Raw genomic sequence first — 576,716 nt, 5'->3', positions numbered from 1 at the left:
GCTACAGGGGGGTCCATGACTTTCCTTTGAGGTTTCTGTTTTGCTTAGGGATTGTGTCACTTATGTAGATCAATAACAACAGAGTTTCTTTGCAGAGAAGGGTGAAAGTGCCTGAGAAAAGGTGAATGCAGGGTCTGCAGCAGTTGAAATGCTGCTTTATGGCAATTAATAGCGAAGCTTAGCTTTTCTGGCACCTTTCAATGGTAAAATTTGGTTTCAAATGCGCCTGCCACGATTGCGCAGACAGGGCCTGGTTTCTTAGCAGAATGCCACTGGGAAAAGGCTCGGCTGGTGTTTTCCGAAGTGATAATTGGAACTTCAATGCTTTACTGAGGAATTCAGTAGTAAATTTCTGATTTTCGGCTTCCTTTAAGCTTCTTAAAGCGTTAAATAGATAATTGCAGGCGCACAGAGGATGAATGATGAGGAATACCTGGTAAAACAGCTAGCAGAGGTCGTGACCGCAGGTTGAACTGGTGCGCTGGAGGTCTTCTGGTCAGTTTAGCAGGTTGGTAAACAATTTGGACGTTGATTGCATGCAGAGCAGAATAACGACGAATACACAAAATGACCAAAAAACGCGAACTTTTGGCTAAAATAGACCTTTTTATGTTTTTGGCGCGAATTCGTGCTGACGTCAGCATGACGTCATTGGCGGGGTCAAGGTCGGATGACGTCATGCTGACGTCATCGGGTGACGTGGCGCTGTCTGGTTGGTACACGGTGGCGGTGACATGGCAGGACAGGTGGACCAATGGCAGGGACAGGGAGGTCGACGGGGCAGCGTACCTGGGTGACGGGGCGCTGACGCGTTGCTGATGCGGTGATGACGTGGGTAGGCGGGATGAGGGAATCCGGAAACCGCTAATGGTTTCATATCGTACCGCCTCTTGTACGGGGGCGGTATCCATCGGCTGTACCTCCGACGCGTGGTGGTGAGGACACGTAGCAGTGGGATGACGTCCTTCAAATACGGACGTCGGGAGATAAGTCTCGTACAGCGGATGAGCTCCGACATCAGGATAACCGTTGGATCTGCAGCGGATAATCGGACGGTGATCGGACGAATGAGATGACAGGGGGATAGTACGTTTAACTGTCCGGCGTCGGACAGACTCTGACACGACCAGGGCCGTCAGATCTGGAGGGTCTGATCTAACGGTCATCGGATGAGCTGACATGTGCGCTGTATACGGAAGCTGGCGGGGGTATATAATCGGGTTTTATATGATTTTCCAATGTAATTTTAAAAAACATTATATGCGCTAACCTTGGCTATAGGGCGGAAAAGTGGGTTTTCATGCTTATTTGCCCTTTGAAGCGGGTAAGGTGGGGATTTAGGATCTTTATGGGGTTTTTATGTGCAAAGGGGTAAAAATAGGGGAATTTAGCTCATGAAGGAGAGGGGGTAGCTGGCCTAGGCTCATCAACATGACCTGGTGTCATTTGATCCCTGACTCGAGACTTTATTGGCTATAATGCCAAAGGGGTGGGTATTTATAAGATTTTGGGATTTATACACCTTGGTGTTAGTAATATTAGGGGAAGAGGCGATATGAGGATTTATACAATAGAATTAGTGTTAATATGAATGAAGGGAGCAAATGAAGGGGATCTCACTGAGTTTATATGAAATTGATTTAGTTTTGAGAGTAGATCAAAATGAAAAGATTTTAGACAAGAAATGTGGCTTCTGAATGAACCAGAACCACCTAAAAACCATGATCTTTCTCCATAAATCTCAGCTAAAAGAAAGGGAATGTTAGTAATGAAATGAAGGGGGAGAGGGAGGTTAGTCATGCTCCCAGCTGTTAATCTCTTGCCTTGCTGCCCACCATCACCACCTTGCAATGATAGGGATACCTTTCTGCAACCCCAACTACCTACCCAGCTGCTTACCTAGCATTTTTTGTTTCTCCTTGGAGGGTGCACTTGGACTTGCAAACCCTTACTTGCCTTTTCTTTTCTTTGGCTTTTTGTTTATTCTTTTCTATCTACTTCTAACCTTATCTCTTCCAAGGTCCCAGATTGAGCTGTTGGAAACCTTTTCTTCTCTACCTAAACTACTTGTCTGCCAAGATTAGGCTGTTTGGACAGACTTCTTTCTCTATTCTATAACACAAAATTGAAACATGGCACGATCCAGGTTAAACTGTTGGATCATCCATCAAAATTGTAATAGGGTCATCAACGTTTGAAACACTTTACACACCTTCTTGCTCTTTAGGAAATATGGGATCTTTGTGAACTCAAAGCAGAGCATATTTGGACTTTCTCTTGCCAATCATGAAATATGAAACCTATTGGTATAGGTATCCAACAGGACATATGATTTCAGGATGAGATATTGATTGATGGACATATATTAATAGGTGGAATTCTCCCTACTTGAGAGGTAGTGTTAAAATATGCAACTGCGGTCAAATTCCATTTTGGAAAACTCACTTCATGGGGATGATGATTGCATTGAATTCCTCTTTTCGACGAGACCAAAATCGACCTAAAGATCACTCAAATGAGATAAGGGAAAGTGTATTTATGAAGAAAAGCCCACATGTGCATATTTGATAAGGTCAACCATAAAGGAAGGTGGACCACCTTGAAAGGCTATAAATACAAGTGGCCTCTACCTCATTTAGATACAATGATGAGACACTCTTTATATTGGTTTTTGGCTCACACATGTTTGGGGCTTGTCCATGAATGAATAGGTCCGCTTTGAAGTGAAATTGCAGGATCCTCAGTTGTAGGGACATCACAGGAAGGATTTGACTGTAGTCGCTCGCACAAAAGATCATCCGTGTGACTGGAGCCTTCCAGTCGCACAAACATCTCTCCATCCATGCGACTTGGAGTTAGGGTTTCTACAGTATAGATCTGACCCCGATCACTCACATGCCAGGATTAAGGGAGAGAATGGAAATCCATAATCGCTCACATGACTCCTCCTCCGTGCGACCGTGACCTAAAATATGAAATCTCAGTCTTCCGAAGATTTCACTCAGTGACCGCATGGTTTGACAGTTGATTGCAGACAGTGACAATTCATTATAGACTTCAAAATCAAATTTTTTAGTATAAGATTTGTTGGGTTCATTTGTGGATGTTGTAGTTGTTTTTGCTAGTTAGTTGCATAAATGAAGATATGGATCATTTTACTCTCTTTTGTTGAATCATTTGATGAAAATATAATAATAAGAATAGTTTGAAAGGGTTTTCCCCATAGTGGGTTTTTCCCTAGTCTCCGACCAATCCCATTGTCTCTATGTGTGAATGTTTTTCTTCTATTGTTCCTTTATGTTCTGCTGCATTGATGATGATGATATTGTTCTTTATACATAGTTGCATAAACTACTGAATAATGATGTAAATCTAAATAATTTTATAATGTTATGGGGTGAACTTAATGTGTTAATGAAAAAATGCAATTATCAAAGCAAAGAACAATATAACCCTATGAAAAATTAACAAGCACCTGTTGTGGCTTGCTAAGGTCTTCCAAATATTAAGGGGTAACCTCCAAGATTAGCTTTAGGTTGGAGAATCATAAATCCAATTGGATATTCTCATGTGTCTATGGAAACAACAATGCCTTCCACCACCCCTTCTGATCTTATGGTGGACCTATCAACCATTTGAAGAATAGTTGGGGTCAGTCGAAGACCATACAACTTAAGTTTCTCCATAGTTTCATTTGTCATGACATTTTTGGCTTCCCCTAAATATATCAAGGTATTGGCTATGGGGGTATTTTTAATGTTAAGAGTAACGATGGAGCTTCCAGGGTCCCCATATTTGCTATAAACACTTTACCCAATATTAAATCTACTAATTTTCCAATCACATGAACTATCTTGGGATCTCTCTTTTTCCCTCCTGGTTTCTTTAGAGAAAGTTCTCAGAATGCTTTTTCATGGATATGGAAATTTTTAATAGCTTGAAATAGTGGAATATTTATAGATACATTCCTCAACTCTCCCAAGAAATCAATTCCAAGTTATACAATATGTTTTTCGAGACAATCTATTTGGATAAGGGGCAGGATCCAACTCATTTTCATGAGATTGTTCTATTAGAATATATTGAGATTTTGAAGAAGGTGATTATGATTATGGAGAGTTATCTTCTTCATAATGTTCTTGAATAATAGGAGAAGTTTGATTTTTAATTACCTTTCTAGAATGTAGATGAATATTTTCACAGTCCATAGATGAAAGTGGGTAGGTAGGAAAGGGGAGTATTTCAACATTGTAGGTGAGCTGGACTACTTCATTGTTTAGGTTAGGAATAACCTGCGAAGGAAGTTGAGGTATCTATTGAGTCTGAGAAGGTTGATTAGAGGGTAGTTGGAGTTATCGTAGATTTGCTTGAGGTGTAGCTTGTGGTGCCATATTTCCAAAGGGGGAAGGTCCTCTTTAGCCTGGGGCCCACCCATGACTTTGCATGTAAGGACACCAATGTGGTCAAGGCATAAGAGGGTACCATCCAAAGGTTGGAGTAAAATGTTGGGAAGGATCGGAAGATGTTGGTCTAGATGATAAACAGGGTCATGGTTTCTTTTGGGCCACAAAACAAATCTGCTCAGTTTCCTTGTTGGATTCTTGAAACATCAACTTAAGCCTTGGTAGAGAGGAAAATTCCTGAGTGGAATGTTTTTTCTCGCAAATGTTACGTGTCTCGACATTATTAAAAGGACATTCCCTAATAGGGTGCTTCTTATGGCATTTGGAACAAACTATAGCCAATGCTAACTTGGAATCTTCTTCGTTTTAACTTGCAGGGTATCTAATTAGGAGCTGAGTGTGTTGAAAATATCAATTTTAAAATTATCTAGTAATTTCCCCAACTCAAATTTAATTACCCCTACCCTGCTTGACTCATTAATCCTCGATATCACATCCCCATAAAGTTTTCCATATTTCAAGCTACCTCTAGAATATCGCTTTCACAAGTCATAGGTCTCTTCCTAGGATCATAGAGAAACATCTCCTATTCCCATAAGATTTAAAGTTTTGAGACAACCCTCTCATATACCTTTCAGAAAAAGGACACACAAGACTTTAGGGTCTAAGGTATTTTGTTTTGTCCTGTGTAAATTATATTGGAATATTTCCATATAATCTTATAGGATTTCATCATTTGATTGGGACATCTTGAAGATTTTCTCTAATATCTCAAACTTTTCAATAGGGCTTGATATTTCTTCAAAAATGTTTTCTTCATGTCATCCCAAGTTCGAAAGGAATTTCCTGTAAGTCCTATAAACCAACATAGGGCTACATGCTTCAAGGTTGAAGGAAATAGTTTCAATTTTAGGCATCCGAAGAATAATCATAGCTACAATAGAGAACATCAAACTCAAACATAAGGTATCTAGATCCTCTTTTGAAATGCCATGAAGATTTGAAAGGGTAGAAAGAGGAATATTTTTAATTCAGACTATTTCATCAATATAATTATGTGAGGAGTCTTGAATATATTGAGTGCCTCTCTGGTAATAGTGTAAAAAATGATGATATATTTATATGGTTAATAATTTTAGTAATGATTTAGGCTACACAATCTATTTTAATTGTCAAATTGTGGTTGGTAAACTTGTGAGGCCCTTTGCGCTGTATGTGTAAGAGATAAACCCTCACACTTATTTGTTGAATGGCCTAAATGAAGGAATGCATAAGAATTTGGGATCAAATGAGGGAATCAATGTATGGATACTACACAACACAACTATGTGGTGCTTCAAACACCCAAAATTCTCTAGGGGTGAGCTTAATATCACTGGGTGTATTTTGGGGAATTCTACAACATTTAATTCTGCAACTTCTGCTTATAGAGTAGGCTGCAAAATTACCTAAGCTACTAAACTAAAAAAAACCCTGAATCATGCAATCACACGTGCTTAAAATAAAATACCACACGCTGAAAAAATCACACAAATTGAGAAAATAAAGTAACACAAATAACTAAAATGAAAATTAACTACAATTCAAATGGTTGCAAAAAAAACATAAATCTACTTACAAAATTAACAAGAAATTTAATGGCACAGAGCCCTAGAAATTTAATGGTACAGAACCCTACCTTGAGTGGCCCCTACTCAAGGTCGAGCTGTGCCTCTACACACTTGGTTGACACAGGAAAGAGACTAAGCTTCCAAACTTATACGAAACAACACAACAAAACCGGATAACGAAAATTAACGCATAGATCAAATATTTATTAATTGGGAAAAATAATAACAAAGTATAATCTCCATTGTCGTGCACTTCAAAGTGCTAAAACATTTATACAAAAATATGAGTCTAAGTTTAAAACAAGTAATAGCAATGATTCTTCTGGAAAATTAAACAATGGTGAAAATAAGATTCAACTAACAACCAACAATCGGTCTCGGCATCGTGTAAATAATACTTTTCTATCCATGGCCTCTAATGTTTGCATCGAGCCAACGATCGTATGGAATCTCATTAGTGGGTGTAGATGTAAGTCCTGTGTGTGAATATGGCCACAAATGACTAAGATGCTAGCATCTGGTCGGAATATCAGAGATACCATATGTACTATAAACATGCTAGCATCTGGTCGGAATATCAGAGATACCATATGTACTATAAACAACGAGCGAATAAAATCATAACAATCTCCTCATATGGAGAATTCACGTGCATGGGTAGTTTGGCCAACTGACCCGAAATTCCTTATGTTAATGCATAGTTCGACCCCATCCAAGTGTCCTCATGAACTCGCTTCCCATAACCGCATAATGTGTACACCCGAATTTCATGTTTGGCTACAAAAATATTTTGAACTCAATCAAGGTTGTCGTCCGCTCACAGTATAGGGAAGCTCCTTGTTTGAAGGCTACCCTATTGATACTTGGCGAAGGTGGATATGGCTAAAAACCACCCTTTATTCATACGAGAAACTTGGTTATTGATTAAGCACTAAAAGATTTATTTATTGCAAACCATAGTATATAATGCAAACCATAATACAAACACACATATATATTGTATATGCATTTTTACCAAGCCATACACACCAAAATACATTTTAACAAACTTTTAATCTTAATCCAAGCAAAAGAAATAAAGTACTTAAACATATATGTATACTTGTAGTCATGAACAATGAGAGCTATAAGTGGTCAGGGATGCATAGTGAAGGATCCACTTATCCCTTGCATAAAGCCAATTCTAGCCCAGTGAATGACATAGTCATTGTTATTCATCATGAATACACGAACTTCTTAACCTTTCCATGCTGCACAAAGTATGCCTTGAACTTGCATGTGAATTCGATCTTATAAACCACAATTACTTTCTAAATATTTTTTGAGTGATTTCAGGTACTAAAAAAGCAATCAACTATTGCCTAGTTTTGACTAGAGCTTGTGTAAGCATCAAACTTTGCTTGAATACATTAACAAAATAATTCTTTAAGTGATGACATGAATAAAACATATTCTTGACAATATAAACCACGCCTTCTAATCAGGCATTGTGATTGAGCCTTATTCATAGCTATCATGCCCGGTAAATTCAACTACAACTACACCTAACCTGTCCAAACAGGTTTTGAACCAAATACCTCATGCGTCTTGGCATATCCATGCATAAGTGCATCATTCCAAACATTGTTCCAAACAAGGGAAAAATAGTTAGATACACCAGAAGGATCTACATTAACTTATAATAAGCAACACTATAGTCCTTAAAATAGCTAGACCCTGTAATGTCCATGCACATAGTCCCTCTAGCAACATGTAATAATTAATTAAGGCCAACCATATTTCATGCCTTGCATTCAGCTTGGGCTGATCAAACAAATACCTCATCCCTATGTGATCCAAAATTAATACAAATATCCTCCCAAGGAGGTAACGTCTCCACATCTTTAGTGCGTGGACTATTCTGCCAACTCTAAATCATGAGTAATGTGGTTTTGCTCATGCACATTTCCTTTCTAGACTCATAACACTCAACTTATCCGTATTTCATGAGGAATATATTGAGCCCTTCCTTATAGGCATCTGGGAACACCACAAAATACTTATATGGATCTATTATCCTCAGTTGGTTCATATGTGAGTGAATATTTCAATTGCTGAAAACTAGATTGACATTCCAGTGTCCATTGGAATTTAATATCTTTTCTTTGCAATGTAGTTATTAGGTGTCCAATCTTGGATCAATTTCATATGAATATATGGTAATAACCAACTAAACCCATAAAATATTTTACGCCTATCACATTGTGCCGAGTAGACCACTCCATAGTGGATTACGTCTTCTCTGGGTCTACAACTATGACCTTCCTTGGAAACAAAATGACCCAAATATTGAACGTGTGACTGGAAGGAGTCACACTTGTTGAAGTTAATATAGAGCTTATGTTCTCTCAGTAGTTGTAGCACTGCTATCAAATGCTTCTCGTGCTCTTCTTTGTTCTTTGAATAAACCAAGATATCCTCAATGAAAACTAGTACAAACTTATCTAGTTATGGACTGAGAATATTGTTCATTAAACACATGAATGTTGTTGGGGCATTTGTAAGCCCAAATGGAAAAAATAAAATTTATAGTGCCCATACTTGGTTCTCAAGGTGATATTATGTATATATTCTTCTTTAATGTGTAACCGATGGTATGTAGACCTAAGATCAATTTTTGAAAATATCATTTCTCCTCTTCATTGGTCGAATAAATCATCAATTCTTGTCAAAGGATATCTATTCTTGATTGTGGCTTTATTTATTTGTCTATAATCTATACAAACCTCAAAGTTCCATCCTTCTTCTTTACAAACAATATTGGTGTTCCCCATGGTGATACGTTGGGTATAACTAGTGTTGTTAAAATCACGATATTATCGTATAATCGCGATATTTTCAACAAAAAGATAAAATCGCGCGCTTAGTACTTGGATACAATTTTTTTTGCCCCATTTTTTGGGAAAACATCGTGGGAATTTTTATTTATTTAGTTTTTTTTTTCGAGGAGGAGGAGGTGACCCAAGCTACCCCTGTCACAAGTAGAGGACGTGGTCTACCTCCTGTAGCTCCTAGTTCTTCAGCTTCTAGAGCACAACAGACTCCATAGTCTACTGCGGCCTGCCAACTCCACCGACATCTACATCTAGAGGGGCAAAGGAAATCAATAGTATTAGACTTTAGTTATTTGGTTCATTTCATTGTATATGACATTATGACTCATGATATGAGATACATTATTATATTTTTTGTTGATATTTTGAGGTTGAGTTGGGACTCAGGAGTCAGGACTTACTATTCAGGACATGATTCACTGTTATGTGTGATTTTAGCACTAGAAATGATATTAAACATCTTATATATTAGTTCTTTTATCATATTTATGTGTCAATGTATTTATTTTATGTTGTAGATGGTTTAGATATTAAAAAATTGAAAAAAAAAATGAATATTTTTGTACCACATGATTTTTTCCCCATTATTACCAATTTTTTCTCGATTATTACGATTTTTTCCGATTTTTTCCTCGCGCCGATATTATCCCAATAACGATTAGTGCAACATTGGGTATAACATAACCTTTGTTGAAAATTTCCTTCATTGTAGTTTCAACTCTACTAACTCTAGTGTTCTCATCTGTTATGCAACCATATCACAAAACAAAACAAAAGATAGATCAATGACTTAAGAATTAGTATCTTTGAGGGGGCAACCTCCTTTACATCACATAAATGAACAATTCTTGGATGATACAAATGACAAGACCTCCTTGCTCTATATAGGGGTCTAAGGGATCTTAATAAAATTAGAACCTACATAACAATAATAATGTAAGGGCACAACAATAATAATAACGGGCTTCTATGGGGCACAACAATAAAAATATGGGGGCTACATGGGAACAACAATAACAATAAGGGGGCTACACTCGAAGTATAGGGACCTAACATGCACCTCTCCTTCAAAAAAGTGTTTTCCTCAATGCTTGAGTAGTTCTAGATGATTCTGTATAGAATCATCATCCTCCCATGTGGAATCTTTAGTGGGTAGTTTATTTCACTTAATGAGATACTTTGAAATTGATTGATTATGTAGTTGTCAGGTTCTTACTTATGTGGTTGCTTCAGGTTCCAATGTGATTTTTCCTTCGTCGTCAAGTTCTGACAATATTGTTTGAACTAGGAGCTTGTCACCGATAACCTTCTTTAGGTATGAAACATGGAAAACTGAGTGTACTTAGGAAGATGCAGGCAACTCCAATTTGTATGCCATAGTACCAATATTTTGCAACACTTTGTAAGGACGATAATACTTGGTTGATAATTTACTATCCTTCTTAGCTTGATTTAGGGACATTTGTTTGTATGGTTGTAGCCTTAAAAATACCTAGTCTCCTACATAAAAAAATCTTTCACTACGATGCTTATATGCGTGTTGTTTCATTCAATTCTACGCTAGAGTGAGGTTATCTTTTAAGAGTTGGAGAACTTGTTTTTGATACTCGATGTGATCTTCCATTGCTAGAACCTTAGAATTTTCTCTTAAAGATGATGTGATGGATGGTGGGTGATATCCATAAAGTGCCATAAATGGGGTCATTTTCGCTGCAGTATGGAAGGAAGTGTTATACCACTATTTAGCTAGAGGTAGCCACTTGACCCATTTTGTTTGTTTATCAGATACAAAGCAACGAAGATATCCTTCCAAAAATTTGTTCGCTATCTCACTTCGCATCTCATATTGTGGATGATAAGGTAATTTATGAGCTAATTGAGTACCAGGACAAGAAAATAATTCCGACCAAAAATTTCCAGTGAAAATGAGATCTCTGTCACTTACAATAATATTTCAATTTCCATGTAGCTTTTGAATTGTTTCCATAAATGTAGTGGAAACTGTACTGGCTTTAAAGGGATGATATAATGCACAAAAGTGTGCATATTTTGTAAGTCTATCAACTACCACCATGATGACACCCTTTCCTTTAGACTTGGTTAAACTTGTGATAAAATCCAAGTAGAGCTCCTCCTAACCCAGGGTCTTAATTGTCTCAACTTTATTTTGTTGGAAAACCAAACATTCTTCCACAAACTTCTAAATATCCGATTTAAGGCCATCCCAAAAAAATTCCCTCTTGACCGTATCGTAATTTAAAAAAAAATCCCGAGTGCCCTCCTAAGGGGGAGGTGTGCAATTCCAAAAGAATATTTTGTTTGATTTTGGAATTCTTACAGAGATATAAGCGATATTTGTACCATAATGAATCATTTTTCCAGACAAATGTATGAGATGTACAAGGATATTGCTACAACTTTTGAACGAGTTTCCACACCTCTTCTTCATTCTTCCATTCATCTGTTGCTTTAGCTATCCAATCAGGTTCGATAATAGAATTGGCACAGAGAAATTCTTCCACATCCTCATCCTTTCTTGAGAGTGCATCTGCAACAACATTTTTCTTCCTTTTATTTTAGATGATTTCAAAGTCATAACCCAACATCTTTGTGACCCATTTTTGCTTCTCTTTTGAAGATAATCTTTGTTCCAAAAAGTATTTAAGACCATCATGATATGTTTTTACCTTGAAGTGTCTTCCCATTAGGTAATATCGCCATTGCTTTAGTGCATGTAGTATTTCCATAATTTCCTTCTCATAAATAGGTTTGTTTACATACTTTCCCTTGATTGGACGACTTTCAAAAGAAATGGGTCTTCCTTATTACATTAAAACAACACCGATTCCATTTCCTGAGGCATCACATTCCACAATAAAGGTTTTTGTGAATTCTGGTGTATCTAAGACCAGTGCATGACACATTGCCTCTTTACAATGTTCAAAGGCCTTCGTTGCTTCTGGAGTCCAAGAAAATGCATCTTTCTTCAATAATGTTGTTAGAGGCATTGCTATTCTCCCATAATCCTTAATAAACTTGCAATAATACCTTGTCAACCCGAGAAATCCTGGAAGATGATTTAGGTTTGTGGGTATTTTCCATTCCTTAATGCATTTAATTTTGTTAGGGCCGACCTTAGCACCCTCATGAGATACAATATGACCCAAATATTCCACCTCATGTACTCCAAAGAAACATTTGGAGGTTTTTGCATATAATTGTTTCTCCTCAAATAGTTTGAGCACCCTATCAACATGTTGAACATGATCCTTCCAAGGCTTATTGTAGATTAGTATATCATCAAAAAATACTAACATTAATTTTATAAGGAAGTGTTTGAAAATGGAATTCATTAAACATTGAAATGTGGAAGGTGTATTAGTAAGGCCAAAAGGCGTGACCAAACATTCATAATGACCTTCATGAGTTCTAAATGCTTTTTCAGAATGTCTTCAGTTTTCATTCTAATTTGATGATATCCTGAATGAAGATCCAACTTGGTGAAGTAAATTTCTCCATGTAATTCATCAAACAATTCATCAATGATAGGAATGAGGAATTTATCTTTAATAGTGAGCTTGTTGAGCTCCCCATAATCCAAACACATATGCCATGATCCATCCTTCTTACACACCAATATTACTGGACCAAATAAAGACCTTTGACTAGGTTGAATTATAATGGCCTCTAGTAATTATGCAACCATACGTTCAATTTAACCTCTTTGAGCATAGGGATATCTGTAAGGCCTGATGTTTGGATGAAAACTTCCTGGAATCTAGTGAATAGCATGATCATAATCATGAATAGGTGGGAGGCCTTTTGGAGTCTCAAATACCCTATAATAATTGTACAAGACTTTTGGGAGATCTAGAGAAATAGACGATTTCATTGTTTGAACCTCTAGTGAGCATAATTGTGCAATTACGCCCTGTTGTTATTTATTAAAAATATGTTTCATTCCATTAGAGTTCATTATCTTCCTTGGTTTCCCTATGATAACCCTTAATTAAATTTCCTTTATTTCCCAAAAAAATTTCAAGAAAAGTTCTTGAAAACTAAAAGCCATCGCCCCCAAAAATTGTAACCATTGGACTCCTGGTACAACATCAACACCACCCATTGAAATGGAAAGCATTGAACTATTCAACACATATTACCCCATGGTTAGCTTGATATTATGGAAATTTCCAGATGAATTTATAGTTCCTCCATTTGCAACCATCACTTGACACTTTGGTATTGGATATAGAAAGAAAGTCAATTATTTGGCTATCCTACAATGAATAAAATTATGGGTACTACCTGAATCAATCAATATTTTACCTTTTTCTTCTTGATATATCCTTCTATCTTGATAGTTTTAGGAGTGTTAATTCCCGCCAATGCATTACAAGATATGGTGGGATTCATTTCTTTTTTCTCTCGGGTTGGTTCCTAGTGTATATCCTCTTATTTTGATGTCTCTTGTTCCTTTTCTTCCTCCTCTAAACAATATATGTAAAATAATTTATTCTCATCACACTTATGACCTTTAGTGTATTTTCTATTACAATTGTAACAAATACCTTTTGCTCTTTTTTCCTCCAATTTTTGTGTTTTCAACCTTGTAGGTTGTGGAAGACTAGGAGAAAAAACACTTCCATCTTTGTAGTTGTTAGTGATAGACTTCCTTGTTGCCATAATTTTGCTTTCAACTTTTTTTGCCACCTTGAATGCCTTCTCCAATGAATCTGGTTCCCAAAGGGGAAACTCATGTTGGATCCTATCCTTTAAAGTCCCTATTAAGGCATCAATCCTATGCTCCTCTGGAATATCAGTTACCTTGATATTCAATATTTGGAAATCCTCAATGTACTCCACCATTAAACCCTTTTTTTTGAGATTTATCAATTATCTAAAGAAGTTATTACTCTTTGTATCCTTATACTGTGCTATCATTTCCTCTGTAAAAATTGACCAAGTAACAAGTGGTTTATGAGAACAAGGCCATTGATACCATACAAATTGATTGGGTTCTAAATATAAAGATGTAATGCGTACCTTTTGTGTGTGTTGCACATCATGTAGATCAAAATATTGCTCCTTATGTAGTGTCCATGTTACCTGATCATTGCCATCAAACTTACTCATATTGAACTTTAGAATGTGGTTCATCTTCAATCCAAAGTTAGAGTCTTTAAAATCATGATTAGCATTCCCTTTTTTCTCATCATGAGTGTCATGGAATACCTTTTCGCGATTAGGAAGCATTTCTTGTAGTAACTTTGTCAAAAATTCCTTCAAACCTTCTATGTCTGCTTTTAATCCATCATTCAAACTTTCCATGTTTTCTTTAAAACCTTACATGTCTATTTTTAAACCATTCTTCAAACTATCCATCTTAGTTTCCATTTCATTTTTGGTTACTCTTTGCGAGAAAGAAATTTGTTTCACTTGGTCGTGCAATTTTGATATATCATGTTGCATTTCTTCCTCTTCTTCATGTGTCATAGTAGAGGTTTCTGGTTGCTTATTAGGAGTATCCATTTTTTTTGTTTCAAGGAATATTGGAACCAAATAATGATATATATGATTTAATATATCCATTGAATTACTTCAGACTGATTTTTCAAACAAAACTTATACACTTTAAAAAAACACACACCTTTTTCTTCGTGCTTTTGGAGCTTGATATTTAAACTATTGTATCTCTGAAAATTCGGCCTCCCATATCTTTTGAGAAAAAACATGAATCATTAACTGCATAAGAAGAAGATTAAGTCGAGCAAAAATAAATAATTTAATTACTGATTCACCCCCCTCTCAGTAATTTACCATCTTAAATATCAATTGGTATCAGAGCCAGTTCCTTCAGTAGTATTTTAACAACTGGAAGGAGGTCCTAAGTAAGTAAAATTTATAGTCAAGAAGGATGCTCAACAAATAAGGCCCCTCTATTTACTGGTACAAACTATGCCTTCTATAAAGTAAGAAGGAAGACATATTTAATGTCTCTAGGAATAGAAGTATGGTTGCTGTGTTGATGGGGTATGGAGAACCAAAGGAAACAACTAGTGACAAAGATGCCAAACTGAACTTTATAGCTAATGCAAAAGCTATGAATGCACTTTTGAGTGGTCTATGTGAGTCTGAATTTATCAAAGTAATGCATTGTGAGACAACTAAAGATATTTGGGATAAATTAGAAAATATTCATGAAGGAGATAAAAAGGTGAAGATGACCAAATTACAAGTGTATAGAACTCAGTTTGAGACGTTAAAAATGAATGAATATGAAGATATAGCTAAATTATTTTTAAGAGTTGATGAAGTTGTAAATATCATGCTGGGTCTAGGTGAAACAATCAACGAAAGTGTAATAGTTCAGAAAATTTTGAGGTCATTACCTTCTAAATTCAATCCTAAGGTTTTAGCTATAGAAGAAACAACAAACTTTGATACCTTGAACAGAGATCAACTACATGGCTCTTTGACAACATATGAGATGAGGATTCCAAAATGAAAGGCAATCAGTAGAGAGGAAAATTTCAAAGGCAGACAAGCCCATAGAAGAAAAGGAGCGCTCATGCTCAGGTTCTGATGAAGAAGAAGCAAAATTCGTCAGAAGGTTGAAGAAATACACAGGTAAGTATAAAGGAAAAATTCCATTTAAGTGTTTTAATTGTGGAAGAGTGGGACACTATGCATCAAAATTCCCTTTTAAGAAAGAGGAAAATTAGTTTAAAGGAAAGAGAAGAACTAGTCTAACAAAACACAGAAAGAGAGACAATTCAAAAAGAAAAATTTCTATGCTCAAGAAGATAGCAGTGGATCTGAAAGTTCTAATGAATCCTCTAGTGAAGATGGAACAAGTGAATTTATACTAATGGCCTTGGAAGAACTTGAAAAGGATTGCCAGGAATATGAAGAAGAAGAGGAAGGTGAGGTAGACCTTGAGGGGGAGTTAATCAGTGCCCTAGATGAAATAGAAAGGCTTAAACTAAAGAATAGAAAGAAGAAAGAGATCCTATTAAAATATGTAAAGGAAGAATCAAATTAAGAAGACATTATCAAGTTGAAAGTTGTGTTAGAAAATTATATATTACAGAGCAATGGAACACATAGAATATTGCATAAATATAAACACAGAAAACACATAAACCAGAGAGACACAGATATACGTGGTTCACCCAGTTTGGGCTACGTCCACCCTGAACAACCAATCCTTTGTTTCTATTATCCAGCAAAATGAAGAGACACAACCTACAACAGATCTGCTGTAATATCCTCTATTTTCTCTCATAGTCTCACCTCTCTATTTCTCTCTCAGAGAATACACATCTCTTACACAGCCTCAATACAATGCCCTCATATGAAGAGAGGGGTTGCCTTCTAGGGAAAAAAACCCTAAACTAAACATAAGTTCTATCGTCAGATCATCCGCCTAATGAACGACCCAGATTGAATAGAAATTACTATAATTTTACAAGGAAATTTTACATTTGTTTTTAGCTTCGGGGGAAACAACCTAAGTACAATGCCCTCATACGAAGAGAGGGGTTGCCTTCTAGGGCAAAAAATCCTAAACTAAATATAAGTTCTACTGTCAGATCATCCGCCTAATGAACGACCCAGATTGATTAGAAATTACTATACTTCTACAAGGCAATTTTACATTTGTTTTTAGCGGATCGCTGGCCCCCGGACCCCCCAGCCGGGGGGGGGGGGGTCGACCCCCCCAAACCCCCGTGGGGGGGACAAGTCCCCCCCACACCCCCCCGCGTGGAGGGGTGTACAAACTTCCTGGGGTATACATCCGGCAATAAAGACCTCTAAATAATCATGCTCCACACCCAAAAAGTTGAAGTTGAAGAAGCAAAGAAGGTGGAAGACATTTTACTGCAACAGATAAAAGAGAAAAACCAAGAGTGTGAAAGATTGGAGGAAGAGGTGGTATGTCTAAAGAATAAAACAGAGAAATCTCAGAATGAACTAAACATAAATATTCAACATATAAAAGGATCTGAAAAACTAGATGTGATATTGAATTCTCAGAGGTCTCCACTCATAAAGACATGGTTAGGTTATGAGGGAGAATCCAGTAAATCTAAGATAGAGGATAAAAGGACAATCACCTTTGTAAAAGCTACTAGGAGAGATGATGACAACTCACATCAATCTAAGAATAAAAATTTGAGCAACACTTCAACATCAAGTGAACAACTGCAAAGGAACACTGTTGGTGTAGTACAGAAGGCAAAGAAATGGAAAATAATACACAACCTATCAGAAACCTCACTTATTCAAAAGACAGGGTTATCAAATGTCAAATTGGTCAAATTCAAAAACAACATCCACTACCAGATACAAATATTTATTTTATGGATATTGTTATTGCTGTAAAAATTTTGGACATAAAGTCAAAAATTGTAGAGATTATGTCAGAAGAATTGATTTTGGAAATTTTAAGATGAGAAAGAATGGATTCACAAATGTAAAAAAAAATTATGAATCTAGACAAAAATGCATTTGCTCCACTCCTTGATATCACTGAATGTTTCTATTATCACAACTTTGGGCACAATTCATATGAATGTAAGCTTAAAGACAATAGATTAACATCTCAGAATATGTGTAAAACAATTGGATGCATGCAATGGAGAAATAAGGTATAAGAAAATAAACCTGACAAATGTGACTTAGTTTTGTACGCTCAAGATCAAAATAATAAACGGTATGTGGATAGTGGCTGCTCTAGACATATGACAGGAGATAAAAGCAAGTGTGTTTCCCTGAATGAAAATAAAATTGGAAATGTCACATTCGGTAATGATGAAGCAAGTAGAATTAGAGGAAAGGGTACAATCAATTTGAACAACGAAAGAGGAAAGGCTCAAGATGTACTGTTTGTAGATGGTCTAAAACATAACTTATTGAGTGTAAGTCAGATGTGTGACAAAGGCTGTGATGTTCTTTTTAGAGCTCGAGACTGTGAAATCATGTCAACATCTATAGGAAAGGTTCTGGCTAAAGGAGTTTGAAATGAGAATGATGTATATATCTTGAAAGAAGAGAATGAGGAATGCTACATCAAAAAACACGATGAATCCTGGCTATGGCATAGGAGATTGGGGCATCTCAACTTTGATCACATCATCAAAATCAACAAGAAGAAAGTAGTCAGAGATCTACCAACAATAAAAAGGCCTCAAAACACTATCTGCAAGTCTTGTCAAATGGGAAAACAAACACGAACATAATTCAAAGTCAAAGATAAACTATCAAGTAGTAATCCCTTGCAGCTAGTTCATATGGATCTATGCAGGCCTTCCAGAACAGAAGCACCAAGAGGAGAACAATATTTCATGTTAGTAATAGATGATTATTCAAGATTAACATGGGTAGCATTACTCATAAATAAGTTAGAAGCATTTGAGAAATTTAAAACATTTAAGGCATTGGAAGAAAATAAAATAGGGTGTAGGATAAAGTGCATAAGGTCAGACATAGGAGGTGAATTTACGTTAGATGAGTTTTCAGAACTATGTAAGGAATTTGGGATAAAACAACTATATACTATTGTAGACACACCACAACAGAATGGAGTTGCAGAGAGAAAAAATAGGGATGTTAAACAAATAGCCAGAGCCATGATGCAAGAAATAAACATTGCTCAAACCTATTGGGAAGAAGTGGTGCATACAACAGTACATATTCTCAATAAGGCACATCTTAGACCAAATTGTGATAAAACACCTTACAAAGTGTGGCACGGAAAACTAGCAACAATCAAACATTTTAAAGTATTCAGAAGTAAATGTTTATAAAAAATAATGGTGAAAAGATGGTAAAGTTTGATGCTAAATATGATGAAGGAATATTTTTGGGATATTCGTCAAAAAGTAAGGGATACAGGTGTTATAATAAAATACTGCATAAGATTGTGGAATGCATAGATGTAAAGGTTGATGACGAGCTACCCAATAAGAACAAGAACATAGGTTTTATAAATCCTCCAAACCATAATCATCATATCAGTAAGGAGAATGAAGTACACGATGAAGAATTAGATGATACTAAGACTCACCCAAAAGGACCTTCAAGATTCACTCAAAAGAATGAAATCAAATTATTGGAGATAAAAGTGAAGGAGTACAAACAAGGAGGAAACTAGTAGAAAAATCTAAGAAAGTTCATATAGCCATGCTATCGCAGATAGAGCCAAACAAATTTGAGGAAGCAAGTAAAGACAAATTTTAGATAGATTATATGAACGAGGAATTAGACCAAATTGAGAAGAACAAGACTTGGGAACTAACACCAAGACCTGTCGAAAAGAATATCATTGGCACAAAATGGGTGTTCAAAAATAAGATGAATGAACACGATCAAGTTGTTAGAAACAAATCCAGACTCATGTGTAAGGGTTACTCACAAATATAAGGACTTGATTATGAATATACCCTTGCACCAATCACAATATTGAAGGAAAACATGATGTTTTTGGCCTTTGCATGCTACAATGATTTCAAGGTTTATCAAATGGACGTGAAATTTGCTTTCCTAAATGGTGATCTTGAGGAAGAACCCTATATGGAACAACCTGAAGGTTTCTCATTGATAGATAATCCTAATTATGTCTGCAGCTTAAAGAAAGCACTCTATGGTCTTAAACAAGCACCTCACACATGGTACTCTAGACTGGACAATTACCTTCAAAGACAGGGGTTCAAGAGAGGAGGAGCTGATAATAATCTATACATTAAGGCTGATGAATATGAGTTATTGATTATAGTTGTGTATGTGGATGATATTATGTTTCGCAACAACACATATCATCTAGTAGAATGGTTTGCTGAAGAGATGAAGATTGAGTTCGAAATGTATATGATTGGAGAACTTACATTCTACCTAGGGCTCCAAATCCTACAAAACCCTAGAGGCATATTCATTTCTCAAGAGAAGTATCTAAAAGATATATTGAAAATATTCGAAATGGAAGATTGTAAACTTGTCTCAAGCCCCATGACCACAAGATGTAAACTATGTGCAAACGATGAATCACCTGATGTGGATCAAAAGTTATATATATCTATAATAGGAAGTCTATTATATCTAACAACTTCTCGATGAGATATAATGTTGGCAGTCAGATTAGTGGCAAGGTATCAATCCACACCCAAACAAAGCCATTTGTTAGCAACAAAAAGAATATTTAGGTACTTGAAAGGGACTACAAGCTATGGTGTATGGAATCCAAAAGGTAAGGGTTTTACTTTGACAACATACACAAATGAAAATTGGGCGAGCTGTGTGGATGATAGAAAATGTACAAGTGGTTGTGCATTCTACCTAAGAAAATCATTGGTGGCATGGCTAAGCAAAAAAGAAGCATCAGTTTCTCTATCTACCATGGAAGCTCAATACATAGCAGTTGTAGCCTGTTGCACATAAGTATTGTGGACGAAACAAACACTACAGGACATGAAGGTAAATTTTAATGAACCTATATATATCAAGTGAGACAATAAAAGTGCAATAAGCATTTCAAAAAATCATGTGCTCCATTCAAAGACTAAACATATCCCTATAAAGTACCACTTTCTTAGAGAACAAGTGGTTGAGCAAATGATGAAGATGGAGTACATACCCACAGACTCTCTGCACTAATGTGACTTCAAAAGGAGAACCTAAAAGACTGAAAAGTATATGAAATTGAGCACGATTTAAGGGGGATATTATAGCAACAAGAAGGAGTAATGAAGAGGAACACAAAGCTTATGATCATGTCAATAATTTGAATCAGTTAAAAAAGAATCAAGAACAAAAGCATCATCAAAGTGGGAAATCAAGTCACGTTCTCTAAGAGCTAATAACATCAATCAAGTTCACCATACAAAAAACCATTATTCAATGATTTTTTTCATGTATATATCCGATGCATACACATGCAAATAATTTTCTGCAAGTAGACACAATACTAATGTTGCTAAGACAATTGCATATATATTCAAATCATGTTGAAAGTTAAGCATAACTTATTGTACAATTGCTTCATTGCTTTTTTCTCAAAATTTTTCATTTTTTGAATGCATCAATATACATTATGATAATCCCCATTAAATATCTGATTTATAAAACATGAGAGCCATCCAAATATAAACATTGAAGCAAAAGCAAAGACATTGACATCAAGAGAATGAGAAAACTCTATATATGTTTATGTTTGGTTTATAGATGCATTCATCATGAAGCATCATGAGTTCTACATCAAAACCTTATTATTGGTGATCTCCTTATGGAGACTTCTATCTCAGCAAGTATTCAAATATTGTACCAATTTCACTGCATCACTAGGATTTCTTTAAATCCTTCAACACTGTTATTGTGATCACTACTATGAATGCTTGAAAAATAAAAATAAGTTTATCAAAAAAATATGAAAGTTCAAAGAAATTGCAACAAGATCAAAATCCATTCCAAAAAGAAAAATTGGAAATTATCCTTGCTCATCAATCTAATTTCTAGCAACTACAAACTCTTGAAGAACATGAGATTCTGCAATATGAAATACCTGAGGTGAAAATTCTTCCAAATAAACATATTGAAGAACCCAAATGCATAAATCAACATTCAAAACTATTGTATTGCAGAATAAAAAGAAAAAATTATGAAAATGTCTCTACAACTGAAGGCCATGGGTGATTGAAACACCATGCCTCACTCAATTGCAACACTTCAGCTTCATTATTATTGCCGTAAGGAGTTAAATAATATTTATGCTACTTGGTCAAATTGAATCTATGGAGGAATTTTTGCAAAGCATCATCTGAGTTGAGGCATTGAGATGCAATTTCTAGTCATTCAACTCCAAGAGAATCCAAAAAACAATAAATTGTTGAATAGGAGACTGCTAGTACATGCCATTGAAAAGGGAATCACTAAGCATTGATCATTTTCTTGCACTAAAATATTAAAAAAGGGGGGGGGGGGGATACAACAAGGAAAATCAGAGAAAGTAAGCATAAAAGAGGAAAATTGGCATCCATCAAAGAAAACCAAGCACTCAGAATGATTTCTATATATCATGATAAGCTACGAAAAGTGAGAAGAAAAGTAACGTCTGTTTAATTGCAATTATGAAGGTCAAGATTTTGACGGGAGTAGAGGAGTTAGGGACAGAAATACAACACCATACATAGTATTGACAGCCAGTGGATTGGACCAACGTTAAATAATGTATGCAACAGTGGAATAATTGTGTGCAGAGGAATAATTATTGCAAACGTTCCTAATATGTGCAGAGGAATAACTATTGCATGCGTTCATAATATATTGATTTTTTTTTTTTTTTTTTTTTTGTAACTTGGTATACTACAACGGCTATTATGGTGTGTTACTGTGTTCTACAACATTATTGATGTTGAAGAAAGTGTAACTAGGTTCGGTATTTACAAATGTAATTTTGGTTACTTGTCAAGAAAGAAAGAAATATTATTTTTGTAAATTATGAGAATGAGTTTCTTGCTCATTTTATAGGTCTAGGAAAGTCAGAGTCAAAGATCTCTTCTTCAGCATATATGTTGTTGGACACAGATTGTCATTGATGTCAATATGGCAATATTCAAGAGGAGGAGACAGAGCAAAAGGAGCCAAGAGGAGCGGACCAAGCCAGAGGAGCCACATATATCGGAGGAGTGCCAGAGCAAGAGGAGCCATATCGAAGGAGTGTCAGAGCAAGAGGAGCCATCGGAGGAGCTACAGGAGCAAACAGAGTGGACCGAGAGGAGCAGATGGAGCAAGAGAGGAGCAATATATATGGAGCAAATGGAGAAAATGGACCGAGAGGAGCAGATGGAGCAAGAGGAGCCAAGAGGAGCCATATATATATTACAAACAAATAGGGCCATCAGAGTCATATGATTGAAGCCTTGGGAGTCATTTCTTTTTTTATACAGACTCCTTAAATCATTTTACAAGTGCTATATCGAATATCTCTGTTTACACAGAGAATTCAAAATATTTCCCCTTAGGTGGGACAGTGGCGGAGTTGAAAGAATATTAATTTTGGTCCAGACCCATATCGGGTCCGGAAACCAAATATCGCATCGGAGGAGAGGCCTCGGAACCGCCGAAGTGTATGCTCCGAAATCCCAGAGCCGAAGTATTATGAAGTACAACGGATAAGGATTTCGGGTCCGAAATCAATATCGCATCGGAGGAGTGGAGCCTTTCGCAATCACTGAAGTGTATGCTCCGACAGACCGGAGCTGAACCATTATAAAGGGGAGCATAAAGTAATATCGGGTCCACAAAGGCCTTTGGGACTGTTAAGTGTAAGCTCCGACTGTCCGGAGCCGAAATATTATAAAACAGAGCCTAAAGGAGCATCGGGTCCGCAGACCCATTACATTGCAAATCTGCCGATAGGCCGGACCCGAAATCTCTTTAGAAGGGAGCTTAAAGGAGTGTCGGGTCCGCAGACCCTTTGTGTTACAAAGTCGCCGAGGTGAACTCGCCGAATTGACGGAGCCGAAATTTGAATAGGCTGGATCATAAAAGGGTGTCGGGTCCGTCGCATCGGAGGAGGCTGTTCTATTGTTTACAGCGAACGCCGATGTTCATCGGACCCGAAACAATATTAAAGGGAGTCTAAAGAGCATCGGGTCCGCTCCTCATCGGAGGTCGGAGTAAAGGGATTTATTGTGATCACCGAAATCTGGACTCGCCGATAACTATAAAGGCGGGCGGATAAGATTTGAAATCTGCGAATGATCATTTGAGCGGATTTACATGGGTTCCTGTGTAGTAATGTATATGTGACCGAAATCTTTATAAAGGGGTTTTATAATGTTTCCCATATATTATATGTGGCTGCGGGTTTAAGCCTTAAGACATATATTGAAACGCTTGTGTTGATTGTATGTGTGGACACGGTTGGGCGGTGGCTTCCGATAGACATAAAAGCGGCAATAAAAGGGTGGCTCTGATTCTATAAGTGTGGCGGGTTGATTAAAGCGCTTGGTGATGGTTGATTAAAAGGCTCGGTTGGTGGCTTCCGATGGTTGATTAAAATGCTCGGGTGGTGGCTTCCGATGGGTGATTAAACGCCTCTGATAAATCCTGTAAGAAAAAATAAAGAAAGCAAAGAAATGGAAGCCGAAGTGTCAAGCGATCAAGTGAGGAGGAAGCCAAAGAGCCAGCACGTAAGAGGAAAGGAATGGACAAGGGCATGAAGCATATAAAAGCAGCAAAAACAGAGAAATGTGTTGTCGTTGGTGGATGGCATAACTTGAGCATGAGATAGTGGAAGCAGCAGAAGAAAAGGGGGCAGCAGAAGCAGTGGACGCTGAAAAGAGCGCAGCAGCACACCAGTGTATGCCAAAGAGGTTGGAGCCTCAGAATTGAAAATGATTGAAGTCCTTGGGAGTTGGTGCTCCTAAGTCCAAGATTGGTGTCTTGGCAAAATAGAGTTGGTGCTCAGGAGGTTGGAGCCTCACCAAAGTCCAAGTTGGAGCTTGGCAACCAATTGTGACATTCTATTTATTGTATTTATTTTATTGCACAGTTATATTAATAAAAGCATTTATTCCTGCTGTTCATTTTGTGTTCTGAACATACATGTTTTAACTAGTAAAACAATAGTGAGAAAAAGAAATACTGATTCACCCCCCTCTCAGTATTTCCAACAATTGGTATCAGAGCCAAGTTTCTTCATTCTAGCCTAACAGCTTGAAGAAGGATCAGCAACCATGATGAGAAATCATGAAGCATCAGGAAAACCTCCTCTGTTCGATGGCACTAACTTTGGTTTTTGGAAGAAAAGAATGACTTACTATTTAATGTCCCTTGGACCTGAAGTCTGGCATTTTTGTCAAACTGAATACCAAGCGACTTCCACTCTTCCAACAGACCAAGATGAGAGGAAAGCCTACATTGCAAATGCAAAGGCCATGAACTCCATCACTAGTGGAATCACTGATTCCGAGTTTACAAAAATCATGCACTGTAACTCTGCCAAAGAAATGTGGGAGAAGCTAGTTAGCTTGTACGATGGAGACTCAAAAGTCAAAAAGGCAAAGCTTCAAACTCACAGAAGACAATTTGAAAGTTTGAAGATGGAAGAGGAAGAAGATATTGCAGCATACCTCCTCCAAGTAGCTGAAGTGGTAAATTCCCTGAAAGGATTGGACGAAAAGGTTGAAGAAAGTACTATTGTACAAAAGGTATTAAGGTCCCTTCCAGACAGATTTGACTCCAAAATAAGTGCTATAGAAGAATCAAAGGATCTTGACACCCTCAAAATGGATGAACTCCATGGAATTCTCACTGCCTATGAAATGAGGAAAGGTGGACCTAGCTCCAAAGATGCAACATTCAAGGCCTCAAAGTCAAAGAAAGGGAAAGAAAGGAATGACTGTAGTGATGAGTCAGATGTGGAATCCGAATTGGCTCAATATGTATGAAAGCTGAAGAGAGGATCTAAGCTTAAAGACAAGTATCCTCTTATCTGTTTTAAATGTGGTAAAATAGGTCATTATGCAACAAAATGTCCTCATAAACATGACAGTGATGATGAAAGAAATTCTAAAAGAATGACATACAAAAAGAAAGGGTTCAATAAGAAAAACCTTCTCTCCAAGCAAGATGAGTATGATGAGGATGAGTTTATGGTCATCAAAAAGAAATCAGATGAGGAAAGCGATCATGATGAAAGCCAAGAAGCATTATTCATGGCACTCACAGATGATGATGACTCGGAGCAAGAAGGAAATGGGGATGAACTGTTAATAAGTGCCATTGAAGAGAACGAGAAAATACGGAACAAAATTATCTCTCTCAAAGTGGAAAACGAGGAAATAAGAAGGAGAGAAGATCTCTTGGAAACAAAGCTTAAGGAAAAAGAAGAGACTTGTGAAGAACGTGAAGCCGAAGTAGTATCTCTGAGAAAGGAGTTGGAGCAAATTAAAAAGGGTTGTAAAAGCTCTCAAATACTTGATACTATTCTGAAAAATCAAAAACCTCAACATGATAAGTCTGGAATACGTTTCAAGGGAGAATCCTCAAGCACTAAGAATAGTGCGAAAAGCTATGCCGATGCACTTTCCTGCAACCCAAAAGATGAAAAAGTATCTTATCAAAAGTGCATCCCAGATTCCAAGAATCAAGAAAGAGTTATTCCAAAGAAGAATGTGGAGTCGAATCATGGACACTATAGCAAATACAAACCTGTACTTCACCAAGGGCCCATCAAAAATCCAAAGGACGAGGGAGGAGTAATTCTCAGAAAGGAAAGCGAATTAAACCGTGGTTGCTTCAAAACCATATTTCTTGGACACTGTTTTCACTATAAAAACTTCGGTCACCAAGCTAGACACTGCATGGCTCGCAGAAGTGAAAAGACAATGCAAAAGGACTGAGTAATCAACTCATATGCTCCCAAAAGATAGGGACAAATCAAAACCTTCAATTCATTCGATCCCTTGACTAAATTTGATCTGACTTTCTCTTTTTGCTACAATAATGGACACTATGAACAAAACTGCCCACTCAAAGGAAGAAAGACGAGTAGCAAGATCTCTGCAATGGACAAATGCGGCCTGGCTCTATTTGCGCAAAATAATGGAAACCAGTGGTTTGTGGATAGTGGGTGCTCCAGACACATGACAGGAGACAGAAGGAAATTTATCTCACTGAGCAAAAAGGAAGGGAATGTGTCCTTTGGAAGCGGAACTGGAAAAATTGCAGGAAGAGGAAAAGTTACTCTGATCAATGGAAAAGGAAAAGCTCAAGATGCTCTGCTGGTTGACGGACTCAAACACAACCTTCTGAGTGTTAGCCAAATTTGTGATCAAGGACATAAGGTTATCTTCAGCACCAAAGACTGTGAAATAAGGAACTCTGTCTCTGGAAAACTTGTGGCAAAAGGAGTAAGAACACCAGACAATATTTACGTTCTGAACAAGATTCAGGAGAACAAATGCTACTTGAGTCAGGCAGATGAGAGTTGGTTGTGGCACAAGAGACTTGGACATACCAGCTTCGAAAATCTGGTCAATATCAGCAAAATCAAAGCTGTACAAGACATCCCAAGGCTGTCCAAACCAAATCAAGCAGTGTGTGGTCCATGTCAACATGGAAAACAGACCAGAACCAGCCACAAGACAAAGGAACACTATACATCAAAGCCCTTGGAAATCATACATGCTGATGTGTGTGGGCCAACTAGAAATCAAGCACTCCAAGGAGAAAGGTACTTTGTATTATTTGTTGATGATTATACTAGAATGATGTGGATATATTTCATAAAGTATAAATCTGAAACTTTTGAGTGTTTTAAGAATCTAAAAGCCCTTGTAGAAAATGAAAAAGATTCAAAAATTAAGTGTCTCAGAACAGACAGAGGAGGAGAATTCACATCAAACGAGTTCAGCGAGTTCTGCAATATTCATGGAATTAAAAGGGAATACTCGGTTGCCAGAACACCTCAGCAAAATGGGGTAGTTGAAAGACGAAACCGAACTGTCCAGGAAATGGCAAGAACCATGCTGTTAGCAGCAGATCTACAACCTAAATTCTGGAGGGAAGCAGTAGGGACAACTGTCTATACATTGAATCGGACTCAATTGAGACCAAATTGTGACAAAACTCCTTATGAGCTATGGAAAGGGAGACCTGCTTCGGTGAAGTATTTCAAAATATTTGGAAGCAAGTTCTTCATAAAAATAAATGATGGTTCACCTGGAAAATTTGATTCTCGGGTTGATGAGAGGATATTTCTTGGATATTCACCACGGAGCAAGGCTTACAAGTGCTACAATTTTCGACTGAAGAAAATAGTGGAAAGCATCGATGTAAAGGTTGATGAAGATCTTCCAGAAAAGGAAATTGAAGAACAAGAAGATGACTTTCTCATTGAAGAAGAAGAACCTAAAGAAGAAGAGATAGATGATGAAGAAGAAGAAGAGGAAAGAGAACCACCTCATACCCCTTCAAAGATGAAGTATGTAGAAAGATATCATCCAGAAGAACAAATCATTGGCGATAAAGATGAAGGTGTGCAGACCAGAAGAAGGATAACCACCTCACCCAAGAGAAAAGCCATTGCCCTCCTATCTATGATAGAACCAGAAACATTCACAGAAGCAAGTAAGGATCCTCATTGGGTAAAAGCAATGGAAGAAGAAATGTCCCAAATTGAGAAGAACAAGACATGGGAGCTGGTACCTCATCCAAAGGACAAAAATATAATAGGAACCAAATGGGTTTTCAAAAATAAAATGAATGAGGAAGGACAGGTTATCAGAAACAAGGCAAGACTTGTCTGCAAAGGCTATTCACAAATTGAAGGAGTTGACTTTGAAGAGACATTTGCACCAGTGGCCCGTATGGAAGCTATCAGGATGTTCTTAGCATTTGCTTGCTCGAAAGGATTCAAAATCTATCAAATGGACGTGAAATCAACATTTCTAAATGGCGAACTCAAGGAGGAAGTCTACATGGAGCAGCCAGAAGGTTTTGATCTGACAGCAGGAAAGGACCTAGTCTGTAAGTTGAAAAAGGCTTTGTATGGGCTGAAACAAGCCCCTAGAGCTTGGTATGCAAGACTGGATAACTATCTCCAACAACAAGGCTTCAAAAAGGGAGTGGCTGGAAGCAATCTATACATAAAGACAGATCAAGGTAAGTTACTAGTTTCTCTTGTTTATGTCGATGATCTGATTTTTGCTAGTAATAATGATGAAATGAGCCATGAATTTTCTCAAAGCATGGCAAAAGAATTTGAGATGTCGATGATAGGAGAACTGTCCCACTTCCTTGGACTTCAAGTATCTCAAACCAGAGCAGGATTGTATATATCTCAAGCCAAATATCTAAAAGACATGCTCAAAAAATATGGAATGGAAGACTGTGCACCCATGAGCACCCCCATGACCACAAACTGCAAACTGAGCAAAGATGATGACTCCCCTCTAGTAGATGCAACTCATTACAGGTCAATGATTGGAGCCCTCCTATACTTAACAGCTACACGACCTGACATAATGCAAGCAGTAGGAATGGTGGGAAGATTTCAATCGGCTCCCAAACAATCCCATTTATTAGCCGTAAAAAGAATCCTCAGATATCTGAAGGGAACTTTATATTTCGGTCTTTGGTACCCAAGGAGCTCAACACTGACTGTAACTGCATACACTGATGCTGATTGGGCTGGAAATATAGATGATCGGAAAAGTACTAGTGGAAATGCATTCTTCCTAGGAGACTGTTTGGTATCCTGGCTCAGCAAAAAACAGTCATCCATATCATTATCCACAACCGAAGCCGAGTATATTGCTGCAGCAGACTGTTGTACTTAGATACTATGGATGAAGGAAGCACTAAAGGATGTCAACATATGTACAAATCAACCAATTACTGTTTATTGTGACAACACTAGTGCTATCAGTCTCAACAAAAATCTAGTGATGCACTCAAGAACCAAACACATACCAATCAAGTATCATTTCCTCCGTGAGCAAGTAGCTGAACAAAACATCGCTTTGGAATATATCAGTACTAAGGAGCAGATAGCTGATATTTTCACAAAACCTCTTCCTCGGGAAGCATTTGAACATCTGCGACAAAAGATGGGGGTTATTTCTTTATCATCGCTCAAGTTTATTCATAAAGATGCAGCATGACAGGGGGAGTTTGTATGCATTCCTTTGCCATTGATGTCAAAGGGGGAGAAGGCAGAAGAATATTGCCATCAATAACAAAGGGGGAGATTGTTGGACACAGATTGTCATTGATGTCAATATGGCAATATTCAAGAGGAGGAGACAGAGCAAAAGGAGCCAAGAGGAGCGTGTTAGTGTCGGTCTTGAGCCCTCCATCAGTGATCAATAACTCTTTGCATATGCATTTATAGGTGTCTCATCAGTGTCAGTTTTGCATCCCACTAGGCATGCCATAACACTGAATGGAGGAGCTGGTCTTTGTTCCCTTCTTGGCTTTGCTGGATCAGGTCATACAACAATGTAATTGAGTCATACTTGTTTTTGTTTTTGTCTTGAGGTCCCATGGTCTTAGGTCTAGGGTTTTGAGTCAAAATATTTTCAAGGTCAGGAGTCATGGTCAGCAAGTGCCCAGCAAGCCGGAAGGAGTTTTGTACATATGTTTCATTATCATTTTCTTCAGCTACAGTTCATTTTATGCCTTGGATTTAAAAACCCTGTTTTTAAGTCCAAGGCCATGTGGAATTTGAAAAAATAAAGAAATTCTCAAAAATTTGTAAAAGTGCCGGCAATAACCCTGGTTCCTTCACTACAGTCCCTCAGGCGGTCAACCTGCAAAAAGAACGGAGTCAAACGCATCAAAAGAGCTCATTTCAGGACAAAAAGACTCTAAACAGTGTTTAAAAGCAAAGCAAGTTGAAAACATTAGAAAGTGGGTTCTAAAGTTAAATTTTTTTAAAAGTGACCCTATAAAAGCTAATTTCCCTCTCAATTCACTCTTATTGTGCATTTGAAAGTCCAAAAATATGTGTTAGAGGCGAAAGGAGCAAATTCGGGCAAGTTTCTGCAAAGCACAAGTGTTAAAGGTGCGCGCGACCAGTCTGAGACCGTGCGCGACCATCTGGGTGCGCGTGACCAGTTACAGGCCAACGCGCAGTGTTAAATAACACAGGCGCGACCAGTTACAGGGGCGCGACCAGTCTGAGCCCGTGCGCGACCAGAACTTCTGTTTGCCCTAAAAACTCACTCAAACGCTGAAATCACCCTCAAATTCTCTCAAGTTATTAAGGTATGCCTCATTCACATGTTTGATGATGGTGTTGGGATTGGAAAGGAAGGTAATGATCATAAATTTTGTGCAAGAAATCCATAAAGAAATAGGTTAAATGAATAGTTGTTTTTGCAAGCAATATGTGTGACAGTTTGTTATTTTTCAAGGAAATTTTTCCCTTTGTCCCTCCTTTTATTTTCCCCATACAAATTGCATATGTTAACATGTCAAACTTATTGATCTCATTTGCAAGTCAATTATACAAATCCTACCCCTAAATCATTTGCAAACCCTAGTCCTTTCAAACCCTATAAACCCTACCTTTTCCCCATGTATAATGATCAAACCCTAAGCACTAGTAACACAGCAAAATGCCTATGTAAATGTACAACAAAAGAATGAAAAGAAACATTATAAAAAACAAATAAAAAAGTGATGACAAGGCATGCAATCAAAAAATTGTAAAAACAGTGAAATTTGCCATTTTGCATAGCCTCAGAAAAAACAAAGGAAAAGGGTCATCTCGTGTATATGTCAAAGACTTCAAAGCTCAATAAGGTCATGACAAAATTTCATTTGCATAGACATCAAAGAAATCAGACTTGCTGTGGTTAGGGTTTGCAGTAACATGGTATCTTTTTCCCCTCCTCAAAACTCTGTTTTTTCCCCTACCTAATTCCCTATGTAAACCCTAATTCAATTGCTTGTCCCTTCAGTTAAACTCCCTAGGCAATTGAATATCCCTCCCTATGATCAAATCACACAGTGAAACCCTAATTACTCATGGCAAATGAAAAAATAAGGCTGCCTCTGTTTTAAATGAATTGCTGTTACAAAAATTGATTGGCAGCAGACTTTGTTGATGGGTTCCATTATCCCCCCTAAACCTAATCCCTAATATCCTCTATTTTCCCTCATTCCTATGATACAATCCCCTCTCCCTTCCACTGTAAAATGATCACAACAACCCCTTCCCTTCCTCTTACAATCAGAAACCCTAAATCCCTGTTTCCCAAAGCATCAAATGGTCATTTTGAAATTATGAAAAACAGAGTATGCTCCTCAATGACATTCAAAACAAATTGAAATGAGCTGCCTGTTACTTGTATATAGATGATGCTGCCTTATCCCCCTATGCTTATGACATCCTCCCCTCCATCATGATGATTTTCATTGTCCTTTCCCTTGGTGATTAAAAATCACAGTTTCCCTAAATAAAGTATTGATTTGCAAATGGTGAGAGATGGAATGACATGTTTAGCATTATGTGATGTTTTTCTTCAGAATTCCCTGTTTATGTATATATTTTTCCCTTTCCTATATGTAAATTCCCTCCCCTAACATTTCCCTCATGATGTTTCCCCTTGAAAACAGCATACTTCACAGCATTTTGCAGGCAGGGCAGCGGTCAATTTGACTTGTTTATTCCACCTTGCTCAATAACACCATGTCAACCACTGAGACTAATGAGCAAGGTGATGACCGGTCTTCTTCTACAGAGGTTGAGACACAGCAGAGGCCTCGTAAGGGTGGCAAAGGTGTTCATCATAGAGGTTACATGTTCGCAAGGCAAAAATGAAAATTCTCCAAAGGAAGCTGTCAGAGGCCCCGAAGAAGAAGAAAAGGACAAATCCACTCCGCATCTTGGCTGAGGCATCTCTCACTCATCATGGTACTGATCAGCCTTGATCTAGCATCAAAATGTGAAAATTTTGAGAATTTTGGAAATTTTTGGTAAAATTACAGGTTTTGCCCACGGTTTGGTCTCACCCCGGGTGAGACCATTTTGGAGGACTGCTCGGAATTTTGAAAACTTGGCATTTTTGGAAAGGGCATGCAAAAAGAAAAATTACCAATGCTTGGGAGAAGCCTGATTTTGAGTTTTGAGCCTCCAAAAGCTCAAAATACATCAAAAAAATGACTTTCTGCCCACTTTTTGAGTTGCAGAAAGTGACCTTGGGAGAAATGGTTTTTGAGGGGTCAAATCAACACCAAATTCAGAAATTCCACTTGGGATGGAAAGTAGACAGGCCAAGCTTTCCAATGAGCCATCTTGCACCTGATTTGGACCAGTGGAACCCACTCAAAAACAGCTGTGAAGGGGCGCGACCAGAACTTCCAGGGGCGCGACCAGAACTTCCAGATTTGCCAGAATTCACATTTTTGGTCAAAAAACACTGTTTTGACTATGGTTGACTATTTTTACTTGTAGATGATGGATAAATGTAATATTTTCATGGCACTTTGGTAGATTTTATCTCTCTTTACCCTTCTAGAAGCTTCTTTGATGTAAAAAGTGAAAAATTAATGCATGGATAAGTTAGCTAAGTAATAGAGGCAAGTTGTTTGGCTGCCTATTTTCTAGTTCTTAGTTTAGAATTAGTTCAAACTGCTCCTAGGAAGCTGAGCTCGACCCCTAGAGGTGGGGAAAGGAGTTAGATGGTCTATATTATGCCTTCTCTTACTCATTTTTCAAGGTTGGAGGTTGGACTCTTGTGTAAGGAAGCTTTATTGTATATTGTGCATCTATTTCTGCAATTGAAGGCAAGGAAAGCCAGGGTTTTACAGACATCTTTGAGGATTCTTGTGGATCTGATTGTTGATGGTGTGTTCTCTACATGTTCTTGTAAGTTTGTTTATGTGTTTCACATCTCTCTTATGCTTCTAAATTGGACAGATGAAGTGGTAAAGTTTGAACTCATGTTTTGACATGCTCAGCTTTTTAGTTTGTTCAATTTTAATGTTTTCTACTGTCTAGAGAGGATTCGAATTGTGTGTTTGCCCTCTTTAGCTTCTCCTCTATCATCTCTGATCATCCATCTCAGATTAAGGCATCAGCACTCATTCCTACCTTGCCCCTTAGATCCCCCTATGAAAACTGTGCTCAATCCCCGCACCTTGAATTGCACTTCCACCAATTGCCACCAAAAACCCCAAAAATCATTAAATCAACCCCCTTATCAATTTACTAGCCTAAAATCTTTATTATTAATTGGTCAACCTAATCATATTGAAAAATCTATCGAATCTGACCCGAGAGAGCCTTCTCATACCTCGTAGGGCTAGCTACGAGGTGAAATGGTTTGATGTAGCCTTGAGAGTTTGTCTATCTCAGCCTAGGTGAATTCCAAGCGCTAACATATTGGCGACCATACTGGGGAGAACATATTAATCGTTTGCTCATTGTCGTGTTATTTCATAAGTCTTAGACGGAGCCTGAAGTTACGCCAGAAGCCTTCAAAAACGCTCTTGTTTTACATCAGCGCAAGTAGATAAACGCTGCTTCAGTCTATCTCCGTGGGATTTGTGAACATAGCGCTTCATTTGCATTTTACCCCAGTACATATATCAAGTTCAGATCTGATTGTTGATGGTGAACAACGATCAGACACTGGCAAGGCTGAAATCATTCACTTGGCGACTCTAAAATATTTTCGAGATCAGATCCAAAGACTCCACTGGAGGATGATCCCGACCAGCAAAAACATGAAAGGAGAATATGGACAGATCAGGTACTCAAGTTGGAATTTCATCCAAGATATTTTGTTCTTTGTTCTAAATTATTTCTTCTCTTTTCCCAAGAATGTAAAGAAGGCTTTGCAAAGTATACTATGCTTGAGAAGAGATCCTCGGCCTGCAATTGATTCTTTCCCTTTGAAAAGTGTGAAAACCAAAGATTTGCATGCCTTCGAGCTTGATCAAGATCCTTTTTCCGAATTTTGTGATGAGCCTCAAGAGACCAAGACCAATTCTATACCTGCTGTACATACCCCTATACCTTGTAAAATTCCAGATCGGTATAAACCTCTTGTTTTGCCTTCTATTCTTCATGTTTTCCCCAAAAACTATGATCTATACTTGCCGATGTTTGATGGTGAATGTAAGAATGTCAACGCTGAGCAACATGTCCAGAATTTTGAGAATTTTCTAGATCTTTTTGAAGTTGATGATGAAGATGTCAGTATAAGGCTTTTTGCTCTTTCTTTGCAAGTCAAAGTGAAGAGTTGGTTCAAAACCCTGCCTGATGCAAGCATCTCAGATTTCCAGCAGTTCGTCAAAGTTTTTCTCGACAGGTGGATGATTGGGCAGAACCTTTTCTTGATTGTAGAAGAGTATAATCAGTTGAAAAGATTGCCAGGGGAGACAGTACAACAGTTTTCAGCGAGATTTAACCAAGTTTATTATGCGATGCCAGTTGATATTAGACCTTCTCCTAGATCTGCTCTCTTGCACTATCCGGGTGCCTTTGATCCGGAGATGGAGTTTCAGCTGAGAGAAAAGAATATTGCAACACTTCACGAGATGCAAAACAGTGGAGTAAGTGTAGAGGCTCATTTGCTGATCCGAAGGGCAAGAATGAAGGAAGAAGAGATGAAAAACATGGATCCGGTCGAATCAACATCTTTAGAGGTGAAACTTGACATTTTGGTAAGTGCAGTGGAAAAGATGATGGACAAGATCAACACAAGAAATGCTTATGATGTTCAAGATCATGGCTCGCTAATTGAAGAAGAACAAGTTGCTGATCCAAAACATTTTGTTTCCCAGCCTAGTTGTCATAGCACTCATAGTGATTGTTTTGTAGATCATCTTGGAGAAGAAAGAACTATTGATATGACATGTATGTTTGATGACGTGCTTTATATGGATGATTTGCCTCAGTTTGATGAGTATGATGATGATTATGTTCTCCAAACAGAAGCTAATCTTGCAGACAAATCAGCAGCTCGTTTGTGGGAGGAAGAAGTTCATTTTCAGCAGCTCGAATACAACGATCAGCCATCATATATAAGCTATGACAGTGATGAGGAAAGTGCAGCAAATTTTGAAGTAAGTGAAGGATCTTTGCCTTTTTGTTTTGATTCATGTCAGTTCATCAGAGACAACTTTCATGCAATCACAAATCCGTTGTTGACTAGTCTTGATTTGGATCCTCTTGAGCGCAATGAAAATTTTGTTCAAGACTCTTCATATTCAGATTTGCAACCCCCGAAAGCCATTGATTGTCAAATTGCAGCTGATTTAATGATTCAAGGTGACTCCGTGCCATTCTGTTTTGAATCATTTCAGTTTTTGAAGGGTCGATTGCATAGTACATCTTCAAATGAAAAGCTTATAACAAATCAACAATCACTCAGTTTTAATGTTGAGGATGAAGGTCAGATTATAGATGAAGTTGTGGAAGATGAAATACATGATGTGATGATGCAGGAAGATTCTTTACCCTTTTGTTTCGAAGCATTTCAGTTTATAAGGCAGAATTTTTGTAAAATCTCTAAAGAACAGGATGAGCAGCATGTAGGCAATCATGTAATCACAATGGAACCAATAGAAAATGGGTTGCAGCAGTCTTTTCAAGTTTTTCATGATCCAATAGCTGATGTTTTGGATGAGTTTTGCAGTCAAAGTCTTTCTCCATTTACTATGTGTGAGCTTGAAAAATGTGCTGATATGAATTTGATCCGGTAGCCAGTTTCTTCATCATTTTCAGCAGGGGTCTCGTCACAAGGCTCAGATCAAAGTTTGCATGCATGGTATGAGGAAAAGAGAAGTAATCCATTGGATGAGCTAAGTTCCAGTGAGCTTGAATTTCAAGATCCTTATGCAGTGTTTTTGGAGGCGGATAGAGAGTTCATATCATTCAACAGATCTGTTTCTCAGTTGCCATCAGAGTTGCCTTTCAGTAGTTCTCTCTTGTTGCTCATAAACAAACATGTGTGGAGGTTTCAAACAGCAGACGGAATACTTACTTGGTTGCATTGGTTGTTTCATTTCACTTGATCAGGTGATGAATGAAACTGTTAGAGTAGGTTGTGATGAATAAGCTCCACTTTGAGCATCATTTTCAGTTGGTCGAGTGTGTTCAAGTATCAAGTCAGTTTTTAGTTGAGTCATGAGTCCTTTATGAGTCAATTTTTAGTCTTGTGGTTAAGTTAGTTTGTGTCAGTTTTCAGTCATGCATTTCAGCTTGAGTTTTTGACTCCATTGCCCAATAATTGTAAGGCACTGGTCTGCTCTTCCAGAGATCTAAGGTTCTTGGCACCTCCAAGGAGCTACCATCCCCATTGGAGCCAATGTTAGTGTCGGTCTTGAGCCCTCCATCAGTGATCAATAACTCTTTGCATATGCATTTATAGGTGTCTCATCAGTGTCAGTTTTGCATCCCACTAGGCATGCCATAACACTGAATGGAGGAGCTGGTCTTTGTTCCCTTCTTGGCTTTGCTGGATCAGGTCATACAACAATGTAATTGAGTCATACTTGTTTTTGTTTTTGTCTTGAGGTCCCATGGTCTTAGGTCTAGGGTTTTGAGTCAAAATATTTTCAAGGTCAGGAGTCATGGTCAGCAAGTGCCCAGCAAGCCGGAAGGAGTTTTGTACATATGTTTCATTATCATTTTCTTCAGCTACAGTTCATTTTATGCCTTGGATTTAAAAACCCTGTTTTTAAGTCCAAGGCCATGTGGAATTTGAAAAAATAAAGAAATTCTCAAAAATTTGTAAAAGTGCCGGCAATAACCCTGGTTCCTTCACTACAGTCCCTCAGGCGGTCAACCTGCAAAAAGAACGGAGTCAAATGCATCAAAAGAGCTCATTTCAGGACAAAAAGACTCTAAACAGTGTTTAAAAGCAAAGCAAGTTGAAAACATTAGAAAGTGGGTTCTAAAGTTAAATTTTTTTTAAAAGTGACCCTATAAAAGCTAATTTCCCTCTCAATTCACTCTTATTGTGCATTTGAAAGTCCAAAAATATGTGTTAGAGGCGAAAGGAGCAAATTCGGGCAAGTTTCTGCAAAGCACAAGTGTTAAAGGTGCGGGCGACCAGTCTGAGACCGTGCGCGACCATCTGGGTGCGCGCGACCAGTTACAGGCCAACGCGCAGTGTTAAATAACACAGGCGCGACCAGTTACAGGGGCGCGACCAGTCTGAGCCCGTGCGCGACCAGAACTTCTGTTTGCCCTAAAAACTCACTCAAACGCTGAAATCACCCTCAAATTCTCTCAAGTTATTAAGGTATGCCTCATTCACATGTTTGATGATGGTGTTGGGATTGGAAAGGAAGGTAATGATCATAAATTTTGTGCAAGAAATCCATAAAGAAATAGGTTAAATGAATAGTTGTTTTTGCAAGCAATATGTGTGACAGTTTGTTATTTTTCAAGGAAATTTTTCCCTTTGTCCCTCCTTTTATTTTCCCCATACAAATTGCATATGTTAACATGTAAAACTTATTGATCTCATTTGCAAGTCAATTATACAAATCCTACCCCTAAATCATTTGCAAACCCTAGTCCTTTCAAACCCTATAAACCCTACCTTTTCCCCATGTATAATGATCAAACCCTAAGCACTAGTAACACAGCAAAATGCCTATGTAAATGTACAACAAAAGAATGAAAAGAAACATTATAAAAAACAAATAAAAAAGTGATGACAAGGCATGCACTCAAAAAATTGTAAAAACAGTGAAATTTGCCATTTTGCATAGCCTCAGAAAAAACAAAGGAAAAGGGTCATCTCGTGTATATGTCAAAGACTTCAAAGCTCAATAAGGTCATGACAAAATTTCATTTGCATAGACATCAAAGAAATCAGACTTGCTGTGGTTAGGGTTTGCAGTAACATGGTATCTTTTTCCCCTCCTCAAAACTCTGTTTTTTCCCCTACCTAATTCCCTATGTAAACCCTAATTCAATTGCTTGTCCCTTCAGTTAAACTCCCTAGGCAATTGAATATCCCTCCCTATGATCAAATCACACAGTGAAACCCTAATTACTCATGGCAAATGAAAAAATAAGGCTGCCTCTGTTTTAAATGAATTGCTGTTACAAAAATTGATTGGCAGCAGACTTTGTTGATGGGTTCCATTATACCCCCTAAACCTAATCCCTAATATCCTCTATTTTCCCTCATTCCTATGATACAATCCCCTCTCCCTTCCACTGTAAAATGATAACAACAACCCCTTCCCTTCCTCTTACAATCAGAAACCCTAAATCCCTGTTTCCCAAAGCATCAAATGGTCATTTTGAAATTATGAAAAACAGAGTATGCTCCTCAATGACATTCAAAACAAATTGAAATGAGCTGCCTGTTACTTGTATATAGATGATGCTGCCTTATCCCCCTATGCTTATGACATCCTCCCCTCCATCATGATGATTTTCATTGTCCTTTCCCTTGGTGATTAAAAATCACAGTTTCCCTAAATAAAGTATTGATTTGCAAATGGTGAGAGATGGAATGACATGTTTAGCATTATGTGATGTTTTTCTTCAGAATTCCCTGTTTATGTATATATTTTTCCCTTTCCTATATGTAAATTCTCTCCCCTAACATTTCCCTCATGATGTTTCCCCTTGAAAATAGCATACTTCACAGCATTTTGCAGGCAGGGCAGCGGTCAATTTGACTTGTTTATTCCACCTTGCTCAATAACACCATGTCAACCACTGAGACTAATGAGCAAGGTGATGACCGGTCTTCTTCTACAGAGGTTGAGACACAGTAGAGGCCTCGTAAGGGTGGCAAAGGTGTTCATCATAGAGGTTACATGTTCGCAAGGCAAAAATGAAAATTCTCCAAAGGAAGCTGTCAGAGGCCCCGAAGAAGAAGAAAAGGACAAATCCACTCCGCATCTTGGCTGAGGCATCTCTCACTCATCATGGTACTGATCAGCCTTGATCTAGCATCAAAATGTGAAAATTTTGAGAATTTTGGAAATTTTTGGTAAAATTACAGGTTTTGCCCACGGTTTGGTCTCACCCCGGGTGAGACCATTTTGGAGGACTGCTCGGAATTTTGAAAACTTGGCATTTTTGGAAAGGGCATGCAAAAAGAAAAATTACCAATGCTTGGGAGAAGCCTGATTTTGAGTTTTGAGCCTCCAAAAGCTCAAAATACATCAAAAAAATGACTTTCTGCCCACTTTTTGAGTTGCAGAAAGTGACCTTGGGAGAAATGGTTTTTGAGGGGTCAAATCAACACAAAATTCAGAAATTCCACTTGGGATGGAAAGTAGACAGGCCAAGCTTTCCAATGAGCCATCTTCCACCTGATTTGGACCAGTGGAACCCACTCAAAAACAGCTGTGAGGGGGCGCGACCAGAACTTCCAGGGGCGCGACCAGAACTTCCAGATTTGCCAGAATTCACATTTTTGGTCAAAAAACACTGTTTTGACTATGGTTGACTATTTTTACTTGTAGATGATGGATAAATGTAATATTTTCATGGCACTTTGGTAGATTTTATCTCTCTTTACCCTTCTAGAAGCTTCTTTGATGTAAAAAGTGAAAAATTAATGCATGGATAAGTTAGCTAAGTAATAGAGGCAAGTTGTTTGGCTGCCTATTTTCTAGTTCTTAGTTTAGAATTAGTTCAAACTGCTCCTAGGAAGCTGAGCTCGACCCCTAGAGGTGGGGAAAGGAGTTAGATGGTCTATATTATGCCTTCTCTTACTCATTTTTCAAGGTTGGAGGTTGGACTTTTGTGTAAGGAAGCTTTATTGTATATTGTGCATCTATTTCTGCAATTGAAGGCAAGGAAAGCCAGGGTTTTACAGACATCTTTGAGGATTCTTGTGGATCTGATTGTTGATGGTGTGTTCTCTACATGTTCTTGTAAGTTTGTTTATGTGTTTCACATCTCTCTTATGCTTCTAAATTGGACAGATGAAGTGGTAAAGTTTGAACTCATGTTTTGACATGCTCAGCTTTTTAGTTTGTTCAATTTTAATGTTTTCTACTGTCTAGAGAGGATTCGAATTGTGTGTTTGCCCTCTTTAGCTTCTCCTCTATCATCTCTGATCATCCATCTCAGATTAAGGCATCAGCACTCATTCCTACCTTGCCCCTTAGATCCCCCTGTGAAAACTGTGCTCAATCCCCGCACCTTGAATTGCACTTCCACCAATTGCCACCAAAAACCCCAAAAATCATTAAATCAACCCCCTTATCAATTTACTAGCCTAAAATCTTTATTATTAATTGGTCAGCCTAATCATATTGAAAAATCTATCGAATCTGACCCGAGAGAGCCTTCTCATACCTCGTAGGGCTAGCTACGAGGTGAAATGGTTTGATGTAGCCTTGAGAGTTTGTCTATCTCAGCCTAGGTGAATTCCAAGCGCTAACAGAGCGGACCAAGCCAGAGGAGCCACATATATCGGAGGAGTGCCAGAGCAAGAGGAGCCATATCGAAGGAGTGTCAGAGCAAGAGAAGCCATCGGAGGAGCTACAGGAGCATACAGAGTGGACCGAGAGGAGCAGATGGAGCAAGAGAGGAGCAATATATATGGAGCAAATGGAGAAAATGGACCGAGAGGAGCAGATGGAGCAAGAGAAGCCAAGAGGAGCCATATATCTATTACAAAAAAATAGGGCCATCGGAGTCATATGATTGAAGCCTTGGGAGTCATTTATTTTTTTATACAGATTCCTTAAAACATTTTACAAGTGCTATATCGAATATCTCTGTTTACACAGAGAATTCAAAATATTTCCCCTTAGGTGGGACAGTGGCGGAGTTGAAAGAATATTAATTTTGGTCTAGACCCATATCGGGTTCGGAAACCAAATATCGCATCGGAGGAGAGGCCTCGGAACCACCGAAGTGTATGCTCCAAAATCCCGGAGCTGAAGTATTATGAAGTACAGTGGATAAGGATTTCGGGTCCGAAATCAATATCGCATCGGAGGAGTGGAGCCTTTCGCAATCACCGAAGTGTATGCTCCGACAGACCGGAGCCGAACCATTATAAAGGGGAGCATAAAGTAATATCGGGTCCGCAAAGGCCTTTGGGACTGTTAAGTGTAAGCTCCGACTGTCCGGAGCCGAAATATTATAAAACAGAGCCTAAAGGAGCATCGGGTCCGCAGACCCATTACATTGCAAATCTGCCGATAGGGAACTGCCGATAGGCTGGACCCGAAATCTCTTTAGAAGGGAGCTTAAAGGAGTGTCGGGTCCGCAGACCCTTTGTGTTACAAAGTCGCCGAGGTGAACTCGCCGAATTGACGGAGCCGAAATTTGAATAGGCTGGATCATAAAAGGGTGTCGGGTTCGTCGCATCGGAGGAGGCTGTTCTATTGTTTACAGCGAATGCCGATGTTCATCGGACCCGAAACAATATTAAAGGGAGTCTAAAGAGCATCGGGTCCGCTCCTCATCGGAGGTCGGAGTAAAGGGATTTATTGTGATCGCCGAAATCCAGACTCGTCGATAACTATAAAGGTGGGCGGATAAGATTTGAAATCCGCGAATGATCATTTGAGCGGATTTACATGGGTTCCTGTGTAGTAATGTATATGTGACCGAAATCTTTATAAAGGGGTTTTATAATGTTTCCCATATATTATATGTGGCTGCGGGTTTAAGCCTTAAGACATATATTGAAACGCTTGTGTTGATTGTATGTGTGGACACGGTTGGGCGGTGGCTTCCGATAGACATAAAAGCGGCAATAAAAGGGTGGCTCTGATTCTATAAGTGTGGCGGGTTGATTAAAGCGCTCGGTGATGGTTGATTAAAAGGCTCGGTTGGTGGCTTCTGATGGTTGATTAAAACGCTTGGGTGGTGGCTTCCGATGGGTGATTAAATGCCTCCGATAAAGCCTGTAAGAAAAAATAAAGAAAGCAAAGAAATGGAAGCCGAAGTGTCAAGCGATCAAGTGAGGAGGAAGCCAAAGAGCCAGCACGTAAGAGGAAACGAATGGACAGGGGCATGGAGCATATAAAAGCAGCAAAAACAGAGAACTGTGTTGTCGTTGGTGGATGGCATAACTTGAGCATGAGATAGTGGAAGTAGCAGAAGAAAAGGGGGCAGCAGAAGCAGTGGAAGCTGAAAAGAGCGCAGCAGCACACCAGTGTATACCAAAGAGGTTGGAGCCTCAGAATTGAAAAGGATTGAAGTCCTTGGGAGTTGGTGCTCCTAAGTCCAAGATTGGTGTCTTGGCAAAATAGAGTTGGTGCTCAGGAGGTTGGAGCCTCACCAAAGTCCAAGTTGGAGCTTGGCAACCAATTGTGACATTCTATTTATTGTATTTATTTTACTGCACAGTTATATTAATAAAAGCATTTATTCCTGCTGTTCATTTTGTGTTCTGAACATACATGTTTTAACTAGTAAAACAATAGTGAGAAAAAGAAATACTGATTCACCCCCCTCTCAGTATTTCCAACATATGTAATGTATGTAAGTCTACCTAGTGACTAGATTAGCCCTCGAAGACCAGCACAATCCTCATGAAGAAGACAACAAGCAAAATGATAAAGAGATTAGTCATGTTGGACTAAAGAAAGTGATGTCGGCTCAATTAAAGGACACAACACTTCACACTGTCATGTTGGCTCAAATACAGAGACCTAACTACTATATATATTATGTAGTTAGGGTCACCACAAAAAAGTAAGATTTCAAATTTTTCTCTGAAATTCGGATGGGTGCAGTGGGTACAGGAATCTCGGATCAAGGAAAAAACATTGCGGATGTCTCTAAAGTTTCGGTGGTGATTACAGTAAGTAATCAAAGTCTCCAAGATCTCACATACCTCTCAAAAATATCGATCAAGTTCATTATTACAAGAATCTCGAATGAAGGAACATTACAGTGTCTTGGTTGGAGTAAGGTACCATGAATTTCGAATGGGTATGACAGGGGATACACTCTCCCACAATCTTGACATAACTATGATCTCGGTTCAAGAAGAATATAGTAACAATCTCGGTGAAGACATTAGTAAGAGAGACCCAGTCATGTTCTTGACATAACTATTATGATAAGAACTTCGGTGATCCTATAATAATGTTCTCCGTCTTGGCATACATTCTAAGTAACAACTATACTCTCATGGAAGTAATAATGTAAACATTGTCATGATCTTGATGAAGACAGGGCCAGTATAAAGATCTAGTTGACATGGTGATGATCTCAGTAAAAGTGCATCAATCATCTAGATGAAGGCTAAGTAATGGTACTACTGTAATAATGACCTCAGTGAAGCAACAGTGATGAAGATCATTTCAACAGTGTCAAATATGAGGATTGGTGTCTTCGTCTTGGAGTGGCCTAGTAGGACAAGGGTCAAGGTCTTGGTATTCGTCAAATGGAATCTCTATAAGAAGAATTGTGTGCAGGTTTTCCTCTCCAAGAGGGAGAGGTTTTGGCCCTGGCAGAAAGCCAAACATCTTGTGTTCTTGTCTCTTTGGTTTTGGTATCTATTTGATGAAATAAGAAACTCACACTCTAATAATGTGAAAGAGAAGATTGTGCTAAGAAGAAAATTAAAATGCCTCACAAATAATTATCACTCTAATAATGTGAAAGAGAAGATTGTGCTAAGAAGAAAATTAAAATGCCTCACAAATAATTATCAAGTTAAGAAGAATCACATCAATCCTACTTGCCCTAGATTCTTCAACATGGTATCAAAGCTAAGGTGCTAAAGTCAAAGGAAGGGCAGCAAAAGAGACATACAAGGACCAATCTTCAATAAGGGCATCAAAGAAAGAGCTTTGTCAATATTAAAGGATTATCCCACCACAAAAGTCTACAACAACAAAGGCTTTTGTCAAAGAATTAAGTTTCGATCACAAGTACTCAGAATTTGGGTTCATGGCGGCAGTTTCGATGCCTCTCATAGTCTTAGTCTATGTTATACCACAGGGATATCAATATAGAATGAAGTTGTTCATTTATGGATCTCAATACCATAAAATGATCATCATGGCAAGCAACATCAAGACTCTATGGTTCTACACAATGTTGCATACTACAAGGTTCCATAATCTACTTATGTGATAGCAAGACAATGCTACCGCAAGTTCATTAACAAGTTGCGAATCATAAGAATCAGATGTATAATTTGAAGAAACTTGAAGACAATAAGGAAAGCTTCATACCATTACATCAAGGATCTCATCCGGAGGAAACATCAATACATCTGCTTCAACCATCATCAAAGAAATCAAGGTGAAGATTTCATCCTCACATGACAAGTAAGTATCTTTTCAATTTATATATTTGGTTAAATGACTTCATGATTGCAAGAAAATATATAGGTTGGATGGGCCATCAAGATTCCTTGCATGAAGGAGGAGGATAGACATAGTCCTCTAAGTAGTTGAAGTCATTAAACATATCAATAGGTATCCTCTGAATTTATGGAAAGGGATGCTTATGAAAGATCCCCTCACATAGCAATATTGGAGACATCAAAGTGATGTAGGTGATAAACTCATTCTCTAAATATGCAATGAAGAAGGTCACATATTCTTCATGAAAGTAAAAGGGTATCAAGGATGTAGGATATCTTCATAAGATCCCATCTACAAGATCTAGGAAGGAAGATAATCATCATCATTCTAACTGATAGGCAAGGTAACAAATGTCCATGAAAAAGAAGGTTACTTCATTCAACAACTTGTGGTCTCTATGCTAGATAGAGAAAGACAAGTTGATGGAAAAAATATTGAAGGTTAAAATAACTCAACCATATGCAGAAAGGAAAGGCAAGGTTGGTCCTCAAGCAAGACAAAATAAGTATAGTTAAGATTCAATGCTATAGAAAGATTTTGGAAGCTTATATCACTGAAAGATGGAGGAAGAAAAGGGCTAAGGAAAGAGGGAGTAACAAATATTTCCTATGATTAAGATAGTATCCCTCACAAAAGGGTCCTACCATAAGCTCCAAAATCTTATGTTATAAGATATGACAATGATAATAAGATGCATCATGGCATCAAGCATTAGAAACAAGATCTTGTAACATCTTCATAAGGATCATGAAGGACAAAAATCCATGGCAGACAACATGTAGGATATATAGCTCTTGGGAACATCAGTGGACATTGAAGGAAAGAAAGGAGTTATCTAAGGCTCATCATACGTCAAGCAAAAAAGGAAACATATGCCAGTTGGGGATATACAAGATTCTCAAAATTATCTGATGGAATCCTCATCATAGGGTTCACTAATCTAGATAAGAAGCAAGTGTTTCTACAAGAACTCCAATGTATGGAATCCATGAGTTGATGATATGATATGAAGCAGATCAAGGGATTGAATGTCTTTTCAATCAAGGAAGCTGCTGGAAGAAGCCTCGATGACCTGAAGGTAAAATAAGGTATATATGCTTGCTTTTAATATTATAATGTCATGTCGCATGGTTGCAGGTAATATGGATCTTTGCTTCTATCTTAAGAAGCATGATCAAGAGAAAAATGATCTCTTCCATTAAAAAGATGCATGAAGGCATAAGTCATACTAGATGAAATCAACATAATATGCCCTCATATGAAGTATGAGTTGATTGACTACAATAAAGAAACCCTGGTTGAAATCTATGAAATGTGTGAGGAAGGAAGAGATCGTGAGATATGCAACCATGATGAAGGAAATCAACATCCAAAAGACCAAGAAGTTTTGACTAGGAAATCTCCCAAAAAGATATGAAGACTCTGATGAAAATGAAGACCCTTGATAATGGATATATTTGGGAGATGTGTCAACATGTATGATGGATGTTGATACCTAAATAATATGTCATGATGAAGAGCCATCTTGTAAGGTATGATTTAATGTAATATGATGTTTTGATTTCTTGAATAATATCTGGATAATGCAAGGCTACTCGAACAAGACTTGTAAGTACAAGTGCAACCAACATTCATGCGATGGATGGAAATTCCTGAAAGAAGCATGGAGAGAAAAGAAGTAGCCATATGAAGAAGGTTCCAGATATGTACCAAGAAGGCCACCTTCCATGAAGAAAGGAATGACATGACGGTATAAGAAGGAAAGTGATTGATGGTTGTTTCCCTACAAGGAAGAAGCTCAACTAAGTTTCATGACATCAAGGAGAGACGCTGATCAAGCGGCTAAAGGACCCACAAAGAAAAAATTGTTGATATATAAGAATAGTCCCTAGTCAAGAGGGAGTTCTGACAGGTCCCTAATCAAGAGGGAGTTTGAATTAAGATCACCCCTGATTACAAAGGAGTGACAATTGTGTTTTCCATATCATGTGTCATGCACTAGACCAGGACTAACAACCATAAGTATAGATGAAGGCCATTGATGGAAATGTAGACACATGGTAGACACAACATTATTGTCTTCACTTGGGAAGAAAGAATGGGAGGCTTGGGTAATCATCTGGCATCCGATACTCTTTGAGGATGTGTAGGGCATCCAAGACAAGAGTAGGCAAGAGGACCGATATTCTTTGAGGGCTGAGAACCCAAGATAATAATACTCCTAGAAGGTAATACTCAGTGAACACCCGAGTGGGTATCTACCTTAAGAGATGATGATGAAGGTGTCTATAAATCATTGGCCTTGCCAGAATTGTAGCTCATGGTCTTGTGGAGAGATGGAGTTGTTAGTCAAGGCCTTGCACTATGACAATGCTGATTGATATGATGCTATACAAATGGGATTACCAATATGATTCTTCCTATGATAAATTATTCTGATTGAGAATGATCAAGTACCATTATAAATACCTCCCTAGTTAAGAGGGAGTGTTGAAGAAAGTGTAACTAGGTTCGGTATTTACAAATGTAATTTTGATCTTTGTACTTGTCAAGAAAAAAAGAAATATTATTTTTGTAAATTATGAGAATGAGTTTCTTTCTCATTTCATAGGTCTAGGAAAGTTAGAGTCAAAGAGATATTATTGAGCATATATGTAATGTATATAAGTCAACTTAGTGATTAGATTAGCCCTTCAAGACCAACACAATCCTCATGAAGAAGACATTAAGAAAAATGATAAAGAGAGTAGTCATGTTGGCCTCAAATTGAATTAATTAGACTAAATAAAGTCACGTCGGCTCAATAAAAGGACACAAAACTTCACAAAGTGTAAGTCGGTTCAAATACAGAGACCTAACTACTATTTATATGTAGTTAGGGTCACCATAGAAAAGTAAGATTTCAGATTTTTCTCTGAAATTTGGATGGGTGCAGTAGGTACAGGAATCTCGGATCAAGGCCAAAAACATTGTGGATGTCTCTGAAGTTTTGGTGGTGATTATAGTAAGTAATCAAAGTTTCAAAGATCTCGCATACCTATCAGAAATCTCGGTCAAGTTCATTATTACAAGAATCTCGAATAAAGGAATATTATGGTGTCTCGGTTGGAGTAAGATACCATGAATTTCGAATGGGTATGACAGGGGATACACTCTTCCACAATCTCCGCATAACTATGATCTCAGTTCAAGATGAATATAGTTACAATCTTGGTGAAGACATTAGTAAGAGAGACTCAGTCACGTTCTTGACATAACCATTATGATAAGAACTTCGGTGATCCTACAATAATGTTCTTTGTCTCGGCATACATTCTAAGTAACAACTACACTCTCATAGAAGTAATCATGTAAACATTGTCATGATATTGATGAAGACAAGGCCCGTATAAAGATCTAGTTGACATGGTGATGATCTTAGTAAAAGTGCAACAATCATCTAGATGAAGGTGCAACAATGGTACTACTGTAATGATGAGGTCAGTGAAGCAACAATGATGAAGATGATTTCAGCAGTGTCAAAGATAAGGATTGGTGTCTTGGACTTGGAGTGGCCTAGTAAGACAAGGGTCAAGGTCTTGATATTCGTCAAATGGAATCTCTATAAGAAGAATTGTGTGCAGGTTTTCCTCCCCAAGAGGGAGAGGTTTCGGCCCTGGCAGAAAGCCAAACATCTTGTGTTCTTGTCTCTTTGGTTTTGGTAGCTATTTGATGAAATAAGAAACAAACACTCTAATAATATCAAAGAGAAGATTGCGCTAAGAAGAAAATTAAAATGCCTCACAAATAGTTATCAAGTTAAGAAGAATCACATCAATCCTACTTGCCGTATATTCTTCAACAATTGAAGCCAGGTGGAGGAACAATATGGAGCGTGCCTTCGCAAAACTACAATGGACCAGAGGAAGAACATTTTTTTTTTTTTTACGTTACATATTCTAAAGAATTTGTATTTTTAATATCTACTCGAGCTGGTGGTGTTGGTTTGAATCTTGAAGGAGCTGATACTGTTATTTTCTATGACCAGAACTGAAATTCACAAGTTAACAAGCAAGCATTACAGCGTGCTCATCGCATTTGTCAGCTGCATCATGTCTTGGCAATAAGCATTGTAACATAAAACACAGTTGAGGAGGTGATTATGCAAAGGGCCAACAGAAAATTGCAACTTAGTCACAATGATATTGTCCATGATGATGCTGGTCCGGAAGCACATGGATCAGCGGGTATAGTAGGTGGTGATTTGAGGTCCATAATAGTTTATGGCCTGCACAAATTTTAACATTGGATGATGGCAGCATTGGCAGATGGCGTTGGCATTGGCATATAGCGCTGGCATCGTTAACACATTAAGTGTTTTAGGGAAATATCACATTCACGAAATGTAATGAAGGCAATATTGGCATTAACACATTAAGTCTTTTTAAGGGTTTTATGCCCTAATATTTCACAAGCACGTAACGTAATAATCCCAAGGAGTTGAGTGTGATCTCCATTGTTTGAATCCAAATTATCTACCACATTACTTTCCAGCAGTGAGAATCGATGCTCTAGAGTTCCAATGCGGCTGTGGTTTGCGTCGATGACTTCATGAACAACAAAGATTGCTTTCTCGATAAGACACTATTTAAAATACTGGAATGTCTCTCGATCTAGACAGTTGAAGACTATTCACTGTGTATACTACATGGTGTGGCTCTTGATACGTCGAGTGGTTCTTTATCTGGACCTATAGAGATCGATACATTATATATGTATTACGTAGATTGGATTTGAATATGTGGAGATTGGTATATCATTTACATATTACGTGGAGCAGCTCTTGACCAAGGTTAAGTGGACTATACTATGTTTCGTGGAGATCAACAACGTAATCGAAATGACATGGAATGAAAGACAAGATCAACAAGTGCACATATGGGTAGCTAGTGTATGCTGCCATGATGGTCACATAATATTTTGGTTGGTAATGTTGGGAATAGATTGATGTGTGATATGAGTTGGCATTATATTTGACAAGTTTCAAGGTCAAATCCATTAGTATAAGTCCCATTAGATAGCACAATTGGTGGAAAATTCATTGTGTGTGTGCTGAGATCTAGGTTCAAGTCCCAATGGATATTAGGTCAAATTTTTTATTTTATTTTATATATGTTTATAATTCACATTGTGCAGAATTTTTAAGAGGCCCTTTTATATATGTTTATAATTCACATTGTGTAGAATTTCTAAGAGGCCGAAAAGGGCCTTTATGCAGAACCAATCATCATATTTTATCATTTTGTAGAAGCGTGCTTAGAAAGGGGAAATTCGTAGAACTTTTAATTTAATATAGGGTTTTGAGGGGTTTTTGGGAGTTTCTTGACTCATTTTAAGTTCACATTGGGATCTAAAAGAAATTGTTGGGTACTATTTATTAGTCAATTATGATTGTGGATCAGATCCTCCTCCTAATCAAAGGTTTTGGATACAAATATTTGGTGGAATGTTGTAGCATTCGAATTCAACAAACTTTTCCCTTTTATTATCCACTTGAAGATGCAACAGAAGCTACGAGTATTCGATGATCGATTTATTGTTTTTGCAGGTAATGACCAATATAACCTGGGAACTATTGTATAAATCTAAACAACTATTGTTGAAGAAAATTGTAAGGATAAAGAATTCTTGCAATGTGCTCTGCATTGCTTTCATCTTATGAATTCTTGCAATATTTTACAAAGTGTTCTCACAACAATGTTTTGCAACATTCTTGCTATGATAATTCATTTTAAAGCATATTTGGAGCAACATTTATACATCATACACAACAACATTCACTTTGGAACATTATTCATTTAATATGGAGGAGCTCTAATAAGCCATGTGGAGTAGCATTCAGTCCATAATGAAAAACAATACATTGTGGGTTTAAAGCATTAAAGAAATAATGACAACTGCACTAAGGACGTTTTTACATGCTACAAGACATATATACCCCCTTGCCTTTGATGTCAAAGTGAGAGGTAAGCAGAGGTTATGGGCCACAATGAGAAATATCTTTCAGAACAAAAGGAGGAGGATAAATGAGTTGAATTTCCATCAATGCCAAAGGGGGAGATTGTTGGAAATATTGGCATTGATGTCAAGTTAAGTTAATTGATTAATGTTGATAAATATTATTGATGTCACTAAACACATTTGTGATAATTTATGTTGAATGAAAAGTTTACATAAATGTTGAATGATGAATATAAAAGACTTAAAGTGATGTGAAGTGCAAAGGCTATGTTAATCAATGTGAAGGTTAAACATTGAGACAAAAGATGAAATACATATATTTGTTTGAATAAAAAATGTAGATAATCCAAATTTGATTTGTCTCTTGTAATTATTATTGAATGGGTTGTTAGTTCAACTCTATTTTATATTACAAATAATTTTCAAAACTGAAAATTAAAAGACAAGCTTGTGAGCAATTTTGGAAGTCCAAGAGACTATGCTTCACCTCATATTCCTCCAAAGAATAAAAATTGCCAAGAGGGTTTTCTTATAAAACATAAAATGTGGAATGAAGCTAATGATCTTCTTTTTGAATGGAAGTGGTCTGCATCAGAGAAAGAATGAGCAGTAGCAAAAGAGAAGAAGAGTGAAAAGAAGAAGTAGTTTAGGAGAAAGTTTGACAACAAAATTGGATGAGGTAACCCACATTTGTGACTTGAGGAATTATGTTCTTTCCTATGTTGCAGCTTGAAAAATAACATGTTGTAGCATGTTGACGTAGGAGCATCCTGTGGGTTGTAGCCTATAGAAAAATTGTGGGAGTTGGGGCTTTCTTTGAGGTAGGAGCCTCTTGTAGGTTGGAGCCTACAAAAATCTGATGTAAACAGGAGTAGCAGCTTGCCTTCACATCACTTTCAGCCTAAAGTTCATGGTTTTCTCCCTTCGGGGTTTTCACTTATATCCGGTGTATTCATGTGTTTAATCTTTGCATGTTGTGTGAATGATTTGAATTCTTGGTAAACAAATATGCAAATCTCTCTACTTGAAATCTGCAAAAGGAATTCAATAGCTATTGAGGAGAAACATAAATCATTAATTGCATAAGAAGAAGATTACGTTGAGAAAAAAATAAAGAATTAAATTACCGATTCACCCCCCCTTGGTAATTTCCCATCTTAAATATCACTTTCAAGCAAGAAAAGGAAGTTGTTGAAGGAAGTCCGGATGACTTAAAGGAGAAAAGAGGCATTAGAGAAAATTTCAGCCTAAAAGTGCCCATGAAATTTTCACGTAATTTCTATGTCATAATATGTAAGCCAATCAAAATCCTTTAAATTTAAAAAGAGGTATATGTTCTAAATAATTTTAAATTATTTAATCTGGGTATCCATGAAATATTTTATTTTTAATTTGGGTATCGATGAAATATTTATTATTAATTTGTGTATTTGTGAAATATTTTATTAATGTTATTTACCTACCTTATCCATATGAATTAGAATATCGAAAAAGCTATTAATGCAATGAAAATTTTGATATTAGTGAAAATTATAAATTAAAAATGCGGGCCCATTTGTCATTAATAACCATGCCCCAAAAAAGCATAAAAAAATAGTTGAATATAAAATATATATGACAGTTAAATATAAAATATAAATATAGACAATTATAGTTAAATATAAAATAGTTAAAACACTAAAAATAAAATATAATTATAGCTAAATATAAAATAGTTAAAAATTAGTTAAATACAAAATATAAAATACAAAATAGTTAGAAAATGTATTCTAGAAAAGGCAATTTACCATATTTTGGCCAAAAATATAAATATATATATATGTTAAATATAAAATAGTTAAACAGTTAAAACTTCTAAGAAGATTTTTCGGTGTAAATCACATTAGAATTCTTTTGTCAACTATGTGCTCTATCTATTTATCATGTAGCCAATATCTGATTCTTGAACTTGTCTTGACGATGAACCACACTGGTTGGTTCAAAACGTGTCGACAAAAGCATTCTAATGTGATTTACGCGGAAAAATCTTCTTAGAACTTAATATGGATCACAAAAGCCTCAATTCCACAATTAAAACTTGTTAGATATAAAATACTTAAAAATGCATCTCAAAAAGGACAAATTATCGAATTCCGACAAAAAATATAAAATATATAGTTAAATATAATTAAATATAAAATAGTTAAATAGTAAAAAATAACTAAATATAAAATAATTAAATAGTTAAAAAACATATTCTGGAAAACACAAAGTATCAGATTTCGACTAAAAATATATTCCGGGTATAATTGTGGCTTCAACAGAGAATGCCGTTAAAAAGACACAAAAAAAGTTAATTATAAAATATATAGATAGAGTTAAATATAAAATATAAATATAGACAGTTAAATTTAAATATAAATATATATAGACAATTATTTTAATAAAAGTGCTATGTATTGAGGTATTTCGATAAAAGTAAAAAATTAGAAAAATATATTAATTTTTTTTATTAAAATTCGTGCTAATAAATATCGTGGAGCATAGATAAAAGTAAAGAAATATTAAAAAATTATCCACATGACATTTTTTTATTAATTTCTTGATTTTTATTTAGGAGGCCACTTTTAAGCTTAAATTTCCTCTAATGTATGTATGTATCTGATAGATTAAGTCATGTCATCATATAGTTGTGATAGCATGGTTGAATGCTCTATCTCATGAGCATGATCAAATAAGAAATATCTCTTCCTTTAGAAAGATGCATGAAGCCATATACCTTGAACTAGTTTACATATTGATAAGATGAAGTCAACATAGTGTGTCCTCATATGACATATAAGGTGGTTGACAAGATGAAGGAACTATGTATAGAAGTTCTTGAGGAGAAATATGTGAAGAAAGAAAGGGAGAGTTCGTGAAAGAATAAACTATTGTCATGTAAGATAAGATAAGCAATCGACATCCGATGACTAGAAGAACTAGCTATGCCATCTCCATAGAGAGAGATAGGAATACCTTGATAAAGTCTATAAAGGAAGAAGACCCTTGACATTGGAAGTCTTGGAGATATGTTTATGAATGTGCATGATGTTGATATTGCAAGAAGCAAATGTCATGATGAAAGGCCGTTATAAGAGGCAACTTTGATTTTATGTTCATTTTTTGAACAACATCTGGTTGGGTTATTACAGGGATACCGAAAGAGAGTTGTAGATGTCACCTACAACTAGTACTTATGTGATTGGATGGAAGATCATGAAGGAAACATGACTTGGAAAAAGTAGTTGTATGAAGAAAAGCTAGATGTGGATTGAAATATCACTTTCTAATGAAAAGAAGGATGACATAACTATTGGTTCAATCTTATGGTTTGTTGAAGGAAAGTGATGGTTGATTGATGCCCTATGAAGAAGAACTAGAAGATGAAGCCTCCATAATGAAGATGAAATTCATGACATTGAAAGGATGAGCTCTACAAGCAGCTGATAGTAATATGATATCCACCAAAGAGTTGTTGTTGGAAATGGGTCCTTAGTTGAGAGGGAGCTTGGGAAACTAGGGAGGATCAACTCATTCTTATAAAAGGAATATATGTCACTTCCTCTAAACCAGGGAGGATCAACTCATTCTTATAAAAGGAATATACCTTGTCATGTTGCCTCAAACAAGTTAGCGTACATGAAAGATGAAGTTTGCCTCCAGGAAGCAATTCATACCCTTGGAAAGCCTATATATAAGAATGAACTCAATCTCATTTGGATATACACAAGCAAGTTCGATCTCCTCAAGAAAGAAGCCAAAAAGACAAAATTCAAGGATAAGAAGAAGAAAAGCAAGATCAAAGTTTTTGGATCTCTCTCTCTCTCTCTCTCTCTCTCTCTCTCTCTCGTGTTAGAGTTTCTAAGGTTGTTGGCCAAGTCGAGTTGCTTGAAAGTTGTTCGGCAAGTTGAAGTTTTGGAAAGTTGTTGGGGTCAAAGTTGCATAAAAGAAGACACTAAACCATTTCATTAAAAACTAAGAAAGATGCATCATAGATTGGAAGGTCAAATTAAAGATGAATTAAATAAACTTCTCAAAGCTAGAATCATTTTTCTAGTTAGATATTTTAAATGGGTTTCAAACTTAGTTCTAGTTCAAAAGAAGAATGGCGACATAAGAATTTGTATTTATTTTCAAAATCTTAACAAATCATCAGAAAAACATAACTACCATATTCCCCCTATGGAAAAAATCATACAAGTTGTTGTTGGTTTTGAAATGTTCTCCTTGCTAGATGGATTTTTTGGTTATAACTAGATTTTGGTTGCACCAGAGGATCAAATCAAAACAACTTTATGTACCAAATTGGATACCTATGCTTATTAGAAAATTATTTTTGGGTAAATAAACATAAGTGAAACATTTCAAAGAGCAATGGGCATTGCTTGAATGGAATCATTAATAACTTTATGGTTGTGTACTTAAATGATATAACTATTTATTGAAAAAATAGAGAACAAGATGTTGATAATTTGAGAAAGATATTTGATAGATGTCACAAATATGGTATATCTTTAAATCCAAAGAAAAATGTTTTTGTTGTCACTGAAAGTAAATTGCTGGGATCTTTAGTTTCTAAAATTGAGATTGTAATAGATCCAGATAGGATTAAAGCTATTTTGCATATTTCTCTTCTTCACAATAAGAAAACTATGCAATATTTTCTTGGGAAGATTAATTTTGTTAGGAGATTCATCCCTAGATTTGCAGAGACTATCAGAACTATGCAAGATATGATTAGAAAGGATCACATTTTTAAATGGGGTACAATGGAAAATAATTATTTTGAAAACATTAAAAAGGCTATTGCTGCTACTCCAACATTAATTAGTCCTAATTTTGATAAAGAGATTTTATTATATACTTTTGCATATGATATCTCTTATGTAGCAGTACTGACTCAGAAAAGTGTTGAAGATGTTGAAATTCCTATTTCATTCACGAGTTTTGGATTTCAAAGGGCTAAATCAAATTATGCTGATATAGATAAGCAAGCATATACAATTTACAAAATTGTCAAACATTCTAGGCCTTTTCTTTTGAAATCACACGCCAACGTCATAGTTCCTTACGTTGCTGTGTGGAATTTATTAATACAGAAAGATTTGGGAGAAAAAAGAGAAAACTAGTTGACTACACTTCAAGAATATGATCTTGAAACTAAACCATTAAAGGTCATACGAGGACAAGGTTTATGCTTATTGTCAGCCGAATCATAAGGATATTATTCAGATGGATAAGAAAGTTCTCATTTGGAAGAAGGTTGGTACAATGAGTTTGAGGTAATTCAAGAGAAAATACTTTATGTCCCTATACCCATAGACACTTGGTATGACGATATTAGATATTTCTTAATACATGGAAATACACTTAATCATTTATAAGCTAAACAAAAATGAGCTTTATGATTAAAGCGTGCTAAATATGAACTAATTGATGCTGTTCTTTTGAGGAAGAATTGTGATGATGTTTTAGTAAGATTCTTAGATAAATTTGATGCAAAAAAGGTATTGAATGAATTACACAATGTACTCGCTGGAGGATAATTTGTTGGAGAGACCAAGACACACAAGATTCTTCGAGCATAATATTATTGGCCAACTCTTTTCATAGATTCTTATGCAGATGCAAGGAAATGTAAAACATGTCAAACATCTTCTGGAAAAGAAAAAAGACCATCTCTTCCTCCTCAACATGTGGAGGTTGAAGGGCCTTTTAAACAATGGGTCTAGACATTATCGGTGAGATTAATCCAAATTATTCAAAATTATAGAAATATATTCTCATTGCCACTAAGTATTTGACCAGGTGCACTGAAGCAATGTCATTGAAGAAGGTTAATGATGAATAAGTGATATATTTCTTGAAAGCCATACATTAGAGGACATTTCAGCTTAAAACTGGCCTTCTAAGGAAAAATTAAGAAATTAATTAAAAATGCCATGTAGACAATTTTTTAATATAATTTAACTTTTATCTATGTTTCACAATATTTATTAGCACGAGATTTAATTAAAAAAATGAATATAATTTTCTAATTTTTTACTTTTATCAAAATCTCTCAATATATGGAAATTTTATTAAAATAATTGTATATATATATTTGATATTTAAATTTAACTATCTATATTTATATTTTATATTTAATTGTGTATATATATTTTATATTTAACTTATTTTTTGGTGTTTTTTTAATGACATTGTCTACTGAAGCCACAATTTCACCCAATTTTTTTTTTTGCTGGAATGCGGTAATTTATCATTTCTGGAATACGTTTTTTTAACTATTTAATTATTTATATTCATTTTTTAAAACTATTTAACTATTTTATGTTTAATTTTATTTAACTATTTTATATTTAACAATATATTCTATTTTTTTGGCTGGAATCCGGTAATTTTTCCTTTTTGAAATACATTTTTAACTATTTTCTATTTACCCATATTTAACTATATATTTTATATTTTTGGTCGGAATCTGGTAATTCGTCTTTTCTGGAATATATTTTTTAACTATTTAACTACAACTATATTTTATTTTTAAGTATTTAACTATTTTTTTAATTTTATTTTATGTTTAACTATTTTATATTTAACTCTATATATTTTTTTGTTTAACTAATTTTTTTGGTGTTTTTTGGGCATGGTTATTAATGTCAAATGGCCCCGCATTTTTAATTTATATATATATTTTTAACTAATATCAATATTTACATTGCATTAATAACTTTATCGATATTCTAATTCATATGGGTAAGGTAGGTAAATAATATTAATAAAATATTTAACGAATTCCGAATTAATAATAAAATATTTCACGGATACCCAAATTAAACAAATTAAAATTATTTAGGACATCTACCTCTTTATAAATATAAAGGATTTTGATTGGTTTACATATTATGACATGAAAATTTCATGGACACTTTTAGGCTGAAAATTCCTCTAATGTAATTTCCAGGTTTGGTGTCCCAACGTCTTTTGTATTCGATAACGCCTCTTATTTTTCCTCTCTTAAAATGACTAAATTTTGTTTGGATAAAGACATTAAAATCACATTAAAATTAAATTTTCTGCAAATTACTACCCTTAGGGTAATGGATTAGCAGAATCAACTAATAAAAATTAGTCCAAATATTAAAGAAAACAGTCCAAAACCATCAAATAACCATAAAAATCAATTATGTCAATTATTTGTGGGCTGATCAAGTTACTCCAAAGCGAGCATTGGGTAATTCCTCTTACTTCCTTGTATATGGCAAAGAAGCTATCTTACCTCCAAATATATTTCTTCAATGTATGTAATTAGCTCAATCAATAAATCAAAGTTCAATAAGAGATATGGATGTGAGAATATATACATTGTTAAAATTGGAGGAAGAAAGACAAAAAACCAAAGCTAAGTTTCATGAACATAAAAAAAATTTCAAGGGGTGGTTTGGCAAACATTCAACATTTAATAGACAATTTTCTATTGGTGATTTGGTGCTTAAGTGGGATAAAATCCACGAAGAGAAAGGAAGACACACAATTTCAACATCTCTGGCTTGATCCTTTCCAAATCTCTTTAAAAATTGGCTCTTCCACATACATTTTGTTATCACTCCTCCGGATCTCCAAGGCTGAGGAAGAGTCTAGTTGTGGTAGCCATAGACAATTCTTTTGACTTGGTAGCTAGCCCTACTAGGCCGGAGAGGGCTCTCTCCAAAGAATCACACCCAAGGGGGCTGAATGGATTAGGATTTTAGGCTAGATACAGTAGCTCAGGGTTTGTTTTGATTTGATTTGGTTGGGGTAGTCACTGGATGAGTGAATTAGGTCAGAGAGTGAACTAGGTCAGGGCAAAAGAAAATCATAATTGCAGACATCTAATTGGGCAAAGTAGGAAAGTACTTTAATACTTTGTAGTATACTAATGAAATGGTTTAGACTAATGAGGTGCTAAAAAGAGCATGGAAGTCATGAATTCTTTTTAAACTGAAGAAATGAAACACATTATGATGATTTTCCCAAAACAGAGGATAGAAGATGAATTCTGCTTATCACACCTTGAAAATCAAACATATTTAGAAGTGAAATGGATAATGGAAGATACAAAACATTCACACACATGTAACTGAAGAAGAAACAATATCAAAATACCATGCCATAGGAATCCCACCAAAATAGATGCAACTCATCTAATATATTCCATGCCAAAGTTTGAAACACTAATACGATATCCAATGGAGTCCAACCCGTAGAATGACTGAAAAAGTACATGATATAGGCCTCAAAAAAAATCCTCCCAACCATCAGGGGTCGAATCCATGAGAGGAGCAGTTCCACCAAAATTTGAACTGATAATTAGAGTGTAGGGTGGCCAAAGTGAATCATCCCTAATTACAATGAACTGATTCATTACACCTCATAGAGTCTATTTACCTAATGTATTTACCCTAGGTAATAGTAAAAATACTATAATTACATTTACATGATCAATTACATTAGTAAAAGAGTTGATTTCCCAAGAGGAAAATCAAATCTGGAGAAGAACAATGAAAAATTAGGAAACCAGTCAAACGCACAGTGTCAGTGTCAAACGCAACGTCATCTTCAGACTCATTTTTTCCTTCCTTCCCGATGTCAAAATTGAGCCCAGGATAGCTCGTTGGAAATCTTATCCTGTCTAGTTTCCAGATTTGTTTGTAGTTTACCAAAAGAGGTTGATTTGACCCTCCACAAATAGATTCTCCCAAGATTGGTCAAACGCATAGCGTGAAGGTGAAAAAGGAGGCAGAACATTGATTTTTAGGTGTTTTTTCACCTTTTGACCTACCAGTTGTGGGAAAAAAGGCTTGTAAAGTTGTATGTATTCCCTGCTCTAAATCCAAGGGTGGTCTTCCTTTGTCCAAAAAGTTATCCAAACAAAAGTGCATCGCGAAGGGCGCTGCGCCTTTGGCATTCTAGCTATCAAAAACCTGTGTATAATTACTTGGAAAACACAAAAAACTTCAAAATTACCCCATAAGTACTCAAAATTGGTTAAATGCTTGCTGATAATGTGTTTTGTACATAGAGTGAGGCTTCAGCAAGGATTTCTACCTTCTCCTTCTCTTTTTGATGAGTAAGGGCTTCAATTTTTTCCTTTGCAGCCTTGAGTTTTTCCCTTATATTCCTTTCCCTGTTGGCATAGTGTTTTTCCATCTTTATCTAAATTTCATTTTGCTGATTGGCTTTGTCTAGGGGCTTCTCTAAATGTTGATTAACTTTATAAAGCCAATGTTCCTGGTTCTCATCGACCAGGATGCCAAATTTCTTGTTCCATGTGAACTTATTAGCAAGCTCGACCTCCTTTTGTTTCTCTAGTTCTAGAACTCTTTTCAACCCTCTAGTCCTAGGTATTCTTCTAGGCTCTTTCTCTTCTCTAGGTTCACCATACCTGTCATAGGCCTCATAAAGCAATGCCTTGGCTTTGATTTCATCCCTCTTTGCCTTAATGAGCTGAATCTCCATGACCTCATTTTTGGCCTCAGGCTGCTTGTTTTCCTGCTCATAATATGAGATAATGTATTTTGCCCTATGTAGGTTTATCTAGATCCTCCTAATGAGTGCATCCTTTTCTTTGATGACAATGCTTGTGCTCTCACTGTCATCATGCTCACTTAGGCCAACCAAGTCAAAATCCTGCTCTGTCTCATGGAGGTCCTCCTCCTCATGTTTGATATCTGCCTCTGTCATCTTTTCCTTGCCCTTTTGTACCTACTTTGCCGATGAAGAAGGCAAGGTCCCTCCCACAATATGTGGGGCAAACACCTCCCTATGGCCTCTTTGATAAGTGTGTCAAATTTCCTAAATCAACCCCTTTAAACTTGATGATTGTAACATATTCAATCTGCTCCTGCTCTTTGATTTAATCTCTTTTAGGTGAATGAAAATGCCCTTGAAATGGTGATGATGGAGGTGATGGTGAGGGTCACTGATTAGATGAGGATGAATGATTTATGGGTTGAGATGGAGGAATGGAGGTGGAAGGATGAGATGATGAAGGCACATATTGAACACGTTGAATGGATGGATCAGTAAATATGTCATTGGTAATGAAGGTACTCCATGCAATGTTGAGCTCTTTGAGATGATGAAGGACTATGATTTTAATAAGGGAATGATGAAAGATACTATTCATTTGATCTTTATACTCTCTTTTCTAGGCAATGTGTGCCATCTTTTCAATGCTCCGGAAGAGAAAATAAGGTATGTTAAGCTTCTTAACCCTTGTGAAATGCATGAGTAGCCGAATATGATAGGTATACAGTCTGGAAAACATTCCTTCACAAGTAAAGTATTTCATGATGATTTTCATCATGGGAACAAACCTATCCCGGAGGTAAGAGAAAGGAAACAACCTATTTCTATCATTTCTATATCTAGGTTTAATATAGGGCTCATAGTAATGCTCCTCCAAATCACCTTGTTTAAACCATTTCTCCCCAACATTTGGCATTCTAGTTGCAGCTGATATGATGGCAGTGGATACAATGAAAGTGACACTAGCAAGGGTTACCTGGTTGTCATGGAGATTGGTGATGAATAATCTACTCAACATAGGATGATATTGGACCCTTTGTACTTTCTCACAGAACTCAAAACATCCTAGATGTTTGAAAGATGTCACAGTCATGGGAGATGCCATGAGTTCATTAGTATTTCTTGTCTCAAATGTAATGATTTTCCCTCCTTTGTTTGACTTCCTCCCATTTCTTTCCTCTTCACTAGAACTTCTGTTTTCTTCTTGTGACATGGTGTCTTGATTTAAAACCCTAGAGAGATGAACTGATAATGGAATGATACAAGGGTTGGGAAAGGGTTTAATAGGGGTATGGGAAAGGGATAGAAGTATTAGGGTGTGTAATTAGGGGCCTGGGAATGAAACTAGGGTTTGCAGGTTTGAAGACTCAAAGTTTCATTCAAGAGAATTAACCATGAAGTTCTGAAATGTGAAATGAAACAAGGGTATACTTTCAGGCCTACTTGTTGGAGGAAGAGAACAACCGAACTGAAGCTTCAGAGGCAATGGCACTTGCTTTTAGAGGCTGGAGAGCAACCTTGGTCAAACGCGCAATGTTCAACTAAAATGCACCCTTCATTGGTCAAACGCACATCGTTGAATTGAAATGCTCAACGTATAACAGGAACGCAACGTAACACTAGAACGCGCAACGTAACATTGGAACGTGCAACGTTGAACTCAAACATGCAACGAAAACTTTGTTTTGTTGTTTTCACTTGTCCAACTCAGAAATTTCTCCTTTGTTGAGGTTGTTAAACCAAGACAAGAGAAAATGAGGGGCAAATGGATGCCTTGAAGGCTTTAAATACTTAATAGCATTTGACTTTATTGATTTATAACCCATTTGCTAATGTTTTGAAAGTGCTTTTGAATCATTGCACTAATACCCTTTACCTTGTACTTTTTCTTTACATATTGATCAATTGATATACATTGGGAATGCTTTGACCTTTGACTTTTGGTCTTTTGGCATTATGGAATTGAGTTGAAAGCTTGAGAAAAGTTAGTTATTACATATAATAACATAAATTACATAAATATAGAAAATAGAAATACATCTCTTTTTTTGGAATAAAATTACAAACTGGAATGAAATTCATACTTGAAATAAAAATTAGAACCTTTGGCAACCATGGTTACATGCTTGCAAATCCTCTTTAACTAAAAAAGGGATATTATTTAGTTCACTCTCATACTTTGTTGGCCTTATGCAGTGAAATGGTGTTTTATTGGACCTTGAAAAAATGAAACCTAGAGACCTAATGAAAACCTTGAGTGAGCAGACTTCAGGTGGACTTGACTGACACAAAACATGATGAAATGAGCCTTGATGGTCAATGTATGCTCAGTAAGACACATGAAGGTGGGCCAGAAAATATTGATTTTTTTTTAGAGAGAAGGGATTTTGACATAAGGTTACCATCAATGAGTAAATTTTTTAATGAGGACCTAGGTGGAATGACAAAAATTTTAGAATGGGACCCTAATATTATATGAAAAGAGGAGTTTTGATCAATGATGGTAGTATGCAAATACTGAATCTAACATCGGCCTTATTTGGGGATGGCAGCTCCTTGGAGGCATCAAGAACACTGTAGACCAAGTGCCTAACCATGTGGGCCAATACAGTCAAAAAGTGAAACTAAAATGCATGACTAAATTCTAACAACTCAAATAACACAAATTGAATCAAAACTAACTTACTTAACTGATGACTGAATGTTGAAAATGGCAGAAAATCAATGAAACTCCATGGCCTTCACTTCAGGCTCCGAACTCCAGTGATTCTCTACTTCACACTTACAGAAAATTAAACTGTTATGTACAATGAAACCAAGACAATTCAGAAAAGATAATGCTTAAGAAGCCTACTATTGAATGGTCTTGCTAAGCATGGTTCTCCATTCATCTCATCCAACAAGAAAGCATTTTTTCCTTGGAAATCTGAAATCTGATAAGGGCCTTTCCATAGGTTTTCAAATTTACCATGCTTACCCTTGTCTTTGAGTTTGGCATCCCAATGAAGCACCGCATCTCCAATTATGAAATCACATTCCTTTGTTTTCTGGTCATAGATTCTCTTTATCCTCTCATGAAGCTTAGATGTGTTCTGAAATACCTCATCACATGTCTATTGTAGGTGAATCATTTGATTGGTCCGGCACTGAATATCATTCTTTTCACTTCTCGCTTCTTGTAACAATTTCATGACCGGGATTGCTAATGATGAAGGAAAAACAGTATCTACTTCGTACACAATCTGAAAAGGAGAAAGCCCAAGAGATTTCTTACTACTCACCCGATTTTCCCACAATGCATTGATTAGCTTTTTGTGCCAATTCTTTTTGTTGGTCACCAACATTTTCTTGATGATGTTGATTAAGGATTTATTGGAGGACTCGGCCAAACCATTTCCTTGTGGATAGTATACTGTAGAATGTCCCAACTTAATGTTGTATTTGTCACAAAACTCAGTCATCTTTTTAGACTTGAATCCTGCCGTGTTATCTGTGATGATCTTATTAGGACAACCAAAACAGGAAGAGATATTAGTTTCTAAACACTGAATGATAATTGAATATGTTGCTTGTCTGGTTGGAATCACTTCGATCCACTTAGTAAAGTAATCTGTAGCTATCAATATCCACTTGTTTTGTGCGGATGATGATGGATTAATCTCGCCTATGAAATCTAGGCTCCACTGCTGAAAAGGTGCATGAACTGAAATAGGTTGTAGAGGCAAAGGAAGAAGTTTTCTTTTACCTTAGAAAACTTGGCACTCGTGACAACTCATCACTGCCTTGTAGATATCTACAAAAAGTGTGTGCCAATAGTAACCCTCTGTCAGTACTTTGTTGGCCATGGTCTTCCAATACAAGTGACCCCCACAATCCCCTTTGTGAAAGTCATTTATTACTTCTATCGACTCATCTTCGGTCAAATAGTTCAGCAACACATCTCTAGGATCTTTCCAATAAAGTGCGTTGTCTGTAATGCAATATTTCGAAGCCTTCAACTTCAATGACTTGCTCTTAGCCTTAGACATGCCTGGAGGGGGATTTAGATGTTGCAAAACATAAATAATATCAGAATATCAAGGAGAGGATAGAAAGATATCAGATACTTGAATGAGATCTACTTCTTCTTCTTGATTTTCGGATAATGCTGCTACAAGGTTGATATCTAGAGCATGGAGATTTGACTCAGCCATGAGTTTGGCTAAGCCTTGACGCTTGATCAACTTGGTAGGCTTGATCTCAAGATCATATTCTAATAAAACTCTGAAGTCTTTCACCGCCTTTACCAAAGCCAAGGCCTGTTTCTCAATGATGTTGTATTTAAGGGCTGCATCCCTGATGTTGCGACTGAAAAATGCTATTGGCAGCTCGGTTTTATCTCTTTTTTGCATCAATACTGCTGCCATGGTATACTCATAAGCAAAATAAAATATAATAAAATCATTGGAGTAATTAGGGCTGATTAAAATAGGGGCAGTAGTTAAGGCAAGCTTCACTGCATGAAAGGACTTGCAGGGCTTCTTCAGACCACTTCACATCAATATCCTTTTTTAACATATTGGTCATTTCTCTAAGGTGTTCAACCAAATTAGGAATAAATTTGCGTAAGAAATTCATCTTACCATTGAATGCTTGGATTTCTTTCTTGCTGCGAGGGAAATAAATTTGTTGAATGGCTTCTAATCGTGAAGGGTCAATCCGGATGTTGTCCTTCGAAATGATGTGGCCAAGAAGTTTTCCTTCCTCCATAGAAAACAAACTTTTCTTCGGATTGAGAGAGATCCCGAACTTTCTACATTTCCAAAAGATGACTCTTAAATGATGCAAATGTTCATCATCTGAATCTGAAAACATTGTTACATCGTCTAAGTATACAACCAAGAAAACATCTTTTTCATTGGAAAATGATATGTTCATGGCACGCTGAAAAGTGGTCCCTACATTTTTGAGACAGAATGGGATTTTTGCATATTTGAATGTGCCCCAAGGTGTGGTGAATGTTGTCTTGTCCTGATCATCCTCATGCACTAAAACTTGATTGTAACTAGAGTAGCCATCCAGTAGTGACATTTGAGAAGCCCCAACAACTCTCTGAAGGATATGGTCCATTTTGGGAAGCGGATAATTATCTTTCAGAGATACTTTGTGTAAATTTTGGAAGTCTACGCAGAGCCTAATTTCTCTAGTCTTATTTCTCGTCGGGACTAGATTTTATATCCAATCAGAAAAACCGATGGGAACAATGATAATCGCCTTGAAAAGTTTGTTAATTTCTTTCTCTATGGATGGCAGCAACCTTAGGTTAATCCTTCTTAATTTTTGTCTAAAGAGATTTTGATCAGGCTTAATCGGGATGGTATGCTAAATTATTTTCTTGTCATACTCCATTAAGTCTGCATAATCCCACGCAAAAACATTAGAAAATTCACACAATAAATGAATATATTTTTCTTTTACCTCAGGAGATAATGCTTTGGACAACTTGATCATTTTTGGTTTGTCTGATGTTCCAATGTTCACATCTTCCACACCTTTCTCGTTAGGTACTACTGTAGGCTTCCTTGCTACATCATCTTGATCAAACAAGTCTTCCAAAGGTACAATACCTTTCGGAATATTGTTGTACTTCAGCTGTTCTTGTCGTAAAATTCATCCATGGAACAATTCTCAAACTCTCCTTCACTCTAAAGAAAATTATTCACTTGTTTGTCATCCCAGAATACTTGCCAATATCGCAAGTTGTCAGGAACAGAGGGCCGATGCTTCACATGAATCTCAAATTTCTTGTTTGAAAAAGTGGGGATTTTGAAATTGCTTGCAACTGTAGCTAATGAATTCGCCATAAGATTTTGACTGCTTGGTATAACTGAAAGTGTATATTTAGGAAACATCCTCAAAATATCTAAAACAACATTTTTATATTGTTTCATTCACGGATGGTGAGCTTGATATTCACCTTTAACTTGCTTGATCACAAGTTCTGAATCACCATACACCAAAATTCTTCGTGCACCAAATCTTTTCGAGATCTTTAAACCCGTGATCAGCGCTTTGTACTCTGCCTCATTGTTAGTGAAATCACAAGCTAACTTGTATGAGCATAATCTAACATTCTGAGGGAGCTCACCTTGTTGATGATGTGGACTTTGAGTCCAAATTCCAATGCCTACCCCATCTTTCCCAAGAGAACCATCAAAGTCCATGGTCCAAAGGCCATGTTCCTCCTCCAAGGGCTGTAAATCTTGTTTCTGTTTTGGGTCAATTTTCTGAATTTTTTCTTCAGGCTTGTCTGAATTTTCCATTACCTTCCATGATGGTTGTTTTGAGCCTTTTTCTGCCTTGTCCGATGGCTGTTCAAATGAACTTGGAAACTTTTCTTTTTCCTAATCTGAAACTATCCTTATACAATTGAAAATCTCTGGTACATCTTTAATTTCCACATGCTGACTATCTACATCGTTCAGTCCACTATCATTATATAAAATAAATGACTCTAATTATGTATGTACGACATTATAGGATGATTATTGGGCCCCTCCTTGCTGGTTATCATTTATTTCATTTTGGTTTCTTGGTACAACTTCCTCAATTGCCTGAAAACCGGGATGGTGGCATAGGAGAAGTCTAACTATAGTGTGCCTCTTAGTTTCGATCCCCAGGATCTTGATAATAACATACCAAACCGCGGTGATATATAACCTACCACCACATCCATTAAAACATTCTTTGCCAGGTTTCGGTCTAGGGATACTACCAAATCTTTGATTAGACCAAGACAACGAACCTTACTGGAATCAAAAGAGTACAAGTCATGGTATTCACGAGTTATATCTAGATCCAGCCTTTCCATGATGGCCTTGGGCATTAAGTTATGGGAGGCTCTGGTGTGAAGCATGGAGTTATGAAGAATAGACTGATGGATTCTTAAACTCAAGTAAAATGGAGGAACCTCACTATCTTCTGACTGACCATCTATGGCTGGACCAAAAATCAATTAAGGTTGGTCATCTTCAACATTAACCATGTCGGACATAGGGTCAACTTTCAAGACTTTAACTATATCAGACTTGTAATGGCTATTTTTGACAATTTCAGTAAGAGGGACTGACACTTTCAACTTTGAAATTTCAGTTTCTAAATTGAATGAGCTGGATTTGCCTACCTATTTTTGGATGATGTCTCTTTTCTCAGGCAGATCTCTTGTTGTTTGATCTTTCTTCTGATTGTCATGGTATTTGTTTGGATTTCTTTTAGATGGCTGATTAACTTTTCTTTGGTTAGCTGCATCCAACTCTTTACCTTTGTTTTGATTACCTTGAGGATTTGTTTTTGGTTGAGTATCCTTCTGCTGTGATGTCCTTTTCTGAATAAGAGTTATTGGGACATCTATATTTCTCAAGGAATATTGCTTCTGTTGAGATCTAAGTGCATTTAAGTATCCTCTTTGATAATCATCGGATTGAGTTTCCAATGCATTGTCATTCGCCAGTATGTAGTCTTCATCCTTAGGATCCTCCATCTCCTCGACATACTTCTCATTTTCAGTCAAGAAAATGGGATGGTAATCTTCCCTAAAGAAGTGATTTTCCTCGACAATCGAGTTTGTTTCATCATCAAACTCTCCTTGAGCATAGTTCTGCTGCAAGGGTTTCCGAATTGGCTGCTGAGATGTCGATGCTTCAGAAGCTTTCTACTCTCTCTGTTTTACCTTGTATTGAGGTTGCTGCTGGTTTCTGAAGTTCATATTTCTAACTTGTGGCTCCTAAGGTCTATTTGAATTTATCATCTCGTCGGCCATCCTCTCCATGGTTATGATTAGTGCATCTAGTTTAATATTGGTGGAAGAAGAAGGTTCTTCTTTGATGGTCACTTTCTTTTCCGGTTTCTCATGTTTTAACTGAGACATTTTAATCAAGTTCGCTTCCACACTTACTGCATTATTCTACATTTCTTCCAGAGTTGCAGGATCTCTTTCCCTTAGTTAATAAGCCATCTCCGGATCAAAGGCATCTGGGTAATTTTGAAGTGCCAAATCAGGTGGAGGTTTCATGCTATCCATAATGGAATTATAGATTTGATTAAACCTTACAGTGAACTCCTAAACTGTCTCGTTAGGATTCCTTTTCAATGTATTGTATTCCGCCAAGATCTGCAATGTATTTTTATTTTCCCGCCACCTGGCTAAGAACAAATCATTTAACCTCTGAGGAGTATCAATGGAGTCCGTTGCCAAACCACAGAACCATTTTTTCACATTTCTAAAGAAACTTTAGGCCATTAGCCTCATTTTGAAATCGTCATCATCAATCTCCTCTAAGTCAATGAAATCAACAATTTTATCAATATGTTTCTGTGTTGTGACTCCCAGGCTGCCATCAAAAAGAGGAAGTCTTTGGCTATTGGTTTGAGGTAAAGCTTCCAACTGAACAAGTAATACTAAGGGTGCAAATCTTTCCACTTCTGGGGAATGGTGAAGGAGAACTACAATGGGTTGATTTGGCTAGGATGAAAATGGAGGTGCGAATATGGTTGTTTTTGGAGGTGCAGTAGGGGGTATGGTAGAAGATAAGATTTGAAGCTGGTACTGAATATAGGTTTTTTCCACAGTAATTTGCAATTGATCGGCTAGGATTTGAAGTTTCTCAAAGTTAGACCAAACCTCGTGCTGAATTTTTGTAGACTGTGATGTAGCAGAAGGTTGATTAAACAAAGATTTTGAGGCGGGTAGGTATGAATCAAACTTTATGGGATCAAATACTTCCTCTGTAAGACAAGACTCAGACTTTGAACGAAATAGGGATAGCTCAAATTTAATGTCGAAAGGAATATCCTCAATGCTAATTATCTGATCTAGCAAGGAAGTAATCCTTTCCAATTTTGTGCTTTCAATCTCGGGGAAAGGGGCTTTAGGCTTTCTTAACAATCTTTCAGGATCATCAACCAGAGAAGGAGGATTTGGGTCAAGGTTTGACTTGGTATATCTTTTTAGAGCCAGTATCTTAAAAGGGTCAAAGATTGTGTGAGGTAAAAGACTTTAGACTTTAGTGGAAAAAAATATCGTCGAACTTCACAACAAAGGAAAGTATTCAAGAGAGAAATTTAAATTGGTAACGATCAATAGCTTACCAATGTAATGCGTTTTGATTGGACTTGTGATCTGTAACCTTCTTTAATTTTTGAACACACTCTCAATATCTTCGACTAAATCAGCTGGATCAGGATGCCCAATTTTGTATTGTTTGTCTCCTCGAGGCTAGCTCTACAATATCAACACTGCAATTATAGGATCAACCTTTATGAAACTTAGTCCCATCATCCAAAGGACCAAATTCCAATGAAAACTAGTTGTACACCCAGGGAAAATTAACCTTTCGTTCCCTGACAACGGTGCCAATATGTTATCACTCATCTGGATCTCCAAGGTTGAGGAAGAGTCCAGCTAAGGTAACCACAGACCAATATTTTGACCTGGTAGCTAGCCCTACTAGGCCAGAGTGGGCTCTCTCCAAAGAATTACAGCTAAGGGGGCTGGATGGATTAGGGTTTTAGGCTATATATATTAGCTTAGGGTTTGTTTTGATTTGATTTGGTTCGGGTAGTCACTGGATGAGTGAATTAGGTCAGAGAGTGAATTAGGTTAGGGCAAAAGAAAATCAGAATTGCAGACATCTGATGGGGCAAGGTAGGAAAGTACTTTAATACTTTGTAGTATATTGATGAAATGGTTTAGAATGATGAAGTGCTAAAAAGAGCATGGAATTCATGAATTCTTTTTAAACTGAAGAAATGAAACACATTATGATGATTTTCCCAAAACAAAGCATAGAAGATGAATTTTGCTTATCACACCTTGAAAATCAAACATATTTAGAAGTGAAATGGATAATGGAAGATACAAAACATTCACACACATGTAACTGAAAAAGAAACAATATCAAAATACCATGCCACAGGAATCCCACCAAAATAGCTACAACTCATCCAATATATTCCATGCCAAAGTATGAAACACTAATACAATATCCAATGGAGTCCAACCTGTAGAATGACTGAAAAAGTACATGATATAGGCCTCAAACAAACTACTCCCAACCATCAGGGGTCGAATCCATGAGAGGAGGAGTAGATCCACCAACATCTGAACTGATAGCTAGAGTGTAGGGTGGCCAAAGTGACTCATCCCTAATTACAATGAACTGATTCATTACACCTCATAGAGTCTATATACCTAATGTATTTCCCCTAAGTAATAGTAAAAAGACTATAATTACATTTACATGATCAATTACATCAGTAAAAAGTTGATTTCTCAAGAGGAAAAGCAAATATGGAGAAGAACAGTGAGAAATTAGGAAATTGGTCAAGCACACAATGTCATCTTCAGACCCACTTTTTCCTGTCTTCCCTGTGTCCAAATTGATCCCAGGATAGCTCGTTGGAAAGATTATCCTATCTAGTTTCTAGATATGTCTTTAGTTTCCAAAATGAGCTTGATTTGACCCTCCAAAAATGGATTCTCCCAAGACTGGTCAAACACGCAACATGAAGGTGAAAAAGGAGGTAGAACATTGATTTTTTTAGGTGTTTTTTTCACCTTTTGACCTGCCAGTTGTGGGAAACAAGGCTTGTAAATTTGTTTTCCTGCATGTCTTCCCTGCTCTGAATCCAATGGTGGTCTTCCTTTGTCCAAAAAGTGATCCAAACAAAAGCGCAACGTGAAGGGCGCTGCGCCTTTGGCATTCTAGCTGTCAAAAAACTATGTATAATTACTTGAAAAACACAAAAAACTTCAAAATTACCCCATAAATCCTCAAAATTGGTGAAATTCTTTCTGATCATGTTTTTTTTGCATGGAGTGAGGCTTCAGCAAGGATGTCTAGCTTCTCCTTCTCTTTTTGATGAGTTAGGGCTTCAATTTTTTCCTTTGCAGCCTTGAGTTTTTCCCTTATATTACTTTCCCTATTGGCATAGTGTTTTGCCATCTTCCTTTGAATTTCATTTTGCTGATTGGCTTTGTCTAGGAGCTTCTCTAAATGCTGATTAACCTTATCAAGCCAATGTTCCCGGTTCTCATCGATCAGGATGGAAAATTGCTCGTTCCATGTGAGCTTATTAGCAAGCTCGACCTCCTTTTGTTTCTCTAGTTCTAGATCTCTTTTTAGCCTTCTAGTCCTAGGTCTTATTTTAGGTTCTTACTCTTCTCCAGGTTCACCATACTTGTCATAGGCGTCATCAAGAAATGCCTTGGCTTTGATTGCTTCCTTCTTTGCCTTGATGAGCTGAATCTCCATGACCTCATTTTTGGCCTCAAGTTGCTTGTTTTCCTGCTCATAATATGAGATAATGTATTTTACCCTTTGTAGGTTGATCTGGAGCCCCCTGATGAGTGCATCCTTTTCTTTGACGATAATTCTTGTGCTCTTACTGTCATCATGCCCACTTAGTTCAACCAAGTCAAAATACTGCTCTATCTCATGGAGGTCCTCCTCATGTTTGATCTCTGCCTCTGTCATCTTTTCCTTGCCCTTTTGTACCTGCTTTGCTGATGAAGAAGGCAAGGTCCCTCCCACAATATGTGGGGAAAACACCTGCCTATGGCCTCTCTGATAATTGTGAGTCAAATTGCCTAAATCAACCCCTTTAGACTTGATGACTATAACTTGTTCAATCTGTTCCTGCTCTCTGATTTCATCTCTTTTAGGTGAATGAAAATGCTCCTGAAATGGTGATGATGGAGGTGATGGTGAGGGTGACTGATTAGATGAGGATGAATGATCTATGGGCTGAGATGGAGGAATGGAGGTGGAAGGATGAGATGATGAAGGCACGTCTTGAACATGTTGAATTGATGGATCAATAAATATGTCATTGGTAATGAAGGTACTCCATGCAATGTTGAGCTCTTTAAGATGATGAAGGACTATGATTTTAATGAGGGAATGATGAAAGAGACTATTCATTTGATCTTTATACTCTCTTTTCTGGGCAATGTAGGCCATATTTTTAATGTTCCGGAAGAGATAATAAGGTATGTTGAGCATCTTAACCCTTGTGAAATTCATGAGTAGCCGAATATGATAGGTATACAGTTTGGAAAACCTTCCTTCACAAATAAAGTATTTCATGATGATTTTCATCACGGGAACAAATCTATCCAGGAGGCAAGAGAAAGGAAACAACCTCTTTCTATCATTTCTGTATCTAGGTTTAATATAGGGCTCATAGTAATGCTCCTCCAAATCACCTTGTTTAAACCATTTCTCCCCAACATTTGGGATTCCAGTTGCAGCTGATATGATGGCAGTGGATACAGTGAAAGTGACACCAACAAGGGTTACCTGGTTGTCATAGAGATTGGTGATGAACAATCTACTCAACATAGGATGATATTGGACCCTTTATACTTTCTCACAGAACTCAAAACATTCTAGATGTTTGAAATATGTCACAATCATGGGAGATGCCATGAGTTCATTATTATTTCTTGGCTCAAATCTAATGATTTTCCCTCCTTTGTTTGACTTCCTCCCCTTTCTTTCCTCTTCACTAGAACTTCTGTTTTCTTCTTGTGATATGGTGTCTTGATTTAAAACCCTAGGGAGATGAAATGATAGTGGAATGATACAAGGGTTGCAAAAGGATTTAATAGGGGTATGGGAAAGGGATAGAAGTATTAAGGTGTGAAATTAGGGGTGTGGGAATGAAACTAGGGTTTGCAGGTTTGAAGACTCAAAGTTTCATTCAAGATACTTAACCATGAAGTTATGAAATGTGAAATGAAACGAGGGTATACTTTCAGGGCTACTTACTTGTTAGAGGAAGAGAACAACCAGACTAAAGCTTTAGAGGCAATGGCACTTGCTTTTAGAGGCTAGAGAGCAACCCTGGTCAAGCGCACAACGTTCAATTGAAACGTTCCCTTCACTGGTCAAACTTGCAACGTTGAACTGAAATGCGCAGCGTATAATAGGAACGCGCAACGTAACACATGAACGTGCAATGAAAAATCTTTTTTGCTGGTTTCACTTGTCCAACTCGGAAATTCCTCCTTTGTTGAGGTTGTTCAACCAAGACAAGAGAGAATGAGGGGAAAATGGATGTCTTGAAGGCTTTAAATGCTTAATAGCATTTGACTTTATTGTTTTATAACCCATTTGCTAATGTTTTGAAAGTGATTTTGAATCATTTCACTAATACCCTTTACCTTGTACTTTTTCTTTACAATTTGATCAATTGATATCATTGGGAATGCTTTAACCTTTGACTTTTGGTCTTTTGGCATTATGGAACTGAGTTGACAGCTTGAGAAAAGTCACTTATTACATATAATAACATAAAATTACATAAATATAGAAAATACAAATACATATTTGTTTTTTGGATTAAAATTACAAACTGAAATGAAATTCATACTTGAAATCAAAATTAGAACATTTGGCAACCATGGTTACATGCTTCCAAATCCTCTTTAACTGAAAAAGGGATATTATTTAGTTCACTCTCACACTTTTTTGTCCTTATGCAGTGAAATGGTGTTTTATTGGACCTTGAAAAAATGAAACCTAGCGACCTAATGAAAACCTTGAGTGAGCAGACTTCAGGTGGACTTGACTGACACAAAACATGATGATATGAGCCTTGATGGTCAATTTATGCTTAGTAATACACATGAAGGTGGGCCAACAAATATTGATTTTTTTTTAGAGAGAAGGGATTTTGACATAAGGCTACCATCAGTGTGTAGATTTTTTAAATCAGGACCTAGGTGGAATGAAAAAATTTCAGAATGGGACCCTAATATGATATGAAAAGAGGAGTTTTGATCATTGATGGTGGTACGCAAATACTGACTCTAACATCGATCTTATTTGGGGATGGCAGATCCTTGGATGTGTAAAGAACACCGTAGACCAAGTGCCTAACCATGTGGGCCAATATGGTCAAAAAGTGAAACTGAAATACATGACTAGATTTTAACAACTCGAATAATACAAACTGACTCAAAACTGACATACTTAACTGATCACTGAACATTGAAAATGGCAGAAAATTAGTGAAGCTCCATGGCCTTCACTTCAGGCTCCGAACTCCAGTGATTATCTACTTCACATTTGCAGAAAATTAAAGAGTTATGTACAATGAAACCAGGAAAATTAAGAAAAGATAGTGCTTAAGGAGCCTACCATTGACAGGTCCTCCTAAGCATGCTTCTGAATTCATCTCATCCAACAAGAAAGAATTTTGTCTTCAGAAAGCTGAAATCTGATAAGGGCCTTTCTATAGATTTTCAAATTTACCATGCTTACCCTTTTCTTCGTTTCTGGCATCCCAACGAAGCACCACATCTCCAATTATGAAATCATCTTCCTTTGTTTTCCGATCATAGATTCTCTTTATCCTCTCATGAAGCTTAGAGGTGTTCTGAAATACCTCATCCCGTGTCTGCTGTAGGTGAATCATTTGATTGATCCGACGCTGAATATCATTCTCTTCACTTCCCGCTTCTTGTAACACTTTCATGACCGGGACTGCTAATGATGAAGGAAAAACAATATCTACTCCATACACAATCTGAAAAGGAGAAAGCCCAAGAGATTTCTTACTACTCATCCTATTTGCGCACAATGCATTGATTAGCTTTTTGTGCCAATTCTTTTTGTTGGTCTCCAACATTTTCTTGATGATGTTGATTAAGGATTTATTGGAGGAGTCGGCCAAACCATTTCCTTGTGGATAGTATATTGTGGAATATCCCAACTTAATGTTGTATTTGTCACAAAACTCAGTCATCTTTTTAGACTTGAATCCTCCCGCGTTATCTGTGATGATCTTATTAGGACAACCAAAATGGGACAAGATATTAGTTTCTAAAAACTGAATGATAACTGAATCTGTTGCTTGTCTGGTTTGAATCGCTTCGATCCACTTAGTAAAGTAATCTGTAGCTGTCAATATCCACTTATGTTGTGCGGATGATGATGGATTAATATAACCAATGAAATCTAGGCTCCACTGCTGAAAAGGTGCATGAACTGAAATAGGTTGTAGAGGCAAAGGAAGGAGTTTTCTTTTACCTTAGAAAACTTGGCACTTGTGACAACTCATCACTGCCTTGTAGATATTTGCAAAAAATGTGGGCCAATAGTAACCCGCTTTCAGAACTTTGTTGGCTGTGGTCTTATAATACAAGCGGCCCCCACAATCCCCTTTGTGAAAGTCATTTATTACTTCTTTCAACTCATCTTCGGTCAAACAGTTCAACAACACACCTCCAAGATCTTTCTAATAAAGTGCGCCGACCATAATGCAATATTTCGAAGCATTCAAATTCAATGACCTCCTCTTAGCCTTAGACATGCCTGGAGGGGGATTTAGATGTTGGAAAACACAAATAATATCAGAATATCAAGGATATGATAGAAAGATATTAGATACCTGAATGAGATCTACTTCTTCTTCTTGATTGTCGGACAATGCTGCTACAAGGTTGATATTTAGAGGATGGAGATTTGACTCAACCATGAGTTTGGCTAAGCCTTGAACCTTGATCAAATTGGTAGGATTGATCTCAAGATCATATTCTAATAATGTTGCTATTCATCTACCTCTTCTACCTGTAGGATCATTCTTCACAAGAACTTCCTTTACCGCTGCATTAGGCACATAAGCAAGAGTATGTGAATGTAAAATGTAAACTCTGAAGTCTTTCACTGCCTTTTCCAAAGCCAAGGCATGTTTCTCAATGATGTTGTACTTAAGGGCTACATCCCTGATGTCGCGACTGAAAAATGCTATTGGAAACTCGGTTTTATTCCTTTTTTGCATCAATACTGCTGCCATGGTATGCTCAGAAGTAAAAGAAAATATAATAAAATCATTGGAGTAATCAGGGCTGATTAAAATAGGGTAAGTGGTTAAGGCAAGCTTCACTGCATGAAAGGAAATTCCGGCTTCTTCGGACCACTTCACATCGCTATCCTCTTTTAACATATTGGTCATTTCTCTATGGTGTACAACCAAATTAGGAACAAATCTGCGTAAGAAATTCATCTTATCATTGAATGCTTGGATTTCTTTCTTTTTGCGAGGGAAATCAATTTTCTGAATGGCTTCTACTCGTGAAGGGTCAATCCATATGCCGTCGTTCGAAATGATGTGGCCAAGAAGTTTTCTTTCCTCCATAACAAACAAACTTTTCTTCAGATTGAGAGAGATCCTGAACTTTCTACATTTATGAAATATGACTCTTAAATGATGCAAATGTTCATCATTTGAATGTGAAAACATTGTTACAACATCTAAGTATACAACCAAGAAAACATCCTTTTCATTGGAAAAGGATATGTCCATGGTACGCCGAAAAATGGCCCCTGCATTTTTGAGACCAAATGGCATTTTTGCATATTTTAATGTGCCCCAAGGTGTGGTGAATGTTGTCTTGTCCTAATCATCCTCATGCACTAAAACTTGATTGTAACCGGAGTAGCCATCCAGTAGTGACATCCGGGAAGCACCAACAACTCTCTGAAGGATATGGTCCATTTTGGGAAGCGGATAATTATCTTTCAGAGATACTTTGTTTAAATTTCTGAAGTCTACGCAGAGCCTAATTTCTCCGGTCTTCTTTCTCGTCGGGACTAGATTTGATATCCAATCAGAAAATCTGATGGGAACAATGATGCCCGCCTTGAAAAGTCTATTAATTTCTTTCTCTATGGATGGAAGCAACCTTGGGTTAATCCTTCTTAACTTTTGTCTAAAGTGCTTTTGATCAGGCTTAATCGGGATGGTATGCTGAATTATTTTCTTGTCATACTCCTTTAAGTCTGCATAATCCCACACAAAAACATCAGAAAATTCAAACAATAAATGAATATATATTTCTTTTACCTCGGGAGATAATGTTTTGGTCAACTTGATCATTTTTGGTTTGTCTGTTGTTCCAATGTTTACGCCTTCCACACCTTTCTCAGTAGGTACTAATTTAGGCTTCCTTGCTACATCATCTTGATCAAACAAGTCTTCCAAAGGTACAAGACCTTTCGGAATATTGTTGTCCTTCAGCTGTAATATATCAACTTGGATCGCCTCGATGACTTGATCATCCTTGTCATAAACTTCATCCATGGAAAAAGTTTCAAACTCCCCTTCCCTTTGAAGAAAATTATTCACCTATTTTCCATCCCAGAATACTTGCCAATATCGCAAGTTGTCAGGAACAGAGGGCCGATGCTTCACATGAATCTCAAATTTCTTGTTTGAAAAATTGGGGATTTTGAAATTGCTTGCAGCTGTAGCTAATGAATCCACCATAAGATTTTGACTCCTTGGTACAACTGAAAGTGTATATTCAATAAACATCCTCAAAATTTCTAAAACAACATTTCTATATTATTTCATTCGCGGATGGTGAGCTTGATATTCACCTTTAAATTTCTTGATCACAAGTTTTGAATCACCATACACCAAAATTCTTCGTGCACCCAATCTTTTCAAGATCTTTAAACCTGTGATCAGTGCTTCGTACTCCGCCTCATTGTTAGTGCAATCAAAAGCTAACTTATATGAGCATAATCTAACATTCTGAGGGAGCTCACCTTGCTGATGATGTGGACTTCAAATCCAAATGCCAATGCCTGCTCCATCTTTCCCAAGAGCACCATCAAAGTCCATGGTCCAAAGGCCATGTTCCTGTTTTGCGTCAATTTTCTAAATTTTTTCTTTAGGCTTGTCTGAAATTTCCATTACCTTCTGTGATGGTTGTTCTGAGCCTTTCTTTGCCTTGTTCGATGGCTATTCGGATGAAATTGGCAACTTTTCTTTTTCCTGATCTGAAACTGTCCTTATACAATTGAAAATCTCTGGTACATCTTTAATTTCCACAAGCTGACTATCTACATCGTTCAGTCCACTATCATTATATAAAATAAATGACTCTAAATATGTATGTACAACATTTATAGGATGATTATTGGGCTTCTCCTTGTTGGTTATCATGAATTTCATTTTGGTTTCTTGGTACAACTTCCTCAATTGCTCGAAAACCGGGATGGTGGCATAGGAGAAGTCTAACTGCAGTGTGCCTCTTAGTTTCGCTCCCCAAGATCTTGACAATAACATACCAAACTGTGGTGGTATATCAACTACCACCACATCCATTAAAACATTCTTTGCCGGGATTTGGTCCAGGGATACTACCAAATCTTTGATTAGACCAAGACAACGGACCTTACTGAAATAAAAAAAGTAAAAGTCATGATATTCACGAGTTATATCTAGACCCAACCTTTCCATTATGGCCTTGGGCATTAAATTATGGGATGTTCTGGTGTCAAGCATGGAGTTATGAAGAATAGACTGATGGATTCTTAAAGCCAAGTAAAATGGAGGAGCCTCACTATCTTCTGACTGACCATCTATGGCTGGACCAAAAATCAATTCAGGTTGGTCATCTTCAATATTAACCATGTCGGACATCGGGTCAACTTTCAACATTTTACTATATCAGACTTGTAATGGCTATTTTTGACAAGTTCAGTAAGAGGTATTGACACTTTCAACTTTGAAATTTTAGTTTCTAAATTGAATGAGCTGGATTTGTCTACCTCTTTTTGGATGATGTCTCTTTTCTTGGGCAGATCTCTTGGTGTCTGATCCTTCTTCTGATTGTCATGGTCTTTGTTTGGATTTATTGTAGATGGTTGATTAACTTTGCTTTGGTTAGCTGCTGCCATCTCTTTACCTTTGTTTTGATTACCTTGAGGATTTTTTTTTGTTTGACTATCCTTCTATTCTGACGTCCTTTTCTGAATAGGAGTGATTGGGACATCTCTATTTCTAAAGGAATATTGCTTCTGCTAAGAGCTGAGTGGATTTAAGTATCCTCTTTGATAATCATCGGGTTGAGTTTCCAACACATTGTCATTCACCAGTATGTAGTCTTCATCCTTAGGATCCTCCATCTCCTCGACATGCTTCTCATTTTCAGTCAAGAAAATGGGATGGAAATCTTCCCTAAAGAAGTGATTTTCCTCAACAATCAGGTCTGTTTCATCATCAAACTCTCCTTGAGCATAGTTCTGTTGCAAGGGTGTCTGAATTGGCTGCTGAGATGTCGATGCTTCAAAAGCTTTATGCTCTCTCTGTTTTATCATGTATTGAGGTTGCTACTGGTTTTTGAAGTTCGGATTTCTAACTTGTGGCTCCTGAGGTCTATCTAAATCTATCATCCCGTCGGCCATCCTCTCCATGGATCTCGTCAGGGCATCTAGTTTAAGATTGGTGGAAGAAGAAGGTTCTTCTTTGATGGTTACTTTATTTTCCGGTTTCTCATGTTTTAACTGAGACTTTTTAATCATCAAGTTCGCTTCCACACTTACTGCATTATTCTGCATTTCTTTCGGAGTTGCAGGATCTCTTTCCCTTAGTTGATAAGACATATCTGGATCAAAGGCATTCGGGTAATGTTGAAGTGAAAAATCAGGTGGAGGTTTCATGTTATTCGAAATGGAATTATAGATTGATTAAACCTTATAGTGAACTCCTGAACTGTCTCATTAGGATTCCTTTTCAATGTATTGTATTCCGCCAATATTTGCAATGGATTTTTATTTTCCGGCCACCTGGCTAAGAACAACTCATTTAACCTCTGAGGAGTATCAATGGAGCCCACTGCGAAACCACAGAACCCTTTTTTCACATCTCTAGAAAAACTTTGGGCCATTAGTCTCATTTTGGCATCGTCATCATCAACCTCCTCTAAGTCAATGAAATCAACCATTTTGTCAATATGTTGTTGTGTTGTGACTCCCTGGTTGCCATAAAAAAGAGGAAGTCTTTGGCCATAGGTCTCAAGTAAAGATGCCAACTGACCAGGTAATACTAAGGGTGACAATCTTGCCATGACTACTGGGGAATGGTGAATGGGAACTACAATGGGTTGAGTTGGCTGGGATGAAAATGGAGGTGCGGATATGGTTGTTTTCAAAGGTGCAGTAGGGGGTATGGCAGAAGATAAGATTTCAAGATGATACCGAATATAGGATTTTTCCACAGTTATTTGCAATTGATTGGCTAGGCTTTGAAGTTTCTCAAAATTAGAGCAAACCTCATGCTCAAGTTTTGAAGACTGTGATGTAGAAAAAGGTTGATTAAAAAAAGATTTTGAGGCGGGTAGGTATGAATCAAACTTTATGGGATCAAATACTTCCTCTATAAGAAAAGACTCAGACTTCGAACAAAATAGGGATAGCTCAAATTTAATGTCGAAAGGAATATCCTCAATACTAAGTATCTGATCTGGAAAGGAAGTGGTCCTTTCCAATTTTGTGCTTTCAGTCTCGAGGAAAGGGACTTTAGGCTTTCTTAACAATATTTCAGGATCATCAACCGGAGAAGGAGGATTTGGGTCAAGGTTTGACCTGGTATATCTTTTTGGAGCCAGTATCTTAACAGGGTCAAAGATTATGTGAGGTAAATGACTTCAGACTTTAGTGGAAAAAAGATATCTTCAAACTTCACAGCAAAGGAAAGTCTTCAACAGAGAAATTTAAATTGGTAACGATCAAGAGCTTACCAATGTAATGAGGTTTGATTGGACTTGTGATCTGTAACCTTCTTCACTTTTTGAACAAGCTCTGAATATCTTCGACTGAATCAGCTGGATCAGGATGCAGAATTTTGTCTTGTTTTTCTCCTCGAAGCCAGCTCTACAATCTTGACACTGGAATTATGGGATCAACCTTTATGAAACTTAGTCCCATCATCCAAAGGAACAAATTCCAATGAAAACTAGTTGTACACCCAGGGAAAATGATCCTTTCGTTCCCCAACAACGCTGCCAGTATGTTATCACTCCTCCAGATCTCCAAGGCTGAGGAAGAGTCCAACTGAGGTAACCACAGACCAATCTTTTGACTTGGAAGCTAGCCCTACTAGGCTGAAGAAAGCTTTCTCCAAAGAATCACAGCCAAGGGGGCTGGATGGATTAGGGTTTTACGATAGATATAGTAGCTCAGGGTTTGTTTTGATTTGATTTGGTTGGGGTAGTCACTGGATGAGTGAATTAGGTCAGAGAGTGAACTAGGTCAGGGAAAAAGAAAATCAGAACTGCAGACATCTGATGGGGCAAGGTAGGCAAGTACTTTAATACTTTGTAGTATATTGATGAAATGATTTAGATTGATGAGGTGCTAAAAAGAGCATGGAAGTCATGAATTCTTTTTAAACTGAAGAAATGAAACACATTATGATGATTTTCCCAAAACAAAGCATAGAAGATGAATTCTGCTTATCACACCTTGAAAATCAAACATATTTAGAAGTGAAATGGATAATGGAAGATACAAAACATTCACACACATGTAACTGAAAAAGAAACAATATCAAAATACCATGCCATAGGAATCCCACCAAAATCACTGCAACTCATCCAATATATTCCATGCCAAAGTCTGAAACACTAATACAATATCCAATGGAGTCCAACCTGTAGAATGACTAAAAAAGTACATGATATAGGCCTCAAACAAACTCCTCCCAACCATTAGGGGTCGAATCCAAGAGAGGAGGAGCAGTTCCACGAAAAGCTGAACTGATAGCTAGAGTGTAGGGTGGCCAAAGAGACTCATCCCTAATTATAATGAACTCATTCATTACACCTCATAGAGTCTATTTACCTAATGTATTTACCCTAGGTAATAGTAAAAAGACTATAATTACATTAACATGATCAATTACATCAGTAAAAAGTTGATATCCTAAGAGGAAAAACAAATATGGAGAAGAACAATGAAAAATTAGGAAACTGGTCAAATGCACAACATCAATGTCAAACACGCAGTGTTAGTGTCAAACGTGCAACATCATCTTCAGACTCACTTTTGCCTGCCTTACCGATTTCCAAATTGAGCCCAGGATAAATTGTTGGAAAACTTATCCTGTCTAGTTTCTAGATATGCGTTTAGTTTCTAAAATGAGCTTGATTTGACACTCCAAAAATGATTCTCCCAAGAGTTGTCAAACACAATGTGAAGATGAAAAAGGAGGCAGAGCATTGATTTTTTAGGTGTTTTTTCACCTTTTGACCTGCCAGTTGTGGGAAACAAGGCTTGTAAAGTTGTTTTCTTGAATGTTTTCCTTGATTTGAATCCAATGGTGGTCTTGCTTTGTCCAAAAAGAGATCCAAACAAAAGAGCAGTGTGAAGGGAGCTGCGCCTTTGGCATTCTAGATGTCAAAAAACTGTGTATAATTACTTGAAAAACACAAAAAACTTCAAAATTACCCGATAACTCCTCAAAATTGGTGAAATGCTTGCTGATCATTTGTTTTGTGCATGGAGTGAGGCTTCAACAAGGATGTTTTGCTTCTCCTTCTCTTTTTGATGAGTTAGGGTTTCAATTTTTTCCTTTGCATCTTGACTTTTTCCCTTATATTCCTTTCCCTGTTGGCATAGCGTTTTTCCATCTTCCTCTGAATTTCATTTTGCTGATTGGCTTTGTCTAGGAGCTTCTCTAAATGTTGATTAACCTTATCAATCCAATGTTCCTGGTTCTCATCGATCAGGATGGAAAATTGCTCGTTCCATGTGAGCTTATTAGCAATCCTGGCCTCCTTTTGTTTCTCTAGTTCTAAAGCTCTTTTCAGCCCTCTAGTCCTATGTCTTCTTCTAGGCTCTTGCTCTTCTCCAGGTTCAGCATACCTGTCATAGGCCTCATCAAGCAATGCCTTGGCTTTGATTTCTTCCCTCTTTTCCTTGATGAGTTGAATCTTCATGACCTCATTTTTGTCCTCAAGCTGCTTGTTTTCCTGCTCATAATATGGGATAATGTATTTTGCCCTCTGTAGGTTGATCTGGAGCCCCCTTATGAGTGCATCCTTTTCTTTGATGACAATGCTTGTGCTCTCACTGTCATCATGCTCACTTAGGTCAACCAAGTCAAAATCCCGCTCTGTCTCATGGAGGTCCTCCTCCTCATGTTTGATCTCTGCTTATGTCATCTTTTCCTTTCCCTTCTGTAGCTACTTTGCTGACGAAGAAGGCAAGGCCCCTCCCACAATTTGTGGGGAAAACAGCTGCCTATGGCCTCTCTGATAAGTGTGTGTCAAATTTCCCAAATCAGCCCCTTTAGACTTGATGATTGTAACCTGTTCAATCTGCTCCTGCTCTTTGATTTCATCTCTTTTAGGTGAATGAAAATGCTCCTGAAATGGTGATGATGGAGGTGAAGGTGAGGGTGACTGATCAGATGAGGATGAATGATGTATGGGCTCAGATGGAAGAATGGAGATGGAAGGATGAGATGATGAAGACACACCTTGAACATGCTGAATGGATGGATCATAAATATGTCATTGGTAATGAAGGTACTCCATGCAATGTTGAGCTCTTTGAGATGATGAAGGACTATGATTTTAATGAGGGAATGATGAAAGAGACTATTCATTTTATCTTTATATTCTTTTTTTTCTAGGAAATGTAGGCCATATTTTCAATGCTCCGGAAGAGATAATAAGGTATGTTAAGCATCTTAACCCTTTTGAAATGCATAAGTAGCCGAATATGATAGGTATATAGTCTGGAAAACCTTCCTTCACAAGTAAAGTATTTCATGATGATTTTCATCATGGGAACAAATCTATCTAGGATGTAAGAGAAAGGAAACAACCTCTTTTTATCATTTCTATATTTAGGTTTAATATGGGGCTCATAGTAATGCTCTTCCAAATCACCTTGTTTAAACCATTTCTCCCCAACATTTGGGATTCCAGTTGCAGCTGATATGATGGCAGTGCATACAGTGAAAGTGACACCTATAAGGGTTACCTGGTTGTCATGGAGATTGGTGATGAACAGTCCACTCAACATAGGATGATATTGGACCCTTTGTACTTTCTCACATAACTCAAAACATCCTAGATGTTTGAAAGATGTCACAGTCATGGGAGATTCCATGAGTTCATTAGTATTTCTTGGCTCAAATCTCATGATTTTCCCTCCTTTATTTGACTTCCTCCCCTTTCTTTCCTCTTCACTAGAACTTCTGTTTTCTTCTTGTGACATGGTGTCTTGATTTAAAACCCTAGGGAGATGAAATGATAGTGGAATGATACAAGGGTTGGGAAAGGGTTCAATAGGGGTATGGGAAAGGGATAGAAGTGTTAAGGTGTGAAATTAAGGGTGTGGGAATGAAACTAGGGTTTGCAAGTTTGAAGATTCAAAGTTTCATTCAAGAGACTTAACCATGAAGTTGTGAAATGTGAAATGAAATGAGGGTATACTTTCAGGGCTACTTACTTGTTGGAGGAAGAGAACAACCAAACTGAAGCTTCAAAGGCAACAAAACTTGCTTTTAGAGGCTAGAGAGCAACCCTGGTCAAACGTGCAACGTTCAACTGAAATGGGCCCTTCATTGGTCAAACATGCAGCGTTGAATTGAAATGCGCAACGTATAATAGGAACACACAACGTAACACTAGAACACGCATCGTAACACTGGAACATGCAACGTTCAACTGAAACGCGCAACTAAAACTCTGTTTTGCTGGTTTCACTTGTCCAACTCGGAAATTCCTCCTTTGTTGAGGTTGTCCGACCAAGACAAGAGAAAATGAAGGGCAAATGGATGTCTTGAAGGCTTGAAATACTTAATAGCATTTGACTTTATTGATTTATAACCCATTTGCTAATGTTTTGAAAGTGCCTTTGAATCATTTCACTAATACTCTTTACCTTGTACTTTTTCTTTACAGATTGATCAATTGATATACATTAGGAATGCTTTGACCTTTGACTTTTGGTCTTTTGGCATTATGGAACTGAGTTGATAGCTTGAGAAAAGTCACTTATTACATATAATAACATAAAATTACATAAATATAGAAAATAGAAATACACCTCTGTTTTTTGGAATAAAATTACAATCTGGAATGAAATTCATACTTGAAATCAAAATTAGAACCTTTGGCAACCATGGTTACATGCTTGCAAATCCTCTTTAACTGGAAAAGGGATATTATTTAGTTCACTCTCATACTTTTTTGGCCTTACGCAGTGAAATGGTGTTTTATTGGACCTTGAAAAAATGTAACCTAAAGACCTAATGAAAACCTTGAGTGAGTAGACTTTAGGTGGACTTGATTGACACAAAACATGATGATATGAGCCTTGATGGTCAATATATGCTTAGTAAGACACATTAAGGTGGGCCAACAAATATTGATTTTTTTTGAGAGAGAAGGGATTTTGACATAAGACTACTATCAATGAGTAAATTTTTTAAATGAGGACCTAGGTGGAATGATTTTTTTTTTAGAATGGGACCCTAATATGATATGAAAAGAGGAGTTTTGATCACTGATGGCAATATGCAAACACTGACTCTAACACATTCTACAAACTTTGGAAGACGAGGTTGAATGGATAAATTTTGAAGAGATACTTTTCATAAAAAAAATCATTTGACCATATGTAAACTAGTTTTACTAAAAAAAGTGGGTGTCCTTAGATATTTTCTTAAATTCTATTTTTTCCTTTTTTAATTTTTTTTTACAGAATTTTTAGTTTTACTCTATTTTTTGTTCTATAATTTCAACAATGTTTACATTTGTCAAGAAATATAGATTTTTCAATTAAATATTTATTATTTAAATGAATTCAAAGATTAAGGATAAAGTAATCCAAAATTATGAGAATTTTATTATGCTTGTTATTACTTTATTTTAAATAAAAAATTTCACTAGTAGGAAAGTGTATGATTGTTTACTTTCTTGAAACAAGAGCTCCATCACTTTCACATTTAAGAAATAAAATAAAATTTATTAGTAATGAATAATGAGTACAACGTTAGGATTATTAATACATCAAATTTTTTGTTAAATCAAAATAACTCTCATATCACTCTTCTTTTCATATCAAAATTTGCTAAAAGAAATATGCTTATAAATTATCAAAAGAATATTAAATGATCAAAGAGTTGAAAACATTTCAAAAAATGAAATGTGGGAAATAGTGGAAAATCCACCGGGGTACTAAACAAACTTGCTGACAGCGGGTAAATTCTTCTATGATACAAAAATAATCTTCACTGGGGTACTGAACAAGCCCACTGATAGTGAAGTAATGCTAGGAATAAGAGAGATGGTAACAAAGAAAAAAATTATTTTAGTAGTATTAAAATACAAAACTTAGTATTAAAAGTTTAGAGTTCATTCAATTTAAGTTTAAATTAATAAAAGAATTCCATCATTTTACTTTTATTTCAAAATATTTTCATTACTGTTACAAGTACTTCTATTTAATTGTGTACCTTAGTTTCAAAATATCAAATATTTATAGATTGATTATAATTTAGATAAAATTTCCCAAATCTTTATTTTTATTTAATTTTTAAAATTATCACTAGCCGAAATAATTATCTCTCCCAATGTATCACCATTTATTGTTAGGTTTACAATAGACCCTCTTTTACTTTGAAATTTTGAAAATAAAGACCTTTCAATTTTCTTAATTTATTGTTTTATTTTAGAAATACCTTAAAAGAACGCATTTATTATGGTTAAAACCTTTAAAATTTTAAAAAATTCAATAATAAAGGTTCAAGTCGGAAGTTGGAGGTTGTCAACATTTAAAAACTTTAGAAAATTGTCCAAACCTCCAACTATTCTGCTTATCTTGATTTTTAGATCACGTGGGTTTATATTCCATTGTGAGAGTTTCATTTGGAGTCATCTAACGAGGCGAAGGAATTGCTTGGATGGTCAAAAGTGGCCGGAATCCAGGAAAAATAATTTCAAAAAATATTGTAGAGGCAGTGTTTGAATCGTGTTTTTGATGGTGTAAATAGATTCAACATCATCAAAAACGTCTAGGACACCTAAAATTTTAAAGTTTAACAACTATAACTTAGATTTACAAAAATCCTTGCCGGATTTTTTCTACATATCACTAGAATTTCCATAACTTTCCAGGCAACTCCTCTACCTTTTTAGACTACGCGGTTTCATTTCCCTTAACCCCCAACTTTCGACTATTCCAATAATCCTGATTACGTCAACCTTTGACTAGCTTATATATTTCTTTAGATTTTTTGTGATTTTTTCCATCATTTCTTTGTTTTGTATTGTTTTAATAAAACAACATCAAAGGTCGGGTGGTGGATGAAATGCAATTTAATTGACCTCCGATTTAGTATTGTCTCTGTTTTCGGGCAATTTAACGATTAGCCTTAATTTCAAGCTTAATGGACATTAATGAACCAATATGCTTTTCCCAGAACTTATTTACCTCACACAATTTTGATTTACTTACCACCAATTCTTTCAATAAACTATTAAAAGCCCAAAATTTAAGTTTTCCGTGTTAATCTTCCTAAGCCATGTATGAACAAAACTCATTACTTTCTGAAAAAATAACAGTGAAACTCTTATCAAATTTTGCTTTCTACTAGTTGGTATTAAGTTTTTGTTTTTGTTTTTGTTTTTTTTAAATTTTAGCTTAAAATTGCTCATATCTTTTGATAAATTTTGTTTCTTATGTCTTTTTGCTACTCTTTTTACAAGTTATTTGAAAATGGGTAAAAAGGGAAATACATAGACTTCCAAACAAACAATTTAGGAAATTAAAATGAGAATGAAAGCAACGGAAGTCTCAAGAGTTGAAAATATCAATTTGAATACCTACAAAACTCAAGATGCAGGTAAGCGCTCATGTGAATAAATCTTTACTTTCTTTGAAGAAAATAAATGGGTAGAATCAGAAAGTTCATATTATAATTATTCTTCCGACTTTGAGGCTATTAGAAAAACTGATTGAATAGTATTGTAGCTAGACCAAACATATTTCTCTACTATGACATGATAAGTTGGATATTGATGCATGCTCACATTCGAACCTGATCTATCCTTGACCACAATCAAAATGTGATTGCCTCTTAGAAGCCTAAAGTCCTCAAATATTTATAAATTAAATCCTCCTTAAATTTTTCTGAAAAAGGATTTTAGATGAATTCAATGATAATGTCCTCAAGAAGAAGAATACATATAATAACTTAGTTGTTAAAGGATGGGTACACAATCTTGAAAATTGTAAATTAAAACAAGAAAAGATCACCCAGTAGCAACTCTCAAACCACCTTTTAGATATATAGTCAAAATTCTTTCTACAATATATGGAGAAGCTAACCGGAGCATTGGGAGCTTGAATGGGTTCCTCTTATTTTCAACATTCATAAGCACTTAAAGAAGTTCAACTGGGAAGATATCCTGTCCCATAATATATCATAGGCCATTAAAATATCCATAGCTTCTCCCCTTGGATTTGAATAGGGGTTTTATGTGTCTGCTTATCTCATGGACGTTGTCACGACTTCAATTCTTTTTCTTTTAATGGAATTAAGTTATTCCTTTAATCATTACCAAACCATGGGGGCTTCATCGGGGGAGAAATACCATACCATGTGGGTTCATATTGGGGGATATATATTGAGGAAAAAATCACATAATATATTGAACATATAAAGGGGGTAAAGGGTTTTTATATTGACAAGTATACAAAATGGAGCACAAATTTAATGGAAAAATATAAAGGGGTATAAAAAATGTTAATGAAAAATGAATACCTACCATATCTAGTGAAAGTAAGGGTTTTCTAAAATAGGAAAGCTTTATAGGGTTCATATTGGTTGGGGGTTAAATAATGTAATTTTTAGAAGTATTTTCTAATATGTAGTCAAATTAAGGGTATTGTTTAGTATGCCATGAACACACGTGATATGTCAGAGGCTCATTGAGTGAAGCCCCTGTGCACCAAACTATACATGATTATACTTCCTTTTTATGGGAAAGCAATTTCAAACAACACTTCTATGATGTTTGCAACAATATCATGATTCCTTTACTTGAATTTTTATTTGGAGAAACTCCTCCTAGAATTAACAAAGATTTTCAGGAAGCCTTGTTTGAAATTGGCGATTGGTTTATTTAAGAAAAGTTTTCTTTTAGGAGGATTTTTGAAAAACAAAGTTACTAATCAAACGAGAACTATTACCTCAAAGCGAGAACTCTAGCAAAAAAACCCCCAAAAAAATGAAAAACAGCGTGAAAATAAATAAATAAATTGTTTTTTGATTTGTTATTTTGTTTTTTTTTTTTTTTTTTCTGTTATTGTTTTTGGTAAATTTTCAACAATTTTTTAATAACGACATTAAAGATAAAATTTCATCACTTCGAAACGATTTTCAAGCATGATATTAAAGATAAAATATCACGTCTTTAAAAAGCCTTAAAATTCGAATAATATATCTCTTGGGCTCGAGGGAATCGCGTGCTGGAGATGGAGCTCTCCCGCCTCTGAAAGCCCTGACCGCCCCCGTTCGAGCTTGGCAGCCCTGCTGCCGGGCTTGCAGGCCCTTGCGGGCTCTCCTTGCTGCGCCCTCCTTGCTTGTTTGCATCCCGGGCCTCCTGCCCGCCCCTGGTTGTTCGCGCGGCCCTGAGGGCAGCCTTCTGCTGCTTCTCTTCGTTTTCCTGGGCCTCCTGCCCCCCCCTCTTGCCTTTCGCTGAGCATCCCTCCCGATGGACCCTCATGCCTCTAACCAGCCCGATTTTGAGAAAGCTTTTGCTTCTCTCGTCCCTGAAAATAACTCTGAGAGGATCCGACCTTCTGCCTCCAAATTTATCAAAAAACTTGATGAAATTCCGGAAATCCCTCTTCCCCTTTCTCTTCCAAGGAGATCGGCTGTAGCCTTAGCTGAACGCGGATTGGTTGGCCAGTTCACGGGGCTATGGCCCTCCCCTCGATCTGTTCAACGTTGGGTGGAAAGAAATTGGAATGCCATGGTCCAAGGAAAAATTGCCATAAGGTTCTGTGGAAGAGGGTTCTTTACCTTCCTTTTCGAATCAGTGGAGGATCGCAATCTAATATTCAGGAATGGGCCATACTTTATGGACACAAGAGGCCTTTATCTCAACCGTTGGACCCCGGATTTCGATCCAGAAATGGATGTTCCCAACGCAGTCCCTGTATGGGTTCGCCTTCCGCATCTGCCGCTCCACTGCTGGGCTGATGAAACTGTTCGAGCGATTGGAAATGCAATAGGTAAATATGTGGACAGATCTGAACCAAAGGAAAATATGTATGCATGTGCGAGGATCTGTGTGGAGGTAGACTTGGGCAAAGGTCTTCCAGAGGCAGTTAAGCTCAGAGTGGATCAGTGGACGCATATTCAACAGGTGGACTATGAACAACTTCCCTTCAAGTGTAAGGTATGCCATGAGTACGGTCATTTTGCAAATAGGTGTCCTAAATCTAAACCAGATGTCAATAACAATAATTCTGAAACACATGAGGAAGCATGGGAAATAGTAAGGAAAAAGAAGAAAGCAAACCCTCCCCCTGAGTCTGAGGTGCCTCACTCCGGAACCCCTCCCTCTCCCCCTGTCTTCCCCTCGTCCTCCAACCCCTTTGGATCCCTCGCTTCAGAGGACCTTCCATCTCCCCCTCCCTCCCCCAAAGGCCCCAGAATCTCTCCCTCTTCCCCCCTCCAAGCTTCCCCTCCTCACTCAGTGGAAAGGAACTTATCTAAAAACAAATCGAAAGTGTCCAATGATGGCCCTCAATCTGATCAACCAGTACTGACCCGTATTGAGCCTCCTTTGAGCTCCTCGAACCCATCTCAGCCAGCACTCGGACCCCAGCCCATCAGAACTACCAGAAGTTCCTCCAAGGACCTTGGCGCATCCGGTGATATCCACAAGAAACCCGGACCAGGCAGAAAATCAGCCAAGCAGCATCGGGAAGAAAGCACGCAAAAGGACATAGCTCTCGGGATACAAACCCCTATGGATTCCTTTATTACAGGTTCTCAAGAGAAAGACACAGCAGCTAAAGAACTTGAGAGGCGAGCACCTCCTCGCTCGAACGTCTTATGATGAAGCTTTTATCTTGGAACAGCAGGGGTATGGGGCACCCCTCTAAAACAGCTGCCCTAAGAGACCTCCTTCATTCAGAAAGGCCTGAAATTGTTCTAATTCAGGAAACCAAGCAAAACCAGAATGATATGCAGTTAATCATAGAAGCACAAAAATCCTTCATAGGGATCAGTAGCAATTCCAAAGGAGCCTCTGGAGGAATCACCACTATGTGGAATAAGCAGCAGTGGAATTGCATATCCTCTGTCCTCAATCCAAACTGGATCAGGACCAACCTCGTCAACAAGGAAGAAAGCTGTGACTTAATTATTTACAATGTCTATATCCCCAACCATTTCCGGGAAAAGGAACAATGCTGGAAGGAATTGAAGCAGGAAATAGACAAGGAGTAGAATTCAAATGTTATCCTTGCTGGAGACCTCAATTTAATTCTCCACGCGAATGAGAAAAGGGGGGGCGCCTTCACCCCTGATCCTTTCAGAAGGCAGCTGGAAATCATCATGGCTGAACACGAATTGATGGACATCATCCCAAAAAATAGAAAATACACTTGGAGCAATAGACGACTGGGGCCAGGTAACATTATGGAAAGGTTGGACAGAATTTTGGTTAATGTTTCCCTTCTCTCCTCCTTTGCTGCAGGTCACACCAAAATTCTAAGCGCCACAGCCTCAGATCATTTCCCCATCCTATTAACGATGGACTCCCATGCCAATTTGGGACCAATCCCATTCAGATACAATCCACTGTGGAGAGACAGCCTTGAGGCCGAGTCAATTATAGAAGACACATGGAAGAATCACGTGGAGGGCTCCCCAAACTACATTTGGGAAACTAAACTTCGAAACACAAGGAAAGCACTCAAGGATTGGGCAAAAGTTAGCTACCAAGAACCAGAAAAAATAAAGGAAAAAATACAGCAGAGTTTGGAAGATATTCATAAACAAATAGAAGATCACGGATTCACTAATCAGCTTAAAAGTAAGGAATGGGAAGTGCAGGGACAGCTAACTCAAATTAAGAGGGCGGAAGAAATCAAATGGAGGCTCAAGTCGCGAGAAATATGGTTAAAGGAAGGTGATAAAAATACGGCATATTTCCATAAGCAGGCCACAGTAAAAAAATCAAGGAACATTGTTACCACTATTACAGATAGTCAAGGCAGCCAGCATGAAGATCAGGAATCTATTAAAAGTGCAGCCTTCCATCATTACAAGTGCCTTCTCACCGAAAATCAAGGCGCCATGGACTATACGGCCTTCCTTCGACACCTTCCAGGAAAAATCTCTGCTGAGGAGAATGAGAGGCTGAACAGTGAAATAACAGAGGAAGAGATAAGAAAAGCTATCTGGACTCTTCAACCAGATAAATCTCCAGGTCCAGATGGTTTCTCTATTAATTTTTACAGGGACCATTGGCATTTGATAAAAAAAGATCTTGTAAAAATGATGAAAGGCATACAAAGAAAAAAGAAAATGGGGGGTTTCACAAATTCAACCTTTCTTGCCCTCATTCCTAAGGAAACTAGGCCCACTTCCTTCTCCAGATTTAGACCAATCTCCTTGTGCAATACTTCTTATAAGATTTTTGCAAAAATCATAGCAGCTAGACTCCAGCCTTTGCTTCCTTCCGTCATATTTGAAAATCAGGGGGGCTTCATGACCAACAGGCAAATTCACGATTCCATCTCCTTGGTTCAAGAAGCTATCCATTCTAGCACCTCTAGACAAGAGAAAGGTTTCGTCCTCAAGCTTGACTTAGCCAACGACTTCGACCGAGTAAGACACTCATTCTTGTACCCTGTCATGAGAAAAATGGGCTTTAATTCTGACTTCATAAGCACCATTGCCGCATGCATCTCTGGTCCCTGGATCTCGCCTCTCATTAATGGCCGCCCTTGTGAAGCTTTTCAATCTTCAAGAGGACTAAGGCAAGGATGTCCTCTCTCTCCCTATCTCTTCATCTTGATGGCTGAATCCTTCAGCAGCAACCTCGATCACAGCCGAAGAGTCGGCCTCATCTCTGGTATCAAGTTTGGGAATGGAGTTAAAAACATCAATCACTCACAATTCGCTGATGATACCCTGCTTATTGGTGGGGCTTCCACCACAATAGCAAGGCGCTTCAAAGCTCTCCTCGATCAATTTATGGAGTGTTCTGGAGGAGAAGTTAACTTTCAGAAAAGCTGCATCTATGGATGGAACATTCCCAACCAAACAGCTCACAGTATTGCCAATATCTTTGGAGTAGCCTACAAAGAAACCTGGGATCACTTCACCTATCTTGGGATGCCGGTCACCTTGGGCGCTCTTAAAGCGTCCACCTGGAATGAAATAATAGACAAAGTCAAAAGAAAGGTACAGCAATGGGGGACTCAATGGCTTAACCCAGCGGGCAGATTAATCTTGCTTAAATCAGGTATTTCCTCCTTACCTTTATATCGTTTCACTCTTTACCAAGCTCCTGCTTCGTTCCACAACAAGCTAGAAATTGCTCTCCGTAATTTCTTATGGCAAGGAGGGAAAAAAGAAAAAAATAGATACAATTTGGTCAACTGGAAAAGTGTAATTCAATCTCCAGACAGAGGTGGATTGGGAATCAGAATGCCCAAAATACTAAATCTCGCCTTTGGGATTAAAATGGCTTGGAGACTTATTAGTGAACCAAAAGCCTGGTGGAAACAGGTCTTTGAATGCAAATATCTTTCGGACCACAGACAAAGACTTCTTGAATCTGATATTCCTATAAGAGACTCCACCAAAATCTGGCAACTCTGCAAGAAAGCAATCCCCACTCTTATTCAAAACACCTCAAAGATTCCGGGGGATGGGAGCAGTATTAATTATGCCACTGACAAAATCATGGGGCTTCAACCCTTAAATACTGTTGAAGAAGCCATTCCCATCATTCTTTACCTTCACAGCAAAGGCATTCAAAGGCTGGACCAAATTTCAAAATGGGACGCTGAGAGTGGTGCTTGGCTTAGCTGGGAATTCCCAGCTATTCCCCCACACTTGGAATCTAGCTATCAAGCCCTCCTTAAAAACCTCCAAAACAGAGCCCCTATTAAAAAAGGAGCTCTAGATGGGCTTAGATGGGACCCCACGAGCTCAGGTTACACCATTAAATCTGGCTACCAATTCATCTGCAACAATATTTATCAGGCACCGGTCTGGAATCAATGGAGAACAATTTGGAAGTCTGAGGCCATCCCAAAGGTCAAATTCTTCATCTGGCTGCTGCTTAAGGGCAGAATTCTCACTACGGAAAATTTGAGAAAGAGAGGGATACATGGTCCTTCAATCTGTCCTAACTGCTGCTCCGAGGAGGAAACCATCCACCATCTTTTTCTTGATTGCGCCTTTGCGAAGAAATGCTGGACTATCATGGCCAACCTGGGCAACATAACATGGCATCCTCAGCAAAACATTGCTGAGACAATTCAAGACTGGAGAAGGAATTGCCCTTGGAAAGAAAAGCGGAGCAAGATTGTCAAAAGAACCTGGGACATCATCCCCCACAACCTCCTTTGGAAAATCTGGCTCACTAGAAACAAGAAAATATTTCAAAATAAAGAAGGCAATGTCAGGAAAACATGTAGCAGTGCTCATCTACTGGCGCAGGAGACGATGGCTGTCAAATGTTCAGGAACCATTAAAGCAACTGATTATACAATTGAAGAGAGGCTCATGATCAGGCATATACTAGGTAGCCCAGGCCAACATCAGAGTATTCAGAGAAATGGCATGAAACTCCAACATAAGACCAAAGAATGGGAAATAAGGCTACCATCTCAGGAATTCAAAAGATGGATAATGAGCAATAACTGTCCAATCCTTTTCTTTGATGGAGCCTCCAAGTCCAACCCAGGACCAGCAGGTGCAGGAGGAATTATATTAGATGAATCAGGAGGAGAAATATGCAGCTATGAATGGAGTTTAGGGGAAAAAACAAATAATAATGCCGAGGCCCTTGCTCTGTATCAAGGATTGCTGCAATTAAAAAATAGGGAAATCAAAAATGCAATTGTTCTAGGAGACTCCTCTATAATCATCGGCTACATGAACCATTACAGGATATCCTCAAACAGTAGTCTTCAACAGCATCTCCATCGCATCACTCTCCTCATCGATTATTTTGAAAATATCCGATTCTACCATATCCTACGCACATACAATGGGGAAGCGGATCAACATGCTAATAAAGCAGTCGGACATCAGGAAGGAGTACTGAGGCACAGTCAACGAGCCTTCTTCCAGCCCCTGCCATGAATCAGGCCGACACTGACAATACCCAAGCGCGCAAATCCAGCAAGCGTGTGATGGGTAAGGTAAAAACAGTCTCAGGACACAGCTCGAAATGCTCAAGCAATCACACTCAGGATACGATTCACAGATCAGCTGATATCCCAAGTAAAATTCATAACCACAGTGAAGGACTGAGGAAGGATTCTGCTGCCACAGTCAATCGTCCTAGAGATATAGATACATATCTAATTATTACAGAGGATCGGATGCTTCCAGGCCGCTGCAGTCGACCCCGATCCATAAATTTGAGCACAGGAATGCATTCTATTGTCTCTCAACTCTGCGACCAAGAGCAGCTCCGCGAAAGTGAAGAAAGCGCTCAGGATCAGCCACGACGGAGAACCCTTGCTCTGGTATCGGTTTTCTATTTCCTGCCTAATTTTTCTCTAATCAATCCTTCGGTCTCTTTCAGGAAAAGCTTTGAAGGGAAGCTTAGAGCTCCAGTGCCCCTCCTTCAGCAATTCCTGCTTCTCTCTCAACGTCTTCGCTGGCCGTCCACCCGCCTTCCATCCTGCTCCCTCTGCTCGCACCTACCCGGCTCATCTCCCCTTTTTTCAATTTCTTATCTCTTAGTCCTGGGAGCTATCTTACAGATTCTCTTTTTTTACCTATCCTTGAAAGTGAGATCGGGGATCTCGAAGCTCATCTGCTCTTTTTTAATCTTACCCAGACCTGCCAATAATCCGCGCATTATTACCTGGGCCTTTTTCTCTTGTAGCCAGAAGGAGTCTATAGATCATCCTTGTGAAACCGTCCCTCTTAGAATCCAACCCCATTTTGTGATGGCTCGTTCTGAGCAATGCTTCCATTGCCGCGACCTCCAGGCCGAATTCGACGAGGTCAGAGCTCAACAACGAATTCTGGAAGATCAAGTGCGAAATATGGAAGCTAGGCATGCAGAGCAGATTCGAAGTCTAGAAGCAAAATTCGAGGAGCAGTTCAGAAATCTCCACGCTAAATACCGTACAGAAATGAATTTGTTTCTCCACAGGGTTCACTCGCTTCAGGAGCAGTTCAACGGGCTCAACAACAGATGCATCCATGCCGAGGAGTCGTTGGCAATTCTAAGGGAAATTTTGGAAGCAAAGCAGAAAGAGAAATCAACTTCTTCAAGCGCAAAGCCAATGGAAGCAGATCAGCATCCCGAGGACTCCACTGCGAGAAATATCAGTCATATTTCCATTGACTAACTATGTATTGCAAATGCAAATTTTTGTGTCATCAGTTCGTCCGGATATATAGTAGTACTAGCTCTTTAGTAGTCAGAATTTTCAGAAACCAATTCAGGGATAGAAACCTCATGCTCTATCCTCGGATATGTAATGCTCTCGAAGCAAACTATGTACGGCTCCATGCCTTATCACTTTTTTCAATCAATATATAGCAACCGACTTTGTTAAAAAAAAAAAAAAAAGCCTTAAAATTCCAATGATTTTCAGGCATGACATTAAAGATAAAATATCACATCTCTGAAAAACTTTAAAATTTCAACAATTGGTGCTAAAGAAAAAACATTTATCACTATTTTCAACCATAACATTTAAGACAAAATATGATGATTTAGAAAAACCTTAAAATTTTGACAATTTTTCAACCATGGAATTAAAGCCAAAGATTATGACTACAAAAAACCTTAATTTTCCGACATTTTCAGGCATGACATTATGAAAAAAATTTGACTATTTTTTTTTTTTTTTTTGTAAATGAATCCCTGAATGAAATAGTCAATATGAATATACCAAGTGTCATTTCTTTTTTAACTGCTAAAAGTATAGCGATTTTAAAATTTTAGCCTAAGACAACTTGACACATTGCAACAAAATTTAAAAATCAACCATCAAATTGACAAGCAGTGTAGGCGAACTGGACCCATTGTTATGAAAACTTAAAGACTAACCATGAAATTGACACGTTGTGGGTGCGGTCTCGATTCATTATAACGAAAACTTAAAATCAACTATCAAATTGACACATAGTGGAATTGAGTTGCTAGTTGAGCATCGACACAGACCTTGCACACAATAAATAAATAAATAAATAAAAATGAAAAATACAAAAGAAAACAAAAGTTCAAACATTAAAAAAAATATTAAAACATTAAAATAAAAATAAAAAACATGAGCCCAAAAAATCAAATATTAAAAAAAAAACATAAAATGTGTAAAAAAACAAAATTATTTTATAAAAAATAAAAATTTAAACAAAAAAATATAAAAAAAAATAAATAAAAAGGAAAAAAATATTAAAAAAATAATTTAAGAATATATATATTTAAGTATGGGGGTTTATGCAATGCATTACATTAGATATCATTTTGGGATTCAACTGCGTGCTAAGTGAACTATTCAAAAATCATGAGAAATTAATCAGTTACGACTACCTCTCATGGAAATGGTCATACGTGAATGACTTACTTAACGCAGTTGAATCCAAAAATGATATCTAATATAATGCAATGCGTAAACCCCCATACTTAAATTCAAAAAGAGTGAAGGGATCTCTACTTGAGTGGTTCATGAGGCACAATACTTGTTAAGGTTTTGCAAATGGGGTAGCAAGCTAAGTGGGCTTGATTGTGGTGAAAACTCCATAGTTAAGCGCGTTTGAGCTAGAGGCGATCTGGGATGGGTGACCTCCTGGGAAGTCTTGGTTACTGGGTGCAAGCCCCGAAAGTGATGATTGACGCTATGTGATTCATTTCACTAGTTTTAATCCCACTTCTTCACCCCTGTGAGCATCACCTGATGCAATGAGTGCTAAATGAACTATTAAAAAATCATGAGAAATTAGTCAGTTACTATTACCTCTCATGGAAATGGTCATATGTGAATGACTTATTTAACGCAATAGAATCCCAAAATGATATCTAATATAATGTACTGTGTAAACTCCCATACTTAAATTCAAAAAGAGTGAAGCGATCTCTACTTGAATGGTTCATAAGGAACAATACTTGTGAAGGGTTTGCAAATGGGGTAGCAAGCTAAGTGGGCTTGATTGTGGGGAAAACTCCACAGTTAAGCGCGCTTGAGCCAGAGGCGGTTTGGGATGGGTGACCTCCCGGGAAGTCCTGGTTACCGGGTGCAAGCCCCGAAAGTGATGATTGACGCTATGTGATTCATTTCACTAGTTTTAATCCCACTTCTTCACCCCTGTGAGCATTACCCGATGCAATGAGTGCTAAGTGAACTATTCAAAAATCATGAGAAATTAGTCAGTTACGACTACCTCTCATGGAAATGGTCATACATGAATGACTTACTTAACGCAGTTGAATCCCAAAATGATATCTAATATAATGCACTGCGTAAACCCCCATACTTAAATTCAAAACGAGTGAAGGGATCTCTAATTGAATGGTTCGTGAGGCAGAATAGTTGCTAAGGTTTTGCAAATGGGGTAGCAAGCTAAGTGGGCTTGATTGTGGGGAAAACTCCACAGTTAAGCACGCTTGAGCCAAAGGTGATCTGGGATGGGTGATCTCCCGGGAAGTCCTGGTTACCGGGTGCAAGCCCCGGAAGTGATGATTGACGCTATGTGATTCATTCACTAGTTTCAATCCCACTTCTTCACCCCTATGAGCATCACTCGATACAATGAGCGCTAAGTGAACTATTAAAAAATCATCAAAAATCAGTTGAATCCCAAAATGATATCTAATATTTATATTTTTAAATTAACAAAAAAAAATATAAAAACATAAACAAATTGATTAGATAATTAAAAAAAAAAACAAAAAAAAAATTAAATAAATAATACATTAAAAAAATAAATAAACATTAAAAATTATGAACATAGAAAAAATAATTAAAAAATACAAAACTATTAAAACAATTTTCTTAAAACAAAATATTAATTGAAATTAAAAAAGCACACAATTAATAATTTTTTTAAATAATTAAAAAATATTAAAAAAAATAAATTCAATAAAAATTCAATAAAAAATTGGGCCCTAGGCGGCCAAGGTCGATTCACGGAATCAACGTTCACCGCCCAAAGCTCGTGGGACTTCGAGCTTGGGCCAAGCGAGTTGCCCCCCATGTTTAGGCTCGAGGCCTCACGGGCCCTCGATAACCAAAGTCAATTCCAGGAATTGACCTTGTGGGGCCTCAGACCTGGGCGGGGCGGAGCTGCACAGCTCTGCCCTACTCAGGCCCGAGGTCCCACGACACTAGGCGGCCATGGTCATTCCCGACCTTGGTTGCCCAGGGTCATGGGGCCTTGGACTTGAGTGGGGCGAAGCTGCACAAGTTTGTCCCACCCAGGCTCAGGCAGAGTTGCACAAATCTATCCCACCCAAGCCTAAGTCTGCAGGGCCTCGGTGGCCAGGGTCGATTCCGGGAATCGACCTTGGCCACCGAGGGCTACAGGGCCTAGGGCCTAGGCGGGTCAGAGCTGCACAACTCCACCCCACCCAGACCCGAGTTCTCGCGGGTCCTCGGGCCTGGGCAGGGTGGAGTTGCACAACTCCACCCTACCCAGACCCGAGTTCCCGCGGGTCCTCGGGCCTGGGCGGGGTGGAGTTGCACAACTCCGCCCTGCCAAGGCTCGAGCTCGAGAGGCCAAGGGTCAAGATGGGGGGAGCAGCGCCCCCCGCCCAATCCCGAGGGCAAGGTCGACCTTGGTCGCCCAGGGTTGTGGGGCCTCAGGGATAACCATTCTCTGCCATGGCCACGGGGCCTCATGCATGGGCGGGGTGAAACTGCACAACTCTGCCCCACCCAGGCCTCGAGTCCTTAGGCGACCATGGTTATAAATGGCTATGGCTGCCTAGGGTCGCGGGGCCTTAGGCCTGGGCGAGGCAGAGTTGTGCAGCTTTGCCCCGCCCAAGCATGAGGCCCCGTGGCTTGGGCGACCAAGGTCGATTCCGAGAATCGACCTTAGCCGCTCAAGTCGCAGGGTCTCGAGCCTGGGTGGGGCAGAGCTTTGCAGCTCCACCCTGCCTAGGCCCGAGGCCCCGTGGCCTGGGCGACCAAGGTCGATTCTGGAAATCGACCTTGGCTGCCTAAGACTTGATTTTTTGACATTTTTTTTGAATTATTTTTTTTTTTTCATTTTTTGTTTTTATAGTGTTTTTTAATTTTAAATTTCAATTTATTTGTTTTTTTTTTAGAAAATTATTTTAATAATTTTTTATTTCTTCAGTTATTTTTTAATGTTTTTTATTTTATTTTATTTTATTTTTTCACTGTTGTTTATTTTTCTTTAATTATCTAGTCATTTTTTTTGGTTTAATTAAAAAAAACAAATCTTTAGATTATGGTTTTTATTTGAATATATATATTTTTTCTTTTAATATTTTTATTTTGTCTTTTTTTTTTCAATTTTTTTGTTTAAACTAATTTTCTATAAGTAAATTTTGTTTTTTTTCACATTTTTATGTTTGTTTGTTTCTTGTCTTTCTTCGTTTTTTTTTGTTTTTTTGGGGTCATGTTTTTAATATATTTTTTAGTTTTTATTATGTTTTATTATTTTCTTAATATTTTTTTACTTGTTATCCTAACCTCAAGATGTTAATGTTATTAATTTTTTTAACTTTGCAAAAAAAAAAATTCATTATAAGACAACATTGCAAAGAAAAACAAAAAACACATGTTTGGAAAACTCTTAAAAAACAAACATCTTAGGACAAAAAATAAGAAGAGAAATAAGACAACTTGAAAAATGGTTAAATTATCAACATTTTAAAAAGAATGTGTATAGTTAGGACATAAGAAAATTTGAAGTGTCTAAAATATGCCTTAAAAAAAATGTTGATGTTTTCTAAATCGGCATGAAAATCACCAACATTTAAAAAAATTTATTCACACTTAATACATTAGAAAACTTAAATTTTCAAAAGTAAGCTCTCTGAAAAAAAAGGTTGATGTTGTATTAACACTTTTCAAAATCATCATGAAAATCATTAACATTTAAAAAAAATGTTTATACTTGATACATAAGAAAATTTAAAGTGTCAAAAATAAACCCCTAAAAAAAAAGGGTTTATCTGCATCAACACTTTTCAAAATCAGCATGAAAATCACTAACATTTAAAAAAAAATGCTCATAATTAATACATAAAAAATTTAAAGTGTCAAAAATATGCTCAAAAAATAAAAACATATATTAAGAATCAACACTTTTCAAAATCGGCTGATTTTTTTGCTACCTCGAAAAAACGGGTAATCGATGAAGTTCTCATTTACTCAGTAACTATGTTGAAAGTGAGGTTGGACCTCACATTTTACTAAGAGATATTCTTGATAGGCTTATTGTCAGAGAAATAACTAATCAAACAACACTCCATGGTCAAGCTAGGATGTTGCATAGAATACGAAAGAAGGTATGGCACAACTTTTCTATTAAAGTCGATCAAATGGTATTGAAGGATAGGGGACATGTTGTGGTTGAGGAAAAGCAATTGGAGAAAATTTGGTTGCATTCTTTGCCCTTTTTTTAGATATGACCCTAGAAACATTATTATAAATCATTACAAATGAGTAACATTGTTAATGGATTTTCAACATCAATAACCTTTATATGATTATGCTTTTATTCATGCTGAAAATTTTGACCAAGTAGCTGAAAGAGAAAAATTCATGGATTCCGAGGAGAAGGAGAAGGTTTAGAAGTTTAGAGAAGATATGTTTTTTGTCTTAAACATAGGAGTCTCAATACTTTTGTTCCTCTTGAAAAATTAAAATTATTTGAATATTTAACTTTCCAATTTACTGATATTGTTGCAGAAACTTCTTCTACATTTATATCAATGCAGAGAGTTCAAGTACCAAAGTCTCTAGTATCATTTGATCTTTCCTCATTATTATTATCTCATATTTCATTTGGTTTGATTCAAAAAGAAAAAGAAAGCATTGTTCAACAAGAAGTAGAAAATCCTTCAATCACAAAGAAAAAATTATCTCGGGAGCAAAGCATCTCTATCGTAGAAAAAATGGTGATTGATGTTGAGTCACCTGACCAACTAGATCAACCATAAATTTCTATAGGCATGGGGGTTTTTGAAGAAGAAATTGTTAAAAAAACAGTTGAAGCCCAACAAACCATTCAAACAGTTGTTCAAGATATCAACAAAGAGGCTCAACAAAGTGCAAAGGAAATCACTCCAAAAGTTCAAAAACTTCACAAGGAGACAGTTCAAAGTGTGTCACAAACCCCTAGATCTCCAAAGCAACTTTCAAAATATTGGTCTCCAGGCATCACACTAACTCCTATTTCTACAAATATTCCAATTGCTTCTTCTATTTTCAGACCAATGTCTAAAGTTGAACCAGTCACAAAAATAGTTCCTTCCCTCAGCGAGTATTATTTTAACTCAAACCAAATATGTGGTGAAAAGGACCAAGAAAAGGAAGCATGATGATTCTACTAAAATTACAAAATTGAATTGGCAAGCTTCAAGAGACCATGATGAAAAAGCTAGAGAGTCAACTCAAGTCCTAGGAGCCTTCATGGATTACACTCAACATTTATTTGGTATTCTTGCTGATGAGTATGTTAAAAGTTTGAAGAAAATTAAGGAACATGAAACAAAGTTGGAAAAAAACAAATATTTTAATGAGGAAGAATGGAAGACATTCCATAGTACTCAGAGAAGGTTTTGTTATTATTCTTCAAAGGAAGCATAATTCTGATAAATTAGATTTGGAACATTTGTGGCTGACAATGTTGAATGATTTAACCCATTAACATACTAAAGAGATGGAAAATTTGAAAATAACCTAAGAAAACCAAATTTCATCTTTCAAGATTAAGTATGAATCCTTAGAGCAGCAATTAAAACAAAGCCAAGAATTTGCTGCAAGTGTTATTTTCTTGAAAGAACTAGCTTTGCAAGTAAATAAAAAATTAAAGAAAGTCCAATTCAAATTTTCTAAACAGATGTATAAAATTTACAGATTTGTCATGGAGTTATTATTTCTCACTGACAAAATTGAGTCAACAATAGAGGAAGATAAAATAATAAGTAACAAGTTTGGGTATACTGTTGATTGGAAAAAACAATTCAGCCATGTTGTGAAACTTTCAAAGAAAGACAAAAATCTTATGATTGCTTCATTAAACCAAAGACATTCAAATTGTAAAAAAAAATAATGAATGGATTGAAGATGTAAATAAGCTTTGTGAATTTGTTTGGGATTTAGGATTGGATATAGCAGGTGAATTCGATATGCCTCACCCAAAATCTCTTAGGGAAGTAATTCCATTAACACTCAATCAATAAGAAGTTCAGGATCAAGGAGCATCAGATGAAAATAAGATAGAGGAAATTCGTATATGGAATGAACAAACTTTCCAGAATTTCCCGCAGCTTCCTCTTGAGCAAATGAAATTAGTTTCTAAGTTCTCAATAATATATAACCGTAAAAAGAGATATATTGAAAATATGTTATCCACTTTTCAGTTCAGTATTGATAATTTCATGCCCATCTATCTTCAACAAATTCCTAAAAAATATTTGGAATGGGCTATGTACATCCAAAAGAATGTTCCTAAAAAGACACCAGTTGAATAAGCTTCAACTGCTCAAATTCATGATGAAGATTGAAACGACCTACCCAGTTTTGAGGAAGAAGATATTTTAATTAGATAAGATTTTTTTTAGTATTATATTTAATCGAGAAAATATTTAAAGATTTTATATCTTTATCTGAGATCAAATCTTATCTCATTTACTTTTCTTATTTAAACAACCCATTACGTTGGAGTATGGGTTCGAATTGTTGAAACCTGAGACTTTGATTTTGTAATCAAGACTTACTCTGTTATTCAGGTTTTGAAGACCATTCAAGATTTTGATCAGTTTTGCGAGTTATAAGCATATATTGTGATCTATTAAGTAAATAGACACTTATAGTATTTTTTTTTTTTCATTTGCATGTCAAATTCTGTGGAATATTAGGATGTGTTACTGATTATGTTTTTAAAATAACTTAGCATATATTATTGTCGAAATTATTCATTTTAGATTTATTATATATTCTTTATTCATCAATGTTTATTTCTGGTATTCAAAATATAGTTGTATGAGTTTCTCTTGTTTTCGAGATAGTTTTATCTATGTTATTTAATTTCAGTTAAATTACATGCAATAGAAATATAAAATCTTAAATTGTTCATAAGCTTTTGCAAAAGAGCCCAAAAACTATTCTCTGTGGCTAACTAGACCCATATTCCAGTTAAAGACAATCATTCCTATGTTGGAAATAATACTGAGAGGGGGGGTGAATCAGTATTATCAGAAAAACTTTTTTATTTTATGCTCAGAAACATATACGCTACTTCAGTTAAGTGAAACGGCGTGTACACGCTACTGTGTCAAAAGAAACCAGCGTATAACAAGAAAAACTTATGATTCAGTAGCTTATCTTCAGTAAATGCATCAGGACATTATTAACCATGATAGTAAAACAGGTGCAGTATAACAGAACAGATCATCACACAGAAAACACACACATGAACACCATGATATAAGGTGGAAACCCAATGTGGGTGAAAACCACCTGCTGCAAGTCGTCTCTATATTTCTTTAATATGAAATTTCAGTTTACAATCTTTTGTACTGGTGCAGTCTTATACCAGTACGCAGGCTACAACCTGCTGAAGGCTACAACCTGCTGAAGGCTTCAACCTTCTCTCGTTCTCCAAACTTCCTTGGAAGGGAGCTCCAACCCCCTTTGCTCTTGTACTAGCTAAGATACTAGTACGTAGGTGCTGGCCTACAATCTTCTTTCCTTCAGGTACCACCTTTCATACATTTTCAGACTGGATATTCCTGAAGCACAACATTACAATCTAAAGACCACAATTCATTCAACTTTCATAACAGATCATTGAAGCACAAAACAACCAATACTAGCATCATCAATCTTTGAATCTCTGAACCACTGAAACCCTGTCAACACCAGTCACCAGAACACAGAGCAGACTACAGAACTCTGCAATAGCAGTCAGACCCAACTGCAACCCCAAAAATCAAACTTCAAAAATATACGCTACTTCAATGAGAGAAACCCGCGTATACACGCGCTTTTACCAAAGACAACCTGCGTACAGATCTAAAAATAAATTCTCTTAACTTGCAGCTGTACCAGACATCAGTTAGACCCAGAACATAACATTGCGTCAGTATGCAGATCTAGAAATACGCATAATCAACCATATCATAATAGTGCATTTCAAACCATTAGATCCCGATCTGTCCTTAGATCTAGTCTTCCATCAACCGGTGTGATCTCTCCTTAGCTTAGATCAAGCAACCCAGAACCTGCATACCAGATCTCTTTCTTTTTCAGATATTCAAGACTTTTCCATTGTCTTTGCCTAATGATCTTCTTCTCCTTATATAGCCTTAGGCCTTGCTCAATACCACGGGCCAAAACCATAGAAATCCAATACCATCAACTTCAAAACTAGGGATCAACACGTCCGTCGAGACACCATGGTCCAAAACCATAGGGACAACTTCCAAGGAATAACCGCCACGGACCAAAGATAAGTTTTCCACATACACGCTCTTTTACTGAAGCCAACCTGCGTGTACATGCGACTTGGTATATAGAGAACCTGCGTATACGCGACTTGGTATATAGTGAACCTGCTTGTATACGCGACTTGGTATATAGTGAACCAGCGTGTATATATTTTCTCTTCATACTTGTAGTCTGATCATCAATTCCTTGCTGCTATCCTTCTGCACTATGATTTGTCATCAGTGTGATTTGCCATCAAGGACAACACTTGTCTCATAATGCCAACATCCTAGTATTTTTTATTAATATTGTGTTTGAATGATTCCCCATCCCCCCACCCCTCTAGTTGTTAAAATCATTCAGGAAACTTTCACACACACAACAACAACTTGTATATTTTTTGTAGTTAATTTTAAATATTAACTCACGTCATATATTTTCCCTAATTTAGTTTTAATTTTAGCATTCATTTAGTTTAGTTTTAAAGTAGAATAGGAAACCTTCCTTTGTTCTAGAGAGTATATAACCCAACCAAAGGAATATGGGTCTAATTGGGATCCTAATTAGGTCAATACTCAATCGTTGCAGCTAGGACCTTTTTCCTTCTATCAACACCTAGCCAAGTCCATCTAATTTCTCAGGAGAAGATTTTCCCTTAGACCATTCACCCCTGGCCAAATCAGCATGGCCCATCCAAAGTCCTTTACTACTTCTCAGGTGAATTTCATTTATCTCCTCTGGTCAAATCAGTACAACCCAACCAAGTATGTCTTGTTTCTCAGTAGAAAATATGTCCAATCCTACAATTTCCTTGGGCCATTTACCCATGGTCAAACGACCCAACCAAGTCCTTATGGCTTCTCAGGAGATGGTTTGCCCAATCTTGCAAAGACGTCAACACTCCCTCTCAAAGAGGGAGACATTCTGCATCACATCAAACTTATTTGTAAAGTAAAGAAAATTTTCTCTAGATAGATGCTTGGTGAGAATGTCCACAATTTTCTCATCTTTGGATATGTATTGGAGCTAACCTACTCCCTTATGCACCATGTCTCAGATGAAGAGATATTTGATCTCAATGTGCTTCAACCTGATCAAATAGCCCTACAAGTAGCTTTCAAAGCCACACTGCTTCATGTCTTATGGCAATAGTTGTGATATACTCTACCTCTATTGTACAGAGTGCGACAAAAGTCTACTTCCTACTAAACAAGGATATCATATTCAATCCCATCTAAAGAAGCACACCAAGGTGCTATTTTTTTCCTATGCACTCTTGGCCCAATCCCTGTAGCCTTACTTCACCACCTGATACATATATCAAACCATATCCAATTGTACCATGTAGGTACCTCAACACATGCTTCACTGCATGCCTTGACTCAACCATGAACTAGCTAGCTTCCTTCACTAGATCTATCACCACAACTACTTTCTAGTCACCCTGACTAGGTGCTTCCTCTAACACAGAATCAGATCCTCCTGTGACAATCCAAATTTCCCCCTCTGCCATTGCTTCTCCCTCTGTCACTAAAGAATATTTGAATTTCTGGCATGGTCCCCTCATAGAAGGCATACTGCTCCTAGAGACATCATATCTATGAGTATCTAGTCTGACAATCTCAACCCATGACATCCTCTTGGAAGATTGCTCATTCTACTCTGCTTGAATGTCTACTTCCTTGGAACTGGAAGCTCTTCCAGTCACCTAGCATGGTCCAAATGTCCTAACCATTTGTACAATCCTCCCTCTCGAACATCAATCACTCATGCTGAGTCTATGCTCGAGCCCTTAGGCCATACAAGAACCTGACCATTTGGCGATTGGAGCAAAGAATTTCTCATAGTTCACTCCCTCTTTTTGAGAGAACCCTCTTGCCACAAAATTTGCTTTATATTTCTCGATGTTGACATCTACTACATGAATAATTGCATTGGCAGTTTCCAAAAAGATTCCTTTCTACAAAACTCCACTCAAGAGGCCATGGAAGAAAAAAATATAACCAAGCAAAAAATACAAGGACAAGAGGTTGACCTAAAAATAATAATCAATGGAGAAAAATATAAAGTACTTATCTGTTGATCTAAGGATTGTAAAGGATTGTCAACTCCCTCTTGATCCTTGCCTCCTTTGTAGCTAAGCACTATCTTCTAATATTAATTCTTCCTTGCAAGGAGGATGATTGAAAGGTTTTTAAAGGAGTGTTCCATTCCAAATGCCTTCTTTCTTTATGTTAAATGTGATAAGAATGTCAAACATCAATCTCCAAAAAGGGTGTTCTATGTAAAAGGCCCCCAAATGGAAACAAATCTCAATCTCACAGATCTGGTAATACTCTTTTCCCACTGCAGTTTGATAATGATCAGTGTGTAGAATATATCGGTGATTGTGTCCTCTCCATGATGAACTTAATCCTGATACTGTGTGTCGATTTGGGGTAGCATTGGATGTGCTCTAGCCACGGAATTTGGTGGAGAGGTTGGGGCACATGAGATATCCAATACCCAGAAATGGTTTGGGCAGATTCTAAATAGATTAGGAGATATTAAAATAATTAATATTTTTAATGGAGTCCCTAAGTATAAACTTAGCAAAAATAAAATATTAATGTGTATTAATATGAATCTGTGTTAAAATGGTCCAAAAGATATGGATCAGGCCAAATCTAATCTTAGGCGTTGATTAGGGACTTAATCTTGGCCGTTGAGATGTCAACAGGAAAAGTATATGAGGAGGTTTGAGGGTCACTTGGAGAATAAACCAGATGATCAATCATTTTATTCTCTAGAGAAGGGTTTGCTAAGAGAGATAGAATCAATGATCAGGAGAGAAACTGAGGGGCATTGAGTACAAAGAAATAGAGAAGGTAGAGATTGTGCCGGGAGAGCAGCGCAACAGCTAGGGAGAGCGACGCAGAGCCAACAAGGGCTCACACAGGGCCACACAGAGGCAGCCAAGTGCTGCGTAGAGCACCAAAAAGGCCAGCGTGTCTGACGCAGAGGCCCAAAAGATGACGCAGGGCCTCCTGGGGCTGGCGCAGGGCCAGTGTGAGACAGAGAGGGGCTGACGCAGTCCAGATTGGGTAGACGCTGGGGTTGGAGGAGCAGTTTTGTGCTGAAGAGCTGTCGAAAGGATTTTCCGGGGTTTCAACTAGGAGATTTCTCTCAAATTGTGAGGTATAGCTGCTAAGGAAATTCTCTATTAGGTAGGCCAGGTTCGGCACCCAGATTGTACTCTGATATTTCTTAATAAGAAAACCCTCAGATAGCTGCACCATTTTTCTCGCATTGGGTTTTTGCGGGGACATTGGTCCAAAAATAATGGTGTCATGTGGTGTGTTTGTTCTTGTTTCTTTTAGTTGCTGATCTGTAATATGTTGAGCATGAACTGGTGTTTATTTTCAATATTTACTTTGTAAATAACTTGTTAAAGAAAAATAACAAGTAAGTAGGAATAAATCAGAAAAAGTGCATGAAGGGTTTCTAAACTAAGTAAACTTAGGAACTTCAACATGGTATCAGAGCATGATCGCAAATCACAAGAGGACTGAAAGACATCAGCCGAGCGGAGCAATAGCAGTAGAAAACAGCTGTCCCGAGGTGACAGACGCTGTTTCTAGCAGCGCAGAAGCCAAGGAAGTGTGATGCAAAGCCAGCCAGAGCCACGCAGAAGAAGTCGGGAATTGCGCAGAGCCTCAAAGAGGCCAGCGTTGCTGACGCAGAGGGCCAGAGGGTTGACGCAGGGCATCCCAGGGCTGACGTAGACCCATCCAGGGTAACGCAGAGCTAGTGTGACACAGAGCCAACGTGAAGCAGAGAGGGGCTAACGTAGTTCACACAGAGACAATTGTTGGAGTCTAGAAGGCTCCAGAAATATTGCAGAGTGGAGCTAGTGAGGTACTGTAGTAAAAAAAGTACCTGACAGAGCAGGGCTAAAGGAGTTGTTACCGAGGTTTTCTAGTCAAGGAACCTGGATCAGCAGTGCAGTTGCATAAGATGATCAGAGTAGGGGGCATCTCGACAAGCGGCAGAAGGATTTCTAGGAGGGAAATCAGGACTTAGAGGGAGTCCAGAAGAGAACTTCCAGACGGGAAGTAGAGACTTAGAGGAGTCGAACAGAGAACTTCCAGGAGGGAAGTAGAGTAGCGTCATGGCACTACACATGGTAAGAGACCAGGATAGGTTGGACGAAGCATCGAACTTCGCAGTTTGGAAGGCCAGAATATTATAAGTGCTTGACAAGAATCGTGTCAAGAACTTCGCCTTAAAGGTAGTATCTGTCCCAGTCGACCCCAATGATAATGACAGGTACAAAGAGGCGATGGCGAGGGCCAAGTGCACTATCCTTGACGAGGTCAAGGATAATGTGGTACCACATATAGCCGAGAAGGAAATGACAGTTGAGATGTGGGAGGCTCTCAAGAACCTATACCAACATACTTTTGTGCAGAGAAGAATGCTGCTCGAGAACCAGATGAGGTCGTATCAGATGAAGAAGGGTCAATTGATTGACACCTTCCTTGGAGGATTGAATGAAATCCGAGACCAGTTGACTGCTATAGGAGTGACTTCGGATGAGGAGCTTATGATGAGGACAACCCTGAATGTTGTCTCAGAAGATTGGGAAGTGTTTGTCCAGAGTATCCTGGGCAGAGGGACTCTCCCACCTTGGGACGAGATGTGCGCAACTCTTCGCCAAGAAGAGATCAGACGACAGTTGAAGAGAGGTAGCAGCAGTAAAGGGATCAAGGTCAAGTAGGAGGAGGAGGATGTGGCCCTAACATCTGAGGGAAAGCAGGAGAAGCGAAAGAAGAAAGATCTCTCCAAGATCAAGTGCTTCCACTGTGGGGAGATGGGTCATTATGTGACCCAGTGCCCAAGGAAGAAGAGTAAGGGAGAATCTTTTGAGACTAAGGTAACGCCAACACGGGCAGAGAGGGAAGTTTTGATAGATGATGATTGTGCCATGAGTGCACACACACCACTTGAACAGAAGTGGGGAGACATCGAGCTATAGTTAGGTGGACTACATGCGATGAGGGGCAGGATCCTCGAGGTACCTAGCCTCTTGGATTAGACCTTGCTACAGTAGCCCTGTCGAGGAGTAGCAGGACTGGCTAAGTGGGTAAAGACGGATGTGGATGGAGCGACAAAGAGAGCTACAGTGCAGGAGTCCCGAGACATCGCAGAGCTAGCAGGCTGTAGCAGTGCGAGAGGCACAGGAGTGTTGCACTAGTGCAGGACAACACAGAGAGGTGTGCAATAGTGCGAGATGCAGGGGAATTGTTGCAGCAGCGCAGAGGTCAGAGAGGGAGCACTTGTTAGCAATAGGGGGAGCTTCAACATTAGTGGGTGTCTCTAGCCCAACATGAAGGTCATTTGGGAGATTGGTTACTTACTTCTCAGTAACTGAGTTGCAATGTAGCAGTGGGCAACACGATGCAACATGATGAAAGGAGGTGCAGTGCAGATGCAGTGTTGGGAGGAAGGACCAGCAACAACACAGATGCAGAGGGAGCTGTCGTACAGATGCAGCAGTGGCAGTGGCAAAACCATGGGCAGCAGTACAGGAGGTAGCAGTGCAGAGGAAGTTGGGCAGGAAGGCCTAGCATTAGCACAGGTACCGATGCCAGATGATCAGAGTAATACTCAGTGAGGAGTACTGCTAGAGCACAGTCCTCGCTAAGAGGGAGTGTTGATTTGGGGTAGCACCGGATGTGCTCTAGCCACGAAATTTGGTGGAGAGGTTAGGGCACATGAGATCTCCAATACCCAAAAACGGTTTGGGAAGATTCTAAACAGATCAGGAGATATTAAAATAATTAATATTTTTAATGGAGTCCCTAAGTCTAAACTTAGCGAAAATAAAATATTAATGTGTATTAATATGAATCTGTGTTAGAATGGTCCAAAAGACATGGATCAAGCTAGATCTCATCTTAGTCATTGATTAGGGACTTAATCTCGGCTGTTGAGATGTCAACAGGAAAAGTATAAGAGGAGGCTTAAGGGTCACTTGGAGAATAAACCAGATGATCAGTCATTCTATTCTCTAGAGCGGGGTTTGCTAAGAGAGATAGAATCAGTGATCGGGAAAGCAACTAAGGGGCATTGACTACAGAGAAACAGAGAAGGCAGAGATTGTGCCAGGAGAGCAGTGCAACAGCCAGGAAGAGTGACACAGAGCCAGCAATGGCTCACACAGAGCCACGCAGAGGCAACCAAGGGTTGTGCAGAGCACCATAGAGGCCAACATGTCTGATGCAGAGGCCCAGAAAGCTGACGTAGGGCCTCCTAGGGCTGATGCAGGCCAAGAAAGGCTGACGCAGGGCCAACGTGAGACAGAGAGGGGCTGACGCAATCCAGATTGGACAGACACTGGGGTTGCAGGAGTAATTTTGTGCTAAAGAGCTGCCAGAAGTATTTTCTGGGGTTTTAGCAAGGAGATTCCTCTCAAACTGTGAGGTATAGCTGCCAGAAAGATTTTCCGGGGTTTCAGTGAGGAGATTTCTCTCAAATTGTGAGGTATAGCCGCTAAGGAAATTCTTTGTTGGGTAGGCCAGGTTTGACACCCAGATTGTACTCTAATATTGCTTAATAAGAAAACCCTTAGATAGCTGCACCAGTTTTCCCACATTGGGTTTTTCCGGGGACATTGGTCCAAAAATAATGGTGTCATGTGGTGTGTTTATTCTTGTTTCTTTTAGTTGCTGATTTGTAATATGTTGAGCATGCACTGGGGTTTATTTTCAGTATTTACTTTGTAAATAACTTGTTAAATAAAAATAACAAGTAGGTAGGAATAAATCAGAAAAAGTGCATGAAGAGTTTATAAACTAAGTAAACTTAGAAACTTCAACACTGTGATGTCGTGAGAGTTCTCAGATCAGTCTATTGATGCTTCCAGAATTGTTGCTACTAGTCTAACATTTTTGATAGGAACATAGAAATTCACCCATTGTTTCTATTTAGATTTTTCCATAAGTAAAGAGAATCAACTCAAAACATGTGAATTAGTTGTGCACTCCAAGCTGCTTTAAATCAAATAATGAGCTGCGTTTGAACCTATTGGAAAAATGAGACCCTATACTGGCAACTTTATCAACTACATGTATGCCCATCATGTGCAAACATATGCAGAGAATGAGACATCTCTTCTCAATAGAATCTCTTGAAATATCCATTATGACCCAGAAAAAAATATATTTATGGCATATGCTATATGTCACCATTTGGTTAGAACCCTATCTCCATAATATAATGGTCTGGTGGATGATGTTCATGTTCGTTGACTCAATACATATGAGGATAGGATTTTCATTGACAGGAAACTCTTTCACTCTTCTAGGTATTTGTCGGATGCCAACTTGGAAAAATTCCCAATCTACTGTTTTTCAAGATGCATCTTTCAATATAAATGTTCTATAGACCACAATTTTGGCTTTCCAAGTTTTTCATACAACCCATGCTTGGTTGGTACAAAGTGTCCAAAAAATAGATTTTCATGCATCAATATCTAAATGAGTAACAAAGGATACCATTACAAGAATGAAATTTACTATTGTAAACTTAGTGAGCATTCCAAGTGTTGCTTTAGGAAAAAAATCAACATATGCCTCGATACTACATCTTCCTTAGCCTTGGCTTCATTCTTCTTATACATGGCTTTCTCCTCAGCTCCCTCTAGCTTTGGAATGACTTGCATGGCTGCTCTTTCAATAAAGGCTTTGGTACCATGTTGAATTTTCTACAAGATTCACATAATCACCACCCAATGATTATTCACACAATATTCTTATGTCACTGATATTATTGAGCAATTACACTTCAAAAAATATCACCACCTAATGATTCTTCACACAATATTCTTATGTCACTAATATTATTGAGCAATTACAATTGAGAAAATATCAACAATAAATGGAAGGAAAACAATAAATATCATATAAATATAGTCATGCACAATATAGACAATATTATTACCCTGAGAAACCCAACCATGGGAGAAAACCCAACAACTTTTCTTTTATGAGAAATTATTCTTCATCAAGGTTTATAAATCCAATTTGTCTAAAAATCTTTTCTAATATCAAGTCAAAAAAATACCGGTCAAACCATGAACCAACATGCCTTGACATGTCCTCTTTGAAGTCCACATCAGGGCTTGCAACCACCTCCCTTGTTGTGGTTCTCTCTCTTGCTACCCTCTAACTTGGCCTCCTTATGCTTGGTCGCGACTCCTTGGTGCCCTTCACTTGGATGGGCTGACTTGATTTCTTGTGTCGACTTGCACTCCAAAAATAAAAATTTTATTTTTATTTTCTTAGGACGAGTTGGAGACCTCTTTGGCATGGGGGAATACCTCCCAATGCTACAAAAAATCAACAATTATGTACATAGCCAACTCATCTTCTTGCTCCAACCATGGTTGAGAGTTTTGAATTGCAATCACTGACTTGTTCCTGAAACTGCATATACAAAATCTTGACGACTATTCAATATTTCTTTGAACAAAGTTTTTAAGAACTTGCTTCATCTTCAACTATTAGAACATTAGCAAGACACCTTATAGTTTCTCAATAATATCTGCTCCTTAAAAGAAAGTACCAAATTTCTTTAAAATGAATATTTTCCCAATATGGTTTCCAAAAATTTTCATCACTTTTCCTATCAAAGAAAAATTTCCAACTAATTGAGAAAAAATCTTGCGGGGAACAAGAAATACTCTTTCTTTTTATATAGGTGGTACTCCTCTTTCAATATGTATAATATTATTCTACATGTCTTTGGAAGAATGCAATGGGTGAATGCTAAATAATAAACCTCAACAAATCTTCCAACAAGGCTCTCATATAGAAATTTATTTTGTTAAATACATGAATAATAGATATAAATAATATGAATACCAAGAGTTTTTATCTATTGGGTTTTCTTTCAATAAATATTTTGTCATTCTTTTAAAACAATGTGAATCCAAAATCAACCATGACTTTGCAAAGATGAAATACAAATAAAAATGGATAGGTTATCAAAGAACTTTAAAACATTGTTGTGTTAATATCAAACAAGGTTAATAAATATTTTGCCTTTCTTTTAAAATAATGTGAATCCAAAATCAACCATGACTTTGCAAAGATGAAATAAAAATAAGTGAACTATTCAAAAATCATGAGAAATTAGTCAGTTACGACTACCTCTCATGGAAATGGTCATACGTTTGAATGACTTACTTAACGCAGTTGAATCCCAAAAATGATATCTAATATAATGCACTGCGTAAATCCCCCATACTTAAATTCAAAAAGAGTCAAGGGATCTCTACTTGAATGGTTCATGAGGCACAATACTTGCTAAGGTTTTGCAAATGGGGTAGCAAGCTAAGTGGGCTTGATTGTGGGAAAAACTCCACAGTTAAGCGCGCTTGAGCCAGAGGAGTTCTGGGATGGGTGACCTCCTGGGAAGTCCTGGTTACCGGTGCAAGCCCCGGAAGTGATGATTGATGCTATGTGATTCGTTCTCCACATTTCACTAGTTTCAATCCCACTTCTTCACCCCTGTGAGCATCACCCGATGCAATGAGTGCTAAGTGAACTATTCAAAAATCATGAGAAATTAGTCAGTTACGACTACCTCTCATGGAAATGGTCATACGTTTGAATGACTTACTTAACGCAGTTGAATCCCAAAAATGATATCTAATATAATGCACTGCGTAAATCCCCCATACTTAAATTCAAAAAGAGTCAAGGGATCTCTACTTGAATGGTTCATGAGGCACAATACTTGCTAAGGTTTTGCAAATGGGGTAGCAAGCTAAGTGGGCTTGATTGTGGGAAAAACTCCACAGTTAAGCGCGCTTGAGCCAGAGGAGTTCTGGGATGGGTGACCTCCTGGGAAGTCCTGGTTACCGGGTGCAAGCCCCGGAAGTGATGATTGATGCTATGTGATTCGTTCTCCACATTTCACTAGTTTCAATCCCACTTCTTCACCCCTGTGAGCATCACCCGATGCAATGAGTGCTAAGTGAACTATTCAAAAATCATGAGAAATTAGTCAGTTACGACTACCTCTCATGGAAATGGTCATACGTTTGAATGACTTACTTAACGCAGTTGAATCCCAAAAATGATATCTAATGGATAGGTTATCAAAGAACTTTAAAACATTGTTGTGTTAATATCAAACAAGGTTGTAAAACATCATGTGCACAAGAATCCATTGATACATCAATACAAATTCACAAATGCAAGATGACATTTGATTAGTTCTCTCTGGGAAAATTTAATAATAGAATAGTGATTTGACAAATTTAACAATGTATGAGACTATTAGACAAACCATAATTAAACTACATTCACTTTTTACAAGCTAGGGATTTTATTTCTTGGGATTTGAAATGTCATGAAAATTTTTCAAAATAGAAAAAACATAATTTGACCTAAATTAATTCAGTTGTTGAACATATATAGAAAAACCTAATGGAAAGAAATATGAGAAGCAAATATGAAAGAGAAAGTCAAGCAGAGTAACAAATTTCTTTGAAAGGAAAAAAACACCTTTAACAAAAACAACAACAAAGAACATCTCGAGCATTAAAAGCCCATGAGCCAAAAATAAGAGCTGCGTTCATTGTGATCCGGATCTCCTTTATGGTCTTCTCTTTATCTTATGGGGATTGCTTTACGGTTAGGTCATTTTGTCCAATTTTTATAAAAAGTAAAATTCCTTTGGTAAATGTAAAATTAGATATTCACCCTCCAAACTAGGCATCACTTTAGTAGTTCAAAAATTCCATATATATATATATATATGCCAAATTTGAAATAAATTGTTTTTATTTTTAATAAATCATGTTATTATTTATTTTTAATAAATCATTGCCAAACTTGAAATAATCACAATTGTGTTTTAATTATTTGAATATGGTAGCTATAATTTTAGCTATGGAAACCACTTCCAATGTGTTTTTCATTTTTTTAAACTTTCGAACAAGTTCTCGTTTGCTCGATTTCGATATCAAGAACTCTAATTATGGCCTCCAAAAGATGGTGACTCAATAACCATTGATCTGCATGAAGTGACTCAACAACCATTGATCTACTCCACATAAATCTTTGTCATTTGATTTATAAATCCATCGTCCTCATCCCACATGCATTATGGGAGGGCATTCACAATGATTTATAAAGAAATGTTCTTCTCACATTACTTGTGTGTGAAGTACAAAGAAGCATGGAACCTTGTGTAGCTTACTCATAGTGTAGTTTTTGGTTGTCATGGCATTGCCCTTCGATTTAAAAATCCACTAATCCACTAGAAGGGGCGTGTGGAGGAATATGAAGTGGGAAAATGACTAAGAGTGAGAAATAAGTTCAATGACAAGAAGTAAAAGTAACTAAGTAATAAAGTATTGAGCTAAGTGTGGACTAAATAATAAAACATGGAGTGTGGAGGAATATGAAGTGGGAAAATGACTAAGAGTGAGAAATAAGTTCAATGACAAGAAGTAAAAGTAACTAAGTAATAAAGTATTGAGCTAAGTGTGGACTAAATAATAAAACATGGAGTGTGGAGGAATATGAAGTGGGAAAATGACTAAGAGTGAGAAATAAGTTCAATGACAAGAAGTAAAAGTAACTAAGTAATAAAGTATTGAGCTAAGTGTGGACTAAATAATAAAACATGGAGTGTGGAGGAATATGAAGTGGGAAAATGACTCAGAGTGAGAAATAAGTTAAATGAAAAGAAGTAAAAGTAACTAAGTAATACAGTATTAAGCTAAGTGTGGACTAAATAATAAATCATGGAGTGTGGAGGAATATGAAGTGGGAAAATGACTAAGAGTGAGAAATAAGTTAAATGAAAAGAAGTAAAAGTAACTAAGTAATAAAGTATTAAGCTAAGTGTGGACTAAATAATAAATCATGGAGTGTGGAGGAATATGAAGTGGGAAAATGACTAAGAGTGAGAAATAAGTTAAATGAAAAGAAGTAAAAATAACTAAGTATTAAGCGAAGTGTGGACTAAATAATAAATCATGGAGTGGGAAAATGACTAAGAGTGAGAAATAAGTTAAATGAAAAGAAGTAAAAGTAACTAAGTAATAAAGTATTAAGCTAAGTGTGGACTAAATAATAAATCATGGAGTGTGAAGTGTGCAGAGGAAGGGGTGTGTGGAGGAATATGAAGTGAGAAAATGACTAAGAGTGAGAAATAAGTTAAATGAAAAGAAGTAAAAGTAACTAAGTAATAAAGTATTAAGCTAAGTGTGGACTAAATAATAAATCATGGAGTGTGAAGTGTGTAGAGGAAGGGGTGGGGTGTGTGGAGGAATATGAAGTGGGAAAATGACTAAGAGTGAGAAATTGTCATGTAAATGATTAAATAAAAAGAGAAGAGGAGGTAAGATAATTCCGCATGAGAATAATACTTAGTTTTAAAAATGGAAAATAGATAAATGGCATGAAAAATGGAAATAATGATAAAAATAGAAATAATGAAGATATGTGGGGAAAATACTGATATCTTTGGCATATGACCTTTGTTTTTGATTTTGTAAAATGTTAGAAGAAGTTGAGACATAGAGTTATCCAATGAGAAGATGAACATGAGGAATTTCTTCTTTTTTGATATCTTTTCTTTTCTTTTCAAAGGAGAAACCACCCTTGAAGGCTTTGCTTACAAAAGATTTGCAACAGTAAAACTGACTAGAAGCTTCTTGTTTCATAATCACTTGATTTGATGTGTGACAAAAAGATACATCAAAAAGAGGAAGAGGGACATTGTATTAATTAGAAAACTTTGTTGGTGTTTCAATGGACCGAGACACAACTCCATAGGATATCCTTGTGGATCTATAAACCCACATAATTGGTGGGTGCTAGGACTTAACACAAGACTAATGTTCAAACTAGAGATATGGCGTCAACCAGTCTCAAACTCGAGGATCGGTTGGATGGAACTCCAAATTTCTTGTTGTGGAGGGCAATGTCTACCTTGCTGCTAAAAGAGAACAACTTTTGGGAGATTTTGAATAAGGAGATCCAATCGCCAACAAATCCAACACAATTGGCATCCCAGAAAAAGGACACTAGAGATTAGTGTGTCATCATCGATGTCGTTAAGGATCACCAGATTCACCACTTGGAAAAAAAGAAGATAACCAGGGAGATGTTCGAAGCTTTAATGAACTTGTTTTAGAGCAGCAACATAAATAGGAAGACAACTTTGAGAAACAAGCTCAGATTGATCCATATGTCAAAGTTTGATAACAATACCAATTATGTCATGAGGATCACCTAACACAAGATCGACTTGTAGCCATAGGGGAGAAAGTGGATGATGTAGAGCTCGTGAATGGTTTCACAAGTCATGGGAACTATTTTCTAAAGGAGTCTATGCTTGGGAGCACCTTCCCAATTGGGAGAGGATTTGGGATGACTGCATCCAAGAAGAGACTCAGGAGGCATATTAAGGCTAGCAAGTAGGAAGATAAAGAGGTGAACTCGACCTTAGTTGATATGGGTCAGAACGGCGCAGGAGAGGGTCCAAATAATAATGAGGGGGCAACCTATCATTTAGGGAAGAAGTAGGACTTACGCAAAGATCAAGTGTTTCAATTGCCACAAGAGTGAGCATTATGCATCACAATATTGGGAGAAGAAGGGGAAAGGCAAGTCACAATAGGAAACAACATCAACATATGTCCAATTTGATGAGTTTGCATTGAAGTTTGAGAATGAATTCTTGTTTGTCTCTTGTATATCTACCAACACCATCACCATGAGTGCTTGGTACTTGGATAGTGGTGCATCACGCCAAAGGACATAGGCACAAGAGTTATTTAGCAATCTAATGGAAAGAAACTCATATCTACATGTGGATCTTGGTAATGGTGCCAAATATGTAGTGAATTGGGGTTGGAACTATTAAGTTCCAACTAGAGTCAAGAGGGATGTTCAAAGCCAAGGATGTGCTATTCACACTAAGATTGAAGAACTTGCTCTTCGTATTGATCATGGAGGATAGACGATATGTAGTCATGTTCAGGGATGTGCAGATGCTCATTTGTCTAAAGGAGTCTAGCCCAAACGTTACAGTAGACATTGAGGTTAGAAAGAGCAACTTATACAAGTTGACATGAAAACATGTTCAAAGATTTAGGGATGTTCAAGATCATATGGAGGCTCCTTCGACCACATTCAAGGAGAGCAGGTCTTCAAAGGACATTATGTTAGGACCAAAGGGACAACCAAATCCAGGTGGCTCTTCAGGAAGTACCTTTCTCGCGAAGAGGGAATGTTGATGTTTATATATGGGGCATGTATTTCTACGCAAGCCTAAGTGTCAAAGTGTGCAAAAGTTTCCTAATACAACTTAACCTTAGCATTTTTTTTTTAGGTGGTTCTCGGACACCTGCGGTCATTGGGTGGCTGCTACGTCCACGAAAACATCTGAGCTTGATCAAGGGTATCAAGCCCCGCGACCAATAGCTAGGCCTAACCCCAAGGACTTTGGGGAGAATTGACCTTGTGACCTCTTGAATGGCGAGGCACTTATTTGACCAGTTGAGCTAACCCTTGGGGCTATTAACCTTAGCAATTACTTTAGTGATTAAAGTAATTTCTTTTATAAGACAAAGTAAGTTAATCTAATGAAATGCAAAGGTTTGTGAGTTAGTGAATTAGATGAATCTCAATGGTCGATCTCAAGTGATGTTGAGATGTAATCTCAACCATCAATCACTTTGGAGATTGGGGTTGTGGATTTGGTCAACAACTCAATCTTATAAAAGAAAGGCTAGGCTAAGGGAGAAGACACGCTCTGAGTGAGCACAAGTCATTAAGAGAATGGCATCTCAGTGATTGGGTGGAGAAGTACTTCCATTCAAGTGTGTCAGGTTCAAGGAGGGTGCATGGGGCAGCAAGGGAGAACTAGATCAACCAAGAAGATCAAAGGATTGATCTAGGGCTTGATCAATAGATCAATCCTAGTTATCATATGTATTTCCCTCAATGAACCATTATATCACCAAGGGAGCCCTTGTAAGTTTTGAGTTATTAATGAAGAATGGATTTGAAGGGTAGAAATTTGTGTGCATGTGATTGTAGATTGATACTATTTAATTTTGCTTCCATTGTTATAATTGTTAAAATCCCAGTCGTGTCTTTTATTTAGTAGATATGTATAATAATTAATTATTACATCAGGGAAATCTATTAGGTACTAATTGGCCAAGTTGTCGGGGTTAGAAATTAACACCAACTAATTCCTATTGTTGGTTGAGCTAGAGCCTAGTGCTCAACATGAAGTTAGATAAGCTCTAGAGGATGTCATTTAAGCACTCTCCTTAGTTATTTCAACTTTGAGCATGGTGACAAGATTATATTGAGCCAAAGAAAGTAATGACTACATGGTCCATGATCTTGGGTAGCCTTCCTTTCAACCAACCCTTGAATATCCTTGAGTTTTCCAAACCTAGATGTCTTTTTTATCATAAGGAATAAACCATCGAACACTCATTTTGTTTTTTCACTTTTTTATTCAATTTGGGGGTGGAATTTAAATCCATTATGTCATCTCCTTCATGCGCCCATAGCCTATAAGGTCACTCTCAATACTGATGCATAGCCATCAACCATTGAATTCTTTGAACCATTACAACTTGTTAGAATAACATTGTTATATCTTATATGGAAAAAGAGAGATGAATGTACTTTGAAAAATGCTAATTTTTGTAAGTTTACCTACTATGACAAGGTGCTAATCGGTGCTATCGTTTACTTAAATTCAAGTGTAAGTTAAGAAGGTGGACTTTGACTTGGTGCATCTTCCAAGGCTTCCAGAATATTGGGGGTTGGCTCCATGCACAATGAACTGAGCACCCCCCAAAGCTTCATTCCATTTCTTGTTCACTTAGCTCCCACTGGTAATGCGTCACTCCATAGAGTGAAGATCTAAAGAGAGAACAAGGAATCTTGAAGCCATGAGCACCAAAGTGGGTTGCCTCTTTCTCGACCCAAGCAACATAAGTTCCCTTCGCTCAATTTTGGCATTTTGATAAAAAAGCATCTAAAGCGACAAAAAGATGATATATCTACCACTTTTGACTTATTACTATACCACCAATTAGACTATGATGATTGTGACCCTCCTCTAGACATGGGCTATATTGTTGCTACTTAATCTTTATCATTGCAAACATCATTGCTCTAAGCTTTGATATTTGCTTTATGGTTTCTAGCCTTGGGCTATATGACTATGTTCTTATTTGAACGTGTAAACCATCTGGGTTTAAACTCATTATTTTTTGATGATGCATTGTTTAGGTCATATGCTAGTAGACATGTTTTGCTTGTGGTGGTTGCTCTATGCAGCCTACATTTTTTGTATAAAGTATGTGTAAATATCATATATTAAATAGAGTATAAAAGAATCATTTTATTCATAAAGAAATAACATGATATAAATAATGTTATGTACAAATAAATAATCCAAACTAAGATAGGGAGTCAATCCAAGATAAGGTAAGGTGTTAATAGGGCATTGGTTCATTTGCAACATTACCAAGGAATAAAAATTATCAACCAAAGTTTCATTCTTTTGTGAAAATTTCCACTGAAATTTTATTGTAGCAACTAGATTTAATTATTCTCACTATGAATAAATTATGCAGTTTATTGCTGCGACAATAACTAATTAACCACACTGCAATCTTCACAAATAAAAAATATTGCAGAAGATAAAATGGAAACTGAGAAAATACTGGCACACACACACACAAAAATATAGCATCGTTACTTTTGGACAAAAGTCTCCAGACAAACCCAATGTGAGAAAATTGGTGCAACAACTGAGGGTTTTTATTATTAAGCAATAGTGAGAAAATTTTGAGTACAATAAATGTCGCCCAACTAGCGAATCTACCCAAGAGAAATTCTGGCAAAAATTTACTGAGGGATTTTACCCTCTCTCTGAGCAATCCTGGAACTGTCTGACTTTTGAAAAACTAGCCATCCAAGTGGTCTGCACAGGCTCTGCGTCATTCCAACACTGCTTGCCAAACACATTGCCTAAAATAGTTGCCAAACTAGGCATCCTGCCTATTGCTGGCTAGGAAAATGCTTCTCCGACCCTCTAGAAATTTTTCCTGGCCTCTGGAATTGAAGACATTCTCCCCTTCAACTGAATCGAACTGTTCACTTCAGGCTCTACGCTGCCTCTGTGCAACCTTCTAGAGAGAATTTTTGGCCTCCTCTTTCTGACTCTCTAGAACTAGAAAACTTCTTCCGGACTCACTGTCTCTACCCCTCTCTGTCTCTGCATCCCCCCTCTGACTCAAACTCTTCCAACATAATGTTGTTGCTCTCTAGAAAATTGAACTGCTCAAGGAAATCAATCTCAAGTGTATTCCTCCATCTACCCATCGACTTCTTCTTATAATCTCGCCGTGGGACTCCAACAACCAAGATTAAAACTTAATCAATGGCAAAGATTATTTCCTAGTCGATCCGTTTGAGTTTCTAGAGAAATCTCACCTTCCTCAATTAATTGTTGTTAATTAATCATTTTTCCTAAGTTAAACTTAGGAAAAATTTAATTACTGATTAATTAACTTCATTAAGACATCTCTAGGTGGGTTTTCTTGAAACTTTTTTTGGGTTATGGAGTCCTAGTGTTTCTTAACCTCTTAACCTCTCTGACAACTATCGAGAGTAGAACACCATTCGATGCTACAAAAACTAACATCTTCTTGTATTATATGCCACCCATATGGCATGAGTTTCAAAGAAATGAGGCTAGTTATAATTTTGAAGTAATTTTTGGTGAAATATATATCCATTCACACTAATGCCTAGACCAAAGGAAGTTTTCTCTTTGTGGTGCAACCCTCTTTGGGTATATAAAAATGATACTTGAAACAAATAGTGCCTCCAAAAAAGAAACAATGACAAAAGTAATAAAATCAACATAGATACATCTTAATTTCCAATCTATTAAGTGTCGAGATGCAAACCTCTTTTTAAGTTCAAAACATGAAGAAAGGTTTGTACCTCGAGAGATTTGATTCTTCTATATGTTTGGTAGATCCAGAGTTAAGATGGATCTATGTTGATTTGTGTAAATTTCACATCTTTATACATAAAAATATTCTTATTTTCTATTTTATTAAAACCCTAAAATACATATATTTGACACAAAGAACAATACAATCTAACTCAATATATTTCTCACAAAGAAACCACTTTGATCATTTATGCAAATACTTGATTTTTCAAGGCTGGTTTTCTTGTCACAACTGCCAAAGAACTCCTCATCCACCACACGAACAAAACAATCAAAAGCTGTATAATCACAGAATGTCCTGAATTTGATAGCTTGCAAATATGAGCTGTAACAGGAGTGATGGGCATAATATTAGAGATAGCAAAAATCATCAGAAGTGGCTCGAACTTGATACTTGGTAACTTGCTCCAAATTTTACCTCGTTTGCAATCAAAATATCAGGGCAAATTAATTCATATGCCATACTAAATCAGTGAAAGATTTCAGTTTCCATAATGTCTGGAAAAGGGTACTGGAATTGACTGAAACATTCAGCCAACAGATAATGAGTCATCAATATTATCTATCATCTCTAGTGCGCTTCTTTCTGTACAGGTTGATGCTCCCTTTATTGGCAAATGCTTGAATCTCAGGATCACATATTTTGCCAATGGCTAGCACAGAAAACAAGGAAAATATTCTTAAAGTTTGCTGCTAAAAACTCTCCACACGCTGAAGCCTCATATGCATGCTTTGAGTCCCAGATTCTGCTGAAGCAACATTCTAGATCATTTTGTATTCATCATATCCAAACTTCTTATCTTTTAAGAAGGCTAAGATCAATGGATTCTAAGCTTTATGTTTTGTAAGAAACACCCAGGTAAACAACCATGTATAGGCCAACTTCCATCCCTTAAAATAAGATAGATAATTTTGTTTGAATCTACCAGTGAGCAAAAGAATAGGCCAATGGTACTAGAAAATACATCTAGTTACACACATAATGTGGGGGTGCCGCAGTTACTCCTGAGAGTAAAAGATAAGAGACAAAAGTAAAAATAACAGAAAAGAGATTAAGAAAGGGTGAGCCAAGAGGTTAAACCCCAGAAAAGAGAGAACCACTGCTTATCATTATTATGCATAGAGGCAGAAGTAGAGAAGGGAGCAAAAACATCTTCATCGCATCCACCACTGTTAAGCACCAATGCAACGCCTGATAATATCATCAAGGGAGTACTTGGGGCTAAACTGTAAGGGGGGCCCCAAAGTCAGTACCCCATCTTATATTTTGTGACAACCTCATTCCCATGTATATATTAGGTTATGAATTGGTTACTTTCTCACTGAAAGTCTTTTTTGAGCATGCACTGGGTGAAAGTCAGTATTCCTCTTATGATTGGCGTGCATCATGTTAGAAATATTCGATTGGTTTTTCCATCCTGATAGCTCAGAAGTGCATTGCTAAGTTCTCTCGTATATATCCTTCGAAAGATATTGCTGTAGACCTTGTTTTTTTGCATGTATCCGGAGTTTCTTCAGGCCATTCTTCTGGAAACAAATAAACAAATTAGTAAAATAGATGGTGTGTACCATAAGAATAAGTATTTCAATTGTGTGATCCCTATAAATAAGTATTTAAATGCTGACCCAGTTCTTTAAATAATACAGACATGGAATGCATATGACTGAATTGGTAATTCAACTAGGTTTAAAGGCCACACATAGAAATTATAGAAATTACATAGTGCATTATTAGATTAATTGCTGACTAGAAAGGAAGAGTCATTCCTTTCACACTGGCTTAGTTCACCTCGTAATAATGTTAACTGGACAATGTCGAGTTGCCTTGATGGACTTGTTCACTAGGCTTCTCTTTTATATACTCATAATACAATGGCATATGCATGAGTTCTTGTCAGTTAGCAAAAGCAGGGACTTACCTCTGTATCCATAACTGACTGATAATGCAACCCTAAATAATCAGCAACCTGCAAAATGTCACAAGTTTCAGACATACTGTTTCAGCAATAAAAGTAAAGGTAATCCTCGATTCCAGTGTAAACTTTCTCAGTAAAAAAACAATAATAGTACATTACAGCATTCAATGGATATTATACTATTGCACAAAGCTTAAATTGCTTCTGCTTCTGGACAGCCCTAGCAATATTTTATCAATAAACTACTGTCCGTAGGAGATTCTATTGCGATAGATGCTACAACAAGAGATTTCCCGTCAATATTCTGTGGAACTCTTAGGTAGAAAACATTTAACTTTAACAACTTATTTTGGACTACCTGAGATCTTGTCCAAGGAACACCAGCGTCAAATCCATAACGCAATCTTATAACCTGGAAATGCAATACATTCTGATATTAGAACAGCCCTGCATTTAAATTCATTCAAGACGTGTGAATCTTAACCTAAAATAATATTGTAAAGTTCTATTGAACAACTTACATTGGTGCATGTAAGAGAACATAATTATAATAATATAATGTGCATGGTATATCAGCTGATGATTTTGTAAGGGATATGTATTAACGTATGAGAATATTAAATGCATTTTGCTCAACAAGGGTACAACAATGTACTTATGTCACTCCCAATGCAACATGAAGCAGAATAATAGACTCTAAATGCACTGTGCTGTAGTTAAAGCCTTGGCTAATGGCTATTTTTGTACAAATATTTTCCGATAATAAACTTTTATCATCAGAGCAAGCAGTGGCATCAAGGCTGTTGGGAGAGGGGAGCAGGAAGTGGAAGCAGGAGAGGGTCCGGGAAGCACAATTTTCAAAAGGCTTCTGGGAGCAAAGTGGTTCGAGAGCATTTTTTTTATAATACATATTTTAATATATTTTGATGCATATATATTAAAAAAAACATGTAGAACGTCAAATCAGAGGTATAAAACAAGAAAACATAGATTTAACTATTGAATAGCTATGATCATTAAAGCATCAACCATTTAGTGCACATATAACATCAATCATCTAGTTGTTATAAGATTGTTATCAAATGATCAATATCAACCTTCAAGTTTCAACATATAAATTTGTCTATCAACAAATTGTAACAAATAACATCGACCACTAAATGAAATAAAGCATCACATTCATTACCAAAGAGTTGTAAGATTCAGTCAACAGCTCAAAGGTAGGTTCAACCTAAAACTGTCATATAATATTTACATATAAGCCACAATAAAGACAGTACTAAGTTCTAGAGACTGCTTCTAAACAGGAAAAAGAAATAGAAATCTAGTATCTATTAACCTTTCCTCTTGCCACAAGATACTTCTAGTTTCTTTTCCCATGTCCATGAAGAAGAGGAACAGAAGTAGGTGGAAATGTTTGTGGAACACAACCAGCAGCTGCATGGCCCCTACGTAAAGCTGGATGTTGTGAAGATAAAAGTAAATTCCTGCATTTGGAACCCTACTAGTGGATGGGGGTGCTCTGTTAACTTTATAAATATGATCACCATCATGATTATCCAAAAGTTCAGCTTCCAAGCACTCAAACTATAACTATGGCTCCATCCTCAAAATTATCCTCCTTTGGATTTGTATGTCACGTGTTTTATCATTCTCTATCAAATCACAATAATGGGGCAACGACCTCAAGTTGTAGTGCACATAAACCAAGCTTTCTACCCATTCTACATTGAAGCTATTGCTATTTCTCTTAATGTTGTGGATGAAGCTATAGGTAGTCCAACACCTCTATATAAAAGAAGTGTTAACAACGTATGAATGCACCCTCATCACCAATTTATGCAGATGTGTGGTAGGAGTCATATAGGTTCCACCTTTTGATAGGACTCACCCTATCTTGATCTGCAATTTAATGCAAATTACCAAAGACTCCATGCTCATTGATGCACTTGCTCAATTGCATTCGTACTTGAGAACATTCCTCCTAATCAAGGACCAATTTGTCTAATACAAGCGTATACAAATTTTATATCTTTGGATATGTGTGTGGTTTTAACATAGTTATCAACTTAATGAGAACCCTCAAGGGTCTTTGTTTTCTTAGAAGTTAGAAGTCACATTTAGTAGTCAATTTTACCACTATTTTGAAAGTGATGTTTTTTGGGAGGTTAAAATTACCACCTTGTGCAACCATGGCCTTAAAAACATTGTAATGTTGTTGACAAAAACCTCAAAATCAAGCCGTGAACTGAAAAATAGTGCTAACAACAACATTTATTATTTTTGAGATTTAAACTACGTCTTTGTAACCTAATTGGTACCATTGCAAGCAAAACTTTAAAATCAACACTTGAATTGAAAAGTGGTGCTCCCAATAACAGCCCTATTTTTTAAGGATAAAAATTGCAAGTTTGAAATTGTGGCATTGACAATGAGTACACTTAGAATCAGAATTTAAAACTGTTAATTTTAGGTTACAATGGTATCAGGTATGTTCTATGCTTAATAGCAATTTACTTCAATTTCTTTATTAGCCCAATATCAATATCCAGTTTAGCAATCACATCAACATGATAGTAAAATGCAGATAGAACATAAACATAAACAGTAGAAGACAATCCAAGACAAGAGGGCACAAGATGTGGCACTAGTTAGGGACAAACCCCAATGTGGGGAAACCCTTGATCAATTCTTCTTATATTCTTCAATAGTTCAGCGGAGAGAGATAGTACAAATTTACAAATCTGATAATTTATGACAACAGCAGAAAAACCCTAACCAGAAAAGTCAACGCTGGTCAAACAGGGCAGAATTCTTCCTCTAAGTAGCTCGGTCAAACCCAGTCAACTTCGGCCTCCAACAACAAGCCCAAACAGCCCAAAACAGTCTGAAAAAGTCCAGTCAAAAGCTGGTCAACGAAAGTCAAATTGCAGCCAGCCCTAGGGAAGTCAATGCTGGTCAAATGGGAGGTCAAATCACCTCGATTTCAGTGCCCAGATCTGCGGCCTGCCAAGGAGAAGGTCCTCACCCAAATTCGCAGTCAAGAGGAGGTCAACGCTGGTCAATGCAACCCAAGAAGCAGCCTCTGCAATTCGGTCAAACTAGTCAACGTAGTCAAACAGTCAAAACAGATCCTCCTTCCTTTGCACGTGTGAGAGACAACTACCAGATTTGCATACCCAATCAAGTGAGGAGAGAGAGATGAGTGAAGATTAGATGATGAAAGAATGTCTTGAGGTCTCCTCCTTTTATATGCAACGTTGAGGATGAGCTGGGGGTTTGAATCCCTGTTTTGCTTGTTGGCCGACCTTGACAATTTGTCAATAATACAAATAAATTCATATATTCATTTTTACATGTCGGAATCGGATGATATTTAGATCAATCCTACAACTCTCGGAGAGAGGAATCCAAGAAAAATATCAGCTGTCATAAATAAGATGACCCGTGTGGATTTTGGCCCTAGTTGCCAATTTTAACACTCCCTCTCAACTAGGGAGAACTCCATATGCTAATCCATCTGCCAGTCGGTACTATCTTTGCCATCAATGCACTGCTCTGCTCTGCTCTGCTGAACTATGAAGAAGAAGAAGTGATCGAGAATGTATCATACCATTCTCTATTGACCCGAAGTCAGTCCCAGAGAAAAGAGAGTGTTTCATACCACTCTTATTGACTCGAAGTCAGTTCCAATCAAAAGAGAGTGTGTCATACCACTCTTACTGACCTGAAGTCAGTTCCAATTGATCCCAGATCAACATCGGTCATCCTAGCATAGGGAGTACAGTAGTACACGATGCGTTCATCGGTAGTACTATGGTCCCTATCCTCATTTCCCTACTCATTGACCAAATGAGAGGTACTTCCCATGAGTGCCAGACTGCATGTCTAGGATGTCTTAGAAGGAGAACGATGAACCACTCATCTTGCCTACATGTCGCCAAGGGGTATCACAGGGGAAGGCTAAATCACTCACCATGTACACAACAAACCACTAGGGGAAGGCTGAACCACTCACCCTATGGTTGCTCATCGCTCCAAGAAGTACCCCAAACCCTACGTAGCTCCCCGAGCTCAATGTCCATATCATACAAGACCCTCATAAGAGGGTCTATCCACAACTCCAAGTCGTTCTCGGAAGGCCAAGAACTTGAACTTCCCTAGGGGCTTTGTCAGAATATCAGTGACCTGCTCATCAATCCCATTGTGATGGAGCCTTATTGCTCCTCGTTATACCATATCCCGGATAAAGTGGTACTTGATATCTATGTGCTTGGAGCGTTCATGAAATACGAGATTCTCTGATAATCAGATCCCACTCTGGTTGTCGCAAAGGATCACGGTGGTATCCAGCACATGTCCAAACAACTCACTGAAGAGCTTCCTCAACTAGTCAGCTTCACAGGAGGCCATACTAGCAACTATGTATTCGATCTTAGCAGTGCTGAAGGCAACCGATTTTTGTTTACTACTCATTCAGGATATCGAAGAAGAACCCAAAGAAAAACAACACCCAAAAGTGCTCTTGCGATCCACCACACTGCCAGCCCAATCAACATCAGAATAACCATGCAGCCTCACATCTCCGGCAGTGTATCTTAGACCATGAGTGATTGTGCCCCGAAGATATCTCAGAAGATTCTTGGCACCAATCCAATGCATATGATGAGGCTCAACCATATATTGGCTCAACGTATTAACTGCAAAACATATGTCCGGACGAGAGTTCACCAAGAACATCAACGCTCCTATGAGTAGACGATACTCAGAAGCATTTCCTTATTCAGGTCCGACAACACTACCACATAACTTCTTGAAGTTAAGCTCCATCGGAGTAGTCACAGGCTTGTGGTCCACCATCCCAAATCTTTCCAATATCTTCACAACATATTTTCCTTGAGATAGGAAAATTTCTCCTAGCTTTTGCGAGACCTCCAATCCTAGGAAGTAGTGCATCAGTCCTAGGTCCTTCATCTCAAATTCAGAAGTCAACTCCCTCTTACATTTGTGAATGAGAGGGTATGCACCTGTCAGAAAGAGGTCGTCCACATAAAGTACCAGTATGAGAGATTTATCATCTTCAACCTTAAAGTAAAGGTTTGGATCGGCTTCACTTCTAGTGAATCTCAGCTTCATCAGATAGCTATCAATCCTCTCATACCAAGCCCAGGGTGCTTGCTTCAAGCCATAGAGAGATTTCTTCAACCTGCATACATGAGATTCCCGGTCATGAACCTCAAACCCCTCGGGTTGTTCCACATAGACTTCCTCTTTGATCGAACCATGCAAGAAAGTGGTCTTGACATCCATCTAATGTAGGTTCCATCCTTGCGAGGCAGCAAGGGCTATGATCGAGCGGATGGTGGTGTATCGGGCAACAGGTGCAAATATCTCATTGTAATCTACACCTTCCTTTTGAGAGAAGCCTCGAGCAACAAAGCGAGCCTTGAACTTTTCTGCACTTCCATCAGCTCCATGCTTGATTTTGTAGAGCCACTTAGAGGTGACAACCGATTTGTCCTGGGGTCTAGGGACCACATCCCAGACATCATTCTTCATAATTGACTCGTATTCTTCATTCATAGCATCCTTCCATACTTGTTGCTTCACAGCTTCTTTAAATGATGAAGAATCATTTTGAATGATTGTGTTCATGATGGTCAAGTATCCTTGATATCAGTTCGGCTTCTTGCTCTCACGGAAAGTCCCCCTTGGTGCAATATGTCTCTCGGCATCTTCGAGAGTCTCCCTAAGCCATGAGGGTCTCCTCTTGGAGGAGGAGGGCTCTTGGGGAGGAGGATCAATAGGATCCATAGGTTCATCAACATTAGGTATCGTTTTGTCCTCTTTTTCACCCTGTTTTCTGGTGTCAGCTTCTTTGTCCTTCCTTGGGACAGGAAGGTTGTTGATCTTGTTGAGGGACATATCTTCGTCAAAGGTGACATCATGTCTTATCTCAACTTCCCTTTGACCAGCCACATAAATTCCATAGCCCTTTGAATTTTCACTATAGCCCACAAAGATTCCTTTCTTCCTTGATGCACCCAATTTGCTTCTTTTCTCTTTCGACACATGAAAATATATGGGACTTCCAAAAATTCTAAAATGAGAGACATCGGGTTTCTTACCAGTGAACATTTCTTCGGGAGTTTTGGAGTCCAATACTTGATGAGGGCATTGGTTTTGAACATACAAGGCGGTATTTGCAGCTTCGGCCCATAGAAGCTTCGGAATACCTTGATCATGAAGCATCGCACAAACAACTTCTACAATAGTACGATTCTTCCTTTCAGCCACACCATTCTGCTCGGGAGTATGGTGTTGTGGTCTCCCTCTTAATGCCAACTTCTCTACAATAATCATGGAATTCATTTGATTTGTACTCAGTCCCATTATCAGTCCTCAATACCTTGATTCTCTTCTCAGATTGAGTTTTGATCATGGCTTTGAAGTGACGGAACCAGGTGAACACTTCATCCTTCTTTTTCAAGAAGTAGATCCAAGTCTTGCGAGAATAATCATCCATAAAGGTGAGATAATATAAGTATCCTCCCAAAGAGTTTACGGACATCATACCAGATATGTCGGAGTGGATCAACTACAATATATCTGTGGTCTTGCTATGACTAGAAGGGTATGGTTCCCTTGTAAGTTTTCCTTCAGCACATCCCGGACATACACCTTCATGCTCTACTTTGAACTCCGCCATACCTGTCACCACCTGCCTCACATCAGTTAGTGCCTTATAATGAAGATGGGCAAACCTCCGGTGCCATAGTTTAGATTGTAGAGATGTGTCGCAAGACATGGCTCCCAATGGACTTCAACTTGATACAACGTGTCAACCCTGAACCCAAGAGTAAAAGCATCTTTAAAATTCCTTTTCCAAACACGTACCTTTCCATCTATGAATGCCACCTTGTATCCTTTGTCTTCCATTACCGAAATGGACACCAGGTTCTTCTTGAGATCAGGTACATATAGAACTTCTTGTAAATGAATTGTGTTACCTTGATTCAATTGAAGGGTAACATTCCCTACTCCCTTCACGGGATAGGTGGTATCATCTCCAAAGATAATCTTCAAGTTTGTCTCTTCTCTATTAGATTAGAGAGAGCTCCCTTGTATCCGGTGAAGTGCCTTGAGGCACCACTATCAATTAGTCAATTCCCCAAAGAGTTCGGTGGCGAGGGCTGATATAAGATAGTATTCCTTTTGCTTATTGTTAAAAACATTTGATTCTTCATACTTGGAGTTCCTTGCTTTCTTGGAGGGTTGACCATTTCCTTGATGTCCCGCATTTCTTTTTCCTTTGCCATTGAACCTGCCATTCCTTTGATTGTTGTTGTTGAAGTTACCCCTGGAATGATTGTGATCATCATCATGTGATGTGTCCCTTCTATTTGGACACTCCCTTGCATAGTGGTCAAACTTATTGCAAACAAAGCACCTGCCCTTCCTTCCACCCTTAGATCTAGGCTTTCCATTGAAATGACCTTTAGACCCTGCATTATTTCTCCTTTTGGCATGAGTGGAGAAAGCAGTGGGGTTGCCTCTATTAGAAGGCATTTCTTGCTCCACCATTCTTGTTTCTTCTTGAATGCATCTCGACATAAATTCTTGAAACCATGGAATTCGATCATTATTGAGAATAGTGGTTCTAAATATATACCACTCGGGTGGGAGTTCTCCAAGGGTAGTGATAGTAAGTTCCCAGTCATGAATGACCTCCAATCGAAAGTAGATCATTCTTGATCTCAGTGATCCTTAAGAAGTAGGATTTGAATATTCTCATCCTTTCCCTTCTTAATATCCTTCAATTTATTTTTGAGAAATAAAATATGATTTGCATCACTAACCTTGAACATGCTGACCAACCTGCCGTAGATCTCCTTGGAGGTGTTCAAATCGGAGATGTAGGCCACCAGATGCTTGTCAATGGAATCTTTGATAATCTTTTTCGCTTTCACTTCAGCTTTATTGTACTTGGTCTTCGTAGCAGCCGGTGCATTTGAAGGAGGCTCAGGGATTTTACCCTTCACATAATCCAACACTTCTTGTTCTTCCAAGGTCAAATAAAGAGACATCTTCCATCCATGATAGTTAGACTTTTCACGGAGCTTGTCTTCAGCTGGGAAGTGGGATGAGGAACCCATTGGGCCTTTTGTCCTTGTCCAACTGTCTTTGGTGATTGCTCTTTTACTCTTGCTTGGGCTTTGTCTTCACCTCACCTTTGATACCATGTTAATTTTAGGTAACAATGGTATGTTCTATGCTTAAGAGCAATTTACTTCAATTTCTTTATTAGCCCAATGATAATATCCAGTTTAGCAATCACATCAACATGATAGTAAAATGAAGATAGAACATTAACATAAATAGTAGAAGGCAAGACAAGACAAGAGGACACAAGATGTGGCACCAGCCAGGGAAAAACCCCAATGTGGGAAAACCCTTGATCAATTCTTCTTATATTCTTCAATAGTTCAACAGAGAGGGATAGTACAAATTTAGAAATCTGATAATTTTCAAACAGGGCAGAATTCTTCCTCTAAGCAGCTTGGTCAAACCCAGTCAACTTCAGCCTCCAACATCAAGCCCAAACAACCCAAAACAGTCCGAAAAAGTCCAGTCAAAAGTTGGTCAACAAAAGTCAAACTGCAGCCAGCCCTAGGGAAGTCAACACTAGTCAAATGGGAGGTCAAATCACCTCGATTTCAGTGCCCAGATCTGCGGCTTGCCAAGGAGACTGTCCTCACCCAAATCTGCAGTCAAGAGGAGGTCAACGCTGGTCAATGTAGCCCAACAAGCAACCTCTGCAATTCGATCAAACTGGTCAACGCAATCAAATAGTCCAAACAAATCCTCCTTCCTTCGCACGTGAGAGAGACAACTACCAGGTTTGCATGCCCAATCAAGTGAGGAGAGAGAGATGAGTGGAGATCAGATGATGAAAGAATGTCTTGAGGTCTCCTCCTTTTATATGCAACGTTGAGGATGAGCTGGGGGTTTGAATGCCTGTTTTTCTTGCTGGCCGACCTTGACAATTTGTCAATAATACAAATAAATTCATATCTTCATTTTTACACGTCAGAATTAGATGATCTTTAGATCAATCCCACACCTCTCGGAGAGAGGAATCCAAGAAAAATAACAACTGTCATAAATAAGATGACCCATGTGGAGTTTGGCCCTAGTTGCCAATTTAAAAAAAAACCAACACTCAAATGGAAAAGAGATGCTATCAGTGGCACCCTTGGTGTTTTTCAAGCTTAAAATTGTGATGATTTAGAAACTAAGTTGCACGAAAGACCAAAATGTTTGGAAGTTTCTGAAATGGGTACGGCTGGAAATGTGACCCCCAAAAAACGGAAATGTCGGGTGAAATGTCATATATATACGTATGTATGTATATTTTTTTACAAATAAGTTAATAATGCATTATCTTGCAAGGAAAAAAGAATGAGACACATAATGCATTATCTTAAGAGATTAATATATCTTGCTACCTTTTTAGAGTCTTCTTCTACATGACCAACTCTTATAAAATTCTTCTGTATACTCTTTCACAGACATCAAATTTTGTTTGAGATTTTGCATTTGTCCAAAAAGATTTAGTTGATAATATAGAGGCATAAATTTACCTTTTAATTTCACTACCATCCAATCCTAGCTGATAATCTTCTCCTTTCCTTTATTCTTCCACTCTGCTTGCACGTTGTCCCATCATAATGAGGCATGTCCTTTAATCATGGTTACTGTATATTTCACTTTTTCTCATCAGCTACATTCTCAGTCAAAAAATTTATCCATGGCATTTCTCCAATTGATCAACTCTTCAATAATTAAGTTGTCTTTGTACATGGGCACTTCCAATCTTGGTTTGGTGCTCAATCTTCCAATTATCTTGTTCATTTTTTCTTCTGGAGTTTCTTCTTCAATGTCGACTTCTTCTTCTACTGAGGACTCTTCTTGGTCAATTATGTTGTTGGGGTTGACACCTCTTATTTGTGCAATACGTGGCCTTCTACTACAACAAATTCGGCCCTCAAAATCTGAGCAAATGTAGTTTTCTTGGAGGATGACTTGGACCTCTGAAGAGCAGCAAAATCAACCTCCTTTTGACAATGAACTCACACCTTAGAAATCTGAGATAACTCAGCCCTTTTGAAGCAATACATTAGGCCTTCCTGTAGCAATTTCTTGGACTTGTTTTGCATCGAGATTCGTCCCCTTCAAGTTTAGGTTACAACATGAATTTGGCCTCCAAACAAAAATGCTTATCTCAATGAATATCGGCTTGCCATACGAAGTAACTCGGCCTCAATAATTTAATGAGCTTGGTCCTAAGGAAGAATGCAATTTCCTCAGTGAATTTGGCCCACAAGAGAACTCGACCCTCCAATTAAATTCAGCCTGCACCAATGATGAACTCAGCCTCAAAAGATGAAACTCGACTTCAGCACTATTCGACCTCCCTAAAGAATAATAAATTTGGCCACAAGAAAGATTCGGCCCTCCAAATTAGTGTGACTTCCATGAAAGACAAACTCGGTCTCCAAAGATCAATTCGGCCTCAACAAATGGAACTCGACATCTTGGAAAATTTGAAAAGTAGTTCAAACTCAGAATAGCAATATTTTGACCTCCTGGAATTGAAGATGAATTCGGCCTTCATAAAATAATTGATCCTCCAAATTCAACTAGCCTCCACAATTGGAAATTTGGCCTCCTTAAATTGTCCCTGCAATATAATAACCCTACTAAAAAATTTATCCTTCATATTGAGGATTTCTCCTTCAAACAATTCACTTCAACACCTGCAATAATCACAAATGGAAGACTTGAAGTGATCTCCCCTAAGAGCCAACTAGGGTGGCACTCGAAGTCCACCAAAATCCGCTGTGAGTTTCGCTTGAAACCCTTGCTAGACTCCTTTGAGGCAAGTCAATTTTTAGAAAATGATTGATAGAATAGGATGATGTCAAGTGACCTCCTCTCCCCTTTTTAAAGATTCATTGGGACCTTTCTCCAATCTTCTAGAAGCACTTTTATTATTATTTTATTTGATAAAGTCACAAAGAGGGTTTTTCTTATTTTTTCCAAGTGACTTTTGCCCCTTTTATTTGATTCTATTATAGAGTTAGGCAAAATTTCTTTGTTCCCTTAGTAATTTCCCCTTTTTTAGCCTAAAGGAGACAAGTTAGGCTAGAAGGAATGATCCAGATTTATGAAGGAACGAAATCAAATACAAATATTAACAAAAACAAAGAGATACAGCGAAAACAAAACTTCAATTCATTAATAACAAAGTACTAAAAATTGTTTACATGCAGAGTGGAAATCAACTAGCTCAGGTGATGGTAGAAAAGTGGAAATCAACTAGCTACATGCCTTCTGAACTGTGTTACAATGAGGCTCGAAGGCCTATTTATTATTGCAAAACAATGGAAAACCCTAAACATCCAAAAACCTAATCCTAGGAATTTACAAGGTAAGTTCCTCAAATAGAACACCAAAGGACGCTGCTCACAAACAGATCACAGATCAATACACTAGTATTATTGACGTGGTTAAAACCGTCAAAGAGGGAAACAGTCCACGGCTTGAGCCAATGCAGCCACTTCAGGGAATTTATTAATAAAAGAAAGAAAATTTACATAAGCTTCTCTCATGAACAATCACCCTACAAATGACCCTCCATGCTCTTTAAATAGAGGTCATGGACCAATCGGGTGTTAAGCCACGAATTAAGTGTCGGTAATACCGAGGAGAGAATGAACTGTCAGATCACTTCATGTCTAGAACATATTGTGACCATCGGATTATAAGCTACAAAAGTACATAGTAAAGAAACACACTTTACCTAACTCTACACTAGACCAAGTTATACTTAATTATTTCTTATGTATCGGAATATCCTAACATCCCCCCTTAAGAACAACTTGGGATAGAATTCAAGGATGTACAAATACGACACAATAGGAGAAGGAAGGAGGCATTAGAGCCTATCCCCCCTTAGTGACAACTTCTTGAACTCCAACCATAAATTGAAGTTTAGTAAACTTCGCCTCTGTGAGAGCCTATGTAAAGATCTTTACAACTTGATCATCGGTTGAGCAATATTGCACTTCAAGAACATGGTCATGAATGAGCTTTCTGATGAAGTGCATGTGAAGTTCAATGTGTTTGTTGCGCTAATGTTGGACTGGATCTTTCCATAGTTGAATGGCACTTTGATTATCACACCAAAGTGTAGTCAGATGCTGCCGCTGAAAGCCAAATTCTGACAGGATCCGACGAAGCCATAGGGCTTCCTTACTAGCTTCTACAGCGCCACGATACTCTGCTTCTCCTGCAGAAAAGGAAATGGCACTTTGTTTCTTGCAAGCCCATGTAATAGGTCCAGAACCAAGAGTGAAGACATAACCTGCAGTGGACTTTCGATCATCAGGGTCACCAACCCAATCCGAATCAGTGAAACCAACCAATAGAGGAGATGCTTCTGTACTGTAATGAATCCCAAACTGAATTGTACCTCAAACATAACGAGGCATTCTTTTAGCTACTTTCCAATGACTTTCATGTGGGTTTTGCATAAACCAAGCAATAAGGCCAATAACAAAGGAAAGGTTAGGAAGGATATGGGTCAAATACAAAAGTTTTCCTACAAGTTGACGATATAAGGTAGCAGCAACTTTAGGGGAAGTACAAGTGACTGAATGTTTGGCTCCAGACTGAAAGGGAGAAGGGGTTGGCTTACAGTCTTCCATGTGAAAGTGGTGTAGAAGATCACATGCATACTTGGACTAGGAAAGGGAAATACCTTCCTTGGATAAGATCATCAACATAAAGAACAAGAATGATAAGAGACTTACCCACTTTCTTGGTGAGACAATATTGTCAGAATGAAACCTAGAAAAGCCAGTATCTAAAAGAAAGTTATCCATTTTGGCATACCAAGCCCGAGGGGCTTGCTTGATACCATAAAGGGATTTTTTAAGCCGACACACAAGGCTGGAGTCTGTTTGTAACTTGTATAAAGCCAGGAGGTTGTTCCATATAGATTTCTTCATGCAAGTCCCCATGCAAGAAGGAAAATTTAACATCCATCTGATGGACTTCCCATTTGAAAGAGGCAACAAGGGAAAGAACAAGGCGGATAGAGTTCATTTTGGCAACAGGGGAGAAGGTTTCAGTATAGTCAATGCCTTCAACTTGTGAAAAACCCTTAGCAACAAGACGAGCTTTATGTTTATCAATTTTTCCATCTGGTCCAAACTTGGTTCTGTAAACCCATTTGCATCTAACAAGTTTTCGTCCCTTTGGAAGAGGAACAAGATCCCCATGTACCATTTTCCAATAATGAACGATATTTTTCATTCATAGCTATGTCCCAATCTGGATGGCTTGAAGCTTCTGCAAAGGTGTCAGGATTTGTTAAATTATGGTATTTTCTATGCTTAGAGCAGTTTACTTATTTTTCTTCTTATTAGCCACAGATTAGCAATCACATATACATTAAGTAAAGTACAGCTAGAACATTAAATGATCAACACAAACAAGCCAAGACAAGGGACACAAGATGTGGCGGCTAGCCAGGGACAAACTCCAATGCGGGGAAACCCTTTGATCAAATATTCTTTTATCTTCAATAGTTCAGCAGAGAGAAATAGTACAAAATCTGAATTCTGTAATTTTATATCAGCAGCAGCAAACCCTAGATTAGCAAAGTCAAACTTGGTCAAACTAGCTGAAATTGACCTCTAAAATACTTGGTCAATTTCCGGTCAACTTGTCCTCGAACAGCCTGAAGAAACAACCCTTGAACAGCCCCAAAAGTTCAGTCAATTTGCAGATTTCTGAAGTCAACTTGCAGCCCTAAACTAGGGCAGTCAACATCGGTCAAACCAGAGGTCAGATCACCTCGATTTTCATGCCAAAAATTGCGGCCTGCCTAGGAGAGGCAACCACACCCAATCCGCACTTCTGGAAGGTCAACGCTGGTCAAAGAGATGACTTGCTGCCCTAGCATCCTTCTTTCTGTGTCTTCCTTGCCCTAGGACGTCTTCCTTTTAACCACACGTGTGAGAGAGAGAGGCTCCTTTTATGCGTAGAAGAGAGAGAGAGGCTCCTTTTATGCGTAGGAGAGAGAGAGAGAAGATGAGTGAATTGAATTGTCCAAATGAGGAGAATTCTCCTTGTATTTATATGCAAACGTTGAGGTTGAATAGACATGATTGTTGGGCTTCTAAGCCTACATAAGTTTGCTAGCCGACCTTGACAATTTGTCCATAATCAAAATAAATTCATATCTCCATAAATACTTATCGGAATCAGATGATCTTTAGATCAATCCTACACCTCTCGATGAGAGGAATCTAGGAAAAATATTAGAAGCCATAAATAAGGTGATCCACATGGAGTTTGGCCCTAGTTGCCAATTTTAACACTCCCTCTCAACTAGGGAGAACTTCATCTGCAATCCGTCAGACCGTCGCTGCTATCCATCCATCAAATGCACTGTCTTATACAGCTTGACCCCACTCTGCTCTGCTCTGCTTTGCTCTGCTCGAACTATGAAAAAGAAGAAATGATTGAGGATGTATCATACCATCCTCCACTGACCCGAAGTTAGTCTCAGAGTGTGAACCACTCTCACCGATCTCAGATCAATGGAGGTCATCCTAGCATAGGGAGTACAATAGATACAATGATGCGTCCAACGATAGTACTACTATGGTCCCTAACCTCATTTCCCTGCTCATTGATCAAATGAGAGGTACTTCCCATGAGTCCCAGACTGCATGGGTAGGATGCCTCGACAGGAGAACTAATCATCCTATCAACAGAAGAACAAATCATCCTGTCCAGTGGATGCCACGGAGAACTAATCATCCTGCTCCACAGTCGCCATAGAGAAAGAATCATCCTGGTCCACAGGAGAACTAATCATCCTGTTCCACAGTCGCCACGGGGTGTCATAGGGGAAGGTTGAACCTTTACCCTGTACATAGTGCACCACCAAGGGATGGTGAGTCGCCCTGTGGTCACATGTCGCTCCAAGAAGTACCCCGCGCCCCCTTGGAGCTCTCAGAGCTCATTACATCATACTCGACCCTCATAAGAGGGTCTCTGAACGACACCAAGTCGTTCTCGGAAAGTCAGGAATTTAACCTTTCCTAGGGGCTTTGTCAAAATGTCGGCGACCTGCTCATCTATACCAATATGTTGGAGCCTTATTGCTCCTCGCTGCACCATATCTCGAATATAGTGGTACCTGATATCGATATGCTTGGAGCGATCATGAAATACGAGATTCTCTGATAAACGGATCTCGCTTTGGTTGTCACACAGAATCATGATGGTATCCAATGTAAATCCAAACAGCTCACTGAAGAGCTTTCGCAACCAGATTGTCTCACAGGAGGCCATGCTAGCAACAATGTACTCTGCCTCCGTGGTGCTCAAGGCCACTGACTTCTGCTTCCTCCTCATCCAGGATATCGAGGCAGATCCCAAAGAGAAACAGCGCCCGGAAGTGCTCTTTTGGTCCACCACACTGCCTGCGCAATCAGCATCAGTACACCCAAGTAGTCTCACATCTTCGGTAGTGTATCTCAACCCATGAGTGATTGTGCCACAAAGATATCTCAACAGATTCTTGGCACTAATCCAAGGTGAGTGGTGACGCTCAACCATATCTTGACTCAATGTGTTGTTGCAAAGCATATATCCGAATGGGAGTTCACCAAGAACATTAATGCTCCGATGAGTTGACGATACTCGATAGCATTTCGTAAAACAGGTCCGGCAGCACTACCGCCTAACTTCTTGAAGTCAAGCTCCATCGGGGTAGTTACGGGCTTGCAGTCCACCATGCCGAATCTTTCCAATATCTTCACCACATATTTTCCTTGAGATAGGAAAATCTCCCCTGGTTTCTGCCAGATTTCCAGTCCTAGGAAATAGTGCATAAGTCCTAGGTCTTTCATCTCGAACTCAGAAGCCAACTCCCTCTTACATTCGTGAATGAGAGGGTCTGCATCTGTTAGAAAGAGGTCGTCAACATATAGCACCGGTATGACAGGCTTGTCATCTATAACCTTAAAGTAAAGGTTAGGGTCAGCTTCACTCCTAGTGAATCCCAGCTTCATTAAGTAGCTATCGATCCTCTCATACCATGCTCGGGGTGCTTGCTTTAGCCCATAGAGGGCCTTCTTCAACTTGCACACATGAGATTCTCGATCATAAATCTCAAATCCTTCGGGTTGCTCCACATAGACCTCCTCTTTGATCGAACCATTTAAGAACACAATCTTGACATCCATCTGATGTAGGTTCCATCCTTGCGAAGCAGCAAGGGCTATGATTGAGCGGATGGTGGTATATCGGGCAACAGGTGCATATATCTCGTCATAGTTTATACCTTCCTTCTGGGAGAAGCCATGAGCGACAAAACGAGCCTTATACTTTTCCGCACTTCCATCAACTGCATGCTTTATCTTGTAAAGCCATTTTGAAGTGACAACTACTTTGTCCAAGGGTCTGGGGACCACATTCCAAACATCGTTTTTCATAATGGACTCATATTCCTCGGTCATAGCATCCTTCCATACTTGATGCTTGACGGCATCAGTGAATGACGAAGGCTCATTTTGGATGATCGTGATCATGATGGTCAAGTATCCCTAATACGTGTTCGGCTTCTTACTTTCACGGAAGGTTCCTCGGGGTGCAATGTTTCCTTCAACATCATCAAGTGTGCCCCTAAGCCATGAAGGCCTCTTCCTAGAAGAGGAAGGCTCTTGCGAAGGAGGATCAAAAGGATCCATAGGTTCTTCCACATCAAGCATCATCTCATCTTCCTTTTCCTTTGGTTCCCCGGTGTCAACTTCTTTAGATCCCCTTAAAGTAGGAAGATTGTCTACCTTGCTAAGAGCCATATCTTCGTCAAAGGTGACATCATGACTAATCTCGACTTCCCTTTGACTAGCTACATGGATTCTATAGCCCTTAGTATTTTCGCTATAGCCCACGAAGATTCCTTTCTTTCCAGATGCACCCAATTTGTTCCTTTTTTCTTTAGGTACATGAAAATATACAGGGTTTCCAAAAATTCTAAAATGAGATACGTCAGGTTTCTTACCGGTGAACAATTCTTTGGGAGTCTTGGAACCCAATGCTTGATGAGGGCATCAATTTTGTACATATACGGCGGTATTTGCAGCTTCTGCCCATAGAAACTTCGGAAGTCTTTGATCATGGAGCATAGCACGGACAACTTCCACAATTGTACGATTCTTCCTTTCCGCCACACCATTCTGTTCAGGAGTATATGGCGTAGTAGTCTCCCTCTTAATGCCAGCCTTTTTGCAAAAGTCATGAAACTCATTGGATTCATATTCAGTCCCATTATCAGTCCTTAAGATCTTGATCTTCTTTTCGGTTTGATTCTCGATCAAGGCTTTGAAGTGCCGAAACAAGGAGAACACTTCATCCTTCTTTTTCAAGAAGTATATCCAAGTCTTGCGAGAATAATCATCTGTAAAAGTGAGGTAATATAATATCCTCCCAAGGAGTTCACAGGCATCATACCGGATATGTCTAAGTGAACCAACTGCAATATATCAGAGGTCTTTCTTTGGCTTGAGGGGAATGGTCCCCTTTTGAGCTTCCCTTCGGCACATCTTGGACATACACTTTCTTATTTTAATATGAAATCGGGCATCCCGGTCACCATTTTTCTTACATCGGGTAGAGCTTTATAATGAAGGTGAGCAAACCTCCGATGCCATAGTTCGGACTGAAGAGATGTGTCACAAGACATGACACCCAACGGACTTCCACTGACTTGATATAATGAATCAACTCGAAACCCAAGAGTAAAAGCATCTTTAAAGTTCTTTTTCCATACATGTACCTTGCCATCGTTGAAGGCCACCTTGTAGCCTTTGTCTTCCATTGCCGAAATGGACACTAGGTTCTTTTTGAGATCAGGTACATATAATACATCTTGTAAGTGGATGGTATTACCCTAATTCAATTGAAGAGTGACATTTCCTACGCCTTTCACGGGATATTTTGAATTATCTCCAAGAACAATTTCCAGGTTGGTTTCCTTCTCTATCAGATTATAGAGAGCTTCTTTGTAACCAGTGAAGTGCCTTGAGGCACCACTATCAATAAGCCAATTTCCCAGCGAGTCCAGGGGAGCAGTAGTAGATAGAGTTGCTGGTAGATAATATTCATCTTGCTTATTGTTAACAGTGTTAGATTCATACTTGGAATTTCTTGCCTTCTTGAATGGTTGTCCTCTTCCTTGATTTCCGACACTTCTTTTACCTCTACCATTTGACCTGCCATTCCTTTGATTGCCTTGAGAGGGATTTTGATCATCATCCTGGTGTGAGTCCCTTTTATCAGGGCACTCCCTAGCATAGTGACCCGTTTTATTCCAATTGTAACATCGTCCTTTTCTTCCACCCTTTGGTCCAGCCTTTCCTTTGAATTTAGCCCCATAATTGTTTCTTCTTTTAGTACGAGAAGAAAAAGCAGAGGGATGACCTTTAAGTACAGGCATTTTTTGCTCTTCCATCCTCGTTTCTTCTTGAATGCATCTGGCCATTAATTCTTCAAATCCAAGAATTACGTTATTGTTGAGAAGAGTAGTCTTGAATATATACCATTCAAATGGCAGTCCTCCAAGAGTTGTGAGCGTCATTTCCCTGTCAGGAATTACTTCCCCAATAGATAGGAGATCGTTCTTGATCTCGGTGATTCTTAACAAATATGCTTGCATACTCTCATCTTTGCCCTTCTTAATTTCCTTCAGCTTATTTCTAAGAAACAACACTTGTGTTGGACACCTAATCCTCAATGGGTTAGTGTGGAAGCCGAATAGACAAAAGGAGTCCAAGAGACCTTGGGATGTAGAACCCAACGGTCACAATATGTACTATAAATGTAAATCATTTGTTAATAAAAATGTACTCTCATGTTTTATCCTTCAGATTCCTTTGTTGCCCATGTGTGTTTAACATGGTATTAGAGCGGGCGAATTCTGGCCCTGCTCATATTTGAGTCACTGTTTTCTTGTGGCCTTTTGTTGTGTTTCTTTCACCATTAATGTTATGTGGGTCGTGAACTCGCGGTGCAGTTATATTGCTGGTTGATTGATCCATGCGTTGGCGTTGAGCTTGAAGTCTAAGCGAAATTCACGGGAATACAAAACGTTTGAAGGCATCCACGTGTTGGAATGGAAAATCGATTTTCCTTGCGTTGTGTCTCTATACGCCGATTAAAGGAATTCTAAACGTTTTGAATGTCCCTGTGCCTGGTGATCTCCATGTGTGTTAGTCATATGAAAAAAAACGTAGTCGGTCGTTACAGTTGTATTCTGCGTTGAAGAAAGACCAATTTTAGCCATTATCTTGCCATCCTTGACATTCCTGACCTCTGAAATCCGCAGGTCTCTATTTTTGGTCTCTGACTTACTGTCCATACGTTGAACTAGAGTCCACTGGTCGCTTCAGTCTTCTGTTGAATGCTGCGTTTAACGCTCCTCTACACCAATTTTCGTGTTATTTGTTAATTAATGTGGTTGTTTCTCTGTGCATATACTATATGAGATCGATTGGGGGTCCATCTACATGTCGTTCTAACCTATGCATTACATTGAATCATAGTCTGATCACTGGGTTCCTCTTAAAATTCTGCGCACCATTCATATTTCTCTATACCTTTTTGGCACACCCACAATCTTGAAACCATCAGACGTTACATTCCTCCAATGTTGAATCACTGTTTGAAGTGTGGTCAGCTTTGGTGGTTGGTTTTGTGACTGCTGCATTGGAGATGGTATGTGCACAACGGAAACGTCGTGAAACTGAGGCGAAAGACAGTCGTGGTGCTAGACTGCACTCCATAACCAGCGACGGGCCTACATTGAAGCCCTCAAACTGAGTGTCACTCTGTCCATCAAATTCTTCAACTTACTCGGGTAAGGCAGCTATCAATCGGACAAAAAATCGAAATTTGTACGTTACCTGTGAATGAGTGATGATATCCATCAATGTTGAGAACCAGACACCCTCATAATCTGTCACTGTTATACATTCCCGAAGTTCAGGACACCATTGAGGCAAACGTGTTGATTCTGATTCAAGGCGTTCTGTAGACTCCCTTTCATACCTTTCTTTTGTCAGACAGGAAATAATAGAAATTTTACTTGTATGAGTCATAACTCCTTCCCAGATCCTTGATTGAGTGCAACAAGTCATGTTACGGAGTTTCACCCAACGTTCAATTCTAGGTAACTGCCATAGGAGTTCATCAATCCATCCGGGAAAGAAATTCTGCCATCTTCTCTATAAACCCTAAGCTTATTGTAGGGGCAATCCTCTTCACAGCCAACTTCCTCGATCACGATACCACGGACTAGTTCATTTTCGTCCCCGTGGTTTCCAAGAACGACTGTGCGAGATTGAGAGCAATCCACACAAGTGCATCCTGCCAATCTGAAAAAGTCTACGTGCACCGCTAAAGGCCTGGTTTCCAGAGGGCTTTGTGTGGGGCAGTGGCCCCATTGCTATTTTCGAGAAGAAACTGCGGGAATCAAAGTGGGAGTATAGAGGAAATAAGGGTAGAGGGTATCGTCCACCGAATTCAAATTTGGAACGAGGTATTTCTCTAATCCCCACGCTGCATCTGCGATTCAAGGACCGTGATTTTTTCTGAAATTGATCTGAGAGCCCTGCAAGCTGAGGCAATAGATGCAAGAGAACGAGGCGGCAGCCATGGGAATACCAAATCGGCCCATTCCTTCCTCGGATGCCTCTCTATGAAGTTGTACAGAGCTCGCAGATGCCGGCATTTGGTTAGCGATTCAGGAATGGTTCCATTGAATCGATTCGATCTCAGACTCATCTTCCTCAGCTCGCTCAATCGCCCAGTCTCCTCTGTGAGAGGACCCTGAAGGCCTAGTCCTGGCAGGCGAAGCTCCCAAACCCGTCCATCGACACAAGAAACTCTGCGCCAATTGCATGGAGCATTTAAAGCTTTAGCATTCCAGCCGTTCAAAGCTCCCAGTGGATCACCGAGAAGCTAAACCCAGGAATAGAAGGAAGGGAAGGGCATATTAGTCCCTGTTGTTTGGATTCTATTCACTGCAAGTGCACGACAAGGCCTTTGATGATTGAAAATTCATTAGTGGACCTCCCAAGCCACCGTGAGTCTATGGCTGCCTAATTAAGTTTTGGCTCAAAATCAAAATATAGGGTTGCAGACTTTTTCATGCTGCAAAAGTGCCGGTGCTGGTGGTGGAGAAAAGAGCGCCTGTAACCTAATTCTTCTCCACCTCCTTATAAAGAGTGACATCTGCCTTTTCTTCGTTTTAACTACTTTGCATATTTCAATCCATTTCATAATCAAGGTTCTACAGGGCTATTTTCCTTTTCAGACAGAACGGGAGAACACATGTAACAATGGTTCTAATTCTTCTCATCCTCAAAAAGAGAGAGATCTACATTATGGTGATTTGAATTGCATTACTTATTTCAAGTTATCATTCAAAAAAAAAGAGGGAGGTTATAGTGATTGCAGTTATAGTCCATTTGGTCTGCAAACTTGCAAATTCTCATTTAATCAACCAGTTTTGTGTAAATTATAGCTAAAGGTACTAATAGTATAGTTGGAGAAAATGGCTAGATTTGATCATGCATTAGAGTTACTGAATACACTAATACATTCTGTTAGTGTCGGTCTTGAAACCCTCCATCAGCGATCAAAACTCTTTGCATTTGCATATGTAGGTGTCTCATCAGTGTCAATTTTGCATCCCGTTAGGCATGCCATAATCCTGATGGAGGAGCTAGTGTGTTGTACCCCTCTTGGCATTGCTGGTTCAGGTCATTTCAGTCATTAAGCTTTTTCAAGCTTGTCTCGTCTTGTCTTGAGGTCAATTTCCTAGGTCTAGGGTTTTGGTCAAAAATGTTTACAAGGTCATGTGTCTGAAAGGTCAATGAGTGTTCAGCAAGCCAGAGGGATGATTGTAAAAGTGTTTCTTCAAGATTTCTTATCTGGTACAGCTAATTTTCACCTTGGATTTAAAAACTCTGTTTTTAAAGCCAAGGTCATTTTTCAAATTTTTGTAAATAAGTGATGAAATTTCAAAAGTCTTCAGCGGACAAAATGCAACCCTGGTCCCCTTCCCAAGATCCCTCAGATGATCTACCTGCAAAAAGAATCAAGTCAAAGCACTCAATGAGTCAAATTCAGGATAAAAGAAACCAAAAAGTCAGTGTTATAAAGTGTCAAAGAGAAAACATTAGAAAGTGGGTTTGTGAATGAAATTTTTTCAAATTGAAACTTATAAAAACCCAAATTCCCTCCTATCACTCTCATTGTGCATCCTAACGCTTGCAAGAGAGGTTTGAGAGAGTGATTGAGAGAAAGGAGCAAAAGCAAAGCGATTTCGGGCATTAGACTGGTGCGCGACCCGTCAGGTGCGCGCGACCCGTCAGAGGGTTGTTTCCAGTGCAGAAAAACAACGGGCGCGACCCGTCAGAGGGGCGCGACCCGTTGGGCGTGGTGCGCGACCCGTTGAACTGTATTGCTGCAAACTCCAAACAAATTCGCTCAAACGCCCTCCAAGCTATCAAATCGTTTGAGGTAGGTGTTCTAAACATGGAATGGTTGCTGGTTATGAATGGTGGATGTCATGAACATGTTTAATGATCAAAATTTTGCAAGTGAAACTCCTTCATATGACTGCAATGTTGATGTTGAAAATATGCTAGGGTTTGTGTTGTTTCAAGGTGTTTTTCCCTTTGTGTTTGTTTCCCTCCTTCCCCTTTCACTCACACTTATATGTATATCTTTTTTCCCATACCATTTTGTAAATGAAATGCAAACCCTACCCCTTTCCCAAAGCATCAAAAATTCAAACCCTAATTTCCCTCCACCATATGCATGTGTAAATAAAAGAAAATGTCGGTGAATATGTCAGCATGTTTTGTGCATATGTTTCCCTATTTCCCCTATTAATACATGTATGCATATTCCCATGTTCACTATCATACATGTTTTTCCCATATGCAGTGATTTTTGCAAATGATTTTCCAATATCCCTGATTATAAATATGTACTCCTATATGCATAATGGTTTGCAACATTTTCCTTAAAAATTCCCTGTTATATTTATATATTCCCAATTCCTTGTTAAAAGATCCCTCCCCTAACATTTCCCTCATGTCTTTTTCCCCTTGAAACAACATAGAATTCAACATTTTTTACAGGCAGAGACAGCAGTACAGTTTGTCCACTTTGCTTCTAAACTATGTCAGAAACCGAAACTTATGAGCAAAGTGATGACCATTCATCATCTACAGAGGTTGAGGTACAGAGGAGACTAGAGGGTGCACAATGGACCATCACCTACCTTGAGCAGCGCAACACACAGTTGGAAGATGAGCAGGCACTTGATGAGTTATGGAGGATTTGTAGTGACCGAGTCTTGAACCGAAGAAGACCCGGTGATCCATTGCCCGCTGACCGAGAGTCCATGCTCATCCAGGAGAACGCACACTTGGAGAGGCTGTTGGCTAAGGCCAACCAAGATAAAAAGTTGCTGAGGAACATGAAAAACCATTACTGGGCAAGAATGCATGTGTGCAAGGCCAAAATGAAGATGTTTCAAAGGCGGTTGTCCGAGGCCCTAAAGGGGAAAAAGAAGACCAATCCACTCCGTATCTTGGCTGAGGCTTCACTCAAAGATCATGGCACTCAATAGCCTAGCCACAGCTCAAATCCCAAAAAATTTTGATAATTTTGGGTAATTTTGGCATTTTTTGGTAATTTACAGGTTTTGGCTCTTTAACGGGTCTCACCCCCGGTGAGACCCTTTGTCATGGCAACTCCTTTTCACAAAAACTCAGCATTTCCTGATTTGTTATGCAAAGTTACATATGCCTATGGATGGACTTGAGTTTTTATGGAGTTTTGGGCCTCCAGAAGGTCAAAATACATGCAAAATTTGACTTTCTGCCCCTTTTTTGAGTTGCAGAAACCAGTCTTGCGAGAATTAAGTTTTGACAGGGCAAATGACCTCCAAATTCAAAAATTCCAGTTGGATTGGAAAGTAGACTCACAGAGCTTTCCAACAAGCCCACTTTTGCTCAATTTTGCCACCTGCAAGTGCCTCAAACAGGGCTCCAAAGGGGCGCGACCTGTCAGGCAGGGGGCGCGACCCGTCAGACAGTTTTGTCCAGAAATGCATTGTTCAGCCCAGAAAACGCAGATTTGACTCTTTTTGACTTTTTGAGGTTAATGATGGTCCTCTTTGATGTAATTGTGACACTTTTTAGACACTTTTACCCTTTTGTAACTCTTCTAGAAAATTCATTTATGAAAAGGGTAAAAATTTAATGTATGAATTGGTTTCCAAGTTTATAGAGGCAAGTTGTTTTGACTGCCTAGATTGTAGTGCTTAGTTTAGAAGTGGTTGAAACAGCTCCTAGGATAGTCTGCTCGACCCATGGAGGCAGGGAAAGAGGTTAGATCATCTATATTATGTACTTTCTTGCTCATTTTCATGGTTGGACTCTTGAGGGAGAAGCTATCATTGTATTATTTCACTGTATCTCTGCAATTTTTGGCTAAGGAAGACCAGGGTTTTGCAGTGCTCTTTGGGATTCTTGTGGACTCATGTGTTGATGGTGTGTTTCTCAATGTACTTGTAAGCTTGTTATGTGACTCATTTCCTTTCTTTTACTTCTGCACATTAAACAAATGAAGTGTTAAAGTAAGAATTCATGCCTGCCATGCTCTACTTTTAAGTTTGTTTAATTTCAATGTTTTCTACTGTCTAAAGAGAATTCAAAGTTATTGTTTGCTCTCTTTAGCTCCTCACCTTTCATTCCTGACCATCCACCTCAGTTAAAGGCATCAACACTGTCTCCTACCTCGCCCCAAGGAACCCCCTGCAGAAACTGTGTCCAATCCCCGCACCCAAAATTGCCCTCTCCTCAATTTGCCACCAAAAACCCAAAAAACCCCAAATCAACCCTTTTTATCAGTTTACTAGCCTAATATCAGTGTTACCTTATTGGTCATCTCATCTATTGAAGATTTTATCGAGATAGACCGGAGAGAGCCTTCTCCTGCCCCGTAGGGCTAGCTACGAGGCTAAATGGTTTGATGTAGCCTTGAGGTTTACCTTTCTCAGCCTGAGGTGAAATTTCAAGCGCTAACACATTCCACTATTGGTGGGATGGTAAATGTCAGCAAAGACACTCTCTGTGACATTCAGACCTCCCTGCGTAATGCACAGGAAGAAATTGATTTTTTGCAGCTCGAATGTCAGCTACAACAAGAAGAATTAAAATAGAGGAGTCATTCTGAACATGTTTCTGTTCAGAACATTGAGACTGCAACCCATCAGAAGCAAGTCAATAATGTTATAGTTGGTTCAGATTTTGTACATGCAGATGCAGAAACTCAGTCTGCACTTCCCAAGCCCATCATCAGACCTTGGGAACAGCTTGTCCAAAACAAGCACATAACTGGTCTTGGATATGACAAGGACTTGTCCTTTCATATTCCAGACTACGCCAAGCCCATTCAGTTTCAGAGTGCTGGATTCATTCATGACAGTTCACCTGCTCTTCATGACAGTTCACCTCTAGCTTTTCCAGACTCTGCCCCTCTTCCACAACAACAACAACAACAACATCAGATTGTGAAATGCCAACACTGTGACCGAGTTGGCCATTTGAAAGATCACTGCTTTGATCTTCATCCATGTAAGCACTGTCATAAAACCAATCATTCTTCACATAGATGCTTCAGAAATAAACGTCCTGCAAGAACAAACATTCATCTTGGATGGATCGCTTCTTGGCAATGGGCATCAACAGCTAAGAAGATATTCCAAACACATGTCAAAACTTGTTCAAGAGTATTGAACAATCTTGCAGTTGAGTTTTCTCCATCATTTCACCCTGTATCTGACAGGGGGGGAAATGATGGTCATCTACAAGCTTCAAAGTCACATCAAGCGAGCCTGAGCCACAACTTGCCACACCAGTTTCAGAGTTGTAGCCAGAAACAAAGATGCCCCTGAGCATGCCTTCAGTTGGTAATCTGGGACACTTCCTCTAGCAGAAGACTTCAACTTCTTGCTAGTTTTGCAAGAATTCCAGGAACAAAATTGAGAACACTTCCTCTAGCAGAAGACTTCATCTTCTCGCCAGTTTTGGAAGAGTTCCAAGAATTGCATTAAGCATTCCAGCGTTGTTGGTCATCCTTAAACCGTCACAGGTTGAGACTTCCCTTTTCAGGTTGAAGTTCTCCCTTTTATACGGGGTGAGACCTCCCTTTCATGGTTGAAGGTTTCCCTCTTCAAAACAATAGGAGCACTTCCTCTAACAGAAGACTTTAGCTTCTTGCCAGTTTTGGAAGAGTTCTAGGAACTGCACTAAGCGTTCCAGTGTTGGTGGTCATCCTTAAACCACCGCCCTTTATACCAACATTTCAAAGAGCACATTCAGCCTAGTGCTGCCATGCATTTTTGCACATTTTGTATTTCAGCTCTCTTCTTGGACTCATACATAACCCTTCGGATTAAGGGGGGGAATGTTGGACACCTAATCCTCAATGGGTTAGTGTGGAAGCCGAATAGACAAAAGGAGTCCAAGAGACCTTGGGATGTGGAACCCAACGGTCACAATATGTACTATAAATGTAAATCATTTGTTAATAAAAATGTACTCTCATGTTTTATCCTTCAGATTCCTCTGTTGCCCATGTGCGTTTAACAACTTGATTTGCATCATTAACTTTAAATAAACTCACCAGTTTATCATTGATTTCCTTGGAGGTGTTCAGCTTGGAAACATAGGCCACAAAGCATTTGTCAATAAAGTCCCGAATGATCTTCCTTGCTTTGACTTCTCCCTTGGTCCATTTGTTCCTAACAGCAGCGGATGCATTTGATGGAGGCTCAACAATCCCGCCTCTCACATGGTCCAACACTTCCTGCTCTTCTAATGTTAGATCGAGAGACATCTTCCGTCCGTGATAGTCAGACTTCTCATGGAGTTTGTCTTCAGTAGGGAAGTGTGTTGAGGACCCCATGATTTCTTTAAGATAGCCTTGCCAACCTTCTCTTCGGTGATTGCTCTTGCTCTTGCTCTTGCTTGGGCTTTGTCTTCACCTCAGCTCTAATACCATGTTAAATTATGGTATGTTCTATGCTTAGATTAGTTTACTTATTTTTCTTCTTATTAGCCACAGATTAGCAATCACATATACATTAAGTAAAGTGCAGATAGAACATTAAATGATCAACAGAAAACAAGCCAAGACAAGAGATACACGATGTGGTGGCTAGCCAGGGACAAACCCCAAAGAAGGGAAACCCTTTGATCAAATCTTCTTTTATCTTCAATAGTTCAGTATGGAGAAATAGTACAAAATCTGAATTCTGTAATTTTATATCAGCAGCAGCAAACCCTAGATCAGTAAAGTCAAACTTGGTCAAACTAGCTGAAATTGACCTCTAAAATACTTGGTCAATTTCCGGTCAACTTGTCCTCGAACAGCTTGAAGAAACAGCCCTTGAACAACCCCAAAAGTTCAGTCAATTTGCAGATTTTTGAAGTCAACTTGCAGCCCTAAACTAGGGCAGTCAACACCAGTCAAACTAGAGGTCAGATCACCTCGATTTTCATGCCAAAAATTGCAGCATGCCTAGGAGAGGCAACCACACCCAATCCGCACTTCTGGAAGGTCAACGCTGGTCAAAGAGATGACTTGTTGCCCTAGTGTCCTTTCTGCATCTTCCTTGCCCTAAGGCCTCTTCCTTTCAGCCACACGTGTGTGAGAGAGAGAGGCTCCTTTTATGTGTAGGAGAGAGAGAGAGAGAGAAGATGAGTGAATTGAATTGTCCAAATGAGGAGAATGCTCCTTGTATTTATATGCAAACGTTGAGGTTGAATAGATATGACTGTTAGGCTTCTGAGCCTACATAAGTTTGCTGGCCGACCTTGACAATTTGTCCATAATCAAAATAAATTCATATCTCCATAAATACTTATCGGAATCAGATTATCTTTAGATCAATCCTACACCTCTCGATGAGAGGAATCAAGGAAAAATATCAGAAGCCATAAATAAAGTGATCCACATGGAGTTTGGCCCTAGTTGCCAATTTTAACAAGATCATAATTCGCTGAAGCTTGAGCCAATAAAGAAGAGGCCCTATCGAACTGAGAACGTGTATGTCGTTGATTTGTAGGATCACCTGCAAGAGCACCTGTTGCATTCCGAGCAGCACAGACCCATTTTGGAAGCTGAGGAGCTGAAGGAGGATCCCGAGAAGGTGGGGGAAGATTGTCATCCTCGTTGTCATCATCTGAAGAAGAAATATTTTTAGAATCAGAAGGGATAGAGAGAGGTGGCACATCCGCCGAACTAGGCTCGTAGGCCGATATATTTTCAACAAACTTTACATTTCTTCTAATGATAACATTTTTGGACTTAGGTGAAAAAAGTCTATATCCTTTGACATCTTCAGAATATCCAACAAAAATACAATTTTCACTCTTAAGTTCTAAAGCTTTATGTTTCTCATCTGGAATATGGGTCCATGCTTCACTTCCAAAAATATGAAAGTGACTTACATCTGGTTTAATTGAGCTCCACGTTTCTTTTGGAGTGATATTCTTTAAAATCATAATAGCAGTGCGACTTACTATGTAATTTGTACAGTTAATTGCTTCTGCCCCAAAATTAAGACTAAGTCCTTTAGATTGAAGCATACAATTAGCCATTTTCTTTAAGGTGCGATTCTTCCTTTCAGCTACAACATTTTGTTGTGGAGTATATGGAACAATATGTTGCCTTTGAATTCCATGCTCAGTGCAAAAGTTGATGAATTTGTTAACATATTCTTCGCCATTATTCGATCTTAGCTTAAGAATTTAATGTCCAGATTGTTTCTCAACAAAGGCCTCAAAGGCCAAAAACATGTTAAATACTTCACTCTTGAGTTTTAAGAAGTATACCCAAGTGTGTCTAGAGAAATCATCAATGAAAGTTAAGAAATACTTGTAGCCAGAGAATGAAACAACTAGAAGTGGACCACATAAATCACTATGCACAAGCTGTAAAGGGGTTGAGGCGTGCCAAGAGGCACGTTTTTCAAAACTATCCCGATGATGTTTTCCGAGTACACATTCGGAACAAGCACCACCTCTGCAAGATACCATAGGAAGACCTGTCACCATATTTTCTTTACATAGATTTTGAAGGGAGCGATAGTTTAAGCAATGTTGCATGAAGCGCCCCCTCCCCCCCCACGGTTCCAAGCCCCGAAGCGTGTCCCGTAGGGAAGCGCCTAGGAAGATGGGCAGGAAGTGCGCTTCCAAAATTCGAAACCGCCGCTTCTGAATTTTTTGCCGCTTCTTGGAAATTCGGAAGCGTGGTACGGAAGCGCCGCTTCCGAAGCGCGCTTCGTACGGCGCTTCGGAGGAGGAAGTGTGCGCTTCCGGAAAAGCGTTTAGAAAATCGTTTTTTTTTCAATTTTTTTTTTAATTTTAGGTGAGTTTTCTTGTTGGGGGTGGGTCCACCTTGGGTTAGGGTGACGAATGAAGGCAAAAAATATAAATATAGTAGATGTTCCTTCATGGTAATGTTAAATTCTTAAAGTAAAAGTGACATTCTCCTTTATTTTTCATTTTCATCATTTTACTTAAATTTTTAACATTACCATGAAATGACTCAGGATGTTTGAGAGTGGTGCCAACCTCATTGGACTTCATATGGAGAAAATAGAATTTCATATCCTATTCAAAATTCAGAAACAGTTTTCAGGAATTCAGGATCAATGGGATTGTGGCATTTCATTAGATTATATCAAGTATGAAGGTATGCGATTAGCATTTAATCAAGAGCACCAAGCCCTATATGTACCCTAGTGTTGGTGGTGTTAATTGTTGAACTCCTTTGTCACGCGGCACGCCCTTAGCAAAAAATTACCTTTCAATCAAGTCAAAATCATCGATCAAGCATGTTAAGCTTTTTCTACCATATTTTAAGTCTTGAATTAGGTAGTTTGATCAAAGTTGGGCAATGTTGACTAATATTCCTAGACAATCGAGGTAGAGGCAAAGGCTAGACAAGAGGAGAAGAATCTAGATTCTAGATGGTTGATGCATCTAAATGGTTGATGCTCGAATAATTACTCATTAATGTACAATGGATGTTATATCTATCTTGATTTATGCAAAAAGTATGCATGTTTTCATGTCTTCTACAATTAATTTGCTATTTGGGATGTTTGTTTTGAGTATAAATGCAAAAAAATATTAAAAAATATATATATATAGCAGACGCTTCGCTTCCTAGATTTTTGGAAAATGACGCTTCCGCGTCCCCGCTTCCAAAAAACTCTTCCGCTTCGCCCCCGCTTCGTGCAACATTGAGTTTAAGTGACCAAATTGCTCATGCCAAAGTTTGCTCACTTCATCATTATGAGCAACAAATACCGAGGGAAGTTTTGATGATCCAAATTTGTTAAACTTATACAATCTTGTAGAATCATCAACAATGCCAGTAGCAAAAATCTATATAGGATCTCTTAAGTCCTTAATTACAACATCGTGAGGTGAAAATTCAACGGTTTTACCTTCACCTGAATGAGTTATCTGATATACAGATAGAAGGTTGCAGGATAAGGTTGGAACACATAGTACATCATTAAATTGACCATTGTCTAGATGACTAGTTCCAATCCCTACATATATATTTTTGGTGTTACAATCATTTAAAGAAGAAAACATGGCTTTGTTTTTGGCCATGTGATAAGAATCTCCAGAATCAATGAGCCACTCATGAGAATGAGAATAAGAAGATACATTTAGCACAAAACTAGACAGAGATGCTTGACAACCACATGCAGAAAGTGTTATTCCTAAAGATGAAGTTGAAGTTGAAGAGTGCTCCAAATGAATGTTATGCTTCTTCATTGCTACTTCCAAAGCTTCCATTTTCTTAAGGCATTTGGAATCAAAGTGGCCATCTCGATTACAAAAGTTGCAATGTCTATCAGTGTTCTTCCCTTTGATTTTATTTGCCTTATCATTTTGTTGAATTGATTTTTCATTTTGAGAATGAAATTGCTTAGGACCCTTGTTTGGTTTAGGACCATTATTTTTAGAATATTGCTTCTTAGATTATTTGAATTTGGTTGTTGCTGGGCAGTTAAGGCTTTCTTAGAAGAGTTTCCAAGATTAAAAAGACCAAGATGTAAGAGTTTTTCTTGTTCTCTTATTAAAGAATCACAAAAGGAATCAAAAGAGGAGGACTTGTAGTCTTGTCCTTGAGAAATAAAGGCTTCTCTAGTAGAATGGAAGGTGGAAACAAACACATAGTAGGCTGGTCCCAACTTAGTAAGAATGGAATAGATAAGGCTACCATCTTCTTTCTTAACCTTAACACCTTCCAAGAGAAGTCTAAGGGTCTTGAAATTGGACAAAAAATCTTCAATGGAAGAAAAATTATTGGAGTCCAACGTAAGCAACTCATTTTCGAGTTGATGGGCTCTAATTTCATTTTTAATTCCAAAAACTTTAGTGAGCTGTTTCATTGCTTCATTAGGGGTATCAAGTTCTGCGATATGGAATCTAAGGTCTGGAGAAATAGACATCCCTATCAACCCACGTGCTTGATCTTGCCTATTTTCCCATTTAGCTGCCTTATCTTCATCTTAAGGTTTAGTTTTTTGGCCTTAGGCTATTCTGTAAAGACCTTTACTTCTAAGTAAATCCACAATGTAGGACCACCATTGGAAGTAATTGGTGCTGCCAAGAATAACATGGCATGGAATTTCCATTTTAACAGAAACTGACGCTGTAGATGTTGAAACTAAGTGTTCCAATGAAAAGATCTCGAAAAATTAGGCAGATTAAAAAGAACGACTCTGAAAACGGCTTCCAAATGAAGAAGTTATGGCTTTTGAAGAAAGGTTGTTGAAGATGCCGACGAAGTGTGTGAATGTGCGGAAGTGAATGATAATGTTATATTTAAAAAAAAAAATTCCCCAACTTTCCAAACTTAATCTAATTAGCTCACTTTAAAAAAAAAGATTTATGTGACCCACTTTTATAAATAAGTGAGAATCACTTTTACAATGGTACTTTATGAGCTACCCACTAAATTGTAACTTAAATAAAACATAAAGAGACTTTAGAAATATAAGTGACTCACTTTTTATAGTGGGTGAGAACATTTTTACATAAAGTAACTTTAAAACATAAGTTACATATGCTTTTTGAAAACGTAACTCAACAAAAAGAAAGACTTGAACTTAAGACCTCTATTCTCATAAAGTGACTTTTGATCAAGTGAGCTAGTTTAAAAGGTTAGTAATTTTTGGAAAAGAAGAAGGGTTTTTTCTTTAAAGTCACTGAAGCTTTGGAATGCGTGCTTACTTAAGAAAGATTTTTTTGCCTACAAAAAAAAACCACACAACCCAAAACGGACATACGAAAAAAACCAAACCTTATGGCTTGAAGTTAGCTTTCGCTGGAAACTAAATATTTTCCTCAATGTTTTTTTTTTTTTCCGAAATCACACTAAGGCGCTGCGGAAAAGAGCATACGCATGAGAAAAATCCTTCCTTTTTGTTTCTGATTTGCCCAGATCGCACAAAGTCGTGGGGCAAAAAGCATACAAAAAAATGAAAGGTATAGATCTAGTAATAAAAAATAGAGAGATAAATAAACCGAAATAAACACAAAGATAAATAACTAAAACTGCAAATAAAGACTGTATACCTCCAGATCTTAAAAATGACTTAGCTATGGCTACCGGAAACCTTTTTGCGTGAAACGAAAGGGATTCCTCACTAGAACAGATGCACCTAACACAATAGAGCAGTCATCTCGGCCCAAAAGCAGTTAGAAGTAGTGGATCTAGGAAACGACAGTCGCATGCAGTTGTAGCGGCTTCCGATTAGGATCACCAATGGATGCGGCCCTCAAATAGCTCCGATACCATGTAGGAATTTACAGGGTAAGTTCCTTAGATAGAACACCAAAAGGCACTGCTCACAAATGGATCACAGATCAATTAAAACCCTCAAAGAGGGAAACAGTCCACGACTTAAGCCAACGCGACCACTTTAGGCAATTTATTAATAAAAGAAAAAAAATTTACATAAGCTTCTCTCACGAACGGTCACCCTACAAATGACCCTCCATGCTCTTTAAATAGAGATCACAGACTAATCGAGTGTTAAGCCACGAATCAAGTGTCGGTAATATCGAAGAGAGAATGAACCGTCGGATCACTTCATGTCTATAACATATCGTGATCGTCGGATTGTAAGTTACAAAAGTACATAGTAAAGAAACACACTTTACCTAACTCTACACTAGACCAAGTTATACCTAACTATTTCTTATGTGTCGGAATATCCTAACAAAGCACCAAAAGTCTATGGGGGCCCTGTTGGGTAAATTGGTACATCAACTTCCCGAGGTCATAACTTTGGCATAAGATCTCTGTTTCACGCGTACGATACCTCGTTAGAAATACCTATCCAAAGACTACAACTTTCGACTGCAAACCATTGTCATAGGTTACGGATTTGCCTATTTTCCAAAAAAACGTCAGTGAGGACCTCAAAACAGCTTGGGAAGTTCAAAATCTGAAAAACTACCAAAAATAGTAAATTGTGCTACAATTAAGGAAACTGAAAGAAATAATGGCGGGGGTCCAAGCGGAATAGGCAGGTGGCCACCAGTATCCACTTGGATCAAGGAAGATAACTCCATACTCAAGTGATTGGGAACATTACACTTAGCTTGCCTCCTTCACAACCTTTTCTTCTTTATTGATCCTATCACTCATATGGTTGAAATTTGGTAGCTCGGAAGGTATTTCCGAGAGGAAAATCCTTTGGAGGATTTGTGGGCAAAGGCACCCAAACTTTGGGGTTTTCGCCCAAAGGAATGGGATTGCAACCCAAGGAGGTGAATTTAATATTCTAATTAATTGTTGAATGGTGAAGTGGGGTCTCTCGAAGGACAACGAGGGCTCCTAAGTCACCTAAAGGAAAAGCATAAATACTATCCAAAGGATAGGCTAAGATATCATCAAGTGAGTGTTGAAAAATGTAACTAGTGTCAATCTTCATAATGTAATAGAATGTAAATTTTATTACTATTCATTATTATTATTTTATTTTTGGTCAAAGCATGTTCTTCATGCTTATAGTGTCAAAAATTATTATTACGAGTCAAAGAAAATGTACTTGAGTCATGTCCCATTTGGGCATTTGTAAGAAAAAGAATTTTGAAATTTTATTGAGTCAAAGTCCAACAAAAATTGTCAAGTTGGCCCTCCTTGGGAACAAGTCATCCTGGGCCTCCAAGAGCCACCTATTCAACCTCCTGGATATATATATATAGAAGGCGGTTCAACCTATTTTGGAGCATCAATCAAGAGCATGCAAGAAGCAATTTTCTGAACAAGCAAAGAAGTAAAGAATCTGAATTAAAGAAGAGAGGAAGCAAGTCTACAAAAGGCTGCATTTTTTGTGACTATTGCAAGCCCGGAATTTCAGGTTGATGATAGATTTGGACCAGGTTTGACCTATGTTCACTTTGATTCTTGGAGGTGACTTGGAGGAGGGTTGGACCAGGGTTGCGGGAGAGCGCCCCCCTGCTCGAATCTGCTCTTGAATCACGCTTCGCTTGAGAGCGAATTTCGGGAGCACGCTCCCTTAAAAAAAATTCACTCCCTGTTTTTAAGGGAGCGATTTAGGGAGTGAACGCTCTTCGACTGCTCCCTTTCGCTCTAGGAGCGAAAAATTAGAGGGAGTGGTCGGGGAGCATTCGCTCCCAAAATCTCCCTCTAATTTTTTTCTCCCGTCGGTGAAAAAGTCGCGCGACGAACGAGTGGCGAACGGGGAGGGAAGGGGGCAATAAAAAAGTTAATAGGCCCTCCTCCCCTCTCATTATTCATCATTTGCCTTTGTGAGAGAGCTTGGAGAGAGCAAAAGAGAGTTTGGAGCTTAAGTTGAGGAGGGAGATTGAGGAGCTTGCAAGGGAGATTGGAGCTTGGGATTGAAGACCAAAAAGGTAGGATCTACACTCTAATCTAGCATTTGTGTTTTTTATATGTTCATTAATAAATGAAAATGTTCTCTTTTCTATTTCCCATTTCCATTCCTCCATTTTATTGCAGGCAAAAAACTTGAAACATCATGGCTATATGGCTTGGCATTCTCTTGTTATTGGTTCTTTTTTTGTTATTATGGCGTTGGAGAGTAGAAGAAGGAGGGTTGATCATGATGATGAGGATGAAGAAGTGTGTTTTAGTGGTTTTGATGAAAACCCTGGAGAGGAGGAGTACCTTGGTGAGGAGGAAGAGGAGAGTGGAGATGAGGGCACAAAAACCAAACCAGACCAAACCCCATTGTGGAAATATGTTTCTAGGCCTGAAGGAGGGAAAGGGGGTGGAACCACTAAATTTACATGCCTCCATTGCAAAAACACTTACACAGATTCATACACTCGTACCAAAAGGCACCTCTATGGGAAATGGCCATGGGATGGAGATAAACAAATAGGAATCAGAGCTTGTGTAAGTGTGTCAATAACACAAAGAGCCAAATACATAAGGGAAGAGGAGGAAGCCCAATATAGATCTAAAAGATCAAAGGGTGTCTTTGAACATAGCCCACAATCACATGCATAAAGAACTCCATCAACATCCTCCCATGGCAGTGGATATGGAGGCACAGGAACAAACATCTCTTTAAGGCGTAGAACCATATCAAATTTCCTTGACGAAGGGTGTGTTACCCACCATTTTGTGGGTAATATCCCTAAGAGAATTTTTTTCTCCAAGATGGTCGTCACCCGACAGCCAACAACCCCTTGCAGCCACTAGCTAGCTCATTGTGCAATCTTCTTCGCCACTTGAGCCAGCCATGTTGTCCCTCGTCCATCTGCCATGATCGTATGTTTGAAGGTGGGCCTCCCGAATCTAAAGGTATGCCTTGTCATTTGGAAATTGAATATTGTAGTTTGCTTATCATGGACACTTTTGGGCATGCATTAATGGGGGAATTTAGCGGAAAGAATGGGTTGGGTCTGTGCTTTTGTCCCCTAGACCCCTCTTAGGAATTAACCTTGGATTCTAGTCTCATGGGATCTCTTTTACTGACCCTTTGGTTCCAAGGATGATATTTCACGCGAACCCCAATTTTGGTTGCAAGGGGAAATCACATTATATCATATGCATGGTAGAGTAGGATGCATTGCATGCTGATTTCTGCATTAAAAATAACATCATATGATTTTTCTCATGATAGATAGATGCATATTTTATTTTCTCCTGATTTTATGGCCTATATTAGCAAGTGAGATAATGAGATGTCGCGAAAGCATGCTGCCCAATGTTTTTCCATCTATTATATGTGTTGTGACAGGTCTACAGTAACCAACAGATTGTTGGAGTTCTCGTGACCTCCATTTCGAGTAGTTTCACCCACTTCTTTGAGAGATCACGTCCCAATTGGACCCAAATGTTACCCACCATTTTGTGGGTAATATCCCTACGAGATTTGTTTTCTCCAAGATGGTCCTTAGCCGATAGCCACCAGCTAGCTCATTGTGCCATCTTCTCTGCCACCTGAGCCAGCCATGTGGTCCCTTGCCCATCTGCCATGATCGTATGTTTGAAGGTGGGCCTCCAGAATCTAAAGGTATGCCTTTTCATTTGGAAATTGAGTATTGTAGTTTTCTTATTATGGACACTTTTGGGCATGGATTAATGGGGAGATTCAGTAGAAAGAATGGGCTGGGTATGTGCTTTTGTCCCCTAGACCCCTCTTAAGAATTAATCTTGGATTCTAGTCCCATGGGATCTCTTTTATTGACCATTTGGTTCTAGGGATGATATTTCATGGGAAACCCTGATTTTGGTTGCATGGTCCTGCTCCCTTATCCTCTTATATTACCCTCTTTCCCTCCATTACTACCCCATTCAACATTTTTCTTGCTTGGGTCCACATTCCTCCATTGAGTCCACATAAGGTTAGCTTGCCCCTTCCCCTTGCCCACACCTTGGGTCATGGCCCGGAATGAAGCCCAGAGATTGATGTAGCTGAAAAGAAAGATAAAAGCATATATGACCACATTCAACAAGAAAATGTACTACAAACGCAAAAGATGGTCGGGACATACATTTAGCACGTGGGAAAAAGCCAATACATGAGCTCTACCCCATCATCATGGACATCACCCTGGTTCCCATAGGTTCTATGAGCCTTCTTTATCATATAGGAACCCATGATTGTCCCAACCCATGGTAGGCAATGAACCACCCCGCCCTAAAAGGGGGAGTTCACTGCTACATCTTATACATCATGCTCTAACCCCTTAAGTCTCGAGCAGTTAATCAAAAAAAATCATAAAAAGGCAAAAGGCATATAAAGAAGGGTGGAAAAATCAAGGTTAGGGCACCTCATGTACCACGATTTCTCCCTCTTACACATTATAAACCCAAGTGAGAGATTCCCTCTTATTAGCTACCCTTGTATCCCAACATGTGGCCCAAGGATGCCCCTTCTCATCCCCTACTTCATTCACCTCTCTATCACATGCCACCAACTTTCGAAGGATGTACCTTGACTATATTATCCCCGTTAGAAGTAGAAACCACCTATTAGGATTATTGGTTAACCCCATTTGGAGTTTAGGAGACATTGGCAAATCTCGAAGCCCATTATGGAAGGGCAGGCCATTATGAAGTCCCCACCTGTGGTCCATGGTTAGGTAAGCTCATTTACTCGATTTCTCTAATGACTTTTTGTACTGGAAGGCTAGCGGACACATTGGATCTTATGCAAAATTGCAGATGGTTTCCATCTTGGGTTTGGTCTCCCTATGCGGGGTCCTCATCCTCCAGAGGGCTACATTGGCACATGTAGGGTGAGCGTTGAGAGCCATGCGCCTCCACAGTAGTAGATTTCATTCCATGGATCCCAAAAGCCATTCAGAGATTGCTCATGGTTCACTTATTGGATGAGGAGGATGCACCTGATCCATCATGCCCAGTTGGCCCTAGATCTACACCATACACTTGGCAGATGATCAAGGACTTGCACGATGATGTGGCATCACCCACACCATCATCCTAGCCCTTGCGGGCGATCTACAGGCATCTTTGATTTGATTGGAGACCCATGAGGACACTTGTGTGCCCCCACATGTCATTTGAGGCACCACAGGTTATTACAAGGGCCCAACCCCTTGTCCACTACTTTTGAGGGTCCTACTCTTCATTGTGGCATCCATGGACCTCATTAGGCCTCTTAGAGGGCCCTACAACATGCATAGAATATTATTTGACCTCTTGAGAGGCTTACTTTTTGATTTATGAGCTAGTTTGGTGGGATTGTCACCAAAAGTTGAATTATTAGAACATTATTTTGTTTTGGGGGCTTATGTAGGCCAAGGAGGCTAATTCGAACTCCTAAGTTGTGTATAAATACAAGTGAGATGAGCTCATTTTCTCATCATCACTTTGGTTTGGATCTCTTATCTCTCTTGAGATTTTCGCACTTTTTCTAGAGGATGAATTGGAGCTTTATGGATGAGTTTTGATGTGTGGATATTGGTCTATCTTCTCTTGGAGCTTCTTTCTTGTCAATTGTGAATGGTTGGATATACTCTGTTACATGTAAGTACATGCTTTTTGATGTTATTCTTGTTTACTTTTGTCATATACGTTGGACTAGGATTTTCGTTGTTCTAAGGCTAATTGTTGTATGCATTTACTGCTTAACGTTGTAGAATTTGTATCTATTATAGCATCTCTCAATGTATGGACCATGTAATATGAGCGAAATATCCTAGGGGTAATGCTATCAAAGAATTTGACCTTGATAAGCCATTCCTTTTGCACATCAAAGTATAAAAGTTGCAAAGTTGCTTCTTCTTGACCTAGAAAGGCTAGCAAAGTGATCTTGATGCCTCCTTGACTAGGAACCAAGAAATCCTACTCATATTCATCATAGAATCAATTCTCCCAAAGATTAAGGGACTGATCTACTAAGGGTGGTCACTAAAAATCATATTCTTTCACCTCCCAAGTCTAGCCAAGTTGGGTTACCTAGGGCATCAATTTCCCGACAAGCTAGCCATCAAAATCTCCTACGGTCTCATGTGCTGGCCATTCCTCTAGCTCTCCTCCAATTTTGAAGCCATTCTGACTGTGGAGTTGGGAGAAAAGTCAAGCCTTAGCTCTGGGATCAAAAATTTCCCTGCCATCCCCAAGGCTAGTACCTCATAGGGTCAAAACAACATCATCAAGTGAAAATAATTTCTTTGATCCTTTCCCCACCTTATCTAGGGTAAAAATATCAGTGTTGTTAAAAGCACGATTAAATCGCGCTTTTTTGAAAAAAACGCGCTTTTTTCCCTAAGCCGATTTAATCGCGCTTTTTATGGGAAAAAACGCCTACAAATTTTTTTGCCGCTTTTTTCGAAAAAAGCGCTTTTTTCGTAAAAAAGCTCGGGGGTCCGTGGCAGCACGATTTATAATGAAAATTTGGAATTATTATTTCATGATCTTTGTACAGGTTGGAGTCCCAGCGACTTAATGACATGGTCTACGTCTACTACAATCTTCGATTGTGGGTGAGGCAGCTTGAGAGGACACCTGATGTGGATGCCATCTCATTGGATGGGATTGACACCACTGCTGCATGGAGGGTTGAGGCCGAGAGGCCTCTCATGGATTCTACTGATGATTGGTTAGTGCAGGATGAGGGGGAGGAGGAGGAGGAGGAGCAGGAGGAGGAGCAGGTGGAGGAGGAGGAGGAGGAGGAGGAGGTGACACCGCCTACCCGGGCTACCACTAGGACCAGTAGAGGACGTGGTCTACCTCCTGTAGCTCATACTTCTAGTTCTTCAGCTTCTAGAGCACATCAGACTCCATTGCCATTTCCACCAGCACAGGCACCAGTATCTACATCTAGAGGGAAAGAGAAAGCTGTGACATTTTCTCGCAAGAGGGGCAGAGGAAATCAATAGGATTAAACTTTCATTTTATTGTATATGAGTCTACGACATTATGACATGATGAGATACATTATCATATTTTTTGTTGATATTTTGAGGTTGAGCTGGGACTCAGGAGTCAGGACTTACTATTCAGGACATGATTCAATGTTATGTGTGATTTTAGCGCTAGAAATGATATTAAACATCTTATATATTAGTTTTCTTATCATATTTATGTGTCAATGTATTTATTTTATGTTGTAGATGGTTTAGATATTAAAAAAATTGAAAAAAAATGAATATTTTTGTACCAAACGTTTTTTTCCCGCTTTTTTCCACTTTTTCCCGCTTTTTCCGATTTTTTCCGCTTCATTCCCGGCGCCGATTTAATCCCGCTCGCGCTTTTAACAACATTGAAAAATATCATTGGTTGCTACATTCTCTCCTCATACCCTAGACAGGGTCCACTTGGCCCTGTTTGGTCCCGCTCCTTTGAAAGACCATTCTTTAAGAACCATCCGGGATACCAATTCTAACAAGGATTTTAGAGATTGGGGAACTCCTTCACAAGTCTTATCCCGTAAAGCTAACCTTCAAATCCTCTCTTCCTTTCCCTAGAATACATAGTACCTTGCTTAGAAAGCAAGCAAATTCCATTCTTCAAACTCTTATGGGAAAGTGTTAATTTGAGTCTCTCACATCCATTGACTTATCCTTCATTGGTGACTCCATACATACCGGGTCTCCTCCCATCGGTGAAAGTCTGCAAATAGAAGGGAGCCTTAGCTGAGGTGAAGTGGGCTAAGTCTCCATTTGTTGCCCTTGGCCTAGCATTTGCCCTTTAGGGATCTCCCTTAGGTCCCCTGCCAGTTTGAGCGGTAACAAGGTGTAAGAATTATGTGGATTCAAAAATTTACTGGTTTCTCTATGCATGTGGGATACTATTCAATGTTCTTCACTCACCTTATTGGCATGAAATGGTTTCTTCCATTAATGATGCCCCCGAGGATACAAAAGCCCTGGGCATGACAAGGCTAGAACCATGGGACTTGATTATGAAAGAGCAAAAATAGCACATTCTTTGAGTAAAATGACAAATTCTTGGAATGAGCATGGGGTGTCCATTGTATTTGATGGATGGACAAATGGAAAAGGCAAGCCATTGATAAGTGTTCTTTTTGTGTCCGTTAATGGTGCAATCTTTCTTTTAGCATATGATTACTCAGAAAAGTTCAAGATCGCTATCAACATTGCAAAACCATTACTTGAAACAATTGAACGTATTGGGCCATACAATGTCATCCAAGTCATCGCTGATAATGCTGTTAATTGTAAGGCAGCGGGAGCAATTATTGAGGATAGATACCCCAACATATTTTGGTCAAGGTGTTTGGTTCACACAATGAACCTTTTGATGCATGATATTATTAAGAACAAAAACCATCAATACAAATGGATTGGTGATTTGTACAAGAGAGGCAAAAAATGATAAAATTTATTACAAATCATAGCAATACCCATTGGCTTTTCCACAATCACTCAATATTGGAGTTATTGAAGATGTTGATTTGTGTAGCTTAGGAGGTACTCCAAGCCCTAGGGTTCAGGGCTTGGAGGGAAAAGCACCACAAGGGTCACTTGTGGGCTTGGAACCCAAGGATGGGGTTTTGAACCCAATCGTGTTTGGGGCAATTCTGGAAGCACATTTCTACATGTGATGGCATGAGACGATAGAGGGCGAAAAGGAGAATCCAACGCTTCGAGAATCGTCAAATTCCGAGTTGTAAAAGTGGAGAAATGAATTTTTGAAGTTGAAAAATAATTATTGGTATTCAAGTCATGTAGGCTTGAAGTAAAATTGTCCAATAGATGTGTCTCTTCATGAATTCGTGGAGCCCCTTTATTGGTGTATAAATAAAGGGTGAATTGGAGTCATTAAGGCATCCATCTTGTGCAATGTTGCCTCTAGACAAGGATTCATTGGAGAGGAAGAACTCTAGCCCTAGCCGCAGCAAAGGAGGAGATAAGACAATGAGTATAGGAGGTCTATTTTAGGGTCGAAATAGGGTCTAAGGTTGTTGTCTCAAGTGCTGAGGTGGTTGGCTGCTAGGCTGGGCTCTTGAAGGCAAAACGTTGTTGTTTGGAGGATTGTTTGGGCACTGTTTTGAGGCCAGTTGCTACAGGAGGGCTGTTGTGCTAGGCCACAGGCCATAGCACTACAATTGGGCTTGCGTAAGGGTAGTCAAGGGTTGACATATGCCCTAAGGCAGCAACGTAGCAAGGGAGGAGCACTACTAAGGTGTGTCGTAGTCCTTAGAGGGTCTATTTGTTGATTGTTGGGTGGATTTAGGGTTGCAACAAGTGCCCTAACCAGGATTGTCACAAACAACGATGTGAAAACATATTTACAACAGTGTTTTGGATCAGTTTGATTGTGCAGCCTGTTGCTGCCGTGTGGAGGAATTTTTGAGGAGGCGAAGAGTCCATCCTAGGAGCAGAATCAATAGTGAAGTATTGGGTGCCATTGATCTGGTGGAGGGCAGTGTGTTGGCTACCCAAAGTAGCCCTAGACGAGCTATCTTGAAGTGACGAAGAGGAGTTGAAGATTGGGTGAAGATTGGTGTTGAAGTGCAGCACTTTGATGGACAAAGGTGATTGCTAACCTAGCAGTTGGAGCACATGGATTAGGCCTACCCAAAGAGCATATTGGATGAGGTCGTGTACATGCTACAAAATTGTCATGCAACAGTGTTAGGTGGCAGCCCTCCTAGAGTCTCGATGTGTAGTGGCCTTGATGGATTAAGGCACTACTAGTGAGCAGTATGGAAGCGAAGGACTGACAGGACAAGTACAACATAGAAGTTGCAACGACATTTTTCATTGTATCTTGTATACCATATACTATTGTATTATTCAGATTTGGTTTAATATAACGAAGATTGGGTTTAACATTATTGTACAATTTTGTTAAAAATTGTGTATACTTGTGCATATGTGATTTACTGCTTTACATTTTCCCTGTGCAAAGTAGTTTATGGTTGAGATTCTTGGTTTGGTAGCGTCAGTTATTTTAAGACTCTAACCTAGACCCAAGGTCGTGGAAATTCAACAAAAGATTGTGAAGACTAGATTTGCTAGTTATTATCTCACCTTCAGGCACCTTTTGAAAGTAAGAGAGTCATTGGCTAGCATGGTATCAAGTCAACACTGGCAGGTGTTAAAGGACAGGGCTCCAACTGCAGTGGACAAGAAAGGTTTTGAACAAGTGGAGGAGACCGCTCTTGATGGTTTGTTTTGGGCAAGTGTGAGGGAAGTTTTGCAATTCACCTAGCCCATTTATAGCATGCTTCGTTCTACAGATACAGATAAACCAGTGATTGAGGATGTGTATCAGCATATGGATAGCATGTTGGGGCAAATAAAAGATATTGTTCCGAAAAATGATCCCAACTTGTATACAATGATTCACAATTGTGTGTGCACGGTGGAATAAACTTAATGTTCCACTACATGCCTTGGCGTATATCCTTATGCCAAAATACTACTCTCCATCTTGGTTGGGCCAACTTGCACCTTGGGGTGGGGTTAGGATCAAAGCACATACAGATCCAAAGGTATCTAAAGGATATATGGAAGCATTAGACAAGTTGGTCCTTGACAAGGAGGAGTGTGCTAATCTGTGTCTTGAATTAGGCATATACTTTAGTTGCATTGGTTCCTTTGGTTCTTTGCATGCAATGGAAGATAGAGACAAATTTGATGCTCTCACATGGCAGCATGGGACTTTTGCCAAAATTGGCAAAAACAATTCTCTCATATGTTGTAAATACTTCTTCTATAGAGAGGTGTTGGAGAACCTACAACTTCATCCATAAAGTGAGAAGAAACAAACTCAATGAAAACCGGGTCGAAAGCTTGGTTTAAGCGCACTACAACTTGAGGTTGTTGAGTCATTATTGTGATCGGGCTTATAAGGATACATCATATAAAATTTGGGACAACAACCCAGAGAACGATAATTTGAAGGATGACACTATACATCTAGAAGAATTGGAAGAAGAACTTTTGAGAGATGATGATGAAGCAATGACAACCATGTCGCCCCCACCATCCAATAGTAGTGCTTGAGTTCCAACAATTGTTCCTTTGCTGCCGCTGCCTCCATCTACATCCTCACGTGGAGGGCATGTGCATTTTGGTTCTAGTCATGCGACTGTGCAGGAGGAGACTCCTAAAAGACCACCACGACCTGCTTAGAAATTAGACATTTCTCGTGGCAAGAGGAAGCAGTAGATGATAGATTTACTTGTATTTTCTAGTTTCTAGTAGTTTTTATATCTATTGACTCTTTCATATTTATTATGATATTTTTTGTAAACAATATATGACAATTTAAGTTTGAAGTTGGCAATTATAACTCATTGGTAATGAATTATGAATATGATGCTTCGTGAAAGTTGTTTCATTTCATTTCATGTTAGAATTTTTACATAATTTTGCTGATTAATGATGATAAATGTTATGTATTGAATTTTGAAAGCTTGAAACTTTAAGATTGATGAATCATGAGACTCGATATGTTGTATGTTACTAGTGGAAGTGGTTGATGAAGATTATAACTTTTTGATGATTGATGTTATATGGTTCAATCTATGTTTTTATGCCTTTTATATCTAATTCATCATTCGACATGCTTTTTTTGACATATGTGCATCAAAATATATAAAAATAGATATTATATAAAAATTCGCTCCCGATTCACTCCCGAACCGGGAGCTTTTGAAAATTTCGCTCCCCACTCCCGCTCCCAAGTAACCTTGGTTAGGACTTCCTCTTGATATCGTCCTTGATTCTTCTTGAGTGAGCTTTCCAACAATTTCATCAAATGACGAGAGCAAGGTTACTTGGGAGCGGGAGCGGGAGCGGGAGCGGAAGCGAGAGTGGGGAACGACATTTTCAAAAGCTCCCGGTTTGGGAATGAATCGAGAACGAATTTTTATATGATATATATTTTTATATATTTTGATGCATATATGTCAACAAAAGCATGTAGAATGATGAATTAGATATAAAAAGCATAAAAACATGGATTGAACCATATAACATCAATCATCTAGAAGTTATAATCCTCATCAACCACGTCCACAAGTTAGTAACATACAACATATCAAGTCTCATGATTCATCAATCTTAAAGTTTCAAGCTTTCAAAATTCGATATATAACATTTATCATCATTGATCACTAAAGTTGTAACTTGTACTTGTAACCATTAACATTACCAAATAACCAAATGATAACAAAGAATATCTAACATAAAATGAAATGTTTGAACTTTCAACTTTCACGAAGCATCATGTTCATAATTCATTACCAATGAGTTATAATTTCCAACTTCAAACTTCAAACTTAAATTGTCATATATTGTTTACAAAAAATATCACAATAAATATGAAAGAGTCAACATTTATTAAAAGTTAAAACCACTAGAAACTAGAAAAGACAAGTAAATGTTAGGATATTCTGACACATAGGAAATAGTTAAGTATAGCTTGGTCTAGTGTAGAGTTAGGTAAAGTGTGTTTCTTTACTATGTTCTTTTGTAACTTACAATCCGATGGTCACAATATGTTCTAGACATGAAGTGATCCGACGGTTCATTCTCTTCTCGGTATTACCGACACTTGATCTGTGGCTTAACACTCGATTGGTCCATGATCTCTATTTAAAGAGCATTGAGGGTCATTGGTAAGGTGATCGTTCATGAGAGAAGCTTATGTAAATTGGCGTTGGCCCAGGCCGTGGACTGTTTCCCTTTTTGAGGGTTTTAACCACGTCAAGAATATTGGTGTACTGATCTGTGATCTGTTTGTGAGTGGTGTCCCTTGGTTTTCTATCCAAGGAACTTACCCTGGAAATTCCTACATGGTATCAGAGTTACTTAAGGGCCGCATCCGTTGCTGATCCAAATCTAAAGCCGGTACAACTACATTCGACTATCGTTTCCTAGATCTACTGTTTCTGACTGCTTTTGGGCCGAGAGGACTGCTCTATTGTGTTAGGAGCATTTGTTCCAGTGAGGAACCCCTTTCGTTTCACTCGAAAAGGTGTTCGGTGGCCCTAGCTACGCCATTTTTAAGATCTAAAAGTATACAGTCTTTATTTGCAGTTTTAGTTATTTATCTCTCTGTTTATTTTGGTTTATTTATCTCTTTGTTTTCTATTACCAGATCTATACCTTTCATTTCTGCAAATGCTCTTTGCCCCACGACTTTATGTGATCTGGGAAAATCAGAAACATAAAGGAAGGAATTTTCTCATGCGTATGCTCTTTTCCACCGCGCCTTAGTGTGATCTCGGAAAATCAAAAACATTCAAGAAAATATTTAGTTTTCGGCAAAATCTAATTTCAAGCTGTAAGGTTTGGTTTTTTTTCATGTCTGTTTTGGGTTGTGTGGTTTTTTGTTTTGTAGGAAAAAAGAGCTTTCTCAAGTAAGCACGCACTCTAAAGCTTCAGTGACTTAAAAAAAAAAACCTTTCATTTTTTCCAAAAATTACTAACCTTTTAAACTAGCTCACTTGGTCCAAAGTTACTTTATGAGAATAGAGGTCTTAGGTTCAAGTCTTTCTTTTTGTTGAGTTACTTTTGCAAAAAGCACATGCAACTTATGTTTTAAAGCTACTTTATGTAAACGTGTTCTCAGCCATTATAAAAAGTGAGTCACTTATAATTCTAAAGTCTCTTTATCTTTTATTTAAGTTACAATTTAGTGGGTAGCTCATAAAGTACCATTGTGAAAGTGACTTTCACTTATTTATAAAAGTGGGTCACACAATTTTTTTTTAAAAGTGAGCTAATTAGATTAAGTTTGAAAAGAGGGGGGATTTTATTTAATATAGCATTATCATTCACTTCTGCACATTTACGTACTTCGTCGGCATCTTCAACAACTTTTCTTCAAAAATCCATAACTTCTTCATTCGTAAGCCGTTTTCAAAGCCGTTTTTTTTAATTGACCTAATTTTTCGAGATCTTTCCATTGGAACAATTAGTTTCAGCATCTACAACTTTAGTTTCTGTTAAAATGGAAAGTCCATGCCAAGTTATTATTGACAGCACCAACTACTTCCAATGGGTGTCCTACATGGAGGATTTACTTAGAAGTAAATGTCTTAATAGAATAACCTCAGACCAAGAATCCAAACCTAAAGATGAAGATAAGGCAATCAAATGGGAAAATAAGCAAGATCAAGCACGTGGGCCAATAAGGATGTCTATTTCTACAGACCTTAGATTCCATATCGCAAAACTTGATACCCTTGATGAAACAAAGAAACAACTCAATAAAGTTTTTGGAATTAAAAATGAAATTAGAGCCCATCAACTTGAAAATGAGTTGCTTACATTGGACCCTAATAATTTTTCTTCCATTGAAGATTTTTTGTCCAAGTTCAAGACCCTTAGACTTCTCTTGGAAGGTGTTAAGGTTAAGAAAGAAGATGGTAGCCTTATGTATTCCATTCTTACTAAGTTAGGACTAGCCTACTCTGTGTTTGTTTCCACCTTCCATTCTACTAGATAAGCCTTTATTTTTCAAGGACAAGCCTACAAGTCCCCCTTTATTGATGTCTTTTTTGATTCTTTAATAAGAGAACAAGAAAAACTCTTACATCTTGGTCTTCTTAATACTGGAAACTCTTTTAAGAAAGCCTTAGGAGCCCAGCAACAACCAAATTCAAAGAATCCTAAGAAGCAGTATCCTAAAAAGAATGGTCCTAAACCAAACAAGGGTCCTAAGCACTTTCAGTCTCAACAAAATGAAAAATCAATTCAACAAAATGATAAGGCAAATAAAAACAAAGGGAAGAAGACTGATAGACATTGCAACTTTTGTAATCAAGATGGCCACTTAGAATCCAAATGCTTTAAGAAGATGGAAGACTAGGAAGCAGCAATGAAGAAGCATAACATCCATTTGGAGCACTCTTCGACTTCAAATTCATCTTCAAGAATAACACTTTCTGCATGTGGTTGTCAAGCATCTCGGTCTGGTTATGCACTAAATGTATCTTCTTCTTTTCATTCTCATGAGTGGCTCATTGATTCTGGAGCTTCTTATCACATGGCCAAAATCAAAGCCATGTTTTCTTCTTTAAATGATTGTAACACCAAAAAGATATATGTTGGTGATGATAGATCTCTTAGTGTTGTAGGGATTGGAACTATTCATCTAGACAATGGTCAATTTAATGTTGTATTATGTGTTCCAACCTTATCCTGCAACCTTCTATCTGTATATCAGATAACTCATTTAGGTGAAGGTAAAACTGTTGAATTTTCACCTCACGATGTTGTAATTAAGGACCTAAGAGATCCTAGACAGATTTTAGCTACTGGAATCGCTGATGATTCTACAAGGTTGTATAAGTTTAACAACTTTGGGTCATCAACTATTCCCTCAGTTATCCTGCAACCTTCTATCTGTATATCAGATAACTCATTTAGGTGAAGGTAAAACTATTGAATTTTCACCTCACGATGTTGTAATTAAGGACCAAAGAGATCCTAGACAGATTTTAGCTACTGGAATTACTGATGATTCTACAAGGTTGTATAAGTTTAACAACTTTGGGTCATCAACTATTCCCTTAGTATTTGTTGCTCATAATGATGAAGTGAGCAAACTTTGGCATGAGCTATTTGGTCACTTAAACTATCGCTCCCTTCAAAATCTATGTAAAGAAAATATGGTGATAGGTCTTCCTATGGTATCTTGCAGAGAGGGTGTTTGTTCCAGCTGTGTACTTGGAAAACATCATCGGGATAGTTTTGAAAAACATGCCTCTTGACATGCCTCAACCCCTTTACAACTTGTGCATAGTGATTTAAGTGGTCCACTTCCAGTTGTTTCATTTTCTGGCTATAAGTATTTCATAGCTTTCATTGATGATTTCTCCAAACGCACTTGGGTATACTTCTTAAAACTCAAGAGTGAAGTATTTAACTTGTTCTTGGCCTTTAAGGCCTTTGTTGAGAAACAATCTGGATGTCAAATTCTTAAGCTAAGATTTGATTATGGTGGAGAATATGTTAACAACAAATTCATCAACTTTTGCACTGAGTATGGAATTCAAATGCAACATACTGTCCCATATACTCCACAAAAAAATGGTGTAGCTGAAAGGAAGAATCACACCTTAAAGGAAATGGCTAATTGTATGCTTCAATCTAAAGAACTTAGTCTTAATTTTTTGGCAGAAGCAATTAACTGCGCAAATTACATAGTAAATCGCACTCCTACTAAGGTTTTAAAGAATATCACTCCAGAAGAAGCATGGAGCTCAATTAAAGCAGATGTAAGTCACTTTCATGTTTTTGGAAGTGAAGCATGGGCCCATATTCCAGATGAGAAACATAAAGCCTTAGAACCTAAGAGTGAAAAATGTATTTTTGTTGGATATTCTGAAGATGTCAAAGGATATAGAATTCTTCCACCTAAATCCAAAAATGTTATCATTAGAAGAGATGTAAAGTTTGTTGAAAATATATCGGCCTATGAGCCTAGTTTGGCAGATGTGCCACCTCTCTCTATCCCTTCTACTTCTGAAAATATTTCTTCTTCAGATGATGACGACGAGGATGAAAATCCTCCCCCACCTTCTCGGGATCCTCCTTCAGCTCCTCAACTTCGAAAATGGGTCTGTGCTACTCGAGATGCAATAGGCGATCCTACAGATCAGCGATGTACACGTTCTTAGTTCGATAGAGCCTCTTCTTTACTGGTTCAAGCTTTAGCGAATTATGATCCTGACACCTTTGCAGAAGCTTTAGGCCATCCAAATTGGGACGCAGCTATGAATTAAGAATATCGTTCATTATTATCAAATGATACATGGAATCTTGTTCCTCTTCCAAAGGAACAAAAACTTGTTAGATGCAAATGGGTTTACAGAACCAAGTTTGGACCAGATGGAAAAATTGATAAACATAAAGCTCGTCTTGTTGCTAAGGGTTTTTCACAAGTTGAAGGCATTAACTATACTAAAACCTTCTCCCCTGTTGCCAAAATAAATCTATATGGAACAACCTCCTGGATTTATACAAATAGACTCCAGCCTTGTATGTCGGCTTAAGAAATCCCTTAATGGTCTCAAGCAAGCCCCTCAGGCTTGGTATAACAAAATGGATAAATGTCTTTTAGATACTGGCTTTTCTAGGTTTCATTCTAACAATACTGTCTCACCAAGAAAGTGGATAAGTCTCTTATCATTGTTGTTCTTTATGTTGATGATCTTATCCTTACTGGTAGTGATCCCAACCTTATAAACCATGTGATGTCTAGCCTTAAAAAGCAGTTTGAAATGACAGAGTTAGGACACTTGCATTATTTTCTTGGTCTTCAAGTCTTGCAATCCAAGGAAGGTATTTCCCTTTCCGAGTCAAAGTATGATTGTGATCTTCTACGCCACTTTCACATGGAAGACTGTAAGCCAACCCCTTCTCCCTTTCAGTCTGGAGCCAAACAGTCAGTCACTTGTACTTAATCTGAAATGATCATAATTTAAAACTGACGTAGAATTGATTAGCCATTATTGAATTGATTGTTCACTGAAAGTGTGGAAATCCAGGAAACAACTTGAAAAGAAAGACTTTACGACAACTGATTAAACATAATTAAGATGCATAACAGAAGTGAAAACAGTAAAAAAACAGTGATACCAGACATCAAAGTTGATTACGGAGTTCGTCCCTGATGGACTACGTCTCCGGGTCCGCTTTCAAGATGGGTGACCGCTTTATTAGGATTGAAACAGAAGAGGTCGATTACACAGAGATTTGACCAAACTGAATGTGCTCGCAGGCACTTTTGGTCACTGTCAAAGGATAGCTCTCTGAACCAGCTTTCCAACACCTGTCACGGTTCCCAATTCCGACTCTGGATGCTCCTTTTACACTGAAAACAAAACTGCCTATAACCTCCAAAATTTGCATACAAAACCAAAATCACTCTCCTCATGTCTTCAAAGAGTAAACTGCCTTTAAAAAGACCTGCAAATACACTCCAACCTCCTTTGGCTGAATTCGAGATGAATTAGCAACATTCTGGATGGGTTTTGAGCCTCAGTCTAGTTGTGAACTGACACATAGGATAGGCTTCTAGGTCTTCAAATTAATTTGTTTAACAAAACTCTAATAAAAACCCATAAATAACATTATATTAAACCATAACTGCTTGCGGCTTATTAACCGGGCGGATGATGTTGACAACGCATGTGCACAGTCGTTATAACTGCGGTTAGCTCGCCGACAGTTTCGCTGCCAGCTGACGGTGCTCCGACAGTTTCAGTTGACATAACTGAAACTTGTTCACATGTCCACTGACTCCCACGCGGTTCCGGTTTGTGGTTACAGTGAACTCTGACCCCGTTCACATGTTACAACCCGCGCAATTTTCCCAAACTGGCGGTTAACTAAAACTCTACCAGCTTACCTACTCACATGCACCTTAACCCCTCGCGGTTCCGACATCGTTACATCTAACGGTTTAGAACTTGATGCGACGGTTTAACGTTGCCTCTGCTCACATGTAAACTCTATGGTTTAGAACCCCGCATGGTCAGTCTGATGGTTAGGGACTGTTATGTATTGTTTTATAATGTTTTATATGTTTACAACATGGCCAAGAGTGTAATGAGCATAAGTTTTAGGGTTTTTTTGATGTTGGTAACATGTCTGATAGTTTAGAACATAGGGTTTAGGTCTATAGCTTAGATTTTAATGGTTTTAATACATGGAATGGATAGGTTTATGATTAGGGCTTAATGTCTTTTGATGGATAGGATTAGGGTTATGGTTTAGATGTAGTTTTAGGGTTTAATACATAATGTTCATCAAAACCTGATTACAATCATTTGTCACAAAGTGACATTCACCCAAACACACATCCCCGTCACAAAGCTACTTTTGCGACGACATCACATGACGATGAACCATATCGAACCCCTGCAACGGACGACACACCCATGTCGATGATCAACCCTGGCGAAACTGTCGATGAACACTTGTCGACAACCAGATACAAACCCTTTACCATGAAAACCATTAACATTACCTGAACAACCTGAACCTTAACAACACTGTCGAAACTGACGACACTGAATGCTGATGACGACATTGAACACTGTCGATGAACCTATGCAACTGATATGACGAGATCCTCCTGGATCAATCCTCTCCACTTGAAAGCTTTTGGACCACAAAAGTTGGACTAAACAAATAATTGACTAGGGTAGAGCTCCCTCACTTTCCACCTTACCCTGATGATGAACCAATACATTCGATCAATCACCTGTAGCCTGCAGGTGATGACCCTGATGATGCTGACCATGGCACATTTTGAGTCGATGACCTATTCCATCCATCTGCAGTATGAACAACTTGCGACGATGGTAAAATAACCTGTTATGAACATGGCAATTGATTTCTTTCTATGAATTACCATGAGTTAGTGATTCATAATCATCTTTGAAAACAGTCTCTACAGGATATTGTTCAATACCATTGACATGTATTAACAATCTATTTTGCGGAATAACAGAGACAATCAAAGATGTTTTTGACATCAAACCAGCTACTTGACTTGACATACTTTCCTGCTTCCTAATTACTAAGTGAACTTGCTGCATTAAACCCATCAATATGTAAGGTGAAAATTGCTGCAACTTAGTTTGTCTTTGAAAGTATTGAATTAGATGTTGATTTGTTTGAATCACCTTTTCCTTATTCATTAAATGATGTTTCCATTGATTAGCACTTTCCCCTGATGCATAAGTGTCCCTTAAACACTTTGACACTGCTTTAGAAAAGGCTTTAATATGAAAACAAATAGGCTTCCTCTCCACTTGAAAAGAGGTTTCCAAACTGTTCGAAACATGAAATGGTGACACAATATAAGAGAAATTTAACATTGACTTTCCCCAATACTGACCTGTATCCCTGTAACTGTTAATTTCCAAACTTGGACTGAATTGATTCATTCTGACATTAGGAAGAGGAGCTTTAGGCACAAACTGTAATTCATGTTGTAATCCCTGCTTATGAATAAGATGTTTGGTTTTACATAGAACTGGAATAGTTTCTATTTCTTTAATCAAACTATCTTTAAGCTGAGTCTCATAACCTAAACAAACATCATGTTGATTTTTATGTTGTTCCTTTACACACATGATTACAAATATTTTATTTGAACTTATTAATCGCTTCATCTGATTAGCAACAACTAAATTCAAGTGATTTTTACTTTGATGTGCCCTGACAATAAATTCAACCCCATCTTTCTTAAGGTGATATTTATGTTCTCTCTTGTAAAATACTACATCACGATCATAAAGATAAGGACTTCCTAAGACAACTCCACATATGTCTACTGGAACCACATCTAATTCCACTTCATCAATGTAATTAGCTGTAATGGCAAATCTTAATCGACACTGTTTTGTGACTTTTATCTGAGTTGATTTATTTAGCCATCCTAATGGGTAAGGTCTTGGATGATTCCGTGTTTCCAAACCCAAACTCTTAACTAAATATTCAGATATTAAATTGGCCTGTGATCCACTGTCAAACATTGTATCTATCTTTGTATGCTTAGAAGTTATCCTTATGTTAAACAATTCAACTCTTTTATCCTCATTTGAAGGATTTATGTTTGATGAAGATGCAATAGTTTTCGAACTTGAACCAGTGTCAGAAGTTTTACCTGTCGTAACCATAGCAGTTATCCTCCTTTCATCACTTGAATCTGAACCTAGATCTTGCTGGACTGCTGCAATTGCCTTCTTTTCATCTTTCTCCTTAAGGAACTTTTTGGGCTTAAAATCTGGATGAAGTTTCCAACACTTAGGTTCATCATGACCGATTCTCTTGCAATGAGAACAAGTAGGTCTTTCCTTCTGAACTATCACTGATTTCTTTCTCTTCAAATTGTTCTTCCCCATACTGTCATTGGAATCTTTGATTTCCAACTCTTTGGATGACTGTGATGAAAGCTTGAATGGTCTGCCACCTGATTCAATATGTATGTCCTGAATACACACTTCATCAAAATCATCAGGATTAAACATCAATAAAGTATGCTACAAATATGAATGTAAACTGCCGATGTATTTTAACAAAGTTTCACGTGTGTCCAATGAAATACCAAGTGCCAATGCATTCTTTCTGAACTCCTGAGTAAACTCCTAAACACTCTGCCCTTTACCTTGCCTCAAATGCTGCCAATTAATAACAGCTTGTTGCATGTATCCTAAAGGATAGAATTGTTTCCTAAGAGCTTTTAAAAACTTAGACCATGAAGAGATGACTTTTCCTTTTTTCTTTACATCTATCTGAGTTTTACTTTCCCACCAGATTAAAGTTGTTCCCCCCATTCTAAGTGTAGCTAACTGAATTTTCGTTTTATCGTTAGAAATGTTCTGAATGCGACAATACACTTCTAACTTCTTAATCCAGTTATCTAGCTTTTTAGGATTCATTTCGCCATCATAAATAGGTAACTCAAATTTTACATCAAGTTTCAAAAGAAATGTTTTCTTAGGTTTCTTTTCTGTTTCAGATTCTGTGTTGGAAGAAGAAGAAGAAGAAGATGATAATGGAGATGATGGAGGTGAAGGTGGTTTATCAGCCTTTCCTTTACCTTTGTCCTTCTTCGATGTCTTTGAAGAAGAAGCTGCATCTCTCACCTTCTTGTCTTCGTACAATTCTCCCAACATCTGCTGCATAGTCAAGAATGCTTGCTGAAATTGTTCATCACTCATCTTAGTTTCAGTGTTTTCACCTGCATCAGATCCTGTCATGGTCGACTTATGAACGACTCGTCGCTTTCCAATCTCTGTATCAATTTGCTCAAAGATTCCTTCTCCTCATTGCGACTTTGACCTAGTTAACATTCAATGGCAAATTCTACAAATGCAAACTCCTCTGATACCAAAGTATATGATCTGAAATGATCATAAGTTAAAACTGATGTAGAATTGATTAGCCATTATTGAATTGATTGTTAACTGAAAGTGCAGAAATCGAGGAAACGGCTTGAGAAGAAAGACTTTACGACAGTTGATTAAACATAAGTATGATGCATAACATAAGTGAAAACAGTAAAAAACACAGCGATACCAGACAACAAAGTTGATTACGGAGTTCGTCCCTAATGGACTACGTCTCCGAGTCCGCTTTCAAGATGGGCGACCGCTTTATTAGGATTGAAATAGAAGAAGTATATTACACAGAGATTTGACCAAATTGAATGTGCTCGTAGGCACTTCTGGTCACTTTCAAAGGATAGCCCTCTGAACCATCTTTCCAACGCCTGTCACGGTTCCCAATTCCAACTTCGTATGCTCCTGTTACACTGAAAACAAAACTACCTATAACCTCCAGAATCTGCATACAAAACCAAAATCACTCTCCTCATGTCTTCAATGAGTAAACTGCCTTTAAAAAGACCTGCAAATACACTCCAACCTCCTTTGGCTGAATTCGAGATGAATTAGCAACATTCTGGATGGGTTTTGAGCCTCAGTCTAGTTGTGAACTGACACATAGGATAGGCTTCTAGGTCTTCAAATTAATTTGTTTAACAAAACTCTAACAAAAACCCATAAATAACATTATATTAAACCATAACTGCTTGCGGCTTATTAACCGGGCGGATGATGTTGACAACGCATGTGCACAATCGTTATAACTGCGGTTAGCTCGCCGACAGTTTCGCTGCCAGCTGACGGTGCTCCGACAGTTTCAGTTGACATAATTGAAACTTGTTCACATGTCCACTGACTCCCACGCAGTTCCGGTTTGTGGTTACAGTGAACTCTGACCCCGTTCACATGTTACAACCCGCGCGGTTTTCCCAAACCGGCAGTTAACTGAAACTCTACCCACTTACCTGCTCACATGCACCTTAACCCCTCGCGATTCTGTCGCCCTTACATCTAACAGTTTAGAACTTGATGCGACGGTTTAACGCTGTCTCCGCTCACATGCACACTCTATGGTTTAGAACCCCACGCGGTCAGTCTGACGGTTAGGGACTGATATGTATTGTTTTATAATGTTTTATATGTTTACAACACGACCGAGAGTGTAATGAGCATAGGTTTTAGGGTTTTTTTGATGTTGGCAACATGTCCGATAGTTTAGAACATAGGGTTTAGGTCTATAGCTTAGATTTTAATGGTTTTAATACATGGATTGGATAGGTTTATGATTAGGACTTAATGTATTTTGATGCATAGGATTAGGGTTATGGTTTAGATGTAGTTGTAGGGTTTAATACATAGTGTTCATCAAAACTTGATTACAATCATTTGTCACAAAGTGACATTCACCCAAACTCACATCTTCGTCACAAAGCTACTTTTGCGATGACATCACATGACGACGAACCATATCGAACCCCTGCAACGGACGACACACCCATGTCGATGATCAACCCTGGCGGAACTGTCGATGAATACTTGTCGACAACCAGATACAAACCCTTTACCATGAAAACCATTAACATCACCTGAACCTTAACAACACTGTCGAAACTGATGACATTGAATGCTGATGACGACACTGAATTAAATGCTGACGACGACACTGAACACTGTCGATGAACCTGTGCAACTGATCTAACGAGATCCTCCTGGATCCGTACTTCCCCTGAAGTTGATGCTACCTTATACTGTCAGCTTGTAGGAAAGCTTTTGTATCTGACCCATACTCGTCCTGACCTTTCCTTTGTTGTTGGCCTTATTGCTCGGTTATGCAAAACCCAAATGAAAGTCATTAGAAAGCAGCGAAAAGAATACGTCGTTATGTTCGAGGTATAGTTCAGTTTGGGATTCATTACAGTGCAGAAGCATCTCCTTTATTGGTTGGTTTCATTGATTCCGATTGGGCTGGAGACCCTAATGATCGGAAGTCTACTGCAGGTTATGTGTTTGCTCTTGGTTCTGGACCTATTACATGGGCTTGCAAGAAACAAAGTGCCATTTCTCTTTCTTCAGCAGAAGCAGAGTATCATGGCGTCGTAGAAGCTAGTAAGGAAGCCTTGTGGCTTCGTCAGATCCTGTTAAAGTTTGGCTTTCAGCAACAACATCCGACTACACTTTGGTGTGATAATGAAAGTGCCATTCAACTATGCAAAGATCCAGTCCAACATTAGCGCAGCAAACACATTGAACTACACATGCACTTCATCAGAAAGCTCATTCATGACCATGTTCTTGAAGTGCAATATTGTTCAATCGATGATCGAGTTGCAGACATCTTTACAAAGGCTCTCACAGAGGTGAAGTTTACTAAACTTCGATTTATGGTTGGAGTTCAGGAAGTTTTCACGAAGGGGGGAGAGGCTCTAATGCCTCCTTCCTTCTCCTATTGTGTCATATTTGTACATCCTTCAATCCTATCCCAAGTTGTTCTTAAGGGGGGATGTTAGGATATTCCGACACATAGGAAATAGTTAAGTATAACTTGGTCTAGTGTAGAGTTAGGTAAAGTGTGTTTCTTTACTATGTACTTTTGTAACTTACGATCCGACGGTCACGATATGTTCTAAACATGATGTGATCCGACGGTTCATTCTCTCCTTGGTATTACCAACACTTGATCCGTGGCTTAACACCCAATTGGTCCATGATCTCTATTTAAAGAGCATGGGGGATCATTTGTAAGGTGACCATTCATGAGAGAAGCTTATGTAAATTTTCTTTCTTTTACATTAATAAATTGCCTGAAGTGGCTGCGTTGGCTCAGGCCATGGAATGTTTCCCTCTTTGAGGGTTTTAACCACGTCAAGAATACTAGTGCACTGATCTGTGATCTGTTTGTGAGCAGTGTCCCTTGGTGTTCTATCTAAGGAACTTACCCTGGAAATTCCTACAGTAAATCTATTATCTATTTCTAATGCTTGGGCCTCTTGCCGCCACGAGAAATATCTAATTTCTGAGAAAACATGTAGAATGATGAATTAGTTATGAAAAGCATAAAAACATGGATTAAACCATATAACATCAATCATCTAGTAGCTACAATCTTCGTCAACCATAGGTCCACAAGTTACAAGTTTTGATTTAGATAGCATGTAAGGTTGCACATAACCAAAATAGCATCGAGTGCAATCCATCTATGAACTGAAAATACAACAACAAACAGGCTCTAGACAGCCTTTATCGTCCAAAAAGATCATGCTACAACAAATGCCTACATATCATCAAAATCATTGCCTATCGTGGGATCTTTGTCATTGATATCACCCTCTAAGCATTAACATAAGATAGAAAAAACATAGCATGTTAAGTCAAGATTTTGTTTGAGTGATGGGTACATTTTTGGTACAGTCATGATAGAGGAGTTCGACAACCAATGTCACCAACATCAAGGTACATAAAGGGATTGGTTCTCTTGACAAGTTCCATATCCTAGTACATGACAAAATCCAATGGAAACATTGCAATCCCCCCAATGTTGAAATCCTGAAAAAGTGATAACTCTGTTGGATTTTGAGTGAGATCTAAAATTTTACTTTCTCCATATGAAATCCAATGAGGTCGGAACCACTCCCAAACATCATGAGTCATTTCATGGTAATGTTATGATGAGAAATCAAAGCTAGTAGAGTTAGGGTTAAATTTCTCTTTCTTGATAATTACTTGTGAATTATGTTGGCTTCTTTTACTTCTTTGTTATATTACCTTTCATCAAGCAATTACCAAATTATGTGTGTATGAAGATCAAAAAAACACAAGACACAAGATGTAGGCACTTTGCCAAGGAAAAACCCCCATATAGGGGAAAACCCAGTCAAAAATATCTTCCTTCAATAGTTTTTTGAGACTCTTCAACCTAGACACAGACCTCCCCCAACCACCAAGTCTCCTTCCAGCAACTTCGACCTAGATCTCGACCCAGCAAATCCATAATTTTGGCCTTCCAGCAGCAGAATCTTCGACCCAACACTTTCAGAATTTCGACCCTTCCAGTAGTAATACTTTGATCCAACAACTGGCCCAGTAACTTTGCACAAGAGAGAGAAAGAGATACCCAAAACCTTTGACTTTGATCCTTCCAGCACTTCTTCTTCTCTTCTTGGCATTTCGAACTTTTTCTGCCTTCTTTTTCTTGGATATCTAACTTGTGAGTGAGATACTCCAAATGAATTCGAACTGCTTGTATATATAGGCTTTAGGTGAGGTCAAATTTCCCAATATGAGGTTGACTTGATCTCTTTGAGGCCAACTTCATGTGAAGGTGTCAAATACCTAGTTTGACTCAATAATAATCCTTTTTACATGATTCAAAAGCCCAAGAAGGGTCTCATAAAATGTACAATGAATCTAATGACTCAATATAAATCCTAGGAGTCCACAATGGGGACTTTGACTAATAAAAGATGACCCAAGCATGAAACCCATGCTTTAATAAGTCATTGTAATAATAATAAAAAAATTATTTTTCATTCTTTTGACAAGTGCATTACATAATGACTCAAATACATTTATGAAGACTGAACCTAGTTACATTCTTCAACATTCCCTCTAGGGAGGTATTCATAATAACATATACAAGTACAAGGAATATCTCAAAACATATGAACTATGAAGAGTTTTGGCATTGCAATGCCATGGACTAGATTCCTGACCAGGGTAATCTATCCGGGTGTGACTGAGATGGACTAAAGCTTTCAGCCTCTCTAGGTACCATCAAGCTTACTTGCTAACCATCAACCTAGGGACCTAGGTGTGTATCCGAGGTCAAAGCTCCATGACCAACGCCACCCTCCCTACTTCGAGATCCATACATCAACACATAGTGCCAGCCAGATGTCCTCCCAGGCAATGTGTCTCACACACAAATCCTCAACAAATCTCTTCCAGACTTTTATCATCATCAACAAGATCAACAATATCAACTAAACCAAGCATGCTTCTAAGATATTCAAACTTCTTATTAGGAAGAGACTTTGTTAGTATATCAGCTACCTGATCGTCAGTCGGGACATACTATAGCTTCACGATCCCATCCTGCACCAAGTTCCTAATGTAGTGGAACTTATTGTTGATATGCTTCGTCCTAGCATGAAACGCAGCATCTTTAGACATCTTGATGCAACTTTGATTGTCACAGTTGATCACAGTAGGACCTAGAGGCTTCTTGAACAAATATGTCAGAAGCTTCCTCAACCATACAACCTCCTTTCCTACTTCACATGCAGCCACATACTCTGCTTCAACACTAATCAAAGCAACATGATCTTGCTTTCTACTAATCCATGAGATCATGGCAGATCCCAAACTAAAACATCCACCAGTAGTTCTTCTTCCATCGATCTCACTGCCACCCCAATCAAAATCTATGAAGCCAATCAGCTCGACTTCCTTGCTATCATATTTTAGGCAGTGATGTATAATGTCATGAAGATATCTCAATATATGCTTGGCAACTATCCAGGGATCATGACGACGCTTCAACTGAACTAACTAAGAATATTCACAGCAAAACATATATTGGACCAAGTACTTACCAAATACATCAGAGAACCGACCAACTTACGATAGAAGGTAGGATCTATGAGAGTCAGAGCTCCTCCACTTCTTAAGATTGGTGATCATAAGAGTAGTCATGGGCTTGGAATCCATCATTCCAAATTTCTACAATAACTTGATGATATACTTTCCTTGCCCCAGATATATCTCCCCAGGCCTCTACCATACTTCCAGACCTAGGTAATAGTGCATCAGTCCCAGATCCTTCATCTCAAATTCAGCTGCTAGCGTCTTCTTGCATTATTCGCTCCACACCTGTAATGAATAGATCATCCACATATAGTAGAATAATGATTGGCTCATTATCCACAACCTTGTAGAGATTTGGATCAACAGTACTCTTCACGAACCCAAATTTTAGAAGGTATGCATCCATTCTTGCATACCATGCCCTAGGAGCTTGCTTCAAACCATATAGGGCCTTCTTGAGTCTACAAACATGAGTGTCTTTGCTATTTACTTCAAAGCCTTCGGGTTGTTCAATGTATACTTCCTCATCGATGGTCCCATTCAGAAATGTTGTCTTTACATCCATTTGATGGATATTCCATCCCATTGTAGCAACCAATGAAACCAAAGATCTAATGGTAGTATACCTTGTGGTGGGTGCAAAGGTTTCTTCATAATCTATGCCTTCCTTTTTAGAGAAACCCCTTGCAACAAATCTAGCTTTGTATTTGTCTATACTTCCATCAACAGTGTGCTTGATCTTGTAGATCCATTTGGAGGTGACAACCGATTTGTCACTAGGTCTAGGAACAATTTCCCAAACCCCATTCTTCATGATGGATTGATATTCTTCCTACATTGCTTTCTTCCATACTTCTTGATGAGCAACTTCTTCAAATGTAGATGGTTCAACTTCAATCAGTTTTGTCATATATGTAGCATATCCAGAATATCTTTTCGGCCTTTTGCTTTCTCTAAAGGTTCCTTTCATAGCTCCATGTCCTTCAACATCTTCAAGAGTAGCTTTTAACTAATTTGGCCTCTTCCTTGTGTTTGGTATGATCACAGGTTGAATAGGCTCACTTGGTCCTTCTTCTTCTTCTTGAATTGTAGAAGGATTGTCGTGGTGTACTTCTTCTTCTTCGAATATTGGTGTATCTTCATCATCAAAATCAATAGGGATATCTTTGGATCTTTTGTAGGGATGATTTTTATCAAATATAACGTCCCCGCTTACTTCAATATGTCTTCCTTCCTTGATGTAAATTCTATATGCTTTTGAGGAGAGATTATAGCCAACGAAGATCCCTTTGATGCTTGTAGAATCTAACTTCTTTCATTTGTTTTTTGGAACATGGATATAGGCACGACTCCCAAAGATTCGAAGATGGTCCACACTTGGCTTCTTCCCTATGAATGCTTTCTTAGGTGTCATATTCTCAAGGATTCTATAAGGACTTCTATTTTGAATATATATTGTTGTCATTGTTGCTTCTCCCCATAGAAATTTAGGTAATTCTTGAGCATTGTTCGTATACCTTCTTCAATCGTCCTATTCTTTCTTTCAGCCACTCCATTTTGTTCAAGATAATAGGGAACAAAGAGCTCCCTCTTAATTCCTTCTTCTTTACAATATGCAATCTATTCTTTAGAAGTGTATTCCCCACCATTGTCGGGTCTCAAAGTATTTATTTTTCTTTCGGTTAGGGTTTCCACTTTAGTTCTAAACTCCTTGAATTTCTCAAATACTTCATCCTTTTTCTTGAGAAGGTAGAGCCATGTCTTTCTAGAGTGATCATTAATGAATGTCACATAGTAAAGATGACCTCCAAGTGATTTTTCAGACATAGGCCCACACACATCAGAATGAATGAGGTCTAATACTTCTTTAGACCTTGTTTCACTATTTGTAAATGATTTTCTTGTATGTTTACCCAAAGAACATCCCTTGCAAACTCCTTCACGATCTTCTTTGATATTGGGGATGCCATGAACTAATTGATTTAGAGTGGGAATGACCTTGTAGTGTAGATGACCATATCTTCTATGCCATAGCTCAATGGGATTGATTTCCATATGAACTAGAGCTTGAGGAGATGGTGTTATGACTCTATATAAGCTTCCTTCACGAACTCCAATAACCCTAGATTTATCAATATTTGAATCTTTCCCCCAAACCAAAACCTTTCCATCAATAAAAGCAACTGTATCCCCTTTATCTTCTAAGCAAGAAATTGAAAGCAAATTCTTTTTCAAACCTGAAATATATAGTTTATTGTTGAGACATAGCTTAGCTCCATTCTCCAGCTTCAAATATGTTGATCTTAGGCCTCTAACAATATAGCTTTTGTTGTTTCCCAATTCCACTACATGAGAAGATGGTTCCTTTGATAGAGTGTGAAGTTGTTTACTCTCCCCTGTCATATGCCTTGATGCTCCACTGTCAATAATCCATGCATTATCATCATTAAGTGAACCTGTAAGTGCAACCAAGAACCCTTGACTTTTGACCTTGATGAATAAATAGTAGAAGATCTTCCTGATCCAGCTTCCTGCAGTATTGAATCTCATTCTTATATAACTTATCATAGAGGGAGTACCCATTTCCTTCAGGCCAATAGAGTGATCTTACATCTTTCTTGACCTTAGCTCTGATTCCATGTTGAGAAATCAATGCTAGTAGAGTTAGGGTTAGATTTCTCTTTCTTGATAATTACATGTGAATTATGTTCGCTTCTTTTACTTCTTTGTTATATTATCTTTCATCAAGGAATTACCAAATTATGTGTATATGAAGATCACAGAAGCACAAGACACAAGATGTAGGCACTCTGTCAGGGCAAAACCCCTATCTAGAGGAAAACCCAGTCAAAAATCTCTTCCTTCAATAGTTTTTTTTAGACTCTTCAACCTAAACACAAACCTCCTTCAACCACCAAGTCAGCCTCTCCTTCCAACAACTTCGACCTAGATCTTCAACCTTGATGCAACAACACTTCGACCAAGCAAATCCAGAATTTCAACCTTCCAGCAGCAGAATCTTCGACCCAACACTTTCATAATTTCAACCCTTCCAGCAGTAAGACTTCGATCCAACAACGAGCCCAGTAAATTCGCATAAGAGAGAGAAAGAGATACCCAAAACCTTCGACCTTGATCCTTCTAGCACTTCTTCTCTTCTTGGAATTTCCAACTTTTTTTGCCTTCTTGTTCTTGGATATCAAACTTGTGAGTGAGATACTCAAAATGAATTCGAACTACTTGTATATATAGGCTTTAGGTGAGGTCGAATTGCCCAATATGAGGCCGACTTGGTGTGGAGGTGTCAAATACCTAATTTGACTAAATAATAATCCTTTTTACATGATTCAAAAGCCCAAGAAGGGTCTCATAAAATGTACAATGACTTTAATGATTCAATATAAATCCTAGGAGTCCACAATGGGGACGTTGACTAATAATAGATGACCCAAGCATGAAACCCATGCTTTAATAAGTCATTGTAATAACAATAAAATTTTTATTTTTCATTCTTTTGATAAGTACATTACATGACTCAAATACATTTATGAAGACCGAACCTAGTTACATTCTTCAACATGTTAAACATTTAAGTAAAAGGATAAAAATGAATGATAAAGGAGAATGTCACTTTTAATTTAAGAATTTAACATTATCATGAATTGCATATCAATACTTGGGCCATAGGCTTGATTATTAGGCTACCCCACTAAAAAAATCTCGTTTCTTTGAAAAAAAATTGCGTTTGGAATGTGTTTACATAAAAAAATTGCAAAAAAAGCTAGGGGGCAAAATTCTTTTTAGGTAGCACGCTCTCGGGGTCACTGTCGATTCGCCCCTGAAAGGAGCACGCTTCAGGAGCGGGTTTGAGAGGGGGGATTGCTACCCCGCAACCATGGACAGGAGGGCATTGTTGTTGCTTATGGTAGTGATGAAGGTTTCCCAAATAGGAGGGAGACCTCTAAAAGTTATGATCACCAATTCCCTGTCAGGCACAGTTTCTCCAACTCTTTGCAATTGATCTCTAAGACAAGATATCCTCATAATGGAGGACTACACAAACTCTCCCTTATTCATCTTGGTGTCTTTGAGTTGATCTTTCAAGGAGATGATTTCATTCAAATTGTTGACTTCATACATGCCAGCTATTTTATCATACATGTCGTTAGACTTTCTCAAATTTCCAATATATGCAAGTAAATTATCTTGTAAACCATCAACTATAATTTGCTTTTCTTTTAACTCACCTTTCTTGTGCTTGTTCTTGACAACAGCGGAAGCATTCTCCGAAGGCTCAAGTACTTTTCCTTGAATGTAATCCAAAACATCATTGTTATCAACTATGATCTCCAACCTGACTTTCCATGCAGCAAAATTAGATGAGTCACCCAACTTCTCATTTTCCTTGAAGAAGGAAGACATCTTGACTTGACTAGATTGGCTCCTTCAAATTTCCAAAGATGATTACTTCAATGCTTGTCTCCTTTTGGGCTTGTCCTTCACCTTAGCTCTGATACCATGTTAATTTTCACACTGCTCTATGTTGTTTCAATTACTTTTAGCCCAATTCAATACTTCAATTAGCAATCTTTTCAATAGAAATTAATCTTTCCAATCATCAACAGTAATTGAAGATAGAACAGTAAATGCAATGATAAAGGAGACAATCAACACATCAACAAGAGACACCAGATTTGGTCAAAGACCAGGGAAAAACCCACTATGGGGAAAACCCTTGAAATTCTTCTTCTTTATTAGATTGTCATAAAATGTTCAGCAGAGAGTACAATGAGCCCAATACAAAATCATCTAGCAAAATTAACCCAATACCATTCAGAAATATGTTTCTAGCATCAATATATATCAGAGGCAACTTTTCCCGTCTGCGGTAAGCTGTGGTCAACTGTTAACCCTAATTTCTAGTCGTAGGAAGGAGGTGCTATGCGAGCGACTGAGAGCTTCTAGTCGCTCCCTTGAGCTTGCAAGCAAGTGACTACATCTGAAGATTCTCTTTGTTAAGCCAACAACTATAACCCAAAACCCTAGAAACAAATGTGAGCTTCGGCCCTTGTAATTTTGGACCTTGCGAACTTCTTTCGTCAACCCAGGCTCAGACTTGTGCGAACCCATCAATGAAGAAAAGAAAAAGAAAATGCTTGGTGATGTCCAAATGAGCTTGAGGTCACTTGCATTTATAGGCTTCCTACGGTGACCAATTTCCTATTAGGGTCGACCTGTCCAAAGGTGCATATGTGGGATTTTCTTCATAAGTACACTATCCCTTATCCGATTTGAGTGATCTTTAGGTCGATTTTGGTCCTCTCAAAAATAGGATTTCAATGCAATAATGATCTACATCAAATGCATAATTTAACATTTTGGAGATATACTCACGCACTTTGATGATTTCTTTAAGTGAGGAGCACTCATGAGCCTCTTTGTCACTTGCATGATGGAGATTCACAATTTTGAGAGGATGATGTCACAATGGAGAGCCTTTATTCCCACAACTATGGGCTATTTTGATGTAGTTATCATGTTTCGAAGTTATCTTAAGGTTAGCTTGTGGCCTTTAGGCCTGGTTGAACCTCAAGTAAACTTTTAGGGATTTTACTTGTAAATTAGTGAAAAATGACTTGGTTACCCTCATATAAATATTAAACAGAGGGATGTTACTTTCATTTGGAATCATCACAATTTGCAACACTTCTCTCACTCTTAAGAATTGTGCACTAGCTCTCTTGCTCGTTTCTCTTGAACGCAATGTGATCTTTGGTGGAGCGAATTTTCTTGGGAGAGATATTTTGCATGAGACTTGCCTTGGATTGATGAAGCGGTTCTTGATTGAATGGTGTAAGTTTAAATATGAATACGGTTCATGCATATAATTTCTATATGCACAAGGCTCCAACCACAACTAGGTCAAGACTTGAGGGAGAGGAAAGTGGTCACGCAAGTCAATAAAGTTGTTGTGTATGTCACCAGCTATAATAGAGATACACCATATGAATCGAGGAAGAAAAGAACCCATGAATATTCAGAACCCAGTGCTAAGAACCGAAGAATTTAGAACTAATGATTTGTATATATGGCATAGGGTTTTTGCAAATACTCTTGAAACCTACGACAACACGATATATGTCTCCTCTTAAATGTTCAATAGTAGACTACCTGCTACACTAAATAGCTAGTCTCAAATTTCAAGAGTACTAAATTGTTATCCCTCAAACTAGTAGGGGTCCTATAAAGCAACTACTAGGTCAAGGGGCAGCAATGGAGCGATAGCCCACTGTCACCTCAGCTAAGGCTCTTTGGTCTTTACGGATTTTAACCGATGGAAGGAAACCCGGTATAAGGGGAATCACTAGATGAATGAAACAATAATAGGATAAGGGGTGATTCCCAAATCCTATTCTCTAGAGAGGCTCAAAAAAATGGCTTACTTGCTTAAGAAGCAAGGAGATAGTCTCTCTAGGAAGGGCTAAGGGGATTCTTGAGTTCAGGTTTGAGGAATATGCTTTGACAAGAAGGTTCCTAGACTCAAAATCCCAATGAAGGAATGGCTTCCAAGTAATCCTAGTGGAATTTGAGTTGTAGATTTGTGGGACTACAAAGAAGCCAAGTGGACCCAAACTAGGTCAAGAGTATGGAGCTGATCATTCAAGGAGGGACATGACCTAATTAGGGAGGAGAATAGAATCAAAGGGCTAATATTCTTTTGAAATTTGAATGCAATTATCCAAATGAGGACACTAACCCAAATCAACCTAGGCAAAGAAATGATCCTCAAGCTAGGGCTTGTGATATCTCGGGATTCCATAATCAAATTGTGCTCAAATTTGAAGGACCCCTTGAGAAGAACCTACCGCAATTGTGGATCAATTTTCAAGGTGTTTGAGTGGCTACAAAATATTTCTCTTGATGCCCTATGTAATATCCCTAAGGAAAATTAACAGTAAATATGCAAATCAAAATATACAAAAACACCATGAAACAATGACAAGCAATCATACCACAAATTGACACCCAAAAACTGCATTGTGTACTCTTGATTAATGGCAAGAGGTATACAAATAGGTGCTGGAACGAGTGCACCTGGGCTTGCTCTAGGCAAGCTAGCAAAGCCCAAAAAGACAAGCGAGACACCCTCCTCCAAAAGTGCTGCTATGATGCCCAAGTACTGCATTGTAGCTGCTTAGAAATGTGATGTTGCCTGAAAGGATTTGCTGCTAGGGCCCTCTCCACTCCTTATAAAATTCCGGGTAATTAACCCCGACCTCTCCTCAATAAACCCAAAATAACCCTCGAAGGGTTTGGCCAAAGCTTGACCCCGAAAATTCGACCCTCCTTGGCTTGAGTGGCTCTATTGTTGGGCAAATCGACCCACCTGTAGAATCTACTGCTAAATGCTCCAAAACTGCCTGCAATCCCTGTTAGCAGGCTCCCCAGGCCTTCCCTCCAAGTTTCCACCTCAAACTACACTCACTCCTCAACCTCCCAGAGTGTCTCTACCCAAGACTGTGCAGTCCCTTTGGTGTTGTAGCTTCCTCTCTGTTGTGGTATGACCTCACTGCTGCTGGTATGATTTGGGACTAAGTAGAACTCCCTCCTAGGGTTGGCACTCGAAGTCCACCGAAGCAAGCGCTCAGATCTTTGCTTCGAAACACTCGGTCTGTTGAACAACACACGCAGACTTGGCTCACTGCTCAAGCGTGCTATGCCAAGAGACAAATTCTGAAATGATAGGTGAATGAGAAAAATGAGAGTCCCTCCTTCCTTTTGTCAAGTTGCCTCCAAGATTTTCCATGTGGGTCCGCATCGAATTCCTCTCACCAACTCCGCTCCAATGAGAGCGTACTCTCCATGTGGGCTGAATTTCCCTTGTGGTGGCCCCCACGCTCCACCAAGGTTGCAATATTTCATCAAACTCTAATGTTGGAGTGCTTCCTATGCCAAAAATTGAATGTGGGTCCCCTAAGCCTGTTGAATTTTCTAAGTCTATCTGTTAGAAAATTAATCTATATTCTGCTGGTTTGTTTTTCTACTTGTAAATTCTGAACAAGTTATTTAAAACATTTAAATACCGAAATAAACACAATACAGTCACAACATCTACAGATCATCAACTGAAAGAAAACAAACACACAAGTGACACCGTTATCTTTGGACAAATGTCCCTGGAAAAACCTAATGCGGGAAAACTGGTGCAACTATTCTGAGGGTTTATTATTATGCAACATTTCCTTGTGTACAACTGGGTGCCTAACAGGCTCACCCGACAAAGAAAAATACACGGCAGCAATACCTCTCTATTCAGAAACAGGTATTCAGAAAACCTATCCCACAAAACCCTCTCCAGCATCTCTGAAGCTGCACTGGCCCTTCTGGCCTCTGCGTCAACCTCGTGCTGCCCTACGTCAGTGTCAAACCTCTCTACGTCAGCCCTCTGAGGCACTACGTAGCCTCTGGGATCCTCTGCGTCACTCCTACAGCCTCTACGTGGATGATGCAGTCCCTCTAGCCTCTGCACTATCTCTGTTGGGCTCTGCATGGCCTGAACTGGCTGCTGCCTCTCACTCTCTGCTTCTGCGTTGGTCTCTTGGCACTGTCTCTGCCTCTCTGCCTAGTACTCACTGCCCCTCACTGCTGATCATGGATTAGACTTTGCTTAGCAACCTCGCTCTAGAAAATCGAATGACTGATCACTCTAGTGTATCTTCCAACTAACCCTCAAGCCTCCTCTTATACTTTTCATGTTGGTCCTTCAACGACCGAGATTAAATCTCTAATCAATAGCTAAGATTAGTTTTGGCTTGATCCATGACTTTTAGAACCTTCTAACCCAGTTTTATATTAATACCTTAATATTTTATTTTTCGTAAGTTTAGACTTAGGAACTCCATTAAAAATATTAATTATTTTAATATCTCCCAAACTAGGTACAATCTATCAAAACCATTTTTGGGCCTTGGAGATCTCATGTGCTTTAGCCTCTCCACCAATTTTCATGGCTAGAGCACATCCAATGCTACCCCAAATCAACACTCCCTCTTAGCGAGGATTGTGCTCTAGTAATACTCCTCACTTAGCATCACTTTGATTATCTGGCACCAGTACCTGTGTTGATGCTAGACCTCCCCGCCCAACATCCTCTGCACTGCTGCATCTTGTAATGCTACCCATGGCCCTCCCACTGCCACTGCTACATCTGTATGGCAACTCCCTCTGCATCTATGTTGTTGCTGGTCCATCCTCCCAACACTGCATCTGCACTGCATCCCCCTCTCATCATGTTGCATCGTGCTACTGAAAACTGCTACTGCACTACAACTCAGTTACTGATCCACCCAACTTCTGACATCCTTGTCAGGCTAGAAACACTCCCTATGCTGAATCTCTCTCTGCCGCTAACAAGTGCTCCCTCTACTAACCTCTGCGCTGCTACAACAACTCCCTGCATCTCGCATCGTTGCACACCTCTCTATGCCATCCTGCACCGTTGCAACACTCCTGTGCCTCTCGTACTGTTGCAGTCTTCTAGCCTCACGTTGCCCGGGGACTCCTGCACTGTAGCACTTTATGGCACCCTAGCCGCATTCGTCTCTACCAGTGTTGCACGAAGCGCCCCCCCCCCCCCCCACTCCGAAGCTCCGAAGCGCGCCCCGTACGGAAGCGCCGTACGAAGCGCCTTCCGAAGCGCACTTCGGAAATTCGGAAGCGCGATTCGCAAATTTTTTTGCGCTTCCTGGAATTTCCGAAGCGCGCTTCGTACGGCGCTTCGGGCCGCCGAAGCGTGGCGCTTCGGAGCAGGAAGCGTGCGCTTCACGCACGCTTCCGTACGCTTCGGCGGAAAGGGGCGCGCCCAAGGGAGAAAAACAATTTTTTTTTTAAAGTTATGTTCACTCAACCTTAAGGGGGTGGGTTAGGGTGAGGTTAAGGTGAGGAATGAAAAGAATAAAGCCCCCATTCATTCCTCATTTTCTCACTTTGAGTTTATGAGAGTTGGAGAAGAGAAGAGAGGAGAGGAGAAGAGAAGAGAGGAAAGGAGAGGAGAAGAGAGGAGAGCTTGGAGGAGTGAAGAAGGAGGAGCTAGGAGAAGGAGGAGGAGCTTGGAGCAAGAGCTTGGAGGACTTCATCTACAAGAGCTAAAGAGGTAAGTTCAAACCCCAAACTCCCTTGTTTTTTTGAATTTTTTTTTGTATTTTTCTCCTCCCTCTCCTACTCTTTCCCATTGTTTCTACTTGCTCGTTTATTTACAGGTTGCCGTTGTCCACCACCTATATCCATATTCCAAGATGGTGTTCTTTTGGCTTCTATGTATCATTCCACTTTTGGTTTTAATGATGGCAAGGGTGAGGAATAGAAGGGAAGAAACAGAAGAGGACATTGGTGATGGTCCTAATAGTAGTGACCCAATGTATGATGAGGAGGAAGGGTTTGAAGAGGAAGGGGATGAACTTGAAGGGGACACTGAAACACAAGATGGGAAAGCTACATCAACACCCTTGTGGAACTATGTGACCAAACTTGATGGGGGAAAGGGTGGTGGATCTTACAAATTTGTGTGCCCTCATGGTTGTCATGGAGGAAAACCATATTGTGGTTCATATACCCGTCTGAGGAGGCATCTTTGTGGGGTGCTGGACAGTGATGAAAAAAAGGGTTCTGTGGGGGTACAAATTTGCCCAAACATTTCAACTGAAGAAAGAAGAAAATACATCCAAATAGAGATGGCTGCACAACAAAAAAACAAGAAACAAAAAACTCATTCTGAATCAAGTGCAACCTCTAAATTTGGTAGTTGCTCATCTCCTCATGGTACTTCTGCAAGCTCTGGAGGTAGAAGAACAATAGGGGATTTCCTTAATGTTGCTGGGAGGGATGATGTGGATGGAAAGATAGTCCGTTTTCTTTGTGCTTGCGGTGTACCATTCAATGTGCTTCGCTCTCCCTATTGGCATGAAATGGTAAAGGCCATCAATGAAGCCCCAAAAGGATACAAGGCCCCCAACTATGAGAAAGCTAGAATAGTGTTATTAGAAAGAGAAAAAGCTAAGGTTCAAAGAGCTTTGACACGTTTTACAAATGAGTGGGTAGATTCTGGGGTATCCATTGTATCAGATGGGTGGACAAATATTAGAAACCAACATTTGATAAATGTTCTTGGTGTTTCTTCTAGTGGTGCAGTATTTATTGCATGTCATGACTCCTCCTCCATCACTGCATCTGCACAAAGCATTGCAGATCTCCTATTGAAATCAATCAAAGATGTTGGTCCGAATAATGTGGTTCAAGTGATCACAGATAATGCAGCAAATTGTAAGGCAGCAGGAAAAATTATTGAGCGTACTCATCCACACATCTTTTGGTCTGGGTGCCTGGTTCACACATTGAACCTTTTGATGCATGATATTGTGAAACACAAAGAATGTGGGTGGATTGCTGAGGTTTACAGGAAAGGGAAGCATCTCATTAAATTCATCACAGGGCATACAAGGGTAAACTACTTCTATGGCACTTACTCCAAGTTGCAATTGCTTAAAATTGCAAAGACAAGATTTGCTAGTTATTACCTCACCTTTAGGCGGCTAGTGAAGGTGAGACAAGCTTTAACTAATCTGGTGTGTGCTGAAACATGGGATGAAATTAACACTGACAAGATGGTGCTAATGCAGTCAAGGACACTGTTCTTGACAGTTACTTTTGGTCACAGGTTAAATATGTTTTGCAATTCACCAAACCAATTTATTACATGATCAAGTTTGCAGATCCAGATCGACCAGTAATTGGGGAGGTGTATGAGCAAATGGATAGCATGTTGGGCAGATTAAAGACATTGTTGAGCCTAGAGATACCACCTTGTACAATTATATTCGTGTAGAGGTGCAAAACCGATGGGAAATGCTAAATATTCCATTGCATGCATTAGCATATGTTTTGACACCTAAATACTATCATCCATCATGGCTTTCAACACCAGCACCTGGGGGGGGAAGCAGGAGAAAACCACACCAAGATCAAGAGGTTCACCAAAAATATATGGTTGCATTGAGTAAATTAATCCCTGATGAGGAGGACGCTGCATTGGTACGGAGACAGGTGAGCAACTATACGCTCAACACTGGTCCATTTGGGAGCATGCATGCAATTAAAGATTGAGAGACTTTTTCTGCTCTTGAGTGGTGGAACATGCATGGAGGGGGTACTCCACTTCTACAGAGTTTGGCATTGCGGGTGCTATCACAGGTGGTAAACACTTCTTCTGCAGAGAGGTGTTGGAGCTCTTATTCTTTCATCCACAGTGTTAAAAGGAACAGGTTGAGTTTAGACCGGGCAGAGAGCTTGGTTTATGTTCATTACAACTTGCGATTGTTGTCCCATTACTGTGAAGATGCAAAGTCTAATAAAGACTTGTTGATTTGGGACAAGAATCCAGAGGAGCCCAATTTGGAGGATGGAGTGTTGCGACTAGAGCAATTAGAGGATGCTCTTATCCAGGTATGTCCATTGTGGTATGAATTTTCCAATTTTCCCTTATAAAGCATTTCTCTAATTCATGTTTTTAATTTTTTTGTTAACTAGTGTTTTTTTTTTGCATGAATTTTTTGAGCGATTCTAGGATGATGATGACCGTGTTGATATGCCACCACCCCCACCCCCATCTGGTCCCTTGGTTCCTAGGTTCCATGGTTCAACACCAACAGCAGGGGGTTCTTCTTCATCAGTTTCAGTGCCACGACTTCCACAGGCACCATCTTCTTCATTGCCACCACGTGGAGGCCCGCCACCACGTTCTATTCGTGGTGGAAGGAGGAGAGATTAGTAGATATATTCACAATCTACTACTTTTTGTCATAGATTACTCATTAGACTTGTAGACTTGTGAATTTGAATTTTGAACCTTTTTGGCTTGGCGGTGACCAAGTGACATATTTTGTAAACATTATTATTTGAATTTTGGACATGACAAATGTTGACAGTTGCTCACTTGCTAGATAAATCATAATATGCTCTATGTTTTATGTTTTATAATATGCTTAAATGTTTTATGTTTTATAATATGCTTAAAAATTTGATGTATGTTTGTAATAGCTAGAATATAGATGATTGTTGTACATACTAGTAACTACAATGGAATCATGGATGCCATATCTATCTTGATTTATGCAAAAATATGCATGTTTTCATGTCTTCTACAATTAATTTGGTATTTGGGATGTTTGTTTTGAGTATAAATGCAAAAAAAAAAAAAAAATATATATATATATATATATATAGCAGACGCTTCCGCGGACGCTTCGCTTCCTAGATTTTTGGAAAATGACGCTTCCGCTTCCAAAAAACGCTTCCGCTTCGCTCCCGCTTCGTGCAACATTGGTCTCTACCAACATCCGCCAATCCTGCTACTCTTTCTTCGGGGCTCTTGTAGTAAGGTATAATCCAAGAAGTTGGGTACTTCAAGGATCCTGCCCCTCATTACCTGTAGTCCTCCTGACTACAGCTCGATGTCTCCCCACTTCTTCGCTAGTGGCACATGAGCACTCATGGCACAATCGTCATCCTCCTCGACTTCTTTCTCCGCCTTCGTTGGTGCTGCCTTAGAGTCAGATGCCTCTCCCTTGTGCTTCTTCCTCAAACACTGGTTCGCATAATGACCCAGTTCCCCATAGTGGAAGCACTTGACCTTGGAGAGGTCCTTCTTCCTCTTCTCCTGCTTTCCCGCAGATGCCAGAGCTGCCTCTTCTTCCTCTTCCTTCTTGATCCAGACTCCTTTGCTGCTACTTCCCGTCTTGGTCAGCCATCTGATCTCTTCTTAACGAAGAGCCGCCCACAATTCTTCCCAATCCGGAAGATTTGCCCTGCCCAGTATGCTTTGGACAAATGTCTCCCACTCCTTGGAGACTGCATTTAGTGCAGTTCTTACTATCAACTCCTGATCCGGCATGGCCCCTATGGAAGTTAGTTGGTCCCGGATCTCCTTCAACCGACCGAGGAAGAGATCTATCTGCTCTCCCTTCTGCATCTGGTATGACCGTAGTTGATTCTCAAGTAGCATCTTCCTCTGCACGGAAGTATGTTGGTACAACGTCTTTAAGGTATCCCACATTTCCTTTGCCGTCTCTTTCTCGGCAATATGTTAGACCACATGATCCTTGACCCCATCAAGGATGATGCATTTTTCCTTGGCCATTGCCTCCTCGTACCTTTCATTAGCTACCAGGTCAACTAGGATAGCCATTACTCTCAAGGCGAAGCCCTTGATGCAATGTCTGTCTAGAATGGATAGGATCCTGGCCTTCCAGACCACAAAGTTGGATGCTCTGTCCAGCCTATCTGGATCCCTCAACCCATTCACGAACATTTCTCTGCTCTTCTCTGTTGACTCCTCCGAGTCTATCTACTTCCTGCCTGGAAGTTCTCGGTTTGACTCCTGCTGAGTCTCTCTACTTCCTGCCAGGAAGTTCTCGATTTGACTCCTCTGAGTTTCTCTACTTCCCGTCTGGAAGTTCTCTTCTGGACTCCCTCTGAGTCCCGATTTCCCTCCTGGAAATCTTTCTGTCAACCGTCAAGTTTCCCCTCTCCGATCGTCTGTGCAACTGCAACACTGATCCTTCTGTCAACCGTCAAGTTTCCCCTCTCCAATCGTCTGTGCAACTGCAACACTGATCCGGATTCCTTGGCTAGAAATTTGCCTTGGCAGCAACTCCCTCTACCTTGGTTTTGCCCTGTTAGGTACGGTTCTGACCACAGTACCCCACCAGCTTTGCTCTTGCAAACTGCCCACAACTTTCTTCGCCCCAACAACTGAAGGATTGAGCCTCTTGGCTCTGCGCAATTTCGACACCGGCAAAACAGCTCCCTTAGCCAAATGTGTTAGCCCTCCTGGCTTCTGCGTGAGCCTGTTTCTGCCCTCCTCAACCTCTATGCTAGCCTCTCTCATGTCCAAATTGATGACGCAGTCCCTCTGCGTTAACCGTTCCTCTGTCACTTTCTGCAAGAATCAGCTTTGTCACTCGGGATAGTTGAATCTGCTACAAATTCTCTGCTCAGCTGATGCCTTCAGCTTTCCTGTGATCTGCAACCACCCTTTGATACCATGTTGAATTTTCTAAGTCTATCCATTAGAAAATTAATCTGTATTCTGCTGGTTTATTTCTTCTACTTGTAAATTCTGAACAAGTTATTTAAAACATTTAAATACCGAAAACAAACACACAAGTGACAGTGTTATTTTTGGACAAATTTCCACGGAAAAACCCAATGCGAGAAAACCAGTGCAGCTATTCTTAGGGTTTATTATTATGTAGTATTTCCTTGAGTACAACTAGGTGCCTAACCGACTCACCCGACAGAGAAAAATACACGGCAACAATACCACTTTATTTGAAAACAGGTATTCAAAAAACCTATCCCACGAAACCCTCTCCAACTTCTTTGAAGCTCTGCGTCAGCCTCCTACTACCCTACGTCAGCCTCAAACCTCTCTTTGTTAGCCATCTGAGGCACTACGTAGCCTCTAGGACCCTCTGCATCACTCCTGCAGCCTCTGCGTGCATGACGCAGTCCCTCTGGCCTCCGCACTGTCTTTGCTGGGCGCTACGTGGCCTGAATTGGCTGCTGCCTCTCGCTCTCTGCTTCTACACTGGTCTCTTGGCACTGTCTCTGCCTCTCTGCCCAGTACTCACTACCCATCGTTGCTGATCACTGATTCGACTTTGCTTAGCAACCCCACTCTAGCAAATCGAATGACTGATCACTCTGGCGTATCTTCCAATTGACCCTAAAGCCTCCTCTTATACTTTTCTTGTTGGTCCTTCAACGACCGAGATTAAATCTCTAATCAATGGCTAAGATTAGGTTTGGCTTGATCAATGAGTTTTGGAACCTTCTAACCTAGTTTTATATTAATACTCATTAATATTTTATTTCTCCTAAGTTTGGACTTAAGAACTCCATTAAAAATATTAATTATTTTAATATTTCCCAAACCAGGTACAATCTGTCCGAACCATTTTTGGGTCTTGGAGATCTCATGTGCTTTAGCCTCTCCGCCAATTTTCATGGCTAGAGCACATTCGATGCTACCCAAAATCAACAAAGCCTACTTCTCCTAAGAATAAACCAAAATTGAGCGAAATTGATATTTACTTAGTAAAATACTAAGTAAGAATATCACAGTCCTCCTTGCCAAAACATTTCTTGTCGTCAAGCAACTGCAATGAAGGATGTTGTAGTATCTGCTGCCCCTCCTAAGTGGCATCCACATCCGGCAGATTCCTCCATCGGATCAAAAACTCCTTGATGACCCTGTTAAGTAGATTCCTCTCCCTGGTATCCAAAATGGTCTCCGATTCTAGCACCAAATGCCCCTCATCGTCCATAGGGGGTAACTCTGTAGCTACTGTAACCTGTTGTCCCAGTGCCTTTTTCAAGCAAGACACATGAAAGAGGTTGTGCACCTGACTCCCCGAGGGTAGATCCATCTCATATGCTACCTCTCCCACCCTCTGAGTGACATGATAAGGCCCATAGAAGCGGGGCTTGAGCTTCTCAGCCCCCTTTTGTTTGAGTGTAGACCGCCGGTACGGTTGGAGCCTCAAAACACCAAGTCCTCTACTTCAAACTGCCTCTCAACTCTGCCCCTGTCTGCATAAAGCTTCTGTTGGTTTTGGGCCATTCGCATGTTATCTTTCAGAGCCCTCAAGATATCTTGGATCTCCTGTATCTAGTCCTTTGCCCCTGGGGCCCTACTATCTCCAAACATAATGTCAGTGAAAGACAATCTGTCATAACCATACAGAGCTCAGAATGGTGACATACATATGGACATGTAGTGTGTAGTGTTGTAGTAGTATTCAACCAAGTGTAGCCACCGTATCCATGCCCTCTGCTAACCTGTCACATAGTTACGCAAGTAGCCCTCCAACCACTTGTTAACTATCTCTGTCTGCCCGTCTGTCTGAGGGTGGTAACTGGTACTCAGGGTGAGCTCAGTACCCACCAACTAGAATAGCTCCTGCCAAAATCCACCCATGAACCGGCTATCCCGGTCACTGACAATGGTCTTTGGGAGACCATGTAGCCGAAACACCTCCCTAAAGAACAATTCGGCTGCTTGTGAGGCCGAGTACCGAGATGGGATGGCGAAGAAGTGATCATACTTCGTCAAGCAGTCCACCACTACGTAGATGCAATCTTTGCCCTGTACTGTGGGCAACCCGGTAATGAAATCCATCGATATGCTCTCCTATTTCCCCTCTGGAATGGGAAGCGACTGCAATAGGCCGGCAAGGTGTGTCTGCTCTCCCTTGTTCCGTTGGCATGTGTCACACTCCCAGATATGCCTCAACACAACATCCTTGAGGCCCTTCCACGCAAAGCGCTCTCTAATGGCCCGGTATGTCTTCGTGAACCCTTGGTGCCTCGCAAATGGAAAATCGTGGGCAGCCTGTAGAATCTTCTCCCTCAGTGGGGAGTTGGGTACCAAGTAGATCCGGTCTCGATAGTAGATCACTTCGTTCATCACTCGATACCAGTCATCTGTCACCAATGCATCAAGGACCTCACACGCGAAACAGTCCTTGGAGTACTCCACTAGTAACTATGCCCTTCAATTCAAGGCAATGCTCATCAAAGAAAGAGTGGTTGGCCTCCTAGATAATGCATCAACCACTATCTTGTGCTTCCCTTTGACATACTCAATGTCAAAGTCATATGCTTGGAGCTTGCTCACCCACTTCTGCTGCCTCTCCTGCAACTGTTTTTGCTCCAAGAAGAACCTGAGGCTGTTGTGATCTGTCTTGACTTTAAACCTGTTACCCACCAAATATTGCCTGAACTTGGCCAACACATGCATGATGGCCAACATCTCCTTATCATAGATGGAGTATAGTAGCTCATGGAGCAATAGCTTCCAACTCTCAAAAGCCATGGGGTGCCCTCCCTACATCAACACAACCCCCACACCCACTCCTGATGCATCACACTCCAACATGAAAGGTTGGGTGAAGTCACGAAGTGCCAACACCGGACAGCTACTCATGACCTCCTTGAGGTGGTCAAATGCATCTTGTGCTGTAGTGGTCCACTCAAAAGCCCCTTTCTTCGTCAAGTCTGTGAGGGGTGCTGCTAATTGGGAGAAGCCCTTCACAAACTTCCTGTAATAGGTGAAAATGCCTACGAAACCCCTCAGCTCGGTCACATTCCGGGGCTCTGGCCAATCCCGGATAGCCCTGATCTTCTCCTCATGTACTCTACCACCATCCACCTTAGTGATGTGCCCTAGGTAGAGCATCTTAGTCAGCCCAAACTCGCACTTGGATAGTTTAGCATAGAACTACTGCTCCTCCAAAATGCCCAGTACTTTCTCAAGGTGCTGCAAATGCTCCTACCAAGTCCAACAATAAATCAGTATGTCATCAAAGAACACCAGCACGAACTTCCTCAACTTCCCATGAAACACGTGGTTCATGCATGACTGGAATGTAGCTGGTGTGTTGGTAAGCCTGAACGGCATAACCAAAAACTCAAAGTGCCCATAATGGCATAGAAATTTTGTCTTCAGGACATCATGGTCCCTCACCCGGATCTGGTGGTACCCTGACCGCAGATCAATCTTCGAAAAGAACTTAGGTCCCCTTAACTCATCCATCAGCTCATCTATGTGTGGGATGGGGTAGCAGTTCTTCAGTGTCTTCTTGTTGAGGGCTTGATAATCAATGCACATTCGTAAGCACCCATCCTTCTTAACCAGCACAACTGATGAAGCAAAAGGGCTAGAGCTGGGCTTGACATGCCCAAGTGCTAATATCTCATGGATGGCCCTCTCTATCTCATCCGATATGCCTTGGGATGTCGATAAGGAGTGGTGATGACAGCCTGCACTCCCGGCTCTAGCTTGATAGTGTGCTCAAACCCTCGATCAGGTGGTTGACTCGGTGGTATGTCCCCAAACACAACTGGATACCTGTCAAGAATAGCCTGTATCTCCGGATGTGGTGGCTTGGGCTTGCCCCTAGCCTCTGAGATCCTCAACTCCACAACCCACTCAATGTCTCCATGTCTCAAGTTAGCCTCCCTCATGTGGGTCGAAATAATCTGTGGTGGGTATGAGTGCATTCCCCAAAGCAACACAATCTTGCCATCTAGCCCTACAAACTCCATCTCCAACTTCCTCCAATCTATTGTGACTCTGCCAAGCGCATAGAGCCATTGGACTCCCAACACCACGTTGGTGTCTGGTACATCTACTACAAAGAAATGATCTGTCATGGAGTAGTTCCCCATGGTCACTATCAAAGCTGGCACATAGCAAGTGCACTGCATGGTTCTGTCCCCAGGCACAAGAACTAAGAATCCCTCAAACTCCTCAGTTGTGATGCCTCTCCTTTGAACCAACTGAGCATCAATGAAATTGTGGGTAGCCCCACTGTCCACCAGAACTGATACACATTGCCCCTGAACAGTGCCTCTAATCCTCAAAGTCAAAAATTTGGGTACCCCACGCAGTGATGCAAGGACCCCTCCAAAAGGTGCAAAGGAAACTCCCCCTAGTGGTGGTGGTCCTCCCTCCTGAGGTGTTGCATTGTCATCTCCACCCATCTCAAAATAGGTCTCATCCTCTGCATCACTGTCAAAGAAGACCTCGATGTAGTGGGCCTTGCTCGCTGCACATCTGTGGCCTGGTGCCCACGCCCCTGATTGGCCCTCAGTGGTGGAGCCCTGGTGTCTTTCCCCCTCTGCTGGAAACCCTATCTAGGGGGTAGTGGTGCTCGAGCCCAAGGTAGGGCATCATGTAAATCTCGGGCTCTCCCTACCACATCCTGTAATGTAGTGGGCTTGTTGGACCTTACTAACCCACACAATGGCTCTGCTAGCCCATCTACAAACATGTAGATCCTCCTAGACTCCCTGAGGGTAGCTCAAGCTAATATGCTACCTCTCCCACCCTCTGAGTGATACGATAAGGCCCATAGAAGCGGGGTTTGAGCTTCTCAGCCCCCTTTTGTTTGGGTGTAGACTGCCGATACGATTGGAGCCTCAAAAACACCAAGTCCCCTACTTCGAACTGCCTCTCAACTTTGCCCTTGTCTGCATAAAGCTTCTACTGGTTTTGGGCCATTCGCATGTTGTCTTTCAGAGCCCTCAAGATATCTTGGCTCTCTTGTATCTAGTCCTTTGCACTTGGGGCCCTGCTGTCTCCAAACATAATGTCAGTGAAAGACAATGTGTCATAACCATACAGAGCTCAGAATGGTGACATACCTATGGACATGTAGTGTGTAGTGTTGTAGTAGTATTCACCCAAGTGTAGCCACCGTATCCATGCCCTCTACTGACCTGTCACATAGTTACGCAAGTAGCCCTCCAAACACTTGTTAACTATCTCCGTCTGTCTGAGGGTGGTAACTGGTACTTGTGTTGAGCTCAATACTCACCAACTAGAATAGCTCCTGCCAAAATCCACCCATGAACCGGCTCTCTCGGTCACTGACAATGGTCTTTGTGAGACCATGTAGCCGAAACACCTCCGTGAAGAACAATTCGGCCGCCTGTGAGGCCGAGTACCGAGATGGGATGGCGAAGAAGTGAGCATACTTCGTTAGGTGGTCCACCACTACGTAGATGCAATCTTTGCCCTGTACTGTGGGCAACCCGATAATGAAATCCATCAATATGCTCTCCTATTTCCCCTCCGGATTGGGAAGCGACTGCAATAGGCCAGCAGGGTGTGTCTGCTCTCCCTTGTTTCACTGGCATGTGTCACACTCCCAGATATGCCTCAACACATCATCCTTGAGGCCCTTCTACACAAAGCGCTCTCTAATGGGCCGATATTTCCTTGTGAACCCTTGGTGCCTTGCTAATGGAAAATCATGGGCAGCCTGTAGAATCTTCTCCCTCAATGGGGAGTTGGGTACCAAGTAGATCCAGTCTCGATAGTAGATCACTTCGTTCACCACCTGATACCAGTCATTTGTCACCAACGCATCAAGGACCTCACACACGAACCGGTCCTTGGAGTACTCCACTAGTAACCACGCCCCCTATTTGGGGCAATGCTCATCAAAGAAAGAGTGGTTGGCCTCCTGGATAATGCATCAACCACTATCTTGTGCTTCCTTTTGACATACTCAATAAGTCATATGCTTGGAACTTGCTCACCCACTTCTGTTGCCTCTCTTGCAACTGTTTTTGCTCCAAGAAGAACCTGAGGTTGTTGTGATCTACCTTGACTTTAAACTTGTTCCCCACCAATATTGCCTGAACTTGGCCAACACATGCATGATGGCCAACATCTCCTTATCATAGATGGAGTATAGTAGCTCATGAAGCAGTAGCTTCCGACTCTCAAAAGCCATGGGGTGCCCTCCCTACATCAACATGAACCCCACACCCACTCCTGATGCATCACACTCCAACAAGAAAGGTTGGGTGAAGTCAAGAAGTGCCAACATCGGATAGCTACTCATGACCTTCTTGAGGCGGTCAAATACCTCCTGCGATGTAGTGGTCCACTAAAAATCCCCTTTCTTCGTCAAGTCTGTGAGGCGTATTGCTAATTGGGAGAAGCCCTTCACGAACTTCTTGTAATAGGTGAAAATGCCTACGAAACCTCTCAGCTCGGTCACATTTCGGGGCTCTGGCCAATCCTAGATAGCCCTGATCTTCTCCTCATGTACTCTAACACCACCCACCCTAGTGATGTGCCCTATGTAGAGCATCTCAGTCAGCCCAAACTCGCACTTGGACAGTTTAGCATAGAACTACTGCTCCTCCAAAATGCGCAGTACTTTCTCAAGGTGCTGCAAATGCTCCTCCCAAGTCTGACTATAAATCAGTAAGTCATCAAAGAACACCAGCACGAACTTCCTCAACTTCCCATGAAACACGTGGTTCATGCATGACTGGAATGTAGTTGGTGTGTTGGTCAGAACTTAGCTCCCCTCAACTCATCCATCAGCTCATCTATGTGTGGGATGGGGTAGCGGTTCTTCAGTGTCTTCTTGTTGAGGGCTTGATATTCGATGCACATCCGTAAGGACCCATCCTTCTTCTTAACCAGCACAACTAATGAAGCAAAAAGGCTAGAGCTGGGCTTGACATGCCCAAGTGCCAATATCTCATGGATGGCCCTCTCTATCTCATCCCGATATGACTTGGGATGTCGATAAAGAGTGGTGATGACGGCCTACACTCCCGGCTCTAGCTCGATAGTGTGCTTAAACCCTCGATCAGGTGGTTGACTAGGTGGTATGTCCACAAACACAGCTGGATACTTGTCAAGAATAGCCTGTATCTTCGGATGTGGTGGCTTGGGCTTGCCCCTAGCCTCTGAGAACCTCAACTCCAAAACCCACTCAATGTCTCCATGTCTCAATTCAGCCTCCATCATGTGGGACGAAATAGTCTGTGGTGGGTATGAGTGCATTCCCGAAGCAACACGGTCTTGCCATCTAGCCATACAAACTCCTCCATCTCGAACTTCCTCCAATCTATTGTGACTTTGCCAAGCGCACAGAGCCACTGGACTCCCAACACCACGTTGGTGTCCGGTACATCTACTACAAAGAAATGATCTGTCATGGAGTAGTTCCCCATGGTCACTGTCAAAGCTGGCACATAGCGAGTGCACTGCATGGTTCTGTCCCCAGGCACAAGAACTAAGAATCCCTCACAATCCTCAGTTGTGATGCCTCTCCTTTGAACAAACTGAGCATTAATGAAATTATGGGTAGCCCCACTATCCACCAGAACTGATACACACTGCCCATGAACAGTGCCTCTGATCCTTGAAGTCAAAATTTAGGTACCCCACACAGTGATGCAAGGACCCCTCCAAAAGGTGCAAAGGAAACTCCCCCTGCTGGTGGTGGTGGTCCTCCCTCTTGAGGTGTTGCATTGTCATCTCCACCCATCTCAAAATAGGTCTCATCCTCTGCATCACTGTCAGAGAAGACCTCGATGTAGTGGGCCTTGCCCGCTGCACATCTGTGGCCTGGTGCCCATGACTCCTGACAAGTGAAGCACAATTTCCTCCTCCTGAGGTCTCTCCGAGTCTCCTCATCCAGCTGCCCACGCCCCTGATTGGCCCTCAGTGGTGGAGCCCTGGTGTCTTCTCCCCTTTGCTGGAAAACCTGTCTAGGGGGTAGTGGTACTCGAGCCATAGGTAGGGCATCCTGTAAATCTCAGGCTCTCCCTACCGCATCCTGTAATGTAGTGGGCCTGTTGGACCTCGCTAACCCACACAATGGCTCTGCTAGCCCATCTACAAACATGTAGATCCTCCTAGACTCTGACAAGTCAGGCACCATCACAAACAATCACAAAAACTCTGAAATGTAGGCTTCTACACTCCTGGTCTGCTTGAGCCTTGTCAACTCCCCAAAATAATCCTCTAGATCTTTCCTCTCAAATCGCTCCAACACCCTCCTAATGAAATCATCATAAGCAATTACTCCTGAATGTCCCAACGTGGTCAACCCATGGAACCACTAGTCATGGGCTTCCCCCTCCAAATGCAACGTGGCAATCTTGATTGCCTCTCCTTCCGTCACTTGATTCAGCTAGAAATAGACATCCATCTTTTCAACCCATGCCTTGGCCAAGCTCTTGGAGGACCCATCGAAAGTTGGGAGAAATAACCTCCCCACAGTGCATTGCAAGTCTATCCCCTGCATGTATGATCAGAAAATGATCCTCAAGGACTTTCTAAATGCTCCAAAAATGAAAGTCAAAGGATGCTCCTGGAAATAGTCTCATTGCATATATCTCTTTATTTTGAATCTAATGCACTATGAATGGGCGAAAACGGAGTTCGGATGAAGAAGTTATTGTGAAAAGAAATTTGTCCATTATCCTTTGAAAAGGAGGCAATTTCTTACTAAATGGGACTTAAGGGAAAATGTGTTTTTAAACATAAAATTCCTTAAAGTTTATCGCATCGCAACCTTTCATTGCATCGGACAAAAGCCAAGCGGAGTGTTTAAAGGACCATGGCCTTAGGGAATTGCGATTAGCGATCAGCGCGATATAACGTGGACCGTAGATCGGGCGCGCAAATCAACGGTGGATATGATAATATCGCATCGCAGATTTCCAAGAGGAAGGGACCAAGACCCACGACCATTGCGATTAGCGATTGCGATGAAGCGGATCGGGGGATCGGCGATTAACGATGTATATCGCATCGGAGCTGTCCATTGGCGGAGGAACAGACCCCGGGCCGTTGCGACTTGCGATATGCGATGCGTCGATAGCGTGATCGACGATTGTCGATCGGGATCGCGACAATACAAAGGGCCAATGCACATGCGATGGAGCCGATAGTGATACGCCGATGCAATCGGCAATCAGTCGGATCGCAACAAAGTAGGAGTAGAGTACCCCGACCCATGTGACATGCGATATGCAATGGGCTAATCGGCGATATCGACAATCGGAGATCGAGAATCCCAAATACAAATGGACCATGACCTTTGGGCAGCGCGATATGCGAAATGCGATAAGAGCATGGACCCAATAAGGTTTATGGACGCGAATTCATATCATTTGAAATCCGGCCTTGGCGCCCGATAGAGGATTTCCTGTGTATTGGTTATTATGGTCGTTTTCGGGATTTTGTCTGAAGAGAGGTCGTCGATTCCTTTGTAACTGTCCCTGTTCTAAAATCATTGTGCCACACTGTAAGCGGGCGTTTTGTAACAATGATGCGTTTGTAACAAGAATGGTTATGTAACGCGCAGAGCCACAGAGCCAGAAGCCAGAGGGCCAGACGCAGAGCCACAGAGCCAAAGAGCCAGATGGCCAGACGTAGAGCCACATAGCCACAGAGCCAGAGGGCCAGAGGCAGAGCCACATAGCCACAGAGCCAGAGGGCCAGACGCAGAGTCACATAGCCATAGAGCCAGAGGGCCAGACGCAAAGCCACAGGGAGCAAAAGAAGCCACAGAGCCGTAGAGGAATGATGGCATAGAGAGGAACAGATAAAAGCTGCAGAGTCGGAGGATTCCTCAAAGGCCAGAGAACCAAGCGAAGAAGCTAGTCTCTCTTCGAGGAGGTCACAACAGACTCCCTTCAGGGAAGTTCTCTCTCCAAAGAGCTCACGCTGTAACATCCCATAGTCACAGAGCTGATAGAGGCATAGAGCCACCAGAGGTTGGGGGCGAATTGCCCAGGGATGATTCCTCAGGATGAGGAAGGGACAAAGAGCCAAAGAGCCAGAGCCGAGAGCCAGAGCTGAGAGCCAAGAGCCGAGAGCCAGAGCCGAGAGCCAAGAGTCGAGAGCGAAGAGTCAAGAGCGAAGAGCCGAGAGCCAGAGCCAAGAGCCAAGATCCAAGAACCAGAGCCGAAAGCCAAAAGCCGAGAGCCAGAGCCGAGAGCCAGGAGCTGAGAGCCGAGAGCCGAAGCTAGAGCCAGAGCCAGAGCCAAGAGCCAAAGCCAGAGCTAGAGCCAGAGCCAAGAGCCAAAGCCAGAGCCAGAGCCAAAGCCAGAGTCGAGAGCCAGAGCTAAGAGCCGAGAGCCAAACGGCCAAGGATAAAAATGGTATTCTAAGCCCATTGGTTCAGTTGTAACCTATTGGAGTTGAGTGGGGAACTTGTAAAAGAATTCAACCATAATCCCAAAGAGTCTAATCGAGTTGATTAGAGCTCAAGGAGACGTAGCCCAAGAGGTTTGGGTAAACTCCATATTATATTGTTGTTATGTGTGATTGCTTATTGCTGCATTGTATTTGCTGTTATATCTTTTATATCAGTTCAAGCAAATAAACTTAAAGCACTTAACAGTTAAAGTACAAACACAGGCATACACCTATTTCAAGTTATTTATTCCGCAAATTATCACTCAAGCATAGATCTTGGGAATATATAAGCTTTGGAGTGGGAGAGGTTCTTGTAAGCATGAAAAGAAGCCTTTAGTGCCCCATTTCAAATCAGGTGGTATCGGAGCTTAAGTTATACCAGAGCAAGTGGTATCATGATGAAAGTGGTATCATATCAGAATGCTAGATTGACAGAGCAATCTATATGCTTGTTTGACTTGAAAGGTGTTCAAACAGTAGCAAGGGTTTCGCTGTTTGATTGTTTGTAAACTGACTGTTGTTTGAGTTTTCAAAGGTGAAGGGAAAGCTACTGATAGCTAAGTCCAGGAGAGGACAAGAAGGAAGAAGGGTTGAAGGCATTCTCCTTATCCTGAAGGACCTCAAGACAATCATTGAAGCACAAGAGGTTTGTTGCAAAATGATGCTTGTCTTTTGATTTATTGCATTTCTTTGCTAATGAGATGCAAGTTGCAGGATGGAAAAAGTTGAGTAGGAGACTCACTTTATTCTTGCAACATTATGTCCATTTCAGCTTTGAAAGTACAGTGTACTTAAGCGAAAGTTGAAGGATGAAACATTATATTTCATTTTAGCTTCGAAAGTAGAGTGTGCTTAAGCGAAAGTTGAAGGATGAAATGCATGCGTGAGAATGATGTGCATGAACATAGGGATGCTGATAATTTCCTTGTATATGAACATGTATGTGTGATTAACTTGAAGAGTTGATTGCTTTGTTTTTAAACATGCATGTAATATCGGGCTGGTTGTCTAGTCCATCATTTGTAAATGCAGATGTAAAGACATGGAGGTGTTCACAAGATGTGAAATCTGTTTCTTTTGTTGAAGCAGAAGTTTAGGCCATCCAGTTGTTGTCTGTAATTTTGTTGTTGTTAACAGTTGTTGTTGACAATATGTCAAACAGATGCAAATGTAAATTTTTGTGAAGAAGATGTAACTTCACATTTGTTTGAGCCACCATGGATCAATGATTGAGGAAGAGAAGTTCAAACTACCTTCTATAACCTTCACAGCATGAGTTCTGCATGAAGTCAAGGAGGAAGACAGTTCTTCCCAGGAGGACCAGCACATCCAAGAAGGAAGTGTTTAAAGGTTTTGGTTTGGAGGCACTAGCTATGCAAGGCAAGTGCATGAAGGCTGAAAGAAGAGGGTGCTGTTACTCTCATCTACTGTGCAAATCAGTATATCAGTCTTTTGGGGTCCAAAAGATTCCCAGTGGGGAGGCGTGATCAGAAAATGATCCTCAAGGACTTTCTAAATGCTCAAAAATGAAAGTCAAAGGATGCTCCTGGAAATAGTCTCATTGCATAGATCTCTTCATTCTGAATCTAATGCAATTTGAATGGGCGAAAACGGACTTCGGATGAAGAAGTTATTGTAAAAAGAAATTTGCCCATTGTCCTTTGAAAATGAGGCAATTTCTTACTAAATGGGACTTAAGGGAAAATGTGTTTTTAAACATAAAATCCCTTAAAGTTTATCGCATTGCAACCTTTCATCGCATCGGAGAAAAGCCAAGCGGAGTGTTTAAAGGACCGTGGCCTTAGGGAATTGCGATTAGCGATCAGCGCGATATAACATGGACTGTAGATCGAGCGCGCAGATCAATGGTGGATATGATAATATCACATCGCAGATTTCCAAGAGGAAGGGACCAAGACCCACGACCATTGCGATTAGCGATTGCGATGAAGCGGATCAGGGGATCGGCGATTGGCGATGTATATCGCATCGGAGCCATCCATTGGCGAAGGAACAGACCCCGAGCCGTTGCGACTTGCAATATGCGATGCGTCGATAGTGCGATCGGCGATCGGGATCGCGATAATACAAAGGGCCAATGCACATGTGATGGAGCCGATAGTGATACGTCGATGCGATCGGTGATCGGAGATTGGATCGCAACAAAGCAAGAGCAGAGTACCTCGACCCATGCGACATGCAATATGCAATGGGTCGATCGACGATATTGGTGATCAGAGATCGAGAATCTTAAATACAAATGGACCATGACCTTTGGGCAACATGATATGTGATATGCGATAAGAGCACGCACCCGATAAGGTTTATGGACGCGATTTCATATCATTTGAAATCCGGCCTTGGCGCCCGATAGAGGATTTTCTATGTATTTCCTGTGTATTGGTTATTATGGTCGTTTTCGGTATTTCGTCTGAAGAAAGGCCGTCGATTCCTTTGTAACTGTCCCTGTTCTAAAATCATTGTGCCACGCTGTAAGCGAGCATTTTGTAACAATGATGCGATTGTAATAGGAATGCATTATGTAACGCGCAGTGCCACAGAGCCAGAAGTCAGAGGGCCAGACGCAGAGCCACAGAGCCAGAAGTCAGAGGGCAGACGCAGAGCCACAGAGCCACAGAGCCAGATGGCCAGACGCAGAGCCACAAAGCCACAGAGCCAGAGGGCTAGATGCAGAGCCACAGGGAGCAGAAGAAGTCGCAGAGCCGTAGAGGAACGATGGCACAGAGAGGAATGGATGGAAGCCGCAGAGTTGGAGGATTCCTCAAAGGCCAGAGAGCCAAGAGAAGAAGTTAGTCTCCCTTCGAGGAGGTCACAACAGACTCCCTTCAGGGAAGTTCTCTCTCCAAAGAGCTCACGCTGTAACATCCCATAGCCGCAGAGTTGATAGAGGCATAGAGCCACCAGAGGTTGGGGGCGAATTGCCCAGGGATGATTCTTCAAGATGAGGAAGGGACAAAGAGCCAAAGAGCCAGAGCCAAGAGCCAAGAGCCTAGAGCCAGAGCCGAGAGCAAAGAGCCGAGAGCCAAAGCCAAGAGCTAGAGTCGAGAGCCGAGAGCCAGCGCTGAGAGCCAAGAGCCGAGAGCCAAAGCCGAGAGCCAAGAGCCGAGAGCCAAAGCCGAGAGCCAAGAGCCGAGAGCCAGAGCCGAGAGCTAAGAGCCAAGAGCCAAGAGCCAGGAGCCGAGAGCCGAGAGCCGAGAGCCAGAGCCGAGAGCCGGAGCCAGAGCCAGAGCCGAGAGCTGAGAGCCAGGAGCTGAGAGCCGAGAGCCAGAGCCAGAGCCAGAGCCAGAGCCAGAGCCAGAGCCAAGAGCCAGAACCAGAGCCAGAGCTAAGAGCCAGAGCCAAAGCCAGAGCTAAGAGCCAGAGTCAAAGCCGAGAGCCAGAGCCAAGAGCCGAGAGCCAAAGAGCCAAACGGTCAGGGATAAAAATGGTATTCTAAGCCCATTGGTTCAGTTGTAACCTATTGGAGTTGAGTGGGGAACTTCTAAAAGAATTCAGCCATAATCCCAAAGAGTCTAATCAAGTTGATTAGAGCTCAAGGAGACGTAGCCCAAGAGGTTTGGGTGAACTCCATATTATATTGTTGTTATGTGTGATTGCTTATTGCTGCATTGTATTTGCTGTTATATGTTTTATATCAGTTCAAGCAAATAAACTTAAAGCACTTAACAGTTAAAGTACAAACACAAGCATACACCTATTTCAAGTTATTTATTCCGCAAATTATCACTCATAAGCATAGATCTTGGGAATATATAAGCTTTGGAGTGGGAGAGGTTCTTGTAAGCATGACAAGAAGCCTTTAGTGCCCCATTTCAGATCAATGTAGCCTCCTCCACTCTGTCCCTTGGGCCTATTGTTGCCCTCTAACTGGAAGAAATCCTTGAAAGTAATGGCCCTCCAAAAATCAGGTCCATAGGACTGATGCTCAAGGAAACAGTCCCCATAAGGTGCCTCCTCCTACTCTGATTGCCCACCAACTCCAGATTGTAGGAATGTAGGAATGGTGGACCTAGGGGGTGTGTTCGGAATCAATGGCACGTTGGCATTGAGAGATCCGTGGTGCTGCAAGGTGCCAGACCATTCTCCATAGTGGAAATCCCCTTGGACTCCCTTACCCTTGTTGCCATTGCCATTTCATTGGCCCATTCCTTCAATGTTCCAGGACAAGTCCTGCACGACCTTCAGTAGGAGTTGGGCAAACTCCTTTTCCTCATCCCTTTTGTCTCCTTCATTGTCCCCCATGTTGGCTTCTTCTACCTCAGGCTCTATAGTCACAGGATCAGGGGTGATCTCTAACTGTCTTTCTTTGCTTCTGTACTTTCCCTTTTGCATGTCATGTTCTGCCTATCCTCCGGTGTCATAGACTGCGCTGCTCCCACAGGCTGTGCCAAGTCTATGAGCTCTGATACCATTGTAATATCCCTAAGGAAAATTAACAATAAATATGAAAAGCAAAATAGACAAAAACACCATGAAACAATAACAAGCAATCAGACCACAAATTGACACCCAAAAATTGCGTTGTATACTCTTTTGATTAATGGAAAGAGGTGTAGAAATAGGTGTTGGAACAAGTGCACCTGGGCTTGCTCTAGGCAAGCGAGCAAAGCCCAAAAAGACAAGTAAGACACCCTCCTCCAAAATTGCTGCTATGCTGCCTAGGTACTACATTGTAGATGCCCATAAAAGTGTTGCTACCTGAAAGGATTTGCTACTAGGGCCCTCTCCACTGCTCAGCGAATTTCGAGAAATTAACCCCAACCTCTCCTCAATAAACCCATAATAACCCACGAAGGGTTTGGCCAAAGCTTGACCCCGGAAATTCGACCCTCTTTGGCTTGAGTGGCTCTGTTACTGGGAAAATCGACCCACCTGTAGAATCTGCTACTAAATGCTCCAAAAATTCCTGCAATCCTTGTTAGAAGGCTCCCCAGGCCTTCCCTCCAAGTTTCCACCTCAAACTCCACTCACTCCTCAACCTCCCAGAGTGTCTCTACCCAAGACTGTTCAGTCCCTGAGCTGTTGTAGCTTCCTCTCTGTTGTGATACAACCTTAGTGTTGCTGGTATGATTTGGGACTAAGTAGAACTCCCTCCTTAGGCTGGCACTCGAAGTCCACCGAAGCAAGGGTTGGGATCTCTACTCGGAAACACCTGGTGTGCTGAACAACACATGCAGACTTGGCTCACTGCTCAAGCATGCTATGTCAAGAGACAAATTCTGAAATGATAGATGAATGAGCAAAATGAGAGTCCCTCCTTCCTTTTGTCAAGTTGCCTCCAAGATTTCCCATGTGGGCCCACATCGAATTCCTCTCACCAATTCCGCTCCAATGAGAGCGTACTCTCCATGTGGGCCGAAATTCCCTTGTGGTGGCCCCCACGCTCCACCAAGGCCACAATCTTTCATCAAACTCTAATGTTGGAGTGCCTCCTATGCCAAAAATCGAATGTGGGTCCCCTAAGCCCACTTCTCCTAAGTGTAACCATGTAATAAACCAAAATTGAGCAAATTTGATATTTACTTAGTAAAATACTAAGTAGGAATATCACACCCTAGGTGACCCTCTAGGGTTAGGCCTAGAATTTGGAAAAGTGAAGAAAAGAGAGGTAAATTTGACCACCAAAGGGATACAAGGATTAGTTCCTTATTGCTTGGGCTTAAAGGAGTCAAGATACACATATCAAAAATTGTTGTGAGCTAAGGAGCCCTAATTGATCTTTGTTAGCCTCTCCAAGGGAAACAACTAGGTCAATAAGGATTTATACTTCAAATTTGCCAAAGAGATGAAGTTTCGAAGACTTTCAACCTAAGAGGTGGCTCTAGGAACATTCACCCAATCCCTCAAAGAGCAACACATGCATTAAATCACTTATTCAAGGTCCCAGAAGAATTTCACATTACATTAACCTATACAAGAATGATAACAATATACATGCATTTGACAAGTAAGATGACAAGAATATCATTAAAAATCACTTACATGAGAGAGAGAGTATATCCATTCATCCATTTTGCATTAGAAAGAAGCTCCAAAGACAATAGCAAAAATCCAAACATCATAGTGCATCAAGAAACTCCATAAAGTTTATCCCAGAAAAAAGTGTGAAAATCTCTCAAGACATACTAATCCAACCCAAGTGATGATGAGAGAAATGAATCACCTCTCATCTGTTTATGCCATCTCTAATGAGTTCGATTTGCATAATTGGCCTAATTAAGCCCCAAATAATAAAATAATGTGCAATAATAACATTCCTTGGTGACAAGCCCACCAAGATAGCTCAATAACGTAAAAAAAAGCCTCTCAAGAGGGAAAAATGATCAATAAAATGAGTTGTTGGGCCTTTGAGAAGGCCTAATGAAGTCCAGATTGTGCCATGGTAAGAAAATGGACTCCAAACATAGTGGACAATGGGTTGGCCCCTTGCTTTCCAAGCAAGTCACTATGGTGCCCCCAAGTGCATGTGGGGGCACAATGTCAACCTCATGGGTCACCAAGTGGATCGAAAATGCCTGTAAAGCATTTGTAAGGGCTAGGATGATGACATAAGCCCTCACTTTGTCTCTCGCAGTGAGACACATCCTCATCTGTACCCTGGAACATCTGCCGAGTGTATAGTGCAAGTGTGGAGTCAGCTAGGCATGGTGAACCAGGTGCATCATCTTCATCCAAAAGGTCAAACACGAGCAATCAATGAGTGGTGTTGGGGATCCATGAAGTAATCTCTGCTATGGTGGAGGTCCATGGTTCTCAACGCTCACCCTACAAGTGCCAATGTGGCCCTCTGGAGGGCTAAGACCCCGTATAGGGAGACTAAGCCCTAAATGGAGACCCATTTGCAATCTTGCATAAGATCCAATGCGTCTCCTTGCCCTTCAATACAACAAATCATTAGAATAATCAAGTAAAAGAGTTTACAAATCATGGATTCAAATGGGCACTTCATGGTGGCATGTACTTCCATAGTGGGCTTTGGCATAACAAGTGTTTCCAGGCTTGATAAGAGGGTTAACCAAAGACCCTATTAGGTGGTTTCAACCTTTAAAGGGGTGACATGTCCATGGTAGATTGGCATGTGATATAATGATGAGATGGAGTGGTGTCAAGGGATAAACTCCAAGCCACATGTTAGGGAACAAGGGTAGCTATAATAGGAGAAGCCCACACTTGGGTATATGAGTGTAGGAGGGAGCAATCATGGTACATAAGTTATGCCGACCCCACTTTTGCCTTTTTTTTTATTTTTCTTCATAACTACTCAAGGCTCCAGGGAATCAGAGCATGATGTGTGGTATAAAGCAGTAGGTATCCCCTTTTAAGATGGGGTATTTCAATGCTCACTAGAGGTTTGCACAATCATGGGTTCTTTAATGTGGAGGGGGTTCATCTAGGGCCCATAGGAACCAGGGCGATGGCCATAGATAAGGGGTAGAGCTTATGTTTGGCTTTTCCCCACGTGTTAAATTTGTATGTCCCAACCATCTTTTGCATTTTACAGTACATTTCCTGTTGTAAGTGGCCAAATTATGCTTTTTCTTTTCTTTTTAGCTGCATCAACCTTCGGGGTATCGTTCCAGGCCCAACCCAAAGTGTGGACAAGGGGAGGAGGAGGCTAACCCTTTGTGGACCCAATGGACATATGTGGACCCGGATGGGAAATATGATGAATGGGGTTATAATAAGCAGAGGGGAGTGATGTATATGGTATCAGGAAGCGGGACCATGCAATCAAAATCGAGATTTCCCATGTAGTGTCAGCCCTAAAGCCAATAGCCAGTAAAGGAGATCCCACGAGACTAGGAAACAAGGTTAGCCATCAAATTGGGCAGAGGAGACAAGAGTACAGACCTAGCCCACTCTTTCCTCTGAACCCCCCCACCAATATATGCCCAAAAGTGTCCATGAAAAGTAAACCAATTTACTCAACTATACCAATGAGAAATCATACCTTTGGGATCAGGAGGCCCACCTTCAAACATACAATCATAACATATGGGCGAGGGACTACATGGCTGGCTCAAGTGGCAGAGAAATGACACATCGAGCTATCTGGTGGCTACAATGGGTTACTGGCTGTCGACTGAGGACCATCTAGGAGAAAATTTTCTCCTATGGGTGTCACCCACAAAGTGGTGGGTAACACGAACTTCATTGAATTTGACCTTTTGGTTGAAGTTCATCGAATTTCAAACATGATGGTTAACTTCAGCCAACTTTGTGACATATGTTGTCAGCGTCTTCAACCCCTAGCATCCCCAAAGTATATCTTGAGTCAATAATAGTCAAATAGGAAGGATAACATCATATTTTTTTTTCATTATAGCATGTAGACTCAAATCAATGAAGAAAACAGAAATTAATTCAAAAATGTTGTTTACTAACATAAAAATTTTGTATGAGTTACAGAGTCCATTTTGGGAGATAAATTCACTTAAGCAAAGAGTCCAATTTGAGAAAAAATCTCTATTGGTTTTGTTGACCACTACCGGTCAACTACCCATACAGTACACCCCCCTTTTCTTGGCAAAAAGGGGCAGCACCTAATCGACATGTCCGTGCCATCCTGCAGTCATCAGCAGCTTGATCATTTTGATTGTAAACCCAGTCTGCATGTATGAATTGTAAATAATCTTAGCAGACATGAGTCATGTATGTGAATTGCCTAGGTGGACCTAACTTTCTAGTGGTAATCTACGTCCCGGAAGGTTTTTCGTCTCACCGATCCATGGATCGGCAGAGTTTTCCTTCAAACCTGACCCCAAAGCAGGGATGGATTTTGTCATTAGAACTTTAGGAGAATCCTAGTGTGTTGATCTGCTAGATTATAGTTGTGTCGCAGAACTGGGTGATTTGTGAGGGTCTATGTTAAAGGGGTTTTCCCCCTTAAGATGTAAATTTGTAAAAGTCATCATGAAATGTGTCTTGAGGGTCGAAAAATGTTGTAAATCCCCTCATGAGTCCTAAGTCCTAGGTCCTAGGTGATGTTTCCGAAGGCTTAGTTCGATGATCCATCTAATAAAATAATAAAATAATAAAAAATAAAAAAAATAATAAAATAATAAAATAATAAAAAATCATAAAATAGAGCAAAAACCCTAACTAATTAAATAATAATATTTTAAGTGAATGAATGCAAAATATTATTTTTAATAAATCGACGGATGAGATCAAGAGATGTCTTGATCCTCATCAACGGTCGAGATCATTTCAAACATGGATCACTCGAACTAGCCGTTGGGATCATTTCCTTTTTATAGGGTCCTAAGGGGTCATTTCAGATCATCTGATCTGTGAGTCTGATACTGAAGAAGCTCTCTTGTAAATCTGTTTCTGGTTAATAAAAGAAGACTTTGGGGTCCATATCTTGCTGGTGTTACTCTCTTGAAATGCTGTGAGATTGTTTAATTTTCTGCATATGTTATTTTCAGCCGTTAATAATAGCTTCTTGTAGAGTATTGTGAGCACAAGTATCTTGTTCACTTGCTAGGGTTTGAGTGTTGTTAGGGTTTCTGAAGTAATGGCAGGTATCTCCATTACTTTTTGAGATCTAGCAGCATTTTTGCCCTCTTTATTGATGGTTGTTCTGAGCTATGCAGAAAACCTTTTCTGAAGGAAATTGTGGGCGTTAGGGGAAGTTCTCGGCTGAACCAGCCAACTCCGGCAAGCATTTTTTGCTGAGCCCAGTTGGATTTGATCCTGGGTCTATCATTCGGTTTATTTTTCTAATTTGCATGAGAGATTTTCTGAAGTTCTTCACAGTGAAAAACCTGAAATCTTTATCTCTTTAAAATATTTCTGTACTCATTGCTGAATCTGGCTGTTAAGGGACCAAATCTGTACATTAATCAGCTGTCCTAGGGTTTTAAATTTTTTGCTTTACACAGATTTTTCATTAGGGTTTTTGTTTTCTTGTACAGGGTTTTCATCAAGATCAGATTTTCAGAAGGAGATCAGGGTTGCATTTTTCATCCGAACCGGCAGCATCGGTTTTCAATCAGTTCACTGGGAAAGGAAGTCCTAAATGGCATCTTGATGTGTCATCACCATCGACTGAGGCAAGGTTTCAGTTCATCGTATGAGCAAATCGCTTCATTTACTAGTGTGTCGGCTGGCAGTGTGAGAACCGTTCCATTCATAAACGCTCAGCTCTCTGCGGGTATCGTTTTGTCTGCACGTATTCGAACGATATAGGCGTGGCTGCGTTGTTTTAGCCGTCAAAATTTGGAGGTGTTCACGCTCTGAGCTCATCACGCAGAGTTACGATTCATATTCCTTTTGCGCAGTCACTATTCGGCTAGGGTTTCCATTCAGAATTTCGTCAGGAGGATACGTCCTCTGCGTGGGCATCATTCAGCAACCGCGTTTTTTGCCAAGGGTTTAAGCGTCCATGGGTTCAGCGTTTGCATTGTAGCAGTTTTTCAACCTGGAAGCATTCCTGCAAATCTCGCATCTCTGCAAATCGTTCCTCACGCGGCACCTGCAAACATAAAACGCAGACAATCGACCATATACACACCGCTGCCTCAGTCCATTGACTCCGTCGCAGGTCTCGATTTCTATTTTGATGAAGCCAGGTGGCTCAGGTGAGCTTTAACAAATCCGCATTCTGTCTTCCTGTTGAAAATTTGCAGTCAAATCACTGTCACGCGCCTCAGGTAACAACGTAAACCGCTTTCGAATTCTGCTCAGAGATATCGCATGCCAGGTAATGTGTCTGGAGTGGTAATGCGTTTGTTTCGGTCAGCATTTGCCTGTGATTTTCCGATTGACGGCTTGGGTTTCCATATATTTTTCGTGCCTTGTTACGCTTTGCATCTTTGTTTCCATGTGTTCTGATTTTTTTTTTTTTTCATCGCAGGTTAGCGTAGTTTTAGTTAGGTTTAGATTTAATAATCGTTTAGTTTTGTTTTATATTTAAAATAGCTTGTGTTATTTTATGTTTTAGTTTTAAGTCGTAAATTAGATTTTAATTTATTTATTAAGATTTTAGATTTAGGTAGATTTAGGATTTTGTTGTATTATAATTAAATTTTAATTCTTTTGTTTTAAAATAGTTTCATTTTATTAAATATAGATTCATAAAAATAAAACAAAAAAAAATGTTTATGTTTTAATTAGTTTTTAGGCTTAGTTTTATTTTTAATATAGTTTAGTTTTAGATTAATTTTTAGATTTCATTTTTTAACTTTTGTTATATAAAAATAAAAAATAAAAATAAAATAAAAAATAAAAAAATTTCGAAAAAAGTATAAAAAATTTTGTGGAAAATTTTCTTCGTCAGATCCAGTTATTTTCGGGAATTATCATCTTTCATCCTGAGATCTAAAATTTTTTCAAGTCGAGATGTGAATATGATGTCTGGTTAATGATTTACGATTCTCTTGGTGGTTTAAAGCATTCATTTTTTTTTAAATTCTCAATTGCTGGATATCGTTTTGGTCATTCTAAGAGCATTGTGTTTTAGCTGATGATAGATGATTGCTGTTCATGGTCCATATTTTTGTATCATTTAACAAATAATCGTTTTAACCACAATCTCTTAAGGCACTGGTCTGCTAAATTAATCAAATCCATCGAGTGCTTTTTATATCGTATCTCGTGTCTCCCAACCAACTGGTCGACAGTTGGTCTCATCATCTCACAGGGACTACCCCCCTTAGCCGTGGGAGACAGGCTTAAACGGAGGGATCGGGGATCAAAGTGACAGCCCCCGGTCTGAGCGTTGTCGTGTCAATCTGCGCGACAACAGGTTTAATTTGGGATTTACATTGATGTTCATGAATAAATATTTTTTCATTAGAATTTTCATATTTTATGTAATTTTAAGTAAATCAATTCATAAACTATAAACCGGTTTGAGGCTGATTCGAATCCAACCCAAGTCCAGTCAGAAAGTTCCAATTTCAAATCAGACTTACATATATAATAGAGATTTAACATATAAATGATATAATAATGAGTTATAATAATTAATTCATAATTTAATGGTTAGGTATTTGGGAGTTACATAATGTATAACTCTTCTCTTACTATGTAAGGAGACATTGCACTATCTAATAATATGAATGAATCCACCTTTTCTCATTCTAAGTGTATTCTATCTACACTTGTATGTGTAAAAACCACATTTATTGTGGCCTCTCCATATATATTTGTTATTTCTCTATCAATGCTCTACTTGTCTTAGCTTAAAGCTTTCACTCAGTTTTTATTAAGCTTAGAGAAGTAATTTATTTTACTTTCTGCATCTTGTTTTTATTTAAGAGCCATTTTTCACACTCCCACCATGTATTGACAGTATTACACTCAAGAGTTCCATTGACCTACTTTTGTGGTCATTTGTTGAACATTAATAAAATTATTTTATCTTTTCTTATCTTTTGAAAATGTAGAGACATTACAGTAGGGAAACATTATTGGGAATGGAAGAATGGATTATGATATATAAGAGGTAGGAGTTTTTGTTGTGCTAAATGAAAAAAGACGAATACAATTTTTGTGTGAACTTAGAAGCAATGGAAAAAAAAAAAAAAAAAAATTGTGCAAACGTTGGTTTTCCAGATAAGACAAGTAAGAACGGATAATTTTGCTAATGAAATTGGAGTGCTTTACACTCTACTAGTCATTGGCAATTCATAATTATTTGATAAATGAAGTTCTCTATGCATGAGTATTGTTTTTAATTCCTGCATACATTCTTACATATTTAGGGCATAAAAATTCGTTCAGATGTTTGCCAAGTTGGGCTTAGATCTGAAAGAGCACATGTTTTGGAAAAAATACTCGGGCAAGGACAGGTCATTAACTTGCTCTTGGGATGCTCATCGATGATTAGCTGTTATCTCATTTAATCCTGTGGAATCATTTGCACCACTGCTGGAGAAAGTGAAGTATCTGATGCAACCGAATGCTATCCTGACTCCTACTTTGTAAAGGGGCATGGTAACTAGCATAGAATAAAGTTCACATTCATCAACTTATTTCCTATTCACTAACCACAATTTGCATCACAATAGTCTCAATAAATCAATGGTTGTAGGTTATCTGACTAAACTATTAAAAGAATTTCTCATCATTAGAAAGATAAGATCAAATTCAAGTATCCATGCATTGCTCGCCAACAGACATATTTTCCTCCAGCCCAAACCAGAATATTTGAATCCTCTTGTTGACAACCAAAATCTATTATAAAAAGGTAACAAACCAAAATGGAAAAAGGGAAATTTTAAATTTGCAAGATGAAAGGTATGCAGAAATTGCCTGTCGTTCCCGAGGAGCCAGGACTTCCAAAACTGCTGCCAACTCCATCTTCAGTTCATTATCCATTGCAGCCTACAGGTACAGGAATTTGATCAGTTATGTTACCAAACAGGATTGTTGTTAATTAGAGAAAGCTGAACCTTACATTGATACAAAATTCAAGTAGAAAATTCAAATCTCAGTGACATATACAATTAGTTCTATCTCCACTATGATCAACCTTTGACAGATGTCATATATATGCTGATATTTGACTTTGGTAGAATCAACTAGAACCATATAAACCCTTATCACCTAAGCTTCTATCCAACCGTCTAAATTTGCAGTTAAGCATTTTCTTGTACTTTCTCGATCAGGCTTTAGCCTTTTACTCAACTCCATGGTGCCAATTCGATGGAACTGCCATCACTGGATTTTTAAGTTGGAAAGCCAGACCTATACAACTTTTCATGAAGTGTTAAAGTTCTAAAGGCTAGATTGTTCTCTGTTGTAGACAATTGCATTTTCAAACTTTTCACAGTACATTCACCCCATATCATGTTAATTTTAGGTATGTTCTATGCTGAGAGAAAATTTACTTCAATTTTCCATATTAGCTCAATATCAATTCCAGATTAGCAATCACATTTAGCATGATAGTAAAATGCAGATAGAATATAAACATAAATCGCAGAAAACAAGCCAAGACAAGAGGACACAAGATGTGGCGCCAGCCAGGGACAAACCAAAATGTGGGGAAACCCTTGATCAATTCTTCTTATGTTCTTCAATAGTTCAACAGAGAGAGATAGTACATATACATCAGAAGTCAACATTTTGACTTGACAAAATAAGAGCAGAGATCTTCACTAAGAAGATAACACATGAGGTAGCTGATCTGAACACAGGTGATTCCATCACCATGCTGCACCATTCATGATCACTATGCTGCACCCAACAGTGTGCTGCATTAACCATGTTGCATCCAATAGTGTGTTGCATTCATTGTCACCATGCTGCACCCAACAGTCAGTGCATTCATTGTCCATGCTGCATCCATCCAAGTTGCACCCAACACTGAGCTGTTCTCATTACAGTGCTGCTCCCATCACTGAGCTGCACTTTGCTGTACCCTTCATTGCACTATGTTGCACCCATCATACACTCAATGCATACTGCAATACATCATGCTGCTGCTATACATCCATGCCCATCATCATGCTGCATCCATTGTGCTGCACCATACTGCTCCATGCACCTTACTACACCATGCTGTCCCATGCACCTTACTACACCATGCTGCTCCATGCACCTTACTGCACCATGCTATATCCAATTACCAGCCTTAGCTGCTTGCTATGGCTTGCAGTGTAGCAGAGCAGCTAGGCTATAGTTACACTCTTCATGATACAATGTTTATTAAGGACAGTGTTCAAGATCATCTCCTATGACAGCATTTAGGCAGCGTAGAGTTTCTTTATGACAGCGTGAAATCCTTTTCCAAGTAGCACGTAAGACCTCCTTCTGACTGCGTCTTTGACTCTTTCTAAATAGCGGATTATAACACCTTTGATGACTGCGTTTGGGGCAGCATAGAGTCCTTCTCTTGCTGCGGAATAGGGCCAGCCTTTACAGTGCATCTGAACAGAGACTAGGGCACACACATAACTATGTCTAGGTTTCTATGGAACAGCATATAGACCTGTCCGTAGGACAGCGGATTTAGGACCCTTTGAACAGCATATGAGAGCCAATATTATGACAGCGGTTAGGGCTTGAACTGACTGCAGTTAGGGCACATAAAACTGCAGCCTATTCTCTTCAAAGTTAGGGCCAGGACTGCAGCCAGAATTCTGTGGCTAAAACACTTCCTTACTGCGGCTAGGGTAAGGATAGAAAGGTATCTTCTAGACCAGCGTTTAGACTTCTCCTTGCTGCATTGTCGAAGCCACCCTCATCTTGACTACATATAAGACAGTGCAGAGCCTTCTCCTTTTGACTGTAAGTAGGGCTAGGGTAACTCCTCTTAGGGCAGCGTATAGACTTTCTTTAGATAGTGTCTAGAGTTAGGGAAAACCCTCTAGGGCAGCGTATTCTCTTAGTGACTCCTTCCACCAAAACCCAAAGACAAGTGGAGAGGAAGAGATCACAAGAAGAGTGTATGTCCAAATGACTAGCAAGCCACCTCTTTTTATACTAGAACGTTGAGCACAAGTGGGGGCAATTTGGTTGCTGGCTGACCTTGACGAATTGTCCCATAACACAAATAAATTCATATCTCCATGAATACACATTGGAATTGGATGATCTTTAGATCAATCCTACACCTCTCAACGAGAGGAATCCAAGAAAAATATCAACTGCCATGAATAAGTAGACCCACATGGGGTTTGGCCCTAGTTGCCAATTTTAACATATCATCATAAGCAATTATATAGAAAGAACATTAACATTAAAAATGCAACGGAATAATAAGGAACATTAGAAGAAAAGAACACACAATAGAAACACCAGGATTTTTGGTTAGAGACCAGGGCAAAAGCCCACAAGGGGGAAACCCATAATCAATTCTTCTTCTTCTTAGATATTCATCAAATGTTCAGCAGAGATACAATCCAATAGTACAATTATAATGAGACACAAGTCGTTCAACATCAATCACATTAGGCCACCAAGGGACTGTTACCCACTACCTCTGGGTAGTATGTGTAGGACAAAATTTTTCTACTAGATGATCCTCAGCTAACAACCAGCAACCACCACATAGCTCGACGTGCCATTATCTCTACCACCTAAGCCAGCAATGTGTTCCCTTGACAATTTGTTATGATCATATGTTTGAAGGAGGGCCTCCCAACCCCAAAGGTATGGCTTTTCATTGGTGTAATTCAATGTTTTTGTTTACATTTCATAGACAGGTAGGGATTGGTGGAGGCATTCAAAGAGTGGGCTAGGTATGTACTCTTGTCTCATCTACCCGATTTGGTGGCTAGAGTTGTATCCTAGTCCCGTGGGAGCTCCTTTACTGGCCGCTAGCTTTAGGGCTGGCACTACATGGCAAATCCCAATTTTGGTTGCGTGGTCCCACTGCCCGACACCATATACATCACTCCCCTCCACTCATTTTAGCCCCATTTATCTCTTTTCCCATCTAGTTCCACATGTGTCCACTGGGTCCACATAGGGTTATCCTCCCCCTCCTCTTGTCCACACCTTTGGTTGGGCCTGGAACAATGCCCCGGAGGTTGATGCAGCTAAAATGAAATAAAGAGCAGAATTTGGCTACTCTCAACAGGAAATGTACCACAAAATGAAAAAAATGGTCGAGACATACAAATTTAGTACATGGGCTAAAACCAAACATGAGCTCTACCCCTTATCTATGGCCATCAACATGGTTCCTATGGGCCCTAGATGAGCCCCCTCCACATTAAGGAACCCATGTTTGTCCCGACCCCTGGTGGGCAATGAAATGCCCCACCTTAAATGTGGTATCTACTATTATATCCTACACGTCATGCTCTTATCCCCTGGAGCCCCGAGCAGTTATGAAGAAAAATCAATCAAAGAAAAAAGGCATATGAAGAAGGGTAGAAAAACAAAGGTCGGGGTAACTCATGTACCACGATTTGCTCCCTCCTACATTCATATACCCAAATGTGGGCTTCCCTCATCATAGCTACCCTTGCACCATGACATGTGGCCTGGAGAATTTCCCTGATCCTCACTTCGTTCCATCACTATATCACATGCCACTTACCACTTATTGAGCTTGGAGACGCTTTGTACATGCCAAATCTCACTATGGAAGGGCATGCCACCATGAAGTTCCCCATTGATTCCATGATTTGTAAGATATTTTACTTGATTATTTTAATGATTTGTTGTATTAGAGGGCAAAGGGATGCATTGGATCTTATCCAGGATTGTAGGTGGGTCTCCATTTGGGGCTTGGTCTCCCTATACGGGGTCCAAGCCCTCTAGAGGGCCACATTGGCACTTGTAGGGTGAGTGTTGATGTTAGTTTCTGTAGCATCGAAGGTGTTTTGGCCTTGAAACTTTGTGGAGAGGCTAAAACACAGGAGTTTGGAAATAACACCTAGAAGTGCCCTGACCTTGATTTTTACACCCTTCTTTATATGCCTTCTGCCTTTTTATGATTTTCTTTGATTAATTGCTCGAGGCTCAAGGGGTTAGAGCATGATGTATAAAATGTAGCAATGAATTCCCCCATTTAGGGTGGGGCGGTTCATCGCCCACCAGGTGTTGGGACAATCATGGGTTCCTATATGATAAAGAAGGCTCACAGAACCTATAGCAACCAGGGTGATGGCTATGATGACGGGGTAGAGCTCATGTATTGGCTTTTGCCCACGTGCTAAATGTATTTGTCCCTGCCATCTTTTGCATTTTGTGGTACATTTTCCTGTTGAATGTGGCCATATATGCTTTTATCTTTCTTTTCAGCTACATCAACCATTGGGCTTCATTCCAGGCCATGACCCAAGGTGTAGGCAAGGGGAAGGGGCAAGCTAACACTATGTGGACACAGGCAGGAAAAATGATGAATGGGGTAGTAATGGATGGAAAGAGGGTAATATAAGCAAATAAAGGAGCGGGACCACGTAACCAAAATCGGGGTTTACCGTGAAATACCATCCCTAGAACCAAATGGTTAGTAAAATAGATCCCATGGGACTAGAATCCAAGGTTAATTCCTAAGAGGGGTCTAGGGGATAGAAGCACAAACCTAGCCCATTCTTTTCGCTAAATCCCCCCATTAATCCATGCCCAAAAGTGTCCATGATAAGCAACTACAATACTCAATTTCCAAATGACAAGGCATACCTTTAGATTCGAGAGGCCCACCTTCAAACATATGATCATGGCAGATGGGCGAGGGACTGCATGGTTGGCTCAAGTGGCAGAGAAAATGGCACAATGAGCTAGCTAGTGGTTGTAAGGGGCTGCTAGCTGCCAACTGAGGACCATATTGGAGAAAAAAAATCTCCTAGGGATACTACCCACAAAATGGTGGGTAACATCTAGCTCCAACTGGGACGTGATCTCTCGAACAAGTGGGCGAAGCTACTCGAATGGGAGGTCACGAGAACTCCAGCAATCTCTTAGTTAACATAGACCTCTCACCTACACATACAATAGATGGAAAAACACGGGGCAACATGCTTTCGCGGCATCTCATGATTGCACATGCTATTATGTTACGCCATAAAATCAGCAGAAAATAAAATATGCATCTATCTATCATGAGGAAAATCATATGATGTTATTTCTAATGTAGAAATCAGCATGCAATGCATCCTAATCTATCATGAATGTGATACATTGTCAAGTCTCAAGGAAGGAGGTGATACGACTTAATTTGACCGGCTCAGGCCAAACTTCATCGTTAAGTTTAGCAATGTAGTAATAGTCATCCCCAAGCCTTCCATGAATCCTGACAGGTATGGGATCACTATCTACCAAGACTAAATCCCCAACCTTATATTCTTTCTTAGGCTTCCACCTTTTGCTTGTTTGAGAGATTGGTCGCTTGAGGATTTAGATTTCCTGGGTAGGGAGGATATGGGAAGGTTTCTCGACCTCGCATGTCTCATAGTATGGTCCAGGATTAATCACATGCGATAAATAAGCAGGCTCCCTATAAAGGATAAAAGTGGTGCCATCAGATTGTGGGATGGTTGCATATGATAGGTCCATTTGAACATGCCCCCCAACAGTAGCTCCCCATTTTCGGGATAACAACATCCCCCACACATCAGGTATATCAATAACAATAACATCCATGAGGAGGGATATATCGGGATTCCTAGCTAAAGGGTCCTTGAGATCTTTGATGATGCCTTCTACTTCCACGTGTTTGGAATTAAAACCACACACCCCTTTATATGGTTGAGTGATGCTGAGACCCAATTGCTTCATATCAGTCAAAGGCATGATATTGGCAGAAGCACCTGAGTCTAACATACAATTGTGTAAGAAGAGGTCATTGATAGCCAAAGTAAGCAAGAAAGGTTCGTGCCCAAGGTTTCGGTCAGGAATATGAATGTTTTGCAATTATTCAAGTAACTCTTCATCTTGAATCCCCGGGGACTTCTTAAGTTGTTGTTGTTGCTCGGGAAGATTAGCAATCTCCTTTAGGGGGATAGGTATAGTCATCTTCGCTACGACAACCCCTATGTCGATGTCAAGTTTAATTTCCTTCCCCTTTTCCTTCTTCCTATATTCTTTCCTAGGAGGATCCTTTTTTGGATTGACCTTTGTTGGGGAATCCTTCTTGGGAGGAACTTTGGGGATGGATTCTTTAGGAGGGGATTTCTTAGGTGATGGATCTTCCTTGGGTGATTCCTTAGGAGGTGAGGGGTCTTTGTCCTTTTCCTTTTGGGAATATTGGACCCCTTTGAATCTTCCCTGGCTATCGGAATTAAGAATGGATTCTTCCTTTTCTTCCTTAAGGGTGACCTCACTAATGGGAGGATGCATGTATGATCCTCCTAGCAAAATGTTGAAGATGTCAGATTCCACAAGATTGGCTTGCTCATCAGTTTGTTCATCCTCACTTTCATCCCCTTCACTTTCCTCATCCTCAGATGAAGAATTCAACTCAACAACATTAGTTGGAGCCAATGTGTTTGGGATTTGAGAAGAGCTCGACCTATCTTCTTCACTTTGCTTTTTGGGAAAAGGCTTTCCTTTAGGGATGTAACTTGATTTTTGGGCCCTTTCTAAGGCGGTGATTTTGTTCATGATAACCCTGTCACATGCATTGGCTTCTTCGGTGAACCTTTCCATCTTTTTGAGAATAGCAAGGAGAGTTTCTTCGTGTTGATCTTTGGACTTCTCCTTCTTGGTTTCAAATTTGGCTCTAGGGTGATCATTGATGTCAACCTTTGAAATTTGCAAGTTTTCTTCAACTTCCATTGCCATTTCTTTAGCCTCGGCCAAAGTGGATGGTTTCTTATCCCTCAACACATAGGTGAGGTGGCCACCCACGGCTTTTATGAATTTGTCAAGGATGTTGGCTTCAAATGGTTTCAAATGATCAAGTATATCTTTGACTACCCTATCAAACTTTTGAATGAACTCTTGCACATCTTCCCTTCCCTTGGTTATTTGGTAGAACTTTTCAATGTTGAAGGTCCCTTGGGCATTGCATGACCACCTTTTCATGAATAGCTTCTCACATTCATCGAAATCCTTTATGTATCTAGGGGGAAGGCTAAGATACCAATCTCTCGCTTGTCCCTCAAGTAATAAGGCAAAAAGCATCATGATCCTATCTTCATCAAATATCATTCTAGGGGACATTTGCTAGTAGAATTCTTCAATAAAACTATGGGTAGTCCAAGTAACATCCCCTTTGAATTTGGGCAACCATCGGTTAAATTTTCCAGGTAATGGCCTGGGGTCATTACTCAATTTCAAAGGGCCAAAGACACTAACCAAGTGTCTTTCACTTTTGGTCCTCTTGGGTTGATACCTTTCAGAGTCGGTAGATGCCATCATTGGAGATGTATCACTGACCTTCTTGAATTCAGGGAAAAGGGAGGTTCCAACAAGTGATGGAGTTCTCTTTCCCCTATTTGTAGCAGCCCTAGTTAAAGGAGGAACGTTTTTGCCTTCGACTAAACTAGGGGATTGGACAATGAGTGGAGTCGCTAGAGGAATATTTTATAAACGTCATTAATGAATCAATTCCTCAATGATTCACTAGGGAGGTAGACCTGCTCCCTCCTCGGCAACGATACCAAAATGTTACCACTCAAACTAGTAGGGGTCCTAAGGGGTATCCCTAAGGGGCAAATGGTAGGCCAAGGGAAACAAATGGAGACTTAGCCCACTGTCACCTCAGCTAAGGCTCCCTTCTATTTACGCACTTTTACGGATGGGAAGAGACCCGGTATGTATGGAGTCACCAACGAGGATAAATCAATGGATATGAGTGACTCAAATAAACCCTTTCCCAGAAGAGTTTGAAGGATGTTACTTGCTTGCTTTCTAAGCAAGGTACTATGTATTCTAGGGAAAAGAAGAGAGGATTTGAGGGTTAGGTTTATGGGATAAGACTTATGAAAAAGTTCCCCAATCCCTAAAATCCTTGTTAGAATTGGTATCCCGGATGGTTCTTGAAGAATGGTCTTCAAAGGAGCGGGACCACATGCGGCCAAGTGGACATAGTCTAGGGTATGAGGAAAGAAGGTTGCAACAACTGATATTCTTACCCTAGACAAGGTGGGGAAAGGATCAAAGAAAGTATTTTCACTTGAAGATGTTTTTTTGAGGTACTAGCCTTGGGGATGGCAAGGCAAGTTTTGATCCTAGATCTAGGTCTTGACTTTTCTCCCAACTCCACCATTGGAATGGCTTCAAAATTAGAGGAGAGCTAGGGGTAAGGCTAGCACAAGAGACCCTAGGAGATCGAGTTTTTTTTATAGTTGGCTTGTTAGGAAATTGATGCCCTAGGTACCCCAACTTGGATAGACCTGGAAGGAGGTGAAAGAATATGATTTTTAGAGACCACCCTTGGTAGATCAATGCCTTAATCTTTGGGAGAATGGAGTCTATGATGAATATGAGTAGGATTTCTTGGTTCCCAGTCAAGGAGGCCTCAAGATCACTTTGCTTGCCTTCTAGGTCAAGAAGAAGCAACCTTGCAACTTTTATACTTCGATGTGCAAAAGGAATGGCTTATCAAGGTCAAATTCTTTATTATAATTACGCCTAGGAGATTTCGCTCATATTACATGACCCATACATTGAGAGATGCTATAATAGAGACAAATTCCACAATTTTAAGCAATAAATGCATGCAGCAATTAGCCCTAGAATAGCGAAAATCCTAGTCCAACGTATATGACAAAAGTAAACAAGAATAACATCAAAAAGCATGTACTTACATGTAACAGAGTATATCCAACCATTCACATTTGACAAGAGAGAAGCTCCAAGAGAAGATAGACCAATATCCACACATCAAAACTCATCCATAAAGCTCCAATTCATCCTTTAGAAAAAGTGCGAAAATCTCAAGAGATATAAGAGATCCAAACCAAGGTGATGATGAGCAAATGAGCTCATCTCAGTTGTATTTATACACAACTTAGGAGTTTGAATTAGCCTCCTTGGTCTACATAAGCTCCAAAAATAAAATAATGTTCTAATAATTCAACTTTTGGTGACAAGCCCACCAAACTAGCTCATAAATGAAAAAGTAAGCCTCTCAAGAGGTCAAATAATAATTTATGCATGTCGCAGGGCCCTCTAAGAGGCCTCATGAGGTCCATGGGTGCCACAATGAAGATAGAACCCTCAAAAGCAGTGGGCAAGGGGTTGGCCCCTTGTAATAACCTGTGGTGCTCCAAATGATATGTGTGGGCACACAAGTGTCCTCATGGGTCTCCAAACAAATAGAATATGCCTGTAGATCGCCTACAAGGGATAGGATGATGGTGTAGGTGATGCCACATCATCGTGCAATTCCTGGATCATCTACTAAGTGTATGGTGTAGATCTAGGGCCAGTTGGGCATGATGGATTAGGTGCATCCTCCTTGTCCAATAAGTGAACCACGAGCAATCTCTGAATGGCTGTGGGGATCCATGGAGTGCAATCTACTGTTGTCGAGGCCCACGGCTCTCAACGCTCACCCTAAATGTACCACTGTAGCCCTTTGGAGGATTAGGACCCCGTATAGGGAGACCAAACCCAAGATGGAAACCATCTGCAATCTTGCATAAGATCCAATGTGTCCCCTAGCCTTCCAGTACAACAAGTCATTAGAGAAATTGAGTAAATAAGCTTACCTAACCATGGAGCATAGGTGGGGACTTCATAATGGCCCGCTCCTCCATAATGGGCTTTGGGATGTGCCAATGTCTCCTAAATCCAAATGGGGTTAACCAATAATCCTATTAGGTGGTTTCTATCTCTAAAGGGGATAATATAGTCAATGTACACCCTTCAAAAGGTGGTGACATGTGATAGAGAGGTGAATGAATTATGGGATGAGAGGGGGCAGCCCTGGGCCACATGTTGGGGTACAAGGGTAGCTAATAAGAGGGAACCCTCACTTCGGGTTATAATGTGTAAGAGGGACCAATCGTGGTACATGAGGTGCCCTAGCCTTGATTTTTCCACCCTTCTTTATATGCCTTTTGCCTTTTTATGATTTTCTTTGATTAACTGCTCAGGGCTCAAGGGGTTAGAGTATGATGTATGAGATGTAGCAATGAATTCCTCCATTTAGGGTAGGGCGGTTCATCACCCACCAGGGGTTGGGACAATCATGGGTTCCTATATGATAAAGAAGGCTCATAGAACCTGTAGGAACCATGGTGATGGCCATGATGATGGGGTAGAGCTCATGTATTGGCTTTTGCCCACATGCTAAATGTATTTGTCCTGGCCATATTTTGCATTTTGTGGTACATTTTCCTGTTGAATATGGCCATATATGTTTTTATCTTTCTTTTTAGCTGCATCAACCTCTAGGCTTCATTCCAGGCCATGACCCAAGGTATGGGCAAGGGGAAGGGGCAAGCTAACCATATGTGGACCTAATGGGAGAATGTGGTCCCCGACGGGAAAAATGATGAATGGGGTAGTAATGGATGGAAAGAGGGTAATATAAGCAGATAAGGGAGTGGGAGCATGCAACCAAGATTAGGGTTTCCCATGAAATACCTTCCCTGGAACCAAATGGCTAGGAAAAGAGATCCCATGGGACTGGAATCCAAGGTTAATTCTTGAGAGGGTTCTAGGGGATAGAAGCACAGACCTAGCCCATTATTTCTATTGAATCCCCCCATTAATCCATGCCCAGAAGTTTCCATGATAAGCAAACTACAATACTCAATTTCCAAATGAAAAGGCATACCTTTATATTTGAGAGGCCCACCTTCAAACATACGATCATGGCAGATGGGCGAGGGACCACATGGTTGGCTCAGGTGGCAAAGAAAATGGCACAATGAGCTAGCTGGTGGCCACAAGGGGCTGCTCGCTTCCGGCTGAGGACCATCTTGGAGAAAAAAATTCTCCTAAGGATATTACCCACAAAATGGTGGGTAACAGGGATAATGTATAAGGAAATTTTATAACCCCATGCAAATGGAAACTTTCCAACAAGTAGCAATGTGTCACACTGGGAGAACCATTTATGTGTTTAATATTGACCATTTATGTGTTTAATATTGCTATTGGCTCATCACTCTTACATCCACCAAAAACTTAAACGCCTTATCACTGTGTACTTGAAACCATGGCTTTCAACCTGCACCTACCATATGTAGAAACAACTAATTATAGACATGCTCAAAAAAGCACTCTTCTTTAAAAAAACAAAAAGCAAAACAACCTGGAAACTCTAATGACGGAGAGATGGCCAATCAATCTATCTTCCAAAAAAGAAAAAAGTAAAAGGAAAACAAGATTGATCATCTTGCATGCAAGTAAAAACAATGTCATTGGACTTACTTTTTTACAAGGCATCTAGATATGTGCTCAAAGACGACATGTAGGCCCTAAAAAGTACATTGTTAATGATGGCAAGCATCATGAAACTACTTGCATGTCACCAAAAAAAGGCTCATCAGCATTGTGAGTTGATGAGGACCAACAGTATGTTAAAATCTCTAATGTGCGGGCCCTAGATCTCTAAATACCAGTGACAAGCAAACAACTAAAAATAGTAGTTTCATTGAATCTAGTGAAATCGGCTCTGACATGGACTCTATCACTATGAATGCCTGGACACATCTAAAAGATGGAACCAACCTAATGGAATCTTGCAGGATCTTAACCCTCTAGTTCTGCAGACAATCGAGGACTTAACAATTAGAGATTATCGAATGTGTAATGAATATTCTTGAAGAAGAGCTACCATTGAATCTATCTAGAGCTAATCTATAAGCAAAGTACATAGTAGCTTTCATGTGTACCTGAAGGAAATAATTTCCTTGTTCATAGACAATAAATAAATTGTTTCAATGTTCTTATACCAATCAAAAACTAGCAGTAGTGTTTCTAACCAGCTAGCTTGCCTCAAGCATCCACAAGATGGATGCACTTTTGAATCCCAATGTCTATGAGAAATGGACAGAAACCTAAGTCACCTAACATGATGACATGGGACACAGAGGACATGTTATATATATATATATATATATATAGAGAGAGAGAGAGAGAGAGCAAATTAGTGAATTATTACACATACAAAAATGAAATATAGACAAAGATTCAAATCTCTTTAGAATTTAGAAACTAAAACATTTACAATTTTACATGATGATGATACAAATTCAATCATACAACTAGTGCATATAACCAAAATAGCACCAAGTGCAATCCATATTTAAACCAAAAATACATCAACAAAGAGGCTCTAAATGGCCTTTAGAGTCCAAAAAAAATCATGCTACAAAAAATAATTACATATTATCAAAATCATTGCTTATATTGGGATCATCATCAATATCACCCTCTAAGCATTAAAATAAGATAGAAAAAGATTAACATGTCAAATTGAGATTTTGTTTGAGTAATGGTTACATTTTTACTAGGGTAATGGCAAAGGAGTTCAACAATAAGTGCCACCAACATTGATGTATAAAGAGGGCTTGGTGGTCTTGAATAAATGCTAGTTCCATACCCTCATACATGACAGAATCGAATGGAAAATTTGCAATACCCCAAATCTTGAAATCTTCAAAATTGTAAAGTTTGCTGGATTTTTGAGTGGGATCTCAAATTCTACTTTCTCCATATGAATCCAATGAGGTTGGAACCACTCTCAAACATCTTCAATCAATTAATCGTAATGTTAAAATTTTAAGTAGAAGGATGAAAATGAAAGATAAAATAGAATCCGTAAACATTACCATTAATTGTGTAGCATTAGTAGGGCCTGGAAAAATTCACTTATCAGCACTTTGAATCCCTTCTAACATTACTTAATCGCCCTTAGCCACAATCCAAAACCTCTGAGAACTCAAAACCCTTGAAAAAAATGCATGAGAATAAGGGCAAAAATCGGTTTTAAGACATCATAGATGCACTTTTCACTGGACATACGTCAGAAAATTGGGATACGATTAGGGTTCGTGTTCGACATGAGTTTGACTCGTTTCCTGGAGTCAAACTCACGTCTGACATGTGTCACAAGTGTCATGTCCAACACGTGAAATACGTGACACTGGGGGGGAGGACATGTCCGGTATCTTAGATAGAAACCAAATCATTTTCAAATAATAACATGCAAATTTACATGAATAGCATAGGAAAAGATAATTACTTGCCAAGGTAAGCACTCTTGCTTGGCACCAAAAAGATCAGATCGGTCTGCACCTTCACTATCATACATAGCATCCAAACTCTTTATTGGTCTGAGCATATTAAGAACGATGTTAATCTGCAAAATGAAAAGTTTGTAAATCTTAATACAAAGTTCTCATAACATGTGCTGCTTGGTATCAGGTTTTCTCTCTACAATATAACGAAAAGTATCATTAGCAATGATCAGTAATATAATAAAGGACAACTTTACTTACTCTATCTTTCTTAATATGTGTGGCTTGAGACAATTCGTCTAGTGAAGGAACTCTTCCATGGAACTGTTCAAATGCCTGGAACTCAAGTTCAATGAGTACAAAAATATCAAAATATAGTGATTTTTTTCATATATAGTATTCGCATCCCTCTAATAGTGATGATAGATAGTCAACTAGGGAATACAGTAAAAGGACAACTTGACAAAAATAAGTGGCTCATAAATATCTGGAGTATAAGCATTTGCCAAACCAAAAAGATGAGATGCAGCATAGATATGCAACATTCAGCTATATGAACATTTTGGTTGGGCATAGCATGTACATTCTAAAATAAAGAAAAAAAGAATGAAGCATATTATGATTATATTCTTATGTAAGTGTTTCATTGAAAGAGATTAGGACTTAAATCATTTATAATGCAGTGAAAGCATCTCTAATCTAAAGTAATAAACAACCCAGAAAAGATAGACCAATATTTAGTACAAAGATCTTGTAGGGAACTTCAAAGTTCTAGTTATTAGGGAATATATTAGTCTTTTGCTATTTGTAGCACTTGGAAGCAAGTGGAGTCTGTGTGATGCATGTTTGGTGAATCTCCTTGATAGCATGTGGGATGCAAGTGGGAGATCCAGGAGTGGACTTCTTGGTGTCGATGCTAGCTTGTCATGGAGCCTTTGGTGTGGTTAGATAGCCTGGTGGGATGCCTTGTTAGGCCTTTTTATTGCTGATTAGAGTTTGTTGTTGATGGTTGATGCCCTACCTAGGGTTTGGGAGAAAATTGGAGAGGCCTTGATTGGGATGAGTCGAATTGACTTGTTGCAGAAGTTTGGGATGAACTGAGGTATTCATTTGTGCAATATATGGTGTACTATTGCTAAGTTAATTTTATATGGTGCAGATCAGAAAAAAAGACTTTGGTTTCACATTGTTATGAGTAGTTTCATGGCAGCTTTAATGAGCTGATTTGTTGGGATAGCTGATCTGAAATTCTGTGTGTTTTAGGCTGCCTAAATGAAACTAGAAATCAGATTAGTACTGCTACAAATATGTTATAAAAGTAATTTTCCAATCTGTGGTGGTTGAGATTGTGTTGTAAGGGCTGTGACATTCATCTCTCCTTCAAGCACATTTTCAGTGTTCGTGAGCTTCCCTAGTGAAAAGGTTGGGCAAAATTGAAGTATTTGTTTTTAACTTTTTATAATAATAGTGTTAAACTTTTAGTCACAGGACAACTCAGAGATGAAGAAACAGACTCATGTAAAAGATATGTTTCATTTTCATTAAGTCATTTGATACAATGGGGTTGATCACCTGTGATGTTAATGACTAAGTAGTTGTGCTACCAATACAGTTTTACTACCTTTTTTAAATATTATATAGCTCATTTACTTAGTCACTTATATGAACATAAATTCACTACATCTAGTAAGCTTTATATTCTAAAACCCTCTCTCAAGGGTTATGGTACAATTAAAAACATTAGTTAAAACATTCTTCAGATGCTTCTCTTTAACAAACAATTCATGGACTGAGTAGGGATCCATCAAGCTGCCTGCTGCCACAAAATCTAGCAGGCCTAAGAAGGGGACACTCAACTAGGCTAACACTAGAAAAAGGAACAACAATGGGGTAGTGGCCCATTGTTACCACAGGCAAAACCCTCTGCTCTTTATGGACTTTCACCAATGGGAGAAGTCTCAGTATGAGAGAGGTCACTTAAACTAGGTATTTTACTGTTGATGAGCAAGGTGACCTAAAAAGGATCTCAAAAGAAAGGCACGATTTGGGTTCAAGGCTGCATTAGGAGGCAATTCACTTTCGATAGAAAGGCCTATAATAAAAGGCATGAGACCCAGGGTTTGATAGATTTGACGTGTTGGAGTAACCCATGATCAAGGCTATGGGAAAAGGGTTTCCTACAATGTGCATAAGCAAGACCAAGGCTCATGAAACCCTCACCAAGGCCCCAAGTTGAAGCAAGGCCAACCTAGGGGGCTTGTTGAGGGTTTTCATGAGCCTTGGTCTTGCCTATACACATTGTAGGAAACCCTTTTCCCATACCCTTGATCTTGGTCTACTCCAATACTCGTCAAATCTATCGAACCCTGGCTCTTGTGCCTTGTATTATAGCCTCTCTATAGAAAGATAATTTACTCCTAGTGGAGCCTTGAACCCAAATTGAGCTTTTCTTTTGAGATCCTTTTTAGGTCACCTTACTCATCAACATTAAAAAAACCTATTTTAAGTGACCTCTCTCATACTGAGACTCCTCCCACTGGTGAAAGTCTGTAAAGAGCAGGGCGTTTTGGCTATGGTGACAGTGGGCCACTACCACATTTTTGTCCCTTTGTCTAGTTTTATCCTAGTTGAGTGTCCCCTTCTTAGGCCTGCTAGAATTTGCAGCAACATTTTTCGCGCCATTGTCGAGGACGAAGAAAGTCTACCTCTTTAGAGTTAAAGATTTAGCTTCATTGCTAACTATAAGATAAATCCTTATCAGGTGACTCCATTGGAAGAACGAAGCCCTTGTTCTTCATTGAACTCCAAATTCCAATGCTTGTAGGGTGAAGCAAGCATTTTTCAAGGCATCTTGAATTCACCTTGGCGACTGCCCTTTGGGTTATTATGTAAAGCTCAAGGCAATGACTCATTGGGATTTGCATGAGGTTAACATTGGTGAGTTCTTACATATAGAAGAAGGGAAGTAGGATATTAGCCATCACTTTGACAATGATCCAATATATGATATTGATGACGATCCTATGGTTCCTCTTCCACATCATATCACTCCCATCATGTCCCTACGGACATTAATGAGAATGATATGCCTAAGGTAGCCCTTGAACGAAAGTTCTTGAGCTTGATCACTGATTATTCTATACTTAGATTGTGGGAAAGGATCCGATGGCACAAGTTGGATTCTTCTTTTCCCTCCTCATTCATGACCCTCGATACATGGTCATCTTATTTTCCCACCTCCCACCCTTATGATTTATCATGCAAATCTTGTGAAGGAGGAAGTGATATTTGGTTGCCCTATCTCATAATGACTCATAATGGCAAGTGTTGTTATATTGATCTAATAATATGTTGGCTACATTGGTTGTATGACTATACTTAGCTCATGCATTGTTTGCATGGTAGTATAGGTGCATTGCATATTCTTTTAGCATGCTAACACCATTCATATCATGTTCTCATGTAGAATAGAATGCATTTAGATTAGACTTTACTTTCTGCACGAATTTATACTCTGGTATAAAACATGGGTGATACCCTACACCCAGTGCACATGCTCCCAAAGTCTATTGTAATGTGCAGGTTAAAAGTTTGCGGTCCCAGGAGTTTGTTGGAATTCTCATGAACTCATCGTTCAAGTACATGGATCATGCGCTCTACAGTGAGCTCATGTCCCAGTTGCAGCTAGATATCCACCAAAAGTGGGTGACCACATAGGAGGAATTTTCCTCCGACATCTCTTCTAGTTGGCTAGCCAGCAGCCCTTGACAACCACTAGCAGTCAATGATGATGTGCCATTCATATCTCTGCCACCTGCATCAGTCATATGTTTCCTCACCAACTTGGCAAGAGCATATGTTGGATGGTGGGCTTCTGAACAAAACGTACTTTATTCATTTTGCAATTTAGTGCTTTTGCTTGTTTGTAATTGGGTATTTGACATGGATTATGGGGTAACCCATAAGAAAGAGGGATTTTGACTGTGATCTTGTTCCCTCACCTTAAATGTGTTGAGAAATCTAGGGGAGTAGAATTAGTTGATTTCTCTTCTATTAGTGACTGCTTGTGAATGCTTTTTACTTGTTTAGATTAGGATCTTCTTTATGTTAGATTCTTAGTGTTCTTCTTCATCAAACAATAACCAATGCATGAATATAAATAGACAAGAGACACAGCATATAGGCTTTGATCCAGGGCCAAAATCTCTCACTCTCTGAGAGGAAAACCGACACAAATTCTTCTTATAGAGATTCCAATTGACGAATACCAAGACCAAGACCCTTGACCTAGTAGCCACTCCAAGACCAAGACACACGTTCTCTTGACAATCCTCTTCTTGACTCCTCTTCCACCAAGATCTTCATCATTGTCTTGATACTGAGATCTTCATTACTGCCTTGACAACTTTGTTTCCTTCATGAGCCCTTATCACAGAGATAATACTTTATCACAATAGGATTACCAACAATGAACTGTTATGTCATCAATGATGCCTTACTTGCACTTGATATAACACCGAGACAGAAGTATTGTAGAGAAGCATCTATACTGTGATTATATTCACTATGAATATATCCACTTCATAGATCTGAACTTCTTCACTGAGATTACTGCCACTGTGATCTGAGCTTTAGTCTTGCTGCCACCTTAGACTTGTTGCCACTGTGATCCGAGCTTCTAGAGGGATCCGATTCCCTTCAACATTTTGTCACCCATACTATCCGAAATACAAAGAGACTTTTCTGTGGAGATCCAAAACTGTCTTACTGTCTTATCCACCGAAAATTTCAGAGGTATGCAAAGTCTATTCTGTGGTAATGCGAAGAGCCTAGCCTCCTATATATAGTGATTTGTCCATATACTTAAGTCGACCTGAGCATCTGAATGGGTGGGTCTCCTTAATATGAGCCGACATGAGTTTGTCCTCCTATTTTGAAGCCGACATGAAGAGAGGACTATGTGCTTGTCGTTGGAGGGCTACATAGACTTCTATTTATTTGACATATGCTCAAGAAGAGCTCTTCATACATGACATTGACTCTTTGACTCTAATGATAAATCCTAAGGCTCTCAATGGGAGCTACTAATAAATAAAATATCATGCTCATGAAACCCGTGAAGCAAGCTTTACAAAAATAATTTTATTCTCTTCTTTTCATCATTTACAAAAGTCACAATTACATGTCATTATGAATACCGAACCTAGTTACATTTTACAACAAAATGGGGGGTTAATCATTCATCCTAGTCCAGTGGGACCTCCCCTAATGATCCAATAAAATAGTAGGGGCACTACTTGGGAAACCCCGATTAAGATAGCCTAGTCCCATCTCTCCTTGTTCCATACATACTACTTTCCATCTTACATTACAAACCCTATATTCCACCTCCATTCTTCGGCTTCAACTAATCATTAGTTCTCTGGGATTTGGCACCATTCTCATACCTGGGTAGGGCCCGAAACTTTTCCCTGGGAAGTTGATGCAGCTAAAAGAACAAGAAAACGCATGTGATGGCCACAAGCAAAAACAAAAGAAGATCAAAATGCAAAAGATGATCGGGACATTCACATTAGCAACATGTGGGAAAAAGCCTAACATGAACTCTACCTCACTCATTATGGCCATCACCCAGTTCCTCAACACATGTTGTTCTTCATATTATGAGAAGGAACCCTTGCATGTCCCAAACCCTAATGGGAAATGAGTTGCCTCATCATCAAAGGGATAATAACTATTATACATCATACAAAGCAAGCTCTAAACCTTTGAGCTACGTGCAGTAATACAAAGAAAAATCAACAAAAAATAAAAGGTGCACTAGAGGAGTGGAAAAACAAAGGCCGAGTAGGTAACTCATGAATCCACAATTGCTCCCTCCCCACATCTATACACTTAGGTTGAGGAGCCCATCATTGTTGGCCTCTTTGACCATGGCACTTGGCCATAAACTCTTCTCCCCTCTGTTCCATCATTATTCACAGACACCTATCAATTGAAGGGTGGAAACACCTAATAGGATGGTCTATTAACCACTCCTACGCTAAGTCACAGGGTTCGGCGAACCTGAAGCTTCAGGTTCGAAATTCGCCGAACCTGTAAAAAAAATTTCAGGTTCATTCAAGTTCGCCGAACCTGAAATTCGAACCTAAAGGCGAATTCGAACCTGAACGAATTTTATCGAACCTAAACGAACCTAACGAACCTGATCGAACTTAATCGCGAACTTCAACGAATTTGTTCAGGTTCGACGGTTTTCCTTAGATGGTTTTGTTGATGGTTTTGTTGAAGTTTGAAGACGTGCCTGAGGCAGTGGGCAGTGGGCCGAGGCTTGCCGCGTGAGGAGTCCTCACTAATAAGAATTTGTGTTCAATACCCAAAAGCCTGCTCACTGAAATGTAGTTGGGTGGCACCTGGGTGAATTTCACACCATGTTGCACCAGTTTTTGGTGCGGCGGAGAATGGTGTGGACAGGGAACACATATCTAGGAAGGCTAGAGCACACTTTCGATTTTTTTGGATTTCAGTTTGAGAACTACTATAATAATAATAAATATTAAAAGATAATAAAAATCGAGAATTCATTATGGCTCAGTAAGCCAGATCAAAGAAATAATTAACAGATTCTGGATGGTTTTTGGCTGTTGATTGCTATTCAAACTTCTATAAGTTGGTAGAGTTTATCAGTTAACAACATAACATATTCAAAAGAAATTGTTTAGATTGATTTCATACCATAATAAATGACCAAGGCACCAAAATCACACAAGTATGTCTAAAGTCAAAGTTGCTATAAACAACTTTACTTATGTGCATGATAAACCCAATGTAATTTGAATGATAAAAGACTTGAATAAAAATTTGGTTGAGTAGTAAATAGGTAAATCTGAATTGATATCAATCAAAGATAATAAAGAATATAATTATTAAGTTTGAATTTGAATGTAAATATAAATTAGATTTGATAAAAAAAAATTGTAAGATTTTTTTTTAAAGATGTTTTTTCTTAAATTTTGAATATTTTAAAGTAACCATTTTTATATTTAAAATTTCAAATATTTAAAAAAAAGTTATTAAATTATTGGTTTAGTAGTAAATAGGTAAATCTGAATTGATATCAATCAAAGATAATAAATAATATAACTATTAAGTTTGAATTTGAATCTAAATATAAATTAGATTTGATAAAAAAAAAATTATAAGTTTTTTTTAAGAATATACATCTTACTATTATTAAAAATGTTTTTCTTAAATTTTGAATATTTTAATACCCAAAAGCCAAAAGCCTGTTCATAAGAATTTGTGTTCATGTGTTTATGGATCGATTTTGAATTTTCTATTATTTTGTGATATATATATATATATATATATATATTATATATATAATATATGTATGTATAGTCGAACCTAATGCCGAACCTCATTCGAACCTGATCAGAAATTTCGAACTCGAATCGAACTTAATCGTTGTCGAACTCGAACTTGAACTCGAACCGTGTGACATAGCTCCTACCTAGGGAGGTAACAACATCCCGAGTTCAAAGCCTTAATTTTGGAAGGGAATCCTTATTTGAAGTGTCAAATTACCCATTACTTTCAAGTTTGGTTCACTTAGATGCAAAAATGATTAAATGTACCTAATGATGTAGTTGCTAGCATTGGATATTGTGTGTAATTGTCAGGTGGTTCCATAGCCATGGCTTGGGCAACTTAACTGGGGCCCAAGTCTTTTAAAGGAGCATATTGACACCCACAAGTGGAGCGTTGAGAGCCATGGGACTCCAAGCAGTGGCAGAGCATCATACATACCCATGGGCACCTCCAGCACCTACAACATTCCAACACTTTTTCCCTTCATTGATGACTTTTATGGGATGATGCACCTGGACCCAGCATGCCCCCGACCAGCTTAGCACTTTTAGAGGGCAAGCAGTTGATCCAAGGCCCAAAGGAGGATGGTCTCATACCTTGAGACATGGGAGGGCTAGCACCACTTTGAAAGCCCCCAATGTTGGAGCAGAGATAGGCATTTTGACCACCTGGAGACCCATGAGACCACTTTTGTGCCCCAAGATGAAAATTGCAGTCCACAGAGGAGCATTGATAGAGACCTAAAGGCCAACCCTTAGGAGGTGATTTTAGAGGGCTTCTACTCACATTTTGGCACCAAGAAGCCACAATGCTAGCCCTAGAATGGCTCACATATGCACGACATCATCTTTATCTCACTTACGGCTCACACGTGTGGGCTAGAGTTATGTTTTCTCATTGGCTACTAGGCCAGCTTCTAATTAGCACATTATTTTATGATTTTGAGGGACATTAGCCTAAAATAGACTTTGTTACTCATATAAATAGAGGAGACTCTCATTGTATCAAATCATCATCACAGCTTGGAGATTTCGGCCTCTCTTTAGAGAATTTCGACCCTCTTTTCTTGTGGTAGAGATGTGACCTACAAATGCACTTTGATATTTGGAGCAAATCGTTTGTCTTTGGAGCCATTGCGTTCGACCAGTAGATGGAAATCTTTGCATGTTGTCTTGTAAGTGAGCTTATTGTTGAATAATTATTTTTATTTATGTCTAATGTATGGAATATAATGAATTTAGGGTTTTCTATTGTGCTTTAATTTGTTGAAAATTTATTTGGTAAAATTTATATATCATTATTTCATGCATTACTCATTAAATAACATGTGAATGATAAAACTAGTGGTGAACTTTGATTATCTCTCCCATGAAACTTCTTGATCAATTGATAGGTAATTGCAAGGGTGGTTGGTGCTAGGGCATCAATTATTCTTCCTCCTTAGCCAGTTTTTGGCCATTTAATCAACTCATAGACTCCATCCACCCAAGGATAAGACACTGGCCCTCCTTTGTTGATGATCACTTTAACTTTAATTCATAAATTCTTTATCCTCTTTCCCATAACCTAATTCGGCCCTTCAAGACCAAGCTCTCAAACTAGGGCTTAGTGTGAATTCCTAGGCAAGGTGAATTTTGTGAAAACTTCGCCACTGAAAATCTATTGCAGTAACTGGAATAAATTCTTCTAATTATAAATTAATTAACAGTTTATTGGCTACAGCAAATATCGAATAAATCACACTGCAATCTTCACAAATAAAATATTGTGGAAGATAAACTGGAATTGAGAAAATACTAGCACACGCACACAAAAATGTGACAGTTATTTTTGGACAAAAGTCCTTTGAAAACCCCAACTTGGGAAAACCAATGCAATAACTGAGGGTTTTTATTATCAAGCAACAGTGAGATATTATGAGTACAATTGGATGCTGAAGTATGGAAATCCTACAGAGAAAAATACTAGCAAAAATCTAGCGAGGAATTTTCCTCACCCCACAAGCAATTTAGGCTTTGACTTTCGGCGCCAAGTGAGTCATCCAAACAACTTTTGCGCAAACTTGCATCACACTAGCATAATCCCTTCCACGCTCTTCCTGAAACAGCTTCTCCTCAAGCCGTCCTGTCTGTTGTTGATTGAGAAACTGTCTCTTCGGTACTCTGGAAAATCTTTCTGGCCCTCTCGAACTGAAACTCAGCTTCTCTCCAGCAAAATCAAATGGCCTCTAGAGACTTCTACGCAGCCCCTGCGTCAACATCTCTATGGCTATTTCTACCCCTTTGCAAGCTACTCTTTAGAATTGGAATCTCTTCCCTCGGACACCTCTCTATGGCTATTTCTGCCTCTCTGCAAGCTACTCTCTGGAATTGGAATCTCTTCCTTCAAACTCACTGTCCCTACCCCTCTCTGTCTTTGCTTCCCTTCTCTGGCTCGAACTCTTCCAACAGCTGCTGCTGCTCTCTGGAAAATTGAACTGCCCAAGGAAATCAATCTCAAGTGTGTGTTCTCCATCTACCCATTGACGACTTCTTATAACCTTCTCTTGGGACTCCAACGGCTAAGATTAAAACTTAATCAAGGGCTAAGATTATTTTCTAGTCGATCCGTGTGAGTTTCTAGATAATTCACACCTTTCTCAATTAATATTGATTAATTAACCCCTTTTCCTAAGTTTAGACTTAGGAAATATTAAAAAATTGGCTAATAATCTAATTGAGACACTTCTATGTGGAATTTCCATAAACGATTCCTGGTTTATGGAGAACTCCTGTGTTTTACCCTTTTCACAAAGTTTTGAGACTAGAACACCTCTGATGCTACAAAAACTAACACTACCTCTTAGCGACGAAGGTGTTCTAGTGCTGCACTACTGCTACAATACCCTATATCTGTATCACCCTTTGTACGTTGTTGATGTCTGGCCACTGTGACTGCTTGCCACTACCCACCAACAACTGTGCAACTCTGATGCTGCATCTATGTTGCTGCTGACACTGCTATACTGTTGCCAACTCTGCATCTACACTGCAACTCCCTCTCAATTGTTGTTACTACCAGTACAACTACTACAACTGAGACACATCTGAAATACTAAATCAACTATGTCTCTCTATTGCATATGTCTCCTGAGCATCTCAATGCTACTAGCTTTTGCACTGTCCACTGAAGAATCTGTGTTGCTACCAACTCTGCACTAAGCTACCTGCTCTACTGTCACCACTGCATCTGCTCTCCTCAGCACCTGACTGCAACTAGTTTGCAATTGTCCCTCGGGAATCCGACTGCATCAACTAACACTGATCCATCTTGCTACTGAATACTGTGGACCCCTCACTTGTCTATAGAGGATCATTTTGATGATGAAAAGGAAAACGATAAACATATTATCAAGGAATTAACTCAAATGATTAAGGACATGCAGTTTAGTCAAGCACACCTGATGAAAACCATAGAACTCAATCACGCGAAAAGAATAATAGATCATGCAAAGGAAATAAGTGCCATGGAAAACAGGTTAAAGACTATGGAAGTTAATCATTCTAATCAGATGTCTGCTATTCAAAATCATATGATTGCGATGGAAGCAAGACACACTCAGGAAATGACTGCCATAAAAGTTAATCTTGCACAGGAAATGAAAACTATGGAGGCCAATGAGATCATTTTGCAAGACAGATTCGTGAAAACAAAACTCAAACAAGCAAAATTATTAGCAAGGCATGCCAAGGAAATGAGTTTCATACAGAAAATGTTGGAAGAAATGGAAAAACTATACCTACAGAAGTTTCGACCTTGTCCAAATGGTAGATGGCAAAAAACTAAAGAGCTTTCAACAAATTGAATGCCTCCTAACCCACTGAAGCAGGTCCCATCTTGTTGTGAACTTCATGAGGAAGTTGCTTATCCCATTAAGGAAGGTTTAGCTGAGAATGACATGGTTAGAAGGGAAATTGAAAAAGACAAAGTGCTCACTATTGGGAAAAATCAACGAATTGGTCTTAGTCATAACACTTGTGAGATTGATCCATAATACATGACAGAATAGATGCAGAATGAAGAAAGGCATATCACAAAAGTTTTGGACGCTTCAAATTTTCCATCTGAGCATTTCCACGATCAGGCAAAAAAGGTCTACTTTGATCATGGCATCATCAACATCACAGTCTTATATGAAGAAACGGGAAAAAAAAGAAAAGGAAAAAGGATCTAAAAGATAAATCATCAGTGTCAAACAGAACAAGCCTCAACAAGTTAGAAGTGAAAAACGGAAGAGATTTGATAAATTTGATTCCCATATACAACACAACATTGAGATGAGTTAGTGTCCCAAGATATTTAGAATTCAACACGACACATCAGAAAAGCAACCCATGGATCTGCCAATGAGTCAGCAGGTTCTTAGCATGGACTTCATTGAAGACATCTGATGCCACGAGGCATCCTCTCTATTCTATTTCTAACCCTACTCTTTGTTATCTCAATTGTTAGAATATGTGTAATGTTCCAAACTTAAATAAACGTGATATGCAAAGAAAAAATGATTTATACACAGAAATTTTCAACAATCAGTGAATGCTCATAAAAACTCCAGAAGTAGAACTAGCTAAGTCATTTTATTAATCAATGGAGCAAGTACAATAGTATGAAGGAATGCACCTGGGCTTGCCTCAATGGCAAGCTTGACAGAACCCAGGAGATGAGATAATGATATCAAGTACTGGAAAATGACTGCTTCTCTAATGCTCTGCATTGCCTAGAAAATGGCACTGTTGATTGGAAAGGAACTGCAAGAAACTCCACTTCCACTACTCGGAAAATGCTACGAAATCAGCGACAAGCTCCTCAACCAAAACCCAGAAAGGTTTTGGTCTGAATCCAACCTCCCAAATTTGGCCTCCAACATGCCCTACGCCCTCCAAACTGCTCAAGAGTACAGCCTGCCAGGATGCTCACAAAATCCTCCACCCAAGCTCCAGAAATGTAGCAATCTCCTCCACAAATACTTCCCTAGTTCCTCCGACAAAGTTCAGCCTCAAATACTGATGTTCTACCTCCCACGTGTGCACAAGATGTTGCCTTTGCGCTGGCCCAGGAAGTGTGAAAGTCACACTTAATACGAAGCACTCTCCTCTAACTCCGAAACTCCCAAAAGAGCAGCAAAACTCCTATGGCTCCTCTCTCGAAAATCTCCCGTCCAAACTCCACTGTTAGACTCCACAAGCAAACTCGGCCTCCCTTCACTGCATCCTCCAGAAATATGCACCACCTGGAGATGAATGCAACTGCTGGAAACCACAATGGAATCCTCCTCTGAAAGAATGAAGAAAAACCTCTCTAGGGTGGCACTTGAAGTCCCCTAAAGAAAGGGTGAGCTCTTCGCTTGAAGAACTCTTGCTGAACAGCAAGTGACTTGGCTAAGCAACTTGAGCAACCAAAGAGAAAACGATATGCCAAAAGATGATGACATGAAAAGAGCTGCCTTCCTTATATAGATTTCGTGGAGCACTTTTCCCTCCAATTTTCCCTGCATCATGGGCCCTCACTTAACCATCGACTTTTCCCTTGTATGCAATTCGAGCTAGGGAGTGTGTGTTTCCCTATTGTGGGTGGCCCCCATGTGGAACTTAACCACAATAAAATAACTTCTCCCAAGTCTAATCTCCTAATAAAATCGAATGGACCCCACTATCTCCAAAATTGGCCCTAAAATGCAATAATTAATCTTGTTCCAAATTAATTTAGGAAGGGGCATGACAATATCTTTTGTTTCAATATTTCTATTTCAATAGATTAGGTGTCATTTTTGTTATTAGATTAGATCTACATTTCATGTTAATGGAATAGTTTCTGTTTATAGAGCTTCTATTTCATGGAATTAATGTTGTATGATGGTTTTTGGATTATATTTGGATGGACGCTACTGATAGAAACTTATGTGTTGCTTGGATGCAGATTCAGGATTCTCACATTCCTTCAATGTGATATTCCCACTTAGCAATATTGCTAAGGGGAAATATCAATTTTGTCATTTTTGTCATATTTCAGACTAATACGTAGGAAAAGTGGGTTGTAAGACCCCACTTGGAGTTTTGAGCTAAACTAAGGGCCCAACATAAGAGAAAGGGAGAAAATCAGATGGTTAGTGGACGGTGGGAGCCACCCTCAAAAGGTTATATGCTCTCCTCTTGGCAATACGCACTCTTGGAGGGAAAGTGCGGAAATCGATGGATGGGTCCCACATGGGGGAAATTGGAGGCTCAATGACAAAACAGGAGGAGACACTCATTCTTGGGCACCTTTGATCATTTGAACATTCACTCTTGACTAGCATGCTTGAGCTGTGAGCCAAGTCTGCATGTGTTGTTGAGCACTCGAGATTTTCAAGCGAGAATCTCACCTTACCTTCTGTGGACTTAGAGTGTCAGCGCTAGGAGGTGTTTGCATCTTTTTAGATCTGTCCGAGGAGTTTATCTATAATGTCCCCAATTTTGATTTTTCATCTGAGTTAATGTAGTTTATTGGGGAGGTGCTAAGCATAGCACAATTTTGTAAATTGAGCATTGGAGACATTTTTTGGCATATGGGACTTAGGAGGGATAGAAAATTAATTTGCTATTGGAATGTGGGGGTCACACTTACAAGAAATACACACCACTTAAGAGAAAATCGAAGTGCTAAGGGAAGGAGGTCGAAATATTGGATGGAGGAACCCACATGAGGAGGCAAGGAAAAATTATAAATAGGAGCATAGAAGCTAGTGGGGTCTATTGTTCACTCATCTATTTTCTTTGTTTCTCACGCTGTTTAGTTGGGTCACTAGCGCCGCTTAGCACAGAGCTCTCCAAGGGGAGAATTCACCCTTCTTTCGGTGGACTTCAAGTGCCACCCTAGGAAGGCAATCTATTGCTATTTTGATGAGAGGGTTGTGGAGTATTGCAGCATATTTCAACATATTTCTTCAGTGAATTCGTACTTTAGGGAGGACGCAGTAGAGAAATCATACCACTCATTTCAGCGAGCTTCCGAGGGTATTTTGTCGAGAGAAAATCAGTGGAGTTGCTTGAGGGAGAGCTCAGCGTTTGTGGAATTTTTTGGAGCTGGTGGTGACTGTTATTGAGGGGAACGAATTTATCTTCCTAAGGCCTACGCAGGGGGTCACTGGATAGCGTGTTTGTGGAGCTGGGTTCAGCTATCTTGTGTAGGGATTTGATGTAAAACCTCTCCCCTACATCTAGGAAAATTTCCTATATCATTCCTATTGCAGATTGAGGACAAATAAGGAGATTTTGCAGACAATAGAACGATTGGGGACACAATTCCTGCTGAGGGCGTAGCACCAATTTTGGGTAATTCCAAGAGGTCGAAATTAGCCCAAAACATTTCTCGGTTTTGTCGATCAGGGGTCAAGGAGTTGCCTCCTAATTTTGCAGAATTTTTGGGGGAGTTTTGGCTCCCCAAACATCAGAATTATTTGGCAGCTAGTGGGGAGGTGTGAGCTAAAATTTTGGGTTCCTAATGGTTGGCAGAATTAGCTAAAACCCTTTCTGGGTTTTTCTGGGTTTGTGGTGGAGAGCCCAAAATTAATTTGGTAGAATTTACTAAGCACTTTTGGAGGCTCAAACAATGATTTGTTTCCAACCAGCAGTTGTTGGTAATTTGCTCTATTTTGTGGGTTTTCTGGTTTGAAGAATTGGGACCAATTCCTTTCTGGGCCCTGTGGGGAAAATTAAGAGGAAGCTACAGTAGCAATTTCAGGGCAAACCAGGCATTCTAGTAAGGGATTCGAACCATTTTCAAGTAGCAGAAGTGGCACAATTTATGGGTAGCACAAAGGTAGTTTGGGGGCTGAAATTTCTACTGCTAGGAGCGTCTTTCTCACCTTGGGTTTGCTTCAACTTGCTTACATAAGCCCAAGTGCACTTGTTCCTTATTATTGTACTCCCATTCATACCAAAATTAATAAAATGGCTCAGCTTATTCGCCCAGTATCTTGGTGTTTTTGATGGTGCATACTTAATTGTGATTTTATTTTCTATAGCCTAGTTCATGTGTCTGCTATTAGTTGTAAATTTCAATTTGGAACATTACAGTGGTATCAGAGCATGATCCTGGCCCAGCTATGGGTAACCAGTGAGATCATGGGATATTTGAACATGTATGCACAGTGACGGGTTACACCATACACCACCCATGGCTAAAGGGCGATTCAATATGCAAGAATTCTGGGGTGGAATCTGCTGGAACGATGAGAGGTTGGCTCAGTTGAGGAAGGTGTCAGACTAGATCCATCCTTGTCCTTACAGTAGAGACACTAGAGGTGCACAAGCTGTGGGAGTGCAACCATCTACACCATATGGGGAGAGTTGACGAAATCAGAGCACTAGATCTCCTCAAAAGGAGCAGACAGTCCAGGGACAGTTAGAAGGTGAGACCAGGAGGCGCTTTTGCTAGTGGAGACCTAGCTATAGATATCAGGGGCCTGAGGAGGTTGAGCATCATGTTGAGGGCCCATAGGGTGGTGAGGAGCACATCGATATACACGGTGGGGCGCATGAGTCACCATTGTTAATGACCTTTTTGATAGCCCTGGTTGATATCTTAGTGGAGAGAGTAGAGCATACATCAACAATGCCATCCGTTGATGAGGTGACCGGGGGTGTGTCCAGGTTTTTGGGTGATAGCAACACACAGCAGATGGGGTAGGTGCCAGGAGACGTATTCCCCCTTGATGGTCATCCACAGCAATTCCGTCAGTTTCAGGACAACCTTCTAGCATTAAAAAGGAAGGTCGTGTCAGTGCGAGAGGTCATTTTGCAGCGAAACGAGGAGCAGGATGTCATGTCCCTTCTCAAATGAATTAGTCACGGGATGCAGCAACACAATTTTGGCAACAATTTTGGTTTAAGAGGTGGACCCCACACGCAGAAACATAGGAACAATAGGCAGTTCGAATTATTTCTGACATCTAGTGGAATGTGGGGGCCACCCATGCATAATTTGAATTTGTCCAAGGAGGACGTTGGAGGGAATTCGAGATAGTGGAAGGAGGGGCCCACAAGAGGCTAAGGGAGCCCAAGGTGATAAAAGGGAATGGAGCTCTCATTTTGGGTTATTCTGGTTATTTGACAAAACAAACTCACTTTGTACGCTCTGTTGTTCAGCGAGTCTACCAGTTGTTTAGCCACGAGTCTTACGCAGGGAAGATTCAACCTCTTCTTCGGGGGACCATCTATGCCCGCCCTAGGGAGGCTGTTACACAAGAGTTTCTAGGGAGTCCGGTACAGTCACACACTTCAGTCATCAGCACAGGGAGGAAATGTCTATTCCTGGGCAGCCAGAGAACACACAGGAGGGATTAGAAAACAGCAAGGGGGATTCACAGCGTGTTGGGAGAGCTGAGAAAAGACCATCTAAGGGGATTCACAGCTTGCTGGGAGAGCCAGGAGTTGAGGAGGTAGCATAAAAGGAAACTTTGCTGGAGTAATAGCCAGCAAGACCAGCGCAACAGTTAGTCGAGATTCTGGACGAAGGTGTTGCGCAAAGGCCACAATAGCAGAAAACGCGTGGTGCTGGGAGAGCAGTCATCCAGACCAAGGATCATCCGGGGAGCAAGCATTTAGTCAATACAGGTGAACCTAGCGTACTTGGGGTATTTTCAGAGGTCTTTGCAGGTTGTTTCCTGCAAGTCGAATTTGGCTATAGCAGCTGGGGAGAGGCTCCAAGGAGGCCGAAAATTCAAAGTCAAAACCAAAGATATTTCCTTTTGGGTTTTTTTGGGTTTTGGCCAAGCGGTGTAGGATTAAAAGGATATAATTTTCTGGGCAGTTTTTGGGCACCTGCCAGCAGGTCGAAGTTAGCAGAATAACAGTTTTGTTGGGACAGTGCAGTGCAAGTGGTGCAACAGTTGAACGACCATCATCTCAACTATTCCATCGCCTGGGTTTAGTCCAGCTTGTCCTTGAGGCAAGCCCAAGTGCACCACTACATTTATATTGTACATATTGCTCTCAGATTTTATAATACATGGCTTAGTAGTTCCAAATTTTCAGTGTTTTGTGGGTGTTCAATGCATGTTTTTAATTTTATGCTACTGCATTGTTTATTTGTTTAGAATATCACTTAAATCCTTACTTGGGAACATTATAGTGGTATCAGAGCCTAATTTTTGGCTCCGTTGTGGGGTTGCTTTCATATGAGAGGAGAAGACCGAGAGAACATCACTTACTGGAGGTAGAGGTACAAGAGCAGAGAAACAGAGCTGGAAATTACACCAGACATGGAGGAAAGAGGGAAAATAGTGGCCGGAGAAGAGGAAATGACAGAGCCCAAGAGCAGGGAGGAGATGGCTTTCGATAGCTTCTTGAGGGCTCTGAGTGACTTGGCCAAAGGGCAAAAAGACATGTTCGAGGAGATCAAATCACAGAGTCGAAACAGAGCCACACCTATGTTGATTTGGGGTAGCATCGGATGTGCTCTAGCCATGAAAATTGGTGGAGGGCTAAAGCACATGAGATCTCCAAGACCCAGAAATCGTTTGGGCAGATTCTAACCTGTTTGGGAGATATTAAAATAATTAATATTTTTAATGGAGTTCCTAAGTCTAAACTTAGGAAAAATAAAATATTAATGGGTATTAATATAAAACTTGATTAGAAGGGTCCAAAAGTCATGGATCAAGCCAAATCTAATCTTAGCCATTGATTAGAGATTTAATCTTGCCCGTTGATGGACCAACGAGAAAAGTATAAGAGGAGGAGGGTCAGTTGGAGAACACACCAAGAAAGATCAAGAACTCGATTTTCTAGGGCACGGTTTGCTGAGGAAATTTAGTGAAGTGATCTGAGTTGTAGCTAAGGGGTAGTGAATACATAACAGAGAGGCAAAGTTAGTACCGGGAGGATCAGCGCAGAAGCCGGGAAAGGTTGACGTAGAGGCCGCCAGGGGCCACGCAAAGGCAGCTAGGGGCTGCGCAGAGGCAGAGAGGGCCAGTGTGTGAGACGCTGAGGCTCTAGAGGCTGACGCAAAGCCCAAAGAGGCTGACGTTGGGCCAGAGAGGCTAACGCAGAGCCTAGAGGCAGTGCTAGGAGATTTTTCATGGGACAAACTAGAGCTAGAGAGCCGGATAGGGTGACGCAGTCCCTACCAAAGTGGCGCAGAGCAGCGGAAGCTGCATTGTTGCTGTGGGATCATTCATTCGCTGATTTAGCCGAAATATCTATCTCCGACTGAGAGGTACTACTACCGAGGGCATTCTCTATTGGGTGAGTCACTTCTGGCACCCAGGTAGTATTATGAAAACTGCATAATAATAAAACCCTTTGAATAACTGCACCGATTTTCCCACATTGGGTTTTCCGGGGACATTAGTCCAAAAACAACGGTGTCACTTGTGTGCTTGTTTACTTTCAATTGATGATCTGTATGTGCTGATATTGTGCTTGTATTTATTTTTAGTATTTACATGGTAAATAACTTGTTAAGTAATTGAACAAGTAGGAAGAAATAAATTAGATAGCACAGGAAGAATTTCTATCGGGTTTAACTTAGAAATTCCAACAACCTAGAGGGTTTCTGTGTGAAGAGACCTCCGGGGCTTCTCAGCCCTTCGATCATCCCTCACAAGCAGCGCAGCGCCATTTAGTGAGTGTGCCCACTAGGGCCACACTACCCTCCTTCGTGTCGATGGCACAAATCAAACCAGCAAGGGAGGAAGAAACTCCCCAAATGGGGGATTACTTTAGAGAGTGGCAGGCGATGGACGAAGATTTCAAAGAAGCCCTCTCCTTCAGAGATCACTGCAAGCTCAAGCAGAGTGAGAGGAACAAGGGGTACGGAGGACAGGGGACCCAAAACTATGAGCTGCAGAGAACCATAGGGAGGATGTACTTCCCTACATTTGATGGCACTGCCAAGTGCACAGCCAGGGCTTGGGTTGAAAAGATGGACACATACTTTCAGCTCAACCGGATGACAGAACAGGAGGCCATTAAGATGGCAGCGTTGCACTTGGAGGGGGAAGCCCATGACTGGTGGTTTCACGGCCTAACCACTTTCGGGCATGCCCAAATAGCTTCATATGAGGACTTCACCAGGAGGGTGGTGGAGCAGTTTGATCAAAGGGACCCGGAGGCATCCTTCAGGGAGCTAACACAACTACGCTAGACAGGCAACCCAAATCAGTATTTTTCTGATTTTTTGCATGTGTCAGTGATGGTCCTAGATCTGTTCGAGGCCAGGAGCGTATACACCTTCATTGAGGGTTTACTTGAACCTTTGTGTGGACTGGTGAAGTCACGCAGACCCTCTACGTTGTAGGAGGCGGTGGTGTGTACCAGAGATTTGCAGGGGGCCATCCCCAAGACTAGAGCGCCATTTCCTGCACGGACCCCTTTTCCCACCGAAAGGGCATGAGATTAGACCCCCGCCACCGAGGACCACACAGGGGAGGGGGCAGCTAGATGAGGAGACACGTAAGGACCTCAGGAGGAGGAAGTTATGCTTCACATGCAGGGAGCCCTAAGCACTAAGCCATAGGTGCAGAGTGGGTAGAGCACACTACATTGAGGTCTTTTCTGATAGTGACCAGGAGGACAAGGTGGAGCAGGATTGCGGTGGGACAGATGGAGAGAGTTCGGGGGACAAAGGACCACCACCACCACCACCTCCACAGGGAGGGGCATCTCTTGCCTCATCAGGGGGAGTCCTTTCTTCTCTACGCAGGATTCCTAAGTTTTTGACACTCCGGATCAGAGGTACGGTACAGCGACAGAGGGTGTCAGTACTAGTGGACAGTGGGACTACCCACCTTCATAGATGCATAGCTAGTCTAGAGGAGGGGCTCACCACGACAAAGTTTGAGGGATTCTCTGTCCTAGTGCGGAGTGACCGTACCATCCAGTGTACCCGATATGTTCCCTCCTTGATAGTAGTTATGGGAAACTACTCAATGACGAACCACTTCTTTGTGGTCGATGTGCTAGACACCAATGTGGTGATGGGTGTTCAGTGGTTGTATTCCCTTGGGAGAGTTACGACTGATTGGAGGAAACCTAAGATGGAGTTCATGGGGCCAAACGGCAAACTGGTGATTTTGAGAAGCATGCAGTCTTATCCGCCTCAGACAGTTGCGGCCCATAGGATGGAGGCAGATCTTCGACATGGTGACATCACATGAGCAGTCGAGTTGAGGATCTTAGAGGCTAGGGGACAGGCACAATCACCACCAGTAGACATACAGGCTCTTCTGGACAGGTACGCAGCAGTGTTCGGGGATATTCCACCAGGGCAGCCACCAGATAGAGAGTTTGAGCACACCATTGAGCTAGAGCTGGGCATACGGGCAGTCATCACTACTCCTTACAGGCACCCCAAAGCCTATAAGGACGAGATCGAGAAAGCTATTCAAGAGCTTCTTGCTTTGGGTCACATCAGGCTTAGTTCCAGTCCTTTTGCTTCTTCCGTAGTGCTGGTGAAGAAGAAGTATGGGACCCTTAGGATGTGCATAGTCTAGAGAGCCCTTAACATGAAGACCCTCAAGAATCGGTACCCCATTCCCCGCATTGATGAGCTAATGGATGAGCTTAGAGGAGCCAAGTACTTCTCTAAGATCGATCTGCATTCGGGCTACCACCAAATCAGAGTTGGGGATCAGGACATCCCGAAGACAACATTCCAGTGCCACTATGGGCACCTTGAGTTTTTGGTCATGTCGTTTGGGCTGACCAACACTCCCACCACATTTCAATCTTGCATGAGCCACATCTTTATGGGGCAGCAGAGGAGGTTCGTGGTAGTGTTCTTTGACGACATTCTAATGTATAGCCGGACATGGGAGGAGCACCTCCAACACTTGGAGGAAGTATTGCGCATTCTCGAGGAGCAGCAGTTCTATGCCAAGCTCTCCAAATGTGAGTTTGGTTTGACAAAGATGCTTTATCTCGGGCATATCATTGGAGCAGACGGGGTGAAGGTTCATGAGGAGAAGATCAGGGCCATTCGGGATTGGCCAGTACCCCGAGACGTGACTACGCTGAGAGGCTTCTTGGGCATTTTCACTTACTACAGGAAGTTTGTCAAAGGGTTCTCGCAACTGGCAACACCCTTGACCGACTTGACCAAGAAAGGGGCCTTCGCATGGACTGAGGGAGCACAGGCCGCTTTCGATCGCCTCAAGGAGGTGATGAGTAGTTGCCCTGTCTCGGCACTCCCAGATTTTTGCCAACCATTCACGGTGGAGTGTGATGCATCATGGGTGGGAGTTGGAGCCATTTTGTCACAGGAGAGGTACCCCATAGCTTTCGAGAGTCAGAAGCTCCTACCACACGAGTTGTCATATTCCATATATGACAAGGAGATGCTGGCCATCATTAATGCATTGGCCAACTTCCGCCAGTACTTGGTGGGCAATCGATTCCGAGTGAAGACTGATCACAACAGTCTTCAACATTTAATGGGGCAACAGGGCCTCAATGACAAGCAACAGAGATGGGTTAGTAAGGTGCAGGCCTACAACTTTGATATTGAGGATGTGCGGGGCAAGCCCAACGTGGTGGCCGATGCTCTATCTAGGAGACCGACTGGGTTATCTCTTATGAGCATCTGCCAGGATTGGAAGGCCCAGCTGTTGGTCGAGTACTCCAAGGACAGGAAGGCCTGCGAGGTGCTAGAGGGGACGCATGCAAATGAGCGTTATCGTGTGATGGATGAGGTCATCTATTACAAGGGGCGCATTTACTTAGTACCCATCTCGCGGTTGAGGGAGAGGGTACTCCAAGCAACTCACAATTCACCACTGTCCAGACACCAAGGGTTCCGAAAGACTTACATGGTTGTTCGGGAGAGATTCACGTGGAAAGGCCTCAAGGAGGACGTGTTGCAGCACGTAAGGGAGTGTGAGGCCTGCCAACGGAACAAGGGGGAGTTGACTCACCCTGCAGGGCTATTACAACCACTTCCCATTCCAGAGGGGAAATGGGAAAGTATCTTGATGGATTTCATCACTGGGCTCCCCACAATACAGGGGAAAGATTGCATATATGTGGTAGTCGACAGGCTAACCAAATTTGCCCATTTCTTTGCCATCCCCACTAGGTTCACGATTGCCCAGGTTGTCGAGTTGTTCTTCCGAGAGGTTTTCCGACTACATGGACTCCCCAAGAACATTGTTAGCGACAAAGACAACAGATTTATGGGTGGTTTTTGGTAGGAGCTCTTCAGGCTGATTGGGGCGGAGCTTACTCCTAGCACCAGTTACCACCCTCAGACGCACAGCCAGACAGAGAGGGTCAACCAATGGTTGGAGGGGTACCTGGGGAACTATGTGACGGGTCAGCAGAGGACGTGGATTCGATGGTTGCACTTGGGCAAGTTTTGCTACAACACCACGCACCACATGTCTATTGATATGACTCCTTTCCATGCCCTTTATGGTTATGATGCTCTAACTTTTGCTGATATTGTTTTCGGAGACAGTCAGGCCCTAAAGGCCAAAGACTGGGTCCAAGAGAGCCAAGATATCCTCAAAGCTCTCAAGGATAATCTACCGATAGCCCAGAATCATCAAAAACTGTATGTAGATTGGCACAAGATAGAGAGGCACTTTGAGGAGGGGGACCTAGTGTACCTCCGATTGCACCCTTACAAACAGTCTACGTTGAAACAGAACGGGGCCGAGAAGCTACAACCACGTTAGAATGGGCCCTACCAAGTGATCAGGCGGGTTGGGGAGGTGGCCTATGAGCTAGCACTACCCCCGAGGAGCAGGATCCACAACATGTTTCATGTCTCATGCTTGAAGAAGGTGTTGGGACAACAGGTGACCATAGCAGCTGATCTACCCCCATTAGATGATGAGGGCCATTTGGTGCTGGAACTAGAGGCCATATTGGAGAGCAAGGAGAAACTGAGGAGCAAAACCATCAGGGAGTTCTTGGTACGCTGGAAGAACTTATCGAATGAAGATGCCACCAAGGAGGGTGAGCACATACTAGAGCACCCAGCTTTGAGGTTGCTTGAGGGCAAGCAACATTTGGGAGGGGAGGACTGTCATGTCCCTTCTCAAATGAATTAGTCACAGGATGCAGCAACACAATTTTGGCAGCAATTTTGGTTTAAGAGGAGGACCCAATGTTGCACGAAGCGAGGGCAAAGCGGAAGCGTTTTTTGGAAGCGGGGACACGGAAGCGTCATTTTCCAAAAATCTAGGAAGCGAAGCATTCGCGGAAGCGTCTGCTATATATATATATATATATATATTATATTTTTTTACATTTATACTCAAAACAAACATCCCAAATAGCAAATTAATTGTAGAAGACATGAAAACATGCATATTTTTGCATAAATCAAGATAGATATAACATCCATTGTACATTAATGATTAATTATTCAAGCATCAACCATTTAGATGCATCAACCATCTAGAATCTAGATTCTTCTCCTCTTGTCTAGCCTTTGCCTCTACCTCGATTATCTAGGGATATTAGTCAACATTGCCCAATTTTGATCAAACTACCAATTCAAGACTTAAAATATGGTAGAAAAAGCTTAACATGCTTGATCGATGATTTTGACTTGATTGAAAGGTAATTTTTTGCTAAGGGCGTGCCGCGTGACAAAGGAGTTAAATAATTAACACCACCAACACTAGGGTACATATAGGGCTTGGTGCTCTTGATTAAATGCTAATCGCATACCTTCATACTTGATATAATCTAATGAAACGCCACAATCCCATTGATCCTGAATTCCTGAAAACTGTTAGGTCTGCTGAATTTTGAATAGGATATGAAATTCTATTTTCTCCATATGAAGTCCAATGAGGCTGGAACCACTCTCAAACATCCTGAGTCATTTCATGGTAATGTTAAAAATTTAAGTAAAAAGATGAAAATGAAAAATAAAGGAGAATGTCACTTTCACTTTCAGAATTTAACATTACCATGAGGGAGCATCTGCTATATTTATATTTTTTTTTGCCTTCATTCGTCACCCTAACCCAAGGTGGACCCACCCCCAACAAGCAAACTCACCTAAAATTAAAAAAAAAAATTGAAAAAAAAACGATTTTCTAAACGCTTTTCCGAAAGCGTACGAAAGCGTACGGGAAGCACCACGCTTCCGATGCCCAAAGCGTCGTACGAAGTGCGCTTCGGCGCTTCCGTACAACGCTTCCGAATTTCCAGGAAGCGGCAAAAAATTCGGAAGCGCGCTTCCAGCCAAGCTTCCTAGGCGCTTCCGTATGGGACGCGCTTCGAGGCTTGGAACTGTGGGGGGGGGGGGGGGGGCACTTCATGCAACATTGGGAGGACCCCACACGCAGAAACTTAAGAACTATAGGCAGTTCGAATTATTTTTGGCAGCTAGTGGAATGTGGGGTCCACCCATGCATAATTCGAATTTGGCCAAGGAGGACATTGGAGGGAATTCGAGTTAGTGGAAGGAGGGGCCCACAAGAGGCTAAGGGAGCCCAAGGTGACGAAAGGGGATCGAGCTCTCATTTTGGGGTATTCTGATTATTTGAAAAAACAAAGTCACTTTGTATGCTCTGTTGTTCAGCGAGTCTACCGACTGTTTAGCCATGAGTCTTCCACAGGGAAGATTCAACCTCTTCTTCGAGGGACCATCCGTGCCCGCCCTAGGGAATTTGTTACACAGGAGTCTCCAGGGATTCCGGTACAGTCACACACTTTAGTCATCAGCGCAGGGACGAACTGTGTATTCTTAGGCAGCCATAGAACATGCAGGAGGGATTAAAAATTAGCAAGGGGGATTCACAACGTGCTGGGAGAGCCGGGAATGACCAACTATGGGGATTCACAGTTTCTTGGGAGAGACGAGAGTTGAGGAGGCAACATAAAAGGCAACTCTATTGGAGTAACAGCCAGCTAGACCAATGCAGCAATTAGTCGAGACTCTGGACAAAGGTGTTGTGCAGAGGCCACTATAGCAGCAAACTCGTGGTGCTGGGAGAGCAATCATCCGGACCAAGGGTCATCCGGGAAGTAAGAATTTAGTCAATACAGGTGAACCCAGCGTACTTGCGGTATTTTCAGAGGGCTTTGCAGGATGTTTCTTGCAAGTCGAATTTGGCTATAGCAGCTGGGGAGAGGCTCCAAGGAGGCAGAAAATCCAAAGTCAAAACCAAAGAAATTCCCTTCTGGGTTTTTCTGGGTTTTCGCCAAGGAGTCTAGGGTTAAAAGGATACAATTTTCTGGGCAGTTTTTGGGCACCTTCCATCAAGTCGAAGTTAGCAGATCAACAGTTTTGCTGGGATAGCGCAATGCAAGTGGTGCAGCAGCTGAACGGCCATCATCTCAGCTATTCCATCACCTGGGTTTATTCCAGCTTGTCCTTGAGACAAGTGTAGGTGCACCACTACATTTATATTGTACCCATTGCTCTCAGATTTTATAATACATGGCTCAGCAGTTCCAGATTTTCAGTGTTTTGTGGTTGTTCAATGCATGCTTTTAATTTTATGTTGTTGAATATCACTTAAATCCCTACTTGGGAGCATTATATTGGAGGGCATAACGGCGGTTTGTGCCAAGTCCACGGCCAAATTGACTCACATCGAGGAGTTGTTCGATTCTCTACTGGTGTAGCTAGAGTGCACGTTGGGGCGTTGGAGCAACCCTCTTCAGGCATACATAGATGGGGCTGGCAGCGCTGTTAGGTTACCTTTGCCCATTGGGGAGAGATAGACAGAGCTCCCTAGTCAGATTTCATGTGTTGACCAGGATAGGGAGATGAAATGACCTGAGTTGCACAGGGTGCAACATCTGCATGTTGGGGTTGTTCTATGTGCGGGAGTTCGTGCATTCGATCCCTCCCTTGGGGTTGGATGGCGAGAGATTCTGAGTTTGTACCCGGTGGAGTGGGCCATGGAGATGGTAGTGGACCCGGGTATAGCTCAGCAGGAGCTTCCAGGCACTGGGGATGTCGAAATCCCAGATTGGCAATGGGATCCGGGAGGGACCACCTATCATTTCCTAGGTATACCGGTTGACTACAACTTGGATGGTATAGGTTACCTAGCAGTTGAGCACACACATTCGCTAGGGGAATTTTGGTCAGCACCAGTGGCCAACCAACTTATGGGCAGACTCCTTAGGTTGTCTTGGTATGATGGTTGTGCATGGGATCACAAGATGATCAACATACTATGGCAGGAGTTTGTCGGAGGATTCCTCACACATGCGTAGGGCACGGAGGACACAGAGGAGCAGAGCAGTGGTGGTATCACTACTAGTACCTAGAGAGATTTGCTTTTTGGGCCCCTCAAGGAGGATTTGGAGGGCAAATCCCCTCATCGGAGAGCATGGTGATGCGACGATGGAGGTGATGATACAGGTTGGATGCGGGCCGACGCATATGGACACAGCTTTAGGCCATCACATCTAGGGATGGGTATGAGCATCTAGCGTGGAGCAGTGATTTGCCAATGGGCATGGAGATGCATGTGGGTGTGTCATAGTATGTTGGACTACGTTGTGGAGTGGGAGTGCCTCACATTGCATTGAGTACATGCAAGGAGTGATAGGTGCAGTGGCACAGGTGGGACACGGGATGGTACAGGATGGTATAGTCGTAGCCAGGGGTATCCAGTGGTTTATAGGGACAGGTTGTGGTGTATAGTGGCATTTCGAGGAGTGTGGTGATGCTTGGCAGTATGTGGTGACGCATGATGTAGTGCAATGGGCTCTTGGAGTGTTACCTCCAAAGAGACTTATGGACAAGGGCATTAGGTGTACCATTGGATGCAACTTACCTATGATTGATGAGGACAATGTTGAGCATCTGGGGACACCATGTGTAGTGGAGAAAGGACTTCGACAGGTTATCAGCAGATTCGAGGCAGACAAAGGGTGATCTGTAGGATTATTCTTGAGCATTCCAACAGACTCTTGATCATACGCTTTGGGACATACCCACCCATCCTCCTCCATTGTTTCTTACAGTCGCAGACTATTTGGTTGTTGCCCCTTGACACTTTCGATCCAGGCAGCAGGGCATGGGAGGCTCACCCTAGGCAGTTGGATGAGAATCCGCGTGTCATGGGCTGGGAGGAGACTCTCCAGTTGAGACATTTGGTAGGTGCATGAGTTGATGGATACAGGCTTAGAGATGGCGTGGTTGATTGTCGAGGTAGCTTATGTTCCACTCCAAGACTCACAAATTGGGACGTGACCGAGAGGGAGTTGCATGGTGCTTTTTCAGCTGGACAACTTGATGCGTCAGGTGAGCATGAGGTGCAGGGGATGGTAGTCCTTGTTGGCGGGATGATGCCTAGGCTTTCGACGGTACCCAGGCACATCATCAGGGGCTAGGACAACAGATCTTCCTGTATGATTTGGCAAGCGCAGAGCAATTGGTTATTCACGGCACAAGTTCTTGATGCTCAGTGCCTACCTATTTGTTAATTTTAGGTATGTTCTATGCTTAAGAGCAATTTACTTCAATTTTTCTTATAGCCCAATATCAATTTCCAGATTAGCAATCACATCAACATGATAGTAAGATGCAGATAGAACATAAACATAAACAGTAGAAGACAAGCCAAGACAAGAGGACACAAGATGTGGCACCAACCAGGGACAAACCCCAATGTGGGGAAACCCTTGATCAAATCTTCTTATATTCTTCGATAGTTCAGCAGAGAGAGAGATAGGACAAATATACAAATTTGAGATTTTATGACAGTAGTAGGAAAGTCTTGACGAGAGAAGTCAAAGCTGGTCAAACAGGACAAAATCTTCCTCTGAAGATCATTCATATGGTACCAACAGGATGTTCAGTAAACTGAGCCAATCATGGTCAAACCTTGACCCAAAACATCTCCCAGAACTCTAATGACTTCTTGTTGTACTAGCTGTCATTGCTTCATGAAATAGGACACGGTCAATAATAATTTTGCTGCTATCATCATGATGACTAGTTACGGCACCAAGCACTATTGTAACAGTCATCAAAACAACCTTTAATCTCAAAGGAATTACCTCACAGAACAACTCCTTGGTTATGTTGTTGATCTGGGCATATATAAGCCCTCAAACACCCCTACGCCATCCTTGACTGTGGTGTTATGGCCTGTGGCCTAACACAGTCTTCATGTAGCTTCCAGGCAGCATAAACCTTATTCCTTGTCCCTCCAACGATGCCCCAACAGATCTGTTCCTTAGCTCCTCTAACTCGGCTTCCTTTCAGCCTTTCGGATGGCTTCAGAACCGCCTTATTTCACCCACGCTAAATGCTCCTTCTTGCTGCGGCTAGGGCATACTCTTACTACAATTTAGGGCTTCCCTCTTGCTATGAATTAGGGCCTCCTTTGCTATGGATTGGAGCCTTCCTTTTGTTGCGTATTAGGTGTCTCCCTTGACTACGTATTAGGCCTCCTCCTTGTTGTGGTTTAGGCCTCTCTTAACTGTAGTTAGGGCCTCCTTTAGTCAGTTGATTAGGGCTTCTTTAGACTACGCATTGGAGCTCCTCTTGACAGCGAATAGGTCTCCTTTTAACTGCGGCCAGACCTCCTCACAAGACTGTTGCTAGGGCTCTCCCTTCAACTATGGCTAGGCTTCATTATGACAACGGCTAGGGCTTCACTCAAGGACTACGGCTAGATCCAAGGTCTCCCTCTTGACCTCACTTTCCACCAAACCCAAACGAGTGGAGAGAGATCATGAGAGATTGTGTTGCAAATGACTTGAGGTCACCTCTATATATAATGCAACGTTGAGGTTGAGCAGGGGATAATTTGCTTGCTGGCTGACCTTGACAATTTGTCAAATAATACAAATAAATTCACATCTCCATAAATACATGACAGAATCATATGATCTTTAGATCAATCCTACACCTCTCAGAGAGATAAATCCAAGAAAAATATCAGCTGCCATAAATAAGATGACCCACATGGAGTTTGGCCCTAGTTTCCAATTTTAACACTCCCTCTCAACTAGGGAGAACTCCATCTGCTAATCCATCTGTCAGTCAATACTATCTCTGCCATCAATGCACTGCTCTGCTGAACTATGAAGAAGAAGAAGTGATCGAGAATGTATCATACCATTCTCTACTGACCTGAAGTCAGTGCCAAATAAAAGAGAGTGTCTCATACCACTCTTATTGATCCGAAATCAGTTCCAAATAAAGAGAGTGTCTCATACCACTCTTACTGATCCGAAGTCAGTTCCAATTGATCCCAAATCAATATCATCTTCACATAGAGAGTACGGTAGTAAACGATGCGTCCATCGGTAGTACTATGGTCCCTATCCTCATTTCCCTACTCATTGGCCAGATGAGAGGTACTTCCCATGAGTCACAGACTGCATGGGTAGGATGTCTTAGCAGGAGAAGGATGAACCACTCATCCTGCCTACATGTCGCTAAGGGTATCCCAGGGGAAGGCTGAACCATTCACCCTATACACAACAAATCACTAGGGGAGGGTTGGACCACTCACTCTATGATTGTGTCTCAGCAAGAGAAGGATGAACCACTCATCCTGCCTACATAGCAAACCACTAGGGGAAGGTTGAACCACTCACCCTATGGTTTCTCATTGCTCCAAGAAGTACCCCAAGCCCCTCGGAGCTCCCAGAGCTCAATATCTATATCATACAGGACCCTCAGGAGAGGGTCTCTCCATGACTCCTAGTCATTCTCAGAAAGTCAAGAATTTGACCTTTCCCAGGGGCTTTGTCAGAATATCAACGACCTGCACATCAGTCCCAATGTGATGGAGCCTTATTGCTCCTCGTTGTACCATATCCCGGATAAAGTGGTACCTAATGTCTATATGCTTGGAGCGATCATGAAACACATGATTCTCCAACAATTGAATCCCACTCTGGTTGTCACAAAGGATCACGGTGGTATCCAGCACATGTCCAAATAGCTCACTAAAGAGCTTCCTCAACAAGACATCTTCACAGGAGGCCATACTCACAGCTATGTATTCGGCCTCAGCGGTAATTAAAGAAACCAACTTCTTCTTCCTGCTCATCCAGGATATCGAAGTAGAACCCAAAGAGAAGCAGCTCCCAAAAGTGCTCTTGTGATCCACCACACTGCCTGCCCAATCAGCATCAGAACAACCATACAACCTCACATTTCCAACAGTGTATCTCAGTCCATGAGAGATTGTGCCCTGAATAAATCTCAAAAGATTCTTGGCACCAATCCAAGGAATAAAATGAGGCTCAACCATATATTGGCTCAACATGTTATTTACAAAACATATATCCGGATGGGAGTTCACCAAGAGCATCAATGCTACTATGAGTTGACAAAACCCAAGGCATTTCCCAATTCAGGTCCGACAGCACTACCGCATAACTTCTTCAAGTTAAGCTTCATTGGGGTAGTCACAGGCTTGCAGTCCACCATTCCAAATTCGGAATCCAACTCCCTCTTACGTTTGTAAATGAGAGGGTCTGCACCTATCAGAAAGAGGTCGTCCTCATAAGGTACTAGTATGAGAGGTCTATCATCCACAACCTTAAAGCAAAGGTTTGGATCGGCTTCACTCCTAGTGAATCTCAACTTCATCAGATAGTTGTCAATCCTCTGAAACCAAGCCCAGGGTGCTTGCTTCAACTCATAGAGAGATTTCTTTAACCTGTATACATGAGATTCCTGGTCAAACCCTTCGGGTTGTCCCACATCTGTGGTCTTGTTATTACCTGAGGGGAATGGTCCCCTTGTAAGTTTTCCCTTGGTACATCCCGGACATATACCTTCATGCTCTTCTTTGAACTTAGACATCCCTGTTACCATCTGTCTCACATCAGGTAGGGTCTTACAATGAAGATGGGAAAACCTTCAGTGCCATAGTTCAGATTGTGGAGATGAGTCACAAGACATGGCTCCCAATGGACTTCCTGCAACTTGATACAAAGTGCCAACCCTGAACCCAAGAGTAAAAGCATCTTTAAAATTCCTTTTCCAAACACGTACCTTTCCATCGATGAATGCCACCTTGTAACCTTTGTCTTCCATTGCCGAAATGGACACCAGGTTCTTCTTGAGATCAGGTACATATAGAACTTCTTGTAAATGAATTGTGTTACCCTGATTCAATTGAAGGGTAACATTCCCTACACCCTTTACGGGATAGGTGGCATCGTCTCCAAGAATAATCTCCAAGTTTGTTTCCTTCTCTATCAGATTAGAGAGAGCTTCCTTGTATCCGGTGAAGTGCCTTGAAGCACCACTATCAATAAGCCAATTTCCCAAACTATCCAGAGGAAAGGTAGTGGAGAGGGCCGATATAAGATAGTAATCCTTTTGCTTATCAGAAACAACATTTGATTCTTCATACCTGGAGTTCCTTACTTTCTTGTAGGATCAATCATTTCCTTGATGTCCTGCATTCTTTTTTCCCTTGCCATTGTACCTGTCATTCCTTCGATCATTGTTGTTGAAGTTTCCCTTGGAATGATTGTGATCATCATGTGATGTGTCCCTTCTATTTGGACACTCCCTTGCATAGTGGCCAAACTTATTGCAAGCAAAGCATCTACCTTTCCTTCCTCCCTTAGATCCAGGCTTTCCATGGAAATGACCTTTAGACCCTGCATTGTTTCTCTTTTGGCATGAGCGGAGAATGCAGTAGGGTTGCCTTTAGTAAAAGGAATTTCTTGCTCCACCATTCTTGTTTCTTCTTAAATGCATCTTGACATCAATTCTTCAAACCCTAGAATTCAATCATTATTGAGAATAGTGGTTCTAAATATATACCACTCGGGTGGGAGCCCTCCAAAGGTAGTGATAGTAAGTTCCCTGTTAGGAATGACTTCTCCAATCGATAGAAGATCATTCTTGATCTCACTGATCCCTAAGAAGTAGGATTGAATATCCTCGTCCTTGCCCTTCTTAATATCCTTCAACTTATTTTTGCATCACTAACCTTGAACATGCTTACCAATCTGTCGTAGATCTCCTTGGAGGTGTTTAAATCGGAGATGTAGGCCACCAGACGCTTGTCAATGGAATCTCTGATAATCTTCTTCGCTTTGACTTCACCCTTGGTGTACTTGTTCTTTATAGCAGCTGGTGCATTTGATGAAGGCTCAGGGATTTTACCCTTCATGTAATCCAACACTTCTTGTTCTTCTAATGTCAGATCAAGAGACATCTTCCATCCGTGATAGTCAAACTTTTCATAGAGCTTGTCTTCAGCCGGGAAGTGGAATGAAGAACCCATTGAGCCTTTTGTCCTTGTCCAACTGTTTTCAGTGATTGCTCTTTCACTCTTGCTTGGGCTTTGTCTTTACCTCAACTCCGATACCATGTTAATTTTAGGTATGTTCTATGCTTAAGAGCGATTTACTTCAATTTTTCTTATAGCCCAATATCAATTTCCAGATTAGCAATCACATCATCATGGTAGTAAAATGCAGATAGAACATAAACATAAACTGTAGAAGACAAGCCAAGACAAGAGGACACAAGATGTGGCACCAACCAGGGATGTGGGGAAACCCTTGATCAAATCTTCTTATATTCTTCAATAGTTTAGCAGAGAGAGAGATAGTAAAAATATACAAATTTGAGATTTTACGACAGTAGTAGGAAATTCTTGACCAGAGAAGTCAAAGCTAGTCGAACAGGATAGAATCTTCCTCTGAAGATTATTCATATGGTACCAACAAGATGTTCAGTAAACTGAGCCAATCATGGTCAAACCTTGACCAAAACATCTCCCAGAACTTTGATGACTTCTTGCTGCACTAGCTATCACTACTTCATGAAAAGGACAGTCAATAATAGTTTTGTTGTTGTCATCATGATGACTAGTTAGGGCACCACGCACTATTGTAACAGTCATCCAACAATCATCAAAACAACCTTTAACTCAGTGGAATTACCTCATAGGACAAATCCTTGGTTATGTTGTTGATCTGGGCATATATAAGCCCTCAAACATCCCAATGCAATCCTTGACTGTGGTGTTATGGCCTGCGGCCTAACACACTATCTTCCTGTAGCTTCCAGGCAGCATAAACCTTATTCCTTGTCCCTCCAACGATGCCCCAACAGATCTGTTCCTTAGCTCCTCTAACTCGGCTTCCTTTCAGCGTTTTGGATGGCTTCAGAACAGCCTTATTTCACCCACGCTGAATGCTCCTTCTTGTTGCAGCTAGGTCATACTCTTACTGCGGTTTAGGGCCTCCCTCTTACTACGAATTAGGGCCTCCTTTGCTGCGGATTGGAGCCTTCCTTTTGTTGCGTATTAGGTGTCTCCCTTGACTGTGTATTAGGCCTCCTCCTTGTTGTTGATTAGGCCTCTCTTAACTGCAATTAGGGCCTCCTTTAGTCACCAGATTAGGGCTTCTTTAGACTGCGTATTGGAGCTCCTCTTGACAGCGAATAGGACTCCTTTTAACTGCGGCTAGACCTCCTCACAAGACTGCTGCTAGGGCTCTCCCTTCAACTATGGCTAGGCTTCATTATGATAGCGGCTAGGGCTTCACTCAAGGACTGCGGCTAGATCCAAGGCCTCCCTCTTGACCTCTCTTTCCACTAAACCCAAACAAGTGGAGAGAGATCATGAGAGATGTGTGTCTCAAATGACTTGAGGTCACCTCTATTTATAATGCAACGTTGAGGTTGAGCTGGGGGTAATTTGCTTGTCGGTCAACCTTGACAATTTGTCAAATAATACAAATAAATTCATATCTCCATAAATACATGTCGGAATTAGATGATCTTTAGATCAATCTTACACCTCTCGGAGAGAGGAATCCAAGAAAAACATCAGCTGCCATAAATAAGATGACCCACATGGAGTTTGGCCCTAGTTGCCAATTTTAACACTATTGGATACCTACAGGACTCAAAGACGGGGCATGGAGGGATCCCAACAGCTAGCAATATATCACAGCGACAAGCAGAGAGGATTGGGGGTTGTGGACCTCCAGTATGGTTATGGGATCCAGGGATCTAGTTGATTGGTGAGATAGTTCACTCCTTAGAGAGCATGGTCAACATTTGGCCAATTCCTTCGTGGGTTTTTGCGGGTTATTGGTGGAGAGCCCGGGGTTTATTTCTCGAAATTTTCTGAGCACCCGAGGAGGCCCTAGAAGTAGTTCTTTGCAGCCAGCAACATATCTTCTGGGAAGTTTCAGCGCAGAGCCATCAGAGAGCAGCAACAGATTTGAGAGAGATTTCTTATTGTTCATTTCGGCTTAGCTAGCTTGCTCTGAGCAAGTCCAGGTGCACTCTTTCCAGTACCTCATTGTACCCTCTTCTTATTATAATAAAATGGCTTAACAGCATTGATTTTGGTGAAATTTCAAGGTCTGACTCATGTGTTTGATTTTCATGGTTTTATGTCTATGTTTGCTTTGTTATTTGCTGTAAATAATTCCCTAAGAATATTACAGTGGTATCATAGCCATAATCTTGGCTCAACCTTTGGGAAACCCTTTGTTCTATGACAAGATCAAAATAAAAGCTAAGAAATCATGGGATCCAAAGAAAGGTTAGAATCAAACAACATGGTAGTAACCATGAGGGCCAGATGGGTTCTAGCAGGTAACAATGTTACGCAACGACATCTTGTGAGGAGTGGGAGTTATGAGCTCCTTGTATGTTTGGGGGATCCAGGGATCCAATTGGTGGGTGGATCACTCCACTTTGTGATGAGCAGGTTCATGGCAGAGGATGATCCAGTTCACTTTGGGTTTGACACATGGGGGGTCACTGAGGCCTCCACTGCATGGCGACGCAGACTTGTCCTGTTATGGCTCAAGGTTGAGATCAGCAGTGGAGGGGTAGATATTGGCATCATGGAGATGCCCAGGAAGGATGATCTTGGATCTCATATTTTTCGCCACTAGGCCTCGGGAGGGGAGGATATAGTCCGTGCATGATGGGGAGTATGTCATAGTTAGAGTAGCGCAGCGTTAGCATGGTCGCACCACTCTAGGACTAGCAAGGAACCAGAGCATCACAACTCTTCATAGCTCAATAACCTTTAGGTATGAGCTGGCTACTACAGGGGGAGATCATGCAAATCTTCCATTGAGATTTAGCGAGTCACTGACGGAGCAGGGGACTTCTGGTACTTGCACCGGGCAAGATAGTCAGTGGAGCGAGGGGAGCTTTACGTTGGACATGATGGCCTAGGATCCTAGTATTGAAGGATTCTTTCATGTTAGGACAGTGCAGAGGTCAAGGATGATTCAGTGGCACATTTGGGACCCTAGCACATTTTGCAGTGACAGTGGGGAGCAACAGCTAGAGAGGATGCTTGTTCAGGCATTGCTTGAGGACAAACAATTTTTGGCGAGGAGGACTGTGATATTCCCACTTAGCAACATTGCTAAGGGAAATATCAATTTTTGGCCAGTTTTGAATTAATTCACATTAGCACTTAGGAAATGTGGGTTTAGAGACCCCACATGTATTTTTTATCAAATGTGAGCCCAAACATTAGACGATGGGGGAGAAAATCGAGCCACTAGTGGTACATGGGGGCCACACAGAAAATTGCAGCCCACATGTGCAACACACTCTCATTAGAGCGAAGTTGGTGAGGGAGAGTCGAGCTGGGCCCACATGAGCATCTTGGAGGCTCTTTGATAAATAGAGTAAGAGGCACTCATTTTGGTCATTAATTAATCTATTCAGAAATTGTGTCTTTGACATAGCACACTTGAGCGAAAGCCAAGTTTGCAGTGTTATTTAGCACACGAGTGTCTCCGAGCGGAGATCTCAACCCTTGCATCAGTGGACTTCGAGTGCCAGCCCAAGGAGGGATTCCTACTTAAACCAGTTCGTACCAGCAGCAAGGAGTGCGAGTTTGTGGAGAGAATTGGCAGCTACAGTAAAGGGATTGCGCAACTCTTGGAGGAGGCACGCTTGGAGGTTGTGGAGTGAAGGGAGTAAGGGGTTGAAACTTGAGATGGAGTCCGAGGAAGTGTTGTGGGGGCTTTTCCAGCACTTTGGCGGAGCAGCAAACACAACATTTGCTTCACGTTACATCTTCTGCTTGTCGAGGAGGGTCAAGCATTTGGGGGTCAATTTTGGAGCGTCAAAACTAGGACAAACTCTTTCTGGGTTTTTCTGGGTTTATTGAGAAGAAGCCAAGATTAATTTGGCAGAATTGTTTGGGCAGATTTGATGGGTCAAAAGGGGACCCCAACCCAGCTAGGAGTTAGAGGAGTTAAGGGAAAATTGGGCCGAAATTTCAAGGTCAACATTTGGCCAATTCCTTCGTGGGTTTTTGTGGGTTATTGGTGGAGAGCTCGAGGTTAATTTCACAGAATTTTCTGAGCATCTGAGGAGGCCCTAGCAGTGGTTATTTGCAGCCAGCAGCATATTTTCTAGGAAGCTTTAGCGCAAAGCATCAGAGAACAACAACAGATTTGAGAGGGATTTCTTATTGTTCCTTTGATCTTAGATAGCTTGCTCTGAGCAAGCCCAGGTGCACTCTTTCCAACACCTCATTGTACCCTTTTTTTATTATAATAAAATGGCTCAGCAGTGCAGATTTTGGTAAAATTTCATGGTCTGACTCATGTGTTTGATTTTCGTGGTTTTATGTCTATGTATGCTTTGTTATTTACTGGAAAAAATTCCCTAGGAATATTACAGTATTGCAGCCATTTTGGGGACCTTCAGTAGTGACATCTACAGGTGAGTCGAAATGCCCAGCAGATAGTGGAGTGAGGGGGAATTGGGCCCAAATTTCGGGGTTAGAATTTGGCCAAACCCTTTTTGGGTTTTGGTGGGTTATTGGAGGAGAGGGCGAGGTTAATTTCCCCGAATTTTTTGGGCACTAGAAGGAGGTCAAATTAGCCATTCTTCACAGCCAGCAGTTTGGTTTTCTTGAGGATCAACGTAAATCCATAGAGGGGACAGCTGTGCAGCAGTTGGGGCACTTGCTTTCATCACTTGGGCTTTGCTAACTTGCCTTGGTCAAGCTTAGGTGCACACTTTCCAAACATTTATTGTAACGCCATACTTTATAATAAAGTGGTTGAGAGCAGAGTAGTTTTTGGCTTATTTCATGGTGTCTGATTGGTGTGTGATTTTTGTGGGTAGTTTTGCTATGCATGCTTTGTTTATCATTGTAAAATTTCCTTAGGGATATTACAGTGGTATCAGAGCTCATAGTCTTGGCTCAACCTGTGGGAGCAACTTAGTCTATGACACCAGGGGATAAGCAGAACATCACTTATAGGAGGTTCAAGTATAGAAGCAAGGAAAGGCAGCTACAAATCACTCCTAAACTAATGACCGCTGAACTGGAGGTTGAGAGGCCAGACATGGGGGATAATGGGGGAGACAAGATGAGTAAAGAAGAGGAGTTTGCCCAACATCTTTTGAAGGCCATCAACGATCTGTCTAAGGGCATTAATGAGTTGTGACAATAGAATTTCAGCAACAACAAGGGCAAAGGGATTGAGGGAGAAATCCATTTGGGTGAAGGCTCAAGCACTTCACACCATCAGGGAGCAACTCCACCCAACACACCACTAATTTCCAACACACCACCCAGATCTACCATCCCCACATTTATAACGTCTGGTGCTGGAGGGCCGCGAGGGCGAGAGGAGATGCCAATGGGGGACTATTTTGTGGAGTATCAGTCCTATGGGCCCGATTTTAGAGAGGCCATCGCCTTCAAAGACTTATGCCAACTCAAGGGCAACAATAGGAGCAAGGGACAGAGTGGTGGAGGCTACACACATGGTGTTGAAGTTTCTAAGTCTACTTAGTTAGAAACCCTCCATGCACTTTATCTGATTTATTCCTACGTACTTGTTTTGTTACTTAACAAGTTATTTACAATGTAAATACTGAAAATAAACACTAGTGCATGCTCAACATATTACAGATTAATAATTGAAGGAAACAGAAACAATCACACCATATGACACCATTATTTTTGGACCAATGTCCCCGGAAAAACCCAGTGTGGGAAAATCGATGCAGCTATCTGAGGATTTTCTTATTAAGCAATATTAGAGTACAATCTGGGTACCTAAACTGGCCTACCCAACAGAGAATTTCCTTGGCAGTAATACCTCTCAGTTTGAGACAAATCTCCCGGCTGAAACCCCAGATAATCCTTCTGGCAGCTCCTCAGCACCAATTTGCCCCAGAAACCCTAGCGTCAGCCTCTTCTGGACCGCATCAGCCCCTCTCTGCCCAGCGCTGGCCCTGCGTCACCCCAGATGGGTCTACATCAGCCTTCTGGCCCTCTACGTCAGCAGCACTGACCTCTCTGAGGCTCTGCGCAACTCTCGGCTACCTCTGCATGGCCCTGCGTGAACTTTGGCTGCTACTGTGTCACTCTCCTCGGCTATTGCGCTGCTCTCCCGGCACTATCTCTGCCTCTCTGTCTCTTTGTACTCAATGCCCTCAGCTGCAACTCCGATCACTGATTCTATCTCTCTTAGCAAACCCCGATCTAAAGAATAGAATGACTGATCACTCTGGTGTGTTCTCCAAGTGACCCTCAAGCCTCCTTTTAAACTTTTCGTGTTGACATATCAACGGCCGAGATTAAGTCCCTAATCAATGGCTAAGATTACATCTGGCTTGATCCATGTCTTTTCGACCATTCTAACACAGTTTCATATTAATCCACATTAATATTTCAATTTCCCTAAGTTTAGACTTAGGGACTCCATTAAAAATATTAATTATTTTAATATCTCCTGAACTGTTTAGAATCTGCCAAAACCCTTTCTGGGTATTGGATATCTCATGTGCCCCAACCTCTCCACCAAATTTTGTGTCTAAAGCACATCCGATGCTACCCCAAATCAACACTCCCTCTTAGCAAGGACTGTGCTCTAGCAATACTCCTCACTGAGTATTACTCTGATCATCTGGCATTGGTCCCTGTGCTGATGCTAGGCCTGCTGCCCACCATCCTCTGCACTGTTGTATCTTGTACTGCTGCCCATGGTTCTGCCACTGCCACTGTTGCATCTGTACGACAGCTCCCTCTGCATCTGTGCTGCTGCTGGTCCTTTCTCCCAACACTACATCCGCACTACACCTCCTCTCATCATGTTGCATCGTGTTGCCCACTGCTACACTGCAACTCAATTACTGAGAAGTAACTGATCTCACAACCTGACCTCCCTGGTGGGCTAGAGACCCTCTCTGATGCTGAAGCTTCCTCTGCCGCTGACAAGTGATCCCTCTCTGACCTCTACACTGTTGCAACAACTCCCTGCATCTCGCACCGTTGCACACCTCTCTATGCCATCCTGCACTGGTGCAACACTCCTGTGCCTCTCGCACTGTTGCAGCCTACTAGCCTTGCGTTGTCCTAGGAATCCTGCACTGTAGCTCCCTCTGCCGCTTCATCCGCATCCGTCTCTACCCATATCCGCCAATCCTGCTACTCCTCTTTGGGGCTCCCGTAGCAAGGTCTAATCCAAGAGGCTAGGTACCTCGAGCATCCTACCCCTCATCGCCTGTAGTCCGTCTGACTACACCTCGATATCTTCCCACTTCCTCTCAAGTGGCGTGTGTGCACTCATGGCACAGTCATCGTCTGTCAACACTTCCTTCTCTACCCTTGCTGGCGCTACCTTAGTCTCAGAAGGCTCTCCCTTACTCTTCTTCCTTGGACACTCGGTCGCATCATGACCCAGCTCCCCGTAGTGGAAGCACTTGATCTTGGAGAGATCCTTCTTCTTTCGCTTTTCCTGCTTTCCCTCAAATGTTAGCGCAACATCTTCCTCCTCCTGCTTGACTTTGATCCCTTTGTTGTTGCTACCCGTCTTCGACTGTCGTCTGATCTTTTCTTAGCGAAGAGCAGCCCACATCTCATCCCAAGGTGGAAGTGTCCCTCTGCCCAGTATACTCTGGACAAATACCTCCCAGTCTTCTGACACTGCATTCAGGGCCATTGTCACCATCAATTCCTGATCTACCGTAGCTTCTATAGCAGTCAACTGATCTCGGATCTCGTTCAATCCTCCGAGGAAGGTGTGAATCGTCTTACCCTTCTTCATCTGATATGACCTCAACTAATTCTCAAGTAACATTCTTCTTTGCACAGAAGTATGCTAGTACAATTTCTTGAGGGCCTCCCACATCTCATCTATTGTTTCCTTCTCGTAAATGTGTGGTACTACATGGTCCTTAACCTCGTCAATGATGATGCTCTTGCCCTCGCCATTGCCTCCTCGTACTTGTCGTTATCATTGGCGTCGACTAGGATAGCTATAACCTTCAAGGCGAAGTTCTTGACACAATTTCTGTCAAGTACGAATAAGATTCTGGCCTTCCAGATTGCGAAGTTCGATGCTCCGTCTAGTCTATCTTGGTCTCTTACTCTGTGTAGTGCCATGATGCTCTTCTACTTCCCTCCTAGAAGTTCTTTGTTCGACTCCTCCAAGTCTCTACGTCTCATCTGGAAGTTCTCTTCTGGACTCCCTCTGAGTCCCGATTTCCCTCCTAGAAATCCTTCTGCCGCTATCGAGATACCCCCTACTTTGATCGTCTTGTGCAACCAGAACATTGATTCGGGTTCCTCGACTAGAAACCCTCGGTAGCAACTCCCTCCTCTTGGCCTTGCTCTGTCAGGTACTGTTCTGACTACAGTACCTCACCAACTCCACTCTGCAATATTCCCACAGCCTTCTAAACCCCAGCAACCTGAAGGTGAGAGCTCCTAGGCTCTGCACAATCCCGGCACCAGCAACCCAGCCTCCTTAGCCAACTGCATCAGCCCTCCCAGCTTTTGCGTGAGGCTCCCTTTGCCTTCCTTAGCCTCTGTGTTGCCTCTTCCCGTCTCACCCTTGATGACGCAGGCACTGCGTCACCCTTCCCTTGTTGCTGCTCTGCTAGAAACAACTTATGTCACCTCGGGACAGCTGTTTTCTACTGCTATTGCTCCACTTGGCTGATGTCCTCAGTCCTCCTGTGATCTGTAATCACGCTCTGATACCATGTTGAAGTTTCTAAGTCTACTTAGTTAGAAACCCTCCATGCACTTTATCTGATTTATTCCTACCTACTTGTTTCGTTACTTAACAAGTTATTTACAATGTAAATACTAAAAATAAACACTAGTGCATGCTCAACATATTACAGATCAGCAACTGAAGGAAACAGAAACAATCACACCATATGACACCATTATTTTTGGACCAATGTCCCCGGAAAAACCCAATGTGGGAAAATCGGTGCAGCTATCTGAGGGTTTTCTTATTAAGCAATATCAGAGTACAATCTGGGTGCTGAAACTAGCCTACCCAACAGAGAATTTCCTTGGCAGTAATACCTCTCAGTTTGAGACAAATCTCCCAACTGAAACCCCGATAATCCTTCTAGCAGCTCCTCAACACCAATTTGCCCCAGAAACCCCAGCATCGACCTTTTTTGGATTGCGTCAGCCCCTCTCTGCCCAGCGTTGGCCCTGCGTCACCCCGGATGGGTCTGGGTCAGCCTTAAGAGGCCCTGCGTCACCCTTCTGGCCCTTTGCGTTAGCAACGCTGACCTCTCTAAGGCTTTGCGCAGCTCTCGGCTACCTCTGCGTGGCCCTGCGTCACTCTCCTTGGCTATTGCGCTGCTCTCCTAGCACTATCTCTGCCTCTCTGTCTCTCTGTACTCAATGCCCCTCAGTTGCAACTCCGATCACTAATTCTATTTCTCTTAGCAAACCCTGCTCTAAAGAATAGAATGACTGATCACTCTGGTGTGTTCTCCAAGTGACCCTCAAGCCTCCTCTTATACTTTTCCTGTTGACAAATGAATGACCGAGATTAAGTCCCTAATCAACTGCTAAGATTACATTTGGCTTGATCCATGTCTGACCATTCTAACACAGTTTCATATTAATCCACATTAATATTTTAATTTCCCTAAGTTTAGACTTAGGGACTCCATTAAAAATATTAGTTATTTTAATATCTCCTGAACTGTTTAGAATCTGCCCAAGCCCTTTTCGGGTATTGGAGATCTCATGTAACCTCTCCACCAAATTTCGTGGCTAGAGCACATCCGATGCTACCCCAAATCAACACATGGCACTAACCTACAGCACACGATGGGGAGATTATTCCTCCCAAATTTTGATGCCTCAGCCAAGAGCTAAGTTGGGGCATGGGTTGAGAAGTTAGATGTTTATTTTCAGCTCAACCAGATGACAGAGGCAGAGGCAACCAAAATTGCCACGCTGCACTTAGAAGAGGAAGCCCATGATTTGTGGTTCCATGGGTTAACCATTATGGGACATGCGGGACTCACGACCTATGAGGATTTCACCTGGAGGGTATTGGAGCATTTTGAGAGGAGAGATCTGGAGGAGCACTTTGGAGAGCTAACACGGCTCAAGCAGACTGGGAGTGTTGAGGCCTATATCTCTGAGTTCCTGAGATTGTTAGTGATGGTGCTCGATTTATCAAAGGCCAGGACAGTTTTCATGTTATTGGAGGGGCTAGCAGAGCCACTGAGGGGTTTGGTGAGGTTCAATAGGCACACCACTTTGCAGGACGTAGTTGTTAGAGCTTGGGACTTGCAGGATGCTCTACCCAGGGCCAAAACACAGATACCGCCCAGACAGGTGTTCCAACAAAGGGGGAGAGACACTAGGGCTCCACCACCGATAGCTAACCAAGGGCGTGAACAGTTGGATGAGGAGACCCGAACAGACCTCCAGATGAGGAAGTTATGCTTCACCTGTCAGGAACCTTGGGCACTAGGCCATAGATGCACAGTAGGCAACGCCCATTACAATGAGGTCTTCTCAGACAATGACCAGGAGGATGACGTAGAGTTGGAGATGGGCAGAGATGATAGTGCGACACATGTGTAGAGGGGCCCACCACCACCTCCATCACCAAGGGGAGCCCCTTTCGCACCAGCAAGAGGGGTCCATGTGTTCTTACGTGGGGTACCTAATTTTTTTACGTTGAGGATCAGAGGCACTATGTAGGGACAGCGTGTCTCAGTTTTGGTGGACAGTGAAGCCACCCACAATTTCATCAATGCACAGATGGTTCAGAGGAAGGGTATCACCACCGAGGAGTTTAGGTGGTTCTCAGTCATTGTGCTTGGAGACAGGACCATGCAGTGTATGTGATATGTTCCTTCTTTGAAAATGACCATGTGGAACTATTCGGTGACAGACCATTTCTTCGTGGTGGATGTATCGAGCATCAATATGGTGATGGGTGTCTAGCGGCTTTATTCTCTTAGTCAAGTCACTATTGATTGGAGGAAGTTGGAGATGGAGTTTACAGGGTCGAATGGAAAATTAGTTGTTCTTTGGGGCATTCATTCTTACCCTCCACAGTCAATCTCAACACACAGGATGGAGGCTAACCTGAGGCATGGTGACATTGAGTGGGCAATGGAGTTGAAGATTTCTGAGGCTGGGGGTCAACCCAAGCCACCTATACTTGACATATAGGACATCCTAAACAGGTAACCAGTAGTGTTTGGGGACATACCACCAGGGCAGCCACCTGACAAGGGGGTTGAGCACACGATTGAGTTGGATCCAGGGGTACAGGTTGTTATTACCACTCCATACAGACATCCTAAGGCCTACAATGATGAGATTGAGCAAGCCATTCAAGCGCTGCTAGCACTTGGGCACATCAGGCCTAGCTCTAGCCCCTTAGCTTCATCAGTTGTCCTGGTGAAGAAGAAGGATGGACATTACGTATGTGCATAGATTATCGGGCACTCAACAAAAAGAACCTAAAGAACCGCTAGCCCATTCCACGCATAGATGAGCTAAGACGAGCCAAGTACTTCTCCAAGATAGACTTGTGTTCGGGGTATCACCAGATCAGAGTGAGGGATATGGACATCGCCAAGATGGCCTTCAGATGTCACTATGAGCGCTTCGAGTTTTTGGTTATGCCTTTTGGGCTAACCAACGCACTGACTACTTTCTAGTCCTGCATGAACCATGTGTTCCGCGAGCAGTTGCAGAAGTTTGTACTAGTATTCTTCGATGACATTCTGATCTATAACAGGACCTGGGAGGAGCATTTACAACACTTGGAGGTGGTGTTGCATATTTTAGAGGAGCAACAGTTCTATGCCAAGTTGTCCAAGTGTGAGTTCGGGTTGACGGAGATGCCCTATTTGGGGCATATTATTGGGGAGGATGGCGTAAGGGTACATGAGGAGAAGACTAGGGCCATCCGGGATTGGCTAGTACCCCGGAATGTGATTGAGTTAGTGGCTTCGTGGGCATATGCACCTATTACAGGATATTCGTAAAGGGCTTCTCACAGTTAGCAGCTCCCCTCACAGATTTCACTAAGAAGGGGGCCTTCACGTGGACAGAGAGGGCACAGGGAGCATTGAACACCTCAAGGAGGTGATAAGCAGTTGGCTGGTGCTAGCCCTCCTCGATTTCACTCAGCCATTCACCTTGGAGTGTGATGCATCAGGTGAAGGCGTTCGTGCAGTTTTGTCACATGATGGCCAACCCATCGCTTTTGAGCGTCGGAAACTCCTTCCGCATGAGAGGTCATATTCCATCTACGACAAGGCGTTGTTGGTCATTATGCATGCATTGGCCAAATTCCGGCAGTACTTAGTGGGCAACAAGTTTAGAGTGAAGACTGACCACAACAATCTTCGCCACTTTTTGGGGCAGAAAGACCTCAATGACAAGGAGCATAAGTGGGTCAGCAAAGTCCAGGCCTACGATTTTGATATAGAGTATATCAGGGGCAAGCACAATGTGGTGGCAGATGCACTATCCAAGAGGCCCGCAACACTTTCCCTCATGAGCATTTGTCATGATTGGAAAGCATAGTTGCTGGTGGAGTACTCTAAAGATTGTCAGGTGTGTGAAATCTTGGAGGGTACTTATGGGGACGAGAGCTACCGCGTGATAACAGATGTTATTTATTACAAGGGGCGCATCTATTTGGTTCCCAACTCTCAATTGAGGGAGAAAATCCTCCATGCAACCCATGATTCACCATTGTCAAGACACCAAGGGTTCCTGAAGACTTACAAGACAGTTAGGGAGCGTTTCTCATCGAAAGGCCTCAAGGGGGACGTGCTGAAGCATGTTCAGGAGTGCGAGGCCTGCCAGAGGAACAAGGGGGAGTTGACTCATCCGGCAGGTTTGCTACAACCGCTCCCTATCCCAGAGGGGAAATGGGAGAGCATCACAATGGACTTCATCACATGCCTTTCGATGGTGCAGGGTCATGATTGCATCTATGTGGTGTTGGACATGTTGACAAAGTATGCCCACTTCTTCGCCATACCCACCAAGTACTTTGCTTCGCTAGTTGCAGAGTTGTTCTTCAAAGAGGTTTTCAAGTTGCATGGTCTTGCCAAGACCATAGTAAGCGACAGGGACAACTGCTTCATGGGTGCTTTCTGGCAGGAGCTTTTCAAGCTAGTGGGCACATAGCTTACACCCAACGCTAGTTAACACCCTAGACCGACGGGCAGATCAAGATCGTCGACAAGTGGCTGGAGGGTTACTTGCGAAACTACGTGATAGGGAAACAACGAGCATGGGCGAGATGGCTACACTTGGGGGAGTATTGCTACAATATGACCTATCACATGTCCATTGGTATGTCACCTTTCCATGCTCTATATGGTTATGATGCTTTATCTTTTGCTAACATTGTTTTTGGAGACAATTGGGCCCTAAGGGCCAAAGATTGGATCCAGGAGAGCCAAGACATTCTCAAGGCTCTCAAGGATAACTTACAGACAACCCAAAACCAGCAGAAGATGTATGCAAACAGGCACAGGGTGGAGAGACACTTTGAGGTGGGAGACCTAGTCTTTTTGCGCCTCCAACCCTACCGATAGTCCACGTTGAAGTAGAAGGGGGCCGAGAAGCTACAACCACAGTTTTACGGGCCTTACCTGGTCACTAGGAGGGTCGGTGACGTGGCCTACGAGTTAGAGCTTCCACCCAGAAGTCGCGTGCACAATGTCTTCCATGTATTGTGCCTCAAGAAGGTACGGGGCGAACATGTGACAACAACTCTAGATCTGCCTCCATTAGATGATGATGGGCATCTGGTTTTAGAGCCCGAGGCCATCTTGGACAACAAGAAGAGGAGGTTGAGGAGCAGGATCATCAGGGAGTTTTTGATCAGGTGGAAGAACCTACCCGAGGAGGATACCACTTGAGGGTGAGCAAATTCTTCAACATCCAGCATTGCATTTGCTTGAAGACAAGCAACATTTTGGCCAGGAGGACTATGATATTCCCACTTAGCAATATTGCTAAGGGAAATATCAACTTTGTCATTTTTGTCATATTTTGGACTAATACTTAGGAAAAGTGGGTTGCGGGACCCCACTTGGGGTTTTGAGCTAAAGTAAAGGCCCAACATAGGAGAAAGGGAGAAAATTGGATGGCTAGTGGATGGTGGGAGCCACCCTCAAAAGGGAATACGCTCTCCTCTTGGAAATACGCACTCTTGGAGGGAAAGTGAGGAAATCAATGGACGGGTCCCACATGGGCAAATTGGAGGATCAATGACAAAATAGGAGGAGGCACTCATTCTTGGGAATCCTTGATCATTTGAACATTCACTCTTGACTAGCATGCTTGCGCTGTGAACCAAGACTGCATGTGTTGTTGAGCACTCAAGATTTTCAAGCCAGAATCTCACCCTACTTTCAGTGGACTTAGAGTGCCAGCCCTAGGAGGTGTTTGCATCCTTTCAGATCTGTCCGGGGAGTTTATCCAGTGAATTCGTGGAACAGGGAGAATGGGTGGGACACAGAAGAGGAATACGCTGCTCTTGGAGGAGTGGGTTGTAGAGCAGGGATTTTGTTGGGCTTTCAGGGACAACCTAGGGCCTCCATTTGCTGAAGATTTGGAGTATTTCCAGGGCCCAAATTCATGGGAGTTTGCAGAGACCAAGCCATTCATACCAGGGACTGTGTGGGCCTGCGCAGTGGTATTTCCGTGCCACACATGGAGCTGGAGTAGAGAAGGATTGAGGGCTGCAGCTTGTGGGATCATTCCAGAGGGCATTTGTTGAGTATTGCAGCCATTTTGGGGACCTCCAACAATGACATCTACAGGTGGATTGAAATCCCCAACAGATAGTGGAGTGAGGGGAAATTGGGCTGAAATTCCGGGGTTAGCATTTGGCCAAACCCTTTCTGGGTTTTGGTGGGTTATTGGAGGAGACATTGGGGATAATTTCCAGGAATTTTCTGGGCACCGAAACGGGGTCAAATCAGCCATTCTTCACAGCCAGCGGTTTAGTTTCTGAGGGATCCGCGCAGAGCCATAGAGGGGACAGTTATGCAGCAGTGGAGCACTTGCTTTCATCACTTGGGCTTTGCTAGCTTGCCTTGGGCAAGTCTAGGTGCACAGTTTCCAAACATATATTGTAACTCCATACTTTATAATAAAATGGCTGAGAGCAGCGCAGTTTTTGGCTTATTTCATGGTGTCTGATTGGTGTGTGATTTTTGTGGGTATTTTTGCCATGCATGCTTTGTTTATCATTGTAAAATTTCCTTAGGGATATTACAATATCACAAACAGTTCTCAAAGTAAGAGAAACCACCTATCTAGCTTCCCTAGATTTCTCAACAGGAGTAGGGACTACCCCCCCTTAGATTGCCTAGGAAAGAGCTTATACAAAGTGAGTAGGGAATAGGTGACAGCCCCTATTCTGAGGGTTGTGCCTCTAAAAATATACCTGGTGGGATTGGGATTTTGCCCACATTGAGGTGTACATTTTAGGCGACAACAAAGTGTAAAGTGCAAAATCTGTATGGCACTTAAAACTGATGAGAAACAGAACTCCACACTATGAAAAATTATACTAGAGACCAAATAAAAAAATAGATGGAATGGGACACAAACTAACCATTAGTGAAAAACATCATGCTTCAAATGACCAAATTTAGAAAGGCCAAGGTTTTATTTGTAATAAGAAATGGAAATTTATCACAAACTGATAATTGATAAATATAAACACTTTTACATACTTGCATCTTAAAACTGTGAAGCTATTTCATAAATAGGATGCCCAGTCTTAAAACATCATAGATGGAATAGGACACAAACTAATCATTAGTGAAAAACATCACGCTTCAAATGAACAAATTTAGAAAGGCCAAAGTTTTATTTGTATTGAGAAATGGAATTTATCAGAAACTGAAGAATATAAATACTTCTCACATCTTTGCATCTTAAAACCCATGAAGCTGTTTCATAAATAGGACGCCCAATCTTGATCAGCTGTCTTGATTTCTTTAATGCTTTTGACATATTCTGCTATCAAGAACATAAACTTGTGAGCACTTGATCAAAGGCAGTTGATAAAAAACTGCACTTCAGAAAGATGTCTTTAGCATGTTTATCTCTTCAATGGAAGCTACAGAAGTAACTGAAATCAAGGAGAATCAACAGAGACAAGGACAAGTTCAAACCTCATATATCCAGTAAAAAGCATATGTCGAAAACTTTGTCTTGAATGAAGTGTTGAACTTGTCTGTGCTCTTTAAGAGACCTAATGCCCCTTCCTGAACAGCCAAATAACCACATCCTAGTAAGATATCACCCAAAGCCATGGTAAATTAACTTCAGAAAACAGCACCATGCAGTTCTAATCTGGAAAGTTTAGAAGTTGTGTGAAGTAAAATAGGATAAAGTGATTCAACACAGAAAACAAACATCACTTCAAAACGGTGAAAATATAAGTAAAAACTCTAAAAGGATAAATTAGATGGAGAGGAGCAGAGTTTCTTTGTTCTTCAACAAAGACTTGATTTCATATGAACAAGACCTTCAGTCTTTGTATCTTTCCACAAAAATACAGACGTTGTTCAGCGTGTTAACAGGTAATAACTGCATCGTGAAGAATATTTATTAATGTTTAACTCCAACAACTACTTAAAATGAAGTAATAGCTACCTACTTCTTCTAAATTTGGGAATTTGGCTCTACATATTAGTCGAGACTTTTATGCCAAAGCTTTCACTGTCAAGTATTGCATTTCCATCTTAGACATAGAAGGGAAATTTACAAACAAAGTCCACTATAATCTTTATAATTCAAGAAACTGGTCAAAACAAAAGTAATAAAAATTGGTTAGCATATAAAACAACTTATCAAAGAAAACTAAAAGCTTGTCAAAACTAGACGTTACACCAGCCTAGTTCCATCTAACACCGGATCTATCATGCACCGAGATGGATCAAATCCCTCGAGGTGCAAACCTTTCCTCACGTTCTACACTCCAAAAAGAAGGTTTACACCTCGAGGGATTTGATCCCTCTCGGCACATGATAGATCCAGTGTTAGATGGCTCTAGGTTGGTTTCAGTCGTGCACGATCACACAAAATTTTGATTTTATCTCTTTCTTTAATATTATTTTGAATGCAAAGTGACAATGTAACAATGTTGAATGATAGAAAATGTGAATAATAAGAATGTAGTCAATTACAAATAGTCTCCATTGTGATCAATCTCAAATTATTTCCTTCTACTATTCTGATTGTCACACCTATTAGTTTTGCCATCTTTTCATATCGATCATATGAAAAGAGCGATTGAAATCATAGACCATTCAAATCTATAACTTGAGCTATTGTAGTAAACATCGTATCTTGTCTCTCTTGCTCTCCCTTTCCCCAAAGCCAATCATTGTGACTAATGGAGTGTTAAGCCCTAAGTAACTTTCAATTGTAGTTGCTTTCTATTACCTCGTTTGAATGCAAAGTGACTAACAATGTTGAATGATGGAAAATGGAAAAATAAGAATGTAGTCAAATACATATAGTTTTTTGTGTGTGCTAGTATTTTCTTAGTTTCTAGTTTGTCTTCCGCAATATTTTTTATTTGTGAAGATTGCAATGTGATTAATTTGTCGTTTCCATAGCAATACACCGTTAATTAATTTACAGATAGAAGAAATAATTCCAATTGCTGCAATAGGATTTCAATGTTGAAATTTTCACATGGTATCAAAGCAATTTTGATCAGGCGGGGAAGCTCAGAAGCAGAAGTAGAAATTCGTTGTTCAGTGGGAGTAGTAAGACAATTTTTTTGTTAGAAAATCAGAAAGGCAAAAATATTTTCTTATACTTGATAATTAATTATGATGTGCTTGACTTCTTACTAAGTTTTCTTTATATCTTCTTTCTTTTAGTTCATCAAGGAATTACCAAAGCGAAAGCACATAAAACTATGGACACCAGATATAGGCACTATACCAGGGCAAAACCCCTCTCGAGGGGAAAACCCAGTCAAAATTCTCTTCCTTTCAATAGTATTGTTTGAGGCTCTTCAGCCTAGACAAAGACCAAACCTTCCCTCCACACCAAGTCAACCTCCCAGATCTTCGACCTCTCTTCTAGCAGCTTCCGCCATCAGTTAACTTCCAGCATCAGCGAAACTTGGAAGACTTCAATCTCCCAAACTAGGGCATGAAAAAAAGAGAGAGAGGCACCAAAATTTCATTTTTCTTCTCCTTAGATTCCACCCAACTCGCACTTCCTTTGGCTTCCTTAGACCCACTTCGCACTTCTTCAGCTTCCTTAGAGATATCGAACTTGCTTGAGATGAGATGCTCCAAATGAATTCAACTTGCTTCTATTTATAGGCTTCAAGGGAGGTCGAATTGATGTCCTTAGGCCGACTTGATGTGGACGATACATAAATTATATTTGACTCAATACTAAACCTTTTTACATGATTCAAAAGCCCAAGAAGGGTCTCTTTAAAAGTACAATGACTTTATTAACTCAAAATAAACCCTAGAAGTCCTCAATGGGGACTTTGACCTAAAACATGGTTACCCAAGCATGAAACCTGTGCTTTAATAAGTCACAATAATAATAATAAAAGTTATTTTCTTTATTCTTTTGACAAGTACATTACAAGATCACTCAAATACATTTAATGAAGACCGAACCTAGTTACATTTTCCAACATTATTTGGGGTTGCGCACAGCCTAGCCAGACAGTAGGAATTGCTTGAGCAGTTCGATTTTTGAATGCAGGTTGATAGAAAAATTTGACTTGTTAGTTTGAGAGATTCCCACAGGTAGAGGTTGTAGCAGTCCAGTATTTTAGCTAGGCAGATTCCTTCTTTGGGCACAGAAGAGTTTCGCAACAACAGAATTAGCGGCAGGTGGAAGAGAAAGTGCACACAAAGGAGAATATTTTTCTCAAAGGGTTTATAGCCTAAGAAATCCAAATTTCCAGTTGCAGTCAGCAGTAGCTGCAAGCAGAGTTTCTCACTCCAGAAGGGAGTGTAAATAGCAGATTTAGCAGCCAAGTAGAGGAAGAGGGAGATTTTCGATCAGATTCAGAGATGGCCACAGTTGGGCTTAGAGATCAGGATAGGTTGGAGGGAGCCTCCAACTATGTCATCTGGAAGGCTAGGATGTCATTCCCGTTACATGAATATGGCCTGAAGACCTATGCAAAAAATGTTGTGGCAGTCCCCCAGGATGTTGATTAGTTGAAGGAGTACAGGAAAGAGATGGCGAAGGTGAAGCGCCTGTTCTTGGATGGAGTCTGAGATCATATAGTCTCACATATAGCAAACAAAGGAACAACCAAGGAGATGTGGGATGCTCTCGCTCAGCTATATCAAAATACTTCTAAGCAACGGAAGATGTTCCTGCAGGAGAAGCTAACAAGCATCAGGATGTAGAAGGGTGAAGGCATAGATCATTTCCACGCTAGGATTCAGGAGGTTTGTGATCAGCTTGCAACCGTTGGGGAGGCAACTCAACCAACAGAGCTTGTACGGTTGGCACTAAACAGTGTCTCGGAGGAGTGGAAAGTCTTTGTCCAAAGTATCTTTGGTTGAGACACATTGCCTAGATGGGACACAATGTGGTCACAACTACCGCAGGAGGAGTTGAGGCAAGCTCTATTAAAGAGCACCATCAGCAGATGCAGCAGCAAGGGCGTGAAGGGTGAGAAGGAAGAGGGCAATGTGGCCCTAGAATTAAAGGGTCCTAGCCAGGGACAGGGGGAGAAAAAGAAAAAGAAGAACCTATCTAAGGTCAAGTGCTTCATGTGTGGCAAGTTTGGCCACTATAGTACTCAGTGTCCCCTCAGGAAGAAGGACAAATATGAGAAGTAGGACGAGGCGGCAGCGTCCGCAAAGATAGATAAATTGTCCTCCAGGATGGAGGAAGACTTCACCATGTTTACAATTATACCTCCAGGAGTGAGTTTGGGCGATATGGAGCTATAGTCTCAGAGCAGCGTAGAGGTTGGGCAAGGTCCATTAAGGTGTCTTCGTCATGGATCATTACCTTGCTACAGGGGCCCACAGTATTTAGTAGCAAGATGGATCAGTGTCAGTTGATGTAGTTAGATTCTAGAGTGACAATTGCAGACTAGTTACAATCAAGTGTTGAGGAGCATAGATGTAGTGTTGAAAATAGACAGGGAGGCTCAGTAGCAAAGTCACCAATAGTTCAGATGCTTCAACGAACAACGCATGCACTAGTAGCAGTTAGATGCTCAGGAGACAAATGCAACACAGAGCCACAGTTGATTTAGTATTTTGGATGCTTCTCAGTTGAGTAGTTGTAGTTGCAGCAACAACGGTTGAGAGGGAGTTGCAATGCAGATGCAGAGTTGGCAGCAGTATGGCAGAGTCAGCAACAGCACAAATGTAGCATCACAGTTGCGTAGTGGTTGGTGGGCAGTGGCAAGCAGTCACAGAGGCCAGACATCAGCAACGTGACAGAGGGTGGTACAGAGACAGGGTGTGTAGTTGTAGTGCAGCACTAGAATGCCTTCCTCACTAAGAGGGAGTGTTAGTTTTTGTATCATTAGAGGTGTTTTAGTCTCGAAACTTTGTCGAGAGGCTAAAACACAAGAGTCTCCATAACCCAGAAATCGTTTCTGGAAATTCCAACTAGAAGCGTCTCAATTAGATTATTAGACTATTTTTAAATATTTCCTAAGTTTAGGAGAAGGGGTTAATTAATCAATATTAATTGAGAAATGTGTGAATCATCTAGAAATTCACATGGATCGATCCAGATATGATCTCAAACATCAATTACGTTTTAATCTTGGTCGTTGGAGTCCCAACTAGAGATTAAAAGAGGAGGTCGATGGGTAGATGGAGAACACACTTGAGATTGATTTCTTTGGGCAATTTGATTTTTCAAGGAGCAATTGCAGTTGCCGGAAGAGTTGAGCCAAAGAAGGAAGCAGAGACAGAGAGGGGCAGGGACAGTGATCTGGAAGAAGCTTTCCAAATCCGAAGAGGCAGCAGCAAGTGGCAGAAGTATTCCACGCAGAAGCTACGCAAGGGTTGTGTAGAAGCTTTAGCAGAGCAATTCAATTTAGCTGGAGAGGAAGTTGATTCAACTTCCAGGGGTTGAGAAAGTCTTACTGAGGCCTGAAGAGTCACTTCCAACAGCAGAGACAGGCAAGGCGACTTGATTAGAGGCTAAACAAAGCCCCACGTGCAAGAGGCAATGCAAGGACTGTGCAGAGGACCTACGCAAGGGTTTGGACGGCCAAATTTTCTAGAGGATGTTAATTTTTCAGATTGTTCTATGTTGTATCAATTACTTTAGCCCAATTCAATACTTCAATTAGCAATCTTTCCAAATACAATTAGTCTTTCCATTCATCAACAGTAATTGAAGATAGAACAATAAATGCAATGACAAAGGAGACAATCAACACATCAACAAGAGACACTGGATTTGGTCAAGGACCATGGTAAAACCCCACTAGGGGGAAAACCCTTTGAAAAATCTTCTTCTATTAGATTGTCATGAAATGTTCAGTAAAGAGTAGAATGAGCTTAAAACAATATCATCCAATAACCTAATCACATTCTGAAATATGATTCCAACATCAAGATATATCAGAGACAACTTTTTTTGTCTACGGTCAATTGCGGTCAGTTGCAGTCAATGGTCAAAACTTAGTCAAACTTCCCGGTCGCATGGATAAGGAGTTGTGCGTGCGATTGAAGGTTTCCAGTTGCTCCCTTGAGACTGTGATGCCTGCGACAATGGTCGAATCTATCATGTGGCAAGCCAGCGACTATAACCCAAAACCCTAAAACAGATGCGAGCCTCGGACCCTGTAATTTCAGACCTTTGCGAACTTCTTTTGTTGTCCCGGCCTGAGACATGTGCAAACCAATCAATGAAGAAGAGAAGAAGAAGATGCTTGGTGATGTCCAAATGAAATTGAGGTCACTTGTATTTATAGGCTTCCATGGGTGTCCAATTAGCTGTGGGGCCAACCTTGTCCAAACTCCAAATGTGCATATGTGGGCTTTCCTTCATAAGTACACTTTCCCTTATCCGATTTGAGTGATCTTTAGGTTGATTTTGGTCCTCTCGAAAAGAGGAATTCAATGAAATCATCATCTCCATCAAATGAGTTGTCCAAAGTGGAATTTGACCATAGTTGCATAATTTAACACTCCCTCTCAACTAAGGGGAATTCCACCTGTCAATATTTGATAATCAAACAGGCTGTCATGTATATCCCTTTGACATATCATGTCCCATCTCTGCTCAACTCTATTTGTTAAAACATTCTCGAATCTAAAGAAGAAGAATCGGGTGGCATTAGCTTCCACCCTCTATAATGTCGGAGAGCACATCTCAATTTGAGAACAATATCAGGGAGCATCTCTCAACCTAAATCTACATCACGGAGCATATCTCAACTCGAAATCTCATGAGGGATCCAAACATCTACAACCCCATGTAGAGCAATAGGTGATATAGGGGAGCACATCTCAACCCATCCTATTGGTCATTGATCTTCCCAACAATGACCCTCAAGAGTCATGTGGTAAAACACCTGCATTATAATCAACTTGGGTTGTACAACCCCACATACACTCTCAACCCGTTGGCCAGACGAAGAGCAATAATCCCAACAAGCTGAGCTTGTGGGTATTATTACCCACCATTTTGTGGGTGATATCCCTAGGAGAAATTTTTTTCTCCAAGATGGTCCTCAGCTGGCAGCCAGCAACCCCTTGTAGCCACCGGCTAGCTCATTCTGCCATTTCTCCACCACCTGAGCCAGCAATGTGGTCCCTCGCACATCTGTCATGATCATATGTTTGAAGGCGGGCATCCCGAACCTAAAGGTATGCCTTGTCATTTGGTAATTGAGTATTGTAGTTTGCTTATCATGGACACTTTTGGGCAGGGATTAATGGGGGGATTCGACAGAAAGAATGGGTTAGGTCTGTGCTCTTATCCCCTAAACCACTTTTGGATATTAACCTTGCATTCTAGTCCCGTGGGATCTCTTTTACTGGCCATTTGGCTTTAAGGATGGTATTTCATGGGGAACCCCGATTTTGGTTGCGTGGTCCCGCTCCCTTATTCGCTTATATTGCCCCCTTTCCACTCATTATTACCCCATTCATCATTTCTCCCACCTGGATCCACATTCTTCCACTTGGTCCACATAGGGTTAGCTCGCCCCTTTCCCTCACCCACACCTTGGGTCAGGCCTGGAATGATGCCCGAGAGGTTGATGCAGCTAAAAAGAAAGACAAAAGCATATTTGGCCACATTCAACAGGAAAATGTACCACAAAATGCAAAAGATGGTTGGGACAAACACATTTATCATGTGGGCAAAAGCCAATACGTGAGCTCTACCCCACCATCATGGCTATCAACCTGGCTCCTACAGGTTTTATGAGCCTCCTTTATCATATAGGAACCCATGATTGTCCTAACCCTTGGTAGAAAATGAACTGCCCTACCTTAAAAGGCAGTATTCACTACTACATCTTATGCATCATGCTCTTACCCCTTGAGCCCCGAGTAGTTAAACAAAGAAAATCATAAAAAGGAAAAAGGCATATAAAGAAGGGTTTAAAAGTCAAGGTCGGGGCACCTCATGTACCACGATGGCTCCCTCCTATACATTATAAACCCATGTTTGGGCTTCCCTTTTATTAGCTACCCTTGTACCCCAGCATGTGGCCCAGGGTTGCCCCTTCTCATCCCCTACTTCATTCACCTATCTGTCACATGCCACCACATTTTGAAGGATGTACCTTGAACATATTATCCCCTTTAGAAGTAGAAACTACCCAATAGGATACTTCGTTACAACCATTTGGAGTTTAAACATTAGGAGACATTGGCACATACCAAAGCCCGTTATGGAAGGGCGGGCCATTATGAAGTCCCCACCTATAGTCCATGGTTGGTAAGCTCATTTACGCGCTTTCTCTGATGACTTGTTGTATTGGAAGGCTAGGGGACGCATTGGATCTTATGCAGGATTGTAGGTGGTCTCCATCTTGGGTTTGGTCTCCCTATATGGGGTCCTAATCCTCCAGATGGTTACATTGGCACATGTAGGGCGTGTTTTGAGAGCCATAGGCCTCCACAATAGTAGACAGCACTCCATGGATCCCTAAGGATGGTTAGAGATGCTCGAGATACTCCTATTGGACGAGGAAGATGCACCTGGTTCACCTTTGCCCGGTCGGCCCTAAAGTTGTACCATGCACTTGGCAGCTGCCCCAGGACTTGTAGGATGATGTGGCATCCCCTACACCATCATCAAAGCTCTTGTAAATGATCTACAGTCATCTTCGACTCATTTGGAGACCATGAGGTTATTATTGTGCCCCCACACCTATTGGGAGCACCACTGGTTTATTGTTTGGAGAACAAGAGGCCAACCCCTTGTCCATCACTTTTGAGGGTCCTACTCTTCATTATGGCACCCATGGACCTCATCGGGCCTCTAGGAGGGCCCTACAACATGTAATATTCATCATTTGACCTCTTAAGAGGCTTATTCTTTCATTTGTGAGCTAGTTTGGTGGGCTTGTCACCAAAAGTTAGATTATTAGCACATTATTTTATTTTTGGGGCTTATGTAGGCCAAGGAGACTAATTCGAACTCCTCATTAGTGTATAAATACAAGTGAGATGAGTTCATTTGCTCATCATCACTTTGGATTGGATCTCTTCTCCCTCTTGAGAATTTCGCAATTTTTCTTGGAGGATGGATTGGAGCTTTATGGATGAATTTTGATGCGTGGATTTGGTTCGTCTTTTCTTGGAGCTTCTCTATTGTCAAATTGTGGATGGTTGGATATGTTCTATTACATGTAAGTAAATGTTTTTAATGTTATTCTTGTTTTACTTTGTCATGTATATTGGACTGGGATTTTCGCTATTTTAGGGCTAATTGTTGCATGCATTTACTACTTAAATTGTGGAACTTTGTCTCTATATAGCATCTCTCAATGTATGGGCCATGTAATTTGAATGAAATCTCCTAGGGGTAATTCTGTCAATGAATTTATCTTGATAAGCCATCACCTTTTGCACATCGAAGTAAAAATGTTGCAAGATTGCTTCTCTTTGACATAGCAAGCTAGTGAAGTAGTCTTGAGGCCGCCTTGACTAAGAACCAAAGGTCCTCACTTATATTTATCATAGACTCCATTCTACCAAGACTAAGGCACTGATCTACCAAGAGGTGGTCACCTAAAATCAACTCCTCTTCACCTTTTCCTAGGTCTATCCAAGTTGGGTCACCTAGGGCATCATTTTCCCAACGAACTAGCCCTCCAAAGGTTCGATCTCCTAGCCTCTCTTGCGTTGGTGTCTCCTTATGTTAATTTTTGGTATGTTCTATGCTTAAGAGCAATTTACTACAATTTTCTTATTAGCCCAATATCAATATCCAATTAAGCAGTCACATCAACATGATAGTAAAATGAAGATAGAACATAAACATAAAGAGTAGAAGGCAAGCCAAGACAAGAGGACACAAGATGTGGCACCAGCCAGGGACAAACCCTAATGTGGGGAAACCCTTGATCAATTCTCCTTATATTCTTCAATAGTTCAACAGAGAGAGAGAGATAGTACAAATATACAAATCTGATATTTTATGACAGCAACAGCAAATCCTAACCAGCAAAGTCAAAGCTGGTCAAATAGGTCATATTTGACCTCCATTCAAGCTTGGTCAAAGCTCAGTCAACTCGGCCTCCAACAGCAAGAAGTATCAGCCCAAAACAGTTCGAAAATCCCAGTCAAACTTTGGACAACTGCAGTCAAGCCTGCAGCCAGCCCTAACACAGTAAACGTTGGTCAACTCAGTGTCAAAGTGGCTATCAAGAACTGCAGCCTGCCAAGGAGAGGCAACCTAACCCAATTCGCAATCAAAGAAGAGTCAACGCTGGTCAACGTTTTCCAAATAGCCTTCCTGCAACTTCGGTCAAACTCGGTCAACACAGCCCTAAAAAGAAAACAGTCTCCTTCCTCTTGCACGTGTGAGAGAAGCTGCTCCAGATATGCGTACCCAAACAAGAAAGGAGAGAGAAGGATGTGAGGATGAGATGATGAAATAATGAGGTCTCCTCCTTTTATATGCAACGTTGAGGTTAAGTTGGGGATGAAAATGACTGTTTTGCTTGCTGGCCGGCCTTGACAAATTGTCAATAATGTAAATAAATTCATATCTTCATATATACACGTCAGAATCGGATGATCTTTAGATCAATCCTACACCTCTCGAAGAGTGGAATCCAAGAAAAATATCAACTGCCATAAATAAGGTGACCCATATGGAGTTTGGCACTAGTTGCCAATTTTAACACTCCCTCTCAACTAGGGAGAACTCCATCTGCTAATCCCTCTATCAGTCGGTACTATCTCTGCCATCAATGCACTGCTCTGCTCTACTGAACCAAGAAGAAGAAGAAGTGATCGAGAATGTATCATACCATTCTCTACTAACCCGAAATCAGTCCCAGATAAAAGAGAGTGTCTCATACCACTCTTACTGACCCAAAGTTAGTTCCAATTGATCCCAGATCAATATCATCCTAGCATAGAGAGTACGGTAGTACACGATGCGTCCATCGGTAGTACTATGGTCCCTATCCTCATTTCCCTACTCATTGGCCAGATGAGAGGTACTTCCCATGAGTTCTAGACTGCATGGGTAGTATATCTCAGCAGAAGAAGGATGAACCACTCATCCTGCCTACATGTCGCCATGGGGTATCACAGGGGAAAGCTGAACCACTCACCCTGTACAAAGCAAACAACTAGGGGAAGGTTGAACCACTCGCCCTATGGTTGCTCATCTCTCCAAGAGGTACCCCAAGCCCCCTCGGAGCTCCCAGAGCTCAATGTCCATATCATATAGGACCCTCATAAGAGGGTCTCTCCACAACTCCTAGTTGTTCTCGAAAAGTCAAGAATTTGACCTTTCCCAGGGGCTTCGTCAGAATGTCGGCGACCTTCTCATCAGTCCCAATGTGATGGAGCCTTATTTCTCCTCGTTGTACCATATCCCGGATAAAGTGGTACCTGATATCGATGTGCTTGGAGCGATCATGAAATATGGGATTCTCTGATAATCGGATCCCACACTGGTTGTCGCAGAGGATCACGGTGGTATCCAACACATGTCCAAACAATTCACTGAAGAGCTTCGTCAACCAAAGAGCTTCACAGGAGGCCATGCTTGTAGCTATGTATTCGACCTCAGGGGTGCTCAAAGAAATCGACTTCTGCTTCCTGCTCATCCAGGATATCGAAGCAGAACCCAAAGAGAAACAACACCCAAAAGTACTCTTGCGATCCACCACACTCCCTGCACAATAAACATCAAAATAACCATGTAGCCTCACATCTCCGAGAGTGTATCTCAGTCCATGAGTGATTGTGCCCCGAAGATATCTCAGAAGATTCTTGGCACCAATCCAATGTGTGTGATGAGGCTCAACCATATATTGGCTCAACATGTTAACTGCAAAACATATATCCGGGCAGGAGTTCACCAAGAGCATCAATGCTACTATGAGTTGACGAAACTCGAAGGCATTTCCCAATTCAGATCCTACAACACTACCGGCATAACTTCTTAAATTTAAGCTCCATCGGGGTAGTCACGGGCTTGCAGTCCACCATCCCAAATCTTTCCAATATCTTCACAACATATTTTCCTTGAGATAGGAAAATTTCTCCTGCCTTTTGCCAGACCTCCAACCCTAGGAAGTAGTGCATCAGTCCTAGGTCCTTCATCTCAAATTTGGAAGCCAACTCCCTCTTACATTTGTGAATGAGAGGGTTTGCACCAGTCAGAAAGAGGTCATCCACATAAAGCACCAGTATGAGAGGTCTATCATCTTCAACCTTAAAGTAAAGGTTCGGATCAGCTTCACTCCTAGTGAATCCCAGCTTCATTAGATAGCTATCAATCCTCTCATACCAAGCCTGGGGTGCTTGTTTCAACCAGTGTTCCACGGGGACGCGTCCCCCCCGTGGGGGTCAAGTTTCCTAGCTCCCCCACGCTCCAGGGACTTGGGGACGAGAGGGGGTCGTTTCCCCACGCTCCCAAAAAACAGGGTACACAGGGAAACTTGCCAGGGGGTCGTTTCCTCCCATTGAGGGGTCGTTTCTGAAAAAGAGGGTCGTGGGGGGTCGTTTCCCTTGCCCAAATTCGATTTTTTTTAATGATTTTTCTTTTAGATCATAATTTTAAAAAAAATGTTATGAATACGGGCAAAAGGGTTTAAGGCTTAGTTTTTTCGTTGTGTTTTGCTTTTGTAACCCGCCACTGCCCGATGCCCTCACTCCACCATTCGAAACCTGCTGCTGCCCGTCGCCCTCACTCCACCATTCGAAACCCGCTGTTGCCTAACGCCCTCACTCCACTATTTGAAACCCGCTGCTGCCTGATGCCCTCACTCCACCATTCGAACCCCGCTGCTGCCCGACGCCCTCACTCCACCATTCGAAACCCGCTGCTGCTAGACGTCACTGACACCATCGAAACCCGTGGAGTCTGGATGCCATCACTCCGCTGCTGGACAGTCGACTTGGACGTGGACGTTGGACGCTTGAAGCCATCGTCGTTGTTGCAATGTGGATGTCGTCTCCGTCCAACACCTGAAGCCACTGTCACTGCTGCACAGTGCTACCTAACCTATCCAACACCACCACGACTTGTGGTAGCCCCCTTCATTCTTGAACGATGAACCAAAACCGCGACTTTGATAGTCCAGTTTGCAACTTTGCAGCCCCCATCGACAGTCAAGTTTGCACAGTAACTTCAAACTTGTAAGTACCCTGTTTTTTCCCACTATTGTTTTTTTTCGTTTTTTTGTAAATTGTAATTTTTTTAAATTTTTCTCAGTTCTGTGTTTACTGTGTGCTTGTAGGTTGCATTTTTTAATTTTTTTTTCAATTTTTTCTTTAAAACTTGATTGTGTTTTTCTTTTTAAGTTGAAACTTGACTGTGTTTTTTTCATTTTTTTGTAAATTTAAAATTTTTTTAATTTTTAGTGTTGACTGTGTATTAATTTTAATTTTTTTCTTGTAAATTAAAAAAAAAAAAACAGTGTTCAATGTGTGTGCTGTTAGTTTAGTCAACGTGTGTAATGTTTTTAAATTTTTTTATTTTTCACTACAGGCTGCAACCTACATTCAACTTACAACTATGAGTCAGAGTCAGACTTCTTTTGGGAACAATGGGAACAATGACAACAACTACAGTGGTAGTGAGCCACATGATGCACAAGAAGAAATTGAAAGCAATCACAGGAGGGGAAGAAACCACAGTGTTGCGAAAATCGCAATAAAATCGTGATTTTATCGTTTTATCGGGATTTTTTCGATAAAACGATTTTATCGCGATTTTTATACGAATTTATCGCGGGTAACTTTTTTTGCACGATTTTTATGAAATTATCGCAATAAATTTGAATTTATCGCAATAACAATCGAAATTATCGTGGGGGTCTCCAGCAGCGAGGTTTTATAATGTTTTTTTTTGTTTTTTTATGAAATCATTTGCACAGACGGGGCAGTGAGGTTTTATAAGGGATGCTAAATGTTCGAAATGCAATTTTTTTTGAAAAAAACAAATAATTTTTGAGTGAGGCAACTTAATGATCAAGTCTAGGCCCTAGTATTGATATGTTATTCATAGTAATGTTAAATTCTTAAAGTAAAAGTGACATTCTCCTTAATCTTCATTTTCATCCTTTTACTTAAATTTTTAACATTACCAAGAAATGACTCAGGATGTTTGAGAGTGGTTCCGGCCTCATTGGATTTCATATGGAGAAAGTAGAATTTTAGATTTTATTCAAAATGCAGCAGACTTATTAGTTTTTCAGGATTTTAGGATGGGGAGATTGTAATGTTTCCAGGTGACACCACCTGCCCAGGCTACCCCTGCCACCAGTAGAGGATGTGATCTACCTCCTATAGCTCCTACTTCTAGTTCTTCAGCTTCTAGAGCATAGCAGACTCCACTGCCAACTCCACCAGCACCAGCATCTACATCTAGAGGGAAAGGGAAAGCTGTGGCATTTTCTCGCAAGAGGGGCAGAGAAAATCAATAGGATTAGACTTTAGTTATTTTCTTCATTTTATTGTATATGACATTATGACATGATGAGATACATTATTATATTTTTTGTTGATATTTTGAGTCTGAGTTGGGACTCAGGAGTCGGGACTTACTATTCAGGACATGATTCAAAGTTATGTGTGATTTTAGCACTAGAAATGATATTAAACATCTTATATATTAGTTTTTTTATCATATTTATGTGTCAATGTATTTATTTTATGTTGTAGATGGTTTAGATATTAAAAAAATTGAAAAAAATGAATATTTTTGTACCAAACGATTTTTTCCCGATAATTACGATTTTTTCCTCGCGTCGATATTATCCCGATAACGACTAATGCAACATTGAGAAACCAAAATAGGCCTTTGCATGGGGTAGATTTTGAAGGCCCACCAAGAGATCTGGAAAAATTTGCAAAGGGGACATTTAATCCTCCAAAACCACTTCTAATCTATGTAACCAAACTTCCGAAAAAAAATCCAAAAGTTGGTGGTGGCTCACGTGATTGGGTCTGCAATATTTGTGGGCATCACTTTGTTGGCAGCTATACCAAGGTGAAGCAACACATTTTGGCTATTACAGGTAAAGGAGTCAATATGTGTCCCTCAAAGAACTTGAATTCAACTCAAAGAGAGCAACTTTGGAGGCTAGAAAGGGCAGCCACTGGAAAAGGATTGTTTTCTAGCAAACATGTTGATCCATCCACAAATATTCCTCCATCCAGTGCTTCATCAAAAAAGACAAAGGTTTCTACTGGTGCATCTCGTTCTTGTGCAATGGGTGCTACAGTTTCTGGGATGTACAATGTTCTAGATTGAGATGACACAGATGATGCAATTGGCAAATTTCTTTTTGCCAATGGAATTCCCTTCCATGTTGTTCGTTCTCCTTATTACAAGGAAATGGTTCAAGCAATTGCAAGAATAGGGTCTTCGTATGTACCACCCAAAGAACGTAAGCTACGAACAACAATTTTAGATAGACAAGTATCTAAAATTAATGTGCAAAAAGAGAGAACGAGACAAACATGGTTGAGGTTTGGTTGCTCTATTGTTATGGATGGATGGACTAACATCCGAAAACGCCCACTAATCAACATCATAGTGACATCTTCAAAAGGTCCATTCTTTCTTAAAGTTGTTGACTGTTCTGGAAAGCGCAAGGATGCATCTTTCCAATTTGAGCTTCTTCAAAAAGCTATAGAGGATGTTGGGCCTGATAGTGTGGTGTAGGTTGTGACAGATACAGCAGCAATTTGTAGATCAGCTGGGTTATTGATTCAAAGCAGGTATCAACATATTTTTTGGACTCCTTGTTGTGTGCATGCACTCAATAATGCACTGAAGGACATTGGCAAGATTCAGTGGATATCAGACTTGGTGACAGCTACAAGAGATGTGCAGATGTTTATCTGCAACCACCACACCTCCTTGGCCATGTACAGGACTCACACGAGGAAGGAATTCCTCAAACCCACTGATACTAGGTATGCTAGCTATGTTCTCTTATTGGAGAGGATGTTAGAGGTACAAGCACCTCTACAATCCTTGGTTGTGAGTTCAAAGTGGGGAAGGTGGTCAGAATCAAAGACAGACACGGGGAAGAAGGTCGGGCTTCAGGTGTTGGACAATGATTGGTGGGCAAATTGTTCTTATTTGGTGTCATTCTTGGGCCCTATTGTGGAGGTCATTCGTTACACTGATTCAGATGCTCCTAGTCTTGAAGAAATCTATGAGACCTTTGATAGCATGTTGGGTTGTGTGAAGGCAGCCATTCAGCAGAGAGAGCCCTCATTAGAGTTCTATACATCCTAGATTAGACCCATCATTCAACGTAGGTGGGATCACATGAACACACCTTTTCACATGGCAGCATATGCATTAAATCCAAAATGGTATGTTGAAAGACCTGGGAGGGTGCCTCCTATTGATGATCCTGAGATAAAGAATGGCTTTCTAGATGCAATTGCAAAGACGTACAATGAGGAGGAGGGGACAAGATTTCAAAGACAATTTGTTCAGTTTGCATCTCTTAGTGGCCCCTTCAACACACGTGGTGCTCGGGGAGATCGCATAGATCTAGCCCAAGATGACCCGATTGGTTGGTGGAGGATGCATGGGGATGGTGCTCCAGAGCTCAAACATCTAGCTATGCATTTGTTGTCTCATATTGCTAGTTCCTCTACAGCAGAGAGGAATTGGTCCACATATAGCTTCATCCACTCTATCAAGAGGAACAAGCTTACCTTTAAAAGAGTGGAGAAGTTAGTTGTTGTGCATAGTGCCCTATGTCTTGAGCATAGGAAGACACCTGAGTATTTGAAGGGACTAGCAACACGATGGGATGTTCATCCAGAGGATGATGCACAGGTAGATATGGAGGAGAGACTTGATGAGAGATAGATGGGGTTGGTTGGTGTGCTACTTAGCATGTTTGAGAATGCTAGTGATTCGGATTCAGATGGTGATATGGTTGATCCTGATTTGTTCATGCAGCAGTTGGATGCAAAGACTAGCGGGGCATTAACTTGAGCAAAATTATGCTTGTTTATCTTTTGATATGTTGATGTTCTAACTTCTTGTGTTATTTAGATTCCAACTCTATAAAATTTTGACTCTTGATGTATCAGACTTGACTTTTATAATTTTATTTCAATATTCAGTATTCAATGTTCATAGTAGGAACTTGGAAGTGGAACATCAAGATTCTATATGGTTTAATGATTAATCATAATGTATAATGTATGATGTAATTATTGATGTATGATGTATGATTATAATTTATATCAATGATCATGCTTTGCAACTTTTCGTTTTAAATTTGTTTCAGTTATAAACTTATATGATTCATTGATTTAAAATTTATATTTTATATTTATAAGTTGTTAAGACCCTGACACCCCCCCATGTTTCCTAAAAATTGGTGGGGAGATTTTGCATAGGTCGCTCTCGCATATCCTCGCTCCCTCGCCTCCTCGTCCCAGAAACTTGGTGGAACATTGGTTTCAACCCATAGAGAGCTTTCTTCAATCTGCATACATGAGATTCCTGATCATGAAACTCAACTCGGGTTGTTTCACATAGACTTCCTCTTTAATTGAACCATGCAAGAAAGCGGCCTTGACATCCATCCGATGTAAGTTCCATCCTTGCGAAGCAGCAAGGGCTATGATCGAGCGGATGGTGGTGTATCGGGCAACAGGTGCAAATATCTCATCGTAATCTACACCTTCCTTTTGAGAGAAGCCTCAACCAACAAAGCGAGCCTTGTACTTTTATGCACTCCCATCAGCTCCATGCTTAATTTTGTAAAGCCATTTAGAGGTGACAACTGATTTGTCCTGGCGTCTAGGACCACATCCCAAACATCATTCTTCATAATGGACTCATATTCTTCATTCATAGCATCCTTCCATACTTGATGCTTCACGGCTTCTTCGAATGATGTAGGCTCATTTTGAATGATAGTGCTCATGATGATCAAGTATCCCTGATACCTGGATGGCTTCTTGCTTTCACGAAAAGTCCCCTTTGGTGCAATATGTCTCTCTGCATCTTCGAGAGTCTCCCTAAGCCATGAGGGCCTCTTCTTGGAGGAGGAGGGCTCTTGAGGAGGAGGATCAATAGGATCCATACATTCATCAACATCAGGCATCATTTCATCTTCTTTTTCACCCTGCTTTCTAGTGTCAGCTTCTTTATCCTTCCTTGGTATAGGAAAGTTGTCAACCTTGCCAAGAGCCATATCTTTGTCAAAGGTGAAATCATGACTTATCTCAACTTCCCTTTCACCAGCCACATAAATTCTATAGCCCTTAGAATTTTCTATATAGCCCACAAAGATTCCTTCCTTTCCAGATACACCCAATTTGCTTCTTTTCTCTTTCGGCACATGAAAGTATACGGGACTTCCAAAAATTCTAAAATAAGAGACATCGAGTTTCTTACCAGTGAACATTTCTTCGGGAGTCTTGGAGTCTAATGCTTGATGAGGACATCGGTTTTGAACATACACGGCAGTATTCGCAGCTTTGGCCCATAGAAACTTCGGAAGCCTTTGATCATGAAGCATGGCACGAACAACTTCCATAATAGTACAGTTCTTCCTTTCAGCTACACCATTCTGCGCATGACTATATGGTATTGTGGTCTCCCTCTTAATGTCAGCTTCTCTGTAATAGTCATGGAATTCATTGGATTCATACTTGGTCCCATTATTAGTCCTCAATATCTTGATTCTCTTCTCAAATTGATTTTCGATCATGGCTTTGAAGTGATGGAACACTTCATCCTTCTTTTTCAAGAGGTAGATCCAAGTCTTGCGAGAATAATCATCTATAAAAGTGAGATAATAGAAATATCCTCCCAAAGAGTTTACGGGCATGATACCAAATATGTCTGAGTGGACCCACTGCAATATATCAATGGTCTTGCTATTACTAGAGGGGAATGGTCCCCTTGTAAGTTTTCCTTCAGCACATCCCAGACATACACCTTCATGCTTTACTTTGAACTCGGGCATCCCTGTCACCATCTGTCTCACATCAGGTAGGGCCTTATAATGAAGGTGGGAAAACCTCCGATGCCCTAATTCAGATTGTAGAGATGTGTCGCAAGACATGGCCCCCAATGGACTTCCTCCAACTTGATACAAAGTATCAACCCAGAACCCAAGAGTAAAAGCATATTTAAAATTCCTTTTCCAAACACGTACCTTTCCATCGATGAATGCCACCTTGTAACCTTTGTCTTCCATTGCCGAAATGGACACCAGGTTCTTCTTGAGATCAAGTACATATAGAACTTCTTGTAAATGAATTGTGTTACCCTGATTCAATTGAAGGGTAACATTCCCTACACCCTTTACGGGATAGGTGGCATTGTCTCCAAGAATAATCTCCAAGTTTGTCTCCTTCTCTATCAAATTAGAGAGAGCTTCCTTGTATCCGGTGAAGTGCCTTGAAGCACCACTATCAATAAGCCAATTCCCCAAGGCCCAAAGTGTCCGGAGGAAAGGTAGTGGAGAGGGTCGATATAAGATAATACTCCTTCTGCTTATTGTTAACATTTGATTCTTCATACCTAGAGTTCCTTGCTTTCTTGGAGGGTTGACCACTTTCATGATGACCCGCATTCCTTTTCCCTTTGCCATTGAACCTGCCATTCCTTTGATTGTTGTTGTTGAAGTTGCCCTTAGGGTGATTGTGATCATCATCATGTGATGTGTCCCTTCTATTTGGACACTCCCTCGCATAGTGGCCAAACTTATTGCAAACAAAGCACTTGCCCTTCCTTCCACCCTTAGATCCGAGCTTTCCATTGAAATGACCTTTAGACCCTACATTATTTCTCCTTTTGGCATGAGCGGAGAAAGCAGTGGGGTTGCCTCTATTAGAAGGCATTTCTTGCTCCACCATTCTTGTTTCTTCTTGAATGCATCTTGACATCAATTCTTCAAATCCCGGAATTCGATCATTATTGAGAATAGTGGTTCTAAATATATACCACTCGGGTGGGAGCCCTCCAAGGGTAGTGATAGTAAGTTCCCTGTCAAGAATGACTTCTCCAATCGATAGAAGATCATTCTTGATCTCAATGATCCTTAAGAAGTAGGATTGAATATCCTCGTCCTTGCCCTTCTTAATATCCTTCAACTTATTTTTGAGGAACAAAATTTGATTTGCATCACTAACCTTGAACATGCTTACCAATCTGTCGTAGATCTCCTTGGAGGTGTTCAAATCGGAGATGTAGGCCACTAGACGCCTTAGCTGAGGTGACACTGGACAGTGGGCTAAGTCTACATTTGTTGCCCTTGGTTAAGCATCTGCCCTTTAGGGATCCCCTTTAGGTCCCCTACTAGTTTAAGCAATAACATTTTGGAGACGTTGTCGGGGACACAAAACATGTTTTGTTCCCCATATGACATATTCACACATCATTATTGGCGACTCCATTGGAAGAACGAAGCCCTAGTTCTTCATTAACTTCAAAGTCAATGATTGTAGGGTGAAGCAAGCATTTTTTAAGGCAATTTCATTCACCCTGGCAACTCCCATGTCATTAAGGACTCAGCGACATGTTGACCACATATATTCCCGCCATAGATATGACAAGGACCCCAAGATATCCTTCATCGAAATCCATGACGAATATGCCAATGTTCGATGGAGATCTGCATTCCACAGCCAACCACATGGTAACGTTCATGAGGTACCTTTCAAAGAAAAATATAACTCAACCTTGTGACCAAATGGAATTGGTTGTCCTATCCATTGCCCCAAGTACTGATTGGCTTGAGTCATGTAAACCTAAAAGCATTCATTCTCTTCCAATGTTGACTATGCACTTCTTGTTGCATGAAGGGCCAAGTTTCCAAGAATCCGATCTCATGAAGACATATGCAAATGTTAGATATGGCCCTTCGAGAGGAGGAAGTTACCGAATATGGTTTTATGCTTGAGGAAGAGCCTCTTATTGATGCATACTTTAATGATGATGCCAAAGGAGAGACTCATGAATTGAAAAGCATGTCCTCTAAGGATAAGGAGGAAGATCTTAACCCTGAGAGCCCTTTGACATTACAAGAATGGATGATGGAATATGAAAAATCTTGCAGGAAACTAATGGCCACATATAACTCCCAAGAGATTTTCTCCCACTATTGTGAGCAATCGGAACGGCTCCATAACACGAAGAGTGAATATAGAGAGAGTCCCACCGATGACCTTCTTTTGAGGCATTTCATCAAAATCATGTAGTAAATATCTTGGAGATCATTCTTCAGGAACGGATGAAGGAGGAAAAGTCCTCCCTGTCTAAAAAAAAGAATAAATGGCATCCTAACCAACACCAAATATATAGTTAAGAATGGGAGGATTCTAAGGAAGATCATTATAGTGAAATAAGCAGAGAATCTATGAGTGACTTTTGGGTTGTTGATTGGGGAATTAGGTATGATTATAGAAATGAAGACCCCATGGTTCCTCAAGTCCATAAGAATGAGCTCAGGGAAGAAGAAAATGCTCCGCCCCTTCTGAATAACAATGTTGGTCCTTATGAAGCCCTTCCTAGTGGTTGGAAAGGTCTCTTCTTTATGTTCCAAGATGATTCAATCAAAGAAGAGCCTTCCAAGATTGTGGGAAATTATGATGACTCTAATATAGAAGAAATTGAGGAAGATGCTTCTCTAGGCCATGCCATCGATAAAGGGTTTTTCTCCATGTTTGAGTGTTCCTCCCCTACCCTGGAAATAGATGTTTGTGATGATGTTCATTCCCCTAGTCTTGATGAAGAGCTGCTTTCCCCTATGAAGAACCAGGAATCATGGTTTTTCCCCAAATACGATGATGAGTCCACTTCTTGTTTTCCCAATGACCAAAATAGTATCATCCTAAATATGTCTGAGTCTTTCACTCCTTCTTACCCTAAGGATGATAGGCCCGAGATAGTTCTCCATCAAAGATTCATATACTTGGTTATTGACATTTCCATCTCCTGGTTGAAGGATCAAATCCAATCCTCTCGACTGGTGTATTTTCCTTCTTCCAATGGTCCTTTCTATGGCATATGGGTCTCTTGTTTTCCCTCCTCCCTCCCTCGCACCCCTCATATTATTATTCCCATTGTCAAGTCCACTGCAAAAATAATCATGGAGGCATGCATTCTTGTATTGATCAATTGACATGTTGGTTGCAATGGGTCTATGATTATACGTAGCACTTGACATTGTATGTTATGCATGTTAGAGTAGGATGCATCGCATGTTGATTTTGCATTAGAGCTAACATCATATGATATTTCTCATGGTAGAGTAAATGCATCTGAATTAAAATTTGCATATTTTATTTTTCTGTTGATTTTATGGCCTAACATATAGCATGTTCGATCATGAGATGCCGTGAAAGCATGCTGCCCTATGTTTTTCCATCTATTATATGTGCAAGTGACAGGTCTATGGTAACCAAGATATTGTTGTAGTTCTCATGACATCTCGTTCGAGTAGCATCGCCCACTTCTTCAAGAGATCGCGTCCCAATTGGAGCCAAATGTTACCCACCATTTTGTGGCTGATATCCCTAGGAGAAAGTTTTTTCTCCAAGATGGTCCTCAGCCGGCAGCCAGGAGCTCCTTGCAGCCACCAGCTAGCTCATTGTGCCATTTCTCCGCCACTTGAGCCAACGACGTGGTCCCTCGTCCATCTGTCATGATCATATGTTTGAAAGTGGGCCTCCTAAACCTAAAGGTATGCCTTGTCATTTGGTAATTAAGTATTGTAGTTTGTTTATCATGGACACTCCTGGGCATGGATTAACGAAGGGATTCGATGGAAAGAATGGGTTAGGTCTGTGCTCTTGTCCCCTAGACCCCTTTTGGATATTAACCTTGCATTCTAGTCCCATGGGATCTCTTTTACTGACCATTTGTAATGTCCCAAATGAAGAAAATTTGGAACAAGCACTTCACATAGAATTATCATGTACTCAACAGAAAACTGCCATGTAAAACCCAAACAGATAAAAAAAATAAACCCATAAAGTGCATGAAATTTTCATTAAAATATCACAACATGAAGAATAATGAGAAATGCAACAACAAAATCCAGCTTTATCATATAGAAATAGACGCCAATACAATCGCTAGGAATGGCCCTCCAAGATAATAATGCTAATGTCGATCTCCAAACTGAAACAAGAAATAAATCACTACACCTGTGGATTCTGAATGAATTCACCAAGGGGAGATGGGTGCTCGCCCAATCTCACTGAATCACCCTAGGGTTTCCGTCCTGGGGTTACCAATGGAGTAGAGAACCAAGTTCTCAACAACTCATACAAGAAACAATATCATATCCAAGATGTCTCCAAATGACCTTCTCCTCCTCTTTTATAGCTCTCATGGATAGATCTCCAAGCCTCTAGAAGCATCTTATTTGATTATAATGCTAGAAGCTCCTCCATTGGCTTTATCAAGTGACCATTTAATTTTATTTTATTTCACTTAAGTCACTTTTGGCCCTTTTTTTCCAATTAATTATTTTTCCTTAATTAAATGACAAATTAAAGTCATTTTTAACTCAGGAAAATGGAAAATCGCTCACCATACTCCCTTCGGCCACTGGAAGTCTCTTCTCAGCATCCCATCCTGTAGATCTTCACGTTCTAGTTCCAACGAGTTATTACACTGAGGTGTTCCATCAATTAATCTCCCTGGAATGCCACCTCGAGCATAATTAATTAAGTTATGTCCAATAATAACGTTGATTTTGATTATCACACTTAGATTTTCGAGAGGCGAACGAGACGGCTCCGAGGATGAACCCTAGCTCTGCCGCCTCCATGCCCTCGGCCGCCATCGGATCTTTGATCGCTCCTGCTGCGGATGGACTCGAGAAACTCATGCACAGGTCAAGGGATTTTTCCCTCTTCGCAGACATGCAAGATGCTCAGACCAAGAATGCCGGTGCGGTAAACACGAATGCTCGCGCGGTTCTCTCTGCAGAGAGCTCTGGGGTAGCACGGCCTCAGCCCCCTGCTTCCACAACGCGCTCATGGAGCCATTTTCAGATTGCCGGCGCAGCGGCCAATGGCATTCAAGCAGAACCCTACACAGCTTATCCTCTGATCTTGGCTGTTGGGAAGGAAAGGCCTGCACCGATTGGCTGTAAGCCTCTTCCGCCCATGAGGCAAATCCAGGAAACGAAAACCAATCATCACGCATGCCGCCTCTCTACACAGATCTGCAGGGGAAAGAGGCATACGGACTTCTCCTCCTCATTCCAGATACAAATCAAGCTCATTACAGGCAAAACTATGCTACAATGGGTAAGCCAGACGGATCTAGTGCAGAATCTCAAGCATACACTGAGCATCAAACTGGGGATCCCCTCTGCAGCTCAACGGCTTCTCCACGAAGGTAAACATCTTGAGGATCCCTAACGTATTTCTTTTTACGGCATTAAGAAAGATGCATCCATTATTTTAACCCTTCGCTTGAGGGGAGGAGCTGCTGGAGAGTCATCCTCAGCTAAGGCATTTTCATATAAAGATGCAGTCCATGCTAATAAGCCTGAAAAGACAGATCCACTAGTTCAGGCTCCACCCAAGCCTTTTCTGGTTGACAAATCGGAAGAGGTCCCCTCTGTTGAGATCTCTTACCCTGACCTGGCAGACAACACCCAACAATTCGCTGAAAGGGCCATCATCTGCAGATTCAATGGGCTCTGGCCACGCTCAAAGGATCTTTATGACTGGATCAAGGACAACTGGACTCACCACTGCAAGATTTACTTCTGTGCAAAGGGATATTTTATAGTGCTGTTCGACAATCTCGAGAACTACGAAGAGGCCTTAGAAGAAGGCCCTTGGTTCATGGGTTCGGCAGGCCTCTTCTTAACCCCATGGTTCCCAGACTTTGATCCAGCTTCTGCAGTTATCACTAAAGCCCCTGTCTGGATCAGACTTCCAAATCTCCCAATTCACCTGTGGCGCACAGAGGTCTACAGGCAAATAGGCAACACTTTGGGTTGTTTCTTAATGGGAGATTACAAGAGGGAACGGCAAGGTCTCTACACATATGCCAGAATTTGTGTGGAGCTAGATTTAAGCAAGGGATTGCCAGAACAAATCAATCTCAAGATCAAAGACACTGTTTGGACTCAGCTTCTAGACTATGAAAACACTGCCTTTCGGTGCCGCCATTGTCACCTAACAGGGCACCTACAGAACTCCTGCCCAGCGCTGACAGCAAGATCGAAAAAGGGATTCTCCGCAAAAACCAAACCCAAGCGTTGGGCTCCCTGCCCTCCACCGCCAACTGGGAGCTCCAGCTCCCCAGGGTCGAAGGACGGGGAAAGCGATTCAGAACCGGATCAGGCGCCTCAGCCGATGGATCCTCCCATGGATACTATGGGACACACCCAGGACATAGCAATCTCCCAGAAACGCAGCCATGAGACCTCCTCCGAATCAGAAAAGGAATTCCCGATGACAGAGAATTCCAGTCTTCAAGTTGTCTTAGCTCATCCTCCCCAGGATGGCTGGACAAAAGTCAACAAAAAGAAAGGGAAAAAACAATGTGTTGTAGTTTCTACCCCTATGGGGTAAAAGTCAGTTAGTATGTCTGTGATTTCAAGTCATCTGCTGTAGCTATGAGTTTGAATCTTTTCTCCGGGACCGAGGTTGATGGATACATCATTTCCGGTCTGCAGGTCTCTTGCTTCTCCTGATTGTACTATATTTTCTACTTAATAGAATTAGTCTTTATCGATAAAAAAAAAATAACGTTGATTTTGAAAGTCATCGGAATGCGACGGAATGAAAGGAAAATTGTACGGATGATGGAATATGCCAAGAAAATGCCATCAAATCCCATAAAAACTCCTCAAAACTCCATCGAGACCCCTGATGACATAAACCTGCTCCACTGACCTGGCCATCCCTTGCCTTGGAAATCCACTCTAGTTGTACTATGAAGAAGAATAAATATGGGGACATGACACCATTTGGCTTTAGGGATGGTATTTCCGATTTTGGTTGTGTGGTCCCACTCCCTTATCCGCTCATATTACCCCCTTTCCACTCATTATTACCCCATTCATTATTTCTCCCACCTGGGTCCACATTCCTCCACTTGGTCCACATAGGGTTAGCTTGCCCTTTCCCCTCGCCCACACCTTGGGTGAGGCCTGGAATGATGCCCCGAAGGTTGATGCAGCTAAAAAGAAAGACAAAAGCATATTTGGCCACATTCAATAGGAAAATGTTCCACAAAATGCAAAAGATGGTCGGGACAAACACTTTTAGCATGTGGGCAAAAGCCAATACATGAGCTCTACCCCATCAACATGGCCATCGCCCTGGCTCCTACAGGTTCTATGAACCTCCTTTTCATATAGGAACCCATGATTATCCCAACCCTTGGTGGGCAATGAACTGCCCTATCTTAAAAGGGGGTATTCACTGTTACATCTTATACATCATGCTCTTACCCCTTTAGCCCCGAGCAGTTAAACAAAGAAAATCAGAAAAAGGCAAAAGTCATATAAAGAAAGGTGGAAAAATCAAGGTTCGGGCACCTCATGTACCACGATTTCTCCCTCCTATACATTATAAACTCTAAGTGTGGGCTTCCCTTTTATTAGCTACCCTTGTACCCCAGCATGTCGCCCAGGGCTGCCCTTTCTCATCCTCTACTTCATTGACCTATTTGTCACATGCCACCACCTTTTGAAGGATGTAACTTGAACATATTCTCCCCTTTAGAAGTAGAAACTACTTAATAGGATACTTGGTTAACCCCATTTGGAGTTTAGGAGACATTGGCACATCCTGAAGCCCATTATGGAAGGGCAGGCCATTATGAAGTCCCCACCTATGGTCCATTGTTGGTAAGCTCATTTACTCGATTTCTCTAATGACTTGTTGTATTGGAAGGCTAGGGGACGCATTGGATCCTATGCAGGATTGCAGGTGGTCTCCATCTTGGGTTTGGTCTCCCTATATGGGGTCCTAATCCTCCAGAGGGCTACAATGGAACATGTAGGGTGTATGTTGAGAGCCATGGGTCTCCACAATAGTAGAAAACACTCCATGGATCCCCAAGGATGGTCAGAGACGCTCAAGATACTCCTATTGGACGAGGAAGATGCAACTGGTTCACCTTTGCCCAATCAGCCCCACAGATGTGTCATGCACTTGGCAGCTGTCCCAGGACTTGTAGGATAATGTGGCATCCCCTCCACCATCATCAGAGCCCTTGCAGATGATCTATAGGCATCTTCGACTCATTTAGAGACCATGAGGTTATTATTGTGCCCCCACACCTATTGGGAGCACCACAGATTCATTATTTGGAAAACAAGGGGCCAACCCCTTGTCCATCACTTTTGAGGGTCCTACTCTTCATTATGGCACCCATGGACCTCATCAAGCATTTAGGAGGGCCCTACGACATGTATTATTCATCATTTGACCCCTTAAGAGGCTTATTCTTTCATTTGTGAGCTAGTTTGGTGGGCTTGTCACTAAAAGTTAGATTATTAGCACATTACTATATTTTTGGGGCTTATGTAGGCCAAGAAGACTAACTCAAACTCCTCATTAGTGTATAAATACAAGTGAGATGAGTTCATTTGCTCATCATCACTTTGGATTAGATCTCTTCTCTCTCTTGAGAATTTCGCACGTTTTCTTAGAGGATGAATTGGAGCTTTATGGATGAATTTTGATGTGTGGATTGGTTTGTCTTATCTTGGAGCTTCTCTATTGTCAAATTGTGGATGGTTGGATATGTTCTATTACATGTAAGAAAATGTTTTTAATTCTATTATTGTTTTACTTTGTCATATACATTGGACTAGGATTTTCGCTATTTTAGGGCTAATTGTTGCATGCATTTATCATGATAAGCCATCACCTTTTTCACATCGAAGTATAAAAGATGCAAGATTTCTTCTCTTTGACCTAGAAGGCTAGCGAAGTAGTCTTGAGGCCTCCTTGACTAAGAACCAAAGGCCCTCACTCATATTTATCATAGACTCCATTCTCCCAAGACTAAGGCACTGATCTACCAAGAGGTGGTCACCTAAAATCAACTCCTCTTCACCTTTTCCTAGGTCTAGCCAAGTTGGATCACCTAGGGCGTCATTTTCCCGACGAACTAGCCCTCCAAAGGTTCGATCTCCTAGCCTGTCCTATGCTGGTGTCTCCTTAAGACCTCCTCCAATTTCGAAGCCATTCCGACAGTGGAGTTGTGGGAAAATCCAAGCCCTAGCTCTGAAATCAAACTTTTCCCTTGCATCCCCAAGGTTAGTGCCTTATAGGATCAATTCAACATCTTTAAGTGAATATTATTCCCTTGATCCTTTCCCCTACCTTGTCTAGGTTAATAACATCATCGGTTGCTAAATCCTTTCCTCCTAACCTAGGTAGGGTCCACCTGGTCTCATGTGGTCTCGTTCCTTTGAAAAGGCTTCAAGAACCATCCGGGATACCAATTGCAATAAAGATTTTAGGGATTGGGAAATTCTTTCACAAGTAATATTCCCCAAACCTAACCCTCAAGTCCTCCCATCCTTCTCCTAGAAGACATTGTATCTTTCTTAGAAAGAAAGCAAGCTCTGTCCTTCAACCTCTTCTAGAAAAGGATCATTTGGATCACATCATATCCACTTGTTGATTTATCCTTCATTGGTGACTCCATAAGATACCGGGTCTCCTCCCATCGGTGAAAGTCCGTAAAGAGTAGGGAGCCTTAACTGAGGTGACAGTGGGCTAAGTCTGCATTTGCTGCCCTTGGTCTAGCATTTTCCTTTTAGGGATCCCCTTTAGGTCCCCTGCTAGTTTGAGTAGTAACAAGTATGATGCTAACTAGGGTATACTCTGCAAAGACCAAGATAGGGAACCAACATCTCCGACCCTATGGGTAACAGATAGGGGAGCAACATCTACATCCCTATTGTCCAGAGATCCCTCAACCCCAGGAGCCCACTATCTGACTTTCTCACCCTGGGAGCTCAAACAGTGGGGGGAGAGTTGGCTCAGTGTTCTTGATCAGTGATGCCCCTTGTTAGGAGGGATCACATCCATCAGTCCAAGTTGCTCTCTTAAGACCAAGAACTTCCCTTTTGGCAAAGTCTTGGTGAGAATATTTGCAATCTGCTAGTATGTCAATATGTGATGGAGTTGAACGGCTCCTCTCTGCACCATGTCTCGAATGAAGTGATATCGAATCTTTATGTGCTTGGACTTGTCATGAAATACAGGATTCTCTGCCAGACGAATACCACTCTTATTGTCGCAATATATTACTATACTATCTAGGACCTGCTCAAATAGCTCTCCAAAGAGCTTCCTCAACCAAACTACTTCGCAACTAACCATGCTAGCGGCAATATACTCTGCCTCGACGATACTCAATGCTACGAACTTTTGCTTCCTGCTCATCCACAATATCATGGCAGATCCAAGGCTAAAACAACATCTAGACGTACTCTTCCTGCTGACAATGTTTCCTTCCCAGTCAACATCGAAGTATCCATGAAGTCGAACATCTCTAGCAGAATATCTCAAACCAAGTGTGATAGTCCCATGAAAATATCTCAAAATGTGTTTGGAAGCGATCCAGTGTGCATGGAGAGGCTCGTTCATGAATTGAATCAATGTATTCACTACATAGCATATGTCCAGACGAGTGTTCACTAGGAACATCAAAGCCCCAATCAACTGTCTATACTCAGATGGATTCGCCAAATCGGGTCTTGCAGCTTCTCCACATAACTTCTTGAAGTTTATTTCCATTGGTGTGGGTAGTGACTTGCATTTTGTCATTCCAAATCTTTCCAACAGCTTCACAATATATTTTCCTTGTGAAAGGAAAAACTTACCGGGCCTTTGCCACACCTCAAGGTCTAGAAAGTAGTGCATGAGTCCAAGGTCCTGTTACCCACCACTTTGTGGGTGATATCCCCAGAAGAATTTTTTCTCCATGATGAGCCTCAACCGGCAGCCAACAACCCCTTAATGCCTCCTACTAGCTCGTTGTGCCATTTCTCTGCCACCTGAGCCAACCATGTGGTTCCTCACCCACCTGTATTGATCGTATGTTTGAAGGTGGACCTCCCGAATCTAAAGGTATGTCTTGTCATTTGGTAATTGAGTATTGGGTTTACTTATCATGGATACTTCTGGGTATGGATTGATGGGGGGATTTGGCGGAAAGAGTGGGCTTAGTTTGTGCTCCTGTCTCCTTGATCTCTTTTGGTTGTTACCCTTGGATCTTAGTCCCGTGGGATTTCCTTTATTGACCATTTGGTTCTAGGGTGGTACTACTTGGGAAACCCCGACTTTGGGTGCATGGTCCCGCTCCTTTATCCGCACATATTACTCCCTTTCCACTCACTATACCCCCATTCATCTTTTCTCCCACTTGGGTCCACATTCCCATTCTGGGTCCACATAGGGCTAGCCTCCCTATCCCCTTGCCCTCACCTTGGGTCAGGCCTAGAACGATGCCCCAAAGGTCAAAGGAATTAAAAGAAAAAGTGAAAAGCATAAATGGCCACATTTAACAAGAAATTGTATCACAAAATGCAAAAGATGGTCGGGACAAAAATAATTAGCACGTGGGCAAAAGAAATTACATGAACTTTACCCCATTGTTGTTAAAAGCGCGATTAAATCGCGCTTTTTTCCCTAAGCCGATTTAATCGCGCTTTTTATGGGAAAAAAGCGCCTAAAAATTTTTTTGCCGCTTTTTTCGAAAAAAGCGCGCTTTTTTCGTAAAAAAGCTCGGGGGTCCGTGGCAGCACGATTTATAATGAAAATTTGGATTTATTAATTATTATTTCATGATCTTTGTACAGGTTGGAGTCCCAGCGACTTAATGACATGGTCTACGTCTACTACAATCTTCGATTGTGGGTGAGGCAACTTGAGAGGACACCTGATGTGGATGCCATCTCATTGGATGGGATTGACACCACTGCTGCATGGAGGGTTGAGGCCGAGAGGCCTCTCATGGATTCTACTGATGATTGGTTAGTGCAGGATGAGGGGGAGGAGGAGGAGGAGGAGGAGCAGGTGGAGGAGGAGGAGGAGGAGGAGGTGACACCGCCTACCCGGGCTACCACTAGGACCAGTAGAGGACGTGGTCTACCTCCTGTAGCTCATACTTCTAGTTCTTCAGCTTCTAGAGCACATCAGACTCCATTGCCATTTCCACCAGCACAGGCACCAGTATCTACATCTAGAGGGAAAGAGAAAGCTGTGACATTTTCTCGCAAGAGGGGCAGAGGAAATCAATAGGATTAGACTTTCATTTTATTGTATATGAGTCTACGACATTATGACATGATGAGATACATTATCATATTTTTTGTTGATATTTTGAGGCTGAGCTGGGACTCAGGAGTCAGGACTTACTATTCAGGACATGATTCAATGTTATGTGTGATTTTAGCGCTAGAAATGATATTAAACATCTTATATATTAGTTTCCTTATCATATTTATCTGTCAATGTATTTATTTTATGTTGTAGATGGTTTAGATATTAAAAAAATTGAAAAAAAATGAAAAAAATGAATATTTTTGTACCAAACGCTTTTTTCCCGCTTTTTTCCACTTTTTTCCTGCTTTTTCCGATTTTTTCCGCTTCATTCCCAGCGCCGATTTAATCCCGCTCGCGCTTTTAACAACATTGCTTTACCCCAATCATTGGCCATCACCCTAGTTCCATAGGCCCTAGATGAGCCTCCTCTATCGTTAAGGAACCCATGATTGTCCCAACCCCTCGAGGGCAATGAACTGCCCAACCTAAAAGGGGGTAATCATTGCTATATCTTACACATCATGCTCTTGTCCTTTGAGCCCCGAGCAGTTAATAAAAGAAAATTCATAAAAGGCAAAAGGCATATGAAGAAGGGAGGAAAAATCAAGGCCGGGGCACCTCATGTACCACGATTGCTCCCCCCTATACATTACATACCCAGGTGTGGGCTTATCTAGCTATCCCTATGCCCCACTATGAGGCCCAAGATTGCCCCTCTCATTCCCTATTCCATTCCCCTTATTTCTCACTTGCCACCCTCATTAAAGGGATGTACCTTGGACATACAATCCCCTGTAAGGGTTGAAACCACCTAATAAGGTACTTGGCTAACCCCCTTTGGAGCTTGGAGACACTAGCACATGCCAAAGCCCACTACGGAAGGGCATGCCATTATGAAGTACCCACATTGTTATCCATGACTTGTAATCTTTTTACCCAATTATTTTAAGGACTAATTATACAGGAAGCCTAGGGGATGCATTGGATCTTATGCAGGATTAAGGGTGGTGTCCATTTGGGTTTGGCTTCCCTATATGGGATCCTGACCCCCAGAGGTCTACATTGGCAAATGTAGGGTGTGCATAGAAAGCCATGGGCCTCCACAGCAAACAACACTCCTCAGATCCTCATGGATGTTCAAAGACTACTAGCGATCCACTTTTTGACGATGGTGACATGATTGGTACACTATGCCCAGCAGGCCCCCACAGGAGCCCCACACTCTTGGCAGATGCCCCAGCGCTTGTACGATGTCATGGCAGCATTCATTCCACCACTTGGATCATTGATGTGCCCTCAAACCCACTGAGAGCACCATAGGTCTACTACTCGGAGAACAAGGGGCCACCCCCTTGTCCATCATATTCCGAAGAATTTATTCCTCAATATGGCACTTCAGGATGTTATTGAGCCTTTGGAGGGCCCTACAACATGCATGCATTATTCTTTGGCCCCTTGCAAGGCTTATTTTTACATTATGAGCTAGTATGGTGGGCTTGTCACCATTAGGAGTTATTATCTGCACATTATTTTATCTTTAAGGGCCCATAAGCTAATTCAAACTCCTTATGAGGCTATATATTGATGTTAGATACATTCATTCGTATCATCACAGGACTTGGGATCTCTCTAATCATAGAGAATTTTCGCACTTTTTCCTTGGTGGATATTTTTGAAGATGGATGAATTTTGATGTATGGATTTTGGGTATTTCTCTTATCTTGGAGCTTTATTGAGCAAAATGAAATGCTGGTTGGATATACTCTATAATGTTATAAGTAAATTTTGATGCTATTATTCTTGTTGTTGCATACTGCTAAAATTAGGGCTAGTTGTTGCATTATCGAAATGTGGAATTGAGCATGTTTTAGCTAATTTGATGTATGGGCCAATGTCATATGAATGAAATGTCCTAGAGATTTATTTATCTCGAGAAGCTTGCATCCTTTGCTTTGAAGTATAAATGCTTGAAGGTCACTTTTCTTTTCTTTCTCTCGACATTGGATGAAGTTGACTTTCTGGGCCTCCTTGATCAAGAAACCAAGTTCTTACTCATCATTATCCTTGATTCCATATCCCCAAGTGAACTAGGCACTAGTCCCTCAAAAAGAGTGATCATTTCAACCCTCTTTTAACCATTTTCCATTTTTTCCCCAAGTCTAGCCCCATTAGGTCACCTAGGGCATCAATTTCCCAGGAATTGACCCAAGGAAAAAATTCGATCTCCTATAGGCTACTGCGTTGGTGGGTCCTCTTCCTCCCCTCCAAATTTGAGACAATTTTAACAGTGGAATCTCTGGGAATCTCAAGCCCTAGCTCTAGGATCGAATTGTGCCTAAGCATCCCCAAGGCTATACCTCAATAGGATCAATTCAACCTTCTGAAGAAAGTATTCTTCTTTTGTCCTTTCCCAACCTTGTCCAGGATAGGAACATCATTGGTAGCTACATTCCATCCCTGAACTTGGGTTGGGTCCAATTGGCCCCGTGTTGTCCCACTTCTCAATAAGGACTATTTGTTAAGGAACATCTGGGAATCCAAGTTTCCCAAGGATTATAGGGACTGAGAAACTTGTCCACAAGCCTATCCTTTCTCCCTCAACCCTCAAATCCTCGCCCCTTATCCCTAGTGGACCAAGTCCCTTGCTTAAAAAGCAAGCAAGCTCCATTCTTCCCTCCATTCTTGGGAAAGGGTTTTCAAGGTCACTTCTCACCCATCCATTGACATATACTTTACAAGTGAATCCCTACACTACCGGGACTCCTCCCATCGGTGAAAGTTTGTAAAGAGCAAGGAGACTTAGCTGTGGTGACAGTGAGCTAAACCTCCACAGTTGTCCTTAACCTAAAAGTTTCCCTCTTAGGAACCCCTTTAGGTCCCCTACTGGTTTGAGTGGTAACAAGTCCTTCATCTCAATTCAAAGGCTAGCTCCCTCTTACAATCAATAATCAAGGGCTCACTGCCTATCAAGAATAGATTGTCAACATATAAAACCAAAATCAATGGCATAACTTGGACTACCTTGAAGTAGAGGTCGGGATCGGCATTCCTTCTTGTGAATCCCAACTTTACTAAACAATTGTCTATGTGTGTGTACCATGCTCTAGGGGCTTGCTTCAAACCATACAATGCCTTCTTCAATCTACAAACAAGTGTCCTTCGGTCCTCTACTTCAAATCCTTGTGGTTGCTCAACGTACACTTCTCCCTATAACATACCATGGAGGAATGTTGTCTTTACATCCATCTGCTGAAGATTCCAACCTTGACTTGCAGCAAGGGCAACTATCCAACGAATGGTTGTATATCGAGCCACAAGTGCAAATATATCATCATAATCTTCTCCCTCTTTCTGGGAGAATCCTACGGCCACGAACTTTGCCTAGTATTTCTCAATGCTACCATCAACTCCATGCTTGATCTTGAATAGCCACTTCGAAGTCACCACAGATTTCCCCTTCGGTCTTGGCACAACATCCCATACATCATTCTTCATAATCGATTCATATTCTTCGACCATAGCATCTTTCCAAACTTGTTCTTTTACAACTTCTTCGAATGTGGGAGGTTTGGCTTGAATCATAGTGCTCATGGCTGCAACATATCCCTGATACATGCATGGCTTTTTCCTTTCTCTAAATGAGCTTCGAACATGAGGTCGTCTCTCATCATCCTGTAATGTGTCTCAAAGCCAAAGTGGCCTCTTCCTGGCAAGAGGATCTAAGGGATCCATTGGCTCCATGGGATCATCAACAATATTCGTCTCAAATTCTGGCATAGAAGGACCATCCAAAATATCCATATTTTTCTTAGGAGGAGGAGGCGGAGGAAGGTCCCTTGCTTTTCCAAAGGTAGCATCTTCATCGAAAGTTATATCCTTGCTAATCTCAACCTTCCTTTGACCAGGAATATATATTCTAAATGCCTTAGAATTTTCACAATATCCAACAAACGTACCTTTTCTTCCCGTGGCTTCTAGCTTGTTTCTTTTGTCCTTCGGCACATGAAAGTATATGGGGCAGCCAAAGATACGAAGATAACTAACATCGGGCTTGACACCTATGAACACTTATTCAGGGATCTTGTTGTCCAATGCTTGATGAGGCACCTTGTTTTGAACATATATGGCAGCATTTGTTGCTTCTCCCCAAAGAAACTTCGACAACTTTTGATCATGGAGCATGGCATGAGCAACTTCTACAATAGACCTATTCTTCCTTTCAACTACTCCATTTTGTTTGAGAGTATAGGGCACAATCGTTTCCTTCTTGATACCTTCCTTCTTGCAAAAATCAATGAATTCATTCGAAGTGTACTCTCCACCATTTTCAGACCTGAATATCTTGATTTTCTTCCCTGTTTGATTTTCGATCAAAGCTTTGAATTCCTTGAACATTTCGAAGGCTTCATCCTTGTGCTTCAAATAATATATCCACGTCTTTCTTGAAAAGTCATCAATGAAGGTGATATAATAGAGATGGCCACCAAGAGAGTGTATAGGCATTGGACCACCCAAGTCAGAATGAATGAGATGGAGGATGTCATTTGTCTTGTTCTCACTGGAGGGGAATGTCCCCTTATCTTCTTCCCACTAGCACATCTTGGACATACTCCATCATGTTGGGCTTGAACCTTGGGAATCCCTGAGACCAATTTCTCCAATTTCAGAAGAGCATCATAATGTAGATGGGCCAATCTTTGGTGCCATAGCTCGCTCAAATGATTAGTATCATGGACCAATGCTAGAAGTGGTCTTCCAGTAACCCTGTTCCTAATGTGAATGCATCTCTCATAGGTGATCCAACAGGCTAAGTAAGAACCCTTCCCCTGATGAAGGCAACCTTCATCCCTTTGTCTTCCAAATCGGATATTGATACCAAATTCATCTTTAACCCTGGCACATACATCACATCGTGGAGCAAAGTAGATTCTCCCAAATTCAAATGAAATTTGACGGACCCAAAACCTTTAACGAGATAAGTAGAGTTGTCTCCAAGAACGATTTTCAAATTTGACTCCCTCTCCACCAAATTAGAAAGAACTTCCTTATAACCAAAGAAGTGATGAGTGGCCCCACTATCAACCAACCAACTATCCCACGAATCCGGAGGAGAGGAACTAGTAAGAGTGGAAATAAGAATATATTCAAATTGTTTGCCAACATTACTTTCATACCTGGAGTATCTTGACTTCTTTTGAGGACGACGATCTTCTTCATGGTCACTTGGAGCATCTCTTCTTCTTCTTTCATCTCTTCCATTGTGATCATTCCTTTGGTCATCTCTTTTTCTTCGATCATCAAACCTTATGTTGTTTCTAGTGTTGTAGCATGGAACATTGTTCTTCTCGGGGAAATCTCAAGCATAATGACCCTTCTTGTGACAATTGTAGCATTCAATGTGAGATGATGTTCTATCATTCCTTCTTTTGTATCTCGAGGTGGAGGCTTTCTTGATGGACCTTCTTTTCCTTTCTTCTTCTTATTTTGTGTGACGAATGCAGCAGGTTCTCCTTCTTCATGCTTTTGAATCCTTCCTCTTGATATCATCCCATCCTTGATTATAATTTTCTTTGCCTTTAACTCACCTTTCTTGTGCTTATTCTTGAGTCACCCAACTTTTCATTTTCCTAGAAGAAGGAACACATCTTGACTTGAATAGATTAGATCCTTCAACTTTCCAAAGATGATTGCTTCAACACTTCTCTCCTTTAGGGCTTGTCCTTCACCTTAGCTTTGATACAATGTTAATTTTTCAAATTGTTCTATGTTGTATCAATTAATTTAGCCCAATTCAATCTTTCCAAATACAATTAGTCTTTCCATTCATCAAAAGTAATTGAAGATAGAACAATAAATGCAATGACAAAGGAGACAATCAACACATCAACAAGAGACACTGGATTTGGTCAAGGACCAGGGAAAAACCCCACTAGGGGGAAAACCCTTTGAAAAATCTTCTTTTATTAGATTGTCATAAAATGTTCAGCAGAGAGTACAATGAGCTTAATACAATATCATCTAATAACCCAATCACATTCAGAAATATGATTCCAGCATCAAGATATATCATAGACAACTTTCCTGTCTGCGGTCAATTGCGGTCAGCTACGATCAATGGTCAAAACTCAGTCAAACTTCTTGGGCACATGGATGAGGAGTTGTGTGTGCGACAGAAGGTTTCCAATCGCTCCCTTGAGCTTGTGATGCCTTTGACTGTGGCCAAATCTATCCTGTGGCAAGCCAACAACTATAACCCAAAACCCTAAAACAGATGCGAACCTCGGACCTTTGTGAATTTCTTTTGTCGTCCCAATCTTAGACTTGTGCGAACCAATCAATGAAGAATAGAAGAAGATGTTTGGTGATGTCCAAATGAGCTTGAGGTCACTTGTATTTATAGGCTTCCATGGGTGTCCAATTAGCTTTGGGGCTGACCTTGTCCAAATGTGCATATGTGGGCTCTCCTTCATAAGTACACTTTCTCTTATCCGATTTGAGTGATCTTTAGGTCGATTTTGGTGCTCTCGAAAAGTGGAATTCAATGCAATGATCATCTCTATCAAATGAGTTGTCCAAGTGGAATTTGATCATAGTTGCATAATTTAACAAAGGAACTAGTGTCAGGATTGCTTGTGGAGTGAGAGAATTTTCTCTCGAATTACTTTTGTCAGATACTTGTTTGGATAGCCAGCTTATAATAGACGAAATCCTGGTATTTTGGTTAACCCTGCTCCCGATCCTAAAAAGGATTTAAGAGCTCAGGTAAACAAATTACATTCTAGTAAGCACTTAATCTTTCTCGGACACGAAGCCCTCCCTGATATCCACTGGTTTTTTCCTGATCCCATCAATTAGGACTTCATGGATTTCTATAGGCCTTGCAACTTTGCGAATATCCAGGGGAATGTTGAAGTTTCTAAGTTTACTTAGTTAGAAACCCTCCATGCACTTTATCTGATTTATTCCTACCTACTTGTTATTTTCCTTAACAAGTTATTTACAATGTAAATACTGAAAATAAACACTAGTGCATGCTCAAGATATTACAGATCAACAACTAAAAGAAACAGAAACAAACACACCTTATGACACCATTATTTTTTGACTAATGTTCCCGGAAAAACCCAATGTGGGAAAACTGGTGCAGCTATCTGAGGGTTTTCTTATTAAAAATATCAAAGTACAATCTGGGTGTTGAAACTGGCCTACCCAACAGAGAATTTCCTTAGCAGTAATACCTCTCCATTTCTGACAAATCTACTGGATGAAACCCCGGATAATCCTTCCGGTAGCTACTCAGCACCAATCTGCCCCAAAAACCCCAGCGTCTGCCCAATCTGGAATGCATCAGCCTATCTTAGCCTGCGTCAACCCCAGGAGGCCCTGCGTCAGCTCTCTAAGCCTTTGCGTCAGCTACGCTGGCCTCTCTGGTGCTCTGCGCAACACTTAGTTGCCTCTACGTGGCCCTACGTGAGCACTGGCTGCTCCTGCGTCACTCTCTCTCGCTGCTCTGTTGCTCTCCCGACACTATCTCTGCCTCTCTGTCTCTCTATACTCAATGCCCCTCAGCTGCTCTTCGATCACTGATTCTATCTCTCTTAGCAAACCCCGCTCTAGAGAATAGAATGACTGATCACTCTGGTGTGTTCTCCAAGTGACCCTCAAGCCTCCTCTTATACTTTTCTCATTGACAATTCAACGGCCGAGATTAAGTCCCTAATCAACGACTAAGATTAGAACTGGCTTGATCCATGACTTTTGGACCATTCTAACACAGTTTTATATTAATTCAAACCTTTTCTGGGTATTGGAGATCTTATGTGCCTTAGCCTCTCCACCAATTTTCGTGGCTAGAGCACATCCGATGCTACCCCAAATCAACAGGGAAGCCTCATAATCTTCTAGATGTCAGTTTGGATAAGATACCTAGATTTCAAGGGAACAATGCAATGCTCATATCAGGAAGTTCACAGCTTTTATGCTAAAACATGCTCATGTCGTTGCCCTCAATCATGAAGATCTTGAGATGAATCTCTTTGTCCTTTCATTAGAAGATGATGCACAATAGTGGTACTTAAACAAGCCTTATAACTCCTTTGATTCTTTGCAAGCGCTCCTAAATGCATTTAGGGGAAAATACGGGGACAAAAGGGAAGGAAGATATCTATTTAAAGCCATCAATAGAATAAAGAAGAATGACAATGAAACGGTTGAAGAATTTAATCAGAGATTCAATGGTATCATCAAAGAAATGACTCAAGATTATAAACCTCCAGACAAGTCTTTATTAGAACAATATCTTGAAGCATTTTGTGTTGAGACATCTTATGAAATAAGACGTCCAAAACCAACTGATTTGGCTTTTACTCAAGCTATAGCTGAAGAGTTAGAAAAGGATAAGAAAGCGTCTGGTAAGTCAAAAATTCTTGGTTTTGAACGAGGTCCAATCAAACCTAAAGGAAAATAAATAAAGGAGGTAGAGCATGACCCAATTAAGGAACTCACTCAAATTATTAAGGAAATGAGAGTTGAGCATGCTAGAGAAATGAGTGCCATGCAATCTAGGCTAATCCAAATGGAACGAAATCAAGCTCAGAATGTCCAGCCTAGAAATAATAATAACAATCAAGGTAACAATAATCCATGGCCAAGAAGAAATCCTCCAAATGATCAAAGGCCTTCTACTCCGCTTGAGTCCACTAATGTTGTTGATCAACCTATTCCATTTTGTAGACCTTGTGAAAGTTTTCATGAGGAAAGTTCATGTGCTCTTGCTAGAAAGCTACTTGCAGAAGGAACTAGTGAGCAGATAAATAATGTTAATGCTTCAAAGGAAGGTCGTTGCATGGACATGATCCCTTCATCTTTCACCATCAATAACTTCAGTGATGAAAAAGATCCTATCACACAGATGTATGGTGAAACTCCATCTCAAGAACAGATTCTGGAAATTGCTAGAAGCAAAGGTTATACTTATCAAAAGAAAGGCAAGGATCAGAATCAGAATAAATAGATTGCATCTAAAAGTTATCAATCAGGATTGAAAATTGATTGGGCCACATGGATAAATAGTGTTAAGATTTTTGTCCCAGTGCTAGAACTTCTAAAGATTCCTTCTCAAAGAGCAGCATTCTTCAAAGCTCTAGGCATGGCTCAATAGGATAAGACTGATACGCATCCAAAAGATGAAGAAATTAAGTTAAAGGATCTAAATTATTATATGACTAATGAAGATAATCAACCTTTCTTCCTTACTTTGGAAGTTAATGACCGCTTGCTTCACAATTGTATGTTGGATTCTGAGGCTTCAACCAATGTCATGACTAAGAAAGTTATGGATCAATTGAATCTGAGAATACAACATTTTCTCTATGGATTCTAAGAAAATCGAGGTCCTCGATGTGGTTAAAGATTTGCAAGTTGCCTTAACAAATTATCCATATAAAATCATCACCATGGATATAGCAATCATTGATGTGTCGGATGTATGGGGAATGCTCTTGTCAAGAAAGTTTGCAGCTGACTTGGGTGGATGTATTCAGATGGACTTATCATATGCTACTATTCCCGCAACAACAGGTGGTATGGTTAGGTTATATAGGGAAGTTGAAAGAAGATACCATGTTGAAAATCCAAAGAGGCCAGACGATGATCAAGAGATTGAACCACAAGGTCATCCTTTAGAACATAATGCAGTGGTCACTGAGTTCTTCCAACCTATATATCATTTTTCTTCATCTCATCTTCCAAGCAAGAAAAGAAAAAGGCTTGATTTTGACAAGGATATGCAGCGCAATGATGAAAGTTCACATCAACCAAAAAGGGTCAAGATTCAACAAGGGACATCTGACAAACAACCTATTGACTTACCTGTATGCAAACAAATGTTCTAGATTGTGCCACAGGGATGACATCTGATGCCATAGGGCATCTTCTGTATTGTATTTCTAACCCTACACTCTTAGTTAGGATTTCATTTATGTCATTAGTTAGTATTTCTTTCTTGCATTTAAATTTTATACCTTTATATATTTGATGTATTCCAGCAGATGTTCTATATATGCATGATGATTTGGGTTTTGAATGGATATCTAATTGATGGACTTTTGTTTTCTTGGATATAGGATCCTAGATTCTCACATTCCTTCAACGAAGCAACGTGCCCCCATATGGAGCCAAATGTTGACCACACTTTGTCAACAGTCCAAGCAAGCAGAATGTGAAGACATGAATTTTTTTCAAAATTCAAAGTCACCAACCAGCATAGTTTTATCATTGTAAACCCAATTTCTGCAAATTATATTGTAAATGATGCCTGTATGACCATTTATTTATGTAACAACACCTAAGTAAGCATCTGATTTTGGCAAAGAATTTCATCCTTGGAAGTTTTTTAACCTCTCTGAATTGTGTGTGTTTCTAAACAATGATAATCGACATAGTTTATCTTCCATCTTAAACCCCAAAGCTAGGGTGGAATTCCTTAACAAGGTCTTAGGTGAGTCCTAGTGTTATATCGATCCTTTGTAAAAGTGTGTTTGGGAATAATTTAAGTACATTTGGCTAAATTATTTTATTACAAACGACTTGGTCTATACTAGATCATATTGTGTCATAGAATTGGATAATGTCATGAGGGTCTATATGTAAAGGTGTATTCCCCCTTTGAGGGTTGAATTAATTGTAATATCTTCACGTAAAAATATTTTAGTGCATGGTCCTTCATACTTGGACACCATCGCTGAAATATTTGAGGGTGGAAAAATTAGTAACCCCCTCTAGTGTCAATTAATTAATTTTTCTGCCTAAATTAGATAAAAATCCTAAGCCAAAAAATTAATTAATTAAGTCAAAAATAATTATAGAGAAATTAATCTCTCCAAGTAGAAAATAATCAGAAATTTGTAGGTCAAAGAAAAGCTAATTTTTTGAGGTCCCCCACCAAGACTAAAATGAATATTTTAAGAAAAATTGAGCCCTTGGACCTTGGTGGTTAAATCAAAGTCAAATTTTTCACGAAATTAATCCAAAAAACATTATTTTTTGGATTAATTAAAAGTGGGTTTTAAGAAAAATTCCAATTTTTCCTCAAAATTAAAATTTCGACGGTGGAGATTAAAAGATCATCAAGCTATTTTCAATGATCGAGATTATTTTGACGGGGATCAAACCAACTAGCCGTTATTTTCCACTTGGAGGGATTTCTCTATAAATAGAAGTCATTTTGCTTCTATGTGATATCTTTGGATGATGTAAAAATTTTGTAAAGCTGGTATTGAGCCATTGCTCTACTGGGAACATTTCTATATCATAATAGAAAGACTTTGGGGTTCAGTTCATGGTGTTTTTCTTCCATTGATCTGTGGTACGTGTTAGTTATGTGCTTTCCTATATTGTGCTAAAATTTTATGAACTTGTTATTTCATTTGTCAATGGCGAGCTTTTTATTGGTAGTTTTTTTTTATCTTAGGTGATCTGATTCACCATATGATCTAACAGTTCTACTTGAGAAAAATTATAGAGATTTGCAAGTACACTAGCCCTTGGGCTCCAAGTTCACAGACTGTGGGGAAGAGCCGACTATGTTTGGGCTCTAAGATTTCTGTATGGTATTTTGATTTTGCAGGAGGGTTTTTGGCCAATATTCAAATTTTTCGAAAAATATATTCATCCACTACTATTACTCAAAAAATATTTCTCCAAAATTTTTAATTTGCAAGCATTGTACATTTGTAAATAATTTGTAAAATAAATTTGTAAATTATTTCTAACTCATTTGTTTTGCAGTACTTGGGGTTTTACTTTTGGGTTATATATTTTGTATATATATTTGGGGTTTTGGGCATTCTTTGATTTATTTTTGCAAGTGAATTTCAAGTTGATCAAGCGATTTTGTTAGGGTTTTGAGGCAGATCTAGGCCTAGGAAGGCAAGATCTAGCCTCCATTAATCCTCCAGGCCCAACATCCAACATTTTGGTAGCAAATTCGTGGATAAAATTTTGTTTGCAGTTATTTGGATTAATGCTCACAACTTTTCATTACTAAGTGACATTATGGATTAATGCTCGTAGCTTTTCATTACTATTATGGTCATTGGTTAAGTTGATTTATTGCTCATTGTCAAATTGGATATCTCTTGTGGACTTCATAATCAAGTTTAATCATAAGCATAATAAGAGAATCTGGTTGTTGATTTGATCAGTTAAGCAATTGTCCGTTGGATATATTGGCTACATCTTCTAGCACCGTTAAATTTGAGCACTCTCTCTTGTGGTTTGGATTATGATTCATATATTGTCCACGTACTCTATTGTCATAATCAAAGATCATTTGTAATAAAGTACTCAAGTAATTAAGTGATCTCACCTTAAGAGCACTCACCCATCCCTTGTACTTGCATACTAGGATTAGAATCTTGCATTTATTAATTTATTTCCAAGCTTAAGCTTGGTCGATAGAGAATAGGACCACCTTTCTCATCTAGCTTGAGGAGCCTAGCACCTCTTTAGTGTTTAACACAGTGACCTTGCAGTCGTCAGAGCCACAGTCTCTTTAGTGTCGGAGGCATCAGGTGGTTAGAACCTAATGGGAGGTATCATTAACCAAGCCCTAGCATGCTTCCCCTTGCCTTCTCTCTCACAACCTACTCTAGAAACTAGCTTCAAAATAGTTAAGAAAGAGGACACACTTAGAATAGGCATATAATCTTAAATTTACCAAGATTTTGCATCTCACCTAGATTGTAGGATTTGCATCTCATTTAGGATAGTGAAGCATCCTCTATGCAACAACTGTTCATCCGGATACTTGGTAATAAATTGTAAAAGCAAGTATTTGACTCCATCTAAGGTACTAGTCTTTCAAGATAAATCTAATCTAATCTTTAAAGAACTTGCTAATTCAACCAAGTGCTAGGCCATTCAATTGTGTCTCCCGAACTTTTGGTTGCCAACAAGTCTTTAATCTTCACATTTCATAGGGACTACCCCCATAGCTTGTTGCAGGGAGACAACTAGAATGGAGAGGGCAGGGATCAGAGTGACAGCTCCCGTGATCCAGATTTAAATAGGAATGCAACAAATCACATATATAACCATAAATACAAAGATGCAGTGGAAATAATACTTCAATTCATTAATGTAAAATACTAAAATATGCTAACAAACAAAAATGGAAATAAACCAGCTAGGGCGATGGTAGCTTATCTCTGAGAAGAGATGTGACGGCTACATGCCTCTGAACTGTGTTACAATGAGGCTCGAAGGCCTATTTATTGTTGAGAAACAATGGAAAACCCTAAACATCCAAAAACCTAACCCTAGGAGATGAAACACCAAACTATGGGCCCCATTTGGGTAAATTGGTACATCAACTTCCCGGGGTCGTAACTTTGGCATACGATCTCCGTTTGACACGCACAATACCTCGTTAGAAAGATCTATCCGAGGACTACAACTTTTGAGTGAGCAACATTGGTCGATGACCCATGTTGCTCTCGGTTTTCCCAAAAAACGTCGTTTAGGGCCTCAAAACGGCTCCGGAAGTTCAGGACCCGAAAAACTGCCAAAAATAGTAAATTGTGTTACAATTAAGGAAACTGAAACACTGAAAGAGATAGTTGTGGGGGTCCAAGTGGGATAAGTGGATGGCCACCAACATCCACCTAGATCAATCCTCCCCCCTTAGGAAGCAATGATCCCCATTGCATTGAGTTCCTCCATGAGATGAGGAAACTTTTGCTGAACTTGGTCCCTGGTGAGCTGTTCTGCAATCTCTGATGTGTCTAGTAATGGTGGGAAGCATGGTCGAGGGTAATCCACATTGAACACTTGGTGCAAGCCAAGCAATGGAGGAATGTTGTGCTCCAAAGCATTGTTTCCCATAGCCTTGGTAATGGTGTAAGGACCATATTGGAGTGGTATGAGCTTCCGATGGGCTCTTGTAAGGCATTCTTTCTGCAGATGGAACCAGACTTTGTCGCCCACTTGAAACTTGTGTGGTACCTGATGTTGATCATATCGCTGCTTGTACTTGGCATTTTCCAGAATGGAGTGGTGATATATCGACCCATTGGGTAAAGGTGCTCTAGGAGTCAGATTGAATGAATGCTTGACCTGATAGTGCAATGGTACCCCTGTGGGTGAGGAGAAGATGTCCCTGTATCCTTTCATGACCGTATCCACCTGCTTTTGCTGCGTGGAGGAACCCTTTCCGGGGACCATGGATGTGGCTACGATCTTCCCTTTACTTTGAGGGCAAACCAGACAAAATAAATTTCCTAGTCTGGGAGATGATCTTACTGCCTTTCTTAGTAGAGATCAAAGAAGTGGCGGTAGGTGGGGATACCTCCGGTATCCTGTATAATGTATTACACAAAGAAATAATAACAATGCGAGCCCTTGACTCATACACAGCATGTCGCTTCCACAAGTATTGTTGGCCTAATAATACATCACAAACATCAAGCAGTGTAACATCACACAATACCTCATCTATGGAGGGCTTGATGCTGTAGGGAAGGTGGCACTGCTGGCGGACTCAGAGGTCTCGTCCTTGGTGAAGCCACCTGATGCTGGACGGTTGCGGGTGTGGTATTGTTGGTAGTCCCAGCCGCTTCACAACCTCTGCTGAAATGAGGTTCTTTTGGCTGCCACTGTCGATAATGAATTGCAGCGGCGAACCCTTCACCCAAATTTGTGAGCGGAAAAGACGCTCCCCCTCCTATGCCACCAGCGACTGCTTGGTTCGACACTCACTTCTGTTGTGCGTGGCGCTCGTATGGAACTCACACCACTTTCCTGTGTCCTTCTTTGACTTTGTGGTGTTGTTCTTTTCTTGCAGCTTCGACGAGTTTTCTTGGGTCACACCGTCTTGGCTTTGTCCTTGGTGCTGCGGTTTGGGGACGCCTTTCCCTTGTTTTAGATTCGCAGATCCAAAGTCTCGCTTCTTTTGTTTAAACTTCTGCTTGATTTTGACAGTGTATCAGTACGTCGTGCTGAGCGAGGAGATGTCCAGGAACTCCATCTCGTCCTGGATGTACCTGTGTAGGCAGCCACGGTATTTGAGTACCAAATGCAGCTCAAAATCCTTGATACCCAACTTTGTGCGAAGAGTATGAAAATTATTTGTTAACTCTGGCACATCTTGGTCCCTTCCCTGTCGCAGCGTGGTCCACTTTATGTATTTATCCTCATAGCTTTTGACAGGGTAGTACTGCTCCTTAATGGCATCCTGGAACAAATTCCAAGTGGGTGTGGCTGAAAACAGTGAGGTCGTACTCTCATCCTTCTGCTCGCAATAGGTTTCCCACCAGTCCTTGACATGGGGGGCTACTTTGAGAAGTGCAAAAGTGATCTTTTCCCGACTGGAAAAATCATGAACAGAAAAATAACCGTCTAGCAGATTTAACCATTTATCTACGGCATCTACGTCTATCTGACCCTCGAATATGGGGATTTTAAAGTTAACTTGTACCTTAAAGGGTGTGGCGTTTCCAGAGTAGCTGTTGGAAGCAGATGCGTCGCCCCTGGGTAGCCGTTGAAGGATCTAGGTAAAGTTTTCCATCATCACGTTCCATTGTCGCTCAAGGGCTTCTTCGAGCAAGATTTTGATAGGATCTCTTGGCCCCTCGTCTTTCTTTTCATCCGCCATGGGAGGTCGTCAGGATTTGCGAGGCTAGTCTTGCAAAGGTTCGACTAGTTCAAGCCCTAACTTCTTGTATCCCGACCTCGTTGGGGACATGCAAAGAAAAATAGAGAAAGAGCAGACCCCTCTGATACCACTAATCCAGATTTAAACAGGAATGCAACAAATTACAGATATAACCATAAATACAGAGATGCAGCAGAAATAATACTTCAATTCATTAATGTAAAATACTGAAATATGCTTACAAACAGAAATGGGAATAAACCAGCTAGGGCGATGTTAGTTTATCTCTGAAATATGCTTACAAACAGAAATGGGAATAAACCAGCTAGGGCGATGGTAGTTTATCTCTGAGAAGAGATGTAGCGGCTACATCCCTCTGAACTGTGTTACAATGAGGCTCGAAGGCCTATTTATTGTTGAGAAACAATGGAAAACCCTAAACATCCAAAAACCTAACCCTAGGAGATGAAACGCCAAACTGTGAGCCTCGTTTGGATAAATTGGTACATCAACTTCCCGGGATCGTAACTTTGGCATACGATCTCCGTTTGACGCACATAATACCTCGTTAGAAAGATCTATCCGAGGACTACAACTTTTAAGGGAGCAACATCAGTCTCTAACCCATGTTGCTCCTGGTTTTCCCCAAAAACGTCATTTAGGGCCTCAAAATGGCTCCGGAAGTTCAGGACCCGAAAAACTGCCAAAAATAGTAAATTGTGCTACAATTAAGGAAAATGAAAAATTGAAAGAGACAATTGTCGGGGTCCAAGTGGGATAGGTGGGTGGCCACCAACATCCACCTGGATCACCCAGCCCTGAGTCGTCGTCGCATTTGAAGTACAATTCGGGCGACAACACCTCTCTCCCTACTCCATCTATATCTCTATCTCCCTCTGTCTCTCCTTTGTCTCTCTATCTCACCCCCCAAACATACACACTCTCTCCCCATATCTATCTATCTCTCTCCCTCCCTCTCTCTTCCCCTTCTCTATCTCTCTCTCAACAACTACACTGAAATCATACATCTAGTGCAAGCAATCAAATATGATTAGAAATCAACAACTACACTTAAAAAATGCATCCTGTACAATTAATCAAATAGGATTAGGAATCACCGTCTACACTAAAATCACTGCATCCATTTCAATGAAAAACCAAAATATTCATAAGATGAAAGAGTATGTCTCTCTCTTCTTCCGTCTCTCTCCCACCACCATCTACATCTATATCTCCCTCATCTCTCCTTCTTTGTTTCTCTATCTGACATGTTGAAATTTGGGCAGTTATGGGACGTATTTCCCCATAGCCCCAAAAGAAGCCCAAAGTTAAAATCAATTGGAAGAAAGGATATCATAATTAATATGACCATGGCACTTATTTGATAACAAAATTATTTGGGCAAATTTCACATTGGGCAAGCTATTATCAAAATAAATTTAAATATTATTAAGAGAAAAAATTTGCAAATCGAATTTCCCTACAAAGGATCTCAAGTCGGCTTCATAATAGGCTCATGTTGGTTTGCCTCCAAGCATCATGTTCTTCCGCACATTGGAACCATTATGTATACCCAGTCGTCCTGCTCCATTCAATACATGAAAAAATCTCGGATTTTTGAGGCACCCTTTTCTCTGAGGTAGTCGAGACTTATAGAAGATGATCTGAAGTGGAGGAGGATGAACAAGCTATCTATTCTTATGCAGGGTTAAATCAAGGTGAATGGTATTAATCTTTCTCTATGGCTCATATTAGTCTTTCTATGTGCCTCGCATTAACCTATTTTTGTGGCTCACATTACTCTACCTGAAGCTCGCTTTCTGTGATTCATATGACTCTTTTCTGAGGATCGGATCCGCATTACAATAATCATTCTCTGATGTTCAGATCCACATTACAGTGGCTCTTTCAGTTGCACAGATATATATTGCAGTTACTCATCCTATACATGTTTGCTTATTCTCTATGGTATATTGAAGTGACACATATTTTGAGTGACATCAACTTAGAATGGCTTGCATCACAATATTATGACAGTTTGCATGTGTTAAATAGCATCTACTTTATGATGGTTCGCATTTCTATAATTGCTTGCTTCATGATTTCTGTAGCACGCATTCATTCTTGTGTGTGGCTTGTATTATTCTATAACTCGCATGATTTTTTGGTTTGCATATGTCTATGGCTTATATATATATATAGATAGATAGATAGACTGATAACAAACAAGATATGATGTGTCACATTGATACTTGGGGTGACACCAATCTTGATAAATATGGCAGTGAACTTAGAAGAGCAATAATATAGCAGTAATAAGGGAGTGAACTTTGAATAACAGTAGTGACCTTAAATATCAGTAATGACACTTGACAATGGCCTCACTCCCATTTGATGACAATAACCATATCTATGATGACCATAACTTTTGATGGCAATATATTGTTGAAGATGACAATTGATAATACTGATGAATTACTCTTGTTTGCTGTAACCTTGATTATATGACAGAGACCTCAATATGTTAGATATGGCAGTAACCTCTATATGGCTTACATGGTAGTAATTTTGATATGACATCACAGTATGACTGTGATCTAATCTTGACGTAAAGGCATGGCAGGAATCTTCCTATAACATTGATAGTGACCTTGATGGTTGTGACAACAACAATGGTACATGTGACAAGAGTCTTGCTCTTATGATATAGTGATATTGATGACACCTTATGCAGTGACATGAATGATACAGTGATATGATAGAAACTCTCTTGGATTCGTCTCGTTCATTTCATAAACATAGTTGTGAACTGGCTTGGATTGGCCCTAGGTGACCTGATATGATTGATGATGTCTCATTATGTACTTTATATCTCAGCTGAACAATTGATGAATATCTAATAGAAGAAGAATCTGGATGGGTTTTCCCCCTTGCGGGGTTCTCCCTGGTCTCTAACCTAAATCATGGTGTCTCTATTTGTGCATGTTTTTCTTCTATTGTTGTTTATTGTTCCGCTGCATTATTGTTCTTTCTACATAATTGCTAGTGATGTTAAGATGTTATGGGGTGAATGCGACATGTAAATGATGAAAAATTTTAAAATGCAATTATCTATAGCAAAGAACAATATATCCCTTAGAAAAAAAATTAACATCACCCCCACAAACATACACACTCTCTCTCTCCATATCTATCTATCTCTCCCTCCCCCCTCTTTGTCTCTCTCTTCTTCCCTCTCTCCCCCCTCCATCTATATCACTATCTCCCTTTGTCTCTCTATCTCAACCCCCAAACATACACACTCTCTCTCCATGTCTATCTATCTCTTCCCCCCCCCCTCTCTCTCCTCTCTCCCTCACTCTCTCTCCATCTCTCCCTTGTATCTCCATATCTCTCCACATTTCTCTCTCTATGTCTTTCTTCCTCCCTCACTCACTCTCCATACAAATGGGATTAGGAATTAACATCTACACTGAAATCAATGCATCTTTTTCAATGAAAAACCAAAATATTCATAAGATGAAAGAGTCGGTATCCCTCCCTCTCTTTGTCTCTCTCTTCTTTCCTCTCTCCCCCCACTGTCTATATCTATATCTCCCTCCATCTCTTTTCTTTGTCTCTCTATCTCACCCCCAAAAGCACACATGCTATTTATCTCCATATCTATCTATCTCTCTCTCCCTCCCTCTGTGTCTTTCTATTCTTCCGTCTCCCCCCCATCTATATCTCTATCTCCCTCTGTCTCTCCTTCTTTGTCTCTCTATCTTACCCCCCAAACATACACACACTCTCTCTCTCTCCATATCTATCTATCTATCCCTCCCTCCCTTTTCCTCTCCCTCTCTCTCTCTTCCCCTTCTCTCCATCTCTCTCTCTTTCCTCCCCCTCTCCTCTCTCCCTCACTCTCTCTCCATCTCTCCCTTATAACTCCCTCCCTCTCTCCACCTTTTTCTCTCTATGTATTTTACTCCCCCCCCCTCTCCCCTTCCAACTCCATTTCTCTTTATTATATAATATAATATTGATATCCATAATTTTGAAACTTAATATTTATACATTATATTATATTATATTATATTATATTATATTAACTCTTTATCCTATTATCTTAATATATAATATATATGGATATTAATTTTATGATACTAATATATATCCTGATATATTAATATATATTATAATATATCAAAAAGATCGGAAACAAAAAAAATTGAGTGAGGCAGCCTAAAATTCAAGCCTATGGCCCTAGTGTTGATATGCAGTTCATGGTAATGTTACATGGTATGAAGTAAAAGTAACATTCTCCTTTATCTTTCATTTTCATCCTTCTACTTAAATTTTTAACATTACCATGAAATGACTCAGGATGTTTGAGAGTAGTTTCGCTCTCATTGAATTTCATATAGAGAAAGTAGAATTTTAGATCTCACTCAAAATCCAGCGAACTTATCTGTTTTTCAGGACTTCAGGATTGGGGGGATTGCAATGTCTCCATTGGATTTTGTCATGTACTAGGGTATGGAACTTGTATTTAATCAAAAGAACCAAGCCCTCTATGCAGGGGGGGCTCCCAATAATCAAGAGAACCTAGGGTACTAGGGTATGGAACTCGTATTTAATCAAGAGCACTAAGGTCGTTCGACTATGCAAGAGGAGACTCTCAATCAAGCACGAGACAAGAAATTAGAAATTTCTTGTGGCTAATTTTGGATATTGCTATTTTCATTATGTGGTCATTCATGAGTAAATGTGATGTAAATTTAGAGACTTATAGTTTATGCATTGACATTGGACAATTTAATCATAATGTAATAAATTAGAATGTATTATGTATGCTTTATGATTGCACATATTTCTTAAATATTTGGGGGGGTCACATTTTGTACCCGTACCCATTTCAGAAACTCGTACTCGTTTCCCCGTATCGTGCAACTTAGGTTGAATCTAAAAGACCGAATCATATTTGTACCTGAGCTCAGCATATACAATCATTGAATGTTTGTAACATCATGGCTGATAGATCACAACAAATTAACACCTCGCACCGCCTTTTCATCTCTCTGTCATCCTCAATTTACACCAAAAATTCGGCCTTTGTCTTCAATCTGGCGTTCAAACAACAGATCCGTTTTCTTTGGAAGCTCCTCGAGTAGCCTAGACAAGTAAATATTAATCTCAACTATACGTTCCCACTGGTTTCGAAGTATCTGAGGCAATACCACATTGGAGCGAATGGCATCACAATCATCTAGAAGAAATTAGTCGTGGACAACATAGAGCCATGTGAGATGATTTTGTTGTTTGTTATCATTGCTTATGCAAAACAGTTGGGTAATCACTATTTTTGAACTTCGTATATAATCATGGAAGTGGAGAGAGTTCAGCGAGCACGAAGAAGACTTGGAAATCGGGCAAGTGTGAAGAAGTTTAGTGAATTCTAGCAAAAATTATCCAATTAATTCAATAATGAATTCTAATTGTTGTATTAATGGATTTTTAGTTTTTTATTTATATGATTATTTTATTTTTGTTTAGGTCGAACACGGACATACTTACACATCGCCCTAATACTGGGTTGTAGAATGCACCTCTCGACGCAATTAGCTACTAAAGTCCAAGGCACTCATCATTGCAAATAAACAACAATATAAAACTCCATTGTGAACAACAATAAATAAATTAAGAAAAATATATGTGAATATTAGTAATGATATATTCACCACCTGGCATAATTCCTCATGTGAAAGCCCTTGCCCATGAAATCGCTTTGCCATTGAAGCTACAAGAGGTAAGTTGGATGTTACCATTTTCCTTTTTGCTGCACGTGCCTTAGCAAACCTAAGAAAAGGTAGTGAGAGAATTAATCATTATAACAACGACTAGAGGAATCAAAAAAAAATTAAAATGAGCATCAATCTACATTGCTTTAGAACTAGATACTAAAAATGTTAGTAATGATTAAATCAAGAAAGACATTAACTCTAGGCCATTAAAACCATGTCACAAACAATGTGTAGTCAAAATTTTCTTCTCAACTAATGTCCACTTATCGATACTAGCAAACTAGAATTGTCAAGTGGACATTGGAAAGAATTTACTTTAATAATGAAAGTACAATACAAAGCAAACATACTATTCTTTGTAAAATTGATTTTCATGATCTATAAGCTTACTTCAATATCTAATTACCCTACCTTTCAAAACTAACACTACTTCATAGAAATATTTCTCCACAATGGTTATTTTATCCATCTTTTGGAGTACCTTCATGTCCATTACAACATGGTGGAAATGAGCAAGAATTGTAAAAAATTGTGGTTCATGCATTCATAGAGATGATTGTGGAGAGACAATAAAAAATAGATTTGATCGTTAATGTTGCAAAGATACATCTTCTACATTACACATCATGGCTCACTTCAGATATACCCATGTGGTTATGGTGGTTCAACCACAATATCATATCTTTGTCTCTTTCTTTCTTCTTGAAAGAATCTCCTTTGATAAGGAATGTACAACTAAAAACTACAATACAAAAGAAAGCATACTATTCTTCATGGGATCGATTGTCAAGATCTATAAGCTCAATTCAATATCTAACAACCCTACCTTTTCAAAACTAACACTATTGCATAGAAATATTTCCTTGCAATCGTTATTTTATCCATATTTTAGAGTATCTTCATGTTCACTACAACATGGTGGAAGCAAGAAAGCCTTGTAAGAATTTAAGGTTCATTCATTCATAGAGATGATGGTGGATATAGAAAATAAAGAATATATTTTTTCATTAATGTTGTAAATATACATCTCCCACACCACACATCATGCATCACTTTATATGTGTGTGTGTGTGTGTGTGTGTGTGTGTGTGTGTGTGTGTTTCTATGGGATCATGTCTATGTCTCTTGCTTTCTATGAGCCAATCTTTTAATTATGTTGTTAGATCTTTTCTTGTTGCTAGTAGTGTAGCTATTGGCTCTCCTACACTCCAACTTTTTGTATTACACTGGGTGTACTCTTTTAGTCTCGTCAAACCACTTTTAAGGTCATTCGTGGGACACTTATCTTATCTTTCATCGCATGTCACTAGCTTATAAATAAACTCTTATACAAGTATTTACAACTCCTAAATATTAGTGGAGTGTTAATATTCCAATAACCCCCTTAAAATGAAACCAATATTGTCCAATTATCTTCCCCTTTTCAACATAAACTCAAAAAACTTTTAGAAAGATGACTAAAACATTGTTGCAGATTACATACAGGACTACCACCATCCACTACGACACATGAATAATCAATTATAGAGTTCATTGGTTCTCCAAAATGTATGCCACAACTCTTGATCTTTACCTTTCTAACTAGTTTCGGAGTTATGGTTGGAGAGCAAGGACTAAAGTAAGCTCAAGAGATCCTACCAATCAGTTGAGCACATATTCAATCTTTGTATTATTATTGAGGAGGCTAGACAAAGGTCCTCAAAGACTTATTGCCACTTTGTCAACTTCCAAAATGCAGACATTGTTATTGGACACTTACTCTTGAGTAGCCTATGCCCTTGGAGTATCTAACTTTCTTGTCTATTTTGTGATGTAGCTCTCAGAGATAGTGGTGCACAATTTCCCCACAACTTTCTTGAAGTATCAATAGTCCTATTGATGGTGTCAAACACAAATGTCCTCTCTCCCCCATCCTCTTTGGTGTCTACATTGATGAGCTACCCATTCATAAAGCATTCTACTAAAGCTGAGGATGGGGTATACTTTATTAGTGTTGGTAAAGTTGTCATAGATGTCAATATGATAACAAACCCTATGTGCATTGTTGAAGCAAGCCCTAGGAAAACCCTAGGTGCAAACCCTAGCATTGTTGAAGATAATAACCCTGGGTGCCAAATGCATTAATGAAGCAATATGATGAAATAGCAATACATGAAGCCTTGTCAATATGATGCCAAGACCTTGATGTTTGATGACTACATGTTGCCCTAGCCCCAAATTGTTGATGATGATGCCCTAGCTCTATATGATGTCCTCGCCTTGTAGAAGATGCCCTAAGCCTAATAAATAAAAGAACACATGCTGCAACCCTTATCTTGGAAGCCCTAGCATGAAAGAAACCCTAGCATGGAAGTTTTCCTAGCAAGACAATGGATAAATATGGAAGCCCTAACATTGTACAAGCTATGTGATGAAACCCTAAGAATGTCAATATGATGACAATTATCTTGTATATTAATAAAACCCTTGCAAACTGATGTATAGGCCAAAAAGCCAAATAAACCCTCAAATAGGGCTATCATGAAAAACATTCATATGAGGCAAAGAGAATTAAAATTGTCAACAATAAAGAACATTTCTTGGAAAAATAATTACATCAGCTTGTTGAGGGTTCCAAGAGTTTTCTAATGAGTATTCAGATGCCCTATAACTCTTGGTCATTGAAGAGAATTAATTTTTTGAAGTCAAGAATGACAAATTGGCAAGCCTACATGAGTAGGCTCACATGTGCCCCTTCGCACTTGACAGAGCATTATATATTAAACAAGTGGGAGCATCATTCATCACTAACTTGGGTCTAAGATAAGAATAAGAGAATCAAGGACGAGAACAGAAGAGGCTTAATAGAGGACGAAATTTGAAGAAGGTTGATCACTTAAGATACATTTTTGTTTTGGGTTCTTTGTATTTTGAAACAAAGTTTCTTTTTGTGATCTGGGCATATTAACTTGGCATACAACAGAGCTCAGCATATTAGTTTACCTCAGATTGATTGCAGAAGCCTAGTATAGACCTTGGCCTAGTGTTGTTGCCAAACTTGGACTGGACCCTCGTTGAAGACCACGGAGGAGCAAATTTGGGCCTATATTTAGGCATTTTCTGTGGAGAGCTCAGCTTGCACTTCGGCCTGTAAGCCGGCCCTATGAAAGGCCTGCTACAGATCTCAAACTTTGGCCTTGTTACAGTGAACAGGCCTCAGCCACCTCAAAGAAGTAGATCTCGAACTTGTGCATATAAAATTGTTTTTTGGACCTATTCTTGTGTAGCAAATTTTGGCTCCGTTCGGAGAAGGCTGCAAATTTGACCATCCTAAGTTGCAGACTTTGACCATCTAAGGAAGTTGATCTTTGAGCAAGAATTTTGGTCTTTTAAGCTCCTTTTGTTGACGAGAATTGTGCAAGTCTTTTGGATCTCTGCTAACACTTTGTAGCTGCCCCTGTCAAGCCATTCTTAGGCCACTTTGGAGCAGACTTGAGGGCTTACTTACAAACATTTTGAAGTTGTGCTAGAGCAGAATTAAAAGGAGTTTGAAATATCTCTTGTAGCAATTGTTGGAGACCTAGAAGACCTGGTGCTGAATCTTTGAATACTATAGAAGCTACAACAAGGCATAGGAAGCAGTGTAGTTGAAGCACGTTGGAGAGTTGTTAGAGTACACCTTTGAAGATCGTTTAAAGCCGCTTTTGAAGGCTTGTTGAAAAACCTAGTTGCAGAAGCTTGTTTTGAGAGCAAGTTTTGCAGACATTATTTTGAGCAGATTTGTGGGCCTATTTGTGAGCACATTGAAGCAGTATTAAGCAACCCTTAAAGACATGACCATTGAGCATTGTTGAAGACCTCCTTGAAGCATAGTTTGAAGGCTTGTTGGAGCACTATAGAGACTTGTTGAAGGATCATTAAAGACGTCCTTTGAACTCATTTTGAAGATACCATTATTGAAGATTTGTTGAAGCAACTTGACCTTGGAGAGTATCTTGGGAAGCTTATTGAAGACACCTTGAAGCATTGTTGAAGACTTGTAGAAGTTGATCTTGGAGACATTATTAACCTCATGATGCATTGTTGAAGCCCTCATGGAGTAACCTTGGAGAAGACTATTTGGGTGATATGAAGAGTTGTGGAGACACATACTAGACAAATTGATGAAGCAGATCTTGGACCATTGTTGAAGGCGATCTTGAAGGTATCATCAGGACTTGTTGAAGAATATATTGGAAGCCCTGAAGCAATATTTGTACCCATCTTGAAGAATTGAAGCAGAGGGTTGGAGCCCTAGAGGTTAGAGCCTCGTAAGGACAAGGTTGGAGCCTTGTGGAAAATAGGGTTGGAGCCCTAGAGGTTGGAGCCTTGTGGAAGATCAGGTTGGAACCTGCTCTGAAGATTGGAGTCTTCATCAAGGGTTGGAGCCCTAAAGAGATTATAAGAGTAATTATATAGATTGTTATTGTAAAAGAGGATTGGAGTCCTCGTTATTTTTCATAAGATAAATTGTTCGTTTATTGTACATTTTGTGTTATGTTTATAAGTGATCTTAATTGGGATAAAGATAACAATTGTAAAAGAAATATTGATTCACCCCCCTCTCAATAATTCCAACAATTGGAATCGGAGCCAATACCTTCACTGAATGCTTCAAATGCCATAATGTTGGACATATAGCTCGAGATTGCAAATTGAAGTGGGTTCCTAAACAATCTGAAGAGTCGTCAACCAAGCAGGGAAAAAGAGTCGCAAAGGTTTGGAGAAGGAAGCAAATTGCACTAGAAAAAGATCATGTTGAATGCCTTGAATGCTCAAGGCATCAATATTGTTGCTGATAAAATTAGGGCATCATAGGAAGAGACTAAGTTCCACCAAGGTTTTGCCTATCAAGAAGACCCTGCATACTATTAGGGGGAGCACATGTCAAACACTATGATGCTGGAAGCAATGCTATGACAAGAAGGCCATCATGATGACAAGGGGAGCAGCATACTTATCATGACGACCTATTCCTGAAAAGGGAAAAATATGACAATTGAACAGCATGATGACAAGGGGGGTCAATACATCAAGGAGCAGCATTATAATAAGGGGAGTAGCATTATAATAAGGGGAGCAGCATGATGGCAGGGGGAGCACTTGATGGGAAAATATTGTAAAAAAACACCTTGTTCGCCATTGATGTCAAAGGGGGAGAGAATACTGAAAGGGGGAGAATATTGCCATCAATGACAAAGGGGGAGATTGTTGGTAAAGTTGTCAATATGATGACAAACCCTAGGTGCCTTATTGAAGCATGTTGGAAATTAGAAGGTTTTTCATCTTCTTATAATATTGCTAACAGGAAAATAATAGTGATAACAAGACCAAAACCAACATGCAATACAAAAATTTAACCCATGCATAAACAACAATATGGAACACTAGAAACTACGCCAAGCTGAGCCATTTTTATTAATAGAGCAAGATGAAGTACAAATATATGGAGATAGATGTACCTGGACTTGTTACAACAAGCAAGGCAAAAACCCAGGTGGAGATGAAGCACCCACCCAAGTGTTGAAAATGGATTTGCAACAAGATCTACGCCTAACCTGAAGGAACTGTTGCAACTGTTGAAAGTGAATTGTTGATTTGGCCCTCCAAATTGCTCAGTAAATTCAGTGAAATTAACCACGGGCTCTACACCTCAAACCTACAAAAACCCAACAAGGAATTGGGCTACTTACAGCTGGTCCGAAAAGCCCTAAAAATGCACACTTCCTATCTTTGTCTGGTGTATGCACTGTTGAAGGAAGGGGTTGCCTACAAGCTCAAAATCCCTCCAAAAAATCCACTATAAAACTCCTCTAAAAATCCCTCCAACAAGACCTCCAAATCCCGGCAATCACCGACCCAACTCACCCAACTGAGCTCCCTTGTGTAGGTCCAACCAAAGACCCTTTGCGCACAGCCAAAAGCAGCAGAAATTCTCCTCCAAAATACCCCAAATCTCTAGCAAATAGTAAGACAATCACCTCCCAAAAAGCCCAGAATCCAGTATTCCCTACAGCTATTTCTCCAAGGGGGTGCGTGCTCCTCCTTTTGTGCCCAGTCTGCTACAAATGGTGGGCAAATATACTTGTATATCTTCCCATCACAGCTCTAAAAATGTAGCAATGGACTCCCATAGGGTGGCACTTGAGAGGTGAGATTCCAGCCTAGAAATCTCTTGTGTTGAACAGCACGGTGTCAACTTGGCTCAATGGCTTAAGCAAACAAGGGTTCAATTCTGAAATTGGCAAAAGTCCCTAAATGAGGTCCTCCACCTCTACTTATCCTTGTTGCCCGTCTTCTCTCCATGTGGGCCCCACAAATCGAACTCCCTTCTCTCTCTCTTCCCTCAAGTGCGAGTTCTCCTAAGGGGTACGAATTCTCTCTTGGAGTGGCCCCCACATTCCACTAATATTTCAATTTGGCTTCTTGTCTTATATTTGGACCCTTCTTCTATCAAAAAGTCAAGTGGGGTCCTCCTAACCCACTTTTTCCTAAGTCAACATGTCAAAAATGTCAAAATTGTGCAAAAATGTATTTCGTAGCAAAAATTGCTAAGTAGGGACATCACAGTCCTCCCCACCCAAATGTTGCTTATCCTCAAGAAATTGTAGTGATGGATACTGAAGTACCTGCTCCCCTTCCCAAGTGGCATCATTCTCAAGTAGGTCCTTCCATCTTACAAGAAGCTCTCGAATGGTCCTATTCTTGAGCTTCCTCTCCCTCACCTCCAAGATGGCCTCCGGTACCAAAACCAAATGCCCCTCATCATGTATGGGTGGTAACTCCATGGCAGTTGTCGCTTGTTGTCCCAAGGCCTTCTTCATGCATGAGAAATGAAACACATTGTGCACTTTACTCCCTGGTGGGAGTTCCAGCTCATATGCCACCTTTCCAACTTGTCTAGTCACCTTGTAGATCCCATAAAAGCGTGGCTTGAACTTTTCCGCTCCCTTCTGCTTCAAAGTGGACTATCTGTATGGTTGGAGCCTTAGGAAAACCAAGTCCCTAACCTCAAAGTGCCTCTTAATCATGTGTTTGTTTGCGTACATCTTTTGTTGGTTTTGGGCGATTTGCAAGTTATCCTTGAGAGCTCTAAGGATCTCTTAGCTCTCTTGAATCCAATCTTTGGTCATTGGGGCCCTGATATCTCCAAAACTCATGTCAGAAAAAGTCAAAGCATTGTAACCATACAAATCACGAAACGAAGACATACCAATAGACATATGATAGGTGATGTTGTAGCAGTACTCCCCAAGGTGTAGTCACTTCACCCATGCACATTGTTGTCATGTCACATTGTTCTGCAATTATCCCTCTAGCCATATATTCACGATCTCGGTCTTCCCATCCATCTAGGGATGATAGCTCATGCTAGGTGTGAGCTCACTACCCACCAGTCGGAAAAGCTCCTGCCAAAATGCCCCCATAAACCGACTGTCACGATCACTGACAATGGCCTTTGGAAGACCATGTAACCTGAAGATCTCTTTGAAGAAGAGCATTGCCACCTGTGTTGTTGAATATTTTGCTAGGATGGAAAAAAAGTGGACGAATTTTGTCACCCTGTCCACCACCACATCAATACAACCACACCCATGTACCACTGGTAGCCTTGTTTTGAAGTCCATGGATATGCTCTTCCACTTCCCCTCAAGAATAGGGAGAGGTTGAAGTAGACCTGCCAGATGTGTCAACTACCCCTTGTTCCTCTGGCAGACATCACACTCCTGCACGTGTCTCAGAATGTCTCCCTTGAGACCCCTCCAAGTAAATCGCTCTTGGATAGCACGGTATGTCCTGAGGAATCCCTGACGCCCTGTTAAAGGGGAGTCATGTGCTTCCTAAATGACCCTCTCTCAACTGTGAACTCGGTACCAAGTATATCCTCCCCATGTAATAGATCACCTCATTCATCACCCTGTACCTGTCATCCTCTTGAGTGCCATCCAAGATCTCACAAGCCTACCTGTCCTTGGAATACTCTACTAATAATTGAGCTCTCCAATCTTGGAAAATACTCATAAGGGAGAGTGTCGCGGGCCTCCTGGATAGAGCATCAGCTACCACGTTCTACTTTCCCTTGAAATAATCTACGTCGAACTCATAGGCTTGGATCTTGCTGACCCACTTTTGTTGCCTTTCATTGAGCTCCTTCTGGTCCAAAAAGAATTCAAGACTATTATGGTTAATCTTCACTTTGAATTTGTTTCCCATTAAGTACTGGCAAAACTTGCCCAATGTGTGTGTTAATTTTTGGTAGCTTGGTGACAAATTCCAACCAAGGGATTAGATTCCTCTTTTCGAGAGGACCAACTTTGACTATTGAAGCGCACAATTTCAACAAGGGAAAGTGTATTTTTTAATTGAAACCCACATGTGCACAAAAGGGCAGGTTGGCCCAAAAGAGAAATTGGACACCCTCGGATGGCTATAAATACAAGTCAAGTGACCCTCATTTGGACATCATCATGATCATTCTTCTTTCTTTGGTTTGGCTTGCACAAGTCTGAGGTGGTTCGCAGAGATTGGTTCGTACAGGTCCGAAATTGCAGGGTTCGAAGCTCGCACGTGAGATCTAGGGTTTTGGTTTTCAACCGCTAGGATGACACAACCATTTTTCAGTCATACCCGCAGGTTCACAAGCTCATACGTGTGGTTGGAGGGCTTAAACCACACGCACATGCACTCTCTGCGTGTAGTTGGAAACTAGTGTTTGAGTTTTTCAGTTGACCGCAGATTTCATCAGTTGACCACAGAGTTCAGCAGTTGACCTTAGGCTTCTAAATCAAGGTTTTTGATTATTAGCATTGTTGGGCTCATCTCATGGATGTTTAGTTGATTTTTCTAGATAGGTTTATGGTTGAAGATATGGATAATTGTACTCTCTCTCTGTTTAAACATTCAATGACAATCTGATAAGAAAAAAAATGAAAGGGTTTTCCTCATAGTGGGTTTTGCCTTGGTCTCCGATCAATCCTGGTGTCTCTATGTGTGAATGTTTTTCTTCTATTGTTCCTTTATGTTCCGCTGCATTGATGATGATATTGTTCTTTCTATATAATTGCGTATTCTTCTGAATAATGTTGTAAAACTGAATAATGATATGATGTTGTGGGGTGAATTTAATATGCAAATGAAGAAATGCAATTATCTAAAGCAAAGAACAATATAGCCCTAAGAAAAAATAGCATGGTATCAGAGTTGGGTTGAAGAAAAGTCATTGAAGATCAACCCTATATAAACACCATTAATGGAAACAAGAGAAGATGGAGGAGACCTAAAAGAATTCTAGGGTTTGAAGGAAACCCTAGGCAATTTGGTTATTAGGGTTTGATGGATATTATGAGGTTAGGGTTTGGAAGAAACCCTGGGATAAGATAATGGCTTGAGTTTTTGTATTTTTGAAACCTTAGCATGATCAGTCAGAAGATGTTCTAGCACTTGTGAGAAGTTTGATGCAGCATTAGATGGGATAGTCTCAATTAGGCCTGGTTGTTGATGAAGTTGGTTGAAATATAATGAAGGCAACAATGTTATATGGACAATGGATAGTCATGACTCTTGAAGGTTGGTTCAAGAGGGAGATGATCACCTCTCATTGAAGATAAGTACTTTTTCTATTTATGTTACTTCTTTATGTCTTTACTTTTGTTTAGATTTATTGATCTGATCATTGATTATACTTCCTGCATGTATATTTGAGTATTTGGATACTTCTAACCTCTTGTTAAGATGTGATAATTGGATCCTTCTCGAGGATCATCTGAGGTGTGGGAAAAGATAGCTAGTGCAAGAAGAGAAGAGCTACAATTGCCCATGACAAGTAAGTGATACGAAGTGCAAAGATATCTTAATGCTATAAGGAATGTATTGTATATTGTTTCAGCTGCAATATTGGATGGAAAGGTAAGCCCTAAGGTATGATGGGAATTCCACCTTCATGAATGATACATATATGCATATGAAAGTAAGTTTGATTTATGGTACATGTGATATATATTGGTGCTCTTGATATGGGCACGTATCTTTCATTTTAGACATGATGGATTTCCTAATCTCATAAAGAAGGCTAGCACATTGTTTTTTATATATGGTAGCTTGATATTGTTGTTAATGCTTGTGATAAGCATGATGAAAGTGTAACAATAAGATTGATTCTCTTGTTGATCTTAGTAAGGTTTAGTAAATATGACATGTGGTAGAATTGGATGCCCTGACTTGATGTTGTGATTATGATCCTTGAAGTATGAAGATACACTTATATGACACTAACCCTTGATGAATGTTTGATGACATGATGATGACTTGTTATGATATATGTCTAAGAACCTGATATAGTTTGTGATCTAACAGTTTTGTTGTAGCATGACAATATTATGATAGACAGGTAGATAGTGATGATTGAAGAGGCTTCTCATTCAGAGGGAGAAACACTTCATGAGATTTTATCATCTAGTATTATTTGAAAAGAAGATAAGTGAAATTGAAGGAAGGATTATGGACATGAATAACCATTTGATGTTGTTGAAGAAGTTTTGGCAAGTTTTGAATTGAGCAGAAAAATTTTCTCCCAGTCCGAGCCACAAACATTGGGAGAAAGGTTTAAGATTGTGGTTATAGGCCTCATAATTGCACGGAAGAAGGCCTAGGGTGGAAGAAGTTTCTCCCATATCTTGGTCTTTGCAAAGTATACCCTAGTTGACATTTGTCTTTCCGACCCATCCAGCCAATGGGTGTTGGTTGCTTGAGTTAGGCGCGATCCTTACTATTTATGGTAAGTGGGATCCCTCTCAAGCTATAGATGTAGGTGTTCTACCACTTCACTCTTCAAGGTCCTATTGGGAAGATCAACATATAATAGGATAGGAGTGATCCTTACCATTTATGGTAAGTGGTATCCCTCCTATTATCGCCAGTAAGTGGGATAGGTGCGATACTTACTTCCTAAGGTAAGTGGCATCCCTCCTATTGTCTGTGTTTTCCCGAGTCACAGCATTGGCTCCCCGCTAGCAGATTTTTCCAGGTCATAGCATTGGATCCCCGCTGACAGGGTTTCCTGGGTCATTGTTGAAAAGTGTAACTAGGTTTGGTCTTCATAATGACATGTGTAATTGTGATTTTATGTAATTGATGTAAAGAAGAAAAATAAAATTATTTTTGTAATGCTTGTCTCATGGGTTTCATGAGCAAGGAATTTTATTTTTAGTGATGGCTCCCATTGTGAGCCTTTAGGATTTGTCATCTAGTCATAAAAGTCAATTTGAGTCTATGTCATGTATGAAGGACCCTTCTTGGGCATGTTACACATTTTTATGAGTCATTAAATAAGTATGAAAGCCCTCCAAGACAAGCACAAGACCTCTCCTTCAAGTCGGCTACAAGATGGAGTAAATAATCTACATAAAGACATCTCTGTTCACCCTCTTCAAGTCAGATTATTACAGGCTCCAACGACTATAAATAGGGCAATTTGGATTTCATTTGAAGGCAGAAATTCAGAGAACTAATACAGTAATGGAATGCGGTTAGAAGGAGTGCGAAGAGTCAAGGAGAGCAGCACTATAATCAGCGAGAAGGAAGAAAGGAAGACCGAATTGTTTGGGTTTGTCTTTGGGCTAATATCTTCACATATATGGCAGAAAACTAGGGTTTCTGCAGTACCATATCAGTCCAAGAAAGGGTCTCCAAAAAGGGTCTTCTTATCAGCTCCACTTCTAGCCGAGTTCACCTAGAAGAGTCCTCAAGAATAGCGAAGGAAGGAAGGCATCTCCAAGTTTGTTTTCTCTCCTCACACGTGTGAAACTACAGAAGTACAGACTACAGTTCTGTGGAAAGAGACCGAAATTTCAGAAGTGCAAACAATTTGACTTGCGTTGACCAAAGGAGGAGGAAAGAGCCATCAGTTTGATTCAAGGAAGGATCTCATCAAGAAAGGCATGTGACTTGGTCTTGGAGAGGCAAATAGGTCAAGGGTCTTGGTCTTGGTATTCGTCAATCGAAGTCTCTATAAGAAGAAGAATTTGTTCGGGTTTTCCTCTCAAGTGGGATAGGTTTTGGCCCTAGCTGATAACCTATGGTCTATGTCTCTTGTCTCTTTATGGTTTATGCATTGGTAATTTTTTAATGAAGAAGAACACTAATAATCTAAGAAAGAGAAGATCCTAATCTAAGAAAGTAAAAATCATTCACAAGCAGTTATCATAAGAAGAGAAATCACCTAATACTTGATGCCCTAGATTTCTCAACAGTCGTAGCATTGGCTCCCCACTGGCAGAGTTTCCCTAGTCGTAGCACTAGCTCCCCACTAGCAGATATTCTCGGGTAGTAGCATTGGCTTCCCACTGGCGGAGCTTTCCTGGGTCGTAGCATTGGCTTCCCGTTGGCAGATGTTTCCCGAGCCATAGCGTTGGCTCCCTGCAAGCAGAGATTCCTAGGTAGCAACATTGGTTTCCCGCTGGCAGTGATTCTAAGTGGTAGAAGTGGCTCCCCAATGGACTGGGTAGCAACATTGGCTTCCCGCTGGCAGGGATTCTAAGTGGTAGAAGTGGCTCCCCAATGGATAGAGGGTGGTAGATTGAGCTCCCCTCCAATGTCAAATTCTTCTTCTTTTAGATTCAAGAATGTTTAGCATATGAGCAGACACAAGCAAGAGATGAGCAGGGATTAGCAAAGATGAACCTAGATGAGCAGTGACGACATTTGATGACAAGATGCTTGAGATGGGCCATGATATGATGACAGGATTGGAATTTCTCCCTAGCTGAGAGGAAGTGTTAATTTTTGTCAACTCGGTGACAAATTCCAACCATGGGATTAGATCCCTCTTTTCGAGAGGACCAACTTTGACCATTGAAGCGCTCAATTTGGACATGGGAAAGTGTATTTTTGAATTGAAGCCCACATGTGCACAAAAGGATAGGTCGACCCAAAAGAGAAATTGGACACCCTCGGTTGGCTATAAATACAAGTCAAGTGACCATCATTTGGACATCATTATGATCATTCTTCTTTCTTTCTTTGGTTTGGCTCGCAAAGGCCTGAGGTGGTTCGCGGAGATGTGTTCGTACAGGTCTGAAATTGCAGGATTCGAAGCTCACACGTGAGATCTAGGGTTTTGGTATCTAGCCATTAGGATGACACAACCAATTTTCGGTCACAACCGCAGGCTCGCAGGCTCATGCGTGCGATTGGAGGGCTTCAACCGCACGCACATACGCTCTTTCCGTGCGGTTTGAAACAAGAGCTTGAGTTTTTCAGTTAACCGCAGATTTCGTCAGTTTACCGCAAAGTTCAGCAGTTAACCGCAGACAGTGATAGTTGACTACAAGCTTCTAAATCAAACTTTTAGATTATTAGCATTATTGGGTTCATCTCATGGATGTTGTTTAGTTTGTTAAGATTAGGTATGTTCTATGCTAGAGCAATTTATTTAAATTTTCACAGTTAGCAATCACATCACCATTACAATAAACTGCAGATAGAACATAAATATAAAATCACAGAAGACAAGCCAAGGCAAGAGGACACAAGATATGGCGCGAGCCAGGGACAAACCCCACAATGTGTGGGGAAACCCTTTGATCAAATCTTCTTTTATCTTCAAAGTTCGGCAGAGAAAGAGAGAGAGAGTACATTTACAATAGAAGTCAATACGTTGACTTGATATCGCATGAGATCAGTTGAAGACATATTGCTTCAACTGATTCTCTTAAGTGACTCCTTCACCTATCTTAGTGCAGCATCTCATCCATTTGTTGCACCTAGCCATGTGACACCATGCTGTATCACGCTGCCCATATATAATGTATCATTGTGCTGCCCATCATGCTGCTGCCCATGCTCCATGTATCATTGTGCTGCCCATCCACAATATCTCATAAATCATGTTGCTACCCAAGACTGCGTTATATATATGTGTCCAGATCACACAACGCTCTTATCTCTATGCCACAGAAGTTTATATATCTAGGCAATCACTTTATGAACACTGTATATAATCCCTAATGATCCATTATCTGTCTATATACAGCTGCTGTCCAATAGCATATATATATGCATTCCAATATCTGTCTGCATACAACTGCGTTCATATATGATTGCGTTCCAATAGCATCATGACTGCGTTTCTGAACATCGTATATATATACCTGCAGGTTGCTATGTTGCTACGTGCCATGCTGCGTTCCATTGACAGTGAATATATTTCTTATGAACAGCGTATATATATATAGCATGTATAACATGAACAACGTTGAATGACGTTCCAGTCATCACGTTGACTGTCCATGAACAGCGAGTAATCCATGTGACAACGGATCCAGGGTTATGGCATGATCAGCGTTCCACATATAATACAAACTGAGGGCTTCATACCTTGGCTGTAGCGTTCCATATATAACTGCGATTCAAACTGTGGGTTCCGTATATGAGATCCGCATACATCGAGAGTGTCAACAGTTCTGCGTGCGATGTCTGCACCATACCCTGCGTATGAGTCTTTTATATATTTCCACCTGCTTGTATATATATCCACGAGTAGCGTATTAATACCTCCAGCATATCATGACTGCATTGATGCGTCTAAATGCCTCCATGAGTAGTGTTATTATGACTGTGTTGATGTGAGTATATGCCTCCACGAGCAGCGTATATATAAATGCCTGTGTCTTGATTATGAACAGCGAATGTGTGTATAGTTGCAGCGAATATTGCCTGTGTATTATATCACTGCCTGCGTCTTGATTATGAACAGTGTCCATGCCATGTTTAGATATCTTCATAACTGCGTATAACTGTCTTCATGTATCCGAGTCTAGATTTCCTCATAAGCCTGCGGCTTACTGCAGCTAGGGTTTGACAGCGTTTGGGCCTCCATCTTGAGCGTATAATGTCTTCCATTCTAGCGTATGAGATATCTCCATTTGACAACGTGTAGGTGTCTCTGTTTGCTACATAGATCGACCTGCGGCTAGGGCATCACCATAAGGCCAGCGTATCTTTTGGTTCTCTCCTTCCAAAAACCCAGACGTGGAGAGGAGATCACCTCAAAGATACATATTCAAAATGACATCAAATACTCATCTATTTATACTAAAATGAGGATGATGAATAGACACGTCGGTTGGGCTTCTAGATCCTACATAAGAGCTGGTCGGCTTGATAATAATTACATAAACAAAATAAATTCATATCTCCATAACTACTTATCGGAATCGGATGATCTTTGGATCAATCCTACACCTCTCGACGAGAGGGATCCAATAAAAATATCAGCTGCCATAAATAAGCCGACCCACATGGAGTTTGGCCCTAGTTGCCAATTTAACAATTTTGTTGGATAGGTTTGTGGTTGAAGATATGGATCATTGTACTCTCCCTTTGTTGAAACATTCAATGACAATCTAATAAGAAGAAGAATTTGAAAGGGTTTTGCCCTGGTCTTCGACCAATCCTGGTGTCTCTATGTGTGAATGCTTTTCTTCTATTGTTCATTTATGTTCCGCTGCATTGATGATGATATTGTTCTTTCTATATAATTGGATATGTTTCTGAATAATGATACGATGTTGTGGGGTGAATTTAATATGCAAATGAAGAAATGCAATTATCTAAAGCAAAGAACAATATAGCCCTAAGAAAAATTAACAGCGTGGATGATGGCCAGCATCTCCTTGTCATATACAGCATGCAGCCTCTCATGAGGAAGCTTCCGGCTCTCAAAAGCTCTAGGGTGGCCTCCTTGCATCAAAACAGCCACAACGCCCTCTCTAGACGCATCACACTCCAAGACAAAGGGTTGTGTAAAATCGGGCAAGGCTAACACCGGCCAACTGCTCATAACCCTCTTGAGTCGCTCAAAGGCCCTTGTGCCACATCTATCCACTTGAAAGCCCCTTTCATGGTCAAATCTATGAGGGGTGCTGCCAACTATGAAAATCCCCTCACGAACTTCCTGTAGTAGGTGCAAATGCCCAAAAATCCCTGCATCTCTGTCACATTTTGTGGCATAGGCCAATCCAGAATGGCCCTGATCTTCTCCTAGTGTACCTACAACCCATCTTCACCAATCACATGGCTAAGGTACGACATCTTTGTTAGTCAGAACTCGCATTTGGACACCTTGGCATACAACTGTTGCTCCTCAAGAATACGTAGCACCTCCTCCAAGTAACTCAGGTGCTCCTCCCAAGTCCTGTTGTAAATCAGGATGTCATCAAAGAATACCAGCATAAATCTACGAAGTTGCTTGCAGAACACATGGTTCATGCAAGACTAGAAGGTAGTTGGGGCATTGGTTAGCTCGAAGAGCATCACCTAGAACTCAAAGTGCCCATAGTGGCACGGGAAAGTTGTCTTTGGGATGTCCTGCTCCTGCACCCAAATTTGATGGCATCCCGAGTGCAGATCTATCTTAGAGAAGCATTTAGCTCCTCTAAGCTCATCCATCAACTCATCTATGAGCAGAATCGAGTACCGGTTCTTTGACATCTTCTTATTCAAGTGCTTGTAATCAATACACATGTGGAGGGTCCCATCCTCCTTCTTCACTAGCACCACAAAAGAAGCGAAGGGACTAGAATTGGGCCTGATGTGCCCCAGAGCCAGCAACTCCTGTATAGCCCTCTCAATCTCATCCCGATAAGCCTTGGGATGTTTGTAAGGTGTGGTGATGACCGCATTTACCCCCTCCTCTAGCTCGATCGTGTGCTCAAATCCCCTGTCTGGTGGTCGACCTGGAGGGATGTCTCCAAAGACTATTGGGTATTGATCTAATATCCCCTGAATGTATGGATGCAGTAGTTGTGGCTAAGTCCCTTCCTCCAAGGTCCTGAGCTCCACTGCCCTTGGTGCACCAATGCCCTGGTGCCCATGGCTCCTGACAAGTGAAGCACAACTTCCTCCGCTAAATGTCTCTCTTATTCTCCTCATCCAACTGACCACGCCCCTGAATTTCCCTCTACGGTGGGGGCTTGGTGTCTCTACTTATCTATGGAAAAGCAGTCCGAGTGGGTACTGGTGCTCTGGTCTTGGGAATTGCATCTTGCAAATCTCGGGTGCGGCTCACTGCATCATGGAGACTAGCTGGTCTGCTCGACCTCACTAACCCACGCAAGGGCTCAACTAAGCCCTCCACAAATAGAAAAAACTCTCCTAGCCTCCGACAAGTCTGGCACCATCACTGACACCCTCAAAAACTCTGCTATGTAATGCTCTGGGTTGCCTGTTTGCTTGAGTTGGGTCAACTCTCTGAAATGTGCCTCGGGATCCCTCATGTCAAAATGCTCCACAATCCTCTGCATGAATTCCTCATAAGAGGTCACACTAGCATGCCCTAAGGTAGATAATCCATGGAACCACCAATCATGGGCCTCTCCCTCTAAGTGCAAGGTAGCCATTTTAATGGCTTCCACCTCTGTCATCTGATTAAGTTGAAAGTATGTGTCTAGTTTCTCCACCCATGCCCTAGCAGTGCACTTAGTAGAGCCATCAAATGTGGGAAGGTACATCCTCCCAACGGTATGTTGTAGATCTGAGCTCTACATGTATGAGCCTCCTGCTCCCTTGCCCTTATTGCCTTGCTTGAGTAGGCAATAATCCTTGAAGCTTAAAGCAGCTTGAAACTCCTCCCCTTGGGACTGCCACTCACGAAAGTACTCCCCCATAGGCATCTCGTCCTAACGTTGTTTCTCCCCAACACCTGGAGCCAAGAACATGGGTATTGTAGCCCTAGTTGGTCCACTATAAATGTGGGGGTGGCTCTGAGGGGTATGGTAATCGAACTGATGGGATGCACCCGAGCTCTCTCCTCCTATGAAATCCCTATGGATGTCCTTGTTACAATTATGCTGCTTAATCTCCTCCAACATCTCTTTTTGCCCCTTTGCCAGATCATTCAAAGCCTTCAAGAGGCTCTGGAAGGTTGTGTCCTCTTTGTCCCCCATGCTTGTTTCCTCTATTTCCTGTTGAGGAACCTCCAAATTTGGGATAATCTCTAACACCCTTTCCTTGCCCCTGTACCTCTGCCTTCTATAAGTGATGTTTTTCCGGTCTTTTAGGGTCATAAAAGGGTTTCTTCCACCGTTGGGCCAAGATCAAGGCTTTGATACCACTGTAATATCCCTAACAGGAAAACAAAAGTTATAACAAGAGAAAATACCAACATGCAACACAGAAATTTAACCCATGCATAAACAACAATATGGAACACCAAAATTTGCAGCAAGCTAAGCCATTTTTATTAATAGAGCAAGATGAAGTACAAATATATAGAGGTAGATGCACCTGGGCTTGCCATAACAAGCAAGGCAAAAACCCAGGTGGAGATGAAGGCATCCAAGTGCTAAAAATGGCTCTGCAACAAGATTTGCACCCAACCTAAAGGAACCGTTGCAACTGTTGGAAGTGAATTGTTGATTTGGCCCTCCAAAGTGCTCAATAAATTCAACAAATTAACCACGGGCTCTACACCTCAAACTCACAAAAACCCAACAAGGAATTGCGCTACTTCCGGTTGGTCCGGAAAGCCCTAAAAATGTGGACTTCCTATCTCTGCCTAGTGTACGCACTGCTAAAGGAAGGGGTTGCCTATAGGCCCAAAATCCCTTCGGAAAATCCACTACAAAACTCCTCTGAAAATCCCTCCAGCAATACCTCCAAATCCTCGCAATCACCTACCCAACTCACCCAGCTAAGCTCCCTTGCGCAAGTCTAGCCAATGACCCTTTGCGCACAGCGAAAAGCAACAAAAATACTCCTCCAAACACCCAGCACTTCAGCCCTGCAAAATACCCCAAATCTCTAGCAAAAACTAAGACAATCACCTCTTGAAAAGCCTGGAATCCAAAATGCCTTGCAACTATTTATCCAAGGGGGTGTGTGTTCCTTTTGCGCCTAGTCTACTCCAAATGGTGGTGGAATACACTTGCATATCTTCCTGGAACAAATATTAAAATGTAGCAATGGACTAAGGGTGGCACTCGAAGTCCACCAAAGAGAGAAGTGATATTCCAGCCTGAAAATCTCTTGTGGTGAACAACATGGTGTTGACTGGCTCAGTAGCTCAAGCAAACAAGGGTTCAATTCTAAAATTGGAAAAAGTCCCAAAATGAGGTCTTCCACCTCTATTTATCCTTGCTGCCCCTCTTCTCTCCATGTGGGCTCCACAAATCGAACTCCCTTCTCTCACTCTTCCCTCAAGTGCAAGTTTTCCTAACAGGTGTGAATTCCCTCTTGGAGTGGCCACCACATTCCACTAACCTTTTTGCCTTCTTATCTTATGTTTGGAGCCTTCTTCTATCAAAATGTCAAGTGGGGTCCTCCTAACCCACATTTCCCTAAGTCAACATGTCAAAAATGTCAAAATTGTGCAAAAATGTATTTCTTAGCAAAAATTGTTAAGTGGGGACATCACATCATCAGATTTCAATTACATGATAATTACTTGTGAAACTGTTAGCATTTTGATTATTATGTTTTCTTTCTTTATCACGCAATTACCACAAAACATGAAGATCACAGAAGACAATAGAACACAAGATATAGGCTCCAAGCCAGGGCAAAACCCCTCCGAGGGGAAAACCCAGAAAATTCTCTTCTTATAGAATTAGATCAAATGAAGTATCCAAGGCCCAAAACCATAGAAACTTCCACCTCTAGATGCCAATTCAAGCCTTCCTTCCTTTCAGCAAATTCATCAGCAAGAGACCAACAACAAGAGATGTACCAAGCTAGATCTTCCACAAAATCTAGCTCAAGAAGAAACCCTTTCTTCCAGACTTCGTCCCTCCTCTTCTCCATCTTCTCTACGATATTTCAAACCTAAACAACTAAGTGTGTGTGTCTAAATGAGCTCCATCTTCCCTCTATTTATATAGCTTAGAGGGGTTGTGAATAGACACGTCCACTAGGGCAAAGTCGACTTGTCATGTAGGCCAACTTGGCACCTAGAGGGGTTTCTGTCCCAAAATTACATTTGAAAATTTCTTTCTTTTTTTTTTCTTTTACAATAGGTCCAAAATAGGACTTTGACTCTTTGACTCAAAACCTAGATGCATGAAGAACATGCCTGTCTAGAAAAATAATAATAATTTTCTTTTTCTTTTCTTTTGCATTTCACATAAAATACATAAAGGTACAAATTATGAAGACCGAAACTAGTTACACTCTCCAACACTCCCTCTTAACTAAGGAGGTATTCATAATTGTACACCCGGTATAAGGATACTCTCAAACTGAAATATTCTCATAAGAAGAGTCGAATTGATAAGCCATCTTTAAACATCAACATCATGACCAACATTGTTAATATAGTAAGGCCTTAACTTGAAAAGTTCCTTCTTATACAAGAGCATAATGTTCAGAGGCTTTACGTGAGATACCACACTACCTCTTCAAGGTACATACCACATCCAAATGTTCATAAGGTATGTCCTTATAGGACTATTCTTATCTTGGATTATGAATCCTCAAAGAATGTTGGTCCCCTTCGACCACTCTTGTCTTGGATACCTATCCAGTCCTCAAAGAGTGTTGATCCACTTCCTATCTTGGATTCCCTATCCTCGAGGAAATCTCAAATGCTTATCCAATCCTCCAGACCCCATTCTTTCTCCATGGCCTTCACTAGACGTACGGTTGTTAGTCCTAGCCAAGTGCATGACACATGAAGAAGAGAATATAATGTCCATCTCACTCTCAACTAGAGAGGAGATCGTCATTCCCTCTTTGATCAGGGAATAAATCCTTGCTCCTTCTCAAACTTTTGAGGAGAATTCTTACTCCCTCTTAAGCATAAAAGAGATTCCTTGCCTCCTTTCAATTGGGAAGTTAAGCTTCTTTAGCGTGTCTTTATCAATACTTCAGCTCTAGTTCTTCTTGGAGATCTTCAAGTAGCTGCATGGCTCCCCATTTCCTCTGCATCTCATCATATTGAGCTTTCATCTTTTTGAAAGTAATGGAGCCAAATTGTGATAGGATTCGGGCCATCAACTTTTCGTATCACTTTCCTCTAGTCATCATCAACAAAGGAATTATATTTAGCCAATGAAAGTAGAGCTAGACATAGCGTCTTTTCAGCATGAAAGTGATCTTCATTGTCATATGTACATCAATTTATTTTTTTATGTTGCTACTGTGAAAATTTCACCACTGAAATTCTATTACAGCAACTGGAATTAATTCTTCTAACTGTAAATTAATTATTCAATTTATTGCTACGACAACAACAAATTAATCACACTGCAATCTTCACAAATAAAAAATATTGCTGAAGATAAATTGGAAACTAAGAAAATACTGGCACACACACAAAAATTATGACACTGTTATTTTTGGACAAAAGTCCCTGAAAAAAACCCAACTTGGGAAAACCGGTTGCAGCAGCTGAGGGTTTTTACTATTAAGCAATAGTGAAATAATCTAAGTACAATCCAAATGTCGAAAACTGGAAATCCACAGCAAAAAAATCTAGCCAAAATTATCTAAGGGAATTTTCCCTCCACCACAAGCAACCCTGGCACAACTCGAATTCAGAAACTCGTCCTCTTGGACCCCTTGCGCAGGCCCCTGCATAGTGCTTGTGCAAACCCTCTCACGTGTAACCCGAAATTGCCTCTGATCAAGTTGTTCTGCCTGATTCTACTGCTGGAAATGACTCTTCGGCCTTCTAGAAGACTTTCCCAGCCTCTGGATGCTGAATCGATTTCCTCACAACTAAATCGAATTGCCCTTTGAAGTTGCATGCGCAAGCCTCTACGCAGCCTCACTAAGAATAACTCGGCCTCTTATTGTTGCCTCTCTGAAACTGGAAAAAAATTTCTGGATCACTGTCCCTGCCCCTCTCTGTCTTTGCTTCCCTCTTTGGCTCAAACTCTTCCGACAAGTTGTTGTTGCTCTCTAGAAAATCGAACTACCCAAGGAAAATCGATCTCAAGCGTGTTTCTCCATCTACCCATCAACTTCTTCTTATAATCTCACTGTGGGACTCCAACGACTAAGACTAAATCTTAGCCAATGACTGAGATTATTTCCTAGTCGATCTGTGTGAGTTTCTAGAGAAATCTAACCTTCCTCAATTAATTCTTGTTAATTAATCATTTTTCTTAAAATAGACTTAGGAAAATTTTAATTACTGATTAATTATCTTAATTAAGGCACTTTTAGGTGGATTTTCCTTAAACCTTTTCTGGGTTATGGAGTCCTAGTGTTTCTTAGTCTCTCTAACAACCATTGAGACTAGAACACCATCTGATGCTACAAAAACTAACACTCCCTCTTAGCGAGGAAGGTGTTCTAGTGCTGAACTATTCCAACACCATGTCTCTACATCACCCTTTGTACATGTTGTTGATGTCTGACCACTATCACTGCTTACCACTACCCACGAACCACTACGCGACTCTGATAGTGGATCTGTGTTGTGGCTGACATTGCTACACCGTTGCCAACTCTGCATCTGCACTGCAACTCCCTCTCATTTGTTGTTGTCGCTACTAGACTACTGCGACTGAGAAGAATCTAAAATACTGAATCATTTGCATCTATGTGTTGCATCTGTCTCCTAAGCATCTGACTGCTACTAGCCTCGGCACTGTCCACTGAGGAATCTACGGTGTTGCTGACTCTGCTACTAAGCCTTCTGCTCTACTATCAACACTGTTCTGCGCTCCTCAGCACCTAACTGACTCTAGTTTGCAACTGTCACTCCGAAATCTGATTGCATCAACTAACACTAATCCATCATGCTACTAAAGATTGTGGGCCACCGTAGCAAGGTAATGATCCATGAGGAAGACACCTCCATGGACCCTGCCCAATCCTCTGCGCTGCTCTGGGACTATAGCTCCATATCACCCCACCTCACCCCCGGAGGTATAGCTACAAACATGGCAAATTCTTCCTTCAACCTGGAGAACAATTTGTCTCTCTGCGGACGTTGTCGCCTAGCCTTGTTTCTCCTATTTGTCCTTTCCTCCTTTGAGGACAATGAGTATTGTAGTGACCAAACTCGCCACACCTAAAGCACTTGACCTTAGATAGGTCCTATTGTACACATTTTGTCAAAGATCCAAGGAAGCAGTGGTACCATATTTTTCTTCGAAAATCAAGATCATCAGCCGTCAGCTATTGTATCATTGTAAACCCATTCTGCAAAATTTTAATATAAATGATGCTAGTAAGGTTGTGTATGTATGTAACAACCTAGGTAAGCCTATTATTTTGGCAACGAATTTCATCTTAGGAGGTTTTTCATTTCACTGATTCATTTGTGTTTTTTAAACACGGATGATCGACAAAGCTTTTCCCTTTAGCCTCACCCCAAAGCTGGGGTGGAATTTATCGTCAAAGTCTCTGGTGAGTCCTAGTGTTTTAGTCGAGTCTTATGTAAAAGTGATTTGGGAATAATTTAAGCTAATTGGCTAAATTATTTTATTACAAGTCACTTGGTCTACTAGATCATATTGTGTCGCAGAATTGGGAAATTAATTGAGGGTCTATAACGAATGGGTATTCCCCTTTTGAGGGTTGAATTATGTAAAATCTTATGTAAAAAATATTTTAGTGCATGATCCCTCATACGTAGACACCATGGCTCAAATATTAGAGGATGGAAAAATAATTAATCCCCTTAAGTGTCAATTACTTAATTTTTCTGGAAACAATTAAATAAATCCTAATCCAAAAAATTAATTTATTAGAGTGAAAATTAAAATCCTAGTGAAATTAAATTCTCCAAGCGGAAAATGTGTGGGTCTTAAAAGCATTAATTTTTGGAGGTCCTCCACCAAGAAAATATTGGAAATTTCAAGAAAAATTGAACTTTTGGGCCTTGATGGTCAAGTCAACGTTAATTTTTAACTTTTTTTAAGAAATTAGCTCAAAATAATTGTTTTTGAGCTAATAAAAAATGGGTTTAATGAGGAATTTGAAAATTCCTCAAAAATAAATATTTTCAATGGTAGAGATTAAAAGTTGATCAAAGATTTATTGACGATTGAGATTATTTTGACGGGGATCAAGCCAACTGGCCGTTATTTTCCACTTGAAGGATTTATCTATAAATTGAGAGTCATTTGTTTCTCAAGCCATCTGATATTTTGCAAATGTAATTCTGCAGAAAAGTTGATGTAAAGCTATTGTCCCGCTAGAAACGTTTTTTGAATAATCATAATCAAGACTTTGGGGTGCAGTTCATAGTGTCTATGCTCTACTGATTTGTGGTATGTGTTGGGTACGGGCATTCCCATATTGTGTTTAAATCTTTTAAATTAAATTGTTATTTCATACTAGATGATAAGAACACTCTATTGATAAGTTTTTGGCTTATCTTAGATGATCTAATTCATTGTTGTTCTAACGATTTATGCTTGAAGAATTATATAGTGTTTGCAGGTTCTCCAGTCCTTGGGCTCCAAGTTCACAAATTGTGGGCACAGGTGGACCTTGTTTGGACTTCAAAGAATTTTTATGGTTTTTCTAACTTCCCTAAGGTTGTAGCTTGCATTTATATTTCAAAAATTCATTTAGCCATTGTCAAGAGTTTTTAAAAAATTAATTTCTCAACAATTCCTCAAGCATTGTACATATGTCTGTTTTGTAAATATATTTGTAAAATAGATTTTTGTAAATAATTTTATTTTCTAACACTTGTTTACAATTGTGGTTTTGGGGTTTTCTAATTATTTTAAAATTTTGTATATATTGGGGTTTTGGGTATTTATGAATTCATTTGAGCAGATGATATAGTGAGAACAATTGGATTAGAGCTAGATCTAGGCCCTTGAGGGTAAGATCTAGCCTCTACAATTTTTACAGGGCTAACCATTGAAGACTTTGCAGTAAAATTGAAGATTTGAAGCAAGATAATTTTTTCAAGAGCAAGGGTTTCAAGTTTTGGGGCTCCTAAGCCTAGATCTCCCCACTTAAAGCCCAGTGTCCTTCTCTAAGGATCAACATCAGCCCTTTAAGGCCCTGTGTCACCCTTCCAGACCTCCTAGAGGTTGGCTGCAAGCCCCTGAGGGCCTCAGCCTCCTCCTTGCCCTTGGCCATGGGGATTTAGGCCATTTTTTGCCTGGTTGTAGGCCTAGAAGGCCTTGGCTTCCCTCCTAGACCCTAGACAGCTGCCCCTAGGGCTTAACGTGGGCTTTCTAGCCCCTCTCCTACCCTTGGCTTCCTTCCTTCTCTGCTAACTTCGCTCTCCCCTTTGGCCTTCTTTTTTGCCCCTTTTCAGCCATTCTCTAGCCTCCTTCCATAGCTGCTAGGCCTTCTAGGCCTCTTTTAGCCCAATGCAAGCCCTATTGGGCCTAGTACTAGCCCTTCTTGTCCCTAGATTGCCCTCTTCCCATCTCTGAATTTTCTGGACTGAATATTGGTGGTTTTTGCAGGGGAAATTGACTCAAAATTTGCGATTTCAGGTGGGACAACCATTGGAAAAAAATTGACAACTTGAGCAAGCATTCTTCAAGGCCTTAGGCATAGGGTTTGATCTTTAAACCCTCATCTTTCTTCACTGTTTTGCTACAGTTGTAATAAATCTTTCATAACAGTGAAAAAACTCTTAATTAAGTGCCCTAAAAATCACATCCAAGTGGTCTAAACACACTAAAGGTTTCATTATAAAATTTTGTTAATTGTTTGGTGACTTGGGCAGTGTTTCTTGAGCTTAGATCTGCTTATTTGTTGGCTGGAATATTTCTGCATAATCAAATAGATCAAATCTGATATAACTTGGAAAGAACATATTTAGAGGCATCAAATTGACTGGTGTGATATTTAGCATATTGTCATAACATCTAAATATCTTGGGCATCAAATTTTTGGCATAATTCTCCAAGTTTAGTGAATGAAATATCTCTGCATAAGGGTTTGATCAGATCTGATATAAATCTGAAGATCACATCTTAAAGGGCTTAAAATTCAAATTTTTTGACTTGGCAAACTTGTTCTAACACTATGCAACTTTTGGGCACATTTTGGCACACACTTTCACATTGGTAGCTGACTGTTTGCATGTCTTTCTTACTGCTGTAGCAAGTGTTTTCAGATCTGATATAGATCTGAATAATTCACCATAACAAGGTTAAACACTCATATAGTTGCTTGACAATTCATTGGGTATCTCACTGGTCATATTTAGTTTTCATATGCTTGATAATTTATTGATCTAGAGTGATTTACTTGCTGTTGTCCTAAGAGTTTAATAATTGCTTATAAGATATAAGGTGTCGCTTTGCTCATCCTCTATACTTGCTCTTATTTCATGGTTTTGTAGCAAATTGACTTAAGTGCGCTAAGACATTTGTTGTTGTGAGTTGATCCATAAGTTTGAACTTCACATCTAATAAACACTCACTAAAGAACTAATATCTTAATTATCTTTGGGCATATTGGTATCTTGTGATCTAAGTCATATCGCTTCTTGATATCTAATTGTGTTGGCAAGCGATAAATTGGCATTTGAGTATCTTGTTCTAATTGTACTCCACAAGCATTGAGATAGCTTTTTCCTTCTTGAGTATCTTGCAATCTAATTGGCGTTATTGTTAAACATTGCTAAGGAATCAATTGGATAATTGCTAAACACATTTTTATTGTCTATCTTAAGCATTAGCATCTTGAAGGTTTATAAATTCTAAGTGAGAATCTTTCAGTATTGGCGTAAGATCATCATTGGCATTTACCTTGATCTCATTGGATAGTGTTCTAATTTGATATCATTGGTTAAATATCTAGTGATTCCGTTACATTGGCACATTCTTGGTAATAAGATTGTCCTTTCATTTATTGATAAGTACTCTAGTCATTGAAGGTTAATCATAACTTTAAGTACTTAAACATTAAGCCAATCTTAAACTAAGAACAAACTCATATCCTTTGCATAAGCATTCTAGGCTTAGATGCATTAATAATTTACCTCCAAACATAAGCTTGGTTGATAGACTTCTAGGGCCACCCTTCTCACCTAGCTTAAGGGATTCATCACCTTTCTAGTGGTTAACACGGTGACCTTACAGTCATCAGAGCCATAGTCTCTGCAGCGCCGGAGGCATCGTGTGGTTGGAACACAAGGGGAGGTATCGTTAATCAAGTCTCTGCTTGCTTCCCATTGGCTTCCATCCAACAACCTACTCTAAAGACTGGTTACAAAACAGTTAAGAGAAGGTCATACTTAGATTAGGCATATAAATTAAAATTAACCAAGATCCTTGCATCGCACTTAGATCTTAAGATTTGCACCGCATATAGGTTAGTGAAGCATCTAAGCAGCAATTGTCCATCTAGTTACTTGGTCTTAATATAATAATAAGCAAGAGTTTGACTCCATAAGGCACTGGTCTCATATTTGAATCTAATCTAATCCTTAAGATATTGCTAAATTTAACCAAGTAGCTAGGCCACTCAACTATGTCAACTAGGCTTGTTGGATACCAACTTGTCCTTCGCCTTCACATTTCTATAAGGACTATCCCCCATAGCCTGTTGTTGGGAGACAGCTAGAACAGAGAGGTTGGGGTTCAGAGTGACAGCCCCCGACCTGAGTCATTGTCACAGTGCCTGTACAATCTGAGCGACAAGATTTTTTGGTGCTATTGTCGGGGATAGGTTTATCTTGTTTTCGACGCTTCAACGACAATCTTCATAATCTTCATAATCCATTCATCTTAGCCGGCAATGCCACAACATTTTCTAGCACCTTCCTTTCATCATTTTTCATCTTTTCATCACCTTATCCTTTTTCCTCTCACTAATCCTTTCATCTTGTTTATCCGCACCTTTAACACCTGGACATTTAGGTTGGTTTCCTGTTTGGGTGGCGACTCCACTTATTCATCCATTTACAAGAGCTTACTCTAGAAGGAATCCTAGTAGCTTGGTTAACCCCGCTCCCGATCCTAAGAAGGTCCTAAGAGCTCAGTTAAACAAATTACATTCTAGAGAGTGTTTATTATTTCTCGGACAGGAAGCCCTCCCTGATCTCCATTTGCTTTTCATTAATCCTCCCAATCAAGACTTCATGGTTGATTATTACAGGCCTTGCAACTTCACCAAAATCCAAGGATATTCGCATGTTCTATCATCTGCCAGAGGACTCCACCATGAACAGACTTTCAATCTTTCAAGGGAACAATGCCATCAATGTCAAAGCTCACATAAAGAAGTTCAACACTTTCGTGCAAAGATATGTTCATGCCACTGCCTATAATCATGAAGATGTCAAAATTAAGTCATTTGTTTTGTCATTGGAAGATAATGCACTCGAATGGTTTCATGACAAACTGGATAATGCCTTTGACTCTTTGAGAGCCTTCACTGATGCTTTTAAAGATAAATTTGGGGATAAAAGAGAAGGAAAGCATTTGGTTAAAGAGATTAATACTATCAAGGAGAGGGAGAATGAAATAATTGAAGAATTTAACCAAAGATTTAATGGTCTTCTAAAGGACATGACTCAAGACTATAGGCCTCCTGATAAGACAATATTAGAACAATATCTGGAAGCTTTCAATGGTGATACTCAATATGAGATTAGACGTGCCAAGCCTGTTACTTTAGCCGTTGCCCAAAATACAACTGAAGACTTAGAAAAAGATAGGGAAGCTTTAGGTAAATCATAGATCCCAGGTTTTGAAAGAGGTCCGGTCAAATGTAAGGCAAAATAAATTAATGAAGAAGAACTGGAATGAGTTAAAGAATTGACTCGAGCAATTAAGGAGATGAGGATTGAACATGACAACCAAATGAGTGACATACAGTCAAGGATGATTCAAATGAAAAATATGCAGCCTAGAAATAACAATAATCTGTGGCCAAAGAGAAATCCTCTTGCCGAGTAGAGACCTCCTAATCCCTTCAAAACTGCAAATATAGTATTCCATTCCTTTTGCAGATATAGTCAGAAGTTCCATGATGAGAAATCTTGTGCTATCGCAAAGAACATCTTAAGTAATGAATTTACAACTACTGCAGACCAAATCAATATGTTCGGAAAAGAGTTTCATTTGCCTTTAAAGGATTGGATGGAAGTTATAGAAAATAGTCGCAGTGTTGAAACTCTTAATTTAAACAATGTCGAGAATAAAGGAGAAGTAATCCACGATACCCCAACGATTCATTCAAATATCAATTTGGGGGAATGGATCAGCCGTGCAAAAATATTTGTGCCTATCAGTGAGATGGTCAAAAGTTTGAATCAAAAAGCTACAATTGTAGAGGATGTCAAAGCTCCTCAAAAAAAGGTTCTCAAGGTTGAGTACCAAGGTCATTCACCCTTTCTTCTGTTGAAAAGTGTAACTAGGTTCGGTCTTCATAATCACATGTGTAATTGTGATTTTATGTAATTGATGAAAAAAAGAAAAATAAAATTATTATTGTAGTGCTTATCTCATGGGTTTCATGAGCAAGGAATTTTATTTTAGTGATGATTCGCATTGTGAGCCTTTAGGATTTGTCATCTAGTCATAAAAGTCAATTTGAGTCTATGTCATGTATGAAGGACCCTTCTTGGGAAAATTACACTTATGTATGAGTCAATAGAAATGTCAAGTAGCCCTCCAAGACCAAGCACAAGCATCCCTCTTCAAGTCAGCTTCAAATGAAATTAATTAACTCCTCCAAACAGTCATGTTGGCTCATCCTATTCAAGTTAGCTTATTATAGAGGAAAACCACTATAAATAGGGTCGTCCGAATTTCATTTAGACACAGGGATTTTCGGTGATCAAGTCTGAAGTGCAAGGTACAGAAAAACAATGTGAAGGTGATCAAAGAAGGGGCCTAAGGATCAGTGAAGGGAAAAAGAAGTCTTGGGTTTGTTTTTGGGTGTTGTAGTTGTCACATGTGCAAGGAAGAAGTAACCATCTACTGTAGTAAGGCCGAGTTTCAAAGGCAGCCAGCTTGAAGTGAAGGCCGAGTTGCCAAAGAAGTATCCTCCACCTCAAGCGAACGAGATCAAGGCTTGTTATCTACATGTGCAAGGGTTCTAATTTAGGGCCGAAATGTTGCAGGCCTAAAAATAGAGGAAAGGAAGCCTAGATCTGAAAGGAAGTCGAAGCAGAAGGAAGAAGTGGGCAGTTGACCATCGTTGATTCAAGAAGGCATGATAGGAAGCTTGGTATCTTGATCTTGGAGAGCTCTAATAGGTCAACGGTTTTGGTCTTGGTATTCGTCAATTGGAATCTCTATAAGAAGAAGAATTTGTTTCGAGTTTTCCTCTCAAAGAGTGAGAGGTTTTGGCCCTCGCTGATAGCCTATATTCTGTGTCTCTTATCTCTTTATGGTTTATGCATTGGTAGTTGTTTGATGAAGAAGAACACTAATAGCTTAATTAAAAGAAAATCCTAATCTAAAAAAGTAAAAAGCACTCACAAGCAGTTACTAATAGAAGAGAAATCACATAATTACTATGCCCTAGATTTCTCAACATGGTATCAGAAGTAAGGTAACAAAGTCAAGGACGGGCATCTTATCAAGGGACACTCAAGGATCAAATATCAAGGAAGGCATCAAAGCAAAGATCATCTTTAAGACAAGATCTACAAAGGAAGCATTATAACCCTAGATCGAAAGGAGTCTACAAAGAAGTCTTGGGAGCATTATCAAGGAAAGAAGGCCAAGTTGAAGAGATCTATGAATCAATGTCCTTACCATTAAAGACATCACCAAGAAGTCATCATTGATCTTCATCAAAGGATCCAAAGAGATCTCACTCTTTGTGGGATCAAGGATCACTCTTGAAGAAAACTACCTTCATCAAGGAGAAGTTTTCTACTCTCTATATCATTATCAACATCAAGAAAGAAACAAGGAGAAAGGAGCATCCTATCAAGTAAGTATATGACCTTATCTGAATCTGTCAAAATGTCTTTTTGCAAGGAAAGCAACAAATTGGTTGGGGCTTCAAACTATCTTGCATGGAAGAAAAGGACAAATCTAAATCTCATTGAAAATGAGGTCATGGATCATGTCAAAGGATCTATCACCAAACCAGGAGAAGAAGATGCTCAAGAACTTGCAAAGTATATGAAAGGGGAAATTAGGGCTCAAAGGATTCTCATTGAATCCATCAAAGATCCCCTCATCCCATATGTATCTAAACTCAAAACTTCAAAAGACATCTATAACAAACTGGTAGAGTTGTATTTTGTAAGCACTGTTGGAGAAGTCATCTCATTAAGGCAAGAACTCTACAAGCTGAAGATGTCTAGGGAAGATGGAATAGCCTCATACTTTATGAGGATATCTGAGATCCGGGATCAACTATAAGATCTGGGAGAAGTCATGTATGATAGTGAAATGACTACAGTTGTATTAAATGCACTACCGGAGGAGTGGGGTAACTTTACTTCAAGTATTTATCGGAAGAAAGAAGCTACTCCATTCCAGGATCTATGGTCACTATGCAAGATTTAAGAATCTAGATTAAAGGCCAAATCTGATGTGGGAGAAAGTGAGCAAAATCAAGCTTATGTTGCAATGACAAGAAGAAAGGGACAATCTAGAAATTTTGGTCCTCAGAAAAAGAAAAATAATATGGCTAAAATCCAATGCTATGGGTGTCAAGAAAATGGACGCTACAAAAGAGAATGTCCTAAGATTAAGAAGGACAATATCAAAAGAAGAAGAGAAGAAGCTCATATCACCTAAGAAGTGGAGGAAGTTGAAAAGAAGAAGTCTAATATAGAGGATGTAAGAGATCTCTACTATGACTGAGATAGTCTTCCTCACCTAAGTTCTTTTCAAATGCCTGTCTTTTATTGTAAGATATGGCTATCATAGTTCACTAAATGGGATGCGTCAAGGTATCATAGAAGCATGAGAGAAAGAGCTCGGGACATCATCATAGAAAAGCATGAAAGATGGTTAGAATCTATGGAAGTCAAGGATATAGCTCTTGGGAATCTCATTGGAAACATAAGTGGCAAGGTCATCTAGTACAAGGTTCATCATACATATGACAAAAGGAAACAATTGTTGACTGGGATACTTTAGATCCTCAAGATTCTGTGATGGAATCTTCATTGAAAGGTTCACCAATCATGAGGAGAAGCAAGTGTTTCATCAAGAACTCCAATCTTGTGGAATCCATGGGATGATGATGTGATGACATAAAAGTGAAGTAGATCAAGGGATTGAAGCTCTTTCAATCAAGGAAGCTGCTGCAGAAAGTCTGGATGACCCAAAGGAAAAACGAGGTATGTATGCTTCCATTTGATATTGTGGAGATCATGTCATATGGTTGCAGGTAACATGGATCAATGCTCTATCTTGATAGCATGATCAAAAGAAAGGATCTCCTCCCTCAAACGAATACAGGAATGCATGGGTCACACATTCACTAGATGAAATCAACATAATATGTCCTCATATGAAGTATGAGGTTGTTGACTACAATTGAGGAACTCTGATTGGAAGCTCCTGGGAATGTAATGTGCGAAGAAAGGTAGGAAGAGATCAGGGAATATGCAACCATGGTAAAGGCAATCAACATCTGAATGACCAAGAAGATTTGACTAGGATATCTCCATGTAAGATATGAAGACTCTGATGGAGTCTGAAAAGGAAAGAGACCCTTGACAATATATATCTTTGGGAGATGTGTCGATGTATGCAGGATGCTGATGCAAACTAGAAGATGTCATGATGAAAGACCATCACAAAGGTATGATGATTTTAAAGTTCATTCCTTTATTTTTGAACAAATATCTCAATGGGTTTATGTGGGGCTGCCGAGGGAAGATCTATGGATATCTTCCACCACTGATGCACATGTAGCAGGATGAAAGATCCTTAAATAAACATCACATGAAGGAAGGCCAGATATGGACTAATGGATCACTTTCCGATGATGACATGGCTGACTCGTCGATGAAAGTGATGGATGGTCAGTGCCCTATGTAGAAGTCCCAAACATGAAGACTCTTAGATAACGAAAATAAGTTCATGACATCGTGAGGATGAGTTCTTCAAGCAACTGGTTGTCCCATTATCTCCACCTGAGGAGCTGCTATAGGTCCCTAATTAAGAGGGAGCCTGGAAACAAGTTTCTTACTTGGAAGAAACTTGGAAATTCCTAAGACAAGAGGGAGCTTAGGTACATTCCTTCTGTAGGAATGAGTACATTCCTTTATGTCCTCCCTAATTAAGAGGGAGAGATAGACACATCATTCTTGTTTGCACTTGGGAAGACAGAATGGAGGATTGGGTCAACATCTGGCATCCGATGCTCTTTGAGGATGTATTAGAGCATCCAAGATAAGATTAGTCATTGAGGACCGATATTCTTTGAGGACTGGGAATCCAAGATAAGAATAGTCCTGGTGAAACACACCCTAAGAACCCGAGTGGGGTATGTTCCGAGAGAGACAATGATGAGGGTGTCTATACATCATTGGTCTCGCCGGCATTGTGCTCGAATCTCGTGGAGAGATAGAGCTGTTAGTCAAGGCCTTGCTATGTGACAATGCTGATTGATATGATGCTATACAGATGGGTTACCAATCTGACTCTTCTTATGAGAAATTTTTCAGATTGAGAATGACCAAGTACTATTATGAATACCTCCCTAGTTAAGAGGGAGTGTTGAAAAGTGTAACTAGGTTCGATCTTCATAATGACATGTGTAATTGTGATTTTATGTAATTGATGAAAAGAAGAAAAATAAAATTATTATTGTAGTGCTTGTCTCATGGGTTGCATGAGCAAGGAATTTTATTTTAGTGATAGCTCCCATTGTGAACCTTTAGGATTTGTCATCTAGTCATAAAAGTCAATTTGAGTCTATGTTATGTATGAAGGACCCTTCTTGGGCATATTACACTTATGTATGAGTCAATAGAAATGTAAAGTAGCCCTCCAAGACCAAGCACAAGCATTCCTCTTCAAGTCGGCTTATTATAGAGGCAAACCACTATAAATAGGGTCATCCGAATTTCATTTAGACACAAGGATTTTCAATGATCAAGTCTGAAGTGAAAGGTACATAGAAACAATGCAAAGGTGATCAAAGAAGGGGCCTAAGGATTAGCGAAGGGAAAAATAAGTCTTGCATCAGTTTTTGGGTGTTGTAGTTGTCACATGTGCAAGGAAGAAGTAACCATCTGTTGTAGTAAGGTCAAGTTTCAAAGGCAACCAGTTTGAAGTCACAAGGAAGGCCGAGTTGACAAAGAAGTATCCTCCACCTCAAGTGAAGGAGATCAAGGATTGTTATCTACACGTGCAAGGGTTCTGATTTAGGGCCAAAATGTTGCAGGCCTAAAAACAGAGGAAAGGAAGCCTAGATCTGAAAGGAAGTCGAAGCAGAAGGAAAAAGCAGGCAATTGACCATCGTTGTTTCAAGAAGGCAAGATAGGAAGCTTGGTGTCTTAGTCTTGGAGAACTCTAATAGGTCAAGGGTCTTGGTCTTGATATTCATCAATTGGAATCTTGTTAAATTTGGCAACTAGGGCCAAACTTCACCCTGGACAGCTCATATGAGGCAGATGATATTTTTATTGGATTCCTCTCTTTGAGAGGTGTAGGATTGATCTAAAGATCAGCCCATTCTAACATGTACAAATGGAATTATGAATTTACTTTGATTATGGACAAACTATCAAGGTTGGCCAACAAACTAATGTAGGCTCAAAAGCCCAACAGTCATGTCTATTCATCCTCAATGTTTGCATCTAAATACAAGGTGCCTCCTCCTCATTTAGACACTTCACTCACTCACATTCTTCTCTCTCCTTCATTGATTGGGTAGGAATTTCAGAGGTAGCTCTCCACATGTGCGAAGAAGAGAAGGGTTTTCTGTTCCAGCGATTGACTGAAATTGCAGGAGGCTATTTTGACTTGCGTTGACCAGCATTGACCTGTTTTGACTACGGTTTTGGGTGGAGGATCTCTGTTTGGGTAGGCGGCATTTATGGGCACAGAAACCGAGGTTGTTTGACCACAGTTTGACCAACATTGACTGCAGAATGGTTTGTTGCAGCATTGACTTTCGTTGACCAGATTTGACTGGACTTTTTTTTGGATTGTTTTTTGGTTGATTTGACTAGCTGTTGGAGGCCGAGTTGACCGAGTTTGACCGCTTTGTTTTGGAGGTCAAAATCTACCCTGTTGACCAGCATTGACTTTCTGGTTAGGGCTTTCTAAATTTGTTGTTTGACTGATCAGATTTCACTGTGATTGGGCAAGTGAAAATTGTATATTGTACTCTCTTTGTGTGCTGAACTTTTGAAGAATTATAAGATGAATTGATCAGGGGTTTCCCCACATTGGAGTTCGTCTTTGGCTGGTGCCATATCTTGTGTCCTATTGTCTTGGCCTGTCCTCGACTGTTATTGTTTATGTTCTATCTATATTTTACTATCATGTTGATGTGATTGCTAAATTGGATATTGATATTGGGCTAATAAGAAAATTAAAGTAAAATTGCTCTTAAGCATAGAACATACCATTGTTATCTAAAATTAACATGGTATCAGAGTTGAGGTGAAGGCAAAGCCCAAGCAAGAGTGAGAAGAGCAATCACTAAGAGGAGCAATCACTGATCAAGGACAAGATTCAATGGGATCCACTTCCTACTTCAAGTCTGATGATAAGCTTCATGATAAGTCTGATTATCATGCATGGAATATGTCTCTTGATTTAACTTTAGAAGAGAAAGATGTTATGGATTATGCGCAGGGAAGGATTTCGGAACCTCCTTCAAATGCACTGGTTGTTGCTAAAATAAAGTACAAGAAGGGTGGAATCAAAGCAATGAAGATCATCAGGGATTCTATTGATAAGCATTTAGTTGCTTACATCTTCGATTTGAACACATCAAAGGAGATATATGACAGGTTGGTTGGCATGTTCAAATCTAGCAATGCAAACCAAGTTCTCTTTCTCAAAAACAAGTTGAAGGATATAAAGAAGGGAAGAAATGAAGACATTCAATCCTACTTCGAGAGGATTAATAAGATCAAAAATGATCTTCTTTCGATTGGAGAAGCTATTGTTGATAGGGAGCTTACTCTCATTTCCCTTGGAAGACTCCCTCGCGAATGGCACGTGTTCAACACCACTATTCTTAACAACAATAGGCTTCCAGGTTTTGAAGAATTGTTGACTAGATGTTCTAAAGAAGAAACAAGGATGATGGAACTAGATATGCCTTAAAATAGGAATGATCCTACTACATTCTCCGCTCATGCTAAAAATAAGAACAATGCAGGTTCAAACAAGCAATGTCAAGGAAGGTCGGGTTTCAAAAATGGAAGGAAGGGAAGATGCTTCATTTGCAAGTTTGGCCACTATGCTAGGGAGTTTCCTAATAGAAGGTATACACCTCATGATGATGACAACCACAACAACGCCAATTTTAGAGGTAACAACAATCAAAGGAATGGCAAATTCAACAACTGAGGAAAAATGAATGCTCCCGCACCTCATCAAGGAAATGGTCGCCCTCCCAAGAGATCTAGAAACCCCAGGTATATTGAATCTAATGTTGTTAGTAACAAGCAAAAGGAATTTTATCTTATATCTACCCTCTTTATTGCATCTCCTCTAGACACTTTGGGAAATTGGTTGATTGATAGTGGTGCCTCAAGGCACTTCACTGGGTATAAGGAAGCTCTTTCAAATCTGATTAAAAAGCATACAAATTTGGAAATTATCCTTGGAGACAATGCCACCTATCCCGTGAAGGGACTTGGGAATGTTACTCTTCAATCAAATCAAGGTAACACCATTCATCTACAAGAAGTACTATATGTACCCAATCTAAAGAACCTGGTATCTATCTCGGCGATGGAGGACAAAGGATTCAAGGTGGCATTCATCGATGGAAAGGTACATGTGTGGAATAAAAATTTCAAAGATGCATTTACACCTGGATTCAGAGTTGAAACTTGATAGCCTATATCAAGTTGGAGGAAGTCCATTGGGAGCTATGTCTTGCGACACATCACTTCAATCCGAATTATGGCACTGGAGGTTTGCTCATCTACATTATAAGGCTCTACCCGATGTGAGGAAGATGGTGACAGGTATGCCCGAATTTAAAGTAGAACATGAAGGTGTTTTTCAGGGGTGTGTCGAAGGAAAGCATACAAGGGGACCATTCCCCTCAAGTGATAGCAAGACTACTGACATATTGCAATTGGTTCATTCTGATCTATCTAGTATGATGCTCGTGAACTCATTAGGAGGATACTTATATTATGCTATCTTTATGGATGATTTTTCTCGCAAGACTTGGATATATTTCTTGAAGAAGAAAGACAAAGTATTCTCATGGTTTCATTCTTTCAAAGCTTTGGTCGAAAATCAAACCAGGAAGAAGATCAAAATATTGAGGACCGATAATGGAACCGAATATGAATCAAATGAGTTCAATAACTATTGTAGAGAAGTTGGCATTAAGAGGGAGACTACTACTGCATATACTCCTAAAAAAAATGGTGTTGCTGAAAGAAAGAACCGTTCTATCGTAGAAGCCACTCGTGCCATGCTTCATGATCAAAGCCTTCCAAAGTTCTTATGGGCTGAAGCTGCAAACACCGTCGTGTATGTTCAAAATAGATGCCCTCATCAAGCGTTGGACTCCAAAACTCCAGACGAAGTTTTCACCAGTAAGAAACGTGATATTTATCACTTTAGATTTTTTGGTAGTCCCGTATATTTTCATGTGCCGAAAGAAAAGAGAAGCAAATTGGATGCTTCTGAAAAGAAAGGAACATTTGTGGGCTACAGTGAAACTTTTAAGGCATACAGAATCTATGTGCTTGGCCAAAGAGAAGTGGAGATAAGTCATGATGTCACCTTCGATGAGGATGTTGCCCTTGGGAAGATTAGTAACCTTCCTCTTCCAAGGAAGGACAAAGAAGCAGATTCAGGAAAGCAGGGAGAACTGCAGGAGGAGCTAATGCCCGATGCTGAAGGACCGGACCAATGGATCCCATTGATCCACCCCCTCATGAGCCCTCCTCAAAAAAGGAGACCCTCATGGCTTAGGGAGACTCTCGAAGTTGCCGGGAGACATGTTGCGTCTAGGGGGACATTTTGTGAAAGCAAGAAGCCACATAGGTACCAAGGGTACTTATCTGCAATGAGCACCATTGTTCAAACTAAGCCTTGCACATTCGAAGAAGCTGAAATGCACCAAGTTTGGAAGGATGCAATGAACGAAGATGTTGACACCTAATCCGAAACGGATGGGTGAACTGGACAGTCATCTAGAAGATGAACTGATCCATTTTATTTTTGTATATAAACATGAGTTAGTTAATGAATAAGATTATCAGTTCTTTTCTCCCGCTCATCCTAGAGTTACCCTGGCCTGACATGGTATCAGAGCACAGGTCCCAGAAATAGTTGTAACTCCTACCTCTGCCAGGTTTCTGCTGCCTCATGAAACCTCTGTCCTGAGAGACTGCGCATCCGTTTTCTCTGCGCATCTGTGCCTCTGCCCTTGAACGTTAGTGCATTGATTAACTTCTGCAATTGTCCTCTATCCTCTGCCTCTCCCTGGTCTTGTGCGTTTTCAGTATGACTTCGGTCCTATGACAGATTAAACAAATCTTCCAAATGGCTATAGGATAGTGCGAAGCGAGTTTCAGTGGAGACATCCAATTTCAGAGTGTATTGCTGCGTTGTGTTTATTACTCTACCCCCATCTCATTTGAAATATGACTGTGTATTGCTGCGTTGAAATATGACTGTGGTTTATTACTGCGTATGGTAGAACAGTGTATTGCTGCGTTGAAATATGACTGTGGTTTATTACTGCGTATGGTAGAACAGTGTATTGCTGCGTTGGGTTTATTACTCTACCCCCATCTCACCTGAAATATGACTGTGTATTGCTGCGTTTTTATTGTATCGCTCAGTTTTTAAGAAGAGACCTCAGTTTTATTATTCGCTCAGTGGTATCGCTCAGAGCTCTGATACCAAACTGTGGTATCGCTCAGTTTTTAAGAAGAGACCTCAGTTTTATTATTCGCTCAGTTTTTATTGTAAGAACTGTGGTATCGTTTTTTATTGTAAGAACTGTGGTATCGTTTTTATTGTAAGAACTGTGGTATCGCTGCGTTTTTATTGTAAGAACTGTGGTATCGCTCAGTTTTTAAGAAGAGACCTCAGTTTTATTATTCGCTCGGTTTTATTGTAAGAACTGCTCCTATTGTTGCACGCTCTAACCGCTGCGCCTCTATCCGGTGTAGTAATAAGGAGCCTCAAATTATGGTTTCCGATTATGGTTTGAGATTATTGTAAGTCAAAGTGATATTATTGCAACAGCAAATGGGAATGAAGTTCCAGATTTTTATTATTTGGAATGTTTGAAGTCAAAGTGATGTTATTGCAGCAGTAAATGAAGTTCGATTTTTTCATAAGTCAGCATTATGATATTTAGGGACAAGAAAGAGGATTGCTTGAGATTTTATAAGGCAGAATGATGAAATTTCTGGTTTGTGATTCATATCACGATATCATTTCATCGACAAATAACAACTGTACATTTTGGTTTTACCTCCACTAACCTAGAAGTCTTTTATCAACAGAAGTTTTTTTAGCAGAGATATTTTTTTTACAGAATGCATTCAATCATTTCTATGGTAGGAATAGTTCTCACTGGCAAGGAGAACTATTCAGAATGGTCTCGGATGGTAAAACACACCCTCATCTACAATGAGTTGTGGAAAGGAGTGTGTGTCGGAGAAGAAGACAAAGACCCTGTGCAGCCTACATCAGATAAAGAACTTGCCATTTGGGAAAACAAGAACAGCAAAACCTATGCATTGATCGCAGCATCTGTAGATGAAGAAGTAAGTCGTCATATTTCATCCTATTGCACTGCCTTTGAAGCTTTACAAAAGCTGAAAGAACTCTATGATACACATTCTGCACTTGAAGTTGTTCAGCTCATGATTAAACTCTTCACTCTTGAACTGAAAAATAATGATCCTCTTGCTCTTGCATCTGAAATAAAGTCTATAATGCATGATATTAAATCCACTAAGGTTGAGATGGATATCTCTCTTATTGCCTTTCTCAAAGCACTCTATCGGATATCCTACCTACTCCAATTATCTTGAGTCTTTACAAGCAAATGGAAATCTTAAAGATATAACCTTTGACTCTCTTGTGAAAAAGTTTGCTGAAAGAGAGAAAGCCTTTGGAAAGAAAACAGTCCCTGAATCTTCTGAAGAGACTGTTTGCCTTGCTCATAAAGAAAAGCATCCTGCTCAAGATTCTACAAGAGGAAGAGGTGGACGGAGAGGAAGAGGAAGATACTTCAGAGGCAGGGGGGCAGACATCCTCAAGCAGAAAAGGCAGATCTGCATTGCATTCGCTGCAAACGAAATGGATCACATGATGCTTCTACATGCAAGCTACCATGGGACAAGATTGAGCAGAGAAGAAATCAGCAGAAAGGTAAAACTGATGACACAGACAAAGGTAAAGCACCTGAATCCGCTCACTATATTGAAGCACAATGTAACATTGGAGTAAATGAAGATTTGTTTAATGCTTCACTTGCTTCTTCGAAAAATGACTGGTTGCTTGATTCAGGAGCAACCTGTCATATGACTCATAGGAAAGATTTCTTTGAAGATTTCACTGACAATGTTGATGGAGCAGTATACTTTGCAGATCAGTCAAAAATCAAGCCATCAGGGCTTGGCACAATCCGGCTTAAACTGCCTGGTCTTCCAGACTTTCTTCTGGATCATGTTCTATATCTCCCACAGCTCAAGAGAAACTTGCTGTCCCTGGTCCACATCCGCCAGCAAGGTCACTCCATTCACATGTTTGATGGCAAGCTTGAGGTAAGAAAGGCATCTGACCACTCACTTGTCATGAGGGGTATAGAAGAAGAAAGACTTCTTAAACTGCAAGGAACCTCTGCTCATGCACAACATTTCTCATATATTTCTCATCATGAAGAAGGTGCACTTCCATCAAGTTTATTATGGCATGCTAGATTTGGACATTTAAACTATGATAGTCTCCGCTTGTTGAAGAAAAATGGTGTTGTTGGTTTGCCTACAATTCCTAGAAAACATAAGCAATGTGATGCTTGCATTCTAGGAAAGCATAGCAAACAATCTTTTCATGATTCACATTCAAGAGCACATAGGAAGCTTGAACTCATTCATTCAGATTTATGTGGTCCAATGCCTGTTTCTTCTGCAAATGGAAATAAATATATCATGACATTTATTGATGATTACACCAGAATGTGTTGGGTTTATTTTTTGAAAAACAAATCTGATGCTTTTCAAACATTCAAGAATTTTCATAAATGGATTGAAAATGATGCACAATCTCATATTGGGTCTATTCGCACTGATAATGGAAAAGAATATACATCAAATGAATTTGAACACTATCTTCGCCAACATGGGATTAAACATCAAACAACTGTGCCTTATAATCCTCAACAGAATGGTGTAGCTGAAAGAATGAACAGAACAATTTTGAATATGGTACGATCCATGCTTTTCTTCAAAAATGTAAAGACAATGTTTTGGGCTGATGCTGTTCTATGTGCTACATATATAAAGAATAGATGTCCATCTAGTGCTATAAGAAACAAGACTCCTTATGAATTGTGGTATGGACATGTTTCTTCGGTAAAACATCTCAGGATTTTTGGTTCCACCTGTTATGCTTTAATACCAAAGGTACATAGAAACAAACTTGGTGCTAGAAGTCGTAAGTGTATCTTCCTGGGGTATTCAAACACATCTAAAGCATACCGCCTCTATGATGAAGTAAATAAAAAGTTTGTTTTATCTAGAGATGTCATTTTTCTTGAATCATCCAAATCTGACAGTGTTGTTGAGCGGCAACTTGATCGCTTGGATAGATTCACAAAATCGAAATCATTCCAAGAGTTTGATAATCAGATTCCACATCTTGAAGGGGGGATTCCTATACTAGATCAACATGTGGAATCTCCTTCTGAAGAACAATCTCCCCTGCATGACACTCCAACAACGGATGATGCTTTAAGTGATGTAATTGATAGAATTGGGAGACTTAATCTTGATTCAGTCCCAACTCAATCAACAGAACAGCCTGGAGTCTGGACCATCTCAGAAAGGTCCCCCAAAGTGGCTGACAAAGACACTTGAAAGTGTTCATCCTGATGAAATTGGAAAAACAGGAACCAGAAATACAAACCGACAAGATGGAGGTGATGTAGATAACTCTAATTCACCTGTTGATATGGATGTTACTTATGATTGTGAATTGAACTTGTCTACAGATTTTAAACCAACTTCCTTCAAAGAAGCTGCTTCTCATGATGAATGGAAAGAAGCGATGCAGAAGGAGTATGATGCCCTCATAAAGAATGGCACTTGGAAGCTGGTTGATCCTCCATTTGGAACCAAACCAATTGGCTGCAAGTGGGTCTACAAGAACAAATACAAAGCTGATGGCTCACTTGACAAGCACAAAGCTAGGCTTGTGGCAAAAGGTTTTGCACAGAAGGAAGGGGTCGACTATGAGGAAACTTTTGCTCCCACAGCAAAATGGGCCACCATCCGGACACTCTTTGCACTAGCTGCTCAAAACGGTTGGAAAGTCCATCAAATGGATGTAAAAACTGCATTCTTGAATGGAGACCTAAAAGAGAATGTTTTTATGTCCCAGCCTGAAGGATTTGCTGTGAAAGGACATGAACACAAAGTATGCAAACTTGTGAAGTCCTTGTATGGCCTCAAACAAGCACCACGAGCCTGGTATGAAAAACTAACTGAGCATCTTCTGAAACTCAACTTCAAACATTTTGATCTTGATGATGCAACTTTATTTGTCAAGAAAGTTGGCAAAACAGTTGTATATCTTGTGGTATATGTAGATGATCTTTTAATGACAAGGAACAATGAAAGCTATATTGCATCCATAAAGAAAGAATTAGGAAAAAATTTTGAAATGACTGATTTGGGCTATGTTCATTACTATCTTGGCATTGAAGTAACCCAACATCCAAAGTCCATATTTCTTTCTCAAAAGAAATACATTGGAGATTTGTTAAACATATTTGGCATGACAGAGTGCAATCCCCTTTGTACTCCAATGGAACAAAACTTGAAGCTCACATCTATTGAAGGAAAGGAATTTGAGGATGCAACAAAGTATAGACAGCTTGTAGGAAGTCTCATCTACCTCACTACTACCAGACCAGACATTTCATTTGCTGTTGGAATCCTCTCCAGGTTCATGCAAAAGCCTTGTGAGGGACATTGGTCTGCTGCAAAAAGAGTTCTAAGGTACTTGAAGGGAACTCAAGACCTTGGAATCAAGTATACACAGGTGGACGACTTCAACTTGATTAGATACTCTGATTCAGACTTCGATGGAGACAAAGAAACTGGGGTATCTACTTCAGGATATGCTATGAGTCTTGGATCAGGAGCTGTCTCCTGGAGATCACGCAAACAATCAGTACCAGCAGATTCCACAACAGAAGCAGAATATGTGGCAGCAGCTGAAGCAGCGAAAGAAATTGTGTGGCTCCGGAAAATTCTTGAAGATTTGCAAGTAAAACAAATACAATCAACTCCACTCATGATTGATAACACATCTGCAATAAAGTTGGCCAAGAACCCAAAGTTCCATGATCGTACTAAGCACATCAATACTAAATATCATCTGATCCGACATCATGTTGAGGCCAAAACAATCCATCTCCGTCATTGTTCCACAAACGAGCAAATTGCAGACATCTTCACCAAAGCGCTTGGAAGAGAAAAGCTTGAAAGATTCAGAACGATGCTTGGACTCACCAACATCCCTTCAGATTAAGGGGGGGAATGTTGACACCTAATCTGAAACGGATGGGTGAACTGGACAGTCATCTAGAAGATGAACTGATCCGTTTTAATTTTGTATATAAACATGAGTTAGTTAATGAATAAGATTATCAGTTCTTTTCTCCCGCTCATCCTGGAGTTACCCTGGCCTGACAGAAGAATATGAGTCGATTATGAAGAATGATGTATGGGATGTGGTCCCTAGACCCAAGGACAAATTCGTTGTCACCTCGAAATGGCTCTACAAGATCAAGTATGGAGATGATGGAAGTGCTGAAAAGTTCAAGGCCAGATTCGTTGCTCGAAGCTTCTCTCAAAAGGAAGGTGTAGATTATGATGAGATATTTGCACCGGTTGCCCGCTTCACCACCAACTGTTCGAATATAGCCCTTGCTGCCCAAGGATGGAATCTACACCAGATGGATGTCAAGACTGCCTTCTTGCATGGTTCACTTAAGGAGGAAGTCTATGTAGAACAACCTGAGGGGTTCGAAGTTCAAGATTGTCAGACACATGTATGCAGGTTGAAGAAAGCCTTCTATGGGTTAAAGCAAGCACCCCGAGCTTGGAGGATCGACAGCTATCTGATGAAGCTAGGATTTACAAGAAGTGAAGTCGATCTGAACCTTTACTTTTAAGGTTGAGAATGATAGACCTCTCATCTTGGTACTCTATGTGGATGATCTCTTTCTGACAGATGCAGACCTTCTTATTCGTCAATGTAAGAGGGAGTTGGCTTCCGAATTTGAAATGAAGGACCTAGGACTGATGCATTACTTCCTAGGGTTGGAGGTTTGGCAAAAGCCAGGTGAGATTTTCCTTTCTCAAGGAAAATACATTATGAAGCTACTTGAAAGATTTGGGATGGTGGACTATAAGTGCGTGACTACTCTGATGGAACTTAACTTCAAGAAGTTATGCGGAAGTGCTGTTGGGCCCGATTTGGGAAATCTTTCTGAGTATCGTCAACTCGTGGGGACCCTGATGTTCTTGGTGAACTCCCGTCCGGACATATGTTTTGCAATGAATACATTGAGTCAATTTATGGTCGATCCTCATAACATACATTGGATTGCTACCAAGAATCTCTTGAGATATCTTCGAGGCACAATCACTTATGGATTGGGATACACTGTCGGGAATGTGAGGCTCCATGGTTACTCTGATGCAGACTGGGCTGGCAATGTGGTGGATCACAAAAGCACATCTGGATGTTGCTTCTCTCTAGGTTCTACTTCGATATCATGCATGAGCAGGAAGCAAAAGTCAGTTGCATTAAGCACCACTGACGCTGAATACATTGCTGGTAGTATGGCCTCCTGTGAAGCTGTTTGATTGAGGAAGCTCTTTAGTGAGCTGTTTGGACATGTGTTGGATACCACTATGATCTTCTGTGACAACCAAAGTGGGATTCGTCTTTCTGAGAATCCTATGTTTCATGACCGCTCCAAGCATATTGATATCAGGTACCACTTTATTCGAGATATGGTACAACGGGGAGCAATAAGGCTCCAACACATTGGGACTGATGATCAGGTCGTCGATATTCTTACAAAGCCCCTGGGGAAGGTCAAATTCTTAACCTTCCATGAACGACTTGGAGTCATGGAGAGACCCTCTTATGAGGGTCCCATATGAGATGGATGTTGAGCTTTGGGAGCTCCGGGGGGCTTGGGGTACTTCTTGGAGCGATAAGCGACCATAGGGTGAGTGGTTCACCTTCCCCTAATGGTGCGCGATGTACAGGGTGAGTGGTTCACCTTTCCCTGTGATACCCCATTGTGACATTTGCATAGGTTGAGTGGTTCACCTTCTCCTATGGCATATGAGTAGGATGAGTAGCTCACCTTCTCCTGCCGGCACATCCTACCCATGGAGTCCGAGACTCATGGGAAGTACCTGTCATCTAGCCAATGAGTAGGAAAATGAGGATAGGTACCATAGAACTACCGATGGACCCATCGTCTATTACCGTACTCCCTATGCTAGGATGTTGATATTGATCTGGGATCAATGGAAACTGAAATCGGGTCGGTTAAGAGTGGTATGACACACTCTCTATTTTTGGAGACTGACTTCGGGTCAGTGGAGAATGGTATGATACATTCTCGATTATTTTTTCTTTCTTCATAGTTCAACAAAGCAAGGACAAGGATGGTACAAATTGTTAGATAGTTTGGCAGGTGAAGTTCTCCCTAGTTGAGAGGGAGTGTTAAATTTGGCAACTAGGGCCAAACTTGACCCTGGACAGCTCATATGAGGCAGCTAATATTTTTATTGGATTCCTCTCTCCGAGAGGTGTAGGATTGATCTAAAGATCATCCCATTCTGAATTTATTTTGATTATGAACAAACTGTCAAGGTCGGCCAACAAACTAATGTAGGCTCAGAAGCCCAATAGTCACGTCTATTCATCCTCAACATTTGCATATAAATATAAGGTGTCTCCTCCTCATTTAGACACATCACTCACTCACATTCTTCTCTCTCCTTCATTGGTTGGGTACGAATTTCAGAGGCAACTCTCCACATGTGCAAAGAAGAGAAGGGTTTTTTGTTCCAGCCGTTGACCAGTGTTGACCAAAATTGCAGGAGGTTGTTTTGACTTGCGTTGACCAGCATTGACCTGTTTTGACTGCGGTTTTGGGTGGAGGATCTCTATTTGGGTAGGCCGAATTTCTGGGCATAGAAACCGAGGTTGTTTGACCAGCATTGATTGCAGAAGAGTTTGTTGTAGCATTGACTTTTGTTGACCAGATTTGACTAGACTTTTTCAGACAATTTTTGGGTTGATTTGACTAGATGTTGGAGGCCGAGTTGACCAAGTTTGACCAAGCTGTTTTGGAGGTCAAAATCTGCCCAGTTGACCAACATTGACTTTCTAGTTAGGGATTTCTATTTCTATTGTTTGACTGATCAGATTTCACTATGATTGGGCAAGTGAAAATTGTATATTGTACTCTCTCTCTATGTTGAACTTTTGAAGAATTATAAGAAGAATTGATCAAGGGTTTCCCCACATTGCGGTTTGTCCCTGGCTAGTGCCATATCTCGTGTCCTCTTGTCTTGGCTTGTCTTCTACGGTTATTGTTTATGTTCTATCTACATTTTACTATCATGTTGATGTGATTGCTAAACTGGATATTGATATTGGGCTAATAAGAAAATTGAAGTAAAATTGCTCTTAAGCATAGAACATACCATTGTTATCTAAAATTAACATATCTCTATAAAAAGAAGAATTTGTTTCGGGTTTTCCTCTCAAAAAGTGAAAGGTTTTGGCCCTGCCTGATAGCCTATATTCTGTGTCTCTTATCTCTTTATGGTTTATGCATTGGTAGTTGTTTGATGGAGAAGAACACTAATAACTTAAGTGAAAGAATATCTTAACCTAAAGAAGTAAAAAGAACTCACAAACAATTACTAATAGAAGAGAAATCACATAATTACTGTGCCCTAGATTTCTCAACATCTTCCATATAATGATTGTGTCGAAAACGAAGATGTTTCCGAAAAAATGTCTCTTCACAAAGACCCTTTGGAAGTGTAATGTTCTCAATGGAAAATCAATAGTGATAATCAAGAAAATTCAACACAGTAAAAATGTACATAGATCACAGAACCAGAAATGAGCCAGAAAGAGTTTGCAAAAAATCGGGATTAAATCCTAAAATTGCGATTTTTTCAACAAAACGATTTAATCCTCCGATTTTTTGCAGAGTTTTTCAAAAACGAAAAAAATCGCGATTTATTCTTTATATGCCCGATTTTATCAGGAGTCGACCCAAAAAGTCGGTTGTCTTGAGAGTTGAGACTCAGACAAGACTTAAGATTCAGGAGTTGATTCACTATTTTGATATGTGATGTAGCACTAGACTTCATAAACATATTATATATTAGCTTTCTTTACATGTTTATGTGGAAATGCATTTATTTGATGTTGTGGATACTCTAGATGTTAAAAAAAATAAAAATAAAATGAATATTTTTGTGTTTTTTTAGTTTTGCCGACTTTTTCAAAAAACTCTTGACTTTAATGGGTTTTTCAACTTTTGGACCCTTGCCGAATTAATCCCGACTTCGACTTTTTCCACATTGCCAGAAACACGCCAAAATGGGCCAATTTTATTATATCGCTGAAGGAATACAAAATAGATTGGAGTGAGTGCACCTGGGCTTGCTTAGAGCAAGCGACAAGGCCCAAGTGGATGAATATCAGCTACCCAAACACTGCAGTAAAATCCCCAACAAATGATTGTGCTGACCCTTGAAGAAATACACTGTTAGCTGATTTGGAACCCCTGTTTGACCCCTCAAATCTGCCCAAAAAATTCTGCCAAATTATTTCTAAGATCCTTGTCAAAAATCCGGAAAAACCCAGAAAGGGTTTTGGCAAATTCTACCGACCATCTGGGACCCAAAATTTCAGCGCTCTCCTCCCCACTCGCTACCAAATAATTCTGCTGTTTGAAGCACCAAAACTTCCCCAAAAATTCTACAAAATTAGGAGCCAAATCCTTGACCCCTGACCGAAAAAACCCAAAAACGTTTTGGGCTAATTCTGACCTCCTAGAATTACCCAAAATTGGTACTATGCCCTCCTCAGTAGAGACTACGTCCCCAGTGGCTCTATCTACTGCAAAATCTCCTTATTTCTCCTCAATATTCAATAGGAATGACATATGAAATTTTCCTGGATGTAGGGGAGAGATTTTACATCAAATCCTAGCACAATATAGCTGAACCCAGCACCACAAACACGTTGACCATGTTGATTTCTGGTAGCATCGGATGTGCTCTAATTCTCAAATTTTGCAGGGAGGCTTGGGCACATGTATTACAAGGAACCCAAAAAGCGTTTTGGGAAATTCAACCCGGAGACAATTTTATTAAAATAATTAATTATTTTTAATGAGTCCCTAAGTCTAAACTTAGGAAATTAAAATAATTAATGGGTGTTAATCTAACTGTGGGTTGTGGGTGTAACTTCTAGAAAAAGACGAGGATCAAGCAGAAATGATCTTAGCCATTTATTAGCTTCTAATCTGAGCCGTTGAATGCAGTGTCTTAAAAACCAGTCGGTCTGAACCGGTAACCGGTCAAACCAACTGGTTAGCTAGCCCACCGGGTCAAACCGGCAGAAAAACCCAGTTTGACCCTCCATTTCGCCCAAAAAGTGGACAAACTGATCCTAACCGGTCGGTTTAGGACGGACTGGCCGGTTTTTCTGTCGGTTTGACCTGGTGAGCTAGCTAACCGGCTGATTTGACCGCTCACCAGATTAGACTAGTCGGTGGTTCCATCCTAAACTGACTGGTTTATTGCCAGGGCAACTATAAACCCCACAGAATGCATTTTTGTGAGTTTTGAAGTTGTTTTGAGGGAAATTTGGGGTTGTTTTTCTCCAAAAATAGCCCCTCCAAGAAAGACATGCCTACCCTCTCATTTTCCTGACACATCTCAAGCCTAACAATGTTGGCAATTAATGACAATGTTAAATTCTTAAAGTAAAAGTGACATTTCCTTTCATTTTCATTTTCATCCTTTTACTTAAATTTTTAACATTACTATGAAATGACTCGGGATGTTTGAGAGTGGTTTCGACCTCATTGCATTTCATATGGAGAAATTAAAATTTTAGATTTCACTCAAAATTCAACAGACTTAATGGTTTTCAGGATTTCATGGTTTGGGGGTTTGTAATGTTTCCATTTGATTCTACCATGCATGAGGGTATGAGATTGGCATTTGATCAAGAGCATGAAGCCCTTTAAGAACCTTGATCATGGTAGCATTGATTGTTGAACTTTGTTGATGTTGGTTGTATTGATTGTTGAACTCCTCTACCATGGCCTTAACAAGAATGCACCCTTCACTCAAAGGAAAACAACTGGTTAGGCATGCTAATATTTTTCTACCACAGTATAAGGTTGAGGAGATGAACCCTTCACTCAAACCAAAATCATTAGTTAGGCATGTTAAAACTTTTCAATTTCTATCATGTTATAAGGTTGAGCAATCCAAGTCTGAAGAATTTGAGCTAGATGATGTTTATGTATCTCTTGTTGATGATGTTTATGTATTGATGATGTTTATGTATTTCTAGTAGCGTTGAATCAATGATGAGTTTCATGAGTGACCATGTTGATCAGTGATTTGTAGTTTTGATGTCTATTTTTGCTACTACTACTAAAGTTGTAGAGGAGTTTTAGGAGTCCTCAAACTCGGAGCCATATTATTTATGTAGCTCATGTTGATGATCTCTTGTCTAGTAGTGGTGATGAGTTTGATCATGATAAGGAGTGATCATGTTGTTGATCACTGATATGTAGACTTGTAGTAGTTCAGTGACCCCATAGCTTAGAGCATTGTTTTCAGACTCTAGAGGTCATTTAGAGCCTCATTGATTACGTTTTTGTTGCGGATATGTATTGCACTCGATGCCATTTTGATATATTCACCTTTACATGGTATATAGATGAGCAAACCTTGCAGATTTTGTTTCTATTGGCTTGGAATCATGGTTTTAAATCTTAAAAATGGTTTTTTTCATTAAAAATTAATTAATGTATTTTTTGTAAACCAGTTCGTTTAGACCTAACCAGTCCCAGTTCGAAACTCGGTTCATTAGGTGGACCAGTCCGGTCACCGGTTCCGGTTTTTAAAACATTGGTTGAATGTCAACGAGAAGATTATTTAAGAAGGCTTGGGGGTCATTTGGAAGACACACAGAGAGTGGATCAGTCATATCGAATTGTTGAAGCTAGAGCAGCGCAGTGATTTCGTAGTAATCATGAAGAGAGGGGCAGAGAGAGTTTTGGCTAGAGTATATTCCCCGAAACCAAGAATACTCAGCAGAGAGACACATAGAGGAGGCAGCGCAATGCCCAGCGAGGGTGGTGCAGAGCTAGGAAGGGCTCACGCAGAGTAGCGCAGAGCCTTCACGCAGAAGTCTGAGATTTGCTGGGGATTTGACGTTTTGAGCCGGGAGGGCTAGAGTCAGCTCCTGAGAGAAAATCGATCCAGCAAAGAGGTGACGCAGGGCCTTAGAGGTTGTGACGCAGCCCACGCAATGAATGCATAGGGGTAGCGTAGAAGTAGCGGGGACTCGTTGGTTCAGTTGTCGGATCAGCCGAGACTTGCAGTGTAGAGTGAGGTAATCTCACTAATTTCTTCTATCGACTGATATTCTCTGTACCAATGTTTTAAAACTCCGACTCCGGTTCGGAAACGGCCGAGGGTCGGCTCCAACTCGATATCGTCTAGGCCGGTTTGATTTCAATGACTTGATCGTTGTAAAAAAATACATTAAATATTTATTTTTTATAAAAAAAAACATAATTTTAAAGATTTTCATTTATGTTTCCAAACACAAAGCTTTAGAATATAGAGAGAAGGAAACATATGATCAAAGTAGGCTCATGAATATATCCATTATATCAAAATGGCACCCAGTGCATTGTCCAATACATACATGAATGATGATATAGAGATCAAAACAAAAACACATAACCAAGGAGGCTAGAAATGGCCTCTACAACAAAAGTAAACTGTGAAACATCACTAGTCACCAGTACTACTGGCTACTGCTAGAGGAGCCAACATCATCTGGCTCAGACTCTGAATCAGAGTCAGACAGGGAAACCCATGGCTCCTCCTCATCATCATCTCCAACTGCAACTGTAGAAGTGGTAGCACTAGCAGGTTGTGCAACAGCTGCACGCTGAGATAGACGAGATATGCGCTTCCGTCATGGCTGAGCAGAGGAAGCGCCTGCAACTGGAGGACTTGGGGCTGGGCCTGAGGCTGGTACAAGTGGATCTGCATTCAACTGAACATTTTGTTCAAGTGATGCCTCCATCTGTAAATCCAAATCAAGATCCTCATCAGAATCAAACTCTGCTGGATGACTCTCCACTACCCAATTTGATGTTGGATCAATATCTTCCAACATAATGGGATCTGAATTAAGTCTTTTGTTCAGCAATTGGTTGCGTCTGAGCCGGAGGTTGTATTGGACATAGACTAGATCATTTAACTGTTTTTTATCCAATTGGTTTCTCTTCTTCGTGTGAATCCTCTCAAAGACAGATCAATTACACTCAAACCCAGTAGCACTACAAGTTTGACTCAAAATACGAATTGCAAACTTCTGCAATTGAGGACAATGGCTACCAAAAGCCTCCCACCATTGTGCTGCAAAAAACATAGTAGTGTAATGAGTTAGCTCAACAAATTATATCCAACAGTCAACTTTCAAATTATAAACAATTTAACAAAATAAGAATTTGAAAATTGAAATTTTTGTTTACCTGGCTCATCTGCTTCCCTTGCAATCTTTGCTAGGTTCTTGCCAAAGGTACCTGTGGCTTTGCTGAAACAAGTGACCTGTCAGTGTATCTCCAGCTGATCACTCTCCAATGGGATCATGCGATCAATGTAGTCAATCAATCCATCTCTAACATCCCCACCCAAAGCTCCTGCCTCCAGAACTTTATAATGATATCTTGGGTTCAAAAAATACCCAACTGCATGTATAAGGCGATGGAGTTGATTGTTCCATCTTTCATCAATGACTGCCCAAATGGGCCCATACATAGCCACTCTATCCCTGTATGTTGTCTTTATTTTCTCCTTTGCTTTATCCATAGCCTCATCAATGAAGCCCATAGGCAATCTTTCCCCATCCACCAACCGCAACACCTTAACTAGTGGCTCAACAACCTTCACAATCTCTATTGCCTTTTTCCAGAATATTTCTTCATTAACTTTATTTTTCAAATCTTTGCCATCATGTTTGTGATACCACTGCCTTTCATTCCGTTCATCACTGGAAAACATCTTTCACAAGTTTCTATGTTGGGAAAGCATAGATTGCAATGTCAAAAAATGAGTTGCAAATCTAGTGATGGCAGGCCTAATAATATCCCTACCCCCTGTGTGTCTCCTCATCGGGCTCAAAATCCATGAATGATTGTAGATACATTTTTTTATGCTTTTGGCATGATCTACAGTGTTCTTGACCCAATCTAATTTGTCAATATCCTCAAGCATGAGGTCTATGCAATGTGCAGCACATGGTGTCCAAAAATGGTTTTGTGTTTTTCCCCTAACAATTTACCAGCAAAAACATAGTTAGAGGCATTATCTGTGATGATTTGAACAACATTAGCCACCCCCACCTCCTCAACAACCTCATCCAATAGCTGAAACAACAATTGTCCATCTTTCACCCTATCAGATGCATCAACTGATTTTAGAAACATGGTTCCCTGTGGGCAAAAGATAAGAAAGTTTATGATGGTACGGTTCCTTTGATCAGTCCATCCATCTGACATGATGGTACATCCTGTTTTTTCCCATGAGTTTTTGAAATCTTTCAAATACTCATCAATGGAGGAAATTTATTTTCGCAAACGAGACCCCCTTAACTCATGCATAGTAGGGCCTTTGAAGCCCTTTCCAGCAGCAAATATGGCATCAAACATAGGCTCATAATATGGTGAACGGGAAGCATTGAAGGGGATATCAGCATCATACCACCATCTAGCTATGTAATCACAAGCAGTCTCCCTCAATTCTTTCTTCCAATGGTCATCTAAAGTGGGCTGCATATGACTTCTACTAGCTTGAGGACCATGTGCATCTAATGGAGAGGAGGGTGTGACAGTGAAATAACTTTTGATATTCATATCACCCTTCTTTTTCATTTTACCCTTACCCTTTTTTTCTTGCATGGACTCCAAAGAGGGAGGAACATAGCGGAAGGGGTTGGATGCATTAGTACAATGGATAGATGAAAAACCCTCAAAATCAAAATGGGGGTTGGTAGCCATCATTTGTTGCATACTCCTCTTCCTCCCAATTTCAATCTCTATTTCTTTCTGCCTAGCTTTTTCTTCCTGAAACTTCTCAAAGTTGTTTAACAACTCCTTCCTAATCTCCCTAATTTGTGGTGATTCACATGGAGTAATTTGGCCTCTAATACCTGCCAAGTGTTGTTTCAGCCTATGAATGCCCCCAGGACCCTCCTTAATTTTTCTATGGCAAAATTTGCAATGCATTTGATTATCAACCATTTCAGCATATGCCCAAGCAACATCTTTCACTCTAGGAGCCATTTTTTGACTTGGAAATGAAAGGAAAAAATATGAAAATGAAAACAACAAAAAATAACATTGCTTCAATGTTCATTTCTTTTACAAAAAACACTCTTGTCAATTTCCAGATTGGCACAAAAAAATAAATAAGCAAAAACAGATTTTAAAAGTGAAAAAAAAATATCTCTAGGCACAAACCACCTCCTCAATGTTGCTCCAACAAACCAACTCCTCAATGTTGCTCCAATGGCTGCCCAAGAAGCTCCTCACTGCTGCTCCAATGCTTGCCCAAGACTCCTCACTACTGCTCCAAAAACAAACTCCACAACTCTTCACAAACTCCTCACAAATTCTCACACAAATGCAATGAGATAGCTGTGAGGAAATGAGAGGGGTTGGGTAGCTTTTATAGGGTTGGGAGAGGTAAATGGACCTCAAAATAACCCTAAGCCAAATTAGAATTGGCTGTGGGGTCCAATTTCCCCCCCAAAAAATATGCAGGCCATCCTTTTGCTTCGGTGACCGAGTCGGCCAAGTTAACTCGGGCTCGGCCGAGCCGGCCGGGTTGCTACCGAGCCGACCGAGTCAGTGACCAACTCGGCCAGCTCGGTAAAACCCCGGCTAGTCAATCCATTTCAGCCACCGAGTCGACCCAACCAGGTATTTTCTCGGTCTGGCTCAGCTGAGTCGAAGTCGGCAAGGCCATTTTTTAAAACATTGCTCTATACTGGATTGCCAGCAACTGCAAGGCATCCAGAGGTTGTATTTAGAAATAACTTCTACTTAATAATAAAAACCCTCGGATTTGCTGCAATGGTTTTCCTGCATTAGGTTTTCCCAGGGAAATTTGTCCAAAAATAACTGTCATTTGTGTTGTATCTTTCTATTGTTCAGTTTCTTGTTTCGGCATATTATTTTAAATGGTGTAGGCTGCAGTGTACGTATTTCAATGTTTGCCGTGGGAAACTGCAAATAACCTGTTCATGTAAATCTAACAAGTAGGAGAAATATCATCAGTTGCTGCAATAGGGATTCTGGTTTAGGAATTTTCACATGGTATCAGAGCAATGTAGGTGAAGCAAGAAGAATAGTGCCAGAGTACCCAGTGTTGAGCAGAGAAGGAGGTCGAATAGTTGCAAGAGGCAACAGTTCGAATCCCTAGAGGGATTGCGCAATCCAAGCCAGGATGGCTGACTTTCGAGGAAAGTCTCTCTCTGAGTGAGTCGACAGAGAGGAAGGGCTTCCAGATCGAAATTATTTCGTGCCAGAGGGAGCAACGTAGAGCCTCAACGTGAGGAAAGAGTTGGTGAGACGCAGTTTTTCTGCAAGCAGTTTGTTGAGCAGAAAATCATCAGAAGAGAGAGGAGAAGCACGGTGAGGGAATTTTTCCTCAATAGAATTCCCGCCAAGAAGTTCGTTTTCTTATTGCAGCAGCAGTAAGGAACAGAGAGGAGCAGTTTGACATTCTCGTGGCAGAGATGGCAGCCAGTGGACTGAGAGATCAGGACAAGTTGGATGGGGCATCCAACTATGTGATCTAGAAGGCAAGGATGTCGTGCCTGCTGGATGAGCATTTTCTCAAGGTCTATGTCGACAGCGTGGTGGTTGAGCCCGCAGATCCAGATCAGTTGAAGAAGTACAAGAGAGATATAGCAAGGGCCAAGAGGACGATCTTTGATGGAGTAAAGGATCATGTGGTATGTCACATCGCTAGTAGAGGGACTGCTAAGGAGATGTGGAATGCCTTGGCAACGTTGTATCAAGGATCTTCTAAACAGCGGAAGATGTATTTAGAGCAGAAACTGAGATCTGCACAGATGCAGAAGGGGGAACGCATAGATCCGTTCCTCACGAAGCTTCAAGAGACCCCGGATGAGTTAGCAGCGATGGGGTCCACACGTCAAGGTTCCTAGATGATGAGACTGGCCCTAAACTCAGTCTCAGAAGAGTGGCAAGTCTTTGTCCAGAGCATCGTGGGCAGGGAAGCTTTGCTAAACTAGGATAATATGTGGGCAGCTCTCAAGCAAGAAGAGATGAGGAGCGATCTAGTCAAGTGTAAGCTTGACAGAAGCAGCAGCAATGGGTCGAAGCCCAAGGAGGAGGAAGAGAATGCAGCCCTTGCATCCAAGGGGCAGTAGGAGCAGCGGAGGCGGAAGGACTTCTCGAAGATCAAATGCTTCAAGTGTGGTGAAATGGGCCACTACGCAACACAATGTCCTCCCAAGAAAAAGGACAAAGATGAGAAACACAATCCAAAGGTTGCACCCACGAAGATTGAGGAGGAGGAGTTTGCCATGATAGCCAAGATACCTCCAAGAGGGAGGTGGGTTGATTTAGAGTTGTAGTTCGAAAGAGCTACAAATGGGCAGGATCCTTGAGGAGTCCACCTCTCGGATCAATTCCTTGCTACGGGAGCCCAGATCAGAAGTAGCAGGATGAACCATTATCATTTGGTGCAGAGGAGTGTTGGAGCGACAGATGCAGTGGCTAGAACACCAAATCTGAGCAGTGTAGTGCAGAGTTGCAACAGTGCAAGGAGGTACAGTGCAGTGGCAGCAGCAGCGCAGTGGCTTCAGAGGGATAGCATGGGACTAGTAGGAGTCAGATATTCAACATCGAGATGTATCTATGCTGAACACTTGTTCAGTAATTTGGGATGTTTTTCGTTGTTGATGCAATAGCAGCAGCAGTTTGCAGTGCAGGGGCAGCTGGCAGGGGCAGTGGCAGTAGCAGCACAGATGCAGAAATTCAGAGGGAGTTGTAGTATGGATGCATTGTTGACAGTGGCAGTGTCAGCAGCAACTCAGTAGTTGGTGGATAGCATGTCAAACATCAACAGCACAGAGGACGATGTTATGAAGTCAAGGTGATGCTTCAGTGAGAGGCATTGCTAGAGCACATTCTTCGCTAAGACGGAGTGTTGATTTCGGGTAGCATCGAATGTGCTCTAAGTCTCAAATTTTGCAGGAAGGCTTGGGCACATATATTCCAGAGGAAACTAGAAATCGTTTTGGGAAATTTCACTCGGAGACAATTTTATTAAAATAATTAATTATTTTTAATGGGTTCCTAAGTCTAAACTTAGGAAATTAAAATATTTAACGGGTATTAATCTAACTATGGGTGTAACTTCCAGAAGAAGACAAGGATCAAGCAGAAATGATCTTAGCCATTGATTAGCTTCTAATATGGGTCGTTGAATGTCAACGAGAAGATTATTTAAGGACACTTGAGGGTCATTTGGAAGACACACGGAGAGCTGATCAGTCAGATCGAATTGCTGAAGCTAGAGCAGCGCAGTGATTTCGTAGTGATCACGCAGAGAGGGGCAGAGAGAGTTTTGGCTGGAGTATCTTCTCTGGAGCCAAGAATACTCAGTAGAGAGGCAGAGAGACACACAGAGGAGGCAGTGCAGTGCCCAAAGAGGGTGACGCAAAGCCAAGAAGGGCTCACGCAGAGCAGCGCAGAGCCTTCACACAAAAGTCTGAGATTTGCTGGGGGTTTGACGTTCTGAGCCGGGAGGGTTGGAGTCAGCTCCTGAGAGAAAATCGATCCAGTAAAGAGGTGACGCGGGGCCTTAGAGGTTGTGACGTAGGCCCACGTGGTGACTACGTAGGGGCAGCGCAGAAGTAGTCGGGGACTCGTTGGTTGAGCTGTCGAATCAGCCGGGACTTGCAGTGTAGAGTGACGTAATCTCACTAATTTCTTATGTCAAGTGATATTCTTTGTACTAGATTGCCAGCAAGGCATCCAGAGGTTGTATTCAGAAATAACTTCTTCTTAATAATAAAAACCCTCAGTTCTGCTACACCGGTTTTCCGGCATTGGGTTTTCCCGAGGACATTTGTCCAAAAATAATTGTGCCCTTTGTCTTGTATCTTTCTATTGTTTAGTTTCTTGTTTCAGCATATTATTTTAAATGGTGTAGGTTGTAGTGTATGTATTTCAATGTTTTTCGTAAGAAACTGCAAATAGCTTGTTCATGTAAATGTAACAAGCAGGAGAACTATCATCAATCGCTGCAGTAGGGATTCCGGTTTAGGAATTTTCACAGACCAGTGACCCCCTGCGCAGGCCCTAGGAAGATAAATTTGTTCCCCTCAATAGCAGTCACCTCCAGCTCCAAAACTTTCCACAAAGGCTGAGCTCTCCCTCAAGCAACTCCACTGATTTTCTCCCGGCAAAATACCCTCGGAAGCTAGCTGAAATGAGTGGTACGATTTCTCTACTGCATCCTCCCTGGAGTATGAATTGGCTGAAGGAATCTGCTGAAATATGTTGCAATACTCCACAACCCTCTCACCAAAATAGAAATAGCTTGCCTTCCTAGGGTGGCACTCGAAGTCCACCGAAAGAAGGGTGAATTCTCCCCTTGGAGAACTCTGTGCTAAGCAGCACTAGTGACCTAGCTAAACAGCTTGAGCAACAAAGAAAATAGATGAGTGAACAAAAAAGCCCAATAGCTTCTATGCTCCTATTTATAATTTCTTCATTCCTCCTCATGTGGGTCCCTCCATCCAATATTCGACATCCTTCCCTTAGCACTTTGATTTTCCTAAGGGGTTAAAATTCCCTTTTTTGGGTGGCCCCCACATCCCACTACCAATTTAATCTTTCCTTTTCTCTAATGTTGGTGGCCTCCGTCGCTCCAAAAATTAAGTGGGGACTCCCTCCACCCACTTTTCCTATGTTTACATGCCAAAATATTTCCCAACACCCAATTGCAAAAATAGAAATTCATTTTAGCAAAATTAATTTAATTGGGGACATTACAAGAAGAGCTTGTTGTGATGCAATCTAGTATTGGAAATTATGCTATCCTTTCTGACCCTATAAACTTGCCAGAAGATAAAGAAGAGTCTAAGGGGGGAATCTGGCATATGATTTTTGATGGTACCCGCTCAAGCCATGCAAAGGGGCCGGAATTGTCTTAATCTCTCCTGCGGGCATGTGTTTAAGTTTGCTTTCCGGCTGGAGTTCAAAGCAACTTACAATATAGCTGAATATGAAGCTTTATTACTGGGCCTTGAAATAGCCAGGGACCTCAAAATAAAATCATTAAGTGTAAAAGGAGATTATGATCTTATCATCAAGCAAGTCAAGGGCATATTCTCATGTAAAAGTGACAGTCTCAAGAAATACAGAAACGCTATGTGGGATACTATTGAGCTATTTGATGCATTTGGCCTCGAAATTATCCCTAGGGAAGAAAATAGTCAAGATGATGAACTTGTTGTAGCCGCTTCTACTTTCCAAATATCTAATAGTTTAATAAGGGATAAGGCCAAAGTAGAATTCATTTGTAAACCACCTGTCCTGAATAATGTAGAGCATTGGCAAGCATTTGATGATGAAAAGCAAATTTTGTCCGTTTTCTAAATCACTTGGACAAGTTTGAGGCTTTCTAGACTTATTTCAAGGAAGAGGGGTTTGACTTTAAAGGTAAAGATGTGGTGAATCCTACTTTTGGGAATGTTGATTTCTAGTAGCATTGGTTGTGCTCTAAGTCTCAAAATTTGCAGGGAGGCTTAGATACATGCATTCTCCAATACGCAAAAATCGTTTTGGGAAATTCCACCCGGAGACAGTTTTATTAAAATAATTAATTATTTTTACCTACAAATCTTCAAGAATTTTCCTGAGCCACACAATTTCTTTCGTTGCTTCAGCTGCTGCCACGTATTCTGCTTCTGTTGTGGAATCTACTGGCACTGATTGTTTGCGTGATCTCCAAGAGACAGCTCCTGATCCAAGACTCATAGCATATCCTGAAGTAGATACCCCAGTTTCTTTGTCTCCATCGAAGTCTGAATCAGAGTATCCAATCAAGCTGAAGTCGTCCACCTGTGTATACTTGATTCCAAGGTCTTGAGTTCCCTTCAAGTACCTTAGAACTCTTTTTGCAGCAGACCAATGTCCCTCACAAGGCTTTTGCATAAACCTGGAGAGGATTCCAACAACAAATGAAATGTCTGGTCTGGTAGTAGTGAGGTAGATGAGACTTCCTACAAGCTGTCTATACTTTGTTGCATCCTCAAATTCCTTTCCTTTAATAGATGTGAGCTTTAAGTTTTGTTCCATTGGAGTAGAAAGAGGATTGCACTCTGTCATGCCAAATCTGTTTAACAAATCTCCAATGTATTTCTTTTGAGAAAGAAATATGGATTTTGGATGTTGGGTTACTTCAATGCCAAGATAGTAATGAACATAGCCCAAATCAGTCATTTCAAAACTTTTCCCCAATTCCTTCTTTATGGATGCAATGTAGCTTTCATTGTTCCCTGTCATTAAAAGATCATCTACATATACCACAAGATATACAACTGTTTTGACAACTTTCTTGACAAATAAAGTTGCATCATCAAGATCAAAATGATTGAAGTTGAGTTTCAGAAGATGCTCAGTTAGTTTTTCATACCAGGCTCGCGGTGCTTGTTTGAGGCCATACAAGGACTTCACAAGTTTGCATACTTTTTGTTCATGTCCTTTCACAGCAAATCCTTCAGGCTGGGACATAAAAACATTCTCTTTTAGATCTCCATTCAAGAATGCAGTTTTTACATCCATTTGATGGACTTTCCAACCGTTCTGAGCTGTTAGTGCAAAGAGTGTCCGGATGGTGGCCCATTTTGCTGTGGGGGCAAAAGTTTCCTCATAATCGACCCCTTCCTTCTGTGCAAAACCTTTTGCCACAAGCCTAGCTTTGTGCTTGTCAAGTGAGCCGTCAGCTTTGTATTTGTTCTTGTAGACCCACTTGCAACCAATTGGTTTGGTTCCAAATGGAGGATCAACCAGCTTCCAAGTGCCATTCTTTATGAGGGCATCATACTCCTTTTGCATCGCTTCTTTCCATTCATCATGAGAAGCAGCTTCTTTGAAGGAAGTTGGTTCAAAATCTGTAGACAAGTTCAATTCACAATCATAAGTAACATCCATATCAACAGGTGAATTAGAGTCATCTACATCACCTCCATCTTGTCGGTTTGAATTTCCGGTTCCTGTTTTTCCAATTTCATCAGGATGAACACTTTCAAGTGTCTTTGTCAGCCACTTTGGGGGACCTTTCTGAGATGGTCCAGGCTGCTCTGTTGATTGAGTTGGGACTGAATCGAGATTGAGTCTCCCAATTCTATCAATTACATCACTTAAAGCATCATCCGTTGTTGGAGTTTCATGCAGAGGAGATTGTTCTTCAGAAGAAGATTCCACATGTTGTTCTAGTATAGGAATCCCCCCTTCAAGATGTGGAATCTGATTATCAAATTCTTGAAATGATTTCGTTTTTGCGAATCTATCCAAGCGATCAAGTTGCCGCTCAACAACATTGTCAGATTTGGATGATTCAAGAAAAATGACATCTCTAGATACAACAAACTTTTTATTTACTTCATCATAGAGGCGGTATGCTTTAGAGGTGTTTGAATACCCCAGGAAGATACACTTACGACTTCTAGCACCAGGTTTGTTTCTATGTACCTTTGGTATCAAAGCATAACAGGTGGAACCAAAGATCCTGAGATGTTTTACCGAAGGAACATGTCCATACCACAATTCATAAGGAGTCTTGTTTCTTATAGCATTAGATGGACATCTATTCTTTATATATGCAGCACATAGAACAGCATTTGCCCAAAACATTATCTTTACATTTTTGAAGAAAAGCATGGATCGTACCATATTCAAGATTGTTCTATTCATTCTTTCAGCTACACCATTCTGTTGGGGATTATAAGGCACAGTTGTTTGATGTTTGATCCCATGTTGGCGAAGATAGTGTTCAAATTCATTTGATGTATATTCTTTTCCATTATCAGTGCGAATAGATCCAATATGAGATTGTGCATCATTTTCAATCCATTTATGAAAATTCTTGAATGTTTGAAAAGTATCAGATTTGTTCTTCAATAAATAAACCCAACACATTCTGGTGTAATCATCAATAAATGTCATGATATATTTATTTCCATTTGCAGAAGGAACAGGCATTGGACCACATAAATCTGAATGAATGAGTTCAAGCTTCCTATGTGCTCTTGAATGTGAATCATGAAAAGACTGTTTGCTATGCTTTCCTAGAATGCAAGCATCACATTGCTTATGTTTCCTAGGAATTGTAAGCAAACCAGCAACACCATTTTTCTTCAATAAGCGGAGACTGTCATAGTTTAAATGTCCAAATCTAGCATGCCATAATAAACTTGATGGAAGTGTACCTTCTTCATGATGAGAAATATATGAGAAATGTTGTGCATGAGCAGAGGTTCCTTGCAGTTTGAGAAGTCTTTCTTCTTCTATTCCCCTCATGACAAGTGAGTGGTCAGATGCTTTTCTTACCTCAAGCTTGCCATCAAACATATGAATGGAGTGACCTTGCTGCCGGATGTGGACCAAGGACAGCAAGTTTCTCTTGAGCTGTGGGAGATATAGAACATGATCCAGAAGAAAGTCTGGAAGACCAGGCAATTTAAGCCTGATTGTGCCAAGCCCTGATGGCTTGATTTTTGACTGATCTGCAAAGTATACTGCTCCATCAACATTGTCAGTGAAATCTTCAAAAAAATCTTTTCTATGAGTCATATGACAGGTTGCTCCTGAATCAAGCAACCCATCATTTTTCGAAGAAGCAAGTGAAGCATTAAACAAATCTTCATTTACTCCAATGTTACATTGTGCCTCAATATAGTGAGAGGATTCAGGTGCTTTACCTTTGTCTATATCATCAATTTTACCTTTCTGCTGGTTTCTTTTCTGCTCAATTTTGTTCCATGGTAGCTTGCATGTAGAAGCATCATGTGATCCATTTCGTTTGTAGCGAATGCAATGCAGATCTGCCTTTTCTCCTTGAGAATGTCTGCCCCCCCTGCCTCTCAAGTATCTTCCTCTTCCTCTTCGTCCACCTCTTCCTCTTGTAGAATTTTGAGCAGGATGCTTTTCTTTATGAGCAAGGCACACAGTCTCTTCAGAAGATTCAGGGGCTATCTTCTTTCCAAAGGCTTTCTCTCTTTCAGCAAACTTTTTCACAAGAGAGTCAAAGGCTATATCTTTAAGATTTCCATTTGCTTGTAAAGACTCAAGATAATTGGAGTAGGTAGGATAAAGTGCCTTGAGAAAAGAAATAAGAGGAATATCCAATTCAACCTTAGTGGATTTGATATCATGCATTATAGACTTTACTTCAGATGCAAGAGCAAGAGGATCATTATTTTTCAGCTCAAGAGTGAAGAGTTTAATCATGAGCTGAACAACTTCAAGTGCAGAATGTGAGTCATAGAGTTCTTTCAGCTTTTGTAAAGCTTCAAAGGCAGTTGAATATGATGAAATATGGCGACTTACTTCTTCATTTACAGATGCTGCGATTAATGCATAGGCTTTGTTGTTCTTGTTTTCCCAAATGACGAGCTCTTTGTCTGATGTAGGCTGCACTGGGTCATTGTCTCCTTCTCCGACACACACTCTTTCCACAACTCATTGAAGATGAGGGTGTGTTTTATCATCCGGGACCATTCAGGATAGTTCTCCTTGCCAGTGAGAACTATTCCTACCATAGAGATGATTGAATGCATTCTGTAAAAAATACTTCTGCTGATAAAAAAAAAATTCTGCTAATAAAAAAACTTCTGCTGATAAAAAAACTTTCTGCTAATATACAGTGAAGTTGTACTCAAAAGGGCAACAGATTTCAAATTCTTTATGCACTAAGTTTTCTTCAAATGTCTCCCAAATTTATAAAATATCCTCCCCTTTCATTTTCTTTTAGTGGGATTCCTTTTCTCGAGACAAGTGCAAAGAATGCCACTAATGTTGAAGAAGCATTTATGACCATGGCATCAGAGATAAAAAAGAGGATGGCGAATCAGCCGACATTGAACACTGGCAAATCTGGCACAGTGAATGTTGGTGGGAGTCAGCCTATTCCACCGAAGAGCGGCTGTTGTTCATAGTTTCGAGTCTTGGAACTCAGGACTGTTAAGTAATTCTACATAATGTATGCGGCTGCTGGTCAAGTAATTCTACATAATGTATGCGGCGATGTTATGGTTGCATCAGGTATTTTGGGAGCTCTTTTGGAAAATAATGCAAGGATACATAAAGTGATGCTCGATGCCCAAGTTCAATGCACTGGCTGATCTGGTCAAAGAGCTGTTCAGAAATGGGGATTATCAGAAGTTTTCAGCTTTAATTCAACGGGGTTAATAATGCAAACGCATTCAAACATCAAAACGATAATACCACTGCGCATTCAATATTCAAACGTTAATATGACTGCGCATTAATATTCAAGCGTTAATACGACTGCGCATTCAAAACGCTGTGACCTTGCCGTCAGCACTTTAAACTTTCAAAACTTGCATTGCAGCCCACATGGGAAAGAAAGGATTCTGTCCAGTTTTCAGCGGCGTACAAGGAGGCTTCTCCGTTCTGGAACTCCCACTTCCACTGGCGATAGCTATGCTCTCTTTCCGGAAAGCCTTCACCAATACGTCAAAGAAATTAAATTAAATGAAGTACTGTCTACGATGCGGACGATTATACCTTGACTTCACATTTAAGCCCGCGTACTCAGAATCTGGAATATACAAACGCTTGAAGCAATCGTCCCTTGACTTCACATTTAAGCCCGCGTACTCAGAATCTGGAATATACAAACGCTTGAAGCAATTGTCCCTTGAAAGTCACCATGGTTCGGCTCTAGATTTCCGTCGATAATGCAGGATGGAATCCCTGAGAACGGCGATGGCTCACCTTCGAGCTCGAGATCAGTTACCAACACTGTCAACGGGTCGCACAATTTCGTAATACAGGGTTATTCCTTGGCCAAGGGCATGGGCGTTGGGTGTATGAGAGAATTCGCAACTCGGTCACGTGAGAGCGAAATGAGCTTGGACAGGTCTGCATAGAGGCACCAACGCATCTCTGGGCATGTCAGGCCATCGACAGAGGCAGAGCAGCGCTCAAGACTGAGGCAGTGGCAGACTATTTCAGGACAGAGGCAGTGGCAGAGATGAAGGGAGTTACAACTATTTTTAGAACTGGCTCTGATACCATGTCAGGCCAGGAGTAACTCCAGTTTGGCAGAAAACTCAGAAAACTGATTCGATTTATTACATTAGGTAGCTATTGTTATATACAAGAATGTGACTGCTCAGTTCATCTTCTGATGACTGTTCACATTCCAGGTTCACCCAACCGCAGAGGATTAGGTGTCAACATGGATTAACAAGTAGGAGAAGTAACATCAGTTTGTTGCAGTAGGGATTCCAGGTTTATGAATTTTCATAAGGAATATGGTGACCATGGAACAACTCTTCAATAGAAATGATGCCACCAAAAGGGTTGATGAAAAGAAGATGGATCATTGAAGTAAATATTGGTTTTCTGGAAAACCCAAAAATGGTAAAAATTGGTAAAGGCACTTCTGAAGAAGAAAAGGAGAATTTGATAGATCTACTCATTGAGTATTGAGATTTCTTGGCCTTCTCTTATGATGAGCTTAAAGGTTACAGGAAGGATGTTATTAAACATACGATTCCTTTGAAGGATGAAGATGCCAAACCACTTGAACAGAAACTTAGGCAAATCAATCCTAAGTCAGCCCTCCTTGTTCAAAAAGAGTTTCAGAAAATGCTTGTTGTTGGTATCATTAAACAAACTCGGCATTCCTCTTGGCGCTCAAATTTGGTGATTGTTAGGAAGAAGAATGGTATTATCAGGTTATGTGTCGATTTCTGGAATCTTAACTTGGCTTGTAAAAAAGATAATTATCATTTGCCTAACATGGAAAATATGTTGCAAAGAATAATCGGGCCAGGTTTGATGTCATTATTAGACGAATTTTCTGGTTATAATCAAGTCTAGGTTAAAAAAGAAGATCGTCATAAGACTACCTTCACCACGCCTTGGGGTACCTTTGAATATCTCAAGATGTCTTTTGGGTTAACAAATGCGGGGGCTACTTTTCAGAGGGCTATGGATTATGCTTTCAAGGGATTAATTGGCAAAATCATTGAGATTTACCAGGATGACCTCACTGTTTTCTCTAAAGATGGCAAAGTTCATATCGACAATATAAGGCAATTTTTTGACAAGTATAGAGAATTTGGCATATCCTTAAATCCCACCAAATCTATCTTTGGGGTAACTGAAGGGAAATTGTTGGGTCACATCATTTCCAAAGATGGTATCAAAATTGACCCTGAAAGAGTTGAGGCTATTCAGCAAATTTTGTTGCCACATAATCTTAAGTCCCTGCAGTCTTTCCTAGGAAAAACAAATTTCCTTAGGAGATTCATTCCAAACTATGTTGAAATTGCCAAGCCTATACAGTGTCTTCTAAAGAAAGATGCAAAGTTTGTTTGGAAAGATGAAGGTAAAAAGGGATTTCAAAATATCAAAGATGTTATAGCTAAAGCTCATGTCCTAATTAGCCCGAATTATTCATAGGATTTCATAATTTTTTCATTCGCTTCCAAAGATACTATAGCAGGTGTCCACCTGGAGAAGAACAAAGATGGTTAGGAGCAACCAATTCCTTTTATGAGCAAATCCTTGCAAAATTCAGAATTAAATTACAGCGCTATGGAGAAGCAGGCTTATGCATTGGTCAAGTCACTGAAGCATTTTAGGATGTACATGGGTTATTCAAAATCATTGTTTTTTTTTCCCATTTAGCTATCAAAGATATCTTGACTCAAACTAATTGTCTACGAACTCGTGCTAGATGGGTAACCAAAATTCAAGAGTATGATCCTGAGATTAGACCGACCAATCTTATCAAGGGCCAAGGATTGGCTCAAATGTTGACAAAAAGTAACGAAAAGGCTTTAGAGATGGTTTGTCAGAATGAAGTTACTGAGCCTCCTATCTCCCCCGAGCTTTAGAAATTGGAAAGGATTGAGTGGTATAAAGACATTATCTATTATTTGACAAATTTGACTTGTCCCGATCACTTGGTAGCTCATAAAAGGAGGGCTCTCAGATTAAAGGCATCTAAATATTGTATCTTAAAAGATGGACTTGGATGGAGAAATCCAAATGGAATAATACTCAAGTGCATTGATGAGGATGAAGCTAAGAAGCTTATCACTGAGTTCCATGCAGAATTTTGTGGGGTCATTTCGCAGCAAAAACCACGGCTCACAAAATTCTGCGTGCAGGATATTATTGGCCCACCATTTTCTCAGATGTGCATAATTTGTCAAAAATTGTCAAGAATGTCAACTTTTCACAGGAAAGCAGAATTTAGCAGTCTTGCCTCTTTAGCCGATTGTAGGGGAAGCTCCTTTTCAACAATGGAGGTTGGATTTCATTGATAAATTTAGCTAGAATTCTAGCAATGATTACTCAAGGATTTTGATTGCAACAAATTACTTTACAAAGTGGGTTGAGGTCATTCTAACAAAGCATGTCACTGAGAAGGTTGTCATGGACTTTCTTGAGAATCACAATATCACTTATTTGGTGTTCTAGCCAAAATTACGACCGACAACACCAAAGCTTTCAATTCTTCCGAGTTCTATTCTTTCTACTTCAAGTATGGCATTATCCTATCTCATTCCTCAAATTATTATCCCCAGGGAAATGGTCTTGCTGAATCAAGTAATGAGAATTTAATCACCATCATTAAAAATATTGTGGGGGATAATAAGCGGCCTTAGGATTGCAAAATCAAGTATGCATTATGGGCGGATAGGGTTACAAAGAAAAGAGCTACTGGGAAAATTCCTTTTGAGCTTGTTTATGGTTTGGAAGTAACTTTGTCTGTTCATCTCAAACATCCAGCTTATCAGCGCCTTCGCCATTTTACAGAAAAAAAGATGCAGTACAGAAAAGAATTGATCAAATAATGGAACTTGGTGAAGCCCGCAGGAATACTTTTGATAACATATGTCAGAACCAGGTCAGAACAAAAGAAGGATTTGACAAGTCATCACGAAACAGATCTTTGTAGATTGGCGACATGGTATTATTATGGGATCACAGAAATGAGAAGCCCGACAATCATGGAAAGTTTGGCAGTCTATGGCTTGGACTGTATATCATCAGAGGCATCACTGGAGCAAATTATTTCTATCTGAATACTCTGAAAGGCGATCCTGTAGAGCTGCCACCAAATCGACAGATGCACAAACTGTATTACAAGGATGACATTTGATGCCATGGGGCATCTTTTTGTATAGTATCTCTAGCCCTAATCCTTTTCATTTATGTCGTTAGCTATTTTTATTTCACGCATTTAAGTTATATGTTCTTTATGTTTTAGTCTGTTAAAGTAGATTTTTCCTATGCCAGCGAATTTTCTATGTATGCAGGATGATTTGGATTTTGAATGGATATCTATTTGATGGACTTATGTTTTCTTGGATACAGGATTATGGGATTCTCATGTTACTTCATCGAAGCAATGTGTCCCCATATGGAGCCAGATGTTGCACACATTTTGTCAAAGATTCAAGGAAGCAGTGGTACCATATTTTTCTTCGAAGATCAAGATCATCAACTATCAACTATTGTGTCATTGTAAACCCATTCTGCAAAATTTTAAAGTAAATGATGCTTGTAAACCGTGTATGTATGTAACAAGCTAGGTAAGCCTATTATTTTGGTAATGAATTTCATCCTAGGAGGTTTTTCGTCTCACTGATTCATTTGTGTTTCTAAACATCGATGATCAGCAGAGTTTTTCCCTCCAACCTCACCCCAAAGCTAGGGTGGAATTTATCGTCGAAGTCTTAGGTGAGTCTTATGTTTTAGTTGAGTCTTATGTAAACGTGATTTGGGAATAATTTAAGATAGTTGGCTAAATTATTTTATTACAAGTCACTTGGTCTACTATATCATATTGTGTCGCAGAATTGGGTAATTAATTGAGGGCTATCACGAATGGGTATTCCCCCTTTGAGGCTTGAATTATGTAAAATCGTGTAAAAAATATTTTAGTGCATGGTCCCTGATACTTAGACACCATGGATAAAATATTAGAGGGTGTAAAAAATAATTAGTCCTCTCAAGTGTCAATTAATTAATTTTTAAGCCAAAAAATTAATTAATTAGAGTCAAAATTAAAGTCCTAATGAAATTAAATTCTCCAAGTGGAAAAATTCGTGATTCTTAAAAGAATTAATTTTTAGAGGTCCACCCGAAGGGAATATTGGAAATTTCAAGAAAAATTAGACCCTTAGGCCTTGGTGGTCAAGTCAAAGTTAATTTTTTGAGGAAATTAGCTCAAAATAATTATTTTTTAGCTAATAAAAAAGGATTTTAATGAGGAATTCGAAAATTCCTCAAAAATAAATATTTTCAACAGCAGAGATTAAAAGTTGATCAAGGATTTATCGACGGTCGAGATTATTTTGACGGGGATCAAGCGAACTAGCCGATATTTTCCACTTGGAGGATTTATCTATAAATTGAGAGTCATTTGTGTCTCAAGCGATCTGATGTTTGGCTAATGTAATTCTACAGAAAAAACTGATGTAAAGCTACTGTCCTGCTGGGAACATTTTTTGAATAATCATAATAAAGACTTTGGGGTGCAGTTCATGGTGTCTATGTTCTACTAATTTGTGGTATGTGCTGGGTACAGGCCTTCCCATATTATGTTTAAATTTTTTAAATTAAATCATCATTTCATAGTAGATGATAGGAACACTCTATTGATAAGTTTTGGCCTTATTTTAAATGATTTGATTCATTGGTATTGTAACGATTTATGCTTGAAGAATTATATATGTTTGCGGTTTCCCCAGTGCTTGGGCTCCAAGTTCGAAAATTGTGGGCACAGACTGACCTTGTTTGGACTTCAAATATTTTTATGGATTTTATAACTTTGCTAAGGTTGTAGCTTGCATTTATATTTCGAAAATACATTTAATCATTGTCAAGGGTTTATCAAAAATTAATTTCTCAAAATTTCCTCAAGCATTGTACATATGTATATTTTGTAAATATATTTGTAAAATAGATTTTTGTAAATCATTTTATTTTCTAACCCTTGTTTGCAGCTGGGGTTTCGGGGTTTTGAAATTATTTTAAAATTTTGTATATATTGGGGTTTTTGGTATTTGGTATTTGTGAATTCATTTGTGCAAGTGATATCAAGTGAGAAGAGTTGGATTAGAGCTAAATCTAGGCCCTTGAGGGTAAGATCTAGCCTCTACAATTTTTGCAGGGCCAACCATTGAAGATTTTACAGTAAAATTAAAGATCTGAAGCAAGATAATTTTTTCAAGAGCAAGGATTTTAAATTTTGGGGCACCTAGGCCCAGATCTCCCCTCTCCAAGCCCAGTGTCCTCCTCTAAGGATCAGCGTCAGCCCTTTAGGGTCTTTCGTCACCCTTCCAAGCCTCCTAGAGGTTGGGCGCAAGCCCCTACGGGCTTCGGCCTCCTCCTTGCCCTTGGTCGTGGGGATTTAAGGCCATTTTTGGCCTGGAAGGCCTCGGCCCCCTCCTAGACCCTAGATGGCTTCCCTACGGGCTTACGTGGGCTTTCTAGCCCCTCTCCTAAGCTCGGCCTCCTTCCTTCTCTGTTGACTTTGCTCTCCCCTTTGGGTTTCCTTTTTGCCCCTTTTCATCCCTTCTCTAGCCTCCTTTCCTAGCTGCTAGGCCTTTTCTAGCCCTATTGGGCCTAGTGCTAGCCCTTCTTGGCCCTAGATTGCCCTTTGTCCATCTCTGAATTTTTTGGACTGAAGATTGTTGGTTTTTGCAGGTGAAATTGGCTCAAAGTTTGTGATTTCAATTGGCACAATCATTGGAAAAATTTTGAGAACTTGAGCAAGCATTCTTCAAGGCCTTGGGCCTAGGGTTTGATCTCTAAACCCTCATCTTTTTTCACTGTTTTGCTACAGGTGTAATAAATCTTTCACAACAGCAACAAAACTCTTAATTAAGTGCCCTAAAAAATCACATCTAAGTGGTCTAAACACACTAAAGGTTTCATGATAAAAATTTTGCTAATTGTTTGGTGACTTGGGCATTGTTTCTTGAGCTTAGATTTGCTTGTTTGTTGGCTAGAATATCTCTGCATAATCAAATAGATCAAATCTGATATAACTTGGAAAGAACATATTTAGAGGCATAAAATTGACTGGTGTAATATTTAGCATATTGTCATAACATCTAAGCATCTTGGGCATCAAATTTTTGGCATAAATCTCCAAGTTTAATGAAAGAAATATCTCTGCATAAGGGTTTGATCAGATCTGATATAAATATGAAGATCACATCTTAAAGGGCTTAAAAATCAAATTTTTTGACTTGGAAAACTTGTTCTAACACTTGGAAAATTTTGGGCACATTTTGGCACACACTTTCACATTAATAGCTTACTGTTTGCATGTCTTTCTTACTGCTGTAGCAAGTGTTTTCAGATCTGAATAACTCACCATAAGAAGGTTAAACACTCATATAGTTGCTTGGCAAGTCATTGGGTATCTCATTGGTCATATTTAATTTTCATATGCTTGATAATTTATTGATCTAGAGTGATTTACTTGTTGTTGTCCTAAGAGTTTAATAATTGCTTATAAGATATAAGGTCTCTCTTTGCTCATGTTCTATACTTGCTCTTGTTACAAGGTTTTGTAGCAAATTGACTTAAGTGCACTAACACATTTGTTGTTGTGAGTTGATCCATAAATTTCAAGTTCACATCTAATAAACACGGACTAAAGCACTAATATCTTAACTCTCATTGGGCATATTGGTATCTTTTGATCTAAGTCATTGGTTCTTGATATATAATTGTTTTGGCAAGCGATAAATTGACATTTGAGTATCTTGTTCTAATTGTACTCCACAAGCATTGAGATAGCTCTTTCCTTCTTGAGTATCTTGCAATCTAATTGGAGTTATTGTTAAACATTGCTAAGGAATCAATTGGATAATTGCTAAACACATTTTTATTGTCTATCTTAAGCATTAGCATCTTGAAGGTTTCTAAATTCGAATGAGCATCTTTCAATATTGGCCTAAGATCACCATTGGCATTTACCTTGATCTCATTGGATAAGTGTTCTAACTTGATATCATTGGTTAAATATCTTGTGATTAGGTTACATTAGCACTTAATAATTGGCACATTCTTGGTAATAAGATTGTCTTTTCATTTATTGATAAGTACTCTTGTCATTGAAGATTAATCATAACTTTAAGTACTTAAACATTAAGCCAATCTTAAACTAAGAACTCACTCATATCCTTTGTATAAGCATTCTAGGCTTAGTTACATTAATAATTTACCTCCAAGCAAAAGCATGGTTGATAGACTTCTAGGGCCACCCTTCTCACCTAGCTTAAGGGATTCAGCACCTTTCTAGTGGTTAACATGGCGACCTTGCAATCGTCAAAGCCACAGTCTCTACAACGTCGGAGGCATCGGGTGGTTGGAACACAAGGGGAGGTATCGTTAATCAAACCTCTGCTTGCTTCTCGTTGGCTTCCATCCCACAACCTACTCTAAAGACTAGTTCCAAAACAGTTAAGGGAAGGTCATACTTAGATTAGTCATATAAATTAAAATTAACCAAGATCCTTGCATCACACATAGATCCTGAGATTTGCACCGCATATAAGTTAGTGAAGCATCTAACTAGCAGTTGTCCATTTGGTTACTTGGTCTTAATTTAATAATAAGCAAGAGTTTGACTCCATATGGCACTGGTCTCATTTTTGAATCTAATATAATCCTTACGATCTTGTTAAATCTAACCAAGTAGCTAGGCCACTCAACTGTGTCTCCCGGACTTGTTGGATACCAACTTGTCCTTCGTCTTCACATTTCCATAGGGACTACCCCCCATAGCGTATTGTTGGGAGACAGCTAGAACAAGAGGTCGGGGATCAGAGTGATAGCCCCCGACCTGAGTCGTTGTCATAGTGCCCTTACAATCTAAGCGACAACAGGTCCTTCTTTTTCTTGTTCTCCCCCTGTCCCTGACTGGGACCCTTTGATGCAAGGGCCACATTCTCTTCCTCTTTCTCAGCCTGCAAACCCTTACTGTTGCTACCACTGATGGAGCTCTTTACTAGAGCTCACCTCATCTCCTACTGCAGTTTTGACCAAATTCTGTCCCATCTTGGTAGAGTATCTCGTCCTAAAATGCTTTGGACAAAGACATCCCAGTCCTCTAAGATAGTATTCAAGGCCAAACACACGAGCTCTGTAACTTGAGGCACCTCCCCAACTGCTGCAAGTTGATCCCGAATTTTTCGAATTCTAGTGAGAAAGGAATCTATGCTTTTGCCCTTTTGCATCCCGATGTTTCTCAGCTTTTCTTGCAGGAACATCTTCCGCTGCTTGGAAGGATTCTGATATAGCTAGGCAAGAGCATCCCACATCTCTTTGGCAGTGTTATTGCCAAATATATGCAAAATTGTATGGTCTTGGACTCCATCCAAGTCATCCGCTTCGCCTTTGCCATCTCTTTCTTCTATTACTTCAGTTGATCTACATCATTCAGTACTGCCACAACATTTTCTGCATAGGTCTTCAAGCCAAATTCATCTAGTAGGAAGGACATCCTAGCCTTCAAGATGACATAGTTGGAGGCTCCCTCCAACCTATCCTGATCAATAAGCCCAGTTGTGGCCATCTATGAAACTGAAACGAAAATCTCCCTCTTCCCACTACCTAGTTGTTGAATTTGCTATTCGTACTCCCTTTTGGAGTGAGAAAATCTGCTTGTTGTTGATTTGGGATAGCATCGGATGTGCTCTAGCTATGAAAATTGGTGGAGAGGTTAAAGCACATGAGATCTCCAAGACCCAGAAATGGTTTGGACAGATTGTACCCGGTTTGGGAGATATTAAAATAATTAATATTTTTAATGGAGTTGGAAAAATAAAATATTAATGGGTATTAATATAAAATTAGGTTAGAAGGTTCCAAAAGTCATGGATCAAGCCAAATCTAATCTTAGTCGTTGATCAGAGATTTAATCTCAGTCGTTGAAGGACCAACGGGAAAAATATAAGAAGAGGCTTGAGGGTCAGTTGGAGAACGCACTAAGGGAGAGCAGACAATTTGATTTCTGGAGCGGGGTTAGCTGAGAAATTCGAACTAGTGGTCTGGAGAGTAGCAAGAGGCAGCAGGTACGGAACAGAGAGTCGGGAATAGCACCAGAAGACCAGCACAAAGGTTGGAGAGGTAGACACAGAGCCTCTCAGGCAGACACAGAGGCAGCAGACTGCACAGTCACTGGAGGGCCTGCATGGGTGATGTAGAGAGGCCCAGTGCTAACGCAGAGAGGCAAGAGCTGACGCAGAGGGTCTGGGAGTTGCACAAAGGCTAGCAAGCCTGACACTGAGACTAGGAGAAGTGTTGGAGAATTTTTTCTCTGTTGGGTAAGCCAGTTTGGCACCCAGCTGTACTGAAGAATTACTGAATAATAAAATCCTACTCTGTTGCACCGGTTTTCCCACATTGGATTTTTCCGGGGACAATTGTCCAAAATATCTGTGTTGATGTGTTGATTCTTGTGCATGTGTTTGTTTTTATATTATGGTGTGATATCTGCAGCAGAATTTATTTTAATGTTTACTGAAGGGTTTTCGTAAATAACTTACTGAGAAATAAGTAGGTAAAATAAATCAGTTGTTGCAGTGATAGAATTTTCACATAGTATCAGAGAAAGTAATCAGAGACAGGAAGGGAAAATCAATTATGGGTCGATACCATGATGTAGAGGCATCTACGCCAGGAGACTCGCACAGATTTCCAGAAAATTGCATAAGAGACAGTGATTTCGATTTCTCTATGTTAGCTTCCAGGCTAGAAGAAGAAGTGGCTTGTGTGACTAGCTCTGCATCATCAAAGGTATGGTATATAGACAGTGGAGCCTCTTGGAATATGACGAGAATCCAAGAATGTTTCTTAGATTATCAGGAGGAGAGGATGAACTTTTAGATCACCATGGGGAACAAGGCAAAGTGTACTCTAATAGGGAGGGGTACCATAGTTTTTCAAACAGAAACAGGAGAGCGGGTCTGTGCTACCAATGTGCTGCATATACGAGGATTGGAGATGAACTTACTTTCCGTGTTGCAAGTTCAAGGCAAAGGCTATGATGTTTTCTTCATCAAGGAGAAAGTATACATCAAACACCCGAGCTGGAAAAAGAAAGTGCAGATCGGGATCAAAAGTAACAGGTTGTACAGACTACAACTAGAATCACCAATGGCACTAATAGGCAGTCATGGAGACAAGGATTTGAACAAACTATGGCACAGAAGAATGGGACATTTGCACCATGGGGCTCTGAGAATTCTCAGGAACACTGTAACAGGAGTTTCAAATCTTAGTACGGAACGAGATGATGTATGCAGAGGATGTGCTCTGGGAAAATATGCTAAAGCAGCATTTCCTAGAAGTAAAAACAGGGCCAAGAGTGTACTAGGATTGATACACTCAGATATTTGCAAACCTATGTCCACTAAAGCTCTTAGTGGTGCCGAGTACTTTCCCACTTCATTGATGACCACTCAAGAAAAACTTGGATTTATTTTCTGAAAACCAAGGACGAGGTTTTCTGTCGATTCAAAGAGTTCAAGGCTCTGGTGGAGAATCTGACAGGAAAGAAAATAAAAGTTTTACGCTCAGATAATGGTGGAGAGTATGTCGATAAGGACTTCACTGATTTTTGCACTAAGGAGGGCATCAAAAGAGAGTGGAAAGCTCCTTACAATTCGGAGCAGAATGGAGTAGCAGAAAGGAAGAACAGGACTATTGTAGAAGCAAGTAGAGCCATGATGTATGATCGGGATATGCCAAAATTCTTGTGGGTAGAAGCATGCAACACAACAGTCTATGTTCATAATAGAACTCCTCATTGGGCATTGGGCAAGATTACTCCAGAGAAAGTCTTCACAGGGAAGACGCCTGAAGTCGGTCATTTCAGGATATTTGGGAGCTTAGCATATTGCCACATACCCAAGGAAAAGAGGAAGAAGCTGGATCAAACTGCAGAGAAAGGATATCTAGTGGGATATAGTGAGAACGCTAAGGCATACAAAATCTATCTTCCCGGAAGTAGGAAGGTAGTAGTTCGACGAGATGTGAAGTTCATGGAGGACAGGGCTTTCAGAAAATCTCGAGAAATGTCTTCCGAGGAGCAGTCAAAAGAGGAGCTGTTGGTCAAACCTCTTCAACCAACGGAAGTAAAGAATTCTTCCTCGGATCAGGAAGAATCACAAGAGGAGGAGGAGCTAACAGAAGCACCTACTAGCAGAGGAAGAACGAACAGGGAACTTCGTCAAATTCTGCGAGATGCAGAGGATTTCATCGGTGCACCAAGGAACAATAAGAGGGAGCGAAAATAGCCTAATAGATATCAGGCATTAGTAGATTAGGATGGGGAGCCTGCCAGTTTTTAGGAGGCTGCTCAACATCAAGTTTGGTTGGATGCGATGGTAGAGGAGTACAACTCCATAATGGTGAACGATGTCTGGAAGGTAGTGCCAAGGCCTCAAGACAGATCGGTGGTTAGTTCGAGATGGATCTACAAGATTAAATACATTGCAGACGGCAATGTGGAAAAATACAAAGCCAGGTTTGTGGCTAAAGGGTATGCTCAGAAGGAAGGAATTGACTACGAAGAGACCTTCGCCCCAATAGCCAGGTATACATCTATTAGAACCGTGATATCTCTTGTAGCATAGATGGGATGGGAGATTCATCAGATGGATGTCAAAACGGCATTTCTGAACGAGGTGATAGAAGAAGAGGCATACATTAAACAGCCAGAAGGCTTTGAGACATATGAGAAGAAGTCTCATGTATGTGGATTGAAGAAAACCTTGTATGGGCTGAAACAGGCACCTAGGGCATGGTATGGTCGAATTGATGGCTACTTGTAGAAGATGGGATTTGTCAAGAGTGACACAAATCCAAATCTCTACTATCTGGTTGTATAGAATAAGCCTCTAATCCTAGTATTATATGTGGATGATCTCTTCCTGACAGGATCATCCAGGCTCATCGGGGATTGCAAGAAGAATCTAGCCACAAAATTTGACATGAAGGATTTGTGACAGATGCATTATTTCCTAAGGTTGGAAGTTTGGTAGCAAAAGGGGGAGATCTTCCTTGGACATGGAAGATATGCTACAGACATTCTGAAGAGATTCAAGATGGAGGATTGTAGACCCATGGCTACTCCAATGATCACCAACTGGAAGAAAAATGATGCGTCAGAAGACAAGGATGTTGATCCCACCTTATACAGGCAGCTCATAGGGTCCCCGATATATTTGGTCAATACCAGGCCAGACATTTGTTACGCTGACAACACCCTCAGTCAGTTCATGGTGGAGCTGAAGAGGGCGCACCGGGCAGCAGCCAAACATGTTTTCAGATATATACAGGGAACAGTCGATTATGGACTCTTGTACACCAAGAGTAAGGATATCAGATTGAGTGGATTCACTAATGCAGATTGGGCTGGAAGTTCAGTAGATCGGAAAAGTACCTTTGGGTACTGTTTCAACATTGGATCAGGAATGACCTCCTAGTGCAGTAGGAAACAGAAGTCCGTAGCTCTGAGCTCAGCTGAGGCAAAATATATGGCTGCAAGCACAGCTTCGTGCAAGGCCATATGGCTTAGAAAACTGCTTGTGAACCTATTCAGAAGAAAGATGGAGGCGACCAGGATCATGTGTGATAATCAGAGTTGCATCAAGCTCTCTGAGAATCCAGTGTTTCACGATCGGTCAAAGCATATTGATATCCAGTGTCACTTTGTCAAAGACTGTGTCCAATGAGGAGTTGTACAGTTGAGCTACACTCCTACAGGAGAACAGGTGGCAGACATCCTCACCAAGGCCCTTGGAAGAACAAAGTTTGATTATTTCAGGGAAAAGATGGGGATGATAAAGAATCCATTTCAGTAGCAGAAATGGGGGTGATGTTGCAGTGCAGTAGTAGTCAGCAGTAGCACGATGCAGCATGACGAGAAGAGATTGCAGTGCAGATGCAGTGTTGGGAAGAAGGACCAACAACAGCACAGATGCAGAGGGAGTTGCAGTGCAGATGCAGTGTTGGGAGAAAGGACCAGCAGCAGCACGGATGCAGAGGGAGCTGTCGTACGGATGCAGTAGTGGCAGAGGCAGAGCCATGGGCAGCAATACAAGATGTAGCAGTGCAGAGGATGTTGGGCGGGGAGGCCTAGCATCAGCACAGGTACCAGTGCCGTATAGTCAAAGTGATGCTCAGTATGGAGTATTACTAGAGCACAGTCCTCGCTAAGAGGGAGTGTTGATTTGGGGTAGCATCGGATGTGCTCTAGTCATGAAAATTGGTGGAGAGGCTAAAGCACATGAGATCTCCAAAACCTAGAAATGGTTTGGACAGATTATACCCGGTTTGGGAGATATTAAAATAATTAATATTTTTAATGGAGTTCCTAAGTCTAAACTTAGGAAAAATAAAATATTAATGGGTATGAATATAAAACTGGGTTAGAAGGTTCCAAAAGTCATGGATCAAGCCAAAGCTAATCTTAACCGTTGATCAGAGATTTAATCTCGGTCATTGAAGGACCAACGGGAAAAGTTTAAGAAGAGGCTTGTGGGTCAGTTGGAGAACACATTGAGGAAGACCAGTCAGTTCGATTTCTGGAGCAGGGTCAGCTGAGAAATTCGAACTAGTGGTCTAGAGAGCAACGATAGGCAGCAGGTACGGAACAGAGAGTCAGGAATAGCACCAGAAGACCAGCGCAGAGGTTGGAGAGGTAGACGCAAAGCCTCTCAGGCAGACACAGAGGCAGCAGACTGCGCAGTCATTGGAGGGCCTGCGTGGGTGACTCAGAGAGGCCCAGCGCTGACGCAGAGAGGCAGGAGCTGACGTAGAGGATCTGGGAGCTGCGCAAAGGCCAGCAAGCCAGACGTTAAGACTAGGAGAAGTGTTGGAGAATTTTTTTCTCTGTTGGGTAAGCCAGTTTGGCACCCAGTTGTACTGAAGAATTACTGAATAATAAAATCGTCCTCTGCTGCACTAGTTTTCCCACATTGGGTTTTTCCGGGGACAATTGTCCAAATTATCTGTGTTGATGTGTTGATTCTTGTGCATGTGTTTGTTTCTGTATTATGGTGTGATATCTACAGCAGAATTTATTTTAATGTTTACTAAAGGGTTTTTGTGAATAACTTATTGAGAAATAAGTAGGTAAAATAAATCAGTTGTTGCAGTGATAGAATTTTCACACTTGCAGCTACTGCCGACTGCAACTAGAAATTCGGATTTCTAAACTAGAAACCCTCTGAGAGAAATTCTCTCTGTTTGCGCTTCCTCTTCCACTCGGCGTTGATTCTGCTCTTACAACTACTGCAAAACCCTTTTGCACCCAAACAAGGAATTTGTTTAGCGAAAATCTGAGCTACTTCTGCTCCCTTTGCTTGTTGGAATCACTCACTCTGGCAAACCGAATTTTTCTGCCAACCTACACTTAAAAAAATTGAACTGCCCAGCTATTCGCACTGCAAGGCTTAAGCACTGCGGAGCACCCAGAAATTCATCCTACTGCTCCCTTTGAACAGCGAATTTCTTCTTCCGCGTCTGAGCTTCCCTGTCTGATCAAAATCACTCTGATAACATGAGAAATTTTCACCACTGAAATTTTATTGTAGCAACTGGAATTAATTCTTCTAATTGTAAATTAATTATTCAGTTTATTGCTATGGAAACAACGAATTAATCACACTGCAATCTTCACAAATAAAAAATACCACGGAAGATAAACTAGAAACTAAGAAAATACTAGCACACACACAAAAATTATGACACTATTATTTTTGGACAAAAATCCTCGGAAAACCCAACTTGGGAAAATTGGTTGCAACAGTTGAGGGATTTTATTATTAAGCAACAATGAAATAATCTGAGTACAATCTGGATGCCGAAAACAAGCAATCCACAGCAAGAAAATTTGGCCAAAATTATCTGAGGGAATTTCCCCTTCTCCACAAGCAACCCGACACAACCCGGCTTCAGAAACTCGTCTTCTTGGACCCCTTGCGCAGTGCTTCCACAATCCCTCTCATGTATAGCTCGAAACTTCTTCTAATCAAGTCGTTTTCCCTGACTCTCGTGCTAGAAATTACTCTCCGGCCTTCCGAAAGACTTTCACAGCCTCTGGATGCTGAATCGATTTCCTCACAGCTAAATCAAATTGCCCTCTGAAGTTGCCTGTACAGGCTTCTACGCAGCCTCACTAGGAATAACTCGGCCTCTTGTTGTTGCCTTTCCGACACTGGAAAACTTCCTTCGGATAATTTTCCCTACCCCTCTCTGTCTTTGCTTCCCTTCTCTGGCTAGAACTCTTCCAAAAAGTTGTTGTTGCTCTCTGGAAAATTGAATTGCCCAAGGAAGATCGATCTTAAGTGTGTTCTTCCATCCACCCATCGACTTCTTTTTAAAATCTCACGGTGGGACTCCAACAGCCAAGATTAAATCTCAATCAATGGCTGAGATTATTTCCTAGTCGATCCGTATGAGTTTCTAGAGAAATCTCACCTTCCTCAATTAATTCTTGTTAATTAATCATTTTTCCTAAGTTAGACTTAGGAAAAAGTTAGTTACTGAATAATTAACTTAATTACTGCATTAGCATGGTGGTATCCTTTTGAGATTAGCATGGGACAACAACATTATAGGGCTAGGCAATTCATCTACCCCTAGGGATGAGTTGTTTTCTGCAGGAGGAGGCTAGATAGATCTCCCATTGGGTTTCATTTTCATGGAGAGCAACTCACTCCTTAGCGATTTGCTAATGGCACGGGGCACTTCACCAGTATGGCAGGATGATCAGCAGGAGGAGATCACGGGAATTCACGTAGGCAAGGAGTCATCTCCCCAGGGGTTGAATTGTATCTTCGAGAGTCAACTATTGGAGTGCATGAGATTGGTTTCTCAGCAAGTCAGCGTTTAGAGAAGTTGATCAGCGTTCCACGTGATCTGGGAACTCTACTTGTTGGAAATATGCAGAGGATTTTTGGTGAGTGTGTCTTGTGGGACAGCAAGTGGAGCAAGGGGTGTTTCACATTGAGTAGGATGACTAGAGATCCTAGTATCGAGGGATTCCTTTTCGACAAGATAGTACACGGATTCGGGGTGACTCAGTGGCACATTTGGGACCCCAATATTGTTTGCAGTGGCAGTTGGGTTAGCAGAGAGAGAGAGAGAGCACTTGTTCGAGCATTGCTTAGGGACAAGCAATTTTTGGCGGGGAGGAATGTAATATTCTCAATTTTTGTGAGCATGGGAAGAATTTTGCCGATTTTGATGATATTAATGAAAAAGGGGCAAATATTATTTTATTAGGAAAAAGGGAGGCAAATATTATTGTGGTAGCAAATTCTATTTTATTAGAAAAAAGGCGGTGTTGTCGCGCGGATGGCACGACAACGCTCAGACCGGGGGCTGTCACTCTGATCCCCGATCTCTCCGTTTAAGCCTGTCTCCCGCGGCTAAGGGGGGTAGACCCTGTTAGGTTATGGAGGCCAACTGTCGACCAGTTGGTTGGGAGACACGAGATACGATGTAAAAAGCACTTGATGGATTTGATTAATTGAGCAGACCAGTGCCTTAAGAGATTATGGTTAAGATGATCACTTGTTGGATGATAAAGAGAAATAAACCGTGAACAACAATCATTTGTCATCAAAAGGTATCAGCTAAATCGCGATGACCAAAACGATATCCAGCAACTAAAAATTTAGAAAGATGAATGCTTTAAACCACCACGAATCATAAACCATTAACCAGATATCAATTTCGCATCTCGACTAGAAAATTTTAGATCTCAGCATGAAAGATGATAAATCCCGAAAACGACTGGATCTGACGACGAAAATTTTACAATTTTTACAATTTTTTTTTTTTTTTTTTTTTTTTTTTAAATAAAATAAAATGAAAACTTAACTAAAAAAATTAAAACTAAATCTAAAATCTAAAAAAAAATATTATAAATGAATCTTTTTATTTTTTATTTTTCATAACAAAATCTAAAAAAAGATGGAACAAAAATAAAACTAAAACTTAAGAAATTTAAACTATTTAACTAAAAAATCAATTCCTAAATTAGAAACTAATCTAAAGTCTATTCAAAATAAACTAAGTCTAAAGTTCTAAACAAAACCTCTTTCCCTTTTTTTTTTTTTTTTTTAAATAAATTTAAAGCTAAAATTTAAGCTAAACCTAAAGATTTAAACTATCAAAAATTAAAACTTTAGTCCTAAACAAAAACCCTTTTTTTTTTTTTTTTTTTTGATATATTATAGAAAATGGAAAAAAATCTAAATAAAATTTGAACTAAGCTAAAATAGAAATTTTATTCCTAAAATTAAAACATAACCATTAAAATAAAAAATAAAAACTAAATTCTAACTAAAAGGAAGAACTATAAAAAGAAAAAAACTACGAAAAGATTATGGAATTTAAATTAAATCTAAAGATTAAATAAACCTAAATCTAAAAAATTAATAAATCTAAACTATGCAAATCGTAAAAAACTAAAACCTAAACGAGGAAGAAACCAGAATGTGACGAGACCAAAATTTAAAATGCATTCACGCTGGAGATAGGAAACGATTTATGCAGACGGAGAAGAGGTTTACTTACAAACAGCTCAGTAGTATCACCAAAGCATTTTACCTGGCCCGTACCGTTTGATCTCTTTGTGCATTTGCAGGTGTGTGGAGCTGAATGAAGTGCACACGGTTTCCTTTTGACGGCGGACAAGCAGCCACTGCGTGGGAGAGCTTCACACAGGCTTTGCAGATCGATTCGAGTAGTAGAGATCGAAAATTCAAAACCGTTTTGAGGATGCTGATGATCGATATCGGCTTTTTACCTAGCGTTTGCTGGCGTCTGCTTGCTGCCTGACGTGTGACCAGATTTTTCGACCACAGAGATGCTCGTTTTTTTAGTGGAAATCGAAAGTTTGATGGGGATGACCCTTGAAACCGTCAGCGTGAATGAAGATTGGCTGGCTTACGAATTTTGATGAGGAAAATCCAACACGCGTTGATGTACTCTGGTAACCTGATCACGCTGGCTGCGTTATTTATAACCGAAACGTTCAACCAGATCCACGCACAGTAATCTGATAACATGCAGACATTTCAACCGGCAATGCATACGCTCACGCTTTTAGAACTCCAGATTTCTGCGTGTGGATAGAACGGAGCTGACGCTGAGATTTGTATTAAGGTTCCTCCAACAGCGATTTTATAAAACGCATCAATATTCCTCTTTCCTCATTAGCCAGATAATAATAGATCAGCACAATATGAAATGCCCTAAGGCATCTGAAAACCCGAGCTGAGTAAAGAAGGACTGCTGGTGAAATAAGGTGCGGGTGAGAGCCTTAGAAATTTTTCATAATCCTACAAACCTGAAAGGACAAGATCACCCAAAGAAAATATATGCCTAAAACCAAAAAAAAAAAACTGAAAACCCTAGATCAGAAAAATTGAAACTCTAAGACAGCTAATAAATTTACAGATTTGGCCCCTTAACAGCCAGATTCGGCAATAAGCACGGAAATATTTTAAAGAAAACAGAAATTTTAGGTCGTCACTGTGAAGAACTTCAGAAAATCTCTCATGCAAACTTAGAAAAATAAACCGAATGATAAACCCAGGATCAAATCCAACTGGGCTCAGCAAAAAGTGCTTGCGGGAGTTGGCTGGTTCAGCCGAGAACTTCCCCGAACGCCCACAAAATTTCCTTCAATGATGTTTTCTGCACAGCTCAAAACAACTGTCAATAAAGAGAGCAGAAATGTTGTTAGATCTCAGGAAGTAATGGAGATACCTGCCATTACTTCAGAAACCCTAACAGCACCCAAACCCCAGCAAGTGAACAAGATACTTGTGCTCACAATACTCTACAAAAAAGCTATTATTAACGGCCGAAAATAACATATGCAGAAAATGAAACAATCTCACAGCATTTTAAGAGAGTAACACCAGCAAGATATGGACCCCAAAGTCTTCCTTTATTAACCAGAAACAGATTTACAAGAGAGCTTCTTCAGTATCTGACTCACAGATCGAATGATCTGAAATGACCACCAAGACCCTATATAAAGGAAATGATCCCAACGGCTAGTTCGAATAATCCATGTAGAAATGATCTCGACCGTTGATGAGGATCAAGACATCTCTTGATCTCATCCGTCGATTTATTCACTTAAAATATTAAAAATTTTTTAATTTTTTATTATTTTTTATTTATTTCATTTTTTAAATTTTTAAATTTTTAAATTTTTTATTATTTATTATTTTATTTTATTTTTAAATTTCTTAATTTTTATTTATTTTATTATTTTATTTTATTATTTTATTTAAATGGATCATCGAACTAACCCTTTGGAAACATCACCTAGGACATAGGACTTAGGACTCACGAGGGGATTTAAAACATTTTCAACCCTCAAGACACATTTCATGATGACTTTTTACAATTTACATCTCAAGGGGACAAACACACTTAATACAGACCCTCACAAAACACCCAGTTCTGCGACACAACTATAATCTAGCAGATCAACACACTAGGATTCTCCTAAAGTTCTAATGACAAAATCCATCCCGGCTTTGGGGTCAGGTTTGAAGGAAAACTCTGCCGATCCATGGATCGGTGAGACGAAAAACCTTTCGGGACGTAGATTACCACTAGAAAGTTAGGTCCACCTAGGCAATACACATACACGACTCATGTCTGCTAAGATTATTTACAATTAGTACATGCAGACTGGGTTTACAATTAGATTGATCAAGCTGCTGATGACTGTAGGCTGGCACGGACACGTCGTTCAGGTGCTATCTCTTTCTGCCAAGAAAAGAGGGTGTACCGCATGGGAAGTTGACCAGTAGTGGTCAACATCTGGCTCTACTTGGGGACACGTTGCTGCTCTGTAGGAATGTGAGAATCCAGAATCTGCATCCATGCAACACACAACAAAATATAAGTAGCGTCCGTCCAAAATCATCATATACATTAAGCACAGGAAAGATAAAAGCTCTTCATTTATTGACTATCTAAAGCAGAAATGAAAATGCGGAAAAACAAGGAGTAGGGTTAGAAATACGATACAAAAATGCCCCATGGCATCAGATGTGTTCAATATAGTGCATACTGAGCATTTGCCTGCTTTCAGGCAAATCTGTCGGCTGCTTGTCGGATGTGCCATGTCCAATTTTGCATCTGGTAGGACTTTTTCCTATCCGAAAATCAAGCTGCTCGCGGCCGTCTGATGCGTCAAATCTTCTTCTTATTTTCTTTCTCTTACGCTTTTTCTTTCTGGCAGGTTGAATTACTGATGACCCGGAACTTTATGTTTCAAAGCTATCAGATGAAGTATGTAAGATATGCGTGCTATGTCTTTCTTTATCCTGCATCTGATCTTTATCATTCTTAAATCTATCCGGATCACCTTCAATTAACCATCTTTTAATCGAATCAATAACCTCCTCATAATAAGATGGAGCTTGTTGCAGCAAATGAGAAGACTCCTGATCTGTTGATGTTACCTGGTTTCTTTCATCTTCCAATTGCTGAAACCTTTGAACCTGTATTCTAATGGCATCCATCTGTCTAGAGTGTTCAACCTTTATATCACCGATTTGTCTAGCATGATGTTCTTCCATGTCTTTTGTCATTTTATTGTTCTTTTCCTTTATGTCCATCAAGTAATGCTGCATGAAATTTATTTCTTCTTTATGATTTGCTTGCATGTCAGCCAACTGATTATTATGATTGAACGTCATGATAGTCATTTCCTCTTCCATAGTTAGTAACTTGTTTTGCATAGAGTCAATTTCCCTATCATGATCAGTTTTCATGGTCACCATATTTTCCTCTAAGACTGACATCTTGCTATGCATGTTTCCAATTTTTGTTTCATATTTAGTTTTCATGGCCTCAATTTCTTTAGCATGCTGATTTTGCGTGACCTCAATCTCCCTATTACGTCTTTCCAGGTGGGTGCATAAAGTTTTCACATCATTGACATAATTAGTTTGATTGCTTTCCATATTTCTTACCATCATCATTAGATCTTGTAAAATTTGCTTTTGCTCTTCCCTTTCATTGTCATTTGTCCCTGATTTTTCACTATCATGAACTTGATCTGCAATATTTCCGGTGGATGACACATTCTGACATGATGAATCGTCTTGGGATCTTTCAGTTGGACCGCTTATCAAATTACTTTCATTCTGTTGCACAATTTTAGAGGCAGAAGGCAAGCTGTTTGGACTATCATATCTATCTTTAAAAGCATTGAGAATGTCTTGTAAAGAAGTGAAAAAATCATTAGGAAAATTATTAAACCAATTCAAGGCATCACCCTCTAAAGAATGGACAAATAGACGCATCTTGAAATCTTCATGATTATATTGAGGAAATCTGCAATATAAGATCATTACACAAGTAAACATGTTTAAATGTTGTTTAACAGTGACCGAATCACCACCCGAGAACTTAAATAATTTACCAACGGCCTCTTTCGGAAGATCATGGAGATTATCAGTAAAATGACATGGTTTAAATGAATAATCCATGATGAACAATAAGGGATCAACTGGATGATAGAAAAAGATTTCTGCTCAAGAAAATTAAGAGATGAAAGAAGTGGAGTCGCCACTTGAACAATGAGTCTGATTCTAAGATCCAGAAGCAATCAACAAACAGATATGCGGGAGGCTTCTTGTCTGGGAAAAATAAGAAGTGGAGTCGCCACCCAAACAAGAAACACACCGAAGATATGCTGATGATATGGCGAAAAATAAGGCAATAAAAGATCAAAATGATAACCTTAAAGGTCGAATCTACCAGCTCAAATGAGAGATGAGAACGATGAGAAGATGAATGATTGATGAAACTCCAGGAACAGAAAAACTCTATCCCCGGCAACGGCGCCAAAAAATGTTGGCATTGCCGGGCCAAATGAAGAGATAAGAAATGAGAAAAATGATTTGTCGTTTGAAACACCGAGAAAAAGTATCCCCGGCAACGGCGCCAAAAAATGTTGGCGTTGCCGGCTCAAACGAATGATAGACAGATGAACGATGAATGATGAAAAGATGATGAAACGCCGAGGACAGAAAAACTCTATCCCCGGCAACGGCGCCAAAAAATGTTGTCGCGCGGATGGCACGACAACGCTCAGACCGGGGTCTGTCACTCTGATCCCCGATCTCTCCGTTTAAGCCTGTCTCCCGCGGCTAAGGGGGGTAGACCCTGTTAGGTTATGGAGGCCAACTGTCGACCAATTGGTTGGGAGACACGAGATACGATGTAAAAAGCACTTGATGGATTTGATTAATTGAGCAGACCAGTGCCTTAAGAGATTATGGTTAAGATGATCACTTGTTGGATGATTTAGAGAAATAAACCGTGAACAACAATCATTTGTCATCAAAAGGTATCAGCTAAATCGCGATGACCAGAACGATATCCAGCAACTAAAAATTTAGAAAGATGAATGCTTTAAACCACCACGAATCATAAACCATTAACCAAATATCAATTTCGCATCTCGACTAGAAAATTTTAGATCTCAGCATGAAAGATGATAAATCCTGAAAACGACTGGATCTGACGAAGAAAATTTTACAAATTTATTTATTTATTTATTTATTTTTTTTTATTTTTTTTTTATTTTTTTTTTTTATAAAAATAAAATAAAATGAGAACTTAACTAAAAAAATTAAAACTAAATCTAAAATCTAAAAAAAAATATTATAAATGAATCTTTTTATTTTTTATTTTTCATAACAAAATCTAAAAAAAAGATGGAACAAAAATAAAACTAAAACTTAAGAAATTTAAACTATTTAACTAAAAAATCAATTCCTAAATTAGAAACTAATCTAAAGTCTATTCAAAATAAACTAAGTCTAAAGTTCTAAACAAAACCTCTTTCCCTTTTTTTTTTCTTTTTTTTTTTAAATAAATTTAAAGCTAAAATTTAAGCTAAACCTAAAGATTTAAACTATCAAAAATTAAAACTTTAGTCCTAAACAAAAACCCTTTTTTTTTATTTTTTTTTATTTTTTATATATTATAGAAAATGGAAAAAAATCTAAATAAAATTTGAACTAAGCTAAAATAGAAATTTTATTCCTAAAATTAAAACATAACCATTAAAATAAAAAATAAAAACTAAATTCTAACTAAAAGGAAGAACTATAAAAAAAAAAAAAAAAACTACGAAATGATTATGGAATTTAAATTAAATCTAAAGATTAAATAAACCTAAATCTAAAAAATTAATAAATCTAAACTATGCAAATCGTAAAAAACTAAAACCTAAACGAGGAAGAAACCAGAATGTGACGAGACCAAAATTTAAAATGCATTCACGCTGGAGATAGGAAACGATTTATGCAGACGGAGAAGAGGTTTACTTACAAACAGCTCAGTAGTATCACCAAAGCATTTTACCTGGCCCGTACCATTTGATCTCTTTGTGCATTTGCAGGTGTGTGGAGCTGAATGAAGTGCACACGGTTTCCTTTTGACGGCGGACAAGCAACCACTGCGTGGGAGAGCTTCACACAGGCTTTGCAGATCGATTCGAGTAGTAGAGATCGAAAATTCAAAACCGTTCTGAGGATGCTGATGATCGATATCGGCTTTTTACCTAGCGTTTGCTGGCGTCTGCTTGCTGCCTGACGTGTGACCAGATTTTTCGACCACAGAGATGCTCGTTTTTTTAGTGGAAATCGAAAGTTTGATGGGGATGACCCTTGAAACCGTCAGCGTGAATGAAGATTGGCTGGCTTGCGAATTTTGATGAGGAAAATCCAACACGCGTTGATGTACTCTGGTAACCTGATCACGCTGGCTGCGTTATTTATAACCGAAACGTTCAACCAGATCCACGCACAGTAATCTGATAACATGCAGACATTTCAACCGGCAATGCATACGCTCACGCTTTTAGAACTCCAGATTTCTGCGTGTGGATAGAACGGAGCTGACGCTGAGATTTGTATTAAGGTTCCTCCAACAGCGATTTTATAAAACGCATCAATATTCCTCTTTCCTCATTAGCCAGATAATAATAGATCAGCACAATATAAAATGCCCTAAGGCATCTGAAAACCCGAGCTGAGTAAAGAAGGACTGCTGGTGAAATAAGGTGCGGGTGAGAGCCTTAGAAATTTTTCATAATCCTACAAACCTGAAAGGACAAGATCACCCAAAGAAAATATATGCCTAAAACCCAAAAAAAAAAAACTGAAAACCCTAGATCAGAAAAATTGAAACTCTAAGACAGCTAATAAATTTACAGATTTGGCCCCTTAACAGCCAGATTCGGCAATAAGCACGGAAATATTTTAAAGAAAACAGAAATTTTAGGTCGTCACTGTGAAGAACTTCAGAAAATCTCTCATGCAAACTTAGAAAAATAAACCGAATGATAAACCCAGGATCAAATCCAACTGGGCTCAGCAAAAAGTGCTTGCGGGAGTTGGCTGGTTCAGCCGAGAACTTCCCCGAACGCCCACAAAATTTCCTTCAATGATGTTTTCTGCACAGCTCAAAACAACTGTCAATAAAGAGAGCAGAAATGTTGTTAGATCTCAGGAAGTAATGGAGATATCTGCCATTACTTCAGAAACCCTAACAGCACCCAAACCCCAGCAAGTGAACAAGATACCTGTGCTCACAATACTCTACAAAAAAGCTATTATTAACGGCCGAAAATAACATATGCAGAAAATGAAACAATCTCACAGCATTTTAAGAGAGTAACACCAGCAAGATATGGACCCCAAAGTCTTCCTTTATTAACCAGAAACAGATTTACAAGAGAGCTTCTTCAGTATCTGACTCACAGATCGAATGATCTGAAATGACCACCAAGACCCTATATAAAGGAAATGATCCCAACGGCTAGTTCGAATGATCCATGTAGAAATGATCTCGACCGTTGATAAGGATCAAGACATCTCTTGATCTCATCCGTCGATTTATTCACTTAAAATATTAAATTTTTTTTAATTTTTTATTATTTTTTATTTATTTCATTTTTTAAATTTTTAAATTTTTAAATTTTTTATTATTTATTATTTTATTTTATTTTTAAATTTCTTAATTTTTATTTATTTTATTATTTTATTTTATTATTTTTTTTAAATGGATCATCGAACTAACCCTTTGGAAACATCACCTAGGACCTAGGACTTAGGACTCACGAGGGGATTTAAAACATTTTCAACCCTCAAGACACATTTCATGATGACTTTTTACAATTTACATCTCAAGGGGACAAACCCACTTAATACAGACCCTCACAAAACACCCAGTTCTGCGACACAACTATAATCTAGCAGATCAACACACTAGGATTCTCCTAAAGTTCTAATGAAAAAATCCATCCCGGCTTTGGGGTCAGGTTTGAAGGAAAACTCTGCCGATCCATGGATCGGTGAGACGAAAAACCTTTCGGGACGTAGATTACCACTAGAAAGTTAGGTCCACCTAGGCAATACACATACACGACTCATGTCTGCTAAGATTATTTACAATTAGTACATGCAGACTGGGTTTACAATTAGATTGATCAAGCTGCTGATGACTGTAGGCTGGCACGGACACGTCGTTCAGGTGCTATCTCTTTCTGCCAAGAAAAGAGGGTGTACCGCATGGGAAGTTGACCATTAGTGGTCAACATCTGGCTCTACTTGGGGACACGTTGCTGCTCTGTAGGAATGTGAGAATCCAGAATCTGCATCCATGCAACACACAACAAAATATAAGTAGCGTCCGTCCAAAATCATCATATACATTAAGCACAGGAAAGATAAAAGCTCTTCATTTATTGACTATCTAAAGCAGAAATGAAAATGCGGAAAAACAAGGAGTAGGGTTAGAAATACGATACAAAAATGCCCCATGGCATCAGATGTGTTCAATATAGTGCATACTGAGCATTTGCCTGCTTTCAGGCAAATCTGTCGGCTGCTTGTCGGATGTGCCATGTCCAATTTTGCATCTGGTAGGACTTTTTCCTATCCGAAAATCAAGCTGCTCGCGACCGTCTGATGCGTCAAATCTTCTTCTTATTTTCTTTCTCTTACGCTTTTTCTTTCTGGCAGGTTGAATTACTGATGACCCGGAACTTTCTGTTTCAAAGCTATCAGATGAAGTATGTAAGATATGCGTGCTATGTCTTTCTTTATCCTGCATCTGATCTTTATCATTCTTAAATCTATCCGGATCACCTTCAATTAACCATCTTTTAATCGAATCAATAACCTCCTCATAATAAGATGGAGCTTGTTGCAGCAAATGAGAAGACTCCTGATCTGTTGATGTTACCTGGTTTCTTTCATCTTCCAATTGCTGAAACCTTTGAACCTGTATTCTAATGGCATCCATCTGTCTAGAGTGTTCAACCTTTATATCACCGATTTGTCTAGCATGATGTTCTTCCATGTCTTTTGTCATTTTATTGTTCTTTTCCTTTATGTCCATCAAGTAATGCTGCATGAAATTTATTTCTTCTTTATGATTTGCTTGCATGTCAGCCAACTGATTATTATGATTGAACGTCATGATAGTCATTTCCTCTTCCATAGTTAGTAACTTGTTTTGCATAGAGTCAATTTCCCTATCATGATCAGCTTTCATGGTCACCATATTTTCCTCTAAGACTGACATCTTGCTATGCATGTTTCCAATTTCTGTTTCATATTTAGTTTTCATGGCCTCAATTTCTTTAGCATGCTGATTTTGCGTGACCTCAATCTCCCTATTACGTCTTTCCAGGTGGGTGCATAAAGTTTTCACATCATTGACATAATTAGTTTGATTGCTTTCCATATTTCTTACCATCATCATTAGATCTTGTAAAATTTTCTTTTGCTCTTCCCTTTCATTGTCATTTGTCCCTGATTTTTCACTATCATGAACTTGATCTGCAATATTTCCGGTGGATGACACATTCTGACATGATGAATCGTCTTGGGATCTTTCAGCTGGACCGCTTATCAAATTACTTTCATTCTGTTGCACAATTTTAGAGGCAGAAGGCAAGCTGTTTGGACTATCATATCTATCTTTAAAAGCATTGAGAATGTCTTGTAAAGAAGTGAAAAAATCATTAGGAAAATTATTAAACCAATTCAAGGCATCACTCTCTAAAGAATGGACAAATAGACGCATCTTGAAATCTTCATGATTATATTGAGGAAATCTGCAATATAAGATCATTACACAAGTAAACATGTTTAAATGTTGTTTAACAGTGACCGAATCACCACCCGAGAACTTAAATAATTTACCAACGGCCTCTTTCGGAAGATCATGGAGATTATCAGTAAAATGACATGGTTTAAATGAATAATCCATGATGAACAATAAGGGATCAACTGGATGATAGAAAAAGATTTCTGCTCAAGAAAATTAAGAGATGAAAGAAGTGGAGTCGCCACTTGAACAATGAGTCTGATTCTAAGATCCAGAAGCAATCAACAAACAGATATGCGGGAGGCTTCTTGTCTGGGAAAAATAAGAAGTGGAGTCGCCACCCAAACAAGAAACACACCGAAGATATGCTGATGATATGGCGAAAAATAAGGCAATAAAAGATCAAAATGATAACCTTAAAGGTCGAATCTGCCAGCTCAAATGAGAGATGAGAACGATGAGAAGATGAATGATTGATGAAACTCCAGGAACAGAAAAACTCTATCCCCGGCAACGGCGCCAAAAAATGTTGGCATTGCCGGGCCAGATGAAGAGATAAGAAATGAGAAAAATGATTTGTCGTTTGAAACACCGAGAAAAAGTATCCCCGGCAACGGCGCCAAAAAATGTTGGCGTTGCCGGCTCAAACGAATGATAGACAGATGAACGATGAATGATGAAAAGATGATGAAACGCCGAGGACAGAAAAACTCTATCCCCGGCAACGGCGCCAAAAAATGTTGTCGCGCGGATGGCACGACAACGCTCAGACCGGGGGCTGTCACTCTGATCCCCGATCTCTCCGTTTAAGCCTGTCTCCCGCGGCTAAGGGGGGTAGACCCTGTTAGGTTATGGAGGCCAACTGTCGACCAGTTGGTTGGGAGACACGAGATACGATGTAAAAAGCACTTGATGGATTTGATTAATTGAGCAGACCAGTGCCTTAAGAGATTATGGTTAAGATGATCACTTGTTGGATGATATAGAGAAATAAACCGTGAACAACAATCATTTGTCATCAAAAGGTATCAGCTAAATCGCGATGACCAGAACGATATCCAGCAACTAAAAATTTAGAAAGATGAATGCTTTAAACCACCACGAATCATAAACCATTAACCAGATATCAATTTCGCATCTCGACTAGAAAATTTTAGATCTCAGCATGAAAGATGATAAATCCCGAAAACAACTGGATCTGACGAAGAAAATTTTACAAATTTATTTATTTTTTTATTTTTTTTTTTTTTTTTTTTTTTTTTTTTTATTATAAAAATAAAATAAAATGAGAACTTAACTAAAAAATTAAAACTAAATCTAAAATCTAAATAAATGAATCTTTTTATTTTTTATTTTTCATAACAAAATCTAAAAAAAAGATGAAACAAAAATAAAACTAAAACTTAAGAAATTTAAACTATTTAACTAAAAAATCAATTCCTAAATTAGAAACTAATCTAAAGTCTATTCAAAATAAACTAAGTCTAAAGTTCTAAACAAAACCTCTTTCCCTTTTTTTTTTCTTTTTTTTTTTAAATAAATTTAAAGCTAAAATTTAAGCTAAACCTAAAGATTTAAACTATCAAAAATTAAAACTTTAGTCCTAAACAAAAACCCTTTTTTTTTTATTTTTTTTTATTTTTTATATATTATAGAAAATGGAAAAAAATCTAAATAAAATTTGAACTAAGCTAAAATAGAAATTTTATTCCTAAAATTAAAACATAACCATTAAAATAAAAAATAAAAACTAAATTCTAACTAAAAGGAAGAACTATAAAAAAAAAAAAAAAAACTACGAAATGATTATGGAATTTAAATTAAATCTAAAGATTAAATAAACCTAAATCTAAAAAATTAATAAATCTAAACTATGCAAATCGTAAAAAACTAAAACCTAAACGAGGAAGAAACCAGAATGTGACGAGACCAAAATTTAAAATGCATTCACGCTGGAGATAGGAAACGATTTATGCAGACGGAGAAGAGGTTTACTTACAAACAGCTCAGTAGTATCACCAAAGCATTTTACCTGGCCCGTACCATTTGATCTCTTTGTGCATTTGCAGGTTTGTGGAGCTGAATGAAGTGCACACGGTTTCCTTTTGACGGCGGACAAGCAGCCACTGCGTGGGAGAGCTTCACACAGGCTTTGCAGATCGATTCGAGTAGTAGAGATCGAAAATTCAAAACCGTTCTGAGGATGCTGATGATCGATATCGGCTTTTTACCTAGCGTTTGCTGGCGTCTGCTTGCTGCCTGACGTGTGACCAGATTTTTCGACCACAGAGATGCTCGTTTTTTTAGTGGAAATCGAAAGTTTGATGGGGATGACCCTTGAAACCGTCAGCGTGAATGAAGATTGGCTGGCTTGCGAATTTTGATGAGGAAAATCCAACACGCGTTGATGTACTCTGGTAACCTGATCACGCTGGCTGCGTTATTTATAACCGAAACGTTCAACCAGATCCACGCACAGTAATCTGATAACATGCAGACATTTCAACCGGCAATGCATACGCTCACGCTTTTAGAACTCCAGATTTCTGCGTGTGGATAGAACGGAGCTGACGCTGAGATTTGTATTAAGGTTCCTCCAACAGCGATTTTATAAAACGCATCAATATTCCTCTTTCCTCATTAGCCAGATAATAATAGATCAGCACAATATGAAATGCCCTAAGGCATCTGAAAACCCGAGCTGAGTAAAGAAGGACTGCTGGTGAAATAAGGTGCGGGTGAGAGCCTTAGAAATTTTTCATAATCCTACAAACCTGAAAGGACAAGATCACCCAAAGAAAATATATGCCTAAAACCCAAAAAAAAAAAACTGAAAACCCTAGATCAGAAAAATTGAAACTCTAAGACAGCTAATAAATTTACAGATTTGGCCCCTTAACAGCCAGATTCGGCAATAAGCACGGAAATATTTTAAAGAAAACAGAAATTTTAGGTCGTCACTGTGAAGAACTTCAGAAAATCTCTCATGCAAACTTAGAAAAATAAACCGAATGATAAACCCAGGATCAAATCCAACTGGGCTCAGCAAAAAGTGCTTGCGGGAGTTGGCTGGTTCAGCCGAGAACTTCCCCGAACGCCCACAAAATTTCCTTCAATGATGTTTTCTGCACAGCTCAAAACAACTGTCAATAAAGAGAGCAGAAATGCTGTTAGATCTCAGGAAGTAATGGAGATACCTGCCATTACTTCAGAAACCCTAACAGCACCCAAACCCCAGCAAGTGAACAAGATACCTGTGCTCACAATACTCTACAAAAAAGCTATTATTAACGGCCGAAAATAACATATGCAGAAAATGAAACAATCTCACAGCATTTTAAGAGAGTAACACCAGCAAGATATGGACCCCAAAGTCTTCCTTTATTAACCAGAAACAGATTTACAAGAGAGCTTCTTCAGTATCTGACTCACAGATCGAATGATCTGAAATGACCACCAAGACCCTATATAAAGGAAATGATCCCAACGGCTAGTTCGAATGATCCATGTAGAAATGATCTCGACCGTTGATGAGGATCAAGACATCTCTTGATCTCATCCGTCGATTTATTCACTTAAAATATTAAAAAAAAAAAAAAATTTTATTATTTTTTATTTATTTCATTTTTTAAATTTTTAAATTTTTTAATTTTTTATTATTTATTATTTTATTTTATTTTTAATTTTCTTATTTTTTATTTTATTTTATTATTTTTTTTAAATGGATCATCGAACTAACCCTTTGGAAACATCACCTAGGACCTAGGACTTAGGACTCACGAGGGGATTTAAAACATTTTCAACCCTCAAGACACATTTCATGATGACTTTTTACAATTTACATCTCAAGGGGACAAACCCACTTAATACAGACCCTCACAAAACACCCAGTTCTGCGACACAACTATAATCTAGCAGATCAACACACTAGGATTCTCCTAAAGTTCTAATGACAAAATCCATCCCGGCTTTGGGGTCAGGTTTGAAGGAAAACTTTGCCGATCCATGGATCGGTGAGACCAAAAACCTTTCGGGACGTAGATTACCACTAGAAAGTTAGGTCCACCTAGGTAATACACATACACGACTCATGTCTGCTAAGATTATTTACAATTAATACATGCAGACTGGGTTTACAATTAGATTGATCAAGCTGCTGATGACTGTAGGCTGGCACGGACACGTCGTTCAGGTGCTATCTCTTTCTGCCAAGAAAAGAGGGTGTACCGCATGGGAAGTTGACCAGTAGTGGTCAACATCTGGCTCTACTTGGGGACACGTTGCTGCTCTGTAGGAATGTGAGAATCCAGAATTTGCATCCATGCAACACACAACAAAATATAAGTAGCGTCCGTCCAAAATCATCATATACATTAAGCACAGGAAAGATAAAAGCTCTTCATTTATTGACTATCTAAAGCAGAAATGAAAATGCGGAAAAACAAGGAGTAGGGTTAGAAATACGATACAAAAATGCCCCATGGCATCAGATGTGTTCAATATAGTGCATACTGAGCATTTGCCTGCTTTCAGGCAAATCTGTCGGCTGCTTGTCGGATGTGCCATGTCCAATTTTGCATCTGGTAGGACTTTTTCCTATCCGAAAATCAAGCTGCTCGCGGCCGTCTGATGCGTCAAATCTTCTTCTTATTTTCTTTCTCTTACGCTTTTTCTTTCTGGCAGGTTGAATTACTGATGACCCGGAACTTTCTGTTTCAAAGCTATCAGATGAAGTATGTAAGATATGCGTGCTATGTCTTTCTTTATCCTGCATCTGATCTTTATCATTCTTAAATCTATCCGGATCACCTTCAATTAACCATCTTTCAATCGAATCAATAACCTCCTCATAATAAGATGGAGCTTGTTGCAGCAAATGAGAAGACTCCTGATCTGTTGATGTTACCTGGTTTCTTTCATCTTCCAATTGCTGAAACCTTTGAACCTGTATTCTAATGGCATCCATCTGTCTAGAGTGTTCAACCTTTATATCACCGATTTGTCTGGCATGATGTTCTTCCATGTCTTTTATCATTTTATTGTTCTTTTCCTTTATGTCCATCAAGTAATGCTGCATGAAATTTATTTCTTCTTTATGATTTGCTTGCATGTCAGCCAACTGATTATTATGATTGAACGTCATGATAGTCATTTCCTCTTCCATAGTTAGTAACTTGTTTTGCATAGAGTCAATTTCCCTATCATGATCAGCTTTCATGGTCACCATATTTTCCTCTAAGACTGACATCTTGCTATGCATGTTTCCAATTTCTGTTTCATATTTAGTTTTCATGGCCTCAATTTCTTTAGCATGCTGATTTTGCGTGACCTCAATCTCCCTATTACGTCTTTCCAGGTGGGTGCATAAAGTTTTCACATCATTGACATAATTAGTTTGATTGCTTTCCATATTTCTTACCATCATCATTAGATCTTGTAAAATTTGCTTTTGCTCTTCCCTTTCATTGTCATTTGTCCCTGATTTTTCACTATCATGAACTTGATCTGCAATATTTCCGGTGGATGACACATTCTGACATGATGAATCGTCTTGGGATCTTTCAGCTGGACCGCTTATCAAATTACTTTCATTCTGTTGCACAATTTTAGAGGCAGAAGGCAAGTTGTTTGGACTATCATATCTATCTTTAAAAGCATTGAGAATGTCTTGTAAAGAAGTGAAAAAATCATTAGGAAAATTATTAAACCAATTCAAGGCATCACCCTCTAAAGAATGGACAAATAGACGCATCTTGAAATCTTCATGATTATATTGAGGAAATCTTCAATATAAGATCATTACACAAGTAAACATGTTTAAATGTTGTTTAACAGTGACCGAATCACCACCCGAGAACTTAAATAATTTACCAACGGCCTCTTTCGGAAGATCATGGAGATTATCAGTAAAATGACATGGTTTAAATGAATAATCCATGATGAACAATAAGGGATCAACTGGATGATAGAAAAAGATTTCTGCTCAAGAAAATTAAGAGATGAAAGAAGTGGAGTCGCCACTTGAACAATGAGTCTGATTCTAAGATCCAGAAGCAATCAACAAACAGATATGCGGGAGGCTTCTTGTCTGGGAAAAATAAGAAGTGGAGTCGCCACCCAAACAAGAAACACACCGAAGATATGCTGATGATATGGCGAAAAATAAGGCAATAAAAGATCAAAATGATAACCTTAAAGGTCGAATCTGCCAGCTCAAATGAGAGATGAGAACGATGAGAAGATGAATGATTGATGAAACTCCAGGAACAGAAAAACTCTATCCCCGGCAACGGCGCCAAAAAATGTTGGCATTGCCGGGCCAGATGAAGAGATAAGAAATGAGAAAAATGATTTGTCGTTTGAAACACCGAGAAAAAGTATCCCCGGCAACGGCGCCAAAAAATGTTGGCGTTGCCGGCTCAAACGAATGATAGACAGATGAACGATGAATGATGAAAAGATGATGAAACGCCGAGGACAGAAAAACTCTATCCCCGGCAACGGCGCCAAAAAATGTTGTCGCGCGGATGGCACGACAACGCTCAGACCGGGGGCTGTCACTCTGATCCCCGATCTCTCCGTTTAAGCCTGTCTCCCGCGGCTAAGGGGGGTAGACCCTGTTAGGTTATGGAGGCCAACTGTCGACCAGTTGGTTGGGAGACACGAGATACGATGTAAAAGCACTTGATGGATTTGATTAATTGAGCAGACCAGTGCCTTAAGAGATTATGGTTAAGATGATCACTTGTTGGATGATATAGAGAAATAAACCGTGAACAACAATCATTTGTCATCAAAAGGTATCAGCTAAATCGCGATGACCAGAACGATATCCAGCAACTAAAAATTTAGAAAGATGAATGCTTTAAACCACCACGAATCATAAACCATTAACCAAATATCAATTTCGCATCTCGACTAGAAAATTTTAGATCTCAGCATGAAAGATGATAAATCCCGAAAACGACTGCATCTGACGAAGAAAATTTTACAAATTTATTTATTTTTTTATTTTTTTTTTTATTTTTATTTTTTTTTTTTATAAAAATAAAATAAAATGAGAACTTAACTAAAAAAATTAAAACTAAATCTAAAATCTAAAAAAAAAAAATTATAAATGAATCTTTTTATTTTTTATTTTTCATAACAAAATCTAAAAAAAAGATGGAACAAAAATAAAACTAAAACTTAAGAAATTTAAACTATTTAACTAAAAAATCAATTCCTAAATTAGAAACTAATCTAAAGTCTATTCAAAATAAACTAAGTCTAAAGTTCTAAACAAAACCTCTTTCCCTTTTTTTTTTCTTTTTTTTTTAAATAAATTTAAAGCTAAAATTTAAGCTAAACCTAAAGATTTAAACTATCAAAAATTAAAACTTTAGTCCTAAACAAAAACCCTTTTTTTTTATTTTTTTTTATTTTTTATATATTATAGAAAATGGAAAAAAATCTAAATAAAATTTGAACTAAGCTAAAATAGAAATTTTATTCCTAAAATTAAAACATAACCATTAAAATAAAAAATAAAAACTAAATTCTAACTAAAAGGAAGAACTATAAAAAAAAAAAAAAACTACGAAATGATTATGGAATTTAAATTAAATCTAAAGATTAAATAAACCTAAATCTAAAAAATTAATAAATCTAAACTATGCAAATCGTAAAAAACTAAAACCTAAACAAGGAAGAAACCAGAATGTGACGAGACCAAAATTTAAAATGCATTCACGCTGGAGATAGGAAACGATTTATGCAGACGGAGAAGAGGTTTACTTACAAACAGCTCAGTAGTATCACCAAAGCATTTTACCTGGCCCGTACCATTTGATCTCTTTGTGCATTTGCAGGTGTGTGGAGCTGAATGAAGTGCGCACGGTTTCCTTTTGACGGCGGACAAGCAGCCACTGCGTGGGAGAGCTTCACACAGGCTTTGCAGATCGATTCGAGTAGTAGAGATCGAAAATTCAAAACCGTTCTGAGGATGCTGATGATCGATATCGGCTTTTTACCTAGCGTTTGCTGACGTCTGCTTGCTACCTGACGTGTGACCAGATTTTTCGACCACAGAGATGCTCGTTTTTTTAGTGGAAATCGAAAGTTTGATGGGGATGACCCTTGAAACCGTCAGCGTGAATGAAGATTGGCTGGCTTGCGAATTTTGATGAGGAAAATCCAACACGCGTTGATGTACTCTGGTAACCTGATCACGCTGGCTGCGTTATTTATAACCGAAATGTTCAACCAGATTCACGCACAGTAATCTGATAACATGCAGACATTTCAACCGGCAATGCATACGCTCACGCTTTTAGAACTCCAGATTTCTGCGTGTGGATAGAACGGAGCTGACACTGAGATTTGTATTAAGGTTCCTCCAACAGCGATTTTATAAAACGCATCAATATTCCTCTTTCCTCATTAGCCAGATAATAATAGATCAGCACAATATGAAATGCCCTAAGGCATCTGAAAACCCGAGCTGAGTAAAGAAGGACTGCTGGTGAAATAAGGTGCGGGTGAGAGCCTTAGAAATTTTTCATAATCCTACAAACCTGAAAGGACAAGATCACCCAAAGAAAATATATGCCTAAAACCCAAAAAAAAAAAACTGAAAACCCTAGATCAGAAAAATTGAAACTCTAAGACAGCTAATAAATTTACAGATTTGGCCCCTTAACAGCCAGATTCGGCAATAAGCACGGAAATATTTTAAAGAAAACAGAAATTTTAGGTCGTCACTGTGAAGAACTTCAGAAAATCTCTCATGCAAACTTAGAAAAATAAACCGAATGATAAACCCAGGATCAAATCCAACTGGGCTCAGCAAAAAGTGCTTGCGGGAGTTTGCTGGTTCAGCCGAGAACTTCCCCGAACGCCCACAAAATTTCCTTCAATGATGTTTTCTGCACAGCTCAAAACAACTGTCAATAAAGAGAGCAGAAATGCTGTTAGATCTCAGGAAGTAATGGAGATACCTGCCATTACTTCAGAAACCCTAACAGCACCCAAACCCCAGCAAGTGAACAAGATACCTGTGCTCAAAATACTCTACAAAAAAGCTATTATTAACGGCCGAAAATAACATATGCAGAAAATGAAACAATCTCACAGCATTTTAAGAGAGTAACACCAGCAAGATATGGACCCCAAAGTCTTCCTTTATTAACCAGAAACAGATTTACAAGAGAGCTTCTTCAGTATCTGACTCACAGATCGAATGATCTGAAATGACCACCAAGACCCTATATAAAGGAAATGATCCCAACGGCTAGTTCGAATGATCCATGTAGAAATGATCTCGACCGTTGATGAGGATCAAGACATCTCTTGATCTCATCCGTCGATTTATTCACTTAAAATATTAAAAAAAAAATAATTTTTTATTATTTTTTATTTATTTCATTTTTTAAATTTTTAAATTTTTTATTATTTTTATTATTTATTATTTTTATTTTAATTTTTATTTTCTTTTTTTATTTTATTTTATTATTTTTTTTAAATGGATCATCGAACTAACCCTTTGGAAACATCACCTAGGACCTAGGACTTAGGACTCACGAGGGGATTTAAAACATTTTCAACCCTCAAGACACATTTCATGATGACTTTTTACAATTTACATCTCAAGGGGACAAACCCACTTAATACAGACCCTCACAAAACACCCAGTTCTGCGACACAACTATAATCTAGCAGATCAACACACTAGGATTCTCCTAAAGTTCTAATGACAAAATCCATCCCGGCTTTGGGGTCAGGTTTGAAGGAAAACTCTGCCGATCCATGGATCGGTGAGACGAAAAACCTTCCGGGACGTAGATTACCACTAGAAAGTTAGGTCCACCTAGGCAATACACATACACGACTCATGTCTGCTAAGATTATTTACAATTAATACATGCAGACTGGGTTTACAATTAGATTGATCAAGCTGCTGATGACTGTAGGCTGGCACGGACACGTCGTTCAGGTGCTATCTCTTTCTGCCAAGAAAAGAGGGTGTACCGCATGGGAAGTTGACCAGTAGTGGTCAACAGGCGGCAAAAGCCATTTAGTGGAAAGTGGCCCCCACTAATGAAATACTATTAAAAAGGTGAATCTAGAAGTTAGAGGGAGGCTCAATGAAGAATTATAAAAGGAGGGTGGACTCATTGGCAAAACATCCTAATCCTATCATATCTTATTGTCATTGGAAAGAAACTCAAGCGAGTTTCAGATCAAGAGTTTCAAGTGAAACTGCTCACCCTAGCTTTGGTGGATCTCTTGCCACTCTAGCTAGCATTCCTCCTCCTTCAGCAGACAATATTGCCACCCTAGTTGGATCTTTCCCTAGTGGGTATTTTCTGAAGATCTAATCAAGTTGTTGCGGGGAATTCTTCATCTCTTCTTGAGATTGTAGGAGAACGTGGATTGTATCATTTCAAGAGGAGTTCGAAGTTCATTTTAAGAGGGCTGAGCCTTAGTTCTCAAGTCAAGGGTCTCAAGCTAAGAATTTCCTTTCAAATTTCTACCAATAGATAAGAGGCCGAATTGTTTGTTCACCCAGGTTCCAAGAGGCCGAGTTATATCAGAAGCAGTGATTAATTTTATGATGCCCTCGCTCAGGCCAATACATCAGGGGTAAATCTCAGGGTTTGTGCTTCAAGAGTGGAATAATCTCAAGCCAAATAAGTCGTCCTGTAGCTGGGTAAAATCAGAGAAATTAAGGGGCTGAATTACCTTGAGTTTTCCAGAAGTTGGTGCCAAAAAGAGAGTCAAGTTGCTCGCTAGAACAGTGTTGCGGGGGAGCGCCCCCCCCCCTCGAACCCGCTCCCGAATCGCGCTCCGAGCGGGAGCGGTTCGGGAGCACGCTCCCAAAATCGCTCCCGGACGGGAGCGATTTTCGGGAGCGCGCTCCCTTAAAAAAATTTGCGCTCCCTGGTCTGTTAGGGAGCGACACAGGGAGCGATCGCTCCGGTGCTCCCGGAGCGATTTTTAATGTCCGGGAGAGATCAGGGAGCGATCTTTTAATGCCCGGGAGCGATCGCGATCGCTCCCTGATCGCTCCCGGACATTAAAAATCGCTCCGGGAGCGATTCGAGCCGGGCCGGGAGCGGTTCGGCGGAAAAAAAATCTGCCAGACCCGAAAAAAAAAATATATATATATATATATATATATAGAAAAAAAAATTAGTTTTATAAGCCCAATGGGCCAAAAAAAATTCATTATAACTTCATTGAGCTTGAGTTTGGAGCTGGAGCAAGAGCAAAGGAGTGAAGAGCAAGTGCTGAGGAGCGAGGAGCAAGTGCCAAGGAGCGAGGAGCAAGCCTGCAGAGGTAAGTAACTTAGTAATTTAGTTAGTTTAGCTGGTTAGGTAGTTAATTTAGTTAATTTAATTTAGTTGTTTGAGATTAAAGATCATGTATTTAAATTAAATTAATAAATTAAATTAATTAATCCCAATAATTTAAATTAATTTGCAGATTCAAGAATCAAAACCCTACAAACATCAAACACCATGGACCTGGCTATATTTATTGGCATTTTCCTCTTCCTGGTCCCTTTTATGGTTATTATGGTGCTGGAGAGTAGGAAACGAAGGGGGCCCCAAACTGAAGAGGGGGATGAAGAAGCCGGAGAAAGTCAAATGGGTGAAAACCCCAGTGAGGAGGAGCTGGAGGAGGGTGAACATAACCCTCAAAAAACTAAACAAGAGCAAACTCCATTGTGGAAATATGTTCACAGGGCTGAAACAGGGAGAGGGGGTGGAACCACTAAATTTCATTGCCCCCATTGCAACACTGATTACACAGGTTCATACACCCGTGCTAGAAGACACCTCTGTGAGAAAAGGCCATGGGATGGAGAGAAACAAATAGGAATCAAAACTTGTACAGCGGTGTCAACAGCAGATAGAGCCAAATACATAAGGGAAGAGGAGGAAGCCCAATACAGAACAAAAAAATCAAGGGGTTTCTTTGAACCAAGCTCATAATCACAAAGAACTCCTTCAGCATCCTCCCAAGGTAGTGGATATGGACATGGAGGCACAGGGTCATCATCTTTAAGGCGTAGAACCATATCAGATTTCCTTGATGAGGGGTGTAGGAATGATGTGGATTCAAAAGTTTACAGGTTTCTCTATGCATGTGGGATACCATTCAATGTTCTACGCTCACCTTATTGGCACGAAATGGTTTCTGCCATAAATGATGCCCCTAAAGGATACAAGAGCCCTAGGTATGACAAGGCAAGAACCGTTGGCCTTGATCATGAAAAAGCAAAAATATCACATTCTTTGAATAAAATGACAAGTTCTTGGACTGACAATGGGGTGTCCATTGTATCTGATGGATGGACAAATGTAAAAGGCAAGCCATTGATAAGTGTTCTTGCTGTGTCTGTTAGTGGTCCCATCTTTCTAGCTGCACATGATTACTTAGACAAGTTCAAGACCGCCATCAACATTGCAGAAGCATTACTTGAAACAATTGAGCGTATTGGCCCATACAATGTCATCCAAGTCATCACTGATAATGCTCCTAATTGTAAGGCAGCGGGAGCAATTATTGAGGATAAATACCCGAACATATTTTGGTCTGGATGTTTGGTTCACACATTGAACCTTCTGTTGCATGATATTGTCAAAAACAAAAATGAACAATACCAATGGATTGGTAATTTGTACAAGAAAGGAAAACAAATGATAAAATTTATTACAAATCATAGCAATACCCATGGCCTTTTCCGCAGTCACTCGAGATTGGAGTTGCTGAAGATTGCGAGGACTAGATTTGGTAGCTATTACCTCACCTTCAGGCGCCTTTTGAAGGTAAGAGAGGCATTAGCTAGCATGGTATCAAGTCCACATTGGCAGGTGTTAAAGGAAAGGGCTACAAATGTAGCTGACATGGCAGGTTTTGAAATGGTGGAGGAGGCCGCTCTTGATGGGCAGTTTTGGACAAGTGTGAGGCAGGTATTGGATTTCACCAAGCCAATTTATCACATGATTCGGTTTGCAGATACAGACAAACCAGTGATTGGCGAGGTGTATGAGCAAATGGATACCATGTTGGGGGAAATAAAAGACATTGTTCATAATAGAGATCCCAACTTGTACAAACTGATTCATGATTGTGTGTGTCAACGGTGGAATAGGCTTAACCTTCCACTACATTGCTTGGCGTATATCCTTACGCCAAAATACTACTCTACATCTTGGTTGGGCCAACCTGCAGCAGGGGGTGGGGTTAGGACCAAACCCCATTTAGATCAAGAGGTAACTAAAGGATATTTGGAAGCATTAGAAAAGTTGGTACCTGACAGGGAGGAAGGTGCAGCTGTGCGCCTTGAAATAGGCAGATACTTCAGTGGCACTGGTTTGTATGGTAACTTCCATGCAATGGATGACAAAGATAAATTTGATTCTCTCACATAGTGGGAAACATATGGCGGCCACGGACTTTTGCCAAAATTGGCAAAAAAAGTTCTTTCACAGGTTGTAAATTCTTCTTCTGCAGAGAGGTGTTGGAGCACCTACAGTTATATACATAATGTGAAAAGAAACAGACTCAATGAAAACCGAGCAGAAAGCTTGGTTTATGTGCACTACAACTTGAGGTTGTTGAGTCATTACTGTGATCGGGCTAATGAGGATCCCACATATAAAATTTGGGACAATCACCCAGAGGATGACAATTTGGAGGATGGCACTGTACATATTGAAGAACTAGAAGAGGAACTTGTAAGGGATGAAAATGATGCAGCAGCCATGCCACCTCCACCTCCACCTCCACCATCCAGTAGCAGTGCTCGAGGTCCGAGTCTTGTTCCTTTGTTGTCGCCACCTCCATCTACACCCTCGCGTGGAGGTTCTAGTTCTGGTCGTCGGTCTGTGCGGGAGACTCCTAGAAGACCCCACGACCTGCTTATACTCCTGGAGACTCTCGTGGCAAGGGCCACATGTAGATTTACAGTTTACTTGTCTTTTTTAGTTTCTATTAGACTTTAGTTTTCATAACTGTTGAGTTTTGAGTCCTTGACTCTTGACTCTTGACTCTTTCATATCATTATGATATTTTTTGTAAACATTATATCACTGTGACAATGAAAATTTGAAGTTTGAAGTTGGGCCTTGGCAATTATAACTCATTGGTAATGATTGTGAATTATGAATATGATGCTTTGTGAAAGACTAAAGTTGTTTCATTTCATCTCATTATTCATGTTTCATTTTATAAATTTTTAACATTTCATATCATGTTAACAGTTAGAAGTTAGGACTTAGAAATATCTTCGATATTACTTCTTGTAATGGTTAAACTTAGCTTACAAGTACAACTTTGGTGATCAATGATGATAAATGTCATTGAATTTTCAATTCTGAAAGCTTGAAGTTGAAACTTTAATATTGAATTTGATGAATCATGATTTATAAGACTCAATATGTTGCAGTTGTAATATGTATTTTACTAACTTGTGGACATGGTTGATGACGATTATAATTTCTAGATGATTGATGTGATATGGTTCAATGATCAATCTATGTTTTTTTATGTTTTTTATGTCTAATTCATCATTCTACATGTTTTTGTTGACATATATGTATCAAAAATTAAAAAATATAAAAAATATATATATTTTTAAAAAATCGCTCCCGGATTCGCTCCCAAACCGGGAGCTTCTGAAAATGGTTGCTCCCGCTCCCGCTCCCAAGTAACATGGCGCTAGAATAAACGTGGGTCAGTTCCATTATTTGCCTGTGATTATTTGCTGAAGCAAGGGTCGAATCACTTCCTCTAGGGTCTGTGTACATCTTCTCAATGGCTGTACGAACCTCCACTGTCATCACTTGCTGAAGTAATATCTGCACAGAGGTTTATGGGCTCTTGAAGCCACGAGTTCATCATATCTGAGTTCATCATTGCTAGATACGAGTTGCTGTACCTGTGCATCATCCGCTGGGTTAAACGTTACTTCAGAAATGTAGTGTTGATTCTGGGTAGTATCTGCTAAAGGTGCCACGAATTTCCTTATTAATTGCTGGACGTGTTACTGTGGTTATTTGGGCACTCCTTATTTACTTCTGTGATCTGGAGGCTGCATATTCTGAGTATTGTATGGGCTGATATGCTGGGGTTTATTTGCTGATATATCATTCCAGGTTCTCCTGAAACTGTGCCTGTAATTCTTGCCATAACTTGATCTTAAGTCTGAATATAAATGTGCCATGAGTGTCTTTATCATGGGAAAATTCATTGCAACGCTGCTATGTGTAACCAGAGAATAATTAGATAATTTCTGAGTTCCTTACTAGTTCATTGTTGTAATTTTGAAGTCTGTCCATATATCCTTAGTCTTGCATTTGGTATGTGTGGAGAAATATAAGAGACAAACACTTAAATGCAGAGACATACCAACTGTCTGATGAAATCAAACACTTGAATACCCAACTAAACTCAGAAATTGTAAGAGAAAATACCAAGCTATTATAGGAGGTATATTAGAGGTTAGGTATGATTCCCGCAAATTTTACTCCATTCCTCATCAGTGCCATCAACTTGGTCTAATGCTTAATGTATGAAGGGTGTCTTTTGATGTTGAGAGTCATTGGGTCTGCAGATGTGTAGTGTTTGGTCACTAAGGGTGCCCTTCAAGCTCTGAGCATTTGCCTGGTTCATGATCTATCAAGCCCTTCCTTCCATGGCCAACCTAGCTATGATTGGCTTCTCAGATGGGCTTTCCCTTCCTATCTCAGTGTGGAAACAGTGAAGCATTTATTCTAGGATTGTCCTTTGGCCAGGTCATGTTAGGAGCATGTTCAGAATGATCTATCAGCGATCTTCAAGGTCATCTTTATTGGCATGTAGTATTGTTGGGTGACTCCATATCTGTCCTTTGTTCTTCTCTTGGGGTATTTTGGCACTGCTTGAGAAAAGAGCTACATATACAGCTGCTGGCAAAAGGGTTTTTGTTGATCAAGGATGCCAAGTTGTTAGACTCTAGTACTTTTTCAGATTTTATTGTTGATCTTGTTGCTTTAAGGAAGAGGATACAAGTACCATTGTATATATCCTTCCACTATTTGTTTTCTCTGGATGTAAATATCTTTTGTAAATACATGAAATATTTTTCACCCAAAACGAAAATGTCCAATTACTGTGTATCTTCTGCAGACAAAGTGCAGCTAGATCACTACATATAATGTACGCAATTAAGGTCATGTGATCATGTTTTTTGGGGTCAATGCATCCATTCTTTGTCTACTCAAACAATTGTAGAATTGCCGGTTCATTCTTTAGCTGTTCACATATAAATGAGAGGTAGTTCCCAAAAGAGACAGCCAACAGCATTGCAAGCACTGAGCAGTCAAATGAATTATGTTACATTTCAAAAGATCTAGGCATCACTATTTTACGTATATGTATTTTGAGGGTGATTGTGCTTATGAAGAAATTTATATAGTTTCCAGAAACCCCAGGCCTCAAGTTAAATATGATTATATATCTTCTATAAAAGGAAAGGGAATGAAGCTTCTATCTTCAGCACAGTGTTGAAACACCTTTGGAACATTGAACAAACAAGTTATTTTGGACCAACAAGTAGTTTCCTTTGGTAGTTTGTTTGCTATTCCCTCTACCTTGACATTTATCTTCTAGTGGGACAGCATTCTGTTTTCCACAAAATAAATCCACAGGCAATTAATTCCAAGGCATTTTTACACATTGCAAATATATTCTAATTTCTAATAACTGAGCACACTGACCAAACTAGTAATCCATTCATGTGAAATCAGTAAATATTGCATGCTGTGATCAATTTCCAGATAAATTTTAGCATTGCTCAAAACAAAGATACATAAAACCTAGGACTTCATAGGAACATGAAATTAGTAGTGGTTCCAACTTCACATTACTTGTTGCCACTACTATAGAAACACACTCTGCACTATGACATGTACCTTGCATAGAGCTGAACAACAGAACAACCCACATGGTCTGCCCACTGCCGATCTGAGGGTGTCTGCCCAAGGCTTTGTGTAAGTTCTTCCTTTTTCTTTTCCAAGTACAAAAGATCCTAGTAATCATATCAACATGCAAATTTAAGATTTCATGTATCCTAAATAACAAGTATACAAATAAAGAAACCATAATCATCTAATTTCCCAGATTCTTTCCTATCTTACCACAATCATAGTTGTGAAGGAAATAAATGTATATAAAGGCTTCCAATTGAAAGAAAAAAGCTTAAGAAAAGCCACCAAATCGTTATTTATTAAATGTGGTCAATGCCAGAAATATGATCTTCAACAAATCGTGCAAATTCGTAGCTTGAAATGGGACTCAGTGTGCCTGACTTTCATTTGTGTTCACTTCCTGAAGTCAATTCCTTCACCTTTATTTACTTCTCAGAGCTAATATAAATAAAATTCATCAGACTAAATAAAGAAATCCCAGAAATTTGTGGCTTTTAAGCACCATCCCTTAATGACAAATTCACGAATTGTAGCCCAAAATAAATAAACAACATCACTTAGTATCTCCTCAGCATCATAGCTTATTCACTGTTTGTGAGAGAATGAGATGAATCATTATAAGAGAAACTGGAATGACAACAAAAGAGGGGAAGCCCTCTAGTTTGTAAAACATGGGTGCGATATTCTGACTACCAATTTGGGTATTCTTATCCACCATATGCAATATAGTATTGTTTATGCTGACTGTAAAGAAGCATCAAAAAGGGAGGGCTCAGTCATCAGAAAGCTACCTGAATATCTTGAAACAATAATTCTTCTTCCTCTTTAGAAAGAGGGCCCCGAGCACCTCTCAGAGCATGCCAGGATGATATACCGGTTTGTGATGAATAATATTTTGGTTCTCCATGTAAATATTCTTTTCCTGGTGCCTAGTTTCTCACAGAATTCAAAATGTGAGAATTGGGCCAACTCGAAAATAACATTGCAACACAGAACAAATACAGCCAACAGTTTGAAATATGCCAAGCTTAAAACAGCTTTAAAGATTGATGATAAATAAATTGCCTGTTGAAATCTAGAAAGTATACTAATAAGTTCAGTAATTATTTAAAAACTCCATTAGCAAATATGTGAAACCTCACAACTATTATGTGATACTATTTTTGAAAAAACACTATTAGATATGAGAAACATAGCAAGCTATCATAATAATCTTTCGACATTTTATATAATATAAATAGATTTAAAAATCTCTACTGTGGGGATGTAGATTCTAAAGTGATTAACTACGGGCAAGATTGATTTATTTAGAAAAAAAACTCAAAGGAAAATCCAAAGCATATAAAAGGGGACTCAAGAAGTGTGGGATCTTTGCATGTCTTTCATAAGGCTTGCTTCTTTTTTGCATGCTTGCAGTCACTATCAGTAATTGCAACTTACTAATATGTTCTTCCTAGCCATTGATCACCCACCAGTAGGCACACTGATCTCTCGTGGCTCAAACCCAAGGATTGCAACCATGAGGTTGTTGCAGGTCCTGAGGAAAACAGCACTTCCAAAGTGATCAATGAAATCTGTTAGGAAGGTTTACCACAAGGCAGTGGCTGTAGTTCTGAAACTGAATCTCCTTTTGCCATAGTTTTAGATGAATACACTAATGTGGGTCATAATTTAACTCAGCATGTTTCACTTGGATATTTTGTTGATAAAGTTTTTTCTGAGAATAGGAGAAGAGCCTGGATTAGAAACATGCCACATGATTGGTACATCCAAGACATCCAGAACCTTACCAAAGGTTTCTCTTTTTCTTGTTTTCGTTTTTAGAACCTAAAGCATGACTTCAGATTGTAAGTTGCAACCCATGGGTCTATTCAAATACCCCTATAGTCTTCACCTGTTGGGTCAAAGATTTCTCAACTGATAAGTCAATCAAGTTGCACTATCTGATCTATGTGGAATTCCTCAGACTACCTGTTAACCACCAAAATGGGTGACTCTCTAGGAGAAAACTTTTCTCCTACTCTTCACATCCAGCCAGCCATCCATGCAGCCCTGACAGCCACCACTAGCTGACGATGTGCCATATTATCTCTGCCACCTGCATCAGTTGTACACTTTCTCACCCATCACATGGACGAAGGTGGGCTTCCGATCAAAAGGCACTTTATTCATTTTGGCAATCGGGTGCTTATGTTTGTTTGTATTTGGGCATTTGATATGAATTATGGTGTGAACCTAGAAGGAGGGGTTTTGACTGTGATCTTGTTCCCTCGCCTTAAATGGGGGGTTAATCTTCAATCCTAGTCCAGTGGGACCTCCCCCAATGGCCCAATGGGTATAGGAGGGGCACTACTTGGGAAGCCTTGATTGAGATAGCGTTGTTCCATCCATCCCTATTCCATACTTACCACTTTCCATCTTACCATATTACATTACAAGCCCATATTCCACCTCCATTCTTCGAGTTCAACTGACCACTAGTTCTCTGCGATTTGGCACCCATACATCCTCATACTTGGGTAGGGCCCAGTGTTGTTTTTCCACGATACTGGATTCTAGGTTAGAATCTTATAATCACTGACGCTACCATCCAAATATCACAACAAACTACTTTGCATAGCAGAACGATAAATAGCAGTAAATCAACACGTGCACAAATATAGACAACTTTTTACAAATTTTAACTACCCAACTTTGTTATATCAACAAACTATAATACAACGATCTACGGCTTACGTACTAGGGATAATGGCCCTAATACATCCACTGATTCAAAGACTACAATTGGGACTTGGTGTCAACTACTATGACAACCAAACTGCCCGAACAAGATACATTGACCCTCTGGCTGATGTAGAGCGCTCTCTCGGCTCCTCTCGGTCATATCCTGAACACATCTACTCGGTCCTTGGGCTCCTGATCTGCAGCAACACAACTTTGCCTCTATCAATGAACTAGCGCCATTAGGTCACTAAACACAACTCCAACTGCTCTCTAGCTGATCGTTAGTCCTTCAACACATCGAGACTCCTGTCGAGTTGTTCACAACTCAGTTTGTGAACAACTCTCAACTGCCCAATGTTGCTCCTTCTCCAACAATGAACTTGGGTTGATGCCATAGTTCTCCCAAATCTTTGCCACTGCTACTATTGTTGCTAATCAGTAATCAGTGCCTTTGGAGAATCAAACTACAACTTGTTGCTTCGAATCCCAATCTGTTTGACCTTCTTCCAACTCTGGTGCTTAATGTACACGTTTTTCCCTAAAAAGTAAACATTGCACCCCTTATCTTGTAATGCATAAACTAAAATCAGGCTCATGCCTAAACCTAGCACATGTAGCACATTTGTAACATTGTTGCTCTTGCCTGACTCCCTCTGAATGTTGATGGTACCTCTCCCAACTGGAGTAAACTTTGTCTTGTTTCCCATCTGTATCTAGAAGTCCATCTCCTCTGCCTCGTAGTTGGAGAAATAGTCTCTGACCCCTGTCATGTGTGTTAATGCTCCATTATCTATATACCAGACTCCTGTGGACATGGAGCTAGAGAGGCAAGCTATGAGAGCGAATTTATCTTCCAACCTAGAAGAAAAATCCTCAATGTTCGTTGAAGTTGTTGTCTGCTTCCCCTTCTTTTCCTTCTTTTGGTTAGGACATTGGTTGACACAATGTCTATGTTGACCGCAACCAAAACACTTGACCTTAGAAAGGTCTTTCTTCTTCTTATCTCCTTTTGAGCCTTGTCCTTACTAGAACCTTTCTTCGCCTTTACCTTTCCTGCTAAGGCTACATTTTTTTCTCGTCCTCCACGTTCGGTGCTTTGACATTGCTACTAGTGTCCGTTGTCACCCAAATTGTAAAGGTGAATGCGACAACGCTCAGGGAAGGGGTTGTCACTATGATCTCGAGTCTCGACCCTCTCCATTTAAGTTGTCTCCCTACAACAGGCTCCTCTGTATTGTATATATTGCACTAACACATAGAGTTATTATTGGACATTGGATACACCAATGCTCCCTGTGTGTTTTGTGACATGTACTAACCGCCTCTCGTGGATCCTTATCTTTAGCGATGCGATCGTTGGCTAACACATGTGGGTTTTGGTCTAACGGCAATCGTGATTCCCAACAAGTGGTATCAGAGCGTAGATCACGAGTTCAATACACACCCGACTCGCGTTGGGGGGGAGATTATTGGACATTGGATAAACCAACGCTCCCCGTGTGTTTTGCGACATGGACTAACCACCTCTCGTGGATCCTTATCTATGGCGATGCGATCATTGGCTAACACCTGTGGGTTTTGGTCTAACAGCAATCGTGAGGCATCGATTCACTGTAGTATGTCGAGCCTCATCATCATTGGATTCACAGTTGGCTCTCGGCAGTGGCATATAGTTGTGGTTCTTGCCTACAGTATATGTATGTGATTCTTATCACACAGTAGCATCAAATATATATATATTTGTTTTTAGTATAGTACTCACAACAATATGATATGTATAAGTTCCTCTGCATAGTCATCTCAGTATCGCAGTTGTATGTTTGATATCACTGTTGTATGGCATCATAGTTCCTCACTGATGTATCTCAAAACAGTTATCGTATAATGACTATATGGCAGGTTATTGATGGCAATATTGTGTAACAGCATTTTCGATGAATCTTGTTCACAAACGAAGTTGTGAACAAGACAGATATAGGCCCTGGGTAGCCTGTTGATATTTGTACATTGTACCTCTCTGATTGAACTTTCGATGACAATCTAGTAGAAGAAATTAGAATAAGAATTGATTGAGAGTTTTCCCCCTTGTGGGGTTTTGCCCTGGTCTCCGACCAATCCTAGTGTCTCTTTGTGTTCATACTTTTCTTCTTGTGTTCCTTAATATTCTGCTGCTATGATGATATTGTTATTTATGCACACTTGCTAATGACGTAATGATGTTATGGGGTGAAATCTTCATGTAAATGATGAAATGTTATTAAATGCAATTATCTAAAGCAAAGAACAATATGAACCGTCCAAAAATTAATAACACCCTCCATTCCTTGGAAAACCCATTTAGTGTTATTCACACTAGCTCATCATCACTTGGCTTGTCTCCAACTGCAACCAATTCATCTCTGGCAAGTCAAACTCTAGTGAGATAGGATACAACATCCTCACCCTTATGCATCTTGATGGTCCTCAGCTTCTCTCGGAGAATCAATTTCCTGTTCTCTGTAGGATTCTGGTAGAGATTGACAATTACGTCCCACATCTTCTTTGTTGCGTCCATCCTTACGATATGCAAAACAATATGGTCCTTGACTCCATCAAGGATAATCCTCTTCGCTTTGGCATTCTCCTTTTTGTAGGTGGCCTGTTGTTGTGGATCTGTCAATACAACAATCACATTTTCCGCATACTCCTTTAGTCCATACTCATCCAATAGGAATGACATTGTGGCCTTCCACACACCAAAGATGGAGGCTCCATTCAACCTGTCCTGATCACTCGAACCTGTTGCAGCAATCTCTGGAAATCTGCAAAACTCAAACAAACTGGAGAATAAATGAAGAACTCAAATTGGGTTATAAACCCTCTGATTTCTCCTCTATGCCCTGCACTGATTTACTCCTGCGAACCCTCTATGCTTAGAACTACTCTAATACTGTGTGAAATTTCCTTAGTTGCAGCAACTGGAATTTAATCTTCTATCTACTGGAGATTATTTGTCTTCAAAAATTTAATTCAGCAAATAATGATTAATTCACTACTGCAATCTTCACAAATAAATACAAGAACTAAGAAATAATGCACACACACAAAATATTTGACGTTGATATTTTTGGACAAATGTCCCTGGAAAAACCCCGAAGGGAATACCAGTTCTGCAGATGAGGGTTTTATTATTATTAATCTTCACCGAAATTGAGAAATACAATTAGCTTGCCTCTCACAGGCAAAGCTCCGGCATATAATATCCGCTTCACCAAAATGATCTCGAAACACAAGAGTCTCCCTTTGTAGATGAAATCGGCCTCCCTGTGCAACTTGCACCCTTCCCAGCAACTCACACTGGTTGCTCCAGAAATTTGCACTGCCTCTGGGAAAATTATTTTGCTAGCAAATTGACCTCTAGTAACTTGTCTGACCCACTCACTCTACCTTCGGGTACTATCACCAGCCACTGGCTACTAAAACGAGCTCCTCTACCACTCGAACTGGTAAACTGGCAATTTGCACTACTAAATTCAGCCCCCTTTTCTGCGGATGAAATTGATCTCCTTCCTGTCATTGGAAACTGGAAATCACTAAGAAAATCTTCTCTAGAAATTTCCTCCCTAATCTCTTTATTGAACCCAATTGTTGGTGTCTCCTTCAGCGCCCTTGCTATCACTGCAAATCGCACTCACTGAATGATCTTTGTGTATTCTCCATAGCCCCATCGACTTGCTCTTATAATCTCTCGTTGAGCAACCGGCTAAAATCATCTTGACCCCATCAAGTGACTTTTCTGGAAGTCTCTAAAGAAAAATTGATTTTCCTCTATTGATCTTATTTAATTAACCAATTTTTTTTAAGTTAGACTTCGGAAAATATTTAATGATTGGCTAATTAATCTAATTGAGGCATTTTCTTGCGAAACCTTTTCTAAGTATTGGAGAAAATGTGTTATGTTACCGCTCAAACTAGCAGAGGGGTCCTAGGAGGGGATCCTATAGAGAAACTACTAGGTCAAGGGGAAACAATGGAGCAATAGCCCACTATCACCTCAGCTAGGGCTCCTTGCTCTTTACGCACTTTCACTAATGGGAGGAGACCCGATATAATAAGGATCATTATAATGAGCATATCAATGATAGGATGAAAGGTAATCCCAAAAGCCTATTCACAAAGTAGGCTCAAATGTGTGGCTTGGTTGCTTGGGAAGCAAGGTGAAAGGCACTCTAGGAAGGGCTAAGAGGATTTTAGGGGCTAGAGTTTCAGGGTACGACTTGAAAAGGAGATTCCTAGACCTCAAAATCCTTGTGGAAACTTGGTTTCTAAATGGTCTTTGAAGGATTAGCTTTGATAAGAAGTGGGACCACACGGGACCAAGCGGACCCAAAATTAGGTCAAGGGTATGGAGTTGATCACCCAATGAGGGACTTGACCTAATTAGGGAGGAGAAGAGGATCAAAGGACAAATTTTCTTTGAGGTTTGAATTCAATGATCCTAATGAGGACACTAGCCAAGGGGAAACTAGGGCAAAAAATGGTCCTTGAGCTAGGGCTTGCTATATCTCGAGATCCCACCGTCGGATTTGCTTCAAATTTGGAGGGCCTCTAGAGCAAACCTCAACGTAGTTGTGGACCAAAAATCGAAGTGTTTGGATGGCTATATTGTGAGATAATTGATGCCCTAGGTGACCTATGTAGGTTAGGCCTAGAAAAAGAGGGAGGTGAAAAGAATAAGCATTGAAAGTGATCACCTATGGAGGATTAGTGCCTTGTCCTTTGGGAGAGATGGAGTCAAGGAGAATTTATGGTTTGGAAAGAGTTCACCCAATCAAGGAGGCCTTAAAACAACTTTGCATGGCATTAGAGCATGAGAGTAGCTACTTCAAGGACTTTATACTTCAATTTGCAAGAATTTATGACTTATCAAGATGTATTTATCACAAATTATCTCTAAGAACATTCACCCATTCATACATGGCCCATGACATGATGCAACACTATAAAAGATCACAATTTCCACTAATTCGTATAGAAAAGCAGTAAATTTCAGACTTGTATAGCGAAAATCCCAGCAACATTCATGTGACAAAGTAAATAAAAGGAATTAGCATGAAAAGAGCACTTACATGTACAAAAGAGTATATCCAATCATCAAATTATGCCAATAATGAAGCTCCAAGATGAGAGAGATATCCAAACATCAAAATTCATCCATAACATCCAAACTCATCCTCCAAAAGGGATACCGAAAGTCTCACAAGAGAAATAACCCAATCCAAGTGCTGATGATCAAAACGATTTGTCTCACTTCTATTTATACACTCTCTAATGAATTAGATTTAGCTAATTTGGCCTAATTTAGCCCCTAAAATAAAATATGTGCATAATAACAAACCTTTTGGTGACAAGCCCACCAAATAGCTCAATAATGTAAAGATAAGCCTCTCAAGAGGATTGAATGATCAATAAAGTGAGTTGTTGGGTTTTTGGGGAGGCCTAATGAAGTCCAAGAGGTACCATGATATAGAAATGGACTCCAAACATAGTGGACAAGGGGTTGGCCCCTTGTTTTCCAAGTAAGAACTTGTGGTGCTTCCAAGTGGGTGTGGGGGCACAAGGGCATCCTCATGGATCTCCAAATGGATCAAATATGCATGTAAACCATCTGTAAGGTCCGGAATAATGACATAATCCCTCCTTCTGCAACGGGAAGCACCCTGAAACATCTGCCAAGTGTATGGTGCAACTGTGGAGTCGGCTGGGCATGGTGGACCAGGTGCATCATCCTCATCCAAAAGGTGGAACATGAGCAATCAATGAATGTTGTTGGGGATCCATGAAGTAATATCTGCTATGGTGGAGGCCCATGGCTCTCAATGCTCACCCTACAAGTGCCAATGTGGCCCTCTGGAGGGCTAGGACCCCATATAGGGAGACCAAACCCCAAATGGAGACCCACCTGCAATCCTGCATAAGATCCAATGCGTCCCCTTTGCCCTCCAATACAACCAGTCATTAGAATAATCAAGTAATAAAGCTTACAAGTCATGGGATCAATGGGGCACTTCATGGTGGCATGCCCTTCCATAGTGGGCTTTGGCATGTACAAGTGTCTCTTATGACCCTATTAGGTGGTTTCAACCTCTAAAGGGGTTGGCATGTCCATGGTACATCCTTTAAGTGGTAGGTGGAAAATGATATAATAATGGAATGGAGTGGGGATCAAGGGAATCATCCAAACCACATGTCAAGGTGCAAGGGTAGTTATAATAAGGGAAGCCCACACTTGGGTATATGAGTGTAGGAGGGAGCAAATTGTGGTACATGAGTTACCCCGACCTTTGTTTTTCCACCCTTCTTCATATGCCTTTTGTCTTTGATTGATTTTTCTTCATAATTGCTCAGGGCTCCAAGGGATGGAGAGCATGATGTGTAATATGTAGCAGTGGATACCCCCTTGAGGTGGGGCAGTTCATCACCCACCAGGGGTTGGGACAATCATGGGTTCCTTAATGATGGAGAGGGTTCATCTAGGGCCTATAGGAACTAAGGTGATGGCCATAGATAAGGGGTAGAGCTCATGTTTAGCTTTTGCCCACGTGCTAACTTCCCAGCCATCTTTTGCATTTTGTGGTACATTTCTTGTTGAGAGTGGGCAAATTACGCTTTTTATTTTCTTTTTAGCTGCATCAACCTCCGGGGCATCGTTGTAGGCCCGACCCAAGGTGCGAACAAGGGAAGGGGGAGGCCAACCCTGTGGGGACCTAGTGGACACATGTGGACCCGGATGGGAAAAGAGATGAAGGGGGCTAAAATGAGTGGAAGGGGAGCAATGTAGGTGTTATCAGGAAGCGGGACCATACAACCAAAATCGAGATTTCCCATATAGTGCCATCCCTAAAGCTAATGGCCAATGAAGGTGATCCCACGAGACTAGGATACAAAGGTAACCACGAAATCGGGCAATGGAGACAAGAATACAAACCTAACCCACTCTTTCCGTCGAATCCCCCCACCAATTCATGCCCAAAAGTGCTCATGACAAGTAAGGAAAACTACTCAACTATACCAATGAAAAGCCATACCTTCAGGGTCGAAAGGCCCACCTTCAAACATATAATCATAACAGATGGGCGAGGGACCACATGGCTAGCTCAAGTAGCAAAGAAAATGGAACATCAAGCTATCTGGGGGCTACAAGGGGTTGTTGGCTGCCGGTTGAGGACCATTTAGGAGAAAAAAAATTCTCCTATATACACTACCCACAAGTGGTGGGTAACATGTTCCATAGCCTCATAGACATCATAGAGACTAGAACACCTATCCACTTCTACCAAAAAATAACACCTTCTGCACCGTGTCTTTCATCATGGTCATCAAACAGCACTTGATCAAAACCTACAAGTAGCCTCTGAAGCTATACTGCTTCTCAACTTGCCAATTCAGCTGCAATATTCTCGGCCTCTGCCAAACTGCTTCATGCTCACCCAAGAAATTATAACAAAGCCCAAACTGAAGCAAAACTAAATCTAGAAATCCTTGCAACTTTACATGGTCCATCATCATGGATGCTTTTAGCTCACCCTGACTGGGTGCTCCCTCTCACACTAACAGTTTATTATCCGGGAATCTATCATCAAATCTGAGGTCAAAATAGGGCTTGCTAACTGGTCCCTCTGACACTTGAGTCCTTCTTTCGTTAAAGACAAATCACATAGGATCATCCTTGATCCATTCAACCAAGCCCAAATTACAAAGTCTTCTTCAATTATGAGACTTCTTTTCATGTTCTTCAAAAACTTTAGGTTGTTCTTATATCTGAGGAAAACGTCTTGTCATGATCCTCTCCCTTTTTTTGAGAGAACCTTCTCAAATCTTGCTTCTAGCTACCATATGCTGCATGCTAAATCTTGACTTTTCTTAGGCACAATCAAGGCATTCTTCAAATTGTCCGCTCCCTCTGAACTTGGGTCTCTGACTCTCTAGTACAATATCCTTAAAGTAGCAATTTTGGAAAGTCCACTTGCTTTGCTTCGTTCTTCCACTTCTTCCATCTGCTGCCAAAGCCAAGGCAACCCTTGCCATTGACCTACAATGCTCACTAGTAGGCCATGGAAGAATAATTACAGCCAAGCAAAGATTTCAAAGACAAGAGACTAACTACCATTAAAATAACAACAATAGTAATAATCAAATGAAAGATATATAAAATACTTATCTTTTGAGAAGAATGTTAGCTCCCTCTTGATCTTTAGTCCTCTTGCATCCATTTGTAACTTTATCAACTTCATCCACATCATCATCATGATATCATTTCTTTCTTGCTAGGGTTTCTTCTTTCATCAGAAATTATCACTCATAGGTTTTTTTCTTATTCAAGTTCTTTTAGTCTACCAAGATTTACAAATTCTAGGTCTCCAAATATCCAAAACCCTAAACTCGATTTACACATGTGATGAAATTTATTAGACAATTAAGAATCATCCTAGGTTTCATCAAACCAAGTAGCTCAGCTTCTTCAAAAGATCTCATCAAGATGGATTTTAGTACCCCACGTATTTATATCAACTGTAAGGTTTTCCATAGTAGCACACATGGCATCAATTCCTTAAGAGGCTTAGAAAGTTAAATCTTAGCAATAATAGGTTCATTTAATCTAGTATCCTTGGCCTACTATATCTACAAGTGACTTGACTTTTAACCTTGAAGATGGACTCGACCTCTCTTTCACTGAAGCAGACTTCATTTATTAAGGTGTGCTTTATAGAGTGATCCCATTTTCTTTTTCTTTCAAAACTAAGCCTCTATAGGCCATGAAATATAGATCTTCAAAATGACATGTCAGTAATTTTATACGATGCAGAGACAAATGATGCCTATAATGCAACACTTCGAAATAGAGGTATTTCAATCTTTCAGAGCCTGAGTAAGGGTCACATATTCCTTACTCGAGTTTTTGATTGCTTAAAGAGTAGATTCCAGGGTTGGTCATTAATATCCCATATGACAATAGAACTTTTCAAGCTTGTAACATTCTACTTTTGATCGCAACATAAATTAGTTCTAGTTATTTGAAATGTCAAGATAACTTTCTCTTCTTCAGATTAGTAGGTAAATTGAACAAGGATTATAAGTGAGATTGTGACTTCTTTCAAACTATGGAATTATAGCCTTGTTGGTAAGACTTCATTTCCAAACCTCAAACCCCTCAATTTGTAATATAGCATGTATTCTAGTAGCCAAATGAAGATACTTGAGACTGAAATATTAGTCCAAAATAGGACATCAGATAGGATTCTTAAGAAGTTTAAGGGCTCGAATTCTTCAACCATTGAGACAGTTGATCTACCTCAATACTTTCCTGGAGATTCTTACTTTGCCAATTAAGCAAAACAAAATTCTTTGTTGGCAATACCCTGAATCTATTTCTATCTCTTGAACAAGATAGGCTTGGACAAATCAAATCTTTAACTATAGTCCTATCACTTTGATACCAAACTATTTCAAAGCCATCATTTGATCCAAATGAGCAACGATAGATACCTCTGATTTCATATGGTTGCTTAGGTCTTCAACACTTCATCCCAGCCACTTGAGGTATCAGTCCTTCATCTGCTGAGATAACCCTTGGACTGAGATTTGGTCCATCACAGAAATTCATCCATGATAGAGGGACAATCATTCATTCTTCGACAAAGGGTTTCCACAGAGATTTTCTTCTACACTTTGAGAGATAAATTCATCCTTTTTTAGTCCTTAATGAACTTCGGATTCCTTGAGATAGGCTCCTCTGAGATTCGGCCTTTATGTAATAATACATAGTACACAGATCTCAGGCTAATAGTCCTCGATTTTGCTTCATAAATACCTTTGGCCCTGAGGTGACTTCTTGTAACCTAACAAAGATATTCTTCGGAAATTTTCGGCCTTCTACAACAAGCCTTGTATTGAGGCTAGGTCTGATATTAAATTTGAGCCTCTATCAAACTGTGATAATAATAATCCTTCGGCCTGTTGACCACACTTTGTCAATAGTCCAAGAAGCAGAGTACAAAGCAGCAGACCAAAGTTTTCCAGATGAATGTCATCATGCAACTTCCAATATTATCGTTGTAAACTCAATTTCTGCAAAGTTTATTGTAAATGATGCTAGTATGACCATTGAGTCATGTAATTGCACCTCGGTATGCCTGTGATTTTCGTCAAAGGATTTTATCCTAGGAAGTTTTTTAACCTCCCCAAATTATGTGTGTTTGTAAACACGGATAATCGGCAATGTTTTCCTTCCAGCTATAACCCCAAAGCTAGGGTGGAATTCATTGACAAGGTCTTAGGTGAGTCCTAGTGTTTATTGAGTCTATTGTAAAAGTGTGTTTAGGTGTAATATTCCAAAAGGGATATTTGGCAAATTTTGCAAAAAAGTAATTCAACCAAAATTTCTCCATAAAATTACCATTCAATTAATAGAAGATTTCCATGTAAAATATAACAAATAGAGTGCATGCAATTCAATAATACTAATCTCAGCTTTTATTATAATAGAAACTAGGGTTTACATGTTGATACAATAAAATAGCTGAGATGGAAAACTGGCCTCAAGAATCTGCTCCAATGTTGTGTTGGCCCTCCAAAACTGAACTGAAATGTCACTGTTGAGCTCTCCTATGAATTCTGGATGAATTCACCAAGGGGAGATGGGTTTCCGTCCTGGGGCTACCAATGAAGTAGAGAACCAGGTTCTCAACCTCTCATACAAGAAGAAATATCAAATCCAAGATGTCCTCTAATGGCCTCCTCCTCCTCTTTTATAAATCTGATGGACCCCTCTAGAACCTCCTATTTTATTATTATTTTAATCATTGAGCACATTTCCCTCTTTTTATTTCAATTAAAATATTCTTTTTAATGTGGGAAAATGGTAAATTGGCCACCATGCCTCCTCAGGTCACTGAAAATCACTTCTAACCATCCCATCATGTAGATCTTCTCGTTATGGTTCCAACGAGCTATTACTAAGGTGTTCTGTCAAGTATTCCTCTCGAAATGCCACCTTAAGCGTAATTAATTGAGTTAGGCCCAATAATAACCTTGTTTCTTGAAAGTTGTCGGAATGAAAGGCAAGTTGTGCAGATGATGAAATATGCCAAGTGAATGCCATCGGATCCCATTGAAACTCCTCAAAACCCCATCAAACATCTCCAAAGCCCCTGGGCCCGCTGATGAAGTAAACTTGCACCTATGACTTGTCTACCTCCAACCCTGAAAGTCCATCCTAACCATGCCATACGGAACACTAGAAAAGGAACATCACAAATCCTCCCGCCCCAATTTTGCTTGCCCTCAAGCAATCCAAACCTGTGGACTAGTCTGGTGGCCCAATTCAATTGAGACCCAATGCCCAAATCCCATACAAACCACTAGGTGATGCTATGCCTCTGTGTCAACCCACCATGAATGGACCCCTCAATGCCCAGATCCTAGACCAATCTCTGACTGAACCTGTCATCAACAAATCCTCCTGGATCCCAATGACACCAAGGACAAGCATCAATGCTCCGTGGCTCTTGTTGTGCTATAGCTCCGGCTATGAATTTTGCTCTATTAACCGTGTACCAACTCATCACCTCTCTCCAGTCCAACCCTTGGCATAGGCGAAGGTTAGTCCTACTATGTAGATGTTGGCCTGCAGTGCTGGAAAGTTGTCGGCCTACCTCCCACCGCCAACTAGAGCATGTGGTACTCCTCATGTCTAAGGGTCCTTGCTGCACTATGTTTATGACTAAGAATATCGTGCCACCAACAGGATGACAGCTCATAATCTCCTGCCAATCCATCTCGTGGGAAGGATCAGATGCATGTACACCTATATATGGTATGAGTCTACTGAGTTGCACCATGCTCAACTCATACAGCTCTACCCAACCAATCAACCGAATATGTCTAGGAATCTCTGCCTCTCTCCCTATAAGTGGTCAACCCATGCTACACGCCTTGTCTATGTACTCCCGGAGAGGGCTTCATCCTGGAACTACTGCAGCTTCGCTAGTTTCCACTACATCTACCTGCACATCGTTAGTGGATAGACCCAAAAATGGATGCACCACTATCTACAAAAGAGCCTCCCTCATCTGACTGAAAACTCCATGCTCCACCGGTACACTCGTCACCTGCAAAACTACCTGTCAAGTCCCAACGCCTCCTAATGACCCATGTCTACAAATACTACCTCCTTGGTGGCTACATGTACATCTGCCTGCTCCTCATCAATGTCTGGCCCCAAGGATGTGCTCATCCTCCTCCATCATAGGCTCAACATGAGCCTCCAGCTGACTCTCCAAAGATGTCCCATCATGCGCAGTGTGCTCCACTATGCGCTACTCAGGCTGAATGGGAACAAGTTGCTGCTCATCAATCTCCTCTACCAAACATGGCTACATCTCCAAGTTGTTGTCAACAACTCCCCTTGACTACTCATGCTCGTCTGAGGTGTCCATGGACTCAACTATAGAAGAAGAATCCTCTTCCCGAAAGTCAAAAGGAATCTCCTCCTGATCTCCCCCTATCGTCTCCTCGGTGTCACCCATGCATAAGTGGTTAGGTCCCCAAGGTCCCTTGCAGATGAAGCAAAGACCCTTCCTCCTCAGCTCATTCTTGTTGCATGATCCACCAAACCTGAGCAGCTCCTCCCTAGTCAACTATCTTCTGAACAGCGCAATGTTCTACTCAACCAACCTTTTGGCTAGTTCATAAGCAGCAGGTGAGACCAATTGTTCTCTCCTCCAAATGGTCAACAATCTAGTCTGCAACTCCCTGCAAATGGCATCACGACCTCCCATACATGAAGACAAAATGGATTGCATATGTGTTATGACCGCGTCAGGATGATGTTTCCTAATGCTGAAGAAGCATTGGAACATTTGGAGAATCAGGTCATCACACTCCAAATCAAACATGATGTCATAAGATCTAACCAGGGCCATGACTTTTAGAATCTCAAGCTTTTTCCCAAATGTAGGACCCTCACTGTTATCCAAGTCCTAAAAGGTCTCTACTATCAATCTGAAGACTTTCCATATTAGGTCATCACTGTAAGGAGGTATAGGTGTGGTCAGCATCATGATACTGCTGAGGCAGGAGGCAATTGGAAGTGTGACACCTTCACAAGGGTACTCCAAGAACTTGTTTGGTATTAGGGCAAACATAGCTGGTTTTAGGGCCCAAATTAGTCTCTTCCCCTCTAACTAGTGTACTTTGGAAAGGAATGTATCCAGTTCTTCAAGTTTGAAAAGAGCTTTTACCGTGACCCTCATGTGTTTGAAATATGTTCCAAGTGCAAAGGTTTTGTGTCCAATCTTCGGCTGCTTCTGCAAATCTCTTGGCTGCTCATGGTTAAGAATGGCATGGATCTCTTTAGAGAAAAGTTTGTTGGCCAATTTCGTTTTCTAATCTATATTGCAGCCCATTGAGGGACTATTGTGTTGGTGCATGAGACGTTTTAAATACTCCATTATTACAAGGCTTATGGCAATAGTGGCATACAAGACAGCTGCAGTAATGCAAGACTAGACATTTGACTATTACAATGGCAGTTCTGACTCAATACAAGGTCCAGCAAGCTATCTTATAGGAATACCATCTTTGTCAACAACAATACCAAACTCATTCTCAGAAATTCCCACTAGGAAATAACACAAGATGGTCAGTGAGATCTCAGATTTTAATGAGGTTCTGCAGGGAGAGGCTTCATAAAATATAATGAGTGAGCACTAAGGTTCGGGTTGTTTTTAACTTGAGCAAACACACAATGGAAACCAAATTTCAACCCTCTACAATGTTAACCCTAAAATTGACACCATTCACTGCAAAGCATATCACTACCAGCACTGAAAAATCTGGGGTTGTTGTAGACGTGACTGTATATATGTATATTTTTAGTTCTCCAACCCAAATGCACAGATGCGTAAGAGCTTCAAACATATTTTCATTTAAAGAGCAGTTAGAGAGAAAACATTATTGTTATGAACATTTATTGTATCATACTACATGGGTTTCTCCCTAAACAGGTACATAGTACAGATATGAAATATAAAAGGGTAAAAATCAAAATATTTAGAAGGGCCCAATTATATTTATAAAGCCAAATGTGAAGGCCTGGAGTACGTGGAGTATAAGCATGGGCCCTAGGCAAATTTTTTTTAAGAAAAATATAAATTATTGAGAGGTCTACTCATATTTTTCTTCTCATGTTGAATTATTCTTTAGTGAGGGCCGAAGTTCCTAAGCTTTGGAGAATGAAGTCACTAGCTGAGCGGTTCTTCCTGAGCGCATTTCCATCGCAGGGTGACTAATTGAATCGATGTTATTGTGCAACTTCATATTCGAGGAGCCCTCAAATCGATTCAGTGATTTGGTCACGGGTTCGAATTGATTCCTTACAGCAATCATCTTAAGTGGGGACAACTTTCATTGATACAACACGCAGATTGAAAAGCGGAAGGGAGGCTGCATTTGATTTGACCAAGAGATCGATTGCAATTGAAAGTTTAATTCAGAGGGGCCAATCCACGGGATTGTAACCCCACCCGCATCCAGGAGGAAGATTGAGCCAATCCTGGCAGTCGATAGGAAAGTTATTGGTTCGGGCAAGAGTGGAAGGGATCGAGCACACTGCCAGGGTGCCCAGGAAGTTACGCAATGTCGATCGGCGGCTGAAATGTGGCATGAGAGCTGCGTGAGCTGCATGCAGGGCCGTTGTAGTTGCATGAAGGGAGTTGAACAATGTCAAGAGCTGATCCATAGCACAGAATCAATAATCAACGTCCCAGACTCAGTTTAGGAACCAATACGACATGCAACCCAGGTCTGCGTAGGGATCCACTGGAGTCGAATTTCATTACTGAGCTAAATCAAGTGGCCAAGTTCGTAGTTGGGAGTTCGTGGAGTTGTCTGGGTTCGAACTAACGATCTGCCCGGGCCGAGATAACTGATTTTATTATGGTGCGCCGACATATTGAAGAATGTGAAGTGAGACAGAGTAATGCGTGTACCTTCTGTAGTGAATTGTGTGTGTGCGTTTTGGCATTGGTTGAGCGATGGGTATTATCCAGTGGTGTGGTTGTAGGGTGATCAATTGGAGTGTGTCTAAGTGTTCTATTAGTAATCAGATGTGTCAATAATAATGAGAGCGATTGGTGGCAAAGCTTAAATGTAGGATGCAGATATCGGTGAGGCGGAAATGTGCGTACATGGTCGGACAAGGCGCAGTTGAGCCAGCATATTAGAACGTGAGTTTTGGATTGGGACAGAACTATATCAGCTCGTCGTGTCACATAATCCTACAAAAGAGAATTCTGTAGTAAACAATAACTTCTGCAAATGTGAACTAGAACTGGAAAGAAGTTGAAGACATTAAATTGCCTCTACTAATCAGATTTAATTTGAGCTGAAGCATCATCATAATACCAGGTTCCAAATTCTGTCATTCTTGCTGGTTCAGTCTCCCACTATTGTTGAAATAGTCCATCAATGTGTCATTTGAAACAAGTTACCAAACCTAAACCTACAGCGAGTGTTATTCAATCTATTTGATAGAATTTCTCAGTGAGAAGGGCCATAAAACTCAGTATTTTCTAGGGTGATAAGGCCTATGTCAGATTTGTTATGAGGATGATAGAGTTATCGGTCACTCGGTGTTAATGAAAATTGTCATAGTACCATGTATGGAGTCAAGTGTGGGACAGTTGTATCTGTTGGTGGCATTGCAGGGTTATATTGTTGTGGCTTTATTTACATTGTCATGATTATCATATGCTACATTGTCAGTGTATTGTCAGCCTCTATGTATTGATGTCAAAACCTTTCCTGAGTTGAGTCATACTTTTGATTAAGTCAAAGCACTGTTAATATCATTGCATGAGCTGCCATTATCATTGCATGGTTTTGCAAATGTTGAAGTGAATAGTTTGTCAGTCAAATCATGCATGAAACAACTTGATAAACTTGCCATCATTAAACTAAAACCATGGATAAGACCTTCAAAACTGCCCTTAATAAATTTGCAGCAGAAATTAACAGATCCCTTTCCAAGGGGATACTTACTTTGCTATAGCAAGAGCAGCCATAAAAAGAGCATGAGTTGGGACACAAAATCTTTATACTTGGGACAAATTTGAAACACATGAGGGTCACAATGGAAGCTCTTTTCAAACTTAAAGAATTGGATGCACTCCTTTCCAAGATACACCAATTAGAGGGGAAGAAACTAATTTGGGCCCTAAAACCAGCTATGTTTGCCCTAATACAAAGCAAGCTCTTAGAGTACCCTTGTGAAGGGGTCACACTTCCAATAGCCTCTTGTCTCAGTGGTATCATAATGTTGACGACACCTATACCTTCTTACAATGATGACATAATGAGGAGATTCTTTAGACTGCTAGTAGAGATATTTCAGCATTTGGATAACAGTGAGGGTCGTACTTTTGGGAAGAAACTTGAGATTCTAGAAGCCATGGCCCTGGTTAGATCGTATGACATCATGCTTGATTTGCAGTGTGATGACCTGATTTTGTAGATGTTCCAATGCTTCTTCAACATTTGGAAACATCATCCTGACACAGTCATAACACACATGCAGTCCATTTTGTCCTCATGTATGGGAGACCATGATGCCATTTGCAGATTGTGGACTAGATTGTTGGCCATTTGGAGGAGAGAACAACTAGTCTCACTTGTTGCTTATGAACTAGCCGAAAGGTTGGTTAGGTATAACATTGGGTTGTTCCAAAGACAGTTGACCAGGGAAGAGTTGCTCAGGTTTGGTAGATCGTGCAGCAAGAATGAGCTGAGGAGGAAGGGACTTTGCTTCTTCTGCAACGGACCTTGGGGACTTGACCACTCATGCTTGAGTGACACTGAGGAGATGACAGAGGTAGAGCAGGGGGAAATTCCTTCTGACCTTCAGGGAGAGGATTCTTCTTTGGACGAGACCATGGGTTCATACGAGGTTGTCTTTGAGGAGCAGGAGTCATGTGGAGTTGTTGATCGCAGGTCCGATTTATATTTTGGTGTGTATGATGAGCAGTCAGTGGATCCCATGCGAGACATTCAGGATGATGAGTCACCAGTGATGATTCAGCATGAGCAGCATATGGTGGAGCATGAGTCAGCTGAGGAGGATGATGTGCACAGTGTGCACGATGAGCCTTTTGGGGAGAGCTAGTTGGAGGTTCGTATTGAGCCCGTGACGGAGGAGGATGAGTAGCCACTCTTGGGGTTAGCCATTGATGAGGGGCATATAGATGTGTAGGCGGTCAGCGAGATTGTATTCCTAGTAGACACATGTCATCAGGAGGCAGTATTTGCAAACATATGTCCTCAGGAGGTGTGAGGGTCTGACAGGATAGTTTTGCAAGAGGTTAGTCGACTGGAGGAGCGTGGAGTTTTCAGCCATATGAGGGTGAATTTTTTTGATATGGTGGTGCATCCATGTTTGGGCCGACCCGCTGATGAGGTGCAGGTTCTTGCATAGGCAGCTGGCAGAGCTACAGTACTTTCAGAGAGCATCCCTCTCCAGGAATACATAGACGTGGCTTGTAGCACATCTTGCCCACTTTTGCCTATTATAGAGCGAGGGGCAAGTTTCCTCAGACAGATCTTGTTGAGCAGGGACCCATATCAACCTAGTAGACTTGTTTCTTACACAGGTGTCCGTGATGTGATTGGCGAGAGATCATGAGCTAGTACCCTATTGATGGAGTGAGTATCATTTTTAGTCAGGAGCACCACACTGCAGGAGCCCTTAGATGTGAGGGAAACTACACTCTCCAGTTGGCAACAGGATGTAGGTTGGCCACTCATCAGTGTTTCAGCACAACATCAGCATGGTGAGATTGACCTTGGTCTATGCCAAGGATTAAATTGGAGAGAGGTGATGAGTTGGTAGGCTGTGGATGGAACAACACTCATGGTTGAGTTAAAGCACAGTAGGAGCCATGGAGCATTGATACTTCTTGGCAGCATTGGGATCCAAGAGGATTGGTTGATGAGAGGTTTAGTCAGAGATTGGTTTGGGATTCGGGCATTGAGGGGTCCATTCATGGTGGGTTGACACAGAGGCATACCACCACCCAGTGGTTTGTATGGGATCCGAGCATTATGTCTCAGTTACATTGGGCCACCTAACCGATACACAGGTTTGGATTGCTTGAGAGAAAGCAATCTTGGGGCGGGAGTATTTGTAATGTTCCTTTTTCTGGTATTCCTTATGGCATGGATAGGATGGACTTTCAGAGTTGGGGGCAGACAGGTCACAGGTGCAGGTTGGCATCCTCAGCAGGCCCAGGGGCTTTTGGAGGGGTTTTGAGGAGTTTTTATGAGGTTCGATGGCATTTGCTTGGTATATTCCATCATCCACATAGTTTGACTTTCATTTTGTGGCATTTCGACAACTCTCAAAAAACTATTAATGGGCCTGACTCAATTAATTACGCTTAAGGTGACATTTCAAGAGGAATACTTGGCAAAACACCTTAGTGTAAGAGCTCGTTGGAACTGGAACAAGAAGATCTATAGGACGGGATGGTTAGTAGTGATTTTCAGTCAATTGAGTAGGCATGGTGAACAATTTACCCTTTTCCCACATTAAAAATAATATTTTAATTGAAATAAAAGAGGAAAAAGTGCTTCATTATTAAAATAATAATAAAATTATAGGTTCTAGAGGGCTCCATAAAATTTATAAAAGAGGTGGAGGAGGCCATTAGAGGACATCTTGGATTTGATATTTCTTCTTGTGTGAGAGGTTGAGGACCTGGTTCTCTACTTCAGCGGTAGCCCCGGGACAGAAACCCTCGGGTGTGCTAGTGGGTGATGGACGAAAACTCATCATTGTTGAGGAGATTTCACTCAGAAATCTCACAGTGCTTCATTGGAGTTTGGAGAAAGCATTTTTGCAGTAGTCTTCTCACGAGCCATCTACATCATTACCAGAGTCATTCTTCAGTTGGGTCAAAGATCTTTTTTTGGGTTTTGCTCTGCTTGCTTGGCAAGCTCAGGTTCCACTATTCCTTCATGTTGATGTACTGTTTTCAATGGATTAATAAAATGGCTAAGTGATTTTATTGACATCTATTTGTGTGTCAATTTGTTGGTTGTCTATTTACAATTATTTTGTTGTTCAAGTTCATTTCTGGTATCTACTGTTAAAATTTCCATTAGGGATATTACACAGAGCCAGCTCTTGCTTAAAACTCCTAAATTCCCTTAGGCTAAAAGAAGAGGGATTCTCCTGGAAAGTAATTGTACAATGATGCCTCCAAAGAAAACCAATAGCCACAAATCAAACTGAGTGCTATAGGCATTTACGGTTATCCCCAAATCATCACATTGTCACCCAAAGGAGGGCCCCTTCCAAAAAAGCAGCACAATACATAAGTGAAATTATACTTGGAACCATGTCCAAAGCACCATTGCAGGCCGATATACCCAAAAACTATGCACGAGTATTTCAAAAAACTATGCACAACTATTCCATCCTTGATATACAGAGCACAATTAGCATTTGTTGCACCTACTTTGTGAAGTCTACTCTTGACAGCCAACCCTTGTTGAAGCAGAAGCCACCCTCATACCTTGAGCCCAAAATTTAATGGGATTTCTATATGTACTTACACAGGTGCATCTAGCGAGCCACAAGATCCTTCACCCCCCACCTTTTTTTCAAGTGAGGGGCCATTTTTCTATAATTGTCCTTGTTTGTTATATGCATGAGCAAGCTTGGCATATTTGGTGTCTAATGGTTTGGACTCGTTTGGACTTACATAGATTTTTCTTTCTGTGGAAATATTACTGAAGGAGACCCTCCAAACGGTTACTCACATTCTGTAAATGACAACAAAGGTATACTCACATTTTGTGAATGACAACCAAGGTAGGTGGACAAGATGTATGCCTAACCTCGAGGGACACAAGTGGATTCAACCTTGAGACTTAATTTGCCATTACAACTTCGGCATATTCAAATCACTTGAGCTAACCCTTGGGCTTTTGGATTTATCTTGATGTACATGAATATTTTTTTTCTTAAAATTTGCTTATTTTATGTATTTTTAGCATTGTTTTACAACCAGGCCGGCTCAACTCGGAAACGGCCGAGTCAAACCGAGCCGGTAAAAAAATGTGTGACCAGGCCAGCAAACCGGCTCGGTTGACCGAGTCATTGATGACCAGGCCGAGTCATCCAATGACTCGGCCTAGTCATCAATGACTCGGTCAACCAGGCCGAGTCCGTATTGACCAGGCCTAGTCATTGGAAAACGGCTGGGCAGCGTAAAAAATAAATTTTATTCACTTTTTTTTGGATTTGTGGTGTGAAATTAATCTGTTTGGATGTCTGTAATTTTATTATGAAGTACACAATGCATAAAGTATGCCATGAACCATGGTATGAAGCAATAATGGGAAAATGATAATTATAAATCTTACGAGCCATGTCTGAGAAATGTCAAATCTGAAGTTGATATTTTCGAAATATATCAGGACTGAGGGCCAGCTGAATGCCCTTCTCCTGCTCAGAATATCGGATCTGAAAATGAGTTATTTCAACTCAAAATGATCTCGGAAACTTAACAAAAATGCTGCCCTAGCAATGAAAAACTTGGTTGTGAAGAAACCAACGCTGAAAATATGCTTAAAGTGTTCTATAGCTGTGCTTTCTGGTGAAAAATCAGGTCTGAAAGTGTGCTCTAGCTGCCATAGAAGTGACAAGATGAAGCTTGATTCTTTGAAAATCAGATCATAAAGTTTTGCCTTAACAGCTAGCTGGTGAAAACAGCCTGAGAAGTGCAAATTTGTGCCCTAGCTCCCCAAATTAGTTCAACAAAAATCACAAAATGTGCCTGAGATGCTATTGCTGTTGAAAATCTGCAGTATTTAGTTTACCCTAAAAATAGTAGAGGTATGTTGTAGTTGTGTCCTAGCTGCTTGTTGGAGTTTGGTCTCACCAATCAAAAATCCCTTCACAAAAACAGAAAAAGAGCTGAAATGGACAACTTTGGCATTCTACTGGAGAGTGTCCAGTTGACAGTGGTCTGTGGGTCAGACCACATATGTCTTGACTTGACCTGGTTTTTAGGTCATTTGTGTCTGAGTGCCAGCTGTGGTTTGAATTTTTGAATGACTTTAATCATTGCATAGAGGATCAATGGTAAATCTCTAGATACCAAGTTTGTGACCTTCCGTGGAAGAGATGGAAGGTATTTCACCTCTTGGAAATTGAAGCTCCATGAGCCTACTTTGATCATATGTTGTCTTCCATCTATATTATAATGCTATGTGTTTGGAAACATGAATGAAAATCTTTAAAATTATGTTTAAAATATTTAAAATTATGTTTTTTTATAAAAAAAATAAATATTTAATGTATTTTTTACAACGACCGAGTCATTGAAATCGACTAGGCCGAGTCATTACCGATTCGGAGTCGGAGTCGGAGTCGATCCTCGGCCGAGTCGGAGTCCTGGTCGGAGTCGTAAAACACTGATTTTTAGTCAATCGATTCTTAACCGAGTTTTCTGGTCAATCTAGTGGTCTTTTGACCCTTGGTCAGTTCCAGTTGCAATTTTGACGACTTTGGATAAGATAGGTGTTAGCTTGAGAATAAAGTTATCAGATAAATGTCTGCAAAGGGTTAAGAACGACTAAGTTCAGCTCACTTCAACTTAATGCCACACGAGGAAAAAGAAATACATAGTATAGTTTCATCAATTATCGAACATGACCCAGTAATGGCGAGAAATACATGTAGAAATAACAGTAATTTGAATCAATTGAAAAAAAAAGCAACAACAGCCAGATATGTGGAAAAAGATATACGCAAAATAGCTTCACAAATTAATGAAAACCAACCAGAAATCCCTAGTGTCGAATGTGGAATAACGGCTTTCCAAAGGTAACTTCGAAATGAAAATAACTAACTTATCAGATTATCACTGTGAAATTTCGCAAAATTAAGTAAAAGAATCAGATGATGAGATCGTCATAGTCAAAGCTGAGAAACAACCTAAATTTGAAAAGCATTGCGCGTACTATAGCTTAATAGTTTTATCATTACTCTGTCACAGTGTTTATTTAGAAATAGATTGACACTCCTCTTTCCATTGTTTATTATAAATAAATAGACACTGGCACTGACATATGATTTTATGTAGGGATAAACCAGTGTGGTAAGATAGCTTGTAAGACAACATAAATATTACAGGTAGAGGAAGTCCCATACATCAATTTGATTTGATGATTGACTATTTTTTGAACTTAAAATTAAATTATTATTTATATCCGTATTATAATATAGTATATCTTTCTCAAAATTTCGAAATCGGTACCCATGAGCGATCATTGCCAACACACATACAAATGGTCAAGGTTCCAATATCGTTGGCGAAGGAAGAATGCTTTCAGAAGACGAAGCCATCTTAACACATCTCGAGACCTATGACAGAAACACCTTGTATATTTTAAAGAACAAATGTATATAACGATCTAAGCGTAGAGAATGTGCAATACCTCAACTTTATCAGCTCCACTCTTCGATTGCTTGCTGGATTCATTGCTATTGGGCTTGTTCACTCTTCGTTTTAGCTTTACACTATGCTTTTTCGGAGGATTTTCGAACTTTAGGGATTTTTTCTCCCAGCGGACGGTATCGGATTTGAATCGAACGGGAGAACAGCGAGCCCGATTTAGCTTAATGTTTGACAGGTTTCCTGAACTGATTGCCGTCCCTGCTTTGCTGAAATGTTTACAGTTGAGCTCCATTTGTAGCACGGAGGTGTTCTCCGAAGGGAGGCATAACGTTTCTGAAACGAGTTCTTGCGATCGGATGCATTTTAAGGTGTGTGACATTGCATGTGGGCTGCATGGTCAGAGGAGATTTAAGCAGGTCACCAACGACACCTACTTTTGTCATGTGGCGTGATACGAACCATAGTCTAAACAGGCAAGTCAGACGGACCAAAATATAATATTTAACATAACTTCCCACTCTCCTGGGATTGTCGAGATGCCCGGTTTTTGGAATTTTAACTAGTGTAAGCTACTCGCGTGAGCTATTTTTTGGTTGAGTGTAGTTTAAATAAAGAAGAAATTTCTTGTTAAATGTTAGGTTTATTTTGTGTGTTTTAAATTTGATTATGGATTTCTAAAAATTATAAGTTTAAATGGTTTAATATGTAAAATTGGAATATTTAAAAGATTTTTTTTAGAGGATGAATGTATTTATGTTTTTAAGAATATATTTATGTTTTTAAAAATGCATTTTAAATAATAAGGAATCACAATCTTGCTTAAAATTGTGTTGTCTATTTGGGTCAAAAAAAATCATTTCTTCTATTAGATATACTTCTCCAATTTTGTATTTTTAGAGGGATGAATGTATTTATGTTTCTAAGAATACATTTATGTTTTTAAAAATGCATTTTAAATAACAAGTCATCACAATCTTGCTTAAAATTGTGTTTTCCATTTGGGTCCAAAAAAATCATTTCTTCTATTAGATAGACTTCTCCAATTTTGTAGTGGAAGTGTTAATTTTTCTAGTCACAAATCTTAATGGAATGTAAATTTTGTGTAGAGGGGAATGATGATCTTAATAGTTTTTTCTAGTTTTAAATTAATCCAAATTCTTTAAAATTGATTCAAGTTTTAAATATTTGAAAGTTTAATTCTTAGTGGTACAAAAATTTAGAAGTTGGAGAGAAGTTTGTTACATGATTAGACTAATCCATTTTCAAATAAGGGTGAAAACACCAAAGTTCTTCCTTGGAAGTTAAGAGATGATGAAAGGTTGGAGTGGGGTCAATTTCAAACGTGTCATTGTTAGGGTTCTCAAGCTTTGTTAGTCTTATGGTTTCTAAGTAATTGAGGGAGTTGCATGGGGGCTTCACTGGGGGAGCAATACCATACCACATGGGTTCATATTGGGGGATATTTATTGAGGAAAAAATGGCATAATATATTGGGTGATATATAGGGGGTAGAGGGTTTTTATATTGGCAGGTGTAAAAAATGGAGCTCAAAGTTAATGAAAAATATAAAGGGGTATAAAAATGTTAATGAAAAATGGATACATCCAATATCTAGTGAAAGTAAGGGTTTTTTAATTAGGAAGGTGTATTGGGTTCATATTGGTAGGGGGTTAAATAGTGTGTTTTTTTAGAGATAATTTCCAATATGTAGTCAAATTAAGGATATTGTTTAATATGCCACGAACGCACGTGATATGTATGAGGTTCATTGAGTGAAACCCCCGTGGGGAGTTGAAAGCACCAATATCTTCCCAAGTAGTTGAGAGTGGGGTTAATTTAAACTTATCACACTTGGGATTCCTAAGTAGTTGAGAGAGGTTGAGAGTACCAAAATTCATTCATAATTAAGAGAGACCAAAATGTTGGAGGGGTCAATCTCAAATGTGTCACTCTTAGGATTTCTAATTAGTCGATAGTCGTTAAAAGCAGTAAAACTCTTTGGTGGTTCAAAGATTGAAAGGTTGAAGTGGGCTCAATCTCAAGGATGTCACTATTGAGATTTCCAAGTTGGCAAGAGACACCAAAAGCACTAAAACTTTTCCCAAGTAATTGAGAGAGGGTGAAATATTGGAGTGGGATCAACCTCAAATGTATCACTCTTGGCATTTTCAACTAGTTTAGACACATTTAAATCACCAAAACCCTACCATAGTTGAGAGAAAGTGAAAGGTTGAAGGGAGCAGTCTTAAAGGTGTCATTCTTGGGATTCCCATGCTATGTCACTTACGGGATCTCGACTTAGTCAACTTGTGTCATAGCACCCGCATTCGTAGGATTTTAAAGAATGCCTCTAATCTCACTAGATATTGATAGAAACCTCCCAAAATCCTTTTCTTTAACCCTCCTCTCAATAGATCTTTCTAATAAAAATAACTGATATTTTAATAGATATCCACTATATTTACTGAATACCCAATTTTATACCTTCCATCACCTATAAATCCCCCAGCCCCACATCCACCTCCCCAACCCCAATACCCACAATATATTGACTCTATTTTTTACAATTTTAAAACCCCCTTTATGAATGAACATAGTAAGATATTGGTCAACAAGATGAAGCCCCCACGATGTCACTCTTGCAATTTCAAAGTAGTAAAGAGAGGCAAAAGGCACCAATTTTTTTCCCCTATAGTTGAGAGACAGGTGAAAGCACTACAAATGCTTCATAGAGAATTGAGAGAGGTGAAAACACCAAAAAGATGGGAATTGAACCTAGGCCAATTGAGGTTGTAGCATAGTAGTTAGAGTGAAGCCCATGTTACCACAAAATAGATGACTTGTTACCAAGAAATGGAGTTGACAAATAAGGCATTAGAGTTACCCCTGAATTACAAGGTAGTTGGAAGTTTAAGGGGGAAGGTGAAGGGAAGAAGGAAAACCACTAGGTTAAATATTAATTATTGAGTTTGTGTTCACCTATTTTTACAAGGGTGCTTTGCTTAAGTTTCAAGGATTCCTAACAAGATAAGTTTCCACTGCATAAAAAGGAAAACTAATTGTTGACACTAAAATAAAAGAGTTACTCAAAGAAGAGAAGGGGAAAGTAATGAACATATCTAAACCAAGAAGAGTTTGTAATATTTAGTGAAGCTAGCAAAGAGGATGAAGCTTGGTAATATGCCCCAACCCACCACAATCTCCTCGCTTTGTACAAGAACAATTTCACTAAGTAGTAGATCAAATTGGCTCATAGTTGTGGGGTGCTCTCCTTGTGAATATGGTGTTGGTAATCCTCCTCGAAAGTGGGATTAAGAGGAGTCAAGAGAAACCTATAAGGGAATTCCTTATATCTAACTCAACCAGTAGATATAAAGAGAATAATTTGAGTTACAATGAAGATAGATCCCTATTGTGAGGGGTTTGTTGGAAACTATAGGGTCAAGTAGTTCAAGTGGGTGAGTAAAGGGAGAGTAAAATCCTAGATAAAAATTGATAGAGTTTTGGTAGAATCTTGAGAACCAAAAGTGGAATGGAAACCAAGTTGAAAAGAGGGTTATTGATGGGTTAAAAAAACCCACAATGGTGTCCAAGACATGACAAGTAATCATTGAGTAAAATTCAAAAGGCTTGACTACTATTCCATAGGTTAAGCAAAGGGATCTGGTGGCCAAACAAATATGTGGGTTTTCATTACAATGTTGCTTTCCAATACACTAATCTATGGTATACAGACACGGATTTGACTCACAAATTGTGGATAACATGTGAAGGATTGGACAAACAAAGGGGATATCATATTTAACTTTGTTAGACCTTGCATCCACCCATAATGTCTATGTGGACATTAGGAACCTTGAAAAATGATTATCCAACTAACCAAGGTGTACCAAATCAAGCATGAATGATGAGGTTGATCCAAGGTAAGGAAGAGAATGTCCACCAAATCAACCCACCATAGAATAAACATGGCTAGAGTAGGACTATGGAAAACAACAAGGAGGACCTTGCCAAGGCACTATATGTCAAATATGGAATACACTTTCACACACCTGGGGCTAGGCAAGGGACTAACCAAGGGGAGATTACCAACACCATTAATATGTCATAATGATAAAGCCTCATGGTCATGTTTGTGCATGGTGTACAATCAATACACCACATATTTCCCCCATAATAAGAGACATTATCCATGGAAAGGATGGCATCAAGGTGTTAAGTGAATATCAAATGGAAAGTAAGAACAATGGAGGCAAAGAGAAAACAAAGCATAAAGTGATAACAAACACAAAGGTGCATAAGAAGAATACCTATGGAAAAGTCATGGAACGATCCATTGTCCTAAGATAAGGATGGAAATCTCTCACATGGCAAGGTACATGCCATCCAAGAGGTCTTATTTCCAAACATTGGAAACACTAGTGAAAATACATAAAGCCTCATAGGAGCACTTGATATCAAGCAAGCCATGCAAAGGACAACTCAAGCAACTGTGCATGGAAACTAGAGAATATTTGGGATGAGTGGACAGATAAGATCTAAATATTAAAACATGAAACAAATATTAAGCTAATAAAAGAATTAATCTATGATAATAATATTTAGCTATTGAAAGTAGGAAACTATATATACATGGTAATGTTGGTAAAAGTCAACAAATCTAGAACCAATAGATCAATTGGTTACAACAATGTGATAGGTTACCTAATCATAATAAAAGACAATTAAACATGAAATCAACAAGCTATGAGAGTGCAACAAGATATGAGAGTGTAACAAGCCTATAACATAATTGAGAGGTGTTGATCCTAAGATTGTTTTCAATCTTGGAGATGACACAACAAGGTCATGTTCCTTCTTCATTTTTTAAGTGGTGATATTCCTCTTTTTAAAACAAAGAAATAAATGCAAAATACCTTAGATAGGACTAAGCTTGAAGATGGAGATGAAATTTGACAATGGTGTCTATAATATAGGACTTAACATAATAAAATGAGAAATCATAGATTCATGGCATTTCATTTCCAATATAGAAAAAGGTAAAGCATGACATATCATTTGGCTAACAAAATGAAATGAACCACAATCGCAAAGAACTTTAAACGATTATTATATTAAAGTCATAAAGGTTCAAAGGAGACACACACTTGATATCTCATGATTTAAACTCAAAGTCGAATATTACACTAGCTATGAGCTCCTCAGAGTTCTATATGGAGCCTTAAATATTCTTAAAGTCAAATAAAATGTCTATGGAATAAATGTCATAGTATTTTTCAAAATAAAGAGAATTTCTCCAAATGGGCTACGATGGGGCTCCCATGGACCATATATAGAGATGGAAAAGACCTAGGAGAAAAAAGAGAATATAGTGAGAAATCGACCTTTAACACTCAAAAGACTTTGCAATGAAAGGTTGGATGATTTTTATCTAAGAGAAATGTATGGAAGTCTTTAAAGAAAATTTCTTTACTTACTCTGTTGGAAAAGTGTCCTTCTATTTACTTGTTGGATTCTCTTTTAATATTAAGCTTTTGAAAGAACCTTAACTGCTACAACCACTTCTTTGGACTTTCAGAGTCATTTCAAATCAATTATTTTTTGGAAGCATCTTTGAGCCATTCCTCAATATATTCTCATAATGATGCTACTGCCATTTCATGCTTAATTCAAACAATGAGTAAATTCTCTATATATTTTAATTCAAAGCATGCTTTATGCATAGTAGTTATTTGATATTCATTCTTATTGACAAAACTAACCAACCATTGTTCAATTTCTTCTTCAGAAAAGTTACCAACACTACTAAAATCGCTTGCCTGGAGATCCTAAATATATCCAACTAGGCTTGCATTTGGTCCTTAGTTAGTAATATGCCACCCATTACCAATGGTAGGCCATAAAGATCTTTTACCACGCCAACCATTTTATAAAATATTTCACCTATTTTCATATTAATGGTGTTATTGTTCCGTAAACTATCATGGATATTCCACTGGATAGTCCATCACAACATATATGATAAATTTATACTTAAAAATATGAAATATACATTGAGGTTTTATTTCACTTCAGATTTATGGATATTTAAATTATTATTTATTGAGTATGCATACAAACTATAATTATGCGGAAAATAGAGAACAATGAAATAAAAAATCACAAACCACAATTAACACAAGATATATCCTAGGAAACCCTTTCGAGGGGAAACTGACCTGGAAGGTGAGGCCGCTTTGTTCTCTTTCTCTGGATATAAAATGGATGCAATTATTAAGAAGTAAGGCATGTGGCTCGTGGGTCGCTACAGTGTGCAAATCCTCTTTGTTTTCTCACTCCCTATCCCTCTCGGCTATTATGTTCATTTATGGAACAAGATGCACTAAAAAATAATGGAACCCCTTTTCCTCCTAGTGGCCCAGTTATAACACAACTCAATAGCCTACTAGTGGTTAGGTTTGAATCCTTCAACTATTAACTAGAGTTACAATATTGTCCCTTCTAGATTCCTCTTCATCGTGATCACGTGGCTAGCCCCTTTTTCATGACTAATGTGGGTTGGCGTGGCATCCTCTTAAATTATGATGGTCAAAACAAGAAGGTCAAATTCTAAGTGGCATAACTTTTGCATATAGGATCTGATTAAGGCGATTCTTGCAACGTTGGAAAGATATCCATATGTAGAATAGGTGTAAAAGGTGCATAACTAAAGAGACAATGTTTTACCCCAAAGACCCCAAACTACCAAACTGGGTCTCACTAGTAAAAATGGTCCTATGCACTAATTCCTCCACTTTTTCCACTTTGAAAGCATCAATATGGATAAAAAATAATATAATGATCCAATTTAGATCAATCACACTTAGAAATAATACAATGAAGTGTGTTGACTCTCTCTACCCAACATGCTTATAATTGTTTAAGTCCATTTTGGGATGGAGGGTTTTGTTCTTTCTCGTTAATTGAAACTTTAGAAACAAAAACACTCATAACTTTTTTATATAAGTGCTCATTGTTCTCCAAATCCTTTTGTAAATATTCAATAAAAGATGAAATTCTAGTGGTGGTTGAGTTTGTAGCCAATTCACAAGCTTCAAATATCAAAGTAGGTCATGTATTGATGTTGTCTACAACACATTTCTATAATCCAACTAATAGGCTTGTGAATCTTTTTATCTTGAACTTGAATTGATTGCTTCTTCAAGAAACTCATTAGGTGTCATAATGGATAGTGGTTCTTCAAATAATGGTCTTGGAAACAAAGTGACCTGTAGTTCATTTATCCTTCTTTTCAATATTTTATTCTCCTCTTGTTCACTTATTGAATATGTTAAAGTATCTCCGGTGGCTAGGTGAAATTCCAATACTATAGATGGTTTAACCCCTTTAATTTCTATTTATGCATTCCATTTTTTGATAATCATTTTATTTTTCAAATTGATTTTTCTCAATTTGTAATTTCTTTGATTTCTTATCATATTTATCATGATGTAAAGTGACTAGTTATTATTAAAAAACAATTGGTCCATCATGAGCCAACTCTTCATCTACATGACTTCTTTCATTCAATTGCATTGTTTCCCATTCAGACACTCTTTTTTCTTTTTTCTTTTTGTAACTAGAGGAAATAACAATTGTGCCAGTTTCGTACTCACATGACATGGGGTTGGTTCCAACCACTAACGTTGTAACCTCTAAGTGCTTGTGAATGCCACTTCCATAGACACGAGTTAATCAAGGGATTTGGACCTTGAATGTCATAGTTTACATAACACTTCATAACACGAGATCACTAATTTAGCTGCCCCTCGGGGGATCACTCAAACACAATTACAACATCAATTTCCATGTCTTTAGAATTCATCTCACATTATTGAATATTTTGAGCATTACTCTTCACAATGTTTCTTTTTCATTTAAAACTTGTTGCAATAATATCATCTTTTAAGTTTCGTTTGAGGAGAATCTCCATCACCAACACTTCCAACTGTAGTTTCCTTTTGTTCAATAATATTACCATGATTCTTATGAGAAAATAAAGAACTATTTTGAGAATGATGAGGGGAACCACCACCATTACCGATTGTAGATTATTCCCTTTGTATGCGTTGTTTATTTGAACTTATCAAAATTGTTAAGATCATCTTTGAAATATTTGTTTTTGAACTTTAGCATCATGAGATACTTCAATTTTTTCTTGTAAATTATGATTGTCTCTTGCTACTTCACTCAATTGCTATGACTTATTGAAAGATAAACCATAACCAATAGAGATCATGTGGGCTGAAAAGGTACCTTTTGGGTTGAAACCCTCATAAGTTTGAACCTCCTTCATTTACAAAAAATCGAAGTATGAAGCAATTTCATTCAAGTGAGACATGCTTGTTATTGTAACGTCCTCAATTTTAAGGGAAATTAGATGAATTGTCTTTTCCTCTTTTTATCAAAGAAATGAGCCTAGGATTTATATTGTCTGTAGAGTTTTGCTATAAAAAAATGATCACGAACAAAATAAGGAAGAAGGGAAATCTTTCCTTCAAATCCAAAGAATCTAATATAAGAGGATTCTTCTTGATATTCAAATATTTAATTCCCAAGGAGGAAATTATGAGCCTATTGAGAGAATCTATGTGCCATGGAAAAATAATGATCTTTCTAAACATTGTGAAAAAGGCATTATGAACTTGATAGAAATAAAATATGACCTTGTGCTTCCATAATGATGGATACCGGAATTGGTCCGGGTCCTTATTAAAGTCAACATTTCATGATAAAGGAAAATATTTGCATGTTTTATAATATACCAAGGCATAAAACAAATAAGAGGTCATGAAGAACCTTTTTTATTTGTGAGACTTTCCTAACTAGTAGGAAATTTCATTTGAAATAACACGAGTCGTCAAACACGCCTCCTTCATGTACAAGATGATGGAGGATATAAAGTATATATCTTGGTATATAAGACATGGAGTCTTGACCAACAATTTGAAAAAACAACCATGCGAACTCACTTTATTAGTTTTCCAGTGAACATACCTCAATCTACATAGGATTTATTAAACTATTAGGTGGTCGAATAAAAAACTTCTCGAGGACATTATCTCCACCACCTTGAGCATTCAAGAAAGCATCTATTTTATAAATATTAAGAGTTTTATCTAGAGTATAAAGTCGCCACATTCTTTTGAAGACACTCAATGTTAAAGGAACAGGGGTTCTGCTACTTTCTTCCAGTTGTATTAGTCTCTTATTTGTGTCAAACTTAGTTGTGCACCATTGTTGGGCATGGAATCCCCCCAAGGCAGGTTTTGGGGCTTAAAGCCCAAGTTTTGATTGAATCTTTTTGTAAAAGCTCCGCAAATTGCGGGCGTGGGGCGTGAAATCATAATAGAGTCACAGGGTTGTCCGCCCTAGTTTTTGTAATGTAATGTCAGTTGGATCTACCTACCATTGTATAAATAGAGCGAGGTTCTAAGTGTATAGGATAAATAATAGATAAGATAGAATAGAAGGGTATGAGAGGTCTAAGTGATTGAGAAGCAGTGTAAAGTGTGTCTTTGGGTCATAGAGTAGGGGAAGACATTGCAGCTGAGTGCGCAGGGCAGGTCGAGTCTATAACCGTTGGAAGAATCAATAAAGAGAAAGTTTACCATATTTTTGTGCATCTTTTCTTGTCTTAATATATGATGGGTATAATTTGAAAGTATATTATTTATATGTTGTGTGAACTTATTTGAATGTTTTGTATAACTAATTATAATGTAAGACATCCAAGTACGTGAAGCTAATTAACTGGTATAGAAAGATAAGTAGGACCGCGGGTGTTAGCATAGAGCGTGACTCTAGCAGCACGAAAGCTCCACAATCCCTGGTTAGGGCTGCACGAAGGCAGTGTATCAGGGTGTGAGGGACAGGGAAGTGCACGAAGCGACCTACGCACAGGGACAAACAGTGAGACCATTCGAACCTCGAGGACATCTCAAGTGTGTGGAAACCTGGTTCTAGCACCCTCCCATACTACTTTGGGTGAGACCTTAGTCCGCGCTCTACGGACTGTTGCCAAAAGGGCCAGTAGTACCAGGATTTGTTTGGCTAATTAACTCCGAACCTAGGTCAAGCCCAAACAAGCCAACAAATGGTTATGTTGCTGGGACCTGGATCTGCATAGAGATGTTTGATGTCGTATCACTGGAATCCGACAAAGAAAGGAATTGAAGATTGGTTGGATAGGAAGATTCACGAGTTCGCGGCGCAGGAAAACAGGAATCTGCAACTATCAAAGCAAGAGTGGTTGGACTGCTACTTATATATAGAGATCCATAAAATTTTCTTTGCATCCTTCCCCACTGAGTTGTACAAGTGGATCGCGAAGCTAACAGATAGCCAAGGAAGGTGCAAACTCGACAAACCTATTGTGTGGACTCCAAAATTAGTGCGTAGATTGGAAGCATTGGAAGATAAGATCGCGCGTGTTGTTGATCACTGGCTCGATCGAATCATAGGAGGATTTATCACCGAATTCGCAGTAGACACTTCAGTCAGTTATAGCGAGGCAGAACGACACTTCCTCAAGGGACCGCGAGGTAAGTACATTAAATCTTTGAACACTTGGATTAAAATGCTACTGTGTGAAAAACAGGTTATGTGAATAAATTGATGTTTGGGGCTACGTGAAGTGGGAGAATCTACAGAAACAAAGGTAGCACAGAACTAGAGACTAGCCCCTTGATTTCACCTCCGCGAGGGGGCGAGGAAGAGCTTGCAAAGGTCTCACCAAGAAGTGCGATTAATCTGATAAGACAGAGAATTCCGTGCATACCACCCCCACCCACACCACCACCAGTTTCACCATCTTCACCCCCATCTTCGCCCATACCACCTCCGCCACCACTGTGAAGCAATATGGCAAGCACGATAAAGCTACCAATGTTCAAGGGAGTAGGGAATGAAGATCCGGACCAGTTTTGGTTCGTGATAAAAGTTGTATGGGAAGCACAGGGAGTCATGGATGACAATATAAAGAAGGCAACGTTGGTTAGCGCTCTGCAGGATCGCGCGCTGACCTGGTACATTAAGCATTCCAATGACAATCTGAATGCGGGGATCACGGATATCCAAGTTGCGCTAAACAAAGAATTTAGCAGGCCAAAGTCAGAGGCACAGTCGATCATTGGATTCAAAGAAATCACAATGCTACCAGGCGAAACCCTGTGGGAGTTGGATCAAGGACTGAAGTGCACAATTCACGAAGCGAACATGACATTAACATATGGGCAACACTGCGAATGGTTTGTAGCATCGTTAACGCCGCATCTACGGAACGAGCTGTCGCAAAAAAGGCTAACCACTCAAGCCGAGGCCTTGGAGGTCGCGATGAGATTGCACGAGACCCTAATACAAGATCCCAACCCGGGAGTTCAACAGATTCACGCGTAGTTGAAAAACCTGTGCCTTGAGATGCAGAGTTTGAAAGAAGACAAGAAAACCTACCCAGAGGTGTTCGATGAGGTATGGTGCGTAAAATGGAAAGGCTAGGGGCATGACAAGGACCATTGCTCGGTGTTCGCGAATTACCTTGCGGGAGGAGGACCAATGCCACTAAGACCGGAGGCACAAACAGGACCAAGCGCGGCGCCTGCACTATGGTGTGTGATTTGTCAGATAGGAGGAAAGCATGCTACAGATAACTACCATCTATTACAGAAGTATACGCAAAATTCACAACAGTTGTTCTGTAATTTCTATAGGTTAGTAGGACATGATGAGCGCACTTGTAGAAGTTATGAGCAGATGATGGACTAAACTCCTACCTACAGAGTTCAGGCCGAGACACGACCCCTCAATCAAACCATAGGAATGGCGCGCATTGGATTTCAGGGGCGCGGACGAGGCCGGGTGGAGGGGGACCAGGAAGAGGTCACAAATAGCTGATATGTTACAATTGCGGAGGGCCAGGGCATTATGCCCGCGATTTTACGAATCCAATGCGACCATCAAGCTTGTATTGTACGTTGTTTGATCATGATATGGAGGACTATCCCACACTAATAGCGAGGTTGCGCGATAAAGGAGCACTCCAACCTCCCCCGACTCAAAACTTGCAAATGATGAGGTCTGAGCCGCACAAGGAAGACCCTAATGTAAACATCGTGCTCCGAAGTGGAATTATGACAGGGGATGACCAAGGCAAGCAGCCTGAAGAAAGTACCTGGGTTCGCAAGGCTCCAACGAAGGAACCAGAATTTGATTTTGAGCGCACTAAGGAGACCTTCATGGAAGCTAAGAGGAGCTTCGCTAATGCCTCGAATTCAGGAAGTAAAGATAGACTGGAGCCGAAAATGGGCCCATCGATGCTCACTACACTCTTGGAGACATGAATGAAGCTGCTGCGTGATAGCAAGGCTATAAAGGGGTTGCAAGAACTCATAATAGATGTGCTAGGACTGCGCCAGGAGAACTGCGTGTAGTCCAGAAGCTCAGGGAGCACACGACGTGAACAGGAAGAGAGATGAGATTTACCGCGCAGATTGGGGAATATGAGATGGACCAAGTAATTCTGGATCTAGGATCGGATGCGAACGTCCTGCCAAAACAAACATGGGAGTGCATGGGCAGGCCTGCATTGCAATGGTCTCCTATCCAACTGCGAATGGCGAACCGGCAAAAGATCCTACCAATGGGGAGTTTGCAGGGAATCAAAGTAAACATAGAAGGAGCAAGTGCACTAGTAGATTTCGAAGTGATAGAGATTGTTGATGACAACAATCCTTACCCCGCGCTATTGGGAATTGACTGGGCCACTGACATGAATGGAGTGATAAATATGAAGAAGCGTAAGATGATCTTTGAGAAAAAGTCATTGCACGTAGTGGTACCTTTAGACCTTACAGAAGGATCATGCTACATGGAGCCAATGCGCGACTACGACAACGACGACGAGACTGCATCTACAAGATAACTGCGCGGGAGCAAGACTGGGTAAATCCAACCGCGGATGGTCGAATCTCATGGGAGCGCGAAAGCTCCTGCACATAAGATTCTGACGAGGAGATAGAACGATGGCAGAACTAGTTACACGAGGTAACCACGCTCAACTGTAACATGATGACAAGGTCGCTGCGCTGCGTAGCAACAGAGGTAAGAGATCTGCCTACGTATGATGGGTTAAGCGAGGTGGATGACTTCCTTAACAAATTTTAAAGAGAAGTGTCGGAATAGCAGCGTTTCGACGCTCTGAAATGGGTACTACAAGCTACGCCCGCAAGATGGTGGGATACGCACCAAAGAAGTTTTGAGGACTGGCACGACTACCGAAGGATGATGCGCATGTGGTTTGGGAAGCCTCCGATGCAAGTAACAGACAAGATGGTCGAATGAAACAGCCTGCGCATCCACCTATCCGTGTGGATACAGGCATATGGTGTGAAAGTTGCACGAATGCACACAGTCCTCGCGGTAGGAGACACGATCAGTAAGTAGGTGCGAGTAAGACAATGGCGTGAACAACCCCTTCGGTTGGGACCATGAAGTATGGAAAGACTAAGTGTGCAGAAGGATATCCATGCAGAAGCCTTTAACGAAGAACATGAAGCGCTGAACAAGGTCCACAATGCGAAGCAAATTGACTAGGACCTGCATGTACCAGTGGTTCTATGGGCTTATAGAACCGCGTGCAAGGACTTGAACGCGTAGGCACTGCCAAGGCTGGAGTATGAAGCAAATGCTGTAAGCCCTATAGTACATGGAAAGCTTAGACTGCGCATGATAGCCCCGGTAGATATGACGGTTCACGGAACCTTGGAAGAAGAAATCCAACTAGGAAATTCTAGGCTCCAAGAACTTGAAGAAGAAAGGGTACGATTAAGGAAGAAAAACGCTCTGGTAGACGTGGAAGTCGGGAAGCTGGAGGATGAGATAAAGGAAGATTTTCTCCATAAAAAGACCAGGGTGATAAGACAGGATGCGCACGATCACAATGACAGGATTGAGGCCTATCGTCATGAACTGATCAATCTGATGCCATGGCTTGGACCACACATTACTAAGCGAATCGACCAGGGTAGTGCGTTGTAGATGATAAAGTGCGCAATGCCGCCTATAACAATAAAGGTGGGTATTCTCCAGGAAACATGATAGATGACAGGGTGGAACTTTACACAGGTGGTGCGACCACCTGACTAGCCGAGAGAAGTACAGTCTTAGCGCTCCAGGCAATTGAAAGGAAGCGTGGGACTATAAACTATTATGCTCGGGAGCTGCGCGATGTTGGAGCTGTGCACAGAAGCAAAGAGTCACAAGGTCCGCGACCGTGCATAGGGGGTTGCGTTGCCGCATGGGTTGGCCAGAACGTGACCATTGAAGTCACTATTCACGATGGGATGCTTGACTTGAGACCAAATGGAGCGAGTGACAGGTATTTAAGACGCAATTTATGGGCAAGATTTGGGAAAATCATCTGCCAAGGGAGCATTAATGAATAATATTTGTGGGGAACAGTTGAATTCAAATTCAAAAAGTGCTATAAATTACAAGGGGTTGCCCAGCAAACAACACTTGGTCATTTGTGAATTAAGCTATTGAGTAGAGCCTTGGTTGTTTTGTGCCGAGCGTTGATTGAGCCCCTAAGTTCGCGAGTGCTAGATTTCTAGACAGACATGATGGCAACAGCTGAGGAAGTTATGGAGATAACAAAAATGACCACCGAAGAGGCTGCGTAGGCCCTAACTGCAGGGAATGCTCCGGAAGGTGCCGGGATTGTGGCAAAAATCCCAAAATCACAGCACACCCCAAGACCCAAGAAGGACAAACAAGCGATGGTTCCCGTACGTGTGTCCCCGTGGAACCCGTTGCACACCAAACTGTCAATGGAGGACAAGGGGAATGTCATCACCATAGAGACCGATGAAGACGAAGAAGACCTGGAGGACCTAATTATCGAAGAGGACAAGGACGAAGGCATGGGGGAAGAAATTGATCTTACGCACCCCCCAACAAAGCTGCTTGCCTATGTCCCCTCGCGAAAAGGAAAGGCTAAAGTACCCAAGGACCTTGACGAGACCAAGAGCTCGCTCCAGACCCCTCTCCTCCCAGATAACATTATTTTTGAGGGCATGCACTTGGGACGGGTGCCGAGTTTAAAATTTGAAGATTAGGACCTCGCTAACTACGAGAAGTTCCCTCACCTTGAGACCTTGCACCTCATGAAGCCCAAGTAGAACACTGCGGTGGGGGTTATAGAATTAGAGCCGTGAAAGTGGTTGCGCGGAGTGGAAAAGGTTGGGCTACTTAACCTGCTCTGGTGCTGCACTTCCACCGTGCCCCAATAACCATTTTCATCATTAGGCAGTTGCTTTGCTTGGTGCATGATGGGTGTTTGTGGTTGGAGGAGCCCATCCCCATCATGGCAAACTTGATTCACCGCATTTCCAGGCTTCCATGCAAAGGGGAGGACCCCGCAAACATCTCGGAAGGGAAGAGCAGTTACTTGGCCATCGCGGAGGCCATGAAGAAGAAGTACAAGCTGGCGAAGAAGAAAAGGGGCTACACCATATCCAACATCAACGATAAAGCAATAAGAGTGGCGACCCAAATATTGGCCGGTAAGGTTATGCACAATTGTCGCGCGGACAAGGTACCCATGCCGGTGGTAGCACTTGGTGAATAGTGTGCGGAAGGGGTCTAGTTTAACTGGTCCGAGTTCCTCTGTAAGGAATTTTTGGAAAATTGCTGCGAAGCTCAGGAACAGGGCAAAACATTCCACTATGCATGGCTTCTGCTGTCCATAGTGCTCGTGGCAGGGGAATTGCTAGAAGATAGTCAATTCCCCACAATTGACAGGGATCTGTCGAAGGCCGCAAAGTACACTTCGCTCTAGGCCACAAAGGATGCCAATAGGATCCACGACAATAAAACATTCTGGGTGTTCATGGAGATGAACCTCAGAATGGGGATCAACCGCAAGCCACGGTTGTCACCCACTGTCTACAACAACCTACAGAATTTTACGGAATTCAAAGCGGACATCCATAACATATACATCAGAGCACGCAAGGACCCAGCCAAACAATGGAGGAAGCTACCCTTTTTAGCCACAGATGATGTCATCTTTAACGTCCTTGAGACATGGCCGCCAGAGTGGCGCGCCCCAGACATCGTGGAGATAGAGAAATCGACGACACAAAGGAAGAAAGAAGAGGCCAAACTGTGCATCGCACAGTTGGCAGAAAAAAGAAGGAGGCAACGACCGCAGAAGCGTGGGCGGCACGGGACGTTGCACATACAACAACTAAATAGGAAAAGGCCGCAGTAGTAGCAACAACGCAGGAGGCAGCCATGAAGGCACGCAAGGGCCAAACATCGCCTTCGTAGGGGTAGGAAGCAGAGGAAGAAGAGGAAGGTGCGAACCCACAAATCGCGTCAACATAGTTGAAGTGCCAACACCCAACCGAGGGGGTAGGGCCGCGAAATAAGTTCAAGGCATCGAAGTTGTCTATTGACCCGATCACCCTAAACGAGGGTGATCTACACGACATCAGCGAGACAGTGCACGATGTCACCTCCGAGGCCCTCCAAAATTTCATGCAAGAGAATTAGATTGTGTTGGGGGGCCTCAGAGCACAGCTGCAGGTGCGCCCTCCTCAGGCTGGTACCCTTTCGACCAACCTCGTAGTTGGAACAATGGCAGCAGAACGGATGTTGCGCGCTCGAGTGACGAATACCATAATGCTGCCAAAAGGGGCACTAGTGACAACAAATGAGGCTGATAGGCCTACGGTTAGCGTGCTGAAGGGTCTCAGCATCAACATGGATGCACTCCCATGCAAGACCTTATACGTTCTGCAGGATGGGATAACTGCAAAACTGTGGGCTAGGGAGAGTCGCGCACTGCAAGTCCTTAGCGAGCAAAAAATAAATATGGAACAATTGAGCTTGCAGCGCGACGAAGTGGTGTCACAGAATTGACAACTGGTACAGGTAGTAGATGAAGCTTGTCAAAGCGTCCCGGAGCTGGCCATCCCAGCAGACACACCAACAGAGGCGTGCATCCACAGGTTAGCAGCAGGGGTGCATGAGGCGAGGGAGGAAATGACAAAGGTTCAGCTAGAGCTGAACCTTCAGATCGTCGAGCTGTGGTTAAAGGCATAACCATCCACCCCTCCAGAAGTCAGAGAACAATGTGCTAGCGCTATTACAGTGGGACTGGATGAAATTGGCAGTGCAGTGCGAGACTGCACCAACATGTTGGAAGAATCATTTGAGGTCCTCACAAATCTATAGGAGGATCCCAACATCTAGCGCTTAGAGACAGAGGCGCGAGAACTCCAACAGTAGTATGACAACGTCAAAGGAACTGTGCAAACGGTGGCCCTCACTCAGAGTCTCGCATGGATGTAATAGGCCAAAGGACTGAAAGAATAGGTGGACGCGGCATGACACAAGGAAGTTGTCGTGAAGGCACCCGTTCAGCCTTGGATCGACGAGGCCTTCACCTCGCACACATGTAGGGGATACACGCACTGATGTAGAGAAGCACTTCCGACACAATGGTCTCAGAACAACGCATGCAACAGATCCAGTAGGTAGCAACTCAGTGCGCTGCCGACCTTGCTGTAATTCGAGCAGAGTTGGAAGGACTCCACACAAAGATCTTTGCGTTGACAGGGTGACTCGAGGGTGAGTCATAATGTTTGTGTTGGGGGTGTGTTGGGCATGGAATCCCCCCAAGGCAGGTTTTGCGGCTTAAAGCCCAAGTTTTGATCGAATATTTTTGTAAAAGCTTTGCGAATTGCAGGCACGGAGCGCGAAATCATAATAGAGTCGCAGGGTTGTCCACCTTAGTTTTTGTAATGTAATGTCTGTTGGATAGACCTATCCATGGTCCGAGGACCATGGGATTGTATAAATAGACCGAGGCTCTAAGTGTATGAGATAAATAATAGAGAAGATAGAATAGAAGGGTATGAGAGATCTAAGTGATTGAGAAGCAGTGTAAAGTGTGTCTTTGGGTCGTAGAGTAGGGGAAGGCTCTGCAGCTGAGTGCGCAGAGGCCTGGTAGTCCGCAGCTGAGTGCGCAGGGCAGGTTGAGTCTGAAACTGTTGGAAGAATTAATAAAGAGAAATTTTACCATATTTCTGTGCATCTTTTCCTATCTTAATATATGATTGGGTATAATTTGCAAGTATAATGTTTATATGCTGCACGAACTTATTTGAATGTTTTGTATAACTAATTATAACGTAAGACATCCAAGTACGCGAAGGTAATTAACTGGTATAGAAAGATAAGTAAGATCACGGGTGATAGCATAAAGCATGACTCTAGCAGCGCAGAAGCTCCACAATCCCTGGTTAGGGCTACACGAAGGTAGTGTATCAGGGCGTGAGGGACAGGGAAGTGCGTGAAGTGACCTGTGCGCAAGGACAAACAGTGAGACTAGTTGAACCTCTTAGACATCTCAAGGGTGCGAAAACCTAGTTCTAGCACCCTCCCATACTACTTCGGCTGAGACCTCAGTCCGCGCTCTGCGGACTGTTGCCGAAAGGGCCAGAAGTACCGGGATTTGTTTGGCTAATTAACTTTGAACCTGGGTCAGGCCCCAAAAATCCAACAACCATGAAACTAACTCTTTGAAATAAAAAACATTAGGCATGCAAGTAGCTCTTGTTATCCTCGATGTACAAACATTGTTAGAATCCTTGTCATCTAATGAAAGTTCTAAACACCATTTGTAAGCCATAAACCATTGAAAATCATAGTTTTTCCGTCACAAAGTATTGATATCTTCTCCACAAAATGGTTCCTTTCTTCTACTGTCTATCTTTCCTTTAGTTTTAACAACAATTAGCAGTAATTATATAATAATATCCCATTTAATGAGGACTTAAACATTGTTAAATGTCATTGCATTAGCCATCAATTTATTGTAATGGTACATGTTCTATAATAAACTCAAAAGATGTCGCTTATTAATAATAACTACCACCTTCATGTGAAGTATGGACGAGAAATTCATAAAAATCGTGCCTTATTTGATGATGACATCTTTCAAATATGTGAAGGATGTGTTGGTAGTGCAACTTCATTTCACTTTGAAAAGGATGCATCATGTGATATGTAGGATATGGAATAATTCCTTAGTTAAACGAAATTTTCCACTTTTTCAAGCGAAAAAGAGATGAAGAGATCAAAGTGAGGGTCACAGAAATGTGGAGTGAAAATTTTCAAGATGTGATAAATTAGTTTGGTACATTATATTTTGCATTCTGCAATTGTTTCATGCAAACAACTAAGTATTATAGTGTTGCAAAGGTTGAAAAATGTGAAGGTTGGAAAATATAATCCTCTGCATATTATATTAAAGATTTTTCAAGTTTTGGGGAGAATTACTAAAATATGTCATTGGAGAAGTTTCATATGTTTTTTTGTTTGTTTTTGGATTTGAAAAAAAATAAATCAAACTAAGGGGAAACATATAAAATAACACTTAGTGAAAAAGATGTTGCACATAGTGTTGCCATTGATGACAACAAGATGTCATTGATGTCAAAGGGGATGTATGGGACAACAACACTAGGACCATCCTTAATGATTTAAGAAGCAGCAAGATCGTTTGTGAAGCAGTATGACAGTTGAATCTTCTGCAAGGTCTCATTGCATGAAGATATGGGTGTTTGAATTTATTCAAGTTTTTTTTATGAAGATATGATGTTCAAAATATCCTACAAATAACATGGTTGCATAGATCTCATCGTTACCTTTCCAACAATATATTCTTCTCAAAAAAATCCTCCCGGATGAGAAGTTATGGCGAATTGAAAATTGACATTAGAGTGGGTCAAATTGCAAAGGAAAATTGTAGGGCCAAACCCAAATTATTAAAGGGTTAAACAATGTGCAAGTTCAGGGCGGATACACTATTGAACATATGGATCAATGACCACGAGTGCATGTAGTTGTGCACTATTTAATGTTGTTAAAAGGTATGCAAATTTTAGGATAATCAATGATGCTCCCAATAGGTCAACAACCATATGAAGGTAAAGATGCTTAATGTTTAACCAATTGCTTCAAACCAACCAAATGATGACACATGGTAGAGTTTTGTTTGACAATGATGTGGGCTTAGCGATGAATGACATCTGGCATAGTTGCACAATTGGCATAACATATTAGTCACTGACATTAGCATGATGTCGTGGCACCACAAGAGGTTCCACGTGGTAGTGACAAATGACATGTTTGGATTTGGTGAAAATCCTAAAAATGAGTGACAGATGGCATCCCTCACGAGAAATCATGTGGCATGATGACGCCTTATTGAAGTCACCATGCAGATGACCAATAACTTTTTGGTGTCGTTCCTATGGTGAGGTCATGTGGTTTATGAAGCTTTAGGTATCACGGTTAAACTATTAAACATGGTCATATGGTTAATATTGTCGGCCAGTCATAAGGCGCAAAAATTTGGTTTATCTCCTTAAATCTAGGTTGAAGCATGGTCCTATGGTCTCCCCCCATAGACTTGGACCAACCGTTTATATATATATATATATATATATATATATATATGAGTTATCATTCGACTTGTGAACATGAATAATAATTCGTCTTAATATAAGGATTTGTGGCAAGTGAATGAGTTGGTTCTAGTTCGAAATGCAAGTTTTTTTATTGCTACAAATTATTATGAAGTTTGTAGATCTGGGCTCACTAGCAATAATTATTTTGGTTTGGTTGATTGCATAACTCTATTTTGATGCAAGTCTGATTGGTTCATTTGTGACTCTAATTGGCTATATTTGGTGATGGTGGAGCTCCACTATATAGTGGAGGCAGTGACAAAACTCTGGGATACAATATAGCTCATGTTTTATGGAAGAGGTTTGGTGGAGGTAGATCTTATGGCTATAATATATCACAGGTCCAATAGCTAACTTTGATGAAGGTAGTTTTAATGAAGTCTGAACTTTGTTGTTGATTCGGCTATATTTAGTTATGTTTCGTTGCAACATATTTATGCATTAAAGTGTTGATGAGTATGTCATGACGGATTACATGGATCACCATATCGATGAGACTATACACAATGAGCGGTGATCAAGAATGACACGTCAGATGGAGATAGGTCAAACTGACTGATACAACATGGAAGTCTAATGCTGTGACATGTGGCATAATCTCAAGAGCTTGTGGTAAAATCAAAATTAACAATAATTCGCCAAGGGAATATATCAAGCCACATTGCATAGGCTGATTGGTAGCAATGTATACTATGATAGATAGTATAGACCTAGGTTCGATAACTCTTTGGTGGGTAAAGGTCAATTTAATTTGTCTTTTTATTTTTCCACCAAAAAACCATTATGTCGAACATTTAGCAATTCTTGGTGATCGTCACCAGAATTCGATGGTTTATTGAAAAGTCCAAAAATAAACATTTTGTAGAACATTTAATTATTTATATGGTGTATAATGGTTATTTTGAGTTTCTAAAGTCAATATTGATCCAATTTCAATTCTGAAAGAAATTGGGCAATCGGGGTTCAAAGATAGATGCAACTAGAGGGGTTTGATGTTGTTTTGACTTTTATTTGAAGAACAAAAGCTCTTGTGTGTGTTTGTAGGGTCTATAAGCATATTGTAGGTGTTTTGAATACATGAAGTAAGTAGGTTCAAAAACGGGTTTGAGTGACCAGAACGATGAACTGGTTGGAGCAAAGTTTGTGACAACAATATGATAACCAATAACAGAGATTGATATGACTTTTGTGACAATGATTACAATATGTTGGTTGCAGATTATATACTAACAATGGTTGCAGTGGAATTGATTGTAGGTTGCGGTAGCGATTATGATTGTGGCAGTAGAAGTAACTACAGGATGAGATGATAGTGCAAGACATCACGATGAAAACAAGCTGCGATAATACTTATGTTTTAGGGATATATGAGGACAATGGATCCAGTTTGAAAAGGGGATGAAATAGAGGTCCACAATGAAGTTGAATAAGGCAGTTGGAGCCTAAAGTAGGTTCGAGCCTACTCATTCTTGATGTTGAAGCCTCAATCAGGTTGTAGCCTATAGTGAGCACCTTCTTGCATCTTTGAGGTTGGAGCCTCAATCATGTTGTAGCCTACCGCAAGTGGTAGCTTTCATATTTCGAGGGTAGTTTCCTCCCATAGGTTGGGGCCTGCAAATTGATGTAAAGAAATTAAAGAACAAAGGAGAAGAAGAGTTGGTGGTTTTCTCCCATTTGGGTTTCTGCCTAAAAATTTATGTCTCCTTGTGTTGTTTCTAGTTATGTTTCTTATGTGATAATTTGCGATAACTGATGAGATAATTCTTATGATAATTTCTAAATGAATGTATGATTAATTAAGATTGTGAAACTACAAAATTGTCTTCACAATGATTCAATCCACCCTCTCAGTGTGACATTTGGGCCAACAAAAGAAACAGAAGGATATACATATGTTGATCGAGGAAAGTTGATCAACAAGAGAACCCTACTAATATCATCCTTGTAAGGGAAATATTATTTTTTCAAAAGATAAATTTAGCTCTATTCATCATGTTTGATGGGGAGGATTTACCCTAGTTGCCACCATCACCTATTGCCAATCTCCACCCTTTCATGGTTGTTCACCATTGGAGGCCCCTCTACCATGGCTATCCTTGAGAGATCGTTAAGAGATACTAGTCTAACCTCTTCCAAACCCAAGACAATAGATCATAAACACATCCCTGTTGAGATTTAAGCCCATGGGGAAATATTTGTTGCCAGATTTTGAAGGGGGCATATTTAATCATTGAACTGGAAATATCAAATTAGAAGCCTCATCAAAAGGTAGAGAATGACATGATAGGTAAACGCATCGGCTTATGGCCCATCCTTCTCTTAATAGAAGAATAGATTATTGTCTCTTAAAAGCTCAAGTTACAATGGAAATATACTTCCTCTGCATGTAAGAGGGTTATTATTTTTTTTGTTTTCCACTCCAAAGAAGGCAAATATATCATCTCTAGATTTGGGACATAGTGTATAGTTTTTATAGGCCTCTATCTTAATCATTGGTCCTTAAATTTTGAGTAAAGTACATAAATTGTGCCCATGTAGATTTGGGTTCACCTCCCCCACCTCCCATTGATTTCTAAGACATATATACCTTGAAATCCATAGGTAACAAATTGGGGAGTTTTACTAAAGAAATACGGCCAAATTAATGCCAATACACCTATGCTCAAATATTTATGGAAGTCACTTTGCATTAAATTTTATTAGAGGCCATCTCTCTGTCTTGATGGAAGGAACTTCCAACAAGATCTAGACTATGAAAAAAATTCATTTCCGAGATATTTTTTCGGTGATAATCACATCAAATTTCATTTGTCAACGTGTTTCGAACTAACCAGTGTGGTTCATTGTCAGGATAAGACTAAGAATCGAATCGTGGCATCGGGTTAAATAGAGAGAATTGGATGGAGAGGCAGATCATTCCAATGACTAGAATGTAACAATTACTTTCGTTTAATTTTAATTTATGTTATCAATATGGCCCTTTTTTAGATATTATTAGAAACTCCAAGCTCCACAAATAGACTAGGCTAGCCTGCAAGAAATCCAATAATCAGGTGATTAGAATCAATTCAAGATCATGGCTCATAAGAAAATGTTTTTAATTCAATAATAACACTTGAAACCCCAAAAAACCTCACCTTTAGAAATTGTTTTTAATCTCTAGGGGATTTAAAGACTCTTAGTAAAGAGAACATGGAGTTACAATGAAGGCATTATGACTCAAGCCCTAGACCTAGGAAAGGGATATCCTTAATAAACATGAATTCAAAGCAACAAAGTAGGCCTCGTAGAAGATACCATTCAGAATATCATAGCGACATAAGTCTCCTCCAAACAAGTATCATAAGTTAATATCTCAATGGAGAAACAACCAAAGGCAACATAACAAACTATAATATCATAAAAAACTATTGAAGATGAACCACCACTACTAGAGACTGAATAGAGTATCATCTTAGTCAAACATGAGCTTATAGCAATAGAGGAAAAGGAAGAATGGAAGAGTAACGAGAAAGAAATAATTATTAAAGTTGAAGTGTCCCTTCTCCTCTAGTGAAAAGGCCACCCTCATGAACCTCACCTGTAGTTACTATAGGACAAAAATCCAATCAAAAAAGAAGGGAAAAAGAAGGAGAGCATGATAGTCTTGGGAATCTAGAATTCCAATTCATGGTACAAAGGCGGTGCTCCATTTCGAACCCCACATTGATTATGATATATCAAGTAGTTCAATCAATTTGTAAATTAACACATATTTATTTTGTCAATTGTTATGCACCCCATTTGTGAGGATTTAAACATGGGGAAAAATTACATGTTTATAAGAAGAAAAAAACATCAATACTAAAGCCCTTCCCACCTTGGATGGGGCGTGTTGGAAATTTTAAGTAATTTACTAATTTCTCATAAATATAGATAGAATGATTGTTAATTTGATTAACAACCATGGGCTCGTATGAGAATTGCAAACTATCATGCACTATATCTATCAGAACAATGTTAAAAAAAGTGATCTAGGTGTTATGTTGTGGTCATAGGATAAGTAATGATGAATACCAAAGGGATACTTGAAATACTTTAGCAAGGTCACCAAAGCTAAAACTAAACAACTAATGTTTCTTGCCAAAATTGAAATAACAAGCTCGCAGGAAATCATTTCAATTACATAAGGAAATAAATTACTTCAACTAGAAAGCAAATGAACTTCTTGCATACATGAGTTAACTATCTAGCTAGAAAGTAAACGGAAATCTTTTGCATGAAATAAACTTTCTTACAAGAAGGAACTACACTACTTTGCTCATAAAGAGAAATCATTGTGCTTTTAGAAGCTCAAATATACTTGTAGGAAATAAACTAGCTTTTACTTGAAGTTTATTTGAAGGGAAACAACTTGAAAGGAACTCACTCTATAGGAAAATTAACTACAATGTGAAATTTCCAATTATTAATTGATGGACTCTTAAGTTGTAATCTAGTGAACACTAGACTCAAAGCAAAGTATAAAATCAAGTAATTCGAGAGTCTTTTTCATATATTCTTGCAACTTGATGTAATCAGAACAACTAATAATTATGTGTTGATTTATATTCAATCCTACCAATAGAAATTACTTAACCAAATCATAGAAAATTTATGAACATTCACACAAGAAAACAATTAAATGTTGAATCCATAAATGACGTTGATACAATCTTTAATTCCTAGAATTTTTATTGTAAATTGGTTCTTTCAATTGCACACAAGATTAGAAAACAAAAGCTAATTGAAAGGAAAATATTAAGTCTAATATACTATAGTACCTTTCCAAGGACGGGGCCTTGTCTCCTTAGACATGGAATTGGAAAGAATGAACAATGATTACTTTTGTTAAATCTTCATTCACAACAAAATAGAGGCACAAAATTCATGCAAACTTATTTATTAACAATAAATGTGCTTACAACTTGATAACATTGCAATATAAAATATCCTTCTCCTTGACTTGATAAGGGATGGTTCTTATACATTCCCATAGCTATTTAAATTTAAAAAAGGTTTCAAGAACAATAATCTCAAAATACTACCATGTTTCCTTTTTATTATATTACATCCACATCGACTATTACAATTGAATGTATTTTGCAGCAGTGGTCATTGAGTGCTCTTAACCTATCCTCATGAGGCACTCCAAATTTGTAGAATAGTCCTTATAGCATGTCAGATCTTCTTACAAAATAGACAATTGTTCCATTCAACTTTACGGGAATATAGGAGGAGGTTACAATTATGTCATGTCCTTCCCTCAGATTCACGATGTCATGAGAAAACAAGGGATGAACTTGGGGTAGCAACACCACAACAAGCTAGAAGTAGCATCATTGCAACATGTTGTAAGTAGTAGCATCACAACAAGCTAGGATTAGTATAATCACAACAAAATAGGAGTAACATCACTGCAACATGCCAGGAGTAGCAACACTCTAACATGCTTGGACTAGGAGCAGTGCAACACTTCAAGAGTAGCAGCACCATAACATCTTTTGAGTAGTAGCGTTGCAACACACTGGGAGCAGTAGCATTGTAATGTACTCGGAGTAGAAACATATTGTATAGCAACCCAACATATCAGTTTGCAACCATCCTCATGAGTAAGAATACAGATTATTATCTCCCTAGAAATACGCAAGCATAATTCACTAAATCGACACAAAATGTGGGAAAACATATATGACACAAAAATGCATCATTATGGGAAATGATGGATAAGAATGTAAACTTTGAAACGGGAACTATAAACTCAAAACGGGAACTCTGGCAAAAAACCCCAAAAAAACATCAAAAACAATGCTCAAAACGAAAAGTGTGTATACTGGAACGATGTTTTTATTTTTTAGGCGTCAATTTTGAACATGTTTTAAAATTGGCAGTGACTACAAAATTTACTATGAAATTTTCGTGCAAAATATAGCTTCAAAATGAAAGTGATGACACTGGAACAATGATTTTTTTTTTTAGGGTCAATTTTCAAAATTTTAAAAAAATGCTAATAAAACCAAATTTTTATGTGTCAAACAAAGTTGTTTATGAGGGAAAAAACACACTAATGTTTTTGGTAGAATATCATTTTTCTTTCCTAAGTATAAATTTAACATGTTTTCAACCATAACATGCTAGATACAAAAAAAAATTGAAATTTTTTCAACTATAAAATTAAAAAACCATGACATTATGAACAAATTACATCATTGAATGCATTCAACATTCATTATTTGTATATTGAATAAAACATACATTATATCTCTAATTTAATATTGCATTGTAGATATTTTAAACAATAAAATTTATCATAATTAAGACATATACTCCAACAACATAAAAATGCCTCATAACTTCTCATTTAACACCATATGGAAAACATTAATTTTATTTGAAGATACGATGCATACATCAGTTATATAAACTGTCTTAAACAATTATTCAAAATCACTCATATTTTCTGGCACACCATCAGAATTCACATCTTCAGATGAGTGACTGGATGCTGACGAAGATGTTCCATATTCTTCTCTTTCATCAACTAGTGCCCCATCTGAGTCCACATGCATGCCCAACATTTCAGGTTTCAAAATTCTTCTAGATCTACGACTGGTTTCAGGTGATTCCCATGTCAACACTGTTCCTTCTGGTAACAACCTTTTCAGAATCTCTATCGTCTTGAAGCGAAGAGTTCCTCTCTTTGTTAAATTGAAGTCATAAACAAGTATGTCTAAATCCTCCAATTTTAATATGTCTGTGCGGCGGCGATTTACATTTGTACCCTTTCTTTTTCTTTTTCCGCCATTGTTTTTGTCAACTACCATCTCTGGCTTATACACACCATTGAATGGGTGTGTATTTGTGGCATACCAATGTACTTCAATACTTGTAACATCCTCATTTTCTGTAAAGACCTTTATAACTTTAGCAACCCAAAATGGATAGCCATTGGGATCTCCATCTGCTAGCACTGCAATCATGCAACCCTCCTTAATACCCTGTACTGAACCCCTATAAAGGTCTTCCATGGCTTCACGTTGTGCACGAGATCTTCTGGAACCAATATACATCTCTCTTTCCGCTGCCTGTGAAGAATTAATAATACCTTGAGATTGTTGTTGTTCAACAATGTTTACTTCCTCATGTTCATTCGACACATTTTGTGGCCAAATAAATGGATTTTTCAAAGGTATATCTTCATTTGTTGTTATCGAAATGATATCACTTTGATTATTGAAAAATGACTCCCACCAAACTGAATCAGCAATGTCAAAGTACTCATATGTATATCTAATACATTTTTTAATTTCTTCCAGGTAATCAGAATAATTTATAGCCCTGTTCTGTCTGTGTGCATTCTGAACTTCACCAACTGATTGTAATAACAATATTTTTGATGCAAATATTGGATGATCTGGAATGAACTTCAAAAATTGCAAACCTGATGACGGTGCCCATTCTGTAGTAGTTGAATACTTCTTGCCCCATATTAGTGTTTTCCCATCAATTTTTTTGATACGAAATTGATGTTGGAAGCTTATGTCATTAAGTTGTTCAATGCATTTCCCCTCACCATATGATCCCAGAATAAACCTTCGCATGTCAACAGTGTCTTCCAACACATCAAAAGTAGGCTCTGGCATGTATGATTTCTTAATACATTCAATTAGTGATGGCAAGCTCCCAACTTCCTTCCTCCTCAATGTGATTGAAAAACGACTGAACATCTGATCAATATGGTCATGAGTGTGCCCAACAAGAAGGAAACCAACCCTTACCTTTAGAAAAATTCTGAATTCAACAAGCATGTTTAGATATCCAAAAACAACCTGATTTTTGTTTTCACGGCAAGTGTTGTCCAATTGTAGATACAAAACTTCAGGAAGATTACCAGACCAATGAGAAATCACATCATGAATTATGGTTATGGTAAGATTTGCATCATTATGAATATTTGGAGCTGTGAAGTACACCCTTGGCAACATTTTCCCATTGAAGACCATACAACCGACCAAGTGAAATTGAATAAAGTTTTCCTCCTGTAAATTTTTGGGTGTGTGAACAAAATGTGGTAAAAGTGTTTTCTTCTGGTTCATACCATCAATTATCAAACCCAAATATTTATTCAGATTATCATAACACTTCTTTCGATGCTTGTACAACTTCTTCCTTTCGTTTGTTTGTTGTTCGCGATGCTCCTGAAGTTGTTTGACAATTAAATCTACACAACATAAAAGAGATTCATTAAGAAATATGTTTTCATAGTTGATGACTATACAATTTTAAAAGTTAAAGTTATGAACGCTTACCTCTTTCTGAGCCTTCACATTTGTCCCTTTTTGATTTAAGAGAAGCAAATGTACTGCAAATCCCCATCCTTGTCTTCTTAGGAATACGGACATTGTTGAATTCTTTCTTCCATACCTTCACAAAATATTGATATGTAATAAACTGGCCATGTCCCTCAGCACCTTCTGCATATTCTTTGTATAAGTTGTAGATTTCTCGTCTTGAAAAATTATCTGGAATATGTATTGTCTCTCTATTTGGCATACACTCTCCATGCTTTGAAAAGAAATCTTTCATCCATGACATTGCAGTATTTGATAATGGACCAAACTGTCTTTTATGACGTACTTCTGAATAAAATGTGGGATCCTTTTCCAAATTTTCTTGAATTCTCGAGAGACGAAAATTCCCAATCGAATGAAACATTTTGAAACCTTTTCTACAGATAAAAAAAGTCCCAATATGATAATCATAACCTGACAATGTAGATTGCATGCACCCAACTAAATATGAATTTTGCATGCTTTTATTCATTGACAAATATCTCTTCCTACTTTCTAATGCAAATTTGAAATCCATATGTTTCAAGCAATCTTTTTAGCAATATTCACTTGAAATGAGAGCACTGATAGAACTTCTTCTCGTCAGATATTCTACTCTACCCCTTGTATAACTAGAACAACTTGCATTGATACGAAAAGGTCTGCTCCTACTCCTTGATACAATATTTCTTGGCAACATCTCCATCATTGGATCATCATTTGTATAAGGCTTTTCATCATCATTAAGAGGAATGTTATCCACACTATGATCAACTTTTCTTTTCAAATATTGACTTGGAGGATATTCTTCATCTTCCGCTTCTTCAGTGCTACTGTCGTAGTCCTTAGAATTCGGACTGAATGGAAAATCTGACTCGATGTTTAATGGATATTCTTCCTCATATGCATTGCCAGTGCTACTCTCAGAGTCCATAGAATTAGGACTACGTTGAAAATGTGACTGTTTACTTATTGAAGATGCTACATCCCGTCCTTTGTCACTGCTACCTTTATACTCATTAGAATTAGGACTAAGTGCATCATCCTGTCCTTCATCACTGCTGCTCTCATAGTCCTTAGAATTAGGACTAAGAGGACACAGTGACACTCCATTCTTTTGAAATTCATCATCATGCTCTTCATAACTATTGCTCTCGTAGTCCGTAGAATTAGGACTAAGTGGACACTATGGTACTCCAATATTTTGAAATTCATCATCCCACTCTTCATCACTGCTGCTCTCATAGTCCTTAGAATTAGGACTAAGTGGACACTTTGACACTCCATACTTTTGAAAATCAACATCATGCTTTTCATCACTGCTGCTCTCATAGTCTTCAGAATTAGGACTAAGTGGACACCGTGACACTCCATTCTTTTGAAATTTGCCTTCATGCGCTTCAAAACTGCTGCTCTCATAGTCCTCAAAATTAGGACTAAGTGGACACTGTGACACTCCATTCTTTTGAACTTCACCATCATGCTCTTCAAAATTGCTGCTCTCATAGTCCTCAGAATTAGAACTAAGTGGACACCGTGACACTCCCTTCTTTTGAACTTCACCATCATGCTCTTCAAAATTGCTGCTCTCATAGTCCTCAGAATTAGGACTAAGTGGACACCGTGACACTCCATTTTTTTGAACTTCACCATCATGCTCTTCAAAACTGTTGCTCTCATAGTCCTCAGAATTAGGACTAAGTGGACACCGTGACCCTCCATTCTTTTGAACTTCACCATCATGCTCTTCAAAACTGCTGCTCTCATAGTCCTCAGAATTAGGACTAAGTGGACATCGTGGCACTCCGTTCTTTTGAACTTCACCATCATGCTCTTCATCACTATGGCTTTCATAGTCCTTAGAAGTAGGACTAAGTGGAATCTATGACTCTTTATTTATTTGAAATTCTCCATCCCCTCTTTCATCAGTGCTGCTCTCATAGTCCTTAGAATCAGGACTAAGTGGAAGAATTGACTTTCTATTCATAGTAGAAGAATTCCCGCTATATTCATCAATATGAATAGAGTTGTTACGCGATGAAGAAGTTGATGGTGTATAAATTGAAACTTCACTATCAGAACAATCCATCCCTTTCAAATAGAAGATGTTGAATGATACAAATGGAGAGTCTCCTAAAGATATTATATAGCTTAAAGACTGAAATTTTCCCTCCAAAAAATTTCGCGAAAATATTTCCGTCCAAAAAGTTTCGCGAAAATATTTCCCTCCAAAAACTCTGTTAAATTTATTTACCTTCATTATTTTGTTCTACAATTTATTGAAAAATCTAAACTAAATTTTTTTATGAAATCATAATTAAAATTGTACACTACAACTTCTACATTAATTATTTTAATAGTTAAACCATATAATATTCGCTTTCCAATACTACAATATTCACTTTATAATATTTTAAAACAAATTATCCCACATTCAACCCGTTGTAAAACAAATCTATAATATTCACTTTATAATATTGTAAAACAAATTATCCCATATTAACCGTACAGTAAAACATCTCCGTAACTTCACTTATATATTAAAATTTCATTATCACTATTACTCACATCACATCCAGGCTTTCTGAAAATCGTTGAAAGACTCGTGAATTTGTGGAGTAGCTAAATCACTATCAACAACATATTCAATGAAGAATTCTCGCAATTGAAAGGTAAGTTAAATTTTTTTCCTTGAAAACTTTTATATTAAATTAGTTTAAGGAAAAATATATGTATTTTTTTTTTAAATTAATAACTTTCCTGAGCCAAAATAACAATTACATCCATCGTGAGCATGGTGGGCCCGGTCAACCTCATTTGCTTAATACCCATGGGTGCGCCGCCCTACCCAACCCCCTTCCCCCCCGGGCGCGCCTCGCGCACCCTCCCTCGGCCCCGCCACCCGGGCTGCCCGCGCCCGCGCCCGGCAGGGCGATTGTGGGAATCGCCCTGACGCCTGCCGGGCATGTACGCGGGCGGCCCGGGTGGCGGGCCGTCACACGCCCGCCCCACCCCTCTAGGCGCCCTCACCCGCTTGCCCCGCCCCCCCGGGAATCAACCTGCCGCCTGCCGGGCGCGGGCGGCCCGAGTGGCGGGCCGTCGCCCGCCCGCCCCACTCCCCCGGGCGCCCTCACCCGCCCGCCCCACTCCCCCGGGCGCCCTCACCCGCCCGCCCTCCCTAGCCTCCACCCGCTCACCCGCCCCACCCGGCGCCCTCACCCGCACACCCCACCCCTACAGGCGCCCTACCTACCCCCCCCCCCCCCACCCTCCCGCCCTCACCCGCCCGCCCCACCCGCCCGGGCGCCCTACCTACCCCCGCCCCCTCACCCGCCCGGGTGCCCTACCTAACCCCCCATCACCCGCTCGCCCCACGCCTTCGGGCGCCCTCACCCGCCCGCCCCACCCCTCCGGGCGCCCTCACCCACCTGCCTGGCCCGGGCGCCCTCGCCCGCCCGCTCCACCCCTCCCGGCGCCCTCACCCGCCCCTCACGACGACCTCACCCGCCCGCCCTAGCCCTCCGGGCGCCCTACCTACCCCCCCCCTCACCCGCCCGCCCTCACCCGCCTGGGCGCACTACCTACCCCCCCTCACCTGCCCGCCCCATGCCTCCGGGTGCCCTCATCCGCCCGCCCCACCCCTCCCGGCGCCCTCACCCGCCTGCCCCACCCCTCCGGGCGCCCTACCTAAACACCCCCCCCCCTTCCTCACCCGCCCGCTCGGCCCAGGCGCCCTCACCCTCCACCCACCCCACTCGGCGCCCTCACCCGCCCGCCCTGCCCACCCCCCCTCCCCCACCTCACCCGCCCGCCCGCCCCGGGCGCCCTCACCCGCCACCCCTCACGGCGCCCTCACCCCGCCAACCGGCCGCCCACGCCGCCTGCCCGCCCTCGTGCAGGCACCACTCAGGCCGCCCGGCAGGCGGGGGCGAGGGCGGCCCAGGTGGCAGAATCACCATATCGCCTGTCGGGCGGGGGCGAGGGCGGCTCAAGTGGCGGAATCGCCCTACTGCCTGCCGAGCGGGGACGAGGGTGGCCCGGGTGGCACCTGCACGAGGGTGCCTTGTGCAGGCACCACCCGGGCCGCCCGCGCCCCTGCCCGGCAGGCGACAGGGCGATTCCTAGAATCACCCTGCCGCTTGCCGGGCGGGGGCGCAGGCGGCCCGGGTGGCGGGGCCGAGGGAGGGTGGGTGGGGCGCCCGGGCGGAGGGAGGGTGGGCACTCGAGCGGAGGGGGGTTGGGGTGGGGCAGGCGGGTGGGTGAGGGCGCCCGGAGGGGTGGGGCGGGCGGGCAAGCGAGGGCGCCTGGAGGGGTGGCGGGTGAGGGTGCCCGGGCCCGGCGGGCGGGCGGGTGGGGGGGGGGGGGGTATGGAGGGCGCCCGGAGGGGTGGGGTGGGCGGGTGAGGGTGCCGGGAGGGGTGGGGCGGGTGGGTGAGGGCGCCGGGAGGGGTGAGGGCGCCGAGAGGGTTGGGGCGGGTGGGTGAGGTGGGGGGTAGGGAGGGCGTCGGAAGGGGTGGGGCGGGTGGGTGGGTGAGGGCGCCCGGAGGGGTGGGGCGGGTGGGGGCACCTGGAGGGGTGGTGGGTGAGGGCGCCCGAGCCGAGCGGGCGGGCGGGTGAGGGGGGGTAGGGAGGGCGCCAGGAGGGGTGGGGCGGGCGGGCGGGTGGGGGGGGGGGGGAGGGGGGGGGGGGGGGGAGGGAGGGCTCGGAGGGGTGGGGCGGACGGGTGAGGGCGCCGGGGGGGGGCGCGGGTGAGGGCGCTGGGCGGGGTGGGGCGGGTGGGTGAGGGCGCCCGGAGGGGTGGGGCGGTTGGGTGAGGGCGTCGGGAGGGGTGCGGCGGGCAGGTGGGTGAGGGCGCCCGAGGGGGGGGGGCGCGGGTGAGGGCGCCGGGCGGGGTGGGGCAGGCGGGTAGGCGGGTGAGGGCGTCCGGGTCGAGCGGGCGGGCGGGTGGGTGAGGGCGCCGAGGGGGTGGAGCGGGTGGGGGGGGTAGGGAGGGTTGGGGCGGCGGGTGAGGGCACCCAGGCCGGGGAGGGTTGTGGGGGTTGGGCCGGGGAGGGTTGTGGGGGTTGGGCCGGGGCGCCCGGGCGGTGGGGCAGGTGAGGGCGCCCGGGCTGCCGGGGGGGGGGTTGGGATGCTTGGGGGGGCGGGTGGGTGAGGGCGCCCGTGCCGTGCGGGGGGGGTTGGGTGAGGGCGCCTGAGCAAAATGTTTTATTCGTGATTTACTTTTTTTACACTAGAATGTTAATGCATGCCCTTTTGGAATGTGAGGGGCGGTGGGTGGGGCGATTGTTGATTAAAATTTATGATATATTTTCGTTGTTAATTTAAGTTAATATGTTTTTATTATTTACTGATTTATGTGTTTCTATTTTTCAGGAAAATGACATCAAAGAGAATTTCAGTGAATCTTTCTGGACCAAAGACTCATAAAGGTGCATCTAAAAGAAACATTGGTGAACGAACTCCACCTGAGCTCATGACTACAAATCTTTCAAGTGCCTCAAGTGATAAGAAGATGATTTCAGACTGGAAGAATTCGAAAGAGGTGAATTTCCATCAAGAATGTGGTATGTGAAAGAAAGAGAAAGCACAAATGTGAATATATATCTATATATCGATATACCGAATGATAATGGAATTTTTGAGGTGATGGGAAGAGTCGTAGATATGTGTTCGGTACCGGACACTGAAGTTGTTTACGTACTTACAAAAGCTCCCAAGTCACATGAAAGGGTTAAATACCAACTATCATATTCATTGTATGACACGAGAGAGGTATCTACAAAGTTGTGTAGTCAAATCGTAAATGAGATGACACAAAACATCGTAAGTATTGTTATTTATATTTGTATTTTGCGTTTTTGAAAGTGTTTCGCTATATTTTTTAACTTTGTTTTTTATTGATATATGATATTTTGTTTGGCAGAATTTCGTTGAAAGTTGTTCAATTAGGTTGGGAGGCATTCATTTCATTGAGAATGATATCATGAAAGTTGTCAGCAGTTTTTACTCAGTGTCAAAGGAAGATATGGAAAATAGGCAAAATGAATAATTGATAATGCTACAAAACTACATCCAAAGAATCAGAAAAAAAGGTCTCTGGTGGACAAATCTAGCAAGGGTAAACAAGTTACTTTTGAGAACGATGAAGTTGAAATTGACAATGAAACATATGTTGTCATTATTGAAGATGACATTGGAACTGAGAAGAGCCATAAAAATCCAAAAGTAACAATGCCCAAGAATAACTCTGTTGGGAATGTTATGACCAAGAAAAGTAAAGTTGATGATTTTGAAGCAGTCATTACCAGCAGTCAAGAACCTAGTGAAACTTCAAAAGAAAGCAGAGAAATCATTACACTAGGAGCTGACTTAGAAGATGGCATTATCAGAACAAAACAAAATGTCATTCGAGAGAATTTGACAAAGAGAAACTTAATTGACGGTGGTCGCACATTTCAGCTTAATGTCAGGCAAACCTATAAAGCAAGTGAAGGACAATGTCAATATCAAGTTAGAAAGCCACATCATTTGCATGTTCACAACTTGAAGACATTGATGAGGTACAATCCATATGCTCATGTGGTTAGTTATGTGCTTCTTGTTGATCCACTTCAAGTTCCCAACAAAGAAGCATTTGATAAGTCAAAATGTTTTGAAGACAATTGATGGAGGAATATCCTAATAACCCACGTTTTGAAACAATGAAATGTATCATTTATGCTGGTTTATCTGATACAGAAGCAAAGTTAGTGGCATGGGATCATAATTCAGATAATGAATATAGGATGTCTATGACTTTCATCCAAAGGGTTAGATTTATTCATAGTGAATTTGAAGAAAAATGTGGTGGGGATAGGACAAATGTTACTGCAAATTTCCGAAAGGAATGTTGTATGGAAATAGGATATCAAATTGAAGAGAAAACCAATTCAAAATGTGGAAAAGGCAGCAAACATAGTGATTTATTCAGAGTTGTTGATAACATTTTCCAATTGGCATTTAGAACTGGAGATGTTTGGAGGTTGATTGATGAGATTTTTAGCATGTGGGAAGACATTGCCATTAAAAACCAGAAGGTCAAAAAGTCTAAGCCATTGATATGTGGCAACAGTAAATTAGCTCCTGAAATGAAGCATCTTCCAGACAATATGACTATCACACCTTGGAGGGCGATGCAAGGAGTGAAAGATGAAAAAATTGTCAAAACAATATTATCTCGTGTGAGGTCAGGGGAATTATCATTGGAGGAAATGTCTGAAGAATTTCAAAAGTAAGTTTGTTGAAATATTTTTATTTATTTCTAGATTATAATTATATTTTAAATAAAACATGTTGTTCTTGGTAGTATTTGTTATACATATCATTATATTAACTTTTTGTTACTTTATCTATGCAGTCACAGGCGGAGCGGCTGCGAGGATGAACCATGGTGGAACCCTAGCTAGGGTTTGTTACAGGGTCCCCGTTTCATGGCGGTTGGCACCTGGAGCTACTTGGGATCGACAACACTGACCGCCTGAACACCGACAGAGGCTTCGATATTCACGGGATTCTTTTTGTCTTCTACGCTGCGGTCCCCTCCCCGTTTACCTTCTGGCGCACTGACCTCCGTTCTTCTCGCTGGACGGTCCCCGGCTCGATCTCTGATTCTGGCACTATACTCCGACAGCAACAATGGGCGACGAAGACTTAGTGGATTATGAGGCGGACCCCATGCCCCACCAGGAAATCTGGGCACACACTAGTAGGCCTCACATGATACCGAGGAGTGTAGCGCTCCGGGTCGAGATAGGTGCTTCTTCGCGGCACCCGCACTTGCCGCTCAAAGGGAAGGATAAATCCCCCGAGTATACTCTCGCGGATGCCTCCCCGCTGGATTGCCCGCCGTTATCTCCGGCTACACTACAGATTTTGGGTTCTTGTTTCCAAACCTCGCCATCTCTGGACGCTCCGCTTCAGCTCCACAACAGGCCTGACTTCCCTCCGCCCCCATCTAGCTCTCACTCTCTCTCAGTCTCCTTTATGCCGCAGACCCAGCGGCTCCCCCCCCACTCCTCCCTACCCTTCCCTCCGGGTACTTGTACCTCGGCTCCCCGCTCCCCTATTCGTTCTGGCTGTTTCACTACTCCGCTGATACCTGCTCGCTCTGCGGGCTCCGCATAGCACAACTCCTTGGACCCTTGCCGCAAACTTATGAAGGAGACCCCCTTTGGCAAGCGCTATGAGAAGGTGACGAAAGGCAGATGCCTACATGCTATTGACTCTGATTTCAGTGTTATCTTTGGGCCTGAAGCTCCGCTGCCAGACGTGATGGACGCTACTCGCAAGGTCCTGGTTGGTAGGGTCCGTGGACGCACCTACACGGCAGAACGATTAAAGCTCTGGGTGGAGGAGATATGGGGCTCACTGCTTAAGGAATTACCAGAGGTTATGGTCCTCACTAGGGGCTGGTTTGCCTTACACTTCAGTCGGCCTGATCTCACCCAGTGGATTCTTTCACAATATTGGCACATTGAGCTAGCTCCAGTCATGCTCAAGCGATGGGATCCTTTATTTGATCCTGAACGAGAACAATTGGGGGCCGGCCCCATCTGGGTTCGCCTACCTGGTCTGCCATGGCAATTTTGGAGCCCGTATGCATTCAAGAGGATTGGGAACACTCTGGGCACATACTTGGAGCACGACCGATCATATGAGAAAACGGGCAATAGGACCATGGCTCGAATTCTTGTCCACCTGGATACCAAACCTGGCCTAGAGGAGAAAATCACTCTGCACCACGGGCATGTTTCCCGGAAACAGCTACTGGATTATGAAGGCGTCCCCTTCCGCTGTCGTAGATGCCATAAAATTGGTCACCTATATAAGGATTGCCCATTGGTTACAGGGGTGACATCGGAGGACCCCAAAGGACCTCGACAGCAGACTACTGTGGACCAAAATGCCGGAGATAACATACCTACTGAAGGTGGACTGGCTCATCAGGAGATTCCAACAAAAAAGTCGGGTGATAGTGCAAAAAAGAGTACTCGAAGAAAGGCATTGTCTTCCTCAGAGCCGCCGCGTACCCGCTCTAAGACTGCAGAGGCTGCACCAAAGTCGGCGGAGGCAGCATCTACTCATTCGGGTAATGCTTCCACCCCTATCTGTAATCCTTTTTTTTCTGATGAATTGCAATCTTTTATGCACTCTTCCTTTCGGACCTCCTTCACAGAAAATGTCTCCCTCCCCTCCATTCTGTGTACCATTGCCCCTCCTCCGCCCACCTTCTCTACTACCCCCCCCTCCCACAATCCTGCCTTGGATTGGCCTGACTCCCCTCCCTCCCCGGTCGTTTCCGGAGCACATCATTACCACCTGCGGTCCCGGGCACGCACTAAAGTTCTGGGCCTGGGATCATCCCCTGGCCGTCACCGCAAGCAAAAGCGCGGTAGACCTTCTCATATCTCTTCGGAAAAGCTTAATGCGGTTGCGGATGTCGCCATGGGACGACAATTTACTATTGAACGGGCACTTAGAGCAAATGAGCCCCTGACCTGTGTTACCCCATGATCTGGCTCTCCTTCAACTGCAGGGGACTAGCCAACCCCAAAAAACGTCTGGCTCTGAAGCGGCTCATTCAAGAATCTAGATGTGACATTATCTTCCTACAGGAAACCCTCTGCACCGCTGAGTTGGCGGTGAAAACTCTTCAAGCTATGCTCCCTGGATGGGTTTTACATGGGTTGGATGCCTGTGGCAGATCTGGTGGACTACTTATCGGTTTAAACCCTAGAAAAAGCAGGCCTCTCTCGGCATGGGGGGGCTGTGGATTTCTTGGGATGGACATTATTATGGGAGAGCTCGACATCCCAATCAGAATAATTAATATTTATGGGCCAAACCAGAACAGATTAACTTTCTGGCAACATTTCCTATCTGGCCACCATATCACTCAGAACACTGTCATTGGGGGCGATTTCAATTTCTCTCTGGGGGCTGGGGAAACCTGGGGTCATCAGGCGCAGAGTGATCCTCTTGCGGAGCAGATGAGCATGTTACTTGATGCTCACCACCTCGTGGATATCCCCATGAACAAGAAGCTTCCCACTTGGCACAACCAAAGAACTGGAGAGGCTGCTCTTGGAAGGCGACTAGACAGATATATGATGCATGAAGAATTGATACAGATGTTCCCCTTATACAGACAGTGGGTCTGCACTGGGGGCCTCTCTGATCACCACCCGATTCTTCTACAGATTAGTGACAACAAATCCAAGCCGTGCTCTCCCTTCAAATTTTTTGCTGGTTATCTCCAAGAACCAGAATATATCAAGCTGGTCACGGATTTCTGGGCATCTCAACCCCCATTGAGAGAGCAGAGGAAAGCATTGGATTTTTGCGAAAGGCTAAAGAAACTCAAATCTATGACTGAGATATGGGCAAGGTCAAAACAGAATAGAGATGATCAGATTCTGAAGGATACGGAAGAACAGATTGCTAAACTGACCGATGAGAGAGGACCTGGATTTCAATCCGATGCCACAAAAACACTTCTATGCCAGTTGTTTGAGAAAAAATCGAAGTTATTGCAAGGAAAGGAGGAACTATGGAGACTCAAAAGCAGGGCCATCTGGCTCAAAGCCGGGGACAGTAATACAAAGTATTTTCATAATCTTGCAAACGACAGAAAGGCATCCAATACCATTTGGAAGCTACCAAAGGAACCAGATGGATGGGCTACCACACACCAACAACTTGCTCGGTTGGGGGTTGATCACTTCAAGAGACTCTTCACGGCCCCAAACAACGTCAATCTGCCAGATATTATCAGACTTGCTGGAAAGTTCCCTAGATTTGTAGGGCAGGAAGACAGAGAAGTACTCAGTCAACCGGTCACAACTCAAGAGCTGGAAAGTACTCTCAAATGTTTTAAGAAGGATAAGAGTCCAGGGCCAGATGGATGGCCAGTGGAGTTCTACCTGGCCTTCTATGATCTGATGGGAGATGACTTATTGGCTGTCGTCGAGGAAAGCAGGATCACAGGGCACATACATCCTCCTATGAACCAGACCTTCATTGCCTTGATACCTAAATCAGATGACCCCACATCCTTCAATGATTTTCGCCCTATCTCCCTCTGTAACTGCCTTTATAAAATTATCGCCAAAATCATAGCTAATCGCATCAAACCTATCCTATCCTCGCATATCTCGGCTGAACAATTTGCTTTCCTCCGCAACCGGCACATCCAAGAGGCCATTGGCACTGCCCAGGAAGCCTTACACTCCATAAAACTGAAGAATCTTAAAGGTATCTCATTAAAGATTGATCTTGCAAAGGCTTTTGATAAAGTAAATTGGCTCTATCTCAAGATGATCCTTACACATCTGGGATTCCCTCACCTACTTATTAACTGGATTATGGGATGTGTCTCCTCTGTTTCCTTTGCTATTCTTATCAATGGTGCAGCCTCGGATAGATTTAATATCAATAGGGGGATCAGGCAAGGATGCCCCCTCTCCCCACTACTCTTTCTCATTGTCATGGAGGGTTTGAGTAGGCTCATAGCGGAAGCTAAAAGGAATGGTGATATCAGCGGTCTCAAAATCACTGAACAGTTTTCTCTTACCCATTTATTGTTTGTTGATGACATATTAATCTTCCTTAATGGAAGTGTCCGAGACATTATTGCTTTAAATGATATTCTGCTGCTCTTTTGTAAAGCCACGGGCATGGAAATAAACAAGGACAAATCCACCAGATCTTTGATGCATTGCTCTCAACAGGAAACTCTGCTGGCTGCTCAGCACTTTCCCTTCTTGGAAAGCCAGTTGATGGATGGCATAAAATACCTTGGCTTCAGATTAAGGCCGGATGGTTACAAAGTGGCTCACTGGACTTGGCTCATAAATAAAATTGAAAAGAGGATTATTGGCTGGCAACACCATCTACTGTCAAAAGCGGGCAGACTTCTATTGATCAAATCTGTGCTCGAGGCTACACCTGTCTATTGGATGTCGCTCACTTGGATTCCAAAAGGAATACTACAAAAAATTCAACAAATATGTAATAGATTCCTGTGGAATGGCAATAAAAAGGGTAAGATTTTTGCTTGGACCAGATGGTCTCTTGTTTCCATGCCAAAGAGATGGGGAGGATGGGGGATTAAAACACTGTCAGCTTTTGCACAAGCTTTAACTGCAAAGCAGGGATGGTCACTCATTAAGATGGACAGCTTATGGGCGGAAGTTGTACACCACAAATACATATGGCCTTCCAGCATTACGGAATTTCTCCGCAGACCTAATTGGAACCACTTAGGCATATCCTCAATCTGGAGGGCCACTCTAAAAGCTATGCCTCTAATCCGCGATAACCTGCTATGGAAAATAGGGAATGGTGCACAGGTTCGCATTGGTTTAGATCCATGGCCTGGCTCTGGGAATGCACATCTACTTCCTGAAGGATTAATCCAACATCTCAACAACAGAGGCATCAAATATTTGGCACAGATCGGTGACCCCCAACGATCAACTATATTTACACAAGCTTGGGTCACGGATCGGCAATGGCATCTGCCAGAGGCTTGGTCTGCACTTTGGCAAGGTTACATTCAGGCTCTTACCGAAACTCACATCAAGTTACAGGAGGAGGAAGATGAACTAATTTGGGCACCAGCCAAATCTGGTTCATATGCACCAAAGCTCGGCTACTTAAAGTTAATCGAAGCGAAGAAGCCGGACATTCTTAATAGCTGGTGGAGAGATGTCTGGCAGCTACAAGCACAGCCCCGTGCCAGACTTCTTATGTGGAACATCATAGCTGATAAGCTTCCAACAGGTGTCACTCTTAGGAAGCGGGCTTTCTCAGGACCATCTTGGTGCGTCCTCTGCAAAAAAGAGGAGGAATCGACGGCCCATCTTTTCCTTCACTGCGAAGTTACAAAGAACATATGGTTTCAAGTCACACAGGCGCTCAATATTAACACTGTCTGGCAGGGTGTTGATATACCCTCTGCCTGGGATCAATGGTGGTCTGCGGTGTCCTCCGAAAAGGCCAGGAACCTTCCTCCGGTGGTGTCCTGGTTCATTTGGAACAACCGCAATGCCATAATATTTGAGGACTATAGAGTAAACTGGCATCATCTTCCGCCATCTATCTGCGCGGCCTACACAGAAATTCCTTTTGAGCATAAAACTAATATTCCTAGGAACATCCAGCCTGAAATCATCAACAAGGAAATACCTTGGGCTTTTTTTGACGGGGCTGCGCCTCTACAAGGATGTGGGGGGGGTATTGTTTTTCATCTAACAGATTCTCATTATTATCACCTGAGAATGGGATTAGGGACAGGCTCAAATAACTATGCTGAGCTGATCACTCTGAGACATCTCCTCTACTTTGCTCTTACCAAACATTGCAGACAAATACAAATTTTTGGGGATTCAAAGATTGTGATTGATTGGGAAAACAATAAAACTTTATGTCATGCATATTCTTTGAAACATATCTTGGAAGAAATTGTTTTTCTAAAAACACATTTTGACCAGATCACTGTTTCTCACATCTACAGGGAAAGAAATGCGCTTGCTGACCGGCTCTCGAAAGAAGCGGCGGATCGCCCTATAGGAGACTGGCAGATTGAAGAGTACACTCCAGAAGGCATGCACAGATTCTACCACCGCCCATACATCGACGGCCTGCAACAGGGGGATCCCCCCTATACTTAGAAATTTTTGATCTACATGTTCATATTTTTTGTATATATCAGCTATGCACTATTTCGGCACTATATCTATCATTCATAGCATGAGGATGTTATGCCTTAGTTACCTGTCTATTTACCGATACATGAGACACTGTTATTTTGGTTTCTTTTTGTTTTGGATACTGAACACAGTATCTACAGTTTTGGACATTTCAGGATGTTATTTTGTAAATCCTTTGATCAGTGGTTTATACCACATTACAGCATATGCTTTGGCATCAACAACATGTAATCTCTGTTATTATCTTTATAATAGAAATTACGAACTCTATTTCCTCGGAAAAATCTATGCAGTCACAAAGTTTATATGAAAATTCAAGAACAAATGGTTAGATTGTTGAATGAAGATAGTTGGGAGGATGTTGTACGCAACTATCCAGATTCAAGTTCTACATCAACATTAAAAGCTTTTTATCTTGCATTTAAAAAGGTATCTTGATTTATACATTCATTTTTATTCACCTGTGTACTATTTTTAATTTATAACTTACACATATATTTGTTTATTTTATAAAAGATGAGGAAGGATGATAATGGAGTGCCAGATAGTTTCAAAACCTTTATTGAAAAATAAAGATCGAAAGACTGAGGAAGCAACGTATTAAGGATGTTCAACTTGATCCAACTCTTAATCATTTCATTTGGAATGGGCTAGACACTATTCAATATCAAGTAATACAAGGCGACTGTGAAGACATTGCTAAACTCATACCTAAAAGGGATTATGCCTTAGTCATTGCAGATATTCCCCATGGTTTCAATATTCCAAACATTGACTATGATAGTGACCCTTATACTTATCAAGCTTTAAGTAAAGTGGTTGCGGGATTTGTAGAAGTCACGTCATCACCATTATGGAGATTTGTGACATTTCATTCAGACACACAATTGGCAATGATATTGTCAAGCTTCAAGGGGAAAACAAATTCAAGGATGCAACTTACATGGTAAGACGTTTAAAATGTATATTTGATTAATGTTGAAAAATTTATTTATGTACAAGTTAATTGAACTTTTACTATTTCATGTTACAGGTAAAAGTCAAATCTTCTTCACAATGAAGATCAACAATTTATAAATGATTGTGAGTTCATTCATATTGATAGTTGGGCAAAAGATGATAGCCATATGTCTATGATTTTTAATCGGGTAGACAGAAAGAGTCATAGCCAAATACTGACTTATGATGCTGTTGTGAGAAAACTAACATATGAAGACAAAGAAGCAAAATGAGAGATAGTTAACATTTATAAAAAACCACAATTATTGATTAACTATCTTATAGACATTTGTTCAAATGAAGGAGATTGGGTTTTGGATTTATTTTCTGGCTCAGGTAAGTTTTATTATACGGAATTGAATTTCAATATGCTATTTTTTTAATTAATATGTCATTGTACTAATTTAGTTCATTATTTCTTTTGTGCTTGATAATTAGGTACAACACTAGCATGTTGCCTTCAAAAAGGAAGAAATTGCATTGCAATTGAAAAAGATCCAGTACAGTGCAATTTCATTCAGCAAAGAATTAATGCTCTTCAATTTCTTCTAGATGTAATGCAAGAAATTGGGTTGAAGAAAGGGGACTTTAGTGAATCATGTGTGGCAAAAAAGGCAAAGGAACCCCAACCACCATTACATGGAATGTTTGGAAAGACATACATTGGGAGATTCACAGACATCAAAGACCCATTAGAAGAGGAAAATGAGCAAAATGAAATAGAAAATATTGTGGAAGAAGACAATGATGAAACTCTAGAGGATGAAGAGTTTGGATTACGTGACATTGTTGATTAAATTTAAGTTATGCTTGTAAATCAAGCTTTACAATGTTTTGAATTTGACATTTTATGAGAAGAATAAACACTCAATTAGGGTTGTTATACGTTCAATATTGGTAATATGTGATTTTTGCATTGATTTTTAAGTTAATCATTATTTTTTGAAAAAGAAGAAGTGATTTTTATTATTTTTTTGACATGAAATTCATAGAAAAAGCTATTATTTAACCATTTTTAGTTAAAATTATCGTATACAAATTGTGATTTTGACATGTCAATTCTAGCAAAAAATTATCAAAATGTGTAGTTTTTTAGTTATAATTATGTTAAAAATGGTTATTTTTATGTCCATTGTTAAAAAATATTGTTTTTTAGAAAGAATTATTTCATGTGGATTGAAAAATTAATTAAGGATGTATAAATATGTAGAATATCGAAAAGTCTAAATATCGACCTTCTAATTTAAAAATGCAAAACAATAAAAACCTCACGAAAAAAAAATTTAAAATTAAAATAAAAAACAAGAAAATGTGAAGAAAACGACCACTTCAAAAATTATCAAATTTACAAAATAATTATTTACATTTTATACATTAAAAAATTTAAAGCCAAAAAACAGGGCTTTTAAAAAAGGGGTGTGATGTAGAATGCTCACTTTTTTAAATCAGCATGAAAATCACTACCATTCTAAAACGTGATGTACATAAAAAAAATTAAAGTGCCAAAAACTATGCTCTAAAAAAACATGTGTGTTCTGCATCACCCCTTTTCAAAATTAGGTCACTTTTTTGCTATCTCTACGAAACGGGTAATAATATCAGTTCCTGTTTCAAAGTTTACATTGTTGGATGGGAAAAGGTAATAAAAAGGAAAAATGTAAATATGGAAAATATGGCATTTCTGGTGCCCATCAAGCTCGCAAGTAGATATTTGAGATGGAAGCCTAGAATGATGTGCTCTTTTTACGAACAAAATTGACCACTACTTTTTGACTCATATAAAGTAATCATTTCATATTAAAAAAAACATGATTAGTCTAGCTATCAACAATGACTAACAATTAGTCCATGAACTAAAATAAATCTAACTCCTAAAATTCAATGTTACACTTATCCTGATATTATCATAATTGTTGCGATAATATTTCCATAACCAACTTTGGCTATAATATTGGCAATAATTATTGCGATAATTTCGAAATTGTCACCCTCTCTTTGTTAATTTCAACTTATTAACTCTTTTTTCCTTTTGACCCCAAATTTTTAACAGTGAGTTAGGAGATTGAGTTGTGAGGATACTCTGACTATTTCCATCAAGCAAACAAGGAGAAATATATTGTTTACATTTCCCATTATTCATCTCATGAGATACATAGCCTAGTAGGTAATGGTAATATTAAATTCTTAAAGTAAAAGTGGTATTTTCCTTTATCTTTCATTTTAATACTTTTACTTAATTTTTTAACATTACTATTAATTGACTCATGATGTTTTAGAGTGGTTCCAAACTCATTGGATTTCATATGGAGAAAGTAGAATTTTAGATCCCACTCAAAATCCAGCAGACTTAACCGTTTTTAGGATTTTAGGATTGACATGCTTGCAACATTTCTACTACATTATGTGATGTATGAGGGAGTGAAAATAACATTTAATCAAGATCACCAAGCCCTCTATGTACCTCGACGTTGGTGGCATTGACTGTTGAGCTCCTCCTTCATGACCCTAGTAAAAATTTACACTTCACTCAAGTAAAATCATTGATTATGATGTTAAGTTTTTTCTATATTATTTTAATGCTCAAAGGGTGATCTTGATGAGGAAGATCCCAATACAGATAAAGATTTTGATGTTATGTAGCTATTTTTTGTAGCATGATTTTCTTTGGATTTTAGAGGTTATTTAGAGCCTCTCTATTGATCTTTTCTTATTCATAGATGGCTTTCACTCGATGATATTTTATTTATATGCACCCATGATATGTGCATGATAATTTTTGCATATTTGTGTATAATAATTTGGATTCATATGAATGCACATGAATTATATGTTCTTTTCAAAATTCAAATATTTTATTTATTTTTTGGTCGACTAATATTTTGGTCCAGTTGAGGATGTTGTGACCGTTTTCCATCAAGCAAACAAGGGGAAATTTGTTGTTTTCATTGCCATGATTGATCTCATGAGATAAATTTATTTTTGTTTTGATATGATTTTGTATATTTCTATTAGATCTTATGGCTTGGGACAAATATCATATTTCAATATTGATGTATAATGTATCACTTGACATCTTATACATCTTATATATCAATTTTATTTTCATATTTATGTAGCAATGTGTTTGTTGGATGTTGATGTTGTCTTAGAAGTTAAAACATTGAGAAAAAATGATTATTTTTGTATTTTTAAAATTTCCCGATAATTTCTGACATTTTCCATGATATTGCGGATAATTTAAATTTTGGACCCCCAATGATAAATTGTCGATAACGATAAATGTAACATTGTTAAAATTATATAGCGGTTGAAGTATATAAAGTACAAGGCTTGCCACTCATAGAAATAAATTATACCATAAGCTAGAAAAAAGAGGTAACAAGTGCAATACATGCAACCACTTCTCCAACTTGGAGTTATCAAGTAGCTTTTATTCATATCAATGGTTTTAGTTTTTAATTTGGGTGGGGTTGCCTTGGTGTTATAGACATTTTTGGGCACTGAAACTCCAATCATAAATGTCCATAAACCAAGGGCTCCTAAGTCCCTAAGGTGTTGTTCCAACCCCCAAAAGGACAAGGTCAACTGATTACAGCATCTCCCAGAAGTTCTCCATGAAAAACTACTCAGAACTGGTCAAAACTGGACCATTTCACCTGCTCCATGGGCAAAGTGCGTTGCATCCCACCTAAATACACACAGTAGGTGCGATGCATGTTGAAAAGCCCTTCTATGGGGTGCGATGGGCGAGAGTGGACAAATGGCAGGGTCAATCTGCAAGGTGGAAGAGCATGGAATCTTCCAGAAAATTCTCCTGTGACACTTGCCTCTCTGCATTCGCCCAGGGATGAGTAAGAGATCATCAATCTCCAAGCGGAATCAAGAACTATCAGAGAGAGGACACTAATCAAATCTCAGAAGCTGACTCACCTCCCTTGCAAACATCTATATATGGATCCCTCATCCCAGAGATCGAGGGGACTGGAATTTTGTATCTTGTAAGGAAGCGCTGCTGGTTTCTTGGTGCAACATCATAGTGTTGGGTAATCTAAGATTTTCATGAGGTGAAGAAGGGCTTTCTTGATGAGAGGATGATGCTGGGTCAGAACAGTTGGTTGTAATCCTCTTTGCTCTTTCTTGATTATCAATAAATCTATTCAAGTTTTCCTCCACATTCTTGTATGATTGATGTTTTATGCATTTGTGTGGTCAATATATATCTAGTCCTATATTGTTTATGATAATAGATCTATGCTCTTGGATAGTGTTATGCTGCTTTGATTCTACAGGTGCTCTGTGAAGCTGGGTAGACAAGGAAGCAAGTAGCAAAGATCTATCAGAAGGGAGAGGAATCGAGCAAGGAACCAAGCGCAAGACAGAGGTTGGTCTCCTCATTCCCATCTTATCTATTTCTCATAAAGGAAAACGAAAGTAGTTTTAGTTTGTTTGTTTCTAAGGTAGCTACCAGCCTTAGTGGGACTAGCAGCTCTGCATAGACACTAGATTTCCCGATAACAAAATGGCGACTCCGCTAGGGAGCGAATAGATTGTTTGTTTTTCTACATTTGTTTACTTTATAAACTTACAGACGGAGCCTGAAGTCAAGCCAGCTAGCCTTCGAACTGCATTTTCTATGCAAGTGCAAAGTAGATCAATGCTGCTTCAGTCTATCTCCAGGTTTTTTTTATGAATTAAACAATTGATTTACAAGCTCTCTAATTGCCCTTATGGTGGCTCTAGGAACCTCCTTAGATCTAACCCTGTGATTGATTTACTGATTACCACTTGCTCGGCCTAAATCCTTGAACTGAGCTGCAAACTGTGACCCAGAACCCAGCTAGAGTCTCGTCCCTGGTCCATCGCACTGTGTCTTCTTTGAAACCTGAATGCATCTCACTTCCCGAGTGTAGTAGGTGCATTGCATTTCAGTTTCCCTGTGCTACAGGTGCGCTGATCAGACCTCTTCTGCTCTTAGATTTTGGCTTTTGTGTTCACTCTTTTCAGCTCTATTCAGGAGTTTTGCTGCCTGTAGTCAGTACACCTCTGTTGAAACCCCCTTCCTTGCCATTATTCTGCCTCCATTGTGAAAAGAACTGTAAACGTTTTTATGTATTTTTGAGTCATTTTCAGTTCTCCTTTACAAAGAAGTAGCGTAATCGTACTGTCGTTTCTTGATTTGAAAGTGTCGCAAGTGTCGTTTTCAGTCATAAAAGAGAATCTGATTGTTATTGATAGTCGATTACACTGTTACTCTTGTATTTGATTTGAATTAGTAGTTTTTCAAGTGTCGAAAGCAAGTTTTCATTTCCAAATCGCAAAGTGTCGTCATTGTCCTCATTTTGTCTTGAAAAGAAACTTGTTAGTAATGTCGCTTTGAAAAATAATTCAGATTTGCGCTTAGCTTTCTTTTTATCATTCACACATTAAGAAGGCTGAAAACAAATACATGCATGTGCATTTGCATTTAGACTGTTTGTTGGTTTGATTTAGGACAGTGCATATAGTGTGTGCTCTTTGCTCTATGTTGAAAGAAAATCATCTCTCTTTCCTTAGTAGCTAGGATTTTCATTGCAAAAAGAAGATTAAACGACTGTTTATCATCTTAGATTGCATTTTAGGAATTTTACATCTACATCGCGTGGTGAACCTGAAAGGAAAATTTCTTAAGCAAGATCAACTATAAAATAAATTTAATGAATCTAAAAACGCTTTGGAACCTAACACACAACATTTAGAAGTCTAGGCTAGAGACGTATTCCGGCGTCGTAAAGCCTGGTAACTGCTATTTTCACTGTTGGTTGGGTGATTCCTCCACTTTGAGATGATAAGTGCCAGCACGGACTTGTGCTCCCACGTACCGTCGAGTATATATTGGGAGACCACAATAGGCTTTATCCTTTATCCATAGGAAGCCGTGTCTGTTGCCCTATCGATCGCAATGCACTGAACACAGCATTCGGGAAGATTGACTACCGTACCGTAAAAAGCATTCTGCAGTTTTGCTATTGGTTTGGTAATCCCTCTGTCTAGATTTCTAGAGCAGTCCCTTTCGTTCCTTTTCAGACTCCTTAACGGAAAAGGTCCATCTGAGCACTTGTCACTTCAGGCTCATTAAAAATCGAAGGCGACTAGAGTCATCTTTTGTTTTTTCTCGACTCTTAAAAATTGAAAAAACAAGTTGTGTCAAAGCGTGTAAAATTTATTTTAATCAGAATAAGCATCACCTTTCCTACGTTGGTCTTAGGTTGAGAAAAATGGAGTCCACCAACCAAGGAGTTCCCCTTGGAGGAAATCCTAGTCCCTTCTCCTCTTGGGGAGATGTTGGTGCACCCCATATGGCCACATTGTCTCTTCCAGGATTGACAATCGGCTTGCCCGTATGGCTCTTCTCAACTTCTGTCGTTCAGAACACCGTGATTCCTGAACAATCAAGTCATCAACTAAACGATACCAAAGTCACCCCCCAACCCTCTACTTCGTCCAATTCTTCCTCTCCCCCTTCCTCTTCGCTTGATGAAGCTGGTAAAGCCAAAAATCAAGTAACCGAGAAGAAGAAGGAGAAGAAGAAGAAGGAGCCAAAGGCGAATAGGGGTGACCAGGCATCGTCTAGCAAAAATCCACACACTGCACCATCCAGGCCTAAATCGCCATGTGTCATTTGCAAAGGAGACCACTATCATCAAGATTGTCCTTGTATCCCTCGGATCTTAAGGGACTGGTCTCCTCGTTTGCACAATCCGGTGTCATCAACCTCTGATGATCATGTTGGAAGTACACCGTCAACTAGTGAAAGTGAAGCCCCTGGACAAAAAGGAAAATATAAATTTCCTTGTAAATTGTGTGAAGGCGATCACACCATCCACCGTTGTCCCTTCTTAGACGAAGCTAAAAGAGTTTTGGACGACCGTCCAGTTTCACCGTTACGGCTTCCTCCTGGATATAAGAAACTCTTGCCGAGTCTGTCACTAGTTGAAAATCCGGTTGACACGCCCTTGTGGTCAGCCGAAGCATATATCATTGAAGATAAATCATCTGAATCCACACCAGACGAAAATCAAAAGGTCGAGGCGGTAGTTGAACCGGTCTTGCCTTCAGAGGATCAATCTTCAGATGATACCATCACCGAAGAGAACCAGAACGACACCGTTCAAATTATCTTCGTAAGCACAGACTCCGATGAACATGGGGGCAGTTTACCCGTTCCTTTACCGCAGGAAGGAAGTTCGTCAAAGTCATATCCGGCCGTCTATTCGGTCCCACCTCTAAGCAACCTGGTTGTTTCCTTTGACTGGAATCTACTAGGCAGACCCCGTTTACCGGCTAGTGTACCATTTCAAATCATTGCTAAAATATATAGAATGGTCATGGCCGGTACCATCATAGATGAAGGGGCTTCTATGAGTATCCTTTCCTCAACTGCTTGGAAAGCGCTTGGTTCGCCATCGATTTTGCCTGAGATGAGAAATCTAACAGGCTTTGACAAAGGAACCAGTCGACCATTAGGGATCCTTCCCAATGTGCTGATAACGTTGAGAAGGAAAACCGTTCACATGAATGTAATGGTAGTCTAAGGACCCCTGGATTATAATCTACTCCTTGGACGAGAATATATTTATTGCATGGGAGCCGTCATCTCCTCACTCTTTAGAGTAATGTGTTTTCCGCACGAAGGAAGAGTGGTCAAGCTCGTAGACCAGCTTTCATTCCCCGGTTCACACATAGAAAATAGTCATATACCAACCCTGAATGGTCTTTTCACGCAAGGAATGTCTCATCGATCCCCAGTCCGTCCTCCTGATGAGCGCGAGTGATTAAGAGGATATTACTGAAACCCAGGGGGCATGCACCCTGTCTGTTTCGATAGGAAAACCTTGGGTATAGGGTAGGTTTCCACGGAGGATATATGACTAGTCTGACACACCCGTCCGTTTAGGAAAATGGGATTAGGCTGGAATAAGATTCCCTCATCAAAGTTATGTGAGTGGAGGCATCTGCACCACTCACCTTTGTCTATTTCGGTAGACATCGCCGAGGAAGTGTTTTGTCTGTAGCACAGATAGAACAATCTTTGGTAACCTAGAAATTTTTCGCTATACCTGGGGGCATGCAAACCTTTTGGCATGCAAGCGAAGAGCGATCATTTATTTTTTAAATTTGTAGGTCCTCTAACCCTTTAAACTCGTAGGATTGGTCGTTTCCTAACTTACATAAAGAAAGGATCCGGAGCAAAGCTTTGTAAGGTGCAAGCTCCATAAAAATGGCATCTTAGATGAGACATCCTTATTATACAACTGGATTATCGAGCAGTTTTAACGCGGAATTCAAGCTCGTTAAAAAATAAACATAAGCAATGAGCAAATGTTCCTCCAGAGTTTAAGCTCATTAAAAAATGAACCAATTTCCGGTCAATAACCATCGTGAATGTATTATCATCAGCCTTTGAAGCCTTGGTCGTGTTCTCATCATCACCTCCACTCTGTATTGGCCGATCATTCACCTCCACTTGATTGTTTACCCTTTTGAGGGATAGTTGCGAAGAGTGATCCTGTTAGCCATCCTTGTGACACTGCCATGATTGGAAAATTCCAAACCTTACCTGCAATCAGCTGCTACCCGAATCTATCACTCGTTCCTCAAAAAATGAGTCTCCTTTAAGCTCTTTCAACTGACTCGTAAAATATGAAAATATTTCCGAGCCATTGGCCTCTCCAGCTCGTTAAAGTGACCGGAAGTGCTATCCCTCCTTTAGATTTTAATCTTTTTGGACCTGAGGGATTATTACACAAAAAGATCGAGCGCTTGTTTTGTTCGGCTCGTTAAAATTACCGAAAATTCATCCCTTTTGTATTATTTTATACTTTTTCGGACTTAAGGGATTAGATGACGAAAAAGGATTTTTGGAGTTTCCTTTACGTCCCTTTTCAGACTCTATAAAATTGAAAAGGACCGAGTTATCTTTGTTGTTAAACTTGTTAAAACCGAATAGCGACAAACTTGTCCATAACAGACAAGAACGAGTTTCACTATCGCTGGGCTCGTTAAAACATAGCGATGGGTTTGCTCAAAGGGAAAATTATAGAACAAGCATATGTTATCCTCCTCAAGCTTGACAAAAATAAAGAGGTACTGGTCAGCAATGACTAGGGAAAAATTGGGAAGAAAACTTGAAGAAACTTTGTTGGTAGCAAGTCGCTCTTGAACATGACACTTTCACTCCGCATCCGAGTCGGGTTGGGTTGTTCCATTCACTGGTCACATCACCATGGTTCCTTCACACCATCCACATTTGGGGTTAATGCTACCAATCCATCATGTCAGTGTCGCCGATATGTTCAAGAGAAGTCGCTCAGAGAATTCACCTGTGTCTCACCCACTGGAGTACATTTACGCTCCATTCTTTCATGACCGCCACCCTGAACCTTATATCACCAGATCGTTTTCACCTCCATTAAAATCATTTGCTCCGTTCCATGTCGTTGATGTGGGATTCACTAAGGCCCTCCTATGACAGATCGCTTCTTTTCAACATCAGCTCATTATCCAAGAAGTCGATCTAGGAACAACCCTTTCAATGCTTTGAAGCTTGCATGCCTCAATGGCAAGTTTCTCACTTCCGGCGACAGGTTTACATCAATGGCATTCGACCGAAAGATTTCGCGTGGTGTTCGACGCCAAGTCCCTTATTCACACCACGTGAATTGTACTGTAGTACCTTGAGGGTCATCATCATTATCGGTGATTCCTCTTGTGCCTGTTAACAGCTTACATCACTGGCTGGTAATCAGGCGATGTCTTTCCATGTTCGACTCCAAAACATCTCTCACATGGATCGACTTGTACTTTGAGTGAAGATCGAACGAGATTGAAGACCCCGGATCTAGTTTCATCCATTCGGGCTGGGATATATATTCAGGAAAATAAAAACATCAAATGTACATCATTGCTGCACAGATAATCATCGAATCTAAGGGATGATGGCTCTACCAGAATCATCAGTCTACACTCAGACGATTGTCTGTCTTATGTACATGAAAATGAATTTATAAAGCTGAGCATGGGAATGCCCGCCTCAGCTAGATCATGAAAATATTATGAAGATAATGTATTGTATTGTATCTTATTACAGGTCGCCTTCCAGCTTGAAAAAACTTCGAATCCTCATGATAAAGCATTTCACCAGACATCAAAAGATTAACGACCTCATGCTTTAGGGGGCAACTGTTATAGACATTTTTGGGCACTGCAACCCCAATCATAAATGTCCATAAACCAAGGGCTCCTAAGTCCCTAAAGGTGTTGTTCCAACCCCCAAAAAGACAAGGTCAACTGATTATAGCATCTCCCAGAAGTTCTCCATGAAAAACTACTCAGAACTGGTCAAAATTGGACCATTTCACCTGCTCCATGGTCAAAGTGCGTTGCATCCCACCTAAATACACACAGTAGGTGCGATGCATGTTGAAAATCCCTTCTATGGGGTGCGATGGGCGAGAGTGGACAAATAGCAGGGTCAATCCGCAAGGTGGAAGAGCATGGAATCTTCCAGAAACTTCTCCTGTGACACTTGCCTCTCTGCATTCGCCCAGGGATGAGTAAGAGATCATCAATCTCCAAGTGGAATCAAGAACTATCAGAGAGAGGACACTAATAAAACCTCAGAAGCTGACTCACCTCCCTTGCAAACATCTATATATGGATCCCTCATCCCAGAGATCTAGGGGGCTGGAATTTTGTATCTTGTAAGGAAGTGCTGCTAGTTTCTTGGTGCAACATCATAGTGTTGGGTGATCTAAGCTTTTCATGAGGTGAAGAAGGGCTTTCTTGTTGAGAGGATGATGCTGGGTCAGAACAATTGGTTGTAATCCTCTTTGCTCTTTCTTGATTATCAACAAAGCTATTCAAGTTTTCCTCCACATTCTTGTATGATTGATGTTTTATGCATTTGTGTGGTCAATATATATCTGGTCCTATATTGTTTATGATAATAGATCTATGTTCTTGGATAGTGTTATGCTGCTTTGATTCTACAGGCGCTCTGTGAAGCTGGGTAGACAAGGAAGCAAGTAGCAAAGATCTATCAGAAGGGAGAGGAATCGAGCAAGGAACCAAGCGCAAGACAGAGGTTGGTCTCCTCATTCCCCTCTTATCTATTTCTCATAAAGGAAAACGAAAGTAGTTTTAGTTTGTTTGTTTCTAAGGTAGCTACCAGCCTTAGTGGGACTAGCAACTCTGCATAGACACAAGATTTCCCGATAACACTTGGTTACCTTATCACCATTACATTCTTGTTTAAAAAATGAGATATAAAAGACCTAGGTTCGCTTTCTCTCAAAGTGGTCATTACTTGTGCATTCTCCCACATGATAAGATGGTTGGCATGCTCAAAAGTGTGTGGTTGTTTAATATACAATGTGATCATAATTTGGAAGTGTATTCATTGTGTTATGGAGGACAATACAGCTTTTGCAAATATAAGTTGAACTAGAATGATTGTCTTGTTGTCATGCATTTAGAAGGGTTACAAGACAGTGTTGATCAACCTTAGGGTCAATAAAATGGGTGACAGGCCAATCAACAAGCATATTGAAGTTATACATGGAACCCTTAGGCAATCAATGAAACTAAGGGAAGGTGAAATAGTTTTACTAGCATGTTGTTACTAGTTAACTCAACATAGGCAAGGTACAAGGCATCAAGATGTTCCTTTGGATTTGGCCACCATTGAATAAAGTAGGTTTAACTAGATTCAAAGGAAACCATGTAGCTATGGTCTATAGGAACAAGGAGCTACAAAAAAAGCATAATAAATATTTATAGAGAGGAATATCAAGTTGTTTTGGCCAAGGTGTCCATTATTGCTCTGACAACTTGATTAATATAAAAAGGTTTATTTTAAATTATTTGAAGGAGGGATTCTTGGACCACTACAATTATAATATGGAGGATAATTTCTCTCATGACTAAGGGGCCAAATTAATTCTCCATGGCTCAAAATGTTGGAGTTGAGTTGTAGCTGCTACAACCACCCTCCAAAATTTTGCATATGCTTTGATTTTGGAGCCTTCCCTTCTGTCCACAGGAGCTTATCTTTTACTGTCATCAAGTATTCATGATTTGATCTAGATTTATCCCTTTATATTTCTCTTGTGTTTTCTTATTTTAATATTGATATGATATTTTTGAGTCACAAGCTAACTTTCTGACTTGACCTTGCAGCAGTCCTGGGCTTGCCTCTAGAAACTGCACAATCTTGGAAAGCAAGCCAACCTTGATGATGGAAACTGCACAATCTAGAATGGTAGCTCAGCCTTGAGCTTGAGAATTGCGCAATCATGGATGGTAGCCCAACACTAAGCTCAAAAAATGCACAATCCATCCCTTGTGCTCAGAAACTGTGCAATGCACTGAGCCAAGAAGCTACCTAGTTCCCTAGAATTGTGCAATCTTCCTTAGCAGTGTGGATGGAAAGTTTCCTGAAAAAAGAAAAAAAAAAGAAAAAACATCCCTAGAAAATAGGGATTCATTATTAGTTTCCTAAAGGTGGCATAGTCACTATTTTTAGATATTTCCGCCAAGTGTCACTTTTTCCTTAATTTTAGGCATGTGCGTCATAAACCTTAATCCACCCAAATATATTTAATTGACACCTCTAGAGCTCATTTGTACATTCAATCTTAGAGCTCTAACATTCCCAAGGGGATCAAGGAGCCTTCGGTGGAGTTTGTGTCATTTTTCGGGTGAGTTTTTCTTTTATCATATTTTGTCACTTTTCTTGTCGGTTTTCGTCATTTCTCTTATGTGAGTGTTTTTTTGCTTGTTTCTCTTCATGGTTGTTGGCATTTTAACTTATATTAGCTTGTAGAAGTGTTGATTCAGTTTTTCGTTTGCCTTTCATAATTGTTGCATCAATTTTCTTGTTTTTTCACATCGATGATCATTGTTTTGGCGACTCTCCTTACATATTTGGTTTTTCTTTTGTTTGTTGAGTTTCTACACTTGATTCACATTGATTTATCCATACTTAGTCAGATGTTCACTTTAAATTGCATTATCACTTAGATATGTTTGTTTTCTACACCCTCATCGGGAAAATCTGCACTTCACTTAACCATGCACTGCCTTGCCCAGCTTGGCATTGCGCAAGTCCAAGGCTCATCTTGAGATCTTGGCATCTGAGACTATGCAATGCATGGTACAGGCTAGCCCAAATACGCATTGCACAGTTGCAGGGCTCAGTCTTACCACCTTGGCCACTGAGACTGTGCAATGCACAGTCTCTCCCTATCACTTCCCAGGCTGAACTACGCATTGTCCAGTCTCAAGCCTCAGGCTGCATCATTAGTTGTTGATATTGTGCAATGCACGGTTCCCTCAACCACTCTCCATTGCTTTGATCATGAGAATTGTGCAATCTCTCTCATTAGTCTGTGTGTTTTCTACCTGATCTTTCTTTGAAAGTTGATTTGAAAAAGCTAATGTAATCTTGCCATGAGTGCCTTTTCCTCCTATAGGTATCACAGTTGTTGAGCACTTCTTTCTAGCATTCACTTTTATCATGGCACCCAAGAGAGCTACTTCAAAATATACAACAAAAAGTAGTATAAAGGAAGTATTTGAGCATACGCTAGTAAACTTTCCAGTATATTTAGACACTCAACTGCTTGTGGAAAAGGAATAAGATCTTACATGGCAGAAAGTGAATGAAGCTTTTTCAGCAAAGAGCTTCAAAGCAGATCTAGAGGACCGATAGGTATATGTTAATGTCTAGAAATCAGGGCTACACAGGGTTGCATGCAGATATCTAGCCTTCCCATGTGCAAATGTTATTAGCTGGATTGTTTCACATATTGATGTGAATACTATGACTTTGAGCAATGCCAGCGGACAAAAGATTGCTACTTTTCTGGCAGCATATTACTATCTTATGTACCATTTGCTCAAGCTAGAATCACTCATGGATTCATACTTCTATGCCACCAACAACTATGTGGGCACAAAAGATGTTGTTAAAGGTTGGGTGAAAGAGCCATGAAAGTTTTGAAAGACACTCACCAATACTTACAAGACAAAATATCTCAGAAGGGCCTATCAGTTGTTTATCATCCTTGCTTGCAAAATTCATGGTTAGCTAAACACTGAGACCTTTCCTGAAGGGTGGGAAATCTTATTGAACCAGGTTGTGAACGAGGGGAAGTCATTCAACTGGTCAGACTTGTTGGCTCGATAGTTAAGTATCCATGTAGCTAACACCCTGAATCCTCCCAAGGGTGGGCAAGTGAGATTTTACATGTCTGCATATTTACTGGATGCAATATGCGTACACACTTCATTCCCTAGCATGAATTGGACTTGGAAACCTCGAGATCCTATCATGCACATCTACTGGAGATGTCTCTATGATTGTAGCCATAAAGGAGTAATGAAGAAGCTAACCAACCACTTCCTCATTCCCCTATACAAGATGAACTTTGAGGAAGAACCAACTTACATGTCACATGGGGTAATGGAAGAAATATCGAAGATCACAGATTGGTTTGCCTCACCGGATGGCACCTTCCTTAGAGTGTTTGACGGTCAGATGTCGCCACATAATTTTCCAAGGCCGCCACCGATAAACTTGTCATGCAAGAAGTTTCATATTATCTCTCCATGGGGTTGTTAGCAACTTTGCATAAGAAGAAGAAAGCACCTTGGACAACTCTTCCTTTGCAAATTGGATTGTACGAGATAAAAAACTTGAATGTCGCAGATATCGAAGGAAAGGAAATAGAGAAGTTTGCATTCAGTACTCGGGACTTTAATCTGTATGTTCCCTGTGGTATTTTCAAAAATCATTGTGCGACAATTAACTTCCAGTGGTTTAGTGGGACATATCACTGCCATGAGGAGGATCCATGGAAGAATTGTTATAATGCCTCCAAGTTTCATGAGTTGATTAGTTTTGTACGAAATTCATAAGTGACTCTGCAAAAGTAAGCTACTCCAGAAGCAGTGCTAGCAAAAGGGAGCAACCCCGAGCAGGATAAAGGAAAGAGAAAGGTTTCTTATACTCCAGGGGGAGAACAAGGCTGCAAGATGAAAGTGGATCCAACTATTATGAAAGTGGCTTTAGTAGCAGAGGCAAAGAGGAAACAAAGGATGCAGAGAGTAGAATGGAGGAAGAGGGAAGAGCAAAGGAGATTGGAGGAAGAAAAGTAGAAGAAATAACAAGAAGAGAAGAAGAATTAGGCAGAAGAAGAGAGGTGAAGCGCAATAGCAAAAGAAACAACGCAGAAACAAGTTGAAGAGAAAGAACAAAACCAACAACCAATGGAGGAGAGTGGACAGATGTAGGACACAAAGCTTGCTCAGTAGATTAAAGAGTTGATATAGATCGTAGACATGGAGGAGGAAACAGATCTGTAGAATCAAGATGTGGACCTGATGCCAAGTACACAATAGGTCACATTAAGTCTCTACCACCTCTAGTAGTAGAGTTAGCTCCAGGCAAGGAAGAGGAAGTTGCTACTCTTGATGACGATCCAGTCATGGACATGTACAATATTTTATATGATGAACTTGAGAGGAAGATTGCACAAGTGCTTAAGAAGCATTTTCCATATGGCCATGCATTTGCCGCATTTATTAGAGAAAGATGCCATTGACACAACCAACTTGGCCTTCGCAGGTGCAACAAAGTCAAACATTGAGTATTTAATGGTTGAGAACAAGTAATTGGCAAAGAACTTGTAGACTGCCAGGCAAGAGGTTGAACAAGTCCGTGCAGCAGCTCAGAATGCAACTTTCACACTAGTCCATCTAGAGGAAATGAAGGCAATGATACTGGGTGAAGTATCGACACTTGGAGAGACCATGCAGTATCTCTATGAGGAGCTTGTTACCGTGCATAAGGATGTTTTCCACTTGCATGGCTTGCAACAGAAGTGTAAAGATTTTTTCAAAATTTCAGGAATGTACAAGCTTCCATCACTGTCGTTCATGAATGGTCAATGCAATACAAAGGGGCACTGCTTGACTTAGGCAAGAAAATGAAGCAATATGTACAGCTGGAGAAAGCAAGAGTGTGGATGTTGATCCAGAACAACAAACAACCCGCCTCATTCATTGGTAACATTCAGGCCTTGTATGCACAATTATACAATGGTATGGATTTCTTAGTGAAGTCCCACATGATCCAATCAGTTAGCTCACTCACTGAAGCCAAACCCAGGAATCAAGTCAGAATGGAGATAGAAGAATACTTGGAGCAACTTAGACAGATTTCCACCTAGGAAGATTTGGAGGTGAACATACAAAATATGTAGAACTACATTGTTGGCCCTATCCAAATCAAGACAATGTTGCTCATGCTCCAGAAGGAAGTTCAAACGTGTTCCATATCATACCCAGATGCCATGGAGGCTAGAGTTTGCTTCCAACCAAACACCATCGCACAGTTTGGGGATGTCATCACACAATACCAAGCTTGGCACTGATATGTGACTAAAATACATCAAGTGGAAGTTGTTGAGCTTGAGTTTCCCCAAACTCAAGCATGATATTATTTTGTATTACTAGGCTGTCTAGTTGGCTCTACCCAATTTTGTTCTATATGGGTATGAGTGTATTGTAATTTTATTTGTAAGTGGAATTCCAAGTGTCAATATTGGAATAACAACATGGACATGTTTTTCTAGAACCGAAAATCTAAAAGTGATGGCGAGGATCATTGATGACTTGACAAATATTAAATTCAATGGCGAGGGTGAAACAACCTTTTTCGAGCATACCTCCCTTTTTCTCAAATTTTGCACAAAACACAATATTCACTATGATGATGTTGCTTGGAGGTTGTTCATTCTCATGTTCTAAGGGCGCGTAAGGGAATGGTGTTACACGTTGCATGTCGCCTCTATACACTCTTTTGAACATCTTGCCACAAAATTTTACCGTGCCTTTGATAGGTATGGTTATAAATTTGTGTTCAAGAAAATTATGCGATTGCGAAAAGCACCTAATGAATCTCTTGATGATTTTCACGACGGTTTCATTCATTTTTGTTTTGAATGTTCTGAAGATGATGTTGATTGGTCTTTATTGAAAGAAAAGTTCAAACTTCTTGTTCACATTTCGATGAGTCGGCATGAATACGAATCTTTCAAAAGTCTGCCAACATACCTCAGTTATAGAGCTTCTAAATTCGTCGATGTTCCAAGTGACTCTCCATCTTCTCTTCATCACACAACTCCATTTCCACAGGTTGAGTTGGGAGAACTTAAGAATTCATCCGTTGATTTACCACCATCTTCATCAACCCCACATACTAGAAAGTTAAATGCAGGTTTGGATTGTGAATCTGATGTTTGCAATGAAGTTTTATGTCATCGTCCTCCATCCTTTGGTTCCTTTGGTACTCCAAATTGTGAGTTTTTGTGTTCACCAGTTTCGAACGTTTCTTTTGATGTTCATGAGGATCAAGTTCTAGATGGAATTAGTTTTGAGCAACAAAATTGAGATATAATTTTCTATGACTATGCATGGGAGTCCATATCTGAACAAGAATCTGCGATGAAGGATGATTCTTTTCCTTCCGCACCTCTCCCTCATTATCCAAACATTTTCTGCGATTTCGTCATTCTTGTTGAATCTTGCGAAGACTTACCTTCTAATGATATTATTACTTCTGATCACTCTTAGAACTCGTGGAATTTCATTTTTACATCCTAATACGGAGAGGAAAAATATTCTCTTCTTGATCTCCCCAATCTATCATCTCATCATTCTAAAGAAATAGAGAAATTTCTTGTTTTCAGTCTCCCCTCTTTATGATTCGTCAATTCATGAGGATGCCTCTGTTTTTAATCTTGAACTTTCTTCTCATGATTGTAAAGATCTTTTCACCGATTCATCCGGTTATGACTCTTATTTTTCTATTGTTGATCTTTCTAAGACACCGAACTTTGATTATCTATCTTCTGATGATTTGGAACTTTTGCAAGCTTTCAAGGCACTTTATCCAGAGTTGATGGTTATGTCAGTTTCTCGTAGTCTGGAGACCAATTCCAATTCTGATCAGAATATCGATGTATATTTCAAGGCTCCTCATCAATTTTCCACACAAATTGAAAATCAATCTCTCTCACAATTTTTTCATCCTCCATTTATATTGCATGATCCTATCGCTCAGTCATTATAGGAGTCATACCTGGTGAGCTCTGTTGTGAAACACAAGTTTTCTTCTTTCTTTATGTTTGCCCAAGTTTGAAGTTCGAAAGTTTGTTCCTACATGTCATGTTGTTGCAGTGTGTCTGAACACCTTAATGCATCCGCAGAATGCTTCACATGCACTTTTCTTCCATTCTTTTTTGCGTGCATTTTCAAACTTCGAACGTCTTGGTATGTATTACCTTATTTTTCTTGTTTGATGTTATGCTTTAATATCTTTCTTTATATACATTCCCTCGCTTACATAGGCCAACCGATGCGTTAGTGGTTACACTAGAAGTTTAATTTTACGTAAGTCTGGCCTATTCCCCATTAGGTTAGGAGTATGAGTAGTTGTTTATTATTATTTGGTTTAGTTTAGTTTTTATTTACTTTCCGCTCCGCTTTTTTCTTTTCATTTCTTTTAAGTCGTAGAATAACTTCCGCATGAGACCATGTTTGGTTTATGAAGAAAGTATGGTGAAGTTCAGGAGGAAGTTGTGTTTCTATTAACGCTTGGTTTTCTGTCTATGCCCTCTCTTTGCGTGAATCTTGTATTCTTTTAGTCAATGGCACTTTGATGGAAAATACATCCTTTTTTGGATAAAACCACAGTGGAATCAAGACACTTGAATCTATAACCAGTATGGCCTACTCTAATCGGTCTTTTATAGTTTTTTAGTTATCCCTTGTCAACTAAATCGATTAGAGTAAGGAGTGGAGGAAAATATTAACAAGTGTGTCAGAGGTATATATAAATATCCTTCTCTGAAAGGACAACCTCTTCTTCTCTCAATAAGTCGAATCCCTCTTCCTACCCCATGAAATCAATAAGTGCTTATGCATAGTTCTATGAACTAAATGAAAAAATGAAATAAAAATGAAAAAAAATAAAGGCAAAAGAAGAGAAAGGCTTCCTACGCAGAGAGGTGAAGAAAGAAACTATGCCAGGGTATTGTCTAAGCTAGCTGGTAGCTGATCAATGTTTGTGTTCCTGAAGTGACTCTGTCGAGGTACTATCCAGGCTTGCTAGTAGTGGTGCAACACCGGATATGAAAACTTATGCTTTGACAATTCTTTCACTTGTGTATCTATATACTCCTCATCCCCAATCGAAACAACTTAGTTTGACTTGGCTTGGTTAAGTGTGTCATCGATGAAGATAATGGTAGGGACTATATCTTTAATGCAAGCTAAGTGAAGAAGTTACGGTAATCAATGAAATGAACAATACTTCTTGAAGAATTAGACCTATTTTGCATGAGACAAGACCCATACAGAGAGTTGGAGTTCTACCAGTGTGTCGCCAAGTGTTGTAGCTGCTATAACCACCCTCCAAATTTTTTCTTATGCTTTGATTTTGGAGCCTTCCCTTCTGTCCACAGGAGCTTATCTTTTACTGTCGTCAAGTATTCATGATTTGATCAAGATTTATCATTTCATGTTGTGCTTGTTTTTTATTGTTTTGATATTGATTTGATATTTTTGAGTCACAAGCTAACCTTCCGACTTGACCTTGCAGTAGTCCTGGGCTTGCATCTAGAAATTGCGTAATATTGGTAGGCAAACCAACCTTGATATTGGAAACTGCAAAATTTAGAATTGCGTCTTAGCCTTGAGCTTGAGAATTTCATAGTCATGGATAGAATCCCAACACTAAGCTCAGAAAATACACAATCCATCCCTTATGCTCAGAAACTGTGCAATGCACTAAGTTGGAAAGTTGCCCAGTTCCCCAGAATTACACAATCTTCCTTAGCAATGTGCATGGAAAGTTTCTTGAAAATAAAAATAAAAAGCAACAAATTGAAAAAGCATCCCTAGAAAATAGGGAGCCATTATTAGTTTCTCGAAGGTGGCACAGTCATTATTTTTAGAAATTTCCGCCAGGTGTCACTTTTTCCTTGATTTTAGGCATGTACGTCATAAACCCTAATCCAACCAAATATATTTAATTGATGTCTCTAGATATAATTTGTACATTCGATCTTGGAGATCTAACATTCCCACAGAGATCAAGGAGCCTTCAGTGGAGTTTGTGTTGCTTTTCCGGGTGAGTTTTGCTTCTGTCGTCTTTTGCCGATTTTTTTGTCGCTTTTCATCATTTCTCTTTTGTGAGTGTTTTTTTGCTTGTTTCTCTTCATGGTTGTTGGTTTTTTAACTTATATTAGCTTGTAAAAGTGCTGATTTAGTTTTTCATTCACCTTTCATAAGTGTCACGTCAATTTTCTTGTTTTGCACACTGGTGATCGTTGTTTTGGCGACTCTCCTTGCATATTTATTTTTTCTTTTGTTTTTTGAGTTTTTTCACTTTATTCACATTGATAGATCCATACTTAGTCAGAGCTACACTTTAACTTGCATTATCACTCAGCTCTGCTTGTTTCCTACTCCCTCACTGGGCAGATCTATAGTTCACTTGGCCATGCACTGCCTTGCCCAGCTGGGCATTGCGCAAGTCCAAGGCTCAAGCTGAGAGCTTAGCCACTAAGATTGTGTAATGTGTAGTATAGGCTGGTCCAAATGCACATTGCGCAGTCCCAGGGCTCAGTCTTGTCACCTTGGCCACTGAGACTGCGCAATTCACAATCTCTCCCTGTTATTGCCCAGGTTGAACTGCTTGTTGTGCAGTCTCAAGCCTCAACTTGCATCACTGGCTGTTGAGACTACACAATGAACAATTCCCTTCCCTAACCTCCCTCCCTTGATCATTAGAATTGTGCAATCTCTCTCATCAGCCCGTGTGCTTGCTACCTAATCTTGCTTTGAAATTTGATTTGCAAAAGCTAATGTAATCTTGACATGAGTGCTTTTTCTTCCTGCAGGTATCACAATTGTTGAGCACTTCTCTCCAACAATCATTTTTATCATGGCACCCAAGCGATTTTCTTCAAAATATACCACATAAAGAAATATCGAGGAAGCAGTTGAGAGTACGCCAATAAACTTGCCAGTATATTTAGACACTCAATTGTTTTTGGAAAAGGAAGGAGATCTTACATGACAGAAAGTGATAAAGCTTTTTCAGCAAAGAGCTCCAAAGAAGATCTAGAAGACTGATAGGTATATGTTAATGTCCAGAAATCAGGGCTACACAGGGTTGCATGCAGATATCCAACCTTCCCATGTGCAGATCTTATCAGTTGGATTGTTTCACATATTGATGTGAATACTATGACTTTGAGCAATGCCAGCGGACAAAATCTTGCTACTTTTTTAACAACAGATTAATGTCTTACGTACCATTTTTCTGAGCCAAAATCGCTCATGGATTCATACTTTTATGCCACTAAAAACTATGTGGGAATGAAAGATGTTGTTAAAGTTTGGGTGAAAGATCCATCAAAGTTTCGACAGATAACCACCAATACTTACAATACAAAATATCTCAGGAGGGATTATCAGTTGTTGATCATCCTAGCTTGCATAATCTACAGTCAGAAGAGCATTGAGACTTTTCCCGAAGGGTGGGAAATCTTATTGAACTAGGTTTTGAACGAGGGGAAGTCATTCAGCTGGCCATACTTGTTGGCTCAATAGTTAAGTATCCATGTAGCTAACACCTAACACCTAGAATCCTCCCAAGGGAGGGAAAGCAAGATTTTACATGTCTGCATAGTTACTTAATGCAATCTGCGCACACAATTAATTCCCTTGCATGAATTAGACTTGGACACCTTGAGATCCTGTTGTGCACATCCACTGCAGATTGCTCTCGAATTGTAGCCATAAAGGAGTAATGGAGAATCTAATTGAAAACTTCCTCATTCCACTATACAAGATGATCTTTGAGGAAGAACCACCTTCCATGTCACATGGGGAAACGAAAGCAGTATCAGAGATTGCGGATTGGTTTGCCTCACCGAATGACACCTTCCTTAGAGTGTTTGATGGTCAAAACTTGCTGCATCTTTTGCCAAGGTATGCCACCGATAAGCTTGTCATGCAGGAAGTTTCAAATAATCTCTCCACAGGGTTTTCAACAACTTTGCACAGGAAGAAGAAAGTACCTTGGCCAACTCTTCCTATGCAATTTGGATTGTACGAGATCAAGAACTTGAAGGACATGGATATTGAAGGAAATGTGATACACAATTTGGCATTCAGTACTCAGGAATTCAACCCGTACGATCCCCTTGGTATTTGAAAAGACCACTCTGCGAGAATTCACTTCCAGTGGCTCAGTGGGACATTTCACTGGCCAAAGGAGGATACATGGGAGAATTGTTATAATGCCTCCAAGTCACGTGATCTGGTCAGTTTTGCAGGAACTTCATAGATCACTCCATAGAAGAAAGCTACTCTGGAAGTAGTGTCAGTAGAAGGGAGCAACCCAACGCAAGATGAAGTAAAGAGAAAGGTTGCTTATAGTCCAGGGGGAGAACAACGCCACAAGATGAAAGAAAATCTAGCTATTATAAAAGAAGTTTTAGTAGCATAGGCAAAGAGGAAACAAAGGATGCAGAGAGACGAACGAAGGAAGAGGGAAGAGAAGAGGAGATTGGAGGAAGAAAAGCATAATCAAGAACAAGAAGAGAAGTAGAGGTAGGAAGAAGAAGAGAGGCGAAGCGTAATAATAGAAGAAACAATGCAAAAACAAGTTGAAGAACAAGATCAAAACTGACAACCAACGAATGAGAGTGGACAGATGCAGGACACGGAACTTTCTCAACAGATTGAAGAGTTGATAGAGATCGTAGACATGGAGGAGGAACTAGAGTCACAGAATGAATATGTCAACTTGATGCCAAGTACACAACAGGTCACCATTCAGTTTCCACCACCTCCATCAGTAGAGTTAGCTCCAGGTAAGGAAGAACAAGTTGTTCCTGTTGATGACGATCCGGTCATGGACATATACAATCTGTCATATGATGAACTTCAAAGGAAGATTTTACAAGCGCATAAGAAGAATTTTCCAGATGTCCTTGCATCTCCTGCATTTATTAGAGAAAGGATGATCGTGGCAGACACTAGGAAGAATCCCAATGCCATTTCTGCAGCCAACTTGGATTTCACAGGTGTAGCAAAGTCAAACACTAAGTATTTGATGGCCGAGAATAAGTAATTGGCAAAGAACTTGCAATATTCTAGGAAACAGGTTGAACAACTTCACGCAACAGCTCAAAACGTAGCTTTCACACAGGTCCATCTAGAGGAAATGAAGGCATCGATATTGGGTGAAGTATTGACACTTGGAGAGGCCATGTAAAATCTTTATGAGGAGCGTGTTATCGTGCATAAGGTTGTTGTCCACTTGCATATCTTGCAGCAGAAGTGTAAAGACTTTGTCAAAACTCTCAGGAATGTACAAACTACCATAATTGTTGTGCATGAATGGTTAATGTGATACAAAGGGGAACCACTTGACTTGGGAAAGAAAATGAATCAATGAGTAGAGATGGAGAAAGCAAGAGTGCGAATGTTGATCCAGAATAATAAACAACTAACCTCATTCATTGGTAACATTCATGCCTCGTATGCATGGTTATACAACGGTCTACATTTTTTCATGAAGTCCCACAAGATCCCATCAGTTGGCTCACTTACTGAAGCCAAACCCAGGAACCAGTTCAGACAAGAGATAGAAGAATACTTGGAGTAGCTTAGACAAATTTCCACCAAGGAAGATTTGGAGGTGTACAGACAAAATATGCAGAACTACGTTGGTGGCCCTGTCCAAATCAAGACAATGTTTCTCATGCTCTAGAGGGAAGTTCAAACTGGTTCCAAATAATTGTACTAAGGTTCCATGGAAGTTATTTTCCTTTTCTAGCCAAACACCATTGCACAAGTTGGGGATGTCATCGCACAGTACCAAGCTTGGCATCGATACTTGACCCAAAGGCACCAAGCGGAAGTTGCTGAGCTTGAGTTTCCCCAAACTCAAGCATGATAATGTTTTGTATTATTAGGTCGTCTAGTTGGCTCTACCCATTTTTTTCCTATATGGGCACGAGTGTATTGTAATATTATTTGTAATTAATTTGTAAGTGGAATTCCAAGTGTCAATGTTGTAATGTGAAGAGTCATGATGTAATGTAATGAGTTATTTTGTAAATAAGTTGAAGAGTCACGGGGAATACCAAAAGTCACAAAGGGGAGTTTAAGAGTCATGGGGAATACCAAAAGTCACAAAGGGGAGTTGAAGAGTCATAGGGAATACAAAAAGTCACAAAGGGGAGTTAAAGAGTCATCCCTCTTGTTATAAATATATCCTCATAACTCATGTAAAGGTCTTTTGGGAGCCAAGATTTTGGCTAGGCTTAGGCTTAGAATCAAGAGCTTGGGAGTTTGTGAGACCCTTGGATTCTTTGTAGCATAGAGGGAGTATATTTCTTTGGAGGAGCAGGTGGTGTTGACTTCACATTCCACTATTGGGGCTAATGGTCCATAAATGGTATATGGATGATTGGAACTTTCACTTAATAAAATCTCAGAGCCGACATGTTTTCGTGCATATGTTGTGAATATAGTAGGACTATTCTTGTTATTCTTGCAATGTATGTTATTTAACTTACACTTATGCTTACAAACTATTTCATTTGCATTGGTACGAATCTTGTTGAATGTGTGTTATTGTTTAATTCATCACTGTTAACTTGTGAATTGTTTTGTATATTAGCTTGTGATTTTATTTATGATCATGTGTTCCTTTCAATATGCGTACTATTACAAGCTTCTAAGGGGCTCACTCATTTTCTCTTTCGTGTGGTAGAACCTTCATGCATCACACTTAACTTTCCATAGGGTCGAACACGTGTTCTCACTAAAGTCATTATACATCACTTTATGTGTTATTGTAGCCAAGGCACATCACTAAAGCCCACTGCATCGAAAATCGGGCTGTATTTCGGATGGGACTCCTACACAAGATAGTGTGAGGTCTAATTGGGACTTCATATCAGGGAGATACCCTGAATGTTGAAGGGTCTAGCACCGTCAAGATTTCTGGTGTTAGGAGGAGGTCCAGATGACAAGATGAGCCCATGAAGTTTGTTTTAACTTTCCACACTCATTAATGGCTTCTCCCCAAATCACAACCCCGACATGTTTTTCTAGAACCGCAAATATGAAAGTGCTGGCGAGAATCATTGATGACTTGTCAAATCTTAAATTCAATGGCGAGGGTGAAACAACCTTTTTTCGAGCACACCTCTCGTTTTCTCGAATTTTGTACAAAACACAATATTCACTACAATGATGTTGGATGTAGGTTTTTCATTCTCACATTTAAAGGGCGCGTAAGGGAATGGAGTTACACATTGCCTATCACCTCTATACACTATTTCGAATGTCTTGCCACAGAAATTTACCGCGTCTTTGATAGTTATGATTATAAATCTGTGTTCAAGAAAATTATGTGACAGCGAAAAGAACCTAATGAATTGCTTGATGATTTTCACAATCGTTTCATTCCTTTTTGTTTTGAATTTTCTAAAGATGATGTTGATTGGAATTTATTGAAAGAGTAGTTCGAAATTCTTTTTCACATTTTGATGAATCCACGTGAATATGAATCTTTTGAAAGTCTCCCAATAGACCTCGATTATAGAGCTTCTAAATCTGTGACAGATGAAGTCGTTGTTCCATGTGACTCTTCATCTTCTCCCCATCAAACAACTCCATTTCCACAGGTTGAGGTGGGATAACTTTAGAATTCATCCACTAATTTACCACTATATTCTCCCGCCCCACATATCCAGAATTTGAGGGTCAGGTTGGATTCTGAATCTAACTTTTGTAATGAAGTTTTATCTCCTCGTCCTCCATCCTTTGGTTCCTTTGGTCCTCCGGATTGTGAGTTGTTGTGTTCACATGTTTCGAATGTTTCTTTTGATGTTCACGAGGATCAAGTTCTGGGAGGAGTTGTGTTGAGCAAAAAACTTGTGATAATATTTACGATGACTATGTGTGGGAGTGTATATCTAAACAAGAATCTGCGATGAAGGATGATTTTTTTCCTTTTGCACCTCTCCCTCATTATCTAGACATTTTTGCGATTCTGTCATTACTATTGAATCTTGTGAAGAATTACCTTCTGATGATATTATTACTTGTGATCACTCTCAGAGCTCGTGGAATGTTAGTTTTACATCCGAATACAGAAAATAAATATCTTCTCTTCTTGATCTCCCCAATCTATCATCTCATCATTCTAAAGAAATAAAGGGAAAATTTTCTTGTTTTAAGTCTTCCCCTCTTTATGATTCTTTATATCATGAGGATGCCTCTATTTGTGATCTTGAATTTTTTTATCCTAGCTGTCATGATATTTTCACCCATTCATCCGGTCATGACTATGGTTTTTTTGCTGTCTATCTTTCTAAGCCACTGGTCTTTAATGATCTATCTTCTGATGATTTGGAACTTCCGCAAATTGTCGAGGCACTTCAACCGGAGCTAATGGTTATGTCAAGTTCTTGAAGTCTTAAGATCAATTCCAATTCCGATCAGAATAACAATGTATCTGTCAAGGCTCCTCATCACTTTTCCGCACAAATTGAAAATCAATCCCTCTCACAATTTTCGCATCCTCCATTTGTATTGCATGATCTTATCACTCAGTCATTGGAGGAGTCATATCTGGCAAGCTTCGTTGTGAAACACAAGTTTTCTTCTTTATTTATGTTCGCCCACTTTCGAAGTTCGAATGTTTTTATTACACATCATGTTATTGCAGTGTGTCTAAACACCATAATGCATCCGCATAATGCTTCACATACACTTTTATTTCATAATTTTCTGCGTGGATTTTCAAACTTCGAACGTCTTGGTATGTATTGTCTTACCTTTCTTGTTTGTTGTTATCCTTGAATATATTTCTTGATATACATTCCTTTTCTTACATAGGCCAACTGATGCATCAATGGTTACACTGGAAGTTTCATTTTACGTAAGTCTGGCCTATTCCTCATTATGTTAGTAGTAGGAGTAGTTGTTTGTTGTTTTCTTGTTTAGTTTTATTTTGATTTACTCTTTGGTCCACTCTTTTCTTTTCATTTCTTTTTAATCATAGAATAGATTTCGCATGAGACCGTGTTTGGTTTCTGAATAAAGTATGGTGAAGTTCAAGAGGAAGTTGTGTTACTATCACCGCTTGGTTTTTTGTCTATTCCCTCTCTTTGCGTGAATCTTGTATTCTTTTAGTAAATGATACTTTGATGAAAAATATGTCCTTTTTCAGAGAAAACCGCAATGGAATCATGACGCTTGAATCTATAACTAGTACAACATACTCTAATCAATCTTTTATAATTTTTGTGTTATCCCTTGTTAACTGAACCGAGTAGAGTTAGGAGGGGAGGAAAATATTAATAAGTGTGTCAAAAGTATATATAAATATCCTTCTCTGAAGGGACAACCTATTCCTCTATCAATAAGTCAGGATCCCTCTTCTGCCCCATGAAATCAATAAGTGCCTATGCATAGTTCTATGAACAAAATGAAAAAATGAAAAAAAAGGCGAAAGAAGAGAAAGGCTTCCTTGGAAGAGAGGTGAAGCAAGCAACTTCGCCGGTGTACTGCCCAGGCTCGTTGATAGTGGAGCAATGTTTGTGTTCCTAAAGTGACTCCGTCAAGGTATTGTCCAGGCCTGCTAGCAACGAAGCAACACCAAAGATGAAAGCTAAGACTCTAACAATTCCTTCACTTATGTATCTATATACTCCTCATCCCTAATAGAAACAACTTAGTTTGACTTGGCTTGGTTAAGTCTGTTGTCAATGAAGAGAATGGTAGGGACTGTATCTTTAACACAAGCTAAGTGAAGAAGCTATGATAATCAATGAACTGAACAATACTTCCTGAAGAGTTAGACCTGTTTTTCATGAGAGAATACCCATACAGAGAGCTAGAGTTCTACCAGTGTGTCGCCAAGTGTTGTAGCTGCTACAACCACCATCCAAAATTTTTCCTATGCTTTGATTTTGGAGCCTTCCCTTCTGTCCACAGTAGCTTAAATTTTACTCTTGTTAAGTATTCATGATTTAATCAATATTTATCCTTCTATGTTGTGCTTGTGTTTTCTTGTTTTGATATTGATATGATCTTTTTGAGTCACAAGATAACCTTCTAACTTGACCTTGCTACAGTCATGGGTTTGCCTCCATAATTTGTGAAATCTTGGAAGGAAAGCCAACCTTGATGATGGAAATTGCACAATCTAGAATGGCAGCTCAACCTTGAGCTTGAGAATTGTGCATTCATGGATGGCAGCCCAACACTAAGTTTAGAAAATGTGCAATCCATCCCTTGTGCTCAGAAACTACGCAATGCCTTGAGCCGGGAAGTTTCCCAATTCCAAGGAATTGCGTAATCTTCCTTTGTAGTGTGCATGGAAAGTTCCCAAAAAAGTAAAAAATGAAAAAAAAGCAAAAAAATCATCCCTAGTGTTAGTTTCAGTCTTTCCAGCCTTCCTACAGTGATCAAATATGCTCTTACAAAGTGATTTTGAAGTGTCAAGGTCAAATTTTGTGATTTCAGTGAGTCTTCAAGCAAAATTTGGTCACTGGGCATTAGGTCTAGGCTTTGCCCAAATGTCAGTCCATGTCACCATTCAGCTGAGTTTATCATCATTCATAGGGTTTTCATTATCATGTCAGTGTCGAATGAGTCATTTTACACCTTATTCATGCTTCAGTTGTGCCTTGGCAAGGTCATTTCCCTCTCCTAGGGTTTTGAAAGCCAATTTCTCTTGGACGGTCAAATCATCGGCAAAACTTGTTTCCTGATGTTCATACACCTTCCCCTATCCTTAAAGTACCTTATCAAACACTTCCCATCCCTTAGATCTGCCAAATTCCTCATTTTTGCACAAACCCTAGTTTCTAGCTACAACCTGGCAATTTTCTAGGTTTGGCCTGTGTTTTGACCTTTTCGACCCCTTCCCCTCACTCAATCTCTAAGATTCCACTTTCCCCTGCTTCCTAACATCCCTCCCCACTCCCCAAAATTTCCCCAAGAATTTAGAAGCCCCTTATCCCCTTCATTTCGCTCCATTTCGACAAAATTCCTTGTTTCACACATCGGGACAAGTTTCACTCAAATGATGTTTCAGAGCAATGAAAGATGAATTTTGGGAAACTGAGAGAGGTTTTTGTCCAAAAAATTCCAAAGAATAAAAACCTCCTTCACTTTTTGCACAGGTGTCATGGTTTGAGAGAAATGTCAAGAATACCGTTGCCTCAGGAGAATCAAAGACACCTATGTAGTGACCTTGGGAAAATCAAGTTTTTTCCTAGCTTGGGGGGCCAAATGATTTTCTTGATGGGTAAAATGATAACTAGACACAAAGATCTTTCCAATGAGCTATCATGAGCTCAATTTGGGGTTGAGGAAGGCATTCAAAAGTTGACTTCAACAGCACTCTTCCTTGAGGCAGCCTCATTTGGCACTTTTTTACCAGTCTTGGGAGATTTGATTTTTGACAGGTCAAATCAACTCCAAATTGAAAAATTCTAGTTGGGGTTGGAAAGTAGACTCAAATACCTTTCCAACGAGCTATTGTGCACCTGATTCTGACATCAGGAAGGCCTCCAAAAGCCTCCTGCAAAAGCGCGACCCGTTGGGTGGTGCGCGACCCGTTGGGAGGGGCGCGACCCGTTGAGGATTTCTCCACAGAAATTTTCCAGTAAGCTGCCAAATGACCCCAAATCTCTTCAAGGTTGCAGGTAGGCCTCTGATCATCAAAGTATTTTGCTTGATAGAGAAAAATGAGCATGGGAAATGTGTTTTAATGCCATCAAGTTGAAATGAGAAGTTCATGTATATTTGCTTTAAAAATGTCAAAATGCAAGTAGAGATCGGGTTTTGTTTTGCTGCTCTCAAGGTTATCCCTTTCACCCCCTGAGGTTTTTCATGAGGAGGGAAGGCCATCACAGTAGCATGATATTCTTGAGACTAGACATGTCAGCTCTCCTCCATTGGTCACTTATCAGAGAGGCCCAAGGGCCTTATTTGCAGTAGCTAGGCGAGTACTATCTCCACAGCAGGTGGAAGGGGTCTCGCCTTCATCGTCAGCACAGCGAGTGTTATCTCCACATCAGGTGGAAGGGGCCTCGCTTTCTTCACCAGCATAGGTACCAGAGAGGGGCAAGCAGCCCATCATTCATGAGGGTCCAGTGATTGATCTTGAGGCCAGTTCTCCTAGCCAAGAGGCGAAGGAGACCATTCAGCATCTCAGGGCTGAAAATGATGTTTTACAGAGGAGACTTGAGGGTGCCCAATGGACTATTACTTACCTGGAGCAGCGGAACAAACAGCTAGAGGAGGAGAAAGTTCTTGATGAGCTATGGAGGATTCGTAGTGACCGAGTCCTAAACCGAAGGAGGCCCGGTGATCCTTTGCTTGCTAACCGTGAGTCTATGCTTATCCGTGTCAATGCACACTTAGAGAAGCTGTTGGCAAAGGCCAAACAAGACAAGAGGCTGCTAAGAAACATGAAGAACCATTACTGGGCAAGAATGCATGTGTACAAGGCCAAAATGAAGATGTTTCAAAGGCGGTTGACCGAGGCTCTAAAACGGAGAAAGAAGACCAATCCACTCCGTATCTTGGCTGAGGCATCCCTCAAAGATCATGGCACTCACTAGCATCAGCTACAGCACAAATCCCAAATTTTTTTGAGAATTTTGGGTAATTTTGGCATTTTTTGGAAATTTACAGGTTTTGGCTCCTCAACGGGTCTCACCCCCGGTGAGACCCTTTGTCATGGCAACTCCTTTTTGCAAAAACTCAGCATTTCTAGATTTTTCATGCAAATTTACATATGCCTATGGATGGACTTGAGTTTTTATGGAGTTTTGGGCCTCTAGAAGGTCAAAATACATGCAAAATTTGACTTTCTGCCCCTTTTTTGAGTTGCAGAAGCCAGTCTTGGGAGAATTAAGTTTTGACAGGGCAAATGACCTCCAAATTAAAAAATTCTAGTTGGGTTGGAAAGTAGACTCAAAGAAATTTCCAACGAGCTATCCTTCACCCAATTCTGATACCGGGAAGGCCTCCAAACAGAGCTGCCAATGTGCGCGACCCGTTGAGAAAATGTGCGCGACCCGTTGAGGAAATTGTGCCAGATTTGACCAGTTCAGCCCAGAAAACGCAGTTTGGCTCCAGTTTGACTTTTTGAGGTTGATGGTGATCCTTTTGGATGTAATTGTGACACTTTTTGGATACTTTTACTCTTGTTTAACTCTTCTAGAAGATTCTTTCATGTTAAGGGTAAATATTTAATGAATGGATTGGTTTCCTAGCTTATAGAGGCAAGTTGTTTTGACTGCCTAGATTTTAGTGCTCAGTTTAGAATTAGTTGAAACAGCTCCTAGAAGGATGAGCTCGACCCCTAGAGGCAAGGGAAGAGGTTGGCTTGCCTATATTATGTATTTTCTTAATCATTTTCAGAGGTTGGAAGGTTGGACTCTTTAGGGAGAAGCTATCACTGTATTATTTCACTTGTATCTCTGCAATTTTTGGCTAAGGAAGACCAGGGTTTTGCAGTCATCTTTGGGATTCTTGTGGACTCATGTGTTGATGGTGTGTTTCTTCATGTTCTTGTAAGCTTTGTTATGTGATTCATTTCCTTTCTTTATTGCTGCACATTAAACAAATGAAGTGTTAAAGTAAGAATTCATGCTAGCCATGCTCTGCTTTTAAATTTGTTTAATTTCAATGTTTTCTTCTGTCTAAAGAGAATTCAAAGTGATTGTTTGCTCTCTTTAGCTCCTCATCTTTCATTTCTGCTCATCCATCTCAAGTTAAGGCATCAATACTGTTTCCTACCTCGCCCCAAAGACCCCCTTGCAGAAACTGTGTCAAATCCCCGCACCCTAAATTGCAGCTCCTCAATTTGCCACCAAAAAACCCAAAAACCCCAAAATCAATCTTTCTGATCAGTTTACTAGCCTAATATCAGTGTTATCTTGTTGGTCATCTCATCCCATTGAAGATTTGCCGAGATTGACCGGAGAGAGCCTTCTCCTGCCCCGTAGGGCTAGCTACGAGGCTGAATGGTTTGATGTAGCTTTGAGATTTGCCTTTTCAGCCTGAGGTGAAATTTCAAGTGCAAACACCTAGAAAATAGGGAGTCATTATTAATTTCCTGAAGGTGGCACCGTTGCTATTTTTAGAAATTTTTGCCAAGTGTCATTTTTTTCCTTAATTTTAGGCATGCGCATCATAAACCCTAATCTGCCCAAATCTGTTTAATTGATTCCTCTATATCTCATTTGTGCATTTGATCTTGGAGCTATAACATTCCCAAGGAGATAAAGGAGCCTTCGGTGGAGTTTGCGTCGCTTTTCCTCGTGAGTTTTTTTTATCGTCTTTTGCCAATTTTTCTGTCGCTTTTCGTTGTTTCGCTTTTGTGAGTGTTTTTTTTCTTGTTTCTCTTCATGGCTATTGGTGTTTTAACTTATATTAGATTGTAGAAGTGTTGATCAATTTGTCATTTGCCTTTCATAAGTGTCTCATCAATTTTCTTGTTTTTCACACCATTGGGAAAACCACAAAGGGAACCTTACCCAGGAACTAGACATCGAATAGGAATAGAAATCCATATGCCTAAGCTTAGGGAAGGGGCTAACCAAGGGAACACTAATAATCTGTCACAAGATTATGGGAGGCCTCATGTTTTTTTTTGCTTTGACTGTATAGGTTCATAATCCATGCATAGAGGTAAAATCCTAAACCACAATGCAATCAACTTGAACATAACTTTAACTTACTAAAGAACTCTCATTGTGTTTCATGTTCTATTTCTATAAGGGTTGAATTGGCATTGAAATAAAAAATGAATTGATTTCTAGACACGGAGTTCCACATAACTAATAGATGTAAGTATACATGTTTTAATTTAATATTATATAGTTATGTATGGAGGGAATTAAATGACAGGTTTGTTACTAGGAGCTTGTACCTTGATAGTTGAGATGTGAGGCACCATTGTCATTGTTGTTGGTTTTAAGTGCATAGATGGAATTTCAGTGCTTAACCATAAAGTATCATTATCTAATTACAATTTAAAGCATTATCATTAGAATAATAAAGTATAGTTTTGATCTTTTCCAAATTAAAGCTAGACTAAGCATTATGCCCAATCTTGGAAATATTGTGATTAGTATAAAGTGAATAGTTGCATGCATGGTCCTATTCTAACCATAAATAGAAATGGAAAAGAAAAAATACATCTATCCTTCATGGAATAGATGATGATGGCAAAAAAATAGAGAACCCAAGGTTTATGATTATTAATTGGGTCATAAGTTCAATTAGAATTGACAACATGTCAAGGTAAGTACACCTTCACTTGGAATATATAATCTTTGTTATCTCTAATTTATACTTAGTATCTACTCAAATTCCATGCCATGATGCTTATACCTTGTGGAGGAAGATTGTGGCTGGTATAGATAATAAGGATAGTGGTAATTACAAGGAAGTCAAAAGTGTAGTTTGAAATGATAGAGTGTATGAGGTTGAAGGGCTCAAAATTCATGGTAGTGGAGGGGAACATCAAATACGTCTTCCATTGTCTTTTCATATATTACATCAATGCAATCATGATCTTTACATTGGTGACCATTCATCCACTCATTGATGGGTCTTCCTCCGTTTCTCATTGGGATGCTTTTACTTGAAAATTATACTCTCCATGCAAATTTGCATGCTCAACTAAAATTCCTTCAAGTATGGTTATTATAGCCATTGAGTCATCCCCAAATTAGCACACACACTAACATGAAATAAGGTGGGCTATATCAATTTTTTTATGAACAATTTTCATTGCTTTCAATGGGGAGTTTAAATATTTAGAATTGTGGTTTCAAGCATGATAAGAGAAACATTATGAATATTTGCTATTATTATTATAATATTATGTTAAGATCAAATTCTACTTCCTTTGGGCCACTTTATATCTTTCTTAACTTCTTCAAACTAGTTAGATAAAATTTTCAAAGTGAAAATTTAGTATGTTATAGATATTGATTTCATATGAAAATATCAATGTGAGTGTTGAATCCATGTATATATTAAAAAATGCATAGATATGGCTAGGCTAAGAATGTGGATTTGGTCTTGAAATAATTAACTAAACTTGAATACCTAAATTCAGACCAAATAATTATGAATTTATACCAAAATGCACAAGCATGTCCTTAAGAACATAAGCTTATGTGATTTTATCATACTTTAGTTTAGGAACATCCCACATCTTTCTTGACTTCTTCAAATTAGCTTTTGATTGGCCTCTTATTACCATTAGTACATAACTCCTCTCTTCCACTCAACATCTATTTTATCCTTTTGTGTTTGGACTAAACCCATCAGTTGTCGTTGCGACAATGAACCTCCAAATTTTTTTCCTAAGTCAATTTTGGAGCCTACATGAACTGTTGTTTCAGGACCCTTAGTGTTGTCATGTTGTTTTTTTTGTTATTCTTATGTTTTATCCTAGTGTCACATCCTCGTAAGTCAATGTTTCCTAAGTGTCGTCACCTAACCCTTAGAGGTGCTTGTGTTATCTAACCCATGATTAGGTGAACTCATGACTTTCCTTGACTTAGAAACTAACCTTTATGCCATGAACACACTTGAAAAGCACTCAAAAGAACACAAAAGGTAAACAAAAGCAAGAAAATCTCCCTTTAAGGAAAAATCACACTTCAAGATCATGAAAACTTTCTCTTATGTTGAGCGCAATCCTTTGAGTCGAAGGAGTGCGCCATCCTTGAGTGAACTCCTTCATGCTTAACAAGTGCGCCCTCCTTGACTGCATTCCTTCAGCATGAAGACATGCGCCCTTCTTGAATGCATGCATGAGCTTCCTTGTTGCATGTGGGCACACTCCTAGAAAATAGGAGCCTGCTTAACTTCCCTCAACTAAATCATTCACTCGTCGACAAGTGGCGATCATGCACGAGAAAAATTTGCATGTAATCTCTTTTAAATTAACCCAGCTAATCATCCACTCTCATCATCATTCTCATCTGGGTTGGGCACACATCTTTGGAAAGAAACTCTTTGTCGATTTGCATTACAAGTAAGTTTCGCATGTTGAATATATTTATTGCCTTTCGTGATTTTGTTATTGATCCTTCTTTCCTTGCTGGAATTTCTTTGTTTTTCAGTTTATTTACTGGCATTTCTCTTCAATATTTCCCCTACAAGTGTTAATTTGTTGTCGCAAGCTAAATTTTTTCGTGTTCCTTGACTCTTCACATTATGATCATGATTGTGACAACATCCATAAAATATTATAGATCTTTCTTCTTCTCATTTCTATAATGATACCTTGTTGTTAGACTTGTCCTTGATCCATTAACTGGTAGAGCGCACTTCTAAATCTCGAATCCTAATCAACTCAGAAAACTGTGGCTAGAAAATACAAGCTTGCCTCTTGAGCGCACTCCTTCATCATGAAGAACTGTGCCCTCCTTGAGCACATGAGCACACCCCAAAGGTTTGAATGTTTTCCCTTCGTCCCTTCAGCATGCACCAGTGCGCCCTCCTTTTCCTTGAGCACACCTTGAAGGCTTGAAGGCCAAAATATTTCCCCTTCATCTCTTAAGAGTGCGCCAGTGTGTCCTCTCTGTCTCTTTGAGTGCATGAGTACACTGTGAAGGCCCAAAGACTCACTCCTTTGTCTTGGAGTGCACCCTTGAGGTTTTCCTTCTCTTTCGTCAGCGCATGAGTGCACTACAAAACCCCAAATGACCCTTGAAACCCCCTTCGTGCTTTGAAAGCGTCCCCTCCTTGTTTGCATGTGTATTTTCTACCCATGGGTGTATCTATATGCTGTTATTGATAGGATTTACACTCTTAGTTACATTTAATGGCTCTTTGAATATGACAAAGTGAAAGCTTGCAATAGTTATGAGATTTCATAAAGTTAATCGTCATTGCCTTGAGTTTGCTCCCACAAATATGTGTTCGATCTACAAGTATTGTTACCCTTTCATCATCTGTTGGAGCCATGCCTCCCGCTACACATAAACTAGTCTCCAAAGAAGCTTCAGAGACAAACACTGAGGAAGTAATTGAAGTGACAAGCGTACCATTCCCATTTATGTAGACACATAATGCTTCATTGATAAGTCTATTGAGGTCACATGGGGTGGTATAAATGACACTTTTATGCAGAAATAATTTGTTGAGAACTCAGATGACTTGGAATTATACATCAATATCAAGCGGTCCAGGATACACAGGGTCACACACAGATTCCCAGTCATCCCCTGTGCGGAAGTGATTGAGTGGATTATTACACACAAGGATGACTCTCATCATGTGCTTCATAGTGAAAGTCGCATTTAACTCACCACCTATTATGGAGAAGATATGCAGACTACTACAATATGACTAGGCCCGCAAAATATGCAAACAATGACTTATACATAAGATGGACCGACCTCGACACAAGTGACATCATCAAATCTTGGTGTCGAGAACCTATTAAGTTTTGCTACCACATCTGTAGTTTATCCAACTAGGATTCTCAAAGATGTATATTAGTATCTTATTTCCATGTTTTTTCAGTTGCATGGGTGTAAGAATGTTGAGGTGTTTTAGGAAGACTAGATATATATGCTCAATATGGTGGTTACCCGTGGTAAGATATTCAATTGGGCAGATATATTGTCATTCGAGTTGCAGTGTCATGTGGGGTAGGAAAAAGCATCTTTGAGGGAAAACCAAGCACCGTAATTCTATATGTTTGCATTTCTTTTAGATGGAATTTGTGCATGATATTCTTTCCCATTAATGTACTAGAACTGGACCCCTCAAAATAAGTTTCTAGTTTACTTCCACTACAGAGTGTTGTTAGAATCAAGCTTTAGAGGCACATATGATAGATTGGATGATCACTGCTTTGCAGTTATATTCCAGATGATATTCGAGTTCGGTCCTCCTTGCATTACCGATCAGGTGAAGAAGTCACTATAGGACATCATGGACTGGTTACAACACTTGAGGGCACATACCTTTGTTGTTTTGGATGTCAAATATCCCCTCATCTCATGTGGTGATATGTGACTAGTAAAGTGGTCATGCAGGAAGTAGCAAATCAATTGGACACGGGTTTATTAGGAGTTATTCACATGAGGAAGAAAGCCCCTTGGACCACCTTCCCTTTGAGGATCAGATTATATGAGCTAAAAAGCCATAAGGCGACAGCTGCAGAAATACAAGAGCTAGATTGCTTGAACTTCACAACAAAAGACTTTTATGGATATGATCCTAAGAGAGTGTGTAGGCAACATTATGAAAGGATCAGTTTCAATTGGGGATATTCATCAATGTCTACCGCAAAAGATGAGAAGGTGAAGAACTTGTACAATGCAATTAGAAAGACACATCTAGGGATCGAGACTAGTTCGCCCCAAGATCCACCGACTCTAGATATGCAGGTACAGGAGGCAGAGAAAATAACCGCTCAAGATAAGAGTGTAGCTCCTAGGAATAGGATCAAGTATGTTTTGATAGGAGAAAGCAGTAGGAAATGGAAAGTTGATCCTTTGAATACTGGAGCTATTTAAGTTGAACATGAAAGGAGAGAAGTAGAAGAAGAGGAGAAAAGGAAGCAAGATGAGTTTCTTAGGAAGCAACAAGAAGAAGAAGAGGAAAGGAGAAGAATAAAAGAGGAACAACAAAGGAAGTCCCAGGAGGAAGAAGCAGCACAAAGACTGGAAGAAGAATAATTGACTCAAGAGATAGAAGAAGAGTTGGAGGAAGAGGATACCATCCAACCCATGGATGATGAACCAGGTTCTCCAAAAAAACCTCCTCTTATGGGTGGTCATCTTCCATTTGGAGAAATGGGAATCACACCTCCACCTAAAGACAAAGTCATGGATGTGTGCAATGTCATGTTTGATCAACTCAAGAAGAGGATCGTGTAGCAGAGGCATAGATACTTCCCAAATGATCCTCAAAATCTAGTCTTAGTGTCTATAGAAAAGGTGATAACTTCTAATACCAGAAGGAATCCTAGGGAAATCATGGTGGAAAATGTTGCTTTTGCTACAACAACATAAGACAAATCTGAATATCTGTTGAATGAGAATATAAGATTAAGGAGAGAACTAGTTGTGGTGAAGCAATAGGCAGAACACCTTGGTATGGAGAACCAACGGTTATCTTTGCAGAGCTTTAGCACCAGAGAATGGCAGTCATTCATGTAGGAGGAACTGGGGCCAATGGAGGATACCATGGTACAATTATATGATGAGATAATACTTCTACAACAAGTGGTGGCTCCTATCGTTGACATTCAAAAGAAATCACAAGAAGTCATAAAACTCCTGAAAGTAGCAAACAGAGCAGTTGATTAACTTCGGGAATGGGTTTCCAAGTATTTTAATTTTCCAACATATTTGGAAATAAAAGACATGGTTGTCGCTTAAATGGACCAAGTACAACTAAGACTCCATAATCATAATTATAACTGTCTGGGAGAGCAGGCGACTAACACCATTGCCACCTATGGTTGTCTGCACAATGGTTTCGAGTCTCTAACACAGAAACATGGGATGCATTCAATAGGATCACCTGAAAGAATCAGAGGTAGGGAAATCCTCTTCTAGGAGATCAGGCAATACACAAAACATATAAAGTAAGCATCAAAGCAGGAAGGCTTCGAGATCAGCAAAGACATTATGCAATATGCCATCTCACCAGTCAAAGCTCATATGAAACTCTCATGGCTATGGAATAATGTACAATCAAGATCCAAGACCATATTGATAGAGGCCGTAGAGGTGAAGATGCGTTATGCAGGGGAATTTCTGGTTCGGGTCAAAGTCATCTCTACGGAGTTTAGAGCATGGAACACATACATCACCAATGAGCTCCATGAGGAGGCAAATGATTTTTCATTTTGATAAGAATCATTTTTGTCTTATATAGCCATCGTCTCATATGTAATTTATCTTTTGTAATAAATGGTATGTAATGAAGTCCAAGAGACAAATGTGGAATGTGAAAAGCCACATATCGAATGTAAATAATCATGTATAGAATATGAAAAGTTTTGGTGTTGAAGATTCATGGGGAAGCTCGAAGGTATTGACATTAGTTATAAATAAATCCTCATAACTCAAGCTAAGGGCCGAGATTCTTGGAGTCTTGCCTTAACTTCTCTTGTAATGCATAGATGACAGATCATTCTTTGGAGAAGCAATTTGTGACTTCATGTTCCACTACTAGATATAGTGTTTCATCTATGTAATAATGTACTTGGGATATTTCATTCATAATCAGAAGCTCTATGAGCCAACATCTCTTCATACATCTATCATGGATGTAGTATGACTATTCTTGTTATGTCTATGGTATATGTTGGATTAATTACATATTAAGGCTAATGAACTATTTTGTTACTTAGATATGGTTATTATTGAATAGATGTTGTTATTCTTTCATGATTGTTGTTTATTATGTGGACTAATTTGTAGGTAATCAACAAGCCTTTCTCTTCATTCCTAGGTTCCCCTTTAGGATAATACTATTACTTTTCTAACCGGAGGATTGTTTTGCTTGACCAGTCGTGGAAGTTACCTCGTGCACCTTACATTGGGTGTCTCACAAATCTCACATACTTTCTGCCCAAAGAGGTGTTGCAAACTCTTGTGTGTGGTTGTAACCAAGGCATATCTTTGAAACTTTTCCAATGGTGGTCGGATTGTATAATCGCATGGGACTCCTACACCAAATGGTGTGAGGTCTAATTGGGAATTCACATCGGGGAGATCCCCTTACAAGTTGGTGACATCCAACACCGTCAACACCATCCTAACTATAAATTTCCCCTGATCACATTTTTCAATTTGGTCATGACTTCATGGAGTGCTACCCACGCCTTGTAATGTGATGAAAATTGTTATCCATTAGCCATGGATGAATCAAATCTAAAGTTGGAACAATCTATAAGTTAAGACACTCGAAGACACAAAGGGGAGTGATATGTGTTGAGGGTCTGAGGGTTAGCTAACAATGCGATAGGTTTTAGATTACAAAGTTATATAGAAAGTGGTGGAAAATATGATTGTGATCACTAATGGAGGGCACTCAAATAGAAGCAATCAATATATCCTTCAAAGATGCATAATTGGGGGAGACACACTTGACTCGGTTTGGATATAGAATGGATCCAATGGAGGAGGACCCAAATGATAGTAAGGACCAATAGGATAAAAAATGGAGAATAGGTTGTAGAATGGATTCCTATCTAAAACTAGACTAATTCCAAGGCATGAAGTCACATCCCCCAACAATGATCAATACATATAATATATGAAGGATCATGTAGTTTTAAAAAATTTGATGGGCCTCTAGCCCTTTGAGAAAGATTTATTATGGTGGGTCACATCCATTTGGAAACCCAAAATATATATATACCTAAACTAGGATCTAAGGGGTTCTTCATGGCTATCTTTACCTGCATCAAGGATAAAGATCAAATATTTGAGGAAGGTCCTTATTTTTTTAATTTGGTAATGCTTACACATATATTATTGAATATAAATACTTTCTCCTAAGAAGGAATATTTCACCTATTCCCTAGTGTAGATTCTCATGTACTCCCTTCCTTGAGAGTTTTGGTTGAAAGAAGCACTACAAGGAATAGGTAATACCATTGGATCTTTTGTAAAAATATTAGAAGTTGTCAAATATAGTAGGTACGCCTCCTACCAAAGATATGTATTTAATTTAATGTTTGGGATATATTATTGACAAGCATAAACTTCTAAGAGTTTGATTGGATCCAAACTTTGGAATGTGGACACATACGTTTTAGATGTTGAAATTTTTGTAAGCATGACCACTTGTTTAAATATTACCCATGCAATGTATATTCCAACTTAGACAAAGGTAAATAATCCACCAATATGGAAGGTTTAACTAAATTTCTTAGAAATCACAAATCTAGAAGGAAATACATTAATTCAACCACTTCGTATCAAGGAAAAGATACTAATAGCTTTCATAACTGGCCTCAACAAAGGAGGCTTAGGATGAATGGTACCACAAGTTGAATATTGTGATTTTGAAGTATTATTGTATATGGACATATAAAATAGGGTATTTATGCATATGGGACAATCTCATGTATGATGTTTATGACGTCTAATTGAAAGGTTCCCTTTGGATACAATTTTCACTTTTTCAACATAATGTGGATTTTAACAAATTATTTTATACTTTCCAATTTTTATGTAAGCTAATTCTATTGTAAATGTTGGGATTGTAATATACATATCCCCATCTAGATTCTAGGTCTAATCCCATCATGGTCCAGGTACAACTTCTTCCCTTGATGCATATATATACACCCCAATAATTTTTTGACCTTTGTTATTACTAATAACATATTTATCAACCTATTTCCTTTTGGCCCATAGCCACAATTTTTCCAACATGCTAGTGTTTTTGGTCCATTTACCATTAGCATTTTTCATCTAACTATTGGGTTTTATAGGAGATCATGTGACGAGAAATATCAACATACACATACATGCAAGTAAGTCTAATTCTATCTTTTTGCTCTTATTATTATGGACAAGTAATAAAGCCTCACTTGTGGCTTACAAAATAAGGATATCATTGGATTCTGGAGGAGCTCTAGTATGCTCCCCTACAAATGCACCTATTATGAGGATACAACTACCTCATGCACATTTGGTTCCTTTTTCTTGGTTATGGAGCCTAATTATTTTCTGTATCCAGAGGTATTATTTTTTAGTTATGTTGGGACCCTAGCTCCTTATGAGGGGTGTAGGGGGGTTTTCCTCCCTACTATTATCACCACAGGGTCCAGGGGGGCAGAGATAATTCTTTGTAGACCCCCTTGGTGAGGGTTCAGGGGAAACACCACCAAAGAGAAATTTTTGAAAAAATTGCCTTGTAAAATATTGTAGTTTCATAGTCAATCTAGACTATTCATCATTAGGTCATAGATATTATGGTAGATGTTATGTTAGTGTTTTTTCCCTAGAAGGAAACCCTCTTTCTATGAGGGAATTAGATTATGACTATGTATTGTTGAGATAACATTATAATTGATAAAAAGGAGATTGTGAGAGAGAGAAGAGGAGGTTGTAGTGGATGTGTTGCAAGTTTTAATCCCTTCATTTTGTTGGATGGAATAAAAGGAAGGACTAGCTATAGACTGTGGAAATATCCCAAATTGAGTGAACCGAGTATATTAATGTATCCTTTGTATTGTCTCATTTTATGTTTTATTTCCACATTTGTTTTGATTTTATTGTTTTATGATTTTATTCTTACAACAGAGTCGAAGGTCTATTTGGATAATAAAACTCATAGGAAAGGAGGGTTCCTAGTTTGAGTGGGAGCAAAGGTTGAAGAAGGTTTTATTATTGAGAAATTTAATGGCCAAAACTACCATCTATGGAAGATGCAAATGGAAGATTATATATATATATATATATATATATATATATATATATATATATATATATATATATATATATATATATATATATATATATACTGTTAGGTGGAATAACAAAGAATTCAAGTGGGGGGGGGGGGGGGGGATCGGAAAGATCTAATATCCCTAAGGGACTAGGTTTATCCCAAGGAAAAACCAATGGATCTACATCATTCAAAGACGTCCTCAAAGGAAAGGCAAAAACATCAGGTAGAATCAAGAAAACCCTCAATATTCTTGGCCCCTATATTGTAGAACAGATGAATGATATTCTAGAAATAATAGTACATATAACAAAGATCAATAATATATGTACAACATATCAATCCCAGGAAATCATTTACAGGTTCAACGGTTTCTGGCCAAAACATGTGGCTCTTTTTCAGTGGATTTATATGACCTGGACGGTCAAATGTGAGATTCAATTATGCTCAAAGGGTTTATTCATAGTAAAATTTGAATCATCAGAGATCAAAGATAAGGTTTTACATGATGGTCCTTAGTTCTGGGGAAACATGAGATTATTTATCACCCCATGGTTCCCAGAATTTGATGCTAATACAATGGCAGTTTCCAAAATACCGGTCTGGGTAAGGTTGCATAACTTACCCCTCCAGTTCTAGCATCCAAAAATATTAGAAGGAATCGAAAATAGGTTGGGGAGATACATCAAGAAGGATACACAAAGAACTGAAGAAGCAATTTATACTTTGCCAGGATATGTGTTGAGGTAGACCTCAGTAAAGGATTACCTGATCGTATACTTTTGACACACAAACACTAGTGTTGGACCCAATTCTTATATTATGAGAAAACTGCATTTAGATTTCGTTTTTCTTCAAATTGGACATCTACAAACCACATTTCCTTTGGAAAAGAAAGATCCCAGGAGGAAAAGGAAACCCGTCAAAAAGCCAAAGGGATGGCACTTCGCAACGCAGCAACCCAACGAATAAGAGGAAGAGGACGACTTGGGACCCCCCATCACCGAGGAAATACCAAATCCATAGACATCTCCAACAAATGAAGAATTGAGTCAACATGGAACAGGGGGATCAGTTTCACAAAATCCAAGAGAAAAATATCACTTAGGCCAATAAATGTCGAAGGAGAAGGAGATAGCAGGATTCAAACATCCTTGCACATCTGGGAGTTCAGAATCATGTAAAGAACATCTGAAACAGATAGAAGAGAACCAACTAATTATTTTAACAATCACTCCTGATTAAGGAGGATGGAGAAAAGTAGAAAAGAAGAAAGGGAGAAAAGGGTGAATAAGTTTTTCTGCTTACCCCAATTTTCTTTTGTATTTTGTATTTTTTAGTTTTTTTTTTTGGCTCTGATTTATGGGCACCAAATTTTTGAGTGGTGCAGTTTGGGAATGCACTATGTGCATCTACTTATGTAACTTTTTATACTTAATAGAAAGTTATGATTTTTCTACGGAAAAACAAAAACAAAGAATTCAATGACTATGGAAGATGAAGAATGAGAGATTCTTGATAGAAAGGCACTAGGTACAATATGGTTGTGCTTGACAACATCATTGGCTTAAAATTTAAAAAATCAAAGACAATGAGGGTTTGATGATATCATTCTATAAATTGTACAAAAAACCCTTAACTTCCAACAAGGTATCTATTATGAAGTGCTTATTTAATAGGAATATATCAGAAGGTAGGTTTGTTGCTAATCATCTAAATGAATTTAAAATGGTCACTAGTCGATTAAGTTTTGGAGTAAACTTTGATGATGAGGTTAGGTCTCTTTTGATTTTATTCTCATTTCAAGAAGGATAGAATGGCTTGGTCATGTTTGTGAGTAATTTTTTCTCTGCTTTAAACACTTTGAAGTCTAATGGACTTGTTGGCGTTATCCTTATTAAGGAAATGCAATGAAAAATCACAAGTGAGGCATCAGGTAATGCTTTGACTGTGGAGAATAGGGGAAGATAAAAGGAGACAAGAAACAACTCAGGGAATCATGGCAATTGTAAGAAGGGCATATCCAAATCTAGAGGGAGGATAGAATGCTGGCATTGTGGGGAGAAAGGACACAAGGGGAAAGACTATTGGTCTCTAGAAGAAAAAATAAAGAGATGGAAAATAAGAGAATAATAAGAAAATGTAGTAGGTGATGCATTACAAGATGATTTAATCCTTTCAATAGATAATATTGTTAATTCTTGCGTGATATACTCAGTGATTCATTTCGTCCAACAACCCATAATAAACATTTCCAATATTATGTTCAAGGTGATTTTGGACATGTTTATTTCGATGATGATAAACCATGTAAAATTGTTGGAAAGGGTAAGGCATAGATACAAATTATAGAATGGAAACCAATGGTTTTTGAAAGAGGTAATGCATGTTCCTAATTTAAGAAGAATTATAATTTCAACAAGGCAATTGGGAAGTTAAGGTTGTATAGTCACATTTATAGGAAATTAATGGATCACTAGAAAATAACTAATAATAGAAAAAGGAGAGAAGATAGGTACATTGTATTTATGTACTGTTAATGTTAAATTTTCTATTGCTTTAACTTAGATATGAGTATATACAACATTGTGGCATCATAGGCTTAGGCATGTGAGTGAGAAAGGGGTGTATATTCTCCACTAAAGGGAATTATTTCCTTATCTAAAGAAGGTTGATTTATTTTTGTGAGTATTGTGTTTATGGAAAATAGAAAAGAGTTAGATTTGTCGAATTTGGGAACGAAAAAAGGAGTGAAAAGTTATAGCTTGTGCATAAAGATCTATGGGGACCAACTCAAGCAACATATCTTGATGCTCTTATTATTATGTTTCTTTTATTGATGATGTAAATAGGAAATCTCGGGTTTATTACATTAGAAACAAATTTGATTTCTTTGATACTTTTAAGAAATGAAAAACCTTGGTTGAGAATGAAACAGGAAATAAGTTGAAGTGTCTTAGATAAGATAATGGAGGTGAATATTGTAGGAAGAAGTTTTATAGTTACTGTTCATACCATTGGATTCGTAGAGAGAATATAGTTCTAGGAACACCACGAGAAAATGGTGTGTCACAAAGGATGAATAGGGAAATCATGGATGTTGCACATATGCTGTCATTGATGTAAAATTCCAACAACATGGGGGTGATGATGTGGATGTCAAAGGTGATGAAACATGACACTCATTTCTACACTTTTAAGTGGCCAATTAGATAGGTGCAAAATGACACATGACAGGTACCTGGACATGTGGCAGTGTGCTAACTTGGAAGATGAAAGGGAATATATGACTTGGAAAAGGAACCACGTGTAAGGATGTGATTGGTTCCCATAGTTTCGATATGGAAGCTTCTGAAATTTTGGGATTTTCACCAGGGGATTGGTTTGATAATGTTTCTTATGCATTTTGTTTTAGAAAAAATGACAAATAATAAGGAAATTATATCAAAATTAGCAATGGATAAAGGTTATATGGTCATCTAGGTATTTATGGGTAAGAAATGCTTTCCTATTACAAGTAGGCCCATAACTATATTTTGAGCGAAGATAAAGGATTTGGTCAAATTTTTGGCCCAAAAATGTTTTGTGTGGAGGTATAATATACCTAACCTGTCGGATATCCAAGAGTAGGCAATGTTTGTTGCTATCAATAATACCCAGATCCAAATTCAATTGCAAAGGTAGATTGGTCAATGTTCCATGGTCATGGTTTTGTATAGAAGGCATTAAAATGTATTTGACCTTGAGTTCATATGAGCCTTAAGCATGTATGTGTCATAAGAAAATAAAAGAGTTCCCAAATATTTGTAGGTTTCACTCTAAGGTTGTGATCCCACACTTGATCATATGGGATAATGTTGAAGCCCCTAGAGCTAAAATTAAAAGTAATCTAGACAGAGAAATGATTGGGTGTCCAGTAATGTGGTTTAAGCAAGTGGACCTGGATTCACATTTAGTGGAACATTTTTTTAAATGTGGTCATATCACCTAGTTTCATGTAACTAAATTTAAGCCCCTAAGGAGCTAAGGAGTCATTTATCTAAGTCTTATTTGGGTCATCCAGATCAAATTTCCAGCACAATACATTTAAGTATTATTCCAAGTTTTTCGGCTCATCCTCTATGGAGTGTTGGCCGTATAAAGTGTTGATTGACAAATTTAATTTAAATAATTGAAACCTGAGAAGTAGTAAAGATGGAGCGTGCGGTGAATTCAAATTATTTTTGGAATGGTAATTAATACAATTGTGATGTTTTGGTTGTGCGAAGAGGGAGGTAGAACAAAGAAGCCAAATGAAACTCTACATGATCAACAACAAAAGAAGCTTGATAATGAAGTCTATGGGAGATGTGTGACCAAGGAATAGTTTAAGAATGAGTTTTGAATAAAGAGAATGATACTATATGTAAAATTCAAAGATACATGATAGGGAGTGACATGCAGGACACATGAGTAGCATACTAGAATCATGATAACACAAGAGCTAAAGATAGAAAGAATGGATCTAACAAGCAGATCAGGTTAGTTCCTAGATGTCTTATGGGATTAGTGTCTCCTTCTAGTTTGTGCTAATAAAGCATTTTACATTGGTTCTTGAATTTTTTAGGGGGTTGGAGCCTCCTTCTTGTTGGTACCAAAAAATCAATGTAACAGGAGGTTGGTGCCTACAAGATCATTTAATAATAAAAGAAGTTTCTTATATATATCTGGTGTATTTTAATCTTGCTAATGTGATTGATATTATATACGTATTGAAGTGTTTTGATTGGTTATGATTGGCCATTATATTGATTCACAACACCCCCTCCCCCCCTCCCACTCCACCCCCCCACAAGTATAATAATATCTCCAACAATGGAGCGTGAAAGGAGTATGAGATTACATATAGGATTTCCCTTGCAGTTTTGCACAGATGATGTCGATACTATTATTGAATTAAAAAATAGAGGGCCTTTAATTTCCTTGTATGGTGGCATTATAAAGGAGGCATGGATAAGTAAAGAGGCCAATTACTTATTTTTGAAGATGTTTGGTTGTGAAGCATTTGTTCATATTGATAGAGAAAATAGAACAAATATTGAGGAAAAATTCAATAAGTGTACTTTTATTAGATATGGAGTTAATGATTTTGGATATCGCTTATGGGATTATGAAAATCACAAAATCATTAGGAGTAGAGATGTGGTATTCAATGAGAAGGTCATGTATAAATATTAGTTGTAGAAAAGAAAGAAAGAAAAGGAAAACACATAATACACCGTGCTTAATGAAATAATAGAAAATGAAATTCCAAAGGTGCAAAAAAGTCCAAATGTTCAACAATAGCAGCAATACATACCTCATATTCCTACAAGTCTTGTTAGGAGATAAAGTAGGTTAAGTAGACCCCCTAAAAAATTCTCCCCTTCATTGTATTATGTATTGTTGGTTGATTATAGTGAAATATAAATATATGAAAAAGAAATGCAAGTAGAAACCAAAAAGAAATTGGAGCAAGGCATGAAAGAAGAGATGGAATCTTTGGTAAATAACCATACTTCGGACTTCGTATTGTTTCATATAAGTAAAGAACATTTCAGAATAAATGAGTTTATAGGTTGAAGGATGAAGGTGGAGGCAAAGAGAGGTATAAGGCCAAAATTGTTGTAAAGGGGTTTGCATAGAAGAAAGGTATATATTTTTATGAAATATTTTCTCCTGTTGTCGAAATGACTTCAATTATAATTTTTGTAAGTATAGTGGAAATAGAAGATTTTCATTTTGAGAAATTAGATGTAAAGGAAACTTTTCTCCACGAGGACTTGGAGGAAGATTATTATATGCAACAGGCATAGGGATATGAGGTAAAAGGGAAGGAAAATTAGTATGTAGACTGAAGAAGAGCTTATATGGTTTAAAGAAAGCTCTAAGGTAGTGGCATTCAAAGTTTGACAAGTTTATGACAGAACAAGGTTATAGTAGATGTTAGTATGACCATTGTGTTTACTTTAAGAGACTAGATAATGTCACTATATTATTTTGTTATTAAATGTAATGGCATGCTTGTTACAATATCTAACATGTAGGATATCAATGTGCTCAAAGGAAAAATTTCATTTGCTATGAAGGATTTGGGTGCTATAAAGAAAATCATTGTTATGACAATAATAAGAGACAAAAAAAATCATAAATTAACGTTGTCTAAGAGTAAGTACATAGAAAAGGTGTTGGAAATATTTAAAATGAAAGATGAAAAACCAGGTAGTACACCTTTGGACAGTCATTTGAAATTGATTAAGGAGATATGTCCAAAGACATAAAAGGAGATAAACTACATGTCTGAGGTTCCATATTCATTATTAATTGATAGCTTGATGTATGCAATGGTCCTGCCTCCCGCTCGTCCACCCGTCGAAGAAGAGGTGGGGACCACATTTGCCACATGTTATGCTGAGGTGCAGACAATGCCAGAAAGCGAGCGATAAAATGGTAAATTCACCACTCTATGTGTCAACCCATCACCTTCTCAATCACCGTTCGCCACGTGTCTCTCCCTCATGATCCTACCTGACTTCAAGTTAACATTTTATTTTTCCTATAAAGGCCTGATTGTTAGCCGTTTGAATTCAAAATCTTACTTCTTGCAGTTGATTCCTCTTGCCGTTCCGCTGGTCTACAATGTCATTTGCTTGTTGGACAACTCTAGAGCTCCACCAATGTTGTTCATCCATATTTCACTTTGTCAACCAAGTAACCCGCAGCCTTCTACCTGCAATCTTGTCCTCATGCTCAAATTGAAGAAACCATCCCTTAAAACTCCCAAGGCGCAGGAAGCCAAACCCTCGTCCAACATTCAGCCGCTCATGGACATAGGTCACAAATATTCAACCCATTATGCCCCTACCACCTGTTGGACCTCTAGTTCGACATGTATGACCACTATTTCAAGGGAGAGGACCCTTTTAGAGTAGTGGAATCAAGGTTATACTACCAAGTTGTGCCATCTGTCTATCACTTTACGGAGTTCATTTCAAGGATTACCTCATCTTATGTAGAGGAGAAATTTTTTATATCATCCCCCGGAGTAAAAATCCTAGAGATAACTTCAGAGCTGATTCAAAAGGCTCTGGTATACCTAGTTTCTCCTGATCCAATAAAATTTATTGAAAAAACCCTCTTTTACAGTTATAGCACCCTCCTGGCTGGGGAACAACATGCCTTCTTACAGATGATTTTGGCCCCATGCCACCGATCTTTACTTGTTGCCGATACTTTTCCCGTATCCACCTTTATAGTGGCAGTGCAACCCATCCTCACTGTAATTGTCCAGCTGCAACGATGATGCAGCCATGTCATCTTTTTGATATACCTTCTTTCTTAGCTGAATCCATCAAATTCCTGCAGCACCATTTTTCTATCACTTCATTTTTCAGATATTACTCCATAATGTTTTATTTTTTGCTATATACCCATGTAGATGAGTTTGAATACCTAGTTCTAAGCCTCATGGATTTACACAAAAAATGAAAGTTTGTTTTTGATTGGGATGTTGCTGTCAGGAAGAAGCCTAATAATGAGGGTTATTCTCAATTTATATCCACCTATATGGCTACTACATACAAAATCATCCACAATGTCTCCCCCTAAGGATTTTGCCTCAGTAGAAAGAAATACTCTAGCTTAGTAAGGAAAACAGGGTGGGTGATTGGTACTTGTTCAATGAATACACTAAAATTAGGGTTTATGGGTGTGGGGTCCCTCCCTACCGTTTACCTATTTTTATGCCAATGAGAATATTTTCTTGAGAATTCATTAGACAGAGCCTATATGTGGATCATATCCACTTTGTTCCTCGTAAGGAAAGGCTATTTGTTCAAGTTGGGCAATCTAGTAGGTCCTTTCGTTGTAAACACCAAGCAAGCTCTTCAGTAAGCTGAAAATATGTTGAAAGAATTGAATTTTGAAATGGGGGATATTTGGCATTATGAACCCCATGGTATCATATCAAGGAGGATGGAAGGTATTAATTCCTCAACGTATGATCATGAACCCATGCCAGAAGTTGAGTGGAAAGATAATTTTTATTCTTGACTTATTAATACAAAAATGGAGATTGAGACTCCAACGAAAAAGGACAAGGCACAAAAGATAACTGTGGATGAGACCAGAGATGTGGAAATGGAAGATCTTCACTCCAACAAAAGGGCCAAAACCCAAGAAGTAATGGATGAATATATTGAAACTAGGTTGACTGAGACAAAGCTAGATCAACCAGGCTTGACCTTAGAAGACCCACTTCAAGCTTCTGCCTCTTCATCTATAGAGGTAGCCCTACTGAGTTCTGTTGGGAGCTCAACAATTCCAGAATCTAGTTGGACAACAAGGAAGGTGATAGAGGAAAGCAACAAGAAGGTCAGAGAAGAGATGAAACAACAACTGGCATCACATTCGGTCCCCTATTAGACGAGACTCTTGGCTGCTATGGACCTGGAGAGGAACCAAATTAAGTTTTCACGACATCACCACTAGACATTGTCCCTCCCATCAGGCTCACAATTTAGGACTGTGGATGTATCTCTGGACTTGACAAGTGTCCCTTTGCTAGACAAAATCAACTTTCATAGGTAGGTGGGAGATATGTTATATAGTGAATTAAGTCGAAATGCTATGACCATCAACAAAGTTGAAAAGATGCTAGAGAAGGCTGCAACAAATCTAAAGCATGAGAAAGATAACTCTAGATCTTTGCATTTACAAAATGAGAGCTTCAAAGAGATGATTGTAAAGCTAGGAGTGAACCCATAAGACAAAGCTGCCTTAGAAACTCTTATCCAGAGTTCACAGGCTGAGATCCAAGAACTGAGGCATAAGTTGAAGATGCCTACTAGTGAACATGTGCAGTCCAGAGAACTAGCACAGGTGGAGGAAGAAAAAGAGATTATATCCAAGGATTTGATAGACCAGAATAACGAAGTGGTGGCTCTCAAGCAACAGGTACAATAGCTCCAACAAAAAATTGGCTCTCATATTTGTGTAGTGCTTGTGCCAGAGAATCCTCAGAATCCTACAGAGTAGCTCACTAAGACCCTCACTGAGCTGCAACTCTTAGAAGGAGAGCTCAAGAAATAACATATGGATCTATACAATTCCAAGTGTGCCCTTACATAAAAAGAGAAACAACTAGAGACTGCCGAGACAAATGCAAAACTAATTAGTAAAAATCTAGGGGAAGCAAACCAAGAGATTATTGAACTAAAAGACAGACTGAAAGGTAACATGTCCCTCCTCTAGGCTAGACAACTATTATGGGATGAGATAATAATAGAGATGAATAATAACTGGGAGTATCTAACCCTAATGGGAGATCAAAAGGTTGCAATCAAGGACTATGAGTTCTTTATCTTATCTGCCAAGGAGGAGGATGAAAAGAATGTTGAGACAACTAAAAGGTTCATTCAATATGTAAATGAAAAACAACTAAGTGAGTTGAGGGCCATAGATGTGGCAGACCGGGTAACTACAATCCTAGAGGTCTCCAAGATGATCCAGAAGGAAGAAACTAGAGCCAAGGTCGATGAATGTTTGGAAAGGGTGTTGAAGGATGTTGCTGCGTTTGACTCAAAATTTGAGCATAGGTTTAGACCTATATTTCCCAGCTATTGGGACCTCGTAGGAGGATTGATCCCATGGTAGTAGTACAATGAGATGCTTGTAGAGGCTAAAAGAAGAGTCAATTCCTCTCACGAGGAGACCTCCTCCTTAAAAGGAAAGACAATAGCGAACCATCTAAGGAGATATTTCCAGCTGTTATGGCTAGTGAGGACCTTATTTTGCACCAGGCCAAATTATGCAGGGGTCACAGGTCTTAAGATCGCCTATCAAAGTTTCTTTTGCTCTCCTCTACCGAGCCCAACACTATGGCAGAAATGTGATCAGTTCATCAATCCTCCACAACTCCAGATCATCGACCCAACAACTCTTTCTCCAGATCGTCGCCACTGAAGATGAATATTTTTCTAATCGTGTCAATCATGACACTTTATTGTTTTATGTTTTCATAAATATTCCATTTCAAGAAATGAACTCAAGTTAGTTAGGGTTTAGTTAGTACAACTATGCAAGTTGCACGCTCACACCATTTTTGTTATGATGAATCATTAGGAGATCAAGAAATAATATTTTTGTAAGGGGGTACTCGTCTTGAGACCCTATAAAAAACTATTTATGATACGTTTTTGAAGGGTTATGAATTTTGGTTTCAAGGAGGACCTAGAACTGTCAATGGAGAAAGGAAAAATGTATTCTCTATTTGCAGATTAATAAACAATTTTGGTGATTCTGGCTCACATAAGGCTATAGTATGTATTCTCTTCTATGTTCATTCCATTTATCTCTATTTTCTTCTCAGATGACATGTAATAGTAGTTGTTGGGTGTATTTTTATGAAATCATGGATTCATCTATGTTTAATGTTGATCTTAGATGCATGTGACTAATAAGATCTAACGTCCTTAATATGCGCTCCATGTAATCTGATATGTCATTCAGTGTTTCATTTATCTGTTTTCTTACCGAAGTTCGATGCACTGGATTTTACGCTAAGCCCTATGTATTTGATTTCATTTCTTCATATTCTTCTTTCACACTTACTACAATGACCAATGAACTATGTGCTTTTGTAAGTTAGCCACCAGAGTTAGATATTAAGTCTTCCACGAGTTTTCTTTGATATCAAGTGCATCTACCCTCTTGAAAGAGATTCCGCCCCAATTCTCTTTTTAAAATGTGTTTAATGTTGAATGTAAGTGAATAATTTCAAAAAATCTTACAAACACTTTAGGGATGTCCTAGGAACTAACCTCTCCTCAACCCAGGGGTTGTCTCTAGGAGCTACAACAAGTACACCTTTGGATAAATATTTCAAATTGACTAAGGAGATATGTCTATAGACACAAAAGGAGATAAACTACATGTTTGAGGTTCCATATTCATTAGTAATTGATAGCTTGATGTATGCAATGGTGTGCACAAGGATGAATACTATACATGCAGGGGGAGTTATGAACAAATATACGAACAATCTAGGTAAAGAGCATTGGAATGAAATAAAGTGGATTATTAGGTATTTGAGAGGTATTATTGCTAAGGAATTATGCTTTGGAGGTTCAAACATTGTTCAACGGGGATATGTTGAATCAGATTTGGCAGGTGATATAGATAGCAGGAGGGGCACAATAGGGTATGTTTTTACTCTAGGTGGAACAACAATAAGTTGGATTTCAAATTGCAAAGGGTGGTTGCACTTTCAAGAATAGAAGAAAAGTATGTTACTATTGTAGAGGCTAGTAAAGAGATTATTTGGTTACAAAGGTTCATGGAGTAATTGGGAAAGAAGTAGGAGAATAACATGTTGTATAGTGATAATGAGAGTGCCACTCATATTGGAAAAAAAATCATCCCGTCATTCTAAGATTAAGCATATACAACTTAGGTACCATTTCATACAATAAATTTTCAAAGAAGGAAAGTTGAAGTTGAAAAGATACATACTAGCCATAATCATACAGACACATTAACAGACGAAGTAACCAAGGATAAATTGAGTTTTTGCTCAGTTTTAGTTGGTCTTCAAGTATGATGAAAAAGATGAGAAACTAGCCAAGTCCAAAGTTGAAGCATAGTCCAATAAGTGCAATAGAAGTGTAGTAGTTGTAACAAGTCTCTAGGTGGGAGATTGTTGGTTGTGGAGCTTGATTATCTTCCTTGATTTAGAGATATTATTTTTTAGCTATGTTTGGACCCTAGTTCATGATGAGGGTGCAGGGGAATTCTCCCCCTATTATTGTTCCTAGGGGGTCCAAGTAGGGGGCCTAGGGGTGACAATTGTTTGGAGCCCCCCTTGATGAGGGCTTGGGGTACTAACCCCTAAGAATTTTTTGGAAAAATTGCCTTGTAAAATATTGTGGTTTCATCGTCAATATAAACCATTCATCATTAGGTCACAAATCTAATTTTAGGTGTTATGTTATGGTTTTTTTCCCTTAGAAGGCAACCCTCTTTTTATGAGGGAATTGTATTGCAATTGTGTATTAATGAGATAACATTGTAATTTATAGAGAGGAGACTATGAGAGAGAGAAGAGGAGGTTGCAAATAATGTGTTGTAGGTTCTCTTCCCCTCATTTTGTTGAACAAAATAAACCGAATGACTGGTTATTTCTTTGTGGATGTAGCCCAAATCGGTTGAATCATGTATATTGATGCCTCCTTTGTATTGTTTCATTCTATGTTTTATTTCCACATTCAATTTGATTTTATTAATCTATCATTTTATTCTTGACACTTTGAACATCTACTTAGCAATAGTTTTAAATTAAAAATTGGCCCAATCATAAAATATTCATTGATCCTAGGCATGCTACTTCTAAGACTTTAATTTTATGTGCAACAATGGCTTAATACTGTTGGTTTTTCTAACAAGTTTGAGACATTTTTCATATTGACATGCAAACCTCTTGAACAAAAAAATAATTCTAAGAAACAAAAAGGAAGGGAAACTAAGCTAATGTCTAACTATAGAAGAGGCACATACTATTCCTAGAATAATGCAAGAGATAGAGAAAATTCGACTGTAAAATCTTGGCCAAGAAATTGGCTTCTCAATATTAAGCATGGAGAAGAAGTACTTCTTACAACAGACTTAAATTCCTTTGAATTCAAAATTTCCCAACCCCTTGTCCCTATTTTGGGGCTCATATATATAGTATTATAAAACAATATTGCCATACCCCCCAAATCTAGGAAGTTCTAATCAAGAGACTGAATTTGAGGCTCATATATGACATGTAACTGATAGGAACAACCTCAACTAGCTAAATTCAAGTAGTTGTTTTGTGTGTGTTTTCCATGTGGCATTCTTGGCATGTTAGGATTAATTACCTATCTTAATCATTAGAGTGACAAGTTTGATGTGTTGTTGACACATATTTTGGACATCGAGCTCCAATATTTGTTTCACGACCTTGATGAAGCATGTCTATCAATGAACTCTTTTACTGCTAGTCTTTAGACAATATTTCATGCATTGTCACCTCTTGATTATTATCTTCTCCCACTCTTGCTTTTTATTTCCATAATCTGAAATTTCCCCTAGTTTTGAGACATGTGGCTTCCGTTTTTCTATGTAATTTTGAGTGCCTTTATTTGTACAACCTATTGAAAAATAGTAGTTAGAGCTTACGATTAACATAAATATAATGACCATTGATGTACAAGTGCCTTTATTTGTATAAATTGTTGAAAAATAGTAGTTAGAGCTTAACATTAGCATACCATGAATGGGGAATGAGTTGAGCTAGGGAAACTAAGATGCTAATTCCATTGGTGCCAATGTGGACTTGATTGATAATTTCTTAGAAACCCTTGAAGCCTACTAGGCATGTCCTTCCCGCATTTTTGGTTGACTCTAGGAAATTCTTTGGTTAGGCGACATTTCCATAATGCATGTCTTTTACCCTTTGAAATATATCTCAAACTCATACAAATTCTAGGGTGGAGCCTCCATGGTAAATAGTATGCACCCCACAATAGTGTATAAAATGGTACATAGGTTGGGATATACAATGTTGGATTTAAATGGTGTATATACACTAGTATATATCCCAAATTATATAGCATTAGATGTAATGTTACCGGGTCCATATTGTTTTCCACAAAAGAAATGAATTAGGGCAGCTTTTGATTTGAGGTAAAATGATAATCTCCCATAGATGATTTACAAACTCAAGTGGACATACTTGTATTTCCACTTCTTCCCATTCCTTTCAATTATGTCGGAATACCAATGACACCACTTAAGTTTTATTTTAAGATTAATCAAGAGGGATTTTAGGCTAGTCACAAGCTGTCTGTGTTGGCTTGGCATCTTGAGAGAAAAATTAATGGACTTAGTGAAGATGGACATATTGGGAGCATCATTGTTGCTAATAAAAAACTTTGAAGGGCAAGGGATGAAATATTACGAGAGTCAATATGCTATTTATAGACCGGAGATCAAGCTTCTAGGATTAATCATGTTTCACAATCCTTAGATCTTGATATTTCTTACATACATTCTTCACTATAGAGAAAATATTCTTTTATATACTTCTTAATTGCTTGATCTAACCCAGGTTAGGAAAACCTATTTAACTTGTGCGATTTCTCACTTCCTAGATGCGATTGTTTAGTCTTAGTTATGTGGTTGAAGTGACCTTACCTTGGGGGAAGAGATTAAGATGAGGGAGGAAGTCTAACTAAATGTGGGATAGTTCACATTTTACCACCAAAGATCCTTCGGGTTTCTAGATCACCTAATTAATGCAGGGCTCACATTAGTTGTTTGTAGGACAAGGAGAAAAAGGAAACCTATTAGTCATGATATGTGACTAAGGCATGCCATACAAGGTCATATGAGTGTCAAATGGGTGATGAAATGTTGTCAATCCAGGAATGAAATAACGAATTTTAAAATTAGAACATCATTATTGACATCTATTTAATTTTTAAGACCATCAAATCGAGTTGTAAGGAAAAAATGGTTTATGCACACAGACAGACATATAACTTGGTGGATAAACTTCCTGGACCTAGAATCATGGTATCTAGACTTTAACCAAATGCTTTTAGTTGGCTCATAAAAATATCAACATCAATAAGGGATCGACACATACCCATTTAATGGTTTGGGTCTAATCCTTGTATTGAGAAATTTTGGAGAGATATGCCCTCCCCAACTAAAAATCCCAATACATTCTTTCTGCCATCAATTTCAGGGATATTTTAAGGCGTGCCTCATGGAAAATCTCTTTGGTTAGGCATCAGGCATGCGATATTGGCTACTTGGGTCTCATTAATTATACCAAATGTTTAAGGAAGTGCCATTTAGCATTTGGGCCATCATAGGGTTGAAAAACATGTCAAGTGTGTGCCATTTTGTAGTGCATATGTGCATTTGTCGTTAACAATGTGTGGGTATTACTCACCACGTAAAAAAACATTCCCATGAAGTATTGATGTCATATAATGGTGCAAGAATGGTTATATAAATTCTTAAGTTGAAAGTATGCTACCAAAATTGTACAAGCTACATGTAAAACCATATACAAATGTGTTACCATTTACAATTTTAAAGACCAAAAAATTGTAATATCCCAAATAGAAATTAACAGTGGTAATAAAAATGAATTAAGCACATCTAATGCAAGAAATGACACATGCAATCAGTTAACCAGAAATGCTCTAGAAAGACGCCAAAATGGGCCAATTTTTATTATCAAATGATAGGAGTACAATGTATGATGGAAGGAGTGTACCTGGGCTTGCTCAAGGCAAGATACAATCCTAAGGTGTCCACAAATGTTTGCCCAACTGCTGAAGAACAACTCCCTTGCAAGAATCTGCACTGGCCCTAGTGAGACTACATTGCTGGCTCGAAAAACTAAAGATTTTCCCCACCTCTGGTGCTCAAAAAATTATGTAAAATTAGCCTTGATCTCCTCTCAGTAAACCCACCAAAACCCAGAAAGGGTTTGGTCTAGTTATGACCCCCCAAAATTGACCCCCAAATACCACAACCTCCACAACTGATTACAAAATTTGGCCCTCACGAAAAACCTCTGCTGTAGCTCTCCAAATAGTGCTAAAATGCTGGGCTTTCCTCCCCCAGATGACCCCCTCAATTCCTCTATACTTCCCTGCTCCAGAATTAATCTCCTCAACTCCCACATGTGCCCAAAAATTGTCTCCTACGTAGCCCCAAGGAAGAGAAATTCATTACTCTCAAAGGAAGTGATCTTCAGCCCCAAAATTCCCCACCAAGTTTAGTCTTCCCCTGGAGCAACTTCTCTAAATTTCTCCCAACAAACACGCCTTGGAAAATAGTTTAAATGAGTGGTGTGTGATCCTCTACTGTGTTCTCCTGGAGCATGAATTAGCTGAGAGAAATGGCTAAAATATGCTTCCATAATTCCATAAATCTCCCTCCAAAGTAGCAACAAATTTACCTTACTAGGGTGGCACTCGAAGTCCACTGAAAGAAGGGTGATTTTTCCCCTTAGAAAACTTTGTGCTAAGAAGCACTTGTGACCCATCTAAACAACTTGAGAAACAAAGAAAATAGATAAGTTGACAAAAGATCCCAGTAGCTGTTATTCCCCTCTTATTTACAATTTTGACTTGCCTCCCCATGCGGGTCCCTCCATCCACTATTTCGACCTCTTTCCTTGGAAATTTCGACTTATCTTGAAGGGAGTGCGTATTACATGTGGATGTGGCCCCCACATTCCATTAACACAAATTATTTTGGCCTCTTTCTCCTAAGTCTAATCCCCAAAATTTCGTGGGCCCCCGTAATAGTAAAAAATGAAAAATTGTGAAATTGATTTTAGGG

The 576,716-nt window shown here is 39.9% G+C and overlaps 3 protein-coding genes across 4 annotated transcripts; 2 read left to right on the top strand and 1 right to left on the bottom strand.

Annotated features, from left to right (window-relative positions):
* Window positions 1-91,884: 91,884 nt before the first annotated feature.
* LOC149229282 (uncharacterized) lies at window positions 91,885-95,457 on the top strand. The gene has a single exon (XM_089380998.1). The coding sequence runs from the start codon at window positions 91,885-91,887 to the stop codon at window positions 95,455-95,457; it is 3,573 nt and encodes a 1,190-aa protein (XP_089237124.1).
* A 28,753-nt stretch (window positions 95,458-124,210) lies between these two features.
* Window positions 124,211-474,546, bottom strand: LOC149229280 (uncharacterized). 2 transcript variants are annotated; one of them, XM_089375807.1, is made up of 12 exons: window positions 474,059-474,535; window positions 449,584-449,721; window positions 448,778-448,893; window positions 339,663-339,777; window positions 287,508-287,600; window positions 287,257-287,349; window positions 239,007-239,081; window positions 238,751-238,867; window positions 225,460-225,531; window positions 126,306-126,359; window positions 125,951-125,998; window positions 124,211-125,558 (listed from the first exon to the last, which is right to left on the bottom strand). In XM_089375807.1, exons 1-12 carry the CDS (start codon window positions 474,395-474,397, stop codon window positions 125,472-125,474), a joined length of 1,347 nt encoding a protein of 448 aa, XP_089231933.1. In that variant the 5' UTR covers window positions 474,398-474,535; the 3' UTR covers window positions 124,211-125,471. The 2 variants fall into 2 exon arrangements, with proteins under 2 accessions (XP_089231933.1, XP_089231934.1); XM_089375808.1 differs by lacking the exon at window positions 449,584-449,721 and having other exon boundaries at window positions 474,059-474,546.
* On the top strand, window positions 198,498-199,600 carry LOC149229281 (uncharacterized). Its single transcript, XM_089375806.1, has 2 exons — window positions 198,498-199,091; window positions 199,213-199,600. Exons 1-2 carry the CDS (start codon window positions 198,783-198,785, stop codon window positions 199,414-199,416), a joined length of 513 nt encoding a protein of 170 aa, XP_089231932.1. The 5' UTR covers window positions 198,498-198,782; the 3' UTR covers window positions 199,417-199,600.
* Window positions 474,547-576,716: the final 102,170 nt, after the last annotated feature.

The sequence above is a fragment of the Pinus tabuliformis genome, chromosome J, assembly GCF_031772625.1.
Source record: "Pinus tabuliformis cultivar Carrire ecotype Pingquan chromosome J, CPIR1, whole genome shotgun sequence".
Classification (NCBI taxonomy): Eukaryota; Viridiplantae; Streptophyta; class Pinopsida; order Pinales; family Pinaceae; genus Pinus; species Pinus tabuliformis.
The sequence above is the reverse complement of the archived record's forward strand: the minus strand, read 5'-3'. Positions and strand labels throughout refer to the sequence as shown.

What these genes read in the sequence shown, in the direction of transcription:
- LOC149229280 (XM_089375807.1), bottom strand. Translation starts at nt 474,397, where the DNA reads ATGTCACACACCTTAAAATGCATCCGATCGCAAGAACTCGTTTCAGAA. An exon ending in GTGGAGCTGATAAAGTTGAG is followed by an intron (nt 449,722 to 474,058) that starts GTATTGCACATT and finishes GTGAGAAACTAG; the next exon opens with GCACCAGGAAAAGAATATTT. An exon ending in TGGCTCCTCGGGAACGACAG is followed by an intron (nt 126,360 to 225,459) that starts GCAATTTCTGCA and finishes TTGCATTTCCAG; the next exon opens with GTTATAAGATTGCGTTATGG.
- LOC149229281 (XM_089375806.1), top strand. Translation starts at nt 198,783, where the DNA reads ATGCATGGAGGGGGTACTCCACTTCTACAGAGTTTGGCATTGCGGGTG. An exon ending in TAGAGGATGCTCTTATCCAG is followed by an intron (nt 199,092 to 199,212) that starts GTATGTCCATTG and finishes GAGCGATTCTAG; the next exon opens with GATGATGATGACCGTGTTGA.
- LOC149229282 (XM_089380998.1), top strand. Translation starts at nt 91,885, where the DNA reads ATGGACTCCCATGCCAATTTGGGACCAATCCCATTCAGATACAATCCA.